At 45.4% G+C, this 538,530-nt stretch overlaps 8 protein-coding genes and 1 long non-coding RNA gene across 17 annotated transcripts; 3 read left to right on the top strand and 6 right to left on the bottom strand.

Annotated features, from left to right (window-relative positions):
• Positions 1 to 107,379: 107,379 nt before the first annotated feature.
• Positions 107,380 to 130,188, top strand: RNFT1 (ring finger protein, transmembrane 1). Its single transcript, XM_063291099.1, has 10 exons — positions 107,380 to 107,394; positions 109,075 to 109,415; positions 113,329 to 113,765; positions 116,273 to 116,349; positions 121,310 to 121,410; positions 122,224 to 122,377; positions 125,575 to 125,733; positions 126,466 to 126,531; positions 128,374 to 128,475; positions 129,412 to 130,188. Exons 1-10 carry the CDS (start codon positions 107,380 to 107,382, stop codon positions 129,544 to 129,546), a joined length of 1,587 nt encoding a protein of 528 aa, XP_063147169.1. The 3' UTR covers positions 129,547 to 130,188.
• A 5,149-nt stretch (positions 130,189 to 135,337) lies between these two features.
• RPS6KB1 (ribosomal protein S6 kinase B1) lies at positions 135,338 to 160,052 on the bottom strand. 2 transcript variants are annotated; one of them, XR_010067402.1, is made up of 16 exons: positions 159,821 to 160,052; positions 155,420 to 155,469; positions 154,914 to 155,034; positions 153,822 to 153,890; positions 152,319 to 152,466; positions 151,707 to 151,764; positions 149,898 to 149,998; positions 148,620 to 148,710; positions 146,834 to 146,924; positions 141,751 to 141,858; positions 141,190 to 141,252; positions 140,403 to 140,480; positions 139,331 to 139,438; positions 138,360 to 138,472; positions 135,513 to 135,832; positions 135,338 to 135,349 (listed from the first exon to the last, which is right to left on the bottom strand). XR_010067402.1 is itself a non-coding variant. In XM_063296401.1 (15 exons), the coding sequence occupies exons 1-15, from the start codon at positions 159,890 to 159,892 to the stop codon at positions 135,595 to 135,597; spliced, it is 1,509 nt and encodes a 502-aa protein (XP_063152471.1). In that variant the 5' UTR covers positions 159,893 to 160,052; the 3' UTR covers positions 135,472 to 135,594. The 2 variants fall into 2 exon arrangements, 1 of the variants encoding a protein (XP_063152471.1); XM_063296401.1 differs by lacking the exon at positions 135,338 to 135,349 and having other exon boundaries at positions 135,472 to 135,832.
• Positions 135,420 to 308,455, bottom strand: VMP1 (vacuole membrane protein 1). Of its 3 annotated transcripts, XM_063296458.1 has the most exons (13): positions 308,350 to 308,455; positions 291,095 to 291,196; positions 285,550 to 285,685; positions 280,923 to 281,013; positions 278,913 to 279,023; positions 261,706 to 261,873; positions 246,931 to 247,062; positions 224,069 to 224,149; positions 216,988 to 217,104; positions 212,427 to 212,488; positions 194,604 to 194,703; positions 193,217 to 193,377; positions 135,420 to 135,429 (listed from the first exon to the last, which is right to left on the bottom strand). In XM_063296458.1, the coding sequence occupies exons 2-12, from the start codon at positions 291,168 to 291,170 to the stop codon at positions 193,234 to 193,236; spliced, it is 1,218 nt and encodes a 405-aa protein (XP_063152528.1). In that variant the 5' UTR covers positions 291,171 to 291,196; positions 308,350 to 308,455; the 3' UTR covers positions 135,420 to 135,429; positions 193,217 to 193,233. The 3 variants fall into 3 exon arrangements, with proteins under 3 accessions (XP_063152528.1, XP_063152515.1, XP_063152522.1); XM_063296445.1 differs by lacking the exon at positions 135,420 to 135,429 and having other exon boundaries at positions 192,230 to 193,377; XM_063296452.1 differs by lacking the exons at positions 135,420 to 135,429; positions 308,350 to 308,455 and adding an exon at positions 307,238 to 307,335 and having other exon boundaries at positions 192,230 to 193,377.
• TUBD1 (tubulin delta 1) lies at positions 160,260 to 176,648 on the top strand. 2 transcript variants are annotated; one of them, XM_063296423.1, is made up of 9 exons: positions 160,316 to 160,522; positions 162,560 to 162,750; positions 165,680 to 165,827; positions 167,522 to 167,738; positions 169,077 to 169,308; positions 170,139 to 170,303; positions 170,758 to 170,898; positions 174,889 to 175,072; positions 175,813 to 176,648. In XM_063296423.1, the coding sequence occupies exons 2-9, from the start codon at positions 162,582 to 162,584 to the stop codon at positions 175,913 to 175,915; spliced, it is 1,359 nt and encodes a 452-aa protein (XP_063152493.1). In that variant the 5' UTR covers positions 160,316 to 160,522; positions 162,560 to 162,581; the 3' UTR covers positions 175,916 to 176,648. The 2 variants fall into 2 exon arrangements, with proteins under 2 accessions (XP_063152497.1, XP_063152493.1); XM_063296427.1 differs by lacking the exon at positions 170,758 to 170,898 and having other exon boundaries at positions 160,260 to 160,522.
• On the bottom strand, positions 290,142 to 290,429 carry LOC134492355 (uncharacterized). Its single transcript, XR_010067432.1, has 2 exons — positions 290,348 to 290,429; positions 290,142 to 290,311 (listed from the first exon to the last, which is right to left on the bottom strand). It is a non-coding gene; the product is annotated as an uncharacterized LOC134492355 (long non-coding RNA).
• Positions 308,456 to 308,583: 128 nt separating the features above from the next.
• PTRH2 (peptidyl-tRNA hydrolase 2) lies at positions 308,584 to 434,711 on the top strand. Of its 3 annotated transcripts, XR_010067428.1 has the most exons (3): positions 308,862 to 308,934; positions 312,688 to 313,356; positions 434,700 to 434,711. XR_010067428.1 is itself a non-coding variant. In XM_063296502.1 (2 exons), the coding sequence occupies exon 2, from the start codon at positions 312,695 to 312,697 to the stop codon at positions 313,211 to 313,213; it is 519 nt and encodes a 172-aa protein (XP_063152572.1). In that variant the 5' UTR covers positions 308,584 to 308,661; positions 312,688 to 312,694; the 3' UTR covers positions 313,214 to 313,587. The 3 variants fall into 3 exon arrangements, 2 of the variants coding, with proteins under 2 accessions (XP_063152572.1, XP_063152580.1); XM_063296502.1 differs by lacking the exons at positions 308,862 to 308,934; positions 434,700 to 434,711 and adding an exon at positions 308,584 to 308,661 and having other exon boundaries at positions 312,688 to 313,587; XM_063296510.1 differs by lacking the exon at positions 434,700 to 434,711 and having other exon boundaries at positions 312,688 to 313,587.
• On the bottom strand, positions 319,957 to 399,818 carry CLTC (clathrin heavy chain). The gene is made up of 32 exons (XM_063296338.1): positions 399,521 to 399,818; positions 370,732 to 370,939; positions 367,274 to 367,542; positions 364,535 to 364,696; positions 363,865 to 363,978; positions 362,531 to 362,704; positions 358,878 to 359,075; positions 354,903 to 355,103; positions 352,286 to 352,438; positions 350,986 to 351,108; positions 349,379 to 349,516; positions 347,905 to 348,069; positions 347,001 to 347,181; positions 345,680 to 345,843; positions 343,892 to 344,017; positions 342,964 to 343,106; positions 341,424 to 341,658; positions 340,195 to 340,317; positions 339,960 to 340,105; positions 339,595 to 339,778; positions 338,199 to 338,391; positions 335,654 to 335,811; positions 333,527 to 333,691; positions 332,526 to 332,633; positions 332,229 to 332,396; positions 331,139 to 331,288; positions 330,070 to 330,201; positions 328,450 to 328,560; positions 328,105 to 328,275; positions 327,135 to 327,356; positions 321,850 to 321,925; positions 319,957 to 321,502 (listed from the first exon to the last, which is right to left on the bottom strand). Exons 1-32 carry the CDS (start codon positions 399,560 to 399,562, stop codon positions 321,378 to 321,380), a joined length of 5,028 nt encoding a protein of 1,675 aa, XP_063152408.1. The 5' UTR covers positions 399,563 to 399,818; the 3' UTR covers positions 319,957 to 321,377.
• On the bottom strand, positions 405,769 to 445,824 carry DHX40 (DEAH-box helicase 40). Of its 3 annotated transcripts, XM_063296372.1 has the most exons (17): positions 445,459 to 445,824; positions 444,127 to 444,272; positions 441,656 to 441,775; positions 440,054 to 440,284; positions 436,813 to 436,879; positions 431,766 to 431,897; positions 429,963 to 430,062; positions 421,434 to 421,520; positions 418,489 to 418,671; positions 417,635 to 417,715; positions 416,212 to 416,369; positions 412,304 to 412,418; positions 410,684 to 410,792; positions 409,989 to 410,083; positions 409,687 to 409,756; positions 406,920 to 407,148; positions 405,769 to 406,783 (listed from the first exon to the last, which is right to left on the bottom strand). In XM_063296372.1, the coding sequence occupies exons 1-17, from the start codon at positions 445,679 to 445,681 to the stop codon at positions 406,644 to 406,646; spliced, it is 2,286 nt and encodes a 761-aa protein (XP_063152442.1). In that variant the 5' UTR covers positions 445,682 to 445,824; the 3' UTR covers positions 405,769 to 406,643. The 3 variants fall into 3 exon arrangements, with proteins under 3 accessions (XP_063152442.1, XP_063152447.1, XP_063152453.1); XM_063296377.1 differs by lacking the exons at positions 409,687 to 409,756; positions 409,989 to 410,083; XM_063296383.1 differs by lacking the exons at positions 412,304 to 412,418; positions 416,212 to 416,369; positions 417,635 to 417,715; positions 418,489 to 418,671.
• Positions 445,825 to 486,377: 40,553 nt separating this feature from the next.
• Positions 486,378 to 513,615, bottom strand: YPEL2 (yippee like 2). The gene is made up of 5 exons (XM_063291098.1): positions 513,502 to 513,615; positions 512,147 to 512,458; positions 495,794 to 495,837; positions 493,326 to 493,434; positions 486,378 to 488,424 (listed from the first exon to the last, which is right to left on the bottom strand). Exons 1-5 carry the CDS (start codon positions 513,613 to 513,615, stop codon positions 488,335 to 488,337), a joined length of 669 nt encoding a protein of 222 aa, XP_063147168.1. The 3' UTR covers positions 486,378 to 488,334.
• Between the last annotated feature and the right edge of the window lie 24,915 nt (positions 513,616 to 538,530).

The following is a 538,530-nucleotide window of genomic DNA, read 5'->3' as shown; positions in this document are numbered from 1 at the left end:
ACCGGGCGCTCGGGAGCCAGGAGGACGACGACGACGACGACGAGAGGAAACTTCCACTTCGCGGGAGGAGTTTGCCCGCCGTGACTTCTTCCCGGCCCCGAGTCCCTTCTCCTCCCTAAGGGAAGAAAGGCAGAGTTCGCCTCCTTTGGCAGTTCTCGAAGCCGAGGCGCGTTTTCTCAACCGCTTTCGGGAGCCGCCTCGAAAATCTTCCAGCTTCCCATGGAAGCAAAATCCAGGGCCGGGCGGTCGGTTGTCCAGGCCGGGCGAACGATTCTTCCGCGGTTTGGATTTTGTCAAGAAGCGTGCGGTGGAGTCGGGAAAGAAAAAGTCAGTTTCCAGGAAGCTGGTGATTCCCCTCTCAAATTAAGGGGCCGAGACGCTTTTCAGAAAAAGGGGGGGCGGAGAAAAAACAGGGACTCCGAGCCCCGATTCTCTTGCAATCTTTTAGCCAAAAAAAAAAAAAAAGCCCTTCTCGTCCTCGATTCACTGGATCCCTTCAGCTTCGATAAAAATAAAATAAAATCGGGGGTGGATCCCTGGCTTCCCCGCGGCCCCCAGAAAAATCTTCCCCAAAGGGAGAAGCCAACCGCATTCGTGTCCTCCCCCTCCAAAAAGCGAAATTCCCCAGAAAAACAACTTTTGGAAAGTGAAGATTTTCCCAGACACGAAGCGGAGGGAGCAACTGAGCTCCCCTTGATTTCCCTTCTGCGAACAGCGGCCAGAAACTTCCTTTCTCAAACACTGAAGGGGGGGGGGGGAAGAGATTTTTCTTCCAAAATAATAAGAAAATAAAATAATCACGAAGTGTCCTCAATTCAGGCTTTTTCGCGCAATGGGTTTTTGCCGGCGTTGCTGCTCCGGGACGGGGTTGAGGGGGGAAAACCCCTTTTCCCCCCAAGTAATAAAAACGAAGGAGTTTTTTTTTTCTTTTTTGGTAGTTCCTTTGACTTCGCCCCTTTTTCCAGGCGCTGGAGCAAATGCAGGTATTCTCGGCAACGCAAGAACTGAAAAGCGACCTTTTCTTCTTCTTCTTCAAGCCCCCCCCCCAAAAAAAACCCTACGAAATTTCTTCTTCGCACCCGGGAAGAAAAGCTGAGAGAGGACGAGGGAAATCCTCCCGATACTACGTATTAAAAAAAAAAAAGGCAAAAATCTCGGGTAAGAATCAGCCGCTGGAAATGCTTTCTGCCCCCCTCTTCAGCAACGATGAGATTCTCCTCTCAAGATATTTCTTTATTTATTCTCCAGAGACGAGGGAGCGAGGGGAGGGCTGGGTTCCCCCTCAAAATAAAAGGGGGACCAACAGAGACGTCGGAAAAAGCCAAACAAAACAACTTTTCGGCGTCAATAACGCCTCGAGGCTCCCCGGAGCAGGAAGGCGAAGAGACCCAGGTCCGCCTCGCGTCCTCTTTTCCTAAAATTAAAATTCCTGAGGGGATTTGGGGCGCCGGCTTCCTCCCCAAAGGCTTTGACAGGTGAGGACCGAGGAGGAGACTTCGTGGGGGGAGGAGGAGGAGGAGGAGGGGGGGGCGGGAAGAAAATCCACCCCCCCGGCGCAGCGATTCCTCTTCGGTTCCGCGTCGCCCCTTCCCTCAGCGGTGTCTCTGTCGCCGGCTTCCCAGCCGAGGCATCCTGAGTGCCGGATGCCCTTCGCCGCCGCGGCAGGCCCCTTCAGCGGGTCTCCCCCATGCCGCCGCTTCCCCCCTCGCCTCCCCAAACGGTCAGGCTGTCTCGGACAACTCCCTCCCCTCAGAGCCGCCTTTTCGCCAATTTTCCCCTCCGTCTCGCCTCGCTTCTCTAATGGCGGCCGCGAGCAGGGGAGCGTCGGAAGGGAGCAACTCCGCCCCGCCCCCCATTGGCCGCCCTCTTTTTGGGGCCTTCCCCCTCAAGCCGACCTCGCCTCCGCGGATTGGCCACGCTCCCGTCACGTGGAGAGCCTCCCCGCCATTGGCTGGCCGAGGAACCCGAAGGGGGCGGGGCGGAGGTAAAACGGAATAAAAAGACGAGAGGCAGGGCCGTCTAGGAGGTGAAGGTGGTTGTTGCTCGCTGGAGGCGGCCGAGGGGATGAGGCCCGGGGAGGGGAGAGCGTAAGGGAAGCCCGGCAGTCGTGACAGGCGCCCGAGGAGAGAGCGCCATCTAGAGGGCCGGTGGGGAGATCGCAGGGGAAGATCTGAGAAGGTCGAGGATGGTATTTTTTTGTTTACAATAGTCTTGCTCTTGTTCATTTGCATTTACATCCTTTGAAGAGCTTAGCTTGGCTTTTAGGGCTTTTTTTGTGTAATTTTTTACTGAAGTTATGCTGAGGGTTTTTTGCATCTTTCATTACAGGTAGTCCTCATTTAGCAACTGCCTCACATAGTGACTGTTCACAGGATGGTGATGAAAAAGTAATTTTGTGACCAGTCCACACATTTATGACCTTTGCAGGTCTGCAAAGCAAAGGAAAGCAGAAGTGAGATCACAAGCACAGTTGTGGTTTCACTTAGTGACCGCTTTGCTTAATAATGAGTTGCTGGTCCTGATTGTGGTCGCTAAATGAGGACTACCTATGTGAGCATCTTGGGAGTGGAAAGGGAGAGTACAAATTAATTAAACATTATTTGGCTGTCAGTAGTATTTGAATTGAAATTCTCAGTGAAGTCTTCTGTTTTAATAATAATTTAACATAAAGGTTTAAGGAATATGGGTTGAGGATTCCAATAAATTAATTCACATTCTCTGGCTGCTGAGGATTTCTAGATTCTTTTATGTCCCACTTTTCCTCTAAGGAATGTGTCATTCCCCATTTTTAGTTTTATAATACGTGGTGAGATAGAATGGGCAGAGAGAAAGTAATGGCCCAAGACATTTAGTAAGGTGCAAAGTCAAGTGGGGATTTGAATGTTACTCTCCTCTGTCTAAATCTGGTAGTGTACTATACCACACTGGTTCTAAACCAACATACATAAAAAATAGGAGTTATTTTAGATATATTTAATGAGGAACTGATGAATTGGTAGTGGCAGGGTCTTGTAGCCAGCCCAGTCAAAAGCTAGATTCTCATAGTCGTCTTTAACAAGATTTATTGATAGGGATATGGTTACAGTACAGAAATTTCAGCAACTGGACTACTTTCACTTTAGAACCCAATTTACCTTTTAGTTCATTAGGGCAGAGACATTTTTTGTCCTTTCCTAGTGACTATCTTGTGAATGAGCGAGTTGGCTGCTCTTTTCCTAAATAACAAAGGACTGTCATGGTTTCCAGGCTATCTCATAAATCTTTATCAGGTTCTGAACAGACCATTACAGGATAATATTTATACTATATTTACCCAAAAGGCTTTTCTGGGAATGAGCAGGTACAAATTTGAAAAATAAATTACATCTATAAAAAAGATGTTCCTAAATTTAAGATACTTCCTTTAAAGGAAGCAAAACAGAAAAAACCTTCATTTGCCGGTATTATCAGATTTCCAGAAAATTCTCCCATTTTAAAGATAAATTCTATGTAGGTAAAAACCACCTTTCTTTAAGCAAATACAGTATTTTAGGCTGAAATATTGAGAGTGTTAAATTTGGAATTGTTTGCAAAATCAAGTTTATTTTAGGGCTATGGGATCTGGACTGCAAAAATCCCGACAGCCAGTAGATGTCAGGAGAGAGTTATTCCGTGACACAGGGGACCCTAAAACTCCCAGCCACTCACTCTTGCCAGGGTTGAGTCGAAGCCACTTCTTCCCCATCCAGACCTACGCTGTCTCCAGGCATTGAGAAAGCACCTCAAATGTGTCACTTGGATGGTTTGAGTCAAACATGTATGAATATCATTGGCATACCGATGATACAGTACTTAACCCTTTGCCAATAGATAAGCTAACTCAGTGGTTTCATGTAGATTAACAGGAGCAGGAAAAAGATGAGCCCTGTCACACCCTCCAAATCAGGGGCCTAGGGCTGGACTTCTCCCCACTTCCACCTGCAAACTGCCTGGAATTGACCTTGGAGGAAAGGGGAGAACTGTCACCAAACAGTGCCCCTCACTCCCAACCTCCTCAGCTATCCAGAGTGATACCATAACTAATGGTATCAAAAGCTGCTAAGAAATCAAGGAAAGCCAGGATGGATACTTTACCCCCATCCCAGACCCACCAGAGGTCCTCCACAAGTGTAAATGCTGTCTTGGTACTCTATTCTGTCGTGAAACCTGACTGCAATGCATCCAGATAATTTGCTTCCTCCAGAATCTGTTGTAGCTACAGGCTTAACAGCTTTTCAGCAACCTTTGGTAATGTGCTGTGAGAATAACGTTGAGGAAGAGCTGCAGCTAAGACAACAGTTGGGTAAGAGAAATTTCAGCCCAAAGGAGGAAACCTTTGGCTTCTGTTTGCCTCCTAACAATTTTACTTCAGCTTCCCTTTTCCCCCACTCCCCTGTCCTTTAGAATGCTCACCCCGGCGCTGGGATAATTAGCAAGAAGGAATGTTTGTACATTCATTGGAGAGAAAGGGATTACAAGAGAGTAAGCAGGCTCACCATGGGGAAACATATTGAAAGCTATGCGGTGGCACTGGCAGAACTGTAAGTGTGCTATGCAAGCAGCCCGGTGTATTCCCCATGGTGTGCCTGCTTACTCTCTTGAAATCCCTTCCTCTCCAATCTCTCTGCTCTGAGAGGGGGAGAGAAAAAAAAGTGATTTCTGTAGGCAATCTCTCCTGTGCCTCACCCGTTCCCCCCCTCACAGAGCAGAGAGATTGGAGAGGAAGGGATTTCAAGAGAGTAAGCAGGCACACCATGGGGAATACACCGGGCTGCTTGCATAGCACACTTACAGTTCTGCCAGTGCCACCGCATAGCTTTCAATATGTTTCCCCATTGTGAGCCTGCTTACTCTCTTGTAATCCCTTTCTCTCCAATCTCTGCACTTTGAAAGGGAGGAAAAAACCGCACAGGTCAGGTACAGGACAACACATACTGTAATGGTGATCACGTCACTGAAGGATGCTGTGAAGGTCATAAATGCGGGCATTGATCATAAAGTTATTTTTTCAGCACTGTCGTAACTTCAAAAGGTCGCTGAACAAGGCAGTCAGTAAGTGAGAACTACCCATATTATAAAAGTGTACAGCTCCAGGCATTTGATAGCAGAGAGTCCATGAACGATAGCAATTCAGGACAAAACAAGAAAAAATGGGTTTAAATTGGGAGGAGGGAGCAGATCTTGGTGAAGCATCACAAAGAGTGTCCTAATAATAAGGCCTGTTCAACAATGGAACAAACTGCTTTAGGAGTTGGTGGTCTCTCCTTCACCTGAAGTTTAAAAGAGAGGTTGGGGGCCATCAGCTAGAGATACTATAGTGGTGGATTCCTGCACTGGATGATCTCCAAGGTACCTCCCAACCCTTTCCTTTTGTAATGCTGCAACAGAGACTTCAATGATTTTAGATCATGGATATTGTTGTCTCAGTTAAAGGTAAAGGTTTCCCTTGATATTAAGTTCAGTCATGTCTGACTCTAGGGGGCCGAAGAGCCGGCGTTTGTCTGTAGACACTTCCTCTGTGGTCATGTGGTCTGCATGACTACACGGAACACCGTTACCTGCCCACCGAAGCGGTACCTATTAATCTACTCACATTGGCATGTTTTCGAACTGCCAGGTTGGCAGGAGCTGGGACTAGCAACAGGAGCTCACCCCGTCACGCGGATTCAAACCGCCGACCTTCCAATTGGCAAGCTCGGCAGTTCAGCGGTTTAACCCGCAGCGCCACCGTGTCCCTTTGTCTCAGTTAGTGGAGCCCAATTTTATAAAGAGTCAAAGAGAAGCAGCCAGCACTATAGTCTCCTGGTCCTTGCACCCCGACATGACGCAGTTCTGTGCTGGGCATTCACATGCCTCAACCAGTCCAGGTGCGAAGAGCCCTTGTGCTGCGTCTTTGCCCGGCTGGATTCAGGATGTCTCTTTCCGTGCGGCGCCCCCAGAAGCCACAGACTTTTGTTTCCTGAGGAAACAGCATCAGCCAGCGTGCATTATTGGCAAGCTCTGTTTGTTTCAGAGATCTCTTGGCAAAAGGGTTGAATTTCTCCTTGGGGATATGGGACTTAATAACACTCCAAACAAGGCTTTATCTTCCGTGCAGAGATAATTACTCTTAACAACCAAAGCGCCACACTGAAACTTTGGGACACTTTGTCTGCGAGTGTGCACTTGTGCATTCGAGAGTGCTAAGCTGTGGGCTTGGAGGAGGGAGTGGGGCAAAGGACCTTCTCCTCGTTCCCCCTCTGCTTTTGGTCACTGTAGAAAAAAACCCTCTGCTCTCCGTTTATAGGAAAAGAGCTTGCATTCCAAAATACATTCTCCTTCCCGCCAGGCTGAACAGCATCCTGCCTCTGTTCCCAGTTGCTGTACATGCAAGAGCAGGAATTCATTGCTCAGACGCAGACAACAACAGTATTTGATAGGAATTCTTAATTAAGACACTTGTCTTGCGCATACCTGCCTGACTTGCAAAAAATGGGAGTTGGCATCAGTGGCGCTCTTGCAAATGTTCTCCAGTCTTAGCCAGTTGTTGTCAATCTTCCAGTGGCTGAGGGCAGTGCTTAACATTTGGGGGCCAGGAGTAAAGGCTGCCATCAACAGGACAGTAACGGAAAATGTGCAGGGCCACACCGGATTTCCAGACACTTTGGAGGAGTTCTTTTCTAAGATGCAGAAATTTACTCCAGGAATAGGCAAAGATTTTTGGCTGGGATCTCAGTTGGAGTTTTGAGAACATGTGGTTGGTCGACCCCAAAAATGGCTGCCGCGGGGAATGCCATTTCACAAAATGGCACTAAGGAAGGCTTGGCATTTCACAAAATGGCTGCCAAGGTGGGCACCATCAGGTGCAAAACGCCCAAAGAAAGGAAACTGATCTCCTGATGCTCTCAACCATGCTTGTGAGATCTTTGTGGGGCACGTAAGCATGGCTGCAAATAGGATGTCAAGGTGCTTTCTTTGCAGCGTGGCCTCATCCTCTTTAGGTGATTGTTGATAGCACCAGCTGACCTTTTCTGCGCCCTTTGCGCCTTCTCAGAAGGTGAGCGGGCTCAGACCTGGATAGTCCTTGGACACAAGATCACCAAGGGATCCCACAGCTGTAGACCTGGAAGGTTGGAAAATATCTCAGAAGACAGCAATGGCAAAAACATCCATATTCCCACCACATGGACCTGTGCACAAAGTTACCCAGACTTCACCTCTGCTAGATCACACTCCTGTGTTTGTGTGGTGCCTCCCTCAGAATGACAAGAAATAATGCTGCCCGTTTCTAACAATCACGCTGCAGAATTATGACCACACAGTCACAGGCAATGTTCCTACAAAACGCTTCCCCAGAATAGGAGGAGAGCTTCCAGCTTAATCTTTGCCATGTGCTAAGTTGGTTTGGTGCTGACCCCAAGAAGTTTTCTTGTAATAGTTTGTGTGTGTGTGTGTGTGGGGGTGGTGCCAGCTAAACCCATTTGGTTAAACTATGGTTCACTGCACTGTACAGATCCAAAAAAATGGGTCAATTTAGTTAATTTAATTCACGCGGCATGAACCCAGTCAGAGGATGCCCAAAGCGCCTCAAAACATTTGGCGGCTGGCCTTGATTTCTTTACAGCAGTGTTTTTCAAACTTGGCAATTTTAAGACATGTGGGCTTCAACTCCCAGAATTCCCCAGCCAGCATTTGCTTTGTAGTAAACAAATATGTCCTAGATTTTCTTCACTGAATTATTTGCAAGCCATATCAAATTGCTGTGCCCATGGCTTGAGTATCAAAAAACAGTCTGATTATTATCCTGTAAGAAGAGGATCTAGACCAACCATCTAGTTGGTTGATCTTCAACCCAAGTGGTCCTCTGACAAGCATGCAAATAAAGCAAAATACCTATAAAATAGTGAAAAGGACAGGCTGAACTCTGGACCCAGCCCTGCCACGCATTCAGGACAGGATTGGTTGGGGAAACGAATGGTTCCTACTGGCAGATGACATTGGATGGGAGGGGAAAGCACGGTCAGGAATTCACCTGTAATACAGGAGTCGGTCCTCAAAGTAATAAAGATTCAGGAGAGCTTTAGGTAAAAATCAACTGCAAGATTCCCTATTGCTGTAGAGCAAAGAGGCCCGCCTGCTCACTGGATTACACCAGGGTTTCTCAACCTTGGCAACTTTGAGACGTGTGGACTTCAACTCCCAGAATTCCCCAGCCAGCCATGGGCTCCTCAGGAGAAAAAGCAGCCGGGGTGACTTACAGGAGGGACTTGCAACCTTCCCTGCCAGGTTCCCTATTGACTTTGCTTGTGGGAAGCCAGCAGGGAAGGTCACAAATGGCGATCGTGTGAACGCGGCACACTGTGACCATTGTAATCGCAAGCCGAGCACCTGGATCACAATCACGTGACCACAGGGACGCTGTGACAGCCATAACTTCGCAGACCAGTCTTAAGTCCCCTCGTTCAGTGCCGTCATAACTTCGAACAGTCACTGAATGAGTGGTCGTAACCCGTGGACTGCCTTTAAAGGACAAAACTTTTTTACATCAACTATTTCCCTCCCATCTCAAGGATAGAAAGAAAGCACACTACTGTTACTGTGTATATGGGTTCTTAGACCAAAAGTGCCTGCATTCAAATTCTGCCTCCACACAGACAGAGCAAATGGTGAACTTAGGCCAGGACACAAAGGCTGGGTTCAGACATCTCACTAGGCCATGACAGAGTTTGCTATATTTAGCTTAGCAGGTTATGTGAACTCAGCCACTGAGGTTTCTAAACCATGGTTTATAGCAGTGTTTCTCAACCTTGGCAACTTCACGCTGTGTGGACTTCAACCCCCAGAATTCCCCAGCCAGCCATGCTGGCTGGGGAATTCTGGGAGTTGAAGTCCACACAGCTTGAAATTGCCAAGGTTGAGAAACACTGGTTTATAGTTTAGTGCTGACAAATTTTACAGGGACTGAGGATCATGACCCAATCTTACACAGTGGCCTGGGCACTCCCTACGTATGGAAAAAAAATGCCTTCAGATTTTTCAGTATTATAAGATATTGTGAGATTTCAGCCACCCCAGCCCTTTGAAGTCAGTTAAAAATGCTGAAACCTTGCATGATTTTCCCCAAGAAAGTCAAAATCTTATATAATGTGGATGTTCTTGTGACAGGTAGATGTGAAAACACTGGGAGTTCATAAGATAGGGTGATCACTTGAAATTTCAGCCTTTTCCTAATTCCAAATTGCTGGCATTATTTCTATTTAAATTGGGGAAGTGTCATTGAAGCTGGAGCATTTATGCTGCTGACCTCTGGCTGAGTTGTGCAAACAGCCAATTAGGGATAATGCAGTAAATCATGATTATATAACCAAGTTTACCATGTTGTGTGAACCCAAACTTTCCTCTCTAACATACTTTACAGAATTGGTGCAAGAAAAGGAGAAGGAATCCCCAATTTCTGGAGGAAAGGCATTCAGTGTAATAAAATAATTACCCCTTGAGATATTTGCTCCAATGGATTGCTGAGTTATTTGCGGACAGAGAATATCCCCTCTCTCCTTTGACCTGTCTTTCATTCTATGAAAGTCATTACTTTCCATAAGCCCGTATCTTTTTTGGGGCACACACCCCATGGCTATCATTAGAAAAAGCTCTATATAGACATGCCAAAATAATTCTAATATTTGTAATTATTATTCCAAAGCATAGCACATGCCTCCCACCTAAACACTTGAAGCACAACATTTTCTAGCAATGTGCACGCAAAAGTCCCATAGCAGGTTCTTTAAATCAGTGTTCCTCAACCTCAGCAACTTTAAGTTCCCAGAATTCCCTGGCTAGCACACTGGCTGGGGAATTCTGGGAGTTGAAGTCCACCCATCTTAAAGCATGCTGGCTGGGTGTCAGCCTTACAAGGTAGTCCAGACAAAAAACACACCCAGGAGTACTAGCTCTATCTTTATTGTAAGACTAGGCAACCCGTGATGTGTTGGGTCATCATTTCAGAGATATTTCCTTACCAGATTCCTCAATGTATCTTGCCCTTCCTCCTGTCTCCCAAGGTCATTCCCACATACCATTACACTGAGGAATGCTGGGAGTTGAAGTCCGCACATCTTAAAGTTGGCCAGGGTGAGAAACACTGATGTATCTGCCTTGAAAATAGCCCCTGTCATTCATACTGATTTGTACAGCACAGTCAAACATCAGGAGTTGACCACAGGAAGTGTTTTATGACATTTTGTATTATGTCATTAAATGTTTCATGATAATTTTTATGTCATAAAATGTTTTATAAAATTTGCCAAATTTCAATTCCATGAGAGTCATGGGTCCCAAGTTTTGGACGCATTCCGTAAGTTAGCCCACTTGAGGTACCTTGGTTCAAAAATAGTTGCCCCATGATACACCGTTTCACTTGGTTAAAGGTTACAAACAGAAACAAGAGTTTTAATAGTATATAGATAGATTACATTAACAGAATCTTGCAAGTCTGAAAGTACCCCTCCCATCCCTCATTTTTACTCTTGTCAAAAACTAAGGAGGGTCCCTTCTGAGATTCTTTTGCCAACCCTCCTCCTTCGGACTCAAATTTCATTTATCAGACCATTGTCTAATCAGGGGCCCTTCCTCCTGTCTCCCAAGGTCATTCCCACATACCATTACACTGAGGAATGCTGGGAGTTGAAGTCCACGCATCTTAAAGTTGACCAGGGTGAGAAACACTGATTTAAATAATTATGGCATGATCACACCATCAGCTTTTGGACTGGCAGCACATAACTGAGGCATAGTGAAAGCAAGTCCTGTTTCCCTCTAGTTGCTTCCAATTATTCTGGCTTTGTACTTTTTGGAGAGGCAGGACTCAATGTCCTCCCGTTGCTCCGCTGTGGAGCATTTTGCATTTCTTCCAGTGGCTTGCTTGCAGCTGTTCCACTCTCCAAAAGATGAAAACAACCACCACCACCACAGCAAAAAGGAGAGCTGTGCTTTCTGTTTCCAAACCATTAGAAAGAAACAAGGCCTCGTTTTGTAACCAGGACCAACAGCTGGAGGGGTTTTTGAATTTGACTCCAAGCTGTCTTGACTTTCAGTTGGCTTTGTGGGAACATGTCATCCCCACTAAGTAGACCAGACTAAGACGTCAACTCTACCGGAAGGCTAAAACTGCTTGATTGTGATTGGCTATAATAATAGAATCTTGCAAATCTGTTGTTGTTTATTCGTTTAGTCGCTTCCGACTCTTCGTGACTTCATGGACCAGCCCACGCCAGAGCTTCCTGTCGGTCGTCAACACCCCCAGCTCCCCCAGGGACGAGTCCGTCACCTCTAGAATATGTGCAAATCTGATTGTGCCATAACTCCCCCCCCTTATACTCCTGTGAATTAGGGAGGTGTCTGCCTAGCTGCTTCCACATATTTTCTGCTTGTCTCCGTCTTAAGTTATAATTTTTTCCACATTGCTTTGGTAAAAAAGCTTGCATATTTCCATCAGGGTCATCTTCCTTACTCTCTGCAGCAGCTTTTCAAAGTTGGAAGCTTTAAGATGTGTGGACTTCAACTCCCAGAATTCTGGCTGGGGAATTCTGGGAGTTGAAGCCGACACATCTTAAAGTTGCCAACTTTGAAAAACTCTGCTTTAAAGCAATGCATGTTCTGGCAGTAAAAGCTTTAAATAAATCTTGGGGGAAGCTCTGCTTTCTTTTGCAGGTCCCAAATCAACCACTTTTTGGTTTCAGTGCATGATCCTAAATCACAGCGTTCTTAAGGGCAGGGTGAGGTTACAATGGAAGGCCCGCTATATGCAGTTTCTCAACATCATACAACATTTGAATCGCCTCCCTTTGGAAAAAAATTAAGCTAGATTACGAGCATGTTGCCCTAATCAATTCGAAGCTTGCAAAATATTTACCGTGCAACAGGAGTGTGTGCATTCTTGAACTCAGCAGGGCAAACTACAAAACAGTTTACATACAGCCTGTTCCTGTGGACACAGACAGATTGACTGAAAATCCTAACAGGAATTGCTAAAAACTGGTACCATGCAGGACTTTGAGACTGTAACATGCCAGGGATTTCCACCTGAATTTGTGTGCAGATTAAAGACTTTATTCAGAATTGATATGGTCCCTCTATTAAGCCAGTATACAAATTTTACATACATTATATTATGTATGTATTACATACCTGAATATATATGTAACACATGCCTTACATACATATTGCATTACAATTATGTACATACGTACAGGACATATTGCATTATATTATGTACATACATAAGTAATGCATATGTAATACATATGTAATGCATACATTACATAGATGCATGCATATCTTCCTTGCTCCCCCTTCCCTTCCCTTTGAAGCCATTAGTGAACAGCTATGACCACTGAATGGAGCAGAGCTTAACACAGCAGAGAAGCCATGCACAGAAAAAGAATATTATCTTAAACAGCATTAATGAGCATGTTAGAGAAATATAGGTTATTGATCTTACACGCTTAGCCCACCCAAGCATAAAGAATTACACACTTAGACAAAGTAGGTTCAAAAGCAAGTAAAAAGAGGTCTTACTGATTTATTTGGTCCCATTACATCCAACTCAGAAAAGAAGTTGATTATTCTGGTTTGTCTTTTTGTTCCCTAAACCTAATTACCCTCAGCCCTCATTGCTGCTGAAGGCTGTGTGGAAAAAGAGGGAAACTCCTTCCCTAGGGCCACCGCATGGCCCAAAATGAAAGAGCAGCACACAGCCGCAACCTGCTTCCCAGGTGGAGAAGAAGGAGGAAGAGGAAGTGAGGAATGTGGGAGGGGCAACAAACAGCTTCCTCCAGAAGCACTTGGAGAATTTGCATCCTAAAACAAACTCATCCACATGCTAATGAGGCATGCCGATTTGCTGGGACCTCCAACTCCATTCCCTTCCTTCCTTCTTTCCTTCCTTCCTTCCCCAGAGAGGTTTTTAGGAGAAGGAAAAAGTCTTTACTTTTCTATAAAATCATTAAATACTACCATGTAATATTATAAATGAGCTATAAGACTATTTCCGTATTGTCTAAAAGATTATATACTTTCAAAGAAAAGAACTAACCCCTGTGACAATAAACTGCACAGTTAAAAAAGAGGGGGGGAAAAAGCTATGTTACAGGTATTTTCCTTTTGCATCACTCTAAGCTGTTCAGAGCCTTTATGGAACTGAGAGGCATGCAAAGTGCAGCAATAAACAAAAGGGAAGGGAAGGGAAGGGAAGGGAAGGGAAGGGAAGGGAAGGGAAGGGAAGGGAAGGGAAATACTTGAAAGTCCCCCACTGAAAATTAATAACATCAAATCATTTGGATATTGAAATTCTATCTTTCTTCAAAAAAAAAGAGAGCCTCAAATTAAACCAACAGTGCTTAAATACAATGAATACAAAAAATCAAAGCAATGTTCATTTAAAGAATAATGCAACAGAAAGGCAAAATAAATAACAAGCTAAGTTGAATCCAGGCCATTCCGTTACTGTCCCAAACTCATCCTCAGCTGTTTTTGGAAAGAAGATGGGCGGGCAGTTGAATTTCTCTTGGGAGAGAGTTCTATAATGGGCAGATCCCCCCAAGAAAGCCTCACTCGGGGCCACCATACGGCGAACCGGGTCTACCTCCGACCCCATGAGTAGAACCTCTCCAACTCATCTAAATCCACAGATGGATGAGATTGTGGAAGCCCCTCTTTTAAACTCCTGGGTCCTAAGCTCTTTGGGGCTTCTTAAATAAATGTCAGCATCTGAAATTGGGCTGAGAATTAACATTTGGGGCCAAATTGCCCAGTGGGCATCTGTCCATGGTTGAGCCTGGCTCCCGGCTTCTGGAGTGTAGCCCTCAACACCACGCTTCACCGTTCAAGACACAGACCCTCTTCTAGCATTATAGTCACTGGGGATGAAAATCTCCAACCCCATTCTTAGAAATTAATAATGATGGTGATGGTGATGGTGGTACAGCAGATGGCTCTGTAGGAAGAGAATGCAGACTGGCAGACAACACTTCTGCTTCTATAAGCCTGGAATGTCCCTGACAAGCAAAATGTTCTAGTAGCAGGTGGACAGAGTGAGAATGGGCAGAACCGATCTGTTATGTTAAGATAAATCCTCCTTTTCTCCAGTTTTGGCTCTGAACAAGCACGACAGTTTCTGGAAAAAACTTCAGAATTACTACCAAAGGGATGAATTCAGGCAAGTCTAGGAAGAGCTGGATCTAGCTGTTGGGGGAGTCAGTCCTAAATTTAATTCTTGGTCCCTCTAAGCAAGTGAATCCATTAGCAAGTAGTGGGGAAATCAGGACAGGAACACCACTTGGGCCAGCTCCCCATAACTTTCCAGGGGCTGGGGATCAACGTTTAAGCCACTCACTCCGTCTCAGCCTGTTGGCTGCGTGGGATAAACCAGACAGGAATCACAACCAGATGAGCTAATTCTACTTTGTTGTAAAGCTACACTGACAGAATCTGGCAAGTCTGAAAGTACAATTCTCCCCACCCACCCATCTTCTTTACAGCCCAAGAAACTAGGGAGGGGCCCTTCTGAGCCTCTTTCTCTGCCTATTATGCAGCTGCAGGCTAAGTCCTCTCTTATCTGACCGTTCCCTTGGTGGCATCTCTTCTCCCATCTCCCAAGGTCTTTCCCACATACCATTACACAGCCCAACTGAGCTTAAAAGATAGTTGTGGGGATAAAACGAAGGCTGGCTCCCCACTGTGAGAGACTGTGGAAAGGCAGGGAAGACATAAATCATAAATAAACAAGCAATAAATATAAACACAGATCTACGCAGTTGAGAGACAGTGGGTGAGTCAGCTGGCAGCTTATCTCATCTCCCCATCTCTTTTGGGGGAGATGGGTGGTAACAAAATTCAAATAATAAACAAACAAACAAACAAATAAATAAAATGGTGATTCAGCCCAGGTGAAGAAAATTTGGGGGAAAACCTTTCAAATCGTTCAAGATGACCCCACCTTAATGAACTCTCTATATACGAAGGTAAGAAATTCCTCCTGTGGTTTTCGAGATTCTGTACTTATCCCCAACCAGCATTAAAGGGACCTGTGTAAATTTGTATAGGTCCTGCTTCCTTAATCTTGCCTTGGCATAGTCAATACACACAGGAGCCCTGGCTTGCAAACAAAAGAATCACCGTCCTTATTTCAACAAGTCTACAAAAACATTCAGGTTGGCCCTGGAGCATTCGGTGTAAAGTCAGTAAAGCCAAACGGTCTCACACTATCTAGCAATTAGAGGGAGTTGGACCTGCAAAACAGACATTCTGTCCTTTTTTAGACTGTATAAAATCCTCTTTATCTGGAGGTAGAATCCATCTGGCCAAACATGGCATCTTCCAAGACACACATTGGCAAAGGAAGCGCTGTGAAGAATCTGAAGGCTTACACGTCCTTTTCTGATATTTTGGTCGCTTGCAATCAAAGGATTACCCATTTTGTTTCTTTGGGAGTTTCTCTGTAGAAAATGGCCGTAAGCAATTGCATCAGCTGGATGGTACAACACAATCCCATCTCTTGCTAGCAACAGCTTTCATTATGTTTGCGTACAAACCAGCCAACAGATGGCATGCTTTTGCTAAGGCTGTATGCAAAACTCTTTTTTTTTTAATAAACCCAATCATATGCAGCAGCGACAATGAAACTACAGAGGTGGGTAGGGCCCATTAGGGCAGAACACATCACAGCACTTCCTGTTTGATCAAGGTCAAAATGGGCATTCCAAACTGCATTCTGGACCAATATTGCTTCAGCATCTTCACTGGCCTCCTCTTGTGTTTCTGGGTTCTTTTATTCTTTTGTCAATTGTTACAAGAAGCTGCCTTATGTAAGATCCAGTTCTTACATAACCCAGCAACCCTTTTACAGAATCACAGGTGAAGACGCCTCTAACTCAATGTTTCTCGACCTGGCTGGCTGAGAGTTGAAGCCCACACATCTAAAAGTTGCCAAGGTTGAGAGACACTGCTCTAACCCATCATTGCTTCTCAAAATGCTCTTAGCTGAAGACTTAATTATTTGATCTGTAGAAGCATCCATAGGATCTGGTGCTTCTGTCAAAATAATAAAAGGGTGTCATGGTGTGATGCTACAAACTCCACCGCTTTTGTACATATGTTCACCATCACAATGCATGTAAAAAAGGAGAGGAGCTTGCAACACAATGGCATGGTACTGCTTTCAACATCTGCCCCTTTGCTCCCATGTAGAGACCTTTGCTAATAGGCTAGGAATTCCAATTCACAGGAAAAACATCCAAATGTATTTCTTTATATAGTAGATTTGTATCCCACCTCTTGTCCAGGAACTCAAAGAGAAAGACATAGATCTCCTTCCTCCGATTTTTCCCATAACAACACCCTTGTGAGATTGGTTGGGTTGAAAGGGAATGACTAGCCCAAAGCCCGCCGAGAAACATCTGCCTGAGGGGGACCTCCTCACGGGTCTCTTGGGTTGAGAGGGACCTTCTGTAGCTGGGGTGGCAGACTTAATGTTGGGTCTCCCCACTTGTAGTTGATACCTTCACTGCTACACCAGTATGCTAGCTCTTGGGCTAAGAGGGAAAGTCCTCCAGGGAGCTTCTGTGGTTGAGGAGAGACTAGAACCTGGGTTCCCCACTCCTAGTCCAACAACTTCATCACTGAACCAAGCTGGCTTTGGGGCTGAGAGAAAGCGCCTGGTCCAAAGTTACCCCATGAGCTTCAGTGGCTGATGGGCAACAGGAACCTGGGTCTCTGCAGTCCCAGTCCATCTCCTTCTCCTTCTCCTTCTCCTTCTCTTCTCCTTCTCCTTCTCCTTCTCCTTCTCCTTCTCCTTCTCCTTCTCCTCCTCCTCCTCCTCCTCCTTCTCCATGCTTGGGCTGAGGCATACTGGCCCAAAGATATTCATGGTTGCAGGAGGACTAGAACCTTGCTCTTCTCCTAGTCCAGCACCTTCACCACTGGGTCACACCAGCTTTTGGGCAAAGAAAATGGGGCTGGTCCAAAGTCACCCAGGGAACTTGCTTGGTTGAGGGAAGATTCCCCACTCCTAGTCCAGCATCTTCACCACTCGACTACCCAGTCACTGGACTGAGAGAGTGTTTGGCCCAAAGTCTGCCAGAGAGCTTCTGTGGCTGGGGGGGCCTAGAACCCAGGTCCCCCTACTTCTAGTCCAACACCTTCACTGCTACAAGCATAAAATGAATGTTCATTGAGATCCTAACCACTAAGTACAGGAAGAAATAGAACAGCTTTGAATATGTTTACGGGGAACCCAAGTTTACCGGGATCTCATCTCTTCTGAGATTATGTAACTCAGGGATTTAATTTCTATCCAGCCCCACTGATCCATTTAGTTTATTTTTAACTAAATAAGGAATTATTTTTAAATGAGCAATGCGCGGAAGTGGAAGAAGACAATGGAATAGGAAGGACAAGAGACCTCTTCCAGAAAATTAGAAACATCGGAGGTAAATTCCAGGCAAAAATGGGTATGATCAAAAACAGAGATGGCAAGGACCTAACAGAAGAAGAGATCAAGAAAAGGTGGCAAGAATATATGGAAGACCTGTATAGGAAGGATAACAATATTGAGGATAGCTTTGACCGTGTGGTCAGTGAGCTAGAGCCAGACATCCTGAAGAGTGAGGTTGAATGGGCCTTAAGAAGCATTGCTAATAACAAGGCAGCAGGAGACGACGGCATCCCAGCTGAGCTGTTCAAAATCTTGCAAGATGATGCTGTCAGGGTAATGCATGCTATATGCCAGCAAATTTGGAAAACACAAGAATGGCCATCAGATTGGAAAAAATCAACTTATATCCCCATACCAAAAATGGGAAACACTAAAGAATGTTCAAACTATCGAACAGTGGCACTCATTTCACATGTCAGTAAGGTAATGCTCAAGATCCTGCAAGGTAGACTTCAGCAATTCATGGAGCGAGAATTGCCAGATGCACAAGCTGGGTTTAGAAAAGGCAGAGGAACTAGGGACCAAATTGCCAATATCCGCTGGATAATGGAAAAAGCCAGGGAGTTTCAGAAAAACATCTATTTCTGTTTTATTGACTATTCTAAAGCCTTTGACTGTGTGGACCATAACAAATTGTGGCAAGTTCTTAGTGGTATGGGGATACCAAGTCATCTTGTATGCCTCCTGGAGAATCTGTATAACGACCAAGTAGCAACAGTAAGAACAGACCACGGAACAACGGACTGGTTAAGATTGGGAAAGGAGTACGGCAGGGCTGTATACTCTCACCCTACCTATTCAACTTGTACGCAGAACACATCATGCGACATGCTGGGCTTGAGGAATCCAAGGCTGGAGTTAAAATCTCTGGAAGAAACATTAACAATCTCAGATATGCAGATGATACCACTTTGATGGCTGAAGGTGAAGAGGAACTGAGGAGCCTTATGATGAAGGTGAAAGAAGAAAGTGCAAAAGCTGGCTTGCAGCTAAACCTCAAAAAAACCAAGATTATGGCAACCAGCTGGATTGACAACTGGCAAATAGAGGGAGAAAGTGTAGAAGCAGTGAAAGACTTTGTATTTCTAGGTGCAAAGATTACTGCAGATGCTGACTGCAGTCAGGAAATCAGAAGTCGCTTAATCCTTGGGAGAAGAGCAATGACAAATCTTAATAAAATAGTTAAGAGCAGAGACATCACACTGACAACAAAGGTCCGCATAGTTAAAGCAATGGTGTTCCCCGTAGTAACATATGGCTGCGAGAGCTGGACCATAAGGAAGGCTGAGAGAAGGAAGATCGATGCTTTGGAACTGTGGTGTTGGAGGAAAATTCTGAGAGTGCCTTGGACTGCAAGAAGGTCAAACCAGTCCATCCTCCAGGAAATAAAGCCGGACTGCTCACTTGAGGGAATGATATTAAAGGCAAAACTGAAATACTTTGGCCACATAATGAGAAGACAGGACACCCTGGAGAGGATGCTGATGCTGGGGAGAGTGGAGGGCAAAAGGAAGAGGGGCCGACCAAGGGCAAGGTGGATAGATGATATTCTAGAGGTGATGGATTCGTCCCTGGGGGAGCTGGGGGTGTTGACGACCAACAGGAAGCTCTGGCATGGGCTGGTCCATGAAGTCACGAAGAGTCGGAAGCAACTAAACGAATAAACAACAACCAGCCCCACAGCCTGTTTCTCTTTATCGTTCCCGGAAACATAATGCTTCCTTTTAATTTTAAAACCCAACTCGATCATCACATTTTTTTCTTTCTGGAAAAAAGAGACCAGTAACCCTCTCCAAGTCTGGGGAGCAGGTCTGGCACAATCAGAGATGTAATTCAAAGGATTCAATTTTTTTAAAAAAACATTTGAACGGTCACTTTTTAAAAGGGCAGCCAAATTTCCCTCTGGGAAATGTTATATCCGATCTCTCCATCAAAGGCAAATTAATTGCCCTTTAAATACAGGTAGTCCTCACTTAATGACCATTCATTTAGTGACAGTTCAGACTTACGATGGTGCTGAAAAAACCGACTTACAATCAGTGCTCACACTTAAGACCATCGCAGCATCCTCATGGTCACGTGATTGCCATTTTGACGTTCCCAGATGGCTTCTGACAAGCAAAATCAGTGGGGAACCACATGGTTCTCTTATTGACCACATGGCCCGCTTAAAGACCACAGTGATTCACTTAATAAGCCCTGCAAAAAAAGGTCATAAATTTGGGTTGGCTTCACTTAATGACCACTTTGCTTAGCAGCTGAAATTCTGGTCCCAATTGTAGTTGTTAAGCGAGGACCACCTGTGTGCCTTCTCCCTGATTCTACTCTGGGGGCAGATAGGATTTATGCTGATTTCTGAAGCTGCAGAGTAATTTTTTTTCTAGGTGCCTCCTTTCTCAAAACAGCCCCCAGCTGCACTGTTTCCTATTTGTCTCCTGAGATCCATAGGGAGTCCAGCCAGCAGCATCCACACGGAGGGTCAAAAAAGGCAAGATGGCCGAAGAGATGTCATAATGAAAGCACCTCCCCTTCTGGACATGCTGATCCAAAAGTGGCAGGGCTTGCCTCACAATGTTGCTTCTGCCATCTTGCCTGTTTCAGCATACCCCCCAGCAGATGCAGCTGATCACCCTCAGCCCTCCAAGGTAGACCGGGTTAGGAAACCAAAGTTATGAATACAAAGACTATTTTTGTTATAGGGTTATGGCCACAAAATCTTGCAAGGCTTGAACGTGCCTCTCCCCTCCCTGCCTTTATCCTAAAGAGAACTAGGGAGGGTCAAGGCTGAGACGCTTTCTCATATTACCCTCCTGCTCTGGACTCGGATTTCTCTTATCTTACTGTTGCCTTGGCTGGGGCTCTTCCTCCTGTTCCTCAAGGTTATTCTCACAGCCCATTACATCAACAGCTCTTCTCTTTTCGTGCTGTTCTTTAGTCCCTGGATTTCATTCTTCTTCACGGGGTACCAAATCTTCCCAAACTGGTCCGAAGCCACCAACTACTGTATATCTCTTGTTCTTGACAGGTGCTGCTACTCATATAGAAAAACCTTAATTCAGTGGCTTCCCATTTAGCAACTTAGGATGCAACAGACAAGTTTCCATCCAGACATCCCCGTGGGAACACAGACAAATCCTCTGCAACCTAAGTAATCCAGATGAAGCCTTTCTCAGAGTCTGCAAAAAGGAGGGCACTTTGCCAAATATTAGAAGCACAGAGCACCTGTACATTTATCAAGAAAATGGGTAGACCCTTCCCCAATCCATCTTGATCAGCAAAATCATCAAGAAGTCTCTGCCCTAACACACTTACAGATAAACTGGGTGCTGAACTAAATAGATCCAATTGCCAAGATTTCTATAATTTAATCCCTTTTCCCTTTCAGTGTTGTTGTTGTTAGTTGCCGTTGAGTCGTTTACGACTCATGGTGACCCTACCTATAACAGAACGGAATGCTGTTTGGTCTTGCCCATACACCTGACTGTTCCAATGTTTGCATCCATTGTTGCGGTGATTGTATCAATCCATCGCATTGAAGGTCCTCCTCTTTTCTGCTGGCCCTCGACTTTACCAAACACGATGTCCTTTTCAAGCAATCGGTCTTTCTGGACGATGTGCCCAAAGTATGAGAGTCTAAGCCTAGTTATCTTCACCTCTAGGGAACTTTCTGGTTGTATTTCTTCTAAAACTGATTTGTTTGTTCTTCTGGCAGTCCATGGTATTTTCAATAATCTTCGCCAACCCCACAATCTGAATGCATCAATTCTTCTTCTGTCTTCCTTTTTTAATGTCCAACTTTCATAGGCACATGTGGCAATTGAGAAGACCATGGCGTGAGTCAGAAGCATCTTTGTTTTTAAACTGATGTCTTTACTTCTGAAAACTTTAGATAGGTCTTTGATGGCAGATTTTCCCAGTGCGATACATCATTTGATTTCTTGATTACTACTTCCCTTGGCATTGATTGCTGATCCAAGTAGAATGAAATTGTTGACGACTTCAATTTCTTCTCCATTTATTGTGACATTGTTTATTGGTCCATTTGTGAGAACCTTCGTCTTCTTCACATTCAGGAGTAGTCCGTATTGCTGACTACAATCTCTGTACTTCAAGTCTTCTTCATTTCCAGCAAGCAAAGTTGTATCATCTGCATATCGCAGGTTGTTAATGAGTTTCCCTTTCAATAAATCTGGCTAAAGAAGAGTGGAAGGATTTTGATTTGGGGTGTAAACGGCACAAAGGCTTGACAGGCGCTGAAGTTTATGTTAATTTTAATTATATTTACATCAATTGCATCCATTTATGTCACTGACATAATGTTGTTAATTACATAAATGATGCAATTTTTGCAGTAACGGTGACATTACACCAATGATGTAACTTAGAATTGTAATTTGATGCAAATGATGTATTTGGGGATTTAACAGACAGTTAGGAGTTGTGCTTAGCATCCCCCACCAAAGGGTCCTTTAAATTAAGTTTGGACCCTTTTCTATTTCCGTCCAACCTGCAGCAGAGTTTGGTTTCAGTTTGAAATTTTGATGGCTGTTTAACTCTCTTTTTAACATCCAGTTAAACACTAATGGCTACATAATTCTTTATTTCCTGAGGTAGCCTTCCATTAAATGAAAAGATGCTTAGGTTTTTAAAGTCATAAACCCGGAGAAGTGAGAAAAACTTCACATCTAATAATTTGTCCCATAACAGTGTTTGCCCTTAATGGATCAACACTTGAACCACACACTGATGGCCTTAGAACATCATATTTGGGAAGACAGGGAGATCAAAGCTCAGAAGCATAATTTTTCACTGACAGGACCAGTCCTGTGTAGGAAGTTCATTTGTTTCCAATATTATCCGTCTTCCAGAAAAAGGTGAAAACAAAGCTTTTCTGGAGGACTTTGAGGGATTGTATTTTAAGATGTACTCATGTATTATGGTTGATCACACAGTCGCCAGATGTTCAGACTGGATCTGGCATTTTTGTCCACCTATCGAGTCCTTCCCAAGGACCTGGGATAGGCAGATGTTGTTACTTAATAATATTAGAGTTATTATATATACAACAACATGAAATCACAGCTGCCAGTTCTTTAGCTGGTGTTGGCCTTCATTGGCATCGAGTTCTTCCCAAGAACCTCGGCTGTCGTAATGTATTGGTGTAGTATTAAGCTGTTATTGTTGTTGTTGTTTCCTGTTATCTTTGTGAGCTGCTGAGCCTTTTGTGATCCTGGCAGGATATAAATTTGAGTAATAAAGACAAATAAATATTTAACTGGGTTATGGAATAATCTCAGAACAATATGCTTCTTCACAGGAAGAAGCAAAAACAAAAGGGAACTAAGCCAAGGTAAAAACTAACCAAGTTGAAGTGTTACATAAATGCTCCCCCCTCAACACCTCTGTGTTGTGCAAACTCAGCCAGTGTGTAATAATACTCATCCAAGGCCCTGCCTCCCATACAGAGTGGGGAAAGTCCTCACTGCTATACAATTATTAGTTCTACAGGTATCAGCCATTGACGCTGACCATTCAAGGGAAGCAGGATGAGATCTAAGAGGGAATGCCAGCAGAACCCCAAACCAGTTATTACTCCAAAGCAGACTAACCTGCTTGTCTTGTAAGTATCTCTCCTGAACTCTCTGATAAAGCCTCCAAGCATGTGCAGAACTTTCCCCCAGCCTCACTTTGACCCACAGTCGAAGGCAGCAGAAGACAAATGGAAAACCCAGAAACTTTGACTACTGTATCACTAAGAACATCTTCAAAAAACAGACTTAGCTTCTCAGGGTCAGGCAGGCCAGGTAAGATGCTGTGACCTAGCTGGCGGCTGCTGCTGCTGCTGCTAACAGAAAGATGAAGAAGACTTGGGTTGAGTTGAGTGCATCTCATCATAACCATGTGGTCCATGTGGTATTCTCAAGAGCAGGATGGAAGCGGTTGGCCACTGCTTTCTTTCTAGTGTTTTTAGGGTTTCCAGTCTAGTCTATATCCCTGGGATTTCCTGATTGGTCTTTCATCTAGGGGCCCACCAGGTCACCCTGGCTTGTCTTTCAAAATCTGGCAAGGTTGGCTTGATGCTAAAGCCTTTGATTTGAACTTCATGGATATTTCCATATCATTTTCTTGGCAACAGTACAGATGTGGATTTCCACTGCCTTCTTCAGGGATGTTCCTTCAGCTTCCCAGTCTAGCCGACGGCCCTAGGGTTTCCTAGTGGTCTCCCCTCTGATTCAACCTGCTTAGCTTTTCTAGATCATCCATTCTTCAGAGGCACTCCCCCAATCCCAACATATGGGGAAAGTATCTAAAGAACAATCTCCATTGGTGATGCATGGCACAGAGTCCAGTTTAGACCAGTCTACCCCAACCTGTTACCTCCAGGTGTGTTGACGCTAGACTTCCCAGAATCACACTCTTTAGGAATTCTGGGTATTGTAGTCCCAACACAGTTGGAAGGCATCAGGTTGGAGAAGCATATGGAAAGGGTTTGATTACTGATATGAAGCCAGCCAGCCTCCATGTCCATGGGCTGTGTTCCCCAACTCATGACAAATGGATCAGATATGTTAAAGCAAAGAATTGCAGATGGTCTCTCTCTCTTTCTGCACTCTCTGCAGGGGACCCAGAAGTGGAGTGGCTACACGGGACTTTTTTCCCCCCCCTCCTCTACTTTCCTGGAGGATGAAAACAACATGGTTACAAGATTAACTTCCATCGATTAAACGGGATAGCTCACCCACCTTTGAAACTGGAGCCCCTCATTCATCATCAGAAGCACAACAAAAGGGCATTTTGAACCATTAGTAAATGAAGCACGTTCATTTTCAACGTGGAAGCTAAGCAGGCAGAAAAGGATTGATCTCACTGCTGGAGGCTACTTCTATAGCAAGAAGGTAGACTTACTTGAGAGCAAGTCCCATGGATTTCAATAGGACGGAATTATAATTAGTCACACTTTTTGTTTGCCTTTTGCAAATCTTTAAAAGCAACACAGTGGGCTTCCAGACAACAGCTACCTACCAGTGCTTAGATGGCAGAAATCTATTATTGTGTGAGTTGTGTGGCCACCATTGCCAGCACCTAGTCTACCACTGTAATCAGTCCAGGGCAGTGATTCTCGACCTTGGCAATTTGAAGATGTATGGACATGCTGGCTAGGGAATTCTGGGAGTAGAAGTCCACACACCTTCAAGCTGCCAAGGTTGAGAAACACTGGCCTAGGGAGTGACAGTGTCCTTTCTGATTTAAGGAAAGTGATTGGTAGATTCCCCTGGCTTTGTTTCCCCTCCTGGCAATTATTGTCTGCTGGCAGGAACAGTAACCCCCTGTAATGTGGAGCTGGAAGGGGGGTTGGATACAGATGGACTGTAGGCAGGTGCTTGGGATGGTGGGTTTAATCTATCTGTCAGTTTGTGCAACTAGAGGTGGCAGGCACTTTGTGGGGGCATAGGATGAAGCAGCATACTGATCTCCCAATATCTCTCGCAACCCCTGCTCCACGGCTGTCAGGCTATTTCTGAACGTGGGACTAGTGCTCTTCAGAAAGAGGGCTAAACCCACATTCAAAAACAGTCCAAATGACAGATCTTAGGCACAGGAGGGGCACTAGGTGAAGTGGGAGTGGGCAATTAAGAAGTAAGCTCTGTCCTTGACTAGAGATGCAAGGGAATGTTAATGAGTGACCAAGGAGTCCTTGTGACTGGCAGCATCTGGAAGTCCTCAATGGATGGTCATAGAAAATTCACAATTGTGACTGGCCTGAGTGTAATTCTAAACTTCATCATCGGGGCACCTAATGCCATCAAAGCTAGAAAGGAGTAGGCAAAATGGCACTACCCTACCACCAAGGGTGACTTACACAGCCATGGTGCATTGCACAAACAGCCATGGGAACTGCAAGGGCTGAATGACCCCAGGAGTGCCGACTGGTCAGGGTGACATTACTGACCGTCGCTCCCTCTTGTGGATGTACCTGGCGAGACCAGCTTCTAATGTAGATTATTATTCCCCTTGGATAAAACAGATTAGATTAAGGGAGATCCGCTCACATTTGTTGTGTTTTACACTTGCTATTCCAGTCTGGAATGGAAAGATTCCATTCGAAGCAAACATATTCCATTCCTTAAGCAAACCGGGGTTAGTAACATTTGATTTTGCGCCACAAAAGATGCCTGCATTTGCCTTCTGTCGTATCCGTGATCCCAACACCCCAGCTTTTATATTGCCAGTTGGTTGGCAAGGCATCTCTCCAGGGCTCTGCTCAAACACTATATACTGATCAATGCTTAAGCGTGGCTACAGACAATATTGCCATAACAATTTATATGGCTAAATTCAAAGAAAGAGAAAAAAAGGACAAAGAAAGACCAACATCCTGGCATGAATACAGCAGTGGGGAAAACACACCTCTTGCTGCAGCTTTTCCCAATCAGATGCCTTCCCAATGGGCTGGACTACAAATCCCATCATGCCCAGCCAAAACAGCCTTTGGTTACAAGAGTCGGGGAATTATGACAGCTGGAGTCCAACTCATCTAAGACTTCCAGATTAAGGACGACTTTCTGACAAAGTGCCAAAGCCTGCTAATTTTCACCTTTCTTAAAGATCCTCTAGAGAGCCATCTGTTTAAAAAATTGAACTTTTATGTACTAAATTGCAAGATTTTCTCTAATCCAAAGCTTGCTTCTTGCACCCTTGAGCCCAATAATAGCAGGATATATATATATATATATATATATATATATTTCCCACTGATTTCTTTCCAAACTGTTCCCTTAATCCATATGTAATTAAGACTCTTCAGAAGAATTCACCATCAGCTTCCTTGGGTGCTGAATTTTGGTGGTTAATCAAAGATTAAAACAAAACCTGCTGGATTGTTCTCTAGTTTAGGGGTTCACCTCATGAATTGCAGACTGTCGGGGACGTTCATGGGGAGTTCAAAGAAATCCCACCCTTTAAAATCTCCTGAAATGAGAAAAAATCCTGGAAAAAGTCCTTCTACTAACCTCATAAGATACCCTCCAATGGATTTTCAGAAGGTTTATGTTTTAGAACCTAACCCCTCAAAGGTTCCCAGCCTTAATCAAATTAAAATGGTGATTTATTGTCCATCATACCATTCTACATACAGCATGCAAGTCTTTGCAAATGTACAATCCTGAATAAATTGTTCCTTCAAGAAGGCAATCTCAAACATTAAGTTTAGGCTGCTGGGTACCTTCCAGATTATCTGGATGATTTCCAGTCCCTAACCATTTGCTGACTGGGGTGAATGGGAAACAACCAAGCTCTCCTGGACCATAGAAAAGTTTGGAGATGGCCTTGAAGAAAACATGGGGCACCTAAACGGGTTAGCCCAACTTTAGCCCAGGGAAACAGGAAGTAATAAAATTTGAATAATAAATTAAACAAACAAATAAATAAATAAAGGCATGAGAAGCAATCTCAAGATTGCTGCACCTTAACTCTCTTTGGTATAAAAGGAAGGGAAGGAGAAACACTTTTCAGGCTTTTTAGACACTGTCATTATACCCTTTAACAATAAAGTAGAGTTCCTGTAATTTTTGTGGTATCTAATTCATGACCTGGTCGATCTTGAAGGGCTGACATGGACTATATATACAGTAGGCCTCTCAATGTATGTCTGGATTACTAACACCTCTGTGCCACTGTTCTTTCAACAGCTCACAGCAGCATACAGAGAAAAACCAGGATTAAAAACAATACAACAGTAATAAACAATATACACAATAATGCACAGACCAACAGATGGATACCAAGATATAACCACCACCACCACCACCACCAATATTCTCTCCTAGAGCTAGCTTTTTACTTTGTTATGGAAACTCATTGGGGCATTCCCTTTCAAACTTCTGAATAGTCATTCATTCATTCATTCATTCATTCATTCATTCACTCATTCATTCATTCATTCATTCACTCATTTATTCATTCTTGCATTAATAAGCAGCTGCTTCTGGAGAAGGAGTGAAGAACAGGCAAGATGGCAGTCCCAGCATCACGGTCAAAGACCCACCCTGTAAGGATTGCCTACCCTAATAGACTCAGACTCACAAGCAGGAACTTAATGATATCTGATTTATTAAAGAATAGTATGCAAATACAGAGAAAGCTGAGAATGTGCAAAAGCACGCCAAATACAAACTAAAAACCCTAGGCTCAAACGTAATCCCTCCCCTCGCCCTGCCGTTGCAAACTCCCCACCCCCCCACCCCCAGGTGCTGGTAACCGTTTCTGCTGATGTCCTGGGAAAGGAACCTTGAACACACAAGATAACCCAAACACATTCCAATCCAGCTGCTAACATACAACAATCCCACGAGATGGAATCCTCCTCCCCTCCCAGACGAAACACGCATCAGCCAAATGACATGCGAAACGTTACGATGTAACGGTAACATTGGAACGGTGAACATGACGTACCGCCCCCCCAAAAACACTAAGGAGCAGGTTTCAGAGGATAAGCTAGATGAAAGCGTCTGACTAAAACAGGAGATTGAACATCACAGGCAGACACCCACTCAGGGTGGGGAAAGTGTTTCCACCGAATGAGGCACTACAGGGTGCCACGAAGTCGGCAAGAATCAAGGACCTCCTTCACCTCAAAATGTTGCTGTCCGTCAATCATGATCAGAGCAGGAGGTGCGGGTTGCGGATGCCAATGATCGGAGTGGTTGACAGGCTTGAGCAAACTGCAATGAAAAACAGGATGTAAACGTTTCAGATTGTGTGGCAAATCCAGTTTAAACGTGACCGGGTTCACAACTCCCACAATGGGAAAAGGACCAACAAACCTAGGAGCCAACTTCTTCGAGGGCTGAGGGGACTTAATGAACTTGGTGGAAAGGTAGACCTTATCACCAACTTTAAAAGCAGGTTGAAGGGCTCGTCGCTTATCAGCGTGCAGTTTATAGGCAGATTGGGCATCAGCCAACGCCTGCTGAATCACTGGCCACGAATCTGCCAGTTGAGCAGCCCAATCAGAAGCAGAGCAGGGCTGCGTGGGGGGTTGAGGCAACTCAGGAATGGGAACAAAATCCCATCCAAAAACAATATGGAAAGGGGTGTGCCCTGTGCTCTGATGGACGGCGTTGTTATAAGCCACCTCAGCAAAAGGTAGCAGATCAACCCAATTATCCTGCTGATAGTTGACAAATGCCCTCAAAAATTGTTCCAGGGTGGAATTAAGAACCTCCGTAGATCCGTCAGTCTCCGGATGCGACGCAGTGGACAACGCCTGCTTGGTGCCCACCAGCTTCAAAAATGCCTTCCAAGATTGGGAAGTGAACTGTGTCCCGTGGTCCGTGACCAAGCGGGAGGGGCTACCGTGAATTCGGTAGATGTGGATTAGAAAAAGGCGGGCCCATTGCTGAGCAGACGGAATAGAAGCACATGGAATGAAATGGGCTTGCTTGGAAAAGTAGTCCTTTACCACCCAAATCACAGTCTTTCTCTGACTAGGAGGCAAATCCACAATGAAGTCCATGGAAACCTCCTCCCAAGGACGGGAGGGGCTGGCCACCGGCTGCAGCAGCCCGTGCGGCTTACCCCCCTTCCGTTTTGACATGGCACAGACAGGACAAGAAGCAACATAACTTTTAACATCACGTCTCAATGTGGGCCACCAGAATTGGTGGCGTACCAGATGCAAGGTTTTGACAAACTCAAAATGACCAGCCACTTTATCATCGTGAGACCTAATCAAAATTTCCCTTCGCAAACTGTCAGGGACATAGAGGCGGTTTTGCTTCCAAGCTAAGCCTCTGTCAAATGTAACATTGTCTCTATTCGCTTGCAACCAAGTATCAGATTTCACCTCTAGCAGAAACTGTTGTTGCAATTGCGAGGGAATTGGCGTCCTTCCCCCAGCCGGTGAAACTGAAGCTGGGGGCAGCTGCGCACGAGTCTGACTGCGTGTGACAGCTTGCAACCCCAATTGGGGTGTTGTCCACACTGTACCCACAACGTCAGGTGCCTGGACTGAATCCTGGGGCAGGCGGGAAAGCGCATCATCCAGGAAGGTTTTCTTGCCCGGAATGAATTTCAACTTAAAGTCAAAGTGACTGAAAATTAAGCCCAGCGGATCTGCTTAGGACTGAGCTTACGGGGCGTGCTGAGCACTTCCAAATTTTTATGGTCAGTCCAAACCTCAAAAGGACATTTAGCCCCCTCTAATAGGTGGCGCCATGCCTCCAAAGCAGCCTTGACTGCAAAAGTTTCTTTCTCCCAAACATGCCACTGCTTTTCTGTCTCGGAAAATTTCCGGGACAGATACGCACACGGCTTCAGGCGGTTGTCAGCATCCGCTTGCAGCAAGAGCGCTCCAACTGAGAAATCGGAAGCATCCACTTGAACCACAAAGGGTTTAGTGGGATCAGGGTGTTGAAGAATGGGTTCAGCAGTGAACAGGCTTTTGAGTTTGTCGAAAGCCAAATGGCAGTCAGGTGTCCAATTGAGCAATGCCCCCAGGTTCTTTACCTTGCGTGTGTCCCCCAACCCCTTCGTATGTAACAAGTCAGTGAGAGGCAACGCAATTTCAGCAAACCCCTGGATGAATTGGTGGTAATAGTTGGAAAACCCAAGAAAACTTTGGAGCTGACTGCGGGTGCGCGGGCGCTCCCACCCCAAAATAGCTTGAATCTTCACAGGATCCATCTCAATGCCCTTGTCAGAGATCCTGTACCCCAGGTAGTCAAGCTGAGTCTGATGAAATTCACACTTAGACAGCTTAGCATAGAGCTCAGCCTTTCTCAGTTTGCTAAGCACCTGTTTCACCAAGCGCTCATGTTCCTCTTCCGTTTCAGTATAAATCAAAACATCATCCAAATAGACCAGTACACCCTTGAACAAATGTTAATGTAACACTTCATTGATCAATTGCATGAACACCCCTGGTGCCCCCGCCAACCCAAAAGGCAAAACTTTATACTGAAAAGAACCCAGTGGACAATTGAAAGCAGTCTTCCATTCATCCCCCTCCCATTTGCGGATGTGGAAATAGGCTTCCCGCAAATCCAGCTTAGAGAAGATTTTCCCCTTAGCCAGATGTGCTAACTTGTCTTTTATTAATGGCAGAGGATATTTGTTTAATATCGAGACCGCATTTAATCTGCGATAATCTGTACAAAGTCTCAATGTCCCATCCTTCTTCACTCGAAACAAGACGGAGGCGCCCACTGGTGAATTTGCTGGTTCAATAAAACCCCTGGCCAAGTTTTTGTCCACAAACTCCCTCAATGCCACCAGTTCCTTTTGAGTCATGGCATACATTTTTGGTTTGGGCAGTTGAGCGTCGGGGACCAACTCTATCGCACAGTAAGTTTTTCGATGGGGTGGGAGTTGGTCCGCTTCTTTCTCACCAAACACATCCGCAAAGCCTTGGTATTGCTCCGGCAAGCCCTCCAGTGGTGTGACAGTGAAATGCGGGGTTGCTGCCGCTGCCCTCCCCACTGCAGCCTCCGGAGCGTTGTCCTCCCCTGGGGCTTGATAGAAACCATCCCCAAAAGTCAAAGTCCTGTGTACCCAATTTATATAGGGGTTTTGTTGGACCAACCAAGGAATCCCCAGAATGACTAAGGGATGCCCCACAGGCGCCACCACAAACGGCAGCCCCTCAGGTGGCTGCCCATTTGCAATGCCACCATGCCTGTGTAATGGGTGACTGGTTTCCCCCCCGCCATAGTACCATCCAGCTGGGTGAAAATCATGGGACGTTGCAGTGGAAAGCTGGGTAACTCCAAAGCAGCCACCACATCAGGGTGCATCAAGTAACACAAACACCCCGAATCGATCAATGCCCAAACTTCAACGGTTCTTGTCCGGGAGCCTAACTTCACTTTCACGTTCAGTGTGGGATAGTTGGCACTCACCGAAACATGTTCGCGCCCATCCTCCACCACCTGCCCACAGGCGCTCCTTAGAGCAGGTGGCTGGCGTTTCCCGCCAGCTGGTGTAGATCGGGCTCCCCCTCGCCCCCGAAGTAAGGAACCTCCTCCACTTCAGTTTCAGCCATGGCTGCCTTCATTTTCCTGGGTAGGGAGGGAGATTTCCCCATCGGCTTCCCCGAACGATCATCGGTCTTGCCCTTCGGGCATGCTGCCGCTCAGTGACCTTCCTTTCCACATCGGAGGCACTGCCCTTTCACATAGCGGCGCTCCCTCTCCTCCTCCGACCGGACTTTCCAGTAGGCGCAGCAGGGCGGGAACCCTTGCTGAGCCCGAAATATCTCATCACCTTTCTGTGAGCGAAGGTTTCATGGGCACGCTCAGCCTTCCCTGCCAACTGTATCCAATCATACAGGGTATCTGGGTCATCCCTACCGAGCAACCACCTCAGGACCTCCATGTTCAGACCGTCCTTAAAAAGTTCTATTAAGGTAGATTGGGACCAATCCTCAAGCTTCCCAGCCAGAGCCTTAAATTCCAGAGCATAGTCTGCTACCGATCGTGGCCCCTGGCTAAGCTCCCTCAGCGCCCGTTTTGCCCTTTCTTTAGCTAACGGGTCTTCAAAGTGTAGCTTCAACACCCACAGGAATTCTTCAAACTCCTCCAGCTCAGGGGCATCTGATTGACATAACTGCACATACCAATTGGCAGCCCGCCCCTTGAGCTTAGTGGCAATGGCATTAATCTTGGCTCTTTCTGAACGAAAATACGGTTCCCATTCATCCATATAACTCCTTGCATTGGTAAGGAAGAACGATAGCTTAGATGGATCTCCATCAAATTTAACTGTAAAGTCCTTAACCCCCACTCCGGGCGGTCCCTTCGCCACAGCTGGGCGGTCGGACTTTCTTTTAGCTCCCAGGGATCTCTGCTCTCGAGGAGGGGACCTTGAAATTCTCACCCTCGGCGCCCTTGCCTCCTCTCTGTGCCGGGTCCTACTCCTTTCCTCCGAAGAAGGTGGGGGCGAAGGAGACGAATGCCTATTACTAGACTCCTCTCTCCTCCTCTCCCGGGGACCCCAGTCCATTGACATTTTCTGAAACATAAATTCTAGTGACTCCAATTTGGCCTCCACCAGTCTTATATGGTCAGGGGTTTGGGAATCCTCCTTTCCCTCCTGCCTCACCACAGTTGGGGAACTCAGGTACCACTGTTTCCAAGACGTTTTGGACGTCCCTGGTAGGGGTCCCTGTGTTTCATCCCAGGTGACCAGCTCGCCTGGCAACTCGCCGGTCGGTTCAGGGGCTCTTTTACCTCCAACCTCCTCTTCTCCCAGGCTGGAGCTCGACACCTCCTGAATTTCTGAGAGCTCCTGAGTAGGGACCCTCTCTGTTCTTATCACTGTGGAGTCGGGTTCCCCCTCGCTCGATTCCTCGCTTTCCATGGTTTGGGGATTTGGTTTGCTCATCGCTAGCACTTCTCCCTCACAAAATAAATCTGGAAAGGGGCTAACGGAAATTTTTTTGAGATTCTCAGCTTTATGTAAGGATTGCCTACCCTAATAGACTCAGACTCACAAGCAAGAACTTAATGATATCTGATTTATTAAAGAATAGTATGCAAATACAGAGAAAGCTGAGAATGAGCAAAAGCGTGCCAAATACAAACTAAAAACCCTCGGCTCAAACGTAATCCCTCCCCTCGCCCTGCCGTTGCAAACTCCCCCCCCCCCCCAGGTGCTGGTAACCATTTCTGCTGATGTCCTGGGAAAGGAACCTTGAACACACGAGATAACCCAAACACATTCCAATCCAGCTGCTAACATATAACAATCCCACGAGATGGAATCCTCCTCCCCTCCCAGACGAAACACGCATCAGCCAAATGACATGCGAAACGTTACGATGTAACGGTAACATTGGAACGGTGAACATGACACACCCCTTTGTACAAGCATACAGTGCCAATATGCGTGGAGTAGAGGGCAGAGGGAATGGCCTTGAAGGACAGGAAGAACCACTGCCAAGGCAATGGTCAGATACGAGGGATTTAAGCCAGGCCAAGGAAATAACTTGAGAAAACATCTCAGACAAGCCCCTCCCTAGTTCATACAAACTTAACGTGAGGGAGGGAGAAGCACATTCAGCCTTGCAAGGTTCTGTTACTATAGTTATTATAATAGAAGTGGTCCTGACCTATATGGGATTGGTGTCTTAGTCTGGTCTACCTTTTTGGCCTGACACATACAGAAGGAGTAGAACCTCAGGTTCAAGGTGAATTCCTTCTGCATCTCCCTTAATTTTATTTCATTTATTTCCTGTGGCAGCCTTGTGATCTGTTCCTTCTTCATTGTTCCTCCACTGAAGGCCCGTTGAACAGAAATATGTGGAGGAATCCAAAATACCGAAATCAACCTTGGGATTATATTTTGTACAGGCAGTCCTTGCTTAATGGCCACAATTGGGACCAGAATCTTGGTTGCTAAGCAAAGCAGTCATTAAGCGAATCTGACCCGATTTTATGACCTTTCTTGTGGTGGTCGTTAAGTGAATCGCCATGGGCATTAAGCAAACCATGTGGTTGTTAAGCAAATCATACGGTTCCCCATTGATTTTGCTTGCCAGAAGCCGGCCAGGAAGGTTGAAAATGGTGATTGTGCGACACTGCGATGGTCATAAATGTGAATCGGTTGCCAAGTGCCTGAATTGCGATCACATGACCGTGGGGACACTGCAACGGTTGTAAGTGTGAGGACCAGTCACAAGTCATTTTTTTAGCACCATCGTAAGTCCGAACTATCACTAAACAAATGGTTGTTATGCAAGGCCTACTGTACTCATTTCGATTTCTGTTAATATTTTATCATTTCTGATGTTGAAATGTAGCTTAGGGAGGATCCCCTCAATTACATGTATGGAGACCAACGCGATCACCCTTGGTGGCCACTACATGGAAAAAGGATTTGATTTTGCTGTCGATATTGTTTAGCAGTCAGCAAATGACTGCAAATCACCCAAGCATTTCACTTCTACCTGCACAGCTATTCACTCCAAGTAGGGGAAAAGCCATACGCCAGCTGGTCAGAGCAGAACCTATCAATGATTTGCAAATATGTCAATTTCCTTTCTGCCCATCTTTTTCTCATGTTGCAGATATGTCCGCTTGCTGTATTTAAGAATTTTTTCCTTAAGTCCAAGTTAGGGTTGGTAAATACTTTGGTGCAAATCCTTCTCCAAAGGTGCCCTTTTTTTTCCCTTTGCATTTTTATCTGATGCACAGCCTGGCCCGCTATTAATGCTTGCGTAACATATTGTGGACAGGACCTTCGTGGATGTTTGTGTTTGGGTACAGATTTTTCCCTGACCGTGTTTTTTAAAATTATTATGGGTGAACTGCATTGCGTCATACAAAGAACAGTGGCTTTTGAATGGTAACTAAATTTGCTTTGATTTGCAAACATGTGGACTAAGTTCAGTGGGCAGCAAGTGCAAGGCACGTAGATTTCCCTCATCTCTATTGTAAAATGCATCTGACAAGACATCTTTTGCACCAACCCACTCAGAAAGGGTTCCCCCAAGCCTACAGTTTGCTTTCCTCTGTGCTTGTCATGACAGTTGCGTAGATCAGTGTTTCTCAACCTTGGGAACTTTGAGATGTGTGGGTTTCAACTCCCAGAATTCCCCAGCCAGCATGCATGGGGAATTCTGGGAGTTGAGGCCCACACTGGCATAGACCACCATCTGGCAGGCACTACATTGGCAGGTTTCATCCTTATGGGAATCGTCAGAAGTAGGTAGTCAGATGACATTTTAGGGGGTTCAACCCCTCTAGTGGGAATACAACTTGTTGTAATGAATGCCTATTCTAAAACACTCTCAGACTCATGAGCAGGAATTCAAAGATATCTGATTTATTAAAGAATAGTGTGCAGGATCACAAAGAAAGCTGAGAATGATGAAAGTGCATCAAATTCAAACTAAACCCCCCCCCGGTGCAAATGAAATCCCTCCCCCCGTAGAATCTTCTCAAGTTCACAATCCCAGGTGCTCCTAACGGCTTCTGATGGTCTGCAGGAAAAGGCCTTGAACAGAGAACATAATCCAACCACAGTCCATTGTAATGAATTCAGATACAGAGCTTGGTACAAGGTTTCACAGCAGGCCCCTCCCAAACAGAAACGTGTGTCAGCACCATGGCATGTGAAACATTACGATGTATAAACTACATTGAAACAGTGAACATGACATACTGCCCCCCCAAAATAAAGAATACATTAAGCAGCAGGCTTCAAAGGGTAAGCAAGGTGGAAACGGCAAACTAAATCAGGAGCATTAACGTGGCGAGCAGACACCCATTCAGGATGAGGAAAGTGTTTCCATCAGACCAGATACTGGAGGGTGCCTCGAAGCTTGCGAGAATCAACGACCTCCTTGACCTCAAAGTGCTGTTGGCTGTCAATCATGATCGGAGCAGGAGGAGGAGGTTGGGGATGCCAGCGGGAGGAGTGGTGGACAGGCTTGAGCAGGCTGCAGTGGAAAACAGGGTGCAAGCATTTCAAATTGTGAGGCAGGTCCAATTTAACAGTAACTGGACTGATAAGACCAACAATAGGGAAAGGACCAATGAACTTGGGAGCAAGTTTTTTAGAGGGGTGCGGTGACTTGATAAATTTGGTAGATAGATACACCTGATCCCCAATCTTAAAGTCACGTTGCAAGGAATGATGCTTATCGGCTTGAGACTTGTAAGCAGCCTGGGCATCAGCCAAAGCCTGTTGAATCACCGGCCAGGAATCAGCCAGCTTAACAGCCCAGTCAGAGGCAGAACATGTTTGGGAAGGGGGTTGTGGCAGTTCAGGGATGGGAACAAAGTCGTGACCAGAAACCACACAAAAAGGGGTTTGCCCGGTACTTTGATGGACAGCATTGTTGTAAGCCACTTCAGCAAAAGGCAGTAACTCCACCCAATTGTCCTGATGGTAGTTAATGTATGCTCTAAGAAATTGTTCAAGAGTGGAGTTTAAAATATCAGTAGATCCGTCAGTCTCAGGATGGGACGAGGTGGACAGCGCTTGTTTGGTGCCAATCAATTTTTAAAATGATTTCCAAAACTGGCAAGTAAACTGTGTCCCGTGGTCACTGACCAAACAGGAGGGGCTACCGTGGAGACGGTAGATGTGGATGAGAAACAGGCGCGCCAATTGCGGGGCAGACGGGATGGATGCACATGGAATCAAATGTGCCTGTTTGGAAAAAAAATCTTTTACAACCCAAATTACAGTTTTCTTCTGACTGGGAGGAAGATCCACAATAAAATCCATAGAAATCTCATCCCAGGGACGGGATGGGCTGGCCACTGGCTGTAGAAGCCCCTGTGGTTTCCCCTCCCCCCCTTACGTTTTGACATGGCACAAACAGGACAGGAAGCCACATAGTCTTTTACATCACGTCTCAAGGTAGGCCACCAGAATTGACGACGAACCAAATGTAATGTTTTGACAAAACCAAAGTGCCCAGCAAGTTTATCATCATGGGAACTCTGTAAAATCTCAGCTCTTAAAGTTTCTGGTACATAAAGGCGGTGTTCCACCCATGCCAGATCATTTTCAAAAGAAACAGTGTCTTTATTAGCTAGCAACCAAGTGTCAGATTTCAGTGCCTGGAGAAAGTCCTTCTGTAACTGACAAGGAACTTGCACTTTCCGCTTCCCAGACTGGGCTGGGGGCGGGGTTGCCTGCGCACGGGTCTGGCTCCAAGTGACAGCAACCAAGCCCAGTTGTGGTTCAGTGAGAACAGTCCCAACCACATCTGCCCCCTGGTCAAAATCCTGAGGTAAACGTGACAAAGCATTGGCCAGAAAGTTTTTCTTTCCTGGGATAAATTTTAACTGGAGTTGAAACGACTAAAAAACCGAGCCCAGCAAATTTGTTTAGGACTGAGATGCCGGGGTGTGTGGAGGGCTTCCAAATTCCTGTGATCGGTCCAAACCTGAAAAGGGCATTTAGCGCCTTCAAGGAGGTGACGCCAGGCTTCCAAAGCGGCTTTTACAGCAAACGCCTCCTTTTCCCAAACATGCCACTGGCGTTCAGTTTCAGAAAATTTTCTGGACAAATAAGCGCAGGGTTTTAAGTGATTTTCAGAATCTCTCTGTAACAATATAGCCCCAACTGAGGAGTCAGAAGCATCAACTTGGACCACAAAGGGGCATTCAGGATCGGGGTGCTGTAGAATAGGCTCAGCAGTGAAGAGGGTTTTTAACTTCTCAAATGCTGCCTGGTATTCAGGTGTCCAATTCAGCACTGCCCCAGGGTTTTTTACTTTGCGTGTCTCCCCCAAGCCCTTGGTATGGAGTAAATCAGTGAAGGGCAAGGCAATCTCAGCGAACTTCTGGATAAATTGGCGATAGTAATTACTGAACCCAAGGAAACTTTGCAATTGCCTCCGGGTGCAGGGATGTTCCCAACTTAAAATCGCCTGAATTTTTGCAGGGTCCATTTCAATGGCCTTGTCAGACACCCTATAGCCCAGATAGTCAAGCTGGGTTTTGTGAAACTCACATTTGGAAAGTTTGGCATAGAGTTTGGCATTTCTAAGCTTGCTTAACACCTGTTTGAGGAGGCGTTCATGTTCCTCCTCGGTTTCAGTGTAAATGAGAACATCATCTAAATAAACCAGGACCCCTTTAAACAAATGATCATGTAATACTTCATTAATCAATTGCATGAAGACTCCGGGCGCTCCTGCCAACCCAAAAGGGAGGATTTTGTACTGAAATGAACCCAGTGGGCAATTAAAAGCAGTTTTCCACTCATCTCCAGCTTGTATGCGGATGCGGAAATAGGCTTCATGAAGATCGAGCTTGGAGAATATCTTGCCCTTAGACAAATGAGCTAACATGTCCTTCACGAGAGGAAGAGGGTACTTGTTGCAGATTGAGATGGAATTTAACCCTCGATAGTCCGTACAGAGTCAAAGCATGCCATCTTTCTTTTCCCGGAATAGCACAGGGGCCCCAACTGGGGAATTTGCAGGTTCAATAAACCCCCTTGACAGATTTTTGTCAATAAAGTCCCGTAATGCCTCAAGCTCCTTCTGAGTCATTGGATAAATTTTTGGCTTGGGCAATTGAGCATTGGGAACCAACTCTATTGCACAGTCAGTTTTCCGATGGGGGGTAGCTGATCTGCTTCCATTTCCCCAAAAACGTCTGCAAAGTCTTGGTATCGATCAGGCAAGCCTTCTAGATGTACCAAGTTAGGGCGCAGCGTGGCGATTGCAGCCCTTCCAACCCCTGCACGTGAAGCTCTCTCTGCTGTAGGAGCTTGGTAAAACCCATCTTTAGTGTTCCCAGTTTATATATGGGCTTCGATAGGTCAACCAGGGGTTCCCCAGAATTACCAAGGGATTGCCAACAGGTGCTACTACGAATTTTAAAGTCTCATGGTGGCTGCCCATTTGCATTGCGACAGTTCCAGTGAAATGGGTTGCCGGGCCCCCTCCACCGTTGAACCATCCAACTGTGTGAAGATCAAAGGCTGCTGGAGGGGGAAGCTAGGCAGGTCCAAAGCAGCAACCAGATCAGGGTGAATCAGACACCTGGAACACCCAGAGTCAACTAAAGCCCAGACCTCTGTAATTTTTGTGCGGGAGCCCAAGTTCACTTTTACTGCTAAAGTGAGACAATCAGCACTCACCATAGCACCCTCGTGCCCATCCTCCTCCACCTGCCCGCAGGCGCTCTTCATGGCAGGTGGCTGGCGTTTCCCGCCAGCTCCTTAGAGTCATCTTCAGCCTCTCCCGAGAAGTAGAATACTTCCTCAGCGTCGGCTGCACCCTTGGCTGCTGTCAACTGCCGCGAGGGGGGGGGGCGATTTGGCCGGCGGCTTCCCCGCTCGATCTCCAGCTTTGGCTTTTGGGCAATCAGCTGCTCAATGCCCTTCCTTTCCGCATCGGAGACAATGACCCCTCGCATAGCGCCGATCTCTCTCCTCATCCCAAGCTCTATAGCTTGGCCGGGGCAGCAGTTGCAGCACTTCGGCGTCCCCTCATGGTCACTGGTGGTTTTTCAGGTCTTCTGGTTTGCATGAAGGTATGCTGGGTGTGCTCAGCCTTGCCGGCCAGACAGATCCAGTCGTACAATGACTCTGGGTCGTCCCTACACAACGCCCACCATAGGATGTCCTGGTTGAGTCCCTCTTTAGACCGTTCTATTAAGGTTGACTGAGACCAGTCAGGGATTTTCCCAGCTAAAGCCTTAAACTCCAGGACATAATCAGCTACAGACAGTTGGCCCTGAGTAAGAACCTTCAGCACCTTCTTAGCTCTTGCCTTGGCCAGAGGATCCTCAAAATGCAGCTTTAACGCCCACATGAAGTCCTCAAAATATTCAAGTGCAGGGGAGTCAGCCTCACTTAACTGAACATACCAGTCAGCCGCTCGACCCTTCAACTTGGTGGCAATGGCAGTTATCTTAGCCTCTTCGGAAAGGAAGTATGCTCCAAACTGCCTCATGTAACTTTTAGCATTAGTTAGAAAGAAAGATAACTTGGTTGGATCCCCATCAAACTTGACAGAAAAGTCTCTCACCCCCACTCCGGTTGGAGTGGAATTGGCAGCCACTTGAGTGGTTGGGCCCCAGGTTACAGTAGCTCTCCCTCTTCAGGGTGGGGACACTGGTGGTCGAGCCCTGCGGGGTGGAGGTTCATCCCGGAGCCGTCTCCGGCCCCACTCCGCCGGTGGTCCGGGTGGGAGGATGGGGGATGGTTGCGTGAAGCTGGGATCTCCTCTGCGCCTCCCCTGCCCCCCCAGTGACAGAGGCAGGTTTCTTAACATGTACTCCATCGATTCTATTTTGGCCTCCATCACTCCTAGCCTTTCAGGGTTTTGAGGTTCCTCCCTCCCTCGCGTGTTAGGCTGTCTCTCTGTTGATACCGTGGTAGATTCTACGTCTGGGGTCAGCGGGAACCGATACTTCCAGGACGCCTGGGACGTCCCTGGCTGGGGTTCTCCCATTTCATCCCAGGTGATCAACTCTGCGGGCGATTCACTGGGTGCCAGTTGCTCTGGTTCTCCCCCATCGTCAGATTCCTCCACCTCAGGGCTGGAACTCAGTTCCTCCCGGAAATCTGAAGGTTCTGGGGTGAGGCTCAGTTCTCCACTCTTGACCGTCGACTCGGGCATCAAGCTAGCCGGCTCCTCAAGTCCCCCAGTCGTGAGCTTGGACTCGGCCATCGTTAGCTATTTTCCCTCACAAGAAACTGATCTTGGTGGGAGCTAACGGTACAACTTTGGTGATTCTCAGCTTTATGTAATGAATGCCTGTTCTAAAACACTATCGGACTCATGAGCAGGAATTCAAAGATATCTGATTTATTACAGAATAGTATGCAGGATCACAGAGAAAGCTGAGAATGATGAAAGCGCACCAAATGCAAACTAAAAACCCTCGGTGCAAATGAGATCCCTCCCCCCGTAGAATCTTCTCAAGCTCACAATCCCAGGTGCTCCTAACAGTTTCTGATGGTCTGCGGGAAAAGTCCTTGAACAGAGCACATAACCCAGACACATTCCATTGAAATGAACACAGATACAGAGCTTGGCACAAGGTTTCACAGCAGCTCCCTCCCAACAGAAACGTGCATCAGCACCATGGCATGTGAAATGTTACGATGTATACTGTACATTGAAACAGTGAACATGACACTTGTGAACACTTGCACCTTAGATGACTATAGGTGCTAAGGCCTTGGTGCTAAGCAGGTGCTGGAAGAGATATAAGCAATCTACCATAATGGTAATATAGTCCACCTTCCGCTGAAACTGGTCACAAAGTACCCGCCTTCTCGTGGTGTAGGTAACTGAAAACACAGGATATACGCAGTATCAAACAGAGAAATGCCTCCCCCCTTCCAAGGAGGGATGGAGGTCAGGTAAAACCCCATATAGGGGGCATGACACAGTGTAATATCTGTACAGGTAGTCCTCAACTTACGACCACAATTGGGACCGGAACTTCAGTTGCTAAGTGATGCGGTCGTTAAGTGAGGCATCACATGACTGCGCCCGATTTTACGGCCTCTTTTGCTGCGGTTGTTAAGCGAACCACATGGTCGTTAAGTGAACCCAGCTTCCCCCATTCATTTTGCTTGTCGGAAGCCAGCTGGAACCAGGAGGCTGTGAGTTCTAGTCCCGCCTCAGGCATGAAAGCCGGCTGGGTGACTTTGGGCCAGTCCCTCTCTCTCAGCCCAACTCACCTCACAGGGTTGTTGTTGTGGGGAACATAGGAGGAAGAAGGAGGACTAGGTAAGTTCACCACCTTGAGTTATAAAATAAATAAATAAATAAATAATAAAGGCAGGATAAAAATTGAATGAACGAACGAACAAATAAATAAATAAATAAAGGTTGCAAATGGCAATCATGTGAACCCGGGATGCTGCAACCGTCATAAATACATATTGGTTGCCAAGCGCCCAAATTTTGATCATGTGACCATGGGGACACTGCTACAGTTGTAAGTGCAAGGATCGGTCATAAGTCAGCTTTTTCAGCGCTGTCATAACTTTGAACGGTCGTTAAACAAATGGTCAGAAGTCGAGGACTACCTGTATCTCTCTGCTTAGCTTATGGGAAGATGGACTGTTTTGACTGCATCAAGAAAAGCATTTTATTCATGCAAAATAACCCCCCTTCTCTCTCTCTTGCTCTCTCTGTGTGTAAAAAAGATAACAAAAAATAGAAATCCAGGGATGTCTGGAAAAAAAAAGACAAAATATAACATCGGGAGGAGTCAAGTAGCATCTTTTCCAGCCAACAATTTTTATTAAAAGGCATCAGCTTCTGCGAGCTGCAGCTCCCTTCATCAGATGCATCTGATGAAGGGAGCTGCAGCTCGCAGAAGCTGATGCCTTTTAATAAAATTTGTTTGACAAGAAATGAGGTATTGCGGCCTCAGCGGCCAGGAGGTCATGCACGAGGAAAGCAAGCCAAGCCTGGAAAAGAGCATTCCAAAAGCTGACATATGGATCCGGCCCATGCCAACGGTGAGATTACATCACGGAGGAAAGGACAAAAGAGAATAACTCCCTTGTGCCAACTCTCTGCAGAAATCCACGCCAAGAGAGGAAGAGAGCGGGATGCAAACGTTGTGTGACAAGATTATAACCAAAAGGTGAAACAGGCAGGAACACACGTCTCTCGCCAAACCAAAGATATGCAACGTCTGACCTCTGTGTTTGCCCCCAACAGCATAAATTCTGCAAATGTGCACAAATTGTGCTAAACAGGATGAAAGGGGCAAGATCTTCCTGGCACAACGGCTGGTTGAGGAGCCAAGAACACAGCATTCACAGGAGCCAAAGCTCTGTGCATAGCATTTGCAGGCCCCCCCAGATTAAATTTAGACTTTTTTTAAAAAGCCAGAAAGTTCAACAAAGTCCTTTCAAGGTCTTGCGAGATTTCTGGTGGGTTGTCCAAAACTCAGTTTTCCTGCATGGCATCCGGCAAGATTTCAGGTGGCTTGACCAACATCTCATGACATTTGTGGCATTCTTATTCCACTCCCAGTCAAGATCAAACAAGATTTCGGCCTTCACAGGAGATTTTTGCACTGAGATCATCTCGTCCCATCTAGTCTAGTCTACTCTAATCTTGGAGGAGATGGGCGGTGACAAATTCGATATAAATAAATAAATCTCGTGGATCTCTTACGGCCACCCGCTCCAGAAGACTCTGGGCGGCTTACAAAATCCCTCAAGCAGTTAAACGGTCAGCTCTCACAAGCTCCAGCAATCCTGCAGATTTCAACCATCTCAGATGTTTTATTTGGGGGCAACCCTGCACCTGAAAAAAATGGGTGCCCCTTGACTTAGCAATCAACAAAGAATTGCAAATCTTGACTCATCCATTGAAACGTCATCGGATTGACATCTGAAACCCGAAACCGACCTATCAACCCAGGAGTTATTCTGAGGAACCAAGAGCCAATGGGGTGGAGTGGGGAAGGGGAGACCTGGATCCAGCCTCCCTCACCCGTGGAAGCTCCCTGGATGATTCTGATGAATTGTTCTTTTTTCAGCCCATCCCTCCAGTTCATAGGGCTGTTCTTGGGGGGGAAATCCCAGTCTTAAGGGAACATGCTCTGGTTTGAGTTTTGACGCAAATCCCTTACAGGTAGTCCTCGCTTAACGACCACAATCGAGATCTGAATGTTGGCTGCTAAGCAAAGCGGTCATTAAGCGAGTCCAACCTGATTTTACAACCTTTTTTGCGGCAGTTGTTAAGTGACTCACTGTAGGTGTTAAGCGAACCACATGGTCATTAAGAGAGTCATGCAGTTCTCCACTGATTTTGCTTGCCAGAGGGCAGCCAGGAAGGTTGAAAATGGCAATCACGTGACCACAGGACACTGCAGCAGTCATAAATGCAAACCGGTTGCCAAGCGCCCAAATTGTGATCATGTGACCATGGGGACGCTGCGACAGTCATAAGTGTGAGGACCGTTTAGTCAGTTTTTCCAGCACTGTTGTAAGTTTGAATTGCCACTAAACGGATGGTTGTTAAGCAAGGACTACCTGTATGTGTTTCTATGTTGTGCAAAGCTGCCAGGCAAATTTGGGTCAGCCACACACACACAGTGGGAGAAAGACAGTGAGAAAGTTTATTTTTAAAAAAAGAAGGGGAATATAACTTGTAATCTCAGTTTCCTGGTCCTTCCTGAAGTTGTACTAGAAAGATGGGCAGCCACCCCTTTCATAATAGTGCAAACGCCAAATTCAAGTTTTATTAGATGTTAACTGGAGGAGCTTTTCTGCTTATTAGGTAATAAATACTCCTTGAAATAATAAACTTCAAGACAGGAGGAGCACGCACACACACACACACACAGAGGGACGGGATATCTACTGATTCAGTGATTGGGTTGAAATACCGGAGAGCAGCTAAATAGAAAACATGCTGAGATTTAGGCTTAGAGGTCCCAATCTAGACCATCTTCCCCCACCCTGGTGCCTTCTAGATGTGTTGGACTGCAGATTCCAGAATGTCCAGCCGGAAGCCATGCTGACTGGGGAATTCTGGGAGTTGCGGTCCAAACACATCCAAAGAGGACCCAGATGAGACAGATGATCTAGCCCAGTGTTTCTCAGCCTCAGCAACTTTAAGATGCGTGGACTTCAACTCCCAGAATACTGGCTGGGGAATTCTGGGAGCTTAAGTCCACCCATCTTAAAGTAGCTGAGGTTGAAAAACACTGATCTAGATATATGGAAACCTCTTCTTCCTCCTCAAGCAAGCTGAAGAATTCAGCTTCTGGTGCATGGCAAAGTCAAGTGACTATTGTTATTATTTTTTTACTGACAGAGCTGGCAGGTAGTTTTCAAGAAACGGTTATTATAGCCCGTGTCAATAAAGGAGACTTCCAGCATTCTTGTTTTCTGCTCTGACCTACCTTGAAGGGCTAACATCAGTCTTGAGTACCTAACTGTGTTTTCCCTTCCCTCTTACATGGCAAGGGCTTAAGGAGGAAGTCAGTTTAAATTTCTTTTGATGCTTCCTTCATCTCCCAGGCTTAAAGCAACCAAGGCTGCACGGTTTCTCCAAGGTCATCTCTGCAATTCTTCGATGTCTTTTGATGGCTTTAGTTTTCTTACTTTGTCAATCACCTGGAGTCTTTTAAAATAGGGTCATATAGAAATTCAAATAAATAATTTTGAGGTCTCACCATAGATTTGTGTCAGAGCCCTATTCCATCAACAGCTCTATTTTTGATTCCATTCCTAACGATTCCAAGCATGGTATTTCCTTTTTTTTTTTAATAGGCCACATTTTCAGCAAGCTGTCCATTGTGTCTCCAGGATCCCTTTCCTGATCAGTCACTACCTGCTCAGATTCTATTAGAGCAAACATTGATTTGATTTGATTTGATTTGATTTGATTTGATTTGATTTGATTTGATTTGATTTATATAGCTGCCCATCTCATATATGTGACTCTCAGAGTCTTAAGGCAGTGTTTCTCAACCTCAGCAGCTTTAAGATGTATGGACTTCAACTCCCAGAATTCCCCAGCTGAGAGTCCTTGAGAGCTGCCTAGAGTCATTGTATGAGATAGGTGGCTATATAAGTCCTACAAACAAACAAACAAACAAACAAATAAGAAGTTTGTTGCTGATTGGCTTGTGCATTTAGGCATTTTTTCTGATGTCTTCTATTTTGTTCTTGCATTGATGTTTTGATTGTGTTAACTGCCCAGAGTTGCTTTATGGGAGATGTGGGTTGGGTGATCAGATATCTGAACAGGCAAAGGAGGGCACAGACAGTATGAAAGGAGGACAAACGGGTTAAAAGGAGGACACTGTACAGGTAGTCCTGGTGTGGTGACTATTCGCAATTACAACAGAGATGAAAAAGTAATTTGGCGGCCAGTCCTTGCATTTATGACCTTCCCAGGTCTGTAAAGCAAAGGAAAGCTGAAGTAGGATCGTAAGCACAGTTGTGGTTTTACTTAGCGACCGCTTTGCTTAACGACTGAGTTGCCAGCCCCAGTTGTGGTTGCTAAACGAGGACTGCCTGTAACTGTTGGTATCTGCAACAAAAATTACAGTGAAAAACTGCAAAAAAAAAAAAAAGTACTTAGGCGTACATGTATATGAAATTACTTTTTCCAGCATCAGAAAGAGGGGGTTTTCAATCCCAGGAATGTGAAAGAGCTGGTTAGGAGGCAAAAGGCTCACATGTAACAGATTAAGGTCTTGTCAATTTCAGGCAACAGTCCAAGCCATGGGAAGGGTACTAATCCACTAATTAAGGTCTCAGAGCTGAGTTTGTTAACTTGCCCTTAGCACTTATTAGGGAAGAGCTGTGCTGCTGAAAAAAGCTGCTTAGGAAGAGATACCTTGCTAGATACTCAAAAAGCTGGACAATATTTGATTTTAAGGCTATGCCTGCCGTATGGAGGACATGAGGACAAAACGGAGGGCCTGTTCTCCTTTTGCTGGCCATCCGGTAACCCTAGATGGGTGGCCATATCAATCTAATAATGCACAAACAAACAAAGGGTGTGGAAAAACATTGATGGAAATGGAGTGGCAGATACCGAAGAAACTGGCTTTGGCCTATAAAACTGAATTCTATTTATTTGTTACCATGGCTTACGGGCAGGCTCTCTGGAAGGGCATAACAAAAAGTCATGTAAATTTAAAATCTATTAAAATTCAATGCCCGCAATACTTCCTCTTCAGGTTGGCCTTCGCCTGAACACCTGTGGTTTCTTCCGGCTTGGGTGACCCAACACGGACCCCTGGTTGTGTCATCTCAAGTGTCTTCCACAACAAAGAGGCTTCATGTGCCAGCCTCGGTTGTCCTAGGCTCACCACAATTTATGTGTTTGTTTCAGTCCATTTATGGTCACCCAACTGAGAACAGCAACTCTGTGTGGCTAACATAAAGTTAGAAATTTTGTAAAAACAACTGATGACAATAAATATGTATACAGGTAGTCCTTGCTTAACAACCACAATTGGGTCTGGAATTTCGGTTGCTAAGCAAAGTGATCATTAAGCAAATCCCACCCAATTTCACAACCTATTTTGCAGTAGTCATTAAGTGAATCACCGCAGTTGTTAAGCAAACCACGTGGTTGTTAAGTGAATCATGTGGTTCCCCATTGATTTTGCTTGCTGGAAGCTGGCTGGGAAGGTCGAAAATGGCAATCATGTGACCACGGGACGCTGCAACGGTCATAAATGTGAACGGGTTGCCAAGTGCCCAAATTGTGATCATGTGAACACAGACACTGCGATGGTCGTAAATGTGAGGACCAGTACTAAGTCGGTTTTTCAGCACCATTGTAAGTCCGAACCATCGCTAAATGAATGGTTCTTAAGCAAGGACTGCCTGTATGGCGGCCACTGAAGACAAGAGCAATCACTACAATTGCATCCATCTCATGGGTGCCATTCACCTCCTGATCCCAAAGGGGCCACCTTTGTAAGTTTTTCCTAAATGCCAGCAGGGTGGGGGCCAATCCAATTTGAGTGGGACGGTATGCTCTTCCAGAAGGCAGCTGCTGCAACCTAAACAAAACATGTTGCTCCAGAAGTACAACAAAAATCTTCAATAATATTAGTCAATGCAGGTGGGGAAAGAAGCTCAACATTCCTTAGGGGCAGACCCAGTTAGTTGTTCCCCTGGCTCATTGGATTCATCCTTGTGCCCTGCTAGCAACTGATGTCCCACTTAAATGGAAAGGGGCTGTTTGTTAAGTCTACCCAGCTGCCCCCCCTATACCACTGTAGCAAATATTGTTTAAAATAGCTCATGTTGTTGTTGTTTATTTGTTTAGTCGCTTCCGACTCTTCGTGACTTCATGGACCAGCCCACGCCAGAGCTTCCTGTTGGTCGTCAGCACCCCCAGCTCCCCCAGGGACAAGTCCGTCACCTTTAGAATATCATCCATCCACCTTTTTCAAATTTGCTGGCATATAGCATGCATTACCTTGACAGCATCATCTTGCAAGATTTTGAACAGTTCAGCTGGGATGCCGTCGTCTCCTGCTGCCTTGTTATTAGCAATGCTTCTTAAGGCCCATTCAACCTCACTCTTCAGGATGTCTGGCTCTAGCTCACTGACCACACCGTCAAAGCTATCTCTGATAATGTTATCCTTCCTATACAGGTCTTCTGTATATTCTTGCCACCTTTTCTTGATCTCTTCTTCTTCTGTTAGGTCTTTGCCATCTTTGTTTTTGATCATACCCATTTTTGCCTGGAATTTACCTCCAGTGTTTCTAATTTTCTGGAAGAGGTCTCTTGTCCTTCCTATTTTGTTGTCTTTTGCAACTTCCGCGCATTGCTTGTTTAAAAATAATTCCTTATCTCTTCTGGCTAACCCCTGGAATCTTGCATGTAATTGGGCATATCTCCCCCTATCACTGTTGCCTTTTGCTTTCCTTCTTTCTTGGGCTACTTCTAGTGTCTCAGCAGACAGCCATTTTGCCTTCTTGCTTTTCTCTTTCTTTGGGATGTATTTTGTTGCTGCCTCCTGAACAATGTTGCGAACTTCTGTCCAGAGTTCTTCTGGGACCCTATCTACTAAGTCCAGTCCCTTAAATCGATTCTTCACCTCCACTGCGTATTCCTTAGGAATATTAGTGAGCTCATATCCAGCTGATCTGTGGGTCTTCCCTAATCTCTTTAGTCTGATCCTAAATTGTGCAAGAAGAAGTTCGTGATCGGAACTACAGTCAGCTCCAGGTCTTGTTTTTACCGACTGTACAGATGTCCGCCACCTTTGTCTGCAAAGGATGTAGTCAATCTGATTTCAGTGTTGTCTATCTGGGGAAGTCCATGTATAAAGCCGTCTCTTAGGTTGTTGGAAGAGAGTGTTTGTTATGCAGAGTGAATTGTCTTGGCAAAATTCTATCAGCCTATGTCCTGCTTCGTTTTGTTCTCCCAGGCCATGCTTACCTGTAATTCCAGGTGTCATTTGACTGCCCACCTTAGCATTCCAGTCTCCCGTGATGAAAATAACATCTCTTTTAGGCGTGTTGTCTAGTCGGTGCTGCAGATCCTCATAGAACTGCTCTACTTCAGCTTCTTCAGCATCTGTGGTTGGGGCGTATATTTGGATCACTGTGATGTTCGATGGCTTGCCCTGAATTCGAATTGAGATCATTCTGTCGTTTTTTGGATTGTATCCAAGCACTGCTTTAGCCACTTGACTATTAATTATGAAGGCTACTCCATTTCTTCTGTGGTCCTCTTGTCCACAGTAGTAGATCTGGTGGTCATTTGATGTGAAGTGGCCCATTCCAGGCCATTTCAGTTCACTGACGCCCAAAATCTCTATCTTTAATCTTGACACCTCACCAATAACCACCTCCAATTTGCCCTGGCTCATAGATCTTACATTCCAGGTTCCAATGGTGTGTTGATCCTTAGAACGTCGGATTCGCCGTTCACCACCAGCACCGTCGGCCACTAGCCGTCCTTTCGGCTTTGAGCTAGCTGCATCATCACGTCTGGGGCTAGTTGAACTCATCCTCTGTTCCTCCCCAGTAGCATTTTGACCATCTTCTGACCTGGGGGTCTCATCTTCCGATGGTATACCGGCATATCTCTGGTTGTACTGATCCATTGTGTTATCACGGCAAGAATACTGGGGTGGGTTGCCATTACCTTCCCCAGGGATCGCACTTAGTCTGACCTCTCTGTCATGACCTTCCCGTCTTGGGTGGCCCTTCACGGTTTAGCTCATGGCATCATTGAGGTGCTCAAGCTCCAGCACCACGACAAGGTAACAATCCTTTGCTGAAGTAAATAGCTCATAGTGGAGATCAAAAGCTCTCTGGACAGAGTAAATTCCATTCCTCCTGCTCATTTTTCACTGTATGGTCCTAACCGCTGCATTTTTTTTTAACCCCTGCTGGGGCTTAAGACACCCACTGCATCTCTCTGAAACCTCCCAAATGCTGAAAATGGAGGTTTAAGGCAGTCATTGTTGCCCATTCTACCTCTTCCTCCAACACACACATACAAAACCGGCTCCACATTTCAAACCTGCATCTTCTGACATCCTGGGTGAAAAGGTTTCCTGATGGTCTGCCCCCCAGGGTTGGTGAGACGCCATTTAATACAGATGTTAGATTTATATGAAATTGGTGGAAATATTTTCAACATTTAAAAAAATCCTTTCAGGTGTGGGGTATGGACAGTTTTCTCTCTGATAACGCTCCTCTGAGCTAGCTTACCTCTTGCACCAGGTGCCAAAGATGTTCCAAAAGCATCTTTGCGAACTGAGCCCATCGGGGATTTAGAGACTATTTCTGAATGTCAGGATTTATGTCTCGAATGGCTTCCCTTTGGGGGAAGCCTCATAATCACTGAACTTCTCCAGAGGTGCTTTTGATCTCAGCAGCTTTGCAAATAATGGCACAGCCCGTCCCACGTCAGAAGCATCTCTCAGCCTGGCCCGTTGCCAGAGGAAGGAACATTCTGTTCCGTCCTGGAATTTTATTCAGAAGTCCTCAACCAGCACCATCTTCTCTTGCCTTGTGGCTTGACTGAGAGGCTCCTGCCATCCTGATCCTAAAGGTTGCTGCAATCAGAAACTGGGCACAGATGTCCTTCCACAATTCTCCACCAAATGTGTGGATGGAAGAAATGAATGGGAGATTTAATTGCATTTATCCGGGCAAAGGGAAGCCAGGAACACCACAGGTCCATGAAGAGATAGAGAGACCATGAAAGACAGAACATTTGTACAACCACTGGGTCATCCTGTCCTTAAATGAAAGGTGGGAAATAGAGATGATAGCTAGCTAGATGATAGATAATGATAGATAGATAGATAGATAGATAGATAGATAGATAGATAGATAGATAGATAGATGATAGATAGAGATCTAGAGATAGATGATAGATGATAGATAGATACTGTATAAATGAGAGAGAGAGATGACAAAACAACAAATAAATAACCACAGTCCATCAGGGAGAACTTTGCTGAAATACTCTGAATTTCTTAAGTCAATTCTCTTTCATTAAATGTAAAGAATGAACTAATAGTGGTAAGCAGCCTTCTACCCTGGACCAGCAATCTTAGAGACAAGAGAGGTGCTGAGAGCCATCTGCAGCAGTGGGATTTGGGGACCAGCACATTAAGAAGTACGCATTGAAACCTTACACTAGCTGCACAGACAGATGATTACTATGGGAAGACTGGCTATTTCCCCATTAAATTCATCTTGTCAGAATTCAAACCAAAAAAAAAAAAGTAAAGGTATCTTCAAATTGAGCTTGATTCCTGGTGACCACAGGAAAGCAAACATACCATATTCTTTGCAACAGTACAGATGTAATTCACCACTGCCTTCTTCTGGGATGATTTTCAACTCCCCTGTCTAGGCTACAGCCCTGGCATTTCTTTGAGGTCTCCCATCTCTGACTTAAACACACCTAACTCTGCTTAGCTTCCAAACCCAGACAAAGTCACATAGTGCTGCCACCTGCTGGCAATAGTGGAATAGCAGAAGGCCAAAGAAGGAAATGAACTTTGGACCTGTTAAATATAGCCCAGGAACAGCAAAACTCCAGATGATTGGCTGTCTGGATTTATGCAACCCAGAGTGGTTCACCTTAAGAGCAGATGGTTTTCAAAAGATTAAAGATTTATTCCCTGGCATCTTCAGAGATCACGTAGAAGAGAGAAGAATGGCGTATATCAGCCTTTTGAGGTAGGCCAGGTCAAGAAACACACCACAGGGATTCCAGAAATGCTACCTTCTTGTTATAGGGCAGAGTTTCTCAACCTCGGCAACTTGAAGATGTGTGGACTTCAACTCCCAGAATTCCCCAGCCAGCTTGGCTTGGGGAATTCTGGGAGTTGAAGTCACACATCTTCAAGTTGCTGAGGTTGAGAAACACTGTTATAGGGTCTATTAGCAGCAGGCTGTCTGCAGAGTATGGGCAAAAAAGTCAAGATAGTGGGATTGAAGCTCCGTCCTTTTTAAAAAAAAACAGGTGGAGTTTTGATCACACCATCATAGCCACCATCTTGGCTTTTTTTTACCATACCCTGCACACACCCCTAATGAACAAAACCTTGAAAGCCACTGTCCCTTTTTGAGGACAACAAGGTCAAGGTGGGGCTATTCCAAGTTTCTTTCTCATGCTTTTGACTTTCCCAGGGCTAAGCAACCATTTCCCCTCTCCCACCTCCTTCTCAAGGTTGGAACTACATTCCTCTACAGCACATTTCTTCTTGAGACCCTGCAGGGTGCATGCCATCAGTCAAAGGAGATTGTCTGGGAAAAAATGGACCAACAGGTGTAATAGATATCCTGCAGTTTCCAAGACAATCTTCAAGGGAGAGAGCACCACTCGGAGATCCTGCTTTGATGCAACAGGTGATTACTTCACTCCCCAGAATATCCCATATAAAGACAAAAGCAGCAAAAGACAAGAAGATCGCTTCCTATCTTCAATGAGTCACTTACGACATGTTGATTCACTACCAAAATAATGAATAAAGAATAACAGATCCAATGACAAACATCTTTAAAAGTTCTAGCCTCTAAAATTCCAGAGCCCCATATTTTATCTCCAAGTGCAAATGCCCTGACTTTCCAATATTAAATGTCCAGGTGGCATATTATTTACAGGGTTTCTGGTTTTCCTTCCCAGTCTAAAGAACTGTGTAAGAAAAATGGTTATAACCTTGGAAAATGAGTTCAGGACTTGGAACAGCTATATTAAGACATCTAATGCTATTACTTCAGATCTGACATTCATTCTCAGTTCGGTAGTGAGAGAATTATCAAATGAAATCAACATTTTGCTTCTCTTTTTCTTTCCTCCCCACAGCCCTCTGCTAATATGAAAGACAGCAGTCGTCAGATTTATTCACGTTTTTCTTGTCAACAATATCATTAACCAAATCCCTCAATTTCAAAGTTAATAAAAGCATCTGGCTTTTCTAGCACAGTAAGACTGGCTTGCATATTTAAACTGTATACATCGATGAATTTGCATTGGACCAAATTTGCATATTAATGAAAGACTAATTGCTCTGCAGTCAATTCCTTGCATATGAATTTACTGCTCTTTGGATGACACTTCTGAATGATTAAAATGATCCAGCAAAAAAAAAGAGGGTTTTTCAAGCCACAAAAATAGTTGAAGGATAGGAAAGAGACTCGCCAATTATTTTAAAGCTTTAATAGGTTCTTCCATTCTTGGTTTATTCCATATCTACAAGTATCTAGTTTGGGGAGGGGGGGTCATTTGTTTTTCAGATAGCTAACCTAACAGTTAAAAGATTTAAGAATGGCTGATTATCAATTAAAAACCTGACTTGTAGCTAATAGCTAATGACTTGTAGAATCGTTATACGCGAGATGGGCAGTAGAGAAATTTAATAATAAATAAAGTAAATAAATAAATAATGCCATTTATGACTCTCAAGATGTTGTAGTATACATAACTCAGCAGATCACCAAATCCCCAATCCTAAATCTCTGCATTGGCTCAGGGAAACTCCATAAGGTCTCCTGAGTTAGATGACCTTACCAGAAATTAAATTTAGCCAGCCGTGATTTGGGACTTAAAAACAAAATAAAGGCTATGAAATCCCTTCCATTTCAGACAGATTGTAGAGAGAAAGGATATTCCAGAAGCATTTCATAGACACTACCTGTGATTTTTATAACAGCCTGTTAAGACTGGCCTCCATCATTAATAAATAACAAATTAATAATTAATAAAACCAATTAATAAAATCAATGAATTAATTAATAAAATCGATAAAATTGATAAATTGATAAAATTAATTGATTAATTAATAAGTAAATTAATAAGTAAATTAATAAATTGGAATAAGGTTGATGTTGTGTCTGGGAGATGATTCCATTTCCAAAGACAGTTAAAAGTTGCCGTTCAAGGATAAAATGCTTAAGAACATGTACTTGTAAAAATGGCACAGCTCGATTGTCATAAGGCCCATCCTTGTCCATCATTTCCTTTCTTCCAGATGTCAACCAGTTGGATAATTGCAAGTTGGAGCCACAAACTTTCTCTTCTACCACCTTTATTTTCCTGCAACCCATATTTGGGAGCATTCCCCCACACACCTGAAAGTAACATGGAGTCTTCAAGACAAATAGGCCTGGATAGACCTGTCCTTTATGAATTTATCCAGTCCCCTTCAAAACCAACAGGGTTACTGGCCTGTACCATCTCTTGTGGCAATGAATTCCACAGATTGATGATGCACTGAGGGAGAAGCAGTTTTGTCTCCTTCCAATCAGTTTCGTGGTATGCACCCTGATTCTAGTATTTGATGCTGGCTGGGGAATTCTGGGAATTGAAGTCCACACATCTTAAAGTTGCTAAGGTTGAGAAACACTGCTCTAGATCATGAATTTCTCCCTGCAATCCCAATTAGTAAGAATAAAACTAAAATTGCATATGTATGTATGTATGGCAAAATGCTTTCATTTCCCTAGATAGATAGATAGATAGATAGATAGATAGAGATGTTCAAGATTTTTAAGAAGATAAAAACTAATACAAACTAATATAAAGTAAGAAAAAGAAAAAGAAAGACATCAAAGAGAAAACTAAAAGTGCAAGAAAGGGAAAAAAAGAAAAAGAAAAATAGAAAAGAAAGAAAAAAGATGCAAAAAAATAGCTTCTGATCTACTTTACAGCAGTTATAAGTACAATTATAAATTTACCTCTTACTCTTTGGTTACAACCTAACTCTCTATGATTTGGCATAATTGAACCTGTTGCTCTTTTTACAGTGACACCTTATTTTCCCTTTGTTATTACATGCTCCAGGCTGGTCAGATGAATTTTCTGTTAATCTTTTTTTAATCAGATAAGAAAAGTATTAATTTGTATAATGTTGCAGAATTTTGTACATCAGCTTTGAGCATCCACAAACAACTGATGTCTGGTTTACTTTTTTTAAGTAATATTTTTTTATTTGGGCCCTTTTAACCAATTGTCACCTACATGTCCTTTATTACCCATTTTATCTGTCTCTCTGTTCTGACCACAATAAAATCTATTTAGCTATCTTACATTTTTATTGTGGAGGTTCACGCTGCTAAGATGTCTATTTCATTCTTGATTTTTGTAAGCTTGTGTAAGAGTCAGCATCAAGTCAGTGGTGTATAAAGTTAGTCAATAAATGAATAATGACTGGAAATAAGGGAGGAAATAAAGGCTGGGACTGTGATCTCCACCTGGTTAGCTGCTTATATATTATGATCAATTTCTAACTAAAAGAACCTTTGAGGGATGGATTAGGGAAGCCATAAGGCCAAGTAGGCACCAAGCCACCACTTTTTGAAGCCAATTTAGTGACCTGCTTGTTGTTGTTTTTTCGTTCAGTTGCTTCCGACTCTTCGTGACTTCATGGACCAGCCCACGCCAGAGCTTCCTGTCAGTCGTCAACACCCCCAGCTCCCCCAGGGACGGGTCCGTCACCTCGAGAATGTCATCCATCCACCTTGCCCTTGGTCGGCCCCTCTTCCTTTTGCCTTCCACTTTCCCCAGCATCAGCATCTTCTCCAGGGTGTCCTGTCTTCTCATGATGTGGCCAAAGTATTTCAGTTTGGCCTTTAATATCATTCCCTCAAGTGAGCAGTCTGGCTTTATTTCCTGGAGGATGGACTGGTTTGATCTTCTTGCAGTCCAAGGCACTCTCAGAATTTTCCTCCAACACCACAGTTCCAAAGCATCCATCTTCCTTTGCTCAGCCTTCCTTATGGTCCAGCTCTCGCAGCCATATGTTACTACAGGGAACACCATTGCTTTAACTATGCGGACCTTTGTTGTCAGCGTGACGTCTCTGGCCTTAACTATTTTATCAAGATTTGTCATTGCTCTTCTCCCAAGGATTAAGCGACTTCTGATTTCCTGACTGCAGTCAGCATCTGCAGTAATCTTCGCACCTAGAAATACAAAGTCTTTCACTGCTTCTACATTTTCTCCCTCTATTTGCCAGTTATCCATCAAGCTGGTTGCCATAATCTTGGTTTTTTTGAGGTTTAGCTGCAAGCCAGCTTTTGCACTTTCTTCTTTCACTTTCATCATAAGGCTCCTCAGTTCCTCTTCGCTTACAGCCATCGAAGTGGTATCATCTGCATATCTGAGATAGTTAATGTTTCTTCCAGTGATTTTAACTCCAGCCTTGGATTCCTCAAGCCCAGCACGTCGCATGATGTGTTCTGCATACAAGTTGAATAGGTAGGGTGAGAGTATACAGCCCTGCCATACTCCTTTCCCAATCTGAAACCAGTCCGTTGTTCCGTGGTCTGTTCTTACTGTTGCTACTTGGTCGTTATACAGATTCTTCAGGAGGCAGACAAGATGACTTGGTATCCCCATACCACTAAGAACTTGCCACAATTTGTTATGGTCCACACAGTCAAAGGCTTTAGAATAGTCAATAAAACAAAAATAGATGTTTTTCTGAAACTCCCTGGCCTTTTCCATTATCCATTGGATATTGGCAATTTGGTCCCTAGTTCCTCTGCCTTTTCTAAACCCAGCTTGTTTTGTTGTTTATTCGTTTAGTCGCTTCCGACTCTTCGTGACTTCATGGACCAGCCCACGCCAGAGCTTCCTGTCGGTCGTCAACATCCCCAGCTCCCCCAGGGACGAGTCCGTCACCTCTAGAATATCATCCATCCATCTTGCCCTTGGTCGGCCCCTCTTCCTTTTGCCTTCCACTCTCCCTAGCATCAGCATCTTCTCCAGGGTGTCCTGTCTTCTCATGATGTGGCCAAAGTATTTCAGTTTTGCCTTTAATATCATTCCCTCAAGTGAGCAGTCTGGCTTTATTTCCTGGAGGATGGACTGGTTTGATCTTCTTGCAGTCCAAGGCACTCTCAGAATTTTCCTCCAACACCACAGTTCAAAAGCATCGATCTTCCTTCGCTCAGCCTTCCTTATGGTCCAGCTCTCGCAGCCATATGTTACTACAGGGAACACCATTGCTTTAACTATGCGGACCTTTGTTGTCAGTGTGATGTCTCTGCTCTTAACTATTTTATCGAGATTTGTCATTGCTCTTCTCCCAAGGATTAAGCGTCTTCTGATTTCCTGACTGCAGTCAGCATCTGCAGTAATCTTTGCACCTAGGAATACAAAGTCTTTCACTGCTTCTACATTTTCTCCCTCTATTTGCCAGTTATCAATCAAGCTGGTTGCCATAATCTTGGTTTTTTTGAGGTTTAGCTGCAAGCCAGCTTTTGCACTTTCTTCTTTCACTTTCATCATAAGGCTCCTCAGTTCCTCTTCGCTTTCAGCCATCAAAGTGGTATCATCTGCATATCTGAGATTGTTAATGTTTCTTCCAGCGATTTTAACTCCAGCCTTGGATTCCTCAAGCCCAGCATGTCGCATGATGTGTTCTGCGTACAAGTTGAATAGGTAGGGTGAGAGTATACAGCCCTGCCGTACTCCTTTCCCAATCCTAAACCAGTCCGTTGTTCCCTGGTCTGTTCTTACTGTTGCTACTTGGTTGTTATACAGATTCTTCAGGAGGCAGACAAGATGACTTGGTATCCCCATACCGCTAAGAACTTGCCACAATTTGTTATGGTCCACACAGTCAAAGGCTTTAGAATAGTCAATAAAACAGAAATAGATGTTTTTCTGAAACTCCCTGGCTTTTTCCATTATCCAGCGGATATTGGCAATTTGGTCCCTAGTTCCTCTGCCTTTTCTAAACCCAGCCTGTACATCTGGCAATTCTCGTTCCATGAATTGCTGAAGTCTACCTTGCAGGATCTTGGGCATTACCTTACTGGCATGTGAAATGAGTGCCACTGTTCAATAGTTTGAACATTCTTTAGTGTTTCCCATTTTTGGTATGGGGATATGAGTTGATTTTTTCCATTCTGATGGCCATTCTTGTGTTTTCCAAATTTGCTGGCATATAGCATGCATTACCTTGACAGCATCATCTTGCAAGATTTTGAACAGTTCAGCTGGGATGCCATCGTCTTCTGCTGCCTTGTTATTAGCAATGCTTCTTAAGGCCCATTCAACCTCACTCTTCAGGATGTCTGGCTCCAGCTCACTGACCACACCGTCAAAGCTATCCCTGATATTGTTATCCTTCCTATACAGGTCTTCTGTATATTCTTGCCACCTTTTCTTGATCTCTTCTTCTTCTGTCAGGTCCTTGCCATCTTTGTTTTTGATCATACCCATTTTTGCCTGGAATTTACCTCCAATGTTTCTAATTTTCTGGAAGAGGTCTCTTGTCCTTCCTATTTTGTTGTCTTTTGCAACTTCCGTGCATTGCTTGTTTAAAAATAATTCCTTATCTCTTCTGGCTAACCTCTGGAATTTTGCATTTAATTGGGCATATCTCCCCCTATCACTGTTGCCTTTTGCTTTCCTTCTTTCTTGGGCTACTTCTAGTGTCTCAGCAGACAGCCATTTTGCCTTCTTGGTTTTCTCTTTCTTTGGGATGTATTTTGTTGCCGCCTCCTGAACAATGCTGCGAGCTTCTGTCCAGAGTTCTTCCGGGACCCTATCTACTAAGTCCAGTCCCTTAAATCTGTTCTTCACCTCCACTGCATATTCCTCCGGAATATTAGTGAGCTCATATCTAGCTGATCTGTGGGTCTTCCCTAATCTCTTTAGTCTGATCCTAAATTGTGCAAGAAGAAGTTCGTGATCTGAACTACAGTCAGCTCCAGGTCTTGTTTTTACCGACTGTATAGATGTCCACCACCTTTGGCTGCAAAGGATGTTGTCAATCTGATTTCGGTGTTGTCTATCTGGGGAAGTCCATGTATAAAGCCGTCTCTTAGGTTGTCGGAAGAGAGTGTTTGTTATGCAGAGTGAGTTGTCTTGGCAAAATTCTATCAGCCTATGTCCTGCTTCGTTTTGTTCTCCCAGGCCATGCTTACCTGTAATTCCAGGTGTCATTTGACTGCCCACCTTAGCATTCCAGTCTCCTGTGATGAAAATAACATCTCTTTTAGGCGTGTTGTCCAGTAGGTGCTGCAGATCCTCATAGAACTGCTCTACTTCAGCTTCTTCAGCATCTGTGGTTGGGGCGTATATTTGGATCACTGTGATGTTCGATGGCTTGCCCTGAATTCGAATCGAGATCATTCTATTGTTTTTTGGATTGTATCCAAGCACTGCTTTAGCCACTTGACTATTAATTATGAAGGCTACTCCATTTCTTCTGTGGTCCTCTTGTCCACAGTAGTAGATCTGGTGGTCATTTGATGTGAAGTGGCCCATTCCAGTCCATTTCAGTTCACTGACGCCCAAAATGTCTATCTTTAATCTTGACATCTCACCAATAACCACCTCCAATTTGCCCTGGCTCATAGATCTTACATTCCAGGTTCCAATGGTGTGTTGATCCTTAGAACATCGGATTCGCCATTCACCACCAGCACCGTCGGCCGCTAGCTGTCCTTTCGGCTTTGAGCTAGCTGCGTCATCACGTCTGGGGCTCGTTGAACTCATCCTCTGTTCCTCCCCAGTAGCATTTTGACCATCTTCCGACCGGGGGGGTCTCATCTTCTGATGGTATACCAACATATCTCTGGTTGTACTGATCCATTTAGTTTTCACGGCAAGAACACTGGGGTGGGTTGCCATTACCTTCCCCAGGGATCGCATTTAGTCTGACCTCTCTGTCATGACCTTCCCGTCTTGGGTGGCCCTTCACGGTTTAGCTCATGGCATCATTGAGGTGCTCAAGCTCCAGCACCACGACAAGGTAACGATCCTTTGCTGAAGAGTGGCCTGCTAGAACCACTGAAATGGAGCAGAGCTTATAACACAGCTGAGAAGCCACACAGAAAAAGAAAATTATTTTAGATAGCTTCAGTGAGCATGCCAGAGAAACACAGGTTATGGATCTTACATATTCAGCCCTCCCAAGCATAAAGAATCACACAGACATATTAGGTTAAGAAGAAAAATAATTTCTTACTGACTCTATTGTTGCTTGTGTTACATCCATCTTGGTGGAAAAGATGAAGTTCCTTTGTTCTCCATTCCTTCCTAAATACTTAGTTTTGCCCTAAACTCTCAGCCCTACAGCTGCCAAGAGCTGTGTGGAAGAAAGGGGAATTCGAGGCCCACCACATGGTGCCCAGAATGGAGGAGAGCAACACACATCCATGTTCTTGCTTCTGGTGGAGAAGAAGGAAAAGGGGAGAAAGAGGAAGTGAGAGTGGCAACAAACAGCTTCCTCAGAGTTGCATTGTGGGACAACTTAATTTACATGTTAATTCACATGCAAATGAAGCATGCTGGATTTGCCAGAACTTCCAGTACTTTTAAGCACAGCCATGCCCAGGGCCTCATGTTAGAGAGCCAGGATAGAGCTCTGCTGGTGAAGGAATGGCCAAACATTCTGTGGACACAACTGTCTAGCCCAGAGATTTTTAACCTCAGCAACTTTAAGATGTGTGGTTGGGGAATTCTGGGAGTTGAAGTTTACACCTCTTAAAGTTGCTGATGTTGGGAAACACTGCTGTAGCCTAACCTTCTGTGGAGCTGTCCAAGGTACTGGTTGATTGATTTATTGTCATCTAATTGGTGTTGACTCTTAGCTACCACATGGTTAGATTTTCCCCAGAACAATCTGTCCCTGACCTGGTCCTTCAGGACTTCCAACACTGCACCCACTGGTGTAATTGTGTCTCTCCACACTGCTGTTGGTTGCTATTCTCTTTCCTTCGATCTTTCCCAGCATCAGAGCCTTCTCCAGAGATCCATGTCTTCATATCTGTCCAAACTACAATAATTTGAGTCTGGTCATTTGTGCCTTGAGTGAGAACTTCAGATTGATTTGTTCTATGATTCATTTGTTTGTTTTCTTGGCTATTCTCAGGTGTTTTCTCCAACGCCAAAGTTCAAAAGCATCAATATTCTTTCTGTGCTGCTTCTTCAAAGTCCAACTTCTGCTTCCATAGCGTATCACAGGGAAAACCCTGCACAACGCTGATCTTCGTAGGTGTAGACACATCCTGGCATCTGAATATTTTTCCAAGGCCTCCACTGCTGCCCTACCAAGTGCTAATCTGTAGCATATTTCTTGAGTGCTGGTTACTCTACTATTGATGGTTGATCCTAAAAGGCAGAAGCTGTCATGTCCCCCGTTGCGATGTATACATACATCGCAACGGGGAACATGCCTTCCCAGGGAAGGGGAGGAAGGAGGAAGGAATCAGTAATAATCTCACAAACACTTAAAGACAAATACAAATAAAGGACAAAGGAGCCACACCTTTGTCCTGACCTGAAAAGCCATCACCCTATCTCCCTGACATCTCTGCATTACCACGGGGGACACACCTGCTCCGGACACAGGAAGAGGACAGAGGCAATCAGCGCTATTCCCCCCGATCACCCATCGAGACTCCGGAATCGCCCCCTGATCACCCATCAAGACTCCGGATCAGGACTTTGGGGCAATAGGGGGTGGGGAGGGATCAGGTCCGCACCGCGGGTATTTACCGGATACCTCGCACGCCATGTGCTCATTCCTGTCTTTTTTCGTGCATGCATTCTATTCCCAATAAACCAGAAATCCTTCGCCCTAACTAGTGAGTCTGTGTTTCTTTGGGAATAAGGCAACCATCACAGAAGCTCTCCACCACTTCAGTATCTTCACTGTCAATTCTAAGGCTTGTTGCTGTACCTGTTGTCATGAGTGTGGTCTTCTTCATATTTATCTGAGTCCCATTGTTTTCACTGTGCTCCCTGACTTTTATTACTACAGCTTGCAGATTCTTTGCATTTTTGCCTATCAAGGAGTGTTATCATCCACCACAGATTACTGATGTTTCTTCCTCCAATCTTCGAGCTAACAAATCTTCTTCCAGTCCAGCTTCCCTTAGTATTTATTCAGCATATAGTTTGAATAAATAAGGGAAGAGGATACAGCCTTGTTTCACTCCTTTGCCAACCTGGAGCCAGTCTGTTTCTCCATGTTCTGCCGTACTGTGACTTCCTGAACCGTATATCAGTTTTGCATGAGGACAATGGGATGCTCTGGGATTCCCCTTTTCCTAAGCACAGCTTGACATGATCAACACAATCAAAGACCTATCTCTGATCAATGAAGCTCATACTGACTTCCTTGTGGTATTCTTCAGCTTTCTCGATTATCCAGAGTGCAACAGCAATAATGTCCTATTAATGTCTCATGTTTCTCGGCCTTTTCTAAAGCCAGCAGCTGTTGTTGTACTACTGTTTCTGGTGTCTTCTAACTGTTCTCTCAAGTTTCTGTTGAGTTGGCTTTTGAGATCTTTGTCCTTCTTGGCCTTGGCTTCTCTTTCCTCCCTGACGATTTCCACAGTTTGTTCTAATATTCAGTTTCCTTTCTTCTGTTTCTTGATGTTTGGCAGCCTCTTTTCACATTCATCCTTAAAAACTTTATCAAGTTCAGTCCACAGTTCTTCTGGTTCCCTATCAGTGAGGTTCAAGACTTCAGAGGAATTCCTGATGTTCTCCCTGAAAATGGTAGGTACATGCTCCAGATCATATATGGAAAATAGTTGGGTTTCTTCTTCTGCTTTAGCCTAGCTTCAAACATGCACCATCACGATGAGACAGCACAGCAGGACTTGAGGGGGGTGGGTAGGATATAAATCTAATAAACATAATAATTTGAACAACTGATTCATGTTTGTAACTTTACCTGTTCATCTACTCAGAAGCATGATTTTGTGCCATCTACTCTAAAGCATGGCTTAGAGCAGCCTTTCTCAACCTTTTGACCCTGGAGGAACCCGTGAAATATTTCTCAGGCCTCAGGGAACCCCTGCCCATTCAGGGTCAAATGTAGGCCAGAAGCTACAACATTATTATATTTGTTTCATGGGTAGGCCTATATAGATGCATTCACAGTCTAGTCCTGCCTTAGGCGTGAAAGCCAGCTGGGTGACCTTGGGCCAGTCCCTCTCTCTCAGCCCAAGAGCCAATCAGGCGTGGTAGGAGAGTTCTAGTCCCACCTTAGGCGTGAAAGCCGGCTAGGTGACCTTGGGCCAGTCCCTCTCTCTCAGCCAATCAGGCGTGGTATGAGAGTTCTAGTCCCGCCTTAGGCACGAAAGCTGGCTGGGTGACCTTGGGCCAGTCCCTCTCTCTCAGCCCAAGAGCCAATCAGGCGTGGTAGGAGAGTTCTAGTCCCACCTTAGGCGTGAAAGCCGGCTAGGTGACCTTGGGCCAGTCCCTCTCTCTCAGCCAATCAGGCGTGGTATGAGAGTTCTAGTCCCGCCTTAGGCACGAAAGCTGGCTGGGTGACCTTGGGCCAGTCCCTCTCTCTCAGCCCAAGAGCCAATCAGGCGTGGTAGGAGAGTTCTAGTCCCACCTTAGGCACGAAAGCTGGCTGGGTGACCTTGGGCCAGTCACTCTCTCTCAGCCCAACCCACCTCACAGGGTTGTTGTTGTGGGGAAAATAGGAGGAGGAAGGAGTAATAGGTATGTTCCCCGCCTTGAGTTATTTATAAAAATAATAAAGATGGGATAGAAAATAAATAAAAAAACAGTGTTCTTAAACTAAAAATAAAGTATGAAACTTACCTCTTTAAGGTGAAGTTGCCTGAATTTGAAGTAATTTTTTAAATAAATCGTGATCTCTCAGGGAACCCCCAGTGACCTCTCGCAGAACCCGAGGGTGCCACGGAACCCTGGTGGAGAAACCCTGAGTTAGAGCCATCCTACCCTAAAGCATGATTTCCTGTTAAGCTCAAGAGCCTGCCGAGACCAGTCTCTGCCACTTTGATGCCAGATACAACTACCATCTAAACCGTAAGCACTGTGATCACTGGGAAGAGAATGTAAAACTACGAGAAACAGGAGAAAGACTCAGACAGGGAATGAAGGGATGCTAAATCCAAGGCATATTTTAAAAAGCTGAATATAAAACCATGAGCGTGAGAAGCCCTAGTGAAACGTGACATATCAAGTGTTGTTGGGACAGACAAACTTTTAACCACCTTTTATTTATTTAATTTATTTAAACAATTTATTTAGCCACCCATCTCACAACCGTGACTATTGTTCTCCTAAAAGAAGAGGATATAAAGAAATGTTCACAGAAGATCCTTCATGAACTGACTACTTTCATCAAGGAAAAGATGTAGATCATCATATTGTGGATCAGCAAAATGAAGCCAGGATTAGCTATTACAGGTAGCCCTCACTTCCCAACCACAATTGGGACCAGAATTTGGGTTGCTAAGTGAAGCAGTCATTAAGCAAATCTGACCTGATTTTACGACCTTTTTTGCAGCGGTTGTTAAGCAAATCACCATAGTCATTAAGTGAACCATGTGGTCATTAAGCAAATCATGCAGTTCCCCATTGATTTTGCTTGCTAGAAGCTGGCTGGGAAGGTCGAAAATGGTGATCACATGATCGCAGGACACTGTGATGGTTGTAAATGTGAACTAGTTGCCAAGTGCCCAAATCATGATCATGTGACCATGGGGGCGCTGTGGTGGTTGTAAATGTGAGGACAAGTCACAGGTTGTTTTTTTCAGCCCCGTCGTAAATCTGAACCATCACTAAATGAATGGTTGTTAAGTGAGGACTACCTGTAATGTTACTCACTTCCAGAAACTTGCCATGTTTAAACATATTTATCCTCTCTTAGAGCGAAGAACCACGCTGAGACAGTATCTTGGTCTCTAGTGTTTATTGAACTATTCTAGTAGACAGAAAATCCTGCCAAACTGAAAGACAGTGGGAATCCCACACAGATAAACCCAAAACTCAAGGTAGGTCTGCTCTGAGTTCCTTTGAAGGAAGGTTCAAGGTCTCTAAACTACACATGTGTTTTTCCCCCTGGATAGGGGCTCCCTCCTGCTCACCATCAGTAAGGTAAAGGTAAAGTTTTCCCTTGACATTAAGTCCAGTTGTGTCCGACTCTAGGGGCGGTGCTCATCTCCGTTTCAAAGCTGAAGAGCCAGCGTTTGTCCGAAGACACTTTCTCTGTGGTCACATGGCCGGCATGTCTAAATGGAACGCCGTTACCTGCCCACTGAAGCGGTACCTATTAATCGACTCACATTGGCATGTTTTCGAACTGCTCGGTTGGCAGGAGCTGGGACTAGCAGCGGGAGCTCACCCCGCCACGTGGATTCGAACCGCCGACCTTCCGATCGGCAAGCTCAGCAGCTCAGCGGTTTAACCCGCAGTGCCACCACGTCCCTTCACCATCAATACCCATGGCATATTTTTATGGAAGGTGTGAGTATACTTGTTTATAAATACATCCTTTCCTTCCCATATTTTAAAAACAGACTTAATGAAAGAAAATTTTCATCACCTACAGTACATCATGACTGCTGGACACATTCGAAAAGAGCCACAAAAGTGCTCTGGGGGTTGTAGTGACAGAGGCTAGCCAATCAGCAACCTCCATATTCCCCCATGGATGGTACTAGACCATCAGTGCTCTCCATAACTGGCTTCCAGACTTGTAGAATTGGATTTCAGAATTGTCCCTTGGAGAGGAATAAGAATGTTCTAACTGAACCAGATGATATCTGTCCAGACCACCCCCAGATTGTCTTCACAGTGAGATCCATCATTAGATTAGTGGTTAAGGCATGCCTTGCAAAGGGCAAATAAATTCCAGGCCAATAGAAATCACAGCAGTTATGAACAGGAAACATTAAGTCTCAGTAGGGGAAATTGAAATAACAACATTTTCAGCATGAAATGGTCCTTGTATGATCTGGGTGTTTGCTGATGGTTATGGCCAGATTAAAACGTGATTATCTTGTTTCACATTTTGAGATAGCCCTCGGTTGATGGCATCAAGTGCCAGGAGAATTAACAGTACAAAGAAATGCTTTCACACCCTCTCTTGAAACCTCTGAGTCTGAATTTCAAACTGTGCAAATAACCAACAGGCAACATAATTCACCTTGGTTCCTGGGAGCGGCTTTTAGCCATTAATTTTTCTGTGTACAAAAATAGGAAGTGTACAGGACTTTTTAGAAAGCCAGCCTGAGTTAACTGATGTTTTTTGGATCCAGCTAAAAAGAAGAAGAATAAATGGATTAGAGTATTATTTATTTGTCACTTTATTTATCTACGACCATGTGGAGGAAGTTCCTGGAGGAATTGGGGCAAAGATTTATGTCATCACAGGCACAAAATGCCTGGCTTCCATAGGCATCTGACACAAGCAATGATGTCATCAGGGCATCATCACCTCATCCAATTATATAATTCCTATCATGTGCCCCCCTGTTGTGCCCCTGCAGATGCCCTGCTGGTCTCCAACATGGGCAGGGCTAAAGAGCCAGAGGCTAACCAGTGTTTCTCAACCTTAGCAGCTTTAAGATATGTGGACTTCAGCTCCCAGAATTCCCTAGCCAGCATGCTGGCTGGGGAATTCTGGGAGTTGAAGTCCACACCTCTTCAAGTTCCCAAGGTTGAGAAACACTGGGCTAAGCTGAAAGAAAATGGACTGCTGTAAGCTGGAACAGGAGTGCAAAATAAGGGGAACAACCCAACATTATCAGCATTTGCTTAGAGGAGGACTAGTGGCAGATTTCAAAAGGGTTGTGATGGGCAGTACTAGCAGGAGGAGGGATGGTGAAGGAGCTCTAAGTTGCTCAGTGCCCATAGACCTCTCACCCACCATTCCTGATAAAACTTTCCATGTTCAGCTTTGATCCAATGGGCAGAGAATATGCCAAGCTTCATCCTCAGGGGTCCCCTTGGGTGGAAGGTCTATTTAAGAGGAGGGAAAAAGCCAGAGAGACTTGATGTAGCCAGGATCTGGAGGAGTCAGCAAAATCAAGGTATAATGATTTTGGAGGCAGTGTGGTGTACTGATGAAAATCTGGGGAGATCCAGATTCAAGTCCATCCTTAGCTGTGGAAGCTGAGTGGTGATTTGGAGCCCATCTCTCTTGCTCACAGCCCAAACTACCTCTTAAAGCTGTTGTTGTGTATATGGAGTGGGGGGATGTATTTATTTATTTATTTTATATAGCTGCCCATCTCACACAAGTGACTCTGGGTGGCTTACAAGTTTAAAGTTAAACAAAACCCCCAGACATAATCCCGTAACGAGCTGTGAGAAAAACCTTGGGAGACAGGAGGAAGAGACACAGCCTAGACGGTGGTCGGATAAGAGAAATCTGAGCCCAGAGCAGGAACAGGGGTGGAGAAAGCATCTCGGAAGGGACCCTCCCTAGTTCTCTGGAAAGTAAAGGCAGGGGAGGGGAAGAAATGCATTCAGACTTGCAAGATTCTGTAAATAAAGGCAGTATTAGCACTCATAGTTTTGGTTTCCTGTCTCGACTACCTCAAAGGGCTGATAAATCCCTCCAGGGTCCAAGGATCAACTATTAGTTATTAACTTCCCATAGTAGCAGAGCTCATCTGACCCAAATGCCTGGGGGAAGTTCTTAGTAACATATGGCTGCGAGAGCTGGACCATAAGGAAGGCTGAGCGAAGGAAGATCGATGCTTTGGAACTGTGGTGTTGGAGGAAAATTCTGAGAGTGCCTTGGACTGCAAGGAGATCAAACCAGTCCATCCTCCAGGAAATAAAGCCAGACTGCTCCCTTGAGGGAATGATATGAAAGGCCAAACTGAAATACTTTGGCCACATAATGAGAAGACAGGACACCCTGGAGAAGATACTGATGCTAGGGAGAGTGGAGGGCAAAAGGAAGAGGGGCCGACCAAGGGCAAGGTGGATGGATGATATTCTAGAGGTGACGGACTTGTCCCTGGGGGAGCTGGGGGTGTTGACGACCGACAGGAAGCTCTGGCGTGGGCTGGTCCATGAAGTCACGAAGAGTCGGAAGCGACTAAACGAATAAACAACAACAAACAGGGTTGAGGCCATCCGTATCTCCAGGGGGAAGCTGTTCCATGGCCTGGCGTTGGCCTTCAACTGCACGCGTTGGCTTTCTGAACTTACGAGCCTTTGACCACAAGGTGCAACTGAGGCAGAAACCATTTGTACAAGGGTCTCTCTCCTTTCCTTGTCGGAAAACCCTACTTTGCACATTTCTACATAAGCTGCCTCCTACTGGCTGGATGAGTATCCTCAGGGATGACATCACTTCCTTCCTCTCTCAGGTCAGTCCTCTTCCTCTTTGGACATTTATCTATCTATCTATCTATCTATCTATCTATCTATCTATCTATCTATCAATCTATCTATCCAATTCATCACCGCCCATCTCCCCAGAAAAGGGACTCTGGGCAGTTTACAATAAAACATAGATAAAAACCCTATAAAACAATCCAATAGATATAATACGTAATAAAATATAAATACGATAGGAACCAGATGGCTAAAAGGTCTCTATAACCCGCAAGTTGAATAGGGCCAACCTAGGAAACTAGCCAGCCCCAGAAGTGACTTTTCTCCCTCCCGCCCCAGGCATGATGGCAAACCAGGTCTTTAACTGTTTTCTGAAGTCCAGGAGGGAGGGGTCCAGCCTCACTTCTGGGGGAAGGATGTTCCAAAGGGCGGGGGCTGTTGCCGAGAAGGCCCGCCTCCTGGACCCTGCCAGATGGAGTTCTCTTACCAATGGGGTCCGCAACATGCCCTCTCTGCGTGACCGGGTGGGACAGGTTGATGTGATGGGGAGGAGACGGTCCCTCAGGTAGCCTGGACCCGTGCCATGTAGGGCTTTAAAGGTGATAACCAACACCTTGAATTGGACCCAGAAGCAAACTGGTACCCAATACTGGATATCCTACCTGAGTCACCACCTCTCCTTCAGGGAAGAGAGAATATTACAAGTTCTCAGCTGGAGACAAACTTCGCAACTCAGCTTTTCTTTTTTTGTTGTTGTTTATTCGTTTAGTCGCTTCCGACTCTTCGTGACTTCATGGACCAGCCCACGCCAGAGCTTCCTATCGGTCGTCAACACCCCCAGCTCCCCCAGGGACGAGTCCGTCACCTCTAGAATATCATCCATCCACCTTGCCCTTGGTCGGCCCCTCTTCCTTTTGCCCTCCACTCTCCCCAGCATCAGCATCTTCTCCAGGGTGTCCTGTCTTCTCATTGTGTGGCCAAAGTATTTCAGTTTTGCCTTTAATATCATTCCCTCAACCCTGTTATTTCCTGGAAATAGTGTATGTTTTTTAATGTTTGCTGGTGTTTAGTAAATAAATGTCAAGCTATATTTTGCTAGCCGAACTGAGCGGCATGGACACTCACTCTGATCTGGATCTGGGGATTGGCAGGGAGTATGCTGGGGGAAACTTAATTGGAAAGGGCCCACCATAATTCCCCAACATGAAATTTGGGGGCAAAACATCTGTTTTCTTTCTCTTTCTTTTTTAAATAAATGAAACGAAAATACCTTTGCAAGGGTTAGCCCAGCTCTTTTGCAGGAAAATCCCCAAACCCCATATATTGATTGATTATATGCCCTATATGGGATATTTGGGGATTTCCCTGCCAATAGAGAGACAGGCAGGGAAATCCCTACTTATATATGGGATAAAATGAGCTATATCAATTTTTTTAAGTCAGGGTCCCCAGCCAGCAACTTGGTATCACCTGCAACCATTATAAGAAGTCCTTAAAATCCCCCCACCACCCCAATTTCCACCACCAAAAGTTTGGGACTCATAACAGGGCAAGCATCACCCATTCTACCAAGAAATTCCTGGGCAGGTCTAATAAATAAAAACGGTGGAAGCTCGCTTAGCAACTGCAGGCCACGGATGGATGGTTCCAGTCTGATGGCTTCTGCAGGCTTGAAAAATCAAGTTGTCCTGTTAGTAAATTTTCTTTTTTCCCAGCACTGAGACAGAGCACACCACTCTGCCTTTGCAGCTCCCTTTAAAATCCTGACAGATTCACAAAGTACCCATCTGTTGGAATGTGGCAAAGGGGTCTGGGAACTTACACTAAAATAGTTAAGAACTTGGTCTCAAAGCAGGAAAAACAGAGAAAAACTGAATTCCTGATATCTTTCCTGTAGAACAGGGTTGGCAACTTGCACCTGTGACAACCAGGGGATCTGCCATATTCCCTCCCCCCACCCACATGCCCAAAGCTTCTCAATTAAATTAAATTTAAAAGATGGGGCAGAATCACTCAGAGTTGTTGTAGAAAACAGGACAAGGTTTTATGGTTTTAAAATAGAAGGAAGCAGTTAGACATCTGCAAATATTTCAACAATGAAACAGAATCCCTCCTCCCATTTTTCCCCCAGAACAATAACCCTGTGAGGTAGCCTGCACTGACAGAGAGTCACTGGCCTAAGGTCCCTCAAGGAGCTTCCATGGCTTGGGAGGACTAGACCCTGGAACTTCCTGGTAGCAGTCCAGCACCTTCACCATTACACCTCACCGACTCTTATATTACAGATAGTCCTCACTTAACAACCACAATTGGGACCAGAATTTCTGCCGCTAAGTGAAGCGGTCATTAAATGAAACTGACCCAATTTTATGACCTTTTTTGCGGTGGTCATCAAGAAAATCACTGTGGGCGTTAAGCGAACCACGTGGTCGTTAAGTGAATAACACAATTCCCCATTGATTTTGCTTGCCGGAAGCTGGCTGGGAAGGTCGAAAATGGTGATCACGTGACCACAGGATGTTGCAACGGTCATAAATGCGAACTGGTTGCCAAGCACCCAAATCGTGATGACATGACCATGGGGACACTGCGACATTCATAAATGTGAGGACTGGTTGTAAGTTGTTTCTTTCAGCACCATCATAAGTCCAAACCATCACTAAACAAATTGTTGTTAAGCGAGGACTACCTGTATTAGATTTTGGCTGCAAAACTCCTGACTCTCCCTAGATGGCAGCATCCTGTTTGCTCTACCTCTTGCTGCCATCTAGTGGGAGCCAAGGCGTTTGCAGCCCAAATCTGATAGCCATACCTCTTAGTTGGAAGGTGATGGGAGCTTATCCAACCCAGCTAGAGGCATCCGTTTGGAGAAGGCTAGCTTGAACGATGCGTCAGTAGCAGGAGCAGACCAACCTGCCATGGGCAGACAGACATCTCAGCATGAAGAATGCTGCCGTTTGGCAGGGCTGTCAGATGCCAAAGTGGTTGGATCAGTCTGGGCAATTTGGGTTGGCAGATGGCAAATGCAATTTTAACTCAGACACATAAACAAGGCATCCAGCTAGGGAATACGTGATAGAAGGGAGAGATCACCCAGTTTCCCAGCGAAAGAGAGAAGTGTTTTTCAAGTCCATCGCATGTAAGAAATAATTGAAACCATTCATCTAGGAGTGAGTTTGGGCAGGGGGGTCCCCTCCCCCCAAAATAAAGAAAAAACAAAGCATAAAATTGGAGAACATAAACAGTGTTCAGCAAATCTTTCTTTGCACCAGTTTTCAGAGAGCGAGATTATTTAGACCGTTGCATTAAAGGACTACAAGTAGTCCTCACTTAACAACCAGTCATTTAGTGATGGTTTGGACCTATGATGGAGGTGGAAAAACTGACTTGCAACCGGTCCTCACACTTATGACCGTTGCAGCATCCCCGTGGTCACGTGATCACGCTTTGGGTGCTTAGCAACCGGTTCACATTTATGACCATCGCAGCGTCCTGTGGTCATGTGATCGCCATTTTCGACCTTCCTAGCCAGCTTCTGGCAAGCAAAATCAATGGGGAACTGCATGATTCGCTTAACAACCATCAACACCTGTGGTGATTTGCTTAATGGCCGCTGCAAAAAAAGGTCATAAAATCAGGTAGGATTCACTTTATGACCACTTCACTTAGCAACCAAAATTCCAGTCCCAACCGTGGTCGCTAAGTGAGGACTACCTGTAATAGTGAGAGTGAAAGTGATGGCTATTGCACTCTCTGGGTGTATTGGATAAACTCCTGTAACCCCACAGAGAAGGTGGGAGGGGGGGTCAAATAAAAAAATGGACATTCTGCCATCAGGATGTAAGCCCCGCCCCTTTTGCACATGCCTTCGCATGCGCATAGAAAAGGAGTGGAGCTTGCATTGCAACAGGGCAATGCTTGTTTGTTTATAAGTCCCACTTAGAAGGCTGCCCCGTTCACAAGGACTCTGGGTGGCATGCAGATTTAGTAACAGAATCCAATACAATGAAGCAAATAAAAGATGGCATTACCAGGGAACCAACAGATGCCAACCCATTAGCACAATCCCATTCACAGAGACAACACATGCCAGGTTTCAAAGCCCATTCAAAGGACAGCAGGGTTTTGACAAAAGCATCAGATCCTGCAAACACCTCTGCTAAGTACCTTCAGCTGCCTCTCCTTACCTGAATGGACTTTTCCAATATGTTCATCCTGGGAGAAGCCATTAGTGGCTCCATCTTTCTGTGAACCGAGAGGAGCTGAAGCCAAGTTTTCCTGTTATGGCTCTAACTTCCTGGAAGAACGTTCCCTTGGAACATCCCTCCGCTCTATCCTAGTTGTCCAGAAGTTGTTAAGGATGGTGCTCCAATCCCAACACTCATAGGTGGTACAGAAGGATGCTATGCCAAGAGGTCTACCCCCTCCAGGCCATCCACTGGGTACTGTAAGGATGGAGAACCCAGAAGCGATAGCTAATTGCGACTGGGTGCTCCACCCTTACACATCAGCGGGAATGAAGGACAGAGGAGAAACAGAGGAGGGGCAAGGGATGAGAAGAGAACAGCTAGCAGTGATCCTACTCAAAACCAAGGGCACGAGAAGCCACCATCACACAAACGGTCAACGCAGAAGAAGGTCATCAAGAGCACCGAGAGGTAAGGGTGGGACAAAGGAAAGGCGGGATGCTTAAAGAGGGAGGCGGGAGGAAGTAGAACCCAGTCGTGGCTTTCTGTGAGGATCTTGATCTTAAGATCTAAGTCCAGACACTCACAGCACAAGCCACAATGGCTATTTGTTGTTGTTTATTCCTTTAGTCGCTTCCGACTCTTCGTGACTTCATGGACCAGCCCACGCCAGAGCTTCCTGTCGGTCGTCAACACCCCCAGCTCCCCCAGGGACGAGTCCGTCACCTCTAGAATATCATCCATCCATCTTGCCCTTGGTCGGCCCCTCTTCCTTTTGCCCTCCACTCTCCCCAGCATCAGCATCTTCTCCAGGGTGTCCTGTCTTCTCATTATGTGGCCAAAGTACTTCAGTTTTGCCTTTAATATCATTCCCTCAAGTGAGCAGTCTGGCTTTATTTCCTGGAGGATGGACTGGTTTGATCTTCTTGCAGTCCAAGGCACTCTCAGAATTTTCCTCCAACACCACAGTTCCAAAGCATCCATCTTCCTTCGCTCAGCCTTCCTTATGGTCCAGCTCTCGCAGCCATATGTTACTACGGGGAGCACCATTGCTTTAACCATGCGGACCTTTGTTGTCAGCGTGACGTCTCTGGCCTTAACTATTTTATCGAGATTTGTCATTGCTCTTCTCCCAAGGATTAAGCGTCTTCTGATTTCCTGACTGCAGTCAGCATCTGCAGTAATCTTCGCACCTAGGAATACAAAGTCTTTCACTGCTTCTACATTTTCTCCCTCTATTTGCCAGTTATCCATCAAGCTGGTTGCCATAATCTTGGTTTTTTTGAGGTTTAGCTGCAAGCCAGCTTTTGCACTTTCTTCTTTCACCTTCATCATAAGGCTCCTCAGTTCCTCTTTGCTTTCAGCCATCAAAGTGGTATCATCTGCATATCTGAGATGGTTAATGTTTCTTCCAGCAATTTTAACTCCAGCCTTGGATTCCTCAAGGCCAGCTTGTCGCATGATGTGTTCTGCATACCAGTTGAATAGGTAGGGTGAGAGTATACAGCCCTGCCGTACTCCTTTCCCAATCTTAAACCAGTCCGTTGTTCTGTGGTCTGTTCTTACTGTTGCTACTTGGTCGTTATACAGATTCTTCAGGAGGCATACAAGATGACTTGGTATCCCCATACCACTAAGAACTTGCCACAATTTGTTATGGTCCACACAGTCAAAGGCTTTAGAATAGTCAATAAAACAGAAATAGATGTTTTTCTGAAATTCCCTGGCTTTTTCCATTATCCAGCGGATATTGGCAATGGCTATGCGAAGTTGTTTACTAGACCTGTATCTCGCTCCCTCAAAGCTTGTGTGTGTTTTAAAAATTCAGTTCCTGGGTGAAGGTTCAACCCTATAGCAAAAAGATCTGGTTATGTACATCTGACAGGTCCCAATAAGGATGGTCCCAGTAATCCCATACTGCCCCCTGAGGGCCAACAGAAGTAAAAACCTCACACAGAATCGGCACAAATAGAGAACATTTTGTACCCACAAAGGTCAATTTCCCCACTCACAAGGACCTGGGGACATGATATACCATAACATCTGCATGTCTCTGTTCTGAGAGTTTAAGGGAAGGTGGACCATTCTGACATAGTGTGTACGGGGAGGATTAGCAGCAGAGATGTAAGCTGAGAACAGGAATAACTCCATCAATCATGGTTTAAGATTAATTAAGACACTATGGTGGTATAACCTATTTTGAATTACTATTATTATCTTTTTCGCATAGTCAGCCAGATGTTTAGACTGGATTTGGCATTTTTATCCACCTGTCGAGTCCTTCCCAAGGACCGGGGGTAGCAGATGGTGTTAAAAGTATTGTTGCAGGATGTAAAGTAAGCTGTTCCCAGTAAAGCTGCCTTTTGCAGCTGACTGTTGGTGATTTTGTCAGTGCCAAAATGTTTTGGAATTGCACCCAAGGTGCTGCTGCTTATTATTATTATTATTATTATTATTATTCAGCCTAACCTTTGCTCACATATAGAGCTCCATTTTTCCTATTTGTGCTGGGAACAAACAAGCTAGGAACTTTCCACTTAAGCATACATTCTTTTTTAGATATATATAATTTTTATTAAAGAGAATTTTTACGAAGTTAAAACATGAAACAATATAGGGAAGGAAGGAAGGAAGGAAGGAAGGAAGGAAGAAAGGAAGAGAAAAAGGTGTTGAAAACAATAGAAAGTGAAGAAAGAGAAAAAGAAAACAAAAATAACCTTAAAGAAAGCAACTTCTGATCTTCTTTACAGCAGTTTTTATTTGATTTGTCATATTTCTCCCTGCCCAACTCATATGCCGACGACTCATACTACGGCTTTTAAGTTATAGGCATACTTAAAACCATTTCCTCACTTCCGGTTTACATCGCATGGTTCCCTCCTCCCCATATTCAACCGTTATTAATCAGTAAATCCAGAAATCACCAGTTCATTTTTATCCATCTTCTGCAAAAAGACCATGAACAGTTTCCAGACTTTTATAAAAGTAGCTGTTGTTCCTTCTGACTCAGGCATGGATTCTCAGCACATCTGTAAGAGGAAATCTGGGCTGACGTTCATTCAGGTTTCATAACATAGAGGGGTGCTTCCCACCTTGACCATTTCCAAATGTCTGGGTCTATAATCCCCAGGATGACCAGCTGCCATAGTTTATCAACCGATAGAATCGTAGTTCTATTCCAAAATAACTTCCATTGAAATTCAATTCTAATTTTCCCAGCTAGAGGACAGCCCTTTGCCAATCCTGATGCACATAAAAAAAACAGGCAGAACTTCAATCACACCACTGGGGCCACCACTTCACTTTTTTGACCTTACCCTGCAGACACCCCTGCAACCTTGGCTGGTTCTGAAAAGCTAAACAGGGTGAGATTCGGTTAACATTTGGATGGTGGATCACCAGCATATCCCAAGACTTAACTGGGGAGGGGGGGAAATGCTTCCAGAGAGACGGAAGTACCACTTCTATCTTGTTGCTAAGAAAGCCACATGGAAGTGTCCATGTTACCAGATGAGATTTTATCTTTTTTTTTAACCCAGAAGAAAGGCACATACAGGCAGTCTTTGCTTAATGATCACAATTTTGGTTGCTAAGTGAAGCAGTCATTAAGCAGATCTGACCTGATTTTACGACCGTTTTTGTGGCGGTTGTTAAGCGAGTCACCAAGTATTAAGCAAACCACATGGTCATTAAGTGACCCACGCAGTTCCCCATTGATTTGGCTTGCCAGAAGCTGGCCAGGAAGGTCGAAAATGGCAATCACGTGACCATGGGACGCTGTAACGGTCATAAATGCGAACCGGTTGCCAAGCACCCAAATTGTGATCACATGACCATGGGGATGCTGCAACAGCTGTGTGAGAATGGGTCATAAGTTAGTTTTTTCAGCACCATCGTAAGTCCGAACCATCACTAAATGAATGGTTGTTAAGTGAGGACTACCTATATGTTATCTGGAGCTATTGCCATTCTCTCAAGAGGTAGAAATCCACTTATTTCTCCCTTGTTAAAACTTTACCAATTATCCATTTATAGCATGCCATCGTAGGGCAACAGTGCCAATCTGTTTTACTTGCAGATGCCAAGCTCATACTGAAATGGGGGGGGGCAGCTTGGCATACAGCTGCTGACTTAACGCTCGAAATTCCCTGGTCGCGTGGTTTCCCCATATGCTAGACAAAAGCGTGGCACTCAAAAGCTGCTGCATTTGGAGAACGGGCCAATTTTTCAGCCTTCGACTTATTTAATATTTTCATTTATATGCACCCTACCCATTCTGGCTCAGCCCCCTCTGGCAAGCACCGTATCAACACAAAATAATTTACAGTAAAACCATCATGGGTTTTCTGCACCAGACTGATTCTGGCGTTAATTCTCAAACTTATGAAAATCAGGAGGGATAAACTGTCCCAATGAAATGCTTAAGTGACAGACGAGAAATTGATCAGGGGAGATCAGCAGGTGTGCTATTTAGCTAGTTAGAGGGAAAAGATGTCCAGAGATACTCTGCAAAGTCTTTGAGTCATAAATGTAACAGTACATGGCAAGAGATAGGTAGCTTTACCAGCGTAGTGAGAACAAGGATTTCAGGCTGGCGATTGGGAAAAATAGTTGTTTAAAAAAATAATTGAGGGCAGTTGAAAGCGAGATCCTTGCTCACATTGTGTGTGGGTGTAATGGTTGCCTATCCTAAAATACTCTCAGACTTCCAAGCAAGAGCTGAATAAAATCTGGTTTATTAAAGAATAGTACGCAAGTACAAAGAAAGCTGAGAATGGGAAAAGCGCGCCAAATGCAAACTAAAAAACCCTCGGTGCAAACGAGATTCCTCCCCCCGTAGAATCTTCCCAGGCTCACAATCCCAGGTGCTCCCAATGGCTTCTGATGGTGCGGTGGAAAAGTCCTTGAGCCGAGCACATGACCCAAACACGTTCCATTAACATGAAGATAGATACAGAGCTTGGCAGGAGGTCAGCAACGTGGCATGTGAAACGTTACGATGTACAGTGCACATTGGAACAGTGAACATGACAGTGGGTCTGTGTGTGCGTCCACCTTATTGCATCTGCAGGTTGTAACTAAGTGAAATGTATAACCATGAGCACTGGCAGCACTTTAAAATTGCTTTCAAGTCCTTTAAAAATATTTTTTCAAACCTATTGGGGTTTTTTAATGCATGTACCGCTTTTGTGTGATGCAATCGGTAGAACAGCCAACGTGAATACTGTTTTGAATATTGATACACACACACACAAACCCACTGAAGTAACTAAATTTAAACTTAACTAAGTCCCTACAACAAATTTTAACTTTTTAAATTCTTGGCTTCTGAGGGCAGAGGCATGTCTTTTGTAAAGTTCAGACACATTCATGGCAACATAAAAATACCTTTATTCAGCTCATAAGTGCTTCAAAATATAGTTGGGTACTACAGGATCTAACAAGCTTTTTACAAAACAGCAAGCATGGAATGTTGTTGTTTATTCATTTGGTCACTTCCGACTCTTCGTGACTTCGTGGACCAGCCCACGCCACAGCTTCCTGTTGGTCATCAACACCCCCAGCTCCCCCAGGGACAAGTCCGTCACCTCGAGAATGTCATCCATCCACCTTGCCCTTGGTCGGCCCCTTGTCCTTTTGCCCTCCACTCTCCCTAGCATCAGCACCTTCCCCAGGGTGTCCTGTCTTCTCATTATGTGGCCAAAGTATTTCAGTTTTGCCTTTAATATCATTCCCTCAAGTGAGCAGTCTGGCTTAATTTCCTGGAGGATGGACCAGTTTGATCTTCTTGCAGTCCAAGGCACTCTCAGAATTTTCCTCCAACACCACAGTTCAAAAGCATCGATCTTCCTTCGCTCAGCCTTCCTTATGGTCCAGCTCTCGCAGCCATATGTTACTACAGGGAACACCATTGCTTTAACTATGCGGACCTTTGTTGTCAGTGTGATGTCTCTGCTCTTAACTATTTTATCGAGATTTGTCATTGCTCTTCTCCCAAGGATTAAGCGACTTCTGATTTCCTGACTGCAGTCAGCATCTGCAGTAATCTTCGCACCTAGAAGTACAAAGTCTTTCACTGCTTCTACATTTTCTCCCTCTATTTGCCAGTTGTCAATCCAGCTGGTTGCCATAATCTTGGTTTTTTTGAGGTTTAGCTGCAAACCAGATTTTGCACTTTCTTCTTTCACCTTCATCATAAGGCTCCTCAGTTCCTCTTCGCTTTCAGCCATCAAAGTGGTATCATCTGCATATCTGAGATTGTTAATGTTTCTTCCAGCGATTTTAACTCCAGCCTTGGATTTCTCAAGCCCAGCATGTCGCATGATGTGTTCTGCGTACAAGCTGAATAGGTAGGGTGAGAGGATACAGCCCTGCCGTACTCCTTTCCCAATCTTAACCAGTCCGTTGTTCCGTGGTCTGTACTTACTGTTGCTACTTGGTCATTATACAGATTCTTCAGGAGGCATACAAGATGACTTGGTATCCCCATACCACTAAGAACTTGCCACAATTTGTTATGGTCCACACAGTCAAAGGCTTTAGAATAGTCAATAAAACAGAAATAGATCTTTTTCTGAAACTCCCTGGCTTTTTCCATTATCCAGCGGATATTGGCAATTTGGTCCCTAGTTCCTCTGCCTTTTCTAAACCCAGCTGGTACATCTGGCAATTCTCACTCCATGAATTGCTGAAGTCTACCTTGCAGGATCTTGAGCATTACCTTACTGGCATGTGAAATGAGTGCCACTGTTCAATAGTTTGAACATTCTTTAGTGTTTCCCATTTTTGGTATGGGGATATAAGTTGATTTTTTCCAATCTGATGGCCATTCTTGTGTTTTCCAAATTTCCTGGCATATTCAGCAAAGGATTCAGCATATTCAACATATTCAGCAAAGGATCGTTACCTTGTCGTGGTGATGGAGCTTGAGCACCTCAATGATGCCATGAGCTAAACCGTGAAGGGCCACCCAAGACGGGAAGGTCATGACAGAGAGGTCAGACTAAATGCGATCCCTGGGGAAGGTAATGGCAACCCACCCCAGTATTCTTGCCATGAAAACTAAATGGATCAGTACAACCAGAGATATGTCGGTATACCATCGGAAGATGAGACCCCCAGGTTGGAAGATGGTCAAAATGCTACTGGGGAGGAACAGAGGATGAGCTCAACTAGCCCCAGACGTGATGACGCAGCTAGCTCAAAGCCGAAAGGACGGCTAGCAGCCGACGGTGCTGGTGATGAACGGCGAATCCGACGTTCTAAGGATCAACACACCATTGGAACCTGGAATGTAAGATCTATGAGCCAGGGCAAATTGGAGGTGGTTATTGGTGAGATGTCAAGATTAAACATAGACATTTTGGGCGTCAGTGAACTGAAATGGACTGGGATGGGCCACTTCACATCAAATGACCACCAGATCTACTACTGTGGACAAGAGGACCACAGAAGAAATGGAGTAGCCTTCATAATTAATAGTCAAGTGGCTAAAGCAGTGCTTGGATACAATCCAAAAAACAATAGAATGATCTCAATTCGAATTCAGGGCAAGCCATCTAACATCACAGTGATCCAAATATACGCCCCAACCACAGATGCTGAAGAAGCTGAAGTAGAGCAGTTCTATGAGGATCTGCAGCACCTACTGGACAACACGCCTAAAAGAGACGTTATTTTCATCACGGGAGACTGGAATGCTAAGGTGGGCAGTCAAATGACACCTGGAATTACAGGTAAGCATGGCCTGGGAGAACAAAACGAAGCAGGACATAGGCTGATAGAATTTTGCCAAGACAACTCACTCTGCATAACAAAAACTCTCTTCCAACAGCCTAAGAGACGGCTATATACATGGACGTCACCAGATGGACAACACCGAAATCAGACTGACTACATCCTTTGCAGCCAAAGGTGGTGGACATCTATACAGTCGGTACAAACAAGACCTGGAGCTGACTGTAGTTCAGATCACGAACTTCTTCTTGCACAATTTAGGATCAGACTAAAGAGATTAGGGAAGACCCACAGATCAGCTGGATATGAGCTCACTAATATTCCTAAGGAATATGCAGTGGAGGTGAAGAATAGATTTAAGGGACTGGACTTAGTAGATAGGGTCCTGGAAGAACTCTGGACAGAAGTCCGCAACATTGTCCAGGAGGCGGCAACAAAATACATCCCAAAGAAAGAGAAAACCAAGAAGGCAAAATGGCTGTCTGCTGAGACACTAGAAGTAGCCCAAGAAAGAAGGAAAGCAAAAGGCAACAGTGATAGGGGGAGATATGCCCAATTAAATGCAAAATTCCAGAGGTTAGCCAGAAGAGATAAGGAATTATTTTTAAACAAGCAATGCGCGGAAGTTGCAAAAGACAACAAAATAGGAAGGACAAGAGACCTCTTCCAGAAAAGTAGAAACATCAGAAGTAAATTCCAGGCCAAAATGGGTATGATCAAAAACAAAAACCTAATAAAAAGGGAAAATGTTCATATTCAAGCAACATGCCTCCTTCTTTGGGGTCATAATCCAATGCATGTAAAAAGGAAGCGCTTCAGTAGTACAACCATGGCTGCCATTTTGACTTTTTTGACCACCCTCCGGACCCCCCTAGATTTATTTCAGAATTGTCTTCTGTCTTTTCCACCGGGTTTTCATTCACCTTTCGCATTTTCTTGGCAGCATCATATACTGTCCACTGGATAGTTGAATGACCTTCGGCAAAATTTGAAAATGAGTCATAATTTATTGCAGCACGTCCGTGTTTTACTTCTTTTTTTTTTATCGTAAAACACAGAGAGAAAATGTCGACTTCACCCAGGCAAGAATTACTGTTAGATCAAGTCCTCTTTGTTCTCAACACCACTCACTTAGATTTAAATAGCAGCCAGCAGCAAAAAGATCAATTAAGAAAATTAAACAAAAACCTACCCTTCTGTACATGAGAAATTGGCTAGGCCTTGGAGAGCTGCTGCTGAGGAAGGCCGGGGGTCTGTCTAACAAAGGACCCAAAGGTGCATTTTAGGCCAAGGAGTCTGTGACTTTTTCCACTGGTGTTTGAATCACATGCTGGGAACCACACTCCAGAATGTAGTGGATGGACCTAGGGCAAAACCCAAAATGGATTTGATTTCCTTAACGTATACATTTAATTAAACAGAATTAACAGGATTACTCTGCAGACAAGTCTTTAAAAATCTCCCCCTTCTGTCAGGTTAAAAATTAGCATTTGGTAGCAACGTTGATTAAACTTTGAAGACACCGAACTGACCACAGAGTCACTCTTTGACCCAGGAAGCATAAAAGTTGGCAAATAAATCCGCCAAGTCTGTGGTTTTCCTACTTGTAAAATCTGGCTGTGAAAACTGGGCCTTCCAAAAAGCTGAAGAAAAAGCAAAATGGAGGCTCTGGACTGCGGTACTGGAGAAAATGGTTGAGAACTCTTTGGACTACAAGAAGAACAAAACATTTGATTGTGGATGAAGCAAAACCAGAATGCTCACTGGAAAAGCCGATAATGAAGCCAAACCTACATATTTTGGAGACATGATGCCAAGACAAGTCCTAGGAGAAGAGCTGATGCTCAGGAAAGGGCAACTGAAGAGGCTGATAAAAGAGAAGGTGGCCAGATACCATCACAGATACCATCACAGATGACCCAAGGTGGCCAGATACCATCACAGATGACCCAAGGAGAAGCTTACAAGAACTCCAAGGAGCCATTGCTGACTAGACAATCCTGGAAAAATGATGTCCTTTGGGACATGAAAAGTCAGGAGTGACTGAACAACAATAACAAGGACAGTCACCATGCCTGCCCTCTGGAGCAGCATTGCCCCCAAGGTCTGTACAGCCCCAACTTTACTGTCCTGTAGGACAGACTTCAAAGCTTGGCTCTTCCAGCAGGCCCAGGGCAGGAGCAATCTGCAAAGCTGCTGGAATGGGGTGAGATTTCAAGTGTTTGTGTTTTGTCTTCTCATGCCTATTCTTCTCTACTGTTACGATGTTTCTTGAATCCTTGTGCACTGCCATGAGTTGTTTCGTGAATAGGTAGCCTTAGAACTCAAAAACAGAAAAGCATATACTCAAATTAAACTTTGGAATTCACCTCCCTGAGATGTGGTGCTGGCTACCACCTCGGCTGGCCTCCAAAAAGGGTTGGACTGACTCACGGAAGTCCTGGGGATCCATGCCTCTTGATGGCAGTGTGACCCTTCTGAAGGCCTTCTGCTGGGAGACTCATGGGCTTCCTTGGGCAGTTGGTGGGAGAACAGGCTGCTGGACAAGATGGGCCAGGGGTCTCATCCAGCAGGCCATGGCTTATGTTCCTATGTTCTTATACTTTTAGGCAACTAAAACCGCCCAGAGTCCCCTTTTCGGGAGAGATGGGTGGTGATAGAAATTTGAAAATAATAAAAAAAAATATTGTGGGTGAGTGGAATCTAGTCCTGGGTCCTTCTGTTTAGCACCTTGGCTTTAGACTTGGCCCAGAATATGGAGTCTGGTTGGAGATTCAACATCTGGGAAAAGAGTCCACTGAAGTGGAGACCTGAGCTGGGTTGTCTGGGCTGGGTCAAAAAAGTCAAGATGGCAGGTGCAACTGCACAGTCTAAGCCCGGCCTCTTTTTAACATGCATCACACACGCCATACCGTTCAGCCCTTTATTGAAAGGACATATGCTGGCAGAAATGTGCCCTGGGTTTTTAGCATCTGAGCCAGGCCATTTACAGACACCTCGTTCTAACAGCCACACAGTCCTATCACCTCGTCTAAAAGATCTGTTCCTTTGGCCCTCCCTCAGCTTGGAGGCTCCTTAATTTATTTATTAGATTGATTTTTTTTAATCCATTCAATTGTCTCTGACTCTCAGAGACTGCCTGGACAAGTCCCTGCAGAAATAGAAAAAGGAATAACTCCTGACTTCTTTTACAGCAGATAGAGGTAAAACTTACATTATTTATTTATTTTTGTTATTTTATTTTTCAAATTCCTATCACCGCCCATCTCTCCCAAAAAGGGGACTCTGGGCGGTTTACAATAAAACCAGAATTAAAAATATATAAATTACAATCTAATAGACGAATAAATAAAGATAAAATAGGTATAAAATCCAAGCAGTGAAGATCTTATTCGTTGGGGAGAGATCTACGGTACCAGCCACCCCCAAGAAGAACTGGTGCCCCCCCCACCCCAAAGTCTTACTCTAAGGTTACAACCTAACGTTCATTTTTTCTATTGTCAACTAATATTATTAATTATTAATCATCAAATCCGTATATCATAATTTCATTCTTTTCTGTTTCACGCAAAAAGTCCAAAAGAGACTTCCAATTTGCCCTAAAATTAGTCAATGGCTTTTCTCTAATCAAAGCTGTCACCTTAGCCAACTCCATCAACTTTACCATCCATTCTTCCCTCGCAGGCAATATTGGGTCTTTCCACCTTTGAGCATATAAAAGTCTCACTGTGGTTATCATATATAAAAACAAAGTTCCATATGATTTTTCCGACTGTTTTTCCATCAGTCCCCAAAGAAATGTCTCTGGTCTTGACTGTATAATAATCTTTAAAATCTTCCGGATTAATATATGTATTGGAGTCCAAATTTTTTTAGCTTTTTTACATGTCCACCAAAGATGATAAAAAGCCCTAACTTGAAGCATATTTGTTTACATATTGTTGCAACCATCTCTGCAGTTCCTCCATGCTCATGTCTGCGGGCTGGGACTGGCCCACGGTCTCCCAGCTGGGTTCATGCCCAGGGCAGGACTAGAACTCACAGCCTCCCAGTTTCTAGCCTGCTGCCTTTCACCACTACACCAAACCGTCTCTCTCTTTCTCTCGCAGCGCCCTTACACTTCTAAAACCAATTCCACTGGTGTTAAAGAGTGTGTTTTTTTCCTGGGCAGATGAGAGATCCTTGAGTTAGGAATAGAGGGTTGCAGTGAATTTGGAGAAATAAATGAAGCTGGTGCCAACTGGCAGGGGGTCGCTAGAAGACGCAAGGCCACTCTGGTGCTAGGAATCTGGAGGCTAGGCTTTGCAATTAGCAAGATGCAAATGTAAACAGGGGAAATAAGATAATTAGATCCCAGCAGGAGAGAAGGGGTTTCTTAGCCCATGAAGCGCTGCCTGCAAGGCAAATGGAATTGGGCACCTTCCACAAGAACGAGAGCATCTGCCAGAGAGGTGGGAGGAAGGAAGGACATTTCAAGGGATAAAAGGTATGGCGTTGTGGGATGCGAGAAACCCAGATCAAGAGGCAAGGAGTGAACTAAGCTTGACCCAAAGACACCAAGCTTGGAGGACATTGCTAGGAAAAAGAAAAGAGCCTGGTCAGCTTAAAAGGCAACTTGAAGAGATAAAAAGAAGTCAGAGAGTTCAAGTGAGACAGAAAGACTACTTGAGAGGAGGGGAGAAAAGGGACAAAAGAAAGATTAGGTGAATTGGTAGCAGCTTAAGCAAACAAAAGAGAGATACAGGTGCTCTTCGCTTAACGACCACAATTGGAACCAGAATTTTGGTTACTAAGTGAAGTGGTCATTAAGTGAATCCAACCCGATTTCACAACCTTTTTGCAGTGGTCGTTAAGTGAATCACCATGGGCATTAAGCGAACCATGTGGTCATTAAGCAAATCACACAGTTCCCCATTGATTTTGCTTGCCAGAAGCTGTCTGGGAAGGTTGAAAATGGCAATCGTGTGACCACAAGACACTGCGACGGTTGTAAATGTGAACCAGTTTCCAAGCGCCCAAATCGTGACCGCGGGGATGCTGCAATGGTTGTAAGTGTGAGGACCAGCAGTAAGTCAGTTTTTTCAGCACCATCGTAAGTCCGAACCATCACTAAACAAATGGTTGTTAAGAGAGGACTACCTGTAAACAAAACAGGTTAGGTGGGAGAAAGAGAGATTACGCAGGAGTAAGAAGTAAAAGGAGAATGCACAAGACTGCACAAGGGAATGGCAACCCTCTTCTGTCCTTGCTCCACAAAAATGGTATGGATATCTTCCTAAATTTACCCAAGCCTGGCTTGACAGAATCACACATTTCATAAACAAGTGGTTTCATGCAATCACATAATACGGATCTTATTCTATAATTAAGCTTAATTTTAAAAAAATGTATTACAACAGAAGCCAAAGACATTTCAACACACAAAATTCTCCTAACATGCAGTAATACAAATAAATAAAACCTCCCCCCTTCTTCTGCACCTTCATCGCTTGCTTTAGGCGTGAATTTCAAGGGAATTCCTTCCTGCAAGGAGAGATTCAGTTTCTCTTAATGTTTAAATTCATTCTAAAGCTTAGATCATTAGCCCCTTAGAGACGAGGCAAACCACATCATCGGCTCCTGGATTTTAGCAATCAAATTTGGGCAGAGCCGTAGAATGGCGGCAATTCTGATAGAATTTTAGACAGTGGTGGCTTCTAGTAAGACCAGTTTGATTGTGGAGTTGATGGTCAGAGCGTCCGTGGGCTCTGTGTCAAGCGGAAGCTGATTAATTTCTTCTCCTTCAATTATCTCTCTGGGATAATTTAATTATACTCCTTTACTGATCAAGAGGTTGGTCTAAGTGGCCTTAACAAGTCCTTACAGTTCTAGGATTTAATCTCAATGCATCATCTCTCATTCTGATCCTATATTTTGGACTCTCCTTCTAGCTTCTTCCAAGCGCCCTGATGAAAATATTAACTGGCTGATTTTCTAATCTCTTAGCAGGACCGGGGTGAGAGAAGAAGTCGGGGAGCAAAAAAGATATATCGTGTACTGCTTCATAGTAAACAGCAGTATTCTCTATTGATTTGCAGTATTCTCACAATAAATAGCTTTTGAGTTTTAATTAAACCTCTCAATTTGTTTCTAGCCATTAGTCAATTGCAGCAGTATATTATAAAAGCAGGGAGAAATTAGCCTATAATTTATTTAGTGGATGGATTTTGCGGGGGATAATGTATTTACTCGGGATGGAAGTACATATTAGAAAGAACAGGGGGCTAAAGCTGAACCTAGCAGACCATAATGTGGAGCTTGGCCTACACCCATCTTGAATCCTTCAGTGTGATTGGAACTTCAACTTCAAGCTGTCCACAAAGAGGGTCCTGTCTGGCTGGGGAATTGTGGAAGTTGTACTTAGGAGAGGTGTCCACTTGAATACAGATCACCCAGTGGATATCATACCCTCAAATTAAGTGCAAGGTGTACAGACTCAAATTATCCTGCTTTGGACACATTATGTGAAGACCCAGCTCTCTGGAGAAGGTCTTAGTGCTGGGAAAGGTGGAAGGAAAGATAAGAAGATGACAACCAGCTGCAAGGGGGATAGACTCCATTAAAGTGGTGAAGTGTGCACCCCGGGAGAGCTGAAGGACCAGGTTGGAGACAGATCATCACAAAGAAAATCTATCTGTTTCCAATTAATGTACATCAGAATGACAGGTAGATGATGTACATCAATTGGCAACAGATAGATTTTCTTTGTGATGATCTGTCTCCAACCTGGTCCTTCAGATTTCCCAATGGCGATGTCCCAACAGACAGTCTTGGACACATGATGTGAAGACCCAGCTCTCTTGAGAAGTCTATAATGCTGGGAAAGGTGGAAGGAAAGAGAAGAGGACAACCAGCATCAAGGGGGTTGGACTCAGTTACAGTGGCAATGGGGACACCATTGAAAAACCAGGTTGGAGCAGATCCTCCTGGAAAAAAGAAATCTAGGTGGTTGCTGAGAGTCAACACCCACTGATGGCACTAATCAATCAGTCTACATGAAGACACATAATGCTCTCTGGAAAAGGTTCTAATGCTGGGAAAGGTGGAAGGAAAGAGAAGACGACGACCAGCAGCAGGATGGAGAGACTCACTTACAGTGGCGATGGGGGCACCATTAGAAGACCAGAAGGACCAGGTTAGGGATAAATCGTCATGGAGATAATCTATCTATGTGGTCACCAGGAGTCAGAAACAACTTGATGACATGTAATCAATTAATCAATCAGTCAATCAGTACCTGAAGTCTGAAAGTACAATCCTCCCCACCCCGTCTCCTTTACAGCCCGAGAAACTAGGGAGGGTCCCTTCTGAGCCTCTTTCCCCACCCATTATGCAGCTGTGGGCTATGCCGCCTCTTATCTGACCGTTCCCTAGGCAGCATCTCTTCGCCCCGTCTCCCAAGGTCATTCCCACATACCATTCCACCGAGGTTGAGAAACAGTGCCCTAGTTCACGGTCATACCTCTGAATCCAAAAGTAAATTTTGAAGTTCCCCAGCTTTTCTGCAAAACGGGGAGCTGAAAGACGTGGGGAGAACTGAAAATGGAGTAAGACACATTATTCTGCATTAGGACTGTCTCCTTCAGGTAGAATTGACTTACCCAATTAGAACATCTTGGGAAAAATTAGTTGTGGTTCCCCACTACTTTGGCATTAGGGAGACTGAAGCCTGGAGGAGACGGCTCCTAGTAAAGGTCCTTGCTTTATGGAAGAGGCTTCCCAGAAAAGCTAGATTAGCTCCAACATAGTTGTCCATCCAGAAGCAAATTAAAAAACCAAGATGGCATTTTTTTTACCATTGAGAGAACACCATAAGAAGTTGCTCCAATCCATTATTGGCTTTTACTTTGGTATTACATTGCATTATTGTTTTGTGGACGGAAGGAAGGGCTTTATCACGCTTGTTTAAGCATCTTCTAAAGAGGAGACAGCCAGAGATGCCAAACATCATTGCAGAATCTGCCACGATGGCTTTAAAAATCAAATGAACAAGAAATACGAAGCTGAAGTATAAAAGGGCAATAACTGCAGGCCTTTGCTTGAAGACAATTATTTTTGTCCAGGATTCCCACCCACCCCCAATCTTCCCATTTGCAGATTGCCAGGCCATATAACTAATTTACTGCTTAAGCACTGGGTTCAGCCCAAGGAACAGGCAAAGCGATCGCCAGTAAAACATCCTTCGCTCCTGTAGACAGGATTTCCTGAAAGCTTAAAGGTGTTTCTCCAGCTGTCAAAATAAATGGTTGAAGTTTGTCCCTGGCCTCTGTAATTTTCATAGATACCATCCTTGGCCAGTCCAGATCTTCCCTTATTGTAAGAATGGGCAATCTTTCTCTGACTAGGTCCACCCTTCATTTCCTGGTCTCCAGGCATTACAGGAGGACATGGCCAGAGGTACAGGGACATCATTTGAGAAAGGAGGGGGTGACACAATCATCTTCTCTCTCTTCACTTGGGGAAGAGTGAGCTCAGCAAGCAGTAGCACCTGTTGGATGATCCCAGGCTCAGAAATGAAGCCAAGTCAGATTGGATGGGGGACCATGAGGAAATCTCAGAGAAGTAAGTGTCATGCGCTGCCTACCTCTGAATAACGTTCAGACACTGGTTTGCAAATCAGGTTCTGGTTTATTTCAGGGCAGGTACAACGTTGGTAGAAAAAAGCTGAGAGTGACAGGAGCGCGCCGGTGCGGGGTTTAAATACCCCGCGCCGGTCAGCGCCCCCTCGCTCACGGTCACGTCACCCCCCTTTGTCCCATGCGTTGCCCTGCCATTGGTTGAGGGTTTCCAGGATCGCCCATCCTCAGGTTTCCATTCTTCTGCTGATTGCTTTCAGCTGGGCGATCCCCGTTGTATTGCCGCTGATGGCTTGGGTGGCTCCGTGATTCGTTTAGCTATTGTTTGTTAGCCGTTAGTCGTTGTGGGTTGATGGCTACTTAACTTGTGCCCCTTCACTTATTTCCTTGTCATTGTCATGAGTGCCATTGCGCTGATGACTTTAGCTCAACGGCACTCATGACATACTGCCCCCTTTTCGAATAGTGTTCTCCCCCGGTTTTCTTGGTTTTCCCCGTGGAGCTGTCAAAACGCCACATTTTTTTTTTTTTTTTTTTTTTCCAAAGTTCCCGCCGGAGTAGTTGTCGCCCCTCCCTTTGCTCCTCCCTCTACCACGTGCCTTCCCAGGGTGTGTCCATGGTGCGCATGCTCGGGTTCTGACCTGGCGTGCGCATGCTCCAACCACACCCTGTTTGTTTGGCTCAGTTCGGCGAGGCGAGAGGCGTGGCTGGTCGGGTGCTGCTCAGCTCCAGGTAGGGCCCTTCTTTTCTTATTTAGAGTGCGTCGCCTTTGTTGTGTCTCCTGGGCGTTGCCCCCAGGTTGCCCTGTTGACTTGCTTGCCACTCCCCCGCGGCCGGGGGGCGGGGGGAGGGTGCTGGCGATCGTTTGTCACCACCCCGTGGGCCCGGGGCGGGGGGAGTGAGTCCCGGGGGGGGGAAGGTCCACCCAAGTCGCGGGCTTGGGGGGGGCCCTTTCCCTTGGGGCACGGGAGGCGGGGGGGGCCTGCGGGGGGGGGGGTTGGTTTTGCTGACCTTGATTGCGGTTTGTCGGGGTATGCCCGGTGAAATGCTCTGGTCAGGTCAGGCGCGTTAACGTTGTGCGCCGCCACCCATTCCGGGTGGGGGAAGTGTTTCCACCTGACCAGATAGTGTAGAGTTCCTCGTTGCTTGCGGGAGTCGAGGATGTCCCTGATCTCGAAGTGGTGTTGCCCGTCGATCATTAGCGGTGCGGGCTGTGGCGTGCTTGGGTGCCATCGGGAGGTGGTTGCCGGTTTTAGGAGGCTGGTATGGAACACCGGGTGGAGTCTCCGGAGGTTGTGTGGCAGGTCCAGGCGTATTGCTACCGGGTTCACTATTTGCGTGACTCGGAACGGCCCGATGTACTTAGGCCCCAGTTTTTTCGAGGGTTGGGTTGACTTTAGGAACTTGGTGGAGAGATAGGCCATATCCCCCGCCTGGAACGTCGGTTGTTGGCGCCGGTGCTTGTCGGCCTGCTCTTTGTAAGCAGCCTGTGCCTCCTTCAGCGCCGCCGTGATTACTGGCCATGCTTCCGCGATCTTCCGTCCCCAGTCGCTGGCGTCCACCTGGGGTTCCGGGGGTTGAGGTAGCTCCGGTATGGGGACGAAGTCGCGCCCCGAGACTACTTCGAACGGGGTTTTCCCCGTGCTCGTGTGGACGGCGTTGTTGTATGCGACTTCGGCGAACGGGAGCAGTTCAGCCCAGTCGTCTTGGTGGTAGTTCGTATATGATCGTATAAATTGCTCTAAGGTGGCATTAAGAACCTCAGTGGCTCCGTCCGTCTGCGGATGCCAAGCCGTAGATAGGGCCTGTTGGGTCCCCGTCAGCTTCAGGAAGGCCCGCCAGAATTTGGAGGTGAACTGTGTGCCCCTGTCGGTCACCACACGTGCGGGACATCCGTGTAGCCTGTACACGTGGATGAGGAAGAGTTTGGCTAGTTGTTGTGAGGATGGGACCGACGTGCAGGGGATGAAGTGGGCCTGCTTTGAGAAGTAGTCCTTCACCACCCAAATGGCCGTTTTCTTCTGGCTGGGTGGGAGGTCCACTATAAAATCCATAGAGATTTCCTCCCATGGGCGGGAGGGTTCTGCCACCCGTTGCAATAGCCCCGCGGGTTTGCCTGGTGCCCGTTTGGCCCTAGCGCACGTTGGGCAGGACGCCACGTAGGTTTTTACGTCTCGCCTGAGCGCGGGCCACCAGAATTGGCGCCGTGTTAGGTGTAGGGTCTTGAGGAACCCAAAGTGTCCCGCTTGCTTGGCGTCGTGTGACCTATGCAAGATCGCCTGGCGTTGCGAGTCCGGGACGTAGATTCTGCCTTCCCCCCATGCCAGGTCTTGCGCCATCGTTACCTTGTCGGGGTTTGCCAGGAACCAGGGGTCGGTTTTGAGGGCGGCGGCGAGGTCCGTGCGCATTCCCCCTGGTAGTTGCGGTTGGCTTCTTTCCGTCGCCGGTTGTCCCGCCGTCGGCTGCGCCGTAGCGTCGAGCTGCCTCCGTGCGCCGCTTCGGGTGGTCACGGCCATCCCCAGTTGCGAGGCGGATAGGACCGTCCCAATGGTGTCTGGGGCGGGCTCTTCGTCTTGGGGCAGCCGGGAGAGGGCGTCGGCCAGGAAGTTCTTCTTGCCCGGCATGAACTTCAGCTGGAAATCAAAGCGGCTGAAGAATTGGGCCCATCGGACCTGTTTTGGGCTAAGGCGTCTAGGCGTTCGTAGGGCCTCGAGGTTCCGGTGGTCCGTCCAGACCTCGAATGGTTGGGTGGCTCCCTCGAGTAGGTGACGCCATGTCTCTAGTGCCGATTTCACCGCGAAGGCTTCTTTCTCCCAGACGTGCCATCGCCTCTCTGTCTCGGAGAACTTCCTTGACAGGTAGGCGCATGGTTTCAGGAGCCCCGTGGAGTCTTTTTGTAGCAGGATGGCTCCCAGGGAGAAGTCTGAGGCGTCGGCTTGGACCACGAACGGCCGTTCTGGGTCCGGGTGCGCGAGGATTGGCTCCGTCGTGAACAGCGCTTTCAGCTTGTCGAATGCGGTCTGGCACGCGGGAGTCCAATTCAGCACTGTGCCTGGGTTCTTGGCGCGTCGGGTGTCCCCCACCCCTTTGGTTTTGAGGAGGTCCGTTAAGGGGAGGGCTATCTCAGCGAACCCCCGGGCGAAGGACCTGTAGAAATTCGCGAATCCCAGGAAGCTCTGTAGTTGCCGTCTGTTGCGGGGCCGCTCCCAGTTTAGCACCGCTTCGACTTTTGCGGGGTCCATTTCGATGCCGTCCCCGGAGATTCGATACCCCAAATAGTCTAGGCGCTCTTTGTGAAACTCGCACTTTGTAGGCTTTGCATAGAGCTGCGCCCTTCTGAGCTTGTCGAGGACTTGCCTGACTAAGGTTACGTGTTCCTCGTGTGTTTTTGTGTAAATGAGGACGTCGTCGATGTAGACCAGGACCCCTTTAAACAGATGTTCATGCAGTACCTCATTGATGAGCTGCATGAACACCCCAGGGGCCCCCGCGAGTCCGAAGGGCAGTACCTTGTACTGGAAAGCGCCTAGGGGGCAGTTAAACGCCGTCTTCCATTCGTCCCCCTCCCTGATTCGGATGCGATAGTACGCCTCGCGAAGGTCCAATTTGGAAAAGACTTTGCCCGTGGACAGGTGGGCGAGCATGTCCTTCACCAGGGGTAAGGGGTATTTGTTGGACAGGGAAGCCGCGTTTAGGCCCCGGTAGTCGGTGCAGAGCCGTAGGGTCCCGTCTTTCTTCTCCCGGAATAAGACGGGGGCTCCGACCGGTGAGCATGCTGGCTCTATGAATCCCCTGTCTAGGTTTTTATCGATGAACTCCCGGAGGGTTGCCATCTCCTTCGGGGTCATCGAATAGATCTTTGGTCTAGGTAGGGGGACGTCGGGCAGTAGGTCGATCCGGCAATCCGTCTTGCGGTGGGGGGGTAGTTGGTCTGCCTCTGCCTCTCCGAAGACCTCGGAGAAGTCGGCGTATTGTTCTGGTAGGTCTGCTGTGGTAGCGGTGTTGTCTTGTGTGGTCGCCTCCGCTCGTCCTACCGTGGGGTTGCTTTTGCCAGCTGGTACTGGTGCTCGATACTCGCCGTCGCCGAATGTGAAGGTGCGGGTCGCCCAGTTGATCCGCGGGTTGTTTTTCGCGAGCCATGGCATCCCCAGGACTGCAATGGGCCGTCCGATGGGCGTGACTACGAACGATGTGCGCTCGGTGTGAGTGCCCATTTGCAGGGTGACCGGCTCGGTTTGTAGCGTGGCTGGTTTCCCTCCCGCTGTAGAGCCGTCCAGCTGGTGGAATGCCAGCGGCGTGGGGAGGGGGAAGCAGCGGAGGTCGAGTTTGGCGACTAGGTCGGGGTGGATGAGGTTTTTTGAGCACCCCGAGTCCACTAGTGCCGCGGCCGTGGTGGCTCCGTTGCCGGCAGAGAGTTGAATTGCTGCCAATATTACGGAGCTTTTGTCGTTTCGTTGAGGTGGTTCGCGTTGCTGTCCCACCGCCTGCCTCGCCACGCGTCTCAGGGCAAGCGGGGAGCATTTCCCGCCGGCTGGTCGGGGTCGGTATTGTCCTCTTCTCCCCAGTAAGCGTCCCAGCCCTCTTCCGGTGTCGCTGTGGCCACGGTCATTCGGCGGTGAGGGGGCGGCCCCGGGTTGGGTGGTTTGGGGCTAATTTTCGGGGCGGGCTTGGGCGCGCTGGTCGGCGGTCGGTTGGCGAAGCAATCCGCCGTCTTGTGCCCTAATTTGCCACACCTCCCGCAGGGCTCCCGGTTGAACTTCTTTTTTGGGTATATGGGGCCGGCCATCCCCCCGTGTGGTGCGGGTACCTTTTTCCCGACGTAGTTTGTGTCTTCCGTGGTTGTCATAAGGAAGGTGCGGTGCGCGTGTTCGGCTTTCCCCGCGAGGTGGATCCACCCGTGTAACGTTTCTGGGTCGTCGCGGTAGAGGGCCCATTGGAGAACGTCGCGGTTGAGCCCCCTTTTGAAGATTTCCAGCAGGGTGGTCTCAGACCAGTCGCAGACCTTTCCCGCGAGGGCTTTGAACTCCAGGGCGTAGTCAGGGACCGTGCGTGTGCCCTGTTTAAGTCTCTGGAGTGCGCTTTTCGCCCGTACTTTAGCTAGGGGGTCTTCGAAGTAGTTTTTCATCTCTTTGATGAAAGCAGGGAAGGTGGCGAGGGCGGGGGAGCTGGACTCGTACAGTTGGACGTACCAGTCCGCCGCCCTGTCTTGGAGTTTGATCGCCACGGCGGCGATCTTGTCGGCCTCGGAGTCATAGGAGTGTCCGTGCCTCCCCATGAACTCCCTAGCGTTGGTAACGAAAAACGAGAGTTTTGAGGGGGTCCCATCGAAGAAGATGGGGAAGTTCTTTGGGGCCCGGGCGTTTTGCGCGGCCCCGCCTCTCGCTTCCCGGGGTGTGGTGTCGGCCGCCTGTGCCGTCTGCTGGCTCTCCGCTGGCCCGTGTGGGTTCGGTGCTTCGCTCGGGGTGTGGGCTTGTGCGGGGACGTCGTTGGGTGGCGCGGGGGGCATGAGCGCCTGGAGCATGGTCCGGAGTTCCGTCAGCTGAGCCCGCATGGCCGCGAGTTCAGCTCGTGCCTCCTCGTCCACAGCCCGCGCCGCCGCTGGGGCCGGTTCCGTTGGCGCGTCCTCGGGGGTGGGTTGCCGGTGGGGTTCATCGTCCCTCCGCCGCAGGTCCGCTTCCTCCTCCGTCTGATGGGTGTCTCCGTCGTCCTCCTCCGTGTTGAGTACCGTGGGGCTGTCGCTCCACGCCCGTTGCTGGGGTGCGATGTGGGGCGCGGGGTCCTCCGCTGGTTTCGGAAGTCGTGCTGCTCCCTCCCGCGGTCGGGTTGCCTCCGTCGCCATCTCCCCTTGGGGTTGGAGCTGAGGCTCGGGTCGGGTGGGGTGGGCGTCCATGGCCCCGGGAGTCCGCGGTGCCTCTGGCCTCGGTCGGTCCTCCTCTGTCTCTTGCCGCGCGGCTCGCCCTCCTTGCCCGCGTCGTTCCGGCCTCATCTTGCTGGTCTTCTCGCCGTCTACTCCTCCCGCGGCTCGTTGTCGTCCGGTGGGGCTCGGCGAGGCTGAGTTTATGACTCTCAGCTTTATGTCATGCGCTGCCTACCTCTGAATAACGTTCAGACACTGGTTTGCAAATCAGGTTCTGGTTTATTTCAGGACAGGTACAACGTTGGTAGAAAAAAGCTGAGAGTGACAGGAGCGCGCCGGTGCGGGGTTTAAATACCCCGCGCCGGTCAGCGCCCCCTCGCTCACGGTCACGTCACCCCCCTTTGTCCCATGCGTTGCCCTGCCATTGGTTGAGGGTTTCCAGGATCGCCCATCCTCAGGTTTCCATTCTTCTGCTGATTGCTTTCAGCTGGGCGATCCCCGTTGTATTGCCGCTGATGGCTTGGGTGGCTCCGTGATTCGTTTAGCTATTGTTTGTTAGCCGTTAGTCGTTGTGGGTTGATGGCTACTTAACTTGTGCCCCTTCACTTATTTCCTTGTCATTGTCATGAGTGCCATTGCGCTGATGACTTTAGCTCAACGGCACTCATGACAGTAAGCTAGATTGCAACACTGAAAAAAAAAATCCCAGAAAAAGGGAGGAACAAAACATTTTCACGTTGTTGACAAAATAATTGCATGAGTGTGTAGTAGTCATAAGGAATCGAGTTCAACTTAAAGGAGACTTTACCTTTAAAAAAAAACAGCAGAAGGCTCTAATCTGGTGTCTTCCACATGTATTAGGACTTCAACTTCCTTAGGCCTGGTGGATTCTGGGAACTGAACTCCACGCTTCTAGAACATGCATTTAGCTTGCTGGCTGGGGAATTCTGGGAGCTGAAGTCCACGCATCTTAAAGTTGCTAAGGTTGAGAATCACTGCTCCAGAAGGTAGCAATTTGGGGGAGGCTGTTCTAAATGGTGCAAAACGGGGAAAAAACAACACTCCTTCAAATTGCAATGTTGCTAGTCAATTTCCACAGGTAGATTTTGGTGGGGTGGTGTCAAGCCTTTGGCAGCCACTTACAGCCAAAAAGCAAGGGTCTCGCAATCTTCTTTAACCAGATATATTAAAAGAGAAAAGGAATTAGGTTACCAAAAACTTGGCAACTGAATCTATTTTCTCTGGCACCACATCAATCTCTAAGTTTGTAAAGGTAAGGATTTCTTGATCGTGTTGCTGATGCCCCAGTGATAAACTAGGAAGAGATGACTTATTTTCCTGATAAAGGGCAAATGTGCAGATATTCTGTCCCTATAATATTTTGCAAACTGCCATTCTCTTTCCTGAGCTCTGAACAGGCCATTATAGAGAGGAGAAGGGCCATATTTTATTTTTGTTTTAAATATTTATATATATATGTATAAATTGATTTATATTGTATTCACCTGTATTTATATTTTATGATTACTGTTTTAACTGATCATTTTTATTGTAAACTGCCCAGAGTCCCTCTTGTGGGGGGAAATGGGCGGTGGCAAAATTTTGAATAAAAATAATAATAATAATAATAATAATAATAATAATATGTGACTTTCAGAGTCCCTTCCTCCAGATTCTGATGCTGAATCAATAGGTTTCCATTCAAAAATTCCAAGACAGCATCTCAGAACACCCAAATTATTTTCACTTCTCAACAGCAGTCAGCTAAGCCAGAACCATGAATCAGTGGGCAGGCAGAAATCACGAGATTGATCGATTATGTGCCATCAAGTTGTTTTCAACTCCTAGCAGCCCCATAGATAGATGTTCTCAATGATGATCTCTCCCTAAGCTGGTTTTTCAGGACGCCCAGCGGTGCCCCATCCCCACTGTAACTGAGTCCCTCCACCTTCTGCTGGTCATCCTCTTCTTCTCCTTCCTGATGGAGTTTTTAAAGGTTCATAAAAGAACTCCAAGCAGCCAAACAGCAATCTTGCAGAGTAGAAGCGTGAAGCAAAAAGAGAACTTGCGCATTAAGCTTAATTACATTCAGAAACAAATTCAGTCTTCACACTGTAGTTAGATGAAGAAAACAGAGATAGCTTACTTTTATTCAGTAGGTCTGGATACAGGTAGGTTCATGGTAGAAAGCACTTGATCATCACTGGTTCTTGGTAGACACTTTCTGGGTGGCGTAGAAAGTCTGTGCGCAAGCGAATTGTTAGAGGGCGAGGCCTGCATTATGCAGCCCTCCTGCCTGCATTATGCAGCCCTCCTGCCTGCATGTCTGCCCATGAGGCAAAGATGGAGACGTGAATCCCCCAGACTCAAGAAGAAGGAGGAGGAGGAGGAGGAAATCAGGTGACCCATGTGACTTCCCACAAGTACAATAGAGACACACCTACCGGACAAACCCTCTTATTATGCTTATGAGACAATGCTGAGTTGACCCCTGATAATTCCAACATTTCCTTCCACCTTTCTAAGCATTAGAACCTTCTTCAGAGAGCTGGGTCCTTGCATAATGTGTGCAGAGTAGGAAAACTTGAGCCTGGTCATTTTGTGCCTTGCATGAGAACTCTCGGTTGATTTGTTCAGTGATCCATCGGTTTGTTTTCTTGGCCGTCCATGGTCTTTTCAGGCGTCTTCTCCACCCTCAAAGTTCAAAAGCATCCATTCTTTTCCTGTCCTGCTTCTTCAAAGTCCAACTTTCACTTCCATAGAGTGTCACAGGGAATACCAGGGCTTGCATGATTTCGATCTTTCTAGGTATAGACACATCACGGTATTGGAAATCATTAGAGAACAGGAACACACACACACACACACACACAGGAAGCCTCACCCTTTGTATCAATAACAAATCATTGCTCTCCATTGGCTTCAAAGGCCAAAGAGTATCATCACTCATCCATAAAGGAAAGGGGCACAGTCATTTCCAAATGCTGCCACCGAATTGTCAATTTTAACACAAGAGAAGGGGAAATTATTAAATAACATGGAAGGCAATCCCATTAACTGGATTTAAGTGGTTTATTTTCAATTTATTGGAATTCAATTTGGCTACATTTTTAGCCTGGCCCCAGCCTTTTTTTTCTGTGGGGGGGAGACCCTTTGACCATTCAGCGGCTGGAATTCGGAGAGTTGAGGACCTAATGTGTGGAAATTGCCACGCTGGGAAAAACTGGGCCAAAAAAGGTTAAAATTGTTCCTTTTGTATATGTTTGTGTGTACCTTCAAATTAGTCTTGAAGCCTGGCAACTACATGAACAAGTCCATGCAGATTTTGGGGCACCATTTCTGGAAGGGGTTTGAGAAAGAAGGACTGGCCCAAAGTCACCCAGCTGGCTTCTGTGTCTAGGCAGGATTAAGAACTCAGTTTTCCCCACCTCTAGTCCAGTGCTTTAACCACTACAAGTTGTCCTCATTTAGCTACCACAATTGGGACCAGCAACTCAGTCGTCAAGTGAAGCGGCCGCTAAGTGGAACCATGACTGTGCCTGGGATCTCACCTCTGTTTTCCTTTGCTTTACAGACCTGCGAAGGCCGTCAGTGCGAGGACTGCTCATGAAGTTACTTTTTCATCACTGTTGTAACTATGAATGGTCGCTAAATGAGGCAGTCGCCAAACGAGGACCATCTGTAGACCTCTCTAACTTTCAGAGTCCAAAATATTTACCCAGAGAGAATTTTCAAAGAATGGTGTTTGCATTCCTGCCGAAATCTAGTTAACTACACTGCACTCATTTGAAAATTCTCCTTAAAAATTCCGGCTGCTGTGATCCACAAAGCCAGTTCACGGTTACGCTTTCCTCTTGATGTTTTCTTGAGATTAGCATCGACCTAGACAAAAAGAGCTCCCCACGTTCTGCTGAGCCATGCCTCGGCACAGACCCAGCCACAAGTGGTCTGCGCATGCAAATAACACTAATTAGTGGGTTTTCATTATTTAGTTCCTCTTTCCTCGGTGCTTGGAGGAGAGGGTGGGAGCAGCAACCATCAGAGCAAAATTCTCATTTTAATTACTATTGCTCATTAAAGTTATCTTGCAGCCTACCATGAAAAAGATGGGGGGGGGAGAAACCACAATAAACAAAAGTAGAAGCAACAGTCAGGCATTTCTGGGGGGGGGGGCACCCTTTTCTGCAGGCAGAGCAAAACAAGCCTACATAATTTCCCAACATAAAATATTCATTGCAGCTGAAGGATTTAGATTTGCGCTCCTTAATTTGCAAAGCAACTGGGATGCAGCTACTGTATGTGGGTGTTTTCTCGGCGTGGCCGAGGGTCTGTGGGGTTACGGTTCCACATTTTGAACACTGGGGCCCGTGGCCACTGAAGGAAGGTTGAAGACATGCTCAGAAGCTTTGCACACATAGGAATAATAGCTCTTCTACAGCTTGTGTCCCCACATTCAGGGCCCTACTTGCTGATTTTTTTCTGTGGGAGCCCTGGGTTTTTGTTCCAAAGTCTTATCCTAAAGTCAACCCCAATGGGCAAGAAGCCAGAAGGAATTCAGACTTCTGGATTCCAAAAGGGGGTTGCAGGTTTGCATCTGAACTTCATCGAATTCAACTCTGTGGTTGCATTCATACAATGCACTGGACATGAACACTGAATTTCTTTGCTTGCACAGTTTATTGAACCCTTTAAAAAACGGTACCGTTTAGGCGCATGCCGCGTGCCAACTCAGCAAAACTAAGGAGCCAGGGTGCTAACCAAGGATGTTGACTGAATGCAGCTGCTGGGTCTTTAATCAGACCTGGTTAAGCATGCGGGGGGAACAGAGCCAGAATCTTTTTTATGTGAGGTGCATTAATTTTGCTTATGCTATCACGTATGTTAACATTTCTCTTCCTGATAATTGGAAGAGGAGACAAGATGGGCCACTTCTCCAAGAATCCGCATATTAAGGAACTGGGTAGCCTCACAGGTCGTGCAAGTCTCTTAAGTGAGTTGTACAGGTAGTCCTCACTTTACAACCATTTGTTTAGCGATGGTTCGGAATTACAACAGCGTTGGAAAAAGCAACTTACAACTGGTCCTCACACTTAAGACCATCACAGCGTCCCTGCAGTCACATGACCACAATTTGGGCGCTTGGCAACTGGTTTGCATTTATGACCGTCGCAGCATCCCATGGTGAGGTGATCTCCATGTTTGACCTTCTCGGCTTCTGGCAAGCAAAATCAATGGGGAACCTTGTGATTTGCTTAACGACCACATGGTTTGTTTAACGCCTGCAGTGATTCACTTAATGGCCACTGCAAAAAAGATTGTAAAATTGGTTGGATTTGTTTAGTGACCGCTTCACTTAGCAACCAAAATTCCAATCCCAATTGTGGTCAGTAAGTGAGGACTACCTGTAAATCAGTGGCGTATCTTGAATGTGACTTCATCTTCATCCAAGTTGCTGGGTTGCAAGAAAGTGTATGTTGGTCGGCAAGATAGTCTCTGGATCAGAGATCCTGGATCGCATAGTGGCAACGGAGTGGCAATGTGAGATACCTCCATATGCAAGGTCTGCACAGATGGTGTGGGCAAATGGGTCATCTTGAGTTCCCAGGGCCTATTGCGACATCAGTGTAGATTCTTGCTTTCTTGGACTTTTCAGAGAGGTGAGGATTCTGGTGTAGATACAGATCTCCAGGGTGGGCTGAGTCCCCTGGGGGCGGGGCCACAAAGTTGTTTTCTGAGTCCCACAGTGGTCTGGTAGAAGGGAGAGAGGCTGAGATTGCGGATCTCGATCCAGTCACCTGGGTTAATCTAGTGCAGTGTTTCTCAACCTTATCAACTTTAAGATGTGTGGACTTCAACTCCCAGAATTCCCCAGCCAGCCTTGCTGGCTGGGGAATTCTGAAAGTTGAGGCCCACACAACTTAAAGTTGTCACACAAGGATCCCTGACGAATGTGCTCCCTTCAGGGGCTGTGCCTCCCCATCTAGGGTCATCTCTGGGACCGAAAGAGAACCTCAGTGTACAAACAGCAATTCTTTCTTGCTAGGCCATTTCAGCCAAACCATCACAGCCTCTGAGCACCGACAAGGCTTCAGCAGCTTCTCCAGTGCATCCTGAAGGGAGCACATTCGTTGGGGATCCTTGCGGACTCACAGCTCCTGCTGTAACAGCCGGTGGAAGCATTTGCTCAGCTTCGGTGGGTCTGCCAGGTGTGGTCTCCCCTGCAATAAAAGGACTCATGTCCTCATGTCCTCATCACCACCTTGACTGCTGCAGCTCCCTTTGCATGGGGTGGCCTTCAAAACCATCCGGAAACTACAGCTGGTACACAGTGCAGCAGTCTGGACCAAGGTTTCTCCCCCAGGGTCCCGTGGCTCCCTCGGGTTCCACGAGAGGCCACTAGGGGTTCCCTGGGAGATCACAATTTGTTTTAAAAAGTATTTCCAATTTGAGCAACTTCACATTAAAGAGTTAAGTTCCATTCTTTATTTTCAGTTCAAGAACACTGTTCATGTATCTATACAGGCCTACCCACGAAATGAATATATTTTGTAACTTCCGGCCTATATTTGAGCCTGGATGTACAGGGGTTCCCCAAGGCCTGGAAAACATTTCAAGGGTTCCTCCAGGGCCAAAAGATTGAGGAAGGCTGCCCTAACCCATCTCTTAACAACAGGCAAATGGAATAATTAACACCTCCAATCCATGTACCAGCAAGACATTCAAACAGAACTCTAAAATATTAACATTAATTAACATATATAAAACTCAACATGCCACATCTCAACTCTTAGCTATAACAAAGTCCCATTTAAAGAGCATAAAATGATCCCAATATCTTAATGTAAAAAAACCCAAACAAACTGAACCTTAACATAACAAAAAGGGACCATTTCTCCTTTACGAAAAACTAACTCCAATACACAGCAAGTCCTAGGACTTCTGACATGTCATGGACACATCCATCTAGGATGAGGGTTTGTTTGTTTTTTTGCAAAAATTCAGAAGTAATTTAATTAGTACTTTCTGGGACAATTTCTGACTTCCCAGTGTAGCCTAGAGCTGTGGGACTTCCTGCGGGTGCCCCATCCAGGTAATAACCAGGTCTGTCTAGCTTCTTGAAACTAGCCACTCCAGGTTGGTGCTGAGCTGGGCTCAAGACAGCTGGGCTCTATTGCAAAGAGACATAAGAAATCTCCTTTGAGATGCATTCATGCCAGCCCTTCAAGGTAGGCCAGGTCAAGAAACAGACCCCTCAGGGTTTCCAGGAATGCTACTTGATTGTCGAAGGGCATACAACAACAGAATCTTATACCAAAACAAAATCAAGGTGGGGTTGAGTCATAGAATCACAGATTCATGGGGTTGGAAGGGACCTTGGAGGTCTTCTAGTCCAACCCTCTGCCCAAGGCAGGAGTCTTCATACCATCTCAGACCAACACTTGTCCCATCTTTTCTTGAAAACCTCCAGCAATGGAGCACCCACCACTCCGGGAGGCAAGCTGTCCCACCGCTTACTAGTTCTCACTTTCAGGAAACTCCTCCTTGTTCCCAGGTTGGATCTCCCTCTGAGGAGCTTCCGCCCATTTCTCACACTTTCCTCTTTCTCGGGGCTGAGTAATCTTTTCTCAAAGTCCCCCCTTAACGGCCCTCTCCTTCCTTCCCCATCCCCACGATCAGCTCTACCTTCGTTCACAGCTTGACATGTCCAGGGAGTTTTGGTTGCAGCAAAACCTTGGGTTCTTCTGAGATATCGTCTTACCTTCTCAGTCTACAGTCGTGGGATCTCCTAGTGGTCTCCCATCCAAGGATTTACCAGCCTGCCTTTGCTTAGCTTTCTGAGATCAGCCAAGGACAGCTAAGTGCTGAAGAGAAAATTCTTTAAACAAACAAACTAACTAACTAACTAACATTTCTCTCATTATAGCAATTCTGGAAGGGAAGTGAAAATCCACATAATCAATTGAAGTGTGGCTGTGGCAGTCTGGGATACAGGAGCTCCCCCTAGTGTTTCCAGGCTGCTCCTGCAGATCTACTTCATAAAAAAATGGGAAACATCAACAAGAAGGAAGGATATTTTTAAAAGGAATTCCTGCAGAAGGCCCAAAATTTAAAGCAGTGTCCCCCAATCCCATCCTCTTCATAAGGACTATAACCGCTATCATTCCCAACCTGTTGGCTGTGTTGCGTGGGAATTAAAGGAACCGTGGTCCAAGTTAGTGGAAAGGCATCAATAATCTGTAATAAATTTCTGGCACATTGTTTTGATTTTTCCCAGTAATGTTTTCTGCTGCAACAAAGTAGAAGATTGGGCCAATGCAGATGACTATCATCATTTAAATTTAAAATAGACAATACTAAGAACAATAAAAATAAATATTATTAAATATTAATAATTACCAATCATTAATTCATTAAAACATTACTAATTAATTATTATTAAAATATTGTGGGTTATTATCAAACTATTACTAATTGATATTAAATATTAGCATTATTAATTACTCTATACTAATAAGATATTAAGTATTATTTGGTTAAAAGTACAAAATCCAGTCTGAGCTATCTGGTAGACTGTGTGAAAATAGCAATAATAAAATCTAAAACATTATTACAGACCATCTTCCCTCTCTCTTTCATTTGCCTGAAAGAAAGCTGGACTTGCAAAGATTACTGGCTTAGGTTGAGCCAAGCTTTGCAGAATCCATGCACGATGCACATAAAAAAAAGCAGAGCTTCACCCGTGCAGTCATGCCACCATCTTGACTTTTTTGACACCCCCTGTGGACACCCTTGTCCAGAGAACACCTGAGAAAAGAATCAAAGAATATAATTTGCAAACCACTCAGAGTCGTTATAATACAAGATGGGCGGTAAAGAAATATGACAGATAAATAAAGAAATAAATTCCAATGAATAAGCAGGGGATTGAAAAACGTCATGCCTTGTAAGTCCTGAGGCCTACATATATATGAAATGACTTTTTCCAGCATCAGAAAGACCAGTTGTCCAACTGCAATCTTTTTCCAACAAATCATTCTTTTCAAGAACATACCCTAGTGGCAATATAGATCTGACAACAACATGCTTTCCAAATTTCACCCTAGAAACGAATGACGAGTTGTGGATCTCCAGACTCCAGTGTTCATAGATTTGAAGGGGCTGAATTAAAACTGATGGGTGGAATCAGGAAATAAATGAAATTGTGTAAATCTAGGTTGTCGAATCTGTTGACAGACGAGGGTAAGAAAGAAGCAAACAATTTGCAGGGTCCCCATACACGAATTTTGGATGACTATGGTTGTGAACTAGGGACGTGGTGGCGCTGCGGGTTAAACCGCTGAGCTGCTGAGCTTGCCAATCGGAAGGTCGGCGGTTCGAATCCGCGTGGCGGGGTGAGCTCCCATTGCTAGGCCCAGCTCCTGCCAACCAAGCAGTTCGAAAACATGCCAATGTGAGTCAATTAATAGGTACCGCATCGGTGGGCAGGTAACGGTGTTCTGTGTAGTCATGCCGGCCACATGACCACGGAAGTGTCTACGGACAAACGCCGGCTCTTCGGCTTTGAAACAGAGATGAGCACTGCCCCCTAGAGTCGGACACGGCTGGACTTAATGTCAAGGGAAACCTTTACCTTTACCTATGGTTGTGAAAACAGTCCAAAATAATAGTTTAAAAAAAAAAACACCCCAAAAGCCAGATAATATTTGATTTTAAGGCTAGGCCTGCCAGATGGAAGACATGTGGACAAAAAGGAGGAGAGGTCCTCCTTTTGCCAGACATTTGGTAAACTGTATTCTGAAAAAGCATCACCCCATAGTGCCAAATTCCAAATGTGCCTCCTTTATCATCTAACCATCAGAAATCTCACCGTCCTAAGATTTTTCTCACACGAGGCTCTCTGGACATCTTCCACCTGGCCTCCGTTTCTTCTGTTGCTGCTTGTTTTGTTCTTTCGCTGGTTTCTTCTCCCTCCAGCCAGTTTTCATACAATCTGTGTTTACTCCGGAACGGAAATCTTTGGCTTCCCATTCAAAATATTTAGAACACCCCGGAGGCAAACAGCTCCCAAGATTGAGAAGAGTGTCTGCAAAACAAGCTGGCCAAATTGAATTTTGGAAGAATGCTGCATATGCCACAGGGATTAAGGCACGCTTGCATGACACGCAAGATTTGGGTGCCCAGGTACTTCTACCCAGAATAGCTCTAATATAGACACACTTCACAGCTGCAGCTGAATTCTTGTCAATGTCCTTAAAAGGGCACTTTTATGATTCTGGGAGAGATGGAAAATAAATGTTGAAAGAGGGCTTGGCGTGTGGCACAGGTGATCCTCCCTTAACAACCACAATTGGGACTGGTATTTCAGTTGCTAAGCGAAGCGGTCATTAAGCAAATCCAACCTGATTTTACAACCTTTTTTGTGGCAGTTATTAAGCAAATCACTGTGGGTGTTAAGCAAACCACATGGAATCATGTGGTTGTTAAGCGAATCATGTGGTTCCCCATTGATTTTGCTTGCCAGAAGCCAGCTGGGAAGGTCAAAACTGGCAATCACATGACCACAGGATGCTATGATGGTCATAAATGCGAACCGATTGCCAAGGGTCCAAATTGCGATCATGTAACTGCAGGGACGAAGCAACAGTCGTAAGCGCGAGGACCAGTTGCAAGTCACTTTTTTCGGCGCGGTCGTAACTTCAAACGGTCGCTAAATGAATGGTCGGAAGTTGAGGACTACCTGTATTTACTTGCTGGCAACTGATCATGTTATTTCATCAACTATCTTCTGTGCAGCTGGACTGCAGATACCTACCTGATGGTCTTTAATGGCCGGTGGCGACTAGCTATAAACGTCTTGGAATATGGCTCAAATGTTACATGTTAAGGCAGAAGGGCTGAGAGAGAAACAGATCTGAAAGCAGCCAGTGGAGAAAGCAAGCAATGGGTTGGCTGAGATCAAAAACAACCTGTTTGTAGGTTAAACGAATGGACTTATTCTCTAGCGCAGCATTTCTTAACCTTGGCAAATTTAAGATAGGTGGACTTCAAGTCCCAGAATTCCCCAGCCCAGCCAATTCTGTGCACGCTGGCTGGGGAATTCTGGGAGCTGAAGTCCACACATCTTCAAATTGCCAAGGTCGAGAAATGCTCTGGTGCATCCTGTGTCGAGCAAGGGCTTGGACTAGATAATGTCCAGGATAGCTTCCAGCTATGGTTCTATGGAACTACTTTTTGCCACTGGATAAGCCCCTGTCCTGTTTGTGCATTCATAAATGAGCAAATATTATAAAAAGGAATATTATAGACCTCCTGTACTGTTTCTTTCCAAAGAAGCAAATTCCTGGGAAGCAACACTCCCTCCCCCCAATTTTACAATATTGATAACCTCCTGCCTTGTATTCCTCTCCAACCCTGGGAAGGTTCTTTAATTATTGAGACAAACGGGGAATTTGTTGATTTGAGTGGGTGGGTGTGAAAGGAATACAGATCTGATATTTTTGCTTTTCGTTCTTTTTTTGGAAATTCATGTGTCTCCCCGCTGCTTTCTCTGAAACACTGATATTATTAACATGAAAGAAAATAGATGTCTTTTCCACATGCAAACTGTTCTGTCCCGGAGGCGGGAGGCAATTAAAAGACAAAGGCTGCTAACATTTTATTTTTTTTCCATCCCCAGCAGAACTCCACAGAAGATTATTTTTCAGATTTCCCACAACGCAGTCAATTTGGAAACAGCAGGACGTTCCCCAATGCAAACTTTAATTACTGCAAAACTCACATGGCAAGAAAATTGCAAATCTCATAGATTTCTATCCATCATTCTTAAAAACAACTGAAATATCAGAAACACGGCAAAGGATCCAGAATCCAGCACCCTGTTTGTCTGTCTCAGCGAAAACAACACATCTTTGTGGCACCTTAAAAACCTACAGGATGACATCTGTTGTCTGAGATCCAGCCCAAAAATTTCTTATGGCATCAACTTTCACAGACTAAAAGCCATAAATATATTACACTATACATTTTTCTGAACTTTAGCCATAGACTGTAATACCTTTGTTAGTCTTTCTGGTGCAACAAACAAACCCTGGCCTTTGAACAGGAGGGTGGCTCTATTAACAAACCTCAGTTAAAATATGTACTTAGCAAAGATTCTTATTTGATGACTTGCCCATTTCAACCTGTCTCCTTGATAGCTTACCCTAAACTTGAGGAACAGTGATTGCTTTTTATTTATATTGTGAATTTCTGCCCATAGGGTTCAGACATCCCATATCTAAGTATTTGCTCTGATTTTCACTTAGCATGTTTTGCAGACCCAAACACTGGGATGTGTAAACTATGGTTTAGTTTAGTACTGCAACTTAGTATTGCAACAGGGCAGTCTTTAGTGACAATTTTGGATGGCAAAGGGCCACTTTCAGTGGCAATGCAAGTTTGCACAACCATGTCATACTTATGGCCATATAATGTCTCATAATGTTCCTGCATTTGGAAGATTTGTTCCCCTTTTTCTTTTTGTAAAAGAGTGCATCTACACTTTTGGCATATCCTGCACCCCAAAACAGCAGCATTCCACCCAGCTGATTTCCAGCAATTATGATCGGAGTTGAAACCATGGATTGTTAAAAAGGAAAATGTTCAGGACATACACTAGGTACCAGGAACATTGTGATATCACCGTGCAAAAGAATTAATTATATTTCATTATACTTCCCTTTCTATACTTGCTTGACGATCATTCGTTTAACTACTGTTCAGAGATATGATGGGGCTAAAAAGGTTACGTACAATCTGTCTCGAAGTTACGACCGTCGCACCACCCCCATGGCATGTGATCATGATTTGCGTTTTTGGCAACCGGCTTGCATTTACGACCGGTTGCAGCATCCTGAGGTCATGTGATCCCAGCCGGCTCCTGACAAGCCAGATCAATAGGGAACCACTGATTCGCTTAACAAACGCTGCAATTCACTTAACAATCACGTGGTTCACTTAACGACCATGGTAAAAATGATGGTAAAATTGGATCCAGTCAGGTGATGCCTCACTTAATAACTGCACCACTTAGCAACCAAAATTCTGGTCCCAATTATGGTTGTTAAGCAAGGACTACCTGTAATCATTTGTATTTAAAATATATTTGTATTTAAAATGCATTAAAATGCAAGCCGCCCAAAGTCACTGGTCTGAGATGGGGGGCTATATAAATTGGATAAATAAATAAATAAATAAATTGGCCCTATACAGGGGGGTCTGCAGGGAGAGGGCAAAAAAGTCAATATGGCAGCCACAGCCATGCAATCAAAGCCCCGTCTCTTTTTTACATATACGATGCATGCAAACACCCCTGGTATATACCACAGGATTACCCAGAATCAGACAAATTTTATCTCATTCTGCTCCTTTGTGATAAAGTAACACATAACATCTCAGGCTGCCCTTGTTGGAAGTCCTGGCAAATCCAGCATGCCTCATTAACATGTGAATTAGCATGTAAATTGAGTTGTCCCACAATGCAACTCTGAGGAAGCTGTTTGTTGCCACTTCCACTTCCTCTCTCTCTCTCTCTCCCCTTCTTCCACCGATGAAGCAGGCAGTATGGATGCTGCTCCCTTCATCAGGGCCATGTGCTCAGGCCTTGATGAAGAATTCAGTCCCTTTCTTCCACGCAGCTCTTGGCAGCTGTAGGGCTGAGAGTTTAGGGCAAACTAAGTATTTAGAAAGAAAAAGAAGAACAAAGGAACTTCATCTTTTCCACCAAGATGGATGTAACAGAAGCAACGATAAAGTCACTAAGAAATTATTTTACTCATCTTAACTGGATCTAAGCGTGTGATTTTTTATGCTTGGGAGGGCTGAGTGTGCAAGATCAATAACCTGTACTTCTCTGGCATGCTCACTGAAGCTATTTCAAGATAATATTCTTTTTCTGTGGACAGCTTCGCAAGTTCTGCTCCGTTTCAGTGGTTCTAGCAGGGTGCTAAATTGGCTTCAGTCCTTGGATGGAAGAAGCTCTGGTTACAGTTAAACAGTGTTTTACAAATCTGAATGTGTTTGAACAAATTTGTAGGTCACAGTACAAGCCTTATGATTTACATCCAGAGCGTGCAAAGATTCCAGTACAGTGTTTCTCAACCTCGGCGGCTTGAAGATGTCTGGACTTCAACTCCCAGAATTCCCTGGCAGTTGGCTGGGGACTTCCGGGAGTTGAAGTCCACACCTCCTAAAGTTGCAGAGGTTGAGAAATGCTGCTGTAGCTAATCAAAGCTTTTGCCTTTGAATAAAACGTGCTAGTAGGAAACGGGGCTACACCATGAGGAACAAGGGAAATAAGGAGAGCCGTATGAGAACAAAATAATAATAATAAAATGTAATTTAAATCCTCCATCTAGCCACCGCGTTGCATCTGAGGAAGGGAGCGGAACTCACCACAGATTCAGCCTTTGAATAGAATTCTAGCCGGAAGAGGGACTCTTGCTGATTTTCTCCTTCCAGGACTAATTATTAGAAACGCATTTCTTTTATTGGGGGCATAAAGGAATCCCCTCTGCCCCTTTGGTTCAAAGAATAGCTATACCTTTAACCCATTTCAGTCACCGCCCTTCAGTAAGGATTCATTTGGGGCTGGCTTTTATTTTATGAATTTATAACGTGGCTGGGGATGACCGACTACTCTGGCCAACGTGGCTCCACCAGCGAATCCGGTCCAAAATCGGGCATTTCTTCTCGAGCAACAGCCAGCAAGTCTCAAGCTCCGCCCCGCCCCTCCGCGGCACCGCTCACGCCGGCTCCGCCCCTCCGCGGCGCCGCCCCCGTTGCCGTGGCGACCAGCGCTCCGGGCCTGCTCTCCTCCTCCGGCCGCCGCGGCCACTCCTCTTCCTCCACGAAGCCGGTAGTCGGAGGGGGCCCGTCCTCGGTCGGTCGGTCGGTCGGAGGCTGGCGCTTGGTGGGGTGCCCTGGCGGCTGGCATGGAGGCGGCGGCGAGCCCCGGCCCTCCAGGCCCGGCCTCGCCATGAAGCTCCGCCGCGCTATGAGAGGTGGGTGACGGGCCGCGGGGCGGGAAGGGCCTCCGGAGGCGGGAAAGCGGGCAGGAGCGGCGCCTCTGGTCCAACGCCTCGGCCGCCCCCGCGTCCCCCGTCCCGGCGTACCTTGCGACGGGCCGGACTACAGCTCCCATCATCCCCTGGGCGGCGGGAGAGAGGCTGCCCTCGAGAAGGCGCAGCGGCGGGGGGAGTCGTGTGTAGTGGTGGGGAAGCAGAGCCGATGCCCTTGGGCTGCTATCGGGGAAGCAAGGGAAGAAGGGTCGACGGATGGGAGACCACCAGGTAACCCGCGTAGGGCTGTGATCGAAACCAGTGTTTCCCAATCTCAGCCACTTTGAGATGGGTGGACTTCAACTCCCATAAGAATTCCAGCAGGGGGATTCTGGGAGTTGAAGTCCACCCAACTTAAAGCGGCCGAGGTTGGGAAGCACTGGTCTCGACTGGGATACCAGCCGACCTGGAAGTTGTCAGCCACCCACCGCCCAAGAAAGCGTCTGGCTGTGTCCGGGTTTATCCAGCGGCAAAAGGTAGTTTCATAGGATCCTGGAGTTGGAAGCTGTCTCGGACACCGTCTGGTCCAAGCCCTTGCTCAGCGCAGGATCCACTTGAGCAGCCTTTCTCAACCTCGGCAACTTGAAGATGTGTGGACCGCACCTCCCAGAATGCAGGAGCTGGCCTCCAAGGAGCCCTGGCTTTGTATCGACTTGGTATCTAATTAATTGACTTAATTCGGATGAGTGGAAGAGAAGCATTGGCCCAGTTTTAAGGCCCGGGCTCCAGCTTCCCTGCGCGCGCCCCTCTTTGGGTTGAGGAATTTCGTGGCCAGCACCTGCCTGGGATCTGCCCTTGCTTAGGGACACGGTAGTTCCTGCCGCTCTGGTTGTGCCAGTCATGCCCTGCCTTTCAAACAGGATTGGGGGCTGAGTCCTAGCACTGAAGAGGACGGGGAGAATTACTATTATTAGGTGTCCTGTGGGTCACAATAGGAGCAGTGGTTCAGGCCTTTCTCCGAAAAGGACTTGGTTTAATTCCCTTCTCCGGCAATGCGATATTGAATGTGTAAAACTGGGCTGAATGCCAGCTCCCTTCCGAAAAGAGGCAGTGGGGCCAACACTTTCCTCAAAGCCCCCACACTCTCATTTGGGGATGAAGGGGTGGGTTGCTGGCTACCTCACAATGTCTGAAATGCCATCTTTTCAATAATGCTGGTATTTGAGAAGTAGATTTGGGAGAAAGTCCTCTGGCATAAGCCTGGCTGTTGGCTGGAAATCATGGGAGTTGTAATCCGAAAGATCAGGCAGCCCCAGATTGCCTGCACTCCCCTTGCGGGACCCAGAAGCTTGATTTTTTTCTCCATTCTGTTCTCCAGGAGTCTCTGACCGAGGTTGAAAGGATGCCCCGTTTCATCAGGTTGGCTGTTCCCCCAGCATTTCAGGGCTTGTTGATTGTGTCAGCCAGTCTTGACAGTTTATAAACCTTAATTGTGTCTTTGTGTGCTACGTGAATTCACCCAGTTGTGGCTTACTCAAAAAATCCTAGTTATAACCGTAACACATGGTTTAGCATATTGTGTGAATCAGGTCATTCTTCCCTCTTGCTTTCTTGAGGACTTCTTGTTGTTGCCCCCCCAAAGGAATCTGGGATTTAAGAAAACAAACACTAGCCTGTTTGGACTTGTTCATTTATTTACATTTATATCTTTATCATGCCTTTTTTCCAAGGAATTCATCTCCCTTCCTTTTCTGCTGTCAATAACTCTGTGAGGGAGGTTCCAACTGGTTTATTGTCACTCATCCAATCTTGGCTGGTCTCTAGAAGCTTTGCGTCATGGTGCAGAAATTTCTGTGGGTAAAACAGATCTTAATTAAATGGTGGTAAGCACTATGAAGCAAAAGGCCTTTTAATGGGCTTAAAGCAATTTCCAGAGTTTTATCTCCAAATTAAAAGTTGGGATTCCATGTGGTAAAAGTTGCTTTGGCAACTGGGGTGACTAATAAATGGAATAATAAATAAGAATAAAATAAAAGTCCCATAGGAAAACCCATGTTAGAGAATTACAAGAATTCTCTTGGTAATAGGCTCACCATCTGCCATTTCCTAGGTGTTTTGGTAGATGATTTTAATACTAAATTTGCTGGATTCATGCTCAGAATAACAGGCTACCGTGGGTCTCACAGCTGTTGAAAAGTTAACCACCTCCATCTAATTTTCCAGTTTGTTAAACTCCAGTCTGTTTCCTAAACCTGGGAAGGCTGGACCTTTCATTGATAAATTGGTTCTGTGTTTGTGTGTGGAGTGAGCTGGCTGGATTCCCAAATGCTGCATTTATGTGCATTCTGGTGGTCTAAAACAGCTTCTAAACGGGAGAAGGTCTATGACCTTGGACATCTGTAGCCCCAATATAGTAAGCGAGCCCTTTCTCTTACAGTGACAACAGAAGGGATGGATAACTCAAAGCCTCCTAAAATATTTTAAGGTAATTTGTTTTCGCCTATACAGCGTGGTTTTAATTTTCATCCATAATGATACTCTTGGGTTTGCACTTCCTTTTTTTCTGCTGGCCAAGCGTCTTCATCGCTTTTATACTGTGATTTTGTTTTGTGGCATGCAGGAAAATCACTTAAACCATCCTTCAGGAGTGCCTGTCCAGCCGCTTCTTAAAACCTGTATTTTAAATTGTTCTGAAGAATGCCTAGAGCAATCATTTTATGAGGCGTTTTATGAATTAAACAGGCAAACGAATATATAATAGCGTAGGCCCTGCGCTTGGTAAGATTGAGTACCATTCATGGGTAGCTGGATGAGAGTTCTTCAAGACAGTGTTTCTCAACCTGGGCAACCTGAAGATGGGTGGACTTCAACTCCTAGAATTCCCCAGCCAGCATGCATGGGGAATCCTGGGAGTTGAAGTCCACGCATCTTCAAGTGGTTGAGGTTGAGAAACACTGCTCTGAGGGAGTGATGGCCTTAAAAAAATCTGGCACCTGCTCTTTTCTGCCTCAGTATTACAACTTTTTGATTGACAGTAGTCCTTCCATCCCACCGAGAGCCCAATCTAAAATGGATAAAGATGCCTTGCCAGCATAAAGTAGTCATTACAAAAAATGAAAAACGCTTCCAGGGGTGGGAGTTAAAACCACACTGCAGAGATTGAAAATGTATCTCAGAATACTGTAAAAGGTGGGGGAATGGAACGGGCTTAGCCAGTGACTGAAAGTTGACTACATGTGTGCTGTGGGGAAGCATTCAGCCATCCAAATGTTGCCCACCTGGTCACTGCACAGAGTACTTGCATCAACTGCCGTGAGTCTAAATAAGAGTTGGTGGCATATACATTTGAATCATAATTATAATATTGTAGAGTTGGAATGGATCAGTGTCTAGTCCAATTCTCTGCAACATGCAGGAAAATCACTTAAACCATCCTTCAGGAGTGCCTGTCCAGCCTCTTCTTAAAACCTTACAACCTCCATAGATAGATTGTTCCACTGTTTTATAGATCTGACCATCAGGAAGTTTTTCCTTTTCCTTAAACAAAATCTATACTTGCTATTTCTGAACTTGTTTCTGGGGCCATGGAAACTATAAAATAGAATTGGAAGGGAGCCCCGGGTTCACCTAGTCCAGTGTTTTTCAACCTTTGCCACTTTAAGATGTCTGGACTTCAACTCCCAGAATTCCCCAGCCAGCGTCTAGTCCAACCCTCTACAAAGTGTAGGAAAACCAATGAACTTGTTGCTGAGAGGTGGCTGTCCAACCTCTTCTTAAAATCCACCCATGATGGAGAACCCCCCAACCTCCATTAGTTGGTTGTAGTTGCTCACTAATCGTAGCAGACCTTTCATCATTCCTAATCGATGCTGGTTCTCTTCTTACAATTCATTTTTGTTGTTGTGGTTCCTTTCAGGAATCATTACCCGCAAAGCCAGAAGTTTGAAGCAGGTCACTACCAGTTGTGCACCATGCAGTCCAACTCAAATGCTCGGCATGGGGTACCCAACAATGGCCACAGTAACGGCTCCTCCTCCCAGGGTACTTATGCCACGAGGTCACCAGGAGAAGAACCTTGCCAGCTCGGAGGGGATGTCCACATTCAAGTAGCCTCAGCTGTCGGGGAGCCCGAGGTGAATGCTGGCTCTAGGCAACACCTGCGGTTTGGGACACAGAGTCGACCGCCCAGCCAGTCGCCCAGTGAAGTGAGAGGAGGTCATCCTGGGGGTTCGGCTGGGGAAGATCAAAGGGACAGTTCTCTCTCTGAGGTCAAATACCTCCTTCAGTGGCTGCACAGGAGTGTCCCGTACATCTTGATTTTGTCCATCAAAGTTCTGGTGCAACATATAATCGGTAGCGTATCAACATCCTGGTGTTTTAGAAACTGCTGTTTTTTAAGAGTGCCTTTGAAAGCGAAGAATGGGTTGGGTCATCCAATGTGAAACTCAGCTAAATTCTACAAATTAAGCATGCCAGTTAAGTTTCCATCTTCTTTTTCCCTTGGTTTTCATAATTTTGATACCTGCTTGCAGGCTTCTGAGGCTTCCCCAAGTGCTTCTAATCACAAAGGCCAGAAGCTTGCTTTAAGAGTTAGACGTGGATTTAAATCTTTTTTAACTTTAAAAGATCCTCAGTATCTTATTCTATAGTCTTGTGGAATTGAGGCCTACTGCAAACTAAGTTTAAACTTTTTGCTTTTGTCCACAATAGAGAAGATCACATTCCCCTCTTTTCTGAGGCATTCTGAATTGAAAATCAGGAGCTGGAACCCAGCTTTACAGTCCTTTTGAATGATTTCCCATTTTTTATATCTATAAAACGAATTTTATAAATTACGTTCAGTACAAACAAAATGGATTCTCTTGCTCTGCTTCTGTGCAAACTCCAAACCAAAAACAGGGGAAAGCCCTAAGCCATAAAAGGTGTTGCAAATTGCAGCAGTTGTTTGAAAATTACAAATGTCCTATGACTGAAAAAAGAAATGACTACCTCATTTAAGGATACAGTAAATGGAAGTTTGTTAGCAGAATACTAACAACTTTTTAGAAATACCTACGCAATAACAAAGAGTTGCAGTGATGAAGCGTAGACCTGCGTTATCAAACTGATGTAACCAAACCTATTTTAGATCAAACCATCTTCTACCAGTTGCTCTGAACTGGCTTTATCCAGTCTGGCGCCTTCCTTATGTTAGGGCTGATGGGACTTGTAGTCCTCTCTATAAAAGATTGGAGATGCCTGGTCTCAGCCAAGAGGCTGACTTTCCACAATTATACTCTAGTAAGAAACACAATTGCTTTTGATCCTTACGTGTCTTCAAAGATCTCCCGTTTTCAGCTCCCTCCATAAAAGGAGGAACAGAAGCATAGTGTGACAGTCCCCGTTTTGGGTATAGCTTTCTGTGTCTGGATTTCTGGTTCTCAGCTTCATCCTGAAGTTTAGTTTCCCCATTGGGGGAGGTGGGTCCATCTTTTTGATACCATTCCTGCTCTTTTCTCCTCTGTTTTAGGTACCTCCGGTGAAAAAAATGCCAATGAGCACTGAAGTTTTTTTGGTTTTTTTTTAATTTGATCTTTTGTTGCCATATACACAAGGACTCTCAGCTCATGGCAAAGCTCTTATGTACAGAGGCTGCTGTGTCAAAATACACAGATTCCCTTCAAGGAGAATACTATAGACCAGGGTTTCTCAACCTCAGCAACTTTAAGATGGGTGGACTTCAACTCCCAGAATTCCCCAGCCAGCATGTGGGAGTTGAAGTCCGCACATCTTAAAGTTGCTGAGGTTGAGAAACCCTGGTCTATAGCATACTCCTTTGTGGCAGCTGTGGTGCCATACGGAATGCGGAGGGAGATTTTGTTTCGAAATAAGCAACCAAATTGGGCTGTTGGATCCAAGGCTTGATACCCAAACCTCATTTTCCATATTTATTTATTTGCCTCCTTGTTAAATTCAGAACCCACTTTACCCACAGGGGTTCAAAACCTGCCTGGTTTTGCCTCACAGTAAGTTTGTGAGGCAGGTTATGCCACGGGATAGTGACTGTCCTAAATCACCAAGGAGAATAATCCATGCTCAGGTTCAAGTGTGAACTGAACCAATTCTCTCTAACCATTCTCCTTCGTTACCAATGGCCATCCTGCTGCTGGTCATCTGGAAATTGGTTTGTTTGTTTATTTATTCATTTGTCTAATTTATGAAGCTGCCTATACAGTTATAGTTAGTCCTGGCCATTTGCTAAGAGAGCAACTTGTTGAAAGCCAGGTGAAGCTGCATACAAAAGATTTGAGGCCACGTTTTCAGAACAAATGTGGCTATGTTATGCGCTTTTAAGATAATTTCAGAAATTTGATTCCATTTGCTCTAATTATACGGCTTTGATTTACTAAGCACAGGCCGTCCTGATACGGGTTTCTGTTCCTTCTCCTGCATTTTGTGCTGTGTCTTAATTGCATAATGGGGACAGGGAGGAATAAGACAGAGAACTGTTAGACAGGAAATCACAGTCAAAACACGGCCTCTCCAAAGCCAGCCTTTACCAGGTATTCCCCTGAGATGTTTGAATCTCTCCATTCCACTAAGAGAATTACAAATATGCTCTTTGTTAGCTCAGCTTTGGGATTCTCACCAATCTAATTAATCGTACAGGACCTTGCTTCGCTTGAGGGCTGCAGCGCCCCTGTGTGTTTGTTTCACTGTCTGGGAGAGCATTAATATTACCACACGTAATTCTTGCTTAATTTTGCCCTTTTTTTTTTTTTTTAAGAAATTTCAGTGCATTAGTTTTGTTCGTTCTTTTTTGTTCTTTTTCTTTTCTTTTCCTTTTTTTGCTTGTATAATTGACCCTTTTTTCCTAACAGGCATTTCTCTGGGAATTGGGCTGCTAACAACTTTTATGTATGCAAACAAAGCCATTGTAAATCAGGTTTTCCTAAGAGTAAGTATCGATTCCTCCAGCAAGGTTGTAAGTATTTTTAAAGCTTAATTTTACTCAGGAGATCGATATATTCTGGACAGAAATACAGAGTGTAGAGTTAACTTTTGTTATACCAGGCTATTAAATAGCATAGATTTTTTTTAAATGCTTTTTTGAAAAAAAACATGTTAATTCTCTAAACACTGACCTGGGACTTCTTAGATAAAGAGGCTTAGAAGTTTCAGATTAAATTCATGCAGACCACTGGGTTATTTCAATAAACTGATTTTATTTATTTATATGTAGTTTAGAAGCTGCCCAACTCCAAACAACTCTGGGCAGCTTCCATTTTAAAAGAATGATAAATTAATAATAGTAGTAGTAGTAAGGAACAGGTCATAGATGTCCAGAAGAGGAAAAGTCAACACGACACCAGAAGACAGCCTGGATTCAAAAGCTTTGGGGAGCCAAGCCGTTCTTTGAGGCTGCCTTCCTTCCCCAAAATCCCAGCGTGATGGTGCTACCAAGTAACCCCACACAGCTGCTGGGTTCCTGACCTAACAGCACCAGATGTTCTGCATTTCCCCCAGTGGCCCGCTTTTCTTAAAATTGTCTCCGACCTGCCCAGGGAATAGGAAAGGTAATTCCTGTTGTGCCAAGCTTTTGTGGAAGAGCCCAGCAGACCTTTCTGCCGAAGTCGAGGGTGGAGCAAAACAGCCCACCTTTTTCCCAAGGAGAGGGCGAACAGATCCACGAAGGGAAGGACGGCTTCTCCTTCACTTAGTCTTCCCCCGGAATGAAAAGCGGTGATTCCTTCTTCCTCCCAGCTGGGCTTTGCCTGGAAGTTCTAACAGTGAGGAAACATTTGGAGTCCTGCTCATATCAGACTAGGGCCCCAAAGCCCAATTTTGCACTAACTGGGATAAAACTCTGGGAATTTCACTCGCAACAGCCAGGTTGGAGAAACTTCCAGATGTTAACTTTGGTGTGGCTCCCCTCCAAAAGCTGAAGCAAAAGGGGGAAAGCTGTTGGAACGGGTGTAGTTCAGCCATCAAACCCCTGCTTTGCCTGAGCAGGATTTATGCTGGGTTTGGCGCATCTGCAGTTTTAAAAATGCAAGTTGCAACCATAGCAAAAGGACTCTGCAGTCTGGCCTGGAATAAGGACATTTCCTACCTGGGCAGGGGGAACACCTTGTATCATCAGGCCACTGGGGAGACTTCTGCCTTTATGGTTCTCTCCAGAGTTGATATTTTTTTTCAAATGTTTTCTGTAAGAATGGGAGAATAGAATGTAGTTGGCCATGTCTGCTGGGCATGGTTAAAAAGATCAAGATGGAGCCGTGAAGGTGTGTTCAAAACTTTGTCTGTTTTTCATGTGGGTTGAAAAACAGCAGTTTCAGCTGCACTTTGCCAGCCACCATCTTGACTTTTTTGACCGTATCTTGCAGACACTCTGAACTACAGGTAGTCCTCACTTAATGACCACAATTGGGACTGGAGTTTCAATTGCTTAGTGAAGCAGTCATTAAACGAATCTAACCCGATCTTATGACCCTTTTGTGGTGGTGGTTAAGCAAATCACCATGGTCGTTAAGCGAACCATGTGGCTGTTAAGTGAATGATGTGGTTCCCCATTGATTTTGCTTGCCAGAAGCCAGCTGGGAAGGTCAAAAATGGCAGTCTTGTGACCACAGGATGCTGCATATATGTGAACTGGTTGCCAAGCGCCCAAATCGTGATCACGTGACCTCGGGGACCTGTGATGGTCCTAAGTGTGAGGACCGGTCGCAAGTCGGTTTTTTCAGCGCCATCATAAGTCTGAACTGTCACTAAACAAATGGTCGTTAAGTGAGGACTACCTGTACTCTGTTGTAATTAAGACAAGCCTACTCTGTGTCTTCGTTCCAATATGCTCCAATGCAAACTGAGTTATCATGATGGAAATACCCACTATGTTTTTTTGTTTATTCCCTTTATATGGCTGCCCATCTACCAAGAGAACCCTGGGCAGCGAATAGAGATAAAACCATCCCACAAATTTACAAGTCAGTTAAAGTAAAATTAAATTGAGGCCCTGAAAACACCTCACTGCTAGTGTCTCGCACACACTGAAGACAAGACGCCCGTGAAGAGTTGCAGAAAGGCCTCCCCTGTGCTTTCTCCTCTTACTCTTTCACTGTTTCATATATTGGACAACTTTATTTTCGCTCATTCCATTTTAGTGGCACTCCAGTGATTGGGCCAGACATTGTACCACTGGTGACAGCTGGAAAGACTTTACTTGTTTCTTTGTTGAATACGGCCACCCATCTTGCTGTCACAACTCTAGGCATCTAACAACCAATTAAAAATCACAATTCAGATATATAATAGAACATAATTTTTTTAAAAAAACTATGCAGCCAAGGTAAAAACTCACTTTATAATAAATTCAACCCCAGTCACACCAACTCCATTTACTACCTGACCCCCAAGCCCAGGAAAACATACCTTCAATGCTTTCTGACAGGCCAGTAGCGCTGAGGGATCTGGCTTTCTATCGGATATACACAGCAACGTAAATATGATAGCTAGGACATGTTATTAAAAGTGGTATTCCTTTACTTACCAAAATTGAGCAGGAGATTTAAATATATCTGAATATGTTACTTCTTTTAAGGAACCCTGGTCAGTGAGAAAGCCACTTAAGTTTCAGTTGAACCTGAGGCTCCTGTTTGTGCTGCTTCAATCATTCTGAGTCTTAAGTGGCCTACGGCAGAAAATCAATTCAATGAATACTATAATATCAGAAGAATAACCAAAAGTATTGTGTCATACCCTATATCATTTTTAAATTTTGTGTGTGTGTGTGTGTGTGTGTGTGTGTGTGTCGGTCATGGATGGATGGATGATAGATAATATGTCATACATAAAAATTCCCTACTCACCCCTATGGGTGGTCTGTGTCTTCCTCAACCTCGGGTCCTCCACCAGAGGCCTGGGAGTTTGAGGGTTCTGTGCAGCATCTCAGCTGTTCCCAGCACTGCGCTCTTCTGGACAGAGAGCTCTGATGTTGCTCCTGGGATCTGTTGGAGTCACAGCCGTAAATACCTTATATTCCTGCCTCCTGCTTTCCCCACAACACCCCCCTGTGAATGTTGGGCTGAAAGAGAGAGAGACCAGCCCAAAGTCACCCAGCCGGTGACTCAGGCAGGCCTAGAACTCTCAGTCTCCTGGTTTCTAGGCCAGAACCTTCACCACCACACCAAACTGGCTCCCGATCTCTCTGTGTCATAATAACTAATGCATTACATTCATACAGAAAGCACCATGATTCGGCCCAGGTACATCGCATCCTTGTTTCCCCACCCTCTTTGAAAAAGCCAGTTTTTTAGCACTTTGTCCATTGGTAGGGAGCTCTATGGGAAGGGAACTGGTGCAGAAAATGCTTGCCTCCAATTCTGCTGTATCTCACATGAGCTGGCACACCGTGGGCAGGCAGATCCTGCTTGGAGTCAGTGGTCTCACAGATAGCCAGACCCCAAGCCATGTAGCATTTTATAGCTTCTCCTCAGTGCTTTGAACTGTACCTGGAAACTAGATGGCAGCCACTGCAGGTCCCACAACCCTGGTGCTCTGTGGCTATACCTGATTGTCCCCATTAGCAGTGGGTGGCCTCCTTCTGTACTAATTGCAGTTTCTAAATAGTCTTCAAGGGCAGCCCCACGCGGAATGCGTTGCAGTTGTCCGTAGTTGTGATGTGCATTTCTGAACATTGAAATCCTAACAAGAAACGTAACAGTCAAGTGTAGAAGTTTTTAATTTTCTTGCCTGTGAAGATGTTTCATAGGACCGTACTCTACACCGTCTTTATTATCTATTGTGTTCCATTGTTTCCTACGAGACTAGCTACCAGGGTTAGAGAAGGCTTGTGAACCCTTTGGAACAATTCATAATCTTTCAGTTCTGTGACCTCCAGTGTAATCAGTTTACCTAAGTCCTCTTAACAGATTCTCCTTAAACAAACGACACACACCACAGTGTACTGTCCCAGGTCTATTTGGAACACGTTAACCAACAGTCAGTGTCTTTTTCCAGTTAAGCATTTGTCAGCCCTTCAAGGTAGACCAGACTAGGAAACCAAAGTTACACTATTACTTTTATTATAAGGTTACAGTAACTGGACCTTGCACATCTGAATACGCTCCCCCCTGCCCTTTGAATCTTTGTGAGAGCTAGGGAGGGTCAAGTCTGAGACGCTTTCCCAAATTACATTTCTGCCTCGGACTCGGATTTCTCTTACCTGACTGCTGTCTTGATTGCAGCTCTTCCTCCTCTTCCTCAGGTCATTCCTGCTGCCCGTTACAGCAAGTAGCACGTCAGATTTGGTAGCTGACGGCATCTCCTTTAGCAGCAGTGATGTCTGTCCATCCCTGCCCTTTCATTTGGGTGTTCTTTGCGAGATGAAAATCTCTTCATTAATAGGACTTAGATGAGGTTCTCTTGCACAAACAACCAGGCTCAAACAACCCTACATTGGACACATTATGCAAAGACCCAGCTCTCTGGAAAAGGTGCTAATGCTGAGCCAGGTGGAAGGAAAGAGGAGGACCGGAAGCAAAGTGGAGGGACTTGGATACAGCAGCGATGGGGGCACTTCAGAAAACCTGAAGGACCCGATTGGGGACAGATCCTCCTGGAGAAAACCTTATTTATGTGGTCACTACCAGTATAATGGCCCACAATCAATCAATCCAGATGAAGCTCTGGTCGCAATGTAGCTCACAGTACTTGAAGAATATGGATAATCCTAAAGAGTTCATAAAAAAGAAGAGACGAAACCTAAACACTGTGAAATACAATATTCCAAGGGCTTCTGTTTGAACTCAGAAATTTTGGTTTATGTTGGAAAACTACAAGTCATGACTTGCTTTGCATCCTGTGTTTGGCCGTGTGAAGCTATCGAGCAACCAACACTTTCTGAAATTCTTCTCTTGCAGGAAAGGTGCTCCAGGCTACACTGCACCTGGTTGTTGCTGTTCCTGACGGGATCGTGTGCTCTCCTCTATTACACTTTCTACTCTCAGTTACTTCATTACAGGTAATTCAAACAGACTACAGGTAGTCCTCACTTAACAACCATTCATTTAGTGATGGTTCAGACTTACAATGGTGTTGAAGAAAATGACTTAAGACCAGTTCTCACACATATGACCATCACAGCGTCCCTGCAGTCACGTGATGATGATTTGGGCACTTGGCAACTAGTTCACATTTATGACTTATCGCAGCATCCTGTGGTCATATGATCACCATTTTCAACCTTCCTGGTGGGCTTCTGGCAAGCAAAAACAATGGGGAACCATGTGATTCACTTAACGACCACCACAAAAAAGTTCATAAAATTGGGTCGGATTCGCATAGTGACCACTTCGCTTAGCAACCAAAACTCCAGTTCCAATTGTGGTCATTAAGCGAGGACTACCCGCAATTCCCAATATTGGTAAAATGAGATTCCTTTGTTTGAGGAGCATTAATTTTCAAACCTCCACACAAAACCCGGCTGCCAAAGAACACAGTCAACTGGGTATAAAAGAAGGAATAGTGCGGAGGAAGCAAATAGTAAATTTTTAGTCTTCAGTCCTAGAACTCGAGATCACCTAACAAATTTGACTGACAAATCTCACCTGCAATTAGCATCCCATGCTGCTTCTTAAAACAGTTGATGAGAGGGAAGCAGCAGATGACACGTCTGGAAAAATGAAATGATTTGGTCTCCATCCTTTCCTTCTTGGTTAGCTCCATTCGGCTTCCTCCGCTGACTGTTTTCCCTCTTCGGTCTGCTAACGTGCCATGCTGTTACCGTATGAGAATTACCGTAACCCTCTGCTGTTTTTACTGTTTGTCTTCAAAGCCTGGTCCTCTTAAGCCCTGCGATGGATTTTTTGAACTTCTGGGAGGTACTTTGGATTGTGGGAATCACAGACTTCGTTCTGAAGTTTCTCTTCATGAGCTTCAAATGCATTGTTCTCCTGCTGCCTTGTTTCATCATGTCTTTTAAATCCAAGGTAAACCCACGGCTGTTTTCAACGTAATCATGTGCATTTGATGAGAGCAGTTTCTGCTGTCTTAACTTAATTCCATGGAAGTGTTCCATTTCATCAGAGAGTGCAAATATTGCTAATATTGACCTGAAAGTGAGATATTTTATATTGGTGCATTTGAAAGGGAGCGCCTTGGTCAGTGTCAAACAAAAGCTCTTTGCCCTGCCCTGGGTGCTAATTCAGCACTGATCAGTAATGTCCAGAATTGTCCATTTGACCAACATGGGAAGCTTTGCACGTACTTGAAATAAGACCCATTTGCCTTTACAGGTAGTCCTCACTTAACAACCATTCATTCTGAGACAATTTGGACTTACAACGGTGCTGAAAAAAACAACTTATGACCGGTCCTCACACTTATGACCATCACAGCGTTCCCACGGTCATGTGATCACAGTTTGGGCACTTGGCAACAGGTTCGCATTTATGACTGTTCCAGCATCCTGAGGTCACCCGATTGCCATTTTTGACCTTCCTGGCCAGCTTCTGGCCAGCAAAATCAATGGGAACCGCATGATTTGCTTAATGACCACATGGTTTGCTTAATGCCCGCAGTGATTCCCTTGATGATTACCACAAAAAAGGTCGTAAAATCAGGTCAGATTTGCTCAATGACCGCTTCGCCGAGCAACCAAAATTCCGGTCCCAATTGTGGTCGTTAAGCGAGGACTACCTGTATAACCATCAGCACATTGTCAAAAATAAGTGGCTGTGTGGTGTTTTCATACCTACTGCGTGACCCCTGAATGGCTGGAATCACCCTGGGAAGAATGAAACAAAGCAATAGCAGAGATGGGGCGAGAGTGGCTGCAAATCACCTTACCAGGAAAAGCAGCATTTAGATATTTCAGCCCAACCCTGCTGGATTGGACCAAAGGTGCAGTATATTTAATCCAGCCTCTTCTTTCCCACAGTAGCCAGCCAGCATGGCTTTTTGGAAGGTCAGGGATAGGACCTGAGCACAGTCTTCCCTTCTGCTGCTGTTCTCCAGCGGTGGGTATTTAGAGGCCTGGCGCCTCTCACGGTCATGCAGTTGGTGACCTGTAGCTATCATGGCCAGTAGACTCTGGTCTGCTGCCTGTCGTCGTGTGGCGGTAATTTCCATAGTTTAACCGTGTGAAGAAGTCCTTCCTCTTGCCTGTCCTAAATCTTCCACCTCCCAGTGGCTTCTGGATGTAGCATTCGAAAGATACAGAAAAAACTCTCTCCTTGCTCTCTCCACATCACATCTGTCATTTCCTCCCCACTCTCTGATTTTCATAGCCTGGGAAAAAAGCTCCGAGGCAAGGGTGGGGTTAAAGTCTCCATTAATAATGGATGCCATAAATGCCACTGGCCCCAAGCGCAGTTGAAATATCAACATGCGCTGTTAAGTGCACTTAGTAATTAGCAGTGAAAGATCTGTGACGAAGCACTGACAGTTTGATATTAATGCCGACGTCTCGTAATGCTTTGAGCTATGACAAGAACGGCCGTATTTCATCGGGCTTAAACAATTAGGAGGAGAACGGAAGGTTTAATGGCTTGATAAACTGATTGCTTTCCAAATCATTAAATATGATCTTGTTAAAAGTTGGTTATGAAAATCCCGCTTGATCAGCAGAGATCCAGATTTTTAATTTGGTCGAAAAGCTTTACCAGTTAAAGATAGTGGCATTGCACAGTTTCCCTCCTCCCAGTGCCTGCAGATGCATTTGGACCAAAACGTGCATCATTTCTGATAAGCCTCTCCAGGGCACCCACATGGGGAAAGCTGTGCTGATATTTCTAATATGGCTCTGGAATACAGGTAATCCTTGTTTAGCAACTGCCTCGTTTAGTGACCATTCGCAGTTACAGCAGTGATGAAAAAGTAACTTTGCAACCAATCCGCACATCGACAACCTTCTCGGGTCTGTAAAGCAAAGGAAAGCTGAAGGAAGATCATAAGCACAGTTGCGGTTTCACTTAGTGACTGCTTTGCTTAATGACCGAGTTGCTGGTCCCAATTGTGGACGTTAAACAAGGACTACCTGTACTGCCTGAATGCCTAAAGAAATTTCTTTCATTATTAGTAACAAGTAAGTCTGATTATTGGACTCAGTACCTGGTTCAGTTTGTTGATGTTTTGTGTCTTCAAGTCAGTGTTGATTCCTGGTGACTGCCTGGATAAGTCCACTTGGCAGTATTTTTTGGAAGTGATTTGTCCTCACCTCCTTCCTAGGGCTGGGAGGGACTGGCCCAAAGTCTCCCAGCTGGCTTCGTGCCTCAGGTCTAGAATCACAATCTCCTGGTTTCTAGTCCGACGCCTTGACCAGTACACCAGGCTGGCTCTCAGTTCAGTATTGTATCTAAGAAAATGGGACTGTGCAACAACTTTATATTCCGTGCAATCCTCTCCTAGCACCAAATGATATGAGATGCCTAATAATAAACAAGCTTTACCTTCTACAGCAGCCTTTCTCAGCCTTTTGACCCTGGAGGAACCCTTGAAATATTTCCCAGGCCTCGGGGAACCCCTGCACATCCAGGCTCAAATATAGGCCAGAAGTTACAAAATTATGATATTCCTTTCATGGGCAGGCCTGTCTAGATGCATTAACAGTGTTCTTAAACTGAAAAGAAAGAATGAAACTTACCTCTTTAATGTAAGTTGCCCGAATTTGGAATAATTTTTTAAATAAATCATGATCTCCCAGGGAACCCCTCGTTGGACCATGGGTGCCACGGGACCCTGGTTGAGAAGCCCTGCTCTACAGTCTTCTGGGCTTGCCCGGTTGATAGGAACGGGCATCCTCTTGAACCGTTCCCATTCACTTGGCTCTTATGCTGGATTGGGGCTGAAATTCCGTTGTGAAACCCTAGTTAAATTGGACAAGTTCAAACTGCAAGTGGAAAATTTGTCAAAAATTCTTCTTTGTGGAATGCGAGCTGGTCAGGCAAAACATTTCTAACTTCTCCATCTCCCCGATGTGCTAGTTTTCTCTGCACGGGAAGGGGTAAAGCTTTTACTGGGGGGAAGCCTTCACACCCGTGGTTTCCCCCGTCTGTGACTTGCCGAATGGCTTCTGGACTTGTGCTTTGGGTCTGGAAGATACTTAGCAACCTGCTGAGCAGTATGGGCATCGTATGACTGTTTCCCCTCAGGTCCATCTTTTTTGTGTCTCGCTTGCTTTCCCCAGGGTTACTGGTACATGCTCTTAGAAGAACTCTGCCAGTGCTACTGTAAGATTGTTCCTGCTCCAGTTTGGTTTCGGTATTTTGTTGGCCTACAGGAATCGGACGGCACGTTAGGGCGGAGCTTGGGAGTCCTGCTGGCTTTGCTGTATCTTATCCTAAAGGTAAACTCCGGTAATCCTTCTGACCCTCTTACGTCAAAAGGGTGGGGCAATAGTGGGAGCACAGCATTGAATGCTGCGGCACTCCCTCATCCCTATGTATGTGTGGGGGCCTAATGGGCGCACACCTTCTTTCCAGCATCCCCTTTCAGGCCTTAATATTGTCAGTGACTATGGATTCTTTGCCTTCACGTTGGGCAATTACAGAGAGTGTTATGCCAAGGGAGTTGCACTACTTCTACCTTTACGTGGTCCTCGTCTGTTTGTCTGGTTCAATGGTTTTTAGGAATTCACTGTGTCTCACCTTTGACTAAGGATGGTGGTAGGTTCCCCCGTAGCTTTTATGCTTCAAGCAGAGCTTAGAGTCAGCACTGGCGCAGAGTCGTTGGATTCCTGCACTGCACTGAGCTGGTTCTCCATCATCTAAGTGAGGCTAACGTCCCAGTCTGGCCTACACTAGAATTTCCTAGTGGTCTCCCATCCAAGAAAACCTTGCTTGGTTTTCAAGCTCGTGCAGGGTTGGCCAGATGTGGTCTCTGGCATGCTAAGAAGCACGTGTATAGACTTGAATTTATGTGGTCTAAGCTCCTAAAGACATGCCCAGGAATTTTAGTAACAGTTGTGTGACACTTAGGAACTTCAAATTCTTCTGAAAAATGCCTTTACTCTGAAACACCAAGTGAACTACTGTTACAGGACAGACTACAACTCTTTTCTCCCTTGTTTGCTTTTCAGCTTTTGAGTCTTTTTGGATATCTGAAAAACCTCAGATGGGTCTTGCGGATATTTTATACACGACCAGTGAGTATTTGTATCCTCTAAAAAGAAATGTGATGTGCGGGTGAATGAGTCCCAGCCTTAATAAGAATTCAGAAATGAATCCATGTTTATACAGATAGGGAAAAATAGTTCAGTGAGTCAGTTCATACACAGCCATTGTAGTAGCAGTGATCCTCCGATGTTGTGGAAGGCGGTCCTGGGAAGACGTCCAGGGGACCCCAAGATAGAGTGGACCTGTTTCCAAGGGCAGAGAGCGCGAGATCTCTGACCTCAGAATACCATCTTGCGCCAGAAACCCCTTCGATATTGGAAGCAGGATGAACTGAAACTTCCTAGTCTTAAATAAGACCCCAAACCAGCAGTAGCTCCAGACTAACACTAGAACTGACAGAAGAGGGTATCAGTCATCAATAGATGCATAGAGATAAACCACGTTTACACACCATTCAAAAGACAATAGAAAGCCCAGGAAGGAAACGAAAGGACTAGAGCACATCCCTTCCAGCAGCCAACATTCAAATCAGCAGGGATCAACACAAGACAATCAGGCAGAAAACAACAGCCTAATTAAGGAAACACCAAGGAGGAAACCACACCCCCACCAACCTGGCAGGGCAAGCTACTACTTACGATCATTCGTTTAGTGACTGTTCGAAGTTATGACACCACTGAAAAAAAGTGACAGCCAGTCCTCATGCTTACTGTATGGCCATCACAGCATCCGTGCAGTCACATGATCAAAATTCGGGTGCTTGGCAACCAGCATGTATTTGCAAAGGTTGCAACGTCTTGGGGTCATATGATCATCATTTGCAACCTTCCGAGCCGGCTTCCAACAAGCAAAAACAATGGGGAACCACATGATTCGCTTAACAACCAAGTGATTCACTTAATGACCATGGTGATTCACTTAACAGCCACTGCAAAAAATGTTGTGGAATCAGGTGGAGTCACGTGATGCCTTGCTTAACAGCCACACTGCTTAATGACAATTTTTCTGTTGCCTATTGTGGTCACAAGCCAAGGACTGCCCGTACGTATCAACAGGCAGCAAACCCCACACTCCCTTGCACCGACGTTACCTAGTCTGGTGACGAAACTTCTGCAAGCAAACAGCCGAGCTCAGAGAGCACCAAGGACTCCACTAGAACGGAGATAAGTCTGTCCCAGTGGTTGCAAAGGAAGGGAAACGGCTCATTGCGCCGTGGTTCATAGGACTGTAATACCAGTATCATGATGGGTGGCAATTATTTTTGAGACAGAATTTTTTTTTTTTTTTATCATTGTTATAGTTCTGTTGCTCGTAAGATGCATAGAGAGCGATGATTGAAGTGGCATAATTCCCACTTGGATTTCATATTCCTATTTATTGTTTTAGTATGGCAGACGTTGACTGTGTAATTTTATGTGCTGAAGTTTTTAAAGGAGAATTTTATTGTAAACCGCCCAGAGTCCCCCCCATTTTGGGGGGAGATGGGCAGTAATAGAAATTTGAATGAATGAATGAATGAATGAATAAAAGCAGTTGGAAGGAACTGGTTGGCAGGTAGACCTCTTCCATCCAAGCTTTGCCATATAACCTTCTGATTGATTGATTTACATTTATATAGCCGCCCATCTCACAAAACATGACTCTGGGCGGCGTACAGTAAAAACCTGCGTATCGCACAAAGGTACACGCTGTGTGTGTGTTGGCGCTCTCACGTGAACAGGTGGTCCGGTGTTAGCAAAGAAGCTGGCATCTGAAAGTCCTATCTTTTTATAGACGGCCTGCAATTCATACTACTCCTGTTGAGCTGGAAACTGGTCCTCCTTTTCTCTCCCACTCCTCTGAAGCTATTTCACCTTTCCTCCTCTTTGTAGAGCTATGGAGTGACAGCCAGCAAGAGACAGCGTGCTGAAGCAGATGACCTTTGCTCCATTTGTCAAGCTGAGTTCCAGAAGCCGGTCGTCCTCCTCTGCCAGGTAACCCTCCGAAACAGTCCCGGGCTCGTAAGCCACACATCACGCTGCTGCAGCTGAAGACTAGCAAACGGGATACAAAACCAGAATACTGGCTTTCGTGTCTGCGTGCAGTTCTCATCTTAGCAGCACCACCGTAACAAGTGAGGTCTTCAGCACATACGGTCGTTTATTCAGCCTTGCAAATATTTGGAGATCCTCTTCAGGGTTGACTTTTGACCTTCAAGCATTCTGACCAGTGCGTAAGCATGTGCTGATCCCTGCTTATCTGCTGGAAGGGATGTGTTCTAGTCCTTTCGTTTCCTTCCTGGGTTTTCTATTGTCTCTTTTGAATGGCATGAAGTTGAGTTTTAAAACAAACTGGACGTATCTAGAAGTTCTTTTTGGATCCCATTAGTAAGTTCAAAATTGTTAAGCTCAAACCAATGCTTTGTTGCCCAGCATTGGTCTTCCAGATCTAGTTATTCTTCCCTCCCTTCCATTGACACCACCAGGAATTATTTATTTGTATTCATTTGTATTTCGAATTTAGTCACCTTCCTTCTCGAAGAGCGACTTGTGCCAACAGGCTTGTGCAGCATACAGAAATGTTGACCCAGCCTTATAAAACTGCATGCATTTCTAAACCAACATTTTTCTTAACCACTCTGAGGAAATTGGGGTTTGTAGGCAGCTGATTCAGTGTAGCTGTGGGAGGATAATGGAGGATGAGATATTTGGCTGATATCTACCATTCAAGCTCTTGCTTCCTGCATTCATCAGTTTGATTTAGCTGAGCACATCTGGCATTACCTAGTACTGGTTGAGTGGAAACAGCTTTTTAAACCACGCGTAGCCCCAAATCCCCTCCTAGAGATAAGAAATGAGCAAATCGAACACTTTAATCATTTCCCTAATGTTTGTATGCTCCTGTAACCAAAGCTTCCCATCTGTTTTCAGCATATATTCTGTGAAGAATGCATCGCTCTGTGGCTTAACAGAGAGAAGACCTGTCCGCTCTGTCGAACGGTTCTTTCCAATCACATCAACAAGTGGTACGATGGGGCAACCTCTGCACAATTACAACTCTATTAAACAAACTAAAAAAAAAAAGGTGACTGTGTGCTTCACAATATGGACTCGTTTGAATGCCAGGCATGAGGATATGACTGGAAGGAGAAGGAATAATGCCTTGAATATTGTCCCCATGATGACAGTATTTGAATTTGTTCAGATACCAAGCACAAGTACTACTTAAGTTTCCATACAGAATTAGCCCTTTCAATGCTGCTTCAGGGAAATTCTTAAACTTCTGAGTATCAGATTTTTTTACAGCCAGTCTGCCACCAAATCAGCAATGGGAGACCTTTACTGCACCCAACGTAACAATCTTTGTTATGTTGGGTGTGCGCAAGCTTTAGATTCTGATCTAGAGAATCCACCTTTTAGGATTTGACATGCATTTGTCCTCTCGGATGCTATGTCCATCGTAACTGGCCATCACACGGTAAGAATCATGGAATGACTTCTGCTTTCCATTTCCATAAATCTCAATTTCAATTATGCAAATGTGGATAAATTTTCTCCTTTTGTAAGTCTGAATTTTAAAGAACAAGGTTTGATCTATATTTTGTCATAAGCAGCTAGATTTTTACTGAAGAGGAAAGCTGTATTTTAGGGATACTTTTAAAAAATGTAGCATATAATTGATAAAAATAAATGCAGTTTGAATCTGTCGGCCTGTGATTTTTACATTAAACCTTTTACATACATTTTTCCACATTTATATGTAAGAAACATGAATTCACTTGTGACCAAGGAACACATAAGCGCTAAATCCAACACATCAGAGCACCTGGTTGAGGAGACTATCTTAACTTGAAGAACTAATACTAATACTAATAGAGAGGTTAAAGGCAGCCTACAAGTGGGTCACAGTTATTCGCACAAATTGCACTGGGAATGGTGTAACCAAATTCCAACTGTTGGGGCTACCAAAACAGAGCAGCTGTCAGCCTTAACGTATCAAGGTTGATGCTCAAAACCAATTGACCTCAAAATCTGGATTCCAGAGAAATCTGTACCCCATGTTCAATCTATACATGCTTCACTCTGCAGCAAGCTAAAGTACGTAAGGACTGGATTCTGAATGGATTTGTACAATACTGTGGTTTACTAACAAATCCTAATTGACTCAGCTTCAGTGGCAGAGTTCATCACAATCCAGGAAGTCAAAATCAGGCCAACTTCATCACCACAAGTTTTGCCCACAATGTGAACAGTCAGAAGCATGCTACCTTATTCATGCCTTATCCTCAGGAAGGAATTAGCTACCTCTTCCTTTCCCTACAGCTACTGTTTAGTTACACATTGCACAAGCCTGCCTTTAGAAGCCTAACATTTCCTTCTTGGTGCAGAGCACTCCAGAGTGGCTTGGAAACCAAGTTTCTCCCTTAAAAAGCAAGAAATAAATCACTATTCAGTCATTTGTTCAAAGTTGCATTTAATTGCTATTTACACCCATCTGTTTTGAAATCAAGTATATTTTATTACAGTAAATAGTACAGAATGAGGTAACAACCCTCATACCATTCCTTGTAAGGCAGCTGTAGTCGGATTCATAATGGATGGTTAACACAGCCCGCTAAAGTTTTGCAGAAAGAACACGGTCTCAAAAAGTGTACAGGTGAAAAGTTGTCATTGTGCATCACTTTATTGAGCTCTTCCCACCCCCTCCCTTCCCCAAAGTACCAGGGTGCAGAAATTTTAATTTCTGAAGATACACTGGGTAAGATAGCTAAAATGAAACCTGCAGCCTGTTTCCTTCTTCCAAAAGCTCAAACTACTACATGGACTCTTAGTATGCTGGCTTAGAGACGAGAGCAGCTTGTTCACTTGTTGTCATCAACCCTTCCAGCACTCAGCTTCCATTTCAACAGAGGTTAACAAGCATTTGCCCTTGCTTGCAGATTACTGGTGCTGGTAGACAGATTTGCACCTTATGGCCAGAAAGGGCAGAGAAGATACAACTTGAACCACAGCATTAAACAGCTGCTGCCCTCCCAACGTGCATACGCAGCAGTCCTAGATTATTCAAAACATACCCAGACAAGAACTTACATGCTCCCCTTTTTCTCCTGCTGCACCAACGTCGGTTACACGGACGCTGGCTCAACATGATAGGGGGCTGAGTGGACCCCGTGAATCCACTTCTGACTACCAGCTTGTTGGCCACTGAGAGGCCAGTCCTGTAAGATCCTGCCCACTTGATCATAAGAACAGCCTCCTGCAGCCCTGCCGGTTAAAACAGAAAGGAGCAGGTGGCCTCAGGCTGTGGAAGGAGATCGTCCCTTCCGTCCCTAAAGATTGCCGCCTCTGGGCCTTCTAGGAAAGTGAAGATGGCCAGAACCGCAAACCTGGAACCCCAACCAGTCCTCTTAACACACTGGTACTCTCTCCCAGGCTCATCAGAACAAGGTAACACTGGACTTGCGCGTGTTCATCTGAACTTGGTTAGAAGACAAGGTGGTGTGACCCATGGTGCCCGAGGGAAGCTGATGGCAGAGGGCACCCAAAACAGGTTGGCGTGCCAGCGGCGTTCATGCCGACAGACGGACAGCTGAGTGATCAAATGCCTCCTTGGTTCTGCTCTGCCCCCACACACTAGGCAAGCCCAGCTGTTCTAGTTATTTCCTTACTCCTCAGCAAACTACAGAACACAATCAGCACTGATTTCAGTAACAGATCTAGTGGAAAGAAAGCATGGTTCAAGTCATCAAGATTTAATACTTAATATACGTTGTTAGCTTCAATAGGTATTAATCCCAGTTATTTCTTTTTATATAATGATACAAAAATCTGTAAAAATCAAATGATAGCAAAACCCCAAGATTATAAGTAAAAAAGCACAGCTTGTATAAAATAAATCTTAATTACCAGACCTCAATGAAAACCTTTAAGACATTGTTAAAGAAAGCACTTAATTTCTCCAATAGCCATTCCACAGATGATCGCGGTTTCTGACATCATACATGAAATTTACACTCCCTTTGAGGTCGACATAATAGCTATATACGAGGAGGGCAGGAATCCAGGCGGGGAACTTGATTCTTTATACAAATAAATACAAGGTTGCCCAAATTGCATAGTGTGTACTTGCTGTCCCAAATTGCAATTCTAAAATTTTTCAGTTTCGAGACAAAAAGGGCAGGTGAAACTACTGTCTAGCAAATGACTCAATGGCCAGCCTTTCTCTGCTAATCCCTCGGCTATATAAAGAGCGGGCTATCCAGAGCAAGGGCATACAGGATGTGCAAGCCACAACCACTAAACCCTGTTAGTGTCCTGCACCGCTCTTAACCCAGTTTTCACAGGACGTGGGCAAGCCTCCTCAGGAAGGAATTACACCTTTTTCATGGTCCAGGCAAGGAAAAGCACACACACACCCCGTCACCGCTCAGTGCCCCTAGGGCAGTGTTTCTCATCCTTGGCAACTTGAAGACGTGTGGACTTCAACTCCCAGAATTCCCTGGCCAGCCTTAAAGTCTTAAAAAGTTGCTAAGGCTGAGAAACCCTGCTCTAGGGCCACAGTGCTGGTTAACAGCCTGAACTGGATTTTCCAAATGACACTGAAAAAACATGGAAACACCAGCCCTTTTCCTGAGCCTGTTTGAGACCCTCACCAAAGCAATGGCGGTCTTCACGTGCCTGAGGGTGACAAGCCTGAGCCTCCCTCCCCTCCACACTATCTTCCACTTTCAAACCCTTTCCCAATTGTGCTATTAGTCCCCTGCAAAAGGAGGAATGCCATATTAGGGCTTTTTGACATTAAAGGGCTTTTACCCCATACACTAAGTCCAATGCAGGGGGGGAAACCCTCTAGTTCACACCTAGATCCTACCCTAACTCAGAAATGTCTCACTATCGACACGGGTTGATGCTTTGGGGCAAAGGAAAGGGTCTCACTTTGAAGTGGGCGATGCAAAACTTATTCAGACAGATGAGGTTGTGGGTTCGTAGGAATTAAGTCTCACACCCCGTAACCTAACTTTTGAACGGGCTCCAGATCAACCCAAAGCAGTGTCGCCACTCCTTTCCTGTGGGACTCTCGATTCCCGGATTGTCAACTTAATTTTGCTCCTGCGGGGGGAAGCCAAAGGCAGAGAGCCCTACGCTGAACAGAGGCAACTCGAGCCGTGCTTTGCTCACCACCCCAACGCAGCCTCTGACTTTTGGAATGGCCTGGATATGATGTCTGGAGGTGCAGCTGGGGAGAGGAATCCACAGGAGAGGCTCTGGCTGGATTTAAATAAAAAATATAGTTATGGCTCAGATCCTATGGCTCAAAGAGAGAATCCAAATAAAGCACCCCAAAAGGCCTATTTCTAAGTAGCCAAATTTGCAGACAGACCAGGTGTAACAAGCAGGAGAAAACAGCAAAAGGACGCACACCCTGCTGCGCAATTCACACCCACCCACTCAACCACACTCTACGCTAGAGTAAAGCTCTGTGGACCATAATCAACCCTTTTATCAGCTGTAGCCATGGAAATGCTTTCTTTAAGGCAGGAAGTATTTAAGTTAAGGTAAAGATACCTTTATTTAATTCTTTTTACCTGTATGGTATAGTCATTTGTACAGATTTTTTTTTCTTCAATAACAATCGCGGAAACATAAATAGTAAATCTTCTGAACATTTCCAAAAATTAAGTTGCAAAAGTTCTCTGGAAGACATTCATTGAAGGCCATCGTAATACTTGTTTGTGTTTCCTTTTTTCAATACCATCAACGGATGGCTTGCCCCAGCATAGACGTTATGGTAATCCATCACAGAGATGAGTAATGGAGCGAATATGGGGTAAGACCATCTCTTCCAAGCATTACTATTTGGCTGCAAGACCAACAGAAATGTACATAAAAAAAAAAAAGAATAGCCATCTGCTAAAGCAATGTGGCGGATGCCTTGCTTTGTGCCCCCTTTGCGATAGGTTTAACCCTCCTTAACATGTGCCAGGGTCTTGCGCAAACTATATAACCAGCATAAAACAGAGGTGAAGTTTCTACTAGAGGATTTCTGCTCAGAATGATGAGAATACAGGACAATACGACTGGACTCCAACGTATCCACACAACTCCAGACCAGCAGGGCAAAACCGAGCTTGGGGGAAACTTCACGAAGACCTCAGATCAAGACACAGGACTTCCGCACTAGCCAAGGTTTTAGCACAGCCAACGGCCTGACTAGGATCATTTTTAAACCAAAAAAAAAAGCAAAATGAAGAGGATAAATTCTTATCCCACCAATCTTGGCAACACAATTAACAGTGATTTATTTATTTTTTTTACAAAACCACTATTTCAGTATGATAAGAAATCTGCTTTTTGTTCTCTCTTTGCTTCAGTAAATCAGTAATTCTGTATGTTCCAACTCTGGGATACTTTCCATCATGAGCCCCTTCTAAAAAGGGGGGAAAAAAACTAGTTGAAAAATATAGAGATTTATATATATAATTTTTTTTTAAAAAAAAGATTCATTTAGATTGTTTTTGCATGTGGAATCCTAACGGTTGGAGTTAAGTCTTGGACCTCCAATACCTTAAAACTGCAGGAAGCCACCTGAAGGAGCCGGGTGGGGTCAAATCCTCAGGTCAGAAGGGCCGGGCTGCCGTTCTGCACACCTGCCCAGGGGCACGGACTACCCTGGAGACAGAACCATGCAGGAGGAAGAGTCTACTCTCCATTCCGTTCGCTTCAAGCGACTGACTTCAAAAACCCTTGATAGAGCGGAAAAGACGCCACACTGTGTATCTGTGTATCTGCTGTGCCTAAGTTACATAATACCGCTTTTGCTCAAGTCCTGTCTTCACGCACCATTGATTCAAAGGGGGGAGGGGGGAATGTGGGGGGAGAGAAACGAGGGAGGCAGGCAGGCAGGTGGGGGAATCCAAGGTTTTCACTCTTCTTTTCCAGTCCATCACTCTGTGCAATGACTGACTTGACACCATCGCTGAGAAAAAAAGCCACGAGGGGTCTCATCTTCTGGCGGGGGGTGGGGGGGGAAGCATCGCTGCCCTCGGAGAGACTCGTCCCGGTCTTCTGCTGTCGCCCAAGCAGGTTCGGGGAAAACGGCTGCTGTCGAGTTTGTCATAGGTTCATGCGCAAGTGCTCTGGCCGTTTGGAAATGATGGGGAAGGCTTGCTTTTTGTACGGCCCAGCGCTGGGTTGCCGGATGGGGAGCGGAGCCGAGGCTTCTCCACAGACCGTCACATCCATCTGCTCGATCCCACCCATCTCCATCGGGAACTCCGCCGGTGGCTGAGGGTTGGCCACGCTGGAGGAACTCCCTCGTCCCCAGAAGTCCCCAGGAGAGAACTTGATAGGGCTTGGGAAGAAGAGAAGCACCCATTAGAAAGGTTTTACCCCCCCAAAAAAATAAATAAATAAAAGGTGGGACCCACAGCCTTTCAGTAGGAAAGAGGCAGGAGCACAGAATTCAACAACTTGACTTTCGGGTTCCCATCTCTACCCGCCATTCAAAGGTGAGTGGCATGAGAGCCAACCCTCCCACCTCCTGAAGCTGAGAGCCATTCTGGTGTCGTGCTTGGGATGCTGGACTAGAAACCAGAGACCGAGAGTTCCGGTCCTTTGGGCAGGGACAGTCCCTCCCTCTCAGCCCAACCCACCTCACAGTGTGAATAATGATGATAATAATAATAATAATAATGATGATAATAATAATAATAATAATAATAATAATAATGCCACCTGACTCCCAGCAAGGCTGGGCAGTGGTTTTGGGGGAAATGGGAGGCAGGAGTATTATATATGCCACCTGGAGTTGTACAAAATAAAGGCAGGATAGAAATCTGATCAATAAATTAATTGAAAGTTCTCTCTCTCCAGCTCCAGGGCCCTGCCTTCAGGCCTTGGCTCCTTTTCCAGTGAGCTTTTCCACTGGAACCAGGCCCACGCAGTTCTTCAGTTGAAGAACAGAGGGGCAATCCTATGTCGCTATTCTCCGGCAAATACACAGGCACCTGGAAAGTCCCCACTGAGGACCAGAACCACCATCCTGGATGTGCAACAAGCGCTAGGCAGAATTTCAATGGCACAAACATCAGTTAACCAGTCCCATTTGGCCCAGAATGCTGCCTAACTACATCAAACCATAGTTTACATAACAAACCCCAATATGCTGGGTTTGCACAATATGCTAAGCAAAGCATTTCTGATGTAAAAGGTCTCAGGATCAAAACATTTTATATATAGCTCAAAATATCCGAGCCAAAGTGAGCCAAATGTGTGTAACTCAGTGCCAAGGCCAATGATTCAGAGGTGCTGCACTTACATGCACCCATTTTTCTAGCCCAGTGTTTCTCAAACTTGGCAACTTTAAGAGTGGTGGTCTTCAACTCCCAGGATTCCCCAGCCAGTCACTGTCCCAATGATTACATGGACACAACCATGAAGCTTTCTTGGCAATAATATAGAAGCGGTTATCTCCCGTGTAAGTTCAAATTTTCTTCTTTTTTGCAATCTGCCTGGGGAATTCTGGGAGTTAGTTTATTTTTTATTTATTATTCAAATTTCTATCACCTCCCATCTCTCCCCGAAAAGGGGGGCTCTGGAAGGTTTACGATAAAATTAAACATTTAAAACCATCCATAGTTTCACCTGGCGGGGCCCAGGAAGTGGGCCTTCTCTGCGGTGGCCCCCGCCCTCTGGAACATCTTGCCCCCGGAGGTGAGGCAGGCCCCTTCTCTCCTGACCTTCCGGAAGGCCCTGAAGACCTGGTTTTGCTGTCTTGCCTGGGGTAGGAAAGTGAATAGCCATTCTTGGGGGTGGCTTGCACCCTAGAGTCCCTCCCACCAGCCTGGATTTTACATTTCTCTTGGATTTTGTTTATTTATTGGGTTTTATTATAATTGTTTTATGTGATTTTAATGTTTATGTTTTATGGGGAATTTTATTGTAAACCGCCCAGAGTCCCTCTTCTGGGGGAGATGGGCGGTGGCTAAATATGTGTGATAGATAGATAGATAGATAGATAGATAGATAGATAGATAGATAGATAGATAGATAGATAAATTAACAACCAAACAACCAGGTACTAAAATAATAAATAAAAATATAAAATCCAAGTGACGGGGATTACTTTCGATAGGGAGGACTCTACGACACCAGCCACCCCCAGGAAGAGCTGTTGCCCTTCCCATCCCAGGCGAGGCGGCAGAACCAGGTCTTCAAACCCTTCCAGAAGGTCAGGAGTGAAGGGGCCTGCCTCACCTCTGGGGGCAGGATGTTCCAAAGGGCAGGTGCCACTGCAGAGAAGGCCCGCCTCCTGGGCCCCACCAGGTGAAACTCCCTTGCCAACAGGATCCATAGCATGCCCCCTCTGCATGATCTGGTGGGACAGGTCGATGTGATGGGGATGAGACGGTCCCTCAGGTAGCCTGGCCCCACGCCACGTAGGGCTTTAAAGGTGATAACCAACACCTTGAATTGGACCCGGAAGCAAACTGGCAACCAGTGCAGCTCACACAGCAGTGGCGTCACACGTGTTGATCTTGGAGCAGTCATAACTGCCTGTGCGGCTGCATTCTGGACCAGTTGAAGCTTCTGGATACTCTTCAAGGGTAGCCCCATGTAAAGCACAGTAGTCTATGTGAGTTGAAGTTCTAGCCCAACCTGGAGATCACTGAGGGCCTTCAACTACGAAGGATGCCCTTCTACCACTGAGTTACTGTCATTTTCTAACACTCACGGTTAGGACTGTATGGAATCATGTTTGCAAATCCTTGGATGAAGAACTGACATTCCCAGGCAGGAAAGATTCTCAAGGTTTTTTGAAGAGCAAGCGCATGCTGCTGCTACTGTCAAAACGTCCGGCGACGGGGAGAGAGAAATACCTGATGGGTGTCCGTGGGCTGCCAATGAATCTGCGAGGCGACCGTATTTTTGGTTCAAAGGAAAACTTCTCTTTTACGCTTTCAAGAACAGATGGGGCCACATACGTAAAACCCTGGACAATGGGGAGACAAGGGTTGCCAAGCAAGCGCCCCCACCAAAAAGAACTAGGATGAGTGCTTTGCATTATGGTGAAACAAAAACATGCCATCCCAGAACCCATCCCATCAACTTGATGAGAACTAACATAAATATATGAGCACCCTGGAGTGATTGGCTAGCTCTAGAGAGAGAGCTTATTCCCTACCAGTTGCCTGGTACTAAAGGTTTAGATTATTTATCTAAAGCAGTGTTTCTCAACCTTGGGAACTTGAAGAGGTGCGGACTTCAACTCCCAGAATTCCCCAGCCAGCATGCTGGCTAGGGAATTCTGGGAGTTGAAGTCCACATATCTTAAGGCTGCTAAGGTTGAGAAACACTGGTTAGCCTCTGGCCCTTTAGCCCTGCCCATGTTGGAGACCAGCAGGGCATCTGCAGGGGCACATGATAGGAATTATATAATTGGTTACGGTGATGATGCCCTGATGTCATCATTGCTTGTGCCAGATGCCTATGGAAGCCAGGCAAAGAGTGTGCCTTCCCATTGAGTTGTGACTCACTCCCATCATCTGTGAAAATAGACACTATCCTTACTGATCCTATAAGCAAGAACTGAACCTGGGGAAGTGGCTTAACAGATTTTGCCTACATCCTTCCAAAAATCCAGCGCTGGCAACAGCAGCGAGGAGGAGGGAAACAGAGTAGCCTGGTGAGGATCCTGTGGTCTGGCTGAGGTGTGGAAAAAGGCAGACAAAGCATCTCACTTCCTTTCACACATAGGGAACATTTCGAGAATTTGGGCCACAGCAGCCCAGAGAGCGTGCAGACTCGGTTGCTTTCGATGTTTCAGGACTCGGCCTCAAAACTTACTTACCAAGAAAACCTGGTTGGCACTTTCGCTGAGAGTCGAGTCATCAGGGCTATCAACAGGAGTCTGACGTGTAAATTTTGCGTCAAATTGGCTCACGTCTTCTTCGGATTGCTTTGCAAAAAACAAAAGTTGAGGAAGGTTTTTTTTTTTTTTTTATAGTTTAACAGATAAGCACAACAGCCTTAGCGGAAGACAAAGCTTCTGGATGGAGGAGCGTTCCGTAGATGTAAAACCTGGAAGCGTGCCGGAGTCCTGCTGCCGCCACCGGAAGGTCCTTTTTGGACAACTGGGCTGAGAAATGAAGGCAAGGGGAAGGGGGAAGGGAGTCACGGATCAAAGAAAAGGAGGTTTGAGAAGAGATGCCTTAAAGGCCAAGACACAAAGGAACCTTCCCCCCCCAAACACCACATTATGTACTCCAGAGCTCTATGAAGTCTGAATTACAGTAATTATACAGGAAAGTATATACATGTGTACTTCTGATATCATTTGCCAACCTTCCCAAATCTGGGGGCCTTCAGATGAATGTGACTGCAACTCCCAGAATTCCTAGCCAGTTTGACTAAAGAATTCAGCGAGTTGCAATTCGAACACATCTGGAATGTACCAAGCCGAAGAAGGCCAATAGCCAGATGTACCTCCGAGCTCCAATTTATGAAAAGGGCTCAACGAGTTACCAATTAAATATGCGACCCAATGGTTTACAGGAGGCACACACGTCTGCTAGCAGCACCAGTCATCTTTCTATTACCACCCACCTCCCTCTTTGGGGGGTAGATGGGCGGTAACAGAAATTTGAATAATAAATAGATCTTCTGCCTTCCTCTGAAGTGCAACGATCGCTTTAAAATTGTGGGGTGCCTTTCAGCATGATTTTAAAAACTGAGGAAGAATCAGAGGAGAACTCCCTTGCGAGAGAAGTGGGACACGGCTCTGAATATTAATTCAGGCAAGTCTGGAAAGGGGGGGGGGCAGAAAAACCTGTCTATGTTTGGGATGGCATGCCTGATTCCAACACTCCTTTTATCTCGCCTGTTGTGTCTCAAGACAAGAAGGACGTATCCACATTACATACCAATAAGGGTTTAAAAGGGGGCTCCACCTTCCGAGCTAGCAGTTCTTCCCAGCTGATGTGTCTGAAGAAGGGATGACCCTTAAAGAAAACGTTTGTTATCAGTCAGTGCCCAACCAAGGAGAGCAGAACACTCCATAGGACAGGTCCCTGTTTTTGGCCAGAATACAAACGGACGCGCACGGGCCTACAGCACTCATTTAGAAGAGGGCCTGGAAGGGAGAGCGTCAAACAAAAAGTGGGCAAAGCTATAGTTGTTCCGTGAGATGATCTAAGGCGGCGTTTCCCAACCTTGGGAACTTTGAGGTGTGTGGACTTCAACTCCCAGAATTCTCCCAGAATTCTCTATGCTGGCTGGAGAATTCTGGGAGCTGAACTCCACACATCTTAAAGTTCCCAAGGTTGGGAAACACTGATCTAAGGTGTTCTTTCAAAGAATGCTTATTTAGAAGGAAAAGGGCTCACTTTGGAAGAAAAAAATAGGGCCACGCTAGCCATTTGTGACCAGATCAGTTGGCATCCTTTCTGCCCCCTCCCCAGCACTTCCCCTTGTCAATTGCCCCAAGAAAAGGCAAGAGAGTAGAACTCTCCACAGTTTCCCAATTTTTTTAAAAGAGGGGACTACATCAGCTTGAGCGGCAAAGCAGACTAGCTTCACATCTCTCCGAAAGTATATCAAAACCGTTGCCTATGTCCAACGCATTCTAGCTCATGAAGCGACCCTTTTCAGAATTATTTTTCCGATCAGAGAAGGGAGACCATTTTCCAGCAAAATCACAAAAGGGCGTACCTGAACTTCTCCAGCATCTCCAGGACCAGCTCCTAGACGTGAGGCAGCATTTCTCTTTAGCAGCTGGAGAGAGTAAATAGATTTTTAAGAAATGATGTATATCCTTTTGGAAAAAGTTACTTTACAGCCTTATTATTAACAGTAGAACTGGTAAATACATCTTCTCCAACTTGAGATGTATTGGGTGATATGAAATTACCGATATTGTAATTTGGCACATCTGGAGGGTACCAGGTTGAGAAAAGCTATTGGAAGCAGAGACACCATATACTGAAATATTCTGGACAAAGATCCAGGTGATTCATCCACTAATTTCCAGGCCTGTATTTACCAAGATCACCAACTGTGCACCGACAAATGCTAGAGGCATTTTCTTTTTTGAAAGGGCTTAATGAAACTTAAACAGTTATTCATTGGGGTAACACTGGCTTGCAATTCAGATCAAAGAACAATTCAGACCAAGTAACTTTTTCTTCATTTTAAACTCATCACTGAGCACAGAAGCTAGAAATGTAGCAAATTCAAAAAATTGAATACTATGAATTTATATTTGAGTCTCACCTTTTTAAGCAGATCTCTGGCTTCTTGTGTGAGGTAGGGAGGCAAATTGAGTTTACACTTGAGGATCTTGTCAATAGTTTTCTTTCGGTTCTCCCCAGTGAAAGGGGGCTGAAAAGAGAGGAGGAAGGAGAAGCTGTAAGGAATGCGCACCACATAAGATAATGTCCATCATCAAAATGGATTAGGCTTCCACTTTTAAACACGCCTGTTAAAACCGATTTCCAAACCTAGCTATTACAAAGCGGGTTTGATCTACAACCAGGGGTGGGTGGACACAGTGGGTGTCCAAGCAGTCAAAAAAGCAGGCGTGTGTGTGATGCATGTAACAAGTGGCAGAGCTCTGATCACATGGTCACAACCACCATCTTGACTTTTTGACACACACACCCTGTGGACACCCTGTCTACAACTTCAGCCGTAAGCGCACAGGAAGGAATCAGCCCCATTCCTGGGCTGCAAACCCAACAGGAAAAGCACTGAGTTAGATTCAATTTTCAAGCCTGCTGCAACCTCAAAAGTTCACATGATTTGGGTGGGACATTCAGCCCTGCCAGTAGAGGGAAACTGGGAGTGATTGTGAGCTATTTTATAACTACAGGCAGTCCTCGATTAATGACCACTTCCTCGGCGACTGTTCAAAGTTACAACAGTGCTGAACAAGTGGTACTTATGACCAGTCCTCGAAGTTCTGGCTGTCACAGCGCTCCCACGGTCATGTGATCACAATTTGGGCGCTTGGTAACTGGCCTGCATTTCTGACAGTCACAGCAACCTGCAGTCACATGACCGCTATTTGCAACCTTCCCTGCCAACCTTCCCTGCCAGCTTCCCCATAAGCAGAGTTAATGGGGAAGTCGGCAGGGAAGGTCACAAGTTGCTCCTTTAAGTCACTCCCACTCCCACTTTTTCTCCGAAGACCCTGGCTGAGGAGGACGACATCCCATGGATCTTGTACTTGGTAGCGCGCCCACCCACAGCACCCTCTGCCTGTGCTCCGTTATCACATGCCTGCTCACATGGCACCGCAGCAGACACCAGCAAACCCTCCCGCTCCCAGCAGTAACCAGCCCAGCCCAGCCCCACCAGCCACCTGCGTGACCTCCTGGAGCTACCCCTCGCCCAGCCACACTCATGCCACAGCAGCCACTTATCACCTGTCGGCCTGCTTGAAAACTGCCAGGGACTTCTGACTCCCTGTCAGCTTCCAACTGACTTTGCTTGTTGGAAGTCAGCAGGAACTTGCCAGCAGATCCTTGCTTAAGGCCTTGTGATCCTCACTTAACAACAGCAAAGGGGACTGCCTGGATTGCAATCGTTAAGCGATGCAGTCACGTGACATCACACTTTACGACACCGCTTTGTTGTTTATTCATTTAGTCGCTTCCGCCTCTTCGTGACTTCATGGACCAGCCCACGCCAGAGCTTCCTGTCGGTCGTCAACACCCCCAGCTCCCCCAGGGACGAGTCCGTCACCTCTAGAATATCATCCATCCACCTTGCCCTTGGTCGGCCCCTCTTCCTTTTGCCCTCCACCCTCCCTAGCATCAGCATCTTCTTCAGGGTGTCCTGTCTTCTCATTATGTGGTCAGAGTATTTCAGTTTTGCCTTTAATACCATTCCCTCAAGTGAGCAGTCTGGCTTTATTTCCTGGAGGATGGACTGGTTGGATCTTCTGGCAGTCCAAGGCACTCTCAGGATTTTCCTCCAACACCACAGTTCCAAAGCATCCATCTTCCTTCGCTCAGCCTTCCTTATGGTCCAGCTCTCGCAGCCATATGTTACTACGGGGAACACCATTGCTTTAACTATGCAGACCTTTGTTGTCAGTGTGATGTCTCTGCTCTTAAATATTTGATCGAGATTTGTCATTGCTCTTCTCCCAAGGATTAAACGTCTTCTGATTTCCTGACTGCAGTCAGCATCTGCAGTAATCTTCGCACCCAGAAATACAAAGTCTTTCACTGCTTCTACATTTTCTCCCTCTATTTGCCAGTTATCCATCAAGCTGGTTGCCATAATCTTGGTTTTTTTGAGGTTTAGCTGCAAGCCAACTTTTGCACTTTCTTCTTTCACCTTCATCATAAGGCTCCTCAGTTCCTCTTCGCTTATAGCCATCAAAGTGGTATCATCTGCATATCTGAGATTGTTAATGTTTCTTCCAGCGATTTTAACTCCAGCCTTGGATTCCTCAAGCCCAGCATGTCGCATGATGTGTTCTGCGTACAAGTTGAATAGGTAGGGTGAGAGTATACAGCCCTGCCGTACTCCTTTCCCAATCCTAAACCAGTCCGTTGTTCCATGGTCTGTTCTTACTGTTGCTACTTGGTTGTTATACAGATTCTTCAGGAGGCAGACAAGATGACTTGGTATCCCCATACCGCTAAGAACTTGCCACAATTTGTTATGGTCCACACAGTCAAAGGCTTTAGAATAGTCAATAAAACAGAAATAGATGTTTTTCTGAAACTCCCTGGCTTTTTCCATTATCCAGCGGATATTGGCAATTTGGTCCCTAGTTCCTCTGACTTTTCTAAACCCAGCTTGTGCATCTGGCAATTCTCGCTCCATGAATTGCTGAAGTCTACCTTGCAGGATCTTGGGCATTACCTTACTGGCATGTGAAATGAGTGCCACTGTTCAATAGTTTGAACATTCTTTAGTGTTTCCCTTTTTTGGTATGGGGATATAAGTTGATCTTTTCCAGTCTGATGGCCATTCTTGCGTTTTCCAAATTTGCTGGCATATAGCATGCATTACCTTGACAGCATCATCTCGCAAGATTTTGAACAGTTCAGCTGGGATGCCGTCGTCTCCTGCTGCCTTATTAGCAATGCTTCTTAAGGCCCACTCAACCTCACTCTTCAGGATGTCTGGCTCTAGCTCACTGACCACACCGTCAAAGCTATCCCCGATATTCTTATCCTTCCTATACAGGTCTTCTGTATATTCTTGCCACCTTTTCTTGATCTCTTCTTCTTCTGTTAGGTCCTTGCCATCTTTGTTTTTGATCATACCCATTTTAGCCTGGAATTTACCTCCGATGTTTCTAATTTTCTGGAAGAGGTGTCTTGTCCTTCCTATTCTATTGTCTTCTTCCACTTCCATGCATTGCTTAAAAATAATTCCTTATCTCTTCTGGCTAACCTCTGGAATTTTGCATGTAATTGGGGATATCTCCCCCTATCACTGTTGCCTTTTCCTTTCCTTCTTTCTTGGGCTACTTCTAGTGTCTCAGCAGACAGCCACTTTGCCTTCTTGGTTTTCTCTTTCTTTGGGATGTATATTGTTGCCACCTCCTGGACAATGTCGCAAACTTCTGTCCAGAGTTCTTCCGGGACCCTATCTACTAAGTCCAGTCCCTTAAATCTATTCTTCACCTCCACTGCATATTCCTTAGGAATGTTAGTGAGCTCATATCTAGCTGATCTGTGGGTCTTCCCTAATCTCTTTAGTCTGATCCTAAATTGTGCAAGAAGTAGTTCGTGATCTGAACTACAGTCAGCTCCAGGTCTTGTTTGTACCGACTGTATAGATGTCCACCACCTTTGGCTGCAAAGGATGTAGTCAGTCTGATTTCGGTGTTGTCCATCTGGTGACGTCCATGTATATAGCCGTCTCTTAGGTTGTTGGAAGAGAGTGTTTGTTATGCAGAGTGAGTTGTCTTGGCAAAATCCTATCAGCCTATGTGCTGCTTCGTTTTGTTCTCCCAGGCCATGCTTACCTGTCATTCCAGGTGTCATTTGACTGCCCACCTTAGCATTCCAGTCTCCTGTGATGAAAATAACATCTCTTTTAGGCGTGTTGTCCGGTAGGTGCTGCAGATCCTCATAGAACTGCTCTACTTCAGCTTCTTCAGCATCTGTGGTTGGGGCGTATATTTGGATCACTGTGATGTTAGATGGCTTGCCCTGAATTCGAAGTGAGATCATTCTATCGTTTTTTCGATTGTATCCAAGCACTGCTTTAGCCACTTGACTATTAATTATGAAGGCTACTCCATTTGTTCTGTGGTCCTCTTGTCCACAGTAGTAGATCTGGTGGTCATTTGATGTGAAGTGGCCCATTCCAGTCCATTTCAGTTCACTGACGCCCAAAATGTCTATCTTTAATCTTGACATCTCACCAATAACCACCTCCAATTTGCCCTGGCTCATAGATCTTACATTCCAGGTTCCAATGGTGTGTTGATCCTTAGAACATCGGATTCGCCGTTCACCACCAGCACCGTCGGCCACTAGCTGTCCTTTCGGCTTTGAGCTAGCTGCGTCATCACGTCTGGGGCTAGTTGAACTCATCCTCTGTTCCTCCCCAGTAGCATTTTGACCATCTTCCGACCTGGGGGTCTCATCTTCCGATGGTATACCGACATATCTCTGGTTGTACTGATCCATTTAGTTTTCACGGCAAGAATACTGGGGTGGGTTGCTATTACCTTCCCCAGGGATCGCATTTAGTCTGTCCTCTCTGTCATGACCTTCCCGTCTTGGGTGGCCCTTCACGGTTTAGCTCACGGCATCACTGAGGTGCTCAAGCTCCAGCACCACAACAAGGGAATGATCCTTTGCTGAAGACGACATTGCTTAAGTGACGGAAATTCCAATCCCAACTGCCATCATAGAAAACTGCCATTTTTCATAGCAGCTGCCACGCGAGTCTAAACTATGCCATTCTGGAAGGCAAAGAAGCCACATGCACATCACAACGGCTCAAGATTTTGTTCAGCACTTAGAACCTGCCACTGCATTCTTGGAGCCAGCAGACAAGACACAAGTTTGCCATCTCCCCAACCCAACCTCATTTCCCTGCAAACAAACATGCTGTCAACACCTGTAAGTGTTGTGAGTCAACCAGATCAGCATAAACGGGAACAGGGATGTCACACCCAGAAACAAAGTAAAAGAATACAGGCAGGGTTTTCTGAATAAACCAGAACTGGCTAAATAAACCAGATTTTTACAGATCTAACCACACATTCCTAGCAACAGGCAGGTGAAGTTCCCCAAAGCAATATGGCAAATTCTCTCAAGGCATGAAACACGTTTCAAAACAAAGTAAAACATGCAGTTTTTAAGTGTGCACCTACTGCTCCAGTCAGCATGTCATACATTAATGCCCCCAAACTCCACCAGTCCACAGCACGGTTGTGCCCGCTCCTCATCAAAATTTCGGGGGCCCTAAAAAGAAATCAAACGCAAATAGCAAGGATCAGCACAACGGATCACTGCATCAGATCGTGTAATGGTTACAATTAAAGACCCTGTGGAGAGCACCTATGGGCATTTAACTTTACTAACAGCCACTCACCTGTGCTGAATAACCATTACTTCCAGGTGACTCGCTCTGGCAAGTTGCTATACACAGAAATCACATTTAGTGTCAGAAATGTCAAGCTGAGCTGGTGCCAGCGTGGCCTTTATTCAACATATTCTGCAGCAGAGATCATCTCAGCGGAACCAATTCATCGGTTAAGAGCGTAAGGTTTTCGAAACGAGTAACTTAAGGGTCACCAAATGGGTACGTATGGTTATAACGTCACGCAGCGTATCTGGTTTCATGGGATCAGTTTCACGGCACCGCATAAGCACATACCAAACTAAACGGCATCTTGCTTTGCAGGTAGTAAAATGTACCGTGTCTCTTTCGATTCACAGAGCATGAGAAGCATGGCTCTTGTTGTGACACTGATGAGATCTCAGAGGTACATACACAGGGATACTGTTTTCCAAAATTCAGGATGCCAACCAAGCAGCGAGCTTCCAAATCCTAAAGGTCAGACATCTTACCAAAGCGGCACCTTATCAAACTATTAAGCAGTGAGATTCCAGTAATTACGGTTTTGAGTACGAAGGGGGAGATCCTATTTCAAGTCCACCCTCAGGCATGGAAAGGCACTAAGCGACTCGGGGCCAATCACTAACCTTCAGCCCAATCTACCTCACACGGTTGCCGTTGAGGAGAAAAATCGAAGGAGTGCTTAGATACGTTGCTTTGAGCTCCTGAATATAAATCCAGTAGCTAAACAAAAAATAAAGAATCCTGTAGGAACTTGCAAAAAGGTAACTCTTTTTTGAGGGGAAATACAACTTTTAGATTAAATTTACAGAGTCCTGCTTGCTCAAGAATCAGCCTCATCAGCCTGGTATCCTGCAGACTCGGCTCGGTCATATTGACTGGAAATTACGGCAGCTGAGGTCCAACGCAGCTCAAGGGTAACAGCAGCAAAACTCTCATATGCTCGAAGATGGAAGGATGCACAGATCCCCTCAGTGGAGGACTGGCTGATGGAATTGGCGCAAATGGCTGACAGCACCGATAAGAGAAGACACTGTAACCGGATCCGTTTCCATCTGGAAGCTGCTCTTGGACTATGTGCTTGTAACGCAAAGAATGAAGTCTTGATTTTAGGTTTGGATGATCGAATGGTTTGATTTTAGAGATACAGTGTTAGTAAAAGTTTAATTAATAGTGAGAGATTAACTTTTATGTACTTTTATACCTGTGCTGGAAAAGGTCAGAAGCCACTGATCTGATATGCTTTTTTGTTTATTCTTGCACCACTTTATCTTTCCCTGCTTCTTTTTTAGACTGGTATTCTATCAGTCTTATCTTCTGCATTACGTGTCTTAATTATATCTTGAAAAATTAATTTAAAAAAAAAGAAAAATAGAGAAAAAGAAGAAAAAAAGAGGAAGGTCCTTCTCACCTTCTCAAGCAACCTGAGGCACGGGGGGGCGGGGGGTATCCTCTCCTAAGTTAAACTGGAAACATTCATGGGTTGCTCTGACCACTAGACAGGTTAATCTGAAGGGAAAAAGTAAACGCTTCCCCTGACCACCGCAGCACTTTTCTGCCTCATCAGATGGACTCACATGTATTCTATCGTTCCACAGAATGTATGTGTGACTGTCCCATCATGAATAGATTCTTTACACAGTCCAAAATCAGTCAGCTTAACGTGACCTGAAAGAAAGAAATTAAAAAAGGAAGTGAGGGGAGGGGAGGGAACAACAGAAAGGTAATATACAATTGAAATACCGTATATTTCTGACTGGGAAATAACACACCCAAAATGCCAACAACTGGGAAATTGGCTGGCCTTCTAAACCCTGAAAGAGATGTAACCAAGCAGGTATCTCGAGGAGAGGTATCCTGCAAAATAGGGGCAACTCCTGAAAAGATCTGCTGCCTGCTTCTTTTTGGTAGCTAAAACAACGGGAGATGTAAGGAATTCATCTCGTGGGTGCCGAACTGAGAAAGACCGTGAAAGCTTTCAAAAATCCAATCCTAAAATTCACCAGACATATTCCAAATTCACCAGATATGTACACAAGGATTCACAATCAAATTCACTAGACATGTCCACAGGGATTCACAATGCAGGTGTGCAGGCAGTACAGGTAGTCCTCAATGACCATTCATTTAGTGACAATTCAGACTTATGACCGTCCGACTTACAACTTGTGGCGGTTTGGACTTACAATGGTTTGGACTTACGACTTACAACCAGTCCTCGCACTTACAACCATTGCAGCATCTCTGCAGTCACATGATCATGATTTGGGCACTTGGCAACCGATTCACATTCATTCATTTTATTTTATATCACCGCCCATCTCCCCCAATGGGGGACTCTGGGCGGTTTACAATAAATAGCATTAAAATATAGCCAGATAAAAATTACATTAAAATATACACAAAAGCAAATGCATTTACGACCACTGCAGCATCCTGCAGTCACGTGATCACCATTTTTGACCTTCCCAGCCAGCTTCTGGCAAGCAAAATCAATGGGGAACCATGATTTGCTTAATGACCATGCAGTTCGCTTAATGACCGCAGTGATTCGCTTAATGACCACCACAAAAAGGTCATAAGATCAGGTTGGATTCACTTAATGACTACTTTGCTTAACAACCAAAATTCTGGTCTCAATTGTGGTCATTAAGCAAGGACTACCTGTAAACTGTGGGACTATCTACACAGAAGGTGGGACAGTTGTCCTTACGCCATCTGGAAATCCTGAAAGTTGCAATCCCAGCAGATCTGTTGACTATCAGATGGGGAAGTCCGTTCTACACAGTCACATCAAGATTCCAGTAAACTCTGAAAAAACTTGCTAAAAGGGGCTCAGTAACTGTCTTTCTAACCTTGGTGATTAAGCATGATGTTTTCTGGCTTTAAATCACGGTAGATGATTCCCTTCTGATGCAGGTGTCCCAACGCCATTGAAATTTCAGCCAAGTAGAAACTACAATGCAAAAATTGATTAGGAAATAAACATGGGTGGCTCTGCATCATACATGGTTTTTAATAGTTTTAATAGATTTTTAACATGTCTTTTAATGGACTGGATATTCTTTATGTTGTCCTCCACCCAGAGTTCCAAAGGACAGATAAGCAGCCATATAAACTGGATTAATAAATAAATTAAAAAACATCAGCGCAAAACCTCAGATGTGGAACTTGAAGGGAGGGTTGAGCTTCCAAGTTTTATAGCTGCTTGTCTGGCTTAGTTTTACCCTCACTCACTACCCCAGGTTCTGGTGTGGCTGGGTTTCCCCATCCCTGCTTTGGAGGCAGTGGCCCCAGAGGGAGAACAGCAACCATAACTCCAGTGGTGAGGCTAAAGCATATTCAGATAAATCACAGTCTGGAATTCCATTTTAAGCTGTTACTCTTAATGCTGGCCCATTACAGATACCACAGCTCTTTAGTACAATGTCTGAACAGAGCCTGAAGTTCAGTTCCTCTGCAGCTACTTTTCAGCCTGGCCCAAGGGACAGAAACCAAAAGGGTAGGGACTCAACAGAAAATTCAAAGCCCCACAACCTTCCTGCTGCACCTAGGCTTCCCCCTTCCCAAACAGGGGCAACGACACCATTTCTCAACGGCCCAGGTGGTGTGGAGCGAAAATAAATTCTCTGTGCTCTACGTTCCTAAACAGGATGGACCTCCCTCTTCCGTTAAGATGGTCTTGCTCGGCTTAGTCAGCTTTACAGAAGAAGCACAAGTGATGTTCTTCCACCCCTCCCTTCCTGCTGCCAGGATGGAGAGCAGCATCTATATATTCCAGACCTTCTGAACAGCCAGGGCAGCAGCTGGCTTCTTTCCTCCTCCAGCTCCACTCTTAATGTGACAGAGAGGATGTGAGCCTTTTTCTATTGGCCAATAAAGAGTACCAATCAATAGGAGATACTGCCTCTGCTGCAGTGAGGGCTGGAGATGGGAATCATCTGCTCTTTAACTGCAGTTTCTGCTAAGGAGCCAGAGAAATTCACATACCTGCATACGTGGCCTCTCACCCGCCCCGCAAAACTCATGATCGTTCTTTAGAAACATTTAGTGACTCCAATATGTTAATTATTGATCAAACACTGGAACAGCCCCAAGGACAGACAGACATTGTGCCTTATCCAATTTATTTTCTGTGATGAAAACCACAAGGTCACCAGGCAGATGAGATTTTAAGCCCAGAAATGTGTTTTTAGCACAAAACTGAACGAGCCTGCTGGAACGTAATAGGAAGTTTAATTCTAGGTAGCATTTGCAGCCTTTATATATTTGTCAAAATATATGTCAGCATCTGCCTGTGGCACTTTAAAAAGAGAGAGGCGTTTGTTCCAGCAGGAGCTATTTTAGGCCCGCTGTGGCTTCACGGCCATATTTAGTGCTATTTATATAACTATCTAAATGGAACACAGTATTTACATTTACCCTCATACTGTGACATACCATGAGATCAGTCTTCAGGCACCCCCAGGCGTATCCCGCTTCCAGCTCCCCAAATGCCCCAGCCAATATGGCCTTCTCTCTGAAATTTGGGAAGTGACAACACAGCTCAGCAGGAAGCTGTCCTGTGCCAGCTCTGTGCTTCTGCAACTGACTTCCTACATTCTTCGGCTCAGCTCTTGCCTTAGTCTGCCCTGATGGAGCTGAAGAAACTTTCGGGCTCTTACCAAGCTGTGTCTTCCATAAATATCCCCTCGCGCTCCAACTGCATGAAGAGTTCTCCTCCTACAATGGAAGTGGGAGAAAAGGCAGAGTGAAAGGCCAGCCAAGTTTTTGCTCCGTCGCTAGGAAAGTGGCATGGGATAGACACCGCCAGGCTCGGGGATGCTGATGGCCCCATGGGAGAAAGACTCAACGGGCTGCCCTGCAAGGGTTCCAGGTCCAGGGGGGCTGTCCAGACAGCTTGTCCTTCTGTTCTGAGAGTTGGCCACGCCTGCATTTGAGTCACAAGCTGCCCTGAAATAGACAGCCGTGTACAGAAATTGCGGCTCTTCCAGAAATGCAGCCATCTTGGCAGACAGCATGCCTGAAAGGGGGCAGTTTGGGAAAAACGGATATGAAGATATGCTTCTTTGGAGAAACCCCTTTGGAAAAAAAAATAGTACAATTTTGGACCAAAGGGAATCGTCCCATTTCCCTTCTCCTGCATTATATTAGATTTACAAAACAGCACATTTCTAAAAATATAGTCCTTTTTGTGGAAAAAAGAAAGCAGTGAAATTCACCCTGCGCTGTTGGTGGACGCGAAGTCAACGTCTGGATTACCGGCGCAGGCTTACCACTGAGATACTCGAGGATGAGGTAGAGTTTTCCACCAGTCTGAAAGGCATAGATCAAGTCGACGATGAAGGGATGCTTGACCTCCTCCAAGATATTCCGCTCTGCTTTTGTGTGAGCAGTGTCTTTTGCGTTTCTCACGATCATCGCCTAAGGGAGGGAAGAACAACGGTAGCATCTGGATCCTAAAACGTACAGCAGAATTAAAGCAAGGGTCTGCTGCATTTGTGGCCATCCCCCAAGCTGGAGCCCTTGACAGCTACAGAAGTCCACAAAACTTATGAGGCCCAATGGATCAGTTCACCCAAAACAGCCAAGCCGTATTTATGCTTGAGTGCCTTTTTTCCCCGCTTCCTTCTCCGCCTTTCCTGGTCCTCGTCTCAAAACCTGGCAGGCCAAGGTAAGTGTGCATGTAGTGCCTGTCTGGAAAACAAATGGCCAGCCATGATTTGAGGCCAGTTTTCTAATGCTTCTTTAGGGGTTGCTCAGTTCAGAGGTCAAGTGCGGTTTGCTGTGGACGAGGAGGGGGCTGGAGCATGTAGGATTGCTGCACATCAACTGAAGTTTCTGAGCAGACTTCAAAGGCAGCCCCAAGGAGAAGGTGCTGCAGGAGTCTGATTGCAAGGTGACCCAGGCATGCGCAGCTGTAGCCAGAGGAGAAAAGGAAGGACCAAGCACACTGCCTGGGGAACTCTGGGAGTCGAAGTCCACACAGCTGCCAAGGTTGAGAAACACTGCCCTAAATAGTCTCTTCAAATCGTTTAGCTTGGTTTTCACAACCCACTCAACTTCAGTTACCAAAGCCATCAAATAATAATGGTAATAATGGCAATAATGGTCTGGTTCACACAACATGGTAAAACAATGGCCAGGTTCTTACTATTCTCTGACCTTCAAACAACCAATCCCTTTGAGCCAAGCCTAGTTTGTCCAGCCTTCTCTTCCTTACCTCACTCTTCCTCCTCCCCTTTTTTCAAAGGAGGTTATAGATCGTAGAAGGACATAATTCAACCCACTGTTAAATGAAGGTTTGGCTGTACTACATTCAGGTTTAGGTTTCGACAGACTGGATGGCATTTCAAAATGAAAACCACAGATCCTCCAGCTAGCTGTTCTACTATATTACAAGGAGCAGTAACAGCAATGCCTATTAAAAGTATCTGATTATAAAAGAAGTGCACCAACCAAGCAAAAGTTCAAGAATTTCAAGTATGTAACAACAAATGAAAAGCTTTGCAAGCAAGTGAAAAACAATTCTCCAGTTACTGCTAACATCTAAAGTAAGAAGACAGGAATACGGGGCTGATTGTATGGAACTTCTTTATTCCAGCTAGACTATTCGTTGGTAAATTTACGTCTTCCTCCTAGCAATGGTTCTCCAGAGTCTAAGCAAGATCCTCTTACTGGAGCTTGAATTCAAGATATGCAGCAAGCAAAACCTTGTTCTACATTCACCCCACACAAAGGTGTATATTCTTCAAAGCCGAACATCAAAGCCAACTCACCTTTTTAAGCACCTTCATGGCAAATATTTTGCCAGTATTTGCCCCCGTTACTTTGCGAACTTGGAAAACCTGCCGACACATTTCAAAAAGAAGCGATATTAAATAGTTTTTTCAAAAGAAAAAAAAAAGGTTCACAGTCACTGCAATATTTGGTATTTTTGATGCTTCCTTTAATCAGTGAATACTGTAACAAGTGGTCAGGGTTCACTACTTGAATGGAACTGAGCAAGCCATAGATAGCACAAGTGAGCTTTCCCGTAAGCCTGGGCTTGCACCATTCGGCAAGCTGCAAGTACAAGCTATGGCTCTGAAGTAATGAAATACTGAGACAATCAAGTTATAAGTGATCCTTTAATAACCAGGCTCAGGGCAACGTAAAATGTCATGAATGGCAAATACTGTTTGAAATGAAGAAAAAACCACTTCTAATATTTGAAAACATAACAAGCATGCACAGATGCAGTAACTGTGGAAGAGTTATTATGAATATTATGAAAACAACAAGCCAAAGGTCACCCTCCTGAACCCTGCTCCAAGTTCATCTGTGTTGCTGTTTTTATCTTCTAAGCTGCCCAGGGAGGCTCTGCCCCATAGCAGCGCGTAAGCCAGCCTGAAGAAATGCAGGGAAGATCGCTACGAGCTCCTGGGCCATAAACTACAGCTGATTTACAGAAAATCCATCTGCTGGCACGCCTCAGTCTGTACTGTCCACACAGCTTGATAGGGAACTTTTCAGGCCCTATTCTGAGATTCTCAGGATTGAATCCTTGTTTTTCTGTAGGTACAGGCCATGCTGGACCACTGAGCTATGGTCCCCTCCCCGCAAAAACAAAGATTCCAGTCCTCGTGCTCTGATTAAACAACCAACCGAGACAGAGATATGGGACCCTGCCATAAGCCCCCAGGTCGCTGCACTCACTATGGCCTGCTGCACCAGGGGAAGACATTCCCAGACCCACCAGAAGATGCCAGAGTCTGATATTTGGAAGGAAAAGATGTGCTAAACCCACTGATGTAAAGCCGTAAGGAAACGAGGAGAAAGTTTCCATGAGAGGCACCCGACACAACGGCCCTCGCAACGAGGGTTCTTACCTTCCCGTACCCCCCTTTGCCAAGAACGCGGAGCAGCTCAAAGCACTCCGGGCGGATCTTCTCGGGACCTCTGTTCACGCTTGTTTCGGAAATCTCAAACTTCTCGCAATGCTCCATGCCGCTAAAACAGAACCAAAAAACGTCAGCTTTTAAAAGAAGACCAGCAAGGCGACCCTCCCTGTTCACTTAGGGCCTTCAGCATGTCCGTAGCCTAGCGAGAGAAACCTCTGCGTCCTCTTTACTGAAACTATTTTTAAACAGAAATTCCTTCCCTCTGCAGAGGAGTTAAATGTGGCTAAAACTGCTTCAAGGCTGGATTTCACCAATCCCAACGCGTGATCCGTAACGCGCTGCAAGGATGAAAATGCGGCATCTCCAAAAGCGGGTGCCTGTGTCGCTATCGCTTCCTCGCTGGGTTGAGAAAGGTCCGGACAACTGTGAACTGAACTCATTCGCTCCTGAGTACCTCCATCCCAACCAGTATGATATCAAGTTTCAGGACTTACAGCTCATATGGGCCGACTCCCCCGTGGTCCATACTTTCGCTTAAGTGACCCTAAAAGGAAACAGTGGGAGAAAAGTAAGCAGACCATTGTAAACGAGCATTATTTAGAAAGTGCAGTAGGGTTCCGCTTACACATTAACCTGCGTTTTAAAGACCAATAGCACCACGGGGCCGCAGACTGATCTTATGTAAGCCCGGTCAGCCGAAAGATACGGCAGCCACGTTGGGAGTTCTAAGGGAGAACTGCCAAACCCTGTAGTGCACAGATTCAGCCGTTTTCAAGCCACTGTCCTGTTACACGATTGTGCACAAATCCTACAAACAGCTGGAAAAAGAGTTTGGGGGGAAAAAAAACGTTCTCGGCACACGGGCGCTAATATAAATGAAAGCCTGCAAGAAGAAAGTCCGCTGCTATGAAATATTTAATTTTAGGCTTGGGCAATTTGCCCATACGGTGAAACTCTCATGTCCCTTCCTCCCCAGAACAACCCCCTCTGTATCCTGGAGACTGTGATGAGCGTGCTGAAGTCTAAAGAGAGAGTCACTGAAAATCTAATGGAGTTGTCCTAATAATTTTCAAAATGTTTCGCTTAACTCCCAAACAATGATTTACAATTAGCTATGCTCACAAGTAAGTATGGGAGCAGATAAAATGAAACACCACAGGACTGAAAAAAGAGGGAGGAGAAATGTGAGCATTTGTGGGTGCATCTTAACTCATATATGGGTAAGAGATGAGGAAACCCCTCAAATTATGAAGAGTTTATAAAAATGTAAGCCCCAGCATGACCTCTCTCCAGGAATTTGGGGGAGTTTTTACCTGCCTAGTTTTAAATGTTCATCTTCTTGCTCTGTAGAAATTAATAACACCGACAGCTATTTGTAGCTTCCACAAACTGCAGAAGAGAAGGTCAACTTTTTTGCAGTTTCTGGAAGGGTGCCTGTGCTAATCTGTTGTAACAAAAGCAACAAAAAGTCCTGTGGAACAAAGGCTATCACATACACTGTAGAATTATGTCTTCATGGAGCCTTCATATGAATACACAGTTGGTAGAGTGGGGAAGAATAAAGAGGGCAGCCGGAAAGGAATGGAAACACCAACAGTGGCAATCATCTTAATGATCATTAGCAAAATAGACATACACTTGCTAATTAACACACATAGCATAAAAGGAAACGTTGGGTTTTGTTTAATTAATCGATTCATCGGTGCAAGTATACAGCTACAACATATGTGCTAGTCTTTGGGCCGTAACAAATTTGCTGTTTTGTTAAAACAGATTAGCACAGCTACCATTCTGGAAACAGTCCAAAAAAGTTGATCATCCTTCTGCAATCCGTGAAAACTACACCCATCATGCAGGTGTGACTAAAATCAACAAAAGTTATAAACTCGTTAGCATTCTGTATCACTGGACCAGAGAACTGGGTTCATAGTCCATCACAGCCTACACTCAGCAGACAATACAAGCATCACGGAAAGTCAAATTAGGCAACTTTTGCATTACAGATACAGAATCCAGGAAGGCATGTGTACAACACTCTCCCCAACCACATTCTTAGATCACATTCGATATACTGTAAGAAATATTTCACTTTGGCTCATTCTACTGTGTTGCCACTAGCACTACAATGTTATAAATTCCAGTAATTAAACTATTAGCAGGGGTGCAAAAATCCAATTATTCCCCCTCCCACCAAAATAAATAAAAATTACAAATCTGGGAATCCACACAGCAAACAGACCTTTCACCTTATCCTAGGGAGAACCTGCAGACTCTGTGAAGTTCTACAAAAATATCTGTGCTCCTGATTTGTATTTACATCTAGATGATTATATATTCACTCGAGGTAGAAACAACTATGCCTGCTTCAATGCTGGATAACTAAGCAACAAATTGTTTATGTTTATGAGATCAAGAGTTACAAGATTATATAATCCTGACATGAACCAGAGATTAGGATGGCCAAGAGATTAGGATGGCCAAGCAGTGCATTCTGCTACAATGCACAGAAAAGCTGACTCTGCCATTGCTTTTGCACACACATTGGTGATCACTGAGTTTAAAACTACCTTTACAATTAAACCACAATCAAGAGCAACTGCACAAAGCATAAGTATTTAGAGGCTTTTAATAACATGTCGAATCTGTAGTGCAAAAGTCAGCAACCTGCAGCCCACAGGCAGCCCCCTCACACTTCTAAACAGCAAGCCACTGAAATTTGCAGCAAACTGCAAAATCTGAGGCAAAATTTCCCACTGCCTTTCCAAAGAAAAGAGCACAGAAGCATCTGGATACCATTAACACACCACTCAAAGTATCCTTCCCGCAAACCGTGAATGTCTTTTCCGCTTACATGACATGAACATGCAACGGCCCTGCAACTGCAGTCTCAGCTGCCAGAAAATGTTGCTTTAAAAAACGGTGCAGCTCTCCAAAAGTTGCCTGTCATGCTGTGGTAGCACAATTAAGTAATTGCAAATATTTGTCCCTTTGCAGATAAAGCTCTAATTCCAAACCTTAAACAAGTAATCAAATCAGAAATCTAAGTATATGTAATTAAAAAGATTTGCCTTTAGAGACATTTGTCACACAAATGTAGATTCCTAGGTTCCCTTCTACAATCTCCTAAGAATAGGCATCAAATGATCCTATTTTAAGCAAAATGTTGAGACTAGAAGGTTCCTGGGATAGCACGCCACTTTCCTGCATCTAAAACAAGTATAAATTTTCGCATGTCAAAAAATATCCTTCGACCTCCCTTTCCGTTCCTGTTCTCTTCAAATTCTTTTCCCCGTATAGCACTGCGCCTATCTTTGTCAAAAGAAGGCTCCTCAGCATATCTGTTAATAGCTCTGTATCTATCCAATGAAAGATCACAGAAGGACCACATACAAGTTCAGACCAGAGACGGCTAATTTGAGTTATGAAGGGCAAAAAAGATTTTCCATCATAAGCCACAAGGCTGTGTTGTGTTTTCTGTCAGAAATAAAGCCTGGGATGTTCAATGGGATTACTGAAGCTGCCTCCTCCAGGATGAATCCCTAAAGGCAACAGTTTGTTTGCACAAGTGCCTCCCCATATGAGTAATAAGGGGGAGGCACTTATCAAAAGCCTGGGCCCTTTTACACAAGGAGTTGAGCATACTTACTTTGAAGCAACATTACTAAAGTTAACTTACTAAAGTTAACTTGGAATCAACACGTGCACCAATGGTTCACTTATTAAAGCTGAATTATTGTGGGGAATTGCATTCCAAGCGGAGGGCCTATGTTATGACTTGCAGAGGAAAAAAAAAAAGGACTCTTGGAGCAGCTACCTACTCAGGAGCAAGCCTGGCCGAACGTGAAGGAAAGACGCATGAGGTTGCACTGCATCAAATTTATTGCAGCATCAGTTTCCGTGGACAGGAGCCCATTCCGCCCCAAGTGCGGCAGACAGAGGTCAACGCTCCCAGCAATGATCAACTGACATGCTGGGCTCTGGCCCCACCAACCAGCAGCAATAAATCTGCCAAAGTGACACTTTTTTATTAAAGCCACCATGTCTGCTTCAGTCAAAAGCCTGGGCCCTTTTGACTGCCACGGTTTTGGGTGGCTCTAAAGTGGGAGCCGACAAATTCAAGAAGAAAACTACAAAGTCAGGATAACTACACCCAGGGCTTTGGATGCAAAGGGGAGCTGAAGAGGCAGGACGTGCCTTCAGGGGCCCGCTGGGCCCTTCCCCGCAGCATCCCATGGCCCTTACAGAAGGCACCCCTCTAATTAACCTCTTCCTCTAATTAGCAGGGCTCTTCTGTTCAGCCAAGTCCCCTCTTGGAGCCACACAGTTCAGGTCCCTGCAGCGCTCTTGAAGCAACAGAAGCGCGCGTTGCTTTCCCTCGCAGCTGCACGAGACTGCACGGCCTTTCCTTCAGCCGAGGCAGGGCACGTTGCGCTGCCTTTGCTCCCGCCGCCACCCCCTTGCGAGGTAGGCTGGGTCGGGGGGGGGGGCGGCCCAACGTCGTCTGCGGGGGGGAGCCTGAACCCGGGTCTCCCCGGTGCCAGACCAACGCCTTTCCCGCGGCGGCCGCGACCGTCTTCCGAGAGGCTCCTCAAGCCTCCCGGGGTAAGATTTCCTGGTGGTCTCCCGTCCCCGCTCGGTTCGCCGAGGCCAGGTGGGGCTGCCACCGAGCTGGGCCTCCCTAACGTCCCTCAGCGGGCCTCGTCCTTCTCCTCAAAGGGCCAGAAGCGCAGCGAGGAACCTCCCGGTCAGCGGCGGCGGAAGGCGAGGCAGCAGCCGCGCAGCCTCAGCCACGGCCGGGCGAAGGCGGGCCGTCGGGGAGCCCAGCCCTCGCCTCGCCTCGCCGCCTGCGGCCCGGCCTCCCCTCGCCGCCCTCGGCCTGGCCACGCCGCGCTCACCCCTTCCTCCAGCTCCTCGTCCGAGGCCGCCTCTTCGGGCTGGTCGAGGTCGATGTCGAAGACGCCCGCCATGGCCCCGGGGACGACGCGTGCGGGACAGCCGCCTTCGCTGCCAAGAGCCGGGAGCGCGCGCGTGTCGACGGAGGGCGCCTCATGGGCCCGCGGCACCCGCCCGGAGCGCCGCCATGACGGCCGCCATCGCCCGGCCTAGCCAGGCCCCGCTCCTCAGCTCGCCGGCGCCACTGCGCAGGCGCCGGAATGGGCGGAGAGCGCGCGCGCGAAGCCGACCTCGCCGCTCAACGGCAGCCCGACGTCGTCGCGGTTATCCTCGAGGACGCTTAGACTCGACAGGCGCAAGCGCAGCGGGTGAAATAACGCCCTTCCTCTGCGCGCGCGCGCACCGCCTGGACTGCGGTTGCTCGATAGCTGGGGTGGGAGGGCCTGCTCATGAACCAGCGCCCCAGTGCGCCGGCGTCGACACCACGCATGCGCCGCGCTCGCGGCTGATGCCAGCCGACTTGCCCTTTCTTGGATAATTCTTTCGCGACGGCTTTTCCCGCCTCGGCCGACGGCCTGTTGGGCGCATGCGCAGAAGAAGTCGACAGGGCCGTGACTGTTGCTGGGGGATACGCAAAGGAGGAAGCGTCGATGGACGTGCGGGAAAGTGTGCGCATGCGCCTTGGGAGGAAGAAGAAACGGCGGGTAAATCGGGCTGTTGTATATATTTTTATATACAGTATACATATAAAACATGCATACGTATTATATATATGCCACCTAAGTATGTTAGTTGTTGTTCATAATATAGCTGAGAATACTAACGCGGTTTTTTTTAATAGAAGATTGCCTTTGTTATTACAAGTATTGCTGGATTCATAATCAAGCCTATTTTGCTAATAGCTTATCATAATATTATGGCCTGCTTCTCTGTAACAATCGGCAGGAGGTTTAGTCCTTTGTATCAGTCAAGTAATACACAAATATTTGTTTTAATATATTTAATATAGTCGTACGTGCTAGTCTGTGAGAGCTTGACTTAAAAAAATAACAAGACAAATCATTTGTCTGTTACTGTGTGGTAGGTATAAAGAGCTCATAGTAATAATTTGTATGTATTAAATTGATGTGCTGCCTGACTTCTAGCGACTCCGGGCAATTATACTGATGATAATTATAATTATCCAGTCAGACATACTATAATTATGTTTTATATATATATTATATATAATTATTTATTATATTTATATGTCTGACTCAAAGGCATACACACATCAACATGCGTGTATTAATATTATTAATATTGTGTGTGTGTGTATCATATTGTATTAGTATTATATATATATAATATATTTATTTATTGGTCAAATTTAGCTACCAGCCGTCTCACTCAAAGAGCAACTTGGGGCGGTTTACAATAAAACCAGGATAAAGCCAGAATAAATAATCATTAAAATGCAATACAATAAAACCATATTCTTAAACAAAAATACGGTCCAAAATAGGGGTGTTAAAAAGGTCTTAATGATAAAGTATAAATATAATAAATATAATAATTATACATATATAATATAAGGAGCAAGTGGGCTGGGGAGCATGGGACTTGTAATCCAGTGGGGAAGCCAGTTGTATCCCCATTTAAGGGGGCTCCTTTATAGCCAAGATATGTGCTCACCTAAAGTTGAATTTAGTGGACTTTTCTTCTAATTAACTGTGTTTAAGACTTTATAAGAAGAGGACTATACTTGTCTACGGTGGCAAAAGAATCAGGAGGAGTCTGGTAACCCCCTTTCAGATTATTTTATTCTGCCATTTTATTAAAAGGCAGAAGCTTTGATGAGCTGCAACTCCATCAAATGCATGGAGTGGTTAAATTGATGTAGGATTGATTGATTGATTTATATTTCAAATTCTGTCACTGCCCATCTCTCTCAAAGACTGACTAATTGGGGTGAGATGGGAAAGGAAGACAGGTTGTTAATGCAGAGTACCTGTAAGGCAGACCATGATTGATTATGTGCCATCAAGTCGTTTTTGACTCCTAGCGGCCACATAGATAGTTTTTCTTTGGATGGATCTGTTCCCAAGCAGGTCCTTCAGGTCTCCCAACAGTGCCCCCATCGCCACTGTAACTGAGTCCCTCCATCTGGCTGCTGGTCGTCCTCTTCTTCTCTTTCCTTCCACCTTTCCCAAAATTAGAGCCTTTCCCAGAGAGCTGGGTCTTGGCATCATGTGTCCAAAGTAGGATAATTGATCAATTAACAGTTGTGGTTGCCTCAAAGAACGCAATGGGTTTTTAAGAATTGTTAGTTGATGTCTCACATGTAACCTGCCTCTGCCTCACCAATCTGCCTTCCCCTCCCTTTCCTCCCTACCTCATCCCAACTGAAATCCTACATCAGTTTAATCCAGTGTTTCTCCACCTTGGCAACCTTAAGGTTTGTGGACTTTAATTCCCAGAATCCCCCAGCCAGCCATGCTGGCTGGGGAATTCTGGGAGTTGAAGCCCACGAATTTTAAAGTTGCCAAGGTGGAGAAACACTGGGTTAACCACTCCATTGCATCTGCTGAAGTGAGCTGTAGCTTGCAAAAGCTTCTGCCTTTCTGTAAAATTTATTAGTCGGAAAATCCTAATTTTTTTGCAAGTAATATAGTGATCTGAGTGTGTGTGTGTAAAAATAAAGTCGGTGCTACCAGATGCCAGGTTTAAGGCGGTGATTGAACTTGGCCTCTTCTCCTCAGGATTCAGGGGACGCATGTGAGAATGTCCATCGTAACCATACAACTTGGTCAGTGTGGCAACCAGATTGGGCGTGAGGTGTTTGATACCATCTGCACAGACCTCCACAGCAACCAGGGATTGTGCTCCAAGAAGGAGAATGATTCTTACCAGACAGCTTGCAAAGAACGTTTCTTTGAGGAGAAACCAGGAGGTAACGTATCAAGTCAGCAGCAACCTGATGATCTCTAGACAAGTTGGGGCCAAACCCCTCCACAAGGGAGAATTACGACTGACAGACCAAAGTGGGCACCAAGCTGGGAAAGATTGATGGTGCATGCGGCTTTGCTTATAATTCTATTTAGCAAAGCTATTTTATATCTCTTTGTCTGTCTGTCTATCTATCTCATTTAAGGTCTATCAATTAATAATGCTTTCTAGTAAGGGAGCCCCCAGCTTTAGTCCCATGTGTGATACATGCAGTGTTCCTGGTTGGTGATCAAATAATTATCGGGCGTTAGGACACATTTTGACTAATACAACGTAAGTGCAGCCAAATTCCGATTCTACCCCAAGCATGCTCATGCTGTTCTGTGCAAACTGGTATTCCTAAGCTACAGACTGCCTTATTATCCCTCATCCGCTTTTTTTAATATAATTTTTATTAAGAATTGTAATTACAGAAGTAAAAACTAATACAAACTAAACTTAGAGAAAGAAAGTAAAATGGAAAGATTAGAAAGTGCAGGGAAAAAGAAAGAAGGAAAAGAAACAAAACAATATTACAAAATAAAAAATAAAAGTGACTTCCAACCTTCATCACAACAAGTATAAACAAATTTAATAACTCTTCACCCCCTAGAAGGTTAAACATATCATTTCCTCCCATTCCTTATCTATAAGCAAATCCATAAAACATCAACTTTTCAATCCTGGTGTCAGCAAAAAGTCCATAAAGCGTTGCCAGAACATTGCAAAAAATGTTTAACCTTGATCAAATAAACCAACTTTATATTTCTTCCTTTTACTTCTAACAGTCTTAATCTTCAATCAGATATTGTCGTAGGATTTGATTTATCTTCAATTCTTCTTTGTCCCATCTCACTGATTTCTTCAAGGCTTTAACAAGCCTCTCTTGTAGATCCAATAAAAAAGTATTTTTCAGGTCATTCTCTTGGTTTATCATTTATATTTCCCTTTTAATTTTTAAAACCTCAGCCAGTTTCTTTTGTATATCCAATAAAATGTCCTCTTCCAAATAATTACCTTGGCCTGTCATTTGTAGTTCCACATTCTGTGCTTTCTCTATCTTGTCAGATAAAATTTGTTCTATATCTCTCATTTCTTCATTAACATTAGACTTAGTCTAGCCATAGAAGCAGACATCATTAGTGACAGTGTTGATATTGTAGTTTCTAACTTCTGGCTCCATTCTTCAAAACTTTCCTTTAATATTTCTGATGTTACAACGTTTTGTTTCATTTTATAAGTCCCAGTATTAACTAACATCAGGAGTGTATTTTTTTTTTCTTCTGCTTAAAATTTTTAGTACCCTCTAGTGTCCAGTCTCTAAAATCACCACTTATCTTTTGTTATGACTTGCAATAACCAGGATAGCCAAAATAAGTCTGTTTCCCACCAGAAGTTGTTTATTTTTTACAGTTAAGTTCAAAATCTTAGAGCAAAAGTCAACATTCCAAATTTATCTGAACCCTTAATCCGTTTATAACTTTCTTAGATCCAAGTCATGTTTAGCTTTTTGCTGTTTATTTCAAATTCTTTAAGTTCTTAAGCTTGTAATTAATTTTTCTTTTGTTCAGAGTTGAAGATAAACTCACCTGATGAAGACTTTTCAAACTTGTCATTCCAAAGGCCTCTGATAGCTTTAAGGTAGTTAATAGGCCTTTTCTGAAAGTGATTAGAAAGTGAGGTTGGTGAATTTTATGGGTTCATAAATGAGTTCTGTAAAGACTCCACCATGACTGCAAGCAAGATGGCTGATCCCGTCATTTCCCGGTGCTCAAACCCACAGAAAACCTCTGCCCTGTGGTCTCCTCGTGAGGAGCAGCCATCATGGGGAGCACATGTGGGCAAACTCCTGTCCTCTCCTTATCCAGAGAGGTTCCAAGGAATTGGTCTACTCACTGGTTCCCTAGCCTTTGCCACAGTTGTTGGCTCTGCTGTCGCAAAGCCATCTTCAGTTCGCCATACCTCCCCTGGAAGGCCATCATCCATCATACTCTTGACCACATCCCACCAATTAGAAAGTACATACAGTCTGCTGACACACCCAGGATGTCTCTAGATTTCAAGAGAAAAAATATTAAATGCTACAGACTTTCAAAAACACCAATTTTAATGTATTTGCCAATATGTAAATAAACTTCCAGATACGTGGTATGTTTCCCTTCCCTGGCAATTTTAAATAGAGGCTGGGTAGCCATCTGTGCAGGATGCTTTGTTCTTGCACTGGGCAGGAGGTTAGGCTAGATGACCCCTAAGGTCCCTTCCGACGCTATGATTGTATGAACTGTAAGATCACAGATTATCTTCGTTGGCATTCAGTATTGCCCCCCTGAAAACTGGAATAATTCTGACACAGAGCAGAACGTAGAAGGAAACTTAGCCTGTACAGAGATTTAAAAAATAACACCGTTCTTTAAAGGTAATCAAATGTCACATGGGAATAACTGCCATTGACATGCAGCAGATCCAACCAGTACTCGGATTGTTATTCAGGAGTAAGGGGAGTTGGGTGAGGGGAAGAGAAGCGACAAGTGCCATTTTCTGGACTACAGCTCTATCAAGAAGACCAATGGTAAAATCATAATGTTTGTTAATTTCATTGCATCATCCCCGCCAGCATCTGGTTTATTCAGTAAACCATGCTCAAGCCATGATTTACCTTGATGTGCAAACCGGGCCAGTGTTGATCCCAGTGTTTTCTTCATACTCTTGAGAAGTTATTCACAACCACGGTGGAATATAGAGGAACACACCAATTCGGTTTTCTGTTTTGTCTGTTTTAGAAAAGTTTCTGTTCATAATTGGAGCAAATCAGATTTTGTCCTTCTATATCCTTATTATTTCCTGTTCATCTTGTTTTTAAGTACATGTTTGGCTTTTCTCTTTTTCCTACTTAGGTATGGTTGCTCGGGCTGTCCTGGTCGACATGGAACCTAAAGCGATCAACCAGACTTTATCCTTGGCCTCAAGGACGGGGCGTTGGACATACGGCCCCCGGTCTGCCTTCTGTCAAAAACAAGGCTCAGGAAACAATTGGGCAAACGGGTATGTGTGATGGTCAAGACCGACAAAGCGGTTATTCGTTTATTTATTTCTCCGGTGGATACTTTGTAGCTGCAAAAAGCATCGTGCTGTTTTGCAATCAAGCAAAGGTGTAGCTCGGTCTAGGAATGAAGGACAATATTAAAATTCTCGGTACTGTATTTATCTACTTGACGTTATTCCTGCAGGGATAAAGCATCAGAGCCACTTTTGCAGCCAGAAAACTAAGGCAGACACAGGGGTTCAGCAAGCTAGTTCCTAGGAGGCAGGACGGTTGCAAAAAAAGAAGGAAGTTTGAACTTACGTGGGAGACAACCACTTCCGTATTACTGCAGAGAAAACCTCATGGCTGTGTCTGTGTAGTCCCTAGGACAGCATTTCTCAACCTTGGCCGCTTGAAGACGTGTGGACTTCAACTCCCAGAATTCCCCAGCCAGTGTTGAAGTCCACACGTCTTCAAGCGGCCAAGGTGGAGAAATGCTGCACTTGGAGCTGAGCTTGACTGGCGGGTAACTTTCACTCTAAATATCAGCAAAATTCATACATGGTCTGCACTTGCTTAAAAAAAAAAAACAACACACTCAAGTCTGTTTTGTTTATTTTATTTTATTTTATTTATTCGACGAATTTGATAGATAGATAAATAAATAAGCCTGTTTTATCTTCAAAACCAACGTGCTTCAGTACTGTGACCCAGTAGAGACATTGCTCCAAAGCCAGCCTGGTGTTTTCCTCCCCTCTCCCTTTTTGCTCGATGAAGAGCTTTTGAAACCTGAAAGCTAGCAATGGCTTTGTAATGTTCATTCTGCCTGCCTGCTGGGCCGCCTCAAGGCGCTTTGATTTTGCTTTCTCGTGGCCCAGGCGGCAGTGATGGCTTTCGATGCCTCCCCTCATTTATATAACCCGTCTGTTCCTAGCATGACGTGCCTGAACCGCCACGTCTTGTTTGTTTGTTTGTTTATTATTTGAATTTATATCACCGCCCATCTCCCCCAACAGGGGACCCTGGGCGGTTTACGATAAAAGACAATAAAAATGTATAAACCTAAATTACAGTCTAAAAATGTAAATAAAATAAATAGACATCAAACCCAAGAGGGGATGGAATCCTAATCAATAGCGGGTGCTATGGCGCCAACCACCCCCAGGTGGAGCTGTTACCCTCCCCATCCCAAGCAAGTCGGCAGAACCAGGTCTTCAAACTCTTCCGGAAACCCAGGAGCGAGGAAACCTGTCTCAACTCCGGGGGCAAGATATACCAAAGGGTGGGCGCCCCTGCAGAGAAGTCCTGCCTCCTGGACCCCGCCAGGTGGAATTCCTTTGTTGATGGGGTCTGTGGCATGCCCTCCCTGCCTGAGCGTGTGGGGCGGGTCAATGTGATGGGGACGAGACGGTCCCTCAGGTAGCCTGGTCCCATGCCATTTAGGGCTTTAAAGGTGATAACCAACACCTTGAATTGGACCCGGAAGCAGACCGGCACCCAGTGCAGCTTGCGTAACAGTGGTGTCACATGTGCCGTTTTTACAGCACCAGTAACTGTCCGCGCCGCCACATTCTGGACCAGCTGAAGCTTCCGAATGCTCTTCAAGGGCAGCCCGATGTAGAGCGCATTGCAGTAGTCTATATGGGAGATGACAAGGGCCTGAGTGACTGTTTGGAGTCACTTACCCTTCTTTCCTTCCCAAACTCCGCCCCAGCTACTGCATTCACGGTCCCAGGCACGAAGAGGCCATCCTGAACCTGATCCAGAAGGAAGCGGAAAAGTGTGACCGCCTCGGCGGCTTCTTGATGATCATGAGCATGGCCGGTGGGACGGGGTCGGGCCTGGGGGCGTTTGTGACGGCAGCCCTAAGAGAGGTGTATCCAAACTCCTTCCTGCTCAACCACGTCATCTGGCCCTATGGAACCGGGGAGGTGAGTGTCCCAGGTCTTTGGCGGAGCATGCCGGATCTCCTCGCTTGGGGGTGAAAAGAAGTTTAAGGCAGGAAGTGGTGCAGAATGTAGTGGTTAAGGCGCCAGGCTAGAAACCGGGAGACCATGAATTCTAGTCCCACCTTAGGCATGAAAGCCAGCTGGGCGACCTTGGGCCAGTCACTCTCTCTCAGCCCAACTCACCTCACAGGGTTGTTGTTGTGGGGAAAATAGGAGGAGGAAGGAGTATTAGGTATGTTCCCCACCTTGAGTTATTTGTAAAAATAATAAAGGCAGGATAAAAAATAAAAAAAGAGGCAGAATTATTGCGGGGGGGAGGCTTCCCTGGGATTTGGGTGAAAGTCACGTGGGTAATGACGCCCAGCTGCTTCAAGGATCACGCCACAGTTTGGATGTGTTTCCTGCTTCCAGAAGGCAAGGAACCATGCCCGCTTTTTTCAGGATCCGTGGTTAGAGGGGGCTGGAGGACCCCCAAAAGGGAAAACTAGTGGTTCTTTCCTAATGTGGACTGAAGAACTTTACATGGCAGCATCCAAGAATTCTCTTGGGGAGACACGTGCTGCATGGCAGAGGGCTAGTCCCTGCTCAAAGAAGGCCTCCTGTCTGGCTCTCCAGTGTGGCCCCCGTGGGTGCTGACGCTCCCACCCACAGATATTTCCCTTGGCACCTATTGGGCTCTTTCTCCCACCTGGTTGTTTTTTCAAAGCTGCTTTTGAATAAAAATAAGTCCATGAAATGCTAGCCCTGCTGCAGGAGAAAGCTGTGGCCACAGCGGGCACCTGTATTTCCCACAGTCCCTCCGCCAACCCCCTACGAAGCAAAATGGTGGGTTGGTATAGCTGGGGATTTTCTGAGAATCGTACTGCCAGGGGCATTCCCAAGGAGGGAGTCACAAAAGTGACAACAGCAGCTGTGGCTGCGCAGCTGAAGGCCCCCCCCTTTTTTTTTTTTTTTACATGCTGTGGATTGTGACACGTGTAAAAAAGTTGGGTGGAGCTTCGGTTGCACAGTCAGGGGGGCATTGACTTTTTGGACACTCGCACCAGCGATACCCTTGGTGCCTGCATCTCCAGAAAAAAAAAAATGTTCGGCTGAACAATATCTTCCAGGAGGCTAGGAGGTATGGTGAGGAGCAGATCTTGTCAGGTCGCTTTCAGGTCTGTATTTAATGACTGGCCACGTCTCTTATGGCAACTTGTTTCTCGCACTGCCCATGATTCACCAGAGGTCAAGGATGAAGGAATTCGGGTCTGGGATCCACTTCGTGAGAACTGCCAGACCGTATATAAAGCCGCTCCTTTTCCCTCCTCTCTTTTCAAGGTTATTGTCCAAAATTACAACTCTGTCCTGACACTCTCACACTTATACCAGTCCTCGGATGCCCTACTGGTTCATGAGAACGATGCCATCCATAAGATCTGCCTGCAGCTGATGAACATCAAACAGATTTCTTTCCAGGATATCAACCGAGTGATTGCACATCAGTTGGGAAGTGTCTTCCAGCCTGCTTACTCCTCCGAAGGGGCGGCTCACTACAGCAGGTCCCCTTTAGGTATTGGTTGCTGCTTGTGAAAAATGCCTAGCTTACTTTTCCTCAAAATCATCCTTACGCAGTGCAAAACAAAGTAAAACTGAAGACAAGGTCAGCGCATCGTAGGACTGCAAAGAAAACATCCATATTTTTTACAACAATATTTTTCTTAGTAAAGGGAAAGGCTCAAGCCAAGAACCGTGTTTTCAAAAGCATTAGAACCGTAGTACGTGTTGAGGACAGTAGAAGGAAGTGGCTGAAAAAAACTCAGCGCTTATGGTGGCATCTTCTGTCCTCTTCTTTGTCTTAATGGTGTTTGCAAAAAAAGTCCATACAGGTAGTCCTCGCTTAACGACCGTTCATTTAGTGATGGTTCGGACTTACGGCAGTGCTGGAAAAACCAACTTGCAACCTGTCCTGGCGCTTAAAACCGTCACAGCTTTCCCCCTGTGGTCACAATTCAGGTGTTTTGCAAATGGTTCACATTTACAACCATCCCAGCATTCTGTGGTCATGTGATCATCATTTTCAACCTTCCCGACCAGCTTCCAGCAAGCATAATCAATGGGGAAACCATGTGACTTGCTTAACGACCACATGGTTCACTTAATGGCTCCAATTATTTGCTTAATGACCGCTGCAAAAGTTGTAAAATCAGGTCAGATTCACTTAATGACTGCTTCGCTTAGCAACTGAAATTCCGGTCCCAATTGTGGTCATTAAGCAAGGACTACCTGTACACGTCACTAGTCCATAATGTTTCCATTTAGAGCCCATCGGTCCTTAACGCTAGTTATTTCTGGCAAAGTTGTGTAAAATTGTGCTGTTAATCTTCGTTTCCTCCTTTCCAGGGGACCTGATGGAAGCCTTAGTTCCCCACCCAGAGTTCAAGGTATTGGGCCTCCGGAATATCCCTCAAATGTCTGAGAGTTCCCTTGCCTACACCACCTTTGCTTGGCCTGGGCTCCTGAAGCACCTCAGGCAGATGCTCATCGCAAATGCAAAAATGGAGGAAGGTGACTCAAAGCTGCATGTTTCCACTTAACAACAGCTGTGGCCAGTGGCTTCTCAGGACATCCCCACCCCCACCCCAAATCTCTGGAATAAGATATTCCTGGTGCCAATTCCACTCTCTTGCTCCCGTCAGGCAATTTTTAATATGTTAATTGCATGCTATAGTGTTTAATTATGTGTCTGCTGATTGTGCTTGCATTGTTGTGCGGAAAACAAAAGGCAGGAGTTTTAGGTATGTTTGCTGCCTTGAGGTGACCAAATATATATATTTTTAAAAAGTGGGATAAAAATATATTATTATAGTAATCATAATAATAATGCATATTAGTTCCTTTTTTTAAGGTACTCCGTGGGAAAACGTAAGAACAGCAGCATGCATTTTTGAAAAAATAAATAACCAGAACTAGTTCTAAACAGCTGGATTGACTCGAACTTCCTGTTCACCTTTCCTTTCAGGTATTGACTGGCAGGTGCGGCCCCCAGCCACCAGAGTTCCCGCAGCTCAGAAACCATCTTTAAATCGGACAGTTAATTTTAATACTTCAGTCGCCAACCTGGTCACTCTGCGAGGGAAAGAGGCGCCGTGTGCAGATCTGGGTAAGCAGCTCCAGCCGGGAGAAGCAGGGGCAACGGGCGTCTTTTCCTCTGGGCCTGCCAACAGCCGCTTTTCCGGTCCGGCCTCTCTGGCTTCGCTCCCTCCAGAAAAAATGGGGCTTCTAGACAGTGGGGAAGTTGCTGAAGGTATGGTCAGTAGATTGTGGGAAGACCGTGTTAGTCCAAATACACATTTTTTTCCCAATGTCAGGACACACAGCCCCCAAGGACCACTGTGCTGACTTGGTTCTGAAACTGCTTTCCCTGAAACCGGAGCATCCATGGGGGTGGGGTTGAAGAGTCAAGGCGGTGGCTTCAGATCCACGGAATGGAATCTACCTGGACCTCTTAATTTCTCCCTGCCTCCAACAGATACCCTTGCACCATATTGCCTTATCAAAGGAAGAGAGCCCTCTAATGCATGGGTATCCAACCTTTTGGCTTCCCTGGGCCACACTGAGTGAAGAGGAATCGTCTTGGGCCACACATAAAATATATAATATAGTTAATGTGTATAAGTAATAAAACTTCATTTGTTTTTTTTTTTATATTTTTTATTATAAAATTTTTAAAAAGAGGGCAACGTAAGTGGGATATTTGACCAAGTTTTTGTGAAACCAATGCATCTGGTTCAATGAAAGTGGTTGCAATTCTCAGTGAGTTCTCAAGGCGCTCATCAGAAATTTTAATCCTTATTTTACTCTTGGCTGACTGGCTGGGGAATTCTGCGAGTTGACGTCCACCCATCTTAAAGCTGCCGAGGTTGAGAAACACTGCTTTAAGGTTTGTGGAAAATAGAGGTCTCCACCCTCTGTGAAAAGGGTGAAAAAGAGCAGAGGAAAGAGCTAATGAGCAACCATTAGAGACCAGACTAACCAAAAATCAAACCCATTGCAAAAATCACTCTGCTAGAGCTGAGTCAAACTAACACATTTTAGTTATTGAGCAGGCTGCCTCTCTTCTTGTTTTTTTCCCCCAGTAGTAATTTTATTAAAGATTAAATTACAACAGTAAAAACTAATACAAACTAAAAAAAGAAAAAATAGAAGGTGCAGAAAAGAAAGAAAAATAGAAAGTAAAGAAAAATAAGAATATAGTAAAGAAAAAGGAAATAAATAAAGTGACTTCCCCCTTCATCACAAGAAGTATAAACAATTTTAGTAACTTATTGCCTTCTCTTAAAATACAACAAATCATCTCTACTTCCCATATCCCATCTCTTATCTATAAACAAATTCATGAAGCATCATCAGTTCAGTCCTGGTGTCAGCAAAAGAGCATTAAAGGTTACCAGAGATAACAACCTATCTATTTTAATCTTGATCAAATAAACCAACTTTATATTCCTTCCTTTTGCTTCTAACAATCTTGATCTTTAGTTCCTTCAAATAAAGTCCTAGAATTTGATTTCTTTTCATTTTTTCTTTGTCCCTTCTCACAAAATTCTTCAAAGCTTTAACAATATTTTTTTGTAAATCCGATATAGGAAAACTGTCCAGGTCACTCCCTTGGTTTGTTATTTGTATATCCATTTTAATTATTAAGACATCAACTGTGGGTTTTGTTTTGGTTTGTTTTGGTTTGGTTTTCTTGGTATGTCCAGTGTAACATCTTTTTCCATGTTATTCTTATAGCCTGTCATTTTTAAACCCACTTTCAAACCAGTCTTGATCTTGTCGGGTAAAACTTGTTCCTCTTCCATTGCATCTTTTAAACACAGTCCATCTATAGAGGCAGACGCTCTTAAAAATTAAAAAAACTCTTAAAAATTAACTTCTGGGTCCATTGTTCAAAAATATCCTTCAGCATGCCCAATGTTAAAATATTTTGCTTCATTCTGTAATTGTGTGTTGAGTTCGAATGTTCTCCTTTAATTATAATCTTTAGTTCCGTCTAGTTCCCTCTAGTGTCCAATTTTTAAAGTTTTAACTTGCTATGCTTTCTTTAAAATTCAGAACAAAAGCATTTTCCCAGGGGAAGGATTCTCTATTATTAATTCCAAAATCTTGTTTCAAATTTATCTGGACCCTTAGTCCATTTGTAACTTTCTAAAATCAAAGTTTTAATCACCCTTTTGCTGTTCATTCCAAAAAAAATATTTTTTTAAACTCTTAAACTTGCGGTTAAAACTTCTTTCGCTAAGGTATGAAGGAAACTCACCCAGTGCTGTAAAACTTGTCGATCCAAAGGTTTCTAATAGCGGAAAAGCAGTTAACAAGCAATTTCCAAAAGTGATTAGAAAAGGATTGCAAACTTAGTGTCCTTTTGAAAGGCGTTGACCATGGTTTGAGCGAAAAGATGGCTATTCCCTCATCTCCCAGAGCTTTAAACTGCCAGAGACTGCTATCGTGCAGTCTCCTCCTCAGGAGCAGCTGCGTGGAGCACTTGTGGGTGATCTCAAGTCCTCTCCTTGTCCGGAGAGATTTCGAAGAGCCGGTCTACTTTCCGGCTTTTCGTTCCACTGTGGTCGTCAGCTCCGCTTTTCACAGCTCCGTCTTCAGTCTGCCATTTCTTCCCCGGAAGTCCAGCAGTCTGATTCTCAAAAATGGTTAACCAGATCCCTTGGGATAGCTTCATGCGGTGTTTTTGTTAACTTTCCCTTGTTTTCTGTCCTAATCATCTGTTGAACTGAGATAAAAATGGCGGTATATGCAGAGAGGGGGCTTGAAATAAGAGTTCACTGCATTTGAGATTCTCATGAACTCGGCAAGTAGTGAGTGGAAACATAGTCGGGGCTTCAGCTACATCCAAATAGAAGTTTTTAAAGAAGGGTGACTTACTCTGCGCACAGTGTAAAGTTGCAAGCTTTCCAGATCCATGAGCACTGCAGAGAATTACTACTTTGCGAGGGACAGAATGCGGAACCGATGGGACTTGTGAAAACCATGTAATTTGAGTTACAGCCGCTCTTTGAGTGAGATGGGCGGGGACGAAATTCGAAATATAAATGAAATAAATACATTTCGATTTCTAGCCTGCCTGCAAGTGCTCTGTTTTAGAGAATTAGGCAAATTCATAGATGGGTTAAAAAGAGCAGCCGTGGATGTCTGTTCTGTGCCCTGTGAGATGTTGGGCAGATAAGAAGAGAGAGCGGTTGCTTTCAAATCTGATTTACTGGCTTCCCCAAAGCAGCTGTCTGGCCTGGGTAGGAAACTGCCTGGTTCCTTGGAAGGAAGTCCCCTGATTTACAAGGCAAGCTACTCCCAGGGAGCTGGCACACTTCCAGTTCAGGAGGGCTTTCCTCCTGTCCTTTCGGTGACCCACTGCACTGCCTCCGGGCTGACCAGCCTCAGCATTTATGGAAAATGTGATGGACGGAACGGAAGTACCATTGAAATCTGGGCAAATCATTAGAGCCGTATTTCCATTCATATGCAACTGGTTGAATGATGATGCTAGAAGCTCACGACTGCTTGCTATCTTAAAATGGTGGAAAGTCAGATTAAAACCAGCCAAGGTGGAAAGATCTTACAGAAAAAGAGGGGGCCTGTCCCAGTGCTTCCCTCTCCGTCAGGAAAGAATCGCCCAGTGGGGGAAAGAAGGTCACTCAGGTCCTTTGTACCTGCTTGATCTTATTTCTGGAGCTCTTAAAAGGAGCAAGACAGAAATATAACACAGGCAGTGACTGTTCAAAGTTATGACAGTGCTAAAAAAAATAATGTTGCGAATAATCCTCGCATTTACAACCATCACAGCATCCCACAGTCGCATGATTGCCATTTGCATACTACGCAACCAGCGTGCATTTTCACTTTTGACAAGCAGAGTTAATAACAGAAGGCAGAAGTAAAATCGTAAGTCGCAGTCACGTGATTTTTCACTTAGCAGCTGTGTTGCTTCGCTTAACGACCGAAGGGGGAGTGAGGTCGTAAGCCCAGTCACGGTCACGTGATTTTCTTCTTAGCGACCGAGTTCCCGGTCCTAATTATGGTTGCTAAGTGAGGACTACCTGTAATCCTCAGATCTAACGTTGCACTTCCTTGCCTGTCACAGGTGGTTTCCAGGATCCGGCCTTGTACACTTCCTGGCTAAATTCTCCGCAGGCTTTGAGCATCTGGAAGACCCCGAGAGCCTTTAATAAGTATGAGAAGTCTGCATCTTTGGTCAGCAATAGCCAGTTTTTGCTCACCCCTCTCAACAGTCTAGTGGGCAAGGCTTGGAAAATGTTTGCTTCCAAGTAAGTTGAAAAGAAATTAATTGCTTTTTATTTTTGGCTAGCATGCCATCGTTTTGGTGCGAGTGGTGAGTGGAACCAATGAAAGCACGTTAACCGCTCGGAACCTGGGAGGTATAAATTGCACTATGCAGCCTCTATGCTGATTTTTTAAACATCTGAGCAGTTTGCATCTGCTGGCAACAAAGAATTATATCTTGCAAGCTATTGTGTGCACAGTTTCTCTCTTTCTGAATAGTTCATTCTGATGTCGCAGGGAAGGGAAAAGATGCTCCATTTTCTGATTATGTTGTGGGGCAGGAGCAGCATGGTTCTGGGGGTCAGGGGCCACTGAATATGTGGGGGGGCCAAGTAGGGGCCACAGAGGTGGGGCAGTAGTGCAAAGAGCATGGCCCCACTTGCATCAGGGGGGCTTAGAATGTCAACCTTTTCTGGGGGCTGGAGAGCTTCCTTGCTTTTTAAACTGGGTTAATCCTGGGTTAAGGTTTTTCTGTGTTCCCCCACCTCAGTAAATCATACTCATTTATGCAGTTGGAGGCCTGGTCCAGTTTAGGAAGTGGGTAGACAACAGGGGAAGGAGGCCTTATCTCCAGTCGCCCCCAAGATGTGAAAGTGCATCAGTGTTTCTGGCTTTGAATCTATAACTAATCGGTGTCCCGCTGCTTTCCCTCAAAGTAGTCACGGGTAATTTGAGCTGGGCAGGTACCTCTTGCTCACCAAAACCTCTTGTTCATTCCACACAGGGCTTACGTTCACCAGTATTCAAAGTTTGGGATTGAAGAAGATGACTTTCTGGGCTGTTTCACAACTTTGGAGCAAGTGATTGCCAGCTATAGCAGCCTCTGATTTTCAAATCTATCTTTGAATGGTTTGGGATGGCATTTCAGCTTTTTAGTTCCAAAAAATGGGTAACAAGAGTACCCAAGTGCTATATGCATTTCCAAGATGATGAAGAATGGAATAAGGAATGTCTATTGTGCACCCATCCCAACGGAGCACATGGATTCTGCAATGCCTTACAAATGCAGGAGCTCCCACACCTATGGAGGTCCCCTCCAAGAACCGAGGAGCTGCACATTTTCGGTGGAGGAAGTACATTCAGTGGCAGGTCCTTGAAATGGGGTGGTGTGCTCAGCTTTGGATCACACCAGGCACTGTCAGTGATTGGAGATAACCCTTTTTTCATTTGCCACCATGTGTATTTTCTACATTCCTAGTTTTATGTGTTTTGAATGGAATATATAAATTAATTTATGACATCTGCCTGGGTGAATACTCATTTTTCTTCCTATAGCAACAGCATGGGGTAACTTGATTTGAGAAAAGGTGGCTTAGTAAAGTTGCCCTGTTTGGGGACCGGTTTGTATAACCCCATACAAAGCCAGCTCCCCTTTCTGCTGTTTTGAGATTGCCAAGAAATGAGGAGCTTTTGGTTTTTCTGCAAATCCAGAGAGATGCTTGACAAATGGAATTCCTTGTGGCTGCTGTGAAAAAAAAAAAGTCTATATACAATTGTGATGCTCGTTTGTATCCCACAAGTCGCTTGTTCACGAAGAACTCCAGTACTATTATTTGGGGGGGGGGGCAACTTAAATGAAAATAATCCTCTGACGATTGAATGATCAAGTAATCTATTTCACGAAATGAAAGAATTAGGTTAGCCAAACAAGCCCCACTACCCATTTCCACCCTATGAAAGTTGTACAAAGTGCCAAGATTTGTTTTCATGAAATGGAGGGGACCCTTTGTCAACATGCTAGATTTTCCAAGGGTTGTGCTAAGTGGATAAATGTGGCTTTTTTCATGAAATGGACATTTGGGGATATTACACATCATTTGTAAATAATGGAATTAACCATTTTTCTCTGTCTGTCTGTATAAAAATTCCATTTCACAACAGCAAGAACGTTGCAAGAAATTCATGCATACAATCCTGGGTCTCTGCAAGGAGTCAAGTGGTACCACAGGCTTGACATTATATGTCGAAGTTGCCATGGGTTCTCTGAGATGCTTATGCATGTAATTTAAATTCTGCATCAGCTCCTCTCGCAATCAAGATTATACTCAGTTGCAGCACTTAACAGAAAATTTTCCTTGATGTCTTCTTCAGCCACGCCATCTGGCCTGCAAATCTCACCCAAAATACACCAACAGAAGCCACTGAAAGTTTGATGCTCTCCACAGGTGCCAGGACAATTTTTCCACAAGTTCCTTGCCAGCATGGAAAGGGACCACATTGGGGGAATAGGTGCTCTAATGCTTGAGTATCCAAAAAAAAAAAAGCATCCATGATGCCAAAGTGGTGATTGTTGGCAGCGTTTTCAGCATCCACCATTTCTACAGAAATTCTCCAGATCCATCCATCACTCAGCAAGAGGCTATATTCAAATCATTCACCAGTGTTCCAGGACCATGTTCTTTTGAATCTAAGGCAGTGTTTCTCAACCTTGGTAAGTTTAAGATGGGTGGACTTCAACTCCCAGAATTCCCCAGCCAGCAAGGGGATTCTGGGAGTTGAAGTCCACCCATCTTAAACTTGCCAAAGGTTGAGAAACACTGATCTAAGGACTGTATTGGCCATGTACCTCAGAACAACATATGCTTTCAGAATATTGGGAGTGATAAAACCTAAGTCCAAAATGCTGGCAGATTCTTGCGGTATTCCACACACAACCCAAAACAGAAGACTATTCAGTATACCAGCAAAACTGACCTCTGTGTACCTATTTATTTTTGTTTAATAGCTGCCCATTGTCCTAAGAACTTCTAAGCAGGTTCTAATCCGTAAAACATACAGTGAAATAAAAGTAAACAATACTTAAAAACACTGAAAATAACGAGATGCACCATGGAACACAAGCGTGCTGTAGCTGTTAATGTCAAATGCTAGAATATAAAAAGTCTGGTCTTTAACTGACGGAAAGAAACAGTGTTGAAGCCAGATCAGCATTTCAAAGTCAGGGTGCCACAACTAAGAAGATCCTGCCTGTATCTCCATGTAACACTTTTCCCAACCATAGGATGCTGATGAAACTCAGTGTTCAGGCTGCTGAGATTACCTTGATGGAGATTACCATGCTGGCTGGGGAATTCTGGGAGTTGAAGTCCACACATCTTAAAGTTGCCAAGTGTCAGCACCTGATCATTCAAGCATTCACACAATCACAGTCAAGAGGCTGGGATTCCTTTAACTGTTTTAATGAAGCATAATGAATGGTACAGAAGGCAAGCTGCGAATAAAGATTTCCCGCTCAAACCTAACTTAAAAATGACATTCCCTTAGTTCGTCCCCTTTCCCATGAAACCATGTCACCCCCCCTCCCACCCAGATGGTATTCCTGGCATATCTCAACCCTATGTCCTTGATGTCCTCCATAGCCATAATAAACCACTTCACACTCCAACCTTTGATCGGGGGATCTGACACCAAGGTTGAGAAACACTGGCCTAGACAAAACATGTTTACGTCCAGACCATCCAGATAACATTCAGAAGCAACTCAGGCAGACGCCTCCCTAATTCATTGAGGTATAAGGAGGAAGAGGAGGAACGGCACAATCAGTCCTGCAAGGTTCTGTCATTGTAGCCAATCTCAATTCAAGAGTTTTAACCTTCCTATGGAGTTGATTTCCTGGTCTGCTCTACATGGTGGGGCTGACAGGTAGGTACCAAAAGAAGTGCTTTTTAAAGTATTGGCGTCCTAAACTGTCCAGGCCTTTAACATCATCGCTAAAATTTGAGTAACGTGCAAGGATTAGAAATTGTGTTTGATAGCTTAACACACCTAAGTCTACAACCTAGAGAATGATAGGCAACGTCACTCAACTTCAGCAAATGACATGCTTTATACTATTCAGCACAGTGGCTGAGTTCCTTTATCTCCCTAAATTAAAATGTGCAATTTGTTTAGGTATGGTTTAAGATGTTGGGAACCCAGATAGTGTCTGTTAACCAAACCTTAGTGTATTGTTTGTACACAATAAACTGAAAGATCTGAAGGCATCTGATAGCCCTTTTTCAGACTTACAAATTTTGTTTTATTAAAAGGCATACAAGTCTTGTGAACTACAGCTCACTGGTTTTTGGCTGCCACATACTAACATGGCTCTCCTACAACAACATGCTTGCTGGGGAATTCTGGGAGTTGAAGTCCACAGATCTTAAAGTTGTCAAGTTTGAAAACACTGCATTAACTCACTGAACAAGACCAAACCCCACACAACTTGCTTTAAGGCATCTTACTGTATTTTTCTTTCTTACGTCCTGCATACAGATAGGACACAAGATGGCGCCCAGATTCCACTTATCTCTGTTGGAGAGCAATTGGATTTTACCCGGATCCACTTCCAAAGACAGTGAACAGCTTCAGGTTACCTACAATTGACTGGACAGGAAAGGCACTCCAGATCTGGCCCAATGCTTATTTAATATCGATTAAACCTGGCATGGCACAGATTTCCCCAATCAGGTGTCCTAAGTCAGACAAGATGACCCAGGATTCCCAATCCACTGGGAAGGCACCAGGGCAGCAAAGACCAGTATAAACCACATCCTTATGTCAGAGAAATTATTTATGAACATGTCCACCCATAGCTCAAATCAAGGAACATCGATGGAGAACTTTAAGGTCCATAGACTGTTGAGCAGTTTTCCTTGTCCAGATTCCTATTGTGTTCTTTTTAAGAAAACCAATTTTATTCCTTTCATAGCAGAAAAGCACTAATAGGCACCAAGCCTGGAAAACAAGCTTTACCTCCTGACCACAGCCTTAGTAGTTTCAAGTCAAGGAAAATAGTGCTCAGGAGAGATGGGATGGGATGGGATAGTGGCCAAGCAGATAGGTCCTAAGGTTAAGGCAGTTGGAAAATCTGGCCCAGGCACCTGGAACTCGCATCCAGAACCATCCTTCTATATCCCAGCCTGGCCCATGACAACCTCCTATCTAACTGACCCATCCCATGATTTATAGGCTTCTACCGGTCCCTGCATAAGTTTTACACACCTGTGTGAGAGATCTTTTTTCTTTCAGCAACCCTTCAAATTACATGTAAATCTAACCTTCAGGGAATCTGTCCGTCTCAGATAATTTCATCCATGGGTTTATTTACTGATAGCTATAAAACAGGGAACCTTGCTGATGTTGGATTACAACCCCCATCATCTAAGGTGTCAGGGCTGATGGGATTTGGAATTTGGGGATGGGGTGTCACACATTCCTCACTCCTGCTTAGAGAACCCGTAAGTTTTTTCTCTAATTTATATTGGTGTGCTTGAGGATGGAAGGGTGGAGAAAAGAGTCAACGTGGCAGTTCCTCCTTCAGCTAAGGAAATTTGATTAGCTCCTTAGCACTTAAATCGTAATATTTCAGTTTTGTGGAGGTGCGTGTATGAAGTTAAACTTACCGGTATGCAAGTCCTGTCTTACTTAATGGGAATAAGCGTGCCCAATATTTTAGCTTCTGTAAGCACACGAAATTTGGTCAGGAACGTTATGTGCATTGCTGACTTCACTGGAAAGCTAATGCTTGCTGGGGAATTCTGGGAGTTGAAGTCCACACATCTTAAAGTTGCCGAGGTTGAGAAACACTGGGCTAGACTGATAAAGGGTTCAAACTGGGATGAGATGGGAGGAGAAGCAAGAGAAAGAAAACTTGTTCTGTCTGTAGTGGAGAGTGAAGCATTTCAAGAGAAAGAACAAGGAAGAAGGAGGGGCAACAGTTATTTCACTTCTCTGTCTAAGACAAGAGTAATTTAGCTAATCTGGGACCTGCATTTGACAGCTGATTAACTCCCAAGAAGTGTATTCAGTGGTACAGCCTAAGTCGTAACATCAAACATAAAATCTTTAGCTGATAAGGGAAAAAAAAGGCAAAAAAGTACAGTGCATTTTTACGATGTATAGCTGTTTATACCTTGTCGTCCCCCTTCTCCCTCTTTTTCATCAGCTAGAAATTTTGCCAAGGCCATTTCCAAAAAAAGCACCTTTTTACTCATTAAAAATGAAAGCGAGTGATTACAAGGCACATTTGGAACGAACAACACTGTTACGCAAATTATCTGGAAGACACATTGCCCAGATCTCTGAATCTTAAATGTGGGTTAACCAAACATAGTTCCTGTGTTTCTATAATACGCTGTAGCCTAAAGAAGTCAACCCCACCCATGATGCCTTGACATGGAGGCCTGGTTCCCACAGCATGCTAAGGCAATGGTTCCCTCCCTACCACAGATGATTGATTATGTGCCATCAAGTTGGTGTTGACTCTTCGTGACCTCACAGATAGTTTTTCTACAAGATGATCTATCCTCAGCACGGGTCCTTCAAGCTTTCCAATGGTGCACTCATCGCTGCTGTAACTGAGTCCATCCACCTTGCTTCGGGTCGTCTTCTCTTTCCTTCCACCTTTCCCAGCATTAGAGCCTTCTCCAGAGAGCTAGATCTTTGCATAATGTGCCCAAAGTAAGATAATTTGAACCTGGTCATTTGTGCCTCAAGTGAGAACTCTGGGTTGATTTGTTCAATGATCCACTTCTCTATTTTTTGGCTATCCCTACAACCAAAGAACCACAAATGAACCTAATCTAGCATGTCATGCTTTTTGGGGAAGTCACATGAAATACATGGCACTTTTTTGAGGCAAGGGATCTTTGAGGAGCAGGTGCTAGGATCAAATGGGAGGCGTTTGGTGGCTCCATATTGAAATCGGTCTTGGTTTGACCCTGATCATTAGACAGCAGAAGACATAAAGTGCTAAAAGAAATAACAGATCTCTGTCAACCCCTCATCAAACCTGGCTTGGACGTGTTGCACTGGGAGGCCAACCTTTTCCTGGCTGAAGGCCACGCCAAATAATAATCAGTTAATGAAACAGTAAACATTATGTGGGTGGGGTAACAAAGTTAATAGCAAAGATTTGGAGGTCCGAGGGAGGGTATTCAAGGCCTGAATGGCTTCCTTCAAAGGTCCTAGTTTGTGGCCTTCAGAGTAAGACCTTTCCTGTTGTCACCCATCTTGGGAAATTAGGATGGGGTTTCCAAAGTGCAGTTGGGAGGAACAGGTTGGTCTACTGTTTACTTTTCCTGGAGCAGATATTGCAACCAGCAAAACTCCACCTGGGAGCAGCTGTTTACCCTTCTGGTAAGAAAAGAAAGGAAGGTGGGGGGGGGGGGAAACACCGGATTTCTGCTGAGTCACAATGCTCTGTGACTAACTTATTTTACTGCAAGAGAACAGCCGTCTGCCGGAAGTGCAGCCATGCCCGTTTTGAAAACTCAAACATGGTGGGGAGGAGTGGAACAGACAGCTAATGAATGGGGGCAAGAAATGTGCTTTGAAGGGGGAGAGGTTCGGACCCAACTGACTGTACTGGAGAGGTGGATTTCACATCCACATTTTTCTGTTTTAGATACCAGGCTTTTCCTGCAAAATGCGGCAGAGGTAGGGGATTTTGTTCTCCCCATAAAAATTGACCCAAAGGCAGTCCTTATTTTGATGGCCTGGAGCTGGGGTACCCAAAGAGCGGGAAAGCATTTTAGCTTGGCCCTAGATTTCCCCGCAAGAAAAGATAGGATGGGGGAGACCTAGCTTGGCAGAAGTACACGTGAAAGGTATTGTCCTAACAGCCAGGAACCACGCTGAGACAAGGAACAGGTCTCTAGTGTTTTATTGCTGCTACATAACAGGAAAATTCTAACAAACTGAAGAAGCGTGGGAAAACCCAGACAGATAAACCCCAAAGGCTAAGGCGGGCCCGATCTGTGTCTCTTGGAATGGCTACCTAATTCCTCAGTGCTACGCATGCACTTAACAGTCTGGATGGGAGCCCCCTGCTCGCCATCCTTACTCATGACAGGTATCCTGGTGTGGGGATCCTTGCTGATAACAAGTTAAATAGGAGGCAGTTGTCTTAACAGGAACACAGAATCCAGATCAAGGGAAGTAATTGTTTCATTCTGCTCTGCCCTGGTTAGACCACATTTGGAGTCCTGTGTCCAGTTTTGGGCATCACCAGTCAAAAAGGCCCGTGACAAACTGGGGGAAGCTCAGAGGAGGACCAACAAGGTAGTGAAGGGTCTGGAATCCAAACGTTATGAGGAACAGTTAAAGAATCTGGGTATGTTTAGCACATAGGGAAGATGACTAAGGGGTGATAGGATAGCAGTCTTCAAATATCTGAAGGGCTGTCACACAGAAGAGAAAGAGGAGAGAAGAGAAGAGAACCAGCCAATTAAAACCTCAAGGAAGTTCTGGACTGTATGAGCTGTCAACCCAGGAAACAGACTGCCACATGAAGCAATGAGTTCCCCTTCCTTGGAGCTCTTCAAACAGAGGTTGGGTGGTCATCTATCAGAGACAATGTAGTGGATTCTGCACTGACAGTTGGACTACATGGCCTTTAAGATTCCTTCCAACTCTATAATTCTGATTCTGTGGATGCCTACTGGAAGAGACAGAGAGAGGAAGCTGTAGGAGACGTCTTAGAAACATCTGCCTATGTCCTCATCTTCACAAGCTCTTGGCCGACAAAGAAGAGAAGCTTCTTCAGTAGAGAAGAATATCTGTAGCTCAGGGTTGAACACCTTGAAGATGTTGCCTAGTTGGGCAACGAAAGGTCTGCAAACGAACAACCAAGCTCGGAGAGCACCAAGGACTCCACAGAAGCTTCTTCACTCATTGCTCATAATGGTGGCTTGAACCTGCAAAGAAGTTCACCAGCTGGGCCTTCATCTGACCTGCAGTTGTTGAAAGAGTAGGGAGCTAAAGAGGAGGGGGAAGAGGAGGGAGCCCAATGATTTTGGATTCAGGGCTTAAACGTCTTTTTCAGAGTTCTCTTAGACAGCCAAACGTCTTCTTGGAATAGACACCACTGTTGCAGAATATAAAACAAGTGATGCTTGCTCTCTCTTGCACATACAAAGTCAACATACCAGCTCTCTACCCTCAATTCTGACCACCCTCCCTAATTCTCACTGCCCGGTGACTGAAATCATCCCTTTTCTAGAATCTCAGGATCCACTGAACCATCGAGGAATGAAACAGGCCAGGTTTGCACTACACGCTAACCCCCCTAACCCAACCACGATTAGCAATTACTGAGTGCCTCATGGAAAAGCTGTCACTAGACCTTAAACCAACCTGGATCAGACTGGTGAAGAACATGTTCACCCTGCTCTCTGGATGGTCTTGTCTGGTTCCTCCTCCCACACACACACCTCCACCTGGTCTCTGGAGGAGAGGTGTCCATGGGAGGAGGGTTCAGTCAAAAACATGAAGATGGTGACCACAGGATCAAAGACCTGCCCCCTTTTTTCCATGCAGGGCTTTCATCATACATTTGCAGCCACCATCTTCATGTTTCCAACCTCCTCCCCACAGTTGGACCTCCTCCCCACTCCTGCTCTGGGCTCCTGACCATCGACCCCAACTTCCCACTAGCTGAAATGTCCGCCTCCCCCAGAGAAAAGCCTATCTTCAGTCATGCTTCCACTCCTTCTCAACAGAGGCCCCTTTTGTTCCATCCCCCACCCCAACTGCCTGCAGGTTGTCCTTCCTCTTTTTGGTGACTCATAATGAGTCTCAGATAACACCCCTCTGTAGCCTTTTTTTAAAATTCTTATTTATCGCTCCAGATTTTTTGCATAAAAACCGGCCTCTCAGTTTGCTTTCTCCTTGCCGTCCTTCTTCCTGTTACTCATTCCCTCTTACAACCTCACCCTTTCTCTTACACAACTTCCCCACCACCCTTTTTTCCCCAGGAGGGTGGAGAGAAGTTGCCCAAGCAACCAAACTCAAACTCGGGTGAAGGAGCCGGAAGAAAAGAGAAAAGGCAGGTTTTTATGCAAACAGCGAGGGACGCAGAGTGGATCCCACGTCCAAATTAAAATAAACATGGTCTGTGCTAATATAACAGCAGCCAAACTCAAAATTCTCAGTTGCGTTTGGGAGCAGCGATCTAGCTTTACACTTTGCACCAAATCAGGGTTAGCTTCACTATGGATTGTCAAATAAACCCAGATTAGCTGGGTTCACTCATATTAAGCCATCAGCTGGAGCTTACAAACCACAGTGGCTGGCAGGCTGGCATACACTTATCCCGAAAGCAATCACATCATTGTCTAGGGCTGAACCCAGATCACCTGTGCCAAAGACTCTTTAGTGGCATGAGGAGGTAAACTCATCTCAGCCTATTATTAACTAATAGTATGAGTTAATTGTTAACTGTTAATGAGAAGCTTTCCATCATTTAGTGACACAGCACCTGCTTTGCATTGTAAAGGTTCCAGGTTTTGCATGTAAGATCTACAGATGGTTTTCAGAAAACAGAAGCAATCGGGAGATAGTTGGTTTCAATGAGACTGCCACCTCTTTCGCAATGCAAATCATTCAGGGTTGAACAGGTCATAAAACTTGGCTTTTCACTATGCAGAACCTGGAGACCTCACAGCCCTGGGTGAAGAGATGCTTTGTTCCTGAGATTGGGTTCCAAGTGGAACTTCAGACGTTGCCTTGGGAAAAGGCCAACGTTTCTTCAGACTTGACAATCCTACAGTTCCGAAGTGGGCAAGGTTGTGAGGACGTCTCTGAGGTCATCTCAGCATCATCAGTATGTGGCTGATACTCAGTTCTACATCTCGGTCTCAGGCTGTGCAGGTGAAGCTGCCAAAATACTGACCCAGGTTCTGAACAGACATCAGCTGAGTTGCACTTCCCCATTCAAGAATTACGTGCAACTTGGGGTCCTCCAGGAGGGCCTTTGCACAGGTTTGTCGTGTGGCACCTGTGCCCTTTCCTCAGCCGGGAGGTCCTTCAGTTGGTGACTCACACCCAGTCCCTTTGCAATTGGACTATTATGTATTTGAAATATTGTAAGCTGCCCAGAATCTTTTTGGAGTCTAGCAGCTTTAAAGATCCAAATCAATCAATCAATCAATCAATCAATCAATCGCCCACTCAGGGAGTGTGCACACTGAAGAGTGAAACCCAGAGTGGGTTGTGACAGGCCTTCCATTTTGCATGCCCAAGACGGATGGAGTCTAATCCAGCATTACTCAACCCTGGCAACTTTAAGATGGGTGGCCTTGAACTCCCAGAATTCCCTAGCCAGCATGCTTTAAGATGGGTGGACCTCAACTCCCAGAATTCCCCAGCCAGCATGCTTTAAGATAGGTGGACCTCAACTCCCAGAATTCCCCTATGCTGGCTGGGGAATTCTGGGAGTTGAAGCCCACCCATCTTAAAGTTCCATGGTTGAGAAACATCATCCTAAATCATGAAAAGAGCAACCCTTTCAGGTTGGATTGCTGGCAGCCCTCTTGGAGGCCCTGGTCTACGCTGAGAACCTTCTGGGCTGAGAGAGGCAGCGATGCTGATGCACGTCAGCAAAGGGCATGAAATCAGGTCGAAGAGAAAGGAGAATCTGATGCAGAAAGTTCCAGGGGAACATCTGAACAGTGACGTGGTCGAAAGCGGTGACCTTTCAGAGCTAACATAACTTAAGGCATTTCGAGACCAGCAATCTACCAGGGCAAAGGCCCTTCAGTTGCGTGTAAGACAAGTTAGCACACAAAGCTGGCCTAACCATGTGTCAACTCAAGTCTTACAAATTTGTTTACATTGTTAAGCCTTTCTCTCTTTCTGAACTCTCTCTCCTCGTTCCTTTAAGCGTTTAAGTGCTCTGGAACCAAGCCAGTCGTGATGCATTTGAGTCCACAGGAATATCCCAGCTCAGCCGCTGAGAAGCTACAGTAGCTCCATCAGGAATGATTGATGAAAACTGATTTTGTTTTTTTCCAAAACCTGTTAACTGTCTGCTTCAACACCAGGCACTTTCCCTTCATTTGAAAATTACTCATCTGCAGAGCAGGGTAGAAACTTTCAGATTTATTTCCTCCTAAATACAACTTCTCACGATACCACATTTGGGACAACTGCAGACTTTGTCCCAAACGTGTGATCCTTGGAGATGCAAATTATTTGATAATCATTTGGGTTTTGGACGGGACAACTCAATTCTGGCTAGTGAAAAGAATCAGCCTGGTTTGAAATCTGTAAGAAAAAAAATGCAGTCACACACTGAGACGATCTTGCGGTTTGCAAAAGCTGTATCTGGAAATGACAGGTGGCTGGTAAGGTTTGCGGATGGGCTACGTGGTCCTGTGCAGACATGCATGGGGGCGGGATAAACTCATGTGCAGAAGCTAGGAGGATCTGTTGAGAGATTGTGGTTCATAAACAGAGACATGACTTTGACAAACCCAACTGCAGAAGTTGAAGTGGGAATCTTCCAATTCCGGATTCTTATTCACCTCTTGGCTTCTCAGAGACTGGGTTTCTGTGGCCCCCAACCAGGTGCCCTGCAGTCATGCTGGGCTACAATTCCCATTATCCCTGGCCAGCACAGTGGTGAAGGTCGCAAAACATGTCAGAAGCTCAGCTTTCTAATGTCCAACCCTCCTGTATCCACAGGGAGGTGAGAGGGGAAATTAATGCTGTGGGGGGGGGGGGTGTTGTACATGGTTCTCTCTTAAAAGGCAGTTTTAGTTGAACCAGACCCAATCCATTTTAACTGCACATGTGAGGCAGAGCACCACCAGATGGATTTGAAATTGGAAAGCCAAGTGCCAGCCTCTAGCAAAATTTTGATTGCCAAGGAAGTCTCTGGCCTCAAAAAGGACCCCAAAGCTTTTTTTAGGTGTCTTCAAGTCAGTGGTGACTCCTGGCAACTGCCTGGACAAGTCCCTGCAGTTTCCCTGGCAAGATTTTTCAGAAGTGGTTTGCCACTGCCTCCTTCCTAGGGCTGAGAGAGAGTGGCTGGCTCAAAGTCACCCAGCTGGCTTCAAGCCTAAGAAGGACTAGAGCTCATGGTCTCCCGGTTTCTAGCCTGATGCCTTTTAACCCAGTGTTTCTCAGCCTCCGCAACTTTAAGCTGGGGAATTCTGGGAGTTGAAGTCCACACGTCATAAAGTTGCCGAGGCTGAGAAACACTGCTTTAACCATTACACCAAACTGGCTCTCTTCAAAGTTTTCTTAGAAAACCAAAATGTTGTGCTTCCTTTTGAAGTGGACCCTCACATCCAGAAAAAAGGAAAGGTAAGAGGGAAGGAAGGAATGTCCTATGGAGAAGGGGAACGAGGTGGCAGGGGACATTTCAGTGAATCTGGACCCTGTACTTCATGCTGTCCTCTTGTGGCCGGCCTGTTGTGTGAACAGGCAAGCTGACCAAGTAGCTATTTTCTGAGAGTGCCCACGATGTGGTCACAACATTCCCAATGTCCTCACCAGAACAAAAGAATGGAGGATCCCTGCATGCGTGCAAGGAAATAATAATAAACTCATCCAGAATGGACTTTACCTTCTCCGACAGATCATCCAGTACAAAATTTATTATTCTCAAAGATTATTTGCAGCAATTTCCTCCACTCCTTCCCTTGCTCCCGGCAACCTGACCATCAGGTGTTATCACAAGCGACAAACCACCTTTCTTGTGGGGAAACCCTGGGCACATGCCAGCCAGGAAGCCCTGGATCTTGATGCAGGCAGCCTAAGCAGCCTTTAAAGTTTCATTCTCAAGCCAGAAATAGCAGAGAAAAAACCTCAGATTTTCCCCAAGTCTCCACTCATCAGTTTAGGGCTCAGCTACTGCTGGACTGAGAATGAAACTCGGTAGGCTGCGTAGGGGGAAATCTGAAATTGGGGAAGTGGCTTCTGACATGCGTTAGGCGAATTTCAAAACATATTAGAGGGGGAAAAAACACAAAATAAAAACCCTTTCGGATCCCTTCGTAAGCACACATAACTGCCTTTGCTCAGTTTCTGTTGCTGGTTTCCTGAAACTCAGGACTTGAAGCTTTTTGAAGACCAAGAACTGGTTGCTTATAACTCAGTAACAGAATCATGGCGTCCTAACGTGCCCCGGACAGATGACCAGCTGGCTTTTGCTTGGACACCTCCAGAGAAGGGGAACTTGCCCCCTCTCGGGCTCACTGGTCCCGCTGTCAAAGCACTCTTAGTCTCAGGACATTTTGTCCTCTATCGGAATCTGCTTTCCTGAAAGTTAAGGCCCTAATTCCACACTGGGCATTCTGGAACGAGAGAACAGGGTCTCAGCCTACTTCCTTGGAAGGGCGATTCAAAGAAATAGGCTGAGATCCTGTTCGCCAGGGTGTGGCCAAGACAGAATAAATTGGAGGAAGGACACCCAGTGGTCTGGAAACAATCTTTCTGTTGAGGCAGCCTCAAATGGCCTTTGCCATTTTTGCAGCTATGATACACCGCTGGCTTATAGGCAGGTGACAATCGATTCTTGTTTCAAGAGTTATGATCTTTTTCACAAGTACCACTACCAAGCCAGGCATCCCGTTCTCTATCTGTGTGCTGATTTGTATAATTCACAGAATCGAGTTCTAAAAATGAGGCAATACAATGTAAAACCAATACATCTACCCCAGAGCAGCTTGAACGATCAACAGAAGATGCATAGAGAGAAATTCTCAATATGAAACCAGAATGCTTTGGAAATAAGTACCCCTTCACACCAAAAATGCAATTTATTTTGCTTTATTTGATCCACCAGCAAGGCATTTATTTGCATTTTTATAAAGTTCTGCAGATCCTCTACATTTTTGCTTACTTGTTTAGTGACCCAGAAGCATTCTTCTTCCCCATGTATCCTTGCATTTAATTGGAAACAGGCACATCAGTCAGAATAGAAAAGCAAACACTGAGTAAAAGCCGACACTTGCAGGGAATCTCTCTATAAATACACATTTAGATATCCACAAACTTCTAATTATTCTGAAGATTGTTAAGCAAATCATTCTGTACGAACTGCTGCACTGTAAATCATCATCCTGGTACTTTTTAAACTATGCAAACCTTTGTGGAGATGCCAAGCAAGTGGTGCTTTGATAAACTTGGGAAAAGAGAAGATGGATTCATGCATGAACAGCCAATAATAAAACCTGTTATCCTCTCCTTTTTGTTCCATCCCATCGACCACAGCTTCAGGTGGCATTGTTCCAACATGCTCATGGCTTGTGCTAGATCCCCCTTACCCAACATCCTGCCCTCCACAACCTCCATCATCCCCAGCCAGGATGGCATTTGCAGGATGATATCCACAGATGGGGGAGGCTACTTTCAGCAATTAACAGGAGATTGGAAGAAAGTGCAAACCATTCCAGAGGACCCACTGTTCTGTTCCCCGGCCTTTAATGAAAAATCTTCTACAGGCTACACATTGTTGTTTATTCGTTTAGTCGCTTCCGACTCTTCGTGACGGGCTACACATACTTCCACGTTCAAAAAAAAAAAAAAAGCAAGTTGCCTACGTGTCAAAAATAGACGGCTCAAGGTAATCCAGGCATAATAACCTAAGGGTGAACAAACTTGAAAATGGAACAAGTTTGAAATCTGGGAACTACGAAACGTACTTATACCATGGGTTCAACTGTTACTTCCTTTTTTTCACATACTGGCTCATTCTTCAAAAGACTGTTGGTTTTGGGTTGAGAGTGCCACGAAAGATCAATGGCAACTTTCAACGCATACCAACGTTGGGGGACTGCAGGCTAGGGAGAAGATTGTTGAAGAGCCTCTAGGGCAGCGTTTCTCAACCTGGGCCAGTTTAAGATGGGTGGACTTCAACTGCCAGAATTCCCCAGCCAGCAATGGTTGGAAAACACTGCCCTTTGGGGAGGCCAGGTCAAAAGTTGGTGGACTGAAATCTTGCCGGCGATTAACCGGAGTGCGGAGCTGGCTTGGATGAAAAGCTTCCCAGCTGAGGAGCACTCATTTCTTGTCAAACCTGAAACCCAGAGCCTGTATTCTAAAGCCCTGGTGGGTGGCCATGAGATGCTGTGCGTGGGGATTGGTTCAAGGATTTTTCCTTCCTACTGTCTCTTCTGGAGGACGCTCCCCCCCCCACCGCTCAGAGGAATGTTTACAGAGCACCCTGCAAAGGGTTTGGGGAAGTGAGAAAGGTCCCAGGCACCATTCTGCACAGTAGAGGGAAGTGGGAGAAATCCGGGCTCAGCTTACTGACGCAGAACTTCTCCTCCAGCTCTGAACAACGGACGTCTTTTTTTTCTTGCTCAGCCACTTTTGAGGACGTCTTACTCCACCCACCGCATCAACGCAGGGCTTCGTGCCCCCTGGAAACATACCTGCCGAAAGAGCTTGAGTAACATTGCTCCAAATGCATCTCAAGGGATCGGTGATCGACGCGAAAGGCCCAAGTGATTATTAGATATCCAAGGATGTCCGCTTCTTAAAATGCAAATGTCAAGGCAGCAGCCGGATGTGGACAAACAGGTTGGAGATGGGTGGATGGATGGACACAGTCAAGATGAAAGATACCAAAATGTCAGACAGCCTACCGACTGTTGTTGCCATGACATCCAACAGTCAACATCAGTCTGATAAGCTATCCGACAGAAAGGTACAAGCCAAGGAGGTGTCACAATGCTAGACAGGTAGACAGGTAGGCAGGCGGGGGCAACACAAGTGGGAGAAGATGGGAGACATACAACTTGCTTGACCAAATGGAGAAAGGGCCAGTCTGCCAGAAACCCAGCGGGTTCCCAGAGGCATTATGACCACTCGTAAGGCAACATAAGATAGAACTGGGTGAGACAAAGCATCTCCTGAAATCAACACCCTTAGAAAAGAAGCCATTTTCCCCCAGGCACCACTGCCAGCTCCAGCCTGGTTCTGGGAAAGTTCTGAAGAAGTTCCTCAGCAAAGCAGGGACTCCTGTTCTACACGCTGGGACAGAGCAGGTGACCTACCTGGGGCCTGCTTAAAGACATGGAGGGGAAATTTTGAAAGCAATGAAGGGGAGGCATTGCTCTGCATCACCGTTCCAGAAAGGAGAGGTCTTTGTTTGTGCCTCAAGAATCCAGATCCCAAAACAGGCGCAACAATCTATGAGCAAAACTACGACATCCCACCCACACTCTGGAAATGAGCAGGGTCTTCTTACTGGGAAGACGGAGAATGCCTTCTTTTGAATCTGCCTCTTGGTGGTCCTTTAGATCAGGGCTGTCCTCTTCAGTGACAGCTTCCAGCCTTTCAGGGATGGCGGGCAATCAAAACGAAGCAAGTAAGCTACTTTTAATCACTTTTTTTTTCTTTTTAACAAAAAGAGGCACCTTTAGAAGGAATCTTTGAATGTTGTTTATTCCAGTTACCTTTCCTACACCTTACAAACCATCTTCTTGTGCATTTCCCAACAGCACCCTGGAAACACTGCTAGAGTTAACCATTAAAACTTCAACACAAGAATACCCCAGGTATCGGGCTACGTGTCAGTTAAATAAATAAAAAATAACTGAACAGTGTCAAGGTCTGCACTTTCTATTTCCTTTATCTGAGCAAGGAGTTCTTGGGAAAATCCAACAACTGAAAGCTCCAAAGGGGCATAGAGAGCATTAAGCGACAACAGGGGCTGATAGATTGTGCAGAGGAACTTTAAAAAAAAAGAAAAGAAAAGGAGAGGGGGAGGTAACAAGAACACAAAAAGGGGAAGAACTGAGGACAGTTTTAAAAGACCAAAACAGGGACGTCTGGAATGATCTGAGATGGTAACTTAATGCCCTTGTAAATAGGCCCAAAGAAAAGAAGAATTAGATGCCTCCCTGGCAACCCCTCCATGAATATGAAATGGGGAATTTCCAGATGTTCGTCAAAGGGCCACGCCCGCTGCAAGCACATCTAAGACCAGTCAGATTAAGACTAAGATGGTTTTGCACCCACTGGGGACAGAGTGGTCCACCTTGAACGTTAAATGTCATGGCCAGTAGCACTAAAAGTTATGGAGGGCAAGGTACCTTTCTTTAAAAATAAGAAAAAAGCAAGGGGGGGAAAAAAAAACCCAACCCAGCCACGTAATGATTTTCAAAGTGGGAAGGCATGTATGTTAAAACAAGAAATTAATTTAAATTTAAAGAAGGGTACATCTGTTACCTTTAACGTAGAGGTGGTGGTCCGTGAGAACCCGTTACTAATGGCAGAGTTACTTTAAAAAAGAACAGTATTCCAAAAACAAAGGATTCCACCCCCCACCCGTACCCCATCCCTCTTTTGCAAATTATTATTATTTCTTAAATGCCAGGCTGGTTATTCCAAGGGAATTTGGGGTCCATCACTGCTTTCCCACTCCAGCTCATTTAGTTTTCTCCTCCGAGTACATGTGTTGCTGGAGACGCTTGGCGTAACTTTGGGCCGTGGAGTTAATAATGGATAAGACAAAATAGCACACCATGACAATAACCAATTTTTCAAACATCCACGAGAGCCAGTTTTCACCCTGCAGAAAACATGAGAACAGGGAGGAGGAGAGAGAAGAATATCGAAATTAGGGTCACACGGGCTTCAAAATATTGCATAGGCTGATGGAAGGTACCCACTTTCCATTTCCCCACCGAGGCACATGGGCAACAAGTCAAACTTGCCAGGCTTTTCAGTGTGGCTGAGTTCACATTCCCCAACCCCCCAAGCCCCATGCAGATAGTGCTGGGGTCCATCCTGGAATTTCCAGCTACAAGGGTTGGTTGGGCGGTAGAACTTTTAGCAACAAAAGTCAATGCTGGGGCGGACGACCAATGACCAAATCTATTACTGTAATGGTGGATCAGCCTATCCCACTGGGAAGCTGCTTGGGAGCACTCCATTTCCCAAGAATAACGTGGGAGTATCAGGAACTGTCTAACACAAGACTGAATTATTCATCCAGACAGTTTAGGCTCCCAGCATCTCGGATCCCTTTAAGTGGAGTGTCCCAAGGGGAGTAATTCTGGCCCGTTTGAAAACTGCCTCTACAGCTGATAAACATCTATGTCGGCACAGGATGACAGGAGTAGCTGCAAAGCCGGCATGATTCTCATTCCCTCCTGGGGACCTTGAAAGTCCCAGTTTGAGAATAGCTTGCCGTTCTGCCCCCCTCCCTTTGTTGAACTCTGGCATCACTTTAAAAAATTCGCCCTTGGAATCAGAAAAGCAGGATCAGTCATCAGGAGGAGGAATAACGATGGGGGAGCTTTTGAGAGAAGCCTTATAAACCCAAAGGTTCTCCTTTGAGACACGGGAGGGCAGCGGTGAGCAGTGAATTAAAAAGTAAGAATAAAAATCACATTTTCCCATAGTTCCCTAAGACTGGTTTGCTTTTCCTCTCAAATGCCCACCTTCTGAAGATGAATTAAGGTGGGACAGGCAAGGAGGGAAGAAATACAGGAACGCTCTTCAGTCAAACTAATGTATGGCTAATGAATCCTTCAAGGTTTGCATTAAGGATATTTTAACTGGGGCTTCCTCAATTTTATTCATACCCTATTCACAATCTTCTCCTTAAGACAATTTCTTAACACGCTTTCCTTCCGCTAGATGTTGGCCGCCAGGAAACTTTGCCTCCTGTTCAGACAGTTTTGCTGTTTTCCTGAATGCAAGCCTGAAGCCCAGTCTCAGCCAAAGGGGGACGGGGTGGTGGGGGTGTGACCCAAAGACATTTGGGAAGGGAAACAAGGTGAGAATCCTTACCTGGGGTGCTTGGTCGGCTTTGCTATGCAGCTTTATCCGCTGAGCTTCCAAGTATTCTTGAAAAGGCTTTTGGAGAGATGCACCGATGCTGGGCACAGAGCTATGTGGGAGTTGGCCCCCAGGTTGCAAGCGAGGCCAAGCATTTGGGGAAGGGGGGAGGAGGAAGAGGAAGGGGGGAGAGAGAGAAAAGAAACATGATTTGAGGAGGGAGAGGAACTTACCAAATGAAAGCTAAAATGGGAGAAAAATCACCCCTTAATTCAGGGGAGGGGGCTGCTCGAAGAGAGAAGGGAACACGGGCTCTCTTTCAGCCGGTGTGAAAGCATGGCGTGTGTCCCTAAAAATAGGAAAAAACGGAAAGAAAACCAGCCAAGGAAAGGAAAGGGGGGGGGGGGAAATTGCTTTTGGCAGCCAGTTGGCAAGGCTGGATGAAGCCCCAGCAGGGCGCAGAGAGGAAGGATCTGAAGTTACGGGCTGGAACTTCCTGGACTGGGGTAGCGCTGGGTGTCAGGCCACGCCGGGTGGGGTGGCGTAGGAAGACGGTGACTTCGGAGAAGTCCCCACCGTTTATCACCCAGGGTTCCTGTAAGAACTGGTTTGAACCGATTAGCAAGGAAATGACTTGGCTGGTGCCAGTCGCCCCGTTTAAAAAAGAAACTGCCCGCCCCCCCTTGTGACTTGCCCCCATCCTCCCCAAAAGAGGCGGACCTTGACCAAACCAAGTCCTTATTAGGACAACTCCTGCGTCATCCACCCAACGCCCCCAGGGCCTTATCCAAAAAAGAATGCATTCCCCAGCTCCAGAAAGGTACCTCCCATCAGAAGTCAGGCAATAAAAAAAAAAAAAAGAAGAGGAGGAGGAAGGGGGGGGGGGCAAGAAAAAGAGAGAGAAGGAAGGTGCGGGGGGGGGGGAAGGTGGCTGATTACAAAGAACCTTGGCTTGTGAATCATGCCGGCCGCCCTGTTTTCTGGCTGGCTAACCCTGCAGAGGAGCTACACTCCCCCACCTTCTGCTGACCGCTTTTCCCTAGATAGAAAGAATGCTGCTTTCCCGAAAATAAGAGGGGTGGGTGGGCTGGGGGGGGGTCAGGCAGAGAGCCGCCTTCTCTCCCTGCCGAGGAGAAGCTCGGGAGCCAAAAAGGGATCAATGGCATACTTTGCAAGGATTTGGAGTGGGGTAGAGGGGCAGGGGGAATGTTTACTGACATATTCCGCCCCCCCCCGGACCAGCCAGGATCAGGCCAAAGCAGATATCGTCCCATGTCTGCCTCCCCCCCAACCCCCCCGCAAAGAACGGGCTCTCTCCGGCAGCATCGGCAATGTGCCGTTTACGATGCTCGAGAAAAATGGGGGAGGCCTGGGGACAGTCAGAGTCGGAGGAAGCTGCCCGACGCTGGCCTTTTGTGGGCAGGGTCTTCCAGCAGGTTGGCTAGGGATGATAGGATCTGTCATCCAACATGTTTGGGAGATTCTACACGCCGGTGAAATCCAAAAATTGGGCCCTTGGACACCTGGCCCACTGCTTAGACACAGCATCGAGAGTTGCACTGGGGAGGACCTGGCTTCAGATCTGCATCCTGCCCCAAACCTCACTGGGTCCCCTTGCCCCAAATGTCGCCTTTTGGGGCTTTCTTCTTTCAGGGCATTGCTAGAAGCCTTAAAGGGGGATTTGAGGGGCAGGGAGCAAACTCCCACCCACCCACCCACCTTCTTACAGGTGGGCAAAATACAAAAACGGTCCCAGTGAAATTAGGTTATTGCTTCCTTGATTATCATCATTACACCCTTCTGTCAAATGCGCATCAAGGTCTCAAAAGCGCATGCGTGTGCATGCACACGTGTGCTGTAAACAGAAAACCAAAGAAGGAACAAATCCAGATAATATTGCAGCTATTTCTTATACTTCTTTAAAATAACCAAGGTCAGCATTTGGAGATCTAGATTTTTGGGGGATGGGTAGATTTTTTAAAAAAAATTTGTATGTTATCCTTGTTCTTTTAATAAGATACGTATATAAAAGCACCTCTGACTTCCATAAGTTCAGCTGTTTTACTACTGGAAAGTTTAAGACAAGTAGCTCTTACTAGCACGAACTCAATTGTTCAGGGCATGTGGGGAGGGCGGGAAAGGTACACACCGAAACAAAAAAATCCATCCCAAAAGCTGGTCCCCAATTTATATTGTGAATTGTTCCCCAATCCTTGAAAAACAGAATTTTATAATGTAGCACATAATTTCTTTTTCAAGGGGCCAACTGACCCTCACTTAGAGAATTGGAGACCCATCACCAAATGTTTACACTGTTCTTCAACGTGACCATTTTTAATGGCCATGTCACGAAAAGAAGAGTGATATCATCTTAGGAGATTCTGTCACCTTATGGGCACCCCTCCCCTCCCTAAAAACCAAGATTCATCATTCTGGTATGATCCTCCGCAATGCCTTGACTGGCAAAGCGAGTCATCTTTTTCAGGCCAATCTGCACTTGAGTAAAGATTGCAGATGACACAGAATCCCAGCAAGAGAAAATGTGCAAACTTTCAAAGAGAGTCAACAGAACTCTAGGCAAGAAATGCCCAGACAATGAGTGTTAAATGAGTGGCAAAATACTATTCATCTCTTTTCACTGTAAGGGCTTAAACCCACTTGCCACTGAAATTCAGCTGCAGAACCAGTTCACAACAACATCCAAGATTGGGTAAGGCTGTTTCTTATTCATGAGCAATTCACTTTTTTATCCTGTTTTATAACTCTCTTTCCTGTAATTGAACATGCCATAAAATGATAATCTTTTAAATCACCTGCATAGTATATGTTTTAATAGGTTATTCTGGGAACCTTGGAGGAGGCTTAGGTATTTATACAACCATGTTAGCTACTGAAAGTTTACTATTTTTAGTATCTAGGAGGGGAAAAAAAGCAACACTTCTTAAAAATTGTTAAAAAGTTGTAGTTTCTTTTCTCTCAACTTGGTGGTTTTAACCTCCTGCCTCTAGCACTAATTGAGGATTATTCATTAAGGGTCAAAGCTTTGGATATCTATTTCTCATTTATGCAATATTTCAGAATGCGGTGGCAAACACACAAGCAGCTGAAATCTGTTTCTGTTATCTAATGAAAGGAAAATAAAAAACCCATTTCTGATCTTGAAAAATAAAGTTTTACAAAGGCAGAGAATGGAAGCTCTTAAAAGCTGGGTTCCCTTGAAAGGCAGACTACAGGGGTGCAAAAATATTTTAAAAGGACTGCATATTAATATAATTTATACAGTGCTATAGCTGGGCAAGATTTTTTTGCAGATCACAGGACATTGGGTCCCGGTCCCTCACTCTGGGACTAGATGTAGCACTTCCCTTAGCCACAATTGTCCAGAAATCTGCTTTTTATTGTGATTATCAAGAACTCCAGCATTAATGTGTGCCTTTTAAAAATAAGTACTTCCCTGACCAACTTCCAGCTTTTGAGTGGCTTTTAAAAATTAAATAAAGAAAAATGCGTGGGGTGAAGCAACCTTCGGAATGAAGTTTTGCCGACTGGCAATATGGTTTTTGACTTCACCTGGGGCTATCACCCACCCGGTGCAAATGTTTTTCAACTTCTGCTAATGAACCAATATTTTCCAGCTTCAAAGCAAAGAAGAAAAGGCAAGATACTGTTCCTAGCAATGACTGAGTCAGGGGACATGAATTACAAATCCATTATCTGACTTACAGACACACGGTCTATAAAGCCTTCAACCCTGAGACTTTTTCTGAATCTTATTGGAAGTATTCATTTTTATAATTTATACCTTGGCTTTTGGCCCACAGGGAATCTTGTTAACACTCCTAGGAATTCCAGCAAGTTTGTTTCTTTCTGCACTTACACACTTCCTTTAATTTATGGTTAAAAAAATAAATGCCCATCTATCTGTCAGATGTCAACGGAGGTAAAAATTATGTTATTGCTTAACAAGGTCTTCCTATTTTATTTCAAATTTCACAAGAAGAAAATCAGCATAGATAAATTGCATATTTTTGATTAAAATATCTGCCTGGAAAATAGAGTTCAGGTACTAGAAACCACTTTGGGATTGAGAATGGGAAGCTCAGGGGAATGGAGGTACTGAAAAATAATTGTATTTAATTCAAGGACTTGGCCAAGTGGATAAAGCAAATGTACATAAAATTGCACCATGTTTACGGTTCTAAGAAAAAGCACAACTGTAATCCAACCAGTTATGACTCTTGAGTTCAGGGAAATTTTTTTACAATTCAATCCTTTTTAATACTCATAAACAGCAAGTCTTATCAGAAGAAATGGGGTTTTAATTCTATAGAATGGGGTTATAATTGTACCAAATTACAACCCTTAACATTTGTATTGAAGATGTATGACTGGACTTTATTTTCTGATCCTCTCTTGAAGTATATCATACGGACTGTAAAAGCAATCTCAAGTTTTAGATACAGAAGCCACTAAAATCAAAATAGCCTGCTTAAATCTTTTGGGTTGTAATTTGTCGAAAATGCAGTCATTTTAAAACTTTAATATGACCCTAATTTCATGAAAATGGATGGGCATGCAATAAATGCGAGTTTGCACTTTTTTGGTACTTCTTGAACGTTTGTGCTTTAAGGACCGTAAAAATCCAGTTTAAAAATGAGCAAGGGGTAAATGTACGTTCTTCTGAAATTACATTTCATGTTCTGAACTCTAACATGTGGTGATTCCAACTATTTTCTAATTAAAAAACTGTTTTCTAAAACACAAATCATTATAAAAATGACTTGATAATTCGATAATGGTAATTGGTTTTCCATCACAAAGCTTTGCCACTGGGGTGAACGCAGGGTGCCACGCATTTTCATTCTGTCCTTTGGCATCCATCTCCGCGTTTGCAGACAAAAGCCTTAAGAATCTAAATTTCGAAAATGCCATTGACACTCCCCAACCTTTGAAAAGAATTGCCTATTTCACTTTCACCCACCGCACAACCCTCACCAAAGAGAAACGGTTTCAGGTCCAATCCAACCCGTTCCCTGCAATGGTTATATACCCGATTCAATTCCTCTCCCGGAGAACAGGAGGAATTGACCCGCTCGGCTTCTGAAAGCAATGTGTCAGAAATAATTGTTGCATTACAGTAGTTGACCTGTTCTTCCTCTAAGCTCCAGGCTCTGCAAACAGACTCCTAACCCACATTTTTCTCAAAACAATCCGGTGAGGTAGCCTACGGAGAAGAAACAGTCCCCAAGGGTGCTCCCTGTTTGAACAGATACTCATCTTCCCACCTCTCCAGCCAAGAATATTATCCCCTTTTCTACTTCATCCTCTACCAACTGATTAACAATCCTCTTCCGTGTGTTATCTTTGATTATAGTTGAGATATTAAATGTTGGGACAGGTAAGTGACGTTTTGACCACTACCCTTCTGTGATCCGGGCACCAGCTTTCTCAGAGACCCTCAAGTTTTCAAAATTTTCAAAAATGTGCAGGTAAGAAACCCCCCCCCCCCCAGAATTCAAACAAAGCTAAAGGTGTACTTCTGTGCGAACAGGCTTTAACACCCTTGAGTGCTCCTCTATCAAACATCTGGAGCGGATGGCTGCCCCTCTGGCTGGAGACTGGGGAGCCGGGAGTGCTCTTTAGGGCAATGCCACATAGGGTTAATCACACACCTTGCCAGGTTTCCTTGTCTCAGTCATAGTAACTCCAAGTTGTTCAGCGGCAGGGCTCTAAATCCCGAGAACAGTTAAGCCTCTTTGCAAGCCAGCAGCTCTGCCCTGTCGAGAACGCACCCTGCTCGGCCTGGCCCCTTGCCTTCGGGGAGAATTCTGTTCCTTTTCCACTTCCCTTGCGGTGTGTGTTATGCACTGAAAGCACTGTTTCTCAACCTTGGCTGCTTTAAGGTGTGCGGACTTCAACTCCCAGAATTGAATTCAACTTCTGGGAGTTGAAGTCCACACAACTTAAAGCGGCTAAGGTTGAGAAACACTGGCTTAGAGGCTTGAGCATCTCCTTCAGCCCTGACTGTGTTCATCGTCATGCAGTCCAGCTGAATCTACAATTCTAAGGTGACAAATTTTAAAGAGAGCGTTACTAGCCCTCATGAGGATGCCAAACATAGGGAGAAGGGGGCCATGTCCTGTCCAGGTGCTTTTTTGCTTTCAGACATCACTTTTCCTGTCCTCTTTCCATCTTTTCTTTTCTTTCCCTCTGGCTAACATTTCCTTTCAAACTTTAGCCTCCTTTCCTCTGCCCCATCTCTCCCCTTCAAGTCATGGCTCGGGAGCCCCCGTCACCCGTAAATATGGAAGCATTAAAAAAAAACCAAAAGCATACTTTAGCTCCTATTTCAGATGTCTGTAGAGAGGAAATGGAGGCAACTTATTCGGAGCTCAAGAGTTGCATCAAAATACGCATTAGAGTCGAAAGATAACAAGGTTTGAATGGGGGGTGGGGGGCACAGCCAGACCGTCACATGAAAAATGCCTTCCTCCAATCTTTGAGCTGACAGAAAGAATTTGCTGGCATTAAATTTGCTGCTCCAATGGTTGAGCCCTAGATGAGCACTATCCATCCTGTTTTAAAGCGGGATAAGGAAGCAATTGATGGATTTCCCCCTCACATTAAACATCACCTGCCAGTAGGAAAAACAGCCATTGATCTCCCTTCCTAATCTGTGGGTGAATAAAGGTGGTTATTATAATGGCTCATACTCACCCAACCAACAGGGTGGGAGCAGAGCAAAGGTGCATGCAGGGAATGCCCCAATGTTTCTGCTCAACACTTCCTCATTCGTGTCTGTGATCCGCCAACCAGGCTATTTATAAACATGGGTTTAGCGCTTGTCTGAAAGAGCATTAAACTCACGTTCAAAAATAGCCTGGCTGACAGGTTGCAGGGTGGGCGAAATGGAAGGAGCTTAATGTCACTGCAGTCAAGCTTCATTTCTGTCCTCAGCGAATGCTGTAAGACAGTGTTCCTTAAAGTGTGGTCCAAGGACCCCTGGGGATCCCCCAAAGACCTCTCAGGGGTCTGTGAAATCAAAATTATTTGCCAGATATTGAAGGTATCTCCAAAGAAACTCTTCTCATTATTATTTTGATTCGTTAAAAAAAAATACGTTATTTTTCATGAAAAATATTTCATTTATGTTAATTTCTAATGGGTTTAATATTGTTATTTCTTACATGATTCAATAAATAAATATTTTACAAATGCCTCAGTTTTAATTTCTAGTACGGTAAGTATTGATATAATAAAGCCCATATAAACCAAAGCTGTTTTGGGGTCCTCCATAATTTTTAAAAGTGGGAAGGGGAAGCAAAAAGTTTAAGAAACACTGCTGTAAGGGAATGACAGTGCTGGTGGAAAATGACCAAGAGGTTCAGTTCTGACTCCGCAGTCAGGAGCACCTGGAAGCAATCAGTGAACAGCCACGGAGAACATACAATTGTGGCGTCCCGGGTGCTCTCTGAGCCTTGTTGTTTTCTTGCAGACGTTTCACTGCCAGGCCAGGCAACATCTTCAGTGCGAAGAGGGAGTGGGCACTGAAGACGTTGCCTAGCCTGGCAGTGAAATGCCCGCAAGAAAACAACAAGGCTCAGAGAGCACCGAGGACTCCGCAGTTCAGCCCTGAGCTGCAAATATTCGCTTTGATTGGTACATACAATTGTGACAGCCCCACGCTAACAACAGTCTTCATTGTGGCACATAATTCTGCTGAAGCAGGAACGGAGTAGGCAAAATGGTGCTACTTGCACCAGATAAATACTAGCAGTAAAACGTGTGGCCACACAGAACCCCTTATTGGCAGAAGCCACGGAAAAGGTAAAATGCACCAATGGGGACTGAATCAGCAACACACAGTAGGCAGAACCTGGCTTTTTCCTGGTCTAAATTGATCTTCTACACAGCACAGGACTAACGTTCTGTTAAAGAAAGAGACCGGCCAGATTTAGCACTCTTTCAAAAGAGCACTAAACCCATGTTCATAAGGATCCCTGTAAGATCTGACAAGTGCTGAGCAATAGGTGGATCAAAAGGCCGATGTTGTGGCGACCCAGCCTGGCCGATTTTGAACAGCTGCCTCTATCTTATTCCAATGTTGGTGGTCCCACCCACCCGGAGTCTCTCTTCGGCTAGGCAACAAGACACACATCACAGGAATTGAAACATCCTACACATGATGGAGCTAGCAGGCCACTTTGACCATGCAGAAAATTCTCCTCTGGGAGATTAATGTACAAACCAGGTCCAGTCATTTTTTTCCAAAAGCATTCCAAAAATACACGGAAGATTCATTGTCCAGCAGCTAACAAGCCAGGGTGCTATCAAGTCATGCATGTGAGCATCTTGGAAGCAGGCAACTGATCCCTGTCAGGAACAAAAGGCTGGTTTGGTAGGACTTTCAATCTGATCCAGCAAGACAGTTGCGTGTTTGACTACTATCCAGCTCTGCCTTCCGCCCATAACGTTTTTGTTGGCAGTTTTCAACTTGACTCTGCAAGCCATGAAGATTAGCAACTTAGCAGGTCTGGTGAGCCACCCAAAACACGTAGTCCATTGCCCACCCTTGGGCCTAGGTTATTTTTTTTTTGGCCAGAGTAGAGCTGAGGAATTTGACCTCACAACCCTGAAGCTGTGTTCTTTGATAACTAAATGAGTCAGGTCTTCAGTCATCAAGCTACCAGGAACACTCACACAAGCAGATCATTGAAACAGGTTGCCTTGAAGGGAGAAACGATGCATAGCCGAATAGAGCTGAGCTCTAACGCAGAGTATGTTATGCAAACTATACAATCAGGGTTTCCAAAAAAGCATGTATTTATGGATGATTTAAGACTGAGTCACAGTCACATTTTTCTCCCTCTCTCCATACGCTCCTTTAATCATACAGCCTTGCTTGTTGAGTTGGAGCAAGGAGAAAAGGCAGAGCAGAACGTGCAAGGCTGACCAAAGTATCTGGGTCTCTCTGCTGCCACCTGGTCATCCTTCGGAGTTTTGCAGCTCAGATACGGTAGCCCTATTTTAGGAGGATGTTGTGTTGGGAATGGCAGAGAGACAATGTTCTGGCTGACACCAGCAGCTGTCCTTGGAATTCCTAACACCTCACTGGTGGACAAATCAATCATTCTGCTCCCCTAGAAGTATTACAAGGATTATGGGGTCAGGGGGACCTCACATATGCAGCTCCCACCCATGCTTCACAACAAACCTATAAAGTAGGGTAGGATGAGAAAAGTTAGCTTCCCCAGGGCCATTCACTTGGACTGGGGGATCTTATGTGGGATCCAGTCCTAGATCTTCCTCATCTGATAGTCCATCTTACCAGAAATATTTAGGGTGGATTCACATATCACAGAAGCTGTACCATGGCTTGGTTTGGTTCAGTGTGAATCCAGCTTGTCATGGCTTATCAACCGTGGTTAATTTATCGATTTTGTACATTGTTGGCTCCCAGCTAAAGCCAGGCTCCAATGTCCCAATTAAGCCAATGGAGGTTATTCAGTTAACTTTGATTAAGCAAAGCATACACAAGCACCAACCACAGACAGTCATTCTTTAACCTGACAGTGTACAATATCTGTCTCCTTCCCACTTCTGTAGAAGAGTCTCCCGATGTTTCTTTTTCTGTTGAGCAAAAAAGTGGCTCGCCTGGGGGAACAGCCCAGCTGTGAGAACCTCTGGCCTTCATTTTGAGAGGAAAAAAAAATAACCTGAGGACACCATCAGGTTCGGAGGAGAGCCCACATGTAATACAGATGTGCAAAAATGACAATGGACATGAAGGGGCTCCAGGACAACCTTACTTTAAGCAAGGCTGAGTACAGCTAGAAGACAAGAACAGTGGCTAACTCAGAGTGGTTCAGGGTTGAACAGATGTTCCACAAAGGAAACTTCCTGAAAAAGGACTTCTCAAGGGAGTGGGGAAAACAGAAATAGTTGAAGCACAGCTGTTGTATCCTTCCTCAAGCATCCTCCTCTCACTTTTTCCTTATCACCCACACATCCATGCACACGCCCTTCCACCTGGCTTAGTCCAACCTTGAAAGTGTTCCTTTCCCCCACCCCCTGCTTTTACACACCTCCAGGCTCATCATGCAAGCAGCAATAACAGTCAGTATGTTTCTGTGAATGAGCTGTCACTTCCTGTAGTGACAAAAGATTCTCCCAGCATGTAAGAAAATCACCCTTTCTCAGTTTGCAATCAGTTACAGGGCAGAGAAAAATCTACAGTGTGATTCAGAACAAATCCAGAGATCCAGGGGTTTGAATCAGCCAGAGTGGATTATGGTGGGACAGAAATCCTGAATAGCCTACAAAAGGAAGTGGGGAACTGCTGGGGCAAAACGTTCCACCCACTTGAGCGCCTGATTTTCTGAATAAAAGATCACTTACCATTTTCACTTTTCGAAGTAGAAGGCATTAAATTTTTCTGCACTTCCAGTATTCGCCCATCTCAGCCCCAGCCAAGGATGCTCCTTGGTTTCTCACTTGAGATAATCCCCCTTTGCATGCAAAGAAGTGGCTGGTAATCCACAGAGGTTTCCGTCACAGAAATAAAAATAATTTATTTTAAAAAATAAATTTGCTGGCCTCTTTAACTTGGCCACAAAAAGCTTTGATTTCCTGCACCAGAGTTAACATGGTCAGGGCTTTGCAGCTGGTAGTTCATATTGGGTTAAATCCATGTGGGTATTCCCCCATGCCATCCCATCCTCTGAAACCCCCTATTATCGTGCAGTTCTGGTCTATTTAAAAAAAGTTTCAGGAGGGTGCATTTAGAGTTTCTTTCACATCTCTCCTTCTTTTTTAATTAAACTTTCTCCTTCCACTTGCTGCTGAATTTCCTTTCTGGGCACAAGGCTCAACCCTATAATTCCATTGGTTTCTGATTTACTCTGTGGGAAGAGATGGGTGACTGCACTGAGAGAGGGAAAAAGTTTGGGAACCATTTACGCCGTGGGATATTTGTAAAGACATCATTTGCCGTACTAACCAAGCGTTGAGACCAATCCAGTCAACATTCTCCCCGTTTAAACCTTCAGATCAGGAGGAGTCTGGTACCACCTTTTCTAACTAACACATTTTCTTAAAAGGCATAAGCTTTCGTGAGCTCCGTCAGCAAGGACTAATGCTTTCTACTTCTTGTGTTTAATACATTTTCCAACTCTGTAGGATTCCCTATTAGACTGGGAAGCATCTGCAATTTCCAGAACGCTGATGTTGGGGACAAAATTCTGGGTAACTTGAAAGCTGAGACCTGACACTTGGCTTTATGGGATGTGAATGTCACCTTATTTGCATCTTAAGCTGTCTGAGGACTTGGGGGAACCATCACCAAGATTAGATCTGCTCTGACTGGAAGCACCAAGGTTTTGAAACTCAGATTTTTACGTGCAAAGCATGGGCTTAAGTGCTCTGTTTCAGAGCTGTAAAAATTTTAAATCCTTTGCCCACATTAGCCCAACTACACTGTATCTTTTCAAATTTTCTTTTAAAGTTAATTCAACATGAAACTACTTTCTTGGACATTGCTGTCCTCCCTAACATCACCTCCCTAACATCTCCCTAACATCACCTAACATCGTCCTCCCTATTTATTTATTGCATTTTATAATAATTGCAATGTGTCTGGTTTTATGAGATTTTAACGTTCATGATTATAGTTTGATTTTATTGTAAACCGCCCAGAGTCCCTCTTTTGGGGGAGATGGGCGGTAATTAAATTAGAATAATAAATAATAATAAATAAATAAATAAAATCACATCATACTTTATCAAAGTAGGATTTTCTAAGTGGAAACCTCAAAAGGGTGTAAAAGGAATATTCTACTTTTATGTAACTAAGTATTGGAAACACATTAATTATAGGGCAGCAGAGAGAATAAGTCACTTGTTGAGATGGGCAGCTATAGAAATCAATCAGATAGATAGATAGATGGATGGATGGATGGATGGATGGATGGATGTACCAGAACAGAGAGGAGATTCATTTGACAGGGTAGAGCATGGCCAACTTTAGCAAAGATTCAGCATTCAACCTTCATTGAAAAAACAAAACAGTGCACTTAAGCCAAACACGATCATTTTTAAAGCCAGAAATCTTTGCAAGCCAGAAATCTTTATGCAGAGTCAGGCAGCTAATAAGGAAATAAATGATAAATGGATAAAATAAAATGATAAAGAAATACTGTTAATTGTTAATTTCTTAAAATCGTACTGAATGGCTTTTTTTTTGGTTCAGGTTTTTTTAAAGCCAAAATGACATAATCAAGAAGAATTTCTTCATTACAGCAGCTTGGCTTTAAAAACAAACAAATACGGCATTCAGTACCATTTAAAGCCAAGACGATATAATCAAATAACTCTTGGTTATATCAGCTTGGCTTTAAAAAAACAACAACACCTGAACACAAATCTAGATTCAGTACAATTTTGTGATAGAATCCTCCATGCTTGAGTTGATCAAGGTATGGAGGGCAGCCAGAGCATAACCAAGTCTGCGATGTTGTGACACTTCTGACTGGCTGGAAGAAATAACACTCAAATTCATATTTCAAAAGAAAATAACGGCACAGGAGTGCTGCAAAGTACATTTTTATGTTTGGCAAAGGAAATAAAATACACGGGGGATCTAAATGTTTGCTTTTGCAAATAGGGCTTGCCTAATCACAACTTCTGGAAAGAAAACGAAACACAAATCCCAGACCTGGAAAACCATTTTCTGAAAGTCTGCAGGGTACATTAGGATCTCTACTGCAGTCTGGGAACCCTAAATCAATTCTAAACATAGGCAAAGAATTTCTCTGATCTCAACTTCCTCTTGGGCACTCGGGCAGCCTTCTGGAGAAGCGAGGGCTGCATCGAAGGCTGGAATTCTCTTTTCCATACAGAAACTCTAAGGTTCAGGCTGCAGCATTTCCAGGTAAGGAAGCGGTAAATGGGCCCATGGGTTTTATATGCAGGATCGTGAGAGCCGGAATCTTATTGCATTTTGGAAAGGGAGCATATGCTTTACCTGAAAAAGGTGTGATTCAAATCTCAGCCTCTCCAGGGGAGGCTGGGGAAGTCCGCTCTCTGAAACCAAACGAGGAGGACCCTAAGCTGGAAGGTCTACTTCAGCCTAATATGGCTTCCAAGTGGCCTTCTTCTCCTTTTAGCTGGACACCCTTAACTGACTTCCCAAGACAGTGGCCTTGCCTATCAACTGCTTAACAAAAATTTGATAGAGGAGCACAATCTCTCTGTCTGTGTGAAGATCAGTAACCTCTGTTCTGCAGACAAGTTTTTGAACCTTCCAACCTGAAGAATATAAGAGCCCAGCTGTTCAGCTCACAAGAAAGACAGGAGATAGAAAGTCCTATCAGAACTGAAGAGTTGAAAGAAATTTGAAGTGCTTAATTCTAAATAACATAATGCTTAGCCAACTTTAAATTAAATTAACTGAAATTAGTGTAATTCGCAGAGAAGTGTCAGTGTTTCACCTAAAAATATTTATGTTGGGCATTTGATTCTGACTAAGGTCCTGTGATTTTAGTAATGGTTACACATGTTTTAATATGCTATTCAGAGAGCAATATATGAGATAATGTAAGAGACAGCAGTAGAGGGGGGGAGGAAATTCTGATTTTTAAAAGTCAAAACATAGGAGGACACTCCAAGAATCTTCTCTCTCAAGAACATTTTTGAAGTCTGACATCAAGGGTTGAACAAACTTCTGAATCCAGCAGACCTTTTTTTTTTCTTTCAAAGACGCTATATGGTCTCTGTAAGCAGGGGAGCCAGGGAAACAAATTCAAATGCTGATGAGTAATTGTGAGAGAAAATGCTACTCTACTTTCCATCCAAAGACTTGCGTGCTTGAAAATCTCTCTTGCTCAGCAGAATATTTGGTGTTGCAATGGGAGCAAGCCGTGAGCCATTGGCAAAGAGCACTAATCAATAAGCTCTGATTTAATTTGGCGGGAGGAAGAAACAACAACAAAGATTTATTCTGAAGTTCTGGAGATTATTTTTAAAAAGCCACAGATTTATTCCAGCACTGAAGCGTTCAAGAATGTTATTCAGACACTCTTTGTATAAGGCTTCCCATGTCACGGTTTACATACTTCATGAGCAATGACTTCCAGACATTCCAATCCCCAAAAGTATCCTTGAGACAAATTTCCCCCCCTCAGAAAATACCAAGCATATAAATCATGGATATTAGTTCCATCAGGCTATACATTTGAACAAAAACAAGAAAAAAACCACACCGCCCTTTAGGACACTGCACTTTAATGGGTGGGTTAAATTCCAAAGCTGGCTTCGCACCCCAGCAACTCAGGTGGGGAAGCAGCAAGACAGCCACGTGGTTTGTTTGTTGAGCTTTTGTGATACAGAAGAGAAGAATGGGGCTCAGCAAGCTCTTGGGTTGGGTTGGCATTGGAGGGGTGCAAGTCACGGGGCCTCCAGAAGCTCTTGGTTTTCTATCTGGCATCTCATGAACTGTATGGAAAGCTATGGGGGAGTAGGAGTGGGAGGAGACCAGCTATGCAAAGAAGTGGGGTGTCAAGCTCTATCAATTCAGGCTAATCACGCATGATGGCACTCACACCAAGGTTTAGGAAAAGAGAAGATAGCTGGTGCCTCATGGTATCCCTTTCCCAGAAAGAACTTTTTTCAGGCAAAAAGTCCCATATGGGAGTTTTAGGCTAGTCTCCTGAAGCAAGGAGAAATTGAATTAAGCTCTGAGGAACTGCAGTGAGAAGGCAGACAGACATAGATAGACTGATTGACTGATGAAATAGAAGATAAAGCCAAAAGGCAAGAAATACCATGTGAAAGTTTAGAAATTCCAAACTGGCTTTGCTCAACCTTCTGCTAGCCATAGTTTAATACAACTTTCTCAAACTAGCTTCTGCCATATGTGTTGGAGCTGCAACCCCCAGACTCCTTGGCCTGAATGACCACTGGCTAAGAGCTGTGGGGAATAGCGGTCCCAATAAAGCCCTGAATGTACCTGTGATTTTAAGCCTCCCAGACTGAGGTCAGATTCTGGTGTTATTGGGCATCCAAGACCATGGTCCATCAGATCACTCCAACCTTGAGAGATCTGAGTCCTATTCTTCATTACGGTTACATTTGCTCCTGCCAACTTCAAGTATGTGGGGTATGACTAGAAAGGTAAAGGCGTTCTCTCTCTTTCTGGGTGGTGGGGTGAGGTAGACCTGGGCCCAGAGGAAAAATGAATGGGAAAGAGAAAGAAGATATACAGCTGAAGGTACCTTGCTCAGAATATGCACCCTTAAGGTAATCGCATGTGGATTTGAGTAAAACACAAACCAGCCTCTCTTACACTCTTCCCTAACACACCCACACCCAGACTCAAACACGTACATGCACACACAGCTGAAGCAAACACTTTATGGACCTGGTCCCCAACCTGGGAGACGTCATCTGAACCTCAAAGAACCAGGTTCAAGACAATGGCGTGATGCCATTCAAAAACTGCACCAGAAAGTAACAGGGACCGTGAGGGTAATTTCCATTACTTTTCAAATCTTCAGGCAGGGTGTCATATTATTATTAATTCAAAAGTACTTTCTGGTTTAGTTTAAGAACACACCCGGCTGCTCCCAGGTCAAAAACATTTATGGATGTATACATTCCACTTTTTAAAAAGCATGCCATTGTTTCATTTAACAACAGGACAGCAGAGAACCCAAGTTCAGAGATGTTTTAAAACAATAATTGCATTCATGTTATCTACAGCCCTGCTCTATTTCCTGCCTAAAACAGCAATAAATTCAAGCCTGAATCACTTCCTAGCACAGATGGATATTCTCGTTAGGGAGGCAAAGGGGAAAAAAAATTATATGTGATCATTCAAACCATGAAAAGTGAGCAAGTCTTGCTAATGAAACAGCACGTTACTAATATGTTCCCCTCTCTGTGCACACAGCCTTTTGCTGAGTGCAGTTCCTTTGACATTTCCTGACAGATCCCATGTTCTACCGGCGAGTCACTTGTAACACTTTTTTTTTGTATTTTAGCCATATGATCCTGCGTAAGTCTAACTACCCAATTATTGATTCACTGAAGCCAATAAACCACGCGGCCGAGCCAATTCTAGCAGAGTTCAGCGGCGGCACCCGGAACAGGCATCCTGTAGAACTGAATGCAACTGACTTATTGGAAAACAGGAAATCCCACTGAAATTAGCAGTGGTGGCTCTTGGAAGCCTCCTTGCCGGTACTCTTGAGTGACCTAAATCAGGACAAAGCAACTTTTTGGGCGGCCAAGTGCTACGCTTCACATTTTTTTTAAAACACCATGGACTGCACTAAGTAAAAGCAAGTACCTGCATCAACAGAGCAAGGACTTTCTGATTCTCCTGCCCCCCAACTTCAAGCTTCGGGGAAAAGGTTTAAGATTTTTTTAAAAGTTAAAACTAAGTCAGGGCTTAGTTTTCCCTGTGTTTCCTGCAGTTGCAATTTTCAGCAATTGGGGAGAGGTTCTGGGGATACAAAAATGGGACTTGAGATACAGCCTTAGCCCCCAAGCTTATTTATCCATTCATTAATTGGATTTATAAGGTCGCCTATCCATCCATGAAACTCTGGGCGGCAAACAAAATAAAAACAGGATTTCATTCAAACAAAAGACCAACTAAAACCGCATCAAGGCTTGATAAAAACACAAAACCAGTAGACGTATACCCATGACAGAGCTCCGGTCGTAGTATCCCAAACCCATATCTCATAGCCTGGTCTTCACAGTTGGCAACCTTGAATCATACCATATTGCTCTAGTAATGTGCCATTTTTTTTCAAAAAAATTGTGAATTGCGCTTAAAATGAAGGTGAAGGCAGGGTAAATGGTATGTGGGAAAGACCTTGGGAGACGGGGTGAAGAGATGCTGCCTAGAGAATGGTCAGATAAGAGGTGGCATAGCTCACAGCTGCATAATGGACGGAGAAAGAGGCTCAGGAGGGGCCCTCCCTAGTTTCTCAGGCTGTAAAGGAGATAGTGGGAGAGATGTACTTTCAGACTTGCCAGATTCTGTTAACATAGCCCTACAATAAAGAAGAATTAGCTCATCTGGTTGTGTTTCCTGCTGGTCTACAGTGCCTGGTAAGGCCGACATCAATCTTGCAAGTCTGAAACTACAATTCTTCCACCGTCTCCTTTACAGCCCGAGAAACTAGGGAGGGGCCCTTTTGAGCCTCTTGCCCTGCCCACCATCCAGCTGCAGGCTCAGCTGTCTCTTATCTGACCGTTCCCTAGGCAGCATCTCTTCGCCCCGTCTCCCAAGGCCTTTCCCACATACCTTTACAAGATTCTTGCAAGTCTGAAAGTACAAATCTCCCACCTTTTCCTTTACAGCCTGGGAAGCTAGGGAGGGTCCCTTATGAGCCTCTTTCCCCACCCATTATGTAGCTGTGGGCTATGCCACCTCTTATCTGACCGTTCCCTAGGCAGCATCTCTTCGCCCCGTCTCCCAAGGCCTTTCCCACATACCTTTACAAGATTCTTGCAAGTCTGAAAGTACAAATCTCCCACCTTCTCCTTTACAGCCTGGGAAGCTAGGGAGGGTCCCTTCTGAGCCTCTTTCTCCACCCATTATGTAGCTGTGGGCTATGCCGCCTCTTATCTGACCGTTCCCTAGGCAGCATCTCTTCGCCCCGTCTCCCAAGGTCTTTCCCACATACCATTATAGGTAGCAACATTTTCTGGATGGGGCAGCAGTCTTTGCTCACCCTGGGCTCAGCGCTGTCCCTTGTTGCCATAAAGTAAGGCTTGAAAGGAGCTGTTCTCAACCTTCAGTGACATCAGAGCTGCTGTACTCACCCAATTAAGGAGACCATCTGTTCCACTATGTGTCTGCTGAAGGTGATTATCACAAAAAGTTTCTGGAGGAACAACAACCAAACATACACAACAGTGTGAGTCAGACAAATGTTCAGAGGGGAAAATGAAACAATGCAGGATGATTCTCCTGTTCTTTGATTACTCTTGTGCTGGTGTCCCTTTTCCAAGTTCATGTAATTACCCCACTTTTCCTCATATTTTCCCCTGACTCACTCTTTCTGTGACATCCTATACCAAAACCCTAATCACTGTTGGTCTGCTCTTTGGGATTGCAGCTGAAGGGGAGAAAGGAGGCAAAGGAAGGCCATGACTCTGCTCCAACATCATCTCAGTCTTTGGGTGGTCCTTCAAAGTTCACCTAGCAGCAGTCATTCTGTCCACTGGCTGACTTCTTTCCATCTCTTCTATCAATGGAACCTAAAAATACGGCTTCACGTTCTGCAGAAGTAGAGGTTCATAGCTGAAATCCCCAAAGGATGTGGTTGGACCAGTGTTTCTCAACCTCAGCAACTTTAAGATGTGTGGACTTCAACCCCCAGAATTCTCCAACCAGCATGCTGGCTGGGGAATTCTGGGAGTTGAAGTCCACACATCTTAAAGTTGCTGAGGTTGAGAACACTGGGTTGGACTCTATTTTGCCCACAAACCATTCATCTGGTGCTCGCCATGTTCCTTCTCCCAATTACATTTGGGGGAAAAGTGGAATACCTTCTGTTTTTCCTAATGTCTGGGTAGAGCTTAAAACCAAAAAACCAAACCGAGCCAAAACAGGAGGATATCACAAATCCAAAACAGTTAAAGGATTGCTTGAAACTTGCCCACCCTTTGAATTTGTTTGCTGCATCTGTACTACGAGGTTAGACAGAGAGGGAATGGAGACGGGGCCTTTTCTGTGGTGGCACCCCTGATATGAAACTTCTATCGAAAAGAAGTTCATTTTCTGGTCGTTTTCTTACATTTTAGTTGCTGCATCAAGTAAGCTTGAGCAATGACTGCTGTCTTAATTTAGCTTAATCTAAGTTAGCTTCATTTGCCCCTACCTTATGGAACAGCTATTTTCTTTTGTTAGGTTGATTTTACATTAAGTGCTGTTTTAAAGCTGTGACAGCTATTTTTAAAATCTTTCTTTTTCTAATTTCTGAATTTAATTTCCTTCCCTAAATATTTTGATGCTTTGGCAAATCTTGGCTTTTTCTCCAAGTTTGCTTCTGCTTGGGAAGTGAGCTATTTCAGTTTAGAGAAAAATCCCTGCGTGGTAAATTGAAATAAAAATTGAAGTAACCCTCCTCCACTACCACGTGTCCCAAACTTGGTCCCCTCCAGATATGGTGGGCTGCAACTTCCCAAATCCCCAACTAGCACAGTTCGCCGATTGTTAGGAATTCTGAAAATTGCAGTCTGACACATCTAGAGGGCACCGGGTTGGGGAAGGGTGAGGTATATATAGCATTCCCTGAGGATAAGCAGACAGGAATGTTCTGCTGTGTTGAGATAACTTTGGAAGACAAGCTGTTCCATAGTTGTTGTTGTTTTAAACTGTCATTTATAGTGATCTACACCACTTGTGGTATAGCAGGGGACAGTTCCCAGACTTTTCAACATTGGTTAAAGCTTGTATTTGTCATACAAATGTAAGCCTTCCCCCACTGCAACCCCTTTTCAGCCAATCTGGAACTGCGTGTCTCTTTATTCAAGAACACCGTGGTACGGCATCCCAAACGTTTACACTCCATAACTTTTGCGTGTTTGCGTGTTTGCTAGCGCAGAGGAGGATTTTAGAGAGTTTAGCTGCTGCAGGAGACTGAAAGTTACATTCCTCACTCCTTGTGCAAACCAGAAATCCTCCACGCTTGCCCCCATATAGTAGCCCGTTTTATGTGATAGTCATCTGGCTTTTGAACGTGCACCCCAAAAGCAAGTCCAGAACGAACGGTGGGCTCATTTCCTGAAAGTGCACTATGGCCCCCACCATGATAGAATACCGTACAGCAGATTTGCAAAGGAAGATACTTATATTTGTATTGATATTCATTCAGTCCCTTCGCTTCGTATAATATGCCTATGTGCAGATACGTCAATAGATCATTTCCCCCCCTCAACCCATTTGTGGGAGAAGCAAATATAAACAGCTAAACATAGAGACCTTGCCCTAAACATAGAGGCCTTGCTGATGCTCACTCATGCCTTAGTCACTTCCCGTTTGGATCACGGCAATGCGCCTTACGTGGGGCTGCCCTTGAAGACCACTTGGAAGTTACAACTGGTCCAGAACGTGGCGGTGGGCCCAATATTGGGTGTTCAAAGGTTCGCTCATGTTATACCTCTGTTGCATGAGCTGCACCAGCTCCTGGTTTCCTTCTGGGTGCAATTCCAGGTGCTTTGAATTCCACCTTCAAAGCCCTACATGGCACAGGACCCAGTTATTTGTGGGACTAAGAATATCTGCCCATCCCACTAGATTGAATAGGGTGGGCAGGCTCCAGATCCCTTCCCTGAAATCCTGGCACCTAGTGGGACCTCTTAAGTGTGGCTTTTCTGCAACTGCCCCTACTTTATGGACCCTCCCCTGTGATTTGGCAGGCCCCCACCCTTTTCGCCTTTCGGAAGCCATCAACGCTGGCTGTTGACCCAGGCGTTGGGATGGGACGGGATGGGATGGAAACAGAATGAGGGTCCTTGGATCTCGCTGTGGGGCATCCTAAGGTGCAGGATTAGGGTGCAGGGTTTTTGTTTTCGTTGGATTGTTTTACTGTTTTATGGCTTTATGGCTGTTTTATAGTTACTGGTTTTGCTGTTGTTGCGAGCCGCCCAGAGTTGTTGAAGATGGGCGGCCAGATACATCTTTTAGATAAATAATAAAAAAAACAACAACAGAGAAGTGGAAAGAAGTATTTTAAAAGGGCATTTATACTGCACTGCCTACGGCGACGGTCCGTTGCCAATCTGGCTTGTTCCCCCAGAGAATCTGGCTGGAAATTAATTTTTTAAGAACACATCTGGCAACCGTCTCTTCCTAGATTACCTTGGAATGCACCCTGAAAACTGGTGTTCAGCCCTTATGCAACCGGACTCCGACTTTTGCTCAGGTGGCGACCCCCGCCCCCAAGCTAAGAGCCTGGGATCTGGGCTATATCAATTGTCACGGGCAAGGACAACTTTTCTGCTTCCTTTGCATTTTTCTGTCTTGTTTATAGTACTCAAACCATGTGCTTTCAAGCCCAGGATGTAGATTTAATTCTCCAGGCTAAATTTATTTTAAGCACTGAACAAATGAGTGAATAGGACAGCAATATTACATTTTTTAAAAAAAGGTCGCAAAGTTTATTGGGTTACTTACAGAAAAACAACAACAACTGCTGTCCTAAAATCTTGTCACAACTGACCAAGAAGCACAGGGGAAAAAAACCCACGAGGATTTGAAAAACTCTGCAGACGGAAGGCATCGCCTTAGAAGATGCTTTCTCTTCAGTAAGAGAAGGAAGGCTGAATGCCTCTTCCAAGATTAAAACTGCTATGACCCACGTGTAACATCTAAAAATAAACATTTTGTTTTCTTACAGACCCATTTTCCCCCCCTTCCTGCAACCTCTTGCGGATTAAACAAATTCTTCAAGCAAGCAAAACTGGGACAATTAATGGCTGAGATTTCTTTATAGCCTGTCTACGCTAAAGTTAGCTCTCCTAAATTCAGTAGAATGTTCCTCAGGTAATGTATACAGGATGGGCCTCTTGTGCTGTGAAGGAGCTGGGTATGTTTAGTCTGCAGAAGAGATGATTAAGAGGTAATATGGCAATATAATAGCCAGCTATGAATATCTGAAAGGCTTATGCAGAAATGGAAGGATTCCAACCAAAATTTGAAGAAACGAGATTTCAGCTCACGTCTTACATAGAACCCATGACAGTGCATAAAGTCTGCTAGGGGAATAGACTGTCTTGGAATATACTTATTTTGGCTGAGATTTTTTAGTAGAGGAAAGCAGTGGTGGTGGACCTCTGCAGTTCATAGGGGGTCAGACTAGACGTTCTCCAGGACCACTCCCAACACTTACGTTGTAACTCCAGTCAAGCAAAAATCAAGCAACTGCAGCTACGGCAGTGGCTGTTCCTGTTTGGCTGTTTGGTGCATCTCTTTCAGGAAAGGATCAGTGATCTGGTCATACCTTAGCAACACTGCAAGTCTCCAAAATGCTTCCTCTACTTTATCCCAACAAATCCTTAAAGAGCCATGTAAGCTTCCTTCATTTGCAGGTAGAAGAAAAATATCAAATTAAGGATTTTACATGTATTTTTAGCCATGATGCTAACTCAGGAGGGAGAGGGTCTGGCTAGGACACATTCTAATTGGTGCTTGGTATTAATAGGGTCACTGCCACCCAAGGAAGGGAGCAACGTGTGCTGGGCATGCTTAGTGGCTGCCTTGAAGAGTGCTAGGAAACAGCAATTCCTGGGGAACAAGATCAATGGATGGGGGCACAGCATCTCAACCAGTCTTGATGAGAGGATAGAAATCCAGTTTTCTGTGGAACAGATACATTACCTGGATGTGCATTTTGATTATTGCTTTTCCAATCAGGGTGGCTCCAAAGAAAGTCCAAAAGGGAACGAGGAAGTGTCCGCATGTTATTCCTGCCAAGTCGAAGAGAGGATTCGGAATCTAGGAGGGGAAGGAGAAGCAGAATTGCCATACATTTCCACAGACAACTTCCCATAAACAGTGACTGAGAATGAGACAGGTTCAAGAAACAAGACAGGACCGCCAATGGCTAGTGGTTAGGAAGCCCAGTAAGTGGAACCTCCATGTTTAATGGCATACTACTGCAGAATATCATATGCTGCTGGTGAAGTGGAAGATGGATGTTGTCTTAACACGCTTGTGACTTTGTCAATGGCATTTGATTGGCCACTGGGGCAAGTGAAATACTGGGGTTTGGCCAGCATTTCTCAAAACTGTTTTTTTTTTTTAATGGACTGTTTGAAAACTACTGCCAGGGGATGTTCCACTTTGAACTACTTAATAAACCTTTTTCTTTCCACAAATCAAGATGCATAGGTTACAGATATTCTCATACTTTTAAGCAACACTTTTTAACCTTTAGGAACAGTACTATTACCTAAATCAACAGTGACTTATTAAAACCACAGCCTGGTTAGCCTGTTTGAGAATCTGGACCCGATCATAATAGTATTTCATTAAAAAAAATGAAGCAAGCACAGATATTGGTGAGTTTTCCATAATCAGTCTGTGCACCATCTGGATGGAGCTTTCAGACCATCAATGGTTCCCACAGACCACAAGTTTGAGAACCTCTGACTTGGTTTAGCAGAGTGCTTATGTTTTTTAACCCTTTGGAGAGAAATGAAACTGAACTTCTTTCTTGTACTTTTTAAAGTTCTGCTTAAGAAATGTTGGTGTAACAGCAGATAAATTTTAAAAAATGGGGGGGACCTCTCAGCTAGACACTCTCCCAGATGAACTTCAGATCTTGCCCGCTCTCTCTTCTTAAAGTCCAGATTAGAAACAGCTAACAGACGTCTTCCACAAGAAATGCACAAAAACCACAGCCAGCCATTTTAAAGCCATTTATCAAATATTCTCCACCTCTTGCCCCCGCCCCATCAACAAGTGTTTTGGACCAGTGAGTCAGTCTCCAAAAATGGATCTCTGGTGAATTGTGTCTGAAACAAAATTTAAAAAAAAGGGGGGGAGGGGGCTAGATAAACCTGGCATTTATTGCTATGCATGCTGCCGAAATGAAGGGGAACAGGGAACGCAAAATTGATTTCTTTTTCACCTTTAAAGAGCTAATGACCCTGGCTGAAAATTAACGATTGCCACATTTTCGGCTTAGATTTGATATGAGCAGGCTTCAGCGTCAACCACTTAAGCCAAACCAGGACCTTAAGAAAGGTCATGAGACCCATAATTGTCAAGTTGGAAGTAAGCAGTGGCTCTAAATATAGGGCTTCACAGCCATCTTTTTAGGGGTGGGCCTAAGGTGCCATTTTCATTTGTTTTACGTGGTCCTTTAATAAATCTTAGTTGCTAGTCAGGGAACTAAGAAACACCACCACTGACCTGCCAAAGATCACATTATTTTGGTTTCAGCATAATATGAATTACAGATTTCTGTACATTTGCATTTTGGGAATTCATTCTTCCCTGTTTGGTTTCTAGACCTCACTGTTATAGAAAGAGGCTGGGGAATTCTGGGAGTTGAAGTCCACCCACCTTAAAGTTGCCAAGTTTGAAAACCACTGGACTAAAGCATCATATAAATCCAAAACGTATGCTTAGTCTAAAAAGAGAAGGTGGAGGGGAGACATGATAGGGGTCTTCCAGTACATGAAACAGTGTCACAGGGAAGAGAGCAAGGACTTATTCTCCAAAGTGCCCAAGGGGAGGACTAGATCCAGCGGGTGGAAGCTTTATAGGGAGATCTTCAATTCGAAATAAGGAGTCCTTTTCTGACTGTGAAAGTCCTTAAACATTGGGATAGCTTGCCACCTGGAGTCATGGGGGCTCCATCCCTGGAGGGTTTCAAACAGAAGTTGGATACCATTTCTCTGGGATGGTCTGAGGATTCCTGCCCTGGGCAGGGGGTTGGACTAGAAGACCGCCAAGGTCCCTTTTAACCCTTGGATTTATGACACTGAATCCCCCACCTGCTCCTTGGATGAAATAAACGATCAAAATTGTTTTTAAAATGGTGTTCCGTTTCTAAAGTCATTTTCTTGGCATGGGGAAGGCTGTTATTTGAGACACAAAACTCCAAAGCTCCTGGAGGATGTATAAAAACTCTCTGGCCATTGAGAAAAATAAGTTACATAAAGGCTTGTGTGAGCTTAAAATATTTACACACATAGCAGGGAGATTTTTCCGAGGCCTACTTAGAAAATGCCCACAAATGCTATATAAATGCTAAGAACTGACAAAATTGTCAGTTTTAACTAAACAGACTGTAAATAAAACACTACTTGCCACAAAGAAGCGTAGAGTGTTTAAACGGTTTGTACATCATGTTTAAAACCTAACTCTTTATCCCTCGTCTAGACAAGGTATGTAAGAGAACCATCGCAGACTTGGTCCAGATTAACACATACACATCCACATTTCCACAGTGGTTAAAAGAGGCTTAAAAAAAGCGAATTCATAAAGAAAATCGCCTTTACTTTCTGAACTAACTGGGCTCCAAGTGGGATCTCACCATGCACAGGCTGAACATCACTGCACTAATAATAAACATTAATTTGAAGAACAAACAAGGACAGTCCATAATCAATACAGCTCTCAGTTTCAATTTTTTTGTGGCTAGAAACTTCAGCTCAGGTTGCCTCCTATAAGCAAGGAAAAGTTTGGATGTGCTGGTTGTATAAACTTGTTAATAAAGGTGGAGACAGTAAGCCGGTGAGGTAGCATTACAAATTAAAACCTTTCCGATACTTTTGACGTGGGGAAGAGGCTGTTTTCCATGAACGTCTCCTATTCAGAAGTTTCTAAACTCTGCTACTTTTTATTTATCTGTAGGACTGGACAAATGGTGGGCATGCTATTATAATTATACCGGTTCATGATGATGCACCCCCTGCATCTGGAGGCGAAACCCAGAGAATGGGAGACGTGTGTTTATTTGCATCAGAGCACGAAATGTACTGAGGATTAAGTTTTGGGATGTTGTAATGGGCTGAAGATTGAGGAAGACAGAGCTGGGGACAGCTCAACACTCAAATCACTTTTCAAATTAAAGCACACAGATGCTTTAGTATTGCGCAACCTCAGAGGAAAAAAAAAAAGCCCTCTCACATTCACCACAAGTGAAATAAATCACACATCTCCATTTTAGGATAAATCGCAGTTCTACCCTTTCCCAGTAGCTTGGTCACTGTTGCCAGAAACACAACCTTGGCTATATCTTTATTAGATTTATATCACACTCCTTCAGGAGCTGAAAGCACCCTAGGTAGCACTGCCTCCTCCTATTTTTCCCCACAACAACCCTGTGAGGGAGGTTGGGTTGAGATCGGAATGATGGGTCCAAAGTCACCCCATGAGCTTCAGTGGCTGAGGGAGGCCTTAGAACCTGGGTGTGAGGTCACCTCTACCCCACACTGGCTCTAGGACTGAGAGGAAGGATTGGCCCAAGGTCACCTGCTGGGAAGAAGACCAGAACCTGGACCTCCCAACACCTACACCATCACACCACACCAGCTCCGTGAGAGGCATCTGGTTGGCAATTGTGGCAAGAAGAATACTGAACTTGACCAGCATATCACTAGAAAGGGTAGATAAGCTGTGGGTCCTTCAAGCAGGCTCTGGGCAAGCTTTGTGGGACATGGATTCCAACTTGGATGAGAAAGCATGGTAAACTTCCTTCCTTCCTTCCTTCCTTCCTTCCTTCCTTCCTTCCTTCCTTCCTTCCGTCCTTCCTCTCTCCCTCCCTCCCTCCCGCATGGCCACCCATCTCATGTACAATAACTCTGGCGGGCTCACAAAACCACTTACTACTCTTGCCTTGTCCCATTTATTGTTTTTTGTTCTCTTTTGGGTTCTTGCATAAGAAACACAAAGTGTTAATGGCAGACGGTGGACGGAAGCAGCAAAGAATTAGCCAGAAAGCTTTAGGCTGGCCATAAATATCATCTTCTCAAGAGAGAGGATGGCCTTTTCTGCTTGGTCCAAAGAGACACAAAACAGAAACATCTCCTCCTGCAACCAAGTCAGCTCTACGCCTCCTTAGCCTGCTATTTTGGTGTTGCCAATGGGCAATTTTTAAATGAAGGATGCCTTTGATGGAGGAGACAATGGTGGAACCAACCAGCTGAATGTGTTGGTAGGTTTGTGTCTCAACTCAACAGAAATTTGAGGAGGAGACAATCAAACTGTAGAGGCAGACTGGACTGTCCAGGTGTCGCTGCTGAGAAGAAACAGGATTGTGTTTTCCTTGTCTTAATGTTACTTTTCTTTAAAAAAGAAAATAGAATTCTGATGTTTAGCAAGCAAGATTAAAGGTAGCCCAGTGGCCTCCAGATGCTCTGGAATTGCCCCTTCTAGAATTTCTAGATGGCATCGCCATGCTGGCCATGAATTCTGGGAGACGCAATCTTAGCCCGCCTAAAAGAAGCCAGGGTTGGGACACTGAGTTTGAAGATCCCTTGCTGAGGCTGAGTCAGCTTAGGCCTGGTTGGTGGGGCATCAAATCAGCAAATCTTTTGTGTCCTTCATAGCTTGTAATATTATCTTGGATAAGGTAAAAGTGAGATGCAAATTGTCTAAATGCACACAACCAAATACATTCCCTCCTGCTTCTCATCATAAGCCAGATGCTGTATCTCAGCCTCACCTACTTCGACAAGGCTGTTGTGGAGAATGAAATGATAGGGAGAAGAGAAGAGAACTTTAGCCACCCTGAGCTCTTTGCAGGAAGAGGGAGACAGAAATATCTAAAAGTTAACTAGTAGTAGTATTATAAATAATATTGATCGCAAATTGTACTCCATAAAATGTGACCTTTTCACATTTCACATAAGTTCAGGTAAATTCCCATTTATTTACTGCTAACTCTCATCTATATTCTGCCTTTACACTGAGGGCTCCAGGAAGTTTGTTTTCTATGGGCATCGCCCCTAATTCTATCCCACAACGACCATCTGCTGAAAGAAAGTCACCCGCCGAGCTCCATGGCTGAACGGGGGCTTGAACGTTACGATTGTACAGCACCGGGCTGTCAAGAACAACAAACGAACCTTAGCATCAACATTTAAATCAAAGGCCACCCTCTTCTATATAAAGGGCATCTTGTAAACTTTTAAAAATATATCTTATTTAGAAAAAAAATTAATTGCATGGCAAATATGCACCGAGTAAGGAGATAATCAAAGCATTAAGTAGCAAAAAAGGAAAAGATTGGCACGGGCAGACTTATGCCCCACAATTTCCAGTTACCCTTAAGTTCAGTTTGGCTTAAGTCAACTGATTCAGATGCTTCATAAGGGGATAACAGAGACAGTGACTCAGATCTATGAAGAGCCTTATTTTAGTTGGGCATCTCAAAAGATAGACAATGCAGATTTGTTGTCTGAGCAGAAGTAAAGAAAACAAAAAGATTCTGTTGCTGGTGTCCGTGTGTGTGTATCTATATATTCCCGTCTCTGGGCCGGGAGGGACCAAGCCAGGAATGGCTTGGATTGGCGTGGATCCTCAAGCAATGACCGATGGGATTTGGTTAGCAACGGCAATGGGGACTACCAGGAATGCCGTCACTAAGCGATGAAGTCACAACATCACACTTTACGACTGCATCGCTTAGTGATGGAAATTCCGGTCCCAATTACTGTTGTAACTTGAGGACTGCCTGTAGTAAAATAATCTGGCAAACATCCATAGGAGAATTCCCAGATACGCTTTTTTCTCAGTTCAGTAGCTGCATCTGTAAAGCACCTAATGCAGAGGTAGGGAGCTCTACATGTGCTGGCTGGGGAATTCTGGGAGTTGAAGTCCACACATCTTAAAATGGCCATGGTTGAGAAATAATATTCTAGCCAATGTCCTGGAGTAATCAGTAAATAACTATGGAATATTCAGCCACAGGTCTAATTCGGCTGCTGAGCTGATCCACCTGGCCCATGGGGCTTTAAGCTCCTCCCCCAAAGCTCCTCCCCTGCAGCACCAATAAGAGGGATGCTGCCTTGTCTGCCCCATACTACACTGAAGGGAGAAGAGTTAAAACAGCTGAGGTTCCCCACAGCTGCATCTGCTGTGGTTCCATGACTTCCCCAGAGCAGGAAGACAGTGACTGACCTCAGCTGGGTACCCCAGTTGCAGGTCTGCAAACGTGGCTTCAGATACAGCACCATTCCAGAACGAGGTCATGTTGCTGGTGGGCAGGACACGAATTTAGGCTCCGCCCTTAGCAATGTCATCCAATCCATAGAAAGGGGACAGATGAAACCCCCTAGCTTGGTGTCTCAGTCTGGGACGGAGAGGAATCTGGCTTCAGCATGTAATTTATAAAAGACTAATAGATGCCACCCAGCCGTGAAACTCAGGGGATAATCTTGGCCAAGGGTTGACTCTACACCTACCCTAGCTTAAGGGGTGTTGCGAAGGGGTGGTGAATGTGAAGAGGAGAGAACCGTCTTGAGATTGCAAACTGCATTCCCAAGGGCCCTGAGACCCTGCATCTGGGCTTCCAGAAAAAGACATGCTAGCAAGAGCTGTGGCCAGCTTGGGCTCATTCCCCAGCAGAGAAGCAATCAAATGTGCATCTTCTTCCTGCCATAAATTTCAGAGTCACCCCCAGTTGCCACGAAAGGCAGAAATGACGCTCTGATCCAAGAACTTGGCCAAAGAAGCAAAGCCCGCTGGATCAGCCATCGTCCCCCTATTCCAGCAGGATCAACCTGACCTCCTCATGTAATTCTCTTTTATCAAATGAATCGTCCCCTTCTCCTCCCCCCATTCCTTCTTTTTTCTAACCGATAAACTTCAATGCAAGGCACCTTCCTTCTTCTATGAGGAATTTGTCAGGGGAAAAAAAAAAGGAGAAACAATTTTAAGGGAAGAAATCACATGGTTAGCAACGGGATCAAGAGGCTAAATACATTTATTGGAGGCAACTTACTGAAGCGCATGCCAGGATGCCGAAAAACCCGACTTTCTGCACCAGGTTCTGGACCGCCAGTTTAGCACGCGAGGCAAAGTCCTACAGACAAGGAAAACAAGTTAAGGACCTAAAATGGTGGGAAAACAAAGCAAAACAACTCTGAACAGTGCTGGCATGGAGTTGCCAATTCCACAGGATTATGGTTTCTCACACCTCGTCTCCCCACCCTATACTGAGCAAGCGTGTTTAATTACACAGCTTTTATTAAGGCAGACAAAACATAAAACTGGCATAGGGGATGAGCCAGGCTGAATCAGAGTGAAGTTCTCAACACTTCAGCGGCCTGTCCTGAATTCTTCCTGCTAGCATGATGTGCTGCACATACCATGACACAGGTTATGCTCATCTCCAAAGGACAAAAAAACTCCCCACCTGGCATCCCTCCCCCACTCCCGCCCTGCTGGATGGCACAGTTGTATCAAGTCTCATGGAAGTCAACAAAAGCTCATTCATGGTAATTAGCCACTGGCAAGTGTAGTAAGGAACGTGCTGTGTTGGAAGGGAAAGATCAGAAGCTAAAATGTCCAGGAAGATGCCTACACATTTAGAGGGGACTATTGCTGCCTAATACCACAACGTTTCCTAGACTAAGTCAAGAAGTTCAAGAGTTATGTGAAAGCACACAGACTTGGCATGTTGAAGGTAGAGAGTTGACATCTCCAGTTAAAAGGATTTCAGGTACCCCAGACAGGAAAGATTGCTTTGCCTAAAAAGCTCAGGGCAAGTTATTGCCGGCCAAGGAGATGTTTTTCTAAGCTTTCTACTAAGGGGAACGTTCTTCCACACCTAACTTTGCAGTGAAGCTTCTGGGCACAAATTCATTTTATGCCAGACAATCCCCAACTCATGTCCCATGTTGCATACAACCCAATAAATTCCACAGGACTGAATTAGAAGAGCTAAATGTCCCTGATGAAAAAGAGAAAGGCAATGTAAAACATTAGTCGCTAATAAAAAACATTAATCACTATAGACAAAGTCTCTACAAAAGTTGAAAGAGAGGGCCTTCTGGAGCTTGGGGCCATGACAAGGAGAGCCAAGCAACTTCAGAGAGTGGCAGGAAACTCAACAGGGCTTCCGCCTGCAGGCAGAATTAGGTCCACTGTTTTTGTTTGGGGGAAGGAATCAAAAGGAGACCCAACGAGAAAGGAGAATGGCAACATTTGCCGGCCATGGTGAATGAAAGGTACCATGTTCATCAAATGCACCACGCCTCATCTCAGGCAATGAGAGAATGACTTCAGAAGCTTTTATTTGGGGTTTTAGTTAATCACAGCTTGTAGCACTGCTTGGTATGACAAACTGTGGTTAACTTCTCCTAAATTCAGCTTGAAATATGCCACCTTCATACCATAGGTTACGAGGCAAAGTTAACTTCACTGTTACGGTCTGTGGCCTACAGCATTCATCACAAGGAGCAGCAAGATTTGAACTAATTCCAGGAATAAAATGAACATTAAGGTAAAATTCTCATATTTATAGAGCCATGAGAAAAAAAAGTATAGCCAATACGTTAGAGACCATGATTACAGAATGGTGGCAATATAGCCCCTTGCCTTTCCAATTATTCCAATTAAAAGAAGCATTACATGTGCCTTGTGAAGGCCATAAAGACATAGTTAAAGATCTCTTTCTCTTCGGTATCATGAGGGCACCACTGATCATGGTCGGGAGCATCACCATATTTCCCCCCAGAAATGTTGATGGTAGGACACCAAAACATGTTAAGCTACAGTGGAGCTCTTTGATGCTCAAGTGGCAATGTTAGATGGGAACTGGGTGAGAACTAGGAAGTCATCACAAGATCCTCCAGAAATGGAATGAGCCAGGGACGTGCAATTATCTTTCTGTAGCTATGTAAAACAAGATTTAGTCCTCTCAAATCCTAGTGGCAAAAAGAATGAAGGAGAAAACCTATATTTAAGCCAATTATTCCCAACTAGAAGTTTCCAAACAGACTAGAAGGTCTCCAAAAAGATTAAAAACGCCAATGAACGGTAGGAAAATATTAACTGAAGCCAATAATTGACTTGCAAGATTTGTGCTCTGCCCTGAATTGGTATCACCCCTATCATAGGATAATTGCCAGGAATGATGGGAGTTGTAATACAAAACTAATGTGGAGGGCATATCTTTCAGGAAGTTTCTGTAACTCCATATTAAAATCAGACTACTAGATACACTTAAATACAACATGTACTAAACTATCCCATGGAATTAATTTATTAAATAATAGAGTTATAACTAACTGAACTGGAAAAAAAAAGGGCTCAAGAACTTCTGGCAACTTTTATAATGCACATTAGTGCTTCAAAGAATATTGTAACAGACTGCTATGAGAAAAAAATGTCACTTACATAACATGAAATAAATCTAACACATATATTATTAATAACATAGCATGAAAAGGAATTCTTACTAATCCCAAACGGATTTTTTTTTTTATATTGCTATCCTGTTGGACAACATTATGGGTCCTGCGGAATGGCTCAGAAGAGCATAAAAGCAAGATTATTTAAAACAGTCACAAAATCCAACAAAGCAATGACATGAGAATGTAACAACAGGCTAAAAGATGAAGCCCAAGATGCATTTTTTCCAACATCTGTGTCATCCATGGACATTCATGGTGGTCACCCCAGCCTTTTGGAACAGCTTCCCACCTGGGATGTGAGAGATTCCTACCCTTTTAGGCTTCCGGAGGGTCATGAAGACCTGGCTCTTCTCCCAAGCATTGGGCCAGGATGGGGGTTTTGCTGGGAGCTGTTTGGTCTGATGCTGGGGGTGGGGGGTACTTCTGTTTTTATCTTTGTTTTTATGGATTGTTGTGAGTCGTCTTGAATCTTTATATGAGATAGGTGGCCATATAAGGTCCGGCAAATAAATAAATCCATCCATCCATCCAACCGCGATCCCAATACATCCAGTAATCTCACAAACTGGACAGAACAGGGCAAACCATCTTCTACTGTTGCTCCCTCACAGCTAGCATTTAGGACATTCTACCTTGAAGTTTGGCTGTAGCATTTGTCTTCAAAATTAACAGCCAATAACAACCCTACCATCTGTGATTTTTTTTTTTAAAATCTGCTCCCTTTTTTAATATGGTTAGGCTAGCTCCCTTAAGAAAGTTTAAGGTCCTTGGAGGACTGAGGACTTGCTTGGAGTAGCAGAATGAGTAACAACTCATATTCTACCTGTCGGCTTCTAATAATGGTACGCCCTTGGCTAGCATAGAGAACAAGATGTTGGGCAAAATGGACCATTGGATTCACCCTGCAGGGTCCCTCATGCGTTCTTATGATGTAGTTGGGCATCGTGACCTATCAGTTCAGGATGAGAAGGTCAGTATATGGTAGCCACAGAGATGACTTGAAGCCACTAGTGCAGGGACCTTCTTAAATAGGTTCAGAGGCTTCATCTAAATGGACCATTACAGGACAAAGTTCATGATGTCTTTTGCCATAATCAAACTGTTATTCTTCACAGAATTCCACTTGGCTTCCAGGAGCTTTGGGAAGTAACCAACCAAAAGCTTCAAGGGCCGAAATAAAGAGTCACTTTTTGGGAGATGGGCGGCCATATAAATTTGATTAAAGAAATAAATAAAATTCTTGTTCAATCAGTCAATCAATGTTTTAAAAAAATTATCAAACATTCTATCACTAACATTTCCAAATGAGTTTACATTAAAGTGTAAGTCTATTCTGTAAGATTTACAGGATGATTACAGATCTTTCTAACATATTGACTGTATATATCCACCTAGGATTTAAAAAATGTATACTTAAATAAGCATAAGAGTAGAAACCATCTTTGGAATGAGAAATAAGAATCTTCAGAAATAACAGACAATTTGTGGCAAAAGATTCACATTAAAGTTTAAGTCTATTTATTGGGTGAAGTTCTTACAAATTTTTCTCATGTACTGATTATCTATCTGTCTGTCTGTCTGTCTGTCTGTCTGTCTGTCTGTCTATCTATCTATCTATCTATTTATTTGATTTCTATAGCTGCCCATCTCAGTGATTATGTATTTCCATGCACAGGATTTTAAAAAAGTTAATGCTTAAATCAGCTTAAAACCAGAAATCAGAAATAAAAAACGACAGAATGAGTCCAAATGTAACATACAAAAATGGGACCAATGAAAGTTTTGAGCTAAGGTAACTTTGCAATAGTGAAACTTTGCAATTTAAATCTTGTATAAGTAGAAAATTAATTAAAGTAAAGTATACTTCATTTAAATTAAAGCTGTATGCTCAGGGTTCGTTCCTCCTTCAGTCATCTCATAAAAAACTGCGAAGGGCTGCCCATTGCTTTTAGGAAATTCCCCTGATATACACATATTGTCTTTGTTTTAGTGTTTTTAAATTATTGCATGTTGCTGTTTTATGATTTTTAAATGATAACTGATAAATATCAAGTTATCAATTGATAAAATTGATATATCAATTTATCATTTTTCTTGAGCAGTTGCTAAATGGAGGGGGAATTAGAAATACAATAAATAAATAAAAGGATAGCAAAGTCACTTTTTACACAGTAGCCTCCCTACAATAAATATACACATACCCGACTTGAATCTAATTAAAATGATTATACAGTGATGAAATCCAAAGTTACTTTTAAATTTTTGTTGTGGTAATTTAAAGCTTATTACATCAATTATTTTTAAACTCTGCTTATTCATTAAAATATTTTATTTTCCATACTTTCTTGATGTTATGTTTTTTTCTTCTTGGTGGTTGACTAGCTTACTGCTTGGGGAAAAATAGAGGAAACTACTTAATTTGGAGTTCACAATTAACTGCAGAATCAAAAGCCAACTTCTCTAGGATTTTCTCTGGAAAATAGGCTAATTTTATATGTAAGCAAACTGATAATTTTTTAATTAATTGGCAACTGATTTATTGTAGAAAGAAAGAAAGAAAGAAAGAAAGAAAGAAAGAAAGAAAGAAAGAAAGAAAGAAAGAAAGAAAGAAAATTTTACAACTTTCATATATTAATTGAATCTGATTTAATATTTATTGCTAACAGATAAATAACATCACACAATGTTATACAAGAGAAAACAATATTAAAACTCCTAACAATTAGGAAAAGGAAATTAAACCTAGCATATATGGTGACTGAATTTATAAACTGTGCAATATTCATTCCCAGACCATTGGTATTCAATTTAAAATAGCTCAGTTTCTACAGAAACCAATGAGTCTTCCAGAACAAAACTAATATATGAAATAATTTTTATTTGGGATTCATAGGTAAATATTTGATTCTCCAAATACTCAGTTCTTTAAGGCTTTCTCACCAAATAAAACAAACTCATATATTTCAAATGTAAACTGATGGTAAAAATAGAATTTCACATGCTAACTTGAAGTATTTTTTTAAGTAAAAGGTTTGATCTTTATAGTTCTTAATAGGAATAGTGTGCAATTGCTATATTTAAATATAGTCACCTCTAAGATGCAGATCTAGATATATTTTCAGAACAGATTTTCAAAATTTGAACTGCTACCAATCATACTTCTAAAGTCAAAAACTATACATTTCAACAGAAAAAAACAGAAACAAGACAAAGAGGAGGATTTTTCACCCTAGATCAAAATTCTTCTGTCCAATGAAAATTTATTTTAACTCTCCCAAATGTGGAAAATTAATAATAAATCATCATGCTAACAGTACAGAACAAATCCATACTACACACTTTTCTGCCTCATTTTAGTGTAGGATGCTGATTTTTGAAAAGTAAAATTATATAAAACTTGCACTTTAAATTTACACAAGCCGGTCAGTTTCTGGAGCCACCATTTGTAGACTGGCCCCTCCAAAACAACTGTCACACATTTGGGATGTCTTAACATAAAGCACTCACATTTCAGGGGAAAAGTAAGGCTCTTTATGCCCAGTTTGGAGTGATTTAGACAAATATTTGTTACTAAAGACAACTGGATTATTGGCTGTGCTTCCCACCCCCAGAAAACTCTGAGTCTTTATTTTCAATACTAATTTATTTAACTGATTTCGTAATTCAGAAAAGTTTCTAATTACTAATTACTACTGGCTCCCTAATTGATGCTAATCAGAAAAAACACACTCCTGTATGTAGTCAATAGCAGATCTAACCCACCACAAAAAAACCACGTTTGCCCTAAATTAGACATTCAGAAATACAGAAAGACAGTTTGATGCCCACTAAGCCAAAACATTTTAGCACAGAAATTTAGGTACGCTGGACTATCTGCACAGCTATCAATTCCCAAATTAATGATGGTTGAGAATGGATTAACAACCGCAGGACATCTCCTTCCTAAAGTTTATAATTTGGGGTGGGGGGAGTCTGAATTTAATATCAGATGCGATGTTTCTAAACTGGAACTTTTTCACTGGTAGTGCTAGATGTAAGAAAGATCTTCCTGAATCTAGTTGGAAATTGGTGACTGATGAATGGGTCTGGGTTAGCTGAAGGGGAGGCAAATCTCTTTAAAAAGTGGAAGGAAAAGGAGAAGTGAAGAAGAAAATATTTCCTTCTATAGAGGGCTTTCATAAGAAGTTTCCCCATAATGTCCTTATTACAATACTAGATTTGAGCATTAACATTTTCAGTTCCTATTTTGCCCAAACTGTTTCATAAGGTGTGTGGGTTATTGTGGTATTTACAATTTAATTATCCTGTCAAGGTGTTCTTCATTTGGTGGTAAAAACTTAAATAAATCAAAAATAAAAAACCAAGTGTATTGGATTTTAAAACAAAAATCGGGAGAAGTAAATACAAAGCCCGTCTGAATTTCTTTCTGACTTTTACTCCATTTAACCATCCTCATGCAAAACTGTAATAAAAGAGATCTACTGGTCTTTAATAGAAAATGAGGATGCAGAGCAAGAAGAAAAGTTATCCTAAAATAGAAAGCATTAGAAACTTACGCTTATCTTATTCAGAGGAAAAAAAATACTAGGCATATTATTCAGTATCGTGGATTTCGGAACAAATTGAGTCTCATGGAAATTTATTGAAGAAGAGATAATGGATAGATACCTACACATCACAGAACGAATTCTAAAAACCACGTGCATACAGCTGTCTCAATAAATTTCTTCATTGTGGGGATTACTTCTGTCTTTGTTACTTTTATTTTTTTTTTTAAAGGTGTTAACCAGGAGCATTTTTCTAGCAAATTTCTAGCAGGGTGATTTACTGCATGCCAAGAGCTATTAATGACAAAAAATGTAAGGCAGGTCTCTTTTATACCATACCTTAATTGTCTGAAACATGATTTTTAAAAATGAGACAGGAAAACAGAACCAATGGCTAGTGTGACAAAGACCTGAAGGCAAAGAGATTCTAACATCTGCAAGGCAGATAATAATAAATAAATGCTTTATTCATACAAAATGAATAAACAATTTCAATATCTGGTTTCTAGATTTTTTAAAAGTTTCAAGTTCACTTTTCTTACCATTTAAAAATAAAAAAAAACCTAACCAGCACCTAGTTCCGATTTTCTTTTTTTTATGAGCATTTTTTAAAAAAACAAGACATCCCTTCTGCACCTATTATTAAAAAAAGGCAAAGTTTAAATTCTCAGATGCCAGAGGACAGTTTCAGAACTTTTTCATCTCATTTAAAGAAGCAAAGAGATCAAAGAGATCAAAGAGATTTCACTTTGGGGAAAAAGCTTTTTCAAGCTCTTTACATTTGGATCAAAAGTAAAACAGAAGTCATCTTGAAGAGAGAAAGAAATATATATATATATATATATATGTATGTATATGATATTTCAAAATTACTTACGGACAAAACATTATTTTCCCCCAATTAAAGATTATAGATTTTCTTCTCCTGTCTTCCTGGTTATCATGAATCATTTTCTTTATTGTAAGTATATTATTATTATTATTTTTGCTCAAGACTGTTCCTATCAAAAGCATGACTGTTAATGGGACTAGGGAAAGATTTCCTGCCTCTAGTGCTACACCGGCCGGGAATAGTTAAATGATTAGTTATTACTTCACTGGATTAATCATCAAATTAAAAAAACAGTGCTGGGAATAGTGGTGAAAAATGAAAAGGATGTTGAAATAATAGGCAATTCACAAAGCTCACATTTTACAACCCATAAAAGTGATATTCTCTACTATTATAGTGGTCTAACAGAGGGACAAAATTAAAATGACAATTGCTTACTACCAAAATTAAGAAAGAGGGAAGTTCGTTATATTTAAAATTAGTTCATAAAAGATAAGTTTTTACTGCATTTGATTTCTTTTCTTTTTGTTTTGTTTTTTTGTCCTGATGAAAAAGAACCCTTGGAAAGAGATCAAGATGAGTTTGGCTGCTAGAAATTTCCCAAGAGAAGGTCTCTGTAGATGGATCTGAGCTTCAAATAAACAAGGGGTCTTTGGTTGTATGGATTTGAACTGAAACTGTTGTCCCATTACAGGTATTAAATCATAATTTATTACCACCAATGGTTGGCTTGTGTTGGTTAGTGCTATGGTTAGGAATGAACTGGAAACAGCTTTCAAATTATATAAAAAGCAATATATAAATTTTCTTAATAAATTTAACAGTCCAGACACCACCCTTTACAGTTTACTCCTGTATGTCTATGTCTGCAAAAGTCTGTGCAGTGTATTTAGGCATGAATTTAGGCATGTAGGACCATGAGGTGGTTTACATAAGGATCTTTCTATTCCCACAACAACCAGCCTATGTGTTCGGCTGGGCTGAGAGACACTAATTGGCCTTAAGTGATCCACAGATCTTCCATGGCTGTGAGCTGCCTTCAATCTGGGTCTTTCTGGACATTGTCTATCACCTGAGCTACTATGGCATACATCGGATGAAGAATAAGTTCCTAAAAGTTTATGCCTTGGTATAGGCCTTCTGAATTTTGACATAAAGAGTCCTTATGGAGTTGGGTGGCCTCCTAAATTTGACAAACAAATATGGTGGGAAACCCAAATAAAATTAGAAATAAGATTTATATCACTGGATGAGGTTCACATGGATCCCAACATACGTGAAAAGAACATCAGATACCAACTGAAGCGAATATTTGTAGCTCAGGGTTGAGCTGGGGAGTCCCTGGTACTCTCTGAGCCTTGTTGTTTTCTTGCAAACATTTCATTGCCAGACTAGGCAACATCTTCAGTGCGAACAGGGAGTGGGCCTTGCTCTCAGTTTATACACCGTGGCTTGCCCTGCTTGTGTTGCTGGGGTTGCTGTTCTCTCCTTGGGAGTTCTTTGGTTGGGCTGTTGTTTGCTGCTTGGTTGATTGCCTGAGTTAATAGTTCCTTGATTAGGTTGTATTGTGCTGTTTGATGGTTCATCTGGAGTTAATCCTAGTGTTGATTTTTGCGTATCTGGGTATTGATTGCTGGCAAGGTAGTGTACATGAACCATCAAACAGCACAATACACCCTAATCAAGGAACTATCAACTCAGTCAACCAAGCAGCAAACAACAGCCCAATCAAGGAACTCCCAGGGAGAGAACAGCACCCCCACCAACACAAGCAGGGCAAGCCATGGTGTATAAACAGAGAGCAAGGCCCACTCCCTCCTCGCACTGAAGGTGTTGCCCAGCCTGGCCATGAAACGTCTGCAAGAAAACAACAAGGCCCAGAGAGCACCAAGGACTCCAAAGAACATCAGAGTTGGAGGGGAGGGGAGAGGTGGATGAAGAATATTTGTTGAGAAAGGAAGGGAATTTGTTGGGATTTGGAGAGGAGTTTTTACTTTAAAGAAAGCTAAATTACTTTGGATTGGATGTGAAGGTGTTCTCCAAGTAGAAGGAAACAGGAATGTCCAATTCAGTGAAAGAACACAAGGCGAAAACACAATTCCCATATCTAGCTCTTCCATTTCCGCAAGCTTTTGCTTGTATTCGTTCCACTGCCTCCCAGATCTTACCCAGTTCTAATTTTCCTCATTTGCTGCTATTCATTTGTAATAACACCCCCATGCGAAACAACCTTGCAAACTGGTGTTGTGTGGCATGTTTTCTGCTAATTCTTGCATTAGTGACAACCCATTTTCTCCTTCCATTCACACTTCTTGGGGCCCAAGTCTCGTATTCATTTGACTAGAAATAAAGTGGGCTCTTTCAGTACAGTTAATATTTGAACTTTTTAAAATCGTTTTCAAAAATTTGAGAACTGCTAACACCATGAATTTCCCCAAATCCGCAATTTGGTGATTTTCAGCTTCCAAGGAATCTATGCATCTCCCCCAAAGGGCTTCAAGATGCCGTTGCGAAGGGGAATGTGGACCTATATTAAATACACACATTTAACATTAAATAAATCTCTTCGAGGAAATGTCAGTAATAGTGGACAAATGGGAATGGCTGAAAATACTTGGTATTCCGTTAAATCATAGATTCCTCCTTCATTTGACTTCTTTAACCAGCAGTGGGGTCTCTAGACCGACCTTCCTTTTTCCCACCACACATCTTGATTCTTCCAGATGGAGATTTCTACCCTGGAGCTTCTGTCAATGGGCATGGCCCCAGCATGCCTAAAAGACAGCAATGCTGTATGGTGACTAATATTTCCTGGCAATTTGCATCTGCGCAGTTTGGGGAGCGTCAAGGGAGAGCATTTTGTGGCTCAAACAGTTCCAGTAAGACAAGGGCAAAATGTGAGTCCACATCCTCTATGCCATATGAACTGACTATGCAACCACCCTTCAGATTTGTAGGGCAAGTCATGCCCTCTGTAGATATCCAAAGACTCAACTGACTTCTTTGCCCCTGATTTTCGGTTTCTCTATTCATCTATCAGGTATCACTTTCATCAGCTGAACAATTGGCCAAATATGCCAACCATTTAAGGCATCCCAGTGTGAGTGCAGGTCAAGAAGCGAAGAACAGCAGCTGGCCAAAAGCTTTATTCATTCGTACTTATTCTATCCAACCCAGCACTGTCAACAGAGCATGTCCCTGTACGACAAAAGTAAGCAAACATTCATGACCATGTTTTAAAAAAATAAATAAAAGGATGCATCTCCTTTGACCCCCAAACACCGGAACTTCTTGACTCGCTTCCTGGCTCTAGCTACAAACATGTGAAGCACCTCTGGGCTTTACCCACAAAAATCCAAGGTGTTTGGCTCTTCCATGGACCTCAGCTCTACATATGGCAGGATTCCCTTTTCAGGAATGGAGTAGCAGGCCCAGAAGTAAGTCCCATTGATTTCAGCAGGGCTTACTCTCAAGCCAATGTGTGAATGTGGGATTGGTAGCAACTTCACACACTAATATTTTGGGGGCAGAAGAGCCACAAAACTTTTCTGAGTACCAGATTAATATGGTACTCGGAATTAATACAAATTAATACAAAGAAAGGGAGCACAGTATTTATTGGACCTATGTAAAAACAGTGTTTCTGTACACAACTTAAGATACTGTTTTTTGACTACAAAAGCCAGGAAGATCTTGGTTTAAATCTTCAGTGAACTCAATAAGCGCTCTTAAGCAGCTCCAATCCTACCTTAATCTGGGGCAGTAATATCCCTATCTACGTTATAGGGTTGTTGTAAAGGTAACAACTTGATAACTCATGTGAAGTGCTTCAAACAACTGGAAGCACCAGACAAATACTAAATGTATTATTAAATACCCTGAAGCAAAAGGGACTCAAAAGTGTTGCTAGAAACAGCAAAATGCTCCATTTCCTATTTCCCCCCCCTTCACTTCTCTACTATGAGTCACACTTTGTCCAAGAATGAAAAAGCAAACAACATGGGGTCATTCTCACCTCCCTGAGCTGGGAAGCTACAAGCTTGAATGCAGAAAGCCACAGCAATTAAGAGGCCAAGGAGAAGACTGAAAAACCAAAATGCTGTCAAAGAATTACCCTGGGTTATTCCCAAGGGCAGGAGAACATCTAGAGGGCTTTGGTTCCAGAAGAGATCTCTTCTGAAAATCAAGAGAAGTGTCTTAAGAAAAAGAAGAGTTTCATGGAGGTAGTATCAATTCTTCATTGGAAGAAAGATTAGGATATCCTATCTCTGGTTTTCCTGTATACATTGTAAGATATACAACAGTATTCCCATATTATATATTTTCCAGCTGTCTTGGATTACAGTGCCTAATGTCTGCAAAAGAATGGCCAATAGAAATAGAGAGTCAATAGAGAGTTGTAACCCAACATATCTGGAGAGCAACAGACGGTCTACGAAGTTCCCTAAAACTCTGTTATTCTATTCTAGCCCATGTCTCTCCCTGACATACTAGTTTTCTACATGCAAAGAGACCTTGTCATGGACTGGACACTAGAACATGCAACCTTAGAAACACACTCAACTTGCACAGACTAAATCAATCGGCTCTTCAGTTCAAGAAAGAATAAACTGAGAAATGCAACTCCCCAACCACAAATAAGATACTGTAATAATAATAATATGCTTAAATTCAATTTGCCAAGGTGGCTGACTGATCTTCCTTCCTTCCTTCCTTCCTTCCTTCCTTCCTTCCTTCCTTCCTTCCTTCCTTCCTTCCTTCCTTCCTTCCTTCCATCCATCCATCCATCCATCCATCCATCCATCCATCCATCCATCCATCCATCCATCCATCCATCCATCCATCCATCCATCCATCCATCCATCCATCCATCCATCCATCCATCCATCCATCCATCCATCCATCCATCCATCCATCCATCCATCCATCCATCCATCCATCCATCCATCCATCCATCCATCCATCCATCCATCCATCCATCCATCCATCCATCCATCCATCCATCCATCCATCCATCCATCCATCCTGGGGAAAGGTTCTACCATAACTGATAGAAGAAGTGAAGGCAGGAACAGAAGAAAAAGCTTCAATAAGTTACACGGGAATTTGCAGGGAAACAATGGAGATAGGTGGAAAACAGCTGATGGGAATCACCTGCAGTGTTCAGGGAGAGCCAAACTGTGTTGGATGAGAAAGGAGGGAAAAGGGTTAGCAAGAACCCAAGCATAAGTGCGGAGGGGAGAGCCAGGCCGGTGGGTGGGGCCATAGGGCAGAGTCATGCTGATGGCACAAATTTTACATCCTAGGTCTAATAATCCCCAGCTTCTCCACTTGGGGTTCTCCAGCAATTAATTCCCCCAAATCTTTGTCTGCCCAAGATCCTCAAAAACCTGCCCATGTTAAGAGAACTCAAATACGGGCAAGATGGACAGAGAACTTAACCTGGCATATGGCAGCTCTCACAGAAAGGAGAGAGAGAAAAATCTTTTGTGGTTCATTTTTGTCCTGCCCCCCTTCCTACAAAGAGCTGTGGGTCCCATATGCAATGTTTCCCCTGATCTACTTCATCTGTACAGCATACAGCAACCCCCCTCCCCCTTTTTTAATCCATTCAATCCTATCCCATATTCAGAGACTGCCTGGATAAGTCCCTGCAGTTTTCTTGGCCAAGTTTTTCAGAAGTGGTTTGCCATTGCCTCCTTCCTCGGGCTGAGAGCAACTGACTGGCCCAAGGTCCTCCAGATGGCTTTGTGCCTAAGGCTGGACTAGAACTCACTGTCTCCCGGTTTCTAGCCTGATGACTTAACCACTACACCAAACTGGCTCTCAAACCTGGCTATCTATTTCATCCTCACAGCAACCCTTTAAAGGAATAGTGAGAGAGACATGCAGGTTGACTCAAGGTCATCTATTAAGTTCCATGGAGGAGCCCAGACTGAGGTCAGATCTTCCCAATTCTGTTCTCATTAGCCACTGTAACAATGCTAATTCTGATGGCCAGGCAACATTAGTTCTCTGGCACATTGACTCCTTTCCCTCTCCCCCCTGAACATGGAGGATTTTTGCATTTTCTTCAACTTGGGCTTCTGCCTGACCTCAGCATGGCGAGCCCCCTTTTAAGAGGTTCTATGTCAACTCAGGGAACCAGTTTCCTGCAGTGGTTAAGGCACCAGGCTAGAAACCGGGAGACCATGAATTCTAGTCCTGGCTTGGGCACAAAGCCAGCTGGGGGAGCTTGGGCCAGCCATTTTCTCTCAGCCCTAGGAAGGAGGCAACGGCAAACCACTTTTGAAAAACCTTGCCAAGAAAACTGCAGGGGCTCGTCCAGGCAGTCACCAGGAGTCAAAAAAGATTAGAAGGTACAAAACAAAACAAAAAAAGTCAACCCAGGACAGCCCTTGGAGCATCCAATACACTTGGCTTCAGATCTGTATGAAAAAAATAAACCTTAACAGCACGGAGGCTGAATGTTCAAAGTCTTAAGGCTAGAGAGGGGGAAAAAACCCCCAAAGAAATTAACTTTATCTTTAAAAGGGGGGGGGGGAGCAATCAGTAAGGAGTTTCACTTCCCTCTGTTCAGATCAGCCTAACAAAGGTAACTCGACACCCACGGGCCCAGATTTATTTATTTATTTATTTATTTCCTTCTTCCCTTCACACCGGGGCCAACAGGTGTGTGAGAGTTAAAGGGAACATTATGTTCTCTTGCTGGTGGCCAAAGCAGTCTCCGGAGGGGAGGGGAAGAACAGAGGGTTTACACATTCATTACTCAGCACTTCTACAGCAACTGTCTCGCCTGTTAACTCGTCAGTGGCTTGCTTCGCTGGGAAAAGGACAGATGCTCTGCTGACAGCGTGACTCACACACGCATGCACGCCGCACACACGTACTGGGATACCTTACAAACAGGGTTTCAAAGGAAAGGAGCTGAGAACTTGCCTGGGGAACTTAAAGAACCAGCCCCTTGGAAAAGCAAAAACCGGTGCTTTATAATCACTGAAATAAATGAAGACATCTGCACGCTTCAGGGTACAGAAGTTGGAATCGTCCAAGGAGAAACCGGGCCAGTCTGCATTTTTATTCTCGCTTATGCAATTTGCACTTCTTGAACCCGTGCCTGCCGTGGACTGTGCTTGCGGACCAAAGTTTGAGCTTTTCAGCATTTTGGAATGCCAAAAAAAGAAAAAGAAAAAGAAAAAGATGGGAGCTAGGAAACGGCTCTGTGAACTGGAAAGCCCACAAAATAAATGTCACCGTTTAAACGCCCCGCGTGTGATGGGAAGCCGTCAGTCACTGGCAATTGTTTTGACCGGCTTCTGCTCCAAATTTAGCAACTGCTGAGGCTTCTCTGCTGACGGCGAGCAGGGGAGGAAGGGCACCAAACAGCCTGGCCTTGTCCATTTCACTGCCCTGCAACAGCATCGCGAGAAATTTATTTCTTTATTAGTCTGATTTATAGAGATGCCCATCTCAGCTGCAGGACTCTGAGGCAGCTTACAACAATTTAAAAAAAAAAAACCACCCTACAAAAACCAAATACAGTCATAAGCACATTAAAACGAATAAAACCAGTACAAGCTCATTAACAAAATCCACAACCGAGGTCTAATAAAATAAACTATATTCAACAGGACCACTGCAAATTTTGCTCTGCTCTGCTCTGAACTGCTCATTAGAAAAACTCCTGAGACTTTTCAAGACCAGGGGCCTCTCTTTTCCATTCTCTTTCCTCTTCCCTGCCCTTCCCTTTTCCTTTTATGCTCTGCACTTTGCAGGCTCAGACTTGAAAGCGTGCAACTTTTTCGGTTGGTTATTGATCTGATGAAAGCTCTGCTGAGAATGCTTTTGACTGATAAGGACAAGATAAAGTACTTCAAATAAAGCACTTTCGCTGATAAAACTTGAAACGGAGGCCTGGGACGTATATTAGCTGCAAGTCTGGACAATGAGATCCTAGCAGCTTCCCAAGTAGGCCAGGGGCTTATGCTGGCTTAACTTCAGTTATTATCTTATTCAATTTTTACCCCGCTTTTCTGCTGAAGTTGAACCAAACTTATGTACAGGAATTCTTGATAGCACATACATCAATTTTCAGCAAAGTGCCATTAAATATTAATGATTAAGGCAGTGTTTCTCAACCTCGGCAGCTTGAAGATGTGTGGACTTCAAGTCCCAGAATTCCCCAGCCAGCCATGCTGGATGGGGAATTCTGGGAGTTGAAGTTCACACATCTTCAAGTTGCCGAGGTTGAGAAACACTGGTTTAAGGATTGCAGGGCCAATCAAAATTCAGGGGGTGGGGCTTGTGCATTAGGGTGGGGCATGTATGAGTGGGTGGAGCCTATTAGCACCAGGTGAGAAAAAAGGAAGGCACTGAGGTAGAGCCTGTTGGAAGGGAGAGGCAAAGCAGATGTTTTTGAGTAAATGGATGCTCTGCCTCCCTCTTGATCCTGGCACCCCTTCGTCCTATAAAAGACCCTGAAATTTGGGGTCATATCGTGAGATTTGACCACTCTTCACAAGGACACAGAGCGTAAATATCTGACTTGGGGTGGGGGTGAAGAACTCCTTCATTTTGGTTTACAGCTAGTCCTTGACTTACGACCATTCATTTAGTGACTGTTCAAAGTTACGATGGTGCTGAAAAGTGTGATTTACAAGCAGTCCTTGCACTTACAATGGTTGCAGCATCCCTGCGGTCACATGATCAAAATTCAGGTGCTTGGCAACTGGCTCGCACTTATGATGTTTGTAGCGTTCCAGGGTCAAGTGATCACCATTTTCAACCTTCCCAGCCAGCTACTGACAAGCAAAGTCAGTGGGGGAAGCTGGATTCGCTTAACAACCACAGTGATTCACTTAACGACCATGGCAAAAAAGTTGTCAAATTGGGCTGACTCACTTAACAACCACCTCACTTAGCAACAGAAGTTCTGGCCCCAATTGTGGTCATTAAGTTGAGGACTACCTGTACTCATTTATCCTGCTTTTCTGGGGTACCAGCACCACTCTTTTATCTTGTATTCCAGGTCTCCCCAATTCTTTGTCAATATGCCTGTCTCTGCCTGCGTTCTTTCTACCTGAAATTGCATTCTCTGCCTTTAAGCACTGTGATGTATTTTAAATACTGAAGAGCCAAGGGCCCATCCTTTTAACAAAGCATCCTATTCCTTAATCACAGGGAAGGTGTGAACGAATTATTTATTTTCAAGATTCTCCTTCCCTAACCAAGTAGCTCTGGGTGCCTCCCAGCAAGAGGTAAAATAAAGATAGAAGATAAAATCCTACAAATATCCTATTAGAAGTTCACACTTCCTTATTCAAGTGTTTCTACACAAACCCACAGAGCCCTGCCCTCATTTTCTGGAAGCTGCCTGAATCCCTAGTTCCAGCAGGACAGAATTTCAAAGATGGCTTTCCGGAGAGCCCGGCCTGTTGATTCTTGACACAGGGAAAGCACTATTAGCCAAGAGACTCCACAAGGCAAAGTCAGGCAAGTTGATCTGCTCCAGTCATGGCCCAACGGGTGAAAGGGTTAAGACGGATCCACCCAAGCCTGTTTTAGCAAAAGGAATGCCCTCAGGATTCTGGAATGTGCAACATGCAGACAGTTCACTTGGTGGCCACCCATTGAGGCAATCCTGTCCAAAGACAAAGAACAATGAAGAAAAGAAGGGAAACGAAGGAGCAGGGCAAGAAAGGGATGATGGGAAAAACCCAAGCGTTGGGTCCAAATCAGGACTTTTTCCTGGGGAGTGGAGCGCCCCAGAGGAACATTTCCTGTTTCTCCATCATCTTTCCAACACCCTCTTTGTGATACCAGCTTGCAAACTATTTTAAGTCAGGCTACTGCCAGCAAACGAAGAATAAATCTCAGCAACCAAGTCATCCTGTCTGGCAGTGGAGGGAGGCTCTGAAATGTGTGCGTGTGGGATTACGCGTGTTGAGAAAGACTTCAGAAGCCAACTGGAGTAGATTTTTATCCTAAGCGAGAAACAGAAGCTTGGCTGCGGGAGGAATTACATACAGCCAGAGACATGCCCAGCACAAAGTTCTCAAAATCCAGGATCCAAACGAGGCGCATAACTCATTCCGTGTGCCCAGCAGGCTTTCAATACGCGGATTGTTCAACAGCACACACCCACGTGCCCACACAAATACACCCAGACAGTGCATGCTGCTTCTGCAGCTGCTTCATCGTCACTCTGGCTGGAGAGCTTGGATACCAAATGAATCTCAGCCTGGAGTCAATAAAAATAAAGCAATTCTCTGAACAATGGCTTGACAGACAGGAATCAAACACTGCAGGAAGCCATGGTTTGTTTAATCATGGTTTACTGAAGGAGCCTCAGTTGGCTAGGTACAGCTAACATGCAACACTAAAGGTGGTGTTTCAGCCCCACCACAGACAGGAAATCACTTGCCCCTAAGTATCTAGGGGGAGTTTTGGAAGCTAGGAAATTATCCATCAGAAACAACAGACAGGACAAACTGAAACACACTTTCTTTAAAAGAAAATACAGGAGGGGCTGTTTTCAGGTCCAATATTCATGAGCATGCCCCTTCTTGTTGCAAATTGCTCCCACATCCCAACTTTAACGGTGCCTCTGGTTCCCAACTTTCTTCCATTATTAACTGCAGATGATGAATTAATGTGTTTTCAATTATTCTAGTTTGGTCAGGAGAACATATCAGGTAAGTTAGCACATACAAGCCGCAGTACAAGAGGTGACAGCATTAAAACCTAACAAATAATTAAAGAACAATAACCCCAAAAGCCCAGTAGGAAATTCACCAATCTTCTCAAAATTACTGAGAGTCTTTCTTATTAGGTTGCTAATTTGCTTTTCTGAAAATCTGCCTCTGGTTATGAATTCAGTTAAATAATTTTATTGCCACTGCATTTTTATTCGGATGCTATTTAGAATACTATTTATCCTTTAAACGGAATTTAAGGAATACTTTTAACTGTTGTTTTATGAGAGCTTTCACTTGGTTTACTGCCTTGATTCCTCTAGGTGGAAAGGCAGGGCAAAAAAGTTTCACATCACACACGCACACACGCACACACACACACATTTACCCAGAAACTTAGCACCACTCCCACAACCTCAATAGCTGGGAACTCCACCTGCTAAACCATTCCAGTTTCCCAACTGTTCACCTCTCGCACTTGAAGATTTTGAAAGTAAAGCTGGTGGGGTGGGGCCGATGGACTTTGTATTCTTTGTTAGGAGCAACCCACAAAGACCAAAGCAAAGCTCCATTCCAAAAAAAAATATAAAAAGATAAAAAGAAAAATAAGCAAGTTTCCACCCCCCCCCCAAAACGGTCTAAGACTCTTCTACGGTTCCCCTAACCCCAGAGTTCACCAACATTTAACCCATTACAAATTCTGCCCATCCATTTCTCCTTGACAGGAAGCCATTCCTAGGAACCCGTGATGCGATTATTAACCCAAAGAGACAGAAACCGAAGATGAATATCAGAAACACACACACACACACAGAGTCCCCCTCCCGCCCTCCCCAACCCCAGTCCACGTTGACAAATTCTTTAACAAGTCCTGTGGTTACAGGGAAGCTGGTTTCATACTGAGTCATCTCTGTTCAAACAGTTTACTGGAAATGGAGGGGAGGGGGAATTTTCAAAGAAATCATGTGATGGCCAGACTAAACCACAATCAGCAAAATGTTCAGAGGAGGGAGAAAGAAAGAAAGAAAGAAAGAAAGAAAGAAAGAAAGAAAGAAAGAAAGAAAGAAAGAAAGAAAGAAAGAAAGAAAGAAGAGGGAGGGAGGGAGGGAGGGAGGGAGAGGGGAGGGAGGGAGGGAGGAAAAGAAAGAAAGAAAGGTAGGTAGGTAGGTAGGTAGGTAGATTCAATCCATGCTCCCTAGATAAACAACTGCTATGCAATCATTCCCAACCAGTCCCTCTGAAGTTTAGGATATGCCTTAAGCCCTTTCAACATTTGTGTTTCTTGAAAGGGAAAAGACGAGAGAACCAGGAAAGAGTAAACAAAGGGTAGGTCATTGACAGGCACGCAGAGCTATGGCCAGAGCGCACAGCAGCCCCAGAGCTGAGTGGAGAATAATAATTCAGAAGATGGGTGGTCATGCCAGGCTCCTTGATAGCAACTTAAGCTACCTTGAAGCAATCCCTGCTTGGGTTTTCTCGGTGTGCACGTGCAAAGCTTTCTTCACTGGTAGATTAATGCACGTGGCTGGCTGGCTGGCTGTCTAGCAGATCTATGAGGTTTGGCCGGTGGGGAATGCCTTCTGTTTCACAGATCTCTGGCAGCTTCCAGTCAGCTTCCAGTCGGGTGCGATTCTCTCCAGAGGTGGCAGGAAACCGAGAACCACGTTTCCAAAAAGGAACACACGGAGATTGGTACACAATTGGGCCAACGCAGCCCAGCTCTCCGTTCCTCAGGGCCTTATCCATCAATCCATCCATCCATCCATATAACAAATTTATTGGCTGCCCATTTTACTAATTCCACCACAAGACAGACCCACAGCCTAAGCCAATGTTTCTCAACCTTGGCCACTTGAAGATGTGTGGACTTCAACCCCCAGAATTCCCCATGGAATTCTGGGAGTTGAAGTCCACACATCTTCTGGGAGTTGAAGTCCACACATCTTCAAGTGGCCAAGGTTGAGAAACACTGGCCTAAGCCAAGGTCTTGAATGAGCTAGGTGCTTTTCAAGACCTTTCTCAAGTTCCTACTTAATTTAGGGAGGCTGCTAAAAAACCAGTTTGGTTCTAAAGAGACAAGGGAAATACATTGCTGGCTAGCGGGACAGGAAGACTACCTTAAATTAGGCAAGGCAGTTTGTCCTGTTCAGGGCTTGGGGCTCCGTTTGGCAGCAAAGTTCTTGGTGTCTAAGAGAAAGGCCTTCTCCGTCACCTGCTCCCTGATCTTGTGACTGAGATGCCAGGATTGAAAAGGGGATCTTTTGCTGCAAAGACCTCACAGCTTTAGTTGTTCCTGGAGGATGGAAGTTAAGGAACCCAGAAATCAGGGTTCCTTAGCCCTGAAGCGGCTAAGATTAAGTCACTAGGCCACCATAAGGCTTCCTAATCTCTCCTGTTGCTTCCTACTTCCTTCCTCTAGTTACGTTAATTCCTTAAAAATGCTTCTAAAAATCAAGACAAAATGGACACTCGGGGCCCAAAACTCCTAGGCCTGAATATTCCCAATATTTAAAAAATGTATCTGATGAACACAGATGAACACAGAAATCTGAATACGGAAGGATTTAAATTTGGAAGGTTTTAACTGGAAGCAGGTATGAAATAGGATCTTGGGACAGGAAGCTTATAAAAGCTCTGCTCACTTCTGCATGGATCCCAATCGATGGCTGTTTCCTCCCCTGAAATCCTTCTCGATTTCAGTAGCCTTTCGAAGAGGAAAAATGTCATCTCTGGGATGGCAGGAGGGTTACGCTATTAAAAATGCTTCTTCCTTTATTCCATCTTACCCAGAGATCTTCTCTCCCTGTTCCTGATCTAGACAAGCGAATCCAACTGTCTCCACTATTTGTTTTCTTTCAGAAAGTAATCCTGAACAGATGCTAATGTTTATTTGTTTGCTTATTTCATTTATATCCCGCCTTTCATCCAGGACCTCAGGGTGGTGAACACAGTGAGCCTTCCTCCCATTGTCCCTCCGACAACAGCCCTGAGAGGTTGAGAGCTGAGAGTGACTCAGCCAATGAGCTTCTGTGATTCACAGCAGGCTTGAACATGGATTTCCTAACATTTTCTAACATTTTCAACATTACATCACACTGGCTCTCCTATTTCTTAGATTTACATCCTGCATTTATTCAGGAGCTCAAGGCGGTGTTCATAGCTCTTCCTCCTCTTATTTTGCCCCACAACAACCCTGTGAGGTAGGCTGGGCTAAGAAAGAATCTCTGGCCAAAAGTCCCCCAGAGAGCTTCTGTGGAACCAGAACCAGGATCCCCCCTCCTAGTGCAGCTCCTTCCCCACCACCCCACACTGGCTCTGTGGCTGAGAGGGAGGGACCGGCCCTGGGTCCCTCAGGGAGCCTCTCTGGCTAAGGGAGAATTCATATCCGGGTCTCCCCATTCTTTGTCCAACTCTGTCAACCGGCCTTTGGACTGAGACGGATCGGCTGGCCCAACATTCCCTGGGGAGCCTCTGTGGCTGAGGCAGGGCTAGAAACCGAGCGTCCCCACCCCAAGTGCAGCATCTCTTCCCTACTACCCCGCCTGGCCCTAGAGCTGAGAGTCAGTGGCCCAAAGTCCCCAGGTTGACAGCCACCGGCCCAAAGTCCCCGGTTGACGGTCACCGGCCCAAAGTCCCCAAGTTGACGGTCACCGGCCTAAAATTCCCGGTTGGTGGTCACTGGCCCAAAGTGCCCCAGGTTGATGGTCACCAGCCCAAAGTCCCCAGGTTGATGGTCACTGGCCCCAAATCCCCAGTTGATGGTCACCGGCCCAATGTCCCCAAGTTGACGGTCACTGGCCTAAAATTCCCAGTTGGTGGTCACCGGCCCAAAGTGCCCCAGGTTGACGGTCAATGGCCCAAAGTCCCCGGTTGACGGTCACCGGCCCAAAGTCCCCGGTTGATGGTCACCGGCCTAAAATTCCCGGTTGGTGGTCACCGGCCCAATGTCCCCAAGTTGACGGTCACCGGCCCAATGTCCCCAGGTTGAAGGTCAATGGCCCAAAGTTCCCAGTTGATGGTCACTGGCCCCAAATCCCCAGTTGATGGTCACCGGCCCAATGTCCCCAAGTTGATGGTCACCGGCCCAATGTCCCCAGGTTGAAGGTCAATGGCCCAAAGTTCCCAGTTGATGGTCACTGGCCCCAAATCCCCAGTTGATGGTCCACCAGTTTGGCCCAAAGTCCCCCAGGGAGCTTCTGTGGCTGAGAACCCAAGTCCCTCTGGTGCCATCCAACACCGTAACCTCTGCCCCACACTAACCCTCATACAAAACAACTTCAATGGTGCCATAATACCACTGGTGTGACTGTGTGTGTGGGAACCACTGCTGGAGCGCTGGCCCTGACGTGATTTTGTGCCCTGGGTGCCCTTACTTGTGCAGCCTCGGCGTGTCCAAGCATCTCTTCAAACTCCTGGTACTCCTCGTCGTCCGGCTCAGCTCCGGACAGTCGGGCTGCCCTGGCCATGAAGTAGGGAGGCAGCTCTCCGATGGCTGTTCCAGCGCCCTGGAGAAAACGCAGGAGGAGAACAGGAGAGCGTCAAAGAAAATCCTCACGTTCTTTTCCCAGCAACGTTTTCCCTGAACTGCGAATGGGTCGTTATTTGCTTTGCCATCCTCTCCAAGCAACTGGACAGCCAGGGTGGGTTCAGATGACCCAGGGTGGACCAGAAAGACACCCTGCCCAATTCTCCATAGCCTCTGCAGAAGGCAAACTAGAGATTTCTACAAACCACGAGGAAGGAGGGTCTATTTCAGTCTTGGACCTTTTTTTAAAAAAACCTCTTATATATTTATTTGCCACTCCTCCAAGCCCAGGAAAAACCCAGGGCCTTCACAGATGTAATTTCAGGGAAGAGGGGGAATGACAGCCATCTGCTGCAGCTACTAAAGGAAAAAACAGGAAGATAAAAACCTGCTGCCACTTCTCTTTTTTCCTCATTTTTCATTTAGTAAATGCTTAGGCCCCTCCCTGCTCAATCTCCAGCTGACACAGCCCCCAACCTGCCTTTTTCAAAGCAAAAGATGTTTATTATTTATTTCTTAGATTGATCTCCTGCCTTTCCTCCAGGAGCTTGTTCCTCCCATTTTTCCCCACAACGACACCCCTATGAAGTAGGCAGGGCTGAGAGAAAGTAAGTGGTTCAAATCCACTCAGGGAACTTCTCCAGCTGCCCAAGTCTTCCTCTAACTCAGTGTTTCTCAGCCTCAGTGACTTTAAGACGTCAACCACATGCTGGCTGGGGAATTCTGGGAGTTGGAGTCCAAACGTCTTAAAGTCACTGAGGCTTGGAAACACTGCACTAACCTCTTAACCAGTACAGCATATTTTCAGTTCTAATGCTGTATGGGGAGAACCAGGTAGGTCAAAAAATCAGGAGTCGGGTACTGCCTTGTCTGACTAACAAATATTATTAAAAGGCAGAAGCTTTTGCGAAGCTTCTGCCTTTTAAATTAATCTGTTAGCTAGAAAAGGTGCTACCCAACTCCTTCTGACTTTCAGTTTTAGTGATGATCTAAACTGGAAGAGGGCATAAGCAAGAGGCAAGACATCCTTTGGGTCACTGAGGATATTTACAAGCACAGAAGAAATGTTGAGGTTACAACAATAGGTAATAGTGGAAGGAAAAAAGGACATTAGGAGGCAGAAATCGAGCTGTCCATGACTCCTTAGTGCCATCAAGGTAGGATGCTGCGCTTGGCTGGAAGGGAACTCACAGGGACAACGATGGGATTATTACATTCTGAAGCAGGTGGCATCACAGAGGTCACCATCTACAAACCATCTCCTGTTTGGCCATCAAGTTCAGAGTCCAGCATTACCAACCTGTGCCACCGCTTCACTGCCGTGAGAAAGCTAAGCTACAGGCCTAGATGAATTACTGGGGAGGGGAAAAAAACCAGGTTGTAGGGGAGACATCTTAGTACCGGCACTGCGTATTTCCGCTACTGAAATCAGTAAGCTTTGGGGAGTGCAAATAACAGTCGTTTTATTTTTAGCTGCCCGAAGAGGGTATAATTAGGTGGAAACCAAGATCTTTCAAGCACCTCAATAAAACCGGTAATGTTTATCATCTCTGCCTCTTGCCTTTTCTCTACTGAGCTCAGTGTATGCCACTGTACTATGATCTCATCTTGTGTTTACTACAACCCCATGAAACTCAATTAAGCAAACGCAGCATTAGGTTCCAACTTCGGAGGGCCCAGCCTGAGGCACGGGATACCGATCCCTGGGTCTCATCAGTCACCACCTGCCATTTTGCAGACGCAACAAATATCTGCAGCAGGAGCCATCTTCCATACATTTGTCTCAGCAGTCTTAACCATTGCCAAGAATTACTATGTTTTGCGGAAGCCGTGTTCTTAAAGGCACTAAACATTTGTGTGAAGGAGCGCTTTGTCTGGCCTGGTCGGACGCAACAGATAGGGTACTACAGAGTTTCTGGACTGGGCAGTCTAAAAATAATTGGAATAATTTTGTTGAAACAACACGTATTTTTGCCACTAACGTTCTAGTGTTCTAGGGAGGAGAAAGATCTGCTTCTGGTGCAGCTCAGCCTCGAAGGTTGGGTCCATAAGGCCAGGCCAGTTTTAAAATCAGGAACGCCGAACTTGGCAAAAAGAAAGGGCCTCGCTCTGAAATCCTAACCTCTGACTCAAGACAGGGCAGGATGATACTGTGGTGATGTCAGGGAGGGCTGGCACGCGACAAGCATCATCAACCACATCTACCGAGTGAAGAAAAAATGCAGTAAACAGCGATAGCCACTCAGATGCCCCTTCTGCAGCGGCCAGGAGGCTGCATCCTGTCCCCCCCTCCCCATGGAGGACACGAGGAAGCACTCAGAAACTTTTAATTCCCCCTTGCAGTATCCAAGGTGATGCACCTTGGCTGCCCCTGCCCAATTCTCACCGTCATGTGCTGCCTTTCTGATATTACGCCCCCCAAGGCCTCGCAGGGAGGGAATTCAGAGGGTGGGGCCAGGAAGATAAGCCTTCCTGATGCCCCTTTCCAAGGGGGGAAGCAAGTGCAAAGGATGGGCTAGATTGCAACTACCCAAACAGACCATCCAGCATGACCGGTGAGCAGAAGAGCCCCCTTCCCACTCCAGCACAAAACACTTGAGCATTTGGACTCCAGACAAGGCCACTGCCGCACCCCAGCAAACCTCTCTTAGTCAGGTTGCTGAGATCAGGCACAACGTGAAATCATCCCCAGGCCGGCTGAAGCTCTATTTCTGCCACGAGGGAGAAGCAGTTTTTTTTTTTTTTGGCCTCTGGGCAAAACCAGCCTGTGCCACCCTGGCAGTTAACCCACACCTTCAGCAGGGGCGTGGTGCACACGCAGAAATCGGCACTGGCCATCTGGCTAATCAAAGGTTAACGGAACAGGAAGCTTGGCCTGGGTTCAAGCAGTGCTCTTAAATCGCAGGAAAGGTGCAGCAAACAATCGGGCAGCTGTCTGGAGGAGGGACGTGTCTCGGCCGTGGGCAGATGTCTTCCCGCCAGCTGCAGCCAAGTGACAAATTCTTTTATGGGCACCCCTTTCCAAGCAGCTCTGGGGCTGTTGGGTTTCCCTTTGTTTTCTTTGCAGCTGCTGGGGACAATTGTGGCTCCTTTGTGTTTGCTTGCAAAAATCATCATCGTCAGGTCCCCTTTCAACTCCATGCCCCCGTCCCTCTGTTCTGTTCCAGAAAGAAGGCTACAAAAATATTGGCCACCATGAGCATCCCTCGTAGTTTATATCTTCTCGTTGTGACCCTCGTGGGGGCCGCGTGCGGGAACGGAGAAAGTCCTTGGGCCCGAGAGGTGGAAATTCCCACTTGAATGAGAAAGCCAACTCACCAAGGAGCAGGGCTCGGAAGACAAGCCCAGAGTCTGAGAGGGAGGGGCAGTCAATTTTCTGGGGGGTCAGAACCATCCCTTCAGGCTGTTCCTACACAACCGAAGGGGTGGCCAAGGCGTCCTGATGCCATCACCCTGCGTGGGGCTGTTTTGCCCACTGAGGCCTCCCCCTTCCCCAAAGAGAGAAATCAACTGGTTTGGGGAGGGGGCTGGTGCTGGTAAAGGGTGATAGGGGTACCTCAGGCTTCTGCTAGGCTTAAGGCACCCTCTTAGCAGCTCCATATGATTAAAGCCCATACTAGCCAGGGAGCATCAGCTGGGTGGCAGGCCAGGTGGTCCTGCCTACAGATAGATGGGATCTCCTTTCAGTTTCAAAACCAGCCAAACGCTCTCCAGATAGGATGGACTCCAACTTCCGTTATCCCTGGCAAGGCCATTTGCAAACTCCCAGGTTGTGTAGAGGAATGTGGCTTTGGCCCCGAGAAAGAAGAAGGAGAGAGAAAATGGTTGTTCAGTCCTGGGAAAAGAAGGAAGGCGAGGAAGAGACTCAGACCAGCCATGCCTCAGCCTAGTGGTCCTTCCAAAGGGGCAGTGAAGCTTTAAGACAGATTTTTAAGATAAGGGGATCCTGGCCCACCTCAAAGGGCTGAGAGGTTGGGGAAGATAATTCTAAGCAGATGTCCACGTAAGAAAAGTGTCTGAGCTGGAGGGAAATGACATACCCCTAGTTGGCAAGAATAAGAAATCAGGAGAGAAACGCCACCTGCTCAGAAACCAGCACCACCCATTCAAGCACATCTTCATAAATTGGCCACACAGCCCACAAGCCAGGCGCAGATGCACCGCAGAATAGTCCCCTTAGGAGGAAGTGGCCTCAAGTGACTCAAAGCAAGCCAGCCAGGTTACATGGTGCAGGCAAGCAGGAAGCTTAAACATGGGGGGCACATGGCAGGGGGGAGATGTCAACATATTAGACCATTTACTGGTCTTACGTGGGGTGAAAAAAAATACTTAGATCACAAACAGGCCGAATGAAAGCTGAAATGGAGGGGAACCTGCCCACATCATACACAGGTGCAAGCTACGGTTATACACTTCCACTCAGCAACATATCGGTCCTTAAACCAATTGCGGTCCAGTCCTAAAGGAGTAGTTGACAACCAGTGCAAGCACGCAGAGATAAATAAATTTAAGGTGAGAACCCCGGGAGCCACAGAGAAAGAGCCAGCCACTTTTATGCCTCAAAGACTTTGCAGAAGGAACCATGTCTTTGTGGCTTCACAAAGGCAAGCAACCATGCATCCCAGGGGGCTTCCCTTGGGGAGTATGCGCTGGTGCGTTGGTGTTCAGACTGATAATGCCCCACCCGTTCGTTTGTGGCCCTCTAGATATTGCCGGATTATGTTTCCACGGATCCCTTGCTTTTTGCCACGATGGCTGGAGCTGCAGGGACATCTAATTCAGCCGCTTTTGGGGGTCTGTAGTTTGTGTACCTGTGCAAAAGCAAGGGGTAATGTAAAGGAGGCCCACACTGTATATAGGGTGCAGAAGAAAAATTTCCCATTGCTTCACCCTCTTGCAAGAAGCAGAAGAGGCGCAGTGCTCTGGCTGCCTGGAGCTGGCACACAGGCTCAGCACCAGGACGCTGCATGGTGTCTCTCTGGAAGGAGCCCAGGAGGGCCACCCCACTTCGAAGAGGGGGAAGCTAAGACTAAGCAAGAGCCCTTCAATCTGGGATAAGTCACCTTAGGTGGTGCTCAGGAGCAGGTGGAGCCAGCGCAGAAGCTGTTGCTGCAAGGGCAGAGGTGGTGGAAGGAGAGCGCCTTCCGACCTGACAAAGATCCAGCTTTGGTGCCTAAGCCGGGTTTGCGCATGCCCAGCTGGGTCATTGCCAGACTGTGATCCCGCTCTGCCCAGACAAGCCAACAACCAGCTTGCCCAGGCAGAGCAAAAGCCCTGTTTAGTGGGGGCAGTTAACCAGAGTGCGGCTACGATCACAGGATGGAAAGGGGTGGGGGAGAGTGTCACACCAATTCATGTATTATTTTAGGGCAGTGTTTCTCAACCATAACTCCCATGCTGGCTGGGGAATTCTGGGAGTTGAAGCCCACACATCTTCAAGCTGCCATGGTTGAGAAACACTGTTTTAGGGGGTTGCAGCACGGTAAAGTGAAAGGTTCCCTGGAATAAGCAAAGAATCAGCAGGAATCTGGGAGCACCTTTTCTGATGCTACAGCTCACAAAAGCTGATGTCTTCTTCCACCCACCCACCCCACCCCATTCAACCATGTCCGATTCTTGGAGACTGCCTGGACAAGTCCCTGCAGTTTTCTTGGCAAGGTTTTCAGAAGTGGTTTGCCACTGCCTCCTTCCTAGGACTGAGCGCGCGCGGCTGGCCCAAGGTCATCCAGCTGGCTTTGTGCCTAAGGCGGGACTAGAATTCACGGTCTCCCAGTTTCTAGCCCAGCGCCTTGACCCCTACACAAAACTGGCTCTCTTGCCTTCTAATAAAATGTCATAAGGTGCACCTGACTTTTTGCTAACACAGCTCTCATTCTAAAACACTTGGAGCACCCAATGCAGATGGAACAATTGGTGTTATGTGGCCCAGGTTGTAATAGCCTGGAAAAAAAAAAATCTAGTTTATTATCTACAGGGGTGCAAAAGGAAACCTGACTGCATCTCTCCTTGATTTAATGCGGCTTCCTTTATGAGGGCTGGGGATTCTAGGAATTGTGTTCCTAGAATGAGCTCCTACTTGAGCAGAAGTAAGTGGTAGGCAAAAACGGCTTGTTATTTCCAATGGAGCCAGGAGATATTTTAAAGAGAAAAGAAAGCAGCTTACTTCACTTACTTCTGCTCATTTCGGAATGCTGCCTTGGGAAAAAAAATCCTTAATTTTTGATGAAGTGAATGCCTTGTCACACTGAGGCTGGGTCTACAGGTAGTCCTTGCTTAACATCCATTTGTTTAATGACGGACTTAAGACGGTGCTGAAAAACCGACTTGCGGCCAGTCCTCACACTTACAACCATTTCAGCATCCCTGAAATCACAATTTAGGCACTTGACAATTGGTTTACATTTATGACTGTCACCGTGCCCAATGGTCACGTGATCACCATTTTCGACCTTCCCAGCTGGCTTCTGGCAAGCAAAATTAAATGGAGAACGTGATTTGCTTAACAACCATGTGGTTCGCTTAATGCCTGTGATGATTTGCTTAATGACCATCACAAAAAGCTTGTAAAATTGGGTCAGATTCACTCAATGACCGCTTTGCTCAGCAACTGAAATTTAGGACCAAATTGTGGTCATTAAGTGAGGACTATCTGTATAGGATTGATGAAGAAATTCTGCGAGGTGTGGAGGAAGCAGCCCCCTCTTAGTAACATTATTTTCAGGGAGCACAAAAGAATGAGTTTAAATGGGTGGAAATCTGACCGCGTACTGAATGCAAGAACCTAAAAGCAAGCCAGAACAACTTTCTTCTTCCTGGCTAAGCAGTTAATTTGCAGCAGCTTCTTGGGCTGGAAGATGTAAATTAAAAAAAAAAGTAAGGAAAAACAAATGTGTTTTCCACTGTAAAAATGGCCCTTTGTTTTGGCTTCGTGTTGCTAACCGAAGGGAAAAATAAAAGGTCGCCCTGTGTGTACTAGAAATGAACTTTCCCTGAATTAGCCAAGTCACATGCCATGAGGTTGCAAAACAGAATGCGTGGAGAACATGTGATCCCATGAAACAGATCCCCTGCTAGAGTATTTATCAAATAGCTGATAGCTGTGGTTATCTAAATTTGGATGCCCTTTTCACTCTCATAATCTGACCATTAATTGTCACCTGTGCTCAGGTGTTCCTGGATGAATAAATGATTTGGAACCTGGAGGTCAGGTTATATTTCTGTGCTGGCTATTAACGGGATAAATCAGGCCCTCCCACTACAAACGAGACAGAAGTTCCTTCTGGAGGCTGAGTGGGAGGAGGCATGTTCAGAACATGGAATGAGCAGATGTATCCAGTCCCACCTGTTTGCATCAGGAGTGGCAAAAACCTTCTCACTTGAGTGGAAGAAAGCAAAACTGGAGTAGTGAATTGTGACACTTTTAAAGCTTTGGTTGGTGAGCCTTTCACAGCCATCTGGCAAGTCTTCTCAGAGCTCTGGCCGGTGCATCACTTGCATCCTTGTCTGGAAGAGGACAGGCTGAGAAGGATCATTCATGCCCTTGTCATCTAGCAGCTGGACTGATGTACAGGTAGTCCTCGCTTAATTACCACAACTGGGACTGGAATTTCAGTTGCTAAGTGAAGCGGTCATTAAGTGAATCCGACCCGATTTTACCACTTTTGCGGCAGCCATTAAGGGAACCATGTGGTCATTAAGCAAATCACGAGCTTCCCCATTGATTTTGCTTGCCAGAAGCTGGGTGGGAAGGTTGAAAATGGTGTTCGGATGATCATGGGACGCTGTGATGGTCATAAATGTGAACCGGTTGCTAAGTGCCCAAATTGTGATCATGTGACTGTGAGGATGCAGCGATGGCCGTGTTAGGCCCAGCCATAAGTCATTTTTTCCAGTACCGATGTAAGTCCAAACCATCACTAAACGAATGAGGACTACCTGTAATTTGTTCTACACGGGGCTGCTCTTGAAGACTATCCTGATAGTGCAGCAGGTTTAAAATGCAGCAGCCTGCAAGCTTACTCAGCAATCACACTGCTGCCTGTTACAACACACAAAAATAATAGAACTGTTGAGTTGCCGGTACAATTCAAAGTGCTGGTCATTACCTATAAGGCCTCGCATGGCTTCGGAACACTATATAAGGTATCTAAGAGACTGCCTTTCCCAGATCTTTTCTGCCTATCTGATCTGGATGGCCAGAAAACAGCTGCTAAGCCTCCCCACCCATCAGGGGGTGAAATATTAAGGGGACTGGCTGTGGGCATTCTCTGTGGGGCCCCCATTCTCACGGGCTTCTGGAAGCTGGCAAAAACTTGGCTTGATCAATGTGGAATCACCAATACCAGCAATACCCGTTCATCATCGAGGTGCATTATACTGTGTTATAGATTTAATTACATGTTAGAATATCGTTCTTTGCCTTGTGAATTGAGGTGGTAAGTAAATCTAATAAATAAACTAACTTAGTTTGCTCCACTTCTTATTTAATCACCAACTTTTGTCCCATGCCAGTTTTGTGATCAAAACAGCAGAAAGAGAAGAAAGAGCAGGACTGTGACAGCTCAATCCCTAAGGGGGGGGGGCAGTTGTTGACTTTTAAAAAGTTCTTCCCCAATATCATAAGCTCTCAAGTAAAAAAAAGAGCTGCAGAACCCCTCTGCTTATGACCTGCCAGTTGTCTGTCGTCTAGAAGACCTTTTTAAATCCTGGGGAAGTTTTTGAAAATGTTCTTGCCTCCCCCTTTTTTCCGGGCATCAAGTCCACTCATTTCAGCTACAATGAAAACAGTCTCAGCTGCAGCTCCAACCTCTGAGTCACACCATCAACTTCCAACTCACCCTTTCAGCAAAAAAGATTTTCGTCCAACCCCTGCCCCCCGCCCCCCAAACAGAAGCCCCAAGGAGCTCTTTCACAGAGCTTGGTTCTACTCCAGATTTATCATTCTCATCGCATCTATCTGTAATGGGATGACCTAAAACAGTAAAAGGTGGGAAACATTTCAGCAAATGTACAAACTGCTGGTCTGAAGAAGTAAGGAACTCCTGTCCTGGCTAACCTGTGTGACGCTCCAGCAAGCCACAGATGAAAGGAAAAACATTCCATGTTGCAATGTGCAGATTAACCTAAGCGACTGACGGCCAAAAGATGCCACTAAAAGCAGATTGGACACATATATAGGAGAGGAGGAGAGATTGCTCTCTCACAGCTTGCCCCAGTTGCCATACCAAACCTACCCACTTAAAGGCACTCTGTCACTGAAGGGTAACTGCTGGGAAGCAACAGGAGATGCCCACTACTGACAGGTGCATCTTGCCTGCAAGCTTCCTGGAAAAAGGATGTGGAGCTAGACAGGACTGTTCGAGTCTTTCTGAATTAAAGAGAGAGAGAGAGAGAGAGAGAAAGGAAAGTGCCTTTGAAAAAAAGCTTACAGGCCAATTCAGATCTCACGCAAGGAACTACGTCCCATGGGAAATTTAGATCTGCTGCCAAAGTGGCAGCAAGGTGTTGAGGGCTCTCATCTAAAACCTGGCCCTCACGGGCATCAGCTACTCTTAGACACTGCCTTTTGCATTTGCCGGCCGCTCTGTCCTGCCTGGCTTTTAAGATTCTTTAAAGTTTTCTTTAATTAAATCCGTTTAACTGGAAGCTGGCAAGAAAAGGCAAGCGCCGGTGTCCAGCATCACATCTGTTTATAGCAGTGTTTCTCAACCTTGGCGACTTTAAGACATGTGGACTTCAACTCCCAGAATTTTGCACGTCTTAAAGTCGCCAAGGTTGAGAAAAACTGGTTTACAGGAAGGCCCTGGTCCACAACCCTGCCTGATAACCATTGATGAAAGAAATAGACATGGCATGGATTCTTTTGAAAGCCTCCTTCCTTGCCAACTTAAAAAGACAGAGAGGAAAGAAAGCTTCCTGGAGAGGTAGAGCATGGCGAGAAACAACCTCATCTGAGGAAGTCAGTGGCTGGCTGTGCCTCCTCTTGTCCTGTTAAGGCTGTGCAAAGCCTGTGAACAGGCCGTTAATGAAGCCCCCAATAAGGCAGGTGTGTCCTCCAGAACTGCCTAGCAGGACAGCTTTCCCCAGGTTCCCTTGGGGAAGCGAAGGCTCCCGGATTGCAGGGAAGGCAAATGAAGCCATGTGCACAGATGCACCCATGCGGAGACCGTCTGAGAACGCCTTGGAAGCAGCCCACCCTTCTCAGAAGACGTGGCTGCCTCAACACTTTGTATAACCAAACCTCTCTTTGGATGCTTGGCATAGCTTTATGAGAGCACCTGCAATGTACGCTCAAGTGCCAAATCCACTTAGACGCCAGGATTATCCCTGGTTCACAGCTACACTCCGCTGATGTCAGCCCTTCAAAGTAGGCCAGGTCAGGAAAGAGACAGAGCATGGATTTCAGGAACGCTACTTTACTACTGTAGGGTGTAACATAATTTTGAAAGTCTGCCAGAGTATCCGTCTGCTCTCTCTCATACCAAATAGAATCAAGGAGGGGTTATCTTGAGTCTTTCTCACCCCTTCTTCTTTCCCAGGACAAAGTTGCCATTTCCTTAATGGCTCTTGCATTCTTTCTTCAAGGTTAGCTCTGTACTTCTCTACAGCTGAGCATTCCCATATCTTAGGCGCACGGCTTCTGCAACAGTCTTAACCGTACTTTGCTAATTTGATCATCAGTTCAAAACACAGCTCAATATGTGGCACATTTTGCCACAGATGGTGCAGAAAGAAAGAAAAATCACACTGAGATGCTTTCATTCTCTCTTTTCTCCTCCACTGTATTTTTAACCTGGTTCCATCTCAAGGAGTTCAAGGTGATGAACAATCTGTCCTCAATGTCATTCTCAGAACAATTGTCTGATGTAAGTTAAACTGACAAGGAACACCTAGCAATGGTAAGTCTAAGTGAGGATTAGAACTTGGTCCGTGTACAGCGTTCTGTCCTCTGAGTGGACAATGGGTAGCCCTTTGGATGCTCTTGAACTGCAACTACCAGCATCCCTCACCAGCTGGAGGGACTAGTAACATCTGGAGGGCCAGAGACTACCCACCCATGGCTTTCAAGCACAACGGAAGAGCTGAAAGCTGGCTGAGGCGAAAAAAACTAGGACCAAATATAAATGGGTACAGATGCAACCTACTAGATTTTTTTTAAATATAAGGAAAAACTTCCTGATGATAACATCTATCCAACAGTGGGAAAGTCAGCTAATGTTCTGTGGGTTCTCCAGGGGGTTTTAAGAAGGGACACCTCTCAAAGGTGGTTTTCTTGCACTTTGCAGGGGGGTTGAACAAGATGTTCCAGGTGGCCCCTTCCAAATCTATTCCAGCTGATGCCCGCATATATGCAGGAACCAATGGGAAACCCACCTATTAAACCTCATTAAACTCTTAATGAATTAACAACCTGCTCCTGGCAACATGGCCCCCCTGTGAACAAGCCCTGGACAGAAACGAGAACCACAACACTGTGCAAGCGCATGTGCGTTGTGGATGGGCGTGAGCACACACATCTTGCCGGCTTCTCCAGTTCCAACTCTAATTGGGACAAAGGGGGAAAAACATCAAGAGGGTCACTTGCCAGCATCTTTAGCTGACAGGAAACAAGCAAGCAGGGTTTTAATGCTCATGTAAACAGGGCCAAGCAAAAACATGTTGTAACATCAGATAACGAGAGATTCCCCACGGGAAACACAAGTCATACGACACTTCTTCAGTAGCAGCCGAAACATTTTGTAGCCTTTTTATTATTATTTTTCTTGGAAGAATTCTCTCTACTCAGCTGGCCCTGTGGAGGATGCTCCCAAGAAAAGTTGAGCCTGGAAAAACGTTTCCAATTGCCATGCCTGTTTTGGCAGCTGCCGTTCCTTCTCCTAACAGCTGTTAAGCGGGAGCCTATGGTAACATCTGTGGTGGCTCTCTGTAAAGAGCACAAAAATAAATACATTTCCAACCACGCACAATGCGAGCATGACATCAGCATGGCCTCAGTGCAAGGAATGCAAAACGGATGCAAAGCACTTTAAGGAATTTGATCTGATCAATCTGCAAGTACCTGCATATGGAATCCAGCTGCGCACCAGCCGGGCATTTACTGCTTTGTTGTTCCTGGAATGGGTGCTATGAGCCGCATCAGGGGGTTGCCGATGGCATTCGTTCTATTTTAAAACAAGCCCAATGCAGCATTGCCGTGAGGCACTGTGGGAAATTAAAATGGCAGCCCTCGACGGCCCATGCTGTCTTCCATTGGCCTCTAGTGCTGCCATGGCCATTCGCTGGGAGTGGAAGGGAATCCTTTAAAGTGTGTTTGGACTATCCGTCGAACTGGGAGCAGGCACTACATTCATTCCCTAAACTTCACAGTCTTATCTAAACAGATTTAAGTACTTTCTGAAAGAAACAGGTTCATCCCACGAGATTTATTCTGTGGCCAAAAACTCCCAGTGGGAACAAAAAACAAAAGCAAAATCTGCTCCACAGACTATAGTTACTCTTTTATCCATTGGTTGCTCCCTATATGGAGCTCAGGAGAGTTCTGATTATAGTTAAATCTATGGGGTAAGAACTGATCTTATTTATTTATTTGCAGGACTTATATGGCCGCCTATCTCACATGAGGACTCTTGGCGGCTCACAACAATCCATAAAAACATGGCTGAAAACGAAGGTAGGCAGTCCTCGACTTATGACCAAAACTGGGCCCAGAATTTCCATCACTAAGTGATGAGGTTGTAAAGCGCTATGTGACATTGCATCGCTTAGTGACGGCAATCCCGGCAATCCCTGTTGCCATTGTTAAACGAATTCCACTGGTCATTAGCCGAGGACCCACCCCAATCCAAGCCATTCTGGGTATGGCCCATCTCAGCCCCGAGCCTTAGTTAGGTAAGGGACTGCCTCCAACTCCCCCCACCTTCCACTCTCCCCCCACATCTCTGCCCTTTTGGCTGCCCTGCACCCTGCCTTGTGGGGAAGCAAGTAGCCCCAGAACCCCACAGCCCTGGGGCTGCTTGCCATGCTGCGGCTCAGGGGCTCCTTGGTGTACTACAAGAAGCCCCCAGCAGTGTGGCAGAAAGGAGCTTTTTGGCACGAAGGGCCAGGCCAGGCTTGTCTCGTCAGCAGCAGGAGTGAGAAGACGGAAAAGGTCAGCTGGGGTGGTGGAATGCAGGGCTGCAGGGGTCTCAGAGTGCAGGGCGGCAAGGGCGACTGGGACTGGGCCGGGGCACCTGAGGCTTCCAGGGGCGGGTTCGTGCGGCGCTGCAGCTCAGGGGCTTTTTGCAGCCCCAGAGCTGAGGTGCGCCATGAAGCCCCTGAGCCGCAGTGCGGCAAGCAACCCCAAGGCCGCATGGTTCTGAGGCTGCTCGTTGCCCCACAAGGCAGGGTTCCTGGCGGCCAAAAGGCCAGAGATGGGGGGGAAATAGGCGGGTGGGGGAGTCGAAGCGCCCCTGTGGTCATAAGTGCAAGTGGGCTGACAAGCACCCGAATTTTGATCATGTGACCGCGGGGGTGCTGCAACAGCCGTACCTTTGTAAGTCCATTTTTCCAGCACTGTCATAACTTCAGTCACTGAACAAATGGTCATAAGAAGGACTACTTGTACCCTTCTTCCCAGGCACCAGACCAAACAGCCTCCCAGCTCAACCACCATCCTAGCCCCAGAAGGCTAAAGGGGTAGGGGTAGGGATCCCTCGGATCTCAGGGGAGAGGCTGTTCCAAAGGGCAGGGGCGGCCACTGAGAAGGTGTGCCTCTGAGGTCCCATCAGGTGGCAACAGTTAAGGGAGGGGACCTGGAGCGCACCCACCCGATCTAACCTAGTACGATGGGCAGATACCTTCAGGGAAAGGCGGTCCCACAAGTAACCTGGCCCTTGCCGTGGAGGTCTTTCAAGATGATAACCAGCATCTTGAATTGCACCTGGGAGGCAACCAGAAGCCAAGGCAGCTCACACAGCAGTACTGTTACTCAGGTGAACTGTGGGGCACCCCAAACTGCGCATGTCGATCCATTCTGGACCAGTTGTAGCTTCCAGATCGTCTTCAAGGGCAGCCCCATATAGAGCAGATTGCAGTAATCCAAACGGGAGGTGACTAAGGCATGGGTGACTGTGATTTGTGCTGATACTGTGATTTTCTGATTGGTCGAGTTAGGCAGCTAATCAATTCAAATAAACAAATATATAAATTCACACCCGGAGATTCAGTACCCACATAATATCCCATTCAGATTTTTCCAGATTTAAATTTTGGGGCACAGTCTCTCCATCCCCTTCCAAGGGTATGATTCTCACTCAGTCTGCGCAGTTCCAAAGACAATAGTGGCCAATGAAACAGCCATTTAATCTAAAGCAGTGTTTCTCAACCTTGGCAACTTGAAGATGTGTGGATTTCAACTCCCAGGATTCCCCAGCCAGCATTGCTGGCTGGGGAATCCTGGGAGTTGAAGTCCACACATCTTCAAGCTGCCAAGGTTGAGAAACACTGATCGAAAAGTCTCTCAGCCCAGTTTATCTCTGGGCTAGGTGAGTTTGTCGAACCTCAGGGACTAGCAATTTTTATGAGTTCTCCTAATTTAACCAAATTCTGTAGCAAATGCCTTTGAAATGATTCATTCCGGTCTTACCCACATGCAGGCTTCCAGCCTGACTTTGGACATGATGGTCCATAATGAAATTGATCCTTCGACTCCCTCTTTGTCCGGGCAGATAATCTGGTCTGGATAGGGTGGTTCAGGGAAATTCACAGAGTTGCACTCGTAAGCAGCAAGCGTCACAGATGCTATATGTGGGCCCTGCAGAGGGGAGAGGGAAGGAGGGCGGGGGGGGGGGCAGAATTTCAACAAACAGTGGGAATCCATTGAATTAGCAATAAACAAAGAAAGTTCCTCATATAACCCCATGCCTTAACCTAGGGTGCCCTCAGTGTTGGACTTCAATTCCCATAATACTCCAAAACAATTCACTGGAGCCCAGCCATGGTGCGGAACACGTTTCACCGCCTTCCATTAATTACAAGGCAGAATCCTGCTAACGTCTCTGGAGAACTATTTTTCAGAGGTTGTTCCTCCCCCCCTCTCCCCCCATGACTCAGAGGCTGTACTGGCAGCGCTGCGGGGCAGTGGGGGGAGGGCGGGGCAATTTGCCAAAGCTACCTTCCTTCCTTGGGAGATAGAGGAGGAGGAGTAAAAGAGAATAAAAGCAAAGAGAACCAAGGAGAGAGCATGACTGGTGACTCACCCTTCCATCCCTACCTTACATGAGAACTTTATTTTCACTTGTGCAATTTAATCCTGGGATGTTGATTCCCAAATGCCTGGCCAAGAGTCACCCATGAGGTCATAACAGCTTTGGGGACAAGGCTGGAACAAATCATTTGTTCCTCTAACTGAATATTCCAGACTTTGACCTGCAGCAATGTTCCAGGGTGGAAGCAAGGTTCTCCCAGTGACCTGCTACCTGATTTTCTCCAACTGGGCAGGCACAGATTGGATGGAGACCTCCTGATGGAGATCAGCTCCGCCATCACTCAGCCACTCCCCTCGAGCCTCCACATGAGATTGGTCCTTTTAGTTCCATATCATGTGAGGTTTCTCCTTCTGCATCCAGGTAACACTGGATTGAACCTGGAGCCTTTCTACGTTCAGTGCCTTATTTGAACCTGGCCGGATTTGATCCCTACATGGGATGGGGATAATCCAAAGCGAATCCTATCAGAAACTTTTATTACTGTACTTAGACCAGCAGAATTACCAAAGGCAAGCCCATATACCAGCTCTCCATGCAAACTGAACAGAAAAAAGGGAGTTGACGGACTACTTGTACAACTGTCAGCTTAAATGTGAAATCTGGAAAGCCCAGTTCTGCATAATGGGATGGGAAGGGCAATAGTTCTCCCTGGGAGTGGCTGGCGCCGTAGAGCCCTCCCTAATGAACAAAATCTTTTGCCACTTGGATTCTGTATCTATTTTATTTTCTATTTACTGGTGGGTTGTATTGCAATTTATGTGTTCTATGGTTTTAAGTAAAGGTAAAGGTTTCCCTTGACATTAAGTCCAGTCGTGCCCGACTCTAGGGGGCAGTGCTTATCTCCGTTTCAAAGCCGAAGAGCCGGCGTTTGTCCGTAGACACTTCCTCTGTGGTCATGTGGCCGGCATGACTAAACGGAACGCCGTTTTACTTGTCGATTTTATTGTAAACTGCCCAGAGGCCCCCTTTCTGGGGGAGATGGGCGGTGATAGAAATGTGAAAAACAAACCAACAAACCAACACATAAATAATTTTGCCCCCTGAACAGCAGACTCCTACGCCATGCAATTCTGGCTTCTCAAGACTCCATCATTTCAAAAATAGGTTGCCAGATGGCTTGATAGGAGACAAGTGGTAGCTGCTGATCAAACAGATGAAACCACAAGAAGGCTGGATAGGTATGGAGTTCTGGTTTTATTTCGTTCCATATTTACTTTGCTTCTGGTGTGAGCCGTTCAGGCATCCATCCAACAAACACTTCAGCATTCATAAGGTGTCTGGTCCAAGATCAACCTAATAGATTTCATGGCTGAAGACTGATTTAAATCCAGACTCTCCAGTCCAAAGAATTCAAACTGAAAGCCCCTTGGTCCTTGTTTCCTTCCTAACTTCCTGCTCTGTGAAACGGATCTGCTTATGTCTTTCTCCACACCGTATACGTGTGTATGTGCATTTTTAAATTGTAGACTGCCCAGACTCATTGGGAGTTGGGTGGCTTATAAATTGTACGTATGTATTATAAATCAATTAATACTAAACTCAATGCTGAGAAGGGATTTGATCTAAGATTTCCCAAATTCAATTCAATTCTTCAGCTGTCAACTGCTATGCATTTAAACAACAGTCCACAATTTTGGGCAGGCACTAGCTAAGCTAAATCAAAAGTGTCTTTGTCGTTGTCGTCGTCATCATACGTCCTGCATCAATACCTTTAACACCATCAAACAACAACATCTGCCTATCCCAGGTTCTTGGGAAGGACTCAATAGGTGGACAAAGATGCCAACAATAATTTATTAAATTTATATACTGCCTGACTCCCAGTGACTCTGGGCAGTTTACAATTGTTAAAACATTTAAAAGAAAGAACAGTACAAAAAACACAACAGCATAAAACAAAAGAACGTTGGCAAAGAAAACAAATCCGGAGGGGAGCAGGAAGGGAAGAGCATCGGTCATCCTTTCCAAAGGCCTGGGTGAAGAGGCAGGTCTATAAGGCCCTTCGAAATACCAGTAGGGTGGGAGCTGTTTGAAGTTTGGCAGGGGAACACCTCATCACCACCACCACCTCCTGTCCCACCCTCCCAGGCACCAATGCTTGATGCAGCAACATCCCATCTTCTCCAGCCCAACCTTTTTCTCTGGAGCAGGAAAGGCCACTGAGTGGGATGTCAGGGCTGGTAGCCAGATCCCTCCAGAAGTTATGGGATTCTACAAGAAGCTACCGTAAGGCTGGCTCAACTTGCCTAACAGCAGAGCTGCTCTTGCCATGACAGACATGCCAAACTGGATTCCTGAGCTGAGTTTCTATATATTAGCCTTCCCACTCTGGCAGATCTGCAGATTTGTGGATTTTCCAATCCCAGAATTATCAACAACAGCTGGACTGGCTGGAGAATTCTGGAAGCTGAAGCCCACGCATCTGAAGACACCCAGTTGAGGAGGGACTGGCATCCAAAGACTGGATCTAGCAGTCTTTCTCAACCTTGGCTGCTTGAAGACGTGTGGACTTCAATTCCCAGAATTCCCCTTGCTGGCTAGGGAATTCTGGGAGTTGAAGTCCACACATCTTCAAGCGGCCGAGGTTGAGAAACACCGAAACACCGATCTAGCAAGTGCAGCTATGTCAAGTTTTAAAGTCAATTTCCTGGTGAAATTAGTAGCAAAAAAAGTGAAAGAGGAGGGGTTTGATCTGGATTTTAAAAGAGGAAGGGAGAGGTTGCGCAAGGTTCAAGGACACTCTGATCTAAAGTACAAGGGTGAAAGGATTAAGATCTCAGTGACTCATTATAATTTAAATATTTATATCCCACCTCTTCTCCACGGAGCTCTAGGTGACTCATAATAATTAAACACCCTGCTTTGAAGGACAAATATGGACTGGAGAGCAATCGCCCTTTCCCACAGCCCCCTGGGCAGGCTGCCTGGGATTCTGAAAGTAGCAAGCAACCACTAAGTTTATTAGCTGTTGACACCATGATCCTCTGTGAATTTAAAATCCCCTCAATTAATGGCTATCACCACCTTTGACAGCAGCCAATGGCACTGTGTCAAGAAGTTCTTATCAATTCTGAATCCTCTCTCACTTTAACGGATGACCACCAGTTCTAACATTTTGAGAGAGAAAAAATCAATTCACATTTCTCCCTGCCGTCAATAATTTTACATACCCCTATCAGGCTTCCCTTGTTCATCTTTGCTCCAAGCTAAAGAGCCCCAGATGTCCTTGTGGGTGAGCCTCGCTGCCTCTCCCCACATTCTTTTGGTGTTTCTTCAGTTTTAGTGCTTTTTTTCAGCTCTACAATAACCTCATGTGATGGTCAGAAGTCCCCAAAGTCCCCAAGTGTAGTCTAATCACAGATTAAAATGCTGCATTTGAATCGAGTCGCTGGGAGTGGGGAGGCATATAAATTTAAGGGAGTCGGGCAGCAAATAAATTAAATAAATTATGGTTGATCGCACAGTCAGCCAAATGTTTAGACAGGGCTTGGCATTTTTATTATTTTATTTTATTTTTATCCCACCTTTATTATTTTTATAAATAACTCAGGGCAGGGAACATACCAAATACTCCTTTCTCCTCCTGTTTTCCCCACCACAACAACCCTGTGAGGTGGGTTGGGCTGAGAGAGAGGGACTGGCCCAGGGTCACCCAGCCGGCTTTCGTGCCTAAGGCGGGACTAGAACTCTCCTACCACGCCTGATTGGCTCTTGGGCTGAGAGAGAGGGACTGGCCCAGGGTCACCCAGCCGGCTTTCGTGCCTAAGGCAGGACTAGAACTCTCCTACCACGCCTGATTGGCTCTTGGGCTGAGAGAGAGGGACTGGCCCAGGGTCACCCAGCCGGCTTTTGTGCCTAAGGCGGGACTAGAACTCTCCTACCACGCCTGATTGGCTCTTGGGCTGAGAGAGAGGGACTGGCCCAGGGTCACCCAGCCGGCTTTCGTGCCTAAGGCGGGACTAGAACTCTCCTACCACGCCTGATTGGCTCTTGGGCTGAGAGAGAGGGACTGGCCCAAGGTCACCCAGTCAGCTTTCATGCCTAAGGTGGGACTAGAACTCACAGCCTCCTGGTTTCTAGCCCAGCACCTTAACCACTAGACCAGACTGACTCTCTCATTTTTATCCACCTATCGAGTCCTTCTCAAGGACCTGGGATAGGCAGATGTTGTTGTTTAATAATATTAAAGGTATATGATTATGATTATTTTGATGTTCTAAGCCAGTGTTTCTCAACCTTGGTAGCTTTAAGATGTGTAGACTTCAACTCCCAGAATTCCCCAGCCAGCATGGAATTCTGGGAGTTGAAGTCCACACATCTTTTAAGTTGTCAAGGTCAAGAAACACTGCTCTAAGTGATCATGAGTGCTCACAAAAGTAGAAAGATGGGGTATTAATCTGAAAAATGACACAAAAGTAAGCTAAACTGAAATGGCATTGAAGAGCTGTTTTATTTTCAATTCTCTATAAACTGCTTGAGAGTCTTTGTTAAATAATGCTTCCCAACCACCAGAGCCCCTGCAAAAGGTGGCAAAAGATGTGTGACCCTTTGAATTATTTGAAAATAACAGGTAAAATCTCCTTTGAACTAAGCTTGACTCCTGCTGACCTCATGGGCATATCTCTGTTGCTTTTTTGGCAACAGTATAGAAGTGGTTTGCCATAGCCTTCTTCTGATATGCTTTTTCAACTTTCTAGTCTACCCTCTAATTGTCATACTTCAGACATGTTATGCGAAGACTTCATTCTCCAGAGAAGTCCGTAATGTTGGGGAACATGGAAGGGAGGAGGAGAAGAGGATGACCAGCAGCCAGGTGGAGGGACTCAGTTACAGCAGTGATGGGTGCACTGTTGGAAGACCCGAAGGACCAGGTTGGGGGAAGACCATTAAAACCTATGTGTTCACTAAGAGTCAACACCAACTTGATGGCATATAATCAATCAAGTCTACCCTATTGCACTTGTGTCACCTGGTGGTCTCCCATTCCAATCCTAACCAAGTTCAACCTTACCTGTTTTTTCAAGATCTGTTAAGGTTGGTAAGGTGCTGCCACCTACTGGGGAGTTTAAAAATACACCTGGGCAAAAATGCATCTCTCAATCCATCCAACACAAACAAAGAAGTAAACAGAACTTTAGTAACAAGTCGAGAGATTGTCAAAGTAGTTTATAAATTTGATGGCCAATTTTAATCATTTCAGGGGCCAACCAAAGTTCTCTTTTTTATTGAGAAATTGCTCCATAGGCTTCTCTCAGGAACATCACCAGGGGAAAAAATGGAAAAAGGAAGAAATCTAATTTGGCCTTCCAGAGAACACCTGAAGACTGGTGTCATCATCCTCATCCCCCTAAAATATAAGCCCTTCTATAATGGGGGGAGGGGGTAGTCTGATGTCCTGGAATCCACCAAAGCCACATTGCAAGAGGGAAAAAAAAAAAAAAGAATGTTAAAGGAGTGCTTATAAAAAGAAGCATTCAGATTTGGACAGGCAAGGAACCCAATGTCCACAGCCTTCCCACTTACTGACCAAGCTCCTCCAGAGCCAAACTGGACTATATATTGTGGCTTGGAAGAAGCCTTAAGGATTAACCGCACCCATTTCTCTTGCGAGCCGTCTCTTATGAAGCCTGTAGTATGTCCTTGCTAGGAAGAAGGAGCCAAAATGTTCCAGGCTACCAAGTGGACAGTCTTCCCTTTTATAAACCACAAAGAGTCGCTACTTTCTGTTCAGACAGAAGGCTCAAATTAATATACGATCCCAGCATGCTCCACGATTGGTAGCCATATCTTCCCGACTGTATAAAATGGGGAACCACAGTTATTGATGACTCTGGCATGTCGCTGAGCTGAAAAGGAGGGGGAAAAAAAGGGGGGGGATCTGTGAGTTCAGGGGAAAGGCTTCTCCAAAGGAAGCTGTAAGGCCATGCTATTTCAGGTGAGTCTGTCCCCCAACTGGGATGGTGATGCGCTCCCTGCTTCCTTGTCATGTGCATTTGGCCAGAGAAGAGATGTCCTCTTCAAGTAATCACAGTTCCTTCAGACTGCTAAATAAAGCACCTCCTGCACTCATGGCCCAAAGCCATAATGTGGTTTGTCACTGCTAAACCAGAGTTTATCTCTGATTTTAAGGAAACCTTGTGCCCCAGGTTGAGAGGAAGGGGAAGGCTGTGAGCATGCTTTCATCCCAAAACACAGCTTGTTATTCTTAAGTAGCTTTTGATATGTTTAGAGACCCTTGCAGGGCAAGACCAAAGTCTGTTAAACTCCACATTCATACAGGAAGAAAAGTAATGTATCCCTTTTGTACATTTTTTAAAAACTGGTATTAAGAGGCTTCCTTCCTCTGTACTGAAGATTTATAAAGCTCTCCTTCAGATTCTCCTTCTCCAGTCTGGGACTGGCATGCAATTCTTCCCAGAATTTCTCGGTGTCTGGAGGGAGCCACTTTGGGGAATTTTCCAGTATACCAACATCTAATTCTTCAAGTGCAGATCTATAAGTACCCATGAGCTGCGTATTAACAGGCAAACATCAGCAGGCTCGAGGAAAAACACTGAGCTTTGCAGAAGGTTAATCAAAGTTTAAGAAAAAAGAATTTAAGGGGAGGGGGAATAAACAAGGGCTGAGATTGCTCAATGGACATGGCTGACTGCAGCCAGGGAAATGAAACAGAGCATCCAGGAAGAGGGCTGGATCCTTCTATGTACTGTAGCAGCATTTTGTTAGTGAGGCACTTTGTTCATCCTGCGTAGATGATGACGATAATGGTGATGATGGTGATGATGATGGTGATATATTAAATTTATATGCCGCCCGACTCCCAACGACTCTGGGATTAATTCTGGTTTGAGGGAGTATGAAGAGAGAGATTTAGGATAATGAACACCCTGAAGACAGTGGAAATCTTGCTCAGACTTATCCTCTTTCAGATGTTGTCCAAATCCCGTAGAAGCAGCCCATCTTTACCATGGGTTGCTGTCGTACACGACACGTGTACTGTTCATGTACAGAAGCTGTCCTCAGAATCTGTGGAAGATCACACTAACAAATACCTCAGACAAATGCACACGAATTCGTGGAGGTACGGTTACAGAGACCACAAGTTTGTTTTTTAAACAAAGGAAGGTCAAATTTGGCACACCCCGCAATCATATACAGCTTCTACGCACTCAGGCGTTACACACACACGTACCAACCAACCAACCAACCAACCAACCTCCTCTGATCAGGAACTGAAAGGGGGCTGGTGATAAGCAGTCAGTTTAATTTCCTCATGGTGGCCAAGTGTGTAACTTCAGGGCAAAAGCTGACAAGAAAGGATAGGCTGTAGTGATAGTGAGGGAGGGAGGGAGGGAGCTCTTAGGAATCTTGCTAGCAACACCTTTGATGACTTGGAAGCAAAAATTTTGGTTGCCCCACATTTGATGGAACACCCTCAGGAGTCTAGGTTAGGATGGAATTTGACTTGTTGGCAACCTGGCTGGGTGGAGGGTTCATTAGGTCATCAAAAGGACCCAAGTTAATCATTGAAAGTTAAAGTTTTCTCCTTTGGATTTCTTTCTCCTCATTTCTGCAGCCCAATTTTCATAGAGGTAAGATGGGAACGTATCTTTACAGGGGGGGGGGTTGGTTGAGAAGAACTATGCATAAATGTATGGAGTGTGCTTTATTTTTAAAAGCTGCAAGAGTTTTAGGAGATTAATATTAAAGCCTTCCATAAGATACTTTGTCCCAATAGAGTGTTACAGGAGCAGTGTTAAATCTCTAGCCAAATATTAGGTGCTATCAAGTTGGTGTCAACTCTTAGAGACCAAACAGATTTTCTCCAGGAAGATCTGTCCCCATCCTGGTCCTTCAGATCTTCCAGCAGTGTACCCACTGCTACTATAATTGAGTGCATCTAGCTAAATATACTGGGTCTATATCCTTCAAAAACTAAGGACTAATTAGCAGAAGGGTTGTCACCGAAACACTAATAGGTGAGAAAAGCGACGTTCGCATGAGACAAAGCACGACAATGGCTTCAAGCAGGACCTTTCTGATGTCACAAAAGGGTAGCAAATTGACTGTGATTCATTACTGCTCTATATTAGTGTCACGCAAAGGAGGACAGAGGCTGGCACAGTTTTCTGCTCTGGGTGCCAGAACAGCCCAACCAGCCTTAGACAGCGTGCATACAGAATTTGGGAGGGTGTGATGGCGCCATGTGTTGCCCTGCCTGAGGCAGAACAATGTCTCAGACTAGCCTTGTACATTAATTACTCATAAATATAAAACCAATGAAAGCCAGCAGAACTCTGGCCAGGTGTGGTGCCAATTAAGTGCACATCTATCTGTTGTCAAGGCCAATTTTCATGCTGGTGAAAAACACCAATATGAATTCCTCCTATAATTGAGAACAAGTTATGACTGCATTATGACTGTTTGTTCCGCAAAGGCGTTACTCAGTTGAGTCTCAGGTGCGTTCTCTGTGTTCAAGATCACCTTCAACTAAGCTGCTCAGGCTGCTAAAGACATCCAGGGGAACAATCTCTGCACATGCTCTTGGAACTCTGCTCACACCTACTTCTTTCCTTCCAGTACCTTTGAAGGGGATGCACACCTACAACTAGAAGCAGGACAGTCGAGACTTGTTCTCATTATGTCCATGTGCACTCAAAAGGTCTAAGCCCCTGACGTTTCAATTCTCTGGCATTTATTCAGTCAAATCCAAGCATACTCCAGGATCCCCTTCAGTCCAAGCGAAGGTTAAAAAGATTTGTCACCTTGTCTCCAAAAAAAAAAAAAAATCACTGGTAATCTCTTTTTCACTCTACAGGCAAGATTATGAAAGTCAATAGTATCAGCTACTTAAAAAAACTTGAGACCCACCAACTCAAATGTAAAGGCTAAGACTCTCTTGGATTTCCTGTCCTGGAAATGTGAAGCTTTCCTTTAGTAATGCAGGATGTTTAAGTCTTCGGTTTAAGTCTCAGGGATAGGGAAATGTGTCACTCCACGTCTGGTGAAGTGAAACAAGAGCTATTTTCTCATGGGAAATGGCCTCGCTCACCTCACCACAAAAGACAACTCAGCCTCCACTCTATTCAGCCGTTCTTAAAATCTCCCTGAGACTTGATGACACCATCTTTTATATTTAGGCTAAGAAAGAAGTCAACCCAAAGGACCCTGCAGTTAAGATACAATCTGGAACAGGACTGGTCAAATTCAGTCCTGTGGCTCCCTAGACTTCATTCCAGTTCCCTCTCTCTCCAGCTGGAATCCTTCCACTGTTACTCAAAACGGAAGGTCCCCATGAAATCATTTCCTTCCAAATAAATGTTTGGAATTCAGAAAGGGAACCATTTTGGATGTCCCCAGGGTTCAGAAATAAAGCATTAAAGTTAAAAGTACTATTGTATAGAACAGGGTTTCTCAACCAGGGTTCTGTGGCACCCTCGGGTTCCACGAGAGGTCACTGGGGTTCCCTGGGAGATCACGATTTATTTAAAACATTACTTCCAATTCGGGCAACTTCACATTAAAGAGGTAAGTTTCATTCTTTATTCTTAGATTAAGAACACTGTTAATGCATCTATAGAGGCCTACCCATGAAACAAATATAATAATTTTGTAACTTCCGGCCTGTATTTGAGCCTGAATGTGCAGGGGGTCCCTGAGGCCTGAAAAATATTTCAAGGGTTCCTCCAGGGTCAAAAGGCTGAGAAAGGCTGGTACAGAATCTGATTCTGTTTGTCCTAAAAAAGGTTTGGGGGTGGGGTAGCTCCTGCCCCCCACGATAAGTCTTCAAAGGAATTTTATTTCTGAAAAGGTAGAATTTTAAGAGCAGCTTTTGCTAAAGCGTCGCAAAGCGGAGAGCAGCCTCCTGTTTAAAAAGGAAGCTCCACATTGAATCAAATCTTTTTAGCACATTCACAGTTTATTTGATTCAGAGCAGATGCCAAATCTGCACCTCTCCTTGGAAGCCGGGTCCTCACAGGGCAAAGTAGCCAGACTATTAGCATCTCTGAGAACAGGGACCCTACAAGCACGGTCACCATCACAGACTGGACAGAAGTGATTTTTCAAGCTCCCCTTGCCAGTCAAGTGTTCCGGGAAGCTATGAGTTCATTATGAATAGAATAAAGTCCAAAGAAAGGAAGTGGCTGAAAAATCACGAAGGAAGCCCATGAGACAGATGGAAGTCACAAAACAATTTCTCTGTCTCTCTCTCACACACACAAACAAAAGATGGTGGGGAGGAACTAGGCACAGTTTCAAGACTTTTAAATCACTTTCTGGATCTTCTCTCTAACCCCAGGGTGTTCATCCTCTCTCTCAATCTCTCTACTGCCACTAATTTGACCCGGATTAAATGCCAGGGGCAAAAACTTCAGATTAGCCCGAGCCATTTTTGCAAGACAGACGTGCACGAGCTTCAGCGGAGAATAACATTTGAAAAGTGTTGCATGGGAGGACTACGCCAAAGGAGATGTTGGGCAGATAAGAGCGCAGTGGAAGAACACACAATCAGCATGCAGGAAATAATCAGATTAAGTCCCAGCGGAGTCAGATGCCACCTTAGTTTTTTTTAAGATAATTTGGACTAGCAGAGCTGGGAGATACCTTGGCAAGTGACAGGGAGCCAGAGGTCAGCTGCAGTCTGGTGATAGGAGATATTATGAGTCATCACAATCAATGATAAACTCAGCCGTATAATATTGTAGAACTTAATACATGAAATTCCACTTCAAAGTTTTAAACCAGTGTTTCTCAATCTTGGCCACATGAAGAGGTGTGGACTTCAATCCCAGAATTCCCCAGCCAGTGTGCTGGCTGGGGAATTCTGGGAATTGAAGTCCATACCCCTTCATGTGGCCAAGGTTGGGAAACACTGGTTTAAACAGTTTTAATTTAAAGCACAAAAAGATATAAACCAATGTACCATATGTCTCTCTATACCAGTTACTAGAGAAGAGCAATCTGCATTCAGGTCCTGCAGGAAACAAGCTAATGTACTGGATTAAATATGCTACAGACCTAATTCAGCAGGGCTTTTACTATGTCTGATTAATAACCACACATTTTAAGACTGTTGGAAACACACTTTTTAAATATTTTTTAAAACATTTTACATAGTAAGATGCAATCCACACCCATCTCAAACAGGAGCTTTGCAATTGCGAGAGTTAGGTCTCACACTGAGAGGAACGATGGTTTTATCAGAGATGCAGACTAGCCCTTGCTTCACAAAAGAGGCTAGCTTCTAGCCTCCATTTAGAAGAACAGGGAGGAAACAAACAAGAATTCTGCCACCCTAAATTGCCTATATATAGATATCTCATTTGAACACAAGGTACTTGCTGGAATTCTTGGGCTATTACCTTATTTTTCCTTCTAATTAGTCTGCTACTAGACAGAGCATCTGATATTAGTCAGAGCTTTCACATTCTTGTCCCTTGGATTAACTGCTTCAAGTCTAGAACGCCAAATCTGAACCCACTGCCTTGAAAGAGATGTTGATCGCACCCCCGTATCCATTCTGGTCTGTGTTTTTACTGTGTGTTTTATATATCACAGTGCTGGGAGTGCATACTGCCATACACTCTTGAACAAGGCACAAGGGCCACGCATCACCACCCAAAACTAAGCAGGGTATTCTCATCAATAACTTTCCAGCCAGCAGCACATCCTTTATGACCTTCAGTTTCCCTTCTTCAGAATTAGAAGAAGAAATCTAATTTCTGAGAAAGAAAGAGGAGGAAGCCCAGAAACAGTTCAGCAACCAGCTGGAATCAGGCTAACGTGCCATTTGAAAGTGCTCGATTTTTTCCCCCAAGATTTCTATTCAAAGCCACACTTTCTTTGGGGTAACCAGCTGGAGGATTGAATGCCTAGGGCACTGCAGAGATTGGAATTTAGACCCCAAGCTAAGAATGGCAACCCTCTTCTCTCCCTTTCTGCTTATCCCTTTTCCTCTTTCCCACCCCTTCCAGACCCACCCAGGAAGCTGGGGAAAGGAACAGATCATTCTCGCTGGAGATCTGAACTGACGGCCTATATGGCAAGTCTGTGAAACTGAGCACTCCATGCAGCCCCACAGCTGAAAGCCCCCCTCCCCTGGCTTCAATAGATACGCAGACCGCAACAAATCCATTTGCCGAGTGTCAATAGGCAAAACTCTTGAGTCCTAAGCAATAGTAACAGCAAGCTGTAGAACTGTGACAATTATAGCATCACAATAGCATATGAAGGGAGTCAGACACAGACAAAGGAGGAAATGCCTGGAACAGCCCTGCCAGATGATCTGGAGGTTGCGGCTGGTGCAAAACACAATCGCCCAGTGCGGAGACTAAACAGAATCACGTAATACCAGCCCTTCAAGTTCTCGACTGGAGCCATTAGACCCAACTGCAGATACATCAAGTCTATAAAGCCCCAAACTTAGAACCCAGAGCCTCAAAACGAACAAAAACCAGCTGTGCAGTTCAGTTGTGCAGGCCACCTTCAGGGGCTGTCTGGATGGCCAGGCAGTAGCCAGAGGCAGGGCCTTCTCAGAGGCAGCACCCTATTCTTCTCTCAAAAGACCTGTCTTACTTTCCATGTCCAGGACTGGCTTTCAGAAAGTAATTGATTTATAAATATTTGTATGCTACCTACTCACTTTCAACAGCTGATTACTTGTTACCCCAGGCTTTTGTAGGGCACTAATTCCCTACCCCATCTAATCTGGCAGAGGGGGCATGCTGATTACAATGTCACCTGGCAGGATTCAGGAAGGGTGCTTTTTCTGTTCTTATTGTATTAGCTGTCCAGAGTCACTGTATGTGACATGGACGGCCACATAAACCAGATACATACAGTACGTATGTATTCCAATTTCACAAAGATGCTGGTGTATGCTTTAAGCCAGTTATTCCAAAAACGAAAATCCTTTGCACATGCCCCAAATTGTTGTTATCCTGAGTTAATTTTTAGAAATACAAACAGTCCCACTCAGGGGAAGCTATTTATTAGGTAGCTTATGAATTATGGATGCATGCAGCGATTGTCCCATTTAATATAGAAACCAAAACAGGACTCTGGTAAGTTGTATTATTTCCCTCTGCAATTAAAGGAAGGTGTCTCAGTACTTGTTCAGCCTGAGGTAGCAGAATTTCAGAAAATACAACATCAGTTTGGCAGCACCTCAAGGTTCTTCTGGCATAGCAGTCACACACGTTTAACGTTCCAGACTGAATTTGTTACGGGGCATTTTTCCTGTCCTATGATCTTATTCCCACCTGCAAACCATGCCAGCCTGAATGGTTTTGAAGCCGGCTGGCACCACAAAGAAACTCTGTGGTCACATCAACTGCGCATTCCCACAAGGATGGAACTTACACCAGGGTACAGCTGCATATCACAAAGAAATAAACAGGGCGGGGGGGGGGGAGATCCCTTGGAAAACCAGTCTTGAGGACAAGTGTAAAACCTCCAGGGTTTTTGGCCCAATAAATTATACAGGTGGTCCTCAACTTATGACCACAATTGGGACTGGAACTTCCATTGTTAAATGAGGCGGTTGTTAATTGAGACACACCCGATTTTATGAACTTTTTTGCTGCAGTTGTTAAGCAAATCACAGCGGTCGTTAAGTGAATCCGGCTGCCCCTACTGACTTTGTTTGTTGGAAGCCAGTGGGGAAGGTTGCAAATGGCGATCACGTGACCCCAGAATGCTGCAATTGTTGTAAGCGTGAGCTGGCTGCCAAGCGCCCAGATTTTGATTACGTGACTGCAGGGACGCTGCAATGGTCATAAGTGCGAGGACCGGTTCCAAGCCACTTTTCCAGAGCCGTCGTAACTTTGAACGGTCGCTAAACGAATGGTCATAAGTCAAGGACCACCTGTATCAGTAGACCCTCCCCTGAATGGTTTTTGGAGGAGGCATGGACCCGTGCAACAAAGCAAAACAGATGAAGGCTGTCACTCTGGGAAGACTTCCTTCAGTGGGGTCGTGAAGATCATAAATGCTGCCAAGTGAGATTTGACTCAACCACTGCAGCGACAGGGGTTTTCCATCATCCTAAAAAGGAAGCCACCGGTCTTGTTTCACTTCTAGCTTCAGTCTGGTCTCTGAACTTTTATTCCTTGATCTTCGCTGGAACTACAGCCATGCCCTTAGAAGAGGAGCGTACGCCTACAGAAGGTAGCCCAAGCTTTCCAGTGCTGAAGGGCATTTCCACAATAAAGTTCAGAGGCAGTGAGTTCTCCACGCCTGAACCAAAAGTCTCAGAGGAGAGACTGGCCAGCCCTGAACAAGACAACCACTCCATCTAGTGCCTGTTAAAAACATCTAAGAGCAACGTTTTGTTAGAAAGCTGTGCGTGCCAAACTCATCTTGGGGAACCGCAAATTTTTCCTTCCAAGTCCTGTCACGTCCACAGCAACACCAAGTGGTGGATCACAGCAACCTCCTTCCATGCAGCATTAAAGCGCGGAGACAGTTCAAATCAAACCAAACTTTTGTGATGGCCGTAAGGTCAGCAGTTGGAAGAAAAACGAAAGAAGTAAAAATGAAAATATATAAAGCTAACTTTTTTTTAAAAATGAAATTAGTACCTATGGAGGTGGTTGACGGGCCAGGCATACATTTTACTGAACGAGCAAGCTCATCTTGCTTGACAGAAATACTTACTTTATCTTTCAGCCCATTTTGTGTAACTGAAGGACGACACGTTGCCTACGAGGTTTCATCTGTTTTTAACCGATACACTTCTGGGAGCGAATGGTGACATTCCAAAAGCAACCGCAACATTCAGTTCCAACGAGGAAAAACTATTTTGCAGATAACCGAAGTGCAAAAAGGAGGAGGCCGACTCTGTGGTCTGGCCCCCACGCTGCACCAAGCCGTAAAGTCATTTGCATGCTTTGGGCTGAGTGCGCTGCAAGAACCCACCCACTGTGACTTATTTTACCCTAGAACTCGAGGGATCGTTAACCAGGTGCAAAACAATGTTTCAGGAAGCTGGAAACAGAATCATGGAAGAAGGTGCTCCTGGGCGTAGACTCAGCCCGGGAATTGGTTCTCAGGAAGGCTCAAACCAACTTCCTCTTGTTTGGCCTCCCGGGTTCTTTGGTCTTACAGCCCATTATAAGATGAAGAAACTGATAGTGTATTTTTTTTATACTTTTCAGTGGCAAAACATCTTGCCACTTGGCCTACTTTTACTCCATCCTGGCCTTAAGGAATATTTCATTAAATTAAGCAGCCCAACCTGGCAGGCGGGTGGGAAAGACCTATAGAATCCCTACGTTCAGGACAGGAATCCAACCTAAAACATTGCAGACTGACGCCTGTCCATCCTCTGCATCACTGCGTCTAATAATGGGACCCTCCGCCACCTCCCTGGGTCCTTGGTTCCACCGTGAGATTGCTGTTACTGTTAGGAAGATTATTTTAGACTCCCACTGGAATCTGCAATTAAACCCATCTTTCCATGCAAAGTGCTTCAAAATGATGGAGAACAAATTCTTGACATCCTTCTGTTTATCTAAGAGCACTCTCATCTCCTCCTTTAGTCCTCTGTTCTTAGGGTGAACCATTCCCAGCTCTTTAAATCTTTCTTCACAGGAGTTAAGTTTCCTCTGATCATCCTCAATGTCCTCTTTTTGAACCCATTCCAATTGCTTGGAGTCCTGAAAGTGTGGGGCCCAGACCTCCACTGGGTTCTGGAAGATCTGTACCTGATCTGCTGCTCCTAGCACAGGGGTGAGTGTGGGGTGGAGGGGATCTCCTCTATAATCATCACCATGAAGGACGGTGGACGTGGATATTACCCGGGGATTTGGGTGAATGGTTTTCATGACCACCTGAAGTTCATGCTTGAGAATGAACTTGGTCTAGTGGCTAAGGCAACAGGCTAGAAACCAGGAGACCGTGAGTTCTGGTCCCGCCTTAGTCACGAAAGCCGGCTGCGTGACCTTGGGCCAGTCCCTCCCTCTCAGCCCAACCCACCTCACAGGGTTGCTGTTGTTGGGAAAATAGGAGGAGGAAGGAGTACTAGGTATGTTCCCCGTCTTGAGTTATTTGTAAAAATAATAAAGGCGGGATAGAAATTATAAATAAATAAATAAATAAATATTTGTGGGCAGACAAGAGCCCAATTTTTGGGGTATCGTGGAGGGAAAGAAGCTGCCAGGATTCAAACATTATGCTAAACTATAACGTGGCTCAGAATATTGTGTGAAGTCAGCGACTGTGGGTTGTAACCCATGGTTCACAGTTTAGCTTAAGGTATGAACCCAGCTGACTGCAGCTTATTCAACAAGCCATGGTTAAGGAAAACCCAGTCACAGGATACCAGATAGCCTACCCTTCTTAAGAAATGCGTTATATACCCTGTACCTCTAATCTAGTGAGACAGATTTAGACACTTAACTTCTGTAATTAGTTCAGTACTGTTTCGGTTGAATTTAAACCCAAACACCAAAATCTATTTTATTCTTGCCAACCACAATGAGACAGATCATGCAAATGTTACTTGCTTTGCCTAATTCCCCCAAATTAGCATGATTTAGTGAAAAACCCCAGTATGCAAAAAGTTACAGAAAGATGTGCTTACCAAGTAGAGCAGAAAGGTGTGAAGACCCGTTCCAAGTCCCACCGAGGATAAGATGCCTAACCCTGCCCAGTAGGCACACCATAAAAGCTTTTTCTCCATATACTTCACATACTGAGGAAGGAGGAAACAAAAGAATAAGAAAAATTAGTTCGTCAGGAGCCTCCGTGCATCGTAGATATCAGGGGGCAGCTTGAAGGAGACACATCCCACCATTATGCAACTGGGGCAGAATGTGGGTTTAAGACACAGAAACGGTTGAGTCCTAGATATCAGCCAGTTTGTGAACGGAGCAAAGATTGAAAAGAGTCAGGAAACACTGGTCAGCCTTAAACAGGTGCTAAGAAAAATGGTTTGATTTCTTTGCTCCAAACACTTGAAGCTGGCCAGACATAGCTCAGGTACGTTGCATGCAGGAGAACACTCATCTCCCAAGTAAGCTGATAAGGAAAAAGAACAAATTTTGTATGCCCACTATCCAGTTTTGATCTTTCACTGGATTTTCAATATCTTTGCAATAGTTAAGCAATGTGCAGCGAATACATCTATTATTAAGGGCACTAAGAGGTAAAGGTAAAGGTTTCCCTTGACATTAAGTCCAGTTGTGTCCAACTCTAGGGGGCGGTGCTCATCTCCGTTTCAAAGCCGAAGAGCCGGCGTTTGTCCGTAGACACTTCCTCTGTGGTCATGTGGCCAGCATGACTACACGGAACGCCATTACCTGCCTGCCGAAGCAGTACCTATTAATCGACTCACATTGGCATGTTTTCGAACTGCTAGGTTGGCAGGAGCTGGGACTAGCAACGGGAGCTCACCCTGCCACGCGGATTCGAACCTCTGACCTTCTGATCGGCAAGCTCAGCAGCTCAGTGGTTTAACCACAGCGCCACCGCGTCCCTTATTAAGGGCACTAGGAGAGGCCAAAATGTATATTGCCTTGAGCAACTAGGTGGAAAGCAGGATAGAGATGAATCTGTATTTTAAAAATAACAGCAATAACAACCACCACCCGTTGGCAGGGATCCACAAAGTTTGGCCAACCTTGGCTTATGTCCGTCCCTGTAGCTTCCAAAGCGGGGGCAGGAAGGTGAGTTATTTTAACTTCCAGCTCAGCTCGGTTGTGCCTTTCTCATACCAATCCTGCTTGCAGAACAACCTACTCCTTTGCCAGCTCAGAGCCAGGTAAGAGAAAGCTTATCCCCCTCGTCCCAAGTAAGACTTAGAAGCTTAAGAAAACAGTAAGAAGCCTCACTGCAATTCAAGAGTCTCCAAAGTAAGTAGGGCAGATGCTAGGCTGTTGTCTGGACTTCAGGAAAAGCTGATAAATATAGTTAGCTTTTGCTTCTTAAAAAAGTGGACTTGTTAGTGGCAACCTATGAAGCATATGAGGGACGCGGTGGCGCTGCGGGTTAAACCGCTGAGCTGCCGATCGGAAGGTTGGCGGTTCGAAACCGCGCGGCAGGGTGAGCTCCCGTTGCTAGTCCCAGCTCCTGCACACCAAGCAGTTCGAAAACATGCAAATGTGAGTAGATCAATAGGTACCTCTTCGGCGGGCAGGTAACGGCGTTCCGTTTAGTCATGCTGGCCACATGACCACGGAAGTGTCTACGGACAACGCCGGCTCTAAGGCTTAGAAACGGAGATGAGCACCGCCCCCTAGAGTCAGACGCAACTGGACTTTACGTCAAGGGAAACCTTTACCTTTACCTTTATGAAGCATATGAGGACTAGTGGTTGACTAAAAGATGAGAGGGGCAATGGTTAAAATGCTGGACTAGGACCTGGGAATTCCAGGTATCTCTCTCCTTTCCAAGAGTGGCCTTATAGGGCAATTCCACCTACAGGGTTGTTGAGGGAAAAAAACAAGGTTCAGGAGAAGCTTTGAATCTCTTGGCTGGCTTGGGAGCAACATGCTAATTGCAGCTTGGATACAAAGGAAACATACTGCGAGAATGTGAGTAGGCCCTTTGAAAATTCAGGAAAACACTAGATTAACTTTGCACATGCAGTTACCTGTTGATGGGCGCCCTCGATATAATACGTAGATGTAAGAACGGCAAGCAGCAGTAAAAGAGACACCACTATTCTTCGGCGATGCCACAATCTGGGGAAAGGGAAGAAAAATTGCCGTTAGCATTGCAGATCAGGAAAAGGAGAACGCTGCCAAAACTCCACCCTGAGTCTAGATATTCACGAATGCTTCCCTCCTTCCATGTTATTCTACTCTAGATTTCCTCAACCTTGTGCCTTCAACTCATGTTAGACTTCCACTTCTCTATCTCCAGCTAACAGCAGCAAACTGGACATGAGTTAAGGTAAAGGTAAAGGTTTCCCTTGACATGAAGTCCAGTCGTGTCCGACTCTAGGGGGCGGTGCTCATCTCCGTTTCTAAGCCGAAGAGCCGGCGTTTGTCCGAAGACACTTCCTCCGTGGTCATGTGGTTGGCATGACTAAACAGAACGCCGTTACCTGCCCGCCGAAGCGGTACCTATTAATCTACTCACATTGGCACGTTTTCGAACTGCTAGGTTGGCAGGAGCTGGGACTAGCAACGGGAGCTCACCCTGCCATGCGGATTCAAACCGCTGACCTTCCGATCGGCAAGCTCAGCAGCTCAGCGGTTTAACCCGCAGCGCCACCATGTCGCGCAGCAGTTTGCTCCATGTGGAGCAGGGTTCCTCAACCTTGGCTTTGCTGGCTGGGGAATTCTGGGAGTTGAAGTCCGCACAGCTTAGAGTTGCCAAGGTTGAGGAACCGTGATGTAGAGAATATAAGAGACTTTGTGTTGGTCAGGCCAAAGAGGCAGGTAGGTCAAGTTTCTTCCTAAGCATATAAGGAAGCTCATGACTAAGACACGAGGGGAGCAATTGCTGTGGTTTTTCTCAGGCATATGCAACTCACAGACATAGTGTAATTAACATAGCCAGGGAATGCTAGTTTAGCATGGCGCTCAAAGGCAAGCATCACACAAAAGAAAGCTTTCTTTGGACTACCCATACCCAACTGCAAAACTGGTTTTATAAGTCAATGATTTCTAGTATAAAAGGAGAGAGAAGTTCCCTTCTTTTAACACTCAAGGACCACGGTTTTAGGTAGAAGTGGCAAATTCAATGCTTGATCCCTCCACTTCAAAGGACCAGGTTGTAAGTCATGGGAAAAAAAAAAAGACCTTGAGGAGGAGACAATATTTGGCTAAACACACAAAGGGTCAGACAACATCAGCCAGAGAATCAACAAGGATCCATGGAAGAAAAGGCAATTTCACAGACCCGGCTGATCTCTTTGTAAGCACGTTACACGTACGAGATGAGTCCGTGCAGTGCGTGCTTCAAAAGAGAAAACACGCATCACTTTCTGGAGCAGTGAGGACGACTGCAGGAGGAAGCAAGAAGTGGGAGATGCAAGGGATGACAGAAATCCTGACTCTGTACCCAAAGGAAGGTCGATTTATCCCTGAAGCAACCAACTGGGATCTCAACTATTTATTGATTTATTTATAATCTATATTTCGCCACCATCCGTCTCACTCAGGAGTGACTCTGGGCAGCTTACAACAAAACTAAAATAAATACAGGCCAAAATACCATAAAAACAGTATTCTTAGAGAATAACATAAATATAAAATCCAAGATGGGGATGTTAAAAAGTTCTTAATTCAATTCATGTAATTCACGGGGGCCTCTTCAAGGCACTAACCACCCCCAGGATTGATTACCCCTCCTCCCGCCCCAAGCAAGATGGCAGAGCCAGGTCTTCGCCCCTTTCCTATGCGGGCGTGTGTCATCTCACATAGCAGCACGACAGAAACGGGCGTGACAGGGAGAAAGTCCGGTTAGAACCAGTCAACCCTGGTAACTAGCTTCCTTAGTGGAGAAGAACTCCATTGTGGAAGTGTCATGAGCGCTGATGGCGAGCAGGAGGGGGCCCCTATCCAGGGGGGAAAACGCATGCGTAGTACTGGGGAGTTGAGCAGCCATTCAAAGAGACCCAGAACAGACCCACCTTGACTTTTGGGGTTTATCTGTCTGGGTTTTCCCACGCTTCTTCAATTTGTTAGGATTTTCTGTCTTATGTAGCAGTAATAAACACTAGAGACCTACTCCTCGTCTCAGCGTGGTTCCTGACTCTTAGGACAGGAAGCCCCCAGATTACAAGCCGACCAGGTACAAGAACCAGCCCGTGAGGGTAATGGTTCCCACTCCCTGTGCCAGGTATGCTGTGCACGTGCTCCAGGGTCACCATTCGCAAAGGAATATGGTACAAAGGACTGTCACCTGTGGACTTCAATGTCATTGGGTAGGGCGAGGCCTGACGGTGTAAATGATTTCCCTAATTACACTAAGAAATGGATCACTGATGTATGCAGAGGAACGTCCTATATCCAGAAGAATAAAGAAGGCAATTGTCATGAGCACTGATGGTGAGCAGGAGGGGGTCCCTATCCAGGGGGGAAAACGCATGCGTAGTTTAGAGAGTTTGAGCTGTCATTCAAAGAGACCCAGAACAGACCCGCCTTGACTTTTGGGGTTTATCTGTCTGGGTTTTTCCCACGCTTCTTCAGTCTGGTAGGATTTTCTGTCTAACGTAGCAGTAATAAAACACTAGAGACTTCTTCCTCGTCTTGGCGTGGTTCTTGCTTAGTCAGGACATCAATGAGGAGAAGACAGACTATTGAACTTGATCCAGCGTGGCCAATTCAGAAGCCTTCTGCCTTTTCACTGTTCTTTGGATCTCCCAAGCATTTAGACCTCATTCGTTCAAAGACTGCAAGGATTAAGAGTCCGTAATTGTTTACGACATAGTGGAGAACAGCTAATTGAGGGGCAAAGTCAGCTGTCAGAACACAAGTTCCACACCATCTTGATCTTTGCCCAATAAAGAATTAAGAAAAACCACTCCAACGGTAAGTGCTACAGTGAGAAACATCTGATTGCCCCACCTAGCTGAATAGTCAGAGGCAGGGTGGGGGAGACATGAAGAAAAGCCGCTCTATAGCCCCTCAAGAGTCACTTGCTGAGATGGGCGGCTATAGAAATCGAATAAACAAACAAATAAAAATAAAATACCAATTCTCTCTACCCAAGGATAGGTAGAGAACCACAGAGAAATCAGATTATATATTTATAGGGGATATCATTTCAGATTTATGAGAGGATTTATGTGCTTGGGGTCAAAACACATCTGTCTTAAAAAACTGTTCCTGGACCAAACAGGAAACACACATACGTCATACAGATTGGCTAACCAGTGAACAACAGCTAAGCTCAATCCTATACTGCTTCAAGGTCAAGTAGATAGGAGCCACTGAGCTGGAAAAGCCTTGAACTGCTTCAGTATCATAGTTCACCACCCTAATTTCTATTTCGGTAGACCCTAAATTCTGATTAATGTCATAGGGTAGGGCATGACCTACAAAATTATCTAGGGCATTCTTTCCAATCTGAGGTTCTCCAGGTTAGTGAGAACATCAGAGAACCATAATCCAACCTGATTTAAAGCAAGAAAAGTGTGCAAAATAAAAAAAAGCCTATCACAACACCACTGTTGTACAAAAAAGTGAATTCATAAAAACATCAAATAATGGATCTAAGAGCTCCAACAATGGATTGGAAGTAGGATTAATCTCAGTCAGTGTCTTCTACCTAAGAGCGGTCAACCAAATGTATCTTCAGTTCAGAAGGCCCCAAATCCAATCCCTCCATTTCTACACTAAGGCAACGGATTAGATATGAGTTGGCAAAAGGTCATTTCCTGGATTCTAATTCTGACCACTCAGTATCCATCAAATGGTCACCAGGACGAAGAGTAACTAAGAGTCCCTGTAAGGATGGAAAACCCAGAAGCAATGGCTAATTGCAACTGGGTGCTCCAACTTTACCTAGAGTTGAGAATGAAGGAAGGATGAGAGACAAAAGAGGGACGGGGGCTGGAGGGAGATGCAGGCCCGCAAGAAAACAACCAGCAATGAACACATTTGAAGCAGGAAGTACGAGAAGCCATTACCAAGTGAACTATCAGCACGGAGAGAAGCTGAGAGGAAGGGGCGGGACAGAAAGAGAGGGTGGAATGGAGGAGGTGGGAAGGAGGAGAACCCATTCGTGGCTTTAATGGAGTAAGATACTGATCTAATAAAGTACTACACGTATCCCTCATGGCTTGTGTTGTAAGTTGCTGAATTTAGATCATAAAGGTAGAGAACCTCACAGCTCCCTCCTCCTCGGAGAATTTGCCCAGGTCCCTTTTCAAAGTTTTCATCACATCAGGTGGGATCTAAGGAATCCTTCAGATGGAGTCTATAGAGCAGCATTTCTCAACCTTGGCCACTTTAAGATAGGTGGACTTCAACTCCCAGAATTCCCCAGCCAGCTGTGCCAAGGTTGAGAAATGCTGCTCTACAGCATGGAACGTCACTTCTTCAGCCAGTCCTTTGCGGTGCTCCCTGTTTTATGGGAAAGGGAGAAAATTTAACCCACCTCTTGAACTAACCAAGGCACAGAAAATTTGGAACTGGATGATTGGAGGGAGTTGGAGGGCCAGGAGAAGGAAGGATGGACAGAAGGGATAGCTCATGCCTTTACCCGAACCGGCGTTGTGCCCCCACCAGCCCTTGGGGAAAGGTCGCCTCCTCTCCTGGACTTACTTTATGGTCCATTCTTTTGCATTTATTAATGTTTCCAGGAAAAAATACTGCAAGGTAACAAGTGGTTTTCCCCAGAGGACGATACTCTGACGTGCTTCTCGTTCTTTCTGCCTTTGGTTGCTTGACGAAGGGGACTCTGCAAACAGGAAAGAGAGAAACGTGAGAGAGAACTGTGGGAGAACAGCCCATTCAACCCACAACTTGCTTTCTCTAATACAATATCGCTGCCTATGGACGGGAGGCTTCATCGCTCACCCCGCCCATTTTAGTTCGCTGGCTGGCCCTTACCTTGGAAGAGCCAGCAGCTTAAAGCGGGGAGCAAAAGCCGAATTGTAACCTGCTTCACATGTTGGTTAAAGTCGTGGTGACATCTGAATCTAGATCAGGGTTTTCAACCAGGGTTCCGTGGCATCCTTGGGTTCCGTGAGAGGTCACTAGGGGTTCCCTGGGAGATCACGGTTTATTTTAAAAAATTATTTTATGAATTCGGGCAACTTCACATGAGAGAGTTAAGTTTCATTCTTCATTTTTAGTTTAAGGACACCGTTAGTGCGTATATAAAGGCCTACCCATGAAACAAATACCATAATTCTGTAACTTCTGGCCTGTATTTGAGCCTGAACATGCAGGGGTTCCCCGAGGCCTGGAAAATATTTCAAGGGTTCCTCCAGGGCCAAAAGGTTGGAAAAAGGCTGATCCAGATCATAGCTGAATCTGAATCTAGGTCACATCTGAATCTAGGTCATAGCTGGTGAACACAGAGCAATTTGTACCCAAGTCTGTGTTCTTACTTTACTCAAGGAATATGTCGTTTGGACTGAGGCCCAAAGTGGAGCAGCTAGTCCCTATTAACTCCTGGCCTCCAAATGTAGAACTGAAAGCATGTGATCGCCCCAGAATGGAAAATAGGATCTCCGTTGCTTTGAATCTTGTTTTCATCACACACGGGAGTGAACAGAAATGGAGAGGCTGAACGTTACCCCGTCTTTTGCAACTTGATGTGGGGGGGGGCAGGAGGACCCCCCCATGTTTGTTTATGTTATTGATTAGCTTTCTATCTCGCCTTTTATTCAGAAACTCAAAGGGGTGTGCATTGTCCTCCCTCCTGCCACAAATCCCAACAAAAACCAGCACTTGCTAACTGACACTGGGCAGGCAGATGGAATGACTTTGGAGATCCCATCGAACTCTGTGATTTTTTTCTTTTTAATCCATTCGACTCTGTCCGATTCTTGGAGTCTCCCTGGACCAGTCCCTGCAGTTTTCTTGGTGAGGTTTTTCGGAAATTGTTTGCCACTGCATCCTTCCTAGGGCTGAGTGTGTGTGACTGGCCCAAGGTCACCCATCTGGCTTTGTGCCTAAGGTGGGACTAGAACTCCCAGTCTCTAGCCTGGTGCCTTAACCACTACACCACACTGGCTCAATCAACTCTATGATAGAACAATAGAAAAGGGCATTTTTATGGCACAATCACAGTTGCATTACTTTTTCCCATTTTGCTATATTTCACTTACAAATATATAAATTGCAACTAGGATTTTATGATGGTGAGATGCAGACGGAAGAACTGTACCCAGATTGTGGCCATACTGCAGATGGAAGAGGCGTTAGTTGTGTTTCCTCACAACTAAATAAATAAATATACTTTAACATGCAGGGGGAAAAAAGTCGGCAATTCCTTTAAGCCGAGCTTGACTCCTTGACTTCACAGATGTGTCACCAACACAAACACAGTGAGGCACAGTTTGTCCCTGAGCCTTTTAATATACTGCAGGGAAAATGGTGGGGGAGAGAAGAAGGGATGCTGAGGGATACACCACAAAGCTGTTTATGCAGCTCAGGGTGAGCTTGCGCAGCACTGCATCTGGTTTGTGCTACAGAACTCAACATCCAAAAAGTGCTCCATTCATATGCCTATTGTTTATGGTGGTAGAAACAGGGTTGAAAGTCTACAGCAGTGTTTGTCAGCCTCGGGAACTTTAAGATGGGTGGACTTCAACTCCCAGAATTCTCCAGCCAGCATGGTTGGTGAGGGAATTCTGGGAGTTGAAGTCCACCCATCTTAAAGTTCCTGAGGCTGAGAAACATGGGTCTATGGCACAGACTAAAAGGGGAGATCATAAAGACAAGGGTGGACGACCAAAGTTCAAAGGCACCTTTCGGGATGTGAACCAGATCTCCCTAATGCACAACTGGCAGAGGATATTTTCACAACCAATACACTGCTGTGGCTGCTACAGGCCCATGGGCCTTTGATATAATGCCTGGCCAATGTGCTTTGTCCTCTGGTGCGATTAAAGATCAATTCAAGCGCAGCCGACAATGAGCTAGATCAGTTTCAATTTGCCTTATCCAGGTTTTCCGTAGGGCTCTTTCCACCCACGGGGTTGTCTTCTCCTGAGCAGTTTGTATGGGTAGCAAACTGGATCCATTCTGCAAACGTGCCCAAACCATCTCAGCTGCAGTTTTTGGATTTTACTGGCTCCTGTTGGCTGGCTGCAGCATTGCTGATGGATGGTTTCATTTCTTCTTCGGTCCGTCAATGTGATGCCAAGGATCCTATGGAGGAAGTATGTTTGGAAGGTTTCCAATTTTGAGATTTCTGGCTGATTTAGCCCCATGTACAGGTAGTCCTCGACTTACGGCCATACACTTAGTGACCATTCGAAGTTATGACGGTGCTGAAAAAAGCGGCCTGCAACTGGTCCAGGCACTTACGACAGCCGCAGCACCCCTGCAATCACAAGATCAAAATTCAGGGACTTGACAACCTGCTCACACTTAAGATGGTTGCAGGGTTCCAGGGTCACGTGATCGCCATTTGCAACCTTCTCAGCCAGCTTCTGACAAGCAAAGTCAGTGGGGGAAGCCCGGTTTGCTTAATGGCTGCGGTGATTTGCTTATTGACCACAGTGATTCGCTTAATGACCATGGCAAAAAAAATTCGTAAAATCAGGCGTGCCTCACCTAACAACCATCTCGCTTAGCAGCAGAAGCTCCAGTCCCAACTGTGGTCATATGTTGCGGATTACCTGCAATAGCACTTGCAGTATCTGTGACCAAAAGCTTTGCATGTCAGTGTTAGGCTTCTGCGGTAAGCACCAGATGGGTGCACCAAAAGCCACAATGATGGCATAATTCGGAAAGAAATACAACTTTTCTTTCCTGCGCTACGGAGCCGAGATCTTTGAATTCTTGCAGTCGTTTTCATCTAGCAGCACAATTCCTGGTGAGCCATCGACAGTATTTTCTTCTTTTCCACCCTGATGACCAGTCCAAGCAGCTGTACTGCATCCCTGATGTCACAGAGGGTATCAGGGGTTTCCACTTCAGCGTTGGCAAAAATTGCAGTGCCATCCATGTACATGAGGTTGGCGACGAACTGGCCCTAGCCAAATGTGATCCCGCATTTTTCTGCGGAGGCTTTTCTCATGATGGAGTCTACTGCGATACGGAATGTCCCGGGGACTGGCAACTCAGTCATTAAGCGAAGTAGACTAATAATTAACTTTGTATTGGTGCCCTGGGCTTGGTTATCCACCAAAGCCAGTAGATCAGCTGAAACCTGGGATGCGATACTATTATTGGGCAAGCATTCTTTTCCCCATGGTTTGTTCAGCTTTGTGCTTGGAAATGGATTAGCCCCCTCCCCATTTATCCAGGCTTGGTACTGGCAGTATTACGCAGTATTCTGATCAGGATTTCTCTCAGTACAATCACGTCCACATTATTGATCTTCAATCTGACAGTAAAACGCTGCTGCAGAACTTGATCTCGGGCCTCCTGACAAAGTGCACAAGAATATCCCTTGGTGCGTTTCCTAATTCTGCAAATCGTATACTGATTCTATACACTTTGCCAATCTCTGCCTCCGTATCATCTTCATCCCGTTCCAAAACATTTGTTAAAGATGGAACCACCTTTCCTCCAGCGTCTTCTGCAGGATGCTCCGGAACCGCTCTCCCAAGCAGAATTCTTTTTCTCTCAATTCCAGTAACGCCAGGTCCTCTAAGTCCCTTTCCATCTCTCCGTTTATTATTTCTGTTTTACCTTCTAGAATTTCCACTTTGTCATTAATTTGTTTTACTTCTCCGTAAGTTGTCCTATAGATTCTTCAGGTTTTTTTGTAAATCCTTCTTTCATCTCCTCTTTCGTCTTTACAAACTCTCCTTCCATTCTCGCTTCAAAAGCAACTTTTAACAGATTTGGCAGCTTCAGATACTTGCTTTCCCATCCCTTCAAACATTTTTTGTAATATTTCTGGGGCAATCCCCTTTCCTGTTGGTTGCCCCAATGATCCTCTCCTCTCCTCTCCTCCCCTCGCCAAGCTTTGCTGCTTTTCCAGTAGTTGCCATTTTTAAATTTCTAATCCAAAAGTGATAGTAAATTAACTACAAAAGTGAAAGTAAAAGGCAAGCCTCTCCTCGTTTCCCCCTCTTCTGCCTTCTCTATAACCTCAAGGCTTTGGTCCAATCTGTCTTTCCTAGTTTTAATGGCACAGTCCATCTCATATTACACTTATCTCCTTGTTTTGTAAAATCCACCAGTTGTCTTTTCCCTTTGATGTCAGACAATCAACATTCCCATGAAGGTCTGGTCTATCTATTTAATTCCAAATAACACCAAAAGCCCTTTCACCAAAAAGTTAATCTTTCAGATTTATACCGTCCCCTTTATCCGCTTGTAACTTTCTTAAGTCAAAATCTTGTTAAGCTCTTTGCTGTTATTTTAAAGTCTTTTAAAAGTATTATTTTCCTCTTCACTTCTGTAACTCAGAAGGAAGGGTGGGAAGGCTAACTCACAGAGTGGTTGTTTCCTTTATCCCACTGTTTTAAAGACCTCTTTTCAATTGTAAATTGACTGTATCCAAAGGGGATTAAGAGAGTTTGGTCAAACTGAGTGTCCGTAAAAGATTGTGCTGTGGGTGCGAACATGCTGCTGTTTCTCCCTTGTCCCCCAGCTGCTCTACTCATGAGAAGGCTGCAAGACTTCCATCCCACGGTCTCCTCACGAGGAGCAGCTGTTCAGGGTGCAGGTGGGCAATCTTTCAGTCTCTCCTCTATCCAGAAAGACTCTGCTGGCCAGAAATCACCGATGGCCGCTGTTCACTGCCGCAGCACCGTCTCCGCATCTTCAGAGATATCTAGTCCATCACAGAACCTCACCTGGAAGCCTGAAACGGCTGGAACTTTGATGGCTAGTCCTAACTGCCATTCGTTCAGTGCCATCATAACTTCAAATGGTCGCTGAATGAATGGTCATAACTCGAGGACTACCTGTAAATAATAATCAACTTCAAAGGAAATATATCTGGTAAATGCCCTTCCCAGGCCTGATTTCAGTTTGTCCAGTACCAAGTCTGGCCCTCTGCAATGTGGATTACAGCTCCTATTACTCTGAACCAGTATTTTTGGTTAAGCTGGCTGGAGCAATATGTAAGTTGTAATCCAACGTATGCAGAGAGCATGCAGTCTAGCACATTTTATCAGTAAACACCTTGTAGTTGTTTCATTATACAGAAATTATTTTTACCCACCCGCCATACCTAGAAAGTTTCCATTGTGGTGTTCTTTGCTCATTGCGGTACGCCTCAAGTCACAACTTCTTCCATTCTCTGCCATCTCATAGGTCAGTCACGTGTGGGTGCCTAACATCACAATAAAAACACACACACACAAACAACAGAAGTATTATGTAGAAATCTGCTTGAAAGCAAAGACACACATCAGCAAGGGTTATTTTTCCATTCTCCCGTCTTTTCCACCAATAAATGCTTCATCGCCCGCTGGTAGCCATGTTGTGACATGCTCTGGGGATTGTTCCCACTGGGCTTTAGGGGTCCGTGTGCAATGTTCTTTAGATAAGATCTTAGCTGTGAGCAACCGAAACACTCTTTGAGGTCCTTGGCCAAAGTTGGAGAAGGAAACTATAGTCCTTGATCTTCTGCTCTCAATTTTTAGATCTTCCTCTCCATCTAGCCCACTCTCACCAATCAAATTCATTCCTGAGCACATGGGCACAGGACTGTGTGATGGAGCAAGGTTCTGATGACCCCGAAGTGTACCTTGTCAGCATGGCCAGTCAAAAATGTCAGCATTTGTAACTCAAAGGGCCCAGCAGTAAAAAGTTAACTGAAAATGGATGGGGATGAGGAAGAGAGATTCTAATTCCCACGATGCTTCCATTAAGAATACAAATATTTAAAACTAAACCCAAGGGCATTGATTTCCTAACTCACGCTATCTAACACTCTCGAAGGGAAGGAATTCAGATTTATTTTGCATATTTGATATTGTAGTTCTAATGCCAGTATAGGCAATCGTTAGGTAACCTCCCCTCCTGTGTACACATGAGAAATGTGTTTATTAATAAGTAAATAAATACTAGACACATATACAGCAAGTAGACAAAATGATAATAAATCACTCTGGGGTGGGGGTGGGGGATAAAAGTCAATTTTAAAAAATCAGCGAAGATCTCAAGGAAGGTTAATGCTTGTTTGTTTATTGATTTATTGATTGCATTTCTTCACCGCCCACCTCAACAAGTGACTCTGGATGATTCACAAGTGAATTAAAACAATAAAAAATTCACTGTTACTTTTTCAATAAATTTCCCCCCTCCCAAATGTCTTTGGCAGTTCACATGAACCTATGAAAGCAGGTGCTTTTTAAATACTTTCAACACCTTTGAGGATAAAAGTAACTGAAGTTTTACAAGCCATGCACTCCTTCAGTGATAAACATTTTCGTAACTTTACATCACAAAGAAAAAGAAAAGTCACCATTCTAAAATTGGAAGAGGCTATTTGGGCTATCAAGTCCAATTTTCTGCTCTGTGCAGAATCCAAGCTGAAGCACCTCCAATAAATGGCACCCCACCTTTGCCATACGTCCAGATCAATAAACATGGCAGCTTCCAGATGTGAGGACCTCAGTTCCCAGAATTCCCCAATCAGCATGGCCATTGCTCAGAATTATCAGAGTTGGATCACTCAGCTGGAAGTTGCTATTTGGCTAGATGAATTCCCATCTGTCAAAGATGGTCTGATTACCAATATAATGCATAACTCCATTTCATGACACACTGAAGCAATCCATTACAATCCAGATGTCTAAACTTCAACTTCCACCAGCTACGGCCATGCTGCCTCGTCCTGATGGGAATATTAGACAAGGATATGGACAGCACCAATATGTTACCTAACGTACTTATTCCTCCTAGCAAGCCTATCAAAAATGCTACATAAAATATGGTTTTAGAAATAAATGCATAGTTCACGAGTATGCATAGCTCATCGACTGGTGCAAGATCAGAACCGTTAACGTTTGAAATTAATACGGATCTCACTCTAACTACCTATGAATGCCGAAATACGGTTCATCAAAATTGCAGCAAGCAAGGTGGTTGCAAAATGCATCCTGTCTGTTACCTCCAGAAAGGGCACTTGCTTTGTTCCTTAAAAAGATATATTGTGCGTTGTTCTCTTTCAGCCAAAGATTTACCCATATAAGCAGGATACTAATGCAAGACAAAAGAATAATGGCTGAGAGGGGAGGGGAAAAAGCCATTACCTCCCCTTTGCCTGGAGCTGTGTGCATTCCTGGGTTGGAGACCTCTATTTACAAGAGATCCTTTGTCGCCTGTACATTAATTTCAGCAATACTCCATTCAGCATTAGCACATCCCATAACATTTCTGTTGGACAAGAGTGAATGTGATGGCATCGCTCAGGCCAGAACAAGGGTGACAGGTCTTCTAAATCAGGGCCGTATGCTAAATCAGGACCGTACGCTTTGCAATGCAATCCGCACCAGCCAGCCTCGGTATCCAGAACCCTTAACATGCTCTGATGCCGTATGAAGTTGTTTCTGTTGGATGACAGCTTGAGGAAAAGCAGGCTGAAAAGGGACACAACCACTGCCTTCAACTATCTGAAGGGCTGCCGGCTTGTAGGGAGTTTGGGCTTATTCTCTCCTGCTCCAGAGGGTAAGACTGGAACTCTGGGGACGAAATTTGAAGGACGCAGATACAGAGGAGATATTAGGAAGAATTTCTGGAGAGAAAGAGCCATCAAGCAGCGGAACAGGTTACCACGTGGAGTGGTTTCTTCCCCTTCAGTGGGGGTTTTCAAACAGAGGCTGGATGGTCATCTGTTAGGGATGGTGTCGCGAATTCTGCAGCGTGCAGGGGGTTGGGCTTGATGGCCTCGCAAGCCCCTTCGAACTCTATGACTTTATGATAGTGACTGCAGTGGGAATGCTTAGACTGGAACAGCAATGACTGCTCTATCGTATCTGGAGGGTACTTTACGTATTGTCTAGTATATTTTATGTAGGATAATTTTGCAGTTGAAAGGAAAGAGAAAAAGCGGATGACCAGCAGCAAGGTGGATGGACTCACTCACAGCAGCAATGGCTGCACCAGTGAAAGACCTGAAGGACAAACCGCAGACAGCGTGTCTGGGAGAACAGCTGTCTATGTGGCTGCTAAGAGTTGAAACTGACTTGATAGCTCATAATCAATCGACCAATCAATCAATTTCATAGTGGTTCTAGTTTTACCCACAACTTATTTTTAGCTTACCTCTACCTGGGTTTGGTTTGCCTATTATGTATTTTTATAGTTTTGATTTTATTATTCTGGCTTTTAGTACCTACCGTGGTGGTCTTGACTATATTATGTTTGTATGTTCTTCAATATTTATTTATATTTATTTATTTATATTTCAAATGTCTGTCACCGCCCATCTCCCCCCAAAGGGGGACTCAGGGTGGTTTACAACAAAATAAACAATTTAAAACCATAAAACCTAATTTACAATGCAAACTATCATTATAGATAGATAGATATAAGATCCATTGTGGCAAAAAGCTCTCATTCAATGGGGAGGGCACTATGGCGCCAACCGCCCCCAGGAAGAGCTGTTGCCCTTCCCATCCCAGGCAAGGCGGCAGAACCAGGTTTTCAAATTCTTCCGGAAGGCCGGAAGCGAAGGTGCCTGCCTCACCCCCGGGGGCAGAATATTCCAAAGGGCAGGCGCCCCTGCAGAGAAGGCCTGCCTCCTGGACCCTGCCAGATGGAATTCCCTCGTTGGTGGGGTCCGTAGCATGCCCACTCTGCATGACCGGGTGGGATGGGACGATGCGATGGGGATGAGACGGTCCCTCAGGTAGCCTGGCCCCACGCCGTGTAGGGCTTTAAAGGTGATAACCAACACCTTGAATTGGGCCCAGAAGCAGACCGGCACCCAGTGCAGCTCGCACAGGAATGGCGTCACATGTGCCAATCTAGAGGCACCAATAACTACCCGTGCGGCCGCATTCTGGACCAGTTGAAGCTTCCAGATACTCTTCAAGGGTAGCCCCATGTAGAGCGCTCTTTACTTTTTATGTTGCGTTCTTCTATGCTGGCCATTGGCCACTGGCAAGTGTAAGTTTCAAGCTTCACCTGGAGGACACCAGGTTGGAGAAAACAGTTATAGAAGTTCAGAAGAGATACCCAGCTCAAGTGCGACTTAACTGTTAAACGGCAAGCCACCATAGGTAATGAGCAGGTTGTGAGGTTGGAATGTGGGAACTTCAGATTCTAATCCACCTGTGGTCTATTTGAGAATCCAAAGGACAAGAACCCACCATTAAAGAGGTCCTCTCTCTTGCTGCTGTCACGCCAAAACTCAAGCAGTAGGAACCTCCAGGACAGTAGCACTGCCGGCTTCAAACACAAGGCAAAGGAATTTGGAAGGGCGTGGTTTTATGCCACCACCCAACAATCCCGAGCTTGCAGAAGCTTTCATTAGGAAAGTGCTTGTAACACTGCCTGCAACCTTCAACATCATCATCCTGATCAAATACATATTGGAATTATTCGTAAGCACCGTTCCTTAGCAATGTCCTTTAAAAAGCTTTCTACCATCAGGGAATTTCCTTCTACGGGGTCTAGTCTCCTGTGGCATCACTGCTGCACACTACATTTGATTCTAAGGTAAATTCTAGGGCAAAGAAGGGGCCCTCCAGCGGTCATCTCGTCCAAGCCTAATTCTAATGCTTCAGCACCTGCTAAATTAAGTTGCTGCTTATACATCTCTAACACAAAGACGACTGTCGTCACAGACCACACCGATGTATAAACATGATCTGAGGACGTGTTCAATGATATTTAGTTGAAATTCCCTTTACTGTAACTTGAACCCTTTGGTGTAGGCGTCATACAAAAACAAATCTATTTTGGCATCGACGTGACGCTGTCCTAAGTATCTGAAGAAAGCAATGCCCACGAGATGGGCGGTGAAGAGATAGATAGATAGATAGATAGATAGATAGATAGATAGATAGATAGATAGATAGATAAATATAGCCTCTCTTCTGTACTTATTCCACAGTGAAACTTTAGCCTTAAACTGGAACATCTCTCTCTTCTCCAAGAAGAAAAGTATGATCTATTTAGAAACTCAGCCATTAACTGTAGAGCAGTATCCTGGGGCACACACTAACCAGATTTAGGTTGTAAATAAATCACAACGCGGCTTGTCTAGTTAATGCATTGTGTGTACTTAAGTAATGCGGCTCGCAAACTGTAATTTAAGCTTAGTGTGTTCTGTGAACACAACTAATTATAGTTTATTCCAAAAATACAGAGTTGTACAAGCTGAGGCTTCGTAAAATGTATAAACCCAGAATGTGGTTTACATGGGTCTCTGTGCAGACTGTTGAAACCTATTTGCCCCATGTGGACTGTCTCTAAATGGACTGAGAGAATATCCTAAATGTGCTGGCTGAATTCCCATCATGTCAACCACTTGGACATGATGGGGGCTGTAGTCCAAGACATTTAAAACACACCATCGGGAAAGATAAGCTGCTTTAGCGAACTCTCCTCTTTGATCAAAACTGACCAGTGATGGGAGCCATGCTAATTTTTAGGAAAAGATGTCTTCCCTTGCTAAGAATTTCTTTTAATCAAGCACTTATAAGCTCACCGGTACACACTTTAAAAGTATCTTCGTTTGTGGCAACTAAGACTACTTAAGAAAATTTCGTTTTCTCAACTCAAAGAGAGATTGAAAATAAAATAAAAAGAAATCCCACAAGGTTTTTTTATTTAGATTTTTAAATATATCTTTTGAAAATGATTCAGGAGTTTGGATCATCTCACTCAAGCACACTGCTATTTACGAAAGCAGCCCAAATGTTTTCAAGTTTGCCATGGATACCTGAAGAGAAAACACGACTGGTTTAAGAGTTAGTTAAGTTTCTGGCACAGGGCCTTGGAACATGAGGGGCCACCTGTCTCCCATAACACCCACCTGGCCGATTCGATCCTGCAAGGTTGGCGTAGTCTGGGTTCCTTCGATTCAATGCCTCCTATTGGGAGTCCAGAAGTGCACCTCCTCTGTAGCAGCGCCTGCCCTCTGGAACAAGGTCCCTCCCAAGATCCCGATGGCCCCAGAAGACCTTTAGAAGACCATGAAGACCTGGTCCTTCACCCAGGTCTTTGGTGAGGGAGAGCGAGACCCCTCACTTCATCGCACTTGCCATCTTTATTTTCTAATGTTTTATTGTCATTTCTTTGATGGTTGCAAGCCGCCCAGAGTCATTGAGAGTCAGGCGGCATACAAGCTCAATGAATTATTATTCAACAAGCAGGTGCTTAAAGCAGCAGCAGCAGCATCTTTTTGTTGTCACTTATGGCAACGTGAACAAAAAAGGTCCAACGGCCTTAACGAATGGCAGAGTTTCTACACCAGCCGAAGTGAATATTTGTAGCTCAGGGTTGAACTGTGGAGTCCCTGGTGCACTGAGGACGTTGCCTGGTCTGGCAATGAAACGTCTGCAAGAAAACAGCAATGCTCAGAGAGCACCCGGGACTCCAGAGCTTCTACGCTCATGCCAAGCTTCAAAGCACTTCTTTCAGATCACTGTCAAAACACACTGTCATGAGTGAGGATGGCGAGCAGGGGGCTCCCATCCAGGCTGTAAAGCGCGTGCGTAGCACTGAGGAATTAGGTGGCCATTCAAAGAGACACAGATCGGGCCCGCCTTAGCCTTTGGGGTTTATCTGTCTGGGTTTTTCCCATGCTTCTTCAGTTTGTTAGGATTCTCTGTTATGTAGCAGTAATAAAACACTAGAGACCTGTTCCTTGTCTCAGCGTGGTTCCTGGCTGTTAGGACACGGACAGTCCTAAAAGCTACAGTTATGAAATAAATACAGCAAACGCACATCACTATCCTTTCTCCCCTTTCCTTGCAGCACAAGGCTCGGGAGGGAGAAGACACAGTATTTGAGACAGCAGGGGGGGAAAGGCCCATCAGAAGCTCCTAGGCACCAAATAGCATTCGGTTTCAACAAGAACCTTGAGGTTTTTTTACTACACCTTGTGGCAAGAACAGCTGTTCTACTGGGGAGAAAAGAGAAACGGGAACTTACTCAGGACGTGCCGTTGAACAGTTGCGGTGAAGTTTTACAAGGTGAAGACAAGGACTGAGGTGGTGTGGAAAGATTAAAAATGAATTTAAAAAAAGGACTTGGGTATTTTGAGTGCTATGAACACCCAGAAAGAGATTTTCAATTAAATCAAACATTAGAAGAATAGTTAGGACAACTTGGATGGACGTTCCCAACTGGCACAGAATTGCGTAAGAGAAAAGTATTTTGGTAACAAAGGGAATACAGTATAAATCCGTCATCAGGGTCCTAGTCTATCTAACTGTTCCACCAACGAAAGAGGAAAAAATAAAAATATAGTTTAGAAGCGTGTTCCTGTTTGGCTGAGGGGGTTATGCACATCTAGAAATCAAAAACTTTGTTCTGCACATTTATGGGATGTATTTTTCCCCTGACAGACTAAATGGATTATAGGAGAATTTGGCAAGCCAAAATGAACTAAATGGATTAACTCAGCCTAAGCCTAAAGTCTCAGCTATGGGCAGGAGTGGATGGGAGACCACCAGGAGACCCCAGGGCTACAGACTAGACTGAAGTTGAAAAAACCATTCCAGAGGACCATGGCAATCCCCTTCTGTAACACTGCCAAGAAAACTACATGGATGCAGGTACCAGAAGTTAACTCTGCTCTAGTAACCTATGGCAAAAGAAGTTAAAAAAATGTGTGTATGTGTGTGGGTGTGAGGGCAGGGGGGTTGCAAGATTGTATACCTGGATGTTACCATTCCTCAGCACTGCTGGCTACCTGAATGACCATTTTACAAGCCAAAAACAGTAAATGAAACCATCCTGAAAACAATCTTGATTCCCCTACCTTCCTCCTCAAAAGTTCCTGTATTTTTGACCTTTATGAATACTCCGTTCAATCACACTCTGGGCTTGCCCATAATTTAAAACAAAAAAACTTCTTTTAACCATGTCAGTCGAAAATCAGACCGAATGTTAAAACAATGAACAACAACCAGTGGCAATTAAAAGCAGAATTCAAAAGGCCAAAGATGGGATTTCTTGAAACAGAACGCCAATGTGGGAAACGCCCTCCCTCTGGTTGCCACCCATCTCACCTGAGCGGGCAGCACCATTCGCTTCCTGGCCACAACCCAAAGGCAGGTTGCATCCACGGTGTCCTGTACGATGCAGCTGAAGAGCTTATAACCCTTGTGAGCTTCCAGAAATCCCTTAAAATGTGGCTTTTTCAACAGGCCTGGGGATCCCCCGGCAACAGGGAGCCACGCTTAACACCCTGATGCGTTCCCTCTCGCAATCTTGTTTTTATCTCCGTTTAATTGCTTTTAATCTGGTCTTGCAGAATGTTTTTAATTGTTGGTTTCATTGTGCGCCGCCCAGGGTCGCTTTGGGTGGGAAGGGCGGCTGCATAAATGGGATAAATAAAATAAATAAATAAATTACAACCCCAGAGGGCCGAAAACCTACAGGCTGCCTTAAACTCGTGCGCTCAAAACCAAGTGGCTGTTCTGGGCTGTGGCAAAGAGGACGGAGCTCTCTGTCCTTGCACAATGCAAACCCCGATCACCGCCCCAAAGCTCTGAGAAGGCAGTTGGGGAAGCTCTTTGTCCTTAGGTGACTCTGGAGCAACAGGTGGCCGTTGCTTCCCAAGATCAACTGTCCCAGAGATTTTGCCATCCATATACAGCAAAGGGCTCCAGGATGAGATAGATAGATATATAGGTAGTCCTCGCTTAACGAACACGATTGAGACTGGCATTTTGGATGATAAGCGAAGCGGCCATTAAGCGAATCCGACCTGATTTTATGACCTTTTTTGCGGTGGTCATTAAGGGAACCACGTGGTCATTAACACGGTTCCCCATTGATTTTGCTTGCCAGAAGCCGGCTGGGAAGGTCGAAAATGGCACTCACGTGACCGCAGGATGCTGCAACGGTCATAAATGAGAACTGGTTGCCAAGCGCCCAAATCATAATCACATGAGCACGGAGATGCTGCAACAGTCACAAGCCATTTTTCCAGCACCGATGTAAGTCTGAACTGTCACTAAACAAATGGTCATTAAGTGAGGACTACCTGGAGATAGATATATTTGTCTTCTGGTATTCTCCCAAGCTTTCAGTGGAGCTGTCAAATGATGGTTCAACACAGAGCAAACACCGTATGACATTCTGGTATGAAGTTAAACATATGGGAGGGAACCAACACTCCACAGTTGATTGCAGAAGCACTTTTGCTATGCTTCTCCCCTTTCCCATTCATTGCTCTATGTGCCAATGTCACAAGAGCTTGCTTCTTTGATCCGGAGGCAGCACTGGTGATTGGTGGGAAGGTCTTGCTTTGTTGTGCAATGGCAGGGATTCTTTTGTCACGGTCGAATAACAACATATGGGCTGAGTGATCCGACCAAAAGCTGAGGCTGGCAGTTCACTGGGTGAAGCTGAAATGGAGTGGCATCAGATATGCCAGTAGCTAATGACCAAAAACATGTTTACGAGGTTCGGAGAAATCCAAAGGCCTCAAATGAATGAAAGTGATTCCTAGCCTGATGAGGATGATTTGAAAAATGTAAAAGAGCTGATTTTATATTCAAACATTTATCTTAGGATGGTGGATGTTTTATAAGTAATCAGCACAGGTATATGTGGAAAGGTAACTGTTTTTATAGACTTATAGGTGGGACTTGCATTCTTCCGCCTCAGCCAGTCAACCACAACTTTTTCCAAGTTGCTCCATTTCCTTCTTCACTAGTTTTTATTTTCCATCCAAGAATTAATTCAGATTAATTCCGAGGCTACTAATCGTCTTCCTTAAGTTATTCATCAGTGTGTCTTTATTTATGGCTTCCCTCCAAAGTTATGCTGTGGTCCTACAAACACTGAATGTCTTCCAAGCTTGCTTGTATACGGATGACACTCTCCTGGCTAAATTTGGAAAACACATTTCCCTGCCCCAGTGGTGGCTGCACCCACTCTAGACCAGTTGTGGAATAACTGGGGGACGAGACCTAACTTCAGAGTGTCCATGGAAATGTCCTGCTAGTCTAAAGGCACTATGATCTAGTGGTCTGATCCAGCTTTTATGTTCTGAGATTCTGTTCACTTATCTTCAAACTGAAAGTAAATCTTTCCTGGTTGTCTTAAGCCACACCGCTGGATTCAATCAGCCCCACTAGGGAGACCAGACCAGGAAATCAACTCCACAGGAAAGCTAAAACTACTTTTATTGAGATTGGCTACAGTAACAGAATCTTGCAAGTCTAATTGTGCTGGACCTCTTTCTCCCTCTTATAGTTGTTAATTAGGGAGGAATCTGCCTGAGTCGCTTCCGAATGTTACCTCATTGTTCAGGACTTAAAAAAATGTTTCAACCCCTGCATAACGGTCCCTGCGTATTTCCATCAAGGTAATCCTCCTTACCCTCTACATAAATCCACCTCCAAAGTAGATCAGAGTAAGATCTCTGCCTTCTCTGTTTCTTTATTTTGATTCTTCTTTGATCTTCTTTTCATATAGGCATAATTCCTCCTCAACGTGGTGCTCTCCTGATGTGGTTGACTAAACCGACCTTCTCATCCAGTCCACCAAGGCAATAATGGCAAGGGATCATGGGAATTATGCCAGTAGGAAGGCCAGGCTGGGAAAGGGTAAAGTCTGTTCAGCTACCCCTGCACAGGTAGACTGTCCTCCTCCACATATTTTGCTGATCCTTTTTAGAAGCCATCTAAGGCCAGTGGCTTTCAAAGTGGGCCCAACTCTCTAAATAGTACAGGCTTAAGTGCCTTGAACTCCAGCAATTCGTTAGATCAACCCAACCATGGGTAGTCTACTTCAGCTGGCAGTGATTCGCCCAAATTCAGAGGTACAACACTTCACCAATCCCGTTCTTCTCTGAAGTGGCAATGTGCGGGATGCTTAAGCAGCAATGAATGTGCTCTACCATCATGCTTCATTGCACCCGCAGTACTCTGAATCCTGTATAAGTGGGCTGAGCTCTCACCGACTGACCACTTACGATTCTGCAGAGAACAGCCAATGGTTGGTCTTTTGTTTTCTATTGGACAATTATGGACGTAGAGAAGATCATTAAGAGCACCGCTGACTGCAAGAAGAACCACCAAATCAGCCGTAGACCACATGAAGGCTGGTTGCTCCCTTGAGCCAATGACCAGCAGGCAGAAAGTCACATACTTTGGACATGAGATACAAGTGAGATGATCTAAGAGTGAGGAAAGTAGAAGGTAAAGATGGTGGGTGGATAGTACTGTATTAAAGTCACTGTGGGGTGATTCTTGGAGGACTGTCCATGGAGATACGTCAAGATGGCCAGCACCTGTCATGCAGTTGCCAGGAGTCAAATCTAACTCAATGGCATCTATAATGGTTTTAGTTTTCCCACGCTCTGCTTTGAGAAATTCCACTACAGAATTTCAACTACAGGTTTGGCTGGTATCAAAACAAACAAACAAACAAACAAGAATCTCCTACAAACCCAGCAAGAAAAAAAAATCTATTCTTTCGAGAGGGCAGCACCAAAACAGAATCCCTCTTCCTTGCATAGATGAAATTTGGTTCCCTCCAAGCTCATTTTAAATTAAAACAGTGCTTCTGTGTACCTCCCAGAAGCTATCACTGGAAGATGGGACACGATAGCAAATATATGGGTAGGAACCATCAAGCCACATATTGTGCCCACTGAACGGCATCTCCACTTGGTGGTTTCAGATGAAGTCTTTCCCAGGGAGATGTCAGGGACTGAACCTGGGATCTTCTGCATGCAGATCAAATATTCTACTTCACAGCACATGCACCTTCTTCAGCTTCTTCTTCTGCCTGCCCTGCCTCATCAATCATTTGTTGAGAAGTTCATTTGATATCCTAAACTGATCAGGCAGATGGGTTTGATGGCCAAAATCGGTGTTTCTCAAACTTGTTGGCTAAGAAATCCTGGGAGCTGAAGTCCACACATCTTAAAGTCACGAAGTACAAGAAACGCTGTCCTAAACGGACCTTTCCATTCTATGACATTTATGACACCTATTCCCAACCCCAGTTCTGCAGTACCTGTATGTTTACAGTTGATGTAATTAATGGGATGTGGAAATGATCTTGGGAGGCTGGGCCCAGAGATGCTGCCTAGGGAATGGTCAGATAAGAGGGAGCATAGCCCGCCGCTGCATAACGGATGGGGCAAAAGGCTCAGAAGGGACCCTCCCTGGTTTCTCGAACTCTAAAGGAGACAGAGCGAGAGATGTACTTTCAGAGTTGCAAGCTTCCGTTAATGTAGCCTTACAATAAAGTAGAATTAGCTCACCTGGTCATGTTTCCTGTCTGGTCTACCTGGGAAGGCTGACAGCTAATTCTGTTCCATTTATTTATTTCCATCCATTTATCAGCTGATTCTCATAAAGAAATGTGGGAGAATTACCAATTCACAGGTTGCAGAAATACTGCTTCAAGCATGGAAGGCTATTTTCTTTCTCAATTCCCAAGACAAGAGGAGCTATACTTAGCTTGTGGATTCAGTCCCTCACAAGTCATCACAGCTTGACTTCCACCAACTCCCACTCTTCCCCCACCCCCCACTCCCATTCATAAAATAATGGAAGAACTAATGTGGTACCTCCTCAGCATCCGGAAAGGGGGAAAAAATAACATACCTTTGGGCTGACTGATGTAACAGACACAATGTCTCCATAATTTCTCACTTTCTGGGTACATTTTTGCAGTTAATATAGGACATGTGATAAAAGAGACAGGATCCTGCTCACGCCATTCAGCATTAAATAGTAACTGAGTTCTACCTTTATACCTTAATCTCTTTAAATGACTTTAATACCTAATTTTGGTTAGGATTATATTATTAAAGAAACAAAATGTATATTAACATTATCAAAAAGCAGGCTCATATGAGGTTCAGAAATTAATTACTTGGGGAACTTTTCAGATCCTTGTAGAGGAAGCATTTTCTCAGAGAGGCTTACAGACTCACTTGGAAATATGTTAAAATAATTTCCTATCACAATGCCCTTGAGAGGTTGGTTACAAGTCACACCATCCTCAGATACAATGGCTGTTGGATTTTTTGAAATTTCCATTTTTATCTATTTTGCTAGGAATAATGGTCGCTGTAGTCTCACATAGCTGGAGGCATCAGGCAGAAGAAAAACGTATTGTTTAACAGTGCAATCTGATGCATGTTTTCTCAAAAATGAATCCTGCAGTGTTGTAGGGCTTCCTCCCTGGTAACAATTTTCATGCTTGCAAAAAAACCAAAAAAACAAAATCACTTAGCTATCCGTGATTACGTTTTAAATATTTCTTCATATTAACCAGTATTGTCCAGGTTACCTGAGGGACTGTCTCATCCCCATTACATCGACCCATCCCACCTGGTCAGGCAGAGAGGGCACATTATGGACCCCATTCATGAAAGACTGTGGATTGGCGGGGTTCAGGAAGAGGGCCTTCTCTGCTGTTGCCCCCACCCTATGGAACACTCTTCCCCCAGAGGTGAGGTGGGCCCCCATTCTCCCAGCCTTCTGGAAAGCGGTGAAGACCTGGCTCAGCCATCTCACATGGGGGGGTGAGGAGGGGTAACCAATTCTCGGGTTGGTTAGCACTCTGAAGAGGCTCCCGCAAATTAAAATTAAGAACTTTTTAACATCTCTATCTTGGATTGTATAGTTTTACTTAAGATTATTCTTTTTATTGTATTTTAATCTTCATTTACATTAACGATCTCAGATATGCAGATGATACCACTTTGATGGCTGAAAGTGAAGAGGAACTGAGGAGCCTTATGATGAAGGTGAAAGAAGAAAGTGCAAAAGCTGGCTTGCAGCTAAACCTCAAAAAAACCAAGATTATGGCAACCAGCTGGATTGACAACTGGCAAATAGAGGGAGAAAACGTAGAAGCAGTGAAAGACTTTGTATTCCTAGGTGCAAAGATTACTGCAGATGCTGACTACAGTCAGGAAATCAGAAGATGCTTAATCCTTGGGAGAAGAGCAATGACAAATCTCGATCAAATAGTTAAGAGCAGAGACATCACACTGACAACAAAGGTCCGCGTAGTTAAAGCAATGGTGTTCCCCGTAGTAACATATGGCTGCGAGAGCTGGACCATAAGGAAGGCTGAGAGAAGGAAGATCGATGCTTTGGAACTGTGGTGTTGGAGGAAAATTCTGAGAGTGCCTTGGACTGCCAGAAGATCAAACCAGTCCATCCTCCAGGAAATAAAGCCAGACTGCTCACTTGAGGGAATGATATTAAAGGCAAAACTGAAATATTTTGGCCACATAATGAGAAGACAGGACACCCTGGAGAAGATGCTGATGCTGGGGAGAGTGGAGGGCAAAAGGAAGAGGGGCTGACCAAGGGCAAGGTGGATGGATGACATTCTAGAGGTGACGGACTCGTCCCTGGGGGAGCTGGGGGTGTTGACCGACATGAAGCTCTGGCGTGGGCTGGTCCATGAAGTCACGAAGAGTCGGAAGCGACTAAACGAATAAACAACAAAATCTTCATTTATTTTAGTTTTATTGTAAACTGCCCAGAGTCGCTCTTTGAGTGAGATGGGCAGTGACTAAATTCAAAACATATTATTGTTAACAGAAGCCAAACAATGACACAAATATAGCTTATATCCACTCATCTGATTGTTTATAACAGTGTGATGGTGTCATGAGTAAGGACAGATGGTGTGTGTAGAATCAACAAAGATTTGGCCCAGACTATCTTCATAATAGCAGGATGAGTTCCCTCTCTCTAAACAGCAACCCCTATTATAAGCGTATTTAGCACTTATGAGCAATTCTTTAAGAGTTGAAAACACGACTCCTATACTAGCAGTTAAAAAATAATAATCATAACAGTCCTTCAGAACAGGCCAGCACTACGAGGGAACAGCAACAAACCTTGAATTTGGGGAAAGGTAGCCTAGCTAGTGTTCTGATTTCTAGAATTTCAGACGCCATTTCTCAAACTAGTCTTCACACCATTAGTTCACATGCCTCTTACCCATCTGAGCAGATTTCTGCTATTTTAATTGCTTGTGCTAATTTCCAAGCACATCACCATCATCACTGATACTTTTAATAGTGTTATTAACATCTTCTTGTACATTCAGCTACTTTGCTTGCTGCTCTGAGAACCACCACTAAGCATTTAAAGCGCGGGATAAAAAATTGTGTTCATGATGCTTTGGTGATAAGCACTGAGGTCTGCCTGAAACTATTCAATGACCTGGTTTGCACATTGTTCTAGGACATGGTGTAACGAATAACCACCAATGGACTAATATGTCACACTAAGCTATCAACTATGATAACACAAACAACAATTGAGTTTACACAATTTTTGGTTCTAGGCCACGTGGCACAACTTCTTTGTGGTTAGGGGCAGCTCTTTTATTGTTGCTGGGACTACAAGAGACAGGATTGGTGATCCGGTGATGTTGCTGGCGTAGGCAGGATAATTTGTTTTGGCTCTTAACGTGAGGGCAGGAGTTAAGGGGAGAAATGTTGTCCCCAGAAGGAGAAAAAGATTGCACCGCTGGATTCTGGTGGCAGAATCTGGGTTTATTCAGAGAATTGTGAAATGGGTACCAAATGGTGACATACAGAGCATACAGTTCCTTAGCACAACATATGAATCAGCAAGCAGGTTTATTTACATCCAGTACAAGGCCTGAACTAACTCTTAGCTCACCTACCACACAAGTCAGCTGTCAAAATTCAGATTCTCCAAGGAGAAATGAATAAAAGGAAAGACCTCAATAAATAACAGAAGAGTTCAGAAATAAGTAACAAATCAGGGGATTCAAAGTGAACTTTGTTTCACGTAAAAATACATACGTGCACAGAATTTTTGACAGCCTGGAGTGAGACTTTGAACACCTGAGAGCAATTAGTTTTTAAAACTCCATAAACTTCCAGAAGTTGTGATATACTTCAAACTACAAACCAGAACTATCAATAAGGATTTACAGTGATTTAGGAACAAGGTCTGTCTTGTTTGTAAACTACATTTCTTAGTTCTCTTGACCATTTCCCAAAGTTCCACAAGCGGAAGATACAATTATGATCCTTCAGGATTCCAGAACCATAACATGCAGAGAAGTAAAAGATCACCACTGCAAAGGGCGAGTTGTCCATTTGTAAGGTCAGATCTGGCCTATCACAGATGACTAGGCAACCTTTGAAATTCCAGCTTTGGCCCTCACCCACCTAATGCACTTCGGCTACACACTGATCCCAAACATGTGATCTCACCAATTTTTAAGAAAATATCTTTCTTGGAAAGCAGGCTGCAAAATCTTGGTTTGGCTTGATCAATGCTAGGCATGGACACTAGAGGGAGTAAGGGGAAGAAAATTATCAGATGTGAAGATCCTGAAGGGGAAAGACACTCTATCTGAACTAACCTTAACCATTCAGTTGTTAGGGAAAAAGCACAAAACGCAACTACTCGTTTTCCTCTGAAACCTTTTGACTCACTTCCTTGGGGACTGCCAACACTGGGTGAGGAAAATGAAAGGAATATGTGATATAATTTTAGCTGGGAAAACCAAAACTGAGCCTCAATTCAGCCTTTAAGTGTAGTGGTGGTGAATTAAATACAAGGTCACAATACACACGGCTCTGTTCCTTGGCACTACAAGAACCAGGTCTTACAACCAACCATCAGTTTTGATCAGAAGGACGGCAAGAGTGATTGATGCTAAGATTTCAAAAAAGGGCGCCCCACCGTCTCAGAACCAAGCCCAAACCCACCGCATTGCTTTCCTTCCTATGCTTATTAGTGTGGAGGTGGCTCTTTCCCACCTCCAGGGGACCTTCGCACCTTGCTTCCAGCTGGATCTGCTTCGTTTACACCAACCGAGGAGCTCGCCCCTGATTCCCCCCGAATCCGGCTTCATGCCTCCCCAGGACACAGACCGCCCCCCGCGCCACACGCCAGCACTCCCCTGCTGTTACTGTCCCGCTCGCCCCGTCAATGTCTGGGGAAGGCGCTTTTCTTTCGGAGGGGCGCGCTGATTTCTCGCCTCAAGGGCCGAGCCCACCCGTGACCCCCAGCAACCGGGAGAGACGCGAGGCCACCAACTGGGGAAGCGCAGCTGGGGCTGGAACTGGCAGTTCGGGGCGAGGGGCGGTCCTGGCCGAGAGGCAGCCGGGGGGACTGGGGGAAAGCTTGGCAGGCTCCTCGGAGAGGCTTCCTCGCCTCACAGGCAGGAAGGAGAGGGGACCCCCCCCCAGCCCACCAGAGCAACGCGCGGACCGTTCCACGGCGCGGTCCTGCTGCTCCTCGGGGGTCGTTCGCGCCTCATGACCCTCCTGGAGACCCGTAGGCGGGTCCGCCGCCTCAGGCCCCCGCCGCTACTTACGTCAGCTCACGGTCGGACATACGCGCGTGGCTCCTCAGCTGCTTCCGACGTCTTTGCCGCCGCCGCCGCCGCCGCTGCTGCTGTGGCTGCTCCGCGGCCGCCGCTACGGTGGGAAGCGGCTCCTCCTCCGGCACGGCCTCCTGGGCAAGGGCCAACCCGGAAGTGAGGGAAGGGCTGGAGGGCTAGCCCCGCCCACCCGGCAAGAGGCGATGGCGCGCCACTTCCGCCCTCGCTAGCCGGAAGCCTGCCGGGGTTCCGGTTACGCCTCCTCGCGAGCTCGGGCACTCCCGATCGTCCCCCCAGCGGGAAAAAGTAAGAGTTCTTAAAACCCAAAGGTGCCCCACCCGTGATGCCGGCCCTTCATCCTAATGGGGGGGAGAACTGGGGGGTGGAGGGGTGGCCGGCGCGCTCGCCGCTCTGAGGGAAGGGGAAAGGCGATTGGCCGATCTGCCGCCGGCGCCCCCGCCACGCGCGCTTGGCGCGTCAGCCCGGCACGCGCCGCGCCGCGATAGGCTGGGGCGTTTGTGACGTCAGGGCGCGTGTCGTCGGCGCGGCCAGAGAGAACGAGAAGCCGGCGAACGAGAGGTGGGCCGAAAAAGAGGCGGGGGGGGGCGGGCCCGGAGGAGCGGATGGAGCCGGCGCGGGGGCCCCCGCGGGGAAGGCGGCCGGTTGGCGGGGGAGCCGCCCGTCCGCCTTCCGAGGAGGCGCCTTCGCATCGTCGCGGGGTGCAATGACGGGAGTCAGCGGAGAGCCGGGGTGCGGCAGCGATTTGGGGCGGCGAGGCCCGGGCCCCACTCCCCCTGCGGCCACGGGGGCTGGGCCGTGACTTAGGCCGGCCCCTCCCTCCCTCCCTCCCTCCCTCCCTGCCGGGATGGTTGCTGGGCAGGGAAGAGGGTCTGGTCTGCGCTTGGGGATCAGCGCGGAGCGAATACAGATTCTCCCGTTAAATCCCTCTTCCGGCTGGTGCCCTTGACCGAGAGAGATGAGGGGCCCTGGAGATCATCTAGTCCAGCGTTTCTCAGCCTCGGCCGCTTTGAGATGGGTGGCCTTCAACTCCCAGAATTCCCCAGCTGGCAAGTGTCAAGATGGGTGGACTGACTGGCCGGGGAATTCTGGGAGTTGAAGGCCACCCATCTCAAAGCGGCCGAGGCTGAGAGACGCCGATCTAGCCCAGCCCCTGCCCCAGGAATCCATTGCTTCGGCACCCTTGACAGATGGTGACACTCCCGTGGCAGTGACGGCCCCACCTTTTGAGGCAGGGTGTTCTGTTCCTGAGCAGCTCTTACCACTACGATTTTTTTTCCCCGCTGCCCAACCAAAATCTACTTTGAGTTTAAACGCACTGCTTCTGGACGTCTGGAGCAACGCTGAGCAAGTTCGTCCTGTCTTCCCTATTATAGCAGCCCTTCAGATACTTTGGAGCAGTTCACACATCTCCCCACTGTCTTCTTTTCTCCTGGTTAAAGCCATCCAGTGCCTCCAGCAGTTTCTCAAAAGCTTTTCCTTCCAGACCCCTTATCCTCTTGGTTCTTCTCTGGACGTGATCCAATTTGTCAGCGCCTTTCCTGAAATGGTTTGCTCAGAACCAGATGCAATATTCGAGGTGCAGTGGGACTGATCCAAAAAAAAGAGAAGAACAAGAATTTCTTGCAAAGATGTTTGGGAATGGCATTGAAGTATTCTGGGGGCAGTCTGAATACTACAGAACCATGACTTCCCTTGTTCTTGGCCCCAGACCTCTGTCGATGCAGGCTAGGACCGCATCTGCCTTTTTCTCAGTGACATCACACCGTTGACATATGTTCAGCTTGTCATCCACCAAGACACAAAAAATCTTTTCACATGTATTGCTGCCTGTTATGGTCTTACTCATCCTATCTTCATGCCTCTGATTTTTGTCCTAATCAGATTTGGAAATTGAGGAAAGAATTGGTATTCGTCCCTGTTGATATTTGCCTTCCTGGTTTTGGCCAGTATTGCCCCTTGCCACAATCTTCCTGAATTTTGATTTCGTCCTCTAAGGTTTTTGCTGTCCCACCTTTCTTTTTGTGATCAGCAGGCTTGGTTATCATATTTTCTAACCCTTTATCGTATTTTCTTTTATATAGCACAGGGCCTAGAATGGAGCTCTGCAACTTGGCAGTTCTCTCCATCTTGCTGAGTTGTTGTTGATGCACACTCCTTGGGTATGACAGTTCAGTGAGCTCTGTATCCATTTAAAGATAGTATCGTCATTTTTTCAGCTCTTCTTGAATCTCATGGGAGACTTTGTCAAATGCTTTGCTGAAGTTAAGGTACATTACATCAGCTGCATTCCCCATGTCAACTAAAGTGGTTATTTTTGATAACTCTATGCAAGCTTCTGTGCTCTTTTATAAATGGTCATAGGTTGACTGTTCATTAATCTTTTGAGATATTCTGCCTAGCTCTGTGGTTTATAACCCCCCCAAATTTTGTTGCTTTGTTGCTTCCCCTACCTTGAGCTTGTATCCCAGTGCTTTTGATTGGAGAGTTATGCCCAGATTCTTTCATTGTGATAAACATGGGCAGTTCCTCCATATATAATGCCACTTTTCTGTTTTGTCTGACCTCTTTCTTTTGAATGAATTGTACCCTTCAGTTCTTGCATTCCACTCATGAGGTTATAATAGTATATTTGATCATGACTGTTATTTAATCTTCCTTGTTGTTTTCTTGCAGACGTTTCACTGCCAGGCCAGGCAACATCTTCAGTGCGAAGAGGGAGTGGGCACTGAAGACGTTGCCTAGCCTGGCAGTGAAATGCCCGCAAGAAAACAACAAGGCTCAGAGAGCACCGAGGACTCCGCAGTTCAGCCCTGAGCTGCAAATATTCGCTTCAATAGGTTACTTAACTACCTACTATTTCAGCCAAGACATTTCTTCTTTTCCCCACCATCTCAGCACTTCTTGGAATGAAACTGTTCCAGAAAAGTAGCTTCATTTGTTCATTGCAGTAAACAAGAATGAGTCTTTATTGTAATATTTTTCAGATACCGAACCATAATCCATGAAAACCTTTGCTATCATGAATGTGTTAGTCCTTAAGCTGCCATAAGATTCTTTACCTTGGGGATAAAAAGATTGTAAAAGAAAGGACAAAGCAACCTTTCCTAAACAAGGATGAAGTTGAGTATACTCAGTATGAACCAATACTTACCGTCTAAAAACAGGCACAAAACAAACTTAATAGAGAAAGGAGAGAAATGGATTTATACAACAAAGTGTTGCATTCCTTGTACAAATAAGTAATTGTAAGAGTGTCCATATAATTACAAGCTATTACTTAGAATTAAGTACTTTTGAAATCTATGTCAGCATTAATAAAATGTAATGTTTTAAAGAAAGATACTCCAGGAATTTGGGAATTTTTGTAAGTATTCTGGTGCCTGTCTTCTGTGGGCACCAATTTAATGCTTGATTCCGATATGTTTTCATCTGCGTTTTCAGGATGGTTATCCTGCCAAATAAGTATATCAGCGTTGCATGCTCTGCTAGTATTCTAAAAGTTGAATGACTTTATCTCCAAGCATGACTTAAAACTCACTGCTAGCTCCTGTTCTTAGAAGTAGCAACAGAGAGATGTGTTTAACAGCTGAACAGTTTCCCCTTATGGCGTCACTTCAGTGATATTCCCACCTCTATGACTTTGTCTATTACATTTCCATTGCTATTTCTTTCTTCACTGATTTGCTACCTTAGCATCCCACAGCAAGGTTTGTGGCGCATTCACTCTTCATCTTGCTAATTGTGAGCCGCCCAGTGCCAGTCTGGAGTCAGGTGGCGCCTAAATCGAATAAATAAAAAAATAACCCACGTAGTAGGTTAGACTAAAGCAGTGTTTCCCTTTAGCTGGCTGGGGAATTCTGGGAGTCGAAGCCCACACACCTGAAAGTTGCCAAGGTTGAGAAACACTGAGCTAAAGGGGTCCTTAAGGAGGGATTTGAATTTGGAATACAAGAAGCTGCTGATGCCATGTTACCACCCAGTCCAATACAGCCCACATTAGTCTTCAGCTGGTACTCAAGATTTGGACTGGTTCTAGAATGCCTAGAATTGCCAACTCATCTAGGGAACGCTGAGTTGAGAAAGGCTTGTCCCCAATGTCCAGCAGGAATCTGGCTTGTCTCCAAATTTTGGGCAGGAGTCTACCCTAGAGATATCTAGGACCTTCTACCTCCACGGTGTGGGTTCTAGTGTCCCCCCACAGCCCTCTTCCGTATCCAATTCCAACGTTCCAGTTGTGCCTACTAGCTTTGTGATTGTGAAGGCTAGGACTTAAGTTTTCTTAACGTTCTGAATGTTGCTTTTGTTCTCCAGATGCGTGATGGATTATCTGTCCAAGCCTGGGTTTTTCGGTGTAATTGCTGGCGTCACCTGTGGAGTATGCTTGGGCTGGAGCATTCGGGCTCGGCTCTTCCGGCCATCCAAACCCAGACTGACCATGATCGCCAATGAACTGGGCAATGAAGCCAGTATAATGGGCGAATATGGAGAATTCAAGATGGTGATCGTGGTCCGGAACGACTTGAAGATGGGCAAGGGCAAAGTAGCGGCCCAGTGTGCTCACGCAGCCGTTTCAGCCTATAAACAAGTCCATCACCGAAACCCAGAACTTCTGAAGCAGTGGGAATATTGTGGGCAGCCAAAGGTGGTTCTCAAGGCGCCCGATGAGGAGACCCTCATTCAGCTCTTAAGCGAGGCCAAAGTGCTGGGCTTGACGGTGAGCTTAATCCAGGATGCTGGCCGCACTCAGATAGCTCCAGGCTCCCGGACTGTCTTGGGCATCGGACCTGGACCAGCTGAGATGGTGGATAAAGTTTCGGGCCACCTAAAACTGTACTGAATATGGAGTACCCGGTGGTAAAGATGGTAAAATAGGCAAACGAATGTAAACCACAAACAAGAGAACAAGCCCTCCTCCTCCCAGTTCCTTCTTCAAACAATTATCAAATGCAGTCCCAGATTATTTTCTGTTGTTCGTTTTCAGTAACAGGCACACGCAGACGCCCCACATATCTTTGCAGGCTCCACTTTCCCACAACCAGTTAAACAGCTTTGTGTTTGCACAGCTGCAGAAGCAGTTTGCACTCTTTGACGACGTGGATTTCGTTGAAATGCATGAACCCAGCCTTTGAAATGTGGAGGAGAAAATGTTCAGTAAGATACGGAAGGCATTGCTATGAAAATTTCCAAATAAATGAATTACATGGACAGGAAGGACATGGTTTGCATCCTTTTAATATTATTAATATTTCTATGCAAACCTTTGAAGAGGGTCTGCTACAGCCTCCAGCAAAGCCACTGATTTAAATTTAATTAATTGTAAGGCATCCTGTGATTCTATTTAACACGCAACCTGGTTACTAAATTAATCTATCCACTGGGTTTGTATAGTACATTAAATCATGCAGTAACTATATGGGCTGCGCTTGCACAACGTACTAAGCCATCAAACTCAGTTTAAAATGAATGAAATTTCCCACATGGAAAAAATGAGTGAGTTTGTGACTGATCTGGCTGAGTGTGATATGCAAACACAGCTTACGTGTCACAGCTGCTTGCAGCTGCATTCCTAAGTTGCCACTCTTTGACCAAACCAAACCAGTTTAACTTGGGATGAGTCAGAGGAATGGGTACCTAAGGCCACAGCTCCTAAACTTGTCACAGATCAGCCGCTCTTTTTCCTCTTGATTTTAAGGTCATCAAGAGCGTGTTCAACAGCCAAACAAGTCTTTGTATTTTCTTGGTAAGCTCTCAATGCTGTGTAGTAGGTGCCGTTAGCAAGCGGTCCTGTGCTGCTTGACCTGACAGAGTTCCCTGGTCTCCAGTTGGGTTTACTTCCCATTAGAAGTACAATCTTATGGATGTCGGCTCAGAAACGGGCCCCAAATCAAGAAGATTTGCAGGCAAACAGGATTACGTCTTACTATTGCCTTCTGCTATATTATAAAGCAGGGTTCCTCAACCTTGGCAACTCTAAGCTGCGCGGACTTCAACTGTGCGGAGTTGAAGTCCGCACAGCTTAGAGTTGCCAAGGTTGAGGAACCCTGTTAGAGCGAGCCAGTTTGGTGTCGTGATTAAAGCACCAGGCTGGAGATGGGGAGACGGGGAGTTCTAGTCCTGCCTTGGGCACAAAACCAGCTGGGTGACCTTGGGCCAGTTGCGCGCGCTCAGCTTCAGGAATGAGGCAATGGCAAAGCACTTTTCTGAAAAACCTTGCCAAGAAAACTGCAGGGACTTGTCCAGGCAGTCTCCAAGAATTGGACGCGGGTGAACAGATTAAAAAAAAATACAAGGCAGTGCTGCTTTCAAAAACAGCCTTGTAAAATCTGGCTAACTGCCAAATTCTCCCCATGCAAGCAGTGGAAGGGACCCTTCAGTTCACTTGCATTGGAGGAGAAAAGGAGGAAATCAGCAGAGGGCTATCCACCAAGGGTGCTCTTAGGACTACATATCAACAGAAATTTTTACTGTACCCAGTTATAGTACTAGAACCAGGATGCAACACTTCCTTTGCCTAACTCCGCTTACCCTGTGTGTGAACCTGTTTTTCTATCTTTAAAAAAAGAGTGCCAGTGCCTACAACTTTGCAAATGGCTAATTCCCCACAACAGGCATCCCATTTGGAACTACCGGTAGTCCTCTCTTAACGATCACAATTGGGACCGGAATTTGGGTTGCTAAGTGAGGCAGTCATTAAGTGAATCCAACCCAATTTTACGACCTTTTCTGTGGCAGTCATTAAGCCAATCACCATGGTAATTAAGCGAGCCACATGGTCATTAAGCAAATCACAAGTTTCCTCATTGATTTTGCTTGCCAGAAGCCGGCTGTGAAGGTCGAAAATGGTGATCATGTGACCATGGGACGCTGCGACGGTCATAAATGCAAACTGGTTGCCAAGCGCCGCAATCGTGATCATGAGACCAGGGGGAACGCTGTGATCATGATAAATGTGAGGACCAGTCAAAAGTTGGTTTTTTCGGTGCCGTTGTAAGTCCGAACTGTCACTAAACAAATGGTTGTTAAGCGAGGACTACCTGTAGCCGCACCACCTGAAAAATGGTTGTGCTCGCATATCTCAGGAATGCCAAATGTCCCCACAAGCCACAGAAGTTTGGGAGATCCTGAGATAGTGGCCCCCTAAGTCCATGAAATATTTATTGTAGGAAAATATATTGCAATCTGGCTCCTCTTGAATGACTTTTGGTGGGCAGATGCGTTCTAAATTCCACCAAAGGAAATGCTGCGGTTTCCTTCGGGTTGCTCCGAGAGAGAATAGCCGGAGCTGCCAACCTCAACTTCGAAAGTGTCTTGAGAACGAAGCCTGTCAGGAGCTCACGGGGGAATCAGAGCAGACCAGATTCAAAACACAAAAGCTACCGCTCCATTAGCAACAGCTTGAAGTATTTGTGTCAGAAAGCAACTGATGCAATAGCCTGCAACCAGAGATGCAGTTGTACGTTGGAAGTCTCTGACCACTTCATGCTTTCCTGAAAAGGTGCGTGGAAACAGAACGTACGCTGCCCTCTGCTGCTTTGTTTTTCCCACCTCATAGCTTACCGCAGAATGATTGCCTTTCGTCTCCAGGGGTGGGGCATCTTTATCCTGAAGGCTCCTAAAGGTGCTCCCTTCCAGATGTTGGGGTGACAACTCTTTCTTGCTGAACCCAGCTCTGTAAATGCTGGGAAACTATGGTTTTGTGCCATCTGGAAAGCAAACAGCTTCTCACTTACTTGTGTAAATGGAGTGGATTGAAAGTGGGGGAAAACATCTCTCCCTCTGTACAGCTGAGGGGAGAAAATACTGTGCGGGTTTATACTGCGTGCAGCCGCCAGCCCTCCAGCTGGGTTGGCAATGCACTGCCCAACTCCTTACGCCAGCTGGGAACAGCCAGAGTTAACGGTTCTAACGCATCCGGCGGGCGCCAGATTGGAGAAGGCTGGTTCATGCCACAGAAGGAACTTGAATCTCTTGTGCGCAAGTGCAAGACTCGGTAAGCTTGGCTGTTTTCGCAGGCATGGTCTCGAGGGATGTCAGCTTGATTGACAGCTGTCAGATTCAAGGGGGAGGCGGGAAAGCCTCACGTTGAAAGGTAAAAGCTGTTTTATTGCAAATCCGTAGCTCCGCTGAACTCCAATAGTCCATGGTCAGTGGTCAGGGCCTTCTGAGAGCCACAAGCCAGCAATGAAATCAATAGCCGTTCTTGGCAATAGCTCTTCGGTCAGAGCTGTTCATTGACTGGATTCGCATACTGCACATAGCAGTGTACTTAACTGTGATTTACTGAATAAGCTACAATTGGCTATATGTCAGCCCTTTGAAGTAGGCCAGGTCAGGAAAGAGATGGAAGGTTGTTGTTTTTTTTATCCATTTGATTGTCGCCGATTCTCAGAGACTGCCTGGACAAGTCCCTGTAGTTTTCTTGGCAAGATTTTCAGAAGTGGTTTGCCACTGCCTCCTTCCTAGGGCTGAGAGGGAGTGACTGGTCCAAGGTCACCCAGCAGGCCTTCATGCCTAAGGCGGGACTAGAACTCTCCTACCACGCCTGATTGGCTCTTGGGCTGAGAGAGGGGGACTGGCCCAAGGTCACCCAGCTGACTTCATGCCTAAGGTGGGACTCGAACTCAGGGTCTCCCAGTTTCAGGCCTGGTGCCTTAACCGCTGCACCAAACTGGCTCTCAGACTACTGGAACTTTATTTTAGGGTACAAAAACAATCCTGAAAGCCTGTCAAAGTTTCTTTATCCCATGTTACACCAAGCAGAATCAAGATGAGGTTATCTTGAGTTTCTTTCTCACCCCCCCCCTTCCTTCTCAGGGTTAAGTTTTTGCATTCCTTCTTCAAAGTTCTCTTCATATTCCTCTACACTCCATTCATACAGTATACCAGTAGTTGCGTTCTACCCACTAAACTACAATTAAACAAACTATGTTATTGCTTGACTTGTACCATGTGACAGAAGTGAATTACATTCATACTGAAGATTATTGCTCTCTGGAAACCAAGGATGGTAAGCCAAAACTAGGCCCTAGATTGCTGCGGGGTTGGATCCCACCTTTAGGAGCAGAACCAGAACCCTAAGGAAAGACATTGCAAACCGCACCTGCTTGCATGAAGGAAGGAGTGGACGGGCTGCGCATTCAGCAAGCCTGGCTTGTTATGTAGTAAGGTAAAGGTAAAGGTTTCCCTTGACATTAAGTCCAGTCGTGTCCGACTCTAGGGGGCGGTGCTCATCTCCGTTTCAAAGCCGAAGAGCCGACGTTTGTCCGTAGACACTTCCTCTGTGGTCATGTGGCCGGCATGACTTAACGGAATGCTGTTACCTGCCCGCCGAAGCGGTACCTATTAATCTACTCACATTTGCATGTTTTCGAACTGCTAGGTTGGCAGGAGCTTGGACTAGCAACGGGAGCTCACCCCGTCACACGGATTCGAACTGCCGACCTTCCGATCGGCAAGCCCAGCAGCTCAGCGGTTTAACCCGCAGCGCCACCACGTCCCTCTTGTTATGTACAATCTAATAAAATGAATGGGAAATTAGCAGGGTGCAAAGCCCAACCCTAGACTCAAGAGTATATTTCCTGCGATGCCGCTGGGCCCCCTATCAGTCCCAGCCTCTTTCGTAATGAAATGGGGGGGAGGGGCACGCTGCAGCATTTGGTTCTCCTTCAGGTCCAGCCACATCTATTGGCGACTTTTTAGGAAAGTGATCATGGCCTGCTCTCAAAATGCCCAGGGCGCCTCCTGTTGGTACCCAGAGATTAAACCTGTATGCCACCTGACTCTCTTCCCCAGAGTTAACTCAGGTACACGGGACCCCCCTGAATCATAAACTAAGCATGCAGGCTAGGATCATCCTAGGCTAAGCGTGCTGAGCAAGAATTTTTTATTTAAAAAAAAAGTGTGATCCAGAGATGATCCATTTGTTTAGAACTTCAGCAAAGAAACGGACTGCTCTCTTCCCACGCAGAGCGACTGTTTCATTCCTTATTGATCTGAACTAGCATTTCCCAATAGCAGCTTCCTGAAGGTGAAGTTCAACCTGTCTGGAGGACGCCATTTAAGGGGTGATAAGTTTAACTCTGCCTGGACCCCCGTTAGCTTTCAGGATAGTTCCAAAATTAGGGGTGTGGAAAAGTGCCTGCTCCAAGCATTTCAGGGTGTTACAAGCATAAAACACTTCAAAATACCCATTTCTCACCGAGGCAGGCGTTTTGCACTCAGAATAGGGTGCTTCACCAAGTTTTACATGCTGCTGCTCTTAAGGTTCAATACGGTCCTTGTTTGAAAACCAGGTTAGCGATCAATAAAATCCCAGGTCAGTGTTGTAAACAGTTGTCTCTGGGAAGCTCTTTGGTCAGTGGATAACCAACATCATCATTCTGCTTGCTTCTGTCCTCTCCTAGCTAACAGCCACATGCAGTGACTAACCACAATACCTTCACAGTGGGTCTTTTGAACATCACACCAAAAAGTCAACGGTCTTCACTGCTGAAAGACAAGACAGAAGAGGCTAAATAGAGGGCTCTGTGCGTTGTGGCAGGGAAGTGATTTTCATGAAGGATTCCCCTGATTTGCAGATCAATTTTAGACAAGGAACTACACCCAGAGTGTTAAGGCTTGCTCCATTAGGGTTGCGCAAACCCTAAAAAGAGATGCTGTGTGAAGAGGGTTTGTGTGAGTGAAGCACCCGTGTCTTCTGGAAGGCCGGTATTGTGTAAGCCTGTCCCAGGTGAGTGTGCACATGTGTGCACACACGTTTCTGTGAAATGGGAAGGAGGAATGAGCTTGAGGAACAGGAGGGAGAGCGGCTACCAAGAAAACAGTCAGATAAAAGAAACTTGAGTCTGGGGCAGAACTGTAGCCTGAGAAAGCCTCAAGACAAGACCCTCCCCAGTTTTCATAGAGGGAGTGACGGGGGAAGAGCATTCAGGCTTGCAAGATTCTGTGACCATAACCTTATACTAAAAGGAGTTGCCAGGATCTAGTATCCTTCCAGTATATACAATGGGGTTGAAGTAATGGTTTTAGCATGTTTGTAGTGGCACTTAGGTATGTTAATTAGAATTGCTGAGACAGCCTGAATAGCTCCAAGGTCAGCTCGGCTGGCGCTTTCAGTGCTTGTTGGCAACAGTTATTTGCAGCTGGGAGGTAGAAGAGGGAAACCAGCCTTTAGGGAGGGGCTGGTGCAGAGGGGGCCGTTACTGGGATTTTTGTAACAGCAACTGCACGGGCTTTCCTTAGTCTGATCTTTGCCTTGGACTGATCACCTGCATTAATCGAGAATCCGTCCACATCTTTCAATGGCTTGTAATTGAGAGATTCTGAATTAATAACTGAGGACCAGGACCATCACAGGAGTATTGGCCTGCATGACCCTATCCTCTTGTAGGCTGTGATAATCCCTGCCCCGTAGCCAGCTCTAGTGCAAGGGCCTGGATCCAGTCCAGTTACACCCTAACTATATGCAACAGACTCCACTCTTTTCACGTAACACCCGTTGGGTCTGCATGAAATCTGGAGTTCTTGTTCCAACAACGGATGTCGCTTGCATTTATAAACAGGACAGTAATTCAAACAGCATTGAACATTTAAGTCAATTTTATTTCGAAGCTAAATATATTAAGGCAACTTAACATACCTATAACATGATCTTTTGTCAGATTCAAAACTGGAAACACTCAAAACTACAACCCTAAAGATTTTTTTTCTCTCACTTGGGTAGAAGATGCCTTCGCCGGCTCAGCCGCAGCCAAGGGCTGAAAAAAGTGCCATCAGTTTTCCTCGGCCAGTTTATAGTTCCAAGCATTTCTCACTCAAGTCATCTTTATCAGTGCAAGTCACCTGCCAATATCATCTCCACAGTAACAATTTGGGATTTTGCTAAGTTGCTGGTTCCTGCCTTTTGACCTGAAGAACACTGCCCAACATTTATTTTTTTGTGGTTTTTCGTTTTGCTGTTTTGAGGCCAAGCGCATACATTATAAAGGAGTTTGAAGAGAGATACATACTGAAAAACTACTATAGAGGATGTCCACAGTCCAGTAATTTATTATCATCTTTTTTTTTTCCAATTTGAGTCATTTTTAAATTGCACAAGCAAAACTGAACAGCAACTGGGTTTCCCACGCTCCCGTTTTAATTCTCTCTCTCTTCTGTACACTCGGGGGGGGGGGAAATGTGATCGGGAACACCACAATATCCAAGATACACAAACTTGGGGCCAAGGTTAGTCAGAAACACGCAAGATTGGATTCATGGTGCCCTCTCTTGTTCCTCAGTGGAATATAAAATGGTCCCCACAAGAAAGCGCACTAGCACAACAGAAGGGTCAGCGGGATTACATACAGAGTGAGCAAACACTGGCATTTTCTGTACATCTAACTGGAAACCTGCATAGGTTCAAGGGGAGACCTCTACCGGGTGTGTCGTTTTTAAAATTCAGGACAGGTTCTCAGTATGAATCTGTGAGCTTCCTCTTTTTTTATTTCAAGAGCCGAGCAATCCAACCGGGGTGGGCTTTGCCGATTAATGTTTCAACTCCACCTCCAAATCCTCCTTTTGCCCCCCTTCGGAATATGCAGTGAGCCTTATATGTGCCTTTTGGGTGAGATGGGACATTTTTACAAGCTGCTCACGCGCATTGAACCTAAAGAGATCCAACTGAGTGTCAACGTTAGAGTGCAAATGGGAAGAGTCACGAGAGAAGGGGGTTTAATGTCAAGAAGCCATCTTGCAAAAATAAGGGGGGGAGAGAGAGAAAGCCTGCTGGAACATTTAAAAGTATTCCCACTGGAGGGGGGGAAGTGACGTGGAATGTGAAAAAAAGGAGGGATGCCTTAAGTGGGATTCAGAGAGCTTGCGGGGTGGGGGGGAGGAACAAACAGAAAACACAGTCCTTCATAAGGTAAATGTTACAAGGACACGAGGCTTTTCCCTGTGGAGTCGGCATGAGAGGGACGGTGGAGGTTCAACACAAGGATGCTGGCTCCCCATTTGCTTCCTCACATGCTGTATCCAAACCCGGGTTGAGGTTGCCCGTATGGAGGTGCCGTGTAGCCATAACTGAAAGGTGCTTGAGGAGGGACGGCAACGCTGGGACCGGCCGTCAACATGAGCTGGGGCTGACCTGAGGGAGGGAAACAGAGCAGGCGGTTAGGACACGTTTTCGACTAAGCCCGTTCCTAAGTTCTGTTGGCCTGGCCTTCGAGGGGCATCCCTGTAGAAATGCATGGGCACTCAAGGGGCTCATGCATTAATTCTCTGCGACTCGTTCGCTCTCCAAAAGAGGTGGGAAGGTTAAAGGACTAAAGACAAGGCATGGAAAGGCAGAGGGATGTGGATGTTTGTTATAGACTTCCGATTGCCTTCATTTGTCTCACGCCTTAAATTATTTATTTCTTGTTCCTTCTTCTCTATGCCCTGCCTAATATGAGGTGGGGGTTATGGATGCTGCAAGCCAAGTTAAAGCGTTACCGTAAACAATGGGCTGCGTCTCTGTCGCCTGTTCTTCCTCTTTCCTCAGCGATTCTGAGGCATCCAGCTTGTCCACCTAGGAAGACAGAAGAATCCCAAAGATCAGGACAGACCGCCCGGCTACATTTCAGAGTCCTACATTTTCTGGCAGAGAAGTGGAAAAGCCTTCAAGGGGCATGAAACACAGTCAAAGAAAGGAAATCATTTACAAAAACAAGTCCGGGAGGGAAATGCAGATGGTCTAAACGTGCCACCAGGTTTACAGGAGATGTCCAGGAGGTTCTCCTGGAAAGCCTTCAGCATGGACGGGGAGATGAGCACTTGCTGCTGAAGGGCTTCAGGTAGTCTGTTGCCAAAGTCTAGCTCTGACCTTTGGAGGCTGACCTCGTGAGGCGATCTATAACAGAGACCGCAGGGAACCAATTCGTTTGACCAAACTGAACGTGCCGAAGAACGTTTCTGGGGGATCTGTCAAAGCCATTCAGTCATCTTGCCACATCCCTCCCTCTTCCCTTCGAGCTCGCCCCCGGCCATTTGCTCAGCTTTGACCCAAGCCAACCCATTTTGCTAGCTCTCCTGGGACCCAGCGCTCTAGGGCACGACGGAGCTGGGACGCACGGGCAGGATGCGCTGAAGCACTCCACGCGGGGGCTGTCTCGTGCAGAAACCCCACTGCTAAGCACTGCGGTTTGCAACTGAAGAACAAAAAGCCAAGGCTTACCAAGGTATTTTAAATTTGCATTTAAGAGCATGCTGCTTTGTTACATGGACTGCTAGCATTGTCTGACGCATCGGCATTTAGTTCTCCCCCCTAGAGAACCATCACCTGTTAACTGAGCCCCAGGAGCAATTCTGCACCCACAGGCCACAGGAGAAAACTTGCTATGCTGCAGATGCATCGGGCCAACCCCCCTTTTTAACGCCTCTTAAATCAATGTTGATCCAGCCGCTGCTTGAAGACTTTCGGTCAGAAGCAGCTCACAACCCCTCCTGAATCATCAGTTTCCCCCACTTTTACCATTAAGGCGAGTTTCTTAACCTTCTGCTGGAATCTAACTTCCTATAACTTATGACTGTCAGTCCATCTCTGAAATACTGGGGTGACGTAGGCTGGGGCCTTCTGGGCACTCCTTCTTCTCATACCTGAAGAGCACAAATCATGTTCGCCCTGCAGCTGCCGTTTCTCAAGTTCAGCCTACTCAGGGCCTTCAGTCTCAATTAACAGGGCTCGGTTTCTAGGACCCCGATCGCTCGTTGCCTTTGTTTGCCCCTCACGCTGTCAGAATCCTTCCTGAAATGCAACTTGACAGAGCTCTCAAGGAGGATGGTATGACCACAGCAGGGCGAAACGTTCCATGAACTGGCCAGTTCAGCTTTATGCATCTGCACTTAGCTTTCCTAACCTAGAGGACAAGCACCTGCTAACTAAGCACACAAGAGATTCCATGCCCTCAGGCTGCAGCAGAGATCTCGCCGTGCCGCAGACCGATCGAGCATCAACAGAACTGTGCCATCGTGCCCAAGTTTCCTTCACTGAAGATGCCCAGGACTGACTCGGAGGCCATGTTTCTTGCCAGCAATTTGCAAAGCCTTCAAACCGCATCATTCAGCCGTTGCTGCCCCAACAGAGCAGGAACGAGGACAGGCTTTAGGTTGCCTCAAGACGGCTGGGCCAGGCTCAAACGTGCAATGAATCACTAGGCAAGTCATGGCCTGAGACTGAAAGTCCACTAAGCAAGGGCCCCTTGCTAACAGCAAACTTGCTCCCATTCCCAATTTTGTCACCCAGATTTTAAGCCTTTCCTCCCCCACCCTGCAAAATGTGTTTTGCTACGCTGAGGCGTCCATAGCAATACGCATTTGAATTACAGTCTTCCCAAAATGATGGCCCCCGAAAACAAACCACAGCACAGAGCACGCACGCATACACACACGCAAGAGAGCAGGTGGGCACATACTCCAAGACAACTCAACACTTGTGCTGGAAAACCTGTTACAGCGAAGGAGGAACAGATCAGCTGAAAGTGTTTTAAGGTGCCAAGGCACAGATCCAGATAAAAAGATGCAAGCTAAGCAGCGGGGATTTCCAGAGATGCTGGAACAGGTCGCTCTTCAGCAACTGCCAGTTTTGCTGCGGTTGCTGCTGCTGCTGCTGTTCAGATGGCTCTGAAGAAACACAAGGGTTTAAAAGGACCCCACTAACAATCTGGTTTAAACAGTGGAGAGCTACTCTTGATAGAAACCACATCGTCGGGTGCCCTACGGACAAGGCTTATTAACGGCAAGCCGTTCCTTTTAAAAAGGCTTTTCCACGGAGACTGCAAAAAGGCTGTGGAGGGGAGAACAGTAAGAAGAGGAGGAGGAAAGAAAGAAAGAAAGAAAGAAAGAGAGAGAGAGAGAGAGAGAGAATGAACCACATGCGGTCAATGTTATTTATATTTGGTGTTATATGTGCATGGAAAAAAGGCAAAAGAACTGAAGCGAGGAGTGAGGTTGGAAGATGGCGGCCAGACAGACGCCTCCCCCCGTCAGCCCCCAAGGAGTTCACGGCACGCAGAAACCCTCCCCGCTTTCCACAGCAATGCTTCGCAGCTTAGGGAAAGTGAGATGTACATCACAATGACGGTCAAACATGCTCAATTCAGGAAAGCAAACACTGCAGTTCATGTACCTTTTTTCACAGCACACTGGCCCTGCCTTTGGCTTACTAGCTGCTGAAGGACTTGTGCATTGTGTATTTGAGCACGGGCTGGTTCCAGACTTTTGGGGGTGGGCAAGGGGGTGTGTGAGTGCGCGTGGCCAATTCTCGGATGAAGAGCGAGCTTGGACGGGCATGTTTTCAGAAAGACAGACATCAACATTCGGGGAACACTAGCAGCCAGGAAGAATGGCTTAGCTTTTGGGAACAAACACCTTGGCAAATTGGCCCTGGCTTCGACAGGCCTGGTACATTTGGGGGTGGGTGGGGTGAAGGCGAGAAGAATAAATCAGAAGAGCCAGGCCTTAGAACCTGGCTTCTGCCGGAGCAGGAAGCAGCCCGATGGAGCCAGGAGGAGCAGAGGCCTGGCCGGTGTCGCAGGGAGAGTCTCTAAGCAGCTAGCCGTGCTGGATTTGCCCACTTTCAGCGAGACGCGTTAGTAAGACTCGCAAGACCACAGTCCTCTCCAGGGAGGGGAAAATACACACCATCCAGTGGAAAAACCGAATTGCCCCCGCCACCCTCCAGGGAGGTGCGGTTAAGCAACTGCAACAGCTTTTCCTGCTATTTCTTTTTGAGGTTTCTTGGGGACAGGGTTAAATGTCTGCTGATCTCTTCAAGCCGCGATCCAGCGGATTGCCTCTAACCTTCCTGGAGAGTTGATTAGCCAATTAGTGTCTACTGTTCTGTCCTACAGCTACGACTCTGGTTTTACCTTGCAGAGGCTTTAGTGAGAGTTTTTCAGGGGCGGGCGGGCAGAAAGCAGTAGCAGCGGTGTAGGAAAAGTAGGAAAGGGGGGGGGAAAAAAACTCATGCAGATATCCTTAGACTTAGGCCTCCAGACTTAAAGATGGAAAAGAATCAACTTTCACCTTTTCCTTTATTGTATCAACCTGCAAAGGAATTCAGAAGGTGCAGCTTAGAGGAAAAAGAAACTCCAACACCGAGCATTTTAGAATCAACAGAGAGCAAGTAAAAGGGGGGGTGGGGGGTTAAAACTCAAAAGGCCACGTGGCTGCCAAAGTCAAGTTCTTTATGTTCCAAGTTTGAATGGGCAGCGTTCTCGTGTCGCACAACGAACAGCATGCAAAGTGAGTGTGAACCACGTGCAATTAAACCCCTAGACCAGCGTTTCTCAACCTTGGCAACTTTAAGATGTGTAGATTGGCTGGGGAATTCTGGGAGTCGAAGTTCACGCATCTCAAAAGTTGCCAAGGTTGAGAAACGCTGCCCTCGGCATTAAAATCTGAAGTCGCTTTTTCCCTGATGGCGAAGGTGGTCAAGGTTACTGCTTTCAAAGAATATTTATTCCTGAATTCTGTGGGGGGTGGGGTGGGTGCTCTTCTAACCCAGCATTTCAGGAATGACCGTGGGAAGTGTGGGGCCTGGTACCCCATATTCCGCATTTTAACTTAGAACCACCCAGACCCAGCACCGGTCACCTAGTAGCATTAGCGACTTCCTATCTTGTGTGTAAGTTGCATCATGCTACCCCTAAAACATAAGCTGTCTGCTACTATTACTGCTAAACCATTACAGACACAAACTCCGCAAGGACCACAAGCTTTGGGTTAAGTCTCCTCTGCTGTGCTGCAGGCTTCCATACGGTATTTAGAAAAGATAGATTTTCCTCCCAGCCCAAAAACAATAGAGAAAGTCAACCACACGGCTTGGAAGCAATTCAGGCTGCCCAAAACTAGGGAAAGCCCGACACGTCACACACAACCTGGCCTATCCCTCGGCCAACCTCGGCTGTGGGAGCTATGCTTTCGGCCCTCCAGCCCCCCGAGTTGGCAGGATTTCTTAAGGGCTACCAAAATTATCCAAAGTGCTGGGAATACTCAAAGTGCTTAACATCTTCAACGATCGCCAGAACAAGCACAGCGAAAGCCGAAGACTTGATCTGCCCTCTTGGGAATGCCTTGCTCAGGGCTGGCAGGCTGGAAACCCACTGGAGAGTTTCAGACTGTTAAGAGGAGATTAGGAGCCACTGCTGGTTACTATACCCACTGTAGGTGGCATCTCCCTGGGCAAAGTGTACAAAAAGGATCCCTGTCAGGGAGAAGCCCACTTAAGCCTAACGGCCTGGCATACATGGGCATCTGCCCCACTATCAGGTAAGGGGGGCTAAGCATATCCATGTCTATCACAGCAGCTCAGAGGGCTGAAAGGAGTCAGCAGGGTCTAGCCTTATCAATGAACCTCAGCCAACCGTCAAGTGTCTCCAAAAGGTCTTCAGATAAGGACACGTGGACCACTTGTCAGGACAGATCAGGCCCAACTTCCTGAAACTGACAACAGGGGTCCAGTTCCAGTGTTGCTTGCCCAAATTCGGCAGACTTACTAGGGCCGAGGGAGAGGAAATATTCACGATCAGAACCCAGCCGCCCGGTGGGGACCCTGCTGCGTGTCACACATTCCAACAGCAGCTCGGCCTGACGTTTCGGAGGAGGGTGGAGGGCCGGTATCGACAGGGAGAGATGTTCGGGGATGGTGGCGTGAGACTTGGCAGCCCGTCTGCGAGTGCTGTGGGTCCAGCAAGAAAGGCGCAGCACGCCAAGCGCGCGGAGGCGGCCCGGAACCTTACCTTGCCCAAGTATTCCTTCATGACCTGAATGAAGTAGGGCATGGCAAAGTCCATGATGTTGTGCCTCCAGGCGGTTTCTAAGACGACGTCTGGCCGGAGAAGATCGTAGCAAGTGAAGAGACACGCTCCAAAGCATTCCCTCTTGCCTTCCTGCAGGAACCACTGCAGCAGTTCCTCTGCCAGCTCTGTGTCTTTGGACTCTGAAGCATACTGCATGGCATCCTGGAAGGAAGGAGAGCGGGAAAAGGGTCCCATCAAGGACAGGGCTCCAGAGAACAGGAAAGCAAAACTGCTGCAGTTGTAGACGGACTGCAGGTAGTCCTCACTTAACAACCACAATAGGGACCAGAAAACTGGTTAAGTGGTGCAGTCATTAAGTGAGTCACCACGTGACCAGACCCCAACTTTACGACCATTTTCATGATGGTCATTAAGCAAATCACCATGGGCGTTAAGTGAATCATGGGCATTAAGCAAATCACCATAGTCATTAAGCGAATCCAGCTTCCCCAGTGGACTTTTTTTGCCAGAAACCAGCGAAAAAGGTCACAAATCACAACCACGGGACCACAGGACATCGCAACTGGTCGTAAATGTGAGCTGGCTGCCAAGTGCCCGAATTGCAATCGCGTGACTGCGGGGGTAGTGTGACATTTTGCGACCGTCGTAAGTGTGAGCATAGGTCATAAAGCACTTTTTCTGAGGCCGTCGTAACTTCAGACCATCGTTAAGCAAATGGTCATTAAGCGAGGCCTCCCTGTATCCCAGTCAGGAACCTGACAAGCAAAGGCTGAAGGGGAGGGTTTGTCTTCACGGCCTCTCATTCATTCATTCATTCATTCATTCATTCCATTCATATTGCCGCCCATCTCAAACTAGTGACTCTGAGCGGCTGATGGCGATACTCCTAAGCTCGGCCCTCCCGCTGCCCGTGCCGTTGGCAGAGCGGGCTAGCCTCGGGCGCTGTTACCTTGTACAGCCGGTCTTTCTTGCAGAGCTCAACGCTTTGCTTCCAGCGGTTGTTCCCTTTGAAAAGGTAGGCAGCAATTCTCCTGAACTCAATCAGCTCGTGTTTCTCCAGGCGTTGCGCGAGGGAGATGTTGTCGAAGTTGTCGTAGGCGTCTATCGATGTCCTGAGAGCCTGGGCAGGGCACACGCCAGCAGGGCGACCGATGCTTTGAAAATGACAGCTCACCCCGCGCCCCCAAAAAGTCCCGCTGTGGGGAGGTGGCCAACCTGCACCCCGCCTTCCCCAAATGCCAGAGGTCCCAACCCAAAGTCCGGGTGCCCCCCGCCCCCCCGAAACCGTCTCTACCTGGTAATCTTCTTCTGTGATGAAAAGGTTGTTCAGGGACTCATTCACTGCTTTGTTGTTGTGGTTCTGAACTGAGCGCAGGTAGGGCTTCACCAGCGGCAGCTGCTTCACCTGTTGGAGAACACCCGTTCACTGCGTGGCCCGCTCCAAGCAGCCAAATGTTTCACCCAGGGCCCAAGGGGGCTCGTTTGGCCCCGCTCGCTTGTTTCTAAGATTTCTACGCTGCCGCGTTCCAGACTGGCTCTCAGTGGCTTACAAGGAAAGACGATGCATTAAAAGCAATAGACAGAACTCCCCCCCAAAAAAGTAAGCCAATCCTGTAATAAAGGTGCCACCCACCCAGGGAGGCCCAGACTAGCATCCCCAAAGCCCTTATTGGACAGTCAAGCTTTCCCAGCTCTGCGAAAACCCAGCAGGGAGGAAACGATCTGGATGCGTGAATGGGGAGGTGTTCTACGACAGGGAAACCACCAGAGAGGAGGTCTGATTACAAGCTCCAGGCGGATGAAACTACCACACCGAAGAGGCAGATTCATTCCGGAGCAGGTGGACTTGAGAACGCCCAGGCCTCAAGCCACGCAAGGCTTTAACGGAGACCGCCGGCACTTGGAATTACGCCCGGAAGCTGAATGGCAGCCGGCGCAGCTCCCAGGACAGAGGTGTGACATGGGCAGATGCAGAGGTGCCCGCGTGCAGCACCAGTTCTGGCTTCCAGCTGCTCTTCAAGGCAACCCAGTGCAGAGCTACAGCAGGCCAACTCTGAGGCGATAAAGGAAGGCACAAGTGACTGTGCGCCACACCTCCTGGTCCAGGAAAGGATGCAGCTGGCGCATGGACGCCAAGTCCATGGAGGACCCCCAGATTGTGAACTGGCTTCCAACAGGGGAATACAACCCCGTCCACTGCTAAAGAGGGGCTGTCTCTGGACTCAGTAGGCCGCTCAACCCACGACCCCTCCCTTCCTTCCGGGTCTGGCACGAGTGCTGCTCCCCAGCTGGACTCTCCCTGTCTCCAGGCATCAGGCCAGGACCTCCACTACAACGCCTCTCTGGCCAGGAGAGACGCAGACCCGGGTTTGCAATCTCAGTGGATCAGGCACTGACTTTAGGTTAAAAAAAAAAAAAAAAGGAATTTTCAAATCCAGAATCAAAACCCTGGAGGGCACAGAGTTAGGGAAGGTTCCTTTTAGCGTACGGACTGTTTGCCAGAAATTCTGCTAAGGTCACTCTTTCCTCAGGCTTTGATCCACAGCGGATTCTCCTGGTTAAGGAGAAAGCTCGGGTGTCTCTGCAAAGCAAGCCTGGAAGACGTAATGGCCAGGATAAAGACCCAACTGAGAGCCAGACCCACTTCTCCGTGATGGTGCTGGACCCGCCTTTTTCAAGCAGAAGCCCCCTCTTCCATTTCAGGGCCTGGAGGGGCCATGCAGAGGGTCCAAGTAGGAAAGCAGCGGAAAAACTCCCCAAAGAGCTCTTTGGATTGAGGGTCCCATCCACCATGCGAGTCCCTCTTGGTGTCACTCTGGGATGAAGTTAGCCACCACCCAAGAAACACACAAGATTTGAGGAACTTCCTCAGAGCAAAGAGAGAGACAACTCTGCCTTTCAAAGGAATTCTTACCTTGCTGAAGAAATTGACTGCACGGGTATGGTCCAGCCTTGGGGAAAGCACCATGAGTAAGTCGTTGAGCAGCAGAGGTTTAAATTCTAGGTAAAACTGAATGGCTTTGTAGTAAAGCTCCACATTCGCCACCTGCAAGGAGGACAGGCAAGGAAGCGTCACCTTCCTGACACGCACATCTGCACAAACAAGGGCCACCTCAGATGGAGGGCAGTGCAAGCAACCCGATCCTCCAGCCAAACTCGCTCTTCCCCTTGGCTGCAGGGCTCATGCTGCAAAACCGTATCCTTGAAACGTGGACCGGGCTTCAACCCAACCTTTTCATTAGGCCTTAAAATGTACTACCCCCCACCCCCAAAGGGCTGCATGTCATTCAACTGGTCACAGCCGGTTTCAAGCGACGGAGCGAAGACGGCACTATTTTTGTCTGCCTTTCAGCTGAATTTCTTTGGCTTCTCCATTTTGTGAAACGCCCGTCACAGACTTCCCAGATAAAAATGGGAAATGAAAGACGAAATCCTCCACCTGTGCCTGAAGGGCTCTCTGCTTGGACGGGTTCCTGTCCTTCTAATATGAATCGGACTGGACTGGGATATCTGGAAGGATCTCCCTCCTGTTATACAGTTGGCCTCCAACCCCCAACAGGCTTTGGGAAAACCCTGCTCCCAGCCCCAAGCAATTGCCCAGCCTCTGGTCTGCCTCCCTTCTTTTTACCTTAATTTTAGGCAAATACTTGGCCGGGCTTCCAAAGTTTTTCTGCAAGCAGGTTTAGTAAAACTGAATAAAACCACAACACAGAAGCATCCAATAAAAATAACTTCCCCTTAAAAAAGAACCATAAAACAGCAGTATTTGCTTCTCTCTAGAGCTACTGATCTTCAAGAAGGCTAAATGCACTCCAGAAGAAGGACCATGAGACCTCCTGCTAAGACTTTCCAGCAAGAGAGGCCTTCATAAGGTCGCTCTTCAGAGCACTCTGGATGCCAAGTGGAGGGCTGGACTTATTTCCCACCAAGCAGGAGCACCACAAAGGAAACCTAAAGGAGTTTGGCGGAGAAAGACCTCCCACCTTAGTGATGATGTCCTTGAACTGCCCTTCCTTCCAGGCATCTGTGGGATGGTTCATCATCGTAATAATAGCATTATCGTATTCTTCGTATTTATCATACAGGAAGACCAATTCTCCCCACAGGTGGGCTTGTTCAGCGGCCCGCAACACCTACGAGGAACAAAGCATTGTGTAGATTTAAGGATGAAAAGAAAAAAAGGCCTCTCTAGCATGGACGGAGCCCCAACTAATCTTGTGTTAGCGTCCAACATTAACTAGCTGAAGATCTCCAAGAATCTTTTCCCTGGCTGTCCGAACATATGCCATTCAAAGGGGATTCTGTGTATTTTAATTTTGCAGCTGAATGGGCAAATCAGGACAATACCAGCAGTGCTATGAAATGTAAGCCCCCGTTTTTCTTAAAGTGGGTGTGCTGGGGAGTGAACTCAGGACCTTCTACAGGCAAAGCAGACACTCCACTAAGACATCACAGAATCACAGGACTGTGGAGTCAGACAGGACTACGAAGACGTCTAGTTCAACGCTCTGCAATGTGCAGGAAAACTAACGAAACCATCCATGGCAGATGGCTGTCCAATCTCTTTTTAAAAACCTCCAGAGATGGGGCACCCGAAATCTCCGCAGGCACACTGTTCCACTGTTCCACAGACCCAACGGTCGGAAACTTTTCCTTGTATTGACATGAAAACTAGGTAGCAGCTCCAATTTGCACGCAGGATTCCTGGTCCTAGTGTCCGTGCCCATGGAAAAAAGGTCTCGACCATCTTCTCCATGGCACTTTTTTATGTACCTGAGCACTGGTACCTTGCCTTCCAAATTTTCTTCTCAGACCGAACAGACCGGGTTCCTTCAGGCTGCCCTCACATGTCCTCAAGTCCCTAAATCATCTTTGTCATCCTCTGTTATGAGTTAGGGTCCCTCACAAAGTCTGAACCAGGATCTCCTGCCTTCCCTTTATAACGACTCCTCCCCAAGACCGTTCTTGATTCTCTATCAACACCAGGTATATATTTTAGCCAGTTCTTACAACTGCACTGACCTTACTTCCAGGAAACCCTCTAAATCAGATGCTTATCGGAAAAAGAGCTACCTTGGGAATGTTGACCCGTGACCAGAACAGCTCCAGGTGCTCCCTCATCTTCTGTGGCTTGAATTTGGAATAAAGGATGGCCAGTTCGGTGAACATCCCCATGTGGGCCCGTTCCAGCCCCAGAGCCGCTTCCAGCATGGTTATCAGCTCCTCAAAGTAGCCGCGGTCCTTTCACAGGAACAGAAAGAAAAAGGTGAAGGGATACAGATCAAGACGGTCCAACAGCCAGGATTTTATCTCGTTCCTTATAAAGGGAAACTATGGAGTACTTCAAGTGACCAACACATTGCCCGTTACCTGGTAGTAGTTGATGAGCTCTTCCAGTTCATCTGCATGCACAACGATGTGCAAACCACACATCTGGGCCAAGCGGAATTCCTTCCCATCGACGCAGGCAAAGCAAACCTGAGAAAGCCAACGAGAATGACCTTTTGTTCAGAAGGATGGGGAAACCAAGGCCTCTGGTCTCCCAAATCCTGTTTTAAGCTAGCGGGAAATCCGGGGAACTGAAGTCCAAATGTATTGGGGAGGGGGGGTGAGAACCAGGCCAGGTCTCTTCCAAAAGGACGTTCCCAAGCCTTCAGTGAAGTAACCCCAAAGAGATCAATGCCTCTATTTGGTTTTTAGCCCGTGTTTTTCAGGAAGTTTCCAACCATTTCCAAAGTTTTGCTCCTGATGCCTGTATTACCCCTGTAACCAACCAGAGAAAGGCAGGTTAGGTTGAAAGAGAATCTGGACAGCGATTTGAGGTCTGCTCCTCTTGGCTGACGCAAGGGTGGAATCTGAGAGATGGGACTCCCCAATTCTAGCGCCAGAGGCAGCCGTTTTTTATTAATTAATTTTCGACCGGAAAGACAGGTGACAGAGACCTTCAAGGCTTACAAAAGAGGACCCAAGACCATTAATCTAAAGAAGCAGGAGGAGGAGACCCAGGTTTTAAACCGTGAAGCTGAGTTATACGTAGGGTAGATTCCTGTGCGCTGCTACACACAGAGCGTCTTTGTACGTACAGCTTCTGAATTCCCTACAATAAAATTCATTAACGTTTTCACGTCCGCTTGGAAAAGCAGAGCTGCGAGAGAGTTCTTCACCGTGCTTGGCAAGAAGCCGACGACACTCAAGCCAGAAGCCCACACCCTTCCATATTCTGTGGTCACCAACCACCTCCAGAAATCTACGATCAGGTAATCCAGACGTATCGCTCCTGACTGGACACTCTCCGTCTTGCTGAGACCCACAACGTCTTGTGGGGTGAAGTCTGAAAGTCAGGGATAGGCCGCACGGAGCCCCGAGCTCACCTCCTTCCAGGTTCGTGTGCTGTTTGCCTTCCGGGCCCCATCGACCGCTGCCTGGTATTCACCCAGATGGACCAACGTGGATGCCAATCGGCCAAAGTTGGAGACGTTGTTGTAGAGAAGCTTGGCTGCATCGTACATCTTCTCCTCGTAGCAGCGATCACCAACCTACGGGAGCAAGACACCGGTGGGCCTGCTGTTTGTTTTTAAACAGAACAGTCGGAGTCCGCCTGTCCAGCTCTCCCACATTCGCCACCAAGTGGGTAGACGTGCTGTGAGAGCCGCTGCAGTATCATCACCAAGGTACTCCACCATCAGCTGCAGAAGCGGATGACTCTGGAGCCCTAATTATCTAGCTTACAGGGTGGGCATCATGGGAAAAACTGTTATGTATGCCACCTTAAACCCCTGAACGAAGAGCGGGATGTACATATGTAACGGATCTTTCTCCTCCAATTACGGGGACCTCTAATCGGTCAGCCCAGACAGGAGACTCCAGTGGTTTGAAGCTCTCTTCCACCCTCGGCCACAGAAGCTCACTGGGAGCCTGTAGGCCGTTCGCTCTCTCACAACCCAAGCCAACCTACTTCACAGAAGGATTACTGGGGGTGAGGGGAACTGGAGGAAAGAATGCTGTCTGCACTGCCTTGAGATCCTGAACGGACAGCCAGCTCTAAACTGAGCAAACGAAGAAATAAACCTGCCTTCCTCAGCCCCAGGTGTTCCAGATGCGTTGGATGCTTTTTCCCACAGGCTCCCTCAAATCCAATTTTGGCATACCTTGTTTCCACCTTACAGTGTTGCTTCTTGTTCTCCTTTGGACACACTTTATTTCCTGAAGGAAACCCTTTTCCTGGACACTCCAAGAAAGCCCTGCGGGTCTCTTCCCTCCCACCCTTTCTATTAAGTTCTCCACTTCCTGGAATTTGCTATCAGTCTTGTGGTTGTTGTTATGCTTTCCCTTTTCTCCTAAATCTGTGTATTTCTTTTTGCAAAACTTGCTAAGGTAAGTAACATTTAATTTCTTTTTAAGGAGTGACCATATCCCCAGCTGCCTCCGTTCCACCAGGTTTCGGTTCTACTCACTCTGTGCCCTCATTCCTAACCAAGTCCTCTAATTTTATCGTTAACTGCCCAGCGTTGCTCTTGTGAATGAGCTGGGCGGTGACTAAATTTGAAATATAATTAAATAAATGAAGAAAAAAAATTAACAAAAATTCCCTCCTCTTGGCCTGAAGACTTCTAGCACTGGCACAGAATCCCCCACAGAGCATAGCCTTTTTCAACTGCTACTGATGCGAGCCTTCCTCAGTCGCTTTCTCTCCTGACTGCCATGGCCACCCATTAACTCACGTCCAACACTACTCCTCTTTCCCACAGCATTTCCTGAAGTATCTACACCCTGCCAAACCAGGTGCTCCCCAGCACCTGCCAGCTTTCCCCCAGGGATGAGTTTAAAAGCTGCTCTGCCGGATTCTGGTGTCAGATTCATTTAGGTTCTTCTCCTCCTGAACGGTTTGGCCTGACTCCAAGTATCCCCCGTTGTCTAACAAATCTAACCCCCCCTCCACCTGACTCCACCACCTCTTCTGAGCTCAGCCTGCTCCGTTGGCTAGGTGCCCACCACAGAGCCTTCCCCAAGCCCTAACATTGGGCACCCTCATTTCACTGCCCAGAGCATCCCTGTTATTGGGTGTGTTAAAGCTACACTCAGTAAACCAAGTCTAGGGATTCAGTTGTCCCATTTTTATCCCGCTCTTCCTGCAAGGAGATCAGAGCAGCATTTATAGCCTGACTCCCTCCACCGATTTCCCTCCCAAAGGGAGCAGCAGCAGCGACTAGCTCAAGAGCACTTAAAGAGCATCAGGGTAGTGTGATGATCTGAACCAGCCTCTTCCCAACACCTCCTCCCTCTCTCTACTTCACCACACCGAGGCTCACAGATTCCGCCTGAGAGTCTCCATCACATTAACCATCAGCAGACAAGAGGGAAAAAAGGAAACTGCTACATTTGGGCGGCAATTCTTACGAAAGGGAAAACCTACCAGCCTGCCCAGCCCTGCAGAGATGGAAAGCAGAAGTCTAAGACAACCCTTGATCTGCAGATTTAAAACCGACGGAAGCACTCACTTGCTGGATATGGGCATTGTTGGGCCCGTTGATGAATTCTTCCAGTTCGGCCAGGCGGTTAGTTTTAGCGAGAGCAAAAATCAGCTCCGTCTCCACGTAGGATTCCCGGGCCTTTCTGCGGGCCATCTGCAAGTACTTCACCAGCTCTTCCCAGTTGCCTAGGTGGGGGACAAAAAGGGAGAGGCAGCCCCTAGTCACATTGCAGGAACCATGTGCGAACCATTCAGCTCACATCCTTCAAAAAGGAGAAAGAAGAGAAGGGCTTAAGAGCCATCGCAAAGCCAGCCTCGCCTGGTCAGGCTTACCCAGTGACAAATGTCTCTTTAAAATAAGGAATGGGCAGTGGGGGAGGAAAGAGAAACACATCCTAGCATGTGCAGCACTGGCAAAATCAAAAGGACTGAGCCATCAGTGTGCCGATTAATTTCTACTTTAGCCCGGGCTGTGCGTGGAATTTTATTAGAGCCAAACAGTCGCTCATTCTTGCCGAGTGGAACACAAGCTTCCCGAAACTGGGAGGGGGGGGGGGAAATCAGGTCAGCCAAACAATCCGCTTCTTTGTCATCCACTCGCTATACTGGGCAAGTCTGTTCACACATCTGTTGCAGAATAATGTACTTCACAAGTACACGGGCCCGTTCCCACCAGAGGCGCCCCAATGTCTATCCTTCGTACATACGTGCACGGAGAACCAGATCTGAAGGGAGAACTGCGCTGAAGGGGGAAGAGAACGCGCTACTTGCATTTGCTTGGGGAAGGAGACAGAAATAGGGACAGCCAACGTCACGTTAGAGCCTATCAGAATCTTTCTCTGGTTTCCAGCATTCACTTTCAGAGGCTTTTGCTGCCTCTATAATCAATCCAAAGCGAATCGAGGAAGGAGGAGGAAGAAGGAAGAATCCGGTAGAAAGCATAGTCAGTGGGAACCCAACAGACCCACCCTTCCTGAAAAGTGGCCAAGATTGAGCTGTGGCGTCCTTGGTGCTCTCTGAGCCTTGTGGTTTTCCTGCAGACGTTTCATTGCCAGACTAGGCAACATCTTCAGTACGAAGAGGGAGTGGGCCTGGCTCTCAGCTTATACACCGTGGCTTGCCCTGCTTGTGTTGGTGGGGGGGTTGTTCTCTCCTTGGGAGTTCTTTGGTTGGGCTGTTGTTTGCTGCTTGGTTGATTTCCTGAGTTGATAGTTCCTCCATTAGGGCGTATTGTGCTGCTTGATGGTTCATCTGGGTTTAATCCTGGTGCTGATCTTTGTGTATCTGGGTGTTGATTGCTGGCAAGGGAGTGTCCTGGTCTTTTGGCTTTTCTACTGTCTCTCTTGAATGGTGTGTAAACGTTGTCTACCTCTATGTGTCTGTTGATGGCTGCTTGGTTTGAGTGCCAGGCCTCCAGGAATTCCCTGGCGTTTTTGGATTTGGCTTTTGACAACAGAAAAGCCAAACAACCAGGACACTCCCTTGCCAGCAATCAACACCCAGATAAGCAAAGATCAACACCAGGATTAACCCCAGATGAACCATCAAACAGCACAATACACCCTAATCAAGGAACTATCAACTCAGTCAACCAAGCAGCAAACAACAGCCCAATCAAAGAACCCCCAGGGAGAGAACATCACCCCCAGCAACACAAGCAGGGTAAGCCCCGGTATATAAACAGAGAGCAAGGCCCACTCCCTTTGCACTGAAGATGTTGCCCAGCCTGGCAATAAAACATCTGCAAGAAAACAACCAGGCTCAGAGAGCACCAAGGACGCCACAGCTCAACCCTGAGCTACAGATATTCGCTTCGATTGGCAAGATCAAATTATTCCTCGTGTGCAACTGATTGCCATGAAAAGACCTGGCTCTGCCATCTCACATGGGGCGTGAAGAGGGGTGGCCAACCCTGGGGGTGGTTGGCACCCTAAAGCCGCTCCCTGGAAATTAAATCAAGAACTTTTCACCAGCCATCTTTTGGAACATATTATTTATTAAGATGACTGTTTTTACTGTCCTGTTCTACTGTTTTATTGTATTTTAATTACAGTTTTATTCCTATTTTATGTAAACCTCCCAGAGTCGCTCTCTGAGATGGGCAAGGAATAAGTTTGGTAATACTGTACATACATACATACATACATGTCCTCCTTTGACAGCACTGCATTTTGTGGAGCAGGATACGAAGCCAAACAGGTCGACACCTGCAATTCCCACTTCCTCTTACCACAACAGGAACCCTCCCTCTCCTTTTAGTGTTTATTTGCCTTCCTGTCCCAAGAGTGGATGAAAAAGAGGGGGGCACTGCTCTATTTCCCACCCAGACTCTGCACGCTACGGACCAACTTCCCGTTCAGCCTTTCCCAACCTGCTGACTGGGATTCCAGATCTTGCGGACACCAGATTGGAAAAGCCTGTTTGTAGCAGAGTCTTTCACTCTCCCGGGGAAACCCTTCTTTGTTCAGTCGTTCCACTTGGAGGCACGGGTGTATTTCTGGTTCTCACGAAGGCTACTAAGAAACCCCGGGGGGCGGCAGGGGCGAGGAAGCAAAATAGGGCCAATTCCCTACCGCTTGCATTGGCAGCCTGGACAACCTCCATGTAGGATGATGGATCATCTGCTTTGATGTAGGAGTCAATGGCTTCTTTAACCATCCCTTTGTGAAGCTGGGCTTTGGCAAGCTGGCTCCACACCGCAGGCTCATTGCAACGTTCAGCGAACTCGTAGGCCCGGTCCAGGTTCCCAATATGCTCAATCAAAACCTGGGAAAAGAGAGAGCAACGGCTTTCCAGAAGAATCGTGCAAAAGCAGACTCGGCTACGCGGCTAGGAAAATTTCCCACGGTGCAGGGAAGCAGTCAAAAAGTCCAACAACCATGACAGAACACGAGTTTAAGGAATTAAAAGCTACTTCGTCAGCAAGCCAGACAGATCTCCAACTAATGCAGTCTGGCAGATGGAGGTTACAGGCACCTTAAGCAAAGCACGCTGAGCCGAGTCCACTTAACTTAGGTGAGGAAGGGGTGCAAACAAACCCCAGCCCCACCTCTGATCTTCTTGGGCCCTCTACTGAGTAAGCATTCTACAGCTAGCATCATTCATTCATTCATGGATGTCTATCAAGCAAACATGCATCATTCAGATTTTTCCAAGAGCACAAATGATGGGGGTCTCTAAAAGGTGCCATAAAACTCAGCGTTACTTTGATCGCATTGAGAAAGCATCAAAGAAGCCCCCAACTTTCTTCCTGAACCAAAAAGACAACACTAACCCCACCCAGCTGCATGATAATGATTTAACCTGCTCCTTGTCATCAGCCCACCAACTGTGGTCCTCGCTATCTCACCCCCAATAAGGGCCCTTGGTCTCTAGAAGATTGCCCGGCCAATCAGAAGCACACAGGATGCCGCCTTTGGATTCTGTGAGATCCGTGCCGTTCTAGGTAAAGAGCGCTGCTCTCCAAAGGCTGGACCAGCGGGGCAGGACTGAGTGACTAGCTCATCTCAAACTCTGAATCGTCTGAACAAACTGGACTATCCTGCACCTGGCCCACTTCAGCTGACCTAAAAAACCAAGGAGGGCCAGGCCTGATTAATACTCAGCTGAGAGACTACCAGGGTTGGGAAGTAAAAAAACAAAACAGAACAGAAGAAGACAGCAGGCAACCATCTCCCGACGGCTGCCAAGACGATCGGACAGATGTGTCCATGAAGTCACTCAATTCAAAGAAGCCCTTCTTTGGCTTTAGCTGCTGTAACCACACAGGCTGATTAAGTTAACCCAAACTGCACACCAGACCTTTGAGTTCTATGCAGAGAAAGAAGTTACAGTGCTATAAATTGCTAACTTTAGCAAAGACTAGATGGGTTTCAGAGGAGCAGCAGGAGATGAGAGTCAGGGCCAAAGGGAAAGCAACCTTGAGCAATTGCGGGCACATCAACTTCAGTTCTGACGTGCTGATGTTACCTGGACGGCAGAAGTGTTAACATCAAACTTCCGAAAGATGGCAAAGGCTTCTTCAAAGAGTTCATTGCTGATGGCAATGTTGGCAATGTCAGGGGCATCGTAGTTGTCCAGGCGATTGATGTATTCCATGACCCGGGTGCGATCAGCCTTGATTGCCGTCAGAATGAGGAGGTTCTGGAGATTCCTAAAAAAGCAGTAGCATGCAAGCGGCTCTTCATTGCTCCCGTAACCTGAAGACTTAGAAGAAGCCACAGGCCCGGTCTCTGATTTTTCTACCTTAAAGGATCCCCAGTGGTGGAAAGGAGAACGTTGCTTCTCCAAATATTATAGGGAAGGGGAGAAGACCAAGAAGGCAAAGTACCAACCTGTGTTCGCTGAACACAGAATTATCAAGGACAATTTTCTCCAGCAGCTCAATTAGCTCATTGGGGAGGTCGGCAGTCATGAACGCCTTGACGGTAACAGAGACCTCTTCGGGATCCTGGGTCTCAGAGAGAGCTGTCTGCACAACCTGCCGATGTAAGAGGGACAAGGGTCAACAGAGCATCACCTGCTTCCAAATGCATCCCACGTGCAAGCAAACTCAATCAGAGAGTGTACCTGATCAATGAGGGGCCGCCGGTAAGGGTTGCTTTCCAACAGCACGCTGGCCCACAGTTCTGGATCCTTACGGCGCACCAGGTAACGGGAGAGGCTCTTGAAGAGCGAATTCTCGTTGCATACCTGGACAAAGGGGTTGACAGTGATGGTGAGGGCCTGCTCTGGTGGGCTAAGGAACAAAGTTTCACAGTTCCAAGACTTCGTTTCTGAGGCACAAAAAACAGTGGGGGGAAATAAACCTGGAAATGGCTTTCCTGCAGGGCTCTGGGCAAGCCAGAGCCTTAGACTCAGTTCCCCAAAATGTACAGACCAAGGACAGCAATGGCTTCACTTTCCATGAACGGTCAAGCTTGATATCAACCACAAGGGCCACAAAGAAGGTAAAAAAAGGTCTCTACGAAAGGTCTGTACAATGACTGGTGCCATTATCAGACAATGACACCTATAAAAAAACAAGTCCTGTGTGAGAAGCTGCACGCCGGCAAGCCAGGAAAATCCATCAGAGCTATGAAATACTGCTATGCCCAATTTTAAGCAGAACGTTAATGCTTCTTGCGTGATTGGAGCACACCCCTCCAAAATATGGGCTTCAGAAGGCTGCAGATTGCAACCAGAGAGAGCAAAGCCCAGCGGTCTCTGAGGGTGGACCTTGTGGAGCAATGCTGCACTGCTGCTTTTGTCATTTTGACCAAAGCAGAGATAGCTATGCTCACTGTTAGACGAGCTGCCTTTCAAACACTGGATGAAACGAGAGAACGGCTACTTGCCCTTCCCTCTTCCTGGCCATTTGGTCCACCTCCCACCACCACCTGAAGCAGCTGATGGGGACCCCCCAGGGGAGACCCAGAACTGAGCAAAAGATCGGTTTGAAAGTTTAATCTCCAGTATTGTGATTCAAACTGATTTAAGGCAAAAGGCCATGAAAAGCATGATTCCGAGTTCTTGAAAAGCCATGGAGTCCTGAACAGTTAAGCTTCTAAATGAAGTGCAAAACAGTCATTGTTTTGCATACAGAAAGTCCTGGGTAAGGAAGCCCACTTCCACGCACAGGAAAGATTGGTCTAGATGGACCATGAAGCCATCTCCTGCTATCTAGTCTTCTGCTTCATCAGCAGATGCAAATACCAAGTGGATTCTACAGCCTCAGAAGAATGCATCAGGAACCCCCTTCCCCCTGCGATTCATCTTTAGGCCCACCCAGTTTGATCACCCTCTTCCAGGAAACGCACATTGATAAGCTCCTGGTCACACTGCCCTCGCTCATAAGCCACACAAGCCAGATGCGGATCTCTCTTCTCACAGTACTTCCCCACCACGCGGCTGTCGTAATAGGGGTTCTCTCGCAAAAACCTTTCAGGGTTATTGTTACTATCAATGTAAATTTTAGCCAGTGCGTTGTGCGTAGCTGGTTCTTCACAACCCTCATGAATTCTGGCTTCCAGCCATGGCAAGAGGAGTTTCAACCTAAGGAGAGAACAGGCATTGGGTTTTAGATAGCTCCCAAACTCTGCTCACAGTCCTTGTCCTCCAGGACACAGCATCCAAGTACAGAAGAAGCTGGCAGGCAGGTTTAAAGGAGAATCTGAAGCTACACTTCTGCATATTTTTATGTATCCATAATCTGGCTCTGTTTCTCTGTTCAGTTGCTAAGCTTCAAGAAGTAATCACCTGTTACCTTATGGCAGGGTTTCTCAACCAGGGTTCTGTGGCACCCTAGGGTTCTGTGAGAGGTCACTAGGGGTTCCCTGGGAGATCACGATTTATTTAAAAAAATTATTTCAAATGCAGGCAACTTCACATGAAAGAGGTCAGTTTCATTATTTCTCGTTTAGGAAAACCGTCAGTGCATCTATACAGGCCTACACCCGAAATGAAAATAATAATTTGGTAACTTCTGGCTTATATTTGAGCCTGGATGGGCAGGGGTTCCCCGAGGCCTGAAAAATATTTGAAGGGTGCCTCCAGGGTCAAAAGGTTGAGAAAGGCTGCCTTAGAGTTCCACAACAGCATCTCATTGTCGGTGGTACATCAACTGGTCACACAAGACCCAGACTGCTCTAATCAAAAAGTCCTTGGGTTGGAAGGGACCTTGGAGGTCATGGAATCCAACCTTCTGCCCAGTGCAGGAATCCTCAGACCATCCTGGACAAATGTCTGTCTAATCCTTTCTTGAAAATCTCCAGTGATGGAGCACCCACCACTTCAGGAGGCAGGCTGTTCCACTGCTTAATAGCTTTCACAGTCTTTGACGATACTCAGAAAGCACCCCTCCGCCAGGAGCATGCGGCACCAGGGTTATTCTCATTCAGCAACTAGCCAAGACATAATTGTTTATTTGTGTTGCCTGCTGCAAATGAAGAAGACTGAATCTGTTGATAGCTTCATCTTGTGGATTAGACTGATCATTGTTTTTTGAGATTTTAATGGCGAGGCCCGCCCTAGGATTTTTCACTAATGAGCAGAATATAAGTAGAATTAAATAAGAGAAAATTCACACTGAGTAGTATCAGAGGGACCAAAATGCAAAGCAAGTTCCAAATCCCTGCCTCAAATCTCAAAACTGTAGCTTTCTGCAACCAGCCTCCCTCTGGTTGATAAACCTAAGCCCCATTTTATCATGGGACAGTACAGTGTTCCCTCCATTCAGCTCCATCCTATTCCTCGGGGGCAAATGACAATCATGTCGGCTATTCAGCCGGTTGCTAGGCCTTTCCATTCTTCAAACCCTGAAAAATGTGAACCCTTAAACCACCAGTCACAGGAAGTTACCTGTTTCTTTTTTCCACTTCAGCGACAAGTTCATCAGTGGAGAACTGACCTCTCACCACCAAGATCAAGTTCTTTATGACGTCTTCAGAGCAGTCCACATCCAACAAGCCGCCAATGACCACGGGCAGACGGCTCGGGTTCACCTGCAGCAGTAATTAATTGAATTGGATTGGATTAATTAATTAGATTTGGTATAGCTGCCCACTCCAGAAGACTCCTACAAAATCCAAAAAGACATAAAACAATTAATGATAATGTTAAAGCCCCCAGCAACAACAGAAGCCAGGCCTCCTGAACCTTCAGGGGATTCGATACATGAAGAAGCTTCAAGCAACTGCCACCGTGGAGTTCAATTAAGGAGCTCAAGTTGCTAACATCACGGCAGCTAGGGTTTCAGCCAAGGCCCGTGATTAGGGTGACCATCATTTTTATGCTCCAGAAGTGCCTGCGCAGCCAGAGACGTTCTTGAAAATACAGAAGATGGCGGAGGCTCTCATTTTGTGGCGTGCCAGCATTTTCTGTACTGTTTTTTTTTAAATTAGAAGACGCTTTGAAAAACATGGGGCAGGAAGTCTGCCAGAGTCCTAAGCAGTGTTCAGGACCATGCAGGTGGCATAAGGACACCACACTGAGGACCCAGCAGTAGATACACTTCTAATAAGGGAGTGTCACTTTATCAAGAATCTCTACTCAAATCCCCCCACTGAATTTTTTTTACACTGGAACAAGTGTGACATTAAAGCCAAGTTGCTATTATCTATCTATCTATCTATCTATCTATCTATCTATCTATCTATCTATCTATCTATCTATCTATCTATCATCACTGCCCATTTCCCCCCTGAGGAAGGACTCTGCTATTAGGCTATATCCACTGCTTCCTGGATGTAAATTGAAGGTGTGCCTTAACAGAAAGTGATGGTCTTACCTTTTGCACGTAGATCTCAATGTATTTCTGGAGATTGTTCCTATACAAATACAGCACCAGGTCATGGACAAAGTCAAAGCGATCACAAACGATGATCAGGGGGAGCTGGTCTGTCAGCTTCGCTTCCTGCAAATAGAAAACAGGAATTTGTTTATTTATTAATCTAATGCAGTGTTTCTCAACCTCGGCAACTTTAAGATATGTGGACTTCAACTCCCAGAATTCCCCAGCCAGCAAAGCTTTCCGGGAATTCCGGGAGTTGAAGTCCACATATCTTAAAGTTGCCGAGGTTGAGAAACACTGATCTAGTGGATGTACAGGGCTGCCCAGCTCCACAGCAAAAAGCAAACAGTAAACCACAAAATAATCACCTAACGTTAAAAAACATACCCAATATATAAAATAGAAAATGGCGACCAAACATATTAAGGGATCGATCTTTGCATGGACAAGCACGGGAGGTCATCTGGCCAGGAACAAACGAATCCCCATTCAAATGTCCCCTTAAAAGGCAACGTTCCAAGGCCTCATTCTTCTTCAAGCTCCTACCCGTGTCGTTCATTTTAAGGCTATCGAGGATCCAAACACTGATTTTCCGCCGGCTCAGCCTCCAGAAAGAGTTTTATCAAAAGCACGAGAACACAAAGGATTACAAGCCTATTCTAAGCATTGGTATTTATCAGCTGCAGCAGTTATTGAGTGCACAGGGTGAACTCTGGGATTGCAAGGGCTAAAATATAGGCATCTCCTTTTCCCCCCCTGGCTTGTAAACTCTGGTGAATAAACAATTCCTGGATATCCAGAGAGGGAAGTTTTTGCCAACTGGAAAAATATAAATGCTGCCCTAATTCTGCTCCCTAACAGGTGTGGACTGATATTCAGGACTGCCTTCATTTGAACTGAAGATCCTCACCTGATTAAAACAGACTGTTGCTTATAGGCCAAAGGTTTGAAGGAGGGTGCCAAAACCTTTTCCAATCAGGAGCAGAAAAATCTAGCTCTAGGCCAGTGAGTAATTGTGGCAAAATTCCCTCATCCCTTTCCATCATTGCTCCTTCCCAAATTGTCCCTTAAGGGGGAATTTACAACCCCACCTGTGCTGAAGTTCATAAAAAGTGTGCTTTCGCTCCTCTTTGCAAGAATAGTCTGGATGCTTTTAAGTAGGTGCGCCAAGCTACAAATTAAGCCGCACCCCAGCATTGTTTTCAAGACTGAATCCCAGGAAGTTAACCTATGCACCATTCCCTCAATCTGGTGCCCTCCAGCTGCATTAGGACTGCACCTCCCAGAATTCTCCAGCCACAATGCTATGCATGAGTGGAAACTAAAGGTGTGAGCTGATCAGCGAGGCCTCTAATGGAACGTTACCTGGTACATGTCCTGAATATTCCACAGACCCCGGAACAGCACAAAAGACAACATACTGATCAGAAAACGATGGACGCAGAGACAGCTGTTGAATTACCTTGAAACCATAATCTACCTCAGGCCAACCCTTCCATCTACTTTCACCCCCCAAAATCCAAGCGGATGGTAGCAGCTCTTGGGACAGCAACCTTGAGTATGCATGATGGCTGCATATTCCAGAGCAGTACAGGTAGTCCTCACTTAAGGACCACAATTGGGACTGGCATTCTGGTCACTAAGCGAATCCGATCTGAGTCCACCCACCGTAAAGTTGCCAAGTTTGAAAAACACTGGACTAGTCTCACCATTTAGAGAACCAGCCTGGCCTCTAGTATAAGAAAGGTCCCAGTATGAAGGTGGGGGGCACTCTTGTCCCTTTACCTTGAGGAAGTTCTTCACACGCTCTGGGTCGTAGCAATTGCTCTCTCTGCAAATTCTTTCCACCTCTTTAATTTGGCCCGTCTTACAAGCAGCTTGGATATATTTGAAGTGAACATCCGGGTCTTGGCTGAAGTTGACAATAGAGCCCAGGAAATAGAAGAGACCTTGCAGGAAGTGGAAAAGACAAGGAGTGACGATTAAAAGGACCTGTCAGAGAACTTTGGAGCTGGAAGGGATTGACTTTTCATTTGCGGAAAACGCTCACTTGTAGCCACAATGCAATTGCTTTCGGCGAAACGTTAAGTGCAAGTCTCACTCACTGATCTAAGGAAGCTTTCCCCTACCTGATTTCCTCTGTATGTCTTGAGGCTCTAATTCCCAGAATTCCTCAGCCAGCACCGTTGTATGTGGACTGGAGAATTCTGGGAGATGCTGTCCTACACATTCAAAGGACATCAAATTTGGAAGAACTTGATACAGAGGTTCACGTTAAAAAACATTTTAACCATTTAGCCCTACAGATTAACATTTTGATCAGCCTCCAAGCCCTGATTAGTCACACTGCCATCCACTGACAATGACCCAAGATGGATATCTCTGCATCTATTTTTAAAAGACCCTTCCCCAGCAGGGTACAGGTAGTCCTCGACTTACGACCACAACAGGGCCTGGAAAATTCATCATTGAGCTGTGAGGTCATTAAGTGAGGCGTCATGTGACTGCACCCAATTTTATGACATTTTTTGCAGTGGTTGTTAAGTGAATCACATGGTTCCCCACTGATTTTGGTTGTCGGAAGCCAGCAGGAGGGTTGCAAATGGCCATCAGGTGACCCTGGGACGCTGCAATCGTCGTAAATACATGCTGGTTGCCAAGCGCCTGAACTGTCACCATGTGACCGCTGCAACGGTTATAAGTGTGAGGACCGGTCGTTAAGTCACTTCTCCCAGCACCACTGTAACTTCAAACAGTCACTAAATGAATGGTCATTAAGTCAAGGACTACCTGTATCACTTCCTGAATGAAACTGCCAGAAGGGCTGCCCATAGGAGGAAGGTCACAAAAGTCAAGTTGGCAGCCACAATCACGGCACAATAAAAAGGAGCCCAGCCGCGACTGGGTGGTCACGGCCACCACCCTGACACACAAACCTTCCCACCTGCCTGTCTCTACCAATCAAAAAGGACCAGGGCAACTTCTCGGCCAGATGACTTCAAGAAACGTACTCGTCTCAACGGACCAAGGGAGGCCAGATGGAACAAAGGCAGTCGGTGGTACGGCCTCAGAATCCAAGTGCGGCTTGGCAGCCCAGCCGCCCTACCTTCAAAACTCTTGAAAGACTCGAAGAGCTCAATGAGCGACTGGGTGGAAAGCTGCTCGTGGTACTTGGAAGCGACCTGGACGCATATCTGCAAGTTCTGGCGGATGTTCGCTGAAAGCATCGCGCGCAAGCACTCCAGGGAGTCTTCGACGGAGAGGGAGCCAAAATAGTTCACCAGCCACTGCAAGTTAAAGGCGTCATTAGAAGGGACCTCAGCTTCTGTGGGGCAGAAAGGTGCAGATCTGGGGTAACGCGTGGGGATGGCCTCCCCCAGTGGGAAGCCTTCCAGCGGGGATGGCAATGGCGGCGACTCATCAGCCCCGCAGGGCTGGCCTTCCAGAAGCTGTTAAAAAGCTCTTCCAGAGCGCTTTTGGGGCGCCAAACAGCGGCATTACTTACGGGTTGAATGTGTGTATTTGGGGAGTTTGGCTAGATGGTTTTGAGACTTTGGTTTAATTTTTACTGTGACACGTGTTATTGCCTTGGATGTAAACAACCAGAAGTCTCCACTGATCATGGTGGAGATAAACGGAATAAATACCCAAGTTTGTGCATTTGGTGTGCTGCCATCTGTAACGAGAATAACGGTCTCCAAATGCAGCTGAACGTAGTGAGATCTTTCTCAGCGGTGGCCAGAGTTCTCTGGAACGGCCTTCCCCTGAGTGGTGAGGTTGGTCCCCTTGTAATTACACTTCTGGAAACTGATTAAGACTGAATTATCCCAGGGGGCTTTGGGGTGGATTATGACATCGTCAAGATTATGCTGTTTGGTCTTAGTTTAACTTAGTTTTAACTTTACTTTCCCATGCACGTTTGGCTGACACATTGTATTGCTGCTGCGAACTGCCAAGAGCCACAAAAGGTGCAGAGCAGCAATTACAAAAATACACTCCCCCCACTGTACCTCGGGGTTGAGAAGGTGAGTGTGAACGACGGCTCGCTTGATGTCGTACAAGTCAGTGAAGTGTTCCAGGGCCCTCTGGAGGAGACCAGCTTTCTCGCACAGTTGAGCAATGTGGGCTCGGTCGTAGTGGGTGAACATCTGATTCCCCAAGATGGCATCGGCAACCTGAAAGAGGCTTGGCCGTTAAAACTGGAGCTCTTGCTTGAGGGGAAGATCTCCGGCAAAGAAGCTGCACCAGAAAGTAATGCCTGGATAGCTCTATTGTGTTCAGAGCCTGACCGTCAAGCCCCGCGTGCCCCATCAAGGAACCAAGACTTTGCTGAGGATTTTAATGCTAGTTTGGGGTGAAAACAGAACGTTGGGAAGTGCAAGAAGAATTTCCCAGCCTTCTTTATAGCTAATTCATTAAGTCTATGAATAATTTGAAATGCCTCTCCCCAGTTTTCCTGCCACCTGGGCTGAGCTGCCCTTTATGAGACAAGCTACTCTGGGTGGTTTACTCTCCCTTCCATACCATTTTTTCCTAGCCTCCCCACAATCTCTCACAGCAGCCTCCAGAAGTAAGGCTGCTGGTTACAAGAAAAATAAGTATTTTTCAGTATCTACAGCCAACTTTTTTTTTTTTTTAAACCGAGCCAGGCTTGCAAGCCTGCTCATTCATGGCTTCAGAAAAGTACCCCAAAACACTTCCAGTTTAGGAGGAACTGGGGATTTTTTGTAACCTATCAGTCACAAGGAGGTATCTATATACTACTGAAACTCGTGTGTCTGTTTGATACCTTGTAACCTTTAACTGGGCGAAACGGTGAGTCGTAGGGCAACAATTTTTGAACCAAAAATTGGGCTAACTTACAGACTGCATCCAAAATCTGGGACCGATGACTCCCGTGGAATAGAAATTTGGCAAATTTTATAAAATATTTTATGATATTTATGATTTTATTTCAAGGCAGATACATCTCGGAATGTCTCCCTGAATTTTTAAGAACTTTTCCAGTGAGGGCAGTAAGTACATTAGAAGCTCTGCCACTGTTGAAGGCGCCGAGGAATCTGGTAAGGAAATACCTCCAAAACAGTGACCCAATGGGTCATGGGTTGTCTAGTTTTTAATAATTTTTTCACAAGTTTTAGCACTGGATTTCACTTCGATGAGTTTTTACGGTAAAAAAAATTGAACCCTTAAGTCAGAACACATTTTTGGAAAACTAGTCATTATGAACGTGCTAATCCCTGGTTTCAGAAACCTCATTTCCACATAAAAATGGCAGCTTCTTTCTGCAGGGAAGGGATGAGCATCAAGAGGACTATGGTTCTCTGCTTGTTTCAAAAGGCTAGAATGAGCAGAACTGAAATCCCTATTTTAAGGGATTCTTTGTGGGAGCCCTGCATCCAAAGATCACTTCAAACCCCTGTAGGAGGAAGGTCCAGGAAGCAGAGTAATCGAATCCTTTCCAGAACCAGGTGTAAAACCTACCTGAGGGGCATGCATGAGATTCATTTCGAGCAAGCGAGTCTGCAAAGGCCCTTCGGATGGACGATTGTTTTTCAGGGCATCCAAGAGAAAAGCTGTGCACTGCTGGATCAGGTTGTATTCCATAAACACATCGACTATCTGCGAAAAAGAGAGGGGGGGGGAGAGCATTTGTTTTAGATCTTTCCCACCCAATGGAGATAAACTCTTGTAAAATTTTTGTTTCAAAGTAGGGTTTCTCAACCTTGGCAACTTTAAGATGTGTGGACTTCAACTCCCAGAAGTTGAAGTCCACACATCTTAAAGTTGCCAAGGTTGAGAAACCCTGTTTCAAGCATTCCAGCAATATAGGATCATCTAATCAAGGCTCCAAACACATTTCTTCTCTCTCTCTCATTAGGGGTGCGCAAAGCATTTCAAATCTGAACCATTTTTAAACAGACGGTTCTGGTTTGGTTAGACGTTCTTCAACTTTGAAACAGCTCTGTTTGCACCTGGAACGTGTTCCGCGCACAAACGGTGCCTTTTCAAACACGGGACTCTCCTAGTAGAGGGTTTAAAACTCAAAATAGAGCAATCTGAACGTTCGAAGGCCTCAGTTCTGAAACATTTCACATGCAAACTCCAGGCAACTGTCTTTCACAAAACCTGTTTTCGCTTTAATGCCCAATCATGATACTGTACAAAAGAGTTTGGGAGTTTCTCAACTTTAAGACGATCTACACATGTTAAAGGTGTGTACAGATCCACGCATCTTAAAGCTCTCAACTTTAAGATGTGTCGATTCAACTCTCAGGATTCCCAGCCAGCCTGCAACATCTTAAAGTCGCCAAGGTTGGACGGTCCTGTAGCATTCAAAGACTGCCTTGTGGACCCCCTAAATCAGGGGAATGTTCTTAGTATACATCGGCATGTCCTCAAGAGGCCACGTGACAGATTTAGCAGCAGGTCCTTTAAAATGGGTCCACTGAGAAATGCCTGCTGAGACTTCACCTTCCACATGAGATCTGTGCAGCCCCCACCCTCTTGGCCTTCCACTGGGTGGCCAAAATACCCTCAAGACTGCTAAATACTAGCAGTCCCAGAGTCACATCACCTACCAATTTGCTCATGAGCACATGGCCAGCTGCCATGTTTTACACCCCACCATAAAGCCGAATTTGCATAAGTCTTATATAGTCACTCTATTTATGGGTCAAACTGGGCTTATAGGCCACTCTATTCATGGATCAAAATTGTTAAGAATCAGCACGTTCCCACATTCTGAACGCTCTGCGGCATGTTAACGCTTGCTTAATGTCACCTTTTCTACATTTTTAATAGTCTTCAACAACTGGGCATACACTCTGCATCTCTGGATTGCAACGCCCCAAATTTTGTGCTAGCGTCACTCAACCATATACGAAGAACAAAGAGGTCAATGACTAGAAATTGTAGAAACGTCAAAGTGGAAACAGGATTATTGGAGGCACTGAAATGCTTCTTTAGATGCAGCAGTGTGAAGGTTTTATAAGAAACCAAGGATCTTCAGGATAAAGCCATTTATTCCAGCCCGCAGTAGCAAGCTGAGAGCTAAGTTCCCTCCTCTCTCTTTCAAGATGTTTCCTTACTTGGGTAATGTCCGCCAGAGGTTCTTCATCCTGCACCAACATCTGGGCAAACTGCTGTCCTTGGTCCGGGCTGATCCGCATTACATTTCTCAGAAGAAAGATCCAGTCTGGAGTGTAGCCAACCTAGGAAGGGTGTGGGCATGCACAAAAAGATAAGATTTATTAGCTTTGCTTTACTTTGTGCACTTGAGTGAGAAAGTCCCGAGAATGTCTGTCTCTGGCTTGGTCACATTCCAGACTGAAAACTGAAAAAGCTCACCCTGATTGATCTCATAGCAGAACTCACAGACCCCAAGATGTCTTGCTCAGAACCAGCCTAAGGGACCCTTATTTTTCAGTCTGATAAGTGCGGTTGCTACCATTTACAGCTTTTATATGAGGTGCCTTAATTCATCCTTAAAAGGTCTCATGAGCATTGACTCCACTTCCGTTGTGGTTCTTCATAAGCCATTTTCAAGAGTGATGTGGCCCAGAAATTTTGAATACAGAATCAGAACGGACCACTGAATGCCCTGGACTATTTCATATAGGGATTAAAGATTAAAGACTTCTGACCAATGGACGGGGTGCTGGCTACAAGCTTGGCTGGCTTCAAAAAAGGGTTGGACCAATTTATGGAAGACATGGGGATCAATGGCTATTAAACTTGATGACAGCGGGACTGCCTCTGGAGGACATCTGCTGGGAGACTAGTGGGCTTCCTGGTGTAGCTGGTTGGCCACTGTGAGAACAAGCTACTGGACTCGATGGGCCAGGAATCCAATCCAATGCCTTCCTGGAATTTAGAATCAAGATTATTTCTGGCTGACCAAGCATTAAGATTAAATGAGTATTAGAATGCAAGCTGCTCAAAGTAAGCTCCGTTCCCAAGGGCTGGCAGATCAGCAGACTTCACCTATTCTCCATTCTTCCAACCACCCCAAAGGCAGTGTTGATTCTACCTCACCATCTTTTGTTCTTCCGTCTTTCCTATTTATCTGAACTCATCTACTTGTACTATTTCCAGCAATCTCTTTAGTACAAAATTATTTTCACCTCTTTCACCAAAGCAAGCTTTTAGCTGAACAGAATCAAAACAAAACAAGCCCATCGCTTCTGAGTGGTCCTCAAGGGCAGCTACGCATAGACCACACTGTAAGAGTCCACACTCGAATTCTGTATTGGATGTACACTGAACTACAGGACAGGTTTCTGGATAGAGAATCTGTCTACCAAATAACTTCTGCTATTTGTAGAGACCCTCAATTTCCTGAGCTACTTGGATTCAGTAGATGACTCCTGCTTTAGAGGAACTAATTACCTTCTTTGCATACAGCACAATCTTCTGAACTTGTCCCGTTTCAGCAAAACACTGGATGACTTTATTGGGAACATTAGCCCGTAGGTAGACGCTCAGGGCCAACGTTGGGTCCACAGACTTCACAAGGTCTCCCAATTCCTCAGAGCATTCCAACTGTTTAAAAGCAAGCATTTCAGAGATGGTTAAAAAAAACCTAATAAGGTGCTGAATATATAAAATAACTGCAGTAGGAAGTCCTTCCCACATGTATCAACGTGACAAGCGGTTGAGGAAATGTGAATCCTAAAGAAACCTCCAAAATGTAACATTCATTTTGCTACAGAACGTGCTATTTCTCAAGTGCCAGCTCCAGTGCTATGGGACCTATACCCCATTGCCAGAACATCTGAAGGGTTGTAGGGGCATGACATTCAACCATGAGGGGCACTTTTGATCAATGTCCATAGTAAGAACAAACTGAACACGGATCAGTGCGCAGTGCAGTTGGTCCTCTTCATGTTGGAAGAGGACAGCAAAAATCTCTTTAAAAGAGCCACTCTTGACAAGTCACCGAAGGGTCAAGCGATAAACCCCTGGTCAAGAATGAAGGCGGACTGAGATTTAAGCAGGTGGTTGCTTAAGCTAATTCAATCTAAAACTAAAATAGCTAAGCACATTTGTCATGAACAGAAGTCCTGCACTCAGGAACTCAGCTTTTTCCCCTCTGTTTTTTTTCCTCCTCAGTCTTTGAGAGAAGAGGGGGGAAAGTGAGAAATCAAGCTGAATCAAGAAATCAAGTTCATAAAGTAAAGGCTGTTGGTTAAACTGCAGGCAAAACCTCATTTCAGGGTTTCTCAGCCAGAGTTCTGTGAGAGGTCACTGGGGGTTCCCTGGGAGATCACAATTTATTTAAAAAATTATTTCAAATTCAGGCAGCTTCACCTTAAAGAGGTAAGTTCCATTCTTTATTTTCAGTTTAAGAACACTGTTAGTGCATCTAGACAGGCCTACCCATGAAACGGATAAAATAACTTTGTAACTTCCGGCCTATCTTCGAGCCTGAATGTGCAGGGGGTCCCCGAGGCTTGAAAAGTACTTCAAGGGTCCCTCCAGGGTCAAAAGGCTGAGAAAGGCTGCCTTAGATTATTTTAACACATCTTAAAATATAAGCTTTATTCTTTTCTTGTAAGATACTTCAGATGGTTCATGTAATTCTGAATTATAATTACAAGCAAGCATTTTACTTATGACACGCCCCAAAATGAGGCATGGACTCACCTCAGTTCAAATTAACACTTAAGCTAAAACAAAAGTGAAGATTATACAAGCCCTGTAAAATCAATTATATGTCATGATCTATTAATAATCACTATCACAGCAACACTGGTTCAAGCATAAAATCTTACGCCTATAACCTGGACCTTGCACGCACTGTGTTGCCTATTTGCATTTACTAGTTTTTGTCTGTGTTCGTATACCTAAAGAATAAAGCTTACCACATAAATAACCTTCCTAGCCGGATGAAGGTTTACAGTGTTTTCTAAAGTAAAGAGAGTTAAAAGCTTTCTTGGGAGGTGACTACATTGAGAAGTCAAGCTATGCATTGTAAACCGCCCAGAGTCCCCCGTTGGGGGGAGATGGGCGGTGACATAAATTTAATAAAATAAAATAAAATAAACATGGAGTTGGGTGACCTCTGACTCCAAGGAGTCAGGTTATTGCTAGTATCTACTGGGAGGCAAAGGGATTAAATTAAATCCTTTAACAGAAAAAGCTCTGGACAAACAGCTGCTTTAAGGCGCAGTGAGGCCAGAGCATTCACGAGACAAGGGCAAGCATTGTCTCAATACAACTTCTGAGTGAGGTGTGTAATCCCAAGACTGTGATTATGGAGGACCCAAGAAGACCCCTGTTGTCTTGTTTAAGAAAAGATGGAGTTTTTAAAGATTCCAGCCCCATCACCCACTCCCTGGTGTTCGAAAAAACGTGTAACAAATGTTTGGAAATTTCAAATCTCGACTAAAGGTCAGAATCACAAAGACTTCACAAATTGTAATCAACGGGGTCAGAAGCTAGTGCAGAGTCTTATAACAGTTTTTGCTTTTCCAAGTCGTGCAAGATTTTGAACAAGAGAGATACAGTCTTGTGGGATTTTGACCATGGGGGGGGAAGGATTATTTTTATTTTGGCACTAGAGAAACCCCCAGCATGCCTGCAGGCAAGCATCGTCCACCAGCTGGGAACAGCTGACAGTTGAGGCAGAGGGCACTCACTTAAGGGCAATATGATGTAATTCAGACAAATATCCAAAAGGCAATTTCCTTTCCCTTCATTTGCCAGGAAATTCCAGCCAGGAGCCCAATGCCTTCTGTACCCAAGATGCTGCTGCCAGAACGCTGCCATCTGTGAGTTGGCATCTTTCACTTGCTATCTGCCATGATGCCAATCCAAAGAGCAAAATCATCCAGCAACAGCTACCTAACTCCAACTAAAACCATTGCCATTTGCTTCGAGACAGACGGGTGCTCTCTGTGCAGAGTTGGAGAGACTGAATCCAGCAGAAAGGATAGATTTTGGCTGTTGGTGACCACCAAGCCACTCCCATCTTCAAAGATGCCCTGCCAAACACACGACTTACTTTGTCTTCTTTTAACCATTTCTCCAGAAGCTGTTTGCGTCCTTGCTGGAGCACAGGCCGGCAGAGTTCCAAGGATTCGTATTTGTTCAGCTGGCCTTGGTCTAGCAGAATTCCAAAATACTGAAGCAGAGGAGAAGTCTGGCCTGGCTGCGCTGGGACGCTCTGGAACCGGCGGATGGTGTCTGGAGTGCGCAATATTCCCTAAAAACAGGGGGGGGAAAGGCAGATAAAATACATCATCTACCCATTGCAAATTGGTCAAGATGGGCCAAAACCACAGGTGAATGACTGTTTGCAGAACCTGTATAATACACTCTCGGCAACTTCCTCATGGGTGGGTTTTAACTCCCACACTTCCCTAGCCAGTCTGGCCATCACTGAGAATTCCAGGAATTGTTCCACACGTTTGGAAGATGCCAAGGTTAGGAAACACAGCTAGGAAGCGCATAACCTGAGGCCCCAGCACATGCACAACCCTGAAATTCTTGGATGCAACCCCAAGAGCTTACCACAAACTTAATTTAACACAGGGGGAACATTATTCAATACATGGGAAGCAATGCTATTCACTGTTTTTAATTATTCAATGTACATCATGCCTTTTTTTTTGCTTGCCATTATATTTAATTAAATTTAAACTAAGGTAAAATGTAAAACAGCCAGTTTAGCACCAGGCTAGAACCCGAGAGACTGGGAATTCTAACCCCGCCTTGGGCATGAAGCCAGCTGGGTGTCTCTAGACTGGTCCTCCACTCTCAGCCCTTGGAGGAAGGCGAGGGCAAACCACTTCTGAAACCTTGTCAAGAATACTGCAGGGACTTGTCTAGGCAATCGCCAGGAGTCAGCAATGACTCGAAGGGGCCAAAACAAAAAAAAGAAAAAGAGTAAAAACCACCTAAAACTAATTTAACTTGTGCTCTGTCTCCACCCTTCTTTGTCCACCTGATTTTTGAACACGGACCTCCTGGCTCACCAGTCCAAGCGAGGCTCTTGGCAAAAGAAAGCTGCATCTTTCTGCTTTATGTTTAGAGTAGTGTTTCTCAACCTCAGCCACTTTCAGATGGGTGGACTTCAACTCCCAGAATTCCCTCAGCCAGCATGCTGAGGGAATTCTGGGAGTTGAAGTCCACCCATCTGAAAGTGGCTGAGGTTGAGAAACACTGGTTTAGAGCCACCTAGTCATCCGTTGCGTGGCAGAAAGAGAACAGTTCCCGTACTACCAAACTTCCTCCTGCATGTTAGTCAGAGTAATGTAGGTCACTGATCAGTTTTAAATAATGTAACAGAATAAGATTAATGAAACAAGATTGAAGTTTTAAAAAAGGGTTTAAAAAGGAAAATTAAGTAAATAAAAAAAATGTAGTCGAAGCAAACTGTTTCTAGCAAGGTCCTGGCAGATCTTCCAGCTATTCAGCAACATTATAAGACTACATCACTCTGATCAACTAAAAGGTAACTGGGATAAAAGAAGAGTACAACCTGAATATTCAGAAAATAAAGGCGTAGTACGTTTGCCTTGCAGGTTGTAGTGAGGGTGATATTAAAAAGGTGTGCGGGCTGTTGTTTCAGTAGCTCCTGATTTATTACAATGACAAGGCTTTTGTTCCATGGGGTTTTCTGGAATCTCCTTCCGAGAGCCACAGCATGCAAGGCAAGCGTCAGAGCTCTTTGAAATTTTGTTATAACAATCTGATTGAGGTAACTTGCAGCCTTATATCCGGTGACTTGATTAGCTAAATAGGGTTAGGTTAGTATTTGCATTTATATTTTTTCTTATCCATTCAATTGTGTCTAGTTCTTAGAGACTGCTTGGACAAGTCCCTGTTTCCTTGGCCAGGTTTTTCAGAAGTGGTTTGCCATTGCCTCCTTCCTAGGACTGAGAGAGCGTGGCTGGCCCAAGGTTCCCCAGCTGGCTTCGTGCCTAAGGCGGCACTAGAACTCATGGCCTCCCAGTCTCCAGCCCAGTGCCTTAACCACTACACAAAACTGGCTCTCTACTTATAACGTACGCCCCTCTGTTTATATTTTTCCTCTTTCTTTTTAATTTATTCAGAAATGTGTTCACATTTTTATCTGGACCTGTAAATCCTCCAAGTAAATTGCATACAATTCGGTGACCAAATTAAAGTCAGTCAGTTGTTCAAATGTAGAACATGAGCACACATTCTAGAAATATTGAGTTATTAAAGACCACACCGGGTGCCTATTGTCTAGCAGTGACAGATCTTCTGCAAGAAATCCCACAAAGTTCTTACAAAACGTAGTTCTACGATCATCCCTCACGCTTATGGCTGTTTCCAATCAAGCACGGCAATAAATTACTGTTTCATTAATGCCCTTTTGGTAAACATAGCAGACCGCAATTCCAAGTTCAGCCCAGAGGAAATGGAGGCAGGGGAGAGAATCAGAGACAGGGAGCAAATAGGAAAGGAATTAGGTGATTGTTTCAGATGCCCACAATTCAGCTTTGCTATAAGCCCGGTTACAAGGAGCGTAAGAAGAAAGTCACATGGAAGGAAGAAAATGAAAATTTGAAGGAAGGAACAGGAGATATGAATAGTTTTTCTGGGAGAGGGTGCCAGGCATATAAGGAAGCAAAGAAAGGGAAGAATATTTTGGGAATGTAGAAAGAACCAAGTAATGGGAAGAGAGAAAAAAAACATGGATGTAAAGGGACAAGGGAATAACGAAGAGCTTCTGCTGTATCTAATGGTAGACCCAAAGGCAACAGAAGGATTAGAGAGGTACCACGAGAGGAATGAACAATTTGGGTAGGAAACTGGACAGACATGACAGGACCAAGCCCCCCCTTAACAGGATTATCGGGTCCCCCCAAAAGCAGCAGCGGATTGTGGCTTTGTGTCCAACCGTCCTGATTACAACTTGGGTCCCACTACAGAACTACCCCAAACTGAGGCAAATAGGTACAGGTAGTCCTCAACTTATGACCGCAACTGGGATCCGAATTTCTATCGTGAGTCGATGAGGTCGTAAGTCAAGTCACCACATGACCAGACCCGATTTTATGACCATTTTTACAGTGATCGTTCAGCAAATCACCACGGTTGTTGAGTAAATCCAGCTTCCGCAATGGGCGTTTTTTGCTGGAAAATGGCAAACAAGTTGCAAAATGCGTGACTGTGGGACACTGCAACCAGTTGTAAATGTGAACCAGTTGCCAAGCTCCTGAAATGCGATCATGTGACCACGGGGGGGGGGGGGTTGCAATGTTTTGCGACACTCAGAAGTGCTTTACAGGCCATAAAGCACCCATTCCGAGGCTGTTGTAACTTAGACCGTTGTTAAATGAACAGTCGTAAGTCAAGGAGTACCTGTAGTTCACAGCTAACTTGTTTTCAAACAAAAGGACACATTAACCTTGGAGATGTTAATTGTCTTCCTCGCTGGAAGCAGGAGGATTACATTCTCACCATGTCCGACTATAATTTATCATGGAGGAGAACCAAGGTGTTCCGTTTGGTCTTCTCTTCTCAGAGGCGCACTTCCTATTACCCAGCCTTGCACAGCTGACCTGGAATGCGCAACAGCCGGCTATGGGGGCAGCAGGGAGAGGCACATGCCTCCCAGTCTATTTTCAGGATGAACTTTTTCTCAAGTCCACCTGCCGGTGAATGGAGAATAAATACCCTAATATTTTGAGCCACTGCAAAAAGTGCAGGAAAAAACCAACTGCCATTTTGTTTAGTTGTGCATACCGAGCCACGTGCCCAAGAATCAATCAGGGCAACTGCAACCAATGGGTGCATGACCAAGAAACCCACCAGTCATCCTTAGGTCACACCCTCAGGTTTGCAAGTGACAGCACCGTAACAACTAACGATGCTCCCCCATGTGTCAGTGCCAGAAAAACAAGCTAGAAAGAAACAGGCATGCTCTGAACCAGTAACTGAGACCTGGCTAGTGGATAAGCACAAGACAAAGCATATGCGTGGATCATTTAAACCTTCTGCACACCTTTGGGGCGTTTGCTGCGACTTTGGCTGCTTCAGAGTAGCTCCCTTGGGCAAAAAGGGCATTGAATTTTCGGGCAAAGAGCTCCTCAGCACCGGCCAGATTGTTACGGACAGCCATTCGCAGCGCCAGGTCGGGATTCTGCAGCACGTTGGTGATGTAAGGAATGATGTTCTCTTCCTCAACGCACACCGAAAGCACCTAAATGCAGGGAGAGAGAAGGAACAAAGTTTATCGTTAGGACCTCTCGAATTCAAGAACTACCCACTACTACTTTTGCCAACAGACACAACGCACAACCTTTTCTATAACGTTCGAAGGTTCTGTTAAGCAAGGCGGCGGGTGGAGCCAAAAGGTGTTTCAGGCAGTCCAGAATGCATGAAACTGAATTCTAAATTCCCACTTGTGCGAATGTCTTCTAGACAAAGAAAGCTCTCCCAGTGAGCGAACACACCTCATCCCAATTTGCCGGTTGCTTAATGGGTAAGTGCTCACCACAAGGCCTCCACGCCCTTGCCGCCTGAAGTACGGCAGGGCAGATGCGATGGTATGTGAGAAAGACCTGAAGAGACGGGACAAAGAGATGCTGCCTAGGGAAGGGTCAGGTAAGAGGGGACATAGCCCACAGCTGCATAATGGATGGAGAAAGGCTCAGAAGGGACCCTCCCTAAATTCTCAAAGTGTAAAAGAGACAGAGGGAGATTTGTACTTTCAGCCTTGCAAGATTCTGTTTGTGTAGCCTTACAATAAGGTAGAATTGGCTCATCTGGTCGTGTTTCCTGTCTGGTCCACTTGGGAAGGCTGGCAGCAGGGTTCATCTACCTAGCTTTGTGCCATGTACAGAACTGCCTTTGGCTGGAGAGGAACTCTGTGTGAAATCAGGTATTGTTCATCTTTGGACCGGAAGCCCAGAAGGAGGGCAAAGATGATCATGCCAACACCAGTCAGTCATCTACAGCCCATCTGTTCGGAACGATGCAGAGCCACCAGGCAAAAGATTTGGGGATGCAGCCTTGCTCTGGATCCTTATTTCCGTATAATGGGACAGAAGCTGAGGTGGGTTGGGGTCTTTTCAATATAGGCACATCCTATACCGGGGAACTGGCTCTTCTCCAACTCTGCTGTCAAGACCAGACTTTATTCCGATTCCAAAAAAAAAAAAAAAAAAAGACACAACTCGGGTGATCCTCTAATACAGTGTCCCAGAAACCACACCATCTAAGCCAGTTATTCGGTTTCAAAGACCGCCCCTGCCCAACAGGGCACAGCAAAGAGCTGTTCTCAGGATGTGCAGTCTAAGCTGTGTGGCCTCTTGAATCCCTGCTCAGATTTAGGCATTTCCCTGCATCTTTCCAGGAAGGAGGAATTAAGATGCAGAGATTTTAAGATGAGCTGCACCCAACTCTACAAGGACACGTGCTTTGTATGTAGTTGGGTTCTAGGTTCAATCCCCCGTTAAGAGAAAGATGCAAGAGGCCTGGCCAAGCACAGCAGCCAACATCACGCTAGAAAAACAGTTGCCTTTAGGTTTTTAGGCTCACCTCTTCCCAGGCTGGTAACCAGATGCCAGATGTTTTTGTTGGGGGGGGCGTTCTGAAGTAGCTATAGCAGCTTAGTAGCAGATTAACATGACTGAGGAGGAATGACGACGGCTGTCGCTAAATTGTTCAATCTTAATGGAATTCCAGCACTAACGGCATGCTTTTGGAACTGAACTGGTTACTAGGTATAGAATCCTGAACCAAAATGATTATTAATCGGGTCTCCCCCCTCCTCTATCCTACCCAGAACTGGACTCGAAATAAAGAATGCTGTAGTCAAGCGACTTAACAATAGCAACCTTCATCAAATGGCTGACAAGTATTTAAACACAGATAGCACGGGCCTCAAGATGCGGAGAGGGATTCATTCAACTTTTGGCCTTGTGTTGTGCAAATCAGGCCACAGGTTTTGTGGTTCCGTTAATCCAGCAGGTCAGCTGAAGACGACAGCCTTATACCAAATTAACAGAAGAGTAATGGTAGAAAAATGAAGGAGGGGCGGTGAGAGGAGAAAAGGAGATTATCTATTACTTTGCAGAATGCTGAATGCTTTGCCAATTTGTTTGTTTTGTGCCTTCAAGTCAGACTTGACTCCTGGCAACTATATGGACAACGCAGGTTTTTTGATACCATTTTTTGGAAATGGATTGTCTTTGCCTTCTTCCTAGGACTGGGAGAGAGTGACCGACCCAAAGCCACTCAGCCAGCTTTGTGCCTAAGGCGGGAAGAGAACTCATGATTTCCTCACTTGGTTTTTACAGGTAGTCCTCACTTAACAACCATTCGTTTAGTGACAATTCGGACGTACAACGGTGCTGGGAAAACTGACTAATGGCCAATCCTCACATTTACAACCATCACAGTGTCCCTACAACCGCGATTTGGGAGCTTGGCAACCGATTCACATTTATGACCATTGCAGCTTCCCATGGTCACGTGATCACCATTTTCGACCTTCCTGGCTGGCTTCTGGCAAGCAAGATCAATGGGGTACTGGGTGATTCGCTTAACAACCACGGCCAAAAAAAAAAAAAAGTCATAAAATCGGGTCAGATTCGCTTAATGTCTGCTGTTCTTAGCAATCAAAATTCCAGTCCCAGTTGTGGTAATTAAGCGAGGACTACCTGTAGTCCAGTGCCTTTAACCATTACACTCAACCAGCTCTGCCCTCCTTGCAAGTCATAGCCATAGCTCAAACCTGAACCTTCTGCAGCAGCAGAGCCACCTGAGGCAATCCAGATATGGTGGGCTATAAATTCTATGCCCGCAAAGCGATTGTAGTCCCACCCACACATCTGGGGGGGAAGCATCAGGTTGGGAAAAACTGCCTCAAAGGAATCACAGAAGTCACCAAGGGTTCTGACAGGGTCTGCAAACTTCCGTTGCATCTTGCAGCTTAAGCATGTGTGCATCTTAGCCGTTTCTCCCTTATCACATGTTTGGTGACCAAAGGGCACATTGGCCCCAAAATGCAGCTGAGGATGACTGGGAGGCCCGCTCCGGCAGCAGAGAGTGTGTGACTACAAGCGGTAACAGATTAACAAGAGAAAGCTGCACGCATGGATTGTCTTGGGTGTTTTTCAAGAGGCAGAGGATAAGAGGCAGCTTCCGGATCAGAGAGCAGTGAAGTTCCAAGATACGCCTCCTCCTTAACTCCAGGCCCTCAATTTTCTTGCAGGAAATCAAATCTCAGCACCAGCAGAGGACCAATTTGGCAGCTCCAGTTCCTGGCGGGAAAGCAGCCATCTACAACTGACGGCAGGCCACGAACCAAAAGCAAGTATCGCCCGATCAGGGAAGAAAGACCTTCCAAGGTCAGCACCGTTAAACATTGCCAAGAGAGATCAAGCAGGTTTTCTGCAGGCTCTGAACTTCGACCCACTACTATTCAAATACAACCCTTTCGCCTTATTTTTGTAGAATGGGCAGCACACAAAGGTTTGGCTGTGGACATGCAGTCCAAGCTGTTACATGAAATTTGGTAGTCACCTAAACATTCGAGAAAAATAACAACACTTAAAAAATCCATACGCAGACAGAGTCATTTGCCCGCTCGGCCTCAATCGACTAACGTGCGCAACCGCCTCAGCCATCCAAGCGTTGAAGCCTCATTACCTGTCCTTTCCTGTTGACCCCAATGATTCCAGCAGTGGCTTCGTGGGGTGCCGTGACGAAGATGGTTTCTCCGCTGATTCTGTTCATGTAGATGCAGGTGCCCGTTTCAAGGTCGTACAGGTGGATGTAACCGTATTTGGTGATCAGGAAGACCACGTCATGCTTCTCGCTGATCTGCAGGTGGAAAGAGCAGGAATAGAACGGTAGCCATCCTGACGGATATACTGCAGTTGCACAACCACCAAAGACAGTTCAATGCCTGTCTTAGAATCCGAACGAGATAGCACGGTCTCCTGTTCCGTATCAAACCTCAGTCCTCGTCAAGGCGAGAGTTAGCCTGCATTTCTTAAAAATCCATTCAATCGTGTCCGATTCTTGGAGACTGCCTGGAAAAGTCCCTGCAGTTTTCTCGGCCAGGTTTTCCAGAAGTGGTTTGCCATTGCCTGCTTCCTAGGGCTGAGCGTGCGCGACTGGCCCAAGGTCACCCGGCCCAAGGCGAGACTGGAACTCAGGGTCTCTAGCCTGATGCCTTAACACACCACGCTAACTCTCTACAATACACCAAACTGCCTGCATTAAATAAATCTTACTCATCCACCCCCAGGTTTCAAAAATGTTAGTAGATTTTATGTCAGCCCTATAAGGTAGACCAGAATAAAAAGACACCGTGTAGACCTAAAGCTACTTTTATTAGAAAAGCCATTGTAACAGAATCCTGCAAGTCTGAACGTGCTTCCCTTCCCTTTTTATCTTCATGTGAATTTGAGGGGAGAGGGCTCTCCCGAGGTGCTTTCATAAGCCACTCTCTTGGCCTGGGCTCAAGCCTCATTTATCTCTTCGTTGCCTGGTAACAGAGGTTCCCTGCCCTTCAAGGCCATCCTCTACGCTCACTACACTTCACTCACACACTGTTAATGCTTCCCTGCAGATATATGGGGTAGACACGTATTTTAGAAGAACTCAGACAGACTTTTAGGATAATGAACTCTGCTCTTATAACACCGCGGGACATGCAGAGTCCTGGTTCATCAGAAATACTGTACGTTCATCCATGTTGTTTGAATTGTCCGAGTGCCAAACTGCAAAGCTAGCAAGACAAAGGATCAGGAGGCCAATTGTACAGCTACAAAAACCAAAAATACCTGAACTTCGTTCTATAAAAAGCAACTGCAATGTTCAATCCAAGGCTCAGAGATGGGCAGTGCTGAGCTTTGCTAATTCTTTTAGAGTCTTGACACGATTCATTTAAGCCCTTCTGATTTCACTGCCTGCCTTCCTATTCCAAAGTTTCCAGGAGTGACACATAAAGGCCGTTCCTGGACAACATACCATACCTGCATTGCGACTGGGAAGTCGTTCTGGGCTTCAGGTGGAAAGAAGACATCCACGGCTTTCTTAGGAAACGGCTGGTTTCCGGTGGGAGGTGCCCCAACCTCAATAATATGCAACTGTATAGAAAGAAATCAGATTGGATACCATCTTTGGAAAGGGGTGCCTGCTCCCCAATACTTTGCTCCACCAAACTAGAAGAGAAGGATGAGGACGTCCCATGGCTGAAAACCGGCTAGGCTGCTTCATCCAGGATCAGCCAAGCAGCAGCAGCGACATTACCACCGGGTTGGGATGTGGTTTCCGCTGAAGGCCAACTGCTCCTTCAGACATCCAATGTTCTCTAGGAAGTGCTAGTTCTGAACCACGATGGCCCCAATTAAACTTCCCACTCCAACCATTAAGTTCTGAACAGCACACAGTAACAGAGCAAATTATATCCCGCATGCAGCTGCTCAGACTTATGCCCCTTCTGGTTATCAGGCTGGGATGTCCTTCAGTCTTACCAGGCCTCTGAGGCCACCTGCAACAGTTTACGCTGCCTGCTGAAAGGGAGAAGGGAATTCCTGCTGTTCAAAACTATGCACCAAAAAGCCGAAATCTGCATAAAAAAACATCCCAGGCCAGCGCCTTCTCCCCCGCGATGGAAGAACGGGGATCAGGCCCACAGCTTACCTTGCCTCCAGCTTGCCCCCTCACTGCGAAGCAGAAAAGGGTGGACTCTTCTGCATTGCCTTCCATCTTGAACTGTGCGAAACTGGCAGCGTGGCCTTCAATGGGTTGAGACACTTTCCTGTCCACAGAATAAAGCTGCATGGCTCCAACTACACGGTTTTGCTTTAAGGGGGGGAGAAAAGGGGCCGTGTGAACGTTTAACTCAAATACAGTGTTAAGCTAACCATAAACCTTATTTGCGGGTTTAGTATCCAGGCTGCACATCGGAAGAGGGCTCAAATCAGCACTTTTTCTTATGCATCCCTGTTTAATTTTGTGCTGCTTTTTACTATTTATTATTCAATTACCGCCCATCTCCCCCAAAAGAGGGACTCTGGGCAGTTTACAATAAAATCAAACTACGGGCATAAACGTTAAAATCTCATAAAAATCAAACACGTTACAATTATAAAATGCAATAAATAAATATAAAATCCAAGAGGCTATAAAATTCCAAGCTGGTGGGAAGGACTCTAGGGTGCGAGCCACCCCCAAGAATGATTGCCCACATTCCCACCCCACACGAGACGGCAGAACCAAGTCTTCAGGGCCTTCCTGAAGATCAGGAGCGATGGGGCCTGCCTCACCTCCGGGGGCAAGATGTTCCAGAGGGTGGGGGCCACTACAGAGAAGGCCCATTTCCTGGACCCCACCAGACGGAATTCTCTTACCGACGGGGTCCATAACATGCCCTCTCTGGCTGATCGGGTGGGGCGGACCGATGTGATGGGGACGAGGCAGTCCCTCAGGTAGCTTGGCCCCACGCCATGTAGGGCTTTAAAGGTGATAACCAACACCTTGAATTGGACCCGGAAGCAAACTGGCACCCAGTGCAGATTGTGCAGCGATGGTGTTATATGTGCCGACCTAGGGGCACCAAAAATGGCCAACGTGGCTGCATTCTGGACCAGCTGAAGCTTCTGGATACTCTTCAAGGGTAGCCCCATGTAGAGCACATTGCAGTAGTCTATATGGGAGATGACCAGGGTGTGAGTGACTGTTTGGAGGGCTTCTCATTCCAGGAACAACTTTTCCTTTTCTTTACCAGAAGCTCACCCTGGGGGGTTCCTGAAAAGCGACAAGGAACTAGTGAACTGAACAATCTCTAATTTGGCTCGCGCTCATCTGGACGTGATTCCTGTGGTGGCCATTCTATCCAGTCATTACTTGATTACAGCCAGTGGGGGCCAAACACATTTTCAGTGACTGGGGGCCACGGATGAGGGCTACAATGAGCGTGGCAATGAAACAAACAGGGCTGTGTCGTGCACATTATTAATTCTATGTCTGATCTACCCAGCAATCCAGGGTTTCTCAACCAGGGTTCCGTGGCACCCTTGGGTTCCGCGAGAGGTCACTAGGGGTTCCCTGGAAGATCACAATTTATTTAAAAATTTCAAATTCGGGCCACTTCACCTTAAAGAGATAAGTTTCTTTATTTTTAGTTTAGGGACACTGTTAATGCATCTAGACAGGCCTACCCATGAAATGAGTATCATAATTTGGTAACTTCTGGCCTATATTTGAGCCTGGATGTGCAGGGGTTCCTCAAGGCCTGAAAAATATTTCAAGGGTTCCTCCAGGGTCAAAAGGCCTGAGAAAGACTGCAATAATCCAAACTTCTCTGAGCAAACTATAAATTTGCTAAAATATTTAAAAGGCTAGGATGTTTACAATTCCCCTTACTTTGGGAGAAGCATTAAGTTTTTAAAAAAACTGAGGCAAATTTAGGGTTTACACTATTATTTCAATTTCAAAACTTGAAAGAGAATAGTGGAAGAAAAAAAAGGGACAATTTCCTTATTCAGAGGTCACAAGATATCAGCTGAACTACACTTAAATGCGCTCCTAGATAATGTGCCATGGAGATGTGGCATTGGAGGTAACAGCTGAAAATTAGCAGTCTGATGTTCCATTGGTCACACTAGTGACTCCTGGCCTTTTTAAAATGCATATATGCATAGACAGACAGGGACAGGTAACACTGAAAGTGTTGAAGACCACCACACTAGGCAAAAGTCAGCAGTGCAGCAACTGAGGCCACCACAACACTATCCCTCCCCACTCTGAAAATAAAAACCCATTTTCAATGCATTTAAACAGCCCAAATCTCAGTACATTACCGGATGCCTTGAGGATGCCAAAACCTTACAAGAGTTGATAACCTTCTGGGATTTGGGTCGTACAGTAAATTAAAAATAGACATAAACAAAATAATAAATAATAAATAAAGTAAAAATAAATTTAATCCCTGGAGGGGTCTCCAAAAGCAGAGGCTGAAACCTGTGGTTTAAGCCTGGGGTTACTCCAACAAGCTTTTTAACCAGTGAAAATCAGAAAAGTTTCTCTTTGATTAGCCCAGTCAAATTCTGCTTGCGGGATGTGTCTCCTCGTGTAACCCACAAAACCTAAGAGTGAAATTCAGCAGAGCTCCTTCTGTTGTAAGAGATTAGCTGCTGAGGCTTTGCCAATGCTCTGCCAGGAGATCAAGGCTGCATGGGTGGCAGGAGGACGGGGCACAGGCTGGCCTCAGATACAAAGATTCCAATTTTGCTACAACAGTCCTAGAGGAATCCTTTGCCTATTTTCTCACAAAATGTGGGTGAGAAAGGAACCATCTTCTCCCACGTCCCATAGCACAGATCCCAGCTCTAGTTAAAGCAACGCTCGTTAGGCCGTATCACAATATTGAAACATTACCTGTGCAGATATGCCAGTCAAAAGCAGCCATTTCTGCTTCGCGTCAGTACGGTAATTGATAATCTGGCAACCCGCGAGGCTGGAATGACGATCAAACATTTTGACTGGCTGAGACTCTCCTTCCATGCTCCAGTGGTACACGGCGTTGTCAGTGACCAGCGCAACAGTGTTCAGGGAAATCCACTTCCAAAAGGTGACATCATCTGTCATGGTGTGCGCCTTCATTTTGCTCTTCATCTCAATGTTAAAAATCTGAAGGGTCTTCCCAGCTAAAGACAGGAGTACGGATTGACCAAAGTTACTTGTAAGGGTCCGTCACTTAAAGGCCTACAGATATTTAAGCCTGCGTGTACTTATCTGACATCCAAATCCCAGCCCAGCGAAAGGATCATGCACGGTATTTGATGGTAAAAATGGCCAACTTTTCAAACGCCACTTCTATCCTACGTGAGTCCTAAGAGAACCAAGGGCTGAACTGATAACGGCTTTACAGCCAGTTACAGCGCACGAGTTTTCTTTCATGATGCTCAACATTCATGCAAAGTTGCTCATCCTTCATCCAAGCAACTCATTTCACTTCTTGCTTGAGAAGATAAAGTACATCAAGACATACAACATCAGTGCAACACACACATTAATGTCCGCATCTAGGATAGGTATGGGGACAACCTAAGATTAACTACCATGTCCTATTCTTCTGGACAGAAAGTGGGCACTTTCTTGAGTGGGTTGCTAGTTTAGCTTTGAATAAACCATTGCCCTTAAATGTTGTTGCTGTTGCATACTTCAGACTACACGCAGCAAACACAGGGGTTAGAAAGATGAGAAAATACAATTACAACCGGGTAGACTGGGGTTGCAGGTCACAAAGAGGAATACCCCAAGCATTTAAAAAAAAAGTGAATGTTCAACATGGGTCATGCCACAACCTTCAAAGTCCTTCCCATAAGGCATTGGTGTGCTTTAGTTGGTGAGTGTTGGAACACAGACCAGGGAAATGTGAGTCTGAATTCCTGTATGGACCTTTAGCTCGGGAGATGGCCTTTGGTATAATACCCGCCGGATTAGATCCCTGTCTAATCTGCCACAGAGGGCCGCTATAAGAATAAAATGAGGGCTGCCCTTTGGGTTCTCCTGTGAAGACCTTTGAGGAAATGTATGATACAGAAGGGATGAAATACAAATAAGCAGGATCCCATGAAATTCCTCCCTTACATGTAGATCTCTATGAAGTATCGACGATCTTGTTTAATATGAGGAATCTGGTGCAATCTTCCCAGATTAAGGATGAAAATCAAAGCAGACAAGGTGCCCGGTCAGTGTCCCAAACTGCCAGAAGGAATGGAAGGGAGCCATGTGCAAGCTTTAAAGACGGGCAAGGGGCACAGTTCAAGCTGCTGATCCATTTTTCCTGTGCTATGAATCAGCCTCAAGAGCAGACTATTCAGCCTAGTGTTTCTCATAGCTGGCTGGGGAATTCTGGGAGTTGAAGTCCACAAGTCTTAAAGTTGCACTGATCTAACCCCTCTATCCAATTTTGGCTTGGCATTCTCCTCCTGACCCAGTCAGGACAAACACCAGGAAGTGAATGTACTTCTACATAAAGATATTACATTTGTGGAAGAGAGCAGTAGGTGAAGGCACGGGAGGCCAGAAGCAAACATGTTGGAGGGGGGGAGAACAGGTTAAAAGGCTTGGGGGAGGACTGAGAGAGAAAATGAGCTACACATCCTCTCAAGGACACTACCAGCCCATGACTGCACCATCTTTAATCCAAAAAGAACACAACACACTGAAACTATGCAAGGAAGACTTTCAAAGCTATTAACCACTAAATTTGAGGGTTAAAGATTAAGCCAATGTTTCTCAACCTTGGCCACTTTAAGAAGTGTGGACTTCAGCTCCCGGACAGCTGGCTGGGGAGTTCTGGGAGCTGAAGTCCACACCTCTTAAAGTGGCCAAGGTGAGTGAGAAACACTGGCCTAAGCTCACATGCGCCCACCAGAAGTTACAGATTCTACATTCAGATGGTTATCCTTTAAATAGCAGGTTAGATTGGTCTTTAAAAAAACCTACATAATCATGGATTTCAGGAGGGTACTACTAAGAGGATGGAGCACTACGTAAGCTGTCTTGAATCCTGAACGAAAGGCGGGAGATAAATCAAATAAATAAATAGGCTAAGACCCATCATTCTTTGTCTGAAAGCCCGAATGGCTTCATTTCAGCCCCCACCCCCCGCCCGTTATATACAGAATACACAAAAAGCAATATACAGCCAGATATGATATTGTAAGTCTCTGTCCTGTTTATAAAAAGTGTGATGCACACCCAAGCAGAGATGCTTGTGGGTTCTAACATTCAAGATTCCGCCCCCCCCAATTGTTACTGAGCGCTGAAAACAATGTTTCACGCGTCAGAATGAAGATCCTTGTTACAGATGTACAGAACTTACCAATTCAGGAAATGTTCTGGAGAATCCCAGAACACCCCGTCCCTGTATCACTGAGTTTTGCACATCTGCAGTCCTGTGTTTGCTCTGCCTTCATTATTCAGCAATGCTCACTTTTAAGCCTTTAATCTAAGTCTTTTGCAATCTCTTTTCATAAAACAGGACAAACACAAATACAATCTGAAATGGAGGTAACTCACCATCTGCACACACAAGAAAGCATTAGGAAGTGTGACAAAAATAGTGATAAAACATTAAAGCCATCAGAAAAAAGGACGCTGCTGTAATGAGACATTTGAGTGCTTAGTTTATCCACCATGGGGGAAAAAACGTGGCAATATGTGGACGCTACTGAAGGCAGATTTGCAGTGCTTCAGGGGAAAAAAAAAAGACGACTGGTATAACTTAGACATTTAGCATCCATTACAAAGATTGGTTCAAGCTGGGACTTGTGTTCTGACCAAAAGAGGCCTAGGTAGATATAATTACAGCTGTGTAAGAGGAACGATAATCTAGCTGTGATTTACCCCTACAGTGATTTACATCAGGAGACATGTGGCATATGATGTGGGTGGGAAATTTGTGCATGCCGTGGAAAAATAAATGTCATTGTTTCGCAGGAAGTATTAACATCCTTGTTCTGAAATGTTGTAACAAAACCTCCATGCTTTTTTTTTTTTTTTAAAAGGATAGCACACGTTTTTTGAATTGCCACAGGTTAAAAGTGCACATTTTAAGATACGATAAAGCTGAGGCTATAAAATAGATGGTGAACTAATCAACCCCACTAGTTTTCACACATTTTTTTTGTTGCAAACACTGGACAAACCACAGCTTTTCATTGCCATACAGAGGAGGAAATGAAAAATTACATTTATTTCGCTAGCCGGTGTGGTTCACTTTGGACAGCAAAAAAACGAGGAACCTTGAACACCTCAGAAGACACATTAAAATCCAGGTCTTTGAATCATAAAGTGGGAAATACACTGGAAAACATTTTCCATACCTTTGAGGGCGATCACCTTGCTGGCAGGATTCATGATAGCGCTATCAGCCGAAATTGGCCGGCGGATCGGATTGCTGGGGTCGTTCATATCGATGATGACCACCTGTGCCTGCTCTCCCACTTTCTCTCGTATGCAGATGAATTTGTCAGATTCCATGGTCAGAGTACTGAAGCCAATGTTGGCTGGGTTAACACCCAGGTTCTGGAGCTAAAAAACACAGAAGACATCAAAGTTTTTAATGAGCATTTCGACAAACCCCCTTCCATTGCTAACAGCTGACAATAATTTCCTTAGCACTGGGATCTCACAAAGACAGAAAACACAAGAAACTCTTTATCAGGCCAGCCCCCCACAAAAACTTTACAGGTAGTGGTTGAAAATAATCCTGCAAGAATTTATTCATGAGGATCAAAGTGGGTTTTTACCTGAAAGATAGTTAAAAGGTAATACAAGAAATGTGTTGGATATTTCAGTATACTTGGGGCAACGTAATGAAAAACAAGCTGCATTGATTTTCTTAGATGCAGAGAGGGCCTTTGACAGTTTGAACTGGTCCTTCCTGTTTAAAGTTTTGGAAGATATGAATTTTGGAGAATTTTATGAAACTGATAAGATCGATCTACATTTCACAGAAAGCACAAATAACTGTCAATGGAGATCTAACAGAACCCTGTGAGATACACAAAAGGGACAAGGCAGGGATGCCCATTGTTCCTCTCCTGTTTATTTTAGTTCTTGAAATACTGAATAGAGATATAAGACAAGATGAAAGAATTGAGGGAGTAAAGATTAAAAAAGAAACATATAAGTTAAGAACATTTGCTGATGACTTCTGGAGGATCCACTAAAGGGAAGAGAGACATTAATGGGAAAATTAAAAGATTTTGGTACACTAGCAGGTTTAAGATTAATAATCGGAAGATGAAAATGTTAATAAAAATATGAACATAGAGGATCAAACAGAATTGATGAAGAAAACGGGTTTTAAGATTGAGAAAAAAAGTAAAGTATCACCATGACAAATATAAATTGTATGTTATTTCAAAATAATCATGTTAAGGCATGGAATGAAGTTAAAAAAGATTTGTTAAGATGGGAGAAATTATTTATTTTATCATTGTTGGGGAGAATTTCTGTGATAAAAATAAGTGTTTTGCCTGGAATGATGCTTTTGTTTCAGACAATGCCGGTTTTAACAACCGAGGCACCATTTAAACAATGGGAAAAGTTTGTATGGCGAGGGGAAAAACCGTAAGTTAAATATAAGGTGCTACAAGATGCAAAGGAAAGAGGAGGACTGGGTTTGCCTTCTTTGAAATCGTATTTTGCAGCTTGCTGTTTGGTCTGGATGCACGAGTGGGTGATGCTGAGGAACAGAAGGCTTTTCGAGTTAGGAGGCCGTGACCTGAGATTTGGGTGGCATGGGTATTGGTGGTACGATACAGTTAACATTAATGTGGATTTCAAAAATCACCATGTTAGAAGTGCCATATTGAGACTATGGAACAGATACATATTTTATTTATTTATTTTATTTATTTATTTATTATTCGAATTTCTATCACCGCCCCTCTCCCCCCCAAAAAGGGGGACTCTGGGCGGTTTACAATAAAATTGTCCTTTTAAAAGCATCAATGTATAAAATTACAAAGTAAACAACCAAGGTACTAAAATAATAAATATAAATATCCTTTGTGGCTCTCAGCACAAGCAGCATTTTATAGATGAGCAATAATAGGCAAACGCAAATGGTTAACATACCGTGAGATACTAACATTCTGCCAAGGGGAACACAAGATAAAATCAAGAGAATAACAGATGGCAGAGGGACATAATTGTCAATGGTTTTCCTATTTATAGTTATCAGAAAGATTCGAAGTAGAACAAAATAATTTAATGGATTGAATATTCTAAGACTGACTTTGAAATGGAATTGTGTACAAATTATGAGCATATGATTGCTAAAATGTATAAACTTTTATTGAAATTTGAAACAGAAGAAGAACAAGTGAAAGAATGTATGATAAAGTGGGCTAAAAACTTTGGTTATAATATACAGATTGAACAATGGGAAAGTATGTGGTTGAAAGGACTAAAACTTACACTATGTTATAATCCTAAGGAGAATTTTTGTAAAATGATGTGACATAAGTATATGATTCCAGAATAATTATCTAGAATATATAAAGGTACTTCAAATCCATGTTGGGAAACGTGAACAAGAAGGGTCATTTTACCATGCTTGGTGGACAAGCAAAAAAGCTAGAAGATTTTGGGTTCAAATGCGTACACTGATTCAGAGGATTTTAAAGATTAATATACAACTGAAACCAGAATTTTTCCTCTTGGGTTTGATAGATACACAGTTGAAAAAAATGATGGAACTTTGCTTTTATATATGGTAACTGCAACAAGATTATTGTACACATAAAGATGGAAAGATTTGGCAATATCTACAATGGAGGAATGGTTGAAGATGACAGAACTTGATGGCCAAATTGACCTGTTTGATTAGAGAAAAGATAATATCTGTGTTTACTGCTGACTAGAAACCCCTTATGGACTTTTTGCATAAAACATATAAATCTACGATGGTACTTATAACTGCTGTAAAGAAGATTGGAAGCCACTTCCTTATATCTTTTTTCCTTCTTTTCTATTTTCCTTCTACCTTTTTTCTTTTTGCACTTTAGCTTTCTCATTTATTTCTCCCCTTTTCTTTTTTCCATCTTACTTTATTTTAGTTTGTACTAATTTTTACTCTTGCTTTCTGAAACTTTCAATAAAATTATATTAAAAACTTTTCAGTACTATCCAATATACAGTAACCTCGACATGGTGATTTCTTTTATCTAAAAGACTGAGCTCTTAGTTATAGTAAAGCCCTGCCTTAAATGCCATGCTACAGAGAGATAAGGGAATGATAAAAACTATAATAAACTAACCATTTAAACTAGTTAATACCAGATACACATTAGCAACCATATAAAGTCCAAGCTAAACAGAGATCATAGAACAGATCCCTAGAACTGAAAGAGGCAACTAAGTCCAGCCGGCTCTCCTCAGTGGATCTTAAATAAAAACATCCCCAACATATGGCTGTCCTGCCTGAACACCACTAGGAAAGAAGAGCCCATCACCCCTGGGTCACTGGTTCCACTGTTCCACACACAAAACCAAGGGAAGCAAGCCATTCAGGTCTGCTTGAAAGCTCACTGCGATGGGGCCTGGCCAAGACCAACCGGAAGGGCGCCACTAGTCGTCACGGTGGTTCACCCAGAATGCTAACTCCTAGAATGTGGCTTCTTGGTTTTTGACTTAACATGGTATGTGAGCCCCATCCAGGCTGGTTTCCAAATCCAAGCTTCCTTCTTGGAATGGGCTAGCGCACCACACTGAGGCAAAAACAAGCCAATAGTTATGGATTGGGGTTATGGGTGAACAACTGCAATGTCCTACATAAGAACACAAGTTTCAAATTGTGTATTTGTTTAATTGCGGCTTTTTCCTCAAGCAGCTGCAAACAGACAAGCCACAACGATGTTGTCGAAGACTCCTTTTCGTGCAGTTCTTAATGGTGCAAGCAGAATCCTATATCTAAAAGCCGATGATCCGAAGTGGCTGGGGGCTTTAGAAGTTAAAAGTAGCATTCTGAATTGGGGCAGCAAGCTTAATGGCAGACATAGCAAATGGCATGAGTTATTTTCCTGGCTTCCTGACTACTACACTGCCCAGGACCATTCCTCAGATTGTCTAAAGACTGTTTCCACTTATTTTAAAAATGTTAGCTGCTAGGCACCAAAACTTTGGGAGAGCAGTCAGCCAATCTCCACTACCACTAACACCACCCCAGCCAAATAGGATCAAGATACGCAAAAAAGTATCACTTGATGTTAACAAGAATAATTTAAGTTTAGCTATTCAACAGCTACTGAATAGCCATTCAAACATATACAGGTAGTCCTCACTTAACAACTATTCATTTAGTGACAGTTCAGACTTGACTTACCACGGTGTTGAAAAAACCACTTATGACCAGTTCTCACACTTATGACTATCACAGCATCCCCGGGGTCACGTGATCATGATTTGGGTGCTTGGCAACCAGTTCACATCTATGACCATCGCAACATCCTGTGGTCACATGATCGCCATTTTTTACTTTCCTGGCCAGCTTCTGGCAAGCCAAATCAATGGGGAACCACATGATTTGCCTAACGACCCACATGGTTTGTTCAACACCCACAGTGATTTGCTTAATGACCGCCACAAAAAGGTCATAAAGTCAGGTTGGATTCACTTAATGACCGCTTTATTTAGCAACTGAAATTCCAGTCCCAATTGTGGTCGTTAAGTGAGGATTACCTGTAAGGTCAGGAGAAACTACAAAAATCGCACACTGATTAGGTCTTCCTCTTTCAGCAGCTTTGATAGATGCCCTTTTTTTTTTTTTTAAAGCTAAGCCAGGACAATCTATCAACTGGTTTTCAAGGAATGCAGCTGACTATGATTGGAGCATTGGTATCAAACATTTTACACTGGCTCTCGTATCCAAGCCGAAGAAAGGCCAAAAAAGAATAATTAAATATGATACCATTCCGTCTGAGAACACGTTTGCCTTTCTTTCCAAATACTGGGGAAGATGAACGAAGAAGCATCAACCTAGATAGGGCATCCAGCTAATAAAAGTAACAGAACCGAACGACGCCAGCTGCAGCTGAACAAATGTAAGGTCACGGCCAAACTGTGGGAATCTAACCGTTGCTTCCCTAGCCAAGGAAATGTGATTTAGTTCAAGGCTAATATGGCTGCACGTCGGGGAATATATTCCGATGTTTGGAGCTTTCTTGGCATAGTTTGGTATCTGTAGCTGAATGCTTCTCTCGAAGGAATTTAGAACCTGGAATTATGTACAAAAGTTGGAATCAAATTCCAGGCAGAAGCAGAACAAATTTCCCCATCATATGAACCTAAATGGATACTTTAGACCAGTGTTTGTCAACCTTGGCAACTCTGAGATGTGTGGACTTCAACTCCCAGAATTCCCCAGCCAGCCATGCTGGCTGGGGAATTCTGGGAGTTGAAGTCCACGCATCTCAAAGTTGCCAAGGTTGAAAACTCTAGTTTAGAATCTGCTAAAAAGTACAGGGATTCCTCAGCAAACACACTTTTGCATTAAAAGTGAGGCTTTTGTATAAATCACAACTGGCTGATGGCATGTGCCTAACCATAAACCACTATGGCTGGGTTTGTACAATTAGGTGCTAAGGCAAAAACGAACCAAACTACTTTTTGCTTACTTAAGGACAAGGGTTCCTTAAAAATGGAAAGTTAAAAAGCCGCTGTTCCACATTTGTCCTACTTGGGCAGCCTCTAAGCAGCAATTACCAAGCGCACCACATTTTCTTGCTTCAACATGACTTACCAGCGCCACAAAGGCGACTTAGGAATCAGCCATGAAATTTAAGAAGCCTAAAGCAGCATTCAGCACATTTTCTTTTTTAACAGCCATGTTTAAGCAACTCCTGTACGGTGGTTTGCGGGAAAGGGTCTTCACTTCAACTCCCTACTCAGCTGTGAGGCTGACTGGAGAGGAAGAGCATTCAGCCAGCAAAGGACAGCCTCGAACTGCAAGTTCTTTTGAAAGAGATTCCCTTTCTGTAGCAATTTCCCTGGAAGCCTCCATGCACTTTCACTTCCACACTTAGGCAAGATGGCATTTTACTACTGTGGGATGATTCATTCAAGGCAAGCAGTTAAGCCTGGACACAAAGCTTTTGCAACAGCCAACCATGTTTCCTCAGACGTTTCTGGCACTGCTCCTTTCAAACGAACGTGGAAATTCCGGGGCCGTGAATTCATTGTGTGCCTTATTATCGGTGACATTCCATGTGCCTGTGGAAGGCTCCACCTTCCCAAATTCTGTTGCGTCCTTCCTTGCAGCCTCTGATAAGGGCGGGGTGGGCCGCTGTTAAGGGCTGTAACATTCTGTTGTGTGGCCATTAACAGCATCATGCAAGGCAAGATGTTAAGAATAATCCTCAGCGTGATCTGGTGCCCTCTCAGATATTTGGGCCTACCGTTCTCATGACTGGGTCCCGTGGATGCCATCGTCCCAAATATCTGGAGCGCACCGGATTGTTTAGCCTACCTTTTGAGGATTCGTTCCTGATGTCTAGCTCTGCATATTTCTGAAGAAATTCAGCCTCCAACACAAACAATTTTAAGCAAACAGTCCTACTCTTAGGGCTTGCCCTAGTGAATAAAGACGTAGCAGCAGCCTACAATTGTCCAATTAATATGACACACCAGGAAAGGCTGGTAAAGCTTGAGTATCTACAAAATGTAGGATTTTATACTGGGGGAGGGTCTCATGTGTGTAATCGTCCCCTATACTCATGGGAAGAAAACCAAATGTATATTGTTTATTTGAAATATGCTCCTTAATGGATATTAACCCACATTTCTATGTAACAGAGACTTTCTGTAAAAGTCATCTGGGATACAAAGCAAGCAAACAAAAACACGGTATAACATGGTTCACCAAATATTTCATCCTGAGAACAAAACCTGCCAGCATCACACGGTGCATTAAGGCACGGTTTGCTGAATAAGCCATTACAGTTGTCAATACACCACAATACAACCCATAATAGCCAAACTCACATAACACTCTAAGCCATGAACAAACTTAATTAAAACCACCCATAGCTTAAGGTGATGAGAGGGGTATCTCATCAGAAGTCCATGAATAGGCCTTTAAGAGCATTTTATGCACAGAATGGCAATCACCAACAATTTCCTACCTAGTATTCCCTTCAAAAGTGCACGGAATATTTTCTAATTTTCATTGTGGTACAAGTCACTGTTCAGCTACAGTTCCCACACTGGTTTTCTGACAGACTGGGGAAAGAAATTAAATAATTCATAGCCTCCGGTGGAGAAGCCCTGCATTCTACAGAACAGAGACTCCAGCACAGTAGGCAATCAATAGACAGTAATGCTAGTAACAGTATTGTGATTACGGTCTTTGAAGCAACAGTCAAACATTTTACATGGAGCTTTTTAGAATCAAGACACTTCAGCTACAGAGCACATTTTTAAAGCAGGTTACTAATTTAATCTGTATGTCAGCACTAAGCCATGATTTGTCTAACAGTGTCCTACTGATTAAATGTGAGAGCCAGTCTGATGGAGTGGTTAAGGCACCAGGCTAGAAACCAGGAGACCCTGAGTTCTAGTCCTGCCTTAGGCACAAAGCCAGCTGGGTGACCTTGGGCCAGTCGCTCTCTCTCAGCCCTAGGAAGCAGGCAATGGCAAGCCACTTCTGAAAAACCTTGCCAAGAAAACTGCAGGGACTTGTCTAGCCAGTCTCCAAGAATCAGACACATTTTTTTTTTTTCCTATCCCGCCTTTATTATTTTTATAAATAACTCAAGGCGGGGAACATACCTATTACTCCTTCCTCCTCCTATTTTCCCCAAAACAACGACGCTGTGAGGTGAGTTGGGCTGAGAGAGGGGGACTGGCCCAAGGTCACCCAGCTGGCTTTCATGCTTAAGGCGGGACTTGAACTCACAACTGAATGGATTAAAAAATTTTTTTGATTAAACTAGAAAGGTAAGGCATACATAATACACTAAATCATGAGTCATGGTTTATAGACCACAATGATTAGGCTCATGCGGCTACATCACAGAAAACCAGAATCCAACTGCATTATGTTAGTAATAATAATTTATTAAACTTGTAGGCCACCCGACTCTCTACGACTCAACTATTATGTTAACACAAGGTATGCCCTACGATCATGCTTTGTTCATACCTTTTATTAAGCCATGGTTTGATAAGTCACAAGTGGCTGTTTACAGATAACACTAATCCATAAATCATAGTTTGTAAGCTACACCTGTAGGGTGGGTAGGACAGGGGCAGAGAAGGATGGTGTGAGACCCAGATGAATGTCCCATGCTTGAATTGAAGCGTGTGAATTGCAGCTAAGGGGAGGTGAAAGAGAAGAAGGCACGGAGAAGATCAGTTATTAGGGTTGGGCCGTGGAGAGGAGGAGACTGGGGAAGCACAACATACTATCCTTGCCGATCCTTCCTTCCCCTTTAGGACTTCAGAGGATTGGTGTCCTAACAGCCAGGAACCACGCTGAGACGAGGAATAGGTCTCTAGTGTTTATTACTGCTGCATAAGACAGAAAATCCTAACAAACTGAAGAAGCATGGGAAAACCCAGATAGATAAACCCCAAAAGTCAAGGCGGGTCTGATCTGTGTCTCTTTGAATGGCTGCTCAACTCCCCAGTACTACGCATGCGTTTTCCCGCCTGGATAGGGGCCCCCTCCTGCTCGCCATCAGTGCTCATGACAATTGGTCTCAGCTAAAACCAGGTCAACCTCAATGATCCAAGGTTCACTCCAGCCAAATCTGCAGGTGCTCAGAATGATCTGGCTGAACTTGCGAGCAACAATGAGTTTGGCCTGTGTGTGGAGAACCATACATTTTTCACTTGGGGCACACCCTTGATTTTCCACATGCTGGATGCAGCTCGTACTGCATTCGTTGCCGCAATTTCTTATTGGTCAGACTGGTGAAAGGCTGCCTTTCAAAAACGGGCAAGTTCACAGTGTTTTCATGCCATCCTTCCTTCAAGCACCTTTCAGTTCCTTCCTCTCCATTTTATTCCAACAAACAACCTGCAAGCAAGGCTGAGAGGGCAAGTAACAGCTTCTCAAGTGAGAATTTAAATCCAGGGGCAGGGGGCTGTTTTGGACCCAAGGCATCTCACAGCCCTATGCATACCTAATGCACATAACCCCACAGCCCCTGCAGTGATCTTCATGCAGGTTAGGGAAGGAAAATCGTTTCCCCTTGGTCCCATGCATCCCTTCTGATCTGCTCTCAGGCTTCCCTTCTGACCTGGTAACGTTGCAGTTGCTGTTGCTTCCCTAAAAGGGGCTACAGGTAGTCCTCGCTTAACAACCACAATTGGGACTGGAATTTCGGTTGCTAAGTGAAGCAGTCATTAAGCAAATCCAACCCAATTTTATGACCTTTTGTGCGGTGGTCGTTAAGCAAATCACACAGTTCCCCATTGATTTTGCTTGCCAGAAGCTGGCTGGGAAGGTTGAAAATGGTGATCACATGACTACGGGATGCTGCAGTGGTCATAAATGCGAACCAGCTGCCAATCACCCAAATTGTGATCATGTGACTGTGGGGATGCTGCAACAGTTGTAAGAGTGAGGACTGGTTGTAAGTCTTTTTCAGCACCATTGTACATCCGAACCATCACTAAACAAATGGTTCTTAAGTGAGAACTACCGGTATTCCTTGCAAACCCATGACCAGTGGGTCTAATTAGTGCTTAGATAAGACTCTGGACACTCTTGCTTCTACATGAAAAAATCTAGGGGCACGGGGTCTTGCCAAACCAAGGTACTTAAAGAGAGATGGCAACAGTTGCTATGCTGAGAAGGGGAAGAGGCAACTGAGGAAGGTGCAGGAGGCTGCATGCGCCGGAGGCCGCAGACTGCCCATCCCCGCCCTATCTCAAAAACCCCGAAACTTCCTTCCCCACCTGACTCTGCATCTCCTTACTCACAAGCCACTTCCCCCAATAGTTAATGATTAACTTTAGCAAATAACAGGACATTCTGTCTGTCTGCTTCAGCAAGGCAAGTCACGACGTCGGTCCGCACAACATTAATGAGCTTCAAAGCCAAACGCAGGTCCGGATACGAGCTCCCCATGGCCAAGAGTGGCCATTCATTTTACTACCACACCAGCCAGAAATACAGGTTAATAGGCGGTGCTTTGATTTATACGCAGTTAAGTCGGTGTCAATCCTTAGCGATCCACAGATAGATCTTCTCCGTGACCATCTGTCCCTAACCTGGTCCTTCAAGCGTCTTAGGGTCCTAGGAGCACCCTGAAGGACAGCCAAAGCATGGGGTGCCTAACACACGCTATCAACTCTGGTGTCACCTGAAGAGTGACTATGCCGGTTTGTCTGAAGTTTCCCGTTCCACTTCCTGCAGGAATCTGTCTATAACTGTGCCACCTACTTCTGTTTCAGAGCCACACCTTGCAAAGAGCCCTCCGTGAGCTATTAGTAACGTGCCACTCCTTTTACAACAGTTCGCTTGCCAACGCAGCATTTTAATTGGTAGAATAAAGAGATACCCTCGAACACTTAAGGCTTAGTTTTCCTATATTCTTCCTTTTGCAGCACAAAACACGTCTTGGAAATACTTGTCTGCTATGCGCAGAAAGGGACACACACACAGATTCTCTTTTTTCATACATAGAGGTTTTTGAGCTAAGAAAGCCGTGAAAAGGAGAAGAACAGAAGTGCCATTCTAGCCAGCTACGAAAATCCAAGTATTGGAAAATATACTTACACATTTCATAAGCCATTTTATATGGAATAATACATATTTATCTGTTTCAACCTTTTTTTCACACATCTTCCTATACCTAATTTGTTCATACTCTCCAGAATTAGATCTGTCACTTGAGGCCTTCCACTTGAAAAGCCTGGAAAATGAAGGGTGACTGGTATACTACTGAAATGCAGGTGCTTGGCTCAGTGGTCTCTTATATTTCAATTACATACAGGTGTTGTTGTTTATTCGTTCGGTCGCTTCCGACTCGTGACTTCGTGGACCAGCCCTTGCCAGAGCTTCCTGTCGGTCGTCAACACCCCCAGCTCCCCCAGGGACGAGTCTGTCACCTCTAGAATATCATCCATCCATCTTGCCCTTGCTCGGCCCCTCTTCCTTTTGCCTTCCACTCTCCCCAGCATCAGCATCTTCTCCAGGGTGTCCTGTCTTCTCATTATGTGGCCAAAGTATTTCAGTTTTGCCTTTAATCCCATTCCCTCAAGTGAGCAGTCTGGCTTGATTTCCTGGAGGATGGACTGGTTTGATCTTCTTGCAGTCCAAGGCACTCTCAGAATTTTCCTCCAACACCACAGTTCAAAAGCATAGATCTTCCTTCGCTCAGCCTTCCTTATGGTCCAGCTCTCACAGCCATATGTTACTACGGGGAACACCATTGCTTTAACTATGCGGACCTTTGTTGTCAGTGTGAGGTCTCTGCTCTTGACTATTTTATCGAGATCTGTCATTGCTCTTCTCCCAAGGATTAAGCATCTTCTGATTTCCTGACTGCAGTCAGCATCTGCAGTCATCTTCGCACCTAGAAATACAAAGTCTTTCACTGCTTCTACATTTTCTCCCTCTATTTGCCAGTTATCCATCAAGCTGGTTGCCATAATCTTGGTTTTTTTGAGGTTTAGCTGCAAGCCAGCTTTTGCACTTTCTTCTTTCACCTTCAGCATAAGGCTCCTCAGTTCCTCTTCACTTTCAGCCATCAAAGTGGTATCTGCATATCTGAGATTGTTAATGTTTCTTCCAGAAATTTTAACTCCAGCCTTGGATTCCTCAAGCCCAGCTTGTCGCATGATGTGTTCTGCGTACAAGTTGAATAGGTAGGGTGAGAGTATACAGCCCTGCCGTACTCCTTTCCCAATCTTAAACCAGTCCGTTGTTCCGTGGTCTGTTCTTACGGTTGCTACTTGGTCGTTATACAGATTCTTCAGGAGGCAGACAAGATGACTTGGTATCCCCATACCACTAAGAACTTGCCACAATTTGTTATGGTCCACACAGTCAAAGGCTTTAGAATAGTCAATAAAACAGAAATAGATGTTTTTCTGAAACTCCCTGGTTTTTCCAGTATCCAGCGGATATTGGCAATTTGGTCCCTAGTTCCTCTGCCTTTTCTAAACCCAGCTTGTACATCTGGCAATTCTCGCTCCATGAATTGCTGAAGTCTACCTTGCAGGATCTTGAGCATTACCTTACTGGCACGTGAAATGAGTGCCACTGTTCGATAGTTTGAACATTCTTTAGTGTTTCCCTTTTTTGGTATGGGGATTTAAGTTGATTTTTTCCAATCTGATGGCCATTCTTGTGTTTTCCAAATTTGCTGGCATATAGCATGCATTACCTTGACAGCATCATCTTGCAAGATACATACAGGTAGTCCTCACTTAACAACCATTCGTTTAGTGGTGGTTCAGACTTACGATGGTGCTGAAAAAACCAACTTGCAACCAGTCTTCACACTTACGACTGTCGCAGCATTCCCCCCCAGTCACATCATCACAATTTGGGCACTTGGCAACCAGTTCACTTTTATGACCATTGCAGCATCCCGTGGTCACAGAATCGCCATTTTCAACCCACCCAGCCAGCTTCTGGCAAGCAAAGTCAGTGGGGAACTGCATGATTCACTTAATGACCACTGCAAAAAAAGTTGTAAAATCGGGTCAGATTCATGTAATGATCACTTTGCTTGGCAATCGAAATTGTGGCCTCCCATCCCAAAGATAGCTTTGCTTTAATTGCAGCCCTCTGCTAAAAGTAACACCGTTCTTGGGTAGAGCTGCTACGGAGAGAGGGGCCTCTCCAACCTGGTGCCCTCCAGAAGTGCTACATCTTCAACTCTTAATTCCCTGACCAAAAGTGCTACAGATAGGCAGCAATCTACCAAAAGGCTGAGCCAATTTAAATGCTGTTGATCAACACACAATCTCTGAAAACACAAAACCGAAGAATCCTGTGGATTCCACTCCTGTACCCCCAGAGACCAAGCTACAACCGTGAATTTGTGGTGGAAATCTCATTTTCACCATAACTTTGCTAGGTGGCTTTCTATATGTCACCGTGAACCTCAGTCCTCTGCCCTGTGATGAGACAGTATCATGTTACCTTGCAGGACTACTGTGATAATTGCAGCTAAATATTGTTCTGAAAGGTTGAACGAGCTGAGCCAAGAATCATGCTATTAAACACCAAGACTCTGGGCCACGCCGCATGCTGAGCCTGGAATACCTCATGCTAGAGGCAGACGGGTGTACATTCTCGGATACGGCGCAGCAAGACCGTCCGACAGAATCTCTGCTCACGCTCACCTACAAGGATACTTAAGTCGGCAACTCAGATTCGTCTGGGCCGGTGCAAATGAGACAGACACACACGCTCTATAAGGAGCTACAGTTGCTCTGTGAAGACGCCCTCAACGCCCGTACAACAACCGCCCACTGTACCATCCGTGGCATCTGGTGCTCATCAATCTGATGGTGGGGAAAAATCAGTTGTCTTTATCGCGAGGTTTGTTTGTTTGTTTGTTTGATTTCTATAGCCGCCCATCTCAGCAAGTGACTCTGGGCGGCTGACAACAATAAATAAAACCATAAAGCAATTAAAGCCGTTACAATTAAAACAGTTAAAATATAAAATAAATACAAAATAGATATACATGGCTGCCAAGCGAGCAATGCATGGATGTTAATACAGCCAAGAGGTGGGGCCATCCACACGCTCGAGGCCCCAGGCCCGGGCACAAAGCCCGGTCTTCACGGCCTTACGAAAGGCCAGCAGGATCGGGGACATCCTAATTTCTGGAGGGAGGACGTTCCAGAGGGCAGGCGCTACGGGGGAGAAGGCACGCCTTCTGGTTCCTGCCAACCGACACTCCCTGGCTGACGGGACCCGCAGCATACCCAACCTACTAGATTGAATTGGATGGGCAGAAACAGGTTACAATCTTCCTTCTGCAATATCTCACTTTAGAAACCACTAAAAAGGCCGCCCAGTTTCTAGCAAAAGCTATGGTTTGCAGAAGTCGGGTGGTATCCTCTTTTCATAATTAGACAAATTGTTTCAGGTCTGATTTGTCTGTTGTTGTTTTTTCAAATGTTGTATCTGTGTTTTATTTGCCCGGGACCAGAAAGACCCTCTCAATGCCCTGATCCTCCGTCTCTTTTCTACCCTCACCACTGCCCACTGATTTGCTCTCTCCTCTGGGCTAGCCTCCGCCACTGTTCAAAAGAACAAGGTGAGCAGGCACTGTTCCTTCTTCTGCCTGATGTTCCATGCGTGTGCTCAGATGCCTGCAGAGGACAGCATGCGGGCTGGAAGCACACAACTCCTGCACTGAAAGATTTGCCAAGTTGAAGGTACTATTATTGAACTTCAAGGCCTTAAACAGCTTAGGACCTGATTATCTGCCAGACTGGCTCTCCTACTATGAACTCACCCAGTTCCCCAGATCAGCAGGACAAACCCTTTTGAAGATGCCCTCGCTACCAGGAGCTTGACTATAAGGTGAGTCGTGAAGGGCCCTCACCTGTGCGTCTCCCAGGCCACAGGATGCCCTCTTGAAGATGATGCCTTTTGTTCTGCCCTCTTCGTATTTAGGAAACACATCTACAGGATATAAATTCAACAACCACACTAATATACAAATACAAGCAGAAGGAAACAAGTTTCAGAGGAACAATGCGTGCCCAGACTTGCCAATCCTTTATAAAGCATTTAATGCAAGTTTGTTCTCAGAAAAGGGCATTCCAGCAAAAATGTAGCTGAGCTGGAAAGAAGCAAGTATCTCAACATCTGAGTGACTACAATATCCTAAATCATAACCTTGCTTATTCACAACAAAGGTCTTTCACTGGGAAAGTTGTATTTGACAAAGAAACAGAATCAGGTACATTCTAGATAAACACCTCAGGGCCAAACCCCTTAAGTTCACGTGTCATCAGTTCAAGCCCCATCAATGTAACTAATCAGGAAAAAGATCTTGGGATCCTAGAGGGTAGCACAATGAAAATATCAACTTGGTTGGGGGGGGCGATACATAGGCAATTCCATGCTAGGGAGCATAAGGAAAGACTGAAAATGAAAACACTGGCCTTGTAATGTCTTTATACAAATCTCTGGAATGTCCACATCTGGAGTGCTCTGTATAATAGAAGATAAAGCCAGAAAAAGTGCAAAAGGAGGCAACCTAAATTAGAGGGTTCCAGAATGCATTCATAATGGGAACAAGCTGGAATATTTGGTACTCTTTAGCTTGGAAAAAAAGGGGCTGGGGGGGACTTCCAGGCACAGCATGAAAAAAGTGGACAGGGAAGACTAGGATCAGAAATCATTTAAGGAAGCTGACTGGAAAGAGCTTTAAAAATAGGCAAAAGGAAGCACTTCTTCACACAGCACATTGTTAACCTACGGAATTCATTACCACAAGACAGGGCGCTGGCCACTAACTCGGACGGCTTCAAAAGCAGACTGAAGCACATTCATAGAGGTGAGATATTTTGGCCTTGGAAGATTCCACATCACCTCTGGGTTGGAGGGAGCAGCACAGAGCCAGTTTAGGGTAGTGGTTAAGGCATCAGGCTGCAAACCGGGAGACTGAGTTCTAGTCCCACCTTAGGCATGATGCCAACTGGCTGACCTTGGGCCAGTCCCTCTCTCTCAGCCCTAGGAAGGAGGCAATGGCAAACCACTGCTGAAAAACCTTGCCAAGAAAACTGCAGGGACTCGTCCAGGCAGTCGCCAGGAGTCACGACTGACCTGAAGGCACCCTCCCCCACACAAAATGCCTCCAAACACCAGCTGCAGGGTAACAACGGTGGGAGAAGACTGTGTCTCCAATGTCTGCGTTTAAACACCCCAGTGCTTTATGACTGGCCCCTGAAAAAAAAAAAAATAAAATGCTGGATGGCAATGGGTGTTGGCCTAACCTATTAGGGCTGTTCTCATATACAGTATTCTTAGCAGATTGCAGAATTAAGCTGCAACAACATAGATTTTCTACAACAGATACATGGACAATATAGAACAGACTTTATCAACTGTACCTAGGTGAGAAATGCTGTTATCGTAACATCTAGCATCCACTACCCTCTATAGCAGTGTTTCTCAACTGTGGCAACTTTAAGACAGGTGGACTTCAACTCCCAGAATTCCCCAGCCAGCCATGCTTTCTGGGAATTCTGGGAGTTGAAGTCCATCCGGAGTTGAAGTCCACCCGTCAATTCTGGGAGTTGAAGTCCACCCGTCTTAAAGTTGCCAAGGTCGAGAAACACTGCTCTATAGTATAGATTTTAAATGGTAACCAGCCAACAGCTTTTTAAAAAATGAAGGCCCTGCACAGATTAATACCTTTGCTAAGTTATCTACAAGTTGTATAGCATGCAGCCAGAACTCTACAGACAAACAGTTTAGGAGACTGAAAGAAGGAGCAAAGCTTTCAGGAAAATCTACTTAGTGATTGTAAAGTATAAGGTCGTCATCAAGAATCACTGTGCAGAGGTCCCATGTTCTGACTAGAATCAAGGATTTCCGTTCTGTCATGAATCTGACGGCTGCACTAAGCTAAAAGAGAAGACAACTTCTGCTTTCCCATTTCATGGTATTGAAAGCTTCCAAGGGGTTGCGCGTTGTGTATCTAACCACCCATTTCCAATCCAGTTTTTGATCCCCACGAGCAGAAATCCAGCTGCTCTGTGAGCCCTGTAAGGTCTTTCCAATGAGGAAAAGAACATTAAAAACAAACGTGTGCAAGCTGAAATCTGAGTAAATCCCAAACCAGCTGGCAGCAAACTCCACAGCCAAGGATCAATTACTATGTCAGGATTTAAAATGTGTAGGAAGCTTTGCAGCAAAAGCTGATGATTAACAAGAGAACTTGCTTACAACAGAGCAATCTGGATAAATGGATTCTGTTTCAACACCGACTTGTAACTCTGATGGTTTAGAGCTGAGCACCAGAACATGGAGCTGTGCTTCGAGACATTCCCCAACACCATAAACACACTAATTTCCTTCTTAAAAACAACATTTCTACTCTCTCTAGAAGCAATTTTGTGTAATTTCTATCATTTATATGTTCCTAGCATGAGCCTTCCTTGTTATATCCTCCCTAAAACCCTAGTACACACCTGAAGAATTCAATTAAATTTGCATTTGATTAATTTTTCTGCTAAGATAGAGATTTCATTCATGTTTACTTTAACAAAAACTGCTTCCACTGACAGAATGGAAGCTGGCAGACAGAGTGAGGAGCGCCTGTTCCTTTTGACAGTCTCTGATGGACGTACATAGCATTACTGAATTCTTCAGGGCAAATCTGGATCACAGATGTGAAGGGGGCTGCAGAAGGTCCCCTGAGCTATCTATTTTATTTATTATCTCAATGCATGTGGTTGTCCATTTCAAATTCGTGACTCTCGGCAGCCAAAAACTATACAAAAACATATAAAAATTAAAAACAGCACACATACAATTAGCTGCCAAGTTTAAGGACGATGTCTGATTCTACAAACAGCAGGATTGGAAAATAGATATATCTATATAGTCCAGATCCATTCCCCACAAAACCTGGCTAAAGAGCTAAGAATAGGCTGATGCTGGTGAAAAAGTATTTTGATGTTCTTGTCAATGAACCCCACCAACTGAAACACAATAAAGAGGAAAAAAGATGCTGACAGTAGAAAACCTGTTGACCTTTTCCTGTAGGGTAGTCAGCATAATTTCCTAGAAGTACTTGTCTTCCGAAAGGAAGCACAAAAATGCTGAAAATGCAGTGTACTAGTTTTGATAATGCATGCTCAGAACTAAGCCATTGTTCTGTTACTGGACGGAAAACCAGGTTTCCCAACGTATTTTATCTCAACCACACTTCCAGCCCAGGGTTTCTCAAGCAGAGTTCCGTGGCACCCGAGGGTTCCGCAAGAGATCACTAGGGGTTCCCGGGGAGATCATGATCTATTTAAAAAATTATTTCAAATTCAGGCAATTTCACATTAAAGAGGGAAGTTTCATTCTTTATTTTTAGTTTAAGAAGGCTGTTAATGCAGTGTTAATATGTTAATACAGGCCTACCCATGAAACGAATATAATGATTTTGTAACTTCTGGCCTATATTTGAGCCTGCATGTGCAGGGGTTCCCTGAGGCCTGAAAAATATTTGAAGGGCTCCCCCAGGTTCAGAAGGTTGAGAAAGGCTGTTCTACTACGGTCAGCGTGTGAGTTTTTCTAAACAGATATCCAAACCAGAAATATCTAGGCCACTGCGGGCAAATATTTCTACTTTCTCTTTAGCAGGGCTGCATGCTTACAGCCACAACAGGAGCATGGCAATGCTGATACAGTGGCAGGCAGAAGAACCAATGTAATATTACACTGAAGCAGGAAATCCCATAAAGGGCAAGGGCCTCCAACATACTCTAAGTGTTTTGCGGGGCACACAAAACTGGAGATCTGTTTCTCAACACGCTGATTTATGTTCTAACCTGTATGAAGATTCTGCAGAACTGACCTCTACATTTCTGTAGTAATGACTCCTTGGCGATCATAATGGCTGTAGGTTGGACAGACCTTGCCAACCACTGTTTTTGGTAGAAGTGATAGCCAGAGGATGCAATACATTATGCCACTTGCACTGGTGACCCAAATACTTCCAAGCCCCATTTCCAGTACAAATATTGGCCTATACAAGTTGAAATGGTTCTGAATAGTTTATTTGAAACATAACCAGTTTGGTAGTGGTTAAGGCACCAGGCTAGAAACCAGGAGATGGTGAGTTCCAGTCCTGCCTTATTAGGCATGAAAGCCGGCTGGGGGACTTTGGGCCAGTCCTTCTCTCTCAGGGATTGTTGTTGAGGGGAAAATAGAAGGAGGAGGGAGTATTATGTATGTTCACCACCTTGCGTTACTTATAAAGTAATAAAGGCAAGATAAAAAAAATCTAAACCCACCCCCCTTTCTAAGCCTCCTGGAAAGCACAAGCAGCTGAGTCTTTTCAGAAGTACCCCACGCTCATGGAAGTCTCTCCTAACTGTGGTGCATGACTCTACAACCAATTCTACCATCTAAAAACAATGCAGCCTTTAAAAAGAAATTGGCTATTTTAAAGCCATTTTTTGGAATAGTCTCAGCATAAAATGTCAGGCCTAGTGTTAGGTCATACTGATTAAATGTTTCACGAGACCAGATACAAATTTTAAAATATACATACATATATATATGAAAAAAAAACTCTAAAATGGATGTGCATTTCTTTAATACTTCTGTATAATCTGCCTGGCAAGTTTTAACCCTGCAAATTAGCTCAAAAATAGTTAAAGGAAAACTGACATATCCTTTCGATGAACTGATTTCTAGCCTAAAAAGCTTATAGCAGAATAAAATCCTTAGTTGTTAGAATGTTGCAAGGCTATCAACACAGGAAGTCAGATGAGGAAAGCACTGCAAAAGTTTGCAGGAAGAGTTCAGTTTTTAAAGCCAGCAAGGCAGGAAAAAAACGAAGCAAGGAAGCGCACACATGTTCAGCTGTACAATCCGGGATTATGTGAATCACATTTTAAATAAACCGTTTCAGAACAAATAAATTGCAGCGTGGTTGAATAATCACACATTTGAAGGTAGAGGAAAACCAGAAAAACTATTTCTCCAGGATGTATTTGGGGGGGGGGGGGATCCGAGAAGACCAGGAAATATAGAAAAAACCTTGTGCAATTCTTGCTGCAGAATGACTGACCCTTATGAATGCATTGTTTTAAAAAATATAACACGCCATTCACATTGTTACAATGGTATACTTACTCTCAAAAACTATGTTTTGGTCCCTTGGGACATGAGGACATGTAGCTTTATTTCAAGAGTGTGTGCCCCTTACCAGCTTTTTAAATATTTATTTTTAACTCAATTTGTATGGCCACCCTTCTCAAACATATGCTTTGGCAGGGAACAGGGAACAAAAAGATAAAATCGTAGTAATATCTGACAAATAGAGCAGCTGGGATAAAACCAAACAGCATAATCAACTTAATCATTATATAGGTTTAACCACACACTCTGGGCCCCAGGCTTGGCAACAAAACCATGTCTTTAGGGCCATAGGAAAGCCAGTAAAGTCAGGCAAGTCATCATTGCAGAGGAATGATGTTCCAGAGGGCAGGCACCACAACAGAAAAGGGTCTTCTCCAGGGATCCGCCAGATGACACTCCCTAATGGCTGGCTGGGGAATTCTGGGAGTTGAAGTCCACACAGCTTAAAGTTGCCGAGGTTGAGAAACCCTGCTCTAAAATTTTGCAAGTGCACCAATAAGTCACACATACTCCTAAGGGACATGTAAGCTATCCTAGCCATTTTGTTTCCATAAGTTTGGCAAACACCGTAGGTATATTTTTACTGCTGCTTTCCAAGTTTCCATCCTTCAAAAAGCCACTAAATGAGGGCTGCAGTCCAACACATGTGGAGCACACGAAGTTGTGGGGGGGATATAATCTTATTATAAATAAGATTAGTTTGCAATCAGCTACTGGACCACTTAATTTGTGCTACAGCCCTTTGTCTAGCAGCGTAAGTCAATCACTTGTGGCACTGATGACCAATGAAAACCAAATCCTCTTCCTGTTTGCAAAAGTTTTGCAGCTTGATGACCTCAAATTGGGTTAGAATATAGAGTGCTGAACTGAGGTATGAAGGGAATGTTCCACAGTGTTTGATGGGCTCCCTAGAGAGAAATCAGAAGAGTTTGCAAGCTGGTCATCTGCAGGCAATCATTTCTTTGTCGGAGACAACTAGGCAAACAGCTTGTCATCTTTCAGTTCAAGTTGTAGACCAGTGTTGCTCAACCTCAGCGGCTTTGAGAGGTGGACTCCAGCTTCCAGAATTCCCCAGCCAGTCTGGCTGGCTGGGGAATTCTGGGAGTTGCAGTCCACACAACTTATTTCTCACATTGCTTCACTGCCCATCTCACCAAAGCAACTCTGGACAGTTTACAATCAGATTAAAATAATAAAAGATTAAAATACCATACGGATTCGTCATATAAGTACAAAACATAAAATCCAGGATGGAGAAACAACAGTCTCAATAAAATGCCTTAGGGCCTCATCAAGGCACGAACCACCCCCATGACTGACTATCCCCCCTCCCACCCCAAGTGAGGTGGCAAAGCCAAGTCTTCGCTCCCTTTTGGAAGGCCAGGAGAGCAGGGCCTTAAAAGTTGCTGAGGCTGAGAAACACCGTTGTAGACTGAAAGCTCACCACTAAAGGGACTGAGAGGACCTCTAGAACGCGTGAAGAGCTATAGGTAGAAGTTCAATCTTCCCCGTGGAAAGGAGGCCGGCTTTCTTTTACACACCAGGCAGGTACCAAAGCAGGCAGCCAGCCATGAAAATGATCAGCAATGTCTATTTCCTTTGTCACCAAGAGGCAGCAACAGATGATGCCTACCACTTGCGTCTTGAATAATGTATTCCTAGTCAGCTACAAGGTCGAATGATCTGGCACGCAAGAGACTTTAACAAGCAGCTCGTTTACAGCACCTCAAAAATATGTTCCATGAAATAATCCACAGCAGCATCTTTTCGTCCAGGGGGATCCACCACGGGCAAGGCCTTAACTAGACAGGTGCTTACCCGCCCTGGTTCCCCGCTGTCTGCCCTATTTTTGCAGTCTCCACAACTGCACAAGGATTATAGGAAAACTGCACATTTTTTTCTCTTTTTCATAACTGTCATACCTGAGATCCCTGGAGGCCAAAATAATGGGGAAACTGCATTCCATAGCCCAGCGTTTCTCAGCCTTGGCCACTTTAAGCTGTGTGGACTTCAACTCCCAGAATTCCCCAGCCAGCCATAGCGTGCAACGCTGTCTAACTGCCAACCTGGACCAAACACCCTCTCTCACCTACAGCCATTCCCCCCCCCCAAAAAAGCTCCTTAACAGTCATCATTTTTCTTCATATCTGAAGGTTTGAATCAAGACTTCCCAATATTTTGATCAGAATATTTAAACCACACTGAGTTCCTATGCAGAATTATCAACTCATACATGGGGCGAACTCTGACAAGCACCCAGAAATTATTGATGTAAAATGCAACTGCTAAAAGGTCCACACCAAGCCTGTGTTGAACCTATACTGAATGCCAACTGTCCAAGCACAATTCCAGCTTTTGGTTTTAACCTGTACAATTCTAATCATCTTAGAACTTGAAACACTGCACTGCCGGTTTATGAAGCTATCTGGACACTGTGATGGAGGTGTCAACATCTACAAGATGGCAGGCACGGTGCCACGATCAAACCTCTGCCCCTTCTGTATGAGCATGCAGTCCATGCACGTACAAAACGGCAGGGCTTCTCCAGCTGCTGGCTGGAGAATTCTGGGAGTTGAAGTCCACACATCTTAAAGTTCCCAAGGTTGAGAAACACCAGGTTATAGTTATCTTCAATTATATTTTAATTCTGCTGTCTTCATCCGCTGCTGTCTACAGACAGCTTCCAGGATGCTTGGACAGAAGGGCAGGATATTAACAAAATAATTACATCATTAATTTAATTAATTAAACAATCTTAAAGACACACATTATCTATTCAGCATATAACAGTAAGATCAGATAACTGCATTTAGGGAGCAAAAGTAAAATGGACCTGCTCTTTAGGACACTGGAAAGTTAACTAGAAAAAGAGCCCAGTGGAAAGTTTTCCAGAACACACACATTAACCATTAATGACAAGCACCCTTCAGTACAAGTTACCAGTCAACATACCTTCAGCTTGCATTTACCAACAAGCTTATAGAAAGTCTCACAGCCTGAAACAATTCCACCAAGCCTGCAAATGCTGAGCCACCACAGGGACTCTCTTGGGTGGTAAATAGCTTTGACCTGCCAGTGGTGGTAGCTGTCCCAGCCTAATATCCTCCATGTGTTCCTAGAGCTAACGGCCAACACGTCTGGAGGGCAGAACTGTCCTGATTTAAGCAAAAGACCACACTGAGACAAGGAATTGGTCTCTAGTGTTTATGAACTGCTCCAGTAGACAGAAAATCCTACCAAACCGAAGGAGTGTGGGAAACCCAGACAGATAAACCCCAAAACTCAAGGCGGTTCTCTTCTGAGTTTCTTTGAAGGACAGTTCAAAGCCTCTAAACTACGCATGCGTTTTCCCCCCTGGGTAGGGTCCCCTCCTGCTCACCATCCATGGGAAATGCTCACGTCTGTTGTATTAGACAGCAGACAGCTACATAACAAGCTTTCACATTTCCAGACAAGTCTTTTATTTTATCCCATGCCATCAGACTTCGACTTTGAGTTCACACAGACCTCAGCTATGCTCCTGAGGTTCTACTGCTTCCCGATCCATTATGCTGTCGACTTACCACTTTTTCAATACTTCCCCCTTTTCTTTTTCCTAGAAAATGTCAACACCTGAAGTAATACTTCTCACAACACCCAAAAGCTCATTTTTCCCACTGCCATTCACCGGTAAAGCAGCAGTCTTTATTGCAGTCATGAACCAGCACAAGAAATTTCGTATTCAAATATCCAAACTATCCAAAACTAAATTGACAATATCAGGGTAATTAGGAAAAGTACGTAATTCTGGCTAAAAGACAATATTAAATCAAAATATGCTTAGGGGCTTGTGCAGACTACACAGATACAGCAGCAGCAGCAGCAGATTAAAATTAGCAATCTGGGTAATGTGAACTTTAAAATAGCAATATAAAATGCAAATACTTAAATATTATAAACTTCTGTTACAGACTCCTGTCAAACCTAGGCAGGATAGAGTAGAATAGCTGACATGGCAAGTACACACCAAAGTATAAAAAAGAAGTTAAAAAGTAGCCAATGGTTAATGCTGAGCCTGAGCCGCTTCTGGCCATCCAAACTCAGGCAGGCTCAACTGCTCTTAATTATTCTTTGCCTGGTTCTGCATGCAGCCACACAAAACCTGGTTCACCAGTGTTCATGCAGAGCTTCAACAACCCACTTTTGGGATGTCTAGCCCAGGGTTTCTCAACCAGGGTTCTGTGGCACCCTCGGGTTCCGCGAGAGGTCACTCGGGGTTCCCTGGGAGATCACGATTTAAAAAAATATTTCCAATTCGGGCCACTTCACATTAGAGAGGTATGTTTCATTCATTTTCAGTTTAAGACCACTGTTGGTGCATCTAGACAGGCCTGCCCATGAAGTAATATCGTAACATGGTAACCTCTGGCCTCTATTGGAGCCTGGATGTGCAGGGGGGTCCCCGAGGCCTGGAAAATATTTCAAGGGCTCCTTCAGGGTCAAAAGGCTGAGAAAGGCTGGTCTAGACTGAGCAGGGGACTGGACTTCCTACCCAAAAGAGCTCTCATCAACTCTAGGATTTCCCTTCAGCGTCATTATTTCATACCACCCTGAGTTATCCCAAAGTGCTGAGAAACCTCCAGATGTCCTGAACTACAATTCCCACAACTTCCCATTAGCTATACTCACAGGAGCTGATGGAAGCTGATGTTGCAAAGACTTGAGGGGATGATTCTGGCCCATGATTCTGTGCTGCGGCAGCCACTATTTCAGGGGAAGCCCATCACTTTGTCCCTGTACTAAATATCTCAGGGAAAGGAATACAACCCCTCCCACTTGGAATCATTCCCCCCCACCCACAAGATCCATGGTTGGTTGCAACCTGCAGGCCTTTAGAAAGGCAGTTAAGATCTGGTTTTCCCCTGGGCACTTGAGTCAGAATGAGCAGAGTTCCCAACTGATGAGGCATAACATACATTACTTCTGCACATCTCTTAATTGTTCTAATTTGCTTTAATGGTGTTATTTTTTTCTTTCGTATTTTTCTTTCATGGAGTTATATGCCCCCCCGAGTCACACTGACAAATGTTCAAAATAACTGACCATTGAACAGATACAGTTTGTATAGAAGCGTCAGTCTTGTTTCAACTAAGGAGATAAATTTGGGCTAATTCCTGGTTGGGAAGATTACTTAGGAACTGTGCGTTACTGGAAGGAGCAAGATGTAAATGTGTTGACACATGCACACCAAAGTTACTTTGCGTGGAACAACAATTTCCCTACAACATAAGCCTGGCGCTTAAGGCTCCGGTGTCTCAGCATTGGGATGTCCAGAACTGTTTATATACTCATTTGATGTCATGAGCACTGATGGTGAGCAGGAGGGGGCCTCTATCCAGGGGGGGAAAATGCATGCGTAGTACTGAGAAGTTAAGCAGCCATCCAAAGAGACACAGAACAGACCCGCCTTGACTTTCGGGGTTTATCTGTCTGGGTTTTCCCACGCTTCTTCAGTTTGTTAGGATTTTCTGTCTTATGCAGCAGTAATAAACACTAGAGACCTACTCCTCATCTCAGTGTGGTTCCTGGCTGTTAGGACATTTGATTTGTCTCTCCTGCTGGGGAAAAGAAACACATCCATATTTGTAAATTTAGTGTTTAATGTTAAATCAATGTAATTATAGCCCTTTAAAGCAAGTCAGCAGCTCCAGAAAGATTTACACCAAGTAACCTTTTTAGTACTGAAATTATGGATGCAGTGTTTTATCTTATTTTAGGGAAATCCAGTTCCAAGTAAGGAAACAAGTATGATAATATCAGCAGCACTGCCTCTCATCAACATTTCCTATGCATACATTTTGCTTTATCGTTCTATGCGGACTTCTTGGCAACATCTTTGGCACAAAACACACAGGAATTTTCCAGAAATGGAATTTATACTAAAAGAAAAACCCTGCTCTGGAAAGGAAAGTGTATTTCTCCTATAGCTGATCAAGTCCACCAAGCAGTACTGCAGCTGAAAATCCATCCATGCCAAGTATGAACTAAAGGGTCTTGGGCAGAAAAACATCATTTATACACTTTTCAAACCAAAAAGTTTTTGTAAGACCAGAGCTGCTGGGGATTTCAGTGGTCCAGAAAGACTGTGAGCTGCCCAGAGTCACGCATCTGACATAGGCAGCTACATAAATGGAATAAAATAAACAGAGATGCATATGGGTTTTAAGTCCTATAGCATCTACAAGACAAGTGATATCGACACTAAGGAGGAAGTTTTGCAGAGTGTTCTCCATAAGACTGAAGGATGTAATTTATTCAGAAAATGTGTAAGGGTGAAGAGCAAAGAGGAAGGATCTTTCCTACCCAGCAAGACTCAAGAGGGCATCGGCTGATACTCTTCTTGGGGGTCCTGCTTTTTAAGCACACCGACACAGGACGGAATGCTAAGATTATGCAGAGGCAAAGAAACACGCAGAGAACATTCTTGTAAGAACGCCCACAGTCCATTCTATACGGAACTGCTATCCTGAGAATCTGGAAAAGTGTCAAAGGGTTTTATTAAAACACTTATCACCGCAATAAAAGCAAACCCTCCAGAAAGAAAAGTGCAGCAAGACTGTATTCCAGGAGGAAGTGCATAAACAGCGCAAGTTCTCTCCAAGACCGGACTGCTAAAGTCCGGGAAACCTACGCCCATAGTTCTTCCTGGCACAAGATGTCAGAAGCAGCGTTATTTTTTTCAAAAAGATATTTAAACCCTCAAGTAGAGAACTACTCTTTGTAACTATAAAAATACAACCTGCACAGCACAAACCAACACCCATGCCAATTTGGGAAAGGGTCTGTAACTTCAACACACATCCAAGGGCCTGTTTGGTTGGAAGACAAGGCGGCCGCGGGTGAATCCAGGAAAGCTTTCCCCTGCTCACCTATTCTTTGATGCATCTCTGGGCAGACAGCTTGGAGGAAGAGCACCATCCCGCCCACGCAGCAAGGATTAGATATTCGCTTGAAGTCGCAATACGAATGGCAGTACAGGAGGTGCTTACACCCTGTCCTAACACACACACACACACATAGTTAAACACAGATTGGATCTTCAGGCAGACACACTCCTGAAATAAGGGGCACGTGAGTACCAAGAAGCCAGACCAGTCAAGCAAAAGTGATGACCCAGCCCTTATTGATGGGAGGAAAAGATCAAAGTACAGCACAGAAGGCAAAACCTACATCTCTTTCACAAAGTAAGGCAGCACTGGATCCTGAAAATAATCTGTCCCTGGCAACATACACCGCTGGGAAACGTTGAAGAAGCAGACAAGTTTTCCTCTAACTAGTACTCCCAACTCCAGAAGTTGGGAACCGATGTCTAGAGAACAGCCAGTTTTTTCCTACTTTGGAATCTCTTAGAATTGTTTCTGGGATATATGGAGCCAGGCCTTCTAAGAACATACCCACAGAGAAACCACCATCCCTCCGTCATTAGTTTTCTGCATCCTTTCATAAAGACAAGTAATGTTTGGGGAGTCTTCAAAACACCTCACTCAGAAGGAATTATCAAGCTTATCTGCTGCACTTAAAAAGCTGAGCCAACTTCTATCAACTGGATTTCTGCAGTCCAAATGCTGCAAGGGATTAAACATCCCTTTTTCCCCAGTTTCTTGCAAATCTCAAAGTGACCAGACACTACAACATCTGAGTTTGGTTAACACTCATTATAGTACGCCGTACAACTTCTTAAGTTTGACTACCACTGCCCACCCACCTTCTGAACTCCATCAAAGGGTTACAAATAATCTTTAACCTGCTCAAATTTTCACATTAGTAGTATCTCCTGTCCCAAGCTCACACCACCCCATCTTCATTGCCAATCCCTTCCCCACTATTATCCTCATCAGACCCAGCTTTAATGAACCAAGGGGACAAAAATCTCAGGTTACACATTGAAAACATCAACAGAGATGCCTGACAACTAAACTTAAATCTCACTCACTTGGATCATCCATGTTTATCATTGTTTGATTCCTAATTATCTCTTAGCTAACCTGTTATACAAGCCTATCTACCTAACTCCCATCTAGCAGGAATTCACACCTCTCCGCTCAGTTTTATGCACCAAATTCTGCCAGCTCAACTCTATCCATGGTTCACCAATGGTTTGTTAATTTTCTCCCTCCACATCTCTGCAACAGCCTGGCAAGCTTGGCATACAGATAACGCCTGCATAAGTCAGCTGCAGAATTACCCTTGGCTCCTTTTCCAAGGAGAAATAAGGAAGTCACTCCCCACTTTTCTTTGTCTTACAAATCAGCACTAGGCTACTCACACCCATCCACAACCTTCTGGAAGTATCTCCCTAAGTTTCAGCCACCACACCTGCCCCACTCTCCACCCAGGATTCCACACACACACTTGAATCTAACATCTTCCTTTCTCTTTCATCTTGGCTCCTCAGAGTTAAAGGGCATTAACTTGAAAGCTTCTTGCCTCCCCACAACTTGCTTGGGCCTTGCTTCCTCCAATTTTCCAGCTGGCTACTTTATCCTGGAATACCCTCCTCCTTTTCCCACAAGGACCTGCCACTTCAACTCACCCTGAAATTGGAAGAATGAAACTAGGAGCTTTCCTACCTTCATATATTATACACCTGTTGAAAGCCATGGCCTGTTAAAGAGGAAGTGAGCCTAGCCAGGATTGAATGGAGATAGCAGGAAATCAGGCACAGCAGGGTTAATGCAAGTAGGTGCATGAACACCCAGCGTCCAAACCCGCTTCCCTCCACAATCCCAGAAAGCCATTTTAGTTCTCCCATGTGAACAGAAAAAAATCCCATTTAATCCCTCATTTGTTGCTTCTTTTACCTACCAAGCAACAGCAGAGCCATTAACCTGGCAGGCGGAAAATATAATTATACCGTGACATCCTCCTATCCCACTCAGCAGGAGGAGGAGGAGGGTGGAAGGTGCCTGGAACTGAACAATTAAGCTTCGGGCAGAAGTAGGGGAGAAAGATACACGTATCCAAGGGTGCGCATTCGAGCAGGTTTAGCCCCGACCCCGCACCCCAATTCCCCATTCATAAGGGCAGCTGGCAAGGCAGGATGCAAATTCGCCAAACGGACAAATAAGCAAACTTCTCAGGCCGCCCCCTCGCCCTTTCACCCCCGTCAGGTGGCCCCAACTGTCAAACGGCGCCCTCCCAGCGGAGGAAAGCGGCGTCTGGAGAGAGGCCTCCGAGGAGGCTCCACACGTTCTCACCCACACGTGTACCCGCTCCCGCGCCCCCCATCCTGGCGGGGGCAGGCAGGGCCGCGCGGGCGCTGCCCGCCTCACCTGGAGATGCTCCTGGAAGCGGATCGGCAGGATCTGAGCCATGGCGGCGGACGCGTTGTTGGGGTTTGGGGGCTCCAGCCCGAAGCCGGGGACGGGGCGCTGGCCTCTCCTCAGGAACGCAGGGGCGACGAAGCGGAGCGCGGACGAGCCGGCGCGTAATGGCGGGGCAGGCCGAGACGGTGGGCAGCCCCCGCGAGCGATCCGGGACCACCTCGCGCGGCGGAAGGACACCGACGGGCCTCCTTGGGGAAAAGAGCGCAGCAGCCGCGCCTCAGCCTTATCCTGCGCCTCACCTGCCGCGGATTAACCGAGCGGCGGAAGGATCGCGCCGAGGGCGAACACCGCCCACGCAAGGAATCAATGGACCCGGCGGAAGGATACGGGAAGCCGGAAGGGACTTTTTTTTCCGGCCGCCCCGCGTCGTCGTGGTTCGTCGTACGGAGAAGCCCCGCCTCCAAAGCGCTGGGTCTCCAGCCCTTCCTCCCTCCCGCTTTTTTTGCCACATCATGCGACATGGGCGGGGGGCACGTCAGTTCCGTTCCTAGAGTGGCCCCGCCCATCCTCGGATCACGTGGCCGGAGGTTAGAATTTAAAGAAGAGAAAAAAAAAGACGCGCGAGGCGGACGTTCTAGGGCGGAGGAAGTAGCGCCTTGCTCCCTTCCCGCTCTAATGCTAAAGGAGCCCCTCGCGAGGTTCTGCGCCGGCGCGCCTCTGCTAGGGCAGACGGCTAAAGCGGGACTGAGAATCGGAGGCTCCTAAGAGTTGGGGGTTCGAATCTCGCCAGCGCCACAGGGCAGGGTGACCTTGGACCGGTGACCTTAGAAAAAGAAATGAAAGCCGGGTGTAAACGGGGACTTCCGATTGTAGAGTATCTAATATATATACAGTATATATTCGGTATGTAAGACACTGCACACCAAGCAGTTCGAAAACATGCAAATGTGAGTAGATTAATTGGTACCGCTTCGGCGGGAAGGTAACGGCGTTCCGTGAGTCATGCTGGCCACATGACCCGGAAGTGTCCTATGGACAACGCCGGCTCCAAGGCTTTGAAACGGAGATGAGCACCGCCCCCTAGAGTCGGACACGACTGGACTTTACGTCAAGGGAAACCTTTACCTTTTTAAGTGATGCATCATGGTTTAAAAGCACATGTTGGCTTGGTCCAATGCAGGGTCTCCTTGGGGTAAGGTAAATTGCATTAAACCCTAAAAATGTATGTGGTTCTATTCTGGACCCCAGGAAAAGCTTCTGAGAAAGGAAATGCAAAGGGAAACACAAGCGTCATTTAAGTTATTTATGATATTTGAAGAGGCACTGCCTTTGACCATGGATGCTCCTTCCTTTTTGTAGCATAATCATCATCGTACTTCATTGTATGCTGCCAGATTCTCAATGACTTTGGATGGTTCACAACAATCAAACTTAGATACAGGTAGTCCTCACTTAATGACCACAATTGGGAATGGAATTTTGGTTGCTAAGGAAAGAGGTCATTAAGTGAATCTGACCTGATTTTACCACTTTTTTGCAGTGGTTGTTAAGCAAATCACCATGATAGTTAAGTGAACCACATGGTCCTTAAGCTAGTCACACAGTTCCCCATGGATGTTGCTTGCAGGAAGCCGGCAGGGAAGGTTGAAAATGGCAACGCTATGACCATGGGACGCTGCGACCGCCATAAATGCGAACCAGTTGCCAAGTGCCCAAATCATGATCACATGACCATGGGGATACTGATCGTCATAAGTGTGAGCACTGGTTATAAGTCAGTTTTTTTCAGCACTGTCGTAAGTCTGAACCATCACTAAACGAATGGTCGTTAAGTGAGGACTACCTGTAGAAGATGAAAGATGGCAAGCATGATGAAGCGAGGGGTCTCTCTTGCCAAAGCCTGGGAGTCTTCATGGCTCTTCTAAACAACAGCAGAATGAGGGCCCTCCAGATCTCGGGGGCAGACCTAGTTCCAGAGGGCAGGGACTGCGACAGAAAGGCCTGCTTCCGGTGTCCACATAGATGGCATTGTTGAATCGAAGGAACTCGGAGCGCGCCAACCCTGCAGTCCCTCAGTTATCCAGACCCTCTGCCCTTTATAGGTACCAACCAGCACTTGAATTGCACCCAGAAGCAGTCTGGTGACCAGCACATCTCAGAAAGCAGAGGTGTTACACGGGCACGCCAAGGCAACCGGAGAGACTCGTGACAAAATGCTGTAAAGCCGCACGTCACACATGAAGGCTCTTCTGCCGTATACTCCGTTCCACTTCCTGCATTATCTATCCTCTCCCTTGCAAGAGTTAATCTGCGTTTGCAACCAAACAACCAACTCAGTTACTGTAATGTTTTGAGCTTGGCCAATCTGTTCTGGGCGTAGAAGGATCCTGTTCTCTGAAGCCAAACGCAGAAAGCTCCAATTTCTCCAGGCCGCAATTCTTACGTAGACAATCGTAAAAAGTGGCCAGGTTTGGAACAAATAACCAGCACAGAACGAGTGCACTGCCACCATTCCACCTATTCCCGAGAAGAGCTTGGCCTTTCCATTCTTCTCTTCTATCTTCCTGTGAGAAAGGATGATAATGCAATATTAATATAGTACAATCGATCCTTAAAGCTCTTTACAACACTGCAAAGCAGAAACATCTAGGCCCATGGCTTGTAAAAACCGCAGTCTAAATTTAGATGTTGGGGCAGAAGAGAAACTAAAGCAACAGTAGAACAAACAAAGTAACTTTGTGTGTGTGTGTAATGTAACAATTCCGTTGACATTAAAAAGGCTTAAGACACTTTGAACCATTAAAAAAAAAGAAACTTCCCCCAATCTTTTATCAGTGGCTTTATACCACTTTCATATCCAATTCAAATTCACTTTCATTTTCTTAGGAATGACGGTGTTTTGTTCCTCCAAAGAACATCAGAGGGACCCTGCTGGATCTGACTAAGATCTGGTGGACCCAGGTATTCAGGTGGCGGCCAGCCAAGAAAACCACCTGGAGTCCCTCTGGTAAGAGGAGATGGGCGGTGACAAATTTGATCAACCAACCAACCAACCAACCAACCAACCAACCAACCAACGGATCATCAACCCAGACTCCTCACTTGAGGCACAAACGACCAGGCTCAGATTATCCTACGCATTATGTGAAGACCCATCTCTCTGGAGAAGTCCATAATGCTGGGAAAGGTGGGAGGAAAGAGAAGAAGAGGACGACCAGCAGCAAGGGGAGGGACACCGTGGCGATGGGGGCACCACTGGCAGACCTGAAGGACCAGGTTGGGGACAGATCCTCCTGGAGAATATCTATGTGGTTGCTAGGAGTCGAAATCAACTTGATGGCACATCGTCAAAACTAGTAGCCATTGGTAGCCCGACCCTCCAGGAGCCTGCGCTGGTCCCCTTTCGAGCCACCCATCAAATGGTCTCCCATCACACCAACTGCTTGCAAATTCCAGTTTGGTTCCAGGTGAAAAAGCATTTCATTCTGTGGGTCTGGACCTCCCTGCGTTCAGTGGATGACCTCAAGATCATGAGAGAAGGTGCAAAACCTCTCTGTCCACCTTGGCTGTGCCATGCAAGATTTTATATATTTCTACTATGCCTTCCCTTATCCTCCTCCATCCCGTGCTAAAGAACCCTGATTGCTGCAACCTTTCCTGATAGAACTGCTCCGACTCCCTTTGCTAATGCCTTAATATCTATCTTTTTTAAGGTGCAGAATTGTACGCAATACTCCCAGCATGATCTCACTGTAGATGTGTGCCATCCTTCTCAAATAACCTCCTACTGCAGAGTTTCTCAACCTTGGCAGCTTTAAGATGTGTGGACTTCAATTCCCAGAATTCCCCAGTCCACATTCTTAAAGCATGCTGGCTGGGGAATTCTGGGAGCTGAAGTCCACACAGCTTAAAGTCGCCAAGCGTGACAAACACTGTTCTATTGTATGCCAGCTCTTGCAAACAACAGAAGCTCTTATCTTATACATATTTCCTCAAATGGGTTCACATACCTCTGTTATCATTCATTCTTCCAAAAATAAACGTTGGGACGGTGAATTACTCCAAAGCCAAAGAATTCAAGGGTTTCTTATATAAGAGTGTATTACGGTAGCTTTATCTCCTTTAATCCTGAAAGGAAAATAAAAGTAGAGAACCGCAGATAAAAATAGCTGAAGAGGGTTGAGGGAGAAATATCTGGGCTGCCTGAGAAAGAAATTTACCAGCTCTCTTTGGGTTGGAAAAGAAAATATTTCCCCGAACTCTTGGTGAGAAATAAGCATAATATTCATAAGTTTGCTGGTGTTCAGCAATGACAAATGGGTCCAACTGCAAATATTTGCAACAGAGATTGCTACTGTTCATTCATTCTGTTTGTTCTTTCCCAACTCTCCATTTTCACAGCAATCAATGAAGTCCATTCTGTGAAGGGGCGGATCTACTAGGAAACTTATGACACTTAAGCTTCAGGGGCCCTAATCCCAGAGGGGCCCAAGAAGCGACTCTAGTCCACATTGCTTAAAAATTTGGGGTCTCCTGTATGAGAAGGTTGTTTTAAAAAAAATAATAATATAGTTAGAATAAAAATTTAAAGGTTTATTGAAGTATCACGTAGGCTAGCTGTAAACGAAAAAACTAAGGATGTTTCTAAATATATTTAATATAAAATAATTATAAATAATTGAAAACACTATTAACATTTAGGACAGAACTTAAAATTGTTATTACAGTTACTTATCTTAGGCTTGTCATGGAACAACCCCACTGAAGAAAACAACAGTGGTTACCCAGACCTTGTTGCTGGTTGCAAAGGGGCCCCCGTAACCGTTCAAGCTTCAGGGCCCCAAAAATGTAGGTCTGCCACTGATTCTGAGTGTACACAATTATTCTGGGGTGTTCCTCCTATGAGACCTCTTGCTAAAGTCACTCCCTCTCAGCCCAACCCATCTCACAGGGTTGTTGTGGGGGGTGGGGGTGGAAATAGGAAGTAGGTTTGCCACCTTGAGTTGATTGATCTACCTAACCAAAAAAGGTGGGATAAAAATCTAATAATAATTTCCGCCAGGGTGTCCTTGGAGGGGGGGAGGTCAAACACTCAAGATGGTGGTCATGGTTGCACAACCGGAGCCCCCCTTTTGATTACATGTGTTGCAACACAGATTCAAAAAGGGGCGGGGTTTCAATTGTACAGTCGTGACCACCTTTTTTACTTTTTTTGGCACTTTCCCCACAACCACAGATGCCCCTAAAAGGGTTGTTTGTACTTTAGACCAGGGTTTCCCCACCAGGGTTCCGTGGCACCCTCAGGTTCCACAAGAGGTCACTAGGGGTTCCCTGGGAGATCACCATTTATTTAAAAAATTATTTCAAATTTGGGGAACTTCACATTGAAGAGGCAGGTTTCATTCTTTATTTCTAGTTTAAGAACATGGTTGATGCACACAGACAGGCCTACCCATGAAACAAATATAATAATGTTGTAACTTCTGGCCTGACTCATCCTTGGGGGAGCTGGGGGTGGTGACGACCGACAGGAAGCTCTGGCGTGGGCTGATCCATGAAGTCACAAAGAGTTGGAAGACTAAACGAATAAACAAACAAACAAAAAAACTTCTGGCCTATATCTGAGCCTGAATGTGCAGGGGTTCCCCAAGGCCTGAAAACTATTTCAAAGGTTCCTGCAGGGTCAAAAGGCTGAGAAAGTCTGCTTTAAACTTAAAAGGAAAGTTGCATGACCTCAAAAGTCAGGGTCCATGGCCTGTTAAAAATAATTTTTGGCATTAACTTCTTTGCAAGCTTTACATACCACACTGACTGAGTTCACACAATACAAACCGACTACATCACCATTTGATGCAGTGCGTGTATGGCGTTAATACGAAAATAGAATGGTGGAGATGAGGTGGGCTCCCTCTTAAGTCTTTTGAAAGTTCTTAAAGAAAGGGGCTATTTTGGAGACCCTTCCCATTTTGATTGAATGTGGCCATCTTTCTTTATTCTTTTCCCCTTGTATTGTTGCACTGCTGTTGTGTTTTTATTTTTTGTCCCAGGTATATTTTGGATTTTTTTTCCCCGTGTAAGCCGGCAAGAGTCGTTTGGATTGTGATGGGCCCAGAAATACATTTAATAAATAAATAAACATTCCCTCCACAAAAAAGAACATCACAGTCATCCGAGACTGATGTTCATTCTTGGCTGGCAGTCTCCAGCAGGCAGACAATATGCTCAGGCAGGAATGCAATTTGAGCCCTCAGAGATTTATAGCAAGTGTACAAAATTTATTTCCATATTTTACAAACCAACGGCAGCTGCTGCAGAATATATTACGTGCCCACAATGCAGCTCGGTGATATGAAATAGCAAACCAAACATAAAAGCTCATTACCGTCCTGCACAAAAATTTTACTTACCCGAACAATTCTGACGTGATACGCCAAGTTCAAATTGCACCAGCCAGGAAAAACATCAACGGCTGGACATTAAAACAATAAATAAGATCTACAAATAGCTAAACATATTCATTTCAGGATTTTTTCCCCCACCTTGGGAAAGAGAAAGAATCAGGATTTATTACCAATGGTGCACTGTTGTTCAGCCATCAAAAATCCTCATCAATGTTGCTATTGATTTCAGTACAACTGCAGACTGGCTTTTTAACTGTCCTGGTTACCTCCAATGAATTTTCCTGTTACTATAATTCCTGGGGTACAATGAGAGGTACATCAAAGATAGGGGAAGGTAAACTAATTTGGGCCTATAGTGTAGACAGGACTTTAGAAATGCTGAAGTTTAGAGCCAATGCAAACAAAACAGCCTGTTGGTTTGGATCTGTCGATGTAATACTGATCCCTAAAATGTGTCCCGCAAGGGAAGACGGCCTCAGCCAGAAAACAAAAATTCTCTCCAACTGGTAGCTACAATCCTCGATGCTGCTTCATCTTGCTGACGGTCCTCATATACCGGATTGTAACTCCGCCCCTGCAGGAATTAATGTGACTTTTTCAGATTTCCTGGGTCCCAGTTTTCTACTTTTCTTCCCAGCTAGTACCAGCAGTGTAGTCTCTGATCCAAAAATGCAAATGATCCCAGTAGGACCGGCATTTATGGGAATCACTGGGCCACAGTGACTGGGTTAGCCAGAGTCCTTGGACGAGGGAGTGGATCCCTGCATTCTCTCCTGCTTCCTCTCCAGGTACCGTGCGCGAGCATCTCGGATCGACTGTTCATCGTTCCGTTTCTCCATTTTATTTGCAGGCTCGCCTGGCGCCTTTTCTAAAGACAAAAGATCAGAGTGCCAAATGAAGAAAGAGCAGGAGTCATATCCACATCCATCAACAATCTCCTCACGTCTCAGCACACAACAGAGACATGGATGATCTTCAGGAAGTCCCAGCGCTTTGAAGCTCACCGTTCTGTCTTCCGAGGTCTTCCCTGGTCCTCCATTTCGCCATTTCCTCCTCTGTCACGTTCTCCCGGGCCATGCTGCTCAGCTCGTAAGCATCAATCTGGTGGAGGCGAGGAAGCAGATCCTGCACCCACGCGTAACGAATTGGACACACCGTCCTCAAGTAAATCTTGGAGGTCACCACAACATCATGGAAGAGGATCCAATCCAGCTGGTCTTCCTGATCATGGAGCTAAAGATGATCCAGGGATTTAGATGTTGGTGGGGCTTTGCATACACAATCCCAGCCTTTTCTGAAGCCCTGGTGAGATGTTCCCAACCAGCATACGGGTAGTCCTCGACTTAAGACCACAATTGGGACCAGAATTTTCATCGTAAGTTGTTGTGGTTGTAAGTCAAGTCACCACATGACAGGACCCAATTTGATGACCATTTTTACAGAGACTGTTAAGTGAATCGTGGGTTGTTAAGTGAATCACCGTGGTCATTAAGCAAATCCAGCTTCCCAAATGGGTGTTTTTTCCCGGAAAACGGCAAAAAACGTTGCAAAATGCGATCACATGACTGCAGGATGGTGCAACTGGTTCTAAATGCAAGCCGGGTGCCAAGCACCCGAAATGTGATCATGTGACCGTGGAGGGGTGGTGCAATGTTTTGGGATGCTCAGAAGTGCTTTACAGGCCATAAACCACCCATTCCAAGGCCGTCATAGCATCGGACCCTCATTAAACGAACAGTTGTAAGTCGAGGACTGCCTGTAATTCCATTTTTCTCAGCTTGGGGCCCACCAGATGTTTTATTTCTTTAGTTAAATTTGCTATGGCTGCTCATTCCACCACACTCTGGGAGGCTTACAAAATCAAATGCAAATTAAAATTAAAAATATGAACAAAACAAGACCGCCTGAACTAAAATAGCCACTACAAAACACAGCATGACAGCCCCCCCTCCCAAAAAAAACAACCCCAGGCCTGGGACCAAAGCCAAGTATTCAGAGCTTTCTGGAACCCTAGGAGAGGGCGCCAACCGTATCTCTGGGGAGATGCTGTTCCAGAGGGCGGGGGCCGTGACAGAGAAGGCACATTTCCTAGGTCCCACAAGATGGCAACGTTTAATGGAAGGGACCTGGAGTGTACCCACTTTGACTGAACATACCAGGCAGGCAGAAACAATGGGAGAGAGGAGGGCCCTCAGCATCCAGGTCCTATGCCACGAAAGCTTTAAAGGTAAATTCTGTAAGCCGCCCGGAGTCACCCTGTGTGAGTTGGGTGGCCGTATAAATTTGTTTAATAAATAAACAAACAAACAACCAGCACCTTGAATTGCACCCTGAAGCCAACTGGTAGCCAATGCAGCTCTCAATGCAGTGAGGACCGCCCATTACTGCTTGCACCACTGCATTATGAACTAGCTGTAGTCCAGATGATCTTTAATAATAATAATAATAATAATAATAATAATAATAATAATAATAGCAGCAGCAGCAGCAGCAGCAATTGTGGGGAGTCTGTGGATGCCTTATAGCAGTGTTTCTCAACCTTAGCGACTTTAAGATGTGTGGACTTCAACTCCCAGAATTCCCCAGCCAGCATGGCTGGCTGGGGGATTCTGGGAGTTGAAGTCCACACACCTTAAAGTTGCCAATGTTGAGAAATGTATATAATACATGTATAATGCATGGTTCATATATAATGCATTATATATTTTGCATCATAGCTCCCAACATTCCTAACAGTGTGCCGAACAGGGGGCAGGAACCCAATTTCCAAAGGCACCAAGGTATCAACTCTAACCCCATAAGGCAGTGTTTCTCAACCTTGGCGACTTGCAGACATGTGGACTTCAACTCCCAGAATTCCTCAGCCAGCTTGCTGGCTGGGGAATTCTGGGTGTTGAAGTCCACCCATCTTCAAGTCGCCAAGGTTGAGAAACACTGCTGGAAGGCATCTACAGACGCCCCACTGCTGCTGCTGCTGCTGCTGCTGCTGCTGCTGCTGCTGCTGCTGCTATTATTATTATTATTATTATTATTATTATTATATAATTTAAACACAGCTGATGTTTGGAGAGGAGAACAAGGGTTGCACAATGTTGGTCTTCTAACATGGGGTCTTGCAAAGTTTCCGGAAATACACAGAAAACTTCCAGGGAGTGGACAGTAAGGTGGCTGATATTTCATGAAAGTACAAGGGGAGAGGGGGAGAGAGGCTGATTGATTGAATCGATTGATCGATTGATTGATTGAATCGATTTGTATAGCTGCCCATCCCCACAAGCGTTTCTGGCTGGCAATCTTCCTGAATCTGTGTTATTTCATCATGGTGGCCAACATCTGAAAGGCTTGCCTTCTTTTGTGGACAACCCACCTGGAGAGGCCATCTTGGGGAACCCTGAACAGGAGTGTTCCTACTAGAAGGACCAAGGATATTGCAGTACTTTGTGGCAAAGAGATGCCCGATGCTCTACTCCTAATCCCCACACCAAACACCGAGCAGCGGAACTACAGGCTCAGGAAGGTCATGAATGCACAGAATCTGCTCAAGAGACTTTTCCCTCCAAGTCTTTATAGCAAAGTCTCCATCAATCGAAGAGAATATCTGTAGCTCAGGGTTGAACTGTGGAGTCCTTGGTGCTCTCTGAGCCTTGTTGTTTTCTTGCAGACGTTTCATTGCCAGACAAGAAAACAACAAGGTTCAGAGAGTACCAAGGACTCCACAAATTCTCCACCATTCCACCACTGAACAATAATTAACCGGAAGAGGGGACTTACAGCAGATGAAGGATGAATATAGGCTATGCTGCCGTGGCCATCCATGGTGCGAAAAGACTTCCCTGCAGACCTGAAATTAAAGCCCAAGAGAAGAAGGGGGAATGCTGTTGCTTTGCCCCAATGCCAGGATGCCTGGATAGAGTGGAGGATGGTCCCCCAAATTCCCAGAGGACCCCAGCCAGGGGAAATCACAAAATCCATTTACATCTCTGCAGCGGAAATTACGATCCCAAAAGCTGGGCACTGCTGTCTGCCCCACACCAACTTCAGCCCCGCCATCCCACCCTGAACCAAGGCCTTACCTCCTGGCCACATTGGCAAAATAACCTGCGCAGAGACACCTTCTTAGGATCTCATTTCTGGAACCGTCAAAATCCTCTTTTAGAAAGTCTGGCAGCTGGAGAAAGAAATCCCACGGAGATATATTCTTTTTATTGGGATTAAAGGAAACTATTTCGTTTAGGTCTTTTGCTTTATTTTTTTAGGCTGCAATTTTATAAAAAGCATTATTATTATTATTATTATTATTTTATTATTTTTACTATGGATTTTTTAAAAAAATCATTACTGTAAACTGGATTGTAGAGGATAATAAATCAGACAGGCCAGATAGACAGACAGATGTTCTCAGGTACATGGAAGATGATAGATGGACGGGTGGATGATCTCAGAAGATGAAAGATAAATATTAGATAGAGAAATCAATGGGTGGATGGAAGATGATGGATGCATGGATGGATGGACATGGGTGGAGGTTCTCAGAAGATCTTAGAAGAAACAGACGGATAGATCTCAGATAGAGTTGGATGATCTCAGATTGAGGGAGGGAGGGAGGGAGGAAGAGGGGGGGAAGGAGGGAGAAAAGGAAGGAAAGGGGGGAGGGAGGGAGGGAGGGAGGGAGGGAGGGAGGAAGGAAGGAAGGAAGGAAGGAAGGAAGGAAGGAAGGAAGGAAGGAAGGAAGGTCCATTGTATCCATCCTTGGCAAGCTTTAAATTACCTGCTTCAGCCTGTTGATGATTTCACGAAGCTGTCTTTCTACACTGAATGCCAGTTTCACAGCTCTCCAGTGGACCCAATTTTCCTGACACCAAACAGAGGGAGATGTGCTGGAGAAGTAAATCAAGGCAGAGAAACAAGATTATATTTTTTTCCCCACCCAGTAGAAATCTTATCAGCTGCATTTTGCCATCCCCCTGAGCGACTACCTCGTCCCTTACATCCTTATCGGCATTAGCAGACTGTTTTAGGCAGGAATCCGTGGCAAAGTGCTGGCAGGGGCCACCAACACCTTCAGAGGGTGCCTATAGAACTCTCAAATTTCATATATTTTTACAAAGGTTAAAATCTCATGAGGTGGCCCATTCTTGTGAGGCACCTTTTGATGTCCTTGTCTGCATGTTCGGGAGATTTCTTGCAAGATTTTACCATTCTCAGGCACAATCACACAAAATCTTCAGGGTGAGGGATATGGCCATCTTGTAAAATATGTATCTTTAAAAATATATTGTCACGCCCTTAACAGCAGAATAAAACCCAGAACAGAAGATTCACAATGAACCTCATTAGTTAGGTTTATTGTCCAGAGGGCAAGAAATTAATATTCCAAATCTTGGACACCGAATACTGAAACTCCAGTATTACTTGATCAATGAATTTATTAAGGTGGGATCTCTAAGAGCTGTTCCAATTTCTTTTTCAAGACCAAAGACATAATGGTCCTTTTCCCAAATAAATCTGACCTTGAAATATCCATCCATTCATCACTGTTAATCTTCTGAGATATTCCCATTTCTTCCTCAGCCCCAGAGATCTCTCTTACACAGAACTGGATTTTTATGAGCTTGCATGGCATTTGAAAAGATTAACTACCCCTTGCTTAAGGATGGTGTGCCATGCCAACTTGAAAAATAGTACAGTTGCAACCTCCTGCTCATCCAGATTTCTACTTTTGAGGGAAAGATTTCCCACCGCCTTATATCCCCATGAAAAATCCTCTGCTACCCAGCTTCCCACCACCTAGTACAGTGTTTTTCAACCTTGGCCACTTTAAGATGGGTGGACTTCAACTCCCAGAACTCTGCAGCCAGCATGGCTGGCTGAGGAATTCTGGGAGTTGAAGTCCACCCATCTTGAAGTGGCCAAGGTTGAGAAACACTGCCTTATAGGGTTAAAGCCAATACCTTGGTGCCTATAAAAGTTGGGTTCCTGCCTCCTGTTCGGCATACTGTTGGGAATGGTGGGAGCTAAAATGCAAAATATATAATGCATCATAAATGAACCATGCATTATATATGCATTATAGATATTTCTCAACCTTGGCCACTTCAAGCTGGGTGGACTTCAACTCCCAGAATCCCCCTTCTGGGAGTTGAAGTCCACACATCTTAAAGTGGCCAAGGTTGAAAAACATTGATCTGGTATAAGCCTCCTAATATGCAGAAATGCATTCCCCACCTCCACCTCTGCCCTTTTTGCCATCAAAAACTTTTCTTAAACCTCTGGACGTTTACAACGCCTTGCTGCTAGAGAGCCTTGGACGTCATGTCTCCCCAGGGCTAAGTACTCCTGGGGCCAGTTTTGCATTCGGCCTGTTCTCTGACCAAGACTATCCGGATACCTTGCTCTGCACTGCTCGAAGATGCTCAGGAGAGTGGTAAAGTCACTGCATCCTCCCATTTGTAAAGCGAGGTTCTGGTGCCGAAGCTCAGCCCCCTTTTGCTTCTGTGGGTCCCCTACGGAGTATGGAAATTGGAATTGGTTTCCTTTATTTTTTTTCCTTCCAAAAACAAACTCACCATAGTTCAAGGAACACTGGAACGGCCTTTTTTTTTTTAAATGAACAATCTACAGATAATGCCATTTAAGAGTTTCATCACTTGCAAAATAACGGATGTTAGCTAGACCTCAAAATTAGGCCTACATATCAATTTTGATCTGATCGCCAGAAAAGCACTTCAGAGGGCGTGGGAGCTGTCGTGCACTCTGAAACACTTTTTCCTGAACTGAATCCCAACATTTGCAAATTCCTAATCAGAATGTGGTATGGGTAGTCTCCACTTAACAACAACAGAGCCAGAAAATTGGTCGTTAAGCAGTGTGGTCATCAAGCAAGTCACCACATGACCAGACCCAATTTTACAATGGTCATTAAGCAAATCACCACAGACATTAAGTGAATCCAGCTTCCCCAATGGACATTTTGCAAAAAGGGTCGCAAATTGTGATCATCTGACCACAGGAAGCTGCAACTGGTCATAATGTGAGCCAGCTGCCAAGTGCCTGAATTGCAATCATGTGACCGCGGGGATGGTGTGACGGTTTGCGACGGTCATAAGTGTGAGTACAGATCGTAAAGCACTTTTTTCCAAGGCCATCACAACTTTGGACTGTTGTTAAACGAACAGTCATTAAGTGAGGACTACCTGTATTATGATTGGAAAAATGCAGTCATTTATTTCCCTAGGATCTTTCTACAAACTGTAATGCAACAGAGCATGTTTATAGATTCAATGACACCAATTTTATACTATCATGTTTAAGGTTGTTTTGGGGGGGGATCTTTTTCACTTTCACTTTCACTTTCTTTCTTTTTTTATTCCTAGATAGGAAGAGTATTGATACCTTTGAACTCTGGTGGTGGAGAAGACTCCTGAGATGACCATGGACAACAAAAAACAAACAAACCGATGGATCATCAAACAAAACAACCCAGAGTTCTGACTCGAGGCACCAATGACCAGGATCCAATTAGCTTATTTTGGACATATTATGCAAAGCTCTAATTCTCTGGAGAAGGCTCTGATGCTGGGAAAGGTGGAAGGAAAGAGAAGAAGAGGGTGACCAGCAGCAAGAGGGAGGGACACAGTTACAGCAGAGATGGGGGCACCATCGGGAGTCCTGAAAGACCAGGTTAGGGATAGATTGTCATGGGAAAAAATCTATGTGGTCACTACATATTGAAAACAACTTGTTGCTACATAATCAATCAATCAATCAATCAGGTAATTTATTTTTCTTCTTCTTTTCTCTCTCTCTCTCTATAAATAGGCTAGGTTTCTTTTTCATAGTATACTGTTTTTTGCTACAATGGTTATATCATTATATTGCCATTTAGTTTATTTACAGTACTGTATACTTTTACAAAACATTCTGTTGTAATCCATAGGATACAGACGCACAAAGGGGCGCCTGACTCACGCCATGGTCTTCTCAATTGCCACATGTGCCTGTGAAAGTTGGACATTAAAAAAGGAAGACAGAAGAGGAATTGATGCATTCGAATTGTGGGGTTGGCGAAGATTATTGAAAATACCATGGACTGCCAGAAGAACAAACAAATCAGTTTTAGAAGAAATACAACCAGAATGTTCCCTAGAGGCGAAGATAACTAGGCTTAGACTCTCATACTTGGGGCACGTCGTCCGGAAAGACCGATTGCTCGAAAAGGACATCATGTTTGGTAAAGTCGAGGGCCAGCGGAAAAGAGGAGGACCTGCAATGCGATGGATTGATACAATCACCGCAACAATGGATGCAAACACTGGAACAGTCAGGCATATGGCGCAAGACCGAACAGCATTCAGTTCTGTTATACATAAACGACTCAACGGCAACTAACAACATACTATTACAAACTAGGAAATAAAGCTTTTTCAAGAAATATTAACATTTAATATAATTTTATTTTATGGAACTGAAGAAAATAAAATAATTTTTCAATTTTTTTTTTAAAAACATAAATCCCTTTTTTGGCTAGCAGAGCATCCCTGGAGTGGATGGGACCGAAATTTTTGGCTTACTTTTTTACAGTTTCTTGGAAGAGGGTTTAAGAGACAGCACAAAGGCTTCAAGGCTTCCCGAAGCTTAAAATACCCATTTAAAATCTGCCTTCAAACTGAGCAGATTTCTTCACATTATCTAGGGGAGCAGTGAATCTCCGTAACTCCACCTTAGCAAACCAATATGTTTAGGACCACTTTAAAAAAAAAGATTCTTTTGCCCTATCAACAATCATCAAGGTTAGGGGGAGAAAAAGAAGGCATCCAGACCACAGAACTCTTTCCAAGACATGAACCTGTCCAGTGGTGCCTCTCTGCGGCCAAAGACAACTATTGCAGAGTACTTGGCTGTCTGGCACTTTCTATTTTCTGTCATTACTTTTTGAAGACAACAGAAAAAGCCATTCGTAGCAAAACTGGGGCACAAACATTCTGTGCAAGATAAAGGAAGGCCATGATCCCAATCAGCGTCCCCAGTTAATCCCCCAAGCCACTGACGGTGAAAAGCAAGCAACAACAGCAGAGATGACACTCCTAACAACGGTTCTACTTTACAGCCACTCCCGTCCTCACATCACTCTCCTGGAGGACTAATGACTGCTCAGTCATAACCTCGATGTTAGTCCAGATTCAGACAACATGTTGGATAATACAGGTAGTCCTCGTTTAACAACCATCCATTTACTGATGGTTCAGACTTACGACGGTGCTGGAAAAACCGACTTGTGACTGGTCCTCACACTTACGACTGTCGCAACATCCCCATGGTCATGTGATCATGATTCGGGTGCTTGGCAACCGGTTCACATTTATGGCCGTCACAGCATCCTGTGGTCACACAATCGCCATTTTCAGTCTTCTTGGCCAGATTCTGGCAAGCAAAATCAATGAGGAAATGCGTGTTTCTTTTAACAAGCACATGGTTCCCTTAACGCCCACAGTGATTTGCTCAGTGACTGCCTCAAAAAAGGTTGTAAAATTGGGTTAGATTCACTTAATAACCGTTTCACTTAGCAACTGAAATTTTGATCCCAATTGTGGTCATTAAGCGAGGACGGCTGGTTTAACCTTCGTTACTAACCTACAGCAATCCATGGCTGCACACTGTGGTTAAGCAATTGCTCCCCAGTTACAATCCGAATCATGATCTGCCTTTAGACATGGCATGCCAAACCACATCATTGGAAGACCTGAAGGACCAGGTTGTGGACGATCATCCTGGAGAAAACCTACCATGTGGTCGCCAAGAGTTGATAACAACTTGATGGCCCATAATCAGTCAAAAGTCAAGCATGTGAAAGCACATTATGGTTGAGTTTATTAAGGGAACACAGTCACAACCTAAAGCATAGTTTAGGGAAAGGGGCCTTCAGGTAAGAAAACCTGCTTTTGTTCTGGGCTCTTTGGTTTCCCACAATGAAAAATGAGCAATGATAAATTATGAAAATTGCCCTCCTCAAAGCATCACAGAGCCAAAGAAGTCCAAAATCATCTTTTGACAATCCAGGACATTACCACGCATCTCGCACTGTTAACTCGTATGCAGCTGGAGGGGGTGATTTAAAAAACGTTCTAGATTTTCCTGCGTTCCTGGAAGTCTGGTTTTATTCCTACCCATTCTCCTACAGAACCTGCATGGTTCTGACTAAAGAGCCTGCGAGAGGACCACCCCAGGAAAGACGTGGGTCCTGCACTGGTAAAGACCAGCCAGCCATTGCCAACACCCCCCGATCCCACCGGCTCTCACCTGGATGAATGAAGACCTTCTCCACAGACAACATGGCTGCAATCGGGAGCAGCAAGTCATCACAGCCAAGAAAGGCAGCCTTGAGGACGGCGCACGACAAGTGAGGAGGGAGAGGAAGCCAAACCATGAATTGGCCCAGTCTGGTCACGTGACCTTTCCTACCGTTTGAGGATGGGAGAGAAGATTTGTGAAAGGAAGGATATTCCCCAATCAACTGACTCACACAAGATGTTTGGCGAGCACGCCCTGATGATTAGGCAACTGGGACTCAAGCCATCCCATTAAGCTTAACAAGGTTTATTTGTCTCAACACTGGATGTCATATGAATACAGCAAATTTGTTTAATTAACCCAGCTTTAGCCTGCTGCAAAATCAGTGAATCCTTGATTTAACAGACCTCCCATTTAGCAGACGCTGGATGCAACAGACAAAATTTCCATCTGAGTATACCCTGAAGTAACAGGCCAATCCATTGCATCCAAAGTACTCCAAATGAGGATATTAAATTTATGTTAATTTTACGTTATATTTGTGTCACTGGGTTCAATTTACACCATTTGCATAATGACATAATGCCTTCTGGAACGAGGTTCCCACCCCCAGATCTGGATGGCCCTCACTCTGCTGCTGTTTAGAAAAGTCGTGAAGACCCAGCTCTTCGCCCAGACCTTCGGTGAGGGACAGGGAGACCCCTTGCTTCATCACGCTTGCCATCTTTCATCTTTTATTGATTTTACTATAATTTCTTTGTTTGACTGTTGTGAGCCACCTAGAGTTGCTGGGAGTTGGGGAGCATATAAGTTTATTATTATTACTGACATACAGGTAGCCCTTGCTTAATGACTACAATTGGGACCGGCATTGAAGTCACTAAGCGACACGGTCATTAAGTGAATCTGGACCCGATTTTATGACCAATTTTGCAGCAGTCATTAAGCAAATCACATGGTTGTTGAGCAAACCACATGGTTGCTAAGCAAAACATGCAGTTCCCTATTGATTTTGCTTATCAGAAGCTGGCTAGAAAGGTCAAAAATGGCGATCACATGACCACAGGGATGCTGCAACAGTCATAAGTGCGAGGAACAGTCATAAGTTGGTTTTTTCAGCACCATCATAACTCCAGACGGTTGCTAAACAAACGGTCATTAAGGGAGGACTACCTGTACTTGCAGATTTCACATACAGTATATTTGGGAGGCACGGACATTCCCTGCCCCCCATGGTCTGTTAAATCAAGGTTTTACCGTAGTAAAAACGTGAGACTCTTGCAACATTTGGCTCTATTGGGCCTCCTCTGACTGGCTGCAGCTCCGGTTGGCAAAGCATTGCCAACAGGAACACACAATTGTCGGGGGGGACACTCTTCTGTGCTGGTGAAGGGCCCCTCCTGCTTAAAACAATACAAATAATAAAGTTTACCTGTCAATTGCCCCACATTGATAAAGCTGCTTAAGGGCAGCTAGAATGCGCTTCTCTTCCGGATGGTCCAAATATGGAAACCTATAGGGAGTCAGGATTTGCAAGATTCTTTTAGTATAGCCCATCTCAGTAAAAGGAGTTTTAGCCTGAGGGTGGAGTTGATTTCCTGGTCTGGTCTACCTAGGGGGGCTGGCAAAACCTACGTGGAAAACAAGAAAAGCCAAGTCTGATTCCTGTGGGTTGTACAAAATCCCTGGTTGGAAAACACAATCTCCAAATAACCCATAGATCATCAGAGGCGGTGGGTAGCACCAGGAAAGATGGACAAGGTTGGAAAATGTGGCTAGATGCTACGATCTGGGCTGACAGTCATGGAGCTATGATACTGCCAGTCCTTTGAGGTAGGCCAGGTTAAGAAACAGACAGATGCTACTATCTTCTTGTTGGGTCTATTCACAGAATCTTAAAAGCCTTTCCCAAACCTCCACTGTCCCTTTCGAAGGACCACGAGCTCAAGGTGGGGTTGATCTGAGTCTTTCTCACACGTTTGACTTTCCCAAAAAAACAGCAATCATTCCCCTTCTCCATCCTATTTCTCAAAGCCACAGCTAAGGCCTGCACACGCCATAATTATGTTCTTTATTCATTAGAGTCATACTCCACCTTTTCTATGTAACTCAAAGCCGGATATATTGTATAACACTTTCACCTTAAGTTCCCTACCCCCCAACAACCTTGTAGGATAGGCTGGGCAAAGAAAGAACAATAGATCCACAGGCTGAATGCCAATGAGAACATGCGTTTCTCTGGTCCTAGCTCAGCATTTTAAGTACGAGATTCACGCTAAGGGTTACCTGATGACGTTGTGGATTGCTAAGCACTTCAAAGTCAGCATCACAGATGTCAAGCTGGTCCGCTCGATCTCTGGGACCATGTGGTCCGGCATGCACTGCTCCCAGAATTCCTTGTTATATACCCGGAAGCATTTCCCAGATGCCGTTCTACCGGCTCGTCCGGCGCGTTGCAGCGCTTCGCTCCTGGAGGTTGCACATTGAAAAGCAGAAAATCTCAGCTTCTTGTTAGCCAAAATTTTTAGGTATTCATCTGCATGGCTCATGGTGTAATGGTTGCCTATCCTAAAGTATTCTCAGACTCACAAGTGAGAGCTTGAATAAAATCTGATTTAAGAATAGTATGCAAGTACAAAGAAAGCTGAGAATGAGCAGAAGCGCACCAAATACAAACTAAAAACCCTCGGTGCGAATGTGATCCCTCCCCCTCGTACAACTGTTTCAAATTCCCCATCCCAGGTGCCCCTAACGAGTTCTGCTAATCAACGGGCAAAAAGGACCTTGAACACAAATGATAACCCAAACACATTCCATCCCCATGAAAACAGATAGACAGCCTGGTACAAGGTCCCCCAGCAGCTCCCTCCCAACCGGAACGCGCGTCGGCACCATGGCATGCGAAACGTTACGATGGACATTAAGCATTGCAACGACGAACATGACACATGGATCCCCTTGGCCTTAAGATGCAAGGGAACTTTCCTACCATGTAATGCAGAATCATCTGTTATAAAATTACCATCAAAATCAAAGAATCCAGTTAATTCGAAGATAACCATCTTCTTCCCAAATAACCAGCACAGTGTAATTTTTTCACTCTGCAGAAAAGCAGCATTTTCACTGCTCACCTGAATATTAATGAGGGACCTATCTTGATTTTGCAAGGCAGGCGATTGGTATCCTCTGGTAAGGGGGCACAGCAGAGAAGGATGTTTCCAGGGCCCCAGCCCCCATCTCCCTTTGGGACCTGCAATATGCCCTCTCTGCTTGTCTGCATCAGGCAGACAAAGTTTCCTTGGAGAAGACAGCCTGGGGGATAACCAAGACCGTATAGGGCTTTACAGGAAATCCCCAGCAAAACAATGCATTGCAACTACCCAATGCAATTCCCCCAGTAAAGATACTGCAGTGTTAGGCCAACTGTCATAGCAGGTGAGAAGCTGAATTTTCCACCAGTAGTCTTCAAGGGCAATCCCACGTAGAGCGAACTGCAGTAGTCCACGTACAAAACCTCAAGGGCATCAGCGATGATAGCCAGGGCAAATACCCAAGCTAGTTCAATAACTAAAGAGTCCAAATGGCGACTAGCACCAACCAGCTAGTTTTTGCTGTGATTTTTTTTTTAATCGTATGGCATAGCAGTTTTGGTGTTCATGCTGCTTTTTCTTGCTGGAAAATCCTTGTGAGGTCCAGCAGCCAGATGCGTAGACTATTTAGCCGTGACAAGTCACGTTGCCCGGGGTGCACCACGAGGAGGCTAGTTCACATTGCACCTAGTTGGGGTGAGAGAGGGGGACTGGCCCAGGGTCACCCAGCCGGCTTTCATGCCTAAGGCGGAACTGGAACTCTCCTACCACACCTGATTGGCTCTGGGGCTGAGAGAGAGGGACTGGCCCAAGGTCACCCAGCCGGCTTCCATGCCTACGGCGGGACTAGAACTCACAGCCTCCTGGTTCTAGCCCGTTGCCTTAACCACTAGACCAAACTGGCTCTCTTTGCTGTGATATCTACACTGGATTAATACACACCAGGCTGAGATGCCACGTGGGGTTCAATGACAGCAGGAATGCACAGCTTCAGTTGGCTGAGGGCCACGTTAGGCTTTCCAAGATATGTTGGAGGCCACGCTCTCAATGGGAGAAGGGACAGAACCTTAAAACAGGATGATTTTGGAGATGTTCTGGGTTTTAAAAGGGGCAACATGAATGCCTTAAACTTTTGCAGGACTTCAGACATCCATTTTGATCTGGAAAATCTCTGTAAAACAGTGTTTCTCAACCTTGGCAACTGTAAGATGAGTGGACACCAACTCCCAGAATTCCCCAGCCAGCATGCTTTAAGATGTGTGGACTTCAACTCCCAGAATTCCCCAGCCATCATGAAAGGCCTTGTGGGAACCACCTTTACCATAAATTTACACACTCAGCACAGGCATCCTGACTGTATAATTCTCTCCCCTCTCATCATTTCTGTTTAGTTATGGCTGCTCCCAGGGATGTCCATGGAGGTCAGAAAAGTCAAAATGGTGGTCACAACCATGCAACTGAATCTCCGTCCCTTTTTTACGTGTCACTCATGATGCATATAAAAAAGTGGCAGGGCTTCAGTGGCAGCCAACTTTTGATTTTGGATCTGCCCTCGGCTGATGCTAACCATGCTAATTTTCAAGCCGACTAAATCCTTCTTTATCCGGCCTTTTCATTCTAATTAAATGTATGCTTGTACCTCTCATTTTTCGTGTTGGGATTTTATCATGTCGAAATTTCATGGCGTTGAATGCTATCCTGTGCTCCCTTGACATGACGGTCAGCATGAAAAACTGGGAACAATTATTCTATAAATTACTTAATATTAAATGAACACTAGTGATAACAGGCTTATGAATAGACTTGGTGATAAGGGACCCACAAAGCCTACTTCCTTCTCTACCAGAGGATAGAACAACAATGAAAAAAATTATTTATAATATGTCTTGCGCTGAGATGTGGGCCAAACCCAATTAAAATTAACACTTCAGCGAAAAGAAATGTGAAAATTACACAAACAGTATAAAATTAGTACTTTTACACATACACACAGCCTGGCTGGGTTCACACAGCCTGGAATTCCCAAACAGATAACTGTGGTTCACCTGACATGCTAAGCTTCTCAGAACACCTCAAGCCACAGTGAAACAACCCCCATTAGCACTACATGCAAAGCTAAACCAAGATTTCTGTCAAACTTACTTCGAAATTGGCACCACCTCCAACACGTCCAAGCCAACTCTTGGGTTGTGGTTTAACTGCTTCACAAACCCACTGTCGACCACATACCTGAAAAAAAAAAAGGAACACAGAAACTTGTCATGCCAAACTGTTAGTCGATCTCAACTACCAGTGACTTTACGGACACAGCCATGTGTTTTTCTCTCAGCAAAAGTACGTAAGTGGATCACCATTCCTTCTTCTGGGATGGTGTTTCAACCTCCCAGTCTAGCCCCTCATCCTGGGATCACCTGGTGGTCTCCCATCCATCACACTACACAGATACGATACTGCTTAGCGTTTTAAAGATCAGCCGAAGTCACCTCCAGTGGTAGATAAAAAATATGTCTCTCAGGTTGAGCTCGACTCCACGTTGCTTTCTTGTCAGACAGACAGACGTCGACCCATCCAAGCTCTAACCAGGCCTGACTCAAACCAAGAACCAATTATTACCACTGGATGAGACCCAGCCAGGACTAGTAAACAGTGCAAAGTTTTGGCTCAATCAAATATTGGGCTATTTGAACCAATAGCTTCCTATGTTCCTTGTTTTACATACAGTTAGTCCTCGCTTAACTATGGTAGTTGGGACTGTAGTAAGCGATGCGGTTGTAAAGCGTGACATCATGTGATCTTACCAACTTATAACAACACTTCTGGAACTTCCGGATGCTGTTGTTAAGCAAGGATTGCGGGTCATTAAGTGCAATGTCATTACCATCTGTGACCTCCTGCCAGCTTCCCCATTGACTTCATTTGTCGGAAGCCGACAGTGATGCTTGCAAATGGTGATCACGTGACAGCGGGAAGCTGTGACCATCTGTCATGCGCTGCCTACCTCTGAATAACGTTCAGACACTGGGTTGCAAAGCAGGCTCTGGTTTATTTCAGGATAGGTACAACGTTGTTAGAAAAAGCTGAGAGTGACAGGAGCGCGCCGGTGCGGGGTTTAAATACCCCGCGCCGGTCAGCGCCCCCTCGCTCTCGGTCACGTCACCCCCCTTTGTCCCATGCGTTGCCCTGCCATTGGTTGAGGGTTTCTAGGATCGCCCATCCTCAGGTTTTCATTCTTCTGCTGATTGCTTTCAGCTGGGCGATCCCCGTGGTATTGCTGCTGATGGCTTGGGTGGCTCCGTGATCCGTTTATCTATTGTTTGTTAGCCGTTAGTCGTTGTGGGTTGATGGCTACTTAACTTGTACCCCTTCACCTATTTCCTTGTCATTGTCATGAGTGCCATTGCGCTGATTACTTTAGCTCAACGGCACTCATGACATACTGCCCCCTTTCCGAATAGTGTTCTCCCCCGGGTTTCTGGGTTTCCCCCATGGAGCTGTCAAAACGCCATTTTTTTTTTTTTTTTTTTTTTTTTTTTCAAAGTTCCCGCCGGAGTAGTTGTCGTCCCTCCCTTTGCTCCTCCCTCTACCACGTGCCTTCCCAGGGTGTGTCCATGGTGCGCATGCTCGGGTTCTGACCTGGCGTGCGCATGCTCCAACCACACCCTGTTTGTTTGGCTCAGTTCGGCGAGGCGAGAGGCGTGGCTGGTCGGGTGCTGCTCAGCTCCAGGTAGGGCCCTTTTTTGCTTATTTGGAGTGCGTCGCCTTTGTTGTGTCTCCTGGGCGTTGCCCCCAGGTTGCCCTGTTGACTTGCTTGCCACTCCCCCGCGGCCAGGGGGCGGGGGGAGGGTGCTGGCGATCGTTTGTCACCACCCCGTGGGCCCGGGGCGGGGGGAGTGAGTCCCGGGGGGGGGAAGGTCCACCCAAGTCGCGGGCTTGGGGGGGGCCCCTTCCCTTGGGGCACGGGAGGCGGGGGGAGGCCTGCGGGGGGGGGGGTTGGTTTTGCTGACCTTGATTGCGGTTTGTCGGGGTATGCCCGGTGGAATGCTCTGGTCAGGTCAGGCGCTTTAACGTTGTGCGCCGCCACCCATTCCGGGTGGGGGAAGTGTTTCCACCTGACCAGATAGTGTAGGGTTCCTCGTTGCTTGCGTGAGTCGAGGATGTCCCTTATCTCGAAGTGGTGTTGCCCGTCGATCATAAGCGGTGCGGGCTGAGGCGTGCTTGGGTGCCATCGGGAGGTGGTTGCCGGTTTTAGGAGGCTGGTGTGGAACACCGGGTGGAGCCTCCGGAGGTTGTGTGGCAGGTCCAGGCGTATTGCTACCGGGTTCACTATTTGCGTGACTCGGAACGGCCCGATGTACTTAGGCCCCAGTTTTTTCGAGGGTTGGGTTGACTTTAGGAACTTGGTGGAGAGATAGGCCATGTCCCCCGCCTGGAACGTCGGTTGTTGGCGCCGGTGCTTGTCGGCCTGCTCTTTGTAAGCAGCCTGTGCCTCCTTCAGCGCCGCCGTGATTACTGGCCATGCTTCCGCGATCTTCCGTCCCCAGTCGCTGGCGTCCACCTGGGGTTCCGGGGGTTGAGGTAGCTCCGGTATGGGGACGAAGTCGCGCCCCGAGACTACTTCGAACGGGGTTTTTCCCGTGCTCGTGTGGACGGCGTTGTTGTATGCGACTTCGGCGAACGGGAGCAGTTCAGCCCAGTCGTCCTGGTGGTAGTTCGTATAGGATCGTATAAATTGCTCTAAGGTGGCATTAAGAACCTCAGTGGCTCCGTCCGTCTGCGGATGCCAAGCCGTAGACAGGGCCTGTTGGGTCCCCGTCAGCTTCAAGAAGGCCCGCCAGAATTTGGAGGTGAACTGTGTGCCCCTGTCGGTCACCACACGTGCGGGACATCCGTGTAGCCTGTACACGTGGATGAGGAAGAGTTTGGCTAGTTGTTGTGAGGATGGGACTGACGTGCAGGGGATGAAGTGGGCCTGCTTTGAGAAGTAGTCCTTCACCACCCAAATGGCCGTTTTCTTCTGGCTGGGTGGGAGGTCCACTATAAAATCCATAGAGATTTCCTCCCATGGGCGGGAGGGTTCTGCCACCCGTTGCAATAGCCCCGCGGGTTTGCCTGGTGCCCGTTTGGCCCGAGCGCACGTTGGGCAGGACGCCACGTAGGTTTTTACGTCTCGCCTGAGCGCGGGCCACCAGAATTGCCGCCGTGTTAGGTGTAGGGTCTTGAGGAACCCAAAGTGTCCCGCTTGCTTGGCGTCGTGTGACCTATGCAAGATCGCCTGGCGTTGCGAGTCCGGGACGTAGATTCTGCCTTCCCCCCATGCTAGGTCTTGCGCCATCGTTACCTTGTCGGGGTTTGCCAGGAACCAGGGGTCGGTTTTGAGGGCGGCGGCGAGGTCCGTGCGCATTCCCCCTGGTAGTTGCGGTTGCCTTCTTTCCGTCGCCGGTTGTCCCGCCGTCGGCTGCGCCGTAGCGTCGAGCTGCCTCCGTGCGCCGCTTCGGGTGGTCACGGCCATCCCCAGTTGCGAGGCGGATAGGACCGTCCCAATGGTGTCTGGGGCGGGCTCTTCGTCTTGGGGCAGCCGGGAGAGGGCGTCGGCCAGGAAGTTCTTCTTGCCCGGCATGAACTTCAACTGGAAATCAAAGCGGCTGAAGAATTGTGCCCATCGGACCTGTTTTGGGCTAAGGCGTCTAGGCGTTCGTAGGGCCTCGAGGTTCCGGTGGTCCGTCCAGACCTCGAATGGTTGGGTGGCTCCCTCGAGTAGGTGACGCCATGTTTCTAGTGCCGATTTCACCGCAAAGGCTTCTTTCTCCCAGACGTGCCATCGCCTCTCTGTCTCGGAGAACTTCCTTGACAGGTAGGCGCATGGTTTCAGGAGCCCCGTGGAGTCTTTTTGTAGGAGGATGGCTCCCAGGGAGAAGTCTGAGGCGTCGGCTTGGACCACGAACGGCCGTTCTGGGTCCGGGTGCGCGAGGATTGGCTCCGTCGTGAACAGCGCTTTCAGCTTGTCGAATGCGGTCTGGCACGCGGGAGTCCAATTCAGCACTGTGCCTGGGTTCTTGGCGCGTCTGGTGTCCCCCACCCCTTTGGTTTTGAGGAGGTCCGTTAAGGGTAGGGCTATCTCAGCGAACCCCCGGGCGAAGGACCTGTAGAAATTCGCGAATCCCAGGAAGCTCTGTAGTTGCCGTCTGTTGCGGGGCCGCTCCCAGTTTAGTACCGCTTCGACTTTTGCGGGGTCCATCTCGATGCCGTCCCCGGAGATTCGATACCCCAAATAGTCTAGGCGGTCTTTGTGAAACTCGCACTTTGTGGGCTTTGCATAGAGCTGCGCCCTTCTGAGCTTGTCGAGGACTTGCCTGACTAAGGTTACGTGTTCCTCGTATGTTTTTGTGTAAATAAGGACGTCGTCGATGTAGACCAGGACCCCTTTAAACAGATGTTCATGCAGTACCTCATTGATGAGCTGCATGAACACCCCAGGGGCCCCCGCGAGTCCGAAGGGCAGTACCTTGTACTGGAAAGCGCCTAGGGGGCAGTTGAACGCCGTCTTCCATTCGTCCCCCTCCCTGATTCGGATGCGATAGTACGCCTCGCGCAGGTCCAATTTGGAAAAGACTTTGCCCGTGGACAGGTGGGCGAGCATGTCCTTCACCAGGGGTAAGGGGTATTTGTTGGACAGGGAAGCCGCGTTTAGGCCCCGGTAGTCGGTACAGAGCCGTAGGGTCCCGTCTTTCTTCTCCCGGAATAGGACGGGGGCTCCGACCGGTGAGCATGCTGGCTCTATAAATCCCCTGTCTAGGTTTTTATCGATGAACTCCCGGAGGGTTGCCATCTCCTTCGGGGTCATCGAATAGATCTTTGGTCTAGGTAGGGGGACGTCGGGCAGTAGGTCGATTCGGCAATCCGTCTTGCGGTGGGGGGGTAGTTGGTCTGCCTCTGCTTCTCCGAAGACCTCGGAGAAGTCGGCGTATTGTTCCGGTAGGTCTGCAGTGGTAGCGGCGTTGTCTTGTGTGGTCGCCTCCGCTCGTCCTACCGTGGGGTTGCTTTTGCCAGCTGGTACTGGTGCTCGATACTCGCCGTCGCCGAATGTGAAGGTGCGGGTCGCCCAGTTGATCCGCGGGTTGTTTTTCGCGAGCCATGGCATCCCCAGGACTGCAATGGGCCGTCCGATGGGCGTGACTACGAACGATGTGCGCTCGGTGTGAGTGCCCATTTGCAGGGTGACCGGCTCGGTTTGTAGCGTGGCTGGTTTCCCCCCCGCTGTGGAGCCGTCCAGCTGGTGGAATGCCAGCGGCGTGGGGAGGGGGAAGCAGCGGAGTTCGAGTTTGGCGACTAGGTCGGGGTGGATAAGGTTTTTTGAGCACCCCGAGTCCACTAGTGCCGCGGCCGTGGTGGCTCCGTTGCCGGCAGAGAGTTGAATTGCTGCCAATATTACGGAGCTTTTGTCGTTTCGTTGAGGTGGTTCGCGTTGCTGTCCCGCCGCCTGCCTCGCCACGCGTTTCAGGGCAAGCGGGGAGCATTTCCCGCCGGCTGGTCGGGGTCGGTATTGTCCTCTTCTCCCCAGTAAGCGTCCCAGCCCTCTTCCGGTGTCGCTGTGGCCACGGTCATTCGGCGGTGAGGGGGCGGCCCCGGGTTGGGTGGTTTGGGGCTAATTTTCGGGGCGGGCTTGGGCGCGCTGGTCGGCGGTCGGTTGGCGAAGCAGTCCGCCGTCTTGTGCCCTAATTTGCCACACCTCCCGCAGGGCTCCCGGTTGAACTTCTTTTTAGGGTATATGGGGCCGGCCATCCCCCCGTGTGGTGCGGGTACCTTTTTCCCGACGTAGTTCGTGTCTTCCGTGGTTGTCATAAGGAAGGTGCGGTGCGCGTGTTCGGCTTTCCCCGCGAGGTGGATCCACCCGTGTAACGTTTCTGGGTCGTCGCGGTAGAGGGCCCATTGGAGAACGTCGCGGTTGAGCCCCTTTTTGAAGATTTCCAGCAGGGTGGTCTCAGACCAGTCGCAGACCTTTCCCGCGAGGGCTTTGAACTCCAGGGCGTAGTCAGGGACCGTGCGTGCGCCCTGTTTAAGTCTCTGGAGTGCGCTTTTCGCCCGTACTTTGGCTAGGGGGTCTTCGAAATAGTTTTTCATCTCGTTGATGAAAGCAGGGAAGGTGGCGAGGGCGGGGGAGCTGGACTCGTACAGTTGGACGTACCAGTCCGCCGCCCTGTCTTGGAGTTTGATTGCCACGGCGCCGATCTTGTCGGCCTCGGAGTCATAGGAGTGTCCGTGCCTCCCCATGAACTCCCTAGCGTTGGTGACGAAAAACGAGAGTTTTGAGGGGGTCCCATCGAAGAAGATGGGGAAGTCCTTTGGGGCCCGGGCGTTTTGCGCGGCCCCGCCTCTCGCTTCCCGGGATGTGGTGTCGGCCGCCTGTGCCGTCTGCTGGCTTTCCGCTGGCTCGTGTGGGTTCGGTGCTTCGCTCGGGGTGTGGGCTTGTGCGGGGACGTCATTGGGTGGCGCGGGGGGCATAAGCGCCTGGAGCATGGTCCGGAGTTCCGTCAGCTGAGCCCGCATGGCCGCGAGTTCAGCTCGTGCCTCCTCGTCCACAGCCCGCACCGCCGCTGGGGCCGGTTCCGTTGGCGCGTCCTCGGGGGGGGGGGGTTCATCGTCCCTCCGCCGCGGGTCCGCTTCCTCCTCCGTCTGATGGGTGTCTCCGTCGTCCTCCTCCGTGTCGAGCACCGTGGGGCTGTCGCTCCACGCCCGTTGCTGGGGTGCGATGTGGGGCGCGGGGTCCTCCGCTGGTTTCGGAAGTCGTGCTGCTCCCTCCCGCGGTCGGGTTGCCTCCGTCGCCATCTCCCCTTGGGGTTGGAGCTGAGGCTCGGGTCGGGTGGGGCGGGCGTCCATGGCTCCGGGAGTCCGCGGTGCCTCTGGCCTCGGTCGGTCCTCCTCTGTCTCTTGCCGCGCGGCTCGCCCTCCTTGCCCGCGCCGTTCCGGCCTCATCTTGCTGGTCTTCTCGCCGTCTACTCCTCCCGCGGCTCGTTGTCGTCCGGTGGGGCTCGGCGAGGCTGAGTTTATGACTCTCAGCTTTATGTCATGCGCTGCCTACCTCTGAATAACGTTCAGACACTGGGTTGCAAAGCAGGCTCTGGTTTATTTCAGGATAGGTACAACGTTGTTAGAAAAAGCTGAGAGTGACAGGAGCGCGCCGGTGCGGGGTTTAAATACCCCGCGCCGGTCAGCGCCCCCTCGCTCTCGGTCACGTCACCCCCCTTTGTCCCATGCGTTGCCCTGCCATTGGTTGAGGGTTTCTAGGATCGCCCATCCTCAGGTTTTCATTCTTCTGCTGATTGCTTTCAGCTGGGCGATCCCCGTGGTATTGCTGCTGATGGCTTGGGTGGCTCCGTGATCCGTTTATCTATTGTTTGTTAGCCGTTAGTCGTTGTGGGTTGATGGCTACTTAACTTGTACCCCTTCACCTATTTCCTTGTCATTGTCATGAGTGCCATTGCGCTGATTACTTTAGCTCAACGGCACTCATGACACCATCCTAATTATGAGTTGGTTGCCAAGCGCCCGAATTTTGATTACGTGACTGTGGGGACACTGCAATGGGTGCAACTATGAGGACCCATCATAAGTAACTTCAAACAGTTCACTGAACAAGTGGCCAGTAAGTGAGGACTACCTGCACAGGTAGTCCTTGACTTATGACCATTCATTTAACGACCATTCGAAGTTACAATGGTGTTGGAAAAGGTGACTTGCGACTGGTCCTCGCATTTACAACTGGTGTGGCATTCCCACAGTCATGTGATCAAACTTCAGGTGCTTGACAACCAGCATATATTTACAACAGTTGTAGCATCACAGGGTCATGTGATGGCCATTTGCGACCTTTCTAGGGGGCTTCCAACAAGCAAAGTCAATGGGGGAAGCCAGCTTCGCTTAACGACCACAGCAAAAAAAGGTCGTAAAATTGGGCATGATTCACTTAACGACTGCATCTCTTAGCGACAGAAGTTCTGGTCCCAATTGCACTTCTAAGTCAAGGACTGCCTGTATCAGAAAATTTGGCACTATATACTGCCTGAATGGAAGACTGCTTACAAACCACGCTTAGAGTAAGTATACATAACACGCTAAACCACTGTTTGTTTTTCCAAGACTTGCTAGAACAAGCCATAGGCTGGGCTCATCCAACATACTATTAATTAATTAATTATATAATTAATATATATATATATATATATATTGCAAATAATATATATATATATACATATTGCAAAGTTCCATCACTGCCCATCTCCCCCGAAAAGGGGGACTCTGCTGGCTTCTGGCGTTATGTGCTGTGTGAAACCAGCCCTCATGGCTTGTTACATGATTCTTTATGGCTTGCTTTGTTATATACACCCAGGAAATCGTGGTAGATACAACGTACTGTGGATGAAGAAACCATAATCTAACAGGTTGTGCAAATAGAGTTGTGGTGCCCTGGTTTGCACACGATCCTCAGCCTGGAGTTTCCAGCTTAGCAGTCAGGATTACCAATGTGATTGTAGATCCCTCCCTTGGCTCCATGTCCTACCAGCCTTTTACATCTTTCAGAAAGCTTTTTTTTCCCATGCAAAGCGACAGCTTTTCCATATTAAACAGCTCCACAGCTCATCCCCAAATCCAGGTCAACGTTCTCAGGACTCTTACTTGATCCCATCAATGGTCAAAGACGTTGCTGCGATATTTGTGGACACGACGCATTTCCTGATCCCTGGAGGCGGCGGGAGGAATATCCTTCTCTGCTGATCTAAATGACAAAAACGGGGTCAGAGGAACGAGGGAGAGAAATCACAAGGACTCGTCTCTGAAGCTGTGCAGGTCTTCCAAAGACCAACCCTGTTAAACTGGACTCAGAAACGGATCAGCAGCCAACCAAGCTAGAGAGCAAGGAGTAAACTGGCCTGGACTACAACTGCCATCATCCCCAGCCAGGGCAGTTGAAGATATTGGAAACTGTAGCCAAGCATACTAAGAGGGCACCAAGAATTCCTATTCTGCCCCAGCCATCTGCAAGGCATCACGTTTCTGGTTTTATTTTTATTTGCTCTTTCCTGTTGCTTGGAAAAACCTGGAATCAGATTTTCTTTTCCAAAAAGTGCATGTTTTTCAGTGGATCAAGAGCTGCTTTCAGCGCGGGCAACACACTGGGGATTTGCTCACACAGGTAGTCCTTGTTTAACGACCACAATTGGGACCGGAATTTTGATTGTTAAGCGGAGTGGTCATTAAGCTAATCCAACCCGATTTTACAACCTTTTTTGCAGCGGTCATTAAGCAAATCACGTGGTTCCCCATTGATTTTGCTTGCCAGAAGCCAGCCAGGAAAGTCAAAAGTGGCAATCACGTGACCACGGGGTGCTGCAACGGTCATAAATGTGAACTGGTTGCCAAGCACTCAAATCGTGATCATGTGACCGCGCAGACACTGCGATGGTTCTAAGTGTGAGGACCCGTCATAAGTCATTCTTTTCCAGCACCGTTGTAAGTCTGAACCATCACTAAGCAAATGGTTGTTAAGCAAGGACCTGTATTTTTTTTCCTTTTTTTCTATTTTGTTCCCCATTGCATCTTACTACTTATGTTCCTCTGTTTCTTTATTCTGGTTTATAGCTGTTTTTTTATATTTTTGGTGCTTAGCTGTTTTCTTGTGTGTTTTTGTGTATTTTTAAAAAAATAGTAATGCAGTAAAATAAACTTTAAAAATCGGGAATTTGGAGATTGATCAATGGATGACGCTTGTAAAATGAGATGTTTCGTGAAAGATTGCTATGCTGGAGACTTATGAATACGTCTTATGAATAAATCAGTTGTAATCTTATCGTGCATAAATGTTGGTTCCCAGCCACAGGTTATATCTAGCTTGCTGTTGATAATTGCACATTTCAGAAGCTCAGAGGAGCCAACGAACAAATAGAGGATTTTAAGTTGCATCTTCAACAGCTGCCAGTGCCCAAATCTTCCCCACCTGCTTACTTTGAGTCCTGCCACTGGCAATCAAAAGGAACCGGGCTTCTCAAAGCCAACAGCATGTTTGACGCCAAAGGTCATTATTTTCCAGCCTAAGCAACTTTCAGATAGATGTGGACTTCAACTCCCAGAATTCCCCAACCACTGGCTGGGGAATTCTGGGAGCTGAAGTCCGTATGTCTGGAAATTGCCCAGACTGGGAAACACTGCTATTCTTCAATACTATGTTTTTCCTTGCAAATCCAAGTTTGCAATCTTGAAACCGCAAACTTCTCAGACATGCCCAACTCCTTAGTCCAAAGCCAAGTGAGATTTGAAAAAAGCTTAGAGAAAAACCTTTTCACAACGTTTTACGGAATGCTGCAAAATGCAGGAGATACAAGGACTCACTGAAAGGAAAGCAGGGTATATGCCAGTCCCTCCAGTGGGAGGAGGTGGGCGGTGAGAAATTTGATAAATAAATGAAATAAAAGACGCCCTCACCTGTTGGCATGCAGCCATACAACGGCAATATGAGCAGGCCTTCCACGGAACGATCTCTTACGTCAAAGCGGTAATCGATCATCTCAGCCTTCCGGAAGAGAAGTTCACGAGCTCTTTCGATCTCCGACTGCCCTAGTGCAAAACCACAACAGCTTTTAAAATACAGGTAGTCCTCACTTACCAACCATTCGTTTAGTGACGGGTCGGACTTACGACCATGCTGGAAAAGTCGGCTTACGACCGGTCCTCACACTTACAACCATCGCAGCATCCTCCCGGTCACGTGATCACCATTTTCGACCTTCCTGGCCAGCTTCCAGCAAGCAAAATCAATGGGGAACCATGTCATTGGCTTAACAACCACTTGGTTCGCTTAACGCCCACAGTGATTCGCTTACCAACCACCTCAAAAAAGGTTGTAAAATCAGGTCGGATTCGCTTAATGACTGCTTTGCTTAGCAACTGAAATTCTGGTCCCAACTGTGGTGGTTAAGAGAGGACGACCTGTACTGCTTTGAGGAATGGAGAGGAAGAATATTCCAAGTTCAAGGGAGAAGAGATGTCTGGCTTGGACAAAACAAGATAAAATCTTTTCAGCATCTACACCCAGAGCAACCTAAGGACTTCAGCTTATTCGTGTTACGCTAACCGGCATCATAAAGGGAATGGCTTTAAAGGTGGCCTGTTATGTTTAAACCCCAATTTGTGGTCAAGGGAAGAAACTCTGCAACAGGGACTAAAACTGGAAGCTTCCGAAGTTTCATCAAGGCTTTGTCTGGACACTGCCATGCCTTGTTGTTGTTGTTCTGTTTGTCTGCTTTTTAGAGTTTTCACAAAGTCAATTTGTTCTTACGACAGCTGGTGCCTTTTCAGTGTTCATCAGTTGTACCCTAAAACTCCCATCTTAAAATTGCAGAATTGTAGAATTATGGCACTGGAAGAGGGCCACAAGGATCATCTTGACCATCCCTCTAGAACAGCATTTCTCAATCTCAGTAACTTCAAGATGCGTGGACTTCAACTCCCAGAATTCCCCACCTAGCATGGCTGGGGAATTCTGGGAGTGGAAGTCCCCACATCTTAAAATGGCCAAGGGTGAGAAGCACTGCTCTAGAACATGCAGGGAAATCAACTAAATGATCTCTGAGTGGTGGCTGTCCAGCCTCTTCTGAAACGCCTCCAGAGGTGGAGAACCTACCACCTCCACAGGTCAGTTCTTCCACCGTTGGGCAGATCTTTGGTCAGCAAGTTTTTCCTTATATTTAAATGAACTCTAGCCAGCTGCAACTTACACCCATTATTTCTGATGCCTGTTTCTATAGCCACTGCAAACAGACTCTTAAAATCCTTGGGTTGGAAGGGACCTTGGAGGTCATGGAACCCAACCTTCTGCCCAGTGCAGGAATCCTCAGACCATCACGGTCAATGGCTGTCCCATTTTGCCTTGAAAACCTCCAGTGATGGAGCACCCACCACTACAGGGGGCAGGCTGTTCCCCTGGTTAATAGTTTTTATGGTCCAGCAATTTCTCCTTATTTGAAGTTTGGGTCTCCCTCTGTAAAGCTTCCACCCACTGGTTTTTGCTCTATCTTTGCAAGCTCTGAAGAACACACACCTCCTTCTCTGTAACATCCCTTCATGCATTGGAAGACGGCTATCACGTCTCCCCTTAGTCTTGTCTGCTCAGACTAAACATTCCTAATTCTTTTAAACATTCTTCACAGAATTTAGCTTTCAAGATCTTCACCAACTTTGTGATGGAGCTTTTAAAGGTTCATAAAAGAACTCCAAGCAGCCAAACAGCAAGCTTGCAGAGTAGAAGCATGGACCAAAAAAGAGAACTTGCACATTAAGCTTAATTACATTCAGAAATAAATTCAGTCTTCACACTGTAGTTAGATGAAGAAAAATAGAGATAGCTTACTTCTATTCAGTAGATCTGGAAACAGGTAGGTTCATAGTAAAAAGCATTTATTCATCACTGGTTCTTTGTAGACGCTTTCGAAAAAGCGAGAGCCGCATCCTGCAGCAGCTCCTGCTTGCATGTGTGCCAGAAGGGTAATGGAGATTGTTAATCCCCAAACCCGAGGAGGAGGAAGTGGAAATCAGGTGACCCATGTGACATCCCACAAGCACAACAGAGATGCGTTTGCTAGAGAGACTCCCTTATGCTTATGAGACAATGCTGAGTTGACCCCTGATAATTCCAACACTTTGTTGGTCTTCTCTCCGCCCTTTCCAGTTCTTTAGCATCCTTCTTGTATTGTGGTGAACAGAACTAGACGCAGTATTCCAGGTGCAGTCTGACCAGTGATACAGGTGGTCCTCGACTTACGACCACAATGGCGACTGAAACTCCCATTGCAAAGTGAGGTGGTCGTTAAGTGAGCCACAACTGATTTTATGACCTTTTTTTGCCACAGTTGTTAAGTGAATCATGTGATCATCAAGCGAATCTGGCTTCCCCCATTGACTTTGCTTGTTGGAAGCCGGCTGGGAAGGTCGCAAATGGCAATCTCGTGACCCCAAGACACTGCAATCATCATAAATACTTGCCAGTTGCCAAGTGCCTGAGTTTTGATCATGTTACTGTGGGAACACTGTGATGGTCATAAGTGTGAGGACTGGTCGCAAGCCACTTTTTTCAGCGCTGTCTTAACTTCGAACGGTCGCTAAACAAATGGTCATAAGTCGAGGACTACCTGTAAATAGTTTTTGACCATCTTCCTGTAGCTTCTCTTTAGGGACCCGAACACAGCTATGATGTCTCCCCTCCATCTTTTCTCCAGATGGAACATCCCCAACTCCTTGAGTCCTTAAGTCCCTGTATGACCTTCATTGCCATCCTCTGAACCTGTTCTAGCAGCCGCCTCCTCTTAAAAAACGAACGATATGAGTTCCTAATGAAGCAGCAGCTATTGATAAGGAATTCAGGGAACGCACCCAGAGGAGACCACAGATGTCCCGATTCCTGGAAAATACTCAGGGGCCCAAGCTCCTGAGACGAGGCATTGCTCATTCATGCTCTGCATCCCTTTGAGATTTTTTTTCCCAGCCCGACATTCCTAACAGCTGGATATAACAGACATTTTAATTTCTGCACCATGCCTTTAATAGAGTATTGCTCTCCGGATGCTGCAATAAATTCAGATGGCATTTCTTTTTTTAGATTATGCAGTACCACATTTAAGGCCTGCAAACCCAGGCCTGCAAGCTGTGCCCAGGTAGCTGTTTCTAGGTGCAGAAACTGCAAGGTGCATATTTTGGGAGAAAATTCCAGAATGCTCATTCCTGGTCAGGAGCCAGTAACACAGTATTCCGGGTACAGGATTTGGGGTCGGAAATGCAGCATCCCATCCTGCTGAACGAGCAAGAGGTGCTCCCTGAACTCAGCAGGAACGGCTAAGCGTATTTTAAAATATATAAAGGAATAATGTTTCAAACTAGAGTCTAAAATTACTCAGTCGCCTGGTTCCAAGTAGGAGTGTCACAGAAAGATGAACACAGCTGCCTTCTTTAAATTCCAGAAAAGGGTATAAGAAAGCGTGAGCAGGAATGATAGTACAGAATCTATGTTGTTGTTTATTCGTTTAGTCGCTTCCGACTCTTCGTGACTTCATGGACCAGCCCACGCCAGAGCTTCCTGTCGGTCGTCAACACCCCCAGCTCCCCCAGGGACAAGTCCGTCACCTCTAGAATATCATCCATCCACCTTGCCCTTGGTCGGCCCCTCTTCCTTTTGCCCTCCACTCTCCCTAGCATCAGCATCTTCTCCAGGGTGTCCTGTCTTCTCATGATGTGGCCAAAGTATTTCAGTTTTGCCTTTAATATCATTCCCTTAAGTGAGCCGTCTGGCTTTATTTCCTGGAGGATGGACTGGTTTGATCTTCTGGCAGTCCAAGGCACTCTCAGAATTTTCCTCCAACACCACAGTTCAAAAGCATCGATCTTCCTTCGCTCAGCCTTCCTTATGGTCCAGCTCTCGCAGCCATATGTTACTACAGGGAACACCATTGCTTTAACTATGCGGACCTTTGTTGTCAGTATGATGTCTCTGCTCTTAACTATTTTATCGAGATTGGTCATTGCTCTTCTCCCAAGGGTTAAGCGTCTTCTGATTTCCTGACTGCAGTCAGCATCTGCAGTAATCTTCGCACCTAGGAATACGAAGTCTACAGAATCTATAACCAGCCAGATTTCAAACCCTCCTAGTTCCCTTCCCAAGGGGACACCACTTGGATCTCCTTTTATCTCTACAAGCCATTGTGTGAGTTGATGATGGATGACTGTTTACATTCTCTGCATTCCTGCTCTCCCATTTAGGCAAGTTCCCAATTTAGGTTACAATCTTCCAGCCAACCCAATAAGCCCTGAGAAGTCCTCCTGTGTTTAATTACAGGTAGTCCTCGACTTATTTTATTTTTTTATTTATATTTATTTATTATTCAAATTTTGTTACCGCCCATCTCCCTCAAAAGAGGGACTCTGGGCGGTTTACAACGAAATTCATACCATAACAATAAACATTAAAATCCGATAAAAATAAAAACAAATTACCAATGTAAAATACAATATAAATAAATTTAAATATAAAAAAACTTACAACCATTCGTTTAGCGCCCATTCAAAGTTACAATAGCACTGAAAAAATGACCAGTCCTCACACTTATGACTGTTACAGTTTCCCCGCGGTCATGTGATTGCAATCCAGGCGCTTGGCAACTTGGCAACTTACAATAGTCGCAGCATCCTGCAGTCACATGGTCGCCATTTGTGACCTTCCCAGCTGGCTTCCGATGAGCAAAGTCATCGGGAAGTTGGCAGGAGGTCGCAAGTTACAGTTACGTGATGTCTTGCTTAACAACCCCAGCAAAAAAGGCTGTAAAATAGGGTGCAGTCACGTGATGCCTCACTTAACAACCACACTGCTTAACAATGAATTTTCCGGTCCCCAATGTGGTCGTAAGTCGAGGACTAACTGCATACCAATGCGAATAGTGATTCTCCACAGGATAACATCAAACTTAGGAGCAAAAGAAACACATACCTGTTAGAAAAACCAGGATGTCTCCAGCTGAGCCATTCAAATGGACATCCAAGGTCACTTTGACAGTCTGAAACAAACAATGCTAAGAGTTTAGGAGGCGTTCACGTGCAATTTTCTTTCACACTGTGCTAACTCCTACTCACTTGCAACAGCTGCCAAAGGTCCTGTGGGATGCTCCCGTCATCCCATTTCCATCTAATCACACAGACATGGACCAAAATGATACATGTAGATTAGACAAAAGGTTTGCATTCGCTGCTCCCATCACAGGGCAATTTAAATGATGGAAACAGAGGAATGCAGGAGGACACACACTTTTCCTGAAAGTCAAACAACACTGCACCTTAAAGGCGCATGTGCGCACATACACACATGTATCGCAGCAGAATTTTTTTTTAGTCCATTTCATTGGATAAAAGCAGCAAAAAAAAAAGGATTTCATAAACATCCATGATTGAGAGGGACAGGGAGATTGCAAAAGGAGAGATCCAAGGGAAATGAAATTTGGAAGGTGCAGACAGTGAAAATTACCATGTGATAGTGGCCATTCACATCCTACAGGTAGTTGTCACTGTCTACACTGCCCGCAATTTGATTCTCTTCTTTTATTCTTCCTCCCCGTAGGGGTATAGGGAATTTCCTCTCGGGAGAATCTTCCAGGTAGCTAAAGACTTGAACTACAGTCCACAAAAGCTGTAATAAATTTGCCAGTTTTTCAGGGGTCACAAGGCTCTGACGCTTTTCCTACAACGGATGAGCATGACTTCCCCTCCAGAAACGAGGACAGAAGACCAACGTTTCGGTCCTTTGGCATTTCCCTCCTGTACAGAAACACGGTGGTTTTGGAAAGCTTGTTTAATCTTCAGAACACTTGCAAAGTTTTATTTATTGATTTATTTATTAAACAAATTCATTAAACAAATTTATAAGGCCTCGCACACAGCGACTCCGGGCAGCTTACAAAATTAAAAACCATAAAAATACAATAGACACCCACCAGCGGCAGCAAACGCATTTATTTTATTTATTAAACAATAAATTGTTTAATTTATTTAATCTGGCTTTGATATGGAGCTCCAGGGACTCCCCATAAACCACCCTTTACGGAACCACATTCCTACAAATACAGTAACGAGGCAATCCTACATTCCAATCGGTTACGATTATTTGAAAAACTAGTGGCCATTTCTGATCCTTTTCTGCTTAATCTTTCAATAAAGATTACTCGGTTGGAAACTGGAAGGGTTTTAAGGCTTTCCTACAGCTTGCCTTGTCATACCCGTGTTCCAAACCGCTTGGCTAGACAAATACGTAGTTTTTAAGGGGATTAAAGAACGGCTGCAAAAATAAAGACTACATAATCCTGCTCAAAAAGGTGAAATAACTGGGCACCGGCCACAAGAACCCAGGTTATGTCTTCTGACTAATCCTGGATGCTGTTCATCTGCTTCTGGAATGGAACCAGGGGCGTTGGAGGGGGTCAAAAAGGTCAAAATGGCAGCCCCGCCACGCAATTGAAATCCCGGCCCCTTTAAGCCTGTTGACCATGATCGTAGAGTCACTTCTCGTGAGATGGGCGGCTATATACATTTGATAAATAAATAATCCTGTGGTTGTGTCATCTGGATTTTATCCCCTCCTTCTGGGGACACCCGTGCTGTTCCTCCTAAATTAGTATGAGCATCGTGCTAATTTTTTCCCCTTTTCCCTTTTCTAAAGGGGGAAAAAAAGATACAAAAACACACCTAGGTTCTTTGCACGACTGTCAGGTTGATTTGGACACTCCAGTCATGCCCCTTCCCATTAAAAGATACTGAAAACAATGCTTCCTGTTACAGGTAGTCCTCACTTAACAACTGCAACTGGGACCAGAATTTCAGATGCTAAGCAAAGCAGTCGTTAAGCAAATCCAATCCGATTTTACATCCTTTTTTGGGGTGATCGTTAAGCAAACCACGTGGTCATTAAGCACATGGTTCCCCATTGATTTTGCTTGCTGGAAACCCATTGGGAAGACCAAAAATGGTGATCACATGACCGCAGGACACTGCAACAGTTGTAAGTGGAACCAGTTTCCAAGTGCCCAAATTGCGATCACGTGGCCGCAGGGATGCTGCGACGGTTGTAAGTGTGAGGACTGACGGCGAGTTGTTTTTTCAGCACCGTCGTAAGTCTGAACGGTCACTAAACAAATGGTTGTTAAGCGAGGACTAGACGTAAGCCCACCCAAGTTCCTTTTCTCAAGCTTAGCAGAAACACAAGTTTTGCAATGCTATGAATTTCCACCTGATGTCCCAAAGTGCAAGCCACAGTCAATAACCCAGTACAAGAAGTGGTAAGACATTAATTTGAGTTTCCCCGGGATTGTGCCAGCTGGGGGATTCTGGGAGTTGTAGTCCCAAGACAATCTGGTGGGCACCAGCTTGGGAGAAGACTACACCCATCCCAAGCAAACCGCTTTTTTAAAAAGCCTTTGATTTCTTTGAGTGTCTCCTTCTCTGTGCATCAGAAGAAGCCAGAGATAAGAAGGAAAAGGTAGAAAAAAATTGTATCTCTCAGAGAATGAGATCTGCGTTTGGCTTCAAAGCTTCTGGCTGAAAAACTCTGGAAAAACTATCCCCTTTATCCATCTCCAGTATGGACATGGGGTAGAGAGTCAGGTTTAAGGTGCTTCTCCCTCACAAAAGCTCCCTGGCTGACTTGGTTACTCCCTCATAGCCCAGCCTACCCTACAGGGCTGTTGTTGTGGAAAAAGGAGGAACAGAAGCATCTCTGTTCCTGTCAGCCTTACCAGGCAGACCAGACAGGAAGCATGACCAGATGAGCTAATTCTACTTTATTGGAAAGCTACCTTGACAGAATCTTTCAAGTCAGAAAGTACAAATCTCTCGCTGTCTCCTTTACAGCCTGAGAAACTAGGGAGGGTCCCTCCTGAGCCTTTTGCCCCATCCATTATGCAGCTGAGGGCTATGCTCCCTCTTACTTGACCATTCTCTAGGCAGCATCTCTTCACCCCATCTCCCAAGGTCTTTCTCACATACCGTTACAGTCCCACCTTGAGCTCCTAGAGGGAAAGGGGGCTGTAGATTAACAAATAAAACGATGCGACTGAGTTGGTAACACCATCATCGCGCTGCTGATGTTACCTAGCTGGCTAATGAAACATCTGCATGCCAACAACCAAGCTCAGAGACCACCAAGAGCTCCAGAAACAAATAAAATGGAAGGGACCAGCCGGTACCTCGGTGATGTATGCAGAGCTGTTGACATCCCTGGGGCCCAGGCCGTCACAGAAGATCTGCTCCACCAGATACTCCCTTCCTGGAATCTCCACCACCGAGCAACATCCAAAGAACGCTGAGAACTTCTCCACGTCCAGGGTGGCCGACATCACCACAACCTTCAGGGGTTCCTTCCTTTTGATATCTTTTTCCTGGTGGAGCAGTTGCTTCAACAGGCCAAAGAGGATATCCTGAAAGAGAGGGGGTGCTACTAAGTCCCATGTTTGAGAAACAGCCCTTTTCCAAACATGGGACCAAGTGGTGGTCTTTCACAGCCAGTCCTGAGTTGACCCTTCCATTGGCACAAATACTCCCAGCTACCAGGGGTATACCAGCCAAGGCTTCTTTGATGGAGGAAAACAGTGCAACTGAAGGAGGAAGCTTCCAATCTAAGACTCGCGCTAGAATTTCAGCAGGCTCTCAAATGTTTTAAAGTCACTAGTCCACATGAATTAGAGCTAGCCAGGAGGGGAATCTAATCTAAAAGGAAAGACTGAGACTGTAGTACTGCACGCTCCAGAAGGGAACGGACCCAGGGGAATTCCCGTGGGAGGGTAAAAAAAAATAAAAATGGCACCTGCAGCCATGGAATTGAAGCCCCGGCCCTTTTCAGGGCATCACACTTGCGACGCACATAAAATGAGGCAAAGGTTTCGGTCATGACAGCAACCTGACTCCCCCCTGGTCTTTTTATATTATATTATTTTATTTTATTATTATAAAACACAAGCAGTACACTATATTATTTGTGTGCGTTGGTATTTATATAGTGTTGCCTGGAGTTTATTACCACTCTGATATTTAGATAATTTAAACCTTTAAAGTTAAAAAGAAGGTTTATGTCAATACTGACTATGATTTCTAAAAGGTTAATGTCGATCAGCGTAAGATTGCTTAGATTTTACATCCAAAGCTGGATGTGGCATGGATGAACAACTGCAAAATACATTAAATTATTTATTATACAATAAAAATTTCTATCTTGAGCTTAATACTTAACACTAAGGTGTCCGCTCTACTCCCGCTGTTGTTTATGCATATTAAAGAACAAAAACAAAAATAAACAACTAAGAGAAAGCTCAAAAATCTATTTGGCTTCTAATTCTCCTCTTCTTGTGCTTATAAACAATTTGTGGTGTTTATAAACATTTAGGCCTCCTTAGAAACCATACTGAATTTTTTTATATTTGCCATGCTGCATAATATATTTTATATATATGGGAACCATCCTGACATTTTTGATCCCCCAACAGACCATTATCTTCCTGTCTCTCAGAAAGAATATTATGCCAAGGGGGGCAGCATCTAAACTGGCCCATGTATCAAACTTTTGGTTTGACTTTGGCTGCATTCACTTTTCTGCACTAAGAGCTAGCATTTGAGTCTACAGTTTTCCTTCTCCCTCCCATGCCCTCTTCTTTTTGTGCTGTGTCTTTCAAATCCAGGGCCACAGAGCTAAGTGCCAGTATTGCTTGAACGGATGAACGAATGGCTGGCTGGCTGGCTGGCTGCAACCAACCCAGAGAAATAACTCTTCATCTGCCTGTTTCTTTAGTACTGACCGTGCAGAGACTCCGCTCGTGAGCTTCATCCAGAACAACGACGCTATACTGGGTCAGATGCGGGTCTGCCAAGATCTGCCTTAACAGGCAGCCGTCTGTCAGATACTTGATCGCAGTTTCCTGTGCCATTTAGAATCAGTATTTAGTCAGAAATGTCATTTTGATTTCAGCAATGAAAGCAGAGTTTTCCATGATTTTGTACCAAAGCACCAGAGTTTTAAGACTGTACTAGACCACCCTGTGGCCTGTTGGGCCATCCTTCGAGAGAAAGCTAGTGCAGTCTGATGTGACCAGAATGAACATTAAATTTTAGGCTGACCGTATTTTTTTTACCCCAATGCTGGCCAGTCCCGTGATCATCTAAGAAGAGTATATATCTTAAACAGAAAAATAATTGGAGTGGCAAACAGACTTCAATAATAAGCCAGTATTTCCTTACCTAAACAGAGAAACAAAATGATCACGGGTGGGCAAAAAAGCAGGGGGAATGGGAATGACTTCCGACTTCCTGCCAGCTTCCCCACTGACTTTGCTTGTGGGAAGCTGGCAGGGAGTGCCGGAAATCAGGATCACGTGACCACGGAGACGCTGCAACGGCCACAACCCTGCAAATAAAACTGGTTTGAACATCGTGGAAATTTCAATTCCACAGAAGTAACAGCTCCTGGATTTTTTTATGCATTCTTTAAGTTAGTGGATTTTAGGTATTTTTGATTCAAAAATTGTTGTGGTCTAATGCACCATTTGGGCTAACTTGAGGGTACAAACAGAAAAACAGATAAACACAATGAGAGTTTTAGTAGTATACATATACCCACAAACATGCACAATTCACCCTGGGCGTGAGAAACAGGAGGCACGCATTGTTGGCAAACAGACGCAGCATGAACCAAGTTTTATATCAGCCTCCCAATTTTGCAATTAGCTTGGTTTCCTTAGAAAGTTTTGGCGGAGGGGGGGAACCATGATTGAGGTGTACCAAATCAATGCACAGACTGGGGAAAATGAATGGGGACAGGTTTTTCTCCCTCTCTTCAAACAACAGAACCAGGAGTCAGTCAATGAAGCTGGCTGGTAAGGGATTTATAAGGAAAGCACTTATTCATGCAGCCTATTAATTCACCTGTGGAACTCATTGCCACAAGATGTAAGCTGGATGGCTTTAAAAAACGACTGCATAAATGCAGGAAACAGATCCATCGAGGGATATCACCTCTACTATTATGTCTGGGCTGTGTTCACTTTAGCTCCAAATACCGGCTGCAGGGGAGACACAGGTCAAAAAAGTCAAGACGGCAGCTGTGGCTGCATGATCAAAGTCGGCACACATAAAAAGGGGACAGGATTACAATTGCAGCTGCCATTCCTGCTTGCAAGCCCCGCAGAGGCATCAGGATGGGCAATTTTGTGAGACACAAAACACTGGACTAAGAGCAGCCTTGGCCTGATCCAGCACAGCTATTCTTAATTTCTTAAAAAAAGGATAATGTCATTAAAGGTGAACCAACATAGAGAATGCCATCCCTGGCACGATACTATCGCAGGCAGAGACTGGCATTTCCACCATTGGCTGCTGACCTTATAACTGGACATTCTGCAAACTGAATTCCGAATTTTGGCACTGCCAAGCAGCTGCCCATCTGTCAATTCAGTTTATTCAAATAAGCGTGTCTCTTCTACACTGTTGTGCCCAGGGAATAATTAAATCCTACAAGATCTGGCCGTCTGGGGAGATTTCACCCCCATTTAATTTTTATTTAATCTGGGGAAGTGGTGGACATAATGTGGGTTTGTCTGCTGTAGGCTCATCATCATGTTGATATTACTGAACTATCGCAAACTCAAGATCAAAAAGCTGCTGCTTTTAAAACATACAACCTACTACCAACCCGTCGCTTTTTCCCATTCTTGTGGGACCTCCGTTACAATAAATCTGTCTGGGGCTCCCACCAACTTTTAAAGCGGCTTCCACGTGGGAAAGTTTGAAACAAGTATTAATCCATCAAAAAAGCCACCATTTCTGTGCTGGATTTGTTCTGCCCTTCCTGACATTTTATCTTTCCTGTTGCTAAGCTTTATAAGTTGCCTAAAGGGAGTTCTCCACCCAAAAAGACAATGCTTTTTATTTAATGACTAAAAAAAATAACCATTGTATAATTTCATAATAATAATAACAATTACATATAATTAAAGTATTTAACTATTATTATTTAAACAAAATGTAATTTATATTAAATATTAAGAGGACCTCATTTTAAATATCTGCTTATCAGACTCAAGGACTTTTTTTCCTCCTCCCTCCCCATTCTTTTTTCCTTGTGTGCTGTGCGATGCCTTTTTTTGACTGGAAGCCTAAAAACAGGCACTATCATGTAATTCCACATAAGCCAGAAGTCTCCTCTGACTAAAAAACAGCATACAAATACTCAAATAAATAAAAATAAATCCCAAGATCCCATTCCAATTCATACCCCTGAGATGCATTCCTCAAAGCGAACTTGGTAGCCCACAGTGCTTCCCAATGGGCAGCCTAGTTCCTCTGCCACTCTTTCAGCCACAGTTATAGCAGCCATGCGCCGTGGCTGTGTCACAGCAATTGTGCCATGCCTGGCAAATCCTATGAAAAGCAAGCAAAAGATTATCCAGTTTCACAAAAGACCAGAAACAATAAGCAAAGACGACCCTTTGAAACACACCAGAATTTATTCACCTCTGTAATGGTATGTGGAAATGACCATGGGAGACAGGAGGAAGAGCCCAGACCAGGCAATGGTCACGTAAGAGGCAGCTGAGCCCAGAGAAGGAATGGGGGCAAGGCAAACATCTCAGAAGGGACCCTCCCTAGTTTCTTGGACTGAAAGGCGAGGGGGGGGGGGAACAGATGTACTTTCAGACTTGTGATATTCTGTTAATATAACCTTACAATAAAGTAGAAGTAATCCATCTGGTTTTGGTTCCTGTCTGGACTACCATGCTAGGCTGACATCAATCTTGCAAGTCTGGAAGTGCATTCTACCACTCCTGGAATCCCTGACGTGTCTGTTTCTTGACCTGGCCTACCTCAAAAGGCTGACATCAGTCTTGAAAGCTTGTCAAGGTCTCTATCCCCTCTTATACTAAACAAAATCAAGGTGGAGTTATTTTGAGTTTCCCTCGCACATTTCCCCTTATTCTTAGGGCTGCATAACCTTTTCTGCAAGTCCCCTTAATAGCCTGTTCATTCCATGCCTATGCCCAAGATCAGCTCCACACACCTTCACAGTATGGATAACGAGCAGAAAACCAGTGAGAACTGAAACTGGGGGGGGGGGGGAAGGCAAACAAAAATGTCTTGATCCCCTATGTCCAATAAGCTGTGGGCTCCCCTGTAGCTCTGATGTCACCATGCAAATGCCCCACTGATCTACTTGCATTGGATAGGATGACACCAGTAGGAAATGGTGTCATTTCATGACGACATTCTCACATGCTTGTCACTATTTTGCTGTCATCGTGGATGGTGACAGCCTCCTTGACTTAAATGCTCAATCTGGGTATGAATGTAGATCAGTGTTCTTCAACCTTGGCAACTTTAAGAGGAGTAGACTTCAACTCCCAAAATTCCCCAACCAGCATGCTAGCTGGGGAATTCTGGGAGTTGAAGTCCACATCTCTTAAAGTTGCCAAGGTTGAAAAACACTGATGTAACTTTTTAAAGAAACCATCCATTCTTGGTGACCCCTTTCCAAGGAAGCTAAACTTTGGCAGTTGCTCATGCCTGTGCACCTTGGAAGTGGGATCTACTCGTGTGTAAATGCCATTACCTTCTTCAAATAAGTATTTGGGAAGTTGGGTGGTTTTTCCACTTCCTGTCTCTCCAGTCACCACCACAAACGTGTTGCCTTGAATGGCCTCCACTAATTTCCTTCGGTATTTGCTAATGGGCAGAAGCTCAGAACTCCGGGTTTTTTTCTTTCCTCCCTTCGGCATTTTGGATGGTTGCTGTCGGTACAAAGGGCCAGGCCTCTGAGCAAAACGGGTAAACATGCCGTTAAGAGACAAATTAATCCAAACACTTCTTTTTTTGCAATGTTAAAGTTGCATAAGTCCATTGGAAATGGTGGGGCATCTGATTAAACATGCACAGGATTCTCTGTAGGGGATGATGGTTGAGTTTGCTAGTCAGGAGCACTTGCCAGGTGTATGTGTCAGAATCTGCAGACAGTAGGCACAACTTTGGAAACAGAACTTCTGTTTTGTTTGCGCAGGGCTTCAATCACAATATTGTACCCTGCTACCTTGCAGAATTCAGACCCCTACACACCCTGGGGCTAGCTTTCCTTCTCCTTCCCCATCCTCTTTCCTTTCATGCCACGTCCTTCAGATTGTCCAGCTGCAAGTAAAGGCCATCTCTCCTTTTAATCTTTTCACATCGGTATGCAGCATTTATTAAATTATTGATCGCAGAATGCATTTTCAGACGACCTAAGAGCAAGCCCGTCGCTGCTCGGCCACAACTCCCGCCTCACCTCCGTCCCACTGAACGCAAGAGGACTCACTTCGCGAGGCACGCACCTAGAAACCGGTTGCTCCTATCGCAGACACTTCTGGTTTGCAACAAAAACAGCAAGAAAACCGCGATTAGGGCAGAGTTTGCAATTCCCCACGTTGGGGAAACTGCACTGGGGAGAAAGTGGCGGGGTGGGTGGGACGAGCAATCCGACTACGAATCAAATTAACCAGGCAAGCTGGTGGGGGCACCCCGTAACCTGCCGAATTGCAAAACTCAGGTGAGGCATGCTGGGAGTTGTAGTTCCACAGCATCCGAAGAGCCACAGAGACCCAGTGCCCGAAGCCAAGGGACCATGAGGCTTAAGCCGGGCACCGCCGACATCCTGCAGTACGCTACCCATCCTCCACAGCCGGCCACGCCTGCCCCCTGGAAACAACCCTTACCCTTTGCAGGCCAGCCCTTCCACCAGTGGCCAGCAGCCACGTGACTCCTGGAGACCACGTGAGGCCAGGGCCTTGCCTTGACGTCACGCCCCGCCTTGCACAAGCCCCACCCGCCCATCCAGCCCCGCCCCCTTTTTTGGCTCAGCTGTAGTTCTTTGGACGGTCGTCAGACGGGAAATTGATTGATTGATTGATTGACACATCATTGCAACATTGGCAGTTTTATTTCCATCTTTCCTATAGCCTGGAATTTATATTTTTCCCTGCTGCCCTGTCCTGAGTTTACAGCTGCGTTCAGCTTTCCCCTGTGGCCATAAGAGCTTTTTCCTGGCGAATTACAAGCAGCTCAGACCTCATCCGGATATAAATAAAGTTAGGGCGGGTTGACCCACTGGACACTTACTTAAACTTGCCTTTGGTTGACCATCTATCAGCAGCACCCGCCCTCTTGCCAATTTTGAACCACGTTGGGGCTGCAGCTACCATCCACCCCACAACATCCCTTTTCAATCTTCACATCCCTTTTCATTTTTGCCACCCTGAATAATTATCCCTAAATCAGAATTATTTATGAACAAACTAAAAAGCACTTGTCCAACCAGGGGCAACTGCAGAAAAAACAGGACGTGTTATGGCAAGCCCTGCCCTGCAGCGATATCACTGTGTATGCGCCTTCTCTATGGGCCATGATTCCATTTTGGGGCGAGGTTTGCCTGGCGACATCAGTGCACATCCTTGGATGCCACCAAAGTATGTAATGTTCCTCGCTTGCAGGCAAAAAACAGGCCAGCCAGCCAGCCCGCCCAACTGGCTTGTTTTTTGCTGGCAATTATAGCAGTGTCTGAAGGGACCTTCAAAAAATCAAGATGGCAGTCACAATCATCCAGCTGAACCTCTACCCATTTTTATGTGTGTTGTGACACATCTTAAAAAAGAGGTGAGGTTTCAATTGCACGGTCCCAGCGGCTGGCTGGCTGGCTGGCTGGCTTTATCTATCTATCTATCTATCTATCTATCTATCTATCTATCTATCTATCTATCTATCTATCTATCTATCTATCTATCAAATTTATTCACCTCCCATCTCACTCAGAGAGTGACTCTGAGCAGTTCACATAAAATAGGAACAAAACATTAGTTAAAATACAATAAAACACTAATACAATGAAAACAATCTTCCTAATAAATGATATGTTCCAAGAGGTAGATGGGAGAGAGTTTAATTTCCAGGGAAATTTTGACTTTTGATCATCGCAGTGCAGGTGCCCCTGTTCCTCAATTTTTTTGCATCTGATTTTCCCCACCTCTCAAGCTCATTTTTCCCTCTTCCCTGATACAAGGATTTCCAAGTTACAGTTCTAACAAACACCTGAAGATGTCAGGCTTGCTGCACTTGTCGTTTGAAAGTTTGGAAATTCTTGGTGCACATTATTTGTGATTGTTAAGTTTGCCCTGTACATGGATTTGATATTATTGATTCAAGTGATTTGTTTAATAAATAATTTAATTGGACATTAAATTATTGAATAAATCACTATTGTGTGCACCTACGGAGCGTTTGACACACATCCCCCAACTGTTATCGGCACCGTTCCAAAGATAATTTCAACAAGTTGTATTCTCACATAAATATATAGGATTGCCATCAAAATTACTAGAAATCGCTCATGGAGGACATTCCTATGAATGTGTGCAGGCTGTGTCTGTGCCACAGACAGGTTGACAAACTCTGATGCATCTGATACTTTCATCCAAGCCTTTGGCTTTTTCTGTTATCCCAACCCATAGGAATTTCTATTGCTGATTTGTAGAAAGCACAAATCTTCACAAAGGCTTCACCCTGGATTAAAGTAGGGCAATCAGAGAGGGACTGCAGAAATCAGGACAATCGCAATGGCAGAAAAGAATTTGAATGCTTGGACCTCTTTACTGTCATCTAGTGTTTATCTGGATTTTTTTTCAGTCTGGATCTAATGACCCTAGCTGGAACCTCCAAATTACAACCACTTCAGGTTTGGACTACACCAAGATTTTGGTGCAAGAATTGTGTACAGTGGGAGTAAAAGAGGCAATGCACCATTGTGTGCACCCCACCACCAGACATGAGTTGCTGCGATTGCGTGATGATGACATCACCCACATGCTTGTCATTTGCCCCTGCCTGAAGACACCCATGTAGAATACAAATCAAATTAATAAATTTATTCATTTGTTCATATAGGGTTACAGGGCAATCTTAACCATATTCATTCAAAAGCAATCCCTTGACCAGTTCTGGGAGACCATCTTTTAACCGTGTATGTTTTCAAACACAGACCTGCAACTGAGATAGAGGGCCCTCAGGGCACCCTCTTGAATCACTAACACTTTTGGGCTGAAGTGGGCCGACTTCTGTAGAACAATAGTTCTCAACCTTGGCAACTTTAAGATGGGTGGACCTCAACTCCCAGAATTCCCCAGCCGGCCTGTTTTCAGATAGGTGGACTTCGACTCCCAGAATTCCCCAGCCGGCCTGCTTTATGATGGGTGGACTTCAACTCCCAGAATTCCCCAGCCAGCATGCTTTAAGATGGGTGGACTTCAACTCCCAGAATTCCCCCATCCAGCAAAAGTTGCTGCGGCTGAGAAACCCTGTCCTAGATCCTTGGTGGGCAGAACTATTTAGTAAACCATGTATAAACAGCAATAATCGTGTAGGTTCTTAGTTCTGCAAGACAAGTTCTTGATCAGTTCCACTTACGCTGCTCTGCTCTCCCCATCAGCTGACGGGAGCCTTACGCACCCACCCTTGGGGGCGGCCTCCTACATCCCACTGTCCTTGGTACAAGCCGGATCGCTCCGATTCTGCTGACACAGAGAAGCCGTGGAGAGACTTGGTGCTTACGCACTGAGGCTTTGTCTGTCTTTGTGCAGATAATCCCTTCCCTTCAGGTCCTCTCAAAGTTAACAGCGGCGGCCTGCAGCCATCACGCCTTGTTAAGCAAAGGACTGCCTGCTGTATAACCCCATTCAGCTCTTCCCTGCAGCCTTCCAGAAAGTAAAATAGGGAGGGGGGGGAGGCAGGTGGAAGACCTCCAAGACTCTCTTGACGTTGCTGCCGACTGAAGGCAGAGGTAAAGGCCCCCTTGAATCAGAATTGCAACCATCCATAATGGATTTTTAGCAACTGAACAGAAATGCTTTCCGTCCCCTTCTCTTGCGATGTTCTTTCAACTGCCCAGCCTAGCCTGGAGAAGTTAGGATTTCCTAGTGGTCTCCCATCCAAGCACTAATTGGAGCTGATGCCACTGAGCACTTTTTCAAGATTAGCCAAGCCGGCTAAGTGCTGCCACCTGTTGAGCTCTTATAAGACCGCAAGTAATATGACAACTGAAAACCAGTTTGGTGTAGAAATGGGGAGACCCTGAGTTCTAGTCCTGCCAACTGGGTGATGTTGGGCCAGTCCCTCCCTCTCAGCCCCAGGAAGAAGAGGAAGAGGAGGGCAAACGGCTCCCAAAAATCTTGCCAAGAAAGTTGCAGGGACTTGTCCAGGCAGTCACCAGGAGTCAACACACACACACACACACACAAAGGCCAAAAGCAAATTTATTACTTCCATTGTATTAATTGGGACTTAATCAGCTACTGAATTAACCCATTTTCTGGATGTGTACACTCCACTAAAGGGAGATGTAGATTAGTGGCGTTGTTGATTGATTAAGCCTATGATCATGTATTCTTACTCAATTAGTTTGGCCAGCTTCCATACGTTGAAAGTCTTCAAAACACCGGAGCTAGCTTCGCCCCAAACATTTGGCAAGGCGGTAAGCTGCGAAAGCTATTCCTGATTCTAGCTCTCTGGAGTCTTTTGTTGCATCAGTAGAAAAGACGCAACACTAAGCCATAAATAAACCATGCAGCCCACAGGCCACGCTAAGCCACCCAAAAGCACATGTCAACACTAACCAAACTTAGTAATTGTGGCTACTCGGTGTTTATTGGCTTGGTTGTCTGAACACCACCTGCATTTAATTAATTGATGTGAAATTTCATTTCAATTTAAATCAATTGGTTTCTGTCCTGGGCCTACCCACTTACGTGGCCCCCCAAATGATTGAGCAACCTTGGAATAAAATGCTTGGCTTTATTGCCCTTTGCAAAACAAGTGGAAATAATTCACCAGAGGGATAGCATCGTCTTGTATAAACTAATTTATGGATAGATGCACGCTGAGAAATAACATCCTTTAAATAGATATTTACATAGGCTATTGCACCTGAAGGGGGAAGACAGTGGCAGAAGTGAATGCGCTTGCTTGCACCCCTGTTGAGGCTCTAATTATAGATGTGGAGTTAACGAACCTCAGCTCTCTTTTCTACTGTTTATTGAATTAGAGTGGTACTAGAAAAGCTTTTTAGCAGAGAATGTCTTCCAAAGGAGTAAGGAAGGGACATTTAAGACAAGCAGTTGCAACGGTCAACATAACTTCAAAGCCCTCTGCAAAAAGTCATCCTTCCTCTATCTGCACTGGTTTGAGTGCGCCCAGAATATTGTACCCCATTCTTATTGGCATCACATTATAGGGAGGAAACTGGAAAAATGGAAGGTGCCTGGAAGGAAAAATTGGTGAGGAACAGTTGGGGGCATTGGATAAATTTGGAGAAGACATGGAGGGGTGTCATGTAGAACAGTGTTTCTCAAATTTAGCCATGTCTAGATGTGTGGAAAGGAGTATGGCAGGGCTGTCTACTCTCACCCTACCTATTCAGCTTGTACGCAGAACACATCATGCAACATGCTGGGCTTGAGGAATCCAAGGCTGGAGTTAAAATCGCTGGAAGAAACATTAACAATCTCAGATATGCAGATGATACCACTTTGATGGCTGAAAGCGAAGAGGAACTGAGGAGCCTTATGATGAAGGTGAAAGAAGAAAGTGCAAAAGCTGGCTTGCAGCTAAACCTGAAAAAAACCAAGATTATGGCAACCAGCTTGATGGATAACTGGCAAATAGAGGGAGAAAATGTAGAAGCAGTGAAAGACTTTGTATTCCTAGGTGCAAAGATTACTGCAGATGCTGACTGTCAGGAAATCAGAAGACGCTTAATCCTTGGGAGAAGAGCAATGACCAATCTCGATCAAATAGTCAAGAGCAGAGACATCACACTGACAACAAAGGTCCGCATAGTTAAAGCAATGGTGTTCCCTGTAGTAACATATGGCTGCGAGAGCTGGACCATAAGGAAGGCTGAGCGAAGGAAGATCGGTGCTTTTGAACTGTGGTGTTGGAGGAAAATTCTGAGAGTGCCTTGGACTGCAAGAAGATCAAACCAGTCCATCCTCCAGGAAATAAAGCCAGACTGCTCACTTGAGGGAATGATATTAAAGGCAAAACTGAAATACTTTGGCCACATAATGAGAAGACAGGACACCCTGGAGAAGATGCTGATGCTGGGGAGAGTGGAGGGCAAAAGGAAGAGGGGCTGACCAAGGGCAAGATGGACGGATGATATTCTAGAGGTGACGGACTCGTCCCTGGGGGAGCTGGGGGTGTTGACGACCGACAGGAAGCTCTGGCGTGGGCTGGTCCATGAAGTCACGAAGAGTCGGAAGCGACTGAACAAATAAACAACAACAACAAGATGTGTGGATTTCAACCCCCAAAATTCCCCAACCAGCATACTGACTGAGGAGTTCTGGGATTTGAAGTCCACACATCTTAAAGTGGCCAAGGTTGAGAAACACTGATGTGCCTTGCTGTTTTAGCCTTTGGAAACTGAAAGGATGGGGGGGAGGGGCTATTGATTACAAGATGTTTTGCAAGCCATTGACCAAAAAAGATGGTGGTGCTTCACAGGCAGGGGGTTGGGCTAGATGACCTCTAGGATTCCTCTATGATTTTATCCCAGCAAAAGCCTCCTAAAGAAGCTGTAGCTGATACACTGCTTTATTTTTTTCCTTTCTTGCTAGATGCTACAAACCTTCCCTGCTACAGGCACAATTCCATTAAGGTTTCCAAATGATCTTTTAAAAAATTAAAGGGCTTTTCTTAATTACCACATACATTAGCGTTTAATCAAAGCATCATGCTAGGAGCCTTGGGAAAAGGCTGCAATTCCACCCAAGGAGATCACCACAGTTTCTCATTGGCAGCTGCTTTCAATCTACATTTTTCACCTTCTTTAGCCAGTGTACCACTCTACCTTTTCCGAATCAGCCAGCACACCTGGGGAGAGCAACAATTTGAAAAAGGGGTGAGGGACGGGTGGGCATCATTTCCATCACTCAACCCCAAACTGCTAATCAACTGACAGACTTGATCTGAAGTAAAAAAAAAAAAAAGCAACAACATATTTTTGGACGGGGAGCCTTATAGCGGGATCTGAGTTGGTTTGTTTATTTATTTTTCAAATTTCTGTCACCGCCCATCTCTCCTGAAAAGGGGACTCTGGGCAGTTTACAACAGAATAAGTTAGCATTGTTTGATCTGGAAAGGGGTCTTGGAGCAATTTCAAACCAGCGTGCAAGTGCTCTTTTTAAAAAAAGCACATTTCATGCTAAAATCGTTAGAAAGGGAATTAAGGTCATTAAATTGTTTATTTAAAATAATTTAAATTAAAATGGAAGGAAGGAAGGAGAGAGAAAGAGGGAGGGAGGGAAGCAAGGAGAGAGAGAAAGAAAGAGAGGCAGTGAAGGAAGGAAAGAAGGAAGGAGAGAGAGAAGGAAGGAAGGAAGGAAGGAAGGAAGGAAGGAAGGGGGAGGGTGGGAGGAGAGAGAAAAGGCAAGGCAAGGCAAGAAAAGAAAAAAGAAAAGGCCAATACAGGCATGTCCGTGAATAAATCTTTGCTGAAACAACACTTGAAACGCTCCACGTGGTTTGGGTCTGCACACTTCAAATGGTACATGACAGAGCTGGAAAAAAGTGCAAGGAAAAAAGCAACAAAAACGACGAGGGGAGAGACTGAGGATTAGTAAAAGGAAGACCTTTTGCGCAGTGCATCGCTCGGCTGGAATTTCCTATCCCCAAATACTGTGAGGGCCGTCGTTTGAAAAGAAGCCGGAGGTGTTTGCGGTGGGGGGGGGAGTCGGGTTTCAAGAGAATCAAGCTAGTAGATGCGCCCCCACAGCGGAAGCCCCACCCCTTTGTGCATGTGCCACACGCGCCAAGGGGCAGAGTTTGGGTTGTGCGATTGTGGCCGACCCCATCCTGACTTTCCTGACCCATCCTGTGGACGCCCCCCTGGGGGAGATCGGCGTGTTTGAGAAGGATCCAGTTATCCGGGGCTCATCCGTGGTCAGCGGGGATGCGTCGGGCTGCGGATCCCCAGGCTGCGTGCCCCACCTACCAATCGGTAGGGAGCAGAGCTTGGCCATCTGCCTTCTGCGGATAACTGGGACTCCCCCAGTTCCTTGCTGGTGTAGAGAGCCAGGGAGGGGGCCTTGTAGCAAATACTCAGAAATAGCAGGAGCGTTCCTTAAGTTCTGGGAGCAGAGACAGTATTAAGAGGCCAGCATAACAATCTGTGGGAATATCCTTGAGGGACAGGAGGAGGAAGAGCCACAGCCAGGGCGGCCATCAGATAAGAGACGTCTCAACCCAAAGGAAGAATGGGGCTGTGGGAAGTGTCTCTCGAATTCCCTGGAAAGCACAGGCAGTCCTCATTTAATGACCGCACGTTTAAAAACGGCCCAAAGTTACGACAGCCTCGGAAAAAGTGCTTTACCACCTAGACACACGCTTACAACTGGCGCAAAATGTCGCCCCACTCCTGTGGTCACGTGATCGCAGTTTGGGCACTTGGCAGCCAGCTCACGTTTACGACCAGCTGCAGTGTCCTGTAGTCACTTGATTGCAATTTGCAACCCTTTTTGCCAGTTTCTGGCAAAAAACGTCCGCTGGGGAAGCTGGATTCCCTTAATGACCCCCTGATTGGCTTAACAACTGTCATAATATGGTCATAAAATCAGGTCCGGTCACATGGTGATTCACTTAATGATCACACTGCTTAACAACCAGTTTTCCAGTCCCTACTGTGGTTGTTAAGTGAGGACTACCTGTAAAGGCAAGGGGGGAGAGATGTGCTTTCAGACTTGCAAGATTCTGTTAATGTAACCTTACAACAAAGCTAACCAAAGCATCATGGTATCTTTATTTTATTTATTTATTTTATTTTCTATCCCGCCTTTATTATTTTTATAAATAACTCAAGGTGGTGAACAGACCTAATACTCCTTCCTCCTCCTATTTTCCCCACAACAGCCCTGTGAGGTGGGTTGGGCTGAGAAAGAGGGACTGGCCCAAGGTCAGCCAGCCAGCTTTCATGCCCAAGGCGGGACTAGAACTCTCCTACCATGCCTGATTGGCTCTTGGGCTGAGAGACAGTGACTGGCCCATAGCCAGCTTTCGTGCCTAAGGCGGGACTAGAACTCTCCTACCACGCCTGATTGGCTCTGGGGCTGAGAGAGAGGGACTGGCCAAGGTCACCCAGCAGGCCTTCATGCCTAAGGCGGGACTAGAACTCTCACACCACGCCTGATTGGCTCTTGGGCTGAGAGAGAGGGACAGGCCCAAGGTCACCCAGCTGGCTTTCATGCCTAAGGCGGGACTAGAACTCTCCTACCACACCTGATTGGCTCTTGGGCTGAGAGAGAGGGACTGGCCCAAGGTCACCCAGCCGGCTTCCGTGCCTAAGGCGGAACCAGAACTCTCATACCACACCTGATTGGCTCTTGGGCTGAGAGTGAGTGACTGGCCCAAAGTCACCCAGCCGGCTTTTGTGCCTAGGGCGGGACTAGAACTCTCATACCACGCCTGATTGGCTCTTGGGCTGAGAGAGAGGGACTGGCCCAAGGTCACCCAGCCGGCTTTCAGGCCTAAGGCGGGACTAGAACTCTCAGACCACGCCTGATTGGCTCTTGGGCTGAGAGAGGGACTGGCCCAAGGTCACCCAGCAGGCCTTCATGCCTAAAGCGGGACTAGAACTCACAGCCTCCTGGTTTCTAGCCTGCTGCCTTAACCACTAGGCCAAGGTTTCTGGTCTGGTCTACCTCAAAGGGCTGACAGTCAGCTTCTTCCTGGCTCACTGAGGTGTAAGAGGGAGGGGAGGGACAGCAGAATCAGACTTGCAAGATTTTTGTTATTATAGCCCATCCCTACTTTACAGAGAGTTCCTGGGGAGTTGATTTCCTGCTCTGTCCACCTCGTGGGTCTGACAGCTAGGAAGGAGGTCCTAACAGAAGATGGTCCACCACCTCTCTGGGGACCAGGTCGCCCATTGCTGGTCAGGAGCAAGAGGGGAAAAGGGCTCTGCTTCTCCGATTGATTTTTCTGAGCTTCCCAAAGCTGGGCTGGGCTGGCAGAGACCCAGAAGTCCATGGTCTGATCCAAGCGCAGCTCTTTTAATGTTCTCCTGTCCCCGACTGAATCATGACTTTTCTCCATTGCTAGAGGTGTTCTCCAGCCCTCCTCCTGGGCACAAAACCATCCTGGCGTGACCATCACAGTCGCAGGTCTTGCCCTGCCTTTATCCTGAGTCTCTGCAGGATGGTCCTGTGCTGGTTGCTGAAGGTGCCAGTCATGAAGGCAAGATGGCTGGGTTGCTCCCCTGGCTTGGCTGCTGTTCCTGCACTGGCACGGCTGAGGAGGATCTGCCTTCAGGACTCAGCATGGCTTCTCTAAGCGGTTTCCCCTCCCACACCCCAGATGGGGCTCTGCCACGTGCAAATAATGAGCTGCCCCAAAGAGGAGGCAGATTGTGCAACTGGCTAGGTCTTCTAGCATTGAAAGGACCAGAGCAGGGCAACCATCCCTTACTGGCAGTGGTTGAAACTGACAAGGACAGGGAAACTGGCAAATAAGCACAACCAGGTCCCCACCTTGTTCTCTCTCAGATGATACGGTGATCTGCTACCTTCTTGGAAATCTGAAAAGCAGTAGGTGTATCAACATGAAAGGGGTGGGGAACTCAGGGAATAAACTGTTCATGGGTTGGCGAAGTCTGGGAAAGAAATGCCTGAGATGGAGGCTTGTGAAGAGAAGGTGGAGAGCATGCCCACCCGAGCCATCTTCACAAATCCACATCTAGGGCAGAAGTGTCCGCAGGATCTGACGCTTTGGTCGAAATGACGAAAGTCACATTGCATCTCACAGCACTGCCCGCTTTGCCCCTTTCCTCTGATGGTGCAAAGTCACAGTGGGCATCGAAGAAGACTGAGCTAGCATCACAGGAGCACAAAAATTACACCTCTCCTGTTGTAATGGTATGTGGGAATGACGGCGGGAGATTTGTACTTTCAGACTTGCCAGATTCTGTTAGTGTAGCTTTACAATAAAGTAGAATTAGCTCATCTGGTCGTGTTTCCTGTCTGGTCTACCTGGCAAGACTGACATCAATCTGGCAAGACTGAAAGTACAAATCTCCCACGGTCTCCTTTACAGCCCAAGAAGCTAGGGAGGGTCCCTCCTGAGCCTTTTGCCCCATCCATTATGCAGCTGAGGGATATGCTCCCTCTTATCTGACCATTCTCTAGGCAGCATCTCTTTCCCCCGTCTCCTTTACAGCCCAAGAAACTAGGGATGGTCCATTCTGAGCCTCTTTCTCCACCCATGAAGCAGCTGTGGGCTATGCCACCTCTTATCTGACCAAGATCCCTTGGCAGCATCTCTTTGGCCTGTCTCTGAAGGCCATTCCCACATACTGTGTACACAAGACCAAAATCAGTGCGCGGGCTCCTTGGACCAAACACAACAAATGTACTGATGTACATATGCAAGTATATCTGATCTGCATTTGACAGTATTTCTCCAACTTGGCTACTTGCTGGCTGGGGAATTCTGGGAGCTGAAGTCCACACATCTCAAAGTTGCCAAGTTGGAGAAACACCGGTTCAGAGCCAACACTTGGTTATGTTTCCTGTCATGCATATAAAGAAAAGGGAAACTGGCAAGATTTTTAAAGTAAATCCATCTAATGAAATATTAACCTGGCTCTTTGTTCCTGCTTTTAAAAAATAGAGTCCTGTTAAAAGCATTGAAAGCAAAAGGCAGAGGCCCTCTGGTGCTTCTTCTTACCATTGTTATTTTTGGCTTCTGCTCTCTTTGGCTGAAGGCATTTATCTACTGAAGCACAAGTTAGATAAAAACCCAGGTGGGTTCCAGATTCTGGATTCACAAGGGAACGTAGGATGGTCTTCTCTCTAGTACAGTGTTTCTCAATCTCAGCAACTTTAAGAGGTATGGACTTCCACAATCTCAGCAACTTTAAGAGGTATGGACTTCAACTCCCAGAATTCTGGGAGTTGAAGTCCGTACCTCATAAAGTTGCTGAGATTGAGAAACACTGTCTCCTATATGATTACTCTGTTGCTGGAAGCTTTTCATGAACTTCTTACATTTTATAGAACTAAATTTTATTTTCTGGGGGATTATATCAATTTTATTCACTAAGATTTGCTTTCAGGTCCGTGGGATTTTCTTTTGCCATAATAGACATGTGTACCCCAACCTCCATTATGGGGCCTGCAGATGTTCTTGGAATGAAAGGAGTTAAAATGTTGGTCTCTTTGGGGAGGATTTGGGTGTTCTGGAAAGGTTAAATCCCCTATTTTGCTCTTCAGTCCCCTCCCTCAAAGTGGCCCACTGTGTTACAGGTAGTCCTCACTTAATGACCATTTGTTTAGTGACAGTTCAGACTAACGATGCTGCTGAAAAAACCGACTTAGAACTGGTCCTCACACCTACAACCATTGCTGTGTTCCCACGGTCACGTGATCATGATTTGGGCGCTTGGCAACTGGTTTGCATTTATGACCATCGCAGCATCCCATGGTCATGTGATCATCCTTTTCGACCTTCCTGGCTGGCTTCTGGCAAGCAAAATCCATGGGGAACCGTGTGATTTGCTTAACGACCACATGGTTCGCTTAAGACCCTTGGTGTTCACTTAACAACCACTGCAAAAGGGTCGTAAAATTGGGTCGGATTCGCTTAAGGACCGCTTCACTTAGCAACTGAAATTCTGGTCCCAATTGTGGTTGTTAAGTGAGGACTGCCTGTCGTTCCTTCTGCTCCAGTCACATGATTTCACCAGTCAACACCAAGACATCTTGCAGACTTCCAAAGCCAAAACATTTGCCAGCCGGCCACTCGGTGCTTCCCACAGGCTCTTGCGCTTGGTGACCGAACGAAGCCAAACGTCTGGGCTTGTGTCACACCCTGAGCGAGAAATCCACCCCGAATGGCTGCACATCCAAGATTAGATTTTATGGCATGAATTGGCCAACAGATTCTAGGTCCCCATCTGATTTTTACAGAAATCCATGGCACCACAAGATTTTTTGTGGAGTAGCAAGTCAGTAAACCCCAGGATATGTCTTGGCAGTATCTGGTCAAAGGATATTTGTTCCATCTTCCATAGTCCATATATTATAACCATTTAATATGGGAACTCAGCCAGTGTCTATGTGGCCTGAGGAACAAATTCGGCATAGATCAAATTTAGGGCTTATAAAATAGGCTAGAGCCCATTCAGAGCCTCTTTCTTTTTCCAACTCTGTTGGCTGAACGTTGCTTAATTGAAATAGGATTCTGCCCTCTTGAAGCCTGATCCGGGTATATATGCTTTCGGGACCAGAGAGGAAAGTAAATATTATTTTCCAGAAAGGAAATTTATGTTGTGTTTACATCTTGGGTGTTTGTGAAGAAACGAAGCATGTTCTTCCTTCCTGAAGTAATATTTACTCAGCTGGGGAGCAACGTTCAGACGGTTGCACCAATGCATTATTTTAGCTGTTTTTTAAAGAAAATAGAAGGGTCAGGGGTTGGAAGGAGGTGGATAAAAGTTTGGTTTCAAAGAGGGCACTTTTGTATATCCTGGAAAAGTGAACGGGACATATAAAACAGGGCTTTTTTGCTTTTTTTTTTTTAAAGCACAGATCTCAGGTGATGAGATTTGGCTTGCAAAACTCCAGTATTCACTAGATAGCAGCAAAAAGATGCTTCAGACTGCCATCAAGTGGTGCACTATATTTTTTCAGCCCCAATTGCTTGGTTATTGCAAGAGTTATTAATTGTAGGGAACTGTTGAAATATCTAATAAAAGGCAGAGGGTGAATGTCGGCCTTATGGGGTAAACCAGACAGGAATCACTACCAAACGAGCTAATTCTACTTTATTCTAAAGCTACATTGACAGAATCTTGCAAATCTGAAAGTACAATTCTCCCCCTGTCTCCTTTACAGCCCAAGAAGCTAGGGAGGGTCCCTCCTGAGCCTCTTGCCCCACCCATTATGCAGCTGTGGGCTATGCCGCCTCTTATCTGACCGTTCCCTTCTTAGCATCTCTTCGCCCCGTCTCCCAAGGTCTTTCCCACATCCCATCACAGTGAATATATGGAACATTCTACTCCTGCAAATAAATATTTTACAGGTAACAGTTTTTAAATTGAGGAAAACTAAGTGAGACGTGGGCAGGGCTGTGATTCATATGCGGCCGGAGTCATGATTTTCCACTGCTTCACCCAAGGACAAAGCTTGGAAGGTTTTTCTTTATTGTTTTAATTGGGTTGAGCCTATGTTAGAGCTTTGGACTCTGAAGAAGCAGCATGGGAAGAGTATTGACACTCTGGCGTTGGAGAAGACTCCTGAGAAGGCCATGGACAGCCAAGAAAACAAATGTATGGATTGTCAAACAAATCAAACAAGAGTTCTCGTTCAAGGCACAAATTATCCTACTTTGGACACATGATGCCAAGACCTTGAGAAGCCCATGATTCTGGGAAAGGTGGAAGGAAAGAGAAGAAAATGAAGATCAGCAGCAAGGGGGAGAGACTCAGTTACAGTGGCAAAGGGGGCACCACTGGGAAAGCTGAAGGACCAGGTTAGGGACAGATCCTCATGGAGAAAACCTATCTGTGTGTTTATTAACAACTGACACTGATTTGATGGCGTGGAATCAGTCAATGAGTCAATCAATCAATCGATGTTAGAGCTTACACGGTTTTTATCACAACATGATGGGAAACCATTTTGTCAATTTTTGATAAATCTGGTCATGCAAAGACCTAGCAGGCGCTAAGCTTGGTTAGTGTTCAGCTTGATCAGTTTCTTTGTAGCTTATGTTCAAGCAAAAATGCAGTCTTAGTCTGTTTTATAAATGTGGTTAATTTTATTCACTCCTCATTCAGTGTGTTCTGGGCTGGATTGCAAAAATCTGCATAACCAGTAGAGGGCAGCCAAACATTCGAGTTTTCCATACCTCTTTGCTTCCATCTAACACTGTAGGGCAGTGTTTCCCAACCTTGGCAACTTTAAGTTGTGTGGACTTCAACTCCCAGAATTCCCCAGCCAGCATGCTTTAAGATGTGTGGACTTCAGCTCCCAGAATTCCCCATGCTGGCTGGGGAATTCTGGGAGTTGAAGTCCACACAACTTAAAGTTGCTCAGCTTGAGAAACACTGACCAAGCGGACCCTTTAAATTTTGCATCCTAAATCGAATGGCCCTAAGTGTGTGAACTAAGAAAACGGATTAAGGAAGCTTTGCAAATATAGCCATTGTGGTATATAAGCCAGGGTTTATGGCTTACCGTGTGATGTGAACTCAGCCAAGCGTGCTTTAGTCAACAGATCGTAATTAAACAAACTAAGGCCTAGCACACTCTGTAAGCCAGCTTTGTTCTATTCCTTCATGATAATATTTCCTATGCACTTCCAGTTTGGGATATGTTGCCCTCCTAAATCAGTACTTGACTTTGCTTCTGTGTTGTAAAATAATAGAATATACATTATAAAGCAACTTTTTTGCAGAGGGTAGACCTGAGAAAGACTGTGAAATCGGTGTTCCCCAGAGGGTAGTAGAACATCCATTTTACTAAAAGTTCCATAATAGTCGGCCATAGCTTGTCCTTCTTTTTCTTTCCCTCACCTAAGTTTCCCATGCCAAATTGAATTGATAAATCACAACAAGCTTTGTCAGGAGGGAAGCTGCCAAATTAAAAATAATTGCTCTACTAAGGACTCCGACAACAAAACAATTATCTCTGTGCAGGAGATGTTTCATTTTAATTATGTGTTTGGAGTGCACTGCATCTAAACACCTAACAAGAAAAATACTGTAATAATACCCTGGTCTTGTGCAGAGAGGATGAAGTGGCATACAGATGATGTACAGCTTGCCATCAATGGCCATGCCTTTTCTGTGACCAGTGAGGTTTTGCTGATGGCTTACAAGTGGAATGTCAGCCCGACTAGGTAGACCAGATCAGGAAATCAACCTCACAGGGAAGTTGAAACTGCTTTTATTTGAGATTGGCTGTTAGAACAGAATCTTGAAAGTCAGATTGGGCTCTATCTCCTCCCCCTTATTATTATTTTTTAAAATCCGTTCAGTCGTGTCCAGTTCTCGGAGACCGCCTGTTCAAGTCCCTGCAGTTTTCTTGGCAAGGTTTTTCAGAAGTGGTTTGCCATTGCCTGCTTCCTTCCTTACTCTTTACAGGAAGGGAAGCGGATGAATGCGGTTATCTGGCTTTGTCCCCCTCTGTAAGGGTATGTGGGAATGACCTTGGGAGACAGGAGGAAAAGCCCCCGAGTGTACAACCTGCATGTAAAATGTACCTATCTCAGCCCACAAAAGGAGGGAGGGCGTGGGAAGCATTTCAGAAGAGACCCTGCCTAGTTTTCTGAAGAGTAAAAGAAAAGGAGGGGAGAAATACTTTCAGTCTTGCAAGATTCTGTTAATGCAATGTTTCTCAACCTTGGTACCTTTAAGATGTGTGGACTTCAACTCCCAGAATTCCCCAGCCAGCATGGCTGGCTGGGGAATTCTGGGAGTTGAAGTCCACACATCTTAAAGGTGCTGTAACGATTGCCTAAACCCAAATACTCAGTCTCACAAGCTCGGGCTTAAAGATAACTGATTTATTAAAGGAATAGTATGCAAATACAGAGAAAGCTGAGAATGAGCAAAAGCGCGCCAAATACAAACTTAAAAGCCTTGCTTGTAAGCAGGTCCCGCCCCATCGCCCGTCAGGACGCTCCCCCTCCCAGGTGCTGGAAGCCGTTAGACGCGCCTGGGAAAGTAACCTTGAACAGGAGCGCAAACCCAAACATGCATTCCAAGCCCTCAAAACAAGGGAGGGCGAAAGAATGGAAAAACCCCGGGTGAAAGAACACGGAACAGAGAATGACATGTGAAACGTTACAATGTTAACCATACATTAGAATGAGAACATGACATATTGCCCCCCCAAAAGAAATTAGGGAGCCGGTTTGTCAGGATAGGGAGAGTGAAATTGGGCGACGAGACGAGGAGAATGCACGTCTGGAGCAGCAACCCATTCAGGATGAGGGAAATGTTTCCAGCGGATGAGGTATTGTAGAGTGGAGCGCTGGCGTCTGGAATCGAGGATAGATGCCACCTCGAAGTGTTGCTGGTTGTCAATCATGAGGGGAGGTGGAGGAATGGGTTGTGGATGCCAACGGTCCGACGATAGGCAGGGTTTGAGTAAACTACAATGGAAAACAGGATGCAAACGTTTAAGGTTGTGAGGTAAATCAAGTTTAAACGTAACAGGGTTGAGTTGAGCAACAATTGGAAAAGGACCGACAAATTTAGGACCAAGTTTTTTAGAGGGTTGTGGGGACTTGATAAACTTAGTTGACAAGTAGACTTTATCTCCGACCGCAAAAGATGGTTCCGGGGAACGCTTTGCATCGGCATGGCGTTTGTAGGTAGCCTGGGCATGGTGGAGAGCGAGGAGAATATTAGACCATGAGTCTTTGAGAGAGTCTGCCCAGCCAGCGAGGGTGGCTGGGAGCGGTTGAGGATGAGGAAGTTCAGGAATCGGAACGAATTCACGTCCAAAAACTGTTTTAAAGGGAACCTGACCAGTGGTTTGATGAATGGAATGGTTGTAAGCGACCTCAGCAAATGGGAGTAAATCGACCCAGTTGTCTTGCTGGTAGTTAACAAAAGCTCTGAGGTATTGTTCCAATGTAGAATTAACCGCCTCTGTAGATCCGTCCGTTTCCGGATGCCAGGCGGTAGAAAGCGATTGTTTTGTACCCAAAAGTTTCAAAAATGCCCGCCAAAATTGTGACGTAAATTGTGTGCCTCTGTCACTCACCAAACGGGCGGGGATACCGTGGAGGCGGTACACGTGGATGAGGAAGAGGCGTGCCAGCTGTTGTGCGGTGGGGATTGAAGCGCATGGGATAAAGTGGGCTTGTTTGGAGAAAAAGTCTTTGACGACCCAAATGACAGTTTTGCGTTGACTAGGGGGTAGATCAACGATAAAATCCATGGAGATATCCTGCCAAGGGACAGATGGAGTGGCCACAGGTTGGAGGAGACCTTGGGGCTTGCCCGGTTTGCGCTTTATCGCCGCACATACAGGGCACGCAGTGACATATTCTTTCAAGTCTTTGAGTAAAGTTGGCCACCAGAATTGGCGGCGAACGAGGTGCAAAGTTTTCACGTAGCCGAAATGTCCAGCTAGCTTGTCATCGTGGCAGCGCTGGAGTATGGTTTTTCGCATTGCTTCGGGTACATAGAGACGATCGTTGCGCCAGGCAAGATCATCGGTGAAAGTTAAAATGTGTCTATTGGCTTGCAACCAAGTATCTGTTTTAAGGTGGGAGAGCAACTGTTGTTGCAAATCGGAGGGAATTGACAAGGGAGGCGGGCGGCTGGAAGGCGGAGCGGCTGGAGGCGGAGTTGATTGCGCTCGGGTCTGGCTGCGAGTCACCGCTGCCAAACCTAATTGTTTGTCGGTCCAGACGGTGCCTTGGACCGTTGGCCCTGGGCCAGCATCTTGGGGTCTGCGCGAGAGTGCATCAGCTAAGAAATTTTTCTTGCCTGGTATAAATTTAAGGGTGAAGTCAAAGCGGTTGAAAAACTCAGCCCAGCGCAGCTGTTTGGGACTGAGTTTTCGACTGGTGCTTAGAGCTTCCAGATTTTTATGGTCAGTCCAGACTTCAAAAGGGTTTGAAGTACCTTCCAATAGGTGTCGCCATGTCTCTAAAGCTGTTTTTACAGCAAAAGCCTCCTTTTCCCAAACATGCCATCTTCTCTCTGTTTCCGTGAATTTGCGAGAGAGGTAGGCACAGGGTTTTAAAGCGCCAGATTGGTCAGCTTGTAATAGAATTGCTCCTATGGAAAAATCAGAAGCATCGACTTGTACCACGAAGGGTTTAGAGGGGTTTGGATGCTGTAAAATCGGTTCAGTGGTAAAGATTTGTTTTAGCGCTTCAAACGCTTGCTGACAGGCGGGAGTCCATTTAAGGAGCGCGCCTGGGTTCTTTGAACGTCGCGTATCCCCCTGTCCTTTAGTTTTTAACAGTTCAGTAAGGGGGAGGGCGATTTCCGCAAAATTTTGGGCGAATGTTCGATAGAAATTAGAGAATCCAAGGAAACTCTGTAATTGTCTCCTGGTATGGGGAGGTTCCCATGCCACGATGGCTTCTACTTTTGCAGGGTCCATTTCAATGCCCTGAGCTGAAATCCGGTACCCTAGGTAATCAATTTGCGACTGATGAAAGGCACATTTTGACAGTTTTGCATACAGCTGTGCTTTTTGCAATTTAGCTAGTACCTGACGCACCAGGTGGATATGTTCTGACATGGTTTCAGTATAAATCAATACATCATCCAAATATACTAGTACCCCCTTAAATAGGTGGTCATGCAAGACCTCATTGATTAGTTGCATAAAAACCCCAGGTGCCCCCGATAACCCGAATGGTAAGACTTTATATTGGAAAGCCCCAAGAGGACAGTTGAACGCTGTCTTCCACTCATCCCCTTCCCTTATGCGAATGCGAAAGTAGGCTTCTCTCAAATCCAGTTTGGAAAAGATTTTGCCTCTGGCCAGATGTGATAACATATCTTTGATCAGGGGCAAAGGATATTTATTTAATATTGAGACCGCATTGAGCCCGCGGAAATCGGTACAAAGCCTTAATGACCCATCCTTTTTTGGCCTGAATAGGACAGGCGCCCCTACCGGGGAATTTGCCGGCTCAATGAAACCTCTAGCTAGATTTTTGTCAATGAACTCCCTTAGCGTGGTAAGCTCTTTGGGAGACATGGGATATATTTTAGGGTGAGGCAATTTTACATTTGGTAAAAACTCAATGGCACAGTCCGTTTTTCGGTGGGGTGGCAAGCGATCTGCTTCCTTTTCCCCAAATACTTCAGCAAAATCTTGGTACTGATTGGGTAGCCCCTCAAGAGGTTGAAGCGTTTGCACAGTGGTATACGCTACCCCTCCACCCTCCATGTCCTCCAGTAGGTCCTTTTCGGGTACTTTGTAAAATCCATCTGCAAACGTCACAGTTCTATGCAGCCAGTTGATAAAAGGGTTTTGTTGCACAAACCAAGGCATCCCCAAGATTACCAGAGGACCCCCCACTGGAGCTACCACAAATGGCAGCTTTTCCTGATGGGAGCCCATCTGCAAGGCGACCAGTCCCGTGGAAAGATTGACTGCTTTCCCTCCCGCCATAGTTCCATCCAATTGGGTGAAAATCATGGGTCTTGGCAAAGGGAACGTGGGCAGTTCCAGAGCCGCTACGACATCAGGGTGCATCAGGGAACGGGAGCAACCCGAGTCTAGCATGGCCCACACTTCCACCGTTTTGGTTTTTGAGCTTAGTTTAACTTTAACAGTCAGTGTGGGGAAGTTTCCACTCACCGAATCATGGTTACGCCCGGTTTCTTCCACCTGCCCTAGGGCGCCCTTCAGGGCAGGTGGTAGGCTTTTCCCGCCGGCTGCTCGAATTGCAACTCTTCCTCCTCTTCACCGAAGGGAAGGTCTGGGGGGTCCAGTTCCGCGAGGGCTGCCTTCAGTTTTCGCGGTGGAGCAGGAGCAGGCGTCTTTACCGTGGGTTTCGTCTGTCGTTCCTCTGGACGACGTCTTGGGCACGAAGTGGCTCGATGTCCTTCTTTCCCACATCTGAGGCACTGACCCTTGGAGAACCGTTGCTCCCTCTCTTCTTCCCAGGTTTTTGGTTTGGGGCGGCTGGCAAGTCCAGATGTGCGCGCTCCTCTAGCGAGACGTGTTTGTCTAAGCTCCTTGGTATGGGCATAGGTTCGTAGGGCATTTTCTGCGCTTCCCGCCAACTGAATCCACCCATATAGCGTTTTAGGGTCATCTCTACCCAGAGCCCATCGAAGGATTTCGGGTTCAAGCCCCTGCTTGAACAATTCGATGATTGTTGGCTCAGACCAGTCTTCCACTTTTCCTGCCAAAGCTTTAAACTCCAACGCATATTTGGCAACTGGGAGGGACCCTTGGTAAAGTTTCCGCAGGTCATTTTTGGCCGTTTCTTGAGCTAGGGGGTCTTCGAAATGCTCTTTAAGTGCCCACAAAAAGTCATCGAAGTCCTCTAACTCAGTTGCCTCAGCTTGGCATAGTTGCACATACCAATCCGCTGCCTTTCCTCTTAGCTTGTTGGCAATGAAATTGACCTTGCCATGTTCAGACCGAAAATTTCGACCCCAATCCTCTATGTAGTGCTTGGCATTAGTAATAAAGAAGGAGAGCGTGGTGGGATCCCCATCGAACTTCACTCCAAATGGTGGGAAGGATCTTGCCGGCTCAGCTGGCTGTGGCGGTGCCGCTAATGTCAGCGTGCGCCGAGCCCCCATGGGTGGTCGATCCCTAGGAGGTCTTGCCTCTCGCTCCCCCCCTTGACGGGCTGATCGAGTCTTGCTTCTCCCCCGGGTCACCATGGTACTATGCCTGGGGTACTGTGACGGCTCTTCCTCCCAATCCTCCGGGGTGGGCTCTGCCTCTCCGGGTAGATCCTCTTTGGGTAGATCCTTGAGGATCGTCACAATTAAATCCATTTTATCTTCTAATGCCCTCATACGGGCCGGAGTGACCGGCTCCTCCGAGGGTTGGTTGGTTACCACCACCCTCGGTGACAAGGGGACTTCGTGCTCCCAGGTCAATTGTGGAGACCCCCTCCCCTGTGCTCTTTCCATGACAGTTCTATGTTCACTCCTGAGACTCTCCTGCATGGATATCAGCAGCTCGTCCAATTGGATATCTCGCAACTCTCGACGGGCTGCTCTTTGCGCTCTCGAAGTTAGCACTGGCCGGCTTTTGACCGCCTCCCGCTCTTCTTCGCTTCCCTCACTTGCGCGCAGTTGAGGTTGAGGTTCTGTCATCGCTAGCGTTCCCTCTTATCCAATGATTGGATGGGGCTAGCGGAAAATGGGTAGAATGATTCTCAGCTTTATGTAACGATTGCCTAAACCCAAATACTCAGTCTCACAAGCTCGGGCTTAAAGATAACTGATTTATTAAAGGAATAGTATGCAAATACAGAGAAAGCTGAGAATGAGCAAAAGCGCGCCAAATACAAACTTAAAAGCCTTGCTTGTAAGCAGGTCCCGCCCCATCGCCCGTCAGGACGCTCCCCCTCCCAGGTGCTGGAAGCCGTTAGACGCGCCTGGGAAAGTAACCTTGAACAGGAGCGCAAACCCAAACATGCATTCCAAGCCCTCAAAACAAGGGAGGGCGAAAGAATGGAAAAACCCCGGGTGAAAGAACATGGAACAGAGAATGACATGTGAAACGTTACAATGTTAACCATACATTAGAATGAGAACATGACAGGTGCCAAGGTTGAGAATCATTGTGTTAATGTAACCTTACGAAAAGATAGAGCTAGTACTCCTGGTTATGCTTCTTGCTTGGACTACCTCACAGGGCCAACACCCTCCCACTCCTGCATGCACATGTACCTATACAACCATAGTGGGTCATAACAGCTCAGAGGCAGGAAGTAAAAATGGTGCATACTTTTTATACCAGCTTCAGTCATGATTAACAGCAGCAGGAGATGGAAACTTTAGCAGACCACAGGGGGGGATCAAAACTAACTGGATGTTCCTAGGAAGCCCACCTGCCCACCTGCCAGGCCTCCAACTTAGCCCCTTCCTTTCCACCTCACCATTACTGTGGCTTTCTCTCCCCTTCATCTGCATGATTGCATTTTTTTTAAAGGATTTTCTGGGGATATTTTCTGGCTGTTTTCTCACTTGGGAGAAAGCACGGAGCCTTCTTCAAAAGCCACAATTTCTCCTTTGCTCTCTGGCACCTGTTTGGACTGCCATCCTCTCAGGATTTACCCTCTGAATTCCTGTTGGTGGAAATGGAAGCGCTCAGTTTTCCCAAGGAAAATTTAGAGCTATTGCAGCTGGCTGCAAAAAGCGAGGTTCAAGGACTCATGGGGTATGAAGAGGGGAATTCTGTACAGTCTCCTTTCTGAACGAAAAAAGATACAAAGAAGTGGCTTCCGATATTCTTCACAGCAGTTATAAGTACAAATATATTTTAACCTCTCTCTCTAAAGTTACGTCATATTACTCTTCTTTCTATAATCTCTCCCACCTAATCATCAAAACTATAAATCACAATGTTCGTTTTCTTTCATTTTTATGCAAAAAGTCCATAAGAGGCTTCCAGTCATCAATAAATGTTTGCAAACATGCTTGGCCAATCCTGTCTAAACGAACTGTGATTTAGCGCAAGAGGTAAAGCCAACCAGCGACGGTCAGCGCTTGTCTGTGGGAGCAAGTGACATCACGTGTCATGACGTCATGTGTGATGATGTCACTTGCCCCCTTCTTCTTGAGCACATCAGCACCAGATAAGATCCAAAAGTCAATGGATCCCCGAAGAAAACTGAATCTGTCCCTTAGCCAAGCTGCAGAAATTCAAAAGTCTGCTCCTGGGCTATAAATATTTATCTTTTTTTTTTTTTTTTGAAAAGCTGGAACAAAAATAGCTGTTATGGGGAAATCTTTCCCCTCTCCATGCCTACCATGGAAAATAAAACATCAATCTGGTTTTCACAAGGAATCATGGAGACCTTCTTTTTCTCTATGAAACCATATTATTTCTGTAAAAGGTTCAAGACTTTGAATGCAAATCCTTGGCGAGAGGGATTGTGCATTCTGCGCCGGAAAGGTTAAATCACTGCAATAAGTTTCTTTTTGTTTGTGGCCTCTGCTTTACCCCGGTGGGAAGGAGAAAAACCCGTTTCTGCAGAGCAAAATGAGACATCTCAGCAAAGTTCGCCCTTCTGCATTATTCTCCAGCCATGAGCAAACTTTTGCAGCACTACAGCTTAACTACAACAATAACACTTGAATCTGAGAGTGTTTTTTCTCGGGAGACAGGATCAGGGATAATGCTCTCTCACTTAAAAGAGCATCAAGAGAACACACAGTTTTGAACAGCTGCACAGTAAGGGCCAGCTGGTTTCTGTGCATCAACACTTCAGGAAAAGCTGTTAGATCCCTCCCCAACATTAAGAGGGGAAAAAAAAAACCAGTTGGCAAATCTGCCCCATTGGTATTGTACTACTATCAGAAATAAAGATATTGCAGGGTTGCCAACTTTTACATTGGCCACTGTAGCTCTATTATTTAGGAAGGCACAAGAGCTGGGAAAGCCCACCTTTCTGGTCAGTTGGCAACCCCCCAGGCGGGTGATGACTTTTACATCTCTGCTATGAACAGGTGTGGATGCAAAGAGGCTATAGTCCAGCAAGAGCTGGTCGCAAAGGCACAACTTGTTGGAGACACGGCATGATTGCATTGAGATGGAAGGAGCCCAAAAGAACATATTTTTCAGAGCTACGTAGAAGTGAAAGAATTTTGGACACACCGCTTTCCTCTCCCTCTCAAGCACTATTTAAAGAAGCAGGATCTGCTGCCATTCCTCTAATGAGGTATGAAGCTGGCACTAAGGCAGCCTTTTGGGGTCAGACGTTGGAATTTGGAGATGGCGTAAGCCCTCTCACAAAATGGCAGCTGGTATGAAACAGCCACTGGCCAGAAAGCAAATAGTTGGGACCACCAGCTATTTTTAAAAAAAATTGCTAGGAGCCATGAGAAGTGGGAGGGGGGCAGTTTTGAAATTAATATTGAAGGCTGGCGTTTTGCTTTCCTTTTAATATTTTTACAGGCGGGGGGAGTGGAATCTAAATGTCAGCCTTCCCAGGTAGACCAGACAGGAAACATGACCAGATGAGCTAGTTCTACCTTATTGTAAGACTACATTGACAGAATCTGGCATGTCTGAAAGTACAATTCTCCCTCTGTCTCTTTTACAACCCAAGAAACTAGGGAGGGTCCCTTCTGAGCCTCTTTCTCCACCCATTATGCAGCTGCGGGCTATGCCGCCTCTTATCTGATTGTACCCTAGGCAGTGTCTCTTTGCCCTGTCTCCCAAGGTCTTTCCCACATCAAAAAAGAATAAATAAAGCCAAATAGGGCAGGGGGAGGGTTGGTGGCTTCAGCAGGGACCCACATGAAGATGGGGAAGCCTTCTGGGCTTGCTGTATCACGGGCCTTCTTCCTCCGCCTCATTCCGTGTTAACTTGCAGCCTCTCCTGCAGCGAAGGGTTTCACCAGCAATGCCCCCTCCCAATAAAACTCACATCTGCTCAAACCGAGCCAGGATGCCAGAGAAAGAGAGAAAGGCGCCCTTCACCTGAAGAAGGGTCCTGGAAGGATTCAGGAGGGGACGAGAGGAAGGAGGAAAACGGAGGGAGCTTATTCCACTCATCCAATCTCCGGTTGTGGTGGTGTGAAAGCAGAGTTCATCCTGGACCACAAATCCTCCACTTACTCTTCTACAAAACTAGTGGGTGCCTTTTTGCTTCTCTGGAAAAAAAAAACTAAAATTAGGCAGAACCGCCCTCGTTGTGAGGAAGTGCCAAAGCTTTGCTGGGAGCCCAGTGTACACTGTATGCATGTTAATAAAATTATGCAGTATCTTCAAAGAGATTGGGTTGCTTTCAGTGAGTCACATTTTGGCCGCAATGCACCGAATGAATTCCCCAGCACACAGAAGTCAAAACCGTCAGTTCCTACTTTGACAAGGATTTCAAAGGTCGTCTATCCCAGTGTTCCTCAATTTCAGCAACTTTAAGATGGGTGGACTTCCACTCCCAGAATCCCCTGGCCAGCATGCTGGCTGGGGAATTGTGGGAATAGAAGACCACCCATTGTAAAGCAGGCCGGTTAGGAAATTCTGGGAGTGGAAGTCCAAAGCATGCTGGCTGGGGAATTCTGGGAGTTGACGTCCACCCATGTTAAAGTTGCCAAGATTGAGAAACACCGATCTATCCCAGCCCCTCAGCAGTACCGTGTCCCAGCAGAACTGATCCCCGAGCATCCAGCCCCTGCTTAAACACATCTAATAAAGGAAAGTCCATTTCTATCCAGGACCATTCATTCCACTACCGAACAGCTGAAACCCACAGGAAATTCTTCCTAATCTTTAGACCAATCCCTTTTCCTGTACTTTGAACCTTTGATTCAAGTCCTACGGCTTATGCTTTTCACAGAGGGCAGAATGCCTGGAAATTCTGGGACTTGCAGAGGGCACCAGGTTGGGGAGTTCTTAAATACTCCCTTTGCAGGGTTGGCTCTAAATTTAAGCACTGCTGGCTGTCCTCTTCCAGATCTAATTTCTGGATCTGAGCCACCATTTTAGGTGCCAGGAATGCCTCCAACACAACGATCTTTGGAAGCACAATGGGAGATTGAAATGTGGGCTAAACAGAGCTGCCTCGTGCTGGTGAGAACATCACCAAGAGGTGGGAAATTACTGCTGAGACTAATGATACATGGACATGCTGGAGAACCAGAAGGCTGAGCAGTAAAGCTAAGGCCCCAATCCCAGAGAATTTGCACCCCACCTTTCCTTCCTAAGCATTCCTTTAAAAAAGGTGTAAAAACCGCTAAGCCTCCTGTGGATTAAAATTATTAAAACAAGAACATCCTTGCTGAGCATCACCAATTACAATGAGTGTGTGTGTGGGGGGGTGTTCTTCAACAGCAGAAATTTGCAGGTGTTTTCTGGCTTGTCACTCATCAACTCTTATGCAACAGGAGTGCTGACCGAAAAAACCCCTGGTGGCTTCAAGAAGTGGAAGCAGTTTTCCCCAGCATGATTTAAGCAAGCAATCTTTTTTTTCTTGCTTGTCTAGAACACGCTTTATTTATTTAATAAGACAGAACAAAGAGTGAAGAAAGAGAGAGAGAGGAAGGAAGGAAGGAAGGAAGGAAGGAAGGAAGGAAGGAAGGAAGGAGAGATGGAGGGAAAGCGAAAGAGGGAAAGAAAGAAAGAAAGAAAGAAAGAAAGAGAGAGAGAAGAGAAGAGAAGAGAAGAGAAGAGAAGAGAAGGAAGGAAGGAAGGAAGGAAGGAAGGGAGGAAGGGAGGACCGAAAGAGAGAAAGAGAGAGAGAGAAAGGGAGGGGAAGCAAGGAAGGAAGGAAATCCCAACAAAAATTACTGATGGATGGATGAAAGATCAAACAAATCAACCCAGAGTTCTCTCTTGAGGCACAAATGACCAGGCTCAAATTATCCTACTTAATTAATTAATAATCCTACAGTAACTCTTTAAAGAAGGCTTTGATGCTGGGAAAGGTGGAAGGAAAATGAAGAGGAAGACCAGCAGCAAGATGGATGAAACCATTACAGCAATGATGGGGGCACCTGAAGACCTGTAGGACCAGCCTGGGAACAGATCATCTGGAGAAAATCTGTCTATGTGGACACTAACTTAATGGCACATAATCAATGTATGCATGTATGCATCTTTCTCTCTCATTTATGTCTCTCTATCTCTCTATCTCTCTATCTCTCTATCTCTCTATCTCTCTATCTCTCTATCTCTCTATCTCTCTATCTATCTATCTATCTATCTATCTATCTATCTATCTATCTATATCTATCAGAATCATTCTATTTCATTCTATTTAGTATTTTATTCTGGGTTGAGGACCACCCTTGGCTTTGAATAGTGGGCCAGGGGTGGACAGCAATCTATAAAGTAACCCATGGCTGCCACAAAAGAATTAAATCAGGCTTAGTTTCATTTTCAGTTTTAATTAAACCGAAATATACTTCATCATGCTACTTTAAAGCAGGGGTGCAAAAGAGAACAGCCCATCAGTCAGCAGGGAGCAAAAATATCACTCCTTCTTTAGGGCAGTTTTGGAGAGAAAGGGATAAGAGGTGAAACTGACATTTTAAGCCATTCAGAGATTTAAGGCGCCTCCTGTATTTCCCCCGCTTTTCTAACTGATTATGTGCCGGTAAGCCGGTATTGATCCTAAGTAACCACAACCTGTCAATAGATTTAGGCCTGGACCTAAAGCATCAGAACCACTTCTGGTTTTGTTTCCGCTCAGCAGTGCTATATTTAAATTTCTCTGTGGTTGGATTTGCACTTTTCCTTCAGATGATGATGGACTATTTTATAACCAACAACGAAGCTCTTGAGAGCGTGTGCTAATGTTCCTGGGGCTATTTCTGGACAAGATGTTGGCTTTCGAGTATAAATAGCAGGCTAGGGTATTTTTTCCCCAAGATGGGCGTAGCTAGAGTAGAAGCCTTGCAGAAAGTAACTGAAAGGTCAGTTAAAGGTCATTGGGGCCGCCGAACAGAACCAGCATGGCCAAAAGACCTCCAGATAAATTGAGAACGTGTGGATGTCCATAGGGTGTGGTCAAAAAAGTTAAGATGGCAGCTGCAATTTTTTATGTGTATCATGTATACTGTGAGAGTGTGTGCAAATTTTTGCAGATTTGCAAAAATTACCTGCTCCATCATTCCAAAGTCCATACCAAGATAGTTTGACTTTTTTTGATTCCCCACAACTTCTGAAACTACTTTGGATTGATATCTGGCACAAAGCTTGCCATTGTGGCTTGCCAAACCATAATTTATGGCTTAGGGCAAATCCAGCTGATTGTGGTTTACAGGTAGTCCTTGCTTGATGACCACAATTGAGACTGGCATTTTGGTTGCTAAGTGAAGCGGTCATTAAGCAAATCTGACTGGATTTTACAACCTTTTTGCGGTGGTCATTAAGTGAATCACCATGGTCGTTAAGCGAACCACATGGCTGTTCAGAAAATTACATGGTTCCCCACTGATTTTGCTTGCCAGCAGCCAGCTGCAAAGGTCAAAAACGGTGATCGTGTGACCAGAGGATGCCGCAATGGTCTTAAATGCAAACTGGTTGCCAAGCACCCAAATTGTGATCACATGACCACAGGGACACTGAGATGGTCTTAAGTGTGAGCGTTGGTTGTAAGTTGTTTCTCCCACACCATTGTAAGTCTGAACCATCACTAAACGAACGGTCATTAAGTGAGGACTACCTGTATTCAACCAACCAGGGCCAAGCATGATGGGTGACCAGGTCTTCATCCAATGCTACAAGTCCATTCCTTAAGCCGAAAGGTGAGTTTGTGGGCCTGTCTAACACTATAGTGACTTTTTCTAGGAAACACGCTGCCATGCAAAGTAAGTAAGTAAGTAGCTTTATTGATTAGTCCGATGACCATATCAGAAAGTTGGGCCTCAGCCACTCTAAGATATAAAATATAAAATACGATGCCATAAAACAACTAAAGTACAATAAAATTAGCTAAAGTATACTATGGTGCGATAAAATACGATAAAATACAGTAGGGTGAAATGGAGATAGAATTGTAAGATAAAAACGCTAGATGTAATAAAACAGGTGATAAAATACAGAAACAATGTGAGGTCAAATGAATTCATCACCTTGACAGGCCACCCCAATGTGTTCTATAAATTGCGTTCTCAGTTGGACAGCCCTAACTGTAAACTTAACAGTCCTATTGACCACATACTTTTTACTCTCTCACCCGAGGCCCTGATCCACAGCTTTCCACTCCATCTCACAAGCTGCTTGCTTTGCATTTTTGGATAGCTTATCCAACCCCTACTTGGAGATAAGACCATTGGATCAGGCTGGCTGGAGGAGGGCCCAGCAATTGGGCTAAATCAGTGGTTTAGTGGTTGGAACGAGAAAGTTCCAACTCTTCTGTTGTGTATAAACTGTATACCTTGGTGATGTCTCTTGGGCTACAGCTTCCATCTGCTACAAAGAGTGATGGGAACAGAATTGACTAACTTTATTGATTAGTCAAATGACCATATCAGAAAGTTGGGCATCAGCCACTATAAAATATAAAATGTGATACCATAAAACAGCTAAAAACAGTCAAATTAACTAGAATATACTATGTTGAGGTAAAAATACGATAAAATATGCTAAGATAAAATAGAGATAAAATTGTAAGATAAAAATGCAGGATGTGATAAAACAAGTGATAAAATACAGACACAATGTGAGTTTAAATGAATTTGTCACCTTGACAGGCCACCCCAATGCGTTCTATGAATTGCGTTCTCAGTTGGACAGCCCTAACTGTAAACTTAACAGTCCTATTGACCACATACTTATTTGTGCCCTGGAGGAAGTAACACAGTCTTTTGTTACGATCCCCGTATGTGGTTCTGTCAATTAGTGTCTGGAGGTACCAGGCCCTTGCTGGGGCATACAGTTGGCAGTTAAACGGGACATGTGCAATGTCTTCTACTTCGGGTGCTCCACAAACACATGTCCGCTCAAGGTAAGGCACTTGGTGGAATCGTCTGTATTTGACCATAGAATCTAGCTGCTCAGATCTTGCTCTAGTAAAGCAAAGATCTTCTTTCGAAAGTCAGTAGATGCCTCGATAGCCAGCTTCCTGCACCTGTCGTGGTCACACTGCCCTACTTCAGATCCGGGGGGGATTATGTCCCATTCAGCTGCACTGGTTCCCAACAGGCCAGTAGCTGGCACATTTTTAACCTCTCCAGAGCTGGCTTCTCATTTCCAAGAACTAAGCCCTTAGATCTTGTCGCAGAGCCTAAAGCTCAGGAAGGTCAAAGATGGTGCTAGCTGTGCATTGCAACGTGCATCTACCCAGAAGGAAGTCAAGGCTTACTTTCTAGGATTTCAGGTGAAATGTCCAAACGGCCTGCCTGAATTTATGTTCCCAATTATTCAGGAGGTTGAAGACTTAGGGTTACGTGCCACTTATAAATGAGTTGCTTATAGATGTAGATACTGTACAGAACCTTACATTGAACAAAGGTAGTCCTTGCTTAACAACCACAATTGGGGCTGGAATTTTGGTTGCTAAGCAAAGCGTTCATTAAGCGAATCCGACCCAATTTTACAACCTTTTTTGCAGTGGGTGTTAAGCAAATCACTGTGGGTGTTAAAGCAAGTCAGAGTTTCCCATTGATTTTGCTTGCCAGAAGCTGGCCAGGAAGGTCGAAAATAGTGATCACGTGACCACTGGATGCTGTGACGGTCATAAATGCAAAGTGGCTGCCAAGCTCCCAAATCATGGTCACGTGACTGGGGGGGATGCTGTGATGGTTGTAAGTATGAAGACTGGCCACAAGTCAGCACCGTCATAAGTCGGAACAATCACTAAATGAATGGTTGTTAAGTGAGGACTGCCACTATAGTCACCCTTTACGGAAAGTGTTTTGCTTTAGATCCATCAATCATCTATCAATCATCTCTCTCCCGAAGGGACATCTGCAGAGGGGTCAAAAAAGTCAAGATGGCAGATGTGATCATGAGACTGAAGCCCCTCCCCTATGTGATGCATGCAAAAGGAGGCGGGGCTTTGGCCACAGAGTTGTGGCTGCCATCATGACATTTTTTGATTGCCCCCATGGAAGCACCTGCCATCCTGCTCATAGCAATCCCAAAACCAGAAAGGAGATTGGGGCCGCACTGAGGCCATTTGAAGATGATCTGCCCACCGCACTAAGCGCAAGCCACCTGATGGAGTTGTAGGGACATTTGTGATCCTCAAGATGTCCTCCTGCAAAGTGAGCCATGGCCAACGGCCTCCCCTTTTCTGATGCTTCTTGTCCAAATTTTGGAGCAGGCTTGTGAGATATAAATGGCAGGTGGCTTAAATTCAACATCCAGTACCCAGTTTTCTGTGACAAAAACAGCAAAAAAATATACTGCAACTTAAGAAAGACAGTAAGAAACAGTAAAATAAAATAAAATAGATTTTGAACTTAGTATGTTACATTTGAGCTAACCCTGCTATATTCCCAAAACAGGCCAAGGCACAGGAAAGGGCTAAGAAGGATCTCTGTGCTACCGTCTTATGCAGGGGTTCTCAACTAGGATTCTGTGGCACCCTCAGGTTCCACAAGAGGTCATTAGGGGTTCCCTGGGAGATCACAACTGATTGATTTTCTATCCAGCTTTTATTATTTTTATAAATAACTCAAAGCAGCGAACATACCTAATACTCCTTCCTCCTCCTATTTTCCCCACAACAACCAGCCTGTGAGGTGGGTTGGGCTGAGAGAGAGGAAGGCTGGCCCAAGGTCACCCAGCCGGCTTTCATGTCCCAGGCGGTACTAGAACTCACAGCCTCCTTCTTTCTAGCCTGTTGCCTTAACCACTAGACCAAACTGGCTCTTACAATTTTTTAAAAAATTATTCCAAATTCAGGCAACTTCATATTAAAGAGGCAAGTTTCATCCTTTATTTTCAGTGTAAGAACACTGTTAGTGCATCTAGACAGGCCTGCCCATGAAACAAATAGAATAACTTGGTAACTTCTGGACTCTATTGGAGCCTGGATGTGCAGGGGTTCCCCGAGGCCTGGAAAACATTTCAAGGGTTCCTCCAGGGTCAAAAGGTTGAGAAAGGCTGGTCTTACCTCTCCATCAGTAACCAGAGTTTGAGGCTTATCTGAGGTTTTGGATCATAGCTTCACTCAGAGTCAGCCACCTCCCAGCATCACTGGTTTTCTGCCCTATCCCTGTGAGGTTACCTTCATTTCTGCCCCAGACCATGAGGAGGTTGAACCATCCTGAACTGTACTGGTCTTAAGGTAGTCCCTCTCCTCTTATTCTGACCCCACGCAAGATCAGCCTTGAGTTGGAATGCCTAGTGCCTTGACACAGAAGCAGAACTGGGCTTGGTGATGCAGAGCAATGCCATGCAAGTCTATTTTTCTGCTGACCCAGGAATCCGGGGGTGGGGAAAACACTTCAGCTCCACAGTGGGGAAGGGTCCCTGACTCTACAGTAGCTACCTTTTTGGATGGGCAGAAACTGACATTGCAGGTCGAAGATCCGATTCCAGTCTCCATAAATGGAGTGATGTGTAGGACTTCAGCCTCCAACTGTGGTTGACCAGCTGTGTGCAACGGAGGTGAGATGGTTGCACACATGCCCTTGTTGACTCTTTCCTTGTGACTGACCGTGACTTGCAGATGCAGCTTCTAAGTTATATCACACGCTGGTGTTTAAGAGCTGCTGGGAATCCATTCTTCTTCCTACAGGGAGGGTGGGTGGATAATCAAACTTCAACTAGAAGGAACAATCTTTTGGAGAGGGATGGCTGAGAGCAATTTTCCCTCTGCAGAGACTGGAGATGGAGGTCAAATGGGAGGTTATGCCGCATCTGCCATGCGGATAGCAGTTTTGGGCATCCATCTCTTCCTTGCTTTGCATAGCAAGCCTTGAAGAGGTGGAGTCTCTTCAGAAGTTTGAAGGCATTGCCCAGCATTAAGCAACCATCTCCAATATTTCAAGAAAAGGACAAATGCTTAAATATGATCAATGGCTAGGAACAAGCAGGAAAAGGAAAAACTAGCTATTCCTTTAAGATTTTGCTTTTCTGTACCTATACCAGCAAGCTGGCTGGGGAATTCTGGGAGTTGAAGTCCACACATCTTCAAGCTGCCAAGGTTGAGCAACACTGAACTACAGTATACTATTCTTTTACTATCAGCCTGAAGAATGTAAAGTGACCATATGTTTATAATCAAGTGTCATATTATATAAAAAAGAGTTGTACGGGGCATGAGAATGCCTTCACAATATTGAAAGGTTCAGTGCATGGGTATCTCCGGGGAAAAGGCCGGCCCAAGAGTGAATGCTATTGATCCCACTGATGCCTTCCAAATATGTTGGATTCAGGACCGTTCTCCCTCAGCCAGGATGGAGGAAAAACAGGAGGAGAAGACAGGCCGTGCTGGTCTCAGGAAATCAACGATCCGGTTTAGCCGAATGCAGCACCCCACGCTAAACTAAACCACTTATTTTGCACCTTGAATCAAAACCCTCCAGATCGGATGAACAGCGTGGTTTGATTGAACAGGCTGTGACGGGGAAGGCAATGAAGCTTTCTAGTCCCATGCAGACATTCATTATACGGAGATGTGCCGCAAGCTCACAATCCTTCCACGCGCAGACTGTGAGTGTGATTGGCCAAAAGGCGAGGCGAGGCTTGAGGAGCGGTAGGGAGGCCAACTCTCACCCCAAAGCAGAAACTCAAAAGTCAGTGTCCCAATGAGGGGTCAACCAATAGAGGAGATTCAAATCCTGCACTCAACTGCGTGAAAGTATTAGGTCCTCTCTGTTCGGTGTTTACACACTGCTGTTTGTTGAACAAGGCACAATGGGCTGTGAGGTCACACCTAAGCCAAAACACCATGCAACCGAGCAGGTAACAGGCACCAGCTTTAAATACTTTCCATGCAGCTGGTTCAGTTGCTAGCCGTGCCCCAATCTTCCAGCTAGGGTTTGACTTCAAGACCCATAATCCCTAGCCAGCACAGTTATTGTCTCTGATTATGTGTCATCAAATTGGTGTCAACTCTTAGCAACCACCTAGATCAACCTTCTCCAGGAGGATGTGTCCCCAACTTGGTCCTTCAGGACTCCTGATGGTGCCCATTGCTCCTCCCACCTTGCTGTTGATTGTCCTCTCCTCTTGCCTCCCACTTTTGCCACCATCATAGACTTCCCAAGAGAGCTATTGCTCCTATTGGCTAGAAGTTATGGAATAGGAACACCAACATATTTGGGAAAGCTTTATTCTCTCCCCCTACCCCTTCTTCTCCGTTTAGCAATGTCGCACAAAGAGTCTAGACCAGGCTGACATCCAGCACCCGGGTATCTTCCATCACCATGGAAATAGTGTGGCAGCCTAGGGTACCCAAGGAGGGGTTCTTCCTCTTGTTACCATGGAAACACAGAAGCAACTCAGCAGATGAGAAAGAACAAAGACAGTCTGATGGCAGAAAAAAAGAGAGGGAATTTAGCCTCAGGACGAGGAAGGTGATGCTACATGGCTTTGGGACAGTCAAATGGTTCTTTCCAACATTAAAACAGGTTTGACTTGGGGTAAGTCAGCCCTACAGGTTGTCCAGTTGAATATACCAGTTTTAGCCTTATTCCTTTAGCACAAGAGAGATGAATGCCATCCACAGCTGATAAATGCCATCATTTGCAAATATTTCTGAGATGAAGATGCTGTTAAAGTCACAATATAGATACAGGTAGTCCTCGCTTAACGACCACAATTGGGACCAGAATTTTGGTTGCTGAGCAAAGCAGTCATTAAGCGAATCCAACCCTATTTTTGCAGCGGTTAAGTGAATCACCATGGGCATGAAGCAAACCACATGGTTGTTAAGCAAATCAAATGGTTCCCCAATGATTTTGCTTGCCAGAAGGCAGCCAAGAAGGTTGAAAATGGCAATCTCATGACTCCGGGATGCTGCAACGGTCATAAATGTGAACCAAGTGCACAAATCGTGATCATGTGACCATGGGATGCTGTGACAGTCATAAGTGTGAAGACCAGTTGTAAGTTGGTTTTTCCAGCACTGTTGTAAGTCTGAACCATCACTAAACAAATGGTTGTTACTACCTGTAACATCTGTGCTTTCTGGAACTGTAGGATCACTGTTCCCATCATTCTCAGCTGGTGCTACCAGTGGCTATGCTAGGTAAGCATACTGGTAGGTGGTAGATTGCAAATATGTACTCTTTGGGCATGGGTGCCCACAGGAGGTCAAAAAAGTCAAGATGGCAATCCCAACCATGCAATCAAATTCCCATCCTCTTTTATTCCACATGGAAATAAGGACAGGGCTTTGGCTGGATGATTGGGGCTGCCATTTTGACTTTTCTGACCCCCTGCAGACACCCATGCTTTGGGGAGTAATTTTTAAAAAATGGATTACATCTGTGGGGGGGGGGGCAAAGTAGAAACTGTTCTCCCTCCCTCCCTGCCTGAAAAACATGACACACAGCAGTGGATCTTTGGTTTTTTAATATTTGAAAACTTTTATTTTTCTTTCAAATGAGCACCAACACATATTGTAAATAGGACAAACAATGCTCCCTTCCTTCTAATACTGAAGTATTATGTACATTATGCCAACGTGTGACACGGTGAAGACAAATTAGGCCATTAAAAAAAAACAGACAGGTAAACATTTATTACCGAAGCAAAACGAGACCTGAAGAATCTGTCAAACAAATAAAATACCAATAAAATAAAACCAAGAATATTTTTTTAAATATTAAAGTATAAAGTATACACAGTTCTGTAAACACAAAGATGTCCACATGATGGGCTGGTATCATGTATTAGAAATATAGTCTCTTCATTTAGGGAAAGCATTAAGGTATCCATTGTACCTTACCAATAATATTATTTATTTATCTGAAGTTAAAACTGTTTATTTTCTCCCCTAACCTCTTTCCGGCTCTCTCTTTCTTAAAAAAAATATTTATTTTTAAAGTACAATTCCTGAAAGTTTACACAGGATTATTCCATTTCCCAAAACAGCAAAACAGATTGCTTTAGCCAGTCCCCCCATTTGGTAAAAAACTCTACCAAAAATGGGCTCAAATGGATGGAGAAAATGGTGATTCATCCCCCACTATGAAATGTATATTTAACACACAATTATCTCAGCCTGAGAACACACACACCGAATAAAGCTTTGCATGATCACAAGAAAAACGGATTTCATTTCGCAAAGGTGTGCGTGTGTGTGTGTGTGTGTGTATACACCACAAAGTGTGAAGACTAGAGGGAGGGAGGCATGTGTTCTCCTTATCTCTCACTGAAAGGTTCCCGCAAAGCACAATTCAATAGCTGCTGTTGTTGGTCCACTTAACGTTTTATCGAAAATCAGACACTTTGGAAAGAAAAAAAAATGTCTGTGTGTTGGGGGTGAGGGGGAACAGAGATGATCTACTGGGTTGCAAAGGTTTTACCACAATTTTGGAATGGGGGAAAAGGTCCTGCCGCAGGGGATACAAATGGGGCCCTGCAAACTTTTTCTACTGGTGCTATTTCTGTACTGCTTCACCGGACTGAAATTTTACTGGTGCAAACTTTTAATTGGTTTCTGTCTAGAAATGCTTTACTGGATGCCACCAAAGGGACAGGGTCAAGGGACCAGAAGAGGAGGCAGAACCTCCTTCCCTTCACCCCAGAATCTAAGATCCAGGACTCCTCATGCATATTCAGAACTGTCTCTGATGCAAAAGGGGGGGAAAAAAACCTAGAACATTATACAAGCTTGGTTTCTGCCAATGCAGTGAGACAATTTGCGTTGTCTTGCTACAATGCCTGCGCATGGAAAACCCGTTGGAGAAAACACAGTTTTATTAGGCTGACACAGTTTGCCTTTGTAAACAGCTCCCAGGTATAAAACACCACAGAAAGCGCAGCGGTCAGGATGACAAGACCCCTTCACAGCTTAGTGGATTCTCTACACAATGGCAGCCATTAGCAGCACAAAAACCACACGGGAGGTGAAACTCTTTGGCTTGGCTCAGGAAAAGCCTTTCGGCAAGATACCAGGGGAGACCTGTAAGATTTGTACTTGTCCAGACAGAAAACTGAAAGGCTACCTTCTTTCCTCCAACCTGCATCATATTGCGGTAAAAATAAGAACAACAACAGTAACGATCAAATAAATAAGTCGGTTGCATTTGCGTGTAAATCAAAATAATTTTTACACGGTGAGCTGGAACACCTGAGAAAAATACTGGGGTGCTCAGAAAGCAATTAATTAAAGCTTCCCAGAGTCCCAACACATCCATTGGAAGCAGTGTTCTTCCGACTTGGCAACTTTAAGATGGGTGGAGTTCAGCTCCCAGAATTCCCCAGCCAGCCTGGAAAATTCTGGGAGTTGAAGTCCATTCATCTTAAAGTTGCCAAGTTTGAAAAACACTGATTTGAAGGGAGAACAAAAGATTGTCAGGGGTGGCCTGTATTTCAGTGCACTCTCCGCTTTGCACAGTGGCAAGAGGGATTTGGATCTGTGCGCGGCTATTGCAAAAAGGGGAACATCTCTCAGATGCAGCAAGTTCAGTAAGAAGACACATCAGTGTATGATGCTCAACCTGTCTTCACCCTCTAAACTAGCTTGCCACCTCAGGAATAGCAGAGGACACCATCCCATCACCAGTGGTGAAATCAGGACTCATCTTCCACCCAGATGGCTTTTGTGCAAGGACCAAGGAGGAGGCAGAAACTTCCCCGTCTTCTCTACCTGAACTGGACTTTGATCTAGAACTCAAGTACAGAAGCATCCAACTTCCCAGAAGTCTGAACTGCTCCACTTATTAAACTGGGTGAAGCCTGGATTATGAATGCATGTGCTGGGTTCACATGTTATTATTTTATTTATTCCATTTCTTTATTCATTCAATTTCTACAGCTGCCCATCTCAGCAAGTGACTCTGGGCTGCTTACAATGATGAACAATTGATTACTGTATTATTAACAATTAATTATTGTTAATATAGTGGGTCTACAGGCATGGAGATGTCTTGGGAAACTGCAGGCAACACAGAAGGAAGGATTTCAGGTGCTTGCACACCGTTTTATGAGGCTCGTACCATTGGGGTCCCTTGACCTGCTGAAGGGATGCCAGCTTTTTCTCCAATAGAAGCAAGCGACCCCCCACCCCAAATAGGAGTCTTCCAAAAATAACACGAAGCAGCACACCCAAATCGCAGACCATACCGAGTAAGCTTGGAAGTCCACCTCACAATCTTCAGAAGTTGAAAGATACCACAGATTTCAAGGAGTATCCTCTGTCCCAGGGTTCCTCAACCTCAGCAACTTTCAGATGGGTGGACTTCAACTCCCAGAATTCCCCAGCCTTCAGAAGTCCACCCATCTGAAAGTTGCTGAGGTTGAGGAACACTGCATTAGATACTTAAGATCTGCAGTAATATAATGCAAGTAAGTGGCAACATCTGAGCCTTTAATGGAGATAACTGTATTAGGGAGAGTCTCTGCTGACTTGTATGGAAATCTCCCCTCCCCCTGCCACAAAAAAAGATGATTTTCAGTATTGGTCTCTACCTTTGAAAATGCAAATGACCCCATGTGGGTGAACTCACTAATAAATTTTAAAAAGACAGCTTGGCCACCCAGTGTCCAATAAGGCTTCTCATTAACCCTGGCAGCTGTTCTATTTTCTTTACTCCAATTGTGCATTATTTCAAGTCAACTTGTCTGGTTTCAATGTTAACTCTTTGCAAGATGGCAGGCATATTCTGCAAGGAGAGGCTGTTCAGCCATCACAATCAAAACATCTGAAAGCAAGCTCATAATTTCCTTTTTCTTTCTTTTTTTTTAAGAAAGCAGCAACTGCCTATAGAATGGTAATTTTCTCATAGCTGCAACCCTCAAACCATCTCATGATTTCTCTTTAAATAGAGCTACAGATGCAGACGGAAAAAAATGTGATTCCAAAGCGTAACACAGAAAAGTCTTTGCTGGATGGGGAGAGCATCCCATATATTCATCTTTAAATAACAGAAGTCCTCTGAAGATTTTGCTTAAGATGTTAGCTGAATATTACTATCAGCTGATTGGGAATCTGAAATCCCAGCAGATCTTGCAAGGCAACAGAGGCAGAAAAAGACTGTATGCATGGGATATAATACAGGGCGATTGAGAAGTGTCTACCTAATATCAAATGTCATTATTCCACAATGCGCACCTGATTTTTCCATTAAACATGGGAAAGGGTGTTCTGCAGAACACATATATAGGTACTGTGCCTATCTAAAGACCCTTCCATAATATAAACACTATGGGCATAAGACAGTACTGCAAATGGGCAAATTCTTTGGTCGTGATTTTAAGCCATTGGTTTAGAATGCTGCAGAGGTGTCTGTGGGGGCGGGCGGGTCAAAAAAGTCAAGATGGTGGCCACGACCATGCAGCTGAAGCCCGTAAAAAAGGGTGTGGCCCTTAAAATGCAGATGAGGTCTGTATCTAAGCAGCAAAAAATGCATCCTGCAGCCGAAGAGAATGAAAAGCTCGTTTTGCAACTGCTATGAATGTGGGTTGCTTATATCATCTTCCTTCATGTAGGGCAGCGTCTCTCAACCTTGGCAACTTGAAGGCCTGTGGACTGCAACTCCCAGAATTCCCCAGCTGGCTGGGGTCCACAGGCCTTAAAGTTGCCAAGTTTGAGAAACACTGATGTAGGGATTTGTGGTTAAGTCCTCCCCTTCACCGTAAGTCTCCCATCTGGAAGTTGGAAGCAACACTGGCCTTCCACTTGGGGAGGGCCCACAGTATTAAAACCCACTGTGGGAGCACAGGTCATTCTTATTGCCAACGCATGGCTAAGCTCATGAAACATTAAAGTGACAATGTAGAGGACTTTTTCCTCTTCCTGTCTCTCCCTGTGGGACTGTCCAGTTCATCTTCCTGCCTGCCCCCCAGTTTTTCTGCTCACTTGAGAATTATCTTCCCCCCCAAGGAAGCTCTACAAAAACACCAGAACAGAAACCAGTTAGTTCTAAGGGAAACTTCTCTTCTTTTTCTCTCGCCAAGCACAGAATCTTTTTTCTCTCTCTCTCTCTTTCTCACTATCATGGGCTGGATTTTGCCCTGCAGGTGATCCTGCAGGAATGATTTCCACCAACACCCAGGCCAGCAAATGAAAATGAAAGAATATGAAAGAAAACCAGAAAGAAAGGAATCCAGAGAGGTTAAAATCAATGCCATGAAACCAACATTGGACTACATGTTAGGTCAAATGGCAGAACAGTTTCGTAACATTATTGACAAAATGCAACAGGAAGTTGTTGATGGGGTGGGGAGAAACACACCCCTAGAATGTCCTTAAGATCCTCCCCCCTCTCATTTGTCCTGAGAGCCGTCCATGAACGAAAGGGAGTGATTCAAAGAAAGCTCTCCAATGCTTAAGTCCACCAAGACTTAGTTCATCAAGAGCGTCATTCAGACTTATCTCCTGCAAAGCTGGTGAGACACTTAAATCCTTAGCTAGGTCAGTGGGGCAAGGATGCCTTTTAAGCCAGCAAAAGACACACCAGGGATTTCTCTGGCATTGCAGCCCAGGAAATCTGACAGCTTCTGAATCTCAAAAATCAGAACCAACAAAGGAAGGCCATGTTGATGGCACCCCTAACATTCTAGTTGGGTCCTCTTCGGGTTAGATTTTGCAGCAAGAAGGATGGCAGGAGAAGATGCAGACAGTAGGGACGAGAATGGCTGCAATGCTCCCTAATGTGCATCGTTATTTATTCTCCCCAACGCCCACAACATGATGCCTTCTTTCAGTGCAAAAGGACCCTCTTTTCCACCTCTCTCAGGTCTGGTCCACACTCTTTCACGTGCGTGACCAGCCCTCTTGGGTTCACTGTTATGGACACAACACCCCCTATTATTGTTGTGTGCGAGGAACATCAGCAGCAAAGTGGGAAATCAGGAGGCCCCAACTGCCGGATTGGAGAAGGAGCTGAACCTCTGAAAGGCCACTGGGGAGAAAGGAGGTGGTTCCTTTGCAGGGAGGGGGAAAACCTTCCTTTTCACTGGAGGGGAAGGAAAAGACCCTTCCCTTCGTCCCCCGTCTTCCCAAAACAGGATGAATTAATGGAAGGAACCACCAGCAGATGGTCCTCAGCTTCTTTTGGCTGACCTGAATTCAAACACTTCCATGCTCTAAAATATTTCCTTTGCACAGTGTGACTGCCAACGCCTGCTACTGGGCCGGAAGATTCGCTGAAAAGTGACAGTGCAGATGGATCTGCAACTCCCATCTCTATATGCCCCAGGGCAGCCATTAGGCTTCACAGCCATTGCTAGGACTTGAACATCCGTAAACAGGCATAGAGTCGCCTCCTCCTCCTCCGTGTTCTGTCCGCATCCTCCATTCTCCCCCACCCCCATTTGCTTTTGACCCAATCCATGCATCTTTGTTGAACCTCAACCATTTGGTGCCCAACTCCACTCCAAGGAAACAGGCAATCAAGTTGATCTCTGCAGACCTTTGGGGTGGGCCAACTGTCTGGAAACCAACCAAGTTAAACATTCCTTCTCAGTCAGGTTTACCCCCTTCTTTTCAATATGGTTAGCATAAAGCCAAAATCAAGAGGAACCACTTACAGTCAAAGAAGACATAGGCATTGACTTGGGGGTAAGGGTAGGGGAACTAGCTAGCACAGACCAGGGCTACATTTTTGAGATGCAGAGAAAAACACAGCCATGAGGTATATATATATTTTTTACAGTCCATGAGTTTCAAGCCATGGTTTATCAGGATTTAAAAGGACAAAGGTATAAGGAGGAATCCTGCTCCCTCCCTCTCGTCTGTCCCACGCCCCAACACACTGATTTCCATCTCATGAGTCAAAATGGACCTTCTTCCCCCAAAAGGCAACCTTCCGTTCCTACTGCGTCATAAGTTGTGAAATGGTTTGGCATTGGGTTCATCCCTTGTTTCTGTTTTAAAAAAAACACAACACCACACAATGCCAGAACAGCGAAAGAGGGAAACGAAAGGAAGATGACTCGAAGTTGACTCACAAATGGATACGCAAAACAAAGAGACGGAAGTTACTGAGGCCGGTCACCGATCAGGATGGCAAAGGGGTGCGCGAGGAAGTGTTGCCGGATGACAACGAAGCCTCCGGACGCATGGAACCAAGCGAGTGCCGATCACTTGCTCCTTCTCGGAGATAAATGTTCAGTCAGAAGAGTGAACGCTCGCATGGGTCTGTAGGCATTCTCCTCTTCGCCGCTCAATCCCAGCCGTTATCTTTGATCATGTGAGCTAATTCAATGATGTATTTGCCTTCTTTATATTTTTGACTGCTTTCAAATGCATGTTCCTTTTGAACAAAAGAAAAGGCGTTAACACAATCTGGGTGCGCGTGGAATGGAGAACCATCGCTTTGGAAGAGTGATGTTCGGGCTTCCCCAACACATTCCCACAGTGGCTCATCTCTAGCAGGTTAAGACTAATATGAGAACCGACCCAATGGCTAAATAATGGGGAATTATTCTTATTATTTGGAAGCTGTTTCTAACAGTCATCCAGAATTTGCTAGCTTTTAACTAAGACAACCATTCAATGTTCATTTGTCCTTTAGATGCGCTGATCTGACCAGTTTACACATCTCTAGTTTCCATCTCCTGATCCTCTGCATTGCCTGAAATCTTTTTGGGTCTTTTTTTTTTTTAAACCAGGACATTAAAACATATTTTGGATGAATGGCACAGTGGAGAATCTGATGTTTCTGCCAACAGATGACGAAAGGGTGATGAGGACCTTAGATGGACATGCTTGTTCAAGAGAAGGTAAGTCTGCGCTGAATTGAATGATCAATTGAAGTGAATATTTGTAGCTCAGGGTTGAACTGTGGAGTCCCTGGTGCTCTCTGAGGCTTGTGGTTTACCTGCAGACGTTTCATTGCCAGACTAGGCAAAGTCTTCAGTGCGAACAGGGAGTGGGCCTTGCTGTCAGTTGATAAACTGCGGCTTGCCCTGCTTGTGTTGGGGGGGGGGGGTGTTCTCTCTGGGTGTTGGTTGCTGGCAAGGGAGTGTACTGATCTTTTGGCTTTTCTGTTGTCTCTTTTGAATGGTATGGAAATGTTGTTTACCTCTATGTGTCTGTTGATGGCTGCTTGGTCTGAGTGCCAGGCCTCCAGGAATTCTCTGGCGTTTTTGGATTTGGCTTGGTTTAGGATGCTCACAGCTTCCCAGTTGAAACTATGGTTGAGTCTGTCCATGTGTTGTGAGATTAAGGAGTTCTCATCGTGTCTTCTGACTGCTAGCTGGTGTTCGTGGATGCCTGGCAGAAGACTAGCAGAGCGCATCCACAAACACTAACTAGCAGTCAGAAGACACGATGAGAACTCCTTAATCTTACAACACATGGACAGACTCAACCGCAGTTTCAAGTGGGAAGCTGTGAGCATCCTAAACCAAGCCAAATCCAAAAATGCCAGAGAATTCCTGGAAGCCTGGCACTCAGACAAAGCAGCCATCAACAGACACATAGAGGTAAACAACATTTCCATACCATTCAAGAGATAGTAGAAAAGCCAAAAGACCAGGACCCTCCCTCGCCAGCAATCAACACCCAGATATGCAAAGATCAACACTAGGATTAACCCCAGAGGAACCATCAAACAGCACAATACACCCTAATCAAGGAACTATCAACTCAGTCAACCAAGCAGCAAACAACAGCCCAGTCAAGGAACTCCCAAGGAGAGAACATCATCCCCACCAACACAAGCAGGGTAAGCCCCGGTATGTAAGCAGAGAGCAAGGCCCACTCCCTCTTTGCACTGAAGATGTTGCCTAGTCTGGCAATGAAAACAACAAGGCTCAGAGAATTGAATTATCTCATGAAACTACAACTAGATTCCTGCCAGAAACACCAAACAGGAGCTATACTTTATTCATTCTAGACTTAACTAAACTGTGCACAGGACTGCTCGATATGTCTTCAGCCCAAGATCAACAGGATGAGTTAATTCCTGAAGGGTCTGTGATGTTGATAATGCAGAAAGCATTCTTTATACACTTCATCAAATATTAAGATCTACTGAAGGAACTTTCTGCTACATCCCACCCTTAAGAGTACAAAAGAGGGACTTCTTGGCCATGACAACTATGAGATTTTGGAATGCCTAGAGCAGAATATTGCCAGTTTGGGCTCAATTTTAGTGGAAAGTGAAAACTCAGTGACGTGCCTAAGCATTTTGGTCTTACCCACTGTCACTTGATCTAATACAGTGTTTTTCAAACTTGGCAACTTGAAGAGGTGTGGACTTCAACTCCCAGAATTCCCCAGCCAGCATTAGATCAAACTGATTTAATGCATCCCCCTCCTCCAATTCTCAAAAGCCTCTGCAGGGGCAGTCAAGAGAGGTAAATGACCCAAAGGCTCACAGTAAACCCTGCCCCTTTTGTAAGTGTGTTGCGATGTCACATACACAGAAAGGGCAGCCCTAGCATCACAACACCCATTTTGTTGTTTTGATGAAAGTATCTGATCCCGCCATCCCCGCTGTCTGTGAGTTGAAGTCCAGCCCATCTGGAAGGTTCTCAAAGCAGGACAGGCTGGTCTATCACTTTTATTTTTATCTAGGTTGCTTTTCATCCTGTGCTGTTTTTATTCTTTATTGGTTGCCCCTTGCCCTGAGATGTATTGATCTAGGGCCCGTTATAAATATTTGAATTAAATAAGGAATGAATATTGGAGCGAAGGGAAGCAGAGTGCCTCTCTATAAGCTTTAACCATTGGCTTTTATTTCAGGTGATCCAAAGAGAAGGATGGAGCCAAAGAAAAGGATGGATCAGTCCTTAGCATGACAGAGCTGCTGTTTGTCAGACTCTGCCCACCCACCCCAAAATCCCATTGGATCTAGTTATGGCTATAGATGGAGTCACATTCTCTGTGACCTGGGGGGTCCTCTTGGACCACTAGAGCAGGAGCTAGGGGCCGTGGCCAAGAGGACCATCACCAATCTTTGGCTGGTGCACCAGTCCCAGTCCCACCTGGAGCAGGACGCCTTAGTGCCAGTAACTCACATTACCTTGCAATGGACTACTGCAACATGTTCTACCTGGGGCTGCTTTGAAGACAGCTCGGAAGCTAAGGCTGGTCCAGAATTCAATGGCCACCCTGTAGATCCTGTTATTGAGGAATGACACCAATTCTACTGTCACTACACCGGTTGCCAGTAGACTTCTCGGACTGATTACTGCTGGACTGTAACGTGTCCTGGTGCTACACCATGTGATTATGGGTAATGCCCATGTATGGTATGCAGGAATGGCCTTGGGGGACAGGAGGAAGAGATGCAGACCAGGCAACAGTTGGACAAGAGGCAGCTGAGCCCACAGAAGGAATGGGAGTGAGGCAAACATCTCAGAAGGGACCCTTCCTAGTTTCTTGGACTGTAAAGGCAAGAGGGGAGAGGTGCCTCTCCTTCTGCGGGCTCAGCTGCCTCTTATCTCACCGCTGCCTAGTCTGCGGCTTTTCCTCCTGTCTCCCAAGATCATTCCCGCATACCATTACGTGGACATTACCCATAAGGCACTACGTGGTATGGCATCAGGACACAGTAGGGACCACCTTATCCACAATGAACCTGCCAATCCTGTAAGTCCTCCAGAGAAGGCCTGCTTAGGGTGCCCTCCCTATGAAGAGAGGGAACACTGGTCTGGAAGAGGCCTTCTTGCTCACGGCCCAAACCATATGGAACACATTGCTCCTGGAGATAGCTTTTAGGAAGCTTCTTCAAAACTTGGTCCATCCAATAGACCTTGGAAGCCTAGTTGAGAAGGATGATGGATGTGTTTTCAGTGATTTAGGGGGCTTATTTTTATGTGACTGATTGTATTTTGAGATTGGTTGTGGAGATTCTGGAATGCTGCCCAGAGTCATGAAGTTGGGTGGTACAGAAATTGTGTTACAAGAAGAACGAGGAGGAAGAGGAGAAGGAACATAGATGTTTGCCAATATCAGCTTAGACCCATGGCAATGGCACCTGCTAACAAGGGTCCCACAGTCTTTCCTAGAAATGCTGTGGAATAAATCTAGGATCTTTAGCAACCAAAGCATATTTCAGCCACAAAGCCCTGATGCTCCTCTGCTCCAACCAATGCACCAAAGGCATAGCTTGTTAGAGATCCCAGAGCAGTGAGGGGCTTATATTGCCAAACACTTTGCTTAGTGTGAAAAGCCACAGACGTGAATGATGAGAATGACATATTTTTTAAAAACATCACAGGTCTGAAGTGTACACAGAGCCACCAGGCCTTTTGAAAGAGTCCATGCTGCGGAAACCCAGAAGGAAGCTTATCCTTGCTTAATGACCGTAACTGGGGCCAGAATTTTGGTTGCTAAGCAAAGCAGCCATTAAGCGAATCTGACCCAATTTTACGACCTTTTTGTGGCGGTTGTTAAGTAACTCATGTGGTCATTAGGCGAATCATGCAGTTCCCCATTGATTTTGCTTGCCAGAAGCTGGCTGGGAAGGTCAAAAATGGCAATGGTGTGATCAGAAGATACTACAATGGTCATAAATGCAAACCAGTTGCCAAGTGCCCAAATTGTGATCATGTGACTGTGGGGACCCTGCAATGGTTGTAAGTGTGAGGTCTGGTCATAAGTCGTTTTTTTCAGCACCATCATAAGTCTGAACTGTCACTAAACAAACGGTTGTTAAGTGAGGACTACCTGTAAGCTTGCTCATAAAGCACCCAGTTTTGTATTAGAAATATAACCTAATTGTTCAAAAGAATTAGGGTGGGGGGGTTTATGCTTGCCTGAGCTGAAGGTCTACATTTCCTTTTGCAATAGGACCCTTGTTTATTTAGTAAATTAGAGTGCTGCTGATTCCTACTGGAATCACAGTGGCTCACAACACAACACACAACACAATAAATAAACATCCTCTCTCTTCTGGATTGTGTCATGGTGCTCTCAGCAAGCCCTTGGATCGCAAACGTTCTTGCACTCCTGTGTGACCTGCTTGTTTTTAGTATCATCTAAACTGTTTAATAGGATTGTATCGCCTGTGCAATTAATCTTATTCAGGTTGATTGCCTACAGCTACTGCAAGGACAGGAAGGTGGGAGGGCACAGGGATGGAAACATTCAAAGAAAATTAAAATACCCACAAGCCAGCTCCCTGCAGGTTGAAAGCCCGGGGCTCAGGGGAAAATGTTCGGCCATTGATAACATACCAAGAAGAAACCCACCACCACTCACATATTTCCAACCCAGTGTGGTTTTGCAATTTTCACAGTAAATGTCGGCCACCGCATGAAGTCCCGTTAGCAGAATTCGCTCCTCTGCAGGACCGCAGCCCACGTTGACTCTGCAGGCAATAAGGGGATGGGAAGAGAGAAAGAAAGCTTAATTCCCAAATGAGAAGATATTCCCACGTCAATTTCACCGAAGCAGCAAGTTACCACCCTTGTCACCTACGGTACCGGCTAGGCAGAGATATTAAAAAATCGGTGTCAGATTTGGAGACACATTTTACAAATGTGGCAGAAAGCATACATGTCTCCTGGAGCACCATATTTAATGTGGGGATCTCTCACATCAACACCCAGATCCCTTTACTACCAGTGGAGTACAGGTAGTCCTTGACTTATGATCACAATTGGGACCAGAACTTCTATCTCTAAGCGAGGCAGTTGTTAAGTGAGTCATGCCCAATTTTACAATCCATGGCCATTAAGCGAATCACATGGTCGTTAAATGAATCCAGCTTCCCCCTTTGACTTTGCTTGTCAGAAGCTGGCTGGAACGGTCGCAAATGGCGATCATGTGACCCTGGGATGCTGCAACTGTCGTAAATACATGCCAATTGCCAAGTGCCTGAATTCTGATCATATGACAGCAGGTACGCTGTGATGGTCGTTAAGTGTGAGGACCAGTTACAAATCACTTTTTCCAGTGCCATTGTAACCTTGAATGGTCGCTAAGCTAATGGTCGAGGACTATCTGTATACACACACCAAATAGTCAGGACACAATATGGGTTGGCACCCCAGCACCCATGACAACCAAGGGCATCTATCGAACTCCAGATGAAATGAAAATGAATTAAACATTTGAACACTACGGAGCTGGCTCGAGTGGTGGGTGATCTCGCACCAAATCCTGCACAATTTCAGGCAACGCCACCATGTCTTGCAAGGTTTTGCACAAGATTGCACAAGATCCAAGGGGGAGATAACAAAACACAGTATTTGTTTATCTCAGAAGATCTGGGTCATTTTAACACCCTATTTTTTTGGCAGAAGACTGCACACAGTGGGAAAAGTTGACAATCTTGGGATGTGCTTTCTGTTAAATCAGAGTTTTACTTTCTAATCATTGTACACATTTGTGTGGTAGGGTAGATAAAGGGTTGGATTAGGAGTGGGGAGACCCAGGTCCTTCCTCATCCACAGAAGCTCATGGAGTGACTTTGGGCCAGTCAGCCCAACCTACCTCACAGGGTTGTTGTGGGAAAAATAGGAGATGGAATGCTACCCCTTTGAAGAATGGTGGGGCAGAAATCTAGCAGATAAATGAAAGGTACTCCAAAACAAGTGACAGAGAGGCTACATGAGTTGGTAGTCCATAGGAAACCTTCAAATTGTGCTCTGTTTTAGGTACAGGTAGTCCTCGCTTAGCAACTGCCTTGTTTAGTAACTGTTCTCAGTTACAACTGTGATGAAAAAGTAATCTTGCAACCAATTCTTGCATTTACGACCTTCTCAGGTCTGTAAAGCAAAGAAAAGCAGAAATATGATCATAAGCACAGTCGCAGTTCCACTCAGCAACCGCTTTGCTTAATGACTGAGTTGCCAGTCCCAATTGTCGCTAAACAAGGATGACCTGTACAGGAAAGGCACATGGGAATTGCTAATCTTTGTTGCTTTCTCCATTTTAAATGTCATGTCTTCATTCGTCTCCCCAACAAGCCTGGGGCTGCATAGTCCTTATAATGCAATGAAATTTTTTAAGTGCAGCAAAAAGCTAAATTCTAGGGGAAAGTGCTAAAGAACATCTATCACCTGAGATTGGAAAAGCTTGAATTGAACCAGCTGTTGGCAATCCTGGTGTCATGCCCGTAGGGCAGTGTTTCTCAAACGTGGCAACTTTAAGACATGTGGACTTCAACTGCCAGAATTCCCTAGCCAGTGCGACTTGAATTCTGGGAGTTGAAGTCCACATGTCTTAAAGTTGCCACGTTTGAGAAACACTGCCATAGGGCAACTTACCCAGATTTCCATTGTACAGAAAAACAATATTCCTGTATCTTGTATAAGTCCCTGGCCTTCATTCAAACCATGGAAAACTGCATGGGTTTTTCTAAATAGTAAGACTTATAAAAAAAAATATCCCTATGAGGAGTTACGCTCGTTCAATCCAAAGTTTCAACTAATTGGGGTTTCTTCTTCCATCAGCAAGGCCCAAAGAGCAACGCAGCCGTTCCTTATTGCTTATCTTTCCATAATAAGATCATTTCCTCCCAGCCCGGAGGTTTTACCTTAGTCATCTCGGCTGTAGCTATAGACAGACTTAAAAAGAGAGCAAGGTTAAAACTATTGCGCTTAGTAGCCCTCTCTGCTGGCTAACTTTGTCCCAAGATAGTGCAGAAGTCATTGAAAAGCTACGGTGAGATGCTTTATGAAGACCAACAATGACACTTTAAAAAAAAACCACAAAACACTCACACTGAATTGAAGAGATAGGCTCGCCCTTGGCTTCCTTGGAAAGACTGCAAGGCAAGCAAAAATACGATAAAATAAAAAAAAAGCCGATTAAGGTTGGTTGGTAGTATAGAAAGCCACCCTGCCAGTTTAAAAAAAAACAAAACAAGAGTCACTTAAGAAACTGCTGGATGCTCTTTAGCAATTTCTGAAGTTTTTTTTCCCCCCTCCCCTGCTGTCCTCTTATCACACCAATCTGCATGCTTCTCCTTAACCCAAAAGAGATTTTTTTTTTTTCAAAAAAGGTTATCTGCCAAGGGAGAAAAGAAGATGTCAATAGCTGGTGGAACTAGTTTATGTCTGACTTGAGCATTTATGGAAGAAAGTAGAAAACACACAGCTTTTTAGCCTGCAGGCCAGGTGGGGAAAATGCCAGGTCCAGAGAAGTCAGAGCCAAAACAGACAAACCAGGATAAAGCAAAAGGGGGAAAGAGATCTCAAATTCACACTTCAAAATTAGAAATTTATACTCAGCAGAGCTTCTAAACATAATGGGAAAAAATTGGCATGTAATATATCCAGACTATGGACCAACATCTTAATTTATGAAGCATTTTTATGCTGCCTGATTCCAGGATTCTTTTTACACTGTGTTGGTTGAAATTGGCACTGACAAATTCTAGATTTCTTTTTAATCAATCTCTTTTTCAGATAGCTGTCATCTGTCTTTAAACTTGTCAGCTGCCAAATAGTTTTGAGCTCCGGCCAGCCAATCAAGCCCCACGGTCCTGGGCATGGCCCGCCTCCCCCAAACGGTTCCACCTCCATTTAAAGGGAAACGTCCTGTTTGTGCACTCAGTTTTTAGCATCTGCAAAAAAGGCATTTGGTTTGCATTAAAGCTGCAGCCAGAACAAGCTCCATGCCACGCAAAGGTTTTGAAAGGCCACATTTTCGTCATGAAGGCATTTAAGATCAGCCCAATGATGGAAAATAAGAAAGCCTGTCCTAAGTATTTGAAATAGGAGACAGCTGTTAAGTTTCCCATCGAAACAGCCCAGGATATTTCCTTTGCTGCTTGCTGGAAAGCAGCCATCCCAACAAAAGGATTGTTTTCTTCAGTGTCTAGACCAGCATTTCTCAAACCTGGCAACTTTAAGGTGGGTGGGCTTCAATTCCCAGAATTCCCCAGCCAGCATGCTTGAAGATGGGTGGATTTCAATTCTCAGAATTCCTCAGCCAGCATGGGGAATTCCTACACCGTTATTTATTTACTTAATTATATTTGCAAGGCTGTTATACTGCTCCAATGGAAACTTACAACTCTAGGAGGTGTACAACAGAGTAAATACCCAAGAAGTATAAAGAATAGAACAGAACAGAACAGAATAGAATCTTTTATTGTCATTTCACTATACCCCAAAGTTTACATTAAAATGAAATTTCGTTACACTTGGCTCAGCAATAAAATAAAAATACCCTAATTACTATAATATGTATATACATTACCCATTTCACTTCTCTAATCTTGATCCCTAATAAATATCAGTCCCATGTGTACCCATGGAGTGAGAAGGGGTTATTAAGAGTTTAGGAGCCCAGAGAACAAAACTATTATCTAATCTAGCTGTGCTACATCGAATGCAGCGGAACCTTTTCGCAGAGGGCAACAAGGAAAACAAGCCATGATGGGGGTGGAAGGGATCACTAACAATATTTCGAGCTCTGGACAGACAGTGTCCAAATAATAAATAGCCAAATGAAGAGACAACAAAAACAGGCATGCACAGAGGAAGTGGAGTGCACCACTTGTCTGGGGTCAAAAGTTTTCACCCTCTTCTTGAGTGCAAGAAGGGAAGACACCTTCTGAGCTCTAGGGAACACATTCCAAATATGGAGGACCACCACGGAGAAGGCTGCCTCATCCACGTCCCATGAACCTCACCAGAAGAAGGGTTAATCGGCAGATCTTCTTGAGATGTCTGAACAGGACAGGGGGAGTTAACTGGGGCAAGGGAGTTATGTAACTCGTTGTTTCATCTGACAGGGCTTACAAGTAGTCATGGCGTCCAGAAGCTAATGGGAAGCCGGCGCAGCACCGCTCCAGATATCGTGCCCCGTTCTCCAAATAATGCCCGCCTTTCTCCAAAGAGCGTGCTCCGTTCTAACAATGCTTCGGAAAGCCTTCGGAAAGCTTCTGAGGCGTTCTGAAGCATTGTGGGAACAGCACACGCTACTTGGAGAATGGTGCGCATTATTTGGAGAGTGGCACGCATTATTTGGAAAATGACGCGAGGGGCCTTGGGAAGAAGGCCTGGCATGGCCAGCAACTGCCTCGCATAGGGCCAGGCCGGGCATGCCTCGTCAGCAGCAGGAAGAAGACGGCAAAGGTCAGCTGGGCGCAGCAGGGCCTGCGCAGTGCAGGACGGCGAGGTGGCTGGGCAGCTGGCCATGGGGTGGAGCTGGCGGTGGCCCTTCTCGTTGGTGGTGGTGCTAGAGCTGAAGCAGAGGCCTGGGGGCAGTGGTGGCCGGCTGAGGCTGCTGAAGACCCCAGGCCCCTACTTCGGTACCGCCACCACCAAGGAGTGCTGCTGTACAGGGTGGCCAAAAGGGCAGAGATGGGGGTGAGATAGGCAGGTGGGGGCAGTTGAAGCCCCCCTGCGGTCATAAGTGGGGGCAGGCTGCCAAGCACCCGAATTTTAATTATGTGACCATGGGGGTGCTGCAACGGCCATAACTTCAGGGACTATAAGTACCATTCATTCAGCATCCCTGTAACTTTGAATGGTCACTGAATGGATGGTTGTTAAGGGAGGATTCCCTGATATATATGCCTTGTCTCTTCAGGTGAACTGATAACCTACTCTAACAGGTGTCCAAGATGCTCAGCCACTGAGTTTTCAAAGACGGATGTTCACCTGTCTGAAATTGTCAAGAAGGAATTACTGATAAGCCAGCCAAGGAATGCTACGGCGACACAGACCCATGCTAGATGAGACACAGACGCGTCAGAAGCTCCCAATGTGGCACAGATCGTGACAACCACACAATTAAACTGTCAGCATCGCCTATTTCATGGCCTTCAAATCTATGTCAGCAGGATCAAAAGAACAAGAACAAGAAGCAGAGGCAGCTTTGATGCCAACCGTCATTTACTGCAAGAGACCCAGCAAAAGACACAAAAAAAAAAAAGCAGGGGATTCAAAAATATGTCAGAGGCCAGCAGAAAACTTCCTCAATTATCTGACAGTTCACCTGCTTACATGTCTGCAGAGTTAAAGGCTGGTGAAAGGAGTCTTGTTTTTTATGCTGCCAAAGAGAGAGAGAAAGAAAAAAAACCCCGACATAAAATAGCATCGTGTCAATGGGTTTTTAAAAAGAAAAAATAAAACATTACACAAAATTGTTGTATGCTCCTATGCTCTGTTCTCCTCTTCCCTTGAAAGCTGTGACTCAAGAGGCAGGGAAGTAGCAAAAGGCATTAACTACTACAGACTTAAGTTTATTACTCACGGGAAAAAAGCATGGGGCAGGATGGTCCAGACAAAAAGTTCATGTAGCCCAGCTTCCTGCTTCCAAAAAGGAGCAACCAGATATCCCTTTGCACAAGAACATGAGGAAAACAGTATTCTTCGTTGTTGCTACTGAATGGGGAGTTTAAAACAGTCACCATAATTAGTAACTTCTGACAGATTTTCCCTCCACCAATCTGTGGATTATTTGGTGACCCCTATCCTACATGGCATATATACATTCAAAAGCCTACACACACGCACTCACACACATTTTAGCCATGCAAAGTATTAGCTTATCCTAAGTGAATCCTCTCCACAGAAATCTGCAATAGGAAATTAGATCTTTTACATGCTTGTGACAAGGCTTGCAGAAATAAAGTAAGCTGAGCTGAACAGGCTAATTCTTTTTATAGAAATAGATTCTTCCATAATAAATTTACTCTCCATCTTTCACTAGAAGACAGCCTTACGAGAATGCTACTTTAGAAATCTTACGAAAAGAAGGGAACTGCCATTCATTCTGTTGAGACATGCAACACAAATTGTTGTTTATTCGTTTAGTTGCTTCCGACTCCTCGTGACGTCATGGACCAGCCCACGCCAGAGCTTCCTGTCGGTCAACACCCCCAGCTCCCCCAGGGATGAGTCCGTCACCTCTAGAATATCCTCTGTCCACCTTGCCCTTGGTCGGCAACACAAATACACACATACATACATAGATATATCATGCAACTCTGACATGAGGGAAAATTGTACACAAATGAACAGCCATGATTCATAGGTTTGGGTACTGTATTGGATAATACATGCTACAGGTAGTCCTCACTTAACAACCATTCGTTTAGTGATGGTTCGGACTTACAACCGTGCTGAAAAGACTGACTTATGACAGGAACTCACACAACCGTTGCAGTATCACTGTGGTCACGTGATCATAATTTGGGTGCTTGGCAACCAGTTCACATTTATGAGTGTTGCAGCATCCTGTGGTCATGGGATCACCATTTTCAATCTTTCCAGCTGGCTCCTGGCAAGCAAAATCAATGGGGAACCGTGTGATTCACTTAATGATAACATGGTTTGCTTAACGCCCGTGATGATTTGCCTCAACAACCGTAACAACCGTCACAAAAAAGGTTGTGAAATAGGGTCGGATTTGTTTAATGACTGCTTCACTTAGCAACTGAAATTCCAGTCCCAATTGTGGTCATTAAGTGAGGACTACCTGTACTGTATATATAAAGGTTAAAATCAAAGCGAACAGGGAAAATATCTGTCAAGTAAGCAGCAGGTTGATCAAATAAGTCTCATCAAATCAGTTCCTCTAAAAGCAGATGTAGCTACCATACCTATTTGTGGCCATTAATATTAGGTACAAGATACAGGGTTCCTATCATGCTGCTACTGAAAAATCTGCACTGGCTACTAATTACCTCCTGGGTACAATTTATTGGTGAGATAGCCTTGGAGAAAATATGCAGTAATTTAGGAAAACATGAGCTTAACCCAGGAAAACAGGAAAGCATGAGAAAGAAGCTCAAGATTGTCCCACCTTGACTTTCTTTGGTATCAGAGGGAGGGAAGGGGAAATGCTATCGGCCTTTCAAGCTTTTGCTACTATAGCTGATATCAATGAAGTATTCATATTTCTTTCCCGATCTGTCCTACCTTGAAGGGTTGACAATTGATGTCGAATTTTTAAGGTCCTAAAGCTGTGTTTCTCAACCTTGGCAACTTGAAGATGTGTGGACTTCAACTCCCAGTATTCCACAGCCAGCCATAGCTGGCTGGGGAATTCTGGGAGTTGAAGTCCGCATGTCTTAGGGTTGCCAAGGTTGAGAAACACTGTCCTAAACAGTTTAGTGCCTGACTCCCTAGGATGTGCCATGAACCTGCCCAAAGGGACTTTTTCTGCATAGCTTCCAGGCATGGAATCTTCCACTCCCCACTTCAAACTCCTCTGTTCCCTTGTCCTGAGCTTGACTGCCATTTAAACCACCTATTGCTCATCACAAATTTCAACCTCTCACCAACTTCCCTCTGTGCCACCGAAGCTGGTCATCTCTAGGGACTCGCAATGGCCTTGGACAGGAAAAGGAAATGAACCTCAAAAGTTTGGGGGACTGTTTGCATGGCTCAGACATTGATGTATTTATGTTTTTCATGGATATTCTGATTCTTATCAAGCGAATCCTACCTGATTTTACAACCTATTTTGCGGTGGTCGTTAAGCAAATCACTGCCGGCATTAAGTGAACCACCGGGGTCGTTAAGCAAATCACGGGGTTCCCCATTGATTTTACTTGCCAGAAGCCAGTTGGGAAGGTAAAAAGTGACAATCACATGACCACAGGATGCAGCAACAGCTATAAATGCGAACTGGTTGCCAAGCACCCAAATCATGATGATGTGACTGTGGGGATGCTGCAACAGTCATAAGTGTGAGGACTGGTCATAAGTTGGTTTTTTCAGCCCTGTTATAAGTCCAAACCATCACTAAACAAATGCTTGTTAAGCAAGGACTACCTGTAATTATGGACTGTTGAAAGTTCTGGCAATTTTTGCTGCTAGGCTGGTCAGACTTCATCAGCTGGAAATATATTTATTTGTCAAATTTTGCTACCGCCCATCTCCCCCCAGAGGAAGGAAGGAAGGAAGGAAGGAAGGAAGGAAGGAAGGAAGGAAGGAAGGAAGGAAGGAGATACACACACACACACACACACACACACACACTGTATATATAATCTTTTTCTAGCAAAATATTTGGGCTCCTTTCTCTTTCCTTCTCTCCCCATTCTCTCCCCATATTATTGTCACTGTCTTGATGGCTTTGTTAAGGACTAGAAACTGGTTTTTTTTTTTAAATAATACTGAAAGATGAGATTTCCATGATGAATCAGCATTTTGCTTCTCTCTCTTTTTGCATTCTTACAAGAATTCCAGTTTAGCTTTCCAACTCAGCTATGTAAATGTTGGGAGTCTGTAGCAGTCAAACTGATGTTAATGGGAACCCGGCTGCATCCAAATTTACAGTAGGTTTTTTGGGGGGGAGGGGGGCTGCATTCTGCTGTGTCCAGAGTAAAAGGGGATGTTAAAGAAGGAACTTTAAATTGGAATAATCCTGCAGAGGGACTATTCTTTATTGGATTATTAAAAGAGATTTACGGTGATCTTTTTTTCAATGGAAGGAGCTTCTGGAGGACAATCAGATCTGGATGGCAAAATTTTGAATAACCAGCAGATGGCAGCAAGAAGGCTGGGTGCCGCCATCTAGTGGGTGTCTGGACTTTTGCATCCCAACTCTAGCAACTCTACTTTCCAGGCCCAACTGCAACAATTTACCCTTCCGAGGCACTTTAATTGCAATCGGCCATTTAAAGAAAAGAAAAGGGAAGATGTAGGAGGCCAGTCAAGCATTCTTGACATACTTCCATAATCAAGTACATTTGCTTATTTCTTCTAAAGGGAAAAAGGCAGCATCAAAATACAAAAAGCAGATTATTCGGTTGGAAGTGTGTACGTCTGGGTGCAGGCACAGAAGTTAATTAAAAACTCCAGTTCCAGAAGCAAATACAGTATTTAGCCTTCAAGTGTAATCAGGGTGGCTAGGTCATCACAACGTGCTTAATTTCGACCTGGACAGTTTTTGAGGGTTGTGTGAACAAACCCAGAGAGCATATTCCAAACCCCAGTCCTCCAATAAACAGAGTTGGAGATACAGAGTGGAGCTGAAGGAAGCCTGTCTCTTATAGAGGACTGCCTGCCCTGAACATCTCTCTCAAACCCTGATTGGCTGCAGAGCCCAAGCCCCACCTTTTTCTTGCCTGCCTGGCCAATGGGAAAGGGGCCAGTGATGTGATGAAGCCTTGCCAATTCTCCCCTGAGGCAAGGGCTCATGGGATACTAGGTAAAGTGGGCAAAGTTTGTTTTTACCAAACTGGCAACTCTTGACCCAGTTTGTGTGATTGTGTAGTGCCAGAAACACTATTAACGAGATTTGACTGGGTTAAGGACCAATCTGATTATGTCTGTAGGATAAACACACTCTGTGCCTCTGGGCAAACGAAGAGTTCCTTCCCGTATTACTGAGCTGCTATTGCTAAATGTTGTGTGGATCACCGCTTTGCTGATGCCAAGATCTGGCATCCCCATTTAAACCTAGCTCCTGTTGAGGCATGCAAGAACTCAGGAAATACTGATGTACAGAGACCACCGCTGCACCCCTAAGGGGAATTTAGGGAACTGTTCAGCTGCTCAGCAAGAGCCTCCCCGAAGATGTTCCAAGTTCCTAGTCCTCATTATACAGGTAGTCCTTGCTTAACAACCATTTGTTTAGTGATGGTTCAGACTTACGGGAGTGGTGAAAAACCCGACTTACAACTGGTCCTCACTCTTATGACCCTCACAGTGTCCCCGCAGTCACGTGATCGTGGTTTGGGAGCTTGGCAACTGGTTCGCATTTATGACTGTCACAGGTCCCATGGTCACGTGATCACCATTTTCAACCTTCCTAGGCAGCTTCTGGCAAGCAAAATCAATGGGGAACTGTGTGATTCGCTCAACGACCACATGGTTCACTTAACAGCTGTGGCAATACACTTAATGGCCACTGCACAAAAGGTCATAAAATTGGGTCAGATTCACTTAATGACCACTTTGCTTAGCAACCAAAATTCCAGTCCCAATTGTGGTCATTAAGTGAGGACTATCTGTATATAGCTCAACTGTGAAGATAAAAGGTCTTCAGTATGGGGGGGGGATTTCACTAAGTAGAACTGTTTGCATGCTGCCCATCAGTTTGACATCATGATAATGATGTGAGGTTTTTATTTTAAGGCCTAAGTTCAGAAACTCACAGCACAAGCCACGATGGATATGCGAAGTTCTTTATTAGCTCTTTACTTCAGACTGTCAAGGCCACAACTGGCTCCACTTCCTCCCGCCTCCCTCGTCTTCTCGCCTTTTCTTTGTCCCGCCCCTTCCTCTGCGTTGAGAGCTTGCGTGATGGTGGCCTCTCAGTCTCTCAGTTGTAAATGGGGTTGCTGCCATCTGCTCTCTTCTTATCCCTTGTCCCTTCATTGCTTGTAGTCTCTCCTCTATCCTTCCTTTCCTTTGATGTGTAACTTTAGAGCACCCAGGTGCAATTAACCATTGCCTCTGGGTTCTCCATCCTTACATGCCGCCTCCCTGTGGAAAGATGGCCTCCCCCCCCCCCGTTTCGTCCCCTGGATACAGAGGCACCTGGCAAAAAAAAAGAGCTAATTAGGAGGTATGTATGACAAAGCATTCTGTTTAAGCTATGTAGGTACATATATTTGCTTATGGAACGCCCTGACTAGGCGGGACGCTCAGACATGGTGGCTCACCACCCACTCATTTTCTGTGTCTGGTAGGTGTTTCCAGCATACTAAGTATTGTAAGCCCCCCCGATGTAGTCTGGAGTCTAGAATTTCTTGTATCTCGAAGTGCTGTTCACCATCAATCAGTGTGGGGGTGGGTGGGGGTTGTTTAGGGTGCCATCGCGTCGACATTCGTACTGGTTTAAGAAGGCAGCAATGGAAGACTGGGTGAATATTGTGCAATGTTTTTGGAAGTCGAAGTTGCACTGTGACATTGTTGATAAGTCGCGTGATTGGAAACGGGCCGACATACTTTGGGCCGAGTTTCTTCGATGGCTGATTCAATTTCAAGTATTTAGTAGAAAGATAAACCATGTCTCCCACTTTTAGGGGCCACTCGGTCGACCTCTTTCTATCAGCGTATTTTTTGTAATCGGCCTTGGCGTTGTCAAGTGCCTTGTCAATTGTAGGCCAGCTGTCCCTGAGTTGTGCAATCCAATCACCCAAGGAGAGTATTTCGGTGCGGAGTTGTGGGAGTTCTGGGATGGGCACGAAGTCTTGTCCAGTGGCAACCTGAAATGGTGTAAATCCTGTGCTCGCGTGTACTGCATTATTATATGCTACCTCGGCAAACGGGAGTAAATCGACCCAATTGTCTTGCTGGTGGCTGACGTAGCAGCACAAGTATTGTTTGAGGATTCGATTCCTCTGTTCACTCGCCCCGTCAGTTTCTGGGTGGTGGGCGGAGCTTAGGCCTTGGTTGACACCAATTAACTTGAGAAATTACTTCCAGAATCTGGAAGTAAATTGAGTTCCTCTGTCTTATGATACGTTCGGGAGTACCGTGAAGGGGATAGATGTGGTGAATGAACATCCTGGCCAGTTGACTGGCTGTGGGAAGTGTGGCACATGGGACAAAGTGAGACTGTTTTGAAAAAAGGTCGGTGACCACCCATATGACAGTCTTCCGTTTGCTCTCAGGGAGTTCAACAATGAAATCGATGGCGATTTGTTTCCATGGGCGGCTTGGACTTGCCACATTTTGTAAAAGACCTCTAGGTTTGCCTCTGATACGTTTAGCTATGGCACAGATGAGGCAAGCTGCTGTGTATTCCTCCACAACTTTCCTCAAGGTCGGCCACCAAAATTGTCATCTAACTAAATGAAGGGTTTTCACAAATCTGAAATGTCCCGCCACTTTGGCATCATGGCAACGCTCCAGGATGTTCCTTCGTAGGGTCTCTGGGATGTACAATTTCTCACCCTTCCACCACAGTCCCATCCTTTCCAAGAGGAAAGTTTTATTGGAAGTCAGCCAGATATCTTGTTGAGAGTCAAGTTGGATCTTGGCTCTCAGGTCTTTGTCCACCTTTTGCTGCTACTGTTTGGCTCCGTGTAGTAGCTGCCAGCCCAAATTGGGTATTTCGGATGATGGAGTCAACTACCTCTTTCTGTAAGTTGTTGTGTTGGGGTAAGCGAGAGAGGGCATCCACCAAGAAGTTCCTGCCTCCCGGTAAGTATTTCAGTGTGAAGTTAAAACGTCGGAAAAATTGTGCCCATTGTATCTGCTTGGGGTTCAATTTCCGTGGAGATTTTAGAGCTTCTAGGTTCTTGTGGTCCATCCAAACCTCTAACGGGTGAGAAGCCCCTTCTAGTACGTGCCACCATGTCACCAGTGCCCACCGGACTGCGAATGCTTCCTCCTCCCACACGTGCCAGCATTGTTCGGTGTCTGAGAATTTTCGTGAGAGGTAAGCACACAGCCTCAATTCACCAGCATCTTCTGTAGCAGAATGGCCCCAATTGCCACATCCGAAGCATCTGCCTGGACTACTAGGGGTCGTGTGGGGTCAGGATGGCATAGAATTGATTCTGATGTGAACAATACTTTCAGTTGGTCAAATGCGTTCTGACAGTCAGAAGTCCATTGGATCGGAGCTCCAGGCCTCTTCGCTGCCTTTGAGTTCCCTCGCTTTGTTTTCAGGAGGTTGGTCAGTGGTAAAGCCACCCGTGCAAACTGTGGGATGAATTGTTGGTAAAAGTTTGCGAATCCCAAGAAGCTCTGTAGTTGTCTCCTGGTTTGAGGAGGTTCCCAGGCGATAACGCCTCTGACTTTAGCCGGGTCCATCCCAACTCCATTGCAGGAGATTCTGTATCCCAAGTAATCCAACCGCTTATGAAATTCGCACTTCGATAACTTGACATATAAGTGGTTATTTAGCAGTTGCGTTAAGACTTCATTGACAAGTGCCACATGGTCCTCCATTGTTTCAGAACAGAGGAGGATGTCATCCAAATAAACGAGGACGCCTCGGTATAAAAAGTCATGTAGAATCTTGTTTATGAGATGCATGAAGACACCTGGCGCCCCCTGTAGTCTGAACGGCATCATGAGATATTCAAATGACCCTAACTGGCAGTTGAAGGCGGTCTTCCACTCATCACCCTCTCTTATACACACCCAGTAATATGCGTCCCGTAGGTCAAGTTTGGTGAAAATCTCGCCCTTTGAAAGGTGGGTCAACATATCCCTCATCAGGGGAAGAGGGTATTTGTTCGAAGTGCAGATTGCATTTAAGCCTCGATAGTCTGTGCAGAGCCGTAAAGACCCATCCTTTTTAGTCCTGAATAGTACGGGTGCAGCCACAGATGAAGTAGAAGGGCGAATGAAGCCCTGTTGTAAGTTTTTATTGAACCCGTGAAGGACTTTAAGCTCTTTGGTGGTCATGGGGTATAGTTTTGCCTTGAGTAGTTCTGCCCCCGGGATAAGTTCTATGGCGCAATCTGATTTTCGGTGGGGTGGTAGCTGGTCTGACTCAGTTTCACCAAAGACCTTCAAGCATCTGTATTGTCTGGGAATGTGGGGTCCCTCATTTGCAGTTTCCTTCTTAACCGATTCCTCAAGTGCTCCCGTGAGCTCAGATTGTGTGTTCAGTGGCCCTACGGATAATTGGTTGTGGCCCCCATTGGCAAAATAGATTTGTCCTGATCTCCAATCTATTCTCAGATTGCGTTCTCGGAGCCAGGCAAGCCCTAGAATCATGGGGTGGTGAGCAATTGGGGCTATAAGGAATCTCAGGACTCCTTTATGCTTCCCCACCTGCATAAGTATTGGCTCGGTACAATATTTGACAGGGCTCCCTTTCATATCCCCCCCATCCAGCTGGGTGAAGATGACAGGGTTGTCTAACCTATCCACCCGTAGCTTTAGTCTGGCTACCATCGTAGGGAGTAGTAAGTTGCACGTGCATCCCGAGTCTAGTAGCCCGGCTATTGGGATGGGGTCCCCACCTCTTAGTGTTTTCAAACATGCACGCACCAGCACTACTGGGTACTTCCCACTTATCATGGGGTCCTTGCGCCCATCTTTCCATGCCTGCCCTTCAGCACTGTTTAGAGCATGCTCACATCGTTTCCCGACAGGGAGTTCATCTTTGGTAGAGGCTTCGGAGTCCTCATATGACTCATGCCATCCCCTCTCAGAAGCTGCCGCTGCTGGTGTCTTGAGTTCCTTATCTGGGGCCTTTGGGTTGCTTGCATTGATCTTGGGCTGCCCCTGCTTCATGGGGCCTGGGCAGTTGGCTGCTCAGTGTCCCTCCTTCCCACACTGAAAGCACAAGCCTCTACATGCTTTTCGTTCTTTTTCTTCAGCCCATGGCCGGTCCACCACCCATTGTCTGCTGGGGTCTTTTGTAGTGTTGTAGTGCCGTCCTGTGACATATGATCATTGTTGGCGTTGCACTTGGGCTCACACTTCCTCTACCTCTCCTGCTAGGCATATCCAGTCTCTCAGCAATTTGGGGTTTCCTCACGCTAGGGACCACTCTAGGATCTCGGGGTGTAAGCCTCCCTTGAAATACTCAATCTTTAGGGACTCTGACCAGTCAGTCAGCCTTCCTGCTAGAGTTTTAAACTCTATAGCATAGTCAGAAACTGATTTGTTCCCTTATCCTATGGTTTGCATGCTGGCTCTGGCTCTCATTGTAGCCAGTGGGTCATTCTTTTAGTGCCTTCATGAAATTCTGAAGGTTTTGGAGTTCAGGAGCTGCTGCCTCATGTAGTCCCTCCAGCCATTCAGCTGCCTCTGCCCTGAGGCGCCCCGATACATAGCGCACTTTGGCATCCTCTGAGCAAAATGTTCCTTCAAATTCACTCATAAACCCTCTGACATGTGTTAGAAAACATGCAAGTTGCTTGGGGTCTCCAGATAATTTGATATTGAGGCCTCTGTCCCCAAAAAACTCCTCCCTCATTCTTGGGCTGCTCAGCCCCCCCATGATTGGTGGTTCTAACTGCCAAGTGCCTGGGGTGACTCCTCCACAGTCTGTGGGCCTCCTTGCTGTGTCTGGGCTTATTCCGTTTTCTCCTGTAGAGGGCACCCATCTCCCTTGTAGCTCAGGGACAGCCAATGCTGTTCCATTTTGAATGTCTGGTGTTCTGACTGCAGCCGGCCCTCTCTCTTCGCACGCTTCACGTGCCTCCCTTGGGGTCGGGTTCACTGCTTCTTCAGGGCCTCGGGCCATCTCCCACAAGGTGGGTAATCCTCCTTTTCTAAGCGTGTCTACTCTAGATGCCTGGCTGGGTCGCACCCCTCTCCCTATTGCTGCTGTGCCATTCGCTTCAGCTCCATTCCTTAATTCAAATCTCCCGCCTTCGGTTAGCTCCGCCCTCTCCTGCGTTCCCTTTGCTCGCGCATTCCCTCGCCCAAGGCTTGGGGCCCTCAACTCTCGTGTACTCTGCCATCCAGGGCTTGAGGTCCATGGGTCCCATTGCCACGCTCTCTCCAGCCATGGGCCCCCCCATCTTGCGTGCGATCGCTCCCTGCGCCACTCCCTCTCCCGTTGCTACTGGATTCCACGTTCTGGCCTCAAACCCCCGGAGCAGGCATTCTACTGCCCCGCATAGGGCCGCCATATCTTGTTCCAGCCTCGTCACTCTGCTCTCCGATCCCACTGGTAAGCCTCTCGTTTTGGGGCCGGGGTTTTCTGCTCTTCCTTCCTCTATGCTCACCCGTGATGGAGTTTCTGGGGTATGCAGGTTGCTTGGGAACCACGTTTCACTCAGTGGGGTGTGCAGAGCTTCTAATCGTCTCGGGGTTTCCTCTGGGTAGGCCTCTGCGGTTCTGTAGTTTGGCCTCCTCCGTTCTCCCCCCGTTTGAGGTGATCGGCCTTCCAGGGTATCCGCGGTGTCTGCACATGCCATTGCCTCATGGGTCAGCGTTGGGGCATTCCTTTCCCTCCGGTAAGGTCTCCATGGAGCCAGTTGTGGCTTTCTGTGAGGTTTTTATTTTAAGGCCTAAGTTCAGAAACTCACAGCACAAGCCACGATGGATATGCGAAGTTCTTTATTGGGTCTTCACCTCAGACTGTCAAAGCCACAACTGGCTCCACTTCCTCCCGCCTCCCTCCTTTGTCTTCCCGCCTTTTCTTTGTCCCGCCCCTTCCTCTGCGTTGACAGCTTGCGTGATGGTGGCCTCTCAGTCTCTCAGTTGTGAACGGGGCTGCTGCCATCTGCTCTCTTCTTATCCCTCGCCCCTTCATTGCCTGTAGTCTCTCCTCTATCCTTCCTTCCCTTTGATGTGTAAGGTTGGAGCACCAGGTGCAATTAACCATTGCCCCTGGGTTCTCCATCCTTACAGATGATGATGATGATGATGATGATGATGATGGTGGTGTAATCTGCTTGACCCAAGGAGCTCCAGTATAGCGTAGTGGTGAAGGTGCTAGGCTAGAAACCAGACTTCTACTCCTCTTTTCGGCTGGGTGACTTTGGGCCAGTCCCTCCCTCTCAGCCCAACCCACCACACAGGGTGGCTGTTGTGGGGACCACAGAAGGCGGGAGCAGTACAAAATAAAGGCACGGTAGAAATCAAATAAATAAATGTAAACGTAAACAACTTATCACTGGGGAGATCTAATATCCAAGCCCAGTTCTTCAAGCCTTACAAATGCTTGAAATAAATAAATAAGCAGCCCAGTTATTTCCAAAATTTTGTCACCCAGCTCCCGCAGGGTAAAACTGCAGCCGTTTCAGTCCCCCATCGCACCCCCAGCGCCCCATGTTCCTCCAGATGGAGCCCACAAAACCGCCCTCCACCACTTTGCTTCCATCTAGACTCCTAAGGCCCGTTTTGGCCAGACAACAAAGCCACAACACGGATCTTTTGACCGATCAAACCCAGTGCAATACATAGAAGCAAATTAAAGCAATAAAATAAAAACGTTCACCCTTCCACCTGCCAGAAACAAGGGCACCCAATGAACCAGCAGAAATTAAAAAGGACGAAAGTTTCCAAACATTTACTTCCCGGAACAGATCTAGGGAGCTGGATAAAAGCATCGGACAATCAATTTACCTTCTTGAAATAGAAAGTGCTGATAAAGAAGCTAATTTTCTTTTGGACAACATGGATTGCCCACACACACACACACCAACCCTCCTAGGCAACAATTTTTTCCAAGGAAGCCCCACAGAATCCAAGTTTTTAGAGAAGAAACAGGGTGGCTGTTTATATCTCTGCAGAGTTGAGATCATCTCCCAAAGAGCTGGTTCTAGATTTCTTCTGCATAATTGTAAAATCGTTCCCTTGCCTCTTGAGGAAGGCAGTTGATTCAGGCTAACCTACCTCCCAGGGTTGTTGTGAAGAAAAAGAAATAACAATAGAGCAGGGTTTCTCAACCTTGGCAACTTCAAGCTGTGTGGACTTCAACTCCCAGAATCCCCCAGCCAGCCATGCCGGCTGGGGAATTCTCAGAGTTGAAGTCCACACAGCTTGAAGTTGCCAAGGTTGAGAAACACTGCAATAGAGATAAGCAGGCTGTCTTGAGTTCTATAGAGGAAGGGCACAAAATAAACATGTAATAAATAAAACCAGATGCATAGTTGCACAATATGTGGTATTCCAGGTTCTACCGAACCCCAATTCCTCGTCTAGCCAGCACAAGGCTGAGAATGGTGGGAGATATAGTTCGTCAACCTTTGGAAAGCTACTTTCAGGTGCTAGGGGCCATGATTCGCAGGCTTGGCAATTTTCAGATGTGTGCACTTTGGCTCCCAGGATTCCCCAGCCAGCATAGCCATTGTAGAGAATTCTGGGAATTGAAATGCACACAGCTGGAAGTTGCCCTGGTTGGGAAAAACTTCACCAGATTCTCCAACAATTATAATTAGGATTCAGTAATGGAAACAAGGAAATGCGGAGGAATGCAAGAAAGCAAATTATGCTGGCTTTTTAGTGGAGACCTGAAAACAGGATATAATATCCTGATTAACTTTAAGCAGGGAGGCCCCACCCCAACTCAGTACTCAGCCACTAAGGACACAGGGCAATCTTGGATTAATCCATGCCAGTCCAACCTGCCTCGCAGGGGTAGGCAAAAGTGTGCGTGCAAATCAGTTTAAACACGCTTTTCCTGGAGGAAAGGAAAATGTAACTTCTGCTAAAATTGGCTGTCACATCATCATTGCCTTGGTCACTCCACTTCCCCGTCAATCCAGGAGCCCTCCCCACTTGAGGATGACATACCTTGGAAATTAGCTCATCGTGGTTGGCCAGGTGGGCCCTGCAGTGGATGCAGCTGTACGTGCGGTGGCACGAAGGCAAGTAAGCTTGGAATGTCTTGGACCGGGTCATTTTCACCATTGGCGCCACCGAATGCTGCGTGAACTCGGAGGTGGCCCACGAGGTCCTCCTGCACGACGGGTCACAGGGGAAACACTGGAGCACGCAGGTAAAGGCCGTGGTTTGGCAGGGGGCAGGTGTGGCGCAGGCTCCACACACTGGCAACAGCTTCGGGGTAAGAGAACCGGGCACCAGAGCCAACCGACCCACGCGAACCTGAGTCGACAAAAGGACAAAAAAGAAAGGAAAAAAATGTGTTTTCCAAACAACAGTCAGTGCTCACGTGAACTCTTTGGCATTCCACTTCTGAGTAAGGCATCCCAGGCTGTCGCCGTTTCACCCAAGTGACGAAATTCCCACCAAGACTGAGAACAGTCTTCTCCCAACCGGATGTCCTCCCCAGGGATCAACCGACTTCCCGCGTTTCCCCAGCCAGTGGGGTCACCATTAACAATTCTGGAAGTCGAAGCCCACATGGCTGGAGTGTGCTCAGGTTGCAGAAAGTTGTTCAGCCTTGCAGTGGAAAGCCAGATCTAGTTTTCCTCCTTAGCCAAGTCTGGCCTCCCTCCCGCTCCTGCTCTGACCACTAGCACTTCCTGTCAAGGAAGAGTAGGGTTCCTGGGGTGTCCACTGCCTGACCCAATGGACAAGGAGAGCCACCAGGTTGGTCCAAGATGAGCTGCTGCTCTTCCTGGAGGGTATCCCAAGGCTCAAGCTGTAATGGCATGTGGGAAAGGCCTTGGGAGACAAGAGGAAGAGACGCTGCCAAGGGATAGGTCAGATAAGAGACGGCATAGCCCACAGCTGGATAGTGGAGGAGGCAAGAGGCTCAGAAGGGACCCTCCGTAGTTTCTCGGGCTGTGAAGGAGACAGCCATAGAGATTTGCAAGATTGATGTCGGCCTCGCGGGGTAAACCAGATAGAATCACGACCAGATGAGCTATTTCCACTTTATTATAAGGCTACATTGACAGAATCTTGCAAGTCTGAAAGTACAAATCTCCCACCATCTCCTTTACAGACCAAGAAACTAGGGAGGGTCCCTTCTGAGCCTCTTGACCCACCCACTGTCCACCTATGGGCTATGCTCCCTCTTATCCGACCGTTCTCTTGGCAGTGCCTCTTCGCCCCATCTCCCAAGGTCATTCCCACATACCATTACACAACCACACCATCTACCCAGCACCCAAGGACCTGGCCTTATTCAGCATCATCTTCAGCTCCTACCAAGCGCCCCGATCCTCCACCTCCTTTCTTACATGCTGCTGAAAATGACTCGGAGGGCCGGCAAAACTGATTTGATATCCCTGCACCATGCCAATCCTTTTCCAGTAAGGATAGCCTTGCTCAGTGGTAAAGCTCCTGTTTTCCATTACCCAGGACTGCCAAAAGTTTCATTCCTAGCATTTCTAGATTAAAAAAAAAATAGCAAAACACCTCTGCTAGCCCAAGAGTCTGGAGAGCTGCTGGTTATATTGATATGCTACGTTTCCCAATGATTATTGTTTACTGAACCAAAATTTTTTCACATGAGGAATCCAACTGTGTGTCATCAACTTGGAGCAGCCACAAAGGCTGTAGTCTTCGTTAGGCTAAAATGCATAGAATACAATCCCTGATAGAAAAGGCAGTGCTGGGAAAGGCAAAGAAACCATCTGACCTAGTGGTCACAGCCACACCACAACCGAATGCACCAAGTTTCTTGGATTTATGGTAATGTGTGTATCTGGCTATTATGACTGCTCAGCCAGGATCTAGAACTTAGGCATTGCGTAAAATAGGTGATTGGAACTTAATCATCAAAGCAGAGACAAACAATCCACATGGCTTAGCATGCTTTTTCAATCAATATAAAGCTGCTGCTTCTTTTAATGTTTTTCTGAATCAGCTTCCTACTCTTTTTCACTGCCTGGCCCTTCTTACAGGGCGGTCATGAAGATAAAACAAGGTTTTCAACAATTTGTAAACTACTTAAGAGTCGCTGGAAGTCCGGCAGCATATACATTTAATAAATTATTATTATTAAAACAAGTACCGGTAGTCCTCACCTAACAACCATTCGTTTCGTGACAGTTCGGACTTATGACAGTGCTGAAAAATACAAGTTACAACTGGTTCTCACACTTACAACCATCGCAGCGTCCCCGCGGTCACGTGATCACGATTTGGGCGCTTGGCAACCGGTTCGCATTTATGACCGTCGCAGTGTCCTGTGGTCACGTGATTGCCATTTTTGACCTTCCCAGCCCGCTTCCAGCAAGCAAAATCAATGGGGGTCGTGTGATTCGCTTAACGGCCACATGGTTTGCTTAACAACCACCACAAAAAAGGTCGTAAAATTGGAATGGATTTGCTTAATGAGCATTTCGCTTAGCAACTGAAATTCTGGTCCCAATTGTGGTTGTTAAGTGAGGACTACCTGTAAATTGAACACACTGAAATGTGAAGACAGCCTACGGAACAGCATTCTCCCTAAAGTCTAGAGGGTCTCCGACCTGGGATGTCTACAGGGTATGGTTAAAAAAGGCACAAAAAACCCAGGCAGAGTTTCAATTGCACCATCATGGCCACCATCTTTTGACCATACCCTGCAGACAACTTGACCCTGCTCCACTTCTGAAAACCTGACCTTGGCCTGTCCCCCAGGCTCTGAGGTGAGGCCAAGTTATGATCCACTTTCTGTTGTCAGATCCCTGTCTTTCGACTTTTGATTAATTCTGTTCTTTTACCCCCAGTGCACCACTGTGTATCACTGTCTATGACTGGTTGGTTGATTTTTATTATCACTATTTATTTATTTATAGAATGAATGAATGAATGGCTTTATAGGGTGGCCCAATTCAAAGAACAGGACTCTGTGTGGCATACAACGAAACAAAAGCATCAACAACAAAGCTACAACCCCAAAAAAATCTTGTGCATTTTTTCATCCTAACACGTAAACCGCCTAGAGTGGCCTTCGTGGGATGGTGCACAAGTTAATGAACTCAATAAAATGAAAATGAACAAAGCATAAGGATGCCTCACTGCATCCGCAGGAAGGTGCGGTGGAAAGGGGATTAGCCAGCCTGCATTTCAGGGTTGCCAAGACTGGAAAAGAAAGGCAAAAAAAATAAAACACGCTTCTACGGTGCCTGGAAGGGATGAGCATTTGTGCCGGTTTGAAAAGGAAATCCCCAGGAAACTCAATCAAGGAAGGAACAGGAGGAAGAAACCGACTGGCCACTGCCCGGAGCAATCCGATCAATTCTCTTTCAAAGGTGACCTCAATCAACGCTGGCTTTTCGGAAGTTTTCCACAAAGCTACCCATCGCAAAGGGCTGTCTTTGCACAACACGTTTGGCAGCTCAGTGAAGTCCAGCGGCTGGAGTTGCACAAAATACCAAACTTGGTTTGTTTCAACCCTTTTTTGCCTGCCATTAGTCTGCTGAGCAAACTCAGCCCTTGTGGTTTTATTACGGTTCAGTATTTTGCGCAGTATTTTTTGCAGAAAAATGGGCTAATCTGGTCACTGTGTTTGCTGTGCTGAGTAAAGGCAACTTCGGAAGGGAGGGAGGGAGGAAGAGAGGGAATCTCTCCCAGTTCATGGAGGAGGCACCATTCTGGAAAGTTCCTCTGGGTCAGATTGCCGTAATAATGTTTACAAATTAGCACAGCAAGAAATAACCAATGTCTGAGGGTCTAGCTTTCCAAGAGCAGGGAGCATGCTTGCTTCTTACTGAAAGGAGCATGAAAATGGCCACCTAGAATGCTGCAGTTTGTCATGTTTTCCTCTGATCTGCTTCACACATTATACTAAGCCATGGCTAACTGGATAAACCACACTTGGCTGGATTTACAGACAAGGCTATTCCCCCAAATAAAGAAACCACATTTCGGATTAGCATCATGTGCTAAGAAATTAGTGTTTCCCATCCTCAGCGACTTTAAGATGGGTGAACTTCAACTCCCAGAATTCCCTAGTCTGGCTTCATTTTGGACAATGCTAAAAACTGAACCCTCCCAAAGATTATTTGTTGGCCCAGATGAAGCTATCTAGATTTGACTGTTACCAGCCCAGGCTTCAGGGTCTGTTGTTATCGGAAGGTTTTGTTTTCATTCATTATTATTCATTTCTTCATTCATACTTTTTAATGTGGATGCTTTATTGCAGTGTTTTTCAAACTTGGTAACTTTAAGATGTGTGGACTTCAGCTCCCAGAATTCCCCAGCCAACATGCTGTATGTTGTGTGGACTTCAACTCCCAGAATTCCCTAGCTGGCCTACTTTAAGATGGGTGAACTTTAACTCCCAGAATTGCTGGCTGGAGAATTCTGGGAATTGAAGTCTACGCACCTTAAAATTGCCAAGTTTGAAAAACATTGCTTTGTTGTGTCTGTTTACTATGGATGTGATAACATTCTGCTAATAGCTGTGCATTCTAGCAGGCTGTGGAGATGTGTAAGTCAAATTAAACAAAACTAGAAATAAGAAGCAGAAAGGCCCTAGTAATGTTCATGGCAGGAAGAGACAGCGTCAACGTAGGGTAGCAAAAAATCACGAGTGATGGCCTTGTTTCTGACTAACATTAAACTTTGTTAATGTTATTAATTAACAAATTAATAAAATGTGTAAGAAAAGTTGCTACCAGACTCATCCTGATTTGTTGCTATAAATGTTCGGAATGCCTGTTTTCCGGCTGAAGGCACAACCGTGCCCTATCCATAGCATTTACGTGTAGAGAAGGCATCTCTGGTCATTATACCTCTTCTCCATGCAGAAGATCCGAGCTTCAGTACCCAGATTCCCATTTAAAAAACTAGATTGAGTACCGGAAACACTGAACTGGCTGCACAAGCCCAAGAATGGATAAATATTTGCCTCTGCTTTCTGTGCATTTTAAAGTACGCCCCCAAACCAAGCTTTTCCCATATTGCTTCTCTTTATAACAACCTTGGTCTGCCACTGGCCAGTAACTGAAGCTTTTCATCACACGAACAGACAGAGATATCCTGGCTACCATCAGCCGTTCCAGCAGCTGCGGATGGCATAAATTCTGGGGCAGGGTGCCAACCTCCTCAGAATCTATTGCCCTGATTGTGACTCTGCCCATCCTGGAAGGCTCCCGTAACCCGGGAGAAGAATAGGAAGGGAGTGGACAGAACAGCGCAGCAAACCGAGGGTGGGTGCGCAACGTCCTAAAAGAAGAAACCCAACCAAGGCCGGGGGGGTTGGACAAAGAGGAGCTGCAAAATAGCTGGAGCGGCCCTGATCGAAGGGGGGCGGGGGTGCTATTTCAGGAAAAGAGAGGAAGCTCAGCAGCCTGGCTGCAGAAGCCCCCCGCTGCCCCCGCCCCCCCGCCACAGATGGAAACCAGAGGGACGGCGCCTTTAAATAGCTCGTTCCAGCCGGCATTCTCAAGTTGTGAGAAGCCAAGCCAAGCAGCCGTGGAAAGGGGGTGGTGGGGGTGCGCTTTGCTTGCGTGTGAACAAAGCCTACGTCAATCCCTCTTCAGTCCGGCTCCTCGTGCAGTAAAGCCAGCCACTGCTACACTTTAGGATCCAACAGGCCTGATTCTTTTTTCTTTTTTTTTAGTGGGTGGGGTAGATTTCACAGAAGTGTAGCCAGAAAAAGTGGCTTACAGCTCAGGGCCAGATCAAGGCCAACTGATGCCCTATGCACAGCCCAGCAGCGGTGCCCCTAGGCCCTCCCACTGCTTAACCGACAAGCCATTAAGACTCAATCAGTGCTGAAAGCAAAATACAGGCAGTCCTCACTTAACAACCACAATAGGGGCCGGAAAATTGGTTGCTAAGCAGTGCGGTCATTAAGTGAATCACCAGACCTGTTTTTTACGACCATTTTATGATAGTCGTTAAGTGATTCACCACAGCTGTTAAGCGAATCCAGCTTCCCAATGGACATTGTTTGCCAGAAACTGGCAAAAGAAGGTCACAAATCGCGCTCGTGTGACCACAGAATGCTGCAACTGGTCGTAAATGTGAGCCAGCTGCCAAGTGCCCGAATTGCAATCACGTGACTGCGGGATGGTGCAACAGTCATAAGTGTGAGTACAGATCATAAAAGCACTTTTTCTGAGGCTGTTGTAACTTTGGACCATCGTTAAATGAATGGTCATTAAGCGAGGACTACCTGTAAGAGATTAGAAATTCAGTTTTGGTCCAGGCCCTCCCCCAGGCTGGACCCCACAACTATATTTCATATAAACTTTTTCTAAACTTTTATTTATTTCGCACTAAACAGCTGCATGCATGATAAGCAACTTATTTACTTAAAACTAGGGCTACAGAAAAAATGCAAATTTTCAATTCTTTTTTTATGCATTTTAATAAAGGAAAAAAATACAGATACAAAAATTTATTGAAAACTGTTTCACCTGCCAAATACGATAAAGCAAAATAAGTTAAGGGTATGATAGCTAAGGGGAAAACTCTGTGGTGCCCTAAGCACAGGCTTATTTTGCTTAAATGGTTAATTCAGGGCTGTAGCAGCTGGTCAACCTTGGTTGATTGAGAAAGGAAAGCAGGTTGTTCTGGAGACCACCAGAAAATCCCAAGTTTGAGAGCCCAGACTGGGAAATACAGGTAGTCCTCACTTAACAACCATTTGTTTAATGATGGTTCAGACTTACGATGGTGCTGAAAAAAATGGCTTATGACTGGTCCTCACACTTATGACCATCACAGAATCCCCACAGACACATGATCATGGTTTGGGCATTTGGCAACTGGTTCGCACTTAGGACCATTGCAGCATCCCATGGTTATGTGATTGTCATTTTCGACCTTCCCAGCCAACTTCTGGCAAGCAAAATTGACGGGGGAATGTGTGATTCGCTTAACAACTGCCACAAAAAAAGCTCGTAAACTTGGGTTGGATTCACTTAATGACCAAAATTCCAGTCCCAATTGTGGTTGTTAAGTGAGGATTACCTGTACATTTTAAAAAGTCCTGTAGGAAGGCAATTGACACAACTCACTTTTGTACCATTGCCAAAAAAATTGCACAGACATACTCATGGAGCTGAGCTCAGCTTGAGAGACTTCACTTTCAAATCATAATAGGAGAATAGTAGCAATAGCATTTCTATCTCACCATCACTGCTGACTCCTGAAAAATACTTTCCTCTTCCCAACAACCACAGGACAAGGGTCTGCTCCTCCATCAGCCGTGGAACCTCTGAACAACCTTGGACCAAAACTGGACTGACTGACATTAAAATTTAGTCACCATCCCTTCCCTTAACAGGTCTGGGTAACCTACAGAGACACAATAAAAACTTTCAGAAAAAAAAAACCACATCAAAAGCATAAAGACATGACCCAGAACAGGACCATCATAAGGCCTGGCTAAACAAATGTTTTAATTAAATATGTTTCACAGCTTAGTAATAGCGAAGATCATCATATTTTTATTTTTATTTTTTATTTATTTATTTATTGTATTTATAAGTGTTCTGAATTTTAATTTTGTCTTTTATTGTAAACCGCCCAAAGCCCCTCCTTAGAGGGAGATGGGCGGTGATAAAGTTCGAGAAGGAAGGAAGGAAGGAAGGAAGGAAGGAAGGAAGGAAGGAAGGAAGATCAGTGACTGCACCTAGGTTGGAAGTAGCTTGATGACCCAGGGTGAGCTGAAATCACATCTAGGCAATTACTCTTCAGCAAAGTAAGTTACTTCCTAAAGTTTTTGTAGACTGGAAGACAGTTGAAGTCTCAATCTCCTTTTAGCCCACTGATGAACCAATAAATTGATAGAATAGATAACTAGTATTAATTATCGGTTAGCAGAATATCCAAACATGAATATTCAAACAGAGCATTCTATCCATGAGAATATCAGAAGACCCTTGCTAGATCAGGCTAATATAGGTCCACCTAGTCCGGCCTTCTGTGTCCCATAAAGTCAACTGGATGCATTTGGGAAGCCCATGAACCTCAACTGGAGGGGAGAACCCCCTTCCATTCTCAGTTTCCAGTAATCAGTATTTAAGGTAGTAACCTAGGATTCCTTCAGCAAAGGATCGTTACCTTGTTGTGGTGCTGGAGCTTGAGCACCTCAATGATGCCATGAGCTAAACCGTGAAGGGCCACCCAAGACGGGAAGGTCATGACAGAGAGGTCAGACTAAACGCGATCCCTGCCAACCCACCCCAGTATTCTTGCTGTGAAAACTAAATGGATCAGTACAACCAGAGATATGTCGGGATACCATCGGAAGATGAGACCCCCAGGTCGGAAGATGGTCAAAATGCTACTGGGGAGGAACAGAGGATGAGTTCAACTAGCCCCAGACGTGATGACGCAGCTAGCTCAAAGCCGAAAGGACGGCTAGCGTCCGACGGTGCTGGTGGTGAACGGCAAATCCGATGTTCTAAGGATCAACACACCATTGGAACCTGGAATGTAAGATCTATGAGCCAGGGCAAATTGGATGTGGTTATTGGTGAGATGTCAAGATTAAAGATAGACATTTTGGGCGTCAGTGAACTGAAATGGACTGGAATGGGCCACTTCACATCAAATGACCACCAGATCTACTACTGTGGACAAGAGGACCACAGAAGAAATGGAGTAGCCTTCATAATTAATAGTAAAGTGGCTAAAGCAGTGCTTGGATACAATCCAAAAAAACAATAGAATGATCTCAATTCGAATTCAGGGCAAGCCATCTAACATCACCGTGATCCAAATATACGCCCCAACCACAGATGCTGAAGAAGCTGAAGTAGAGCAGTTCTATGAGGATCTGCAGCACCTGCTGGACAACACGCCTAAAAGAGATGTTATTTTCATCACAGGAGACTGGAATGCTAAGGTGGGCAGTCAAATGACACCTGGAATGACAGGTAAGCATGGCCTGGGAGAACAAAATGAAGCAGGACATAGGCTGATAGAATTTTGCCAAGACAACTCACTCTGCATAACAAACACTCTCTTCCGACAACCTAAGAGACGGCTTTATACATGGACTTCACCAGATAGACAACACCGAAACCAGATTGACCACATCCTTTGCAGCCAAAGGTGGCGGACATCTGTACAGTCAGTAAAAACAAGGCCTGGAGCTGACTGTAGTTCAGATCACGAACTTCTTCTTGCACAATTTAGGATCAGACTAAAGAGATCAGGGAAGACCCACAGATCAGCTAGATATGAGCTCACTAATATTCCTAAGGAATATGCAGTGGAGGTGAAGAATAGATTTAAGGGACTGGACTTAGTAGATAGGGTCCCGGAAGAACTCTGGACAGAAGTTTGCGACATTGTTCAGGAGGCGGCAACAATATACATCCCAAAGAAAGAGAAAACCAAGAAGGCAAAATGGCTGTCTGCTGAGACAGACAGCAGCAATGGTCCTAAGTATGAGTTCCGGTCATAAGCTGCTTCTTCAGCACTGTTGTTAAGTCCGAACCGTCACTAAATGAATGGTTGTTAAGTGAAGACTATCTGTATAAATTCCTTGTCTCCTTGTTTTTTCAGGAACATGCCACAGAACTGTAACTTCCTGGCACCCTTCCCTGTGGCCTGATAGATGTTTTGCTGAGTGTATTTTGACTAGCCGCCAAATTCCCCACCAAATATTTTCTGTTTGCCTGTCTTTCAAATTACCCAGTTCTAACGGATTTTCCGAGATGTTGTGTCAGCCATGCAAGTGATTGTTTCTCTGCCACAATTGTGTTTGCTGATGACTACAATTGCTAGGCAAAGTTCAAACCTCAAAGGGCCTGAAATTAGCATCACCTATTCCAGAGCTAATAACAATAACTATTTCCATTTGTGAATTTCTTTACAAGAAAATATAACAACTGAATGTGCCTTGGAGGAAATTGTGAGACAGAGCTTTGAAGAGTTGGGGGGGAAGAAACAATGGGATTTGGGGAAACGGCGATTAAAAGCATTCACATATGAAAACAAGTTGCACACAGATCATGCACCTTTGGCTGTTTCGCGCTGAACCCTCCTAATGCATGGAGGAACACAAGGAGGGATCGTTATATTGTCAAGAAGCCATCATTAAAACTACAGACTAAGTCTTGCAATTATTTTAATGACACTCCTCAAAACAAAACAAAACTCTTCTTTTAATGTGTTCACTACAGGCAGTCGCTTCCAATGAAGTTCCATGCGAAGGCTATCAGATTACCTAGACTGCAATACCCTGGGTAACCCCTAGATGGAGAACTTCTAGATTTTCTGGCATGCTTTGCTGCCACCCAGTGGTCATCTGGAGTACTGCAGCCCAGATCATCTTGCCCAATTCCCCACCTTTGACGAGGATGTCTTGGAGAGGATTCAAGCATAACGTTAACCTGCCTCCCCCAACCTATGACTCTGCAGATGTGCAAGACTTCGGTTCCCAGAATTCTTTGCCAGGGTGGTCAACACGGTGCAGCTGAAGTCTGTGCATTGAGAAGGCATCAAATAGAGAAGGCAGTGGGAAAATTATGCTTTAGCAGAGACCCCGGGCTTGTTCTTTCCTGTCCCCTGCGTTTCATTTGCAGTGAACCTATTTTTGTGTTATATCTGAAACACCGTTCCGCTGCCCAAAACACACAATTATTATAGCTAGATTTCAAAACGATGGCTCCAAGCCTACTTCGTCCAACGAACTTTCCTGCTCAGATTAATCCACGCAACATCTTCAGCTGCGCTTTGAACAGAAACTACAACTGGGTCCGCACGTTCTCTGCAAAGCCCAAGCTAAACATGACGTCCAACAGACAAACCCAGGCAGGGTCTGGGATTTGGATGGCGAGCCTACAGAGTCTAAAATAGAACTGAAATCTTTCAAAGGCCCCCTTCGGATCACGGTAATAAAATTTGGTGACCATCGAGGTGAGGTTAGCAGGGCAGACGCAGATAAGCAAATCCAGGTTATCTCTCCCAAAATGTAATGCAAACACAATTTTGTGCATTGCTGGCTGTCTGTTGGATTATGGCTCTGCAAGGTTGTGCAAACCAACCGTTCGGGTACGCCCTGTGATTCAATCATTCTTTCCCCGCTGACCTCTCACTGAAATGTGTGTAGTAACAGCATGCAGACAGAACGAGCAGGGGATTCACACACTCCTTAAAAGCTTGAAGTTGGGGACGTCTGCTTTCAAAATGCAGAGTTCTCTGCCTGATGGCTATGTTGATGCACAGGAACCAAATCAGTATAGGTCCCTTTTTCTCAACATACTAAGCTATGACTGGCTGCATTGTTCCTACATACTAAGCCAGATTCACATGGTGGCTTAGCATGATGGGAGAACCAAACCATACTAAATAGCTTGGCCTACACAACACTAACCCACTGTGTCAACGGTTGGTGTAGAGAGCATTAAGGATGGCCTTGAAGGACAGAGGGAAGATCTATTGCCAAAGGTTAGATACACATGGCTTGAGCCCAGGCAAAGAAAACGGTTTACAAAAACTACTCATACATCACCCCGCCCCCCCCCCAATTCACATGAAGATACAAGAGGGAGGAAGGGAAGCACATTCAGACTTGCAAGATTCTGTTACTACAGCTGTTCTAATAAAAGTAGCTTTAGGTCTACACGGTGTCTGTTTCTTAGTCTGGTCTACCTTATAGGACTGACAGTTCATCTGGCATGTTGGGTAAACCTACTTAATTTGGTATCTTGAGTAAACCACAGTTGGGCAAATCATGGTTAGGCCAGCTGCATGAGCAGAGCCTTAATTTGCTACTCCTTAAAGTCTAACGATATATGCAGGCATTAGCAACAGAAGATGGCGGAAACAGTTAATCTGTTCGTTTCTACAGATCAAGCTGGTCTTCGGCACCAGGAAATATCTATTTTCCTGGTAAGCTGGCAACCCTAAGGAGACTCCAGAAAGATGCATACCAATTTATGTACTTGAGTTTTATTGGTTAAAGGTACATCCTGCCTTTCCTCCAAGTCTTTCCTAGGTGTCCAAGGGCAATCACGTGCATTATTTATTTATTTAAATTGTTATCCCACCTTTATTATTTTTATAAATCACTCAAGGAGGCAAACATGCCTAATTCTCCTTACACCTCCTATTTTCCCCACAACAACAACCCTGTGAGATGGGTTGGGCTGAGAGAGAGGGACTGGCCCAAGGCCACCCAGCCGGCTTTCGTGCCTAAGGTGGGACTAGAACTCTCCTACCAGGCCTGATTGGCTCTTGGGCTGAGAGAGAGGGACAGGCCCAAGGTCTCCCAGCCAGCTTTCGTGCCTAAGGTGGGACTAGAACTCTCATACCACACCTGATTGGCTCTTGGGCTGAGAGAGAGGGACCGGCCCAAGATCACCCAGCCGGCTTTCAAGCCTAAGGCGGGACTAGAATTCACAGCCTCCTGGTTTCTAGCCCAGCACCTTAACCACTAATGTGTATTAGTCAACTGATACATATTACAACACTTGCAGCATTTGCATGAAGATGTGATGGTGGCTTGAACCAGACTCCTATGAGTAGTGCCTCCTCCAATTTCATCCTGTGATGAGCTGGAGGAAGAGCCTTTGCAGCAAAGCCATCATGCTTGAGTATGAACTGAAAATCCCGGTCTTTGCTGAACATCTTGATGCTTACACCATACTGTGCAATTTAATAGAGAAGTCCACTTCACCTCCACTTAATGAAGAAGGGTTACTTTAAGGCTATCACTTTAATCCATAGATACATCTGCCAGAAGGACCATAATGGTGCAATCTACCCAAAAGAAGAGAACTATAATTAATTAAAGAGCTCAGCCAAATTAAGGACATTCCTTGAGGTAGACCATAAGCTAGTAATTACCGGGGTGGCTGACACAGAGCCACAATTACACCCAAGCTGTTGAACTGGGATAAATTAATAAGTGATTATACCTGTATTAGCCTTAAAAAAAATACAGAGGCATCAGAATACATTCATGTATCCCATTCCATACATACGGAACCACACACCAATAAATCGTATCACCAAAGCACCAATCTAAATGTCTGCTTGTAAAATTCCTCAATGGTGTTCCTTTCAAAAGTAATTCAAAAGAAAAAGTTATTTTTCTCAAAAATCAAGCTGAAAATTATGATTAGATAAGACCAATTACGGAATTGTTTATTTGACCCTTGGATGGTTTCTTTCAAACGAGAATCTAATTGCATGAGGGAGACCTCCCTGTCTTCTCAGGAGCTGTAACCACATGTTGTGGTACAAGATGCTTCTATTTACAGTTCAATCCATTCTAATTCTGCCTCTTTCTGTCCATGTTCAGTTTTCTGAAATCCACCAGCCATCAATTGATGCAATCAATCCATCGATCAATTGAGTCAACACAACAAAAGGACACAATCTGAATTGGGGGGGGGGGCTCTTAGCCACACTACTAAATCTCACACTGCAGTAACATGAAACACAAGCAATCATAAATCCCAGGTTTTGGCACCCTGTTTTAAGAACTGTGACAAGCTTGAAGGTGTCTAGCCCAGTGTTTCTCAACCTTGGCAACTTTTAAGATGTGTGGAATTCCCCAGCCCCATCATTTCAGTGATGTGCTAAAATACGAATGGAGTTCAGAAACGTTTCTTCATTAAAATTGCTTCTTCAGTTCATCTTGGGGGTGGCTGTTATGGATCTCTCCCCAACAAACAAGATCTGTGCTGCTGGATTTTATATTTTATATTTATTTCATATATTTATTTCATATTTATTTTTATATATTTATTTTATTTTTATGGAGTTATTTATATCATAATTTATGTGTTTTAATTCTGATTGCAAACCACCCAGAGTCCCCTTTTCGGGAGAGATGGGCGGTGATAGAAATTTGAAATATAAAATAAATAAATAAAATGCCCGAACAGACCAAGAGCTCCCACAACAGACTGGCAAAGGATTATACAGGGCATAAAAGAGATACATCAACAGACATGAATACTAATTACATTACCTAACCAGGAACAGCCCCCAACTCTATGTCAGCAAATAATCATCCAGACTAGTCTTCACTACTGGCTGGGGAATTCTGGGAGTTGAAGTCCACAACTCTTAGAGGTGCTAAGGCTAAGAAACACTGTACTACGCCCTCCTTGATTTCTGATTATCCAGCCTCTGTTTGAAAACCTCGATCCCAGTTTTGCCTTTTCTGGTTTTAAAACTGCCCACCCCCTAAGCAGGAATGATCTTCAAAGAGCACCACACAAGGAGGAATTCAGGGCTTCTAGAAGCAGCAGTATTGAAGCCGAAAACTCTCCCCATGACCTGGGTTCGATCCCAGGGGAAGCTGGATTCTCGGGTAGCCGGTCCAAGTCGACTCGGCCTTCCATCCTTTGGAAAAATGAGTGCCCAGCTGGCTGGGGAAGGCGACGACTAGGGAAGGCAATGGCAAACCACCCCGCTCTATAGTCTGCCAAGAAAATGTCGCAAAAGCAGCACCCCCCCAGAGGGTCAGACTTGACTCGGTGCTTGCCCAGGGGCCCTTTCACCAGAAGCACACCACAGCCCCAAATTTAAGAGGCCTCCCACATCTCAACAGGCCAGCTTTGTCACTCCTGGGCCTGCAATGTAATAATTGTTTAAGACCAAGAGTAGGCTTGAGACGCCTGCAGCTAGACAGATAGAGAAACTAAGCAAGCAAGAGACAGAACATTAAAAAAACAAAAAACCTCTCAGCAATTTGGTCTGCAAGAGGAGAGGAGGAAAAAAAAGTTGAAAGCTGAACTAATTTCAGGCACAAAAGGAAGTCTGTTTTCTCTTTAGGTTTAAATTAAAAATCCAGTTTTGCAGTCTGGGAGGTAACATGATACCAGCCCTTAGGAAGGCTGCAGGGAGCAAAGGCAGAAAAAAGCCTTCCCAGAGTTTCATATGCAAAAGAACACAATGGGTGTGTTCACACAACATTCAATCAAAGCATCTAAAGATCTAGGCCGATTTTTACACAACACACTCAGCTTGGGTTAGCATGAAGGTTGTTCAGAGTAGCCTACTTGGTTACCTTCATGGGGCAGAGTACCGTGCAAATCCCCAACATGGGTTAATTTAGTACCCAGGTTAAAAGTCATGTGTGAATGGAGCCCATGTTTGGCTCATTCCAACCCTATTGTTCCTGGGCAAGGAACAATATTACTTTTCACTTACAGATAGTCCTCACTTAACAACCATTTGTTTAGTGATGGTTCGGACTTACGATGGTGCTGGAAAAAAAACAACCTATGACCAGTCCTCACAGTTACTACCATTGCAGCGTCTCCACAGTCACATGATCACAATTTGGGCACTTGGCAACCAGTTCACATTTATGACCATCACAGTGTCCCGTGGTCATGTGATCACCATTTTCTACCTTCCCAGCCAGCTTCTGGCAAGCAAAATAATGGGGAATCACGTGGTTTGCTTAACACCTGTGGTGATTTGCTTAACGGCCACCACAAAAAAAGATCGTAAAATTGGATCAGATTCGTTTAATGACTGCTTCACTTAGCAACCAAAATTCTGGGCCCAATTGTGGTAGTTGAGCAAGGACTACCTCTATTGCTAGGGGTACCAACAGGTGTGGTCCAAAAACAGGCAGAGCTTTGATCATATTGTTGCGGCCACCATCTTGACTTTTTTGACCATGCCCTGTAAACCCTTCTGCCTAAGGCCAATACACTATTGAGGAACAGGACAAGGAAAACCCATTCACATTTGTCTCTGATGTCACCCAATATTCTCTGGACAGAATACAAAGTTACTTGAAACACTAAAGCAGTCAACATTTTAAAAAGTATGTGAAACAGTAGCATATAAAAGACATAGGAAAAAAAATAGATACACAGAAGCTTTTACCCTAGCAAAAGCCAACTGCTGGCTTTGCTTGGAGTTAATGTTCCTCAAAAACAGATGCTGCAGAATGGAAGGAAATGCAAATAAATAAATAAATGATCAGCATGCTCATGGTTGGAAAAAAACCCTAACTTTCTAGGTTTGTTTATAATCAGAAGTGTGTAAAGGTATGCTTAGTGTCAAGGAAATGAATGAGAGATTTCCTTAAATTTAAGGAGAACTTTCTAATGATAAAATCTGTTCAAGAGCAGAACGGTCGATGTACAGAGGCTGTTGGTCTTCCACCGGGAGGCTTTTTAGAAGAGGCTGGGCCTTTCGAGAATGGTTTGATTTTCCCGCACACCGCAGAGGGTTGGACTAGATGACCCTTGTGGTCCCTCTTTCCAACTCCACCCTTCTGTGATTCCATTTCATGACCCCTCCGATTTGAAGTTACCAAATAGGACTGAATAATGGGAGATCTAGAACAAGGCATTGTTATACTTAAAATCAAACTGTTTATATTTTTTTAATGTTATAATGATCATTTTATAAGTTTTGTAGGCAAAGGTTCAGCCTTTGAAAGTGTGTTTATTTGTGGGGTATAAATATAATTATAATAATTATAATAATTATATTTATACCCCACAAATAAACACACTTTCAAAGACTGAACCTTTGCATACCTAACACAGGTTCCATGGTTTTACTAAGTACAGTTTGAGAATTCCCTGGTCCAGCACCAACCGATTACGGTTTAGGACAGAGTCAGGCAATCTGGTTCCCTTCTTGCGACTGATGGTGACTGTTAAAAAATCCCTCCTAGGAGTGATTCTATCCAGACACAGGTACGAGCAACTAAGAGGCAACTAAGGCAGAAAAATGTAATTATTTTCCCACTCTTACTGTACCTGCACAATGCTGGTCAGTGGCTCATTTGAAGGTAACCCAGCCCACTTTAAGGGAAGGAGAGCGATGAAGAATATCTGAAGGGTTGCTGTTAAGAATACTCAAGGCATTTGATGGGTAAAATCGCTAAGATTTGCACTCTAGCTGGGCAGGTCCCAAAGTGGGGACTTGTGCTGTTACCTGGGAAGGGTTTGAACCCGTGAGTCTTGAGGACGAAAACAGGGTCCTCTACACTAGTATTAGCATGCCATTTGTACGTCAGATCCTTCTTCCTCCTGGTTGGTCGAGGTCTCCCAGGAGCTGACCAATGGCTAGATTTAAGCTTTGGTTAATTCAGACTTGAGTGAGGGGGTGGTCCCACCTGCCTTGAGAAGGAAGAGGGGGTATGTCCCCTCCTCAAGAAGCCATTTTTGCACCTAGAAGTCTTGGGTAATTTTTGACCTATGTCCAATCTTGGGGAAGATGGTGAAGAAGGTGATGGGGCTACAAATCCAGAGAGCCATGAAGAAAGTGATGAGTACAGTACCAAAATGTTATTGTTTTTGTGGATGATGTCTGGTAGAACCACAACAGGGATGGCATGGCTCTGGTTCTGCTTGACCTCTTGCTGGCTTTTGATACTACTGAACATGACATCCTTCTGGACTCCAGGGGCTTGGAGTGGAACATGCTGTGTTTTCACGGTTCTTCTCCTTCCTCTAGAGTTGATTCCAGTCAGTGCTGGTTGCAGGAAAGAGAGTGAGCCTGAAGCCCTTGCTTTGTGCAGTTCCTCAGGGATCAACACTTTCCCCACTCACGTGGGACTGTTGGCTGACGTCATCCATCAGCATGGGGTTAGAGATCATCAGTATGCAGATGCTATTCAGCTTTCCATCTCAAATGGACACTCTTAAGATTCTCTCCCAGTGTCTGGGGGCCAGTAGGGTCAGGATGAGGAGGAACAGATTCAGCTCAATCTTGGCAAGAGCCAAGTGGGTTTGGATTCAAGGACTTTGCAAGTTTCAGGTTTTGCCATCTTTAGTTCTCAATGGGTTGCATTTCTTGCAACAGAACTATGAGCAATTTGGAGGCCCTCCTGGACTCCCAGCTCTTACCCAAGAAGCAAGTGGCAGCTATGACTAGGAGGACCTTTGCATAGATCCATCTTGTACATCAGTTACCACCTTTCCTGGCCTGGAAGACCCTTCTTGTGGTTACTAATGTTTTGGTCACCTCCCATTTGGAGTACCCAAATGGGTTCTACATGAGATAATCCTTCAGGATACTTGGAAGCTATAGATGATGCAGAATGCAACAATGCAGGTAGTTATGGATGTTTCTCATTCACCATTTGCATTGATTACCAGTTGGTTTCCAGGGGCAATTCAAGGTGCTGGTGGTCACCTATAAAGCCCTCCATAGCTTAGGACCTGGATATCACCTTTCTCCCATTGTTCCTGCCCATATATAAGTTCTGGCAAGGTGGGCTTGCTCCTGGTTCCATTTGGTGGTGACATCTGATGGGGCTTCTCTATGACCACTCCTGCCCTTTAGAACAGCTTTCCTCATGAAGTCCCCACAACCCTCATCCTGTTCCTCTTTCCTAAGGCCTTGAAACCCTAGCTTTTTCAGCAGACGCAGGGGGATGAATCATATCCTGCTCCCTTGGTTTGTCTCTATGGTTTTGTAATGGACTTGACTATCACCTTGACTTGGATTTGTGAAATTATACTGTTTTTATTATCTGGGTTTTTCTTTTTGGGGTCTTGAGTATTTTAAATACTGTAAGCTGCCTCAAGTTACCAATTGCAACTGAGGCACCCTGTAAGTTTGATCCATAAATAAATGCGAACCAAAGTTGTTGAGAGACGAGGCTGTAATTGCCACTGTGTGGCAGGGAGTTCCGTAAGACAAAGGAGGAAGACAGGCTTTCTTTCAACTGGGAGGTACCCTCTTAGTCCTTCTTTGAGCCTTGATGATGCCTCATCCCAATTTAATGCTTCAGCAGACATTCATGTTTATCCCTGGAGTCATGAGAACTAGCAGCTTTATTTTGTGCTTGAGCATGTGTGTTCCCCAGTGATGACCCAGGAAGGCAATGGCAAATCACCCCGCTATAGTCAAAGGGTCAGACATGACTCGGTGCTTGCACAGGGAACCTTTTACCTGTCACACACATTGTTTTAAATGGCAAAGGAATATGTTTATTTAGGACATTTCTACGGCTGCCCAACTCAAACAATGTGACTCCAGGTGGCATACAAAGTAATTAAGCAAAAAGCCAAAAGAAAAAGGTAACACACAACATTAAAGCAAACTAAAGCAACTAAAAGATGATCAGGTCTAAACGGCATTAGATCTCACCAGCTGGAAGCACTTCTCATCCTCACCCATTCTCCAAAAAGCACTCAAAGAAAGAACCAGGTTTTAACTGCCTTTCTAAAGCCCTGTGGGGTGGGGGCAAATTGGTGGTGGTGGGAAATTGTTCCAAAAGGCAGGGGCCGGCACCGAGAAAGCACACTTCCTGGGTCCTACAAGGTGACCCTGTTTCAGAGGAGGGATCCTGAATGTGCCGTCCTGTTGGAGCAGGCCAATATCCTTGGGAGAAGGTGGTTCCCCAAGTAACCCAGTCTGATGCCATGCATGACCAACATCTGGAATTGCACCCAGAAGCCTATATGGAGCTAGTGCAGCTCACCGAAGTGTTACATGGGTGTAATGAGGAATGCCCACAACAATCCATATCATGGCATTCTGGCTCAACTGAAGCTTCCAGATAGTCTTCAAGGGCTATCTCACGTAGAGCGCTTTGCAAGGCCTCATGGTCAAGCTGCCACCTGTTCTTCAAGCAGGAGCTACAAGTCCAGGAGGACCACCAAACTGCACAAAGAATCCAAAGAGGGGAGTGTAACACCAAGGATGAAACCTCTCCAGTCTCAGGACCCATTGGGCCCCTAGGCCACAGTCACTCAGTAGGGTTGATCCGAAGCCTGTTCTTCCCCATCCAGACTCTCACAGCCTCCAGAAACTGGGACAGAACCTTTGCAGCTTCACCTAAAGAGCCATGGACAGATATGTACAACTACCATCAGTGTATTGCTGGATACTTTGGACTTTAGAGGAGGAGGATAGGAACAGTGTTGATGCTTTTGAACATTGGTGTTGGAGAAGACTCTTGAGAATACAGTGGACAGCCAAGAAAACAAACCAACAGGTCATCAAACAAATCAACCCAGAGTTCTCACTGGAGGCACAAAAGACCAAGCTCAAATTATCTTACTTTGGACACAATATGTGAAGACCCAGCTCTCTGGAGAGAAGAGGATGGCCAGCAGCAAGATGGATGGACTCAGTTATGGGGGTGAAGGGTCCATTGGAAGACCTGAAGGACCAGGTTGGAGATAGATTGTCATGGAGAAAATCTATGTGGTCGCTAAGAGTTAACAACAACTTGATGGCACATAATCAGTATATTGATGATACTGCACCCCATGCTGGATGACCTCAACCAGTGGCTTCATGTAGACATTAAAAAGATGGGAAGAGGTATCCCACAAGTAGAGGTCTAGGACTGCATTGCTCCCCACCATCACCAACTGGAATTGGCCCAGGAGGGAGGAAGGGAATCTCTACAAATCAGTGCCCCCACTCCCAACCCTCTCAGCCAATCCAGAAGGCTACCATGGTTGATGGTATCAAAGGCAGCTGAGAGATCAAGGAGGGCCAGGATAGATGCATAAAGCCCATCCCCAGCCCACCACAAATCATCAACAAGCATGCCCAAAGCTGTCTTGGTACTGAATCCTGGTCTGAAACCTGACCAGCATGGGTCCAGATAATTCACTCCCTCCAGGATTCTTTAGAGTTGTAGGCCAACCAGCTTCAAGAAGGGAAGGTTGAGGACTAGATGAAAATTGCCCCCATCTGTGGGATCCAGTGATGGTGGTTTTCTTGAAGGGGGGCAGACCTTGATGTCCCTTCCAAAGCCCACAGGAAAAGGGACACTTTGCCCACCCACAGAGCAGAGGCCATCATGTTTACTTTGGATGACAGAGGAGCTAATTAATATTTGCTAAATGGCTCTGGAAACCGTCCTGCGGAAGGTGTGGGTGGGTTAAGCATTCTCATCCGGTTTTCTGCCTTAGGGGTTTGGAGGTACCCAGTGACACACAGCCTTCCTTTCCACAGAAAGCGTCAAGAACCACATTTGGCCGTTCACATGCAACTTATCAACGTGGCCTCTCTTCGGGACTACACAAAACAACAATGACTAAGGATTTACACATGGTGCTGCTCAAACTCACAATTCAGCACCCTCTGTGGGCACTTTCAGTGAAGTCTATTTCCCTTAAGATAGGCTGAGAGGGAAATATGCAGGGTTAGCACTTGGCCTACCACATGAAACCAATTAATCTAACTCAGCGTTTCTCAAACTTGGCAAGTTTAAGACCTGTGGACATCAACTTCCAGAATTCCCCAGCCAGCCTGCTGTAAGATGGGTGGACTTCCACTCCCAGAATTCCCTAGCCAGCATGAGGGAAATGGGGGCCATAGTCCAGGACCTCAGGAAGTGGTCAAAATGGAGAAGAACCTACATTTCCATTTCTGGATAATATCTTGAGCAGGTCCAATCGCCTTTATGTCATCCAGGGCTCAATATCAAGCAAGAAAATACAGAACTCGCAAAATTAAGGCAGATGTTTCTACCCTAAAGCTGCAGTTCAAAGCCAGCCTCAGGACTGAGACATTGCTGGTTAATGAGACTACACCTAGCATTCTGGGACTAAATTATGATTGTCTTCTCTTCGCCAAAGCTCTAAAAAGCACAAAAGCTTCTGTCCCCAATTTGTCTCTTTTCCCGGACAAAACCCACCAGCCTCTAATTTGGCAGGGAACAGAAACCAAGAAACCTCACAGCTTTTATAGCAGCAAAGTCAGCAAGGGATTACAGAATGGTGCATAGATAAAAAGTTAATTAAGCTAAAACGCGTAGCAGTTGGAGAGAGGTGAACCCTCCAAATATTCAAAACCGCTTTAGCGGAGAATGGAAAGGAACTGCAAATCATTTCAAAAAGGAATCTTGTTTTTCCTCTCATGTAGGGTTTTTTTAGGGGGTGCCCGCTTTGACCTACCGTTACAGCTTCTTAAAAACACAATAACTTGCCAGCCGCTTCTTTTTTCCTTTTTGAGTCTCCAGTCGGTCACAGTAGCTTTTCCAATCCAGCAGTCTTTTAACTCATTTTTTTTTACATCACCCTTCCTAACCTGCTGCTCTGCGTGTCTGTAAGAACGGAGCTCTGCAATTTCTAAAATTCCCAGCCAACCAGGCCAAAGGGAACACTGATTTAGATCACCGACCTGCTACTTCCTGCTTTTGTAAAATAAAAACGAGCTGCCAGATTAAACTCCCTGTTTTTACTGCTGCTCTGATGCACGGTCCTTATCGCATGTTCATTTTATGGTTTCTGCTTCATTGCCTCGTTTTTCTAAATATCCTGCTGGAAAGAATCAGAGGATGATTACGTACCATCAAGGCAGGGTTGACTCTTAGCAGCCACATAAAATAATAATAATAATACAGCAATAATCGTGTTGTTTTTTTTAATGACTGAGTGAGCATTCAGGACTTTCCTTCCTAATCTAGAGCCTGGGTACCGATCTGCCCTTTCATCTATTTGAGAGAACAAGTGGGGGAAAAGTTTTATTTTGGTCCTGGGTTTAAAATATCCCCACACTCCCCCCGCCCCAGGGTAGAGAATTTCATACAAGGGAGGCTTGTAATGCAGCAGCTGAAATACATATGGGCATGCCAAAGTCCTAGGCCAGGGAAACTGTCTGGCTGAATGAAACTGGAGTTACCTAAACCAGTGTTTCTCAAACTTGTCGTCTTTAAGACGTGGGGACTTCCACTCCCAGAGTTCCCCAGACAGCATGCTTTAAGATGGGTGGGCTTCCACTCCCAGAATTCCCCAGCCAGCATGCTTTAAGATGGGTGGGCTTCCACTCCCAGAATTCCCCAGCCACTATGCTTTAAGATGGGTGGGCTTCCACTCCCAGAATTCCCCAGCCACTATGCTTTAAGATGGGTGGACCTCGACTCCCAGAATTCCCTAGCTAGCATGCTGCATAATCATGGGGAATTCTGGGAGTTGAAGCCCACCCACCTTAAAGTTGCTAAGGCTGAGAAACCCTGCTCTATAACATAATCTATTCTTCCCCCCCACCAAAAAAAAAAGAAAAAAAAGCCCACTGCAGAGGGGAAAACTATAAGCTTGCAACACAGAGGTGTCACACTTAAGGTACATTTCCTACTTTTCTTTCTCCTTCCTCGCCTCTAATCCCCGGATTTACCCAAAGAAGAAATGTTGCTGAGGAATAACTATGGCCAGTCAGAGCGTGGCGAAAAACAGCACGGGGACTTGAGAACCTCATGAGCGTGACTACGGTACGCAGAAGTTCATTGAGACGAGGAAGGCAACGGCAGCGTTTCTTGAACCCAGCTCCCAATGGCTACCTTTTACAAGGCTGTGTTGTTGTTCTTGTGGAAAAAAATACAGAATGATTTGCCACTGCTTCCTCCAGGAGGGTCTTAGTCTAGTCCGGTTTCAGAGATTCCCTGGTGGTCTCCCATCCAAGCCATAACTGCTCTGATTCGCTTTTCGAGATCTGCCAAAGGAAGATGCATTCATCCTACTTGGCTATAAAGATTATGCTCCATTTTGCTGCGCTGCTGGTTTTCCCTGAGTGGGCTGTTGTGAGAGCAGAATAACAGGACGGGAGAAAGAGAATTCCAAAGTCTGAGTTAGGGCTCCAGCACAGTATGTCAAAAAAGTCAGGAGGGCGGTTGCAATGGCAAGAGCGATGCTCCACACATAAAAAATGGGCAGAGCTTTGATCACACCACCGTAGCCACCAACTTGACTTTTCTGACCATACAGATAGTCCTCACTTAATGGCCATTCAGACTTACGACGGTGCTGAAAAACGGACTTGCAACCAGTACTCACACTTATGACCGCCACAGCAGCCCTGAGGTCATGCGATCACGATTTGGGTGCTTGGCAACCAGTTCGCATTTGTGACCGTCGCAGTATCCCGTGGTCACCTGATCGCCATTTTTGATCTTCCCGGCCGGCTTCTGGCAAGCAAGCAAGATCGATGGGGAACTGCATGGTTCGCTTAACGACTGTGGTAATTCGCTTAATGACCACTGCAAAACAGGCCGTACAATTGGGTTGGATTCACTTAGTAACCAAAATTCTGGGCTCAATTGTGGTCGTTAAGTGAGGACTACTTGTACTCTGCAAGCACCTGCACTCAGAACAAAGATCTGATGCCCAAATGCAGGATTCTGGCTTTGGGTTCAAAGAAATCCAAACAAACAAGAGTTATACTTGCATTAAGGCCTGATTGGTTGAACCCTGGTTGATCAAATAAACCACAATTGTACTAGAGTAAGAGTTCAATTTAATTTACTACTGTTGTAAAAGAAAATCAGAAGTCATTTCTTTATATTTCTTGTTTCTTCTTTTTCTTCCTGCACTTTTGACTTTGGTCTCTCTTTATTTTCTTTTTCTTCTTGCATTTGAAATATTAGTTCCTTGTTAGTTTTTATCTTTCTTGTTTAAAGTTATTTAAAAAAAAGGATAAACCACAATTGTCTTGGTTTCACACAAGACAGTAAGCCAAAAACAGAATGAACCACACAGCAGTTTAGCCTATTTTCTCAAAACAGCCATACAGGTAGTCCTCAACTTACGACCAGAATTGGGATTGGAACTTCCATTGCTAAGTGAGGTGGTCATTAAGTGAGTCATGCCTGATTGTACAACCTTTGTCATGGTCATTAAGTGAATCACATGGTTAAGTGAATCCGGCTTTGCTTCTCAGAAGCCGGCTGGGAAGGCTGGGAATGGCGATGACGTGACCCTGGAATGCTGCATCCATCGTAAACACATGCCAGTTGCCAAACACCTTAATTTTGATCATGTGACCGCAGGGATGCTGCGATGGCTGTAAGTGTGAGGACTGGTCATAGATCACTTTTTCCAGCACTGTCATAACTCTGAATGGTCACTAAGCAAATGGTCGTAAGTCAAGGACTACCTGTATTTCACCTCCTACTCAGTCTCCAGACAGATTAAGCCAAGCACAGACCACCATCCCGTCTCCCACCAACATTACATTTTGCTGCCAACCCAGCAACCGTGGGGCAGAGTTTCTGCCAGCTGATATGCAAAACACACTCATTCCTAGGCACCCAATTCCTGAAAGAGAAGCCAAAGAGATGTCCGGTGCATGGACAGACATGTGCCTTTCCAGAAACCCAGCGACCTCTGAGCCCAGCTAGTCTGGCTCCAGCACAGCCTTTGGGTGGCTAAGGGGAAAAATCCCCTTCTCCTGCTGCAAACTGTGATGACTCAAACGCAAAGCCTGACAGAGATCTGAGGCAGCAGCTTTTGGTGTGTCCTGGCCTCTGAGCTGACCCTGGCTGAGAATGTAAGAATGGCTCGGCTGGATCAATCCTTCGCCTTAATTGCCGAAACTGCCAGTTTGTGACAGAGGACAGCTCCCACCCCACTCAGAAGCCTGCCCTTGAAAGCAACATCTGCGCCATCCAACCATCCTGGTTAGAGATTGGTGGGTTTGTTTACTGAGGATAACCTCACTTCTGAAACCAGTTTGCCGTGCAGCACAGCAAACGTGTAATCCGGTAATCTGTTCCGAACACTCCTTTGGCTACAAAGCTAAGAGCACAGATCCTTGGAAGCATATCTTACGCAACACAACAGAGTAACCTCTCCGAGAACACCTTGCCGCTCTTGTGAATGAAACCGAGTCGGATTTTTCAAACAGACCCTTCTTTCTGGATTGGCCTCTGCATCTGGAAGCGCTCCCACCTGGCTTGTAAAAAGGGGTCATGAGTGAATGAGATGAGCAGCTAAACCAATTATATATTCAGCAGAGGTAGGACAGGGAGAGTTCAGGTAATCCTCACTCAACAACCATTTGTTCAGCGATGGCTTGGACTTACAACGGTGCTGGAAAAACCGACTGATGACCAGTACTCACACTTAGGACCACTGCAGCATCTCCACGGTCACATGATCACGGTTTGGGTGCTTGGCGACCGCTTTGCATTTACGATGACCATCTCAGAGTCCTGTGATCACCATTTCTGACCTTCCCGGGTGGCTTCTGGCAAACAATGTCAATGGGGAACTGTGTGATTTGCTTAACAACCGCATGGTTCGCTTAACAACTGCCAAAAAAGGTCATAAAATCGGGTCAGATCCATTTAATGACTGTTTGCTTAGCAACCAAAATTCCAGTCCCAACTGTGGTTGCTAAGTGAGGACTACCTGAATTGATGGTTTTGAACTTTGGGGTTGGAGAAGACTCCTGGGAGTACCGTGGACATCCAAACAAACAAACTGATGGATCCTCGAACAAATCAACCCAGAGTTCTCCCTTAAGGCACAAATGACCAAGCTCAAATTATCCAACTTAGAAAACATTATGCAAAGACGGTTCTCTCTTGGGAAGCCCATAATGCTGGGAAGGGTGGAAGGAAAGAGAAGAAGAGGAGGACCAGCAGCAACTCGAAGGAACAAAATAAGGGTCAAATTTTTGAGGGGAGTGATCCC

The sequence above is a fragment of the Candoia aspera genome, chromosome 1 (assembly GCF_035149785.1).
Source record: "Candoia aspera isolate rCanAsp1 chromosome 1, rCanAsp1.hap2, whole genome shotgun sequence".
Lineage (NCBI taxonomy): Eukaryota > Metazoa > Chordata > Lepidosauria > Squamata > Boidae > Candoia > Candoia aspera.
The sequence above is the reverse complement of the archived record's forward strand: the minus strand, read 5'-3'. Positions and strand labels throughout refer to the sequence as shown.

What these genes read in the sequence shown, in the direction of transcription:
- RNFT1 (XM_063291099.1), top strand. An exon ending in TCTGGTGCAACATATAATCG is followed by an intron (nt 113,766 to 116,272) that starts GTAGCGTATCAA and finishes TTTTCCTAACAG; the next exon opens with GCATTTCTCTGGGAATTGGG. An exon ending in TGCTGTATCTTATCCTAAAG is followed by an intron (nt 125,734 to 126,465) that starts GTAAACTCCGGT and finishes TTTGCTTTTCAG; the next exon opens with CTTTTGAGTCTTTTTGGATA.
- RPS6KB1 (XM_063296401.1), bottom strand. Translation starts at nt 159,892, where the DNA reads ATGGCGGGCGTCTTCGACATCGACCTCGACCAGCCCGAAGAGGCGGCC. An exon ending in GAGATGCTGGAGAAGTTCAG is followed by an intron (nt 140,481 to 141,189) that starts GTACGCCCTTTT and finishes GTTTTCTTTAAG; the next exon opens with GGTCATCCCTTCTTCAGACA. An exon ending in AGCCCACGGACACCCATCAG is followed by an intron (nt 135,833 to 138,359) that starts GTATTTCTCTCT and finishes CTTCTTCCCAAG; the next exon opens with CCCTATCAAGTTCTCTCCTG.
- TUBD1 (XM_063296423.1), top strand. Translation starts at nt 162,582, where the DNA reads ATGTCCATCGTAACCATACAACTTGGTCAGTGTGGCAACCAGATTGGG. An exon ending in GGCCCTATGGAACCGGGGAG is followed by an intron (nt 167,739 to 169,076) that starts GTGAGTGTCCCA and finishes TCTCTTTTCAAG; the next exon opens with GTTATTGTCCAAAATTACAA. An exon ending in AAATGCAAAAATGGAGGAAG is followed by an intron (nt 170,304 to 170,757) that starts GTGACTCAAAGC and finishes CTTTCCTTTCAG; the next exon opens with GTATTGACTGGCAGGTGCGG.
- VMP1 (XM_063296458.1), bottom strand. Translation starts at nt 291,170, where the DNA reads ATGGCAGAGAATGGAAGAAGTTGTGACTTGAGGCGTACCGCAATGAGC. An exon ending in GCAAAAGAATGGACCATAAA is followed by an intron (nt 281,014 to 285,549) that starts GTAAGTCCAGGA and finishes CCCTTTCCCCAG; the next exon opens with ATTGTGGCATCGCCGAAGAA. An exon ending in TAATCAAAATGCACATCCAG is followed by an intron (nt 212,489 to 216,987) that starts GTAATGTATCTG and finishes TTGTTCCTCCAG; the next exon opens with AAACTTTTTGTGATAATCAC.
- PTRH2 (XM_063296502.1), top strand. Translation starts at nt 312,695, where the DNA reads ATGGATTATCTGTCCAAGCCTGGGTTTTTCGGTGTAATTGCTGGCGTC.
- CLTC (XM_063296338.1), bottom strand. Translation starts at nt 399,562, where the DNA reads ATGGCTCAGATCCTGCCGATCCGCTTCCAGGAGCATCTCCAG. An exon ending in GGCGGCCCCTCATTGATCAG is followed by an intron (nt 340,106 to 340,194) that starts GTACACTCTCTG and finishes TTACATCGGCAG; the next exon opens with GTTGTGCAGACAGCTCTCTC. An exon ending in TCACAGAAGAAGATTACCAG is followed by an intron (nt 328,276 to 328,449) that starts GTAGAGACGGTT and finishes TGCCCTGCCCAG; the next exon opens with GCTCTCAGGACATCGATAGA.
- DHX40 (XM_063296372.1), bottom strand. Translation starts at nt 445,681, where the DNA reads ATGTTTACCCGTTTTGCTCAGAGGCCTGGCCCTTTGTACCGACAGCAA. An exon ending in CAAATACTTATTTGAAGAAG is followed by an intron (nt 444,273 to 445,458) that starts GTAATGGCATTT and finishes TGCTTTTCATAG; the next exon opens with GATTTGCCAGGCATGGCACA. An exon ending in TTCGAGCAGTGCAGAGCAAG is followed by an intron (nt 410,793 to 412,303) that starts GTATCCGGATAG and finishes TTACTTCTCCAG; the next exon opens with CACATCTCCCTCTGTTTGGT.
- YPEL2 (XM_063291098.1), bottom strand. Translation starts at nt 513,615, where the DNA reads ATGGAAAACAGGAGCTTTACCACTGAGCAAGGCTATCCTTACTGGAAA. An exon ending in CGAGTCATTTTCAGCAGCAT is followed by an intron (nt 512,459 to 513,501) that starts GTAAGAAAGGAG and finishes TTGTCGACTCAG; the next exon opens with GTTCGCGTGGGTCGGTTGGC. An exon ending in ACGATGAGCTAATTTCCAAG is followed by an intron (nt 495,838 to 512,146) that starts GTATGTCATCCT and finishes CTTGCCTTGCAG; the next exon opens with TCTTTCCAAGGAAGCCAAGG.